The sequence below is a fragment of the Molothrus aeneus genome, chromosome 2, assembly GCF_037042795.1.
Source record: "Molothrus aeneus isolate 106 chromosome 2, BPBGC_Maene_1.0, whole genome shotgun sequence".
Lineage (NCBI taxonomy): Eukaryota > Metazoa > Chordata > Aves > Passeriformes > Icteridae > Molothrus > Molothrus aeneus.
The window spans coordinates 36,462,729-37,039,444 of NC_089647.1; the positions used below are offsets into that span (position 1 = coordinate 36,462,729).

The following is a 576,716-nucleotide window of genomic DNA, read 5'->3' on the forward strand; positions in this document are numbered from 1 at the left end:
CCCTCGCCTTTCTAGAGTATCTGTTCAGGTAGTTGTAACAGAGCGTTTGACAAAACCATCAGAAAATTTGAGTGATAATTAGTGGGATTTTATCTTAAATGTAAACTGTGAATTCTTTAGTCTCTGAGCTATCATTGCCTTCCAGTTGGTTTCTCTGTGGAATTTTGGTTTCTTTGGCATATGGGTCGGAGCAGCAAACAAACCACATGTGGTAAGCAGTATGGCACTCCTTCAGTCATGGCCCAGGCATTGCTTGGTTTGGTGGTTCTTGTGTCCAGAAAGTCTCAGAGGTTCTTCCCTGTGAGCCATGGGCAAGTGTTGGGGTCTTCAGTGTTGGGGTCACTGGCTTCACAAACTGCTATCTCCAAGACCTGGAGGGAGCTCTGTGGGATTTTGCAGAGAGAAAGGCAGTCTGTGATGTGTTTTTATTTTTTATTTTTTTCCATTTTCAACTTCTCATGTCCTGAAAGGTAGACCTGAATTATAAGTACTGTTTTTATCAGACTGGCAGGTCATTTTTAGAGACAAGGAGGAAGTCAGTCCATCCTGCATTGCATATTTAATTGAAATTATAAGTACTGATGCACTAAGAACTCGAAGTCTGACTTCTTTTGGTTTGCTTAGCTTTCAGTTACGCTTCTGAGGTAGATTCAGCCCATAATGTGCACTTGTGTCTCTTGTTCTGTTAGGTCATGTTCTGAGCAGGTGTCATAGTTTAAAATAAGAAGAAATTTAGAAAAGTGATAAAAAGTTTTTTGTGTAACTGACAGTTTGTTAAGCTACTAAGAAAATTAACATGTCTCTGTGAAACACACATGTTAAAGGCTAAAAACCCCAAAAACTCTCTCGTTCTTTTCTAGTTAGTAAAAAAAGTAACAAGCTCTAACTTAATCTCTTAGCTCAACTAGGCTAGGCCGGACAGTCTTACTACAACCTAAAACCCTTCCGCTTTCCTGGGCTGCTTGCCAGCTTCTCCTTCTCTTAGCCCTGTTCTAGCTGAACTAAACTTTAACAACTACTAAGCAAAAATCTGAACATGGCATCTGAACATAGGCTCCCATTATCTATATACGGAACAGGACAGCATCATTTTGAAGCCCAATGTCAGAAATCTTCAGCTTGTGTCAAAACCAGTGAGGGGAAAAGACAGAGGCTTTATCCTAGCTTCCTGTAAGCTGTCAAAAGTAGAATTTCATAATATGGATGCCATAGCCTGCACTACATTTTTTGGATAGGGTATGTAGAATCCTATGGCCTTCTATTCTGAGATGATAAAGAACAACAGATTGCACTGAAGTTATGGAGGAATTGATTTTCCATACCTTGGAAAATAGAGTTATGTGTTAATAAACTATTTGTTGGTTAAACATCATCCCTAAGTAAACCCAAAGTAAAAATTCTCTTCCGCACTGTTCATGATGGTCCTTGCTTCCCTTATTTGACAGATTTGCTGGGTCAAAGGAGTAGCAACCTTGCTGCTTTAGATTGACTGTAATGAATGCCATAACTGAACCTGATCTAGCAAAAATAAATAAACAGAAAATTTATGTGATCATCAAAATTATGCTAATGGCAGCTTGAGTGATGAAACTTAGGAAATGCATTGGAATTCATAAGTTTTGTGCCACTGTGAAAGATGCCAAAAAACATCAGTAAAGAGTTACCTAGTTAATGTTTTGTGGGTGGGTACAAAGCAGTTAGGATAGTGAGAGGAAAGCAGTCTTATTATCTTAGAGGAGTCCAGTAGTAGTTTATTACAGAAAAGGAAGAGTCAGGGGAAGGGAAGTTGTATCACTTTTTACATCCTCAGACTTTGACCCTATGCTTTTTCACTACAGTATTATTCCAGAAAATCAAAAGGTGGGATCTCTAGAGTTTTTTTTTCTTGAAGGATCATATTTTTGAAGAAAGGTAGAATTGGAAAAGATGCAGAAAATTAAATATGTTAAAAATTTTTCACTTGTTAAGCTACTTTGCAAATAGTTTTAGAAGAGAGCAGTGACGTTCAACTTTAGACTCTAGCTTCAAGCAGTTCACTGCAGCTTGGGTGCTGCAGTGTTTGATTTCTCATCTGCTGCAGGACAGATACCCAGGACACAGAATGAGTCAGAGCTTTAGCTGAAAAAAGACTGTAAGGTCTTGGTCCTGTGAAATTAAGAAAAAAGTTTAAAACTCTATGTTGAATAGTTGCCTGATAACTTTCATTTATGAGTGATAACAGTAACACCATTGCGCTAGAGAAGAACATTTCAGACTGTTGAAGGCTTGTGATGGCTGGCAGGCTGCTGAAGGCTCCCTTCTAGCTGTGTGCCAAACCAGAGGGAAGGACATGGATCAGAGGCATGGCTAATAGTCCTGCCAGAATGCCCTGTCCCTCCCCAGGATCTGACAGCCCCATCTCTGCTTGGCACATGATGAAGAGCTTCCTCCTGACTGCCTGGGGGTGCAGTCTCACAGTCTCATGTCTCCCTGCAGATCTGGTGTGGAGATGTCCTTTTGGGTTGCGCTTAAATGTGTGTCTTGGGCACTGTTAGTGGGGGTGTGAGTCACTCCATGCTCAGAGGAAGGGGATGTGCCCCCAGGCTGGAGGAGTTCCCAGTTAAAGAGGTTTACAAGTCTCTGCAGGTGAGCTCAGTCAACGGTGAAGGAGGATGCAGGAGAAGGGCTGGCAGGGTTGGCAAGTGTGTGTTTGCAGTTTCTAAGTGTCAGGTAAACTCTCAGCCTTTCAGAGGGTAAATCAAGGTGGTGACTGGTAGTGCATTACTTTCCCAGCTGTAACTTGCTCTGTTTAGTAAATACATTTCCTTCTCTCTGAGAGCTGGCAGGGGAGTGACCTGCCCTTTAAACTCCATGTAGCAGAATACACAAGAGCAGTTAGAAATGCACTCTAGTTTCCCACCTCACATTCTTGCACAGATATGCTTTTAATTATACCTGGCTTCTTTTGAAAACATTTAGCTGCCCCTGAGTGACCCAGGGATTAATTTTTCTAACCTGAATCAATACTAACTATATGGAAAGTACTGCTGTCCTGCCTAGCTGTGTGGGCTGCCCAGCAGGCTGGGCTTCATCTGGCTGAACATCAGTATTTGTGAGATGGCAGCATGGCATGAGCCAGGCACACCAGCATCCCCTCCCTTCCTTGTGGAGAAAGAAAGTTGGTACCCAGCAGTGTTTTGTCCATTCTTTTGAGGCATCTTTTTTGAGGTGGGATGCATAGCCTTGCTGAGGTGCTGGTTGCTTTTCCGTGATGAGAGTGGGAGTGTTCCCCAGGACAAACATTTACATGGGTTGGTTTTTAAGTGACAGTAGTTAATCTCTGGTTAAAAACTGTTCAGTTCCTTTGTGCCTGTTTGAACATACATCATAGAATCACAGAACTGTAAAATTGTTTGGGTTTGAAGGGACCTGAATGATAATCTGGTTCAAATCCCCCTTTGTGGGCAGACATATTCCACTGGACCAGGTTGTTCAGGGCCTCTTCCAGCCTGGTCTCAAATATTTCAAGGATGGGGTATCTGCATCTTCACTGGCCAATTTGCTCCAGTGCCTCCCCTCCTACACAGTGAAGAATTTCATTGTAATGTCTAACCTAAATCTATTTTCTGTTTAAATGGTTTTGAATGGAGAATAAATAAATAGGTGGATAGTTTTTTATACAGTTCTGGGATGAGCACATGCCTGAAAGTTTTGTTTCTTTGCAGGATGTCCTCACTGGTATGTGTACAGCAGTCCCCAAAATACACTGCAGTGTAGAAACACCTCAGCTTGCTTTAAATGATGTGTTCAGAGCTGGCTGCAATCGAGCAAAGGCAGCACGGAGCTCAGCACAAGCTCATTTCCCCTGCTGCTTGTGTGCACCAAACATCTTAGAAAATAGTATAGACATACTTGTAGCACTTATGGAAGAAGAGTGTTATACATAAAATTACTGTAATTAGCTGTCTTTGGGAGTGGTGGTGATTCTCCCCTTGAATGTTTACACCTGGTATGTGCTTCGGCACGGAAGAGATAATTTCAGAAATTAGGATTAATGGGTTGAATGTCTTAAATTTATATAAACACTATAATCAGTGTATTCAACAATTTCTGTTGTTTTCTGTCCATTATTTCCTCTTTTTCAGTCCATTTATTTAGTTCCTTAAGGGTTTAGTCTAATACCCATTTCTAAAATATAAATATTTGTTTCCCTTTTTCCTTTTAGGCTGTCCTAAATAAGAGGCCTGATTTCATATGAAAGGTTCGTTGTAAAGATGGGTAGGATGGAAAACCATTGTCTTCATAGTGTACACAACATTGCTTTAGGATAACTTGAACTTCTGCAGTTCAAGAAACAAGATTTTATTTATATTGATTTAAGGAAAAGCTTAGGGGGTTACATTTGCATATTTAATGTAGTTAGAATTTAAGTTATTTGCATTAGCAATTGCTTCACCTCCAGTATTAATAAGGCAGGTGCTTTTGTATAAATAAAAAATTAAAAAAAGAGAGAAAAAAAGTAAAGAGATTAGTGCCACAGGTTAATTTTTGTATAAAGGTAATGACTTCCAGCCGCCACAGTAACACTCAATATTCCCCTAGTGATACCTCGAGTCAGGAAAGAAATTAACTTCTGTATATTAAGTTAGCAGTGGCAAACAAAATTGAAGATGAAAAGAAAATGAAGGGGCAAGGAAGAAATCTCAGTTCCTCAACACTGCCACAAGGAACACTCAACTCTAATTTCAAGATTTGGTTATTTCCTTTAATGCCCAACAGAAGTAAAAAATGCTATGGCAACACTGGGCCATATGCAAATCCCTTTTAAACTTGTGGGACTTCGATTAGGCCTGTCTTTTATTAGTTTTGTTTGTTTGTTTGTCTTGTTGGTTTGCTTGTTTTTTGTTTGCTTGGGTTTTTTGTTTGTTTTTGTTCAGGTTTTTTAGGGTTCTGTGGCTTTTTTATTTTTTCCAGAAACAAAGAGTTAAGATAGGCCTGCTGAAGGGGTGTGTTACAAAACATCTGGATCTTCCCTGCTTATAAGATCTGCCTTTCTTAAAGCATCCTTTTGTTTTAATGGACTTTCACTGGGTGGTGTAGATTAAAGCTACTCCTGTGTGGAACTACCTGACGTCTTTTGCATTAATGCAGTGTCAAGTGCTCCCTTAGGAGGAAAGCCTGCAGGTGTGTTTAATTTTGCACCTCTGTCCCTGTGGTGTGTTTGTGTAGCCAGAAGAAGCCAAAAGAAGATGAGGACTGGATATGTTCTCCCAGCAATGCCTTGGAGCTTTCCTCCCATGGAGCTAGAGTGGACTTGAGGAAGTTGTCTGATCTCCAGTAATGCAATGACTGTTTTCCCTTCTTTGGAAACAGAGCAACTCTGTTAGGGCATAGGAAGGAAGCCAAAAAGTCAAATTGGCGGAGAACAAATAATGAAATTAGCTAGTGCTGCTTCCCTGACAGAGCTAATAAATGGGGCAGAAAATACAACAAAAACCACAAATGAAGATGGGGTTGTCTGTGCTTTTTTAAAGACACTCTCTGTGTAATATATATAAAAATATATATTTCTATTTCTCTCTCTATATATATAAATGTATTTTATTTTTTTAATTCTTGGCAGTGTCATTTAAAAACAATCATGTGCTTTTGGAGTTTCTGGTTCTTGCCACTGCAAATTCTTTTCCTAAATTATTAAGAGACCCACAAAAATATAAGGAGCTTTGCATTGTTCTTTAAATGGGCAGGATCTTGGAAAGAATGAATTTCTCTTGTAGTGCAGTTATTTCTATATTTGTCATATTCAAAAGCCGCTCTGACCAGGAATACTGAATTAGAGCTGGCTGTGGGTGTTAAGTGTCTCCACAGATACCTTTGCTTTTGTTGAAGAAAGGAAAGAAGGCTTAAGGGTGGAAGGTCCTGTCTGTGTTTGTGTTTCCTGGAGAGGATCTGTCCTGCACCCAGCTGGCTGAAGAGGACCTGGCATGATGAGTTAAGCAAGGTGCCTGTCCTTGGCAGGAGCATCTTGCTAAACAAAAACCTGTTGCTGCTTGTGTACTGTGGCTTAGCAAAACAAAACAGAATGGCCCAGGGGAGTGGTTGCTTCTCAGACAGCTAACCACCAAGCATAAAAGTCCTGCTGTATAATGTGAGGCAGCCAAAAACTGGTGGCTGCCGTTGCCTATGCAGGGGCTGAGGGCAGAAGGTGCAAGAGAAAGCAGGTGTTGCATGCACTTGGATTTCTTCAGGTCAAACCTTAAAAATCTGTTGCTGCTGAGCATGTGGCGTACTTCATGTGAGTTGTGCTACTATATGCTTGGCCCTCGGGACCGATTGCTATGCAAATGCAAATTATTTAATTAACATTATTGTTTCCGTTTGCCATAATATGATTTTTATGAGCATTTCTAGATTAAAGTTCACTTTAGAAACATAGCAATTGCTTCCAAATTGCTTGGCTGTGCACTGCATTTTAAACCTCCTTAATGCAGTGAGGAATCCTTATCATTCCTTAAGCATCAGATGAGCAGCCAAAAGAAAAAAATATAACCAAGATGGGTAAATATAACACTTCAGAAAGCATAACAAAAGCCCCGTTTGTTTTGACATGGCAGAACGAGTAATTCGTGACTGGTAACAGAACAAAAAATATTCAGAGGAGAAACTTGTGTCTCCTGGGAGCTGCCTGTGTGAGCATACAGCTTATTGCTTGGTGCTTTTTTGTTCATTTCCATGGCTTGGAGGATAGCTCACAGATCAGTTGAAACACTTCTGGAATAGGAATGTATTGTTCTGGACCGTGGTTTGTCTTGTGAAGTTGTTCATGGTGAAATATTTGAGAGCAATCCCCTTCATTATAAATGTGAAAAAGGAGAAATGTTGCACAATGTTACCTTGCTTTGCCCTGTGACAGAGTTTTCCCAAAGTTTGCAGCTTTTACAAAAGTTGTTACGTAAGTTCCTGCTGTCTTAAGACTGAACCAGTTTTGTGTCAGTGCATGGAATTCCAGAGGAATGTTTCCATAGCCAAACTTTTCTGTCCTTTTTCTTCTGTGGAATTTTAGTCTGCATTAATTTAGCAAGGGATTGGGAAATGTCTTTATTACTTACTGTCTTCTAATAGTTTGTGTCTGGGGCTTGTTTGTTTTAGGTGTTTTTTTTTTTTTCAAATGGTAGCAGAGCACAAGCTTGTCAGGTGTCTCACACTGAAGCCACAAAGCAGGCAAAAGTACTCAGCACTTTCCAGTGAATGTAAAGAAACTCATGTACAGTGTAACATTCAGTAAGCCATGGATTTGTGCTTTGAAAGCGGAAAAACGTGTCCTGTTACTCCCAGGCTGGTTTTGTATTGCTGGGTCTGAGCAGAGGGTGTGTAGCTGCTGACACTGCCCTGCCTATCTCCGATGGTCCTACAGCTGTTGGTATCTGCAGGAGCTGGAACTTCACTCCTTGGTTTGGGTCTCTCCCCATCTGCCTGTGGCACTCTGAGCACTTCCATGGGGCTCGTGAGAGTCGCTGGCAATGCTGCTGTGCTCAGTGTAAACACATGGAGGAAAAAATAAGTGTATAATTTGTTCCTTCTGCATAATCTAAGGTTTCACTGGTCACAGCAGCAGATCTGAATTTGCCAATCATAAATGGTGCAGCATACCTTTAGTCTTTATTTGCATCTACAGATTTGGCATGTTTTTTATAGTTCCATCAGTTGAGATATGCAGTAGTTTATGTTCCTGATTAATGGTTTACCTCTGTGCCTCCAAGTGTCAACAAAAATCTACATTGCAGAAGTTTACCAAGCACTTTTGAGTGTTGGTGAGGAAATCTACATAAAATTCAGCCTCTTGTACAGGGCATGCTGCTGACCTGTGACTTTTCTGTTTTTGAAGAGGGGGAGGGGGATGCTTTCAAGAGCCAGCCTCAGTACAGTGAACAGAGTAGACAGGGTTTGAAGTGATTATATTTTTTATTTTCAGTCTCTCTTCATCCTGCTTGGGGAAAGGGAGAGTGAAGCATTTGATTAGGCATGGGTTAGAGAAGTGGCTAGAGTGCAGTGTGGTGTTGCAGTCCTTCCCTCATCCCTGCAGCAGGGCTCACCATACCTGCAGCAGCCCTGGGTCACAGCCTATCAGCTGAGTATTTCACTTTTGAGCTGGGTGAATTAGAAGGTTCCTATTAGACTGGGGTGAGATCAGGGGTTGAGTTTTCTTGCAGCTGCAATACCCTTCAGTGTATTGAGACAGACAGAATAAGGAAACAAGAGTGTGAGAGCATGTATTTTGAAATGGACTGGAAATACAGAGGTGGGTCCTTGCTCCTCTGCCTGCACTGGGCACTGCCCTGAAGTCAAACCTCTGTGCAGAGGGGTGTTTAATCTGTGCACACAGGCACGGGTGGGGGGAAAAATTAGTGCTCTGTTTGCTCCCTCCCCACCTCCTCAGAGACATTTCATTCACAGCCAAGATGTCCAATTGGTTGATTTATGGTGTGAGAGGTGTATTTTTAATTTTTTTCCCTTCTCTCAGCTTTGCTCTTAAAAAGCCAGCTGAGTTCAGTTCTCCCAAGGCAGGAGGAACATTCTCCATCAGTTTGATTGATCTGTGAATAACTCTGATGTTCCAAGGCATAATGTTAATAGAGTTTGTGGCATAAAGTCACATGAAGAAAATCTAAAAATAAAGAGCAGTTTGATTAACGTCCACAGCCTAAAAAGAGCACTGCTTGTGGAGCGGCCAGAGACTGGCAGTATTTGGAGAGGAGTTTTCTAAAAGGGGGAGCTGGAAATCACTGTGTCTGGAAATGGGACTAAATTGTCTTCAGAATAGTTTCTTTAATTGAAACCAAACCGAACTTTTTCTTCCTGGGAAAGTGCCAGTCAGCTGTGGAGCCCATGCTATGTTGCTGGCAGTGCCTGGGCTTGGCAAGGGACAGCTGGGAGGGGAGGGCAGGAGGCTCTGGACCTACCCACTGCCCCTGGAGGGCCCCGTGGGCACTCCAAGACAAAGTAATCTGATCATTTGCATGGTGTAAGACTCTTTACTGATACTGCTGCATTTTTTTCATGGTGTTTCTGGTCATGCTCCAATGCCTGACAACCTTTTCAGTGATGAAATTTTTTCCTAATATCTGATCTAAACCCTCCCTGATGCAGCTTGAGACCAGTTTATCTTGTCCTATCACTTGTTCCTTGGGAAAAAAGACTGATCTCCACCTGCCTGTAACCTTCTCCCAGGTAGTTGTAGAGACAATTGGAGTGGTGGATCTTTGTCAAAGAGAAAATCTTATCATCTTGGTGGGCAGGATCAAGACCTGATTGCTGAAGTTGTGTCTCTGTTTCATTCCCATCTGCAGAAATGGGAGGGAGCATGTGCAGAAATGCCAGGGCAGGTCTCAGCCATGGTTGGGGCAGGTCTCAGCCATAGCCTGCCCCGCAGCCAGAGGAGACCTGTCATCTCATGTGCTCTCCTGGGAGGCAGGGAATGCATACTACATTGAATCCATGCAGAACAGTGGTGTTTTGCTGAGAGCGAGCTGAGGTTTTGCACTCTTGCCCAGAGCTGGGAAGCTGGCAGGAGCTCACTGGTGTCTGGGAAACTCTGTGCCTGTGAGGAGGTGCAGGCATGGCATGGGGTCTCCTCTAGGTGACTGACACCCACCCACCAGAAACCACAGACCTCTTCTTTCCTCTTCCCTCTGTGCCTACTGCTATTGGTAGCAGGATCCCACACAGCCTCCTGCAGGTTTGAGGAAGCCATCTGAGCCATTCCTGCTTATTAACAATATTCCCTACATGGCTGGAGCTTGTCCTCTTCAAGTGCTTGGAAATTTTGTGTGGGTGACCCTCTCTAGTCCAGATGTGAGTCCTCCTGAAGTCCCTTATGAGAGATGGATGGATTCCATATGCCATGGCTGTGCTGGCCACAGTGACAGCTTGGCACTGTCAGCTGGAAGTTTCTGTCCATGAGCCCTCCCCTCTGCACAGCTCTGGCTGAAAGCTACCAGGAAGAGGAAGGCCTTTTTTTGCTATTCCCACCCCCCTACCCATTCTCTTAAAAAAACCTTTTAATTTTATCCAAACCAAGTGGGTGTTTTTTGGGTTTGGAGTTTGTTTGTTAGTTTGTTTACTATTATTTCTAGATATAAGCTCTCCAGGATAGTTGTCCTTTGCTGTCAGTAGGGAAGCTATGAAGATTTTCTAAAGATACATTAAGACTGTGCCTTACTGGGACCATGGGGTAGAAAAGTTCATCACCTGGTGACTTGGGATATCACTTTCTGTCATTCCTTGTCAACCTTTCCCTGTGTTTATAATCTTTTATTAATTAGCTGGGCAAAAAGCAAGCTAAACCAACCAACCAACCAACCAAAGGCCAGGACTGGTAAAACTCTTCAGATTAGAAAGAAATGCATGTGCTTGGAAAGTGGATGTGGTTTTATTTGAAACAAACAGAACAGTTGCAGTTTGTCTGTAGGAATCTTTTTTTATTTTTTTTTTTAAGAAAACAGGTTCAATATTTGAAGACTTCTAAACTGGTAAGGAATCATATCTTCTGACCACTGTTTTCAATTTTTAATACACTATTGTAGTAGTATTATGATAGCAAATATCCTCTGTACATTTCCTTTCCAAAGAATCCCCATTCTCCAAGTGAGCTGTATATAAAATGAAGTCTGGAGCATCCCCAACCAGGTTGTGATTTCATGTTAATGATACAATCTGTGTAGGACAACTCAGTCCTTGGTGGCCACTTCAAGTCTGGTTGGGAAGGCACTGGATAAAACTTGCTACCATGGGATGGCAGTTCTGACCAACAGGAGATGTGTGGAGCAGAAAAAAGTTTGAGATCCTTTTCCTAAAGGAAAGATGAAGGTTTGTTCTCACTGGCCTCGTCATCAGAGACTCTCTGGTATGTCAGCTGGAACAGAGAATGGATCCCCACTGAGCACTAGATATTTGACTGCTCTTATACCAAAACGAAGGCAGATGCATTTGAAGAAGTTTGTATGATGACTGCTTGCTGTTTCTTCTGGCTCTGAATTTATTGTTCATCAGAGTTAAATTAATAAAAATGCATAAATTGCAGATGGGGAAGTGATAGAGAAAATGCATCATTCAAATATGTGCAACTGACTTCAAGGAAAAAAGACACTAAGTGGGGAAGATAATAAATAGTAGAGAGTTTTTTTGTGAAAAAGAACCTTGGGTATCTTTCTACCAAGGCCAGGCTGGATGAGGGTCTAAACAATTTGGTCTAGTGGAAGGTGTCCCTGCCCATGGTGAGTGGGTTGGAAATAGAAGATCTCTAAGATCCCTTCCAAGCCAAATGGTCCTATGTGGTATTTCACTATTTGAGTGATAAGGACAGGAAGATCTGTGGCTGGCTGAGCAGACAGAGATATCGATCTAGTATTGTATTGTGTTGTGTTTTCTTGTGATATAGGATAATGATGCATTATCTTTCACTTCAGGAAATAATGGCTTAAAAGGTTTTTGAGCAAAGAGGCTGTTGACTGTAGAAGTAAAATTAGGCGGAAGTTAGATAAAACTGGCTGGAAGAGATCCTGGAATTTAAAAGGGCTATTGTAAAGTAGGTGCTGGCACTTTTTAAGTGAGGGTGTGCTGCCCTGTACCCTTTTTTTCCTAAATTAGAGTTTGCATGTGCCAGTAGAAGCTGAGTGGAAGCTGACAGCCGCTGCCTTTTGCAGGGTCCATAGAATGCTACAAGGTCCAGCTTTGGGCATGTCTGCTGGAATGTTTGGGATCAGTCCTAGGAGGTTTGTGCTGCACACTGCCATCATTGGTTGTGCAGAGCTCTGTGGTGCTCAGAGCTGGTGAACTATGGAATAACTTACTGTTTCTTCACAGATTAGTCTTCATAAAGTAGATATCCCATGTGTCATGCCTTTGTTTCTAACAGGCTCCAGGTTTTATTTCTGTCCTGTTTCAGATACGACATCACCAAGGAAGATGGTGAAAAGGTTGTGCATTGACTCCATGGTGCTTTGAGCCCTCTCAGAGAAGCATCACTCACCTACCATGGTGGCATTTATCTGAATGGATTGCTGGTGTGGTAAACAATTTATGGGAGATGTTATTAGCGCCTTGTAAATCCCAAGGACAGCTGAACACAGCCTTTTATAGTCTGTCATAGAATAGCCTTCTGTTCATGAAAGTGTGAAAATTACTGGTTTGCATGTAGACTTCCTTATTGAAAAACAGCCTCTGCTGTAGTAAATGTCATTATTATTTTAATCAAATTAAGCTTCCTTTACACTTTTTGCAATCTGCTGTTAAGAAGAATCCTTTATTAAGCATTCTTAATACTTTCTTAATCTTCACGGTCCAGAGCGCAGTTGGGGAGGAAGAAAAAAAGGGACTTAAAAGTGGACACTTTCTCCTAACTACTCCACATTTCTTTTTATAAACTTTTAATGAGAAGCCTTCAATTTTCAGTAGCAACCCATGTCTTTAATATTCCTGCCTTTATTTCTCCAGGCCAAAGTGTGCCATTAAGGACTAAAAATGTTCATGTCATTCTGTGTATTTATAAATGCAAATAAATGATTGAGCTCACGAATAGCACGATTGTAAAGCTTTGACTTTCTTTGTAGGTGCCACATGCATTTGATAGTGCAAAGTCTGAACTATGCATACAGCTTTCTTATTTGAAGGGACATTTGTAATTTCTCTTTTATTTTATTTACCTCTGCCTGGAGGCAGCATGTATTAAAAATAATAGTAAGTATTTCCACCAATGCCGGATGGGAAAGCTTAGTAGTTTAGTCATCAGATGTAGAAATATCTGCCATTTTCAAAAATTAGGACTCGAATGCCTCTCAGGATCTGTCTCCTCAATACTGGTGGTACTGTTTTGTTAGGTTGGGTTTTTTTCCTGCAGCATGTGAATCCTGATCAGTCCAGGAGCTTTGAAACCAATGCTGGGTTTCAAAGCATCTCTAAGTCTTGTGGAAATGTTGGCCAGGTTTTCTTCACTGGAACAAGCACACCATTTCTCTGCTTCACAGCTTAGGAGTTGGTAAGGAAGATGCCTACATAGGAGCTCTAGGCTTCCTGCCATCTAATTTTAGGGCAGCTTGAAAAGCAAACATTTAGTAGAAGCAAATGAGTTGAGCTCAGTCAGCAAAGGATTTGGCTACCAAAAAAGAAAAAGAAAAAAAAAAAAAAAGGACAGATCTAGGGATTAGTCCTGTGTCAGTAAATCACATGTCATATCAAGTTTCAAATATTGATGATTATTTTCTTTGACTGTATCCTGATGTCCATTTTCTGAAGTTGAGACGGAGACAGGAGAGTAGAACTGCCAAGAATTTCTTTTTTATCTTCCTTTTCCTCCACTGAGAAAACTAATTGTATCCCTTTCTGAACCACTTAATTCATTGCCTGTCATGCTCTTCTCTCAGTGTAAACTTCCTTGGGGCTATCGCCACAGTCCCAGCAGAGGAGGAAATTAGGGTCTCTAACAGAAATAACCTACAGCTTACATAGCATAAACAAATATTGGAAAGCAAACACTGACAGGTTGGGGAAAAGTGTTTTTTTAAAAAGGAAAGTAATAAAAAAAGAAAAGATTAAATGCAAACACAGTGCCCTGCAGTGTTTAAAACACTTCCTTATAGTCTGTCAGGCTCCATGTTCAGGACCTTTGATCAGGATGGAGGTTGTTTATTTCCTGTACAAACCAACTTATACATTGATCAATGCATTGTTGATATAGTGAAGGTATTCATTCCCTTTACTGGTCTATTTGAGAGGCCTTGGATTTGACAACAGTATTGTGAGCACTAACATAGGTATCCAGTCTGGAGAAAATGCAAAAAAAGAAACAAGAGGATGGAGTTAATCACCTATATAAGGGAAGAATGTTTGGAGGGGTTTCTGTGGAAAGAAGTGCAATGGAGTGAAGGTTGTTCACACTTAGAAGAAATCATTTGGGAACCATTGGCCTAAATAACCAAGCATTTTGCTTACTGTATGGGGAGGATCTGCTGCAAGAGTCCTGTAATAGGAGTTGTTTCTGACTGGTCATACATACCCAGGAATGGAAGGGGTAAGACATTAAAAGTAAAAGAAACCAGCAAAACAAAAAAAGGCTTTCAAAATTTACCGTCCGCCTTAAAACTTTGCTGCATTTTGGTGCAAACATTTAGCATGTTCCTCAGGGTGGATCTGAATGCAGAGTTACGAAAAGAATAGCCTTAACTTTGTATGAACAGTAATGGGACCTAAAATAACTATTATTAGAAAGGCAAGTTTGCTTAACTGGAAAGTGAAGGATTATTTACTTTTTGTCCCAGCTCTTTCACGTGTGAGGCAGCGGGCTTAAAGTGACCTGCTGGAGATCTGTAATGAAGCTGCGCAGTTTTCTGCCACTGGATCTTGTGGATGCCGGAAGTTTTTATGCCATCAGATAGCATCCGTAAAAATTCATGAAAGAGAAGTCTGTCAGATGCTCATAAAAAGAGAAAAATCCCCTCTAGTTCCTGAAATGTGGGAGCTACAAATCACTCTGTTGCTGTCTTTAGTTCTTACAATGGATTTCGCCTGGTTTTACTCTACCATACACATTTTGTTGTGGACCACTATCGGGCAGTATTTGGGTTAGGAAAACCTTGGCCTGACCTCTGTCAGTCATTCCTGTGACTCATGGAGCAAAGGTCAGCTGCAACCACACTTTGGGAACCTCCGATCCCCACTCATTTTTAACAGAGCCCTAATTCAGTAATATTATGGTTACTTGGACTACATCTGGGTGGGATTAATTCAGTTTTCCATCTCAGTCCACACGTTTCTTTTGTCACATAAAGTTCTTTTCTGTCTTTGTGAAGCACTCTGCAAAACACAAATAATGGCTCTTCTCTGATTGTGTGTGTTATTTCATCTAAATACTAGCCCCCCAGCATATATTTGAGTACTGCTTTGGGGCTGGTGGGCAGTAAGTATAGATACTGTTATCCCACCAATTATCCAGGGGGAACAGGAGGTGAGATTCCTTCATCCATCATCTTCCTTGAAACAAATGATGCAGAATAGGAGCCTCCTGTTTGCAGAGAGGGCAAGCTGTTATCTGTTAATATGGCAGCATTTCTCCAAATGATTAGACTGTCAGAATTGCAGCAATTTGAACATGCTGAGCAAGCTTTCCCATACACAGGAACAAGATGCTGGCATTGGATTACTGGAGGGGAGTAACATGCACTGGAGATTGACAAGTGCTTGGCAAACCCATGTTCCTGGGGCTCATCAGACATTCAGGGCTCTTAGGCAATGCTGGTGAAGAGCATACTCAAGTGGCTTCATCATAGCCTGGGTGACATCTGGTGACATGCAGTTAGGCCTGTCATGTTTTTTGGGGATGAATTCATTTTCACAATATTTGAATGGAATCCACTTATGCAAAGTGGAAATATTCTGGCATATGCAAGTGATTTTCAAGACTAATATTTTTGGTCCATCTTGTATTTGGTGACAAAAGTGTAATTAACTGCACTTAGCCAGCCACGTGCTATTTTATGGAGTAGTTTTCCAGATTTCTGTGCTTCTTGCTGGCTCTGCTCCTCCTGTGCTCCCTCCTCATCCCTACAACTGTTGGGATGAGGAGGAGGGAGCACAGGTATATTTGGCAGTTTCCTGTAATTGTAACTGGGGCTCTGAAAAAATGTGTCTGCTGGCAAAAGATGGCTCTTTTCTCCCTCCAGCAGCTGGAGAGCTTACATCGCACTAAACAGAGGCTTGGACACTAAGTGGTTTTTGATCCTCTGATATGCTCTGCTTCAGTAGTGGAGTATATTACTGTTTCTCTACCAAGTTAGTAGGTTGTTCTGCTTTGGTGTTGCTGAAGACAGGTGTTGGCAATTGGGTGGTTTAGGTTTTTATTTTTCTTGACCTTAGAAGACGACTCCGAGTTTGATCCTGCATTTCATCCAGGCTGAACCCATGTTTAGAATGGGTTAGGAGTCTGTTAGGAGTTCTCTTAGGAGTTTTAGCTTGTTCTTCTGCTGTCTGTGACAGAGGTGTGTGGAAAGCAGCATTTAATTGTACAGAAAATGCTTCTATGTTAAAAACCAAACTGCAAGCAGCACATTTTGCTTTTCAAGCACTCCTCTTCCTGACAGGCGTCACAGTTTCTCTGGCGAATGAATGTAGGAAAACATGTGTTTGGGATAAAAATCCATTTTTTCCTGAAAAGGTGCTTTTAAAGGAAGATTCTTGATTAGGTCTATTGAAAAATGCTATATCTCAAACTTTTGGTGCAGTCTGTGTTGCACTGAGGCATGGAGCAGAACTGTGTGTAGTGGACCAGCATGATTCCATGAGATGCTCCTGTTACAGGGAATAGCTCAAAGTGAAACCCTTATTGCAGGACCTCACCCATGGAGGGAGAAGCTCAAAGATGTGTTAGCTGACTGCCTGACCCACAGCAGCCAGGTCTGTCCTGCATCCCATGGGCCGTTTACCAAAGGCTCTATGGCATGGCATCGGGCCCAGTTCCCTGCTCATGACTTTGCACCCTGGGGCTCTCTGCAGCCTTCTCCAGCATGGGAAGAAGCCTCTGCCAACCAACAGAGATAAAACTTGGGTCATTTCAGGTTTCTGATCTGAAACTCAACAGCCAAGTAGTAGCTGTGTCCTATATGATGCCAAGGTTTTATGTTATAGATACAGCCAGGCTGTGCCACACAACTTGAAGCTGGGTGGAAGCTCCTTGGCCCTGTTCTACTGATCAGTAGTGTGTAACCTTTTTGCCTTTAATAACTCTAATGAAGAAGACCTTATGTAGTAAAGCAGTGCAATGTGTGTGGTCCTTGCAGTAGGTAAGATGTGAGTTGCAGCAGGAATGCAGGAAGGCAAATCCACTTTGACATTTTGTCCTGCTCCTGGTGGGAGCATCCCGAGAGCCACTGATGTGAAACACATATTTAGCAGCTTGGGTAGGGGTAAATCTGCTTTCTGTAGTCCTAGTCACACCCAACTGCTAATGATTGTTTTGCTGAAAGGGGTCTCTGTGTGTCCAGCTGTGGAAAACAGGATGAACAAGGGGTAAAAAATGCTAAAATAGGGTTTCCAAATGTTCTTCTGCAGCTTGTGCTTCTGAGTCTTAATGTATACTCTGGCTTAGGCTCCATTTAAGACTTGCCCCTCGGAGACAGGCTGGCAGGGCTCAGGTGTGCTGCAGAGGCTCAGGCCAAACTCATTTCACGTTAGCCTAAAGCAGCATGCCAGATGAAGAAGTATTGTGAAACTCTTGTTTTAGCTATTTACTTCTGTGTCTTTGAGAGAAGGTGATCATGAATGTAAACCCTCTTCTTTCTTTCTTTTTTATTTTTTTTTTCCTAGTATGTGCTGTTAGGATGAAAAAACCATCCCCTAAAACCCCACATAAACTTCCGAAGCGCCTATCACTGGCCAAGGATAAAAAACGTTTCTCGTTGTTAAAATAGGCATTTTGAGAGTACCATCAAGGCATTTTGGAGAATAGAGGTGTTTTATTTTTAATGAGAAGAACTAAAGAATAAAAAATGGTAGCCTTGGAGAATTGCAGATCAAAGGTTTCTTCATTGTAAAACAAATGAAAGGTTTCAGTCCTAGAAGTGATGAATAAATTGATAAATTTTTAATAAGGAGAACGGGCTATAAATGGTAATTTAATTCTTTGGGGGAGAGAATCATTTAAGCACTGTTTAAAAAGTCCAGATTTTTTTCCTGTGGAGATTATAATGATAACTGAGGGGAGGACGGGAAGAGTGTGGCCAAGGCTGTTGTGCTCAACCTCAGTGCTTGTGTCCTTCCCAGTGGTGGGAGGAGGGAGATGGATGCCTGTGTGCTTCTTGCAGAAGCTTGGTTCTGTCCTTTTCCTTTTCCCACATGCTTCTGGGGACTTCAGCCTTGTGGGGGGAAAATGGAATGCTTAAGATAAAGGGTTCAGATTTATGCTTGCCAGCCCCCCTGTGCTTTGGCTTTGCAAGAGGCAAACCCCGGTGGGAAATGATTGGGACTGAGTGTCCTCTGCCCCAGGCCACCCCTCTGCCCAGTGCCAGGGATGCGTGGGGATGTGGGATTGAAAATGAGCCCTCATGGAAGGAGTAGATTGGCTGGAGTGCTGCTGCAGAGAGGTCTAGGGCAGCACAGGGCAGGCAGGATGGGAATGACAGTGCTGGGAGAGGAGAGCCATGGCCTTTGTTGGGTAAAGCAAGATTACGACATGGAGACTAGAGAAGGGGCATTTGCCTGGGGCAGCTCACTGCTACCAGACTGACAGGCTGATGGGTGCTGACACATTTGCATAATAGCACCACTAATTTAGGCCTTGAGGTCCCTGCTGATTGCTTCTCCATCACCCACTGCACACAGCCCTTGCATTGGGCTCATCCTCCTCTCTGTAGCTATGACCCACTTTTCACTTTCTAAACCCGATTTTATTTGTCATTTGTGGAGTAGCCTAGCCCAGCTCTGTGAGGAAACCCTGTCAGCTCCTATATGGTGTTCCTGCATGGCCAGTGGCTGGGACCACAACCCACTGCTGTGTCCCTGCCTGGGCCATGCCCTGGCACATCTGAGCTGCCAGTTTCCCAGTCTGAGTCTTCCAGCGATGCTGTCACGCTCACTGACTTTTTACTCCTTCCTTCTCTTGGTAGTGTTTTGAAAGTAAAAATAAAGAAAACAGAGGAAAAAAGGGAAATTTGCCTCTTGCTTGACATTAATTCCCTGATTCTAATCTTCATTCACGTTTCCATCCCCCGCCAGTTCTGTTCTCTTGCTTTTGTGTCACACCTTTCCCTCACCTGGTGGATGAAGAAGCTGCAGCACAGGAGTTGTGCCTGAGGATTGACTCGATTCACAGAGCCGGCTGGCCTCATGCCCCCGGCTCACAGAGAGAGAAATGTGCCACAGCTCACACCAGTGATTGACTTCTGACTTGTTTCTGACTCCTTAGAGCAATGCAGGAAACAAAATGAGTTGTATTTCTAAGATTCAGAACAGCATCTGATTTGCAAGTGGTTGTGTCTCTGTCACAGTTGAGTACCTTTGATACTTTCAACAAAATAAAAAGCATAAATATATGCTTTGACATAAACAGAAAGGTATGCTAAGTAAAAGCTGTTGTTTTTGATGAATGTTGCATTCTCAAATCAGTTTATACTAAAGTGGCTTAAAAGGCATGATGGGACTTATTAGTCATGGGCATAACTTTTTGGTCAGCTTTCGGCTTACAGGGAGTCACAAATGTATGTGTGCATTTTTATGTGAGCATTCAGACCTTTGCTGTGTCACTGCATTCCTGATGGAATGCCTAAGCTCTAACAGCTGGTCACAGTGGTAGAAAGCTCCAATCTGAGAAGCAGGATTGAGCTCTCCCACTTTAACCCTGTGGGGAGTGCAGGAGGGCAGTGTTAATACTGTGAGAAATTTTAAGAGTTTTATTTGTAGCTTAAATATGTAACTTAAATGTAGCACTTCCCCCCACCCCTTGTACCCTTTCGCCAGCCTAGATAGGGAAAGGTGCACCTCTAAGGTTTCATCATTTAATTTCTTAGCTTGTATCAACTTCAGGTGGTAAGTGGATAATTCATTGTTATCATTAAGAGTGTAACTGAAGTTGATTCCACTGTATTGACCTCAGTTTTATTTTTCAGCCCCAAGGTTTGACCAAATGTTTGTTTCAGGTGCATTCTCTCACCTCTTCTAAGTACTCTTTAGCTTTACTTCATATGGCTGTTCCAACTGGTTGTTGTTAGCCTGAAATCAAACCTAACTCTTGAAGAAGGTTGAAAAATAATGTCTGGAGGTTGCATTAGTACAAAAATGGTTCACCTTGGGAAATTCATATATATATCTAGCTCCCTGTTCTCTTTAAGAGCTTATGGGTCTGATTCAGCCTCGTGTTTATTTTGCAGCATTGCTTTGGGTAGAGCTGCTGCTGTTTTTTCACTGATGTGTGAGATCAGAGCATGCCTTGTGGAATTTAACTCTTTGCACTCACAGCAATAAGCTATGAAAGCTTTGTGAGCTGATTTTCAGCCAAGTGGTATTTGCTGCTCCTATTTTTCCCCTGTCTCTTTATCAGGGCAGCAGAGGGAACTTGAACCTCTGGAGAGATGGCAGTGAATGCTCAGAAGGAGACCAGGCTGTCAGTGTAGCCTTTTTATCAAACAGGCTTGTATGAATCCACACATTTATGCAAATTTTATTCCGTTTTGACCCAGTGAAAGGTTTTGCTTCAGCAGAGAAATAAACCGTTTAAATCTCATCAGCTTGGATGTTTTAACAGTGCTAATGCACACAAACCTGTAAGTTGTATTGCCCACAGTTCCCTCCTCTCCCAGAAGCCTGGCTGAGAGAAATGTGCAGAGTAAACTAGCACAGTGAGAGTTGAGAGTTTCTACAGTGTATGTGAGGATGTCACTATCTTGAGTATATTTTAACTGGACACTTCCCCACCCCCACTCACCATTTTTTATTATTTCTAACATCTGTGTTCTAAAGGAAGACTGAAAAGTTTCTTTGTCTGGCAGCCTAGAAATACCTGAATTCAGATGATTATGAATTTAATTTGCTGGCCCTTAAATACTTGCCTTCGCTAACACTGCACTCTAGTGACTTGCACCATTGTGTTTGCTGTGCTCGCTCTTATCTTCCAGATTTGTGTGCCCCTAGATATTGCTTGTTCAGCTGTTGCTGTTCAGCTTAGCTTTTGAAATTCTGGTTGCCTGTCCATGCCCCAGCCCTCTGCTCATAGCAGAGGTTGAGCTCCTGCAGCTTTTTTCTGTCCCTCTTGCACCTGCCTGAGAGAGCTGTGAATCTACCTGTGCTGAGTGTGTGGCATTGATGGCAAAACTGCTAATGCCACTTAATTCCAACTTTGGCAGTGATGGAGAAGTAATAAGTGAAGAATTACACAGTGAGTGCTGGACAGAGCATCATTTAGTGATGTGAAATGCATTTCTTTAGCTCTCATACACTTGCAAAGGGCTGCGTGGTTTGTTAGCTTTCTCGTGGTTTTGGTTTTGAATAACTTTACATGAGTTTAAAGCTTAGGAAATGGAGAGAATATAAAGGGAAATACAGGAAATGTGACAGTCAATCAGATAGCATATGGAAATAAAGATTGACAGGAAAAGAGGTCATAGCCATCAACACTATTATAGCAATGTGCAGAGATAAATCCAGAACCCCTATTGCAAAACTGTTCCTTTAATTGGAAAATGGAGAATTTCTTGGCACAGTACTTAAAGTGTTGGAAGTATAAGGTATATAAAGAGAAATGATATTTTTATTTTTTATACACTCTTATGTGGGCTAGCAAATGTGAAATATGGTTACTTATGACTTCTGTTCATTTAAGAGGACACTTTATTACCAGTTTTATGGCTTAAGTTTCCAAAATTAAATTCTTTATTTGTATAGCTGATATTAGATTAAATTTTATATTCATCCTTAACACAATTGGTCAGTTTGGATCTTTGTTCTTAATAGCCAAAGAATCACAGACTGACTGAGGTGAGGAGGCACCTCTGCAGGCTGTCTAGTCCGAGTCTCTGCTCAGAGCAGGGTGAGCGAGAGCAGATTGCTCACAGCCATGAGCAGTTGAACTTGGAACATTTGCATGGAGGGAGATTTCATAATCTCTCTGGGTAACCTGTACCATTGCCTGACCACCCTCATGGTGGAAAAGTGATTTTTTGGTTTTCTCTTACCTTTAAAAAGAGTTTCCTGTATTTCAATTTGTTCCCATTGTGTCTTGGCCATAGTAATATTCCTCATGTAAATAATTTGTATTCAGCCTTTTGTTAAATTATATTGGCTCATTCATCATTGTAATTTCCTGAAAAAATTAGAATTATTTTTTTCATAGGGAATGTGGCTGAATCAGGGGAGAAATATTTTTTTCCAGAAATCAAAATGGGAAGTTAGATCTTCAAAAACTAGTGTATATCATTGAATAAGAACTCTCACCACTTTCTGCCTGCCTCCTCCCCACACACCCATTTTTATATGTGAGAGGGTTCTTGATCCCCCACCACCCCATTAAGGGTTATATTTATGAGCAAATAATATTTTATAAGATCTTTATTATAAGTTGCCTCTTCAGTGGATGTATTATGTCATAAAATTTATTAGATACAAGATCAGATTTCTGATTTTTTAAGAGTGTCATAAAAAATGAAACTTCTGTGGGGAAAAAAGAAAGGCAGTAACACAGTAAGATCTGAAGCTTTTTCCCCACTTTCCTCTTCCTTAATTAACTTAAAATTGCACTGGACAATCCTCAAGTAATGTGCAAAAGTGGCATTTAATAGATAGAAATTATTAAGAAACTTTCAGCTGTCCTCTGGGAATAAGCCTTACTGCTTCTGTGTTCTTAAGGCTGCCAAAAATATCCCCAGTAATTCTCAGACTCTTTTGGCAGATGAAGGCAGAATGACTGGTTTTACAACAATCAAGATCAGATGGTGGCAGATCTATCATACACTTATCTATATTAAGAAATATGTACACTGGGAAATAAGCCGTGATCATCCGTTCATTCTCTTTCCATCAATTTGTTGCTAGCAAGTTACTGTTAGCATTAGCATCTGTGAAAAATGGAAGACAGAGTTCACATCAGTCGTGCTCTACATGCTTTTTATTTCAAGAATTCTTAGTGGTTTCACTGCTGTCTCAGGGAAAAAAAAGAAATCAGTTTTCTCTTTCACCTAATACTGAGAAACTGTCAGACACACTTTGATACTTCCATGGCTTGAAACAGCGGTGACCACAAAGAAAAATACACCTTTCCTGCTAGGTCTTTGTATTTTCCAGAGAGAGGTGAGCTTATACTGTTGGCAAGAGAGACTGCCTTTGTTCTGCTAAGATGTATCTATCATTCTAGCCGTGGATGAGTCTTGGGAAACAAAAGCATTTAATTTTCTGTCCCAACCGAGTGATCTTGTGAGAAACTACAGCTAACACCACAAAGTATTTCTGCTGCATTTGCAGAAACAACCTTGCCTCTTTTTCTATCTGCCTGTTTCTTTTGAGGACTTCCTACACCTTTCTTTGTCATTTTTGTTTTCCTAAGGGTTTTGTTCTTAGGAATCACTTCTACATTTTTCTTGTAGTTATCTTCAAGCAGTTTTCCAGTCCACCAACTTTTTTTTTCCAACTTTACAAGTACCAGAAGGACTTGTAAAGTAGCTTCTGCATAAGAGTCAAGTAAGCCTGATACATGCCTGTAAAATTGTAATTCCATTCATGCTGAAAATGCAAAACCTTCTCTTGTCAGTGTGTGCACTCAGTCTTGCTGATGGTTGCTACCATCACAGTGATTTAAGTCATCTCCTGTTTCAGAATCTAATTTCACCACCTAAAATGGACAATAGTATCTGCATCCAATCTTAAATCAGGACAACCTTTGTTTTCCTTCATTGTCTTGACTCAGACTCCATGTCCAGTCAGGCATCCTCTAGTCAAAGATAAGTGAATTGGCTCAGATCTGAAAACTCTGACTGCGAAGTCATGCTTGTCTCAGTTCCTTTAGGTAGTTTGTTGCACAGCTACAATTCAAAGCTTGACTTTTGGCCTATCCGTCTTGTTTACTGGTCTGCATGCAAAATAATAAAAGGATTCAAAAATTCCATTTCCTTTAGTTGGAGCTTTGTAATATAAGCTATAATTACTTTCCTCTGTTTTAAAGAACTGAGGTCGGAATTCAGGAAACAGGGATGCTGCGAGAGCCCAGAAGGTTGATGGTTTGTTATAATTATTCAGGAGTCTGTTGATGGGAATGCCTGCCCTGGTGTTCCCAGCATCTGGCCTGTGTCAGGCTGAGAGGGAAGCTCCATTCGTTTTTTTTCTCTTTTTTTTTTTCCCTTCTGATCCAGAGGATAGCCGCAGGAGGATCCCTCCCTGGCTCCCAGCCAGAGCCCGCAGTGGTGCTGCTTTCCTCTCGGTTTCCCCACGCGGTTTGTGCCTTCGCTCTGCCATCTCCTTAGCAACTCGGAGCACACCAGCAGCACACAAGCACACAGCCCCAGGGAGCTGCAGCTCTATTTGTAGGCAGCCCAGCCTGGATGAAAATTTCCAGAATGCTCTGGTAAGGCCTCTATGGGCACAAAAAACTTACGGGTCCTGCTAAAGGATCTGGCTCCTTGTCTCAAAGTCCTGCCCTTTGCAGGATGCTCAACCTTTGCAGTAAAGCACATTCTCTCTGATACATAGTGAGGATTTGCTGTTTACATAGCTGCTTATTAACATTTCAGGAATCATGTTCCCTGTAACCCAGGTTAGGAAGTGAAATGCAGGTGCAAAAACAACAGCCTGGAGTAATATCATGTTGTAACAGGCAAAGTCTCAAGGATGCCATGTCTATGATGTTTTGGGTTTTTTTATTTCAGGGATATGGCTTAGTGAAATCTTAGAAAACAGGAGAGGAAAATATTTTTTCTGAGCTTTGTGGTTAGGTTTTTTTTTTTTAATTATGTTTCTTCGGGCTGAATTCTACATCAAAACCAAGATTTAATCACTGGTTATATTGCTTACTGTTGTTCTGCAAAGGTTTATTGACTCAAGCATTTCTCTTAGTCATGTGGCTGAGAAGTTAAATAAAGAATGTGTGGTGGTGCTAAGAGCAACTCCAGGTATTAAAGAAATAAATGATAATCAATTAAAATGGGTTTGTTTCTGACCTTGAGTAGGACACCCTTTTTCATGAACTTTTCATGTATACTGAGCTAAAACTCTGACACACCCCTGAAGGAATCCAGTATTTATTGGGAGATAATACCTTTTAAGTGAAATCTGATGAGCTTTTTCAGAGATCCTGAAGTTAGTATATATCTGGTTGTATGGCAACTTTGTACTTTTTTATCAAAATCATAATTAAAGACTTTCATGGGGTAGTGAGTTTTTTCTTTTCTTTAATCTTTGTATCTGGACCTCATATAACAGTATAGGAGAATTTTGTGTCCTGATCCTAGGGCATCCCTCCCAGATTTCCCTCATAGCCTGCATTCCCTGCAAAGGACTGCTAATGGGAATACCCTTGGAGGAAATGTCACTCCACTTTTGAAATACTCTTTGATGTTTCAAAGTCATTACTGGAATTGTTCTCCTGGACACCATGGTGAGAAGATAATGCCTGTCTTAGACTGGAGTAGCAAGGAAAGTCCAAAGCAACATTTCACCTACTCCAGTTGGTAGGAATACAGGAATTATGTGCTTTTGTGTGTGCTTCTACATGCAAGGGTAACATGGTGAGGTGAAGATGTGTGCTGTATAGGCAGGCTGATTGACAGCCCAGCTGGTGCAGATCAGTAATTGGAAATTCATTGCACATAAATCTTCTAATACTTACCATGAGACATGGGAAGGAGAATATCTGAGCTCTAAAGGAGTTAACTCTTTCAGGGCCATCTCTGAAGTTGTTCAGTTTTCCAACTAGCAAGACTGTTCAAGTATTTCTCTTTAAATCTTTCATTTCTTCTTGTAGCAAGAAGAGTGCTGATGGGGGAAAAAGCCACCACCGTGTGCTTCAGTTTATAGCATTTAGGTGCACAGCCTTAAATATTTAATATTTATTTCTCTTACAAGTGCAGATTCAGATTGTCTTGGAAAAATCATCTTTGTATTTGGTGGTGAACACATTTTTGCCTCTACAAAATTCATCTTGCACATGTTGCCTGCCAATTTCATGTCTGATTTACCTGATTTGTGTCTCCACATTGGTGGGCTTATTGTATGTTTGTCCATGTGCCAGCAGACTCTGCAACTGTATTTTAAGAGGTCTGTTCATGTCTAAATATTTATATTCTTTTCCATGAGGCTGAGACTGATTGTATGTGCTAGCAACTTCATCCCTGCCCCCCCTTCTTCCCCCAGTCCAAGTGTGTGGTTTTGGTACGTTTTCCTTCTCACTTGATTTCAACACTCTGGTGATTTCCACAATACAGTTTTGAATGTATAATTGGTTTCTGGTGACCACATTTTTTTCTCATTTATTTTGGACTGCCTCTACTGTTACGCACATATTTGTCTCTTCATTAATGTCAATGTGAATTACAGATGAGAGGCTAAGTGTGGATAAATTAGTAACTACACGAAACGGAAGGTGGCATTTAACTTTGTGAATTATTTGTGTGGGCACAGGACAGCTAATTAATACCTGAGGATCTGAACAAAACAGGCAGTGCCAGCGTTCAGGGCTCCACTGTCAGCACAGTTCACAGCGTGGTGGCTGTGGAAGATGGGCTCTATGGGGGGCAGTGCAATCCTGCTGGGGTTTAAGGCCCACTCTTCTGGAAAGTGCTGTGGGTAGGTGGAAGTGCTGGTTGTGGTTTTGGAGCCAAAAGTTGTGCTTGCCTCTAAGGAACAGTTGTCTGTGTACAGTAAATAGAAGACTGAATAGTTTGCATCTCAGGCCATAATGTATTGAGACTTCTCTTGACCCTTAAAATGGTGTAAAACAGTCCAGAATGGTGTTTCTTGCTGTAAAAATACAGTGCTTGGATGAAAGCCTTCCTTCAAGATGGGCCATGTTCTCTGCTTCACTGCCTGTGGTAACTCTTTATTCATTTATGTCAGGAGAAAACCTTTTGTCTTCAGCTGAACAACTTATGCTTTGCTTGCGGTGCCCTGCAGAAACATTACAAGAGTTTTCCTTAAAGGGAAGCACTTGGCTATTTTCTGAGCTCACTTTCAAAGTACTCTGAATTAATTATAAATGAGTAAAGCTGTCTGGCTCTTGATTACACAATTGCCTATCCTGGATTCCCTCTAATGAAATGTAAGCTGGTCCAATCGCAGTAAAACAGGAGATGCCTTCTCTCCCTCCTTGTCTTATGATCTGAGCTATTCTCAGGTCTACTGTTCTGATTTTTTTTTTAGGCTGATATTCTGCCAGCCTTACATTTCCTCCCTTCTCTCCTTGCTACCTTATTTTTATTAGGCTTTTCTTTTGGCTGCACTTAGGCCCATACCCTGTTATAATTTCCATTGAAAGTAGTTAACATGCAGCGATACAGTGGCTTTTTGCACTGAAGTAGCACAACGCATTTTATTTATTTAAAGGATTCTAAGTGCCTATAGTGTCTAAGTGTTTGACAAACACATAAAAATACACAGAAGTCAAGCACTTAGCTGCCCCAAGAGGATGGGTTCCCCTCTGTGTCTGCCAGGAACATCCATAAACCCTATTATTCATGTACCATGTAGCTTAGTAACAATTAAACTGAAGTCTTTGCTTTCTATGTGGTGAACCCTGACCTGTTGTCTCCATTGTTTGTCACAACCTGAACCTCAAAGGATATGCTGTATTTTTTCCCATTTTTCTTCTTCTGCCATCATTTTTTTAATAGTGCTATATATTATGGGCTGCAGTTCTGACTTTTGTCACATTTTCACTTGGTTTCCCACCTTCAGATGGAGTGGGAGATTGCTCAGTGCAAGTGACATGAATGTCCTTTACTCTGACATTTTTATTCTGTGTAAAATACCAGAAGTTAAGGAGCTGTGAAGTCCTGGTTTGGACTGTAATAACAGTATATAAGCTAAAGACCCCAGCCTGAGTTTTGGAGTGGAGGTCATTGAGCCCAAGCCCAATTGAATCACAGCACACATGGTGGAGATGGTGCTCCTCTGCCTTCTTCTCATTGAGTCTCTTGGCCTGGATGTCCAGCACTGCTCTTGACCTTTCTACTTGTTGAGGAAGGATGAGTTCAAAATGAGTTAGGAAAGTGGCAACCAGGGCAATGTAAATTTATTCACCCTTGCTCCTCTCCCCTCTTCCTTGCGTTGGTTTAGGGAGTTGAAGACAGGCTATGAAAATGGATGAAGCTGTGAATTTTCTTCTCATGACAATACTGTAGAATCTAAGGAAAGTGGATTATTCTGGGCTTTGTTTTTTCATCTTTGCTGGAGACAGTAAACCAAGAGTTTGGAGGTCCTCCTGAGGCTGGCTGAGGTTTGCCTTGAAAAGTACACTGTACCTGCTGAGTTACCATCCTCCCTGCCTTTGGAATTTGAAGCCCATGTTGATGAATGTCCCAGAATTACCAGAGGGCTGATACATACCTATTACTGTGGCAGACTTGGAGTCATGTACATTGAAACTAAATTGAAAGGGGAGACTTGAACCTTTATTATTTTATCTTTTTACTGGAGTATTCTCTCTTCTACCAATCCACCAAGGTTAGACTATCCCAGCTGCCTTTTTCTTACAGGGTGCTGCATTTTTTTATCTGCTCACTTCCAGCTCCCTCTGCCAAGACCTCTAGCCCTGAAACGGCTTTTGTAGAGTATCCACAACCTTCAGGACTCATTCCCACAACTGGTGCTTGGGTTTGCTAAAGGCATCAGCCCTGAGAGTTTTAACCTTCAGCAACCATAGCAACCAGACTTGTATCCTTTGAAGAAGTAGTCCTGAGCACCAGGCACTTTAAAGACCCATGCACTTCGCTTCAGAAGATCTCCCCAAAACGGAGGGAAATTGTGACTTGATGACATTTAGGAAATAGGGCAGAACTTCTAGAACATTTGTTCTGAGAATGACCGAAACTGTCAAAATTGTAAGACAATTGCACTAATGCAACCTCTCTTAATAATGGGGACATCAATCTGGCTGTGCTGGAAGCCTGTTAGAAATAGATGTTTTTTCAGAGTGATATCTCTATTTTCTCTTTATTCCTCTCTAAATGGTAACTGAGACCTATATAGGCAAACCATAGAATATGAGGCATTTCTGAGGGGAGGGTGGGTAGGAGAAGAGGGGAAGGGAGTGAGGAAGAGCCTTGGAGAGAAGAGCATTACCAAACCAGTGGAGAACCATCAGAGGAAAAAATTGTCTTCTTACCTATTACTCTGGAACTAACATGCTTGAGCTCCAGCTTGACCTTCAGGGATGTCCATCAAATGGGAGGGTGAGCTCAATAAACACCCCATCCTGGTGTGCCTGCAGATCCCCCACAAGTTGTATCTTTCCAGAATCTTCCCAGGAGACTCTCAGAGGAGGTGTCCACTTATAACAAGGAGTGGTTTTGAGTACTCTGATGCAACGCATATCCTGAAAATATGCTGATGAAGGTTTTGACTGCTTGACCACAGTGACAGGGTGGTGGTGGTGGGATGTGCCAACACACTTTGAGTTCTCTTGAGCTGGCTTGCAAAAGGTGCTTAGAAAACTTGCTGCTAAAATAAAACTGGAGAAGGAGTAGAGGATGCAAGCTTGCAGTGAGCGGGAGGCAGATATCCTAGGCGTTTGCAATCTCTTGCCAAATTTATCCATCTCTTTTCCCACATTCTCTCTCCATTTCTGAGGAATGATGCTTAGCAGTTACTTTCTGTCTTCGAAGGTAATAGATGTGAGCATCTGTGATGTGGCAGAGTTTTTAATTTGAACTGTTATTAGCATGTGTTGAAGATATATATTCAAGCAAAGTGACACTTAAAATATATTCTGTGTTGCATGCCAGTATCCTGTAGAAAGGCCTGATGTATCAGTAACCAAAATTAGCAATGGAGCCATACTATCATATAATTTTCTCAGTGAAATCACAGACCACTATATAGCAATTTTCTTAGGTACTTGTAATGCTCTTATGCATACTTATTTTCCCTTCCCACTGTCCCACGTAGGTGCTTCTTCGGTAGACTTTGGCTGCTATGTCCTAACCATCACTGCAGGCTCTTTTGGCTCTGTTAAGATACAAGTCTCTCTCTGCTTTTGAGCCAGCTGTCCCTATGTTGCCAAGCCATAGCAGTGGGGGAAGGTTTCCTTGCTGCAGAGAAGGAACCAAAGTGTGGTAACGCAGTCTGAATTGAGAGAAGCGATTGGAGGTGTTGTACAAAAAACTGTTTGAGAAGAGCTCTGTCCTGTGTTCATGTTCAGAGTGAGCATGGAATAGGGATAGAGATGAGACAAACATCATGGAACCCTAAACACCTGGTAAGATGGACTGCATCAAGCTGGCAGCAGCATCAGCCCAGGCTGACTCAGTGGGACAGGCAGATGCCCCAGGAGCTGTACTGCACTACCTGTAGCTGCCTTAGGACTAACCAAGCACTTGCAGCTGAGTAGTATGAATTTCTTCCAACGTTATTTTTAATTTTGTTTTCATTTCACTTCATTCTAGAAGAAGCTCCATCTTCCCCAGTAAATTACAGATCTTTCTAATGCTACAGTCAGAAGCATGAGAAATGTGCCAGCTGCTTTAACCAAGCTTGCCTGAATGGCTGTGTCTGCCATGAAGCCACAGTAACAGATGCATTTTCGTGGTATGGTCAGTGGTCAGAGCTGCTTGGACCCTGATTAGATGTATGTGGTCTGTGCTGACACTCATAGCTTCACTGTTGCGAACAGCAATGCTGTTCAGTCTTGTTTAAAATTAGGTTAGTTTTGGTTCTCTGTGCTGCAATCAGATTTTGGGTACAGTGTCATTTACCACCCTGCTCATGCAGAGCGAGAGCATATCTGGTGGGAATGGTAAGAAATAACTATTGTTTTCTAAGTTTGTGTTCTATCATATTTTGTAGGACCTTTCTCAGGAGGGTATGTTTTGCAGACCCACTGAATAAGGGCTTCAAAAATGTGAAAATTAGAACTAGTCAAGATTGTTTGGTCACTTAAAATAAAGTGCCTTTAGAGAGTTTGTTAGCATCATGAGGATGGAAACAAGAGTTCCCAATTCCCAGTTCACCAAAGCACAGTTGATTTGGCATAGAGTACAGTGAGCCCCTCGTGCCTAGCTGGGAAGTATGAACACCTTCTGAAGAGTTGGGGCATGGGAGGGATGCTGTGGGCACTGCAGCTCCATTTGGGATTGTTGGACCTCTGTGGTGGATGCCGTTGGGGAGGTAATCACCCAGCCCCACAGACTGGCAGCTGCACATTACTGAAACCCAATTTTCAAATAGCAAATTGGCCTTTTATCTTTGGTACTTGCTACATAATGGTGCAGAGCATTAGTCAGCTGAACCTCACCATGGTTTACTGCCTGGTTGTAAATTGTAACTGGCTGACTAACCTTCTCTGATGTTAAGTGCCTTAAAAGGTTGTTTTTCCTTTGTTTTAGTTTAGGTTTAGTTTCTGGCTTTATGTGTTCTCTCTGTTTATTCTGATACTAAAATGTAATTAGAAATTAAAAAGAACAAAGCAAACCTCCAACCCTACTGATGTATGTTAACATGAATCATTGTCTCTTGAAAGTGTGTTTAATCCAGAGCTCTGCAACCTGATATACATTCCCTTCATTTGGTAAATATTTAAAATATCAGCAGACATTTTTTTACATTCTTGAGCAAAGACCACATCACCACGTGTTCAGCTTGTTTCTGTTTTTGAGAATCGATGTTACAAAGCTGAGGTGTGTTAAATGTTTTCTCTTCTTTTGTAATTTCTAGTATCTATTATACTATTATGAAAGCAGATACAAATAAAGAGAGAAAAGCCTACCAATTTATTTCCCTTTTAATAAATCAAAATGAGTATATTAGAAAGAAACTGTAAGCAACTTTAAATAGTGCCAAAGGCTGTAGTCTTTGAGAACAGTTGAATTGAGAGGTTTATATAATGAACAGAGTTGATGATGCCTGTAATAAAGTGGATTAGCTGTTAGAAATTCTGTTACACCATTTATCTTTACTTAGTTAATCTTCCATGCTTGCAATTTCAGTCATACATGCTTGGGGGTACCCAGATAGATTGTGGTTGTCCAAAAAAAAGGGCACATTTTGGTTGTCCAAAATGCTCACACTTCCCAGCGTAGTTTCCAAAGGAGACAAGAGAAAAAAATGTCATAGCTTTTCCTCTGTATCACATAGTGTTGCCCCCTTAGCAATCATTAGTTCCTACCCTAAGGTAGTAATACTGACTTCTTTCTCTTTTGGTAGCAACTCTTTTTCTTGGATCTTTCCATCTTGGACTTCTGCTAGGTATTCCTTACAGCTTACATGGAGTTGCCTTTCAAGTGAATAAAGCAAATTCTGAGCACAGTGCTTCTTCTTCCAAATAATTCCAGGCTAAACATGTCCTGTTCTGTGGATGCTGTTTGTGTGATTATCAGGGCCCCATGTCTGATGGTGGCAGCAGTGGTGGCTGTGTGTGGGGTGGTGCTGATCTTCAGGGGCTGTTCCTTTCAGGTGGGGTGTGCAGAGGCCGTCTGGGGCAAACAAGGCAGCACAGGCAGCTCACCAGGATCTCTGTGCATGGCAGATTCTTTTTAGAAGTCTCTTGCCTGGGTCAGGACCACGGCACATCCCTCTTTCCCTTCCTCCAGCAACAGAAGGGCTTTTTTTGTTGACAACCAGGGACCAGGACCTTCACTGTGACATTCAGTTAAGAGAACATTGACCAATAACTTGGTCTTATCCTGGCATACTGGCTTATTTTGAGAAACGTTCTCTATCCCTTTTTCTTCACACAGAAGAGGTGTCCATTCACTGAATTCCCCGCTGGCTTGAAATGTCCTACCAAACAGGGACTGTAATTCTTACTGTCGAACAATCTTTAAATTATTTTCTAGTAAAATAGTGTGGATTTTTATTTGCAATAAAACTTGATAGTGAATGCACATGCAGAATTTTTAAAGAGCACAGGTGTTCCTCTAATACCATGAATAGTGCTTTGATTCAAACTTGAGTAGTCTAGAATGGTGATGGTATTTTTTTAAGGAGCAAAATTTTGCTTTAAAAATATGTCAAATTCAGTTGGTTGTGTTTGAAAGAAGAACAGTCTTTGCAAGTAAGGGACTTGAAAAGCCTGAAATCAGTTTCCTGCTATTCTCCAACACATTTTGTGTATCTCCTTGGGGAGGCAATTTAGGCTTTCAGTCATCAAATCATCATCTCCAAAACTGGGATAATAAAGACATTCTTAGACCCTGGGAGTGTTGAGATGACAGACCAACTGATAGATCATTTATGGGTTTCAAGAGCCCTTCTGTGCCCCTCTGGGGCTGTAAACCTCAACCTATCCCAAAATGCAGCTACCCACTGGGTCTCCATAGCCAGTGTAGATTCAGTGCATTATATCCTTACTAAAGTGTTTTTTTGTGTAAGCAATTTGATTGCCAGGGTGAGTGCATGTATGTGTTCATTCACTCTGATGTTGTCCCAAAGCAATTGCGAAGTGATTTGATCCCCTTGCTGAGAGAAGCATTTTGTCCAAGGTTTAGGCCACTTTCAGGGGCACTTTAGCCAATTAGCATTGCCTCCTAATTCAGGGTAGGGCACTGAAACAGAAATGTCATTTTGCCAACTCTGACTATCAGATTGGTATTACCAGTGATCTCTGTATCACATTTCAAATCCAGTTTGCCATGCTGTGGTGCTGGATCAGTAACAACTGTGAAGCATGATGACCTACATAAATTCCTGTGATTTCCAGTGAAGGATTTTTATTTTCCTCTCTTTCAAATAGTCACCTGGTGTTGTCCTGCTTAGTGCTGTGTTAATCAGGGGTACTTCTTCCCTGATCCTACTTCTTCCCTTCCCTTTGCTCAAAAAAACCCATGTCAGCTAAAGGATACTTGTGAAGTGCAGCATCTTCACCACAAATACAGGTGCAAGTACATGAGCCTGGAATTACCATAGCTCAAGAAACATGCCTTCATGTCAATAAGCAGTATAGCTGCACTCTTTTGGATCTTCCCATGTAAATAAACCTTTAATTTGTGATATTTCTTGGGATAGTTGACCACTTCTTGAGATTTCTGCATGCCCCACGTTTATGTAACTATGGAGGATGTTACTTGGCATCGTAAAGAACTGGTAATAAATGGTGTGATACTTGGATCTACTCTTGTAGTCACTAACAGAAATTTGTCCTGCTGCTGGGTTTTTTCCCTCTGTTAGCTAGAGGGAGAATCATAACCTTAACAGTATTTAATTGGAGGCCTTTTGAGTTAATTAATTTAACTCTTCACTGCCTTTGATCGCATGGTTTTATGAGTATTTTTAATTGATCTTATTTGTATGGAAATGTAATCTAACATTAATTTAACAAGATGGATTCAAATCAGTGGTCAACCCTGCTGTTCAATCAAGGATATTGCTCAGTGCTATTTTTTGGGTTTAATTTGAAGGTTATGGCCACCCCAGAAACAAAAAAGGAAAAGCTGCTACTGGTGCTGAAATCCTGTAATTGTAGGCAGTTTTCACTGATGGATACTCTCAGCTAGGAATTGTACTGGCCACAGCAAATAAATATGGCTTTCTTCCCTTTCCACTGACTTTTACAAATACAAATAGAAATATGGAAAGGGGACCACTTAACCTGTGAATTTCAGTCCAGCTGGATTTAAGCAAACCACCCATTTATTCTTAGATTAATGGCTTGCAGGCAGACTCTATCAGTTGTGGACTGTATTGTATTAATTTGCAACTGCAACAGTTAATGCTAATAATTGCTTTTCCTCTATAGAAAGAGCCTGTAGTAGGTTGTTTTTACATGGCAATCTGTGATTGATAGATCAGGGAAAACAGGACCAAAGAAGGTTACTGCCTCCCAACAACTTCCCTCTTCAAATTGAAATAATTTGCAATTTGTAGGATGCCTTGCCACACGTGCTTCAGGAATGAAGCAGTAAACACACTAGGCTGCATTCCCTTAAAGCAGTGAACCTCTTACTGCCTTTCTTTCACCAAACCAAACAAGTCGTGTTGTTGGGAGTCCATTGAAAACAAGTGTGCTGGCGAAACAGTCCCCAGACCCCTTCAGCAAACTTCCTGTACGGTCAGGCAGCGGACCTGATGAAAGAGCCTGTTTGTGAACCTTTGGATTCCTTCCATTGATTTGTAAATCCACTTTATTAAAGTACTGCCGAAGCTAGTGAAATGAGCAGCCAAGGGCTCCCATCAAGTTCCTAACAAAAATCTGATGCAGCTTGGATCACTGGTACTGGCACATGCTTTTGAAATAGTTTTTTTTTTTTTTTTTCTGCTGCGTTGGATCGTTTCGAGACTGGGGGAGTAGAGACGTAGGAGGAAAAATGCAGTCTCCATCAGCCACACATTATATGGCTGCTTTATTTTTCAATGCTGCTAAAAGTCCTCTTATTTAATATCGATCATACCAAGGAGCCAGCAAAGAACAGTGTTAATTGGGTCCACTGGAATTCTTGTCCCTTGGGAGAGAGAGCTTCCTAGGCAGGGAGGGCGGAGGGAAGGAGGGAGGGAGGGAGAGGAGGAGGGAGGCAGGCAGGCAGGGAGGAGGGGACCCACTGTGCGCAGCATAAAATGTAAGTGCACTAGACATCAAGGCTTCTGCTTGCATCGCTGGGAAGCAGTCGCGGCGGTTCCCACCCGCCCCCCTTTCAGAAATTAGCCAACTATTTTTGATCCTTTTTTTTTTTTTTAAGTCTGGTAGTTGTTCTTGAATTAGCAGCTCCTTTCTTTTATTTTTCTTTGCTTTTTCTTCCCCCCTCCCCATTTGCGGAGGGCTTTTTTTTTTAATTTGAATTGTTTTCCTCTCCTTTCTGCAAAGCTGCAAAAGCTCTGCTTTGAAAACTGCTGCCCCAGAGTGCAGTTGCTTAGCTGTCCTGTCAGCATTGTTCTAATGCTCATTCCATATGTATGTCACATAGGAGCAGTACCCTCCTCCTCTCCCTTCCCCCCAACCATGCATTTGATTTTTTCCCCCTAAAGACCGAATTTTTTTTTTATTTTTCCAAAGGAGCTTGCAAACAGGGAAATTCAAACTGAATGTCTCTGTGCTGTGGTTACTTATATAGCCAAGACCACATTTCTCTTAGAAAAAGTGTTTGCTCTGTTCCTTCTTTTCCCTACTCTCTCTTTTTCTTCTCTATAAGCACAAAGGCTTTAAAAACTAAGATCTATAGTTCCTTTTGCCTTTTTTTTTTTTTTTTTTTTTGCGTTACCGTGACAGCATGTATCTCTGTTGCTGAAGAATGAAGCAGGCAGGCTGGAGGTTTTTTATGTTCAGTGCTTTTGGGACCGCTAAAAAGAAGTCTGCAGAGAAATACGTACAGCAGCTGTGCCAAGTGAGTTTCTCATGACTGTTATCTGTCACTTATTCTGACTAAAAGGTAAGGGGTTCTTTAGTATTTTTGTTAAAGTCTTTGTGCATTGTTTTTGTGGTGTCATTTGACATGTGCAACTCTGTGGCTCAGGAGGGAGGTGGGTTGTGAAGATTTTTGTGTTAAGGTATTATAGGTCACCCAAGCAAAGCTCTTTGCGTCCAGAGGAGAAAAAAAGATCTTGTTTCTTGGAATTGTTTCCCTTTTAATCTCAAATGGTTTCTCCAGCTTAGCTGGCTACTGATTGAGACATAAAGCTGGGGCATTATCACTGCTGCTTATCTTTTCTGGTGCTCTTTCTCTACCTGGGGAGCTCACACACCCAGTTGGTGTGTGTGTGCGCAGATGTGGAGTAAGGCATAGCCCTGGTGCATGGCAAACACTTGGCAACGTGCACGTTCTCCTCTCTAACTGTAACTAAATGTCTTCAAGCACCCCTCTCAAGGTAAGAATGCCTTAGTTCAGCACACTGCAGCTTATGCCTGTTTAAAATTATTACTTGGATTACAGTGCATACTGTGGAAAGTTATTAGTTTCCACAGAGACCAGTTTAATTGGGGGGTATGTGTGCAGCGGTTCTGTTTTGTGCTTTCCATACACTACTTGTGGGGGAGTATGAAATGTTATTTTCTTCTTAATTCTTGGGAAGGGTGAAGTTTACAGTGTCTGTTAGGCATAGCAAATGAAGTTATAGCTGAAATCGATTAAAGCTGTGGAGAAGCGTAGCCTTACAAGGCTCTTCAACTTAGCCTGAGAGTCAGAAGATACTTTATTAAAATATTTTTTTGCTCTGCATTGTAATATGCAGAATTGTATGCAGGAAGGCATCTTCACCAAGAAGAATTAGCAGTGAATGATGCCTGGACTGGATCATTATGTCATTTATGTGTTAGAAACCTGTTTAATCCACAACCTTGGTGCTCACTGCTTTTTTGTGCATGTGTGCTGGATGCATCTTTCAACAGCCTCTTAGTTCAAGAGGGCATTGTTTTATAAAATGTGTTAATGCGTTTCTGCTTTGCAGGCAGGCAGAAGTGCTCTCTGTAACTGTCCCCTTAGCTGTGACATAGCCCGTTATTTGGCATTTTGGAAAGGGCTGATTTTAGGGCTTGCTTTGCTTTCTTTCAGTTATTTGTGTTCTTACTTCTTAGCTGTTAGTTCTCTGCATGGAAAATATATCTTAAGTGTGCTCATTTCTCATGCTTTGCAATCATAAGTGGCTGAGACAGTTAAGCAACCTGATTTAGTGGTGTCGCTTTACCAGGAATGTTGCATTGCTTATTTGAATAACCAGGAATTCCACCAAATATGTAATTACTTTGAAAACAGTCTAAAAATACAAAGTGTGAAGAAAGAGAGAAAGTCCTGTCTGCAGGCATTCATTTCTTTCTGTACTGTGGCTGTTTATAAACGTTATTAGGTATTTCCTAACACATGCTTTGTGACTCTTATTTTCCCATTATTGTTGCATTATATCAGCATTGAGAAAACAGTCATTTAGATAACAGGTTTTCATTGATATCCTTTTTATAACATAGAAAGCAGTATAAGAAGCAGTAATAAGTTAAATTGGCATCTGCTAATTATGCTGAATACAGATTGTGAGCTCTTCAAGTCGTCCCTTGCCTTAATGCTGTTAGCATATTTTAGCACTGGCAACCAAAGGAAAGAAACTGGAATGTTCCTGCTTGGGGGTTTTTTTAGGAAAAAAAAATGTGACTTGTGAAGAAGTGTGAAGTTAATGTTTCTGTGCTGGTTGTGAACAGAACATCATACACAGTTTGGTATCTGCGCTTGGCAGAATTGTGATCCCTGAGAAACTGACCTGCTTGGTGATCACTAGAATTAAATTTGACCCTTGGAGGCAAAACCATTGTTGTCTGATATAAAACTTAGTCTTAGGGCAGGAAAAGTTGGAGAGTTTTGTTGCCACCAAATACATGATTCTTTTGGATGCCTAAGAGAGACAATTAAAAACAGAACTCTTCTGAACTTAGTGGTGGTTCTTCATACTGTATGGCAGTTCGGCTCACCTCCTCTCAAAACTGGAAGTCTTGGGCTTCCGTGGAAGCAGGAGAGCTGCGCTTCTGCCCAGCTGTGCTCGGCTGCGCTCCGTGCGTTCTCCCTGTGCAGCAGCAGTGCTGCTGTCGGGCCGTGGCACGGAGCGCGGGCGGCGGCGGCAGTGGCGGTGCCAGCCCAGGACACGCACGGCTCCGTGCCGCCCGTGGCCGCGCCGGCGGGACCGGCAGCGGGTCAGCCGCTAGAGGGGAGGCGAGAGCCGCTTATCCCGGTGCCTGGCACCGCCGGGGAGCACCGGGAGCCGCTTGGCCGCGGGCGCACTGAGCACGGACACAGCCGGCATCCCCTGGGTGCCGCCAACATCCAGCGGTGCTCGCTGGGGCGTAGAGTGCGCGCTGATACGGGTGCTCTTCCCAAGGAGCATCCCGCTCCTGTGGTGGCTGGTGTCCTGAGACGGGTTTAGACAGAAACGTGCCGCGCTTCGTCTGAGCTGGAGTTCTGCCTGTGGACCTGCTGCTCTGCACAGCTTCCTTCTCGCCGGGCTCCAGCCTGCTGAAGAGGAGATTGAGGGGAGATCTCCTTGTCATCTTCAGCATCCTCGTGAGAGGAAGCAGAGGGGCAGGCACTGATCTCTCCTCTCTGGTGACCACAGGAAACAAGGGAATGGCATGAAACTGTGTTGGGCAGAGTTTAGGTTGGGCATCAGAAAAAGATTCTTCACCCAGAGGGTGGTTGGGCCTTGGAAAAGCATCTCCAGGGATGTGGTCACAGCACCAAGCCTGACAGAGTTCAAGGAGCATTTGGACAGCACTCTCAGGCATGTGGTCATATTCTTGAGGGGCTGTCCTGTGCAGGGCCAGGAGTTGAACTTCAATGATCCCTCTGAGTCCCTTCCAACTCAGGATATCCTGTGATTTTTACCAGTAATTATGATTTGGTACATAGATTTACCATAAGTTGTTTCATCCTTCTGTAGAGAACTTGTAGGCCCACAGTTTCTGGTAATTGGGAGTGGGGCTGTGGCCGAGCCTGATCCCCAGTGGGCTACAGCTGTGAAAAGCAGGTGAGCAGCATTGGAGCTAATGAAACATGGGGTGCACTGAGCCTCATCCCCAATGGATGAGGCTACAGCTGTGCAGGGCAGGTGAGCAGCATTGGAGCTAATGAAACATGGAGTACACTCAGCCTCATCCCCCAATGTGTACAGCTGTGCAGGGCAGGTGAGCAGCATTGAAAGCAATGAGACCTGGAGTGCCCAGGGCACTGAGCCTCATCCCCAATGGGTGCAGCTGTGCAGGGCAGGTGAGCAGCATTGGAGCTAATGAAACATGGAGTACACTGAGCCTCATCCCCAATGGGTGCAGCTGTGCAGGGCAGGTGAGCAGCATTGAAAGCAATGAGACCGGGAGTGCCCAGGGCACTGAGCCTCATCCCCAATGGGTGCAGCTGTGCAGGGCAGGTGAGCAGCATTGAAAGCAGGGAGACCTGGAGTGCCCAGGGCACTGAGCCTCATCCCCAATGGGTACAGCTGTGCAGGGCAGGTGAGCTGCATTGGAGGTAATGAAACATGGGGTGCACCGACCAATCACAAAGGGAACAGAGGGCACACAGGTGCAATGTATGAACAATCAGGGTATAAAAGGTTGGGCTAAAGAACAAGTAGAGTAGATGCTTGCAGCCTTCTAGATGAGGTATTGTGCTACTCTGTATGGGTTGAAGCCTTCTGATGTTGTGCTGATACTCTGTGCGTGGTGGCCCTCTTGACTGTGCTGTGGCATATGCTGTGACAAGAGCTGGTATCTTGAACTTCAAGGACTGCTCTGTGTGCTGGGGATGGGCACAGTGGGAAGTGTCCTGTGTAGGGAGGTGCAGGGCTGAATGGAGAGAGGAGAGCTCCCAACCACTGAGTGCTCCAGGTCAAGGTGAGGTTGCTTTAGGATGGATGGGCAGTGCAGGAACTGCATGCTTTGGATGTTGGTGTGAGTTATGGCAGTGCTGTAAATCTTGTCTTCATGTGAGCCTAATTTTGCTAAAAGTGGTGTCAGAGTCTTTTTAATAAGACATTATGATTTTGGCTTCAGTTTTGGGTTTTCTTACTCTCTTATGTGCATGTGTAAAATGCAAAGCATATTTAATGAGGGAATACTTCAAATGCTTCCAAATTAATTAAAAACAGTTCCACATCTGGAATAAATCCAGTACCTTTTATGGATGGCTTCAACTTGATGGTTTTTCCCTCTTGTGAGAAGCCTTGTGACTATTCCTGTGTGGATGCTTGTGGAAACTGGAGTAACAGAATCTAGGCTTATTTTACAAAGGAGAGAGAACTGGAACCCACAGAGATCAATAGAATCTTGGTTTTTATTCCAGCAGACTTTGATAAGACCTAATAATATTACATGATTGTATGATAGGCCTGTATATGGTTGGGTTTTCTCAGGTTACCTTGTCTTGAAGGTAACTGCAAATCTTAATTAAAATTTGTTGGTTTTTGTGGCTCAACTGCTGTTTAAATTCACACAGCTTTCAGAGGGGCTTGAATTAGGCCCCACAAACAAAAAATAGTGTTTTTATAATAAGCTGTTTTTTTTTCCTTCTGCCTTCTCTGTCCCCAGAAGTAAAAAAATTATGAGATTTTTCTCTATGAGAATGTTGTGATTTAAACTGACACAACTAAGTGACCTAAAGATAGGCTTATTGCATAGATAAAAAATGCAGGGTTGGGTTGTTTGAACTGCATTAGCATCAGAATAAGAAATGTCAGGGCAAGTTGGCTGAGGTGCCCATGCAGAACTGGGGAGGGTTGTTCTTTGGAAAGCTTCTGAGCTGGGAATTCTTTTCTGAGCCATAAATAAATAAATCTGTGTCCTGAACAGTTAATGAATGCAGGAGTCTGGGCAACTTTAAGCTGTTTGGGATATTTAAGAAACCCACATGGTGCTTTTGTTTAGTATTGTTGATTTCAATTTCCCCCCTAATATTTCCATTTTAAGGTTTTTTTTGCGTTGATTTTTATTTTTTTTAGTTGCCTTATTTATGCTGAAATATGCTGTTGATAATGTTTTTGCCAGCACTTTTCTGTAACTCCTGCTGCAGTTCTGTTGTATGTTGCACCAAAATACTGCCCCTGAAACTTTCAATTCTTGAGCTACGGATGGAGATCACAGAATTTTGTGCTTTGTGTACCTTATCTTTGGAGTTGTCCTCTGGCTGCTTGTGCTGGATCCTCTCGGGATGCCAAGAAAATTTTAACTTTCAAGGATCCTACTGTGATTGCATATGCAGCTTTTCCAGGGGAACTCAGGGTGTTTTGCAGACCAAAACTAATTAAACCTCATGACATTCATGGCAGACAGATAAGCATAAACCACAATAAGTAAACTAAACAGGAAAAGGTGAAGAACTTAAGTTTCCCATGGTAGTGAACAGTGACATTCCCACTGAAGCAAGCTATAGGTGCTACATACCTCTGAAAATGAGCATGCTGTTGACTTGGCTGGAAGAGCTACCCTTTTGGCAGTGGATTTTGTGGAGGTTGTTAATATTTACAGTTTTGAACCTAGCACCTGCCTATTAAAGATTTAATTAATTCAAATTGCCTTAGCATTTCCTTGCTGCTGAGTTCTTGGTGACTCTGCATAAGCAGTATCATCTTGGGAAGTTACTGAAATGTCCTCATGCCCTTCCAGGCTTTTTTTTAATTCAGAGTTTTCTGAATTAAGCAGCCTTGATTGGAATAGTAACTTTTTGCATTAAGTAGAAAGTGCCTGACAGAGGTGTGCCAGCTCTCACAACACTTGACAGGTTGTGACCCTTACTGGGTTCTGAACTTCATTGATGTGGTGTTTCTAGGTATTCCATCTTTGATGTGGCTTTTAAGAGAGGCTTGATACTCTTGGCATTGCTGCTGTCATGGCTGTTGGTCATAGGCAAAATAAAAAAACAATGCTGATGAAGCGGTTGAGCTGACCATACAGTACAATGGAATGGGAATGATAAAGTTCACTCACTTACATGCTTTGAGTGCACAGCTGCTTTGAGTACAAGAGTACAGGGTGATGCCTTTAGAAAATAAAAGGTTTAGCCAGTCTGCTAATCAGATAATTATGGTGCTATAAGCCAGATTTTTTGGTATACTGATACAATGCAGAAATTCCCATTAGGACATGCTGTACAACTGGGATATACTGACAGAGAGTATGGCCCTAACCTGTACTGCCTTTTAAGAAAGCATTTTAGGCATCGGAGCCAGTTAAAAGGTTAATTGGGCGAGTTCTTTTTTGTGGTATGTGAAAGTGAGCTTTGGAGCTTGAGAAGAGAAAGCAGCAGACAAAACAGTGAGATGTTCCAGGAGATGAAGCTGTTCAGGGTGTAAGAATGAGGATCAACCCTACACTGTCTGGGGATTGACCCTACACAGTCTGGAAGAGGAGACGTGTAAAAAAAGTAACAGAATAAGAAGCTGTGAAAGTTCTTTAAATGATACAAGACACCCTGCCCTGCCCCCCGCCCCCCCAAAAAAACCTAACAAACAAAAACCAAAAAACAAAACCAAAAACTAACAGCGTGAGTAGAAAGAGCAGGGCAGACAAGCTGTCTTTAGATCTTACAGAGATGACAAGGGTTACACTGGGAAAGGAATAAATTTTGGGAAAATGTAAGAGACAAGGCCTGAAAGAAGAGGGAGCATGAAGGTACTGGTGGAACCTCTTTTACCAAATCAGCATCTCTGAAAGCATCCAGGGTAGTGAGAGAGTTCTGTTACTGTGTGTGTTGTTGGTCAGTCATGGAAAAAAATGAGCCAAAAAGGAATGTAAAGGTCACATGGACTGCGGGGGCATCTGGAGAAGCTGGGATGTTGAGGTATGTGCTCCTATAAACTGTCACAAGTACTGGAAGAGAGGAATACCAAAGGTCATCCTTAGCATGACAGAGTGGTTGAACCCACTGGGACTGCCTTCTGTTCAGTGGGTGTTTGGGGTAATAAGCTGCCACAGAAATGAGGAGAATAAATGAATGCTTGCTGAAATTGAGCTGAGAATCCTGGGGTTTGGCATGATGCTCTAAGTGCCAACACCAAAAAGCACGAGTTAATTTTGCATTGGTGTCCTTACTATAGCCTGCCTTCCTACGAAATATCCCAGAGCATGAGCTGTTGATATTGCAGCATAAGTATTCATTTTTGAATTAATTTTAATAATGTGGGAAGGAGTCAATATGCAGTAGTGCTTGGTGCCAATGAAATGGATTTCAGACCAACGTGGTCCGGAGAAGAGTGCAGTTTCAGTATTTCTCCTATTGTACATTTCTGTTTGCTGAGAACCTGGGACAAAGGACTCTGCTTCATTTATTGCTGGCTATGCAGTTTAATTAGTGCCCATCATTACTGAACAACTCCCATGAAGGTGAATACAGGCTTAGAGAAATCTTCAGCACTGCAGTGGAACTCTGTAACTAGATGCTAAGAAGAGGCTGTTCATACACAGGAAACAAAAGGACCCTTTATGTAAAAGTAGCTTGTTAGCTTTTTGTTTTTAAGCTGTAGCATGTCTAAATGATCAGGGATGTCACACACTAATAAACTGGCCAGTTCCTCCAGAATAGATGTTTTTGGTGGTGATTTAGAAGGTGCATTTATACAGTAGTCTCCAACTTCATTACTACGCTGTTGCCTTGGTTACTGAACATTTTGCATATAATTACGAGAGGGACATTAACAATGCTTCGTGGTTCTAATGGCTTTAATAAAAGTTTTTCATATTGCCTGGTTAGTGATTCTCTTTTTCCTTTAATATTCTATACTTGAGAGGAAGAACAAAAGGAAGTGATTCTTGTCAGCTAATTTGCACAAGTTCTTTTGAGCCAAGAACAGGTTTTATTTTTTAGAGTGTGGAAATCCTGCATGCTATTTCTGGAATTGTGTTGCTGAATGGGTTGTAAATAGGGGTTAGAGTGCTACGATTCATTGTAACATGGAATTCACACTGTTTGGGAACAATTTTACAATAGTAAAGGAAAAGCTGTTTAAATGCTGGGCAGTAAACAAAACTTGTTATGAGTGTGAAAGCATTTAAATACTTCATGTGTCTATTTAAGGCTTGGGTATTTTGATAGTGTTCAGTATGTTTCTCAAAGGTACTTTCTGCTCTTTACACACCATCTTGGTTGCCTCAACTCCGGCTGTTGTTTAACAAACAGTTTGAGCTGCCATGGACATGGAAAAGGATCCTGCCTGCCCCAGGCGCCCATTCCCATCTCCCTCCCTCCCTTTTGTTCACAGGCATATTTGCAATAGGGCAGCTCAATCCCCACTGAGAACAAAATCAACAGAAAACAAATAAACAAAACTCAAACTAAACCAAAACAACAATAACAAAGACAAAACCAATGCCAAAACCATGCATACACACACAAGCAACAAAAAATAAAAATGAAAAATGAAACAACAGGAAAAAGCAGGGGGCTTGAGCCTGGGACAGCTGCTTTGGTGGCCACGGTGGCTTATCCTGCTGTAAAGTGAGCACTAAGCTGTGGCATGAAAGGATTATGCCTGAATATAATTAGGTTTAGTTGTGCAGAGTGTCTGTAACTCTTGCAAAGAAGTTGGTAGGAGCCTCCAGGCTGTGGTACTCACACGGCGATGCACCGTCTGTCATGGCCCTTCACTGATGCTGCATGTGGGCATGAAGCTTTGTGTGTGTTACCTCCGTGGTTTTTGCACATCTCATTGTTCCACTGGCTGCAGAGGATGCTTTCATATGCCCTTGAGGAACATCTGCTTGGGAGCAGTATTTTTGCACGTCAAAAAAAGAATTAAAGCTTTCATGTTCTTCAAGACTCCGTTAGACCTTGGGATATTCCCTAGAAACACAGCAACAAGGGTTTAAACTCTGAAATGTCTGTAACTGTCACAGGCTGTGTAGTTACATGAGGTATGAGGGCAGCTCAGTGTGATGAAATGGGCTGTGGGTGTGAGTCTGTGTGTACACCCTCAGTCAAACTAGAAGTGTGCTCTCTTTCTGGAAGCTGGTTTCAAGTTCAAAATGTTGTGAGTTTTTTAGTGTTGAAAGAACTACTTTATATTCCTACTGATGCTTTTTCTTCAGAGAAACAATATATTGTATAGTTTCATTTAATAAAATAAAAGCATTTTTCCAAAAGCCAGAGAATACAAAATTTAATAAAGTGGCATTTGAAGATAAATTCTAGGGATGCATATGAGAAGGTTTTTTAACAGTATACTCAGTTTTATTGAAGTCTTCACAGCAGCTTTCATATGCCGAAAGCTATTGGCAGTCTTTTCCCATCAAAGTGGTACAGAACAATATTATATACAGATATTTTGTCCTTACCCATAACAGTTTCACAAGTGAGGCATGCTGCTTTTTTTCCCCTTAGTTTTGGATCTGTTAGTTTGCTTTTTAAGCTTATGCACTGCTATTTTATATAACTTTATTTTCCCCCTGCCTAGTTTCATCTTAAAAACACAGAGGAAACAGGTTAAATTATTTCCAATGATGTTGATCTTTGACCTGATGCTCTCCAAAAAACTTCTTTTGGTTTTTTTACCTTTCTGGAGATTTTTTTTACCTTTCTGGAGATTTGCAGGGGTCAGCTTGAAATGGCAACTGACTTTCATTCAGTGCGTGGTGGAGCCTGAGGAAGAGCTATTTGCAAGTAGTGCCTTGTTATGTGGAACTTCATTTTAAGTTGAGGTTTCAAATTCAGGAGCAGAGAGCCTCACTGGGCATGAGTTAAGAGTTGTTATTTAGGCTGGAGTCCTTTTTATTTGATCTGAGCAGTTTTCCCCTTTTCTTGTCAAAAGAAAAAGGGAAAGAAAATGGTGAATATGTGGCCTGAGCTTGCTTCTGTGGGATGCTGTAAGAAGCACTACCCTAGCAATGCTCCTGGGAGCTGCACACCATCACAGCACCTTTGGGGTGAGGCAGGAGTGATGGAGCAGCATGGCAAAGCCATGCCTGGGTTTTGAGGGAACAGGTGGGATGGTATGGGGGTGCTAGCACTGATTACTCCCCTCTGGTAGAGCCAGTGACTGGCTGTGTTTTAGGAACATGTGTCAGCAGCTTGGGGACATAGGATCTGCCCCATTTATTGGCAAACATGAGGATGGATGTTTAGCATGTGATGTGGTCACTTCACTAGCAGTTTCTCTGCTTGTCAAAGTGTCCAAGGGATGGGGTGGCTCTATTAGGAAGATTTATCCACAGGGACTTGGTGTGGCACCAGCAGGCAGGGACTAGTCAGACCAAGGAGTCTGACAGTGAACTGAGGCACAGGAGGGAGAGATAATGAATTCATGGGGGACTGGGCCTGACCTTGCCTTGCATGTTGAGGTGATTTATTCCAGGCAGTGTTTGGTGTGCCTGGGATTTTGGAGCACAGGCTTTGCAACTTGACCTTTGGCTGCATGTGATCCTGACTCCAGGAGAACAAATAGAAAAGGATGAGACATTGAGATCCATCTGTTTTTCTTGATGGCCGCCATTGTAAGCAACATAACCCTAGGAGTCATAACCCTATTGTTGCTGTTAATATTATTATTACCTCTGCCTTACTGGTCTCCATTTCATGATCAGTGTCCACTTAACTTTCAAAGATCTGCATGTAGTTGTGAAGACTAAACCCAAGCTCCTGACCAAGCCCAAGCTCCTGACCTGTGAATAAATGATGAGTTTTGAATAGTAGCCATGGCAGTGAGAAACACAACTGTATGACCCTCTGTTCTGGGAGTTTAGGCCATAAATGTTGGCAAGTACTACTTTGTAGGGAAACCTTCTTCCCTAGATTTTGCAGGTGTCAAGGGCATAGCAAGGCACTGAGAGCTGGAGTATGTGGGAGGGTTCTCCTGTGCACCCTGGAGCAAGGGGCTTGAGACACTGTGCCTATTGCCTCAGCTGGAAATGGGCTGTTTGCACTAACCTGACCTTCAAGTCTGCACGGAAATCAGGGACCTCAAGGGCAGTGCTGTCAGGGCCGGTGGAGGCACTTTGCAGTGGAAGCTTTTGTGACAGCTGGTGAGTGTGGGTGCCTCAGAAAAGTCCAGTACCCACAGGGATTTCAGGAGGTAGATAGCAGTCTGCCATGGAAGTTCGTTCCTGCTTCCCAGTGTGCCTGGTTGTGAGGCTCTCCATGAAGCCTGGGCTGCTGTGCCCTTTCATAGAGAAAGGGCAGATTGTAGCTCTGTATGGCTGTTTCCCCTGGTTTTCTGTGCACTGCTCCTGTAGATGTTTGAGGAACATGCTTCTCCAGAGGGAAGCGTGGAGCTCTGCTAGTGAGGAGAGCTAAAAGAAAGCCAAGTTTCTTTTTTCTTCTTTTCCAAATTTTGTATGATTTTGATATTTGAAACTGGATTGTAAATGAAAATACACTTTTTCTGAGGTTCTGCCTCTTCTGCCAAATATTTTAAAGGCACTTTTCCAAGGTGATTATCAAAAATCTGCATTAAGAGATCCCACATTTAATCTCACATATACTGATTGCCATAAAGATATTTTCTACAGATACTCTGCCATCGTCTCTGTTATTCTTCAGGACATAAATAACTGCTGGACTGTAGATGACTCTGTGGGTAACTGGCGGCTGGCTTATGGGTAACCTCTTTTCTGGCACAGAAATAATGGGTTGTTTGTTCCTTCAGTTGAAGTCCTGATGTGTTTTGATGTTTCTGATTTACATTTTTAGCACTGTTCTTGATACCATTCAGTGTTCTGTGAACAGTCTTTAAACTTGGTGTTTATTTTGGAGCCTTGGTTTTCCAGCAAACAAATATGTGATTAGCAATTAATGGTTTTGCTATAAATAAACAAAAGTGAACAGTTCAACTTTAAATAGTGATCTGTGCTCTGTGGAGCTTTTAATTGAGCCGTGTCTGCAAAGCTGAACCTTTCCAAACACGCAACTGGCTTTGAGGGACTCCCAGCTGTGGTGACTGAACTGGCTGAGTTGGAAAGCTGAAGCTGTGGTGGTTTGAGTTAATGTATGGTTAGCTAAAAAGTGGTTGTCATCTCAAATATCTGTGTGTGAGCCGACCATTGGAGGGGGGGCAGAGTCGTGGTTTCAGTATGGATGAAATGTTTGAATGTGGAAGGAGTTCCAGGATGCTGAAGACTTCCAGTCTGTGCTTTTCCCTTGAGGGCTGCCCTCTGGGTGGTGATGGCTGGTGGAGGTGGCACCAGAGGCACTTCCACACAGCCAAGACAGATCTGTCTCTCCAAGTGCCAGAAGCACGCCCTTGTGCGCATCAAAAATAGTATGTTGTTATATTCCCTTCAATATAATTGGATTTAGCACCTTGTATAGATTTGGGCATTTCTAATGCAGATAGCTGTCCAAGGCCAGCTTTTTTTGCAGAGCTTTTCTTCTTGCAGTGATTGACCTTAACACATGAGCTGGAAGGAAATTTCTAGGTTTCTCTCAGAACTGTTAGAAAAGTAGATGCAGTCAGCCTTAAACCTATTTCCCACATGATGTCTGCAGTATGTATTTCACTTATCTGGGAGAAAGTATGATTTATTTGACCTGATGTAGCTGTGCATTGCTTTTTACTTAGGCAGGTTAACCAACTACTATGACCAGAGCTGGATGTAATTTAAAAAAATAATGGGAAGAGCCCTCTCTCGAAATACTGCCTCTTAAACAAGTGACAAACTTTCTGTTTGTTTTTTTTTTTTAGAAACAGTTGGAGAGCAGCTGTATTTATCAACAATTGCTTTTTTTGTTTGTTTGTTTCTTTCTTTCTTTCTTCTTGTGAACAGTTGTGGACTTTTACAGTTTGTCCAAGTTTTCAGAGACTGTTTCATCAGAGGGCCACTGAGAGGCAGATTTTGGGGAGCTGGCTTTCAGAAAGGGGGCTGCTCTGCAGTGCCTAGCAGCCAGACCCATGTAGGGATCTCTAGCTGGTTGTAGATGACTCTGGTGTGTTGCTCCAGAAGCAGCTCCATGTCAGCCTGTGACACAGCAGGAAGTGCCAGCACCCTGCAGATTCCTGCCCTACCAAAAGAAAAATGTTCATTGCTAAATCTAGGTTTTGTTCTCAAATCTCAAACTTGTTGAGAATCTCAATCAAAATATTTTCTCCTTCCACTTCCATCATGATCTCTTTCTGTTGCTGGGTGTCAAAGCTCTCTTGAAGAGATATGGCACTGCAAAACCAATAATCCAATTCCTAGCCTCAAGATTATTTTTTCTTTCTTCCTGACTAGGTTGGTAAGATCTAGCTAGTTCTCAAGTGATTGTTCTGTTTAATTGTGTTTTTCTTTAAAGGTACCTGGCTACACTCATCTATCTTCTTTGGTGTAGAGTGAAAAGCTTTATCCTACAGTTGCTTTGTAAAGTCCTTACTGGACTATCATGATTTTGATTTGGCATCTCATAATCATCGGACCATATAATGGTTAGGGTGGGCAGAGATCTTTAAATATCGTCTAGTCCAACCTGACAGTGTTTTTCCTTAATCTCCATTTTATGTCATGTGTTTTATATTGAGGTGTCAGCAGTGAAGAAGATTTTGTATATGCATCTCTATTTTCCATCTCCCTTCATTTGCCCATCTATAAAGGTCTGGACCATTTGAGCTGCCCTGCCTCCCTACACAGAGTGTCTGAGGGAGATATATAGTATTTTTTTTCCTCTGAGAGTAACAGCGTACTGCTGTCCTTATACCTACATACCTATTTATGGCCCTGGAAACAGTAGTTGTAAATCTCATGGACTTCTTTCTTACTATAAACCGCATTCAAATAGTTTATACAAGCCTCTGCCAGCTGTCAGAAGGAGTATGTGCAGTATCCCAAACACAGAGCAGACCAGAGGCAGCAACCAGCAGCAGCTGGGACTAGTGGGTGTGAGTTTGCAGGAGGACAACCATGGAAGAGAGTTCATGGTGCCACATCCCTTGTGTGGCAAAGATGGAATATGTTTTTTAAGCTGCAGGTACATCATCTTCACATCAGTGCTGCAGCTCAAAAAGTGTTTATTTCATTGCTGTGTTTCACCAGATACTGCAAAAAACCTGAGATTTTGATTGCTCTAGAGTTTTGTACAAAGACTATCTCATCTCAATTGTTCTATTATTATTATTTAGCATTATTATTTTCATTATGGTAAGGGCAGAGTTGCAAAAAGCCCAGTCAAATCACTGCTCAAGTCCCACTGTATGCAGCTGGACTGTGCCCCATGGCAGGCTGTGGTCCTGCTCCCCATCCTCAGCAGCCTCTGGGTGTGTGAGTAGAGCTCTTGCCCCTAAGGAACAGAGGTGCAGCTTGGTAAAAAGCTGTCTGCTTGGAGGGGATACAAATTGACTCGAGGTGAAGGGAGAACTGGGGAAAGACCGGCAGCAACAGGAGTGAGACTCATCAATGCTGGATTTTTGCTGCTGGCATTACACCTTGAAAGAACTTTCAAGCTAGGACTCCTTGAACGGGGGTCAAAGTAGATTTATGAATAATACATAAGGGGGAAAAAAAAAAAGACCAGATAAGCAAGAAATAATATCATTGAATGTGCTCCATAAGGAAGCCCCCATGAAAATAACTGGCTCATTTTGAAACTGCCCCAAAGCATCCCCATTTTACAGTGACTAAGAACCAGGAGCCAGGGGGAATTTGAGATACACAAAGCGTGAAAACTGGATAGCAGCCTTTGTTTCCCTGGAGGCAGACCACCAAGGGACAAGCTCAAATCCTTTGTAAGGTGGCTCCCAGGAATTCATTTTTGACAGATCTCACATGGTGGCAAATTATTCCTCCCCCCTCCTCCTACATTTTCCTCAAGCCACGTTTCATCCTCATTGGGAAGGGGAGAGTCCAACAGACCCTTTGCACCCTTTATTTGGGAAGAAAAATGATGCTCAGCCCCTGCTCACAGGTGGAAGCATTTGCTGATGAACTGATACTTGGCAAAAATTGGTGTTGTATGGAAAAAATCCCCAGCACCTGCTAGCAAAACAAAGTTATTCATAACATACGGCTGGGTGGCTAAATCTTCAATTCCTAGGGACAGCCTGAATTACACTTGCTACATGCTGAGCAGCCTGTCTCGTGTGGAATGACATGCAGGCAGCAGGAGGATTTGCAGCTCTGAGAAAGGTTAGGATTTATAGGGCTGTCTCTTGCAAGGGCTTACTCTGCAGAAATGATCATTTTGTCTTCACCTTCTCTTCTGAGGATAAACACATCATGATATAATCATATATATGGAAAAGCAGATCTTCGTGTTCATCGGACAGCAGGTAGCTCCATGAATATGTCTCCTGTTGTAAATCTATCAGTGTCACTAAGGTTTTTTTCGCCTCCTGCCTAGACTAGAACACAAATCTTTAATTCATTTCTGTATGGCACATGTTCTAAATTCCTATTCTGTATTCTGACTTCTTTCCCTGGCCAGTAAATTGTTAGCCTTTCCTAACTGGGTGAATTACTGTGGAGTGCAAGGAAGGTGTCTGGCTAGGGGAAGTGTTGTTCAAACATGCCTTTTTCCCTTACTCACTATTAATTTGCCAACATGTGAATGATATTGTCTATGTAATGAGAGGAGAGTTAAAAAATCCATGTCTCTCTAGTCTATGTTTCAGCTTTGCAGGTAGAATGACACCTTGGTCTTTAAACTCCTCAATTGATATCTTCCATATGCCTAAATAATAGTTCCCATGACTTCAGAAGAGTTTTCAATGATTCTATGCTATGGAAGACACTTCTTCCAAGAGGGCACTGACATACATGGACTCTCACCTCCTGGTTGCAGTATGGACAATGGGTTTGTTGACAGTTCTTTCACTGATGCAGCTTGATGCAAGTCTTTCATAGGTGACAACTGCAAACCTGCTACAATATTTTGCAATCTTCCTTGTATCCTTTTTGCAGCTCCTAATGGCCTGGTCATTCAGAATGTTTTGTGTAGTCAAAACCTTCTGTACCTTTTGCTGTTGTTGATAGAAAAGAGCACTGAGAAGGGGTTTCATGCCTTGTGTTTTGATGGTTAGACCATGAGACTAGATTAGCTGATGTTGATGTTTGAATGACCTTGAAAGATTAAGGCCACTTAGAAAGAAATCAAGAGCTTCTATTCTGGAGCAGATGCAAGACTTCTCTACCTACTACTTAGACTTCATGTGAACATGTTGTTACTGTTCTGCTTCCCAAAAATACCTTTACATTTTCAAATATACCGTTTTTTCTGTAAAGCTGCTTAGAGAATTGTGGCAACTCTCTCAAGGAAGCAAAAGTAATTGCAAATTGTAGTATTTATCCATACCATGAGGTCTCCAATCCTGTCTTGTGTGAGTAGACACATGTCCTTTCCCAGCTTCACCAAGAGAAATGCAAATTAAGATGACAACCTTTCAGTCAAGGTTTTTTGATCCCCCCCCTTTTTTTCCCCATACACATAGGTGCATAAATACCTCAACTCTCAGAAATTTATCTGAATTTTTTTTTTTCCTTCTCATGGCCCAGAGGACCTATATATGAGCTCCATTGGGTTCTTCACCCTTCATTGAAGCTGGAAGTTAAAGCAAAAATGAGTTTCTTCTGTCTGCAAAAGACACGTAAAAAAGTCTTTAATGGTTAGCTAGTCACATTGCCTGAATTAATTTGCCTAATGGCCAACTGGAAACATGCTCTATGCTCTCAGAGTATAACTTAGAGGCAAAGTAGGGAGAGAGGAGAAGGCACTTTTGTTACCCCTTCTGTTGCCCACTAAAAGCTTATTCCTCCTGTTTGCTGAAGAAGTTTGCCTGCTATATTCCTTATATTCTATAAAAGACCTTTTGGCTTTTGTTTACCCAAGAGACATATGCGCTGTTTTTCTTTTTTGAGTATTTTATGATGTGGAGGTCTTTGGATTTAGAAAATTAGCCTAGGGAGAAGGAGTCAAACCAAGGAACAGATAGCACTTGTTTCACATCTATACATTGAGTTAGAACCATTTATGGTGTGCAGGAATCCTGAAGTTCCTGGGACTTCAGCCTTCCTTCTCTGTCTGGTGGGGTGTTATGTTTGGATGCAGCCCAGACTGGAGGTTGCCGGAGCCAAGATGAGATAAAGGAATGATGATCATACCTCTCTCAATTCCTCTAAGGAGCCCCAGCCACCTAGAGGTCCTTGCAGCTATTCTGCAAGGTTTGGTTCATATAGTTAGCCAACTTTGTTCAAGGAGCAAAGGAAAATGACTCAATTGATTAATGGAATTTAAAATCATAGAGTTCTCAATGATATTCAAATTTATTTTAAAGAGTATTAAAAATCAAGACACACTGTTCTGTTTTTCCATTTTTTCCTTCCCACTTCAAGGCAGAGAATTTTATGAGCAGTAGAGTGGAAAGATTCTGGACTCCTATATTGTGGGGTTTTTTTTCACTTTGTTGGGTAGTTAGAAGAGATTTGTTTATGTTAAGTCTCTGCTGCCATTGTAGAGCAATTTTCCTCTCTCAGAAAGCTTTTACCTTTTTCCTTTTTCCCTGTTCCTTTTTCATTTAATTTCCTTTATGTTTTTCCCCTTTTTTTTCCCTTCATACTAACCATGCTGAGCAGTACTAGGGAATTTTTATTTTAGTAGCTCCTGCCCAAACATTTTAAAATCAAGCAAAAATAGTCACAACCTTTCTCTTCACTTTAAGCATAACATTTTTTGACAAGCAGTGCCTTTAAAGAAATGCCTCCTAATTTACTGCGGGTTGCTTTGTACTTTGTTTCTGTAACCTATCTCGTTACATTTCCTGTGTGTTAAGTATGTATGTATTATGAACTCTTAAAAACAAATATCCCAGAAGAAAGGAATTCAGTAAATGAATAAAACATTCTTGGGTTGCCCAAGTGGCAGCTTAATAGCTCATCCATTGGAACTTTCATATAATATAATGGTGATAGCCATATAAATATATGGATAGATGAATAACTTCAATGGGAGCTTGTTACAACTCTGCATACCACATTTGAGATGAAGTCAAATGCTGAAAGTGCTGCCTGATGTGAAGGCCCAATTTTTCCAGTGCCAACCATGAAATTCTACCTAAAAATACATAATCTGTGTGTCTGTGTATACATATGTACACATAGCTAAAACATGCTTTCAATAGCACACATATACATATGCTGCTTTTAGGTGGAAATTAGTGTTTCAGGACTGATATTAATTGCACTGAACCTCTAAAACTTGGTGGACTGTTGACATGACTGAGCTTGCAGGAGTGTGTTTGAGATAAAGTCTTAGCCCCAGCCTTCTTTAAAAATTATAAGATAAATAGAATAGGAGTATAAGGTTGTTGTGTTTTATTGTCTAGGATACACACAACTTTTTCATTAGGTTCCCCTAATTGCTGAGCTTTGTAAATATCTACATTGATGCCTGTCTGCCACAGCAGTCTGTAACATTGGGTAGGGCTGAAAGTAAAGTTTCAAATAATTTATTTTTTTTTAGTAATGGTATTTTCAGGAAAACTGATTTCCAGTTATGCTGGACTTGGAAACCTGATGTTGATAGCCCTGAAAGGTAGAGAGAAACCTGCTCATGCTGAACCATGGCATGGACAGGAGAAACTAGACTACCAAATGAGACAAATAGGATAAGACAATTCATCTCCTTACTTCAAAGAATAGGAAAATTAATTTCTAGGAAGTTGCTGAACTATGGTGAAAGAAGTCTAGATGCTCATATGAAATGTAACATCAGTCTCTTTTGTAAGCCAGCAAAAATTCTCTCTTTTAGCAGGGGGAGAGAAGGGTATTGTGGTGTAGACAATGGACGCTGAAGTGCTCCTCATGAAAGGCAGCAATACAGTGATTGTCTGATTGTTTCAATAATGCACATCACAGAAAAGGTCCAGCCATTTATTTTCCCATGAGAGCTGTCTCATTAGAATTTCTCATTTTCATTGGCCGAATTTCCTCAGCAGTTTATTGTATGTTGTGTAAATACATGTGTGTGTATATATATATATATAATATAAATACAACTGGCATCATCTCCCACACTAGTCTGAGGCAACAGCTTTTACTTTCAGAACTCAAAAGTAATCCCATAAAGCCCCATGAAAATAAGGGACTTTGATATTTTCTTACTGGTGGATTAAATTGATGAATGTTTGTTGTGCTGAAGAATAAAGTGCCACTGCTGGTCTTTCAGCTGAATGAAGTGGTAACAATGATAAAATAATCTTTCCCATATGAAGTAGACAAATTCCATCGTGGGACTTCTGGAACCTGTTCCCGCAACCTGTTCCCTCATGAACCCTAAGCATATTGGAGAATTGTGCTTATTTGATGTATGAACTGTATGGAACAAGATGTTGATCATAGGACTCACATGCTATGTGCATAGGAATTGAGTGGGCATATTCAGAAAAGGAACTACCACAAATGAAATTCACTGGCTTCTAGGGGGAATGCGGGTCCAGGAGGTGATACATCAATTCCAAAACTTGCATGCAATTTATAAACCTCCTTGGGGAAGCTGAAATCTTGTTGGAAGTTTAAATTAACCTGTGTCATTGACAACTTTTACTATCCTTTTCCTCCCTGTGTTCTAGCTTGGAGAAAACTACATTTTCAAGTAGCTTTTAAACAACAATGAGAACAACGTGTGTGTGCAGGGGGTCTTTCAATCGTTGCCTTTTAAAATCAATTTTTATGATTTTCACAAGTAGCAGTGCATGTACTCTGTGACAAAGATACTTATTCCCATCGCCTTATGGTAGCACCTGCCTAGTTTCCTCAGGCTCCTTTCCTTGCTTTCAAGGAGGAAGGGATAGATAAGCAGGACTTGGCTCCCCCCTTCTGCAGTACCCTCCAGCAACCTTCAGCCAGTGCCTCCACTTATTCTGTCTCTGCTTAACCACACAGTTTAGATTCTTGAAGTGAGGCACTGGGCCTTTTCTGAAGGTATTTGTATTTAAAGTAATGACTGCATAATGACCTTCTTATTCTACTTGTTCTTGATGGCTCAAATGTCATCATTCTTAACTGATCATAAAAAAAAGTAACATTTGACTATGACAGTAATGCATACATATGAAAATCCTGTCTCTCTTCCAAATGTTGGGACTGAAAAGGAATTTTCCAAAATGCTCTGAAAACAAACAAGTTTAGGCTTAGGTGGAGCTGCTGATAAATAAGAAAAAATAATTTCTGTATGTGGTTCATCTTTCAATATAAATTTATACAAGTACGTATAGTGGATTTTATTTTTTTTTTACTGTGATTATTATTCTGGACTGTATGCATGTGTAAATGGATGTGCTAGGGTCTTTTATTAAAAATGTGTGCATACATATATGTAGTTATATGTATGTGTGTGTATATATATGTATGTGTGTACATATATATACATATATATGTATATATGTATGTGGACATGCATATATGCTACTCAGACAGGTGTGAAAATACCCCGACTGGTGTGATTATATGTCTGTGTGTGTATAGTGTTCTCTATTTCTGTTTTGTTAAAGATGTGGTGAATTGATATTACATAGATTTTACTTTCAGTTAGAAATTTAGTAAGTGATTTTGACATGTCACTTCACAGTACAGTTTTTATCTCTTGTTCAACTATTTCCTGTTTTTCCTCTCTGTCACAGGGTGAAAGAATGATGTGATGGATGTGAATATGGGCCGCTGGTCAGGCTCACGGCTACCTCCGTCATGCCTTGCCCTTCTGATTGTCAAGTTCCTGGCCTTGGTTTGCCAGGTGGCTCACGGGATTGCCCCGCCTGGCTTTCACTTCACACATTCCACTTACAATGCCACAGTGTACGAGAATTCTGCAGCCAGGACCTATGTCAACAGTCAGACGAGGATGGGCATTACCATGGCTGACCTTTCCTGGGATATCAAGTACAAAATAGTGTCTGGTGATGATGAGGGCTTTTTTAAAGCAGAGGAAGTCATCATTGCTGACTTCTGCTTCCTCAGAATAAGGACTAAAGGTGGGAATTCTGCGATATTGAACAGAGAAATCCAGGACAACTATTTATTGATGGTAAAAGGGTCTGTCAGAGGAGAGGACTTGGAAACATGGACAAAAGTGAACATCCAGGTTTTGGATATGAATGACCTAAGACCTTTGTTTTCACCAACCACGTACTCTGTCACAATAGCAGAAAGCACTCCCTTAAGGACTAGCATTGCACAGGTGACCGCAACAGATGCGGATATTGGGTCCAATGGTGAATTTTATTATTACTTTAAAGGTAAAGTTGATCTCTTCTCAGTTCATCCTACAAGTGGTGTTATCTCTTTAAGCGGCCGGTTAAATTATGATGAGAAAAACAGATACGACCTTGAGATTCTGGCGGTGGACCGTGGGATGAAGCTGTATGGAAACAATGGCGTAAGCAGTACTGCCAAGCTTTATGTTCACATTGAACGTATAAACGAACATGCCCCAACAATAAGTGTAGTAACCCACATTCCCTCCCCATCAGACAAGGAGCCTACCTATGCAGTTGTTAATGTTGATGACCTAGATGAAGGAGCCAATGGAGAAATTGAATCTGTTTCTATTGTTGCTGGAGATCCTCTGGAACAATTCTTTCTGACTAAAGAAGGGAAATGGATGAATGAGTACAAAATCAAGGAAAGAAAGCCTATTGACTGGGACAGCTTCCCTTATGGTTACAACCTCACTCTCCAAGCTAAGGACAAAGGATCTCCTCAGAAATTTTCTGCGGTCAAACTGGTCCACATTGCTAGTCCCAAGAAAGAAAGTATCCCCCTGAAGTTTGAAAAGGAAGCATATGATATTTACATCAGTGAATTTTCACCTCCTGGTGTGGTGGTTGCAGTAGTTAAGCTGATGCCTGAGCCACAGGGTGTGGAATACAGAATATCTCCAAGTGTGGACGCTGAGTATTTTAAGATCAATCCCAGCACAGGCCTTATTACTACTGCTCGTCCTTTGAAAATCATTGAGAAGGACGTCTATGAATTAGAAGTATATGCAAACAAAGGTGGTGATTTAAAAGCCCAGGTTACTGTCAGGTTAGAGGATGCCAACGATCACACTCCAGAGTTCCAGCAGCTCTCCTACAGCTCATTCGTCAATGAAAGTGTCCCAGTGGGGTCCAGCGTTTTGGCAGTGTCAGCCGTTGATGAAGACAGGGGAGAGAATGGATACATCACCTACAGTATTGCCAGTCTGAACTCACTGCCATTTACAATAAACCAGTTTACAGGTGTCATCAGCACATCTGAAGAACTGGATTTTGAATCCTCACCAGAAAGTTACAGGTTCATTGTGAGAGCATCGGACTGGGGTTCTCCCTACCGCCACGAAAGTGAGGTGAATGTCACCATATACATTGGCAATGTCAATGACAACAAGCCCCTCTTTGAAAAAGTGGCCTGTCAGGGAGTGATTTCATCTGATTTTCCTGTTGGTGGTCACATCACTGCTGTTTCTGCAATAGACATAGATGAGTTAGAGCTTGTGAAGTACAAAATAATCTCTGGAAATGAACTTGGCCTTTTTTATTTAAGTCCAGACTCCGGTGTCCTGCAGCTTAAAAAATCTCTTGTTAACTCTGGCATAAAGAATAGCAATTTTGGCCTTAAGATAACGGCAACTGATGGAGAGAACTTTGCTGATGCTATGTTTGTTAATATTTCAGTAGTTCATGGGAAAGTGTCTTCAAAGACCTTTAGCTGTAGAGAAACTAGAGTTGCTCAGAAGCTAGCAGAAAAATTGCTCAAAAAGGCAAAAGCAAATGTGAAGCTGAATTTGGAAGATGGTTTTCTTGATTTTTATTCAGTCAACAGGCAGGCACCTCATTTTGATAAATCCTTTCCTACTGATGTGAAGGTTTCAGAAGATCTGCCAGTTGGTGCCACCATCCTGAGGATAAAAGCCTATGATGCTGACTCAGGCTTTAATGGAAGAGTACTTTATACAATTTCTGATGGTAATGTAGATAGTTGTTTCAACATTGACATGGAGATGGGGATACTTAGTGTTCTCATGCCCTTGGACCGTGAAAAAACAGAGCTCTATCTCCTTAATATTACAATTTATGATTTAGGTAATCCACAGAAATCTGCATGGAGACTGCTGACTGTCACTGTGGAGGATGCAAATGATAACAAGCCTGTTTTTCTACAGGACAGTTATTCGGTTAATATTTTAGAAAGTACAAGTCTTGGTACAGAGATTATCCAGGTAGAAGCCAGAGATAAAGACTTAGGATCTAATGGTGAAGTGACTTACTCAGTACTGACAGACACCCATCAATTTGCTATCAACAGTTCCACAGGAGTGGTCTATGTTTCAGATCAACTAGACCGGGAAGCAAAAGCAAACTACACGCTGAAGATTGAGGCTCGGGACAGAGCAGAGAGTGGCCATCAGCAGTTTTCCATTGTGCCTCTGAAGGTTTTTTTGGATGACGTTAATGATTGCTCTCCGGCCTTTATCCCATCCAGCTACAACGTGAAGGTCCTTGAGGACCTGCCAGTTGGCACTGTCATAGCTTGGTTGGAAACTCACGATCCAGACCTGGGCTTGGGAGGCCAAGTGCGCTACTCGCTGGTGAACGATTACAACGGGCGGTTTGAGATCGACAAGGCCAGTGGCGCCATCCGCCTCAACAAGGAGCTCGACTACGAGAAGCAGCAGTTCTACAACCTGACCGTGCGTGCCAAGGACAAGGGGCGCCCGGTTTCTCTCTCTTCTCTTTCTTTTGTGGAAGTTGAAGTGGTGGATGTTAACGAAAATCTTTATACCCCTTATTTTCCTGACTTTGCTGTCATTGGATCTGTAAAGGAAAACTCCCGCATTGGTACAAGTGTTTTGCAAGTTGTTGCTCGAGATGAGGACTCTGGAAGAGATGGGGAGATCCAGTATTCCATCAGGGATGGCAGTGGCCTGGGGAGATTCAGCATCGATGAAGAAACTGGTGAGTTTTGCTTCTAATTTCTCCTTCATAGAGGTTTTTTTCAAAAGCAAAGCTGAGGCATAATTGTTTTCTACCTTTAACAAGAAATTCAGTTCTTCTTAACAGGCAAGATAAAATTAGAAGTAAGGATTTTCCAGGCACAGCAAGGACATGATTTAATTACCTGGTTACATTCATCACTCTGTGGATATGAAATAATACGCATTTCTTTTCAGCAGCTATGTGAGAGCTCCATTTAGAAGGCAGTGATAGTTACAGAATGACTCGCTTACAGTCACTGCATTATCTGTTGATCACTGTAAATTACTCAGGCCACCTCCTGATCACATCACAATACTCATGACTTCAGATCCAGTGTTAAACCCAATGAAATAAGGAGCATGAAAGAAAGATTATTTTGTCCTAAAACCTATTTGTGGCCTTGCTCTTGTTGCTGGGAGTCATTTTTCATGGGAGTTACTCTGGAATGACACACCATCCTCTGTAATACACTTTCTTGTGTTTATCAGTGTTGGTGTGCTTATGTAAAAGGTAAAAATCCAGGGAAATGTTCATAGCTGTAAATGACCTGTCCTAATTTTCCTTTGGTGCCAGTAGTATTATAAATATTGATGTTAGAAAGCATTGTTAATATAGTGAAGCTTCTTCAGATGCTGAACTTTATTACCATACTACCCTATTGGAAAATGTTCAAAATACTAAATATAAAAGTGTGTTTAGTAAAACACTTAGAAACTGGCTGTTTAAATGTCTGATGGTTGTTGGGAGTAATGGTGCAGCTGTGCACCACTAGAAGTAGTGAGGGAATTAGAAAATATTAGTCAACAGTTTCAGAAATTACATTAAATATGTTAGGGCTGTGGGTTTACTGTGGTTTGTATGCCTTCTTCTGAAGCTTTTAATTGAGAATGTGGTATTAAACATAAGATTAAAATTTATGTTTTGGCAAATTCAAACTGTTTAATCAAATGTCAACTTTCTAAACTGAACGTTATGAAAAACAGACGACATCACAAATGCTGTGGCTCTCATAGTATAAGCAGAGAAAAATATTTTATTCTATTTTTGCTACAGCCTTGCTGCTACAGCTGTACACAGATGATTGCAGTCAAAACCTTATGTCCGGAAACATCAGACTTGAGTGTCAGAAGTCAAGAGGGCAACTAGTGTAATTTCCAGGAATGTTAGAAACCCACATATCCTACAGTGCTGATAGTAGCGGAAGGCATTCAGGCAACATTATTTAGATGTTTGGAGATGTGTTTAAATATTAAGCTCCTGCATTTGAAAATGTCATCCTACCTATTTATTGAGTTGTATCAACTTCGTCTCAATGGGCTCTTTATAAGGCACGGGGAGGTTGGTGCCAATGCTGCAATATTGATACAGAAATCTCAGCATTTGACATTTATTGAACTTAAAAGAGCTGGTGGGGAAAGTAACTCACTGCATGTCACTCATAAGTGAAATAAGCAGTTTTTTACCCTGTGCCTACCCTAGTAGAGGTGATGGCTTAGAATAAGTTAGGTCCCTTGTTCAGTAAAGCACAAATGTTGTTTTAACAGGAATGGAAATTGTACTCAGTGTTCCAAATATACTTTCTTTCTAAAATTGAAATATATTTTGTGGAGGCATAAAAGCCCCAAATCTCCCAAGATGCAAAGATTTTTCTGCCTTTCACTCTTTCATGAGTGTCATGTAAAAACGAGCCAATCTGTGCGATTTCACTTAATCATTCCAGAAGATAATCCAGAAGATAATATAGCAGATCAAGAGGTTTGGGACTCTTGTTTCTGATTTCTGCAGATGTTCAATGCCATGTAAGCCTTCTTGAATGCAATTTGAAGAACGCTTTGGGTGCTGAGCTGCGGCCAGGGTGATGTGGAGAGCAGGGCTTCAGGGTTACTCCAGGTCATGCTGTTGTAAGCTGAATGCAGGATTTGACCTTCTGTGTCAAATAAAATGCAACATTAATACTCTGCTATTGAACTGGTGGCAACTTAAATGCTGCTGAATGATGAATCAGCTTTCTAGCTGCAGAAAAGGGCTTAAGTCACATATTGAATTAATTTATAAAGAGATAGCTGTTTATTTACTTTCAGTATAGTTCATTTGTCACTTTTAAACTGACCAACTCTATTGGCTTATGTACCGTCTCTCCTGAAATTTGTGAAAGTAAGCAGGAGGGTGAAGTACAACAAATCAATATTTTTGGCTGCTGCCTTAATGAAAAGATGACTGCAGCATCCATTATAATCATTAGGATATAAACTGGGCCAAATTCATCCTGATATATGAGCAGGCTGAACTGCAAGCAAGTCTGTGCTTTCAGCAAAATTCTGCTCAAATGCATTGTTTTTATTTTTCTGAAATATTACATGTTAGTGGTGTTGCCCTGTGTGTTGAGTGAGATGTGCTTTTGCTTCCTGAGGCACATGGATACTGAGGAATTGAAATGAGAAGAAGCAGGCCTTCATGATGGATACACACTGCACCATGCAGCTGTGCATTTGTTCTCATGGTGTCTCCTTCCACTACAGATGTAAATAGGTGCATAATGGTGCATCTGGAAAAAACAAGGCTCGGGGGAGATCATCTCACTCCCCACAGCTGCCTTAAAGGAGCTTGTAGTGAGGTGGGGGTCAGTCTGTTCTCCAAGTAACAAGTGTCAGGACAAGAAGGAATGGCCAGGAGAGGTTTAGATTGGGTGTTAGGGAAAATTTATTCATTGGAAGAGTTGTGAGCCATTGGAACAGGCTGCCCAGGGATGTGGTGGAATCACTATTTCTGGAAGCGTTCAAAAAACGTGTGGATGTTGTACTCATGGCTATGGCTTAGTGATCAACTTTGCAGTGCTTGGTCAATGGTTGGGCTCAATGATCTTTCAGTTGAAAGTTAAATGAGTCTATGATCTATCTCCAGCAAGCTTGATCTATTTTTTGGCTTTTCACAACAGCCTTTTCTCCATTCAGGTAAGAACAGTGGATTGCAGTCAGGGAGCTTGTGAGTCTGCTCTGTATTGGTCCTTGCAGATCCTTCTGCACAGTGTAAATGTGCAAATTTGGGTGCTGTTGTAGCTTGGTAAGAGTTGTACCATGGGGGTGAGCCTTCCTACAGTGCTGCTCTTTGCCTCGTGTCATATAGAATTGGTAGATTGAAGAGTATTGTTACTGCAGCATTCACTGCTAAATATGCCAGTTCATACACAGTGGTAACCACAAGCATAGCAAGTATTTGCCAGATAGAAGTGTGAATCACTTCCTAATTTGCTTTAGTGGATTTACTTTCCATTTCCAGGAGTCAGAGCAAGTACAAATCTGTAAATAAACAGAAAGTCTCCTGAAGTGGATTGCTGCAGTTCCTGACCTTTCAACTCCATCTGTGGTTTCCCACTACCTTAGATAGAAAATGAAATTTCTCATGGGTTTAGAAGTCAGTCATGATTTATAACTAAAAAATCTGGTTTCAGACTTTTCTTGAGGTTAAAAAAATGGAGGAACTTTTTTATTTATTGACTGTTGATATAAATGTCAGAAACATGCCATTTAAAAACCTTGCACTGAGGAACATGTAATGTGATCCTTCTGTCTCCTGTTATAAACTGCCTTTTTTTTTTCTTTTCCCCGTCATGTTCATTTTTTGGGATCCAGATATGTAATCTGTTATAAAATATGGTCGTCTACAATGAGAACTAGTCACTGCAAGCTTCTTCAAGTCAACAGAAGGAAACAAGTCACTGAGAAACATGATTCATTTCACCCTAATGTAAAAATATGAAATAAGTTGGGTGAATCATGCTCTAAAAATGTGCGAAGGTCCTTGTGAAAGTAGCTCAGGTAGACATCTACACTGAGTGCCTTGCTTTGGTCAGATGTAGCCCATCCCTGTTAACTGTGAACAAGAAGATTTACTGTCAGCCTCACTACTAGGTAATTTGTTATGACTCCTCTCTACCAAATTCATGGTTTTAATCTAGTTTCTGGGAATTATCTTTCATTCAGAAACCCACACATAAGTGCGCTTCTAGAAAAAAATTGGAAAAAAAAATTTAATCGTGTAGAGGTGAGAGTAATGTAAAAAATAGTTTATAATCATTTTCTGACAACACAGTGTTAAAGTGTCCGACCCTCTTTTCTAGCTACAGAAATTGATCAATCTCTTATATTTGGGTCTTGCAGAAGTGACTAGTAACCTTCTCCTTGTGCCACTCTCATGCTAAAGAGAAGCTGGAACCATTTTCTCATCTTTAGTGCTCCTTCCTGCCTGGTGTGCATCTCCACTCTCTTTCCCAGTCTGCTAACTGCAGTTTCTTAGAAGAAAATTCTGTAAAATGCACTCTTTTATCTCCATATTGTTGTGACACAAATGAGCAAAGATGTGGTAAAAAAAATTGTGGGATGAGAGTATGCTCTGAGTTTCCATCACAGGGTAGCTCTAATAGTTATGACTACTCTTGTGGAAATGGTCTCTGTCAGAGGTCCTACACTGCCTTATTAAAAACCTGGATTTTCTTAGCTCTGGCATGCACACCCTCATAGTGCTGATACCAGAGCAAAGTGGTGTATGGTTGGAGTTGGTTGTGGGTCCAACAAACGCATAAGGGTTTAGGATATCACCCACCTTGGGAGACTGAATACCATCTATCAGAACCTCTTTTCTGGCTGCAGTGGTGATCTGAACAACTAGTGGGAGTTCCTGACTTCTTGAAAGGTTGAGTTAGATGAGATCAGGCCTAAATGCTGGAATCCTCCTTCTTTTTTGATGATTTGTAGTTCAGTTAAACTGCATTTTTACTCCAGCTCCACTTTTTAGTGTGGCATCTGTTTCTACTTACTAATATAACAGCCTGGCACACAAAGACTGTATTTACCCTTACACTACTACCCATGGACATATTGGTAATAGGAAATGATCAAAGTGAGTTCTAAAGGAGCAGAGAGATGAGACAAAATCAGCAGCTTCTGTAGGGTTTGTCAGAGTTGGTGGAGCAACATCCTGACATGTAAGGAATTACTAACTTCACTGCACAGGTGGGGAAACCAAAGCAAAAAAGTTTTTTACTTGTTCTCAGGAAAGCATAGAAACATCTGAAGTCCCACTGAAATTGAACACAAAGATAAAACGGTGTTAATGAAATACTTAAGAGATCTTCAATGTTCTTGCGAGGCCCATGAGCATGGACTTAAAGAATGCTTTCAAAGAATGCTTTCTTTAATTCCTAGGGTTGTTCAGGAACCTGAGTCTCCTAACTTTTGTTAGAACTTTAAATTTAGGCATTTGCTGAAATGAATTTCTAACCCTGTAGAGAATCTCTCGGAAGAGTGGAATTTGTAGATGACCCTGTTAACTTAGTATCTTTAGGTGTTTCAGCCCTGAAATTCATGTTAACGAACCAGTCCTGTCTTTCACAGTGCTGAAAGCTTAAAGGTACTGTTAAATGTAGGTAGAGTTCAGATTATTACAGACTTCATGGGTTTATTTATGGTGCAAAGGATAATGGTCTGATCTTTTATTTGGATACCTCAAAAGTAATAGAAATTCCTAACAAACTGTGGCTAGAGAAGGCAGTTGGTGCTGGAAATCCCTAATCATGGCTTCAAAGGACTCATAATGGGAACTAGAAACACCAGATGATATAGTTTACAATACACCAGACCTGCCTGCACTGTTCTATGTATTTGGCAGAAAGGAATGAATTTTCTGCTTCAGACTCCTTGCATCTTCTTACTGTCTCAAAATAGTTTTCAGTTATTTTGTATGCAGGTTGAAGGATCTTTTCATTTACTACAATTTGAGTGGTTTGATAAATATTTATGTGGGACCATTTCTAGTGTTTCCTTGAAACAAAGTGAAGTAAAATGAAAATCATTTGTGATACATGTTTTTCTCCCTCTCAGTTGTTTAATTTTATGGAGGTGTGTAGGAGCTAGTGGGTGGATCTGGGTGGACTCACTGGCAGAATTTAATTCACTATAGAGTTAGGAGACAATAGTATTACAGATGTTATTCATCTTCCTGGAGAGTGTAGGCAAATTTCATTACCCAGAGACAGTATTTTGGAACCTCTTTTTTATCCCAGGCTTCTAAACCCAGTTTTCAAGGTAACTTCAGGCCATAGCACAGGAGAAGTGCCAGTGGGTGGTGCTGGGAGGCAGCTTGGGAAAAGAGCTGCTCACAGGGCAGACACGTGGGGCAGGTACTCATGACAAGGTCATCAGCCTTCAGCCTGTCCTTGGTGTCCCTCCTCCTTGAGCAGCCTCTTTGGGGAGGAGTGTGTCAGATGGATCACAGAGCACAGTCCTGGCCAAAATCTGGTCTGTCAGCCTGTACCTGTGTCAGGCAGGAATGCAGCATTCCTGAGAGCAGCTATTTCCGAGCCTGTGTGGTACTGTGTTATTACTGTTCTGTGAGTTATCTCTGGCAGCTTTTAACAGTGGAAGTGTTCCTTCATATAAAAATTTTGCTTTTAGGACAACAATCACTAACACTTTTCTTTTTCTTTCAAATTAGTTGTGGTAGAAAACCAATAATTTTTATACAGATTCTGTGTCTGTGTGTTTATAATTTCCCCATCATTTAATTAGTAGGGAACAAGGCTTGTCTTAGTTTCACTGGAGCAAATTTGTTTAACTATTTTTTACGAATATGAACCTTAAAACAATGCATAAGCCTATGAAAAGATTTACTTTAAAAGGCTCTGAGTATCATTCTGACATACTTTCAAAGTTTCTGAAGTGAGGCCAGTCATTCAGAATTGTTTTATTCAAGCTGTTCAGCTCTCTAGGCTTTATACCCCATAAAACAGCTCACAACATACAATTTTTATAGCTAGCTGTAATTTGCATGCTTTCCCTTCTTTGGCAAATGTTTAGAGAATATCTTTATAATTCAGGATGCTCCTGGTTATAGGACGTTTTGTCTCCATCTCCGTGTAGTTTATTTATTAATAAAGAAATGTGTAGTCTGTATTTCCTCCTGTCACCTTTATTACCCTTGAGAGATGTTTCCAAGAGCATTTTGTATTATATCTTCTGTTAGTGTATAATCCCAGAAGTGACCTCTACATTAGCTCATGCATCATCATCCATTAAATTATACCCAGGTGCTCCTGCAGAAAGCTGATCTCCAAGGTGCCAGCAAAGGGACCAAGCCACAAGGCAGTGAGTTTGATGATGTTAGAGGAAAATTGACTTCCAGTGTCTGGTGTTCAGTCTGAGCACATGAGCACCAGCTTTATCCTGGCATCACTTCAGACCATGAGCAGCAGTTCATGATAGTTCAGAGGAAACTGGAGAAAAATCCACTTTAGCTGTTCCAAAGCACCAGTGGAAGCCAAGGGCCCTGAGAAGCCATGTCACTCACACAGAAATGTGAGCTTATGAGCATATGGAGGGCAATATCCTCTTCCAGGGCTATACAGAAGAGGATGTTTGGGCAATGTCTAAGATTACATGGAGCCATTTTGTTGCACTGCCTAATCCTTTGCTGTAACAAGTCCAGGAGAGAGAAATCTCCGCTGGCCAATAAAACTGAGGACATGTTTTGCTGTCTCACCTTGCAGCAGGTTGTGTGGCTTTTTAGGGAGCAGTAGAACTGGACAGAGTTAATCAGGAATTTGTAGAGCTGGTTTGGAGTGATAACACTGAGCTGATCATGTATCTCTTCCCCTGCTTTAATATGTAGGTAGGCTCAAGGATTTACCTTGGAAGCTGGATTAAAGGGTACTTTTTATAAAGCTGTTTGCAGTTCAAGGACTACAAGTAATGGTTAATCAGTTAGTTGCTTGGAAAGCTTTTCCAAGCTTTCATTGCTCTCATTGCTAAAAATTGTGTCATATTGTAAGGCTGTTTGGCTAATTTCAGTGTTCAAGTCTTGGAACTTGTTAGGTGTTTGCCAACAAGGTAAAAATAAAATAAAATTAAAAAGCCCTTCCACTCTCAGATCTCATTGAATTAGCATATACATGTTTACCTGAAAATAGATGTTTGGAGATGAGCTTCTGTAGCTCATGGAGCAGATTATTTCAATCTGTAGTCTGCTGTTTAATGTAAACATCTTTATTGCATTTTATACACTTATGGTGTCTTATTAGCATTGAAGTGTTGCCAGTAAGAAATAGCTGAGAGAAAAACAGAATGCATGTGGGGAGGGGGTTTCCATTGCAGTTGGTTTGCATTAGGTGTTTGCACTAATACGTCTCTGTGTATCTCAGAGTGAAGCTGTCTGCTGGCATTGACCTGGTCATTTTGTCCATAGTGAACACAAGTGATGGGTCCATTCAGTTGTGGCAAGCAGTTTGTCCCAAGTGTTGCTGCCGTGTTCCATCAGAGCGGGAAGTATATGAAGGTGCAGGACTGTGCTTTGTTTCCTCCGTGCTGAGCTGTGGTACCTGCCAGTACATCCCACCTAAATGACTGGGAGTATCAGGACATGCTGTGGCACTTACCCATGCCTCCATTGAGATACATAGGTGACCTTTTTGCTCTTAGATGTCTCAGCTTTGCAGCTGTTACCCACTGGAGACAGCCTGGTTACTGCAACCCTCCTTGAGCGGGGAGGCAGCCTGAAGCTCCTTCTCTCAGAAAATGTTTTTCAATTACTTTGATGACAATCTTGGAGTTGAGCAAATTGTGCTCACTGTACATGAGCAACAATTCTTCAAGGTGATGGACTGGAAAGGTGAGAGTAATCTCATTGTGTGTGGTTTCAACAGCTCTCTGCTTCCACTGTGATGGCAAGGTCTGCCTATCTTTCACAGCTGAAGCTTTTGGTTTTTCAGTTTTGCTAAAATATGCATAGCAAATGAATTTCTGATTTTAGATCTTGGCAGCCTATAATGAATTATTTGCATCTTTATTTGGGAATTTTTCATCTAAATTTAAAAATTTTACTGAGAATTTGTGTTCTGGAAATGGAACTTTATGTATATGTCATTAAAAATGGTTTTGCTTCAAACCAGTGGTTCATTCTATAGGGTAAAGATTTGGCAAAACGAAGAAAACAAACTGTGAATCAGTTAAGTTTTTTTGCCCAAAAACTTTATTTTTGCAAGGCAATAACTGTGGGATTTAATTAAATTTGCCAGAATACTTCACAGTCCCAGAACACCTTTCATCTAAAGGACACAAATTATTTTCCACATTTTAATGAAGGGAGCTCTTTGATGTACAATGCTTATGTAGTTTCCATTTTACAGAAAGGTGTAGATAAGTTAATAGTTTGAGATGTTTTTCCCTTTTTTTGGGAATGGGGGAATGACAATGCACAAATTCATTAAAAGCCATGGGAACTTCAGGTGTTTGGCACCTCTGTGGTGAAGCTGTACTTAGCCACAGCAAATAGGGGTGGATAGGACAGATTCTTCTGAGTCACAGCCTGTTGTTCCATGTGAGTCCATGCTTCTTGCACTGTGCAGGATCTTGGAGCTGGTTTTAGAAGGGATGGATTTTACCAACCATTTTAAAAAGGGTTGGGTTTCTTTTTTGAGATGGTTTGTAAGGATGAACTGGTTTGGTTTGCTTTGCTCTACTTCCACTGGATATGATAGTTTGTTTTGTTTTTTTACTGTGCGATAATTCTCATTTAGCAGTAACTCTTTGATGATGGCAGGTTGTAGTGTAAGCCATTGTCAATGATTAATGCAGCTTCCTCTGGGGTGATAACCTTCTGTTTTACTGTGGGGGAAAGAGCAGGGAATAGCTACAAGTACCAGCAGTGAAGGGTCAATCCAGGGATAACCAGAGTCCCTGGGCTGCCCACAGGACTGGCAGCTGGATAGAGACCTCAGCTGGCCTTGGGGCTGATTCTTCTGGGTGGCACTGAGTGCTCTGAGTGGCTGTGGGGGCCTTCGCAGTATGGGGCAGACTTCCCAGTATGGAGCAGCCTCCCTGACTTTACCCTCTCCCAGCACTGCCCTTCAGAGACACTTGCCTTATTCTTCTCTTTGAGGAAATCCTGAAAACGGCAGATTGAGCCCCTGTGAGCTCAATACAGCTCCATTGGAAACAGCTTCCATTGGAAACATAACAAACATTTAATGTGCTATTTTCACTCCCACAGTAGCAGGATAGGGCAGTCTGTTCCGTGCCTTCTGTACCTCAAATTAGTGGTGTGTCTTCATCTCCACGAGGAGCAGTTGCACCAGCCATTTGTTAATGAGATGAGATGCTTTCTGTGAGTGTGTGGCTCCTCTGCGACCCAGTGTGGGTCTGCCTTTAATGAGACATCTTCCTTTTTGGAACATTCAGTGTGGGCAGTAGTTCAGTGTGGGCAGCAAGCTGCTTCTGAGGTACACAGTGTCATGCTGGAGACAAGCAAAATAATCAAAAAAGGAAGACTGTGCCCATAGTGACATTGGTAAAGGAGATGGGAACTGTTTATGAGGCAGGACCAGGACTGGCATTTAGCTGTGCTGGCTAAAGGGTAAATAGCAAAATCTGTTTCATAAATGTGACCTAATGAATTTATAACTGCTGATTCTAAAGTGTGTCCCTCCATCAGTTCATTGTCAAAACCTGTAGCAGCTTCTCTCTAAAAATGAAGGTAATACCTAAATAATGTTGGAATTTTCTCAACTGTCAAGATTGAATTTGTTGATGGTAGAAGTGGAAAAAGCCATTTAACTGGTGGATGTTACTCGCTGTAGCCATTCCTACATTGCAAAGTGCTCTACTCCTATATTGTTAGGAGCACAGAAGGGTTCCTGTTGTCTTTGTGTAAACATATCAGTGTTTAAAACTTTTTGCATATGCTTCTGCTCTTTCATGGGGATTTCCTTTAATTGCTTAATCTTTCATAATGAACATTAATCTGTCACTGGCAAAGACAAAATCCAGCTAATTCTCAGAAAATCTGTTTTTCTTTCTCTGTACCCACAAATTAAAACTCATCTGATAACAGTTGGACACTCTATCTAGACATTGAATGTGGTCAGAAATAACTGTGTGGTCACACTGTCAATCATAATCCAGTCCATTTCAACAAGAGGGTTTGGACTTTGCTGGCAAGTCCCAGCAGGGTATGGGAACCTCTGGTAAAGGGGCCATGGATCCCCTTTCCCTGGTCACCTGGATCTAGGAGAGACAAAACTTACTGGCAGGGTTCCTAAAGGGTTGATGTATACACAAAAATTCCCCCAGCCAAGTAAACTATAACAGCAAGCTTTTGCAACTTGAATTGCTTCTGAAGAATCCCATGTTTTCAATTAAAAAAGGCTGTGATTTCCACTCCCTTTATACCTGACATTTATCTGTTCTGAAAGCAACAGGGGAAGCCCATTCCTGGAGCTGAGTGCTGTTTCCTACTGCCTCTCCTCAGTGGCTCTGTTTCTTCCCACAGCCACTGGTGAACCAGCTCAGGAAAGCCATGAAGGAAGAACTCATTTTTTGAGGAAAAGAGTGGAGGGATCAGCTCCCTGGTTGCATTTACAGGTCTTGCAAACCCAAGCCATTTGGGTGGACCAAGAGGCGGAGATCAGGTGCAAAGCAAAGTATTGCATGGCCCTTTTGATGCTTATGGTCCTGTGGGTTTCTGAGCATCCGTGCACCCAGCTGCAGTGGTATAATTCATGTCATTGCAATTCTTACTGAGACACAGTAGACATTTACTTGTCAATATGGGAAATTTTTAATTTCCTGTTTTGTAGCAGTTGCTTGGTGGAGGAGTTGACCTGCTAAACCAGAAGTGAATTTAGCAGGATGGAGGAATGGCTTGGAAATAACACGTGCAAGAGCTACCGCTTTGTCCTGGCTTTGGTGTGGAAGAGGCAGTTGGGATGGAGTAAGCAAGATGTGTGCTAACGTAGGGGTTTGGTGTGTTAGCTGATTAGGGTGCTTATTTGCTAAATGGTGGTTATGGTGTGGGTCCCTGGGCCTGGAGCTGAAATCACAAGTCAGAACAACTATCAGATGGCTGAAGCTGCTTACTACATGTCACGGAGAGAGACAGAATCCCTCTGGCACCTTTTCATGCCTCGCCTTACCTGTCTGTACAATAAGTCTAATGATCATCACATTGTCAAAGGCAGTTTTGTGCCAGTTGAGATGCTTGTGTGATTAATGGCTTTAAAATGCTGTGAGTGATTTTGATGGAAACATGTTTCAAAATGCAATGCAACAACTGGGTAATACAGTCACTTGGTATTTGGAGGGTGTTAAAAGAGAAGTCCCTTCAGGAGTCACTTCTTCCCAGTTTGATTTCTCAGGAGAACTGTAGAATCCCAGTAACCTATTTAAGCCAGTACATTTATTCCAAATAATTAACAATGGAAACGTTACACTGACTGCCCTGGACATAGGCAACAGCCATGTGCTCAGGCTGCTCAGTCATTCCTTTCATCCTTCCAGGGCTGCTTCAAATCCTGGCTCACTGCAGTGCAGTGGGTGGAAACAAAATGCTAAATAAATTTCAGGATGAAATGATACAAATCCTTACTGTTGCTTCCTGGATGCCATAACTGCTGTGTCTCTGTTTAACCTGGCCAGGGGTCTGGCTGTGATTTCGTGTTGCAAGTAATCCTATGATGCATCAGTTTAAATGGATAAAAAAAAAATGAAGCTACAGTAATGTTCTAGCCATTTTTCCCAGTTGTGGAGCTGATAGCCATAGGTGGACAGAGCTGTTGCACCTTTGCCTTGGGAAAGCATTCCTTTTAACACATAATGGGAGACCATTTTGGTGGAGTCAGAATTTTTTGGAGTTATGCTTCTGGCTTTCAGGTACCATGGGAGGAAGCTACTTCAGTATTCCTGATACAGGTAATACCTTTTAGTGATACCATACATAATTTATTGAGGGAACATGCGAAGATGGGGCTCTGCTATTATCCAGAACATGGATTTTTGGGCCATATTATCCCCCAGAAAGCAGGAGCACCTCCAGCCCAGCGTACTCAGGTGCAGGACAGCAGACAGCAAAGCATACCAGAAACATGCACGTTTTGTACCCATACGATGGGTGCAATGTAAGCATAGCAAGGGGGAAAGCTGTAGATGAAAACAAAGTACAGCAGAAACTCATTTGAAGATTCTCTCTGTTTACCTAAATAAATAGTTCTGGCAGCTGCTAGCTAACTTGCCTGCTAAGAGTATTTTCCATGTCAATAAGGAGCACTGCCACAGTGTCCTCATTTTAAATCCAGTCTGAGGCTCACCAGAAGTGACAGAAATTAATCTGAGCTACTAATTCCCATTTTGGGTTTGGGGCAAGGAAGTTTGAGGCAGTGTGCAGAAGCTGGGGAAGCAGATTAATGTTGCCTTCAGCTCCTGGTATTTTGGCTCAAAAACGTGCTGAAGGAAGACGTGCCTGCCCTGGCTTCACTGCCTTGCCAAAACGTTTGCTGTGTTGTGTGGCATAGAGGGTAGTAGTTGTTTTAGGGAGGTGTGCTCTGCCATCTCATATTCCTCCCAGTTTGGTTAAACTTATGACTTCTACCCCACAAGCAGAGTCGCAGACCTCTCCTTCCTTTCATGTGATGCTTGACCTTCTCTGTTTTTCCTGGCTTTTTATGGTTTTATCATCTTGTGGGAGTGTCTCTCTTGCCAGTGCAATCTAAATTCCAAGCAATTCCCAATCAAACCCCTGTTGTCTCTGCCTTGCACTGCTTTAACTGCAGAATCAGTTGAGTGGGTTTTTTCTGTTTTTTACTAACTGGAGCTGGACTGGAAATCTTCCTAAGGATTTCAGGAATCTATAGTGATTGGGAATAATTTCATTTGCCAGTGTCACAGCCTGGCATCTGTATGAACAGGGCTAGGTAATGCAGGAAAGAATTTTTTTTAATTTAATGGAGGTACCTAAGGTTTAGGCAAACAAAAATATTATTCATTCTACAGCCTTGATTGAGTTGCTTGATGCCACTGAAGTTTATTTATTTAATTATTTATTGAATTATGTGTTCAAAAGATGTAGAATCTTTGGAATAGATAATATTACAAAGACTTTAGAGAGTTATTAGACTACATGGCAATAAAAAAAGATTACCCCATCCCTAATCATTCATATATTGTCTTTTTTGTGTGAAAATGGCTTTGTGTTTCTAATCAGCCAGAAAGGAAGTTGGTCTCTTGGTAGTGATATTGCTAATGGTGATAAGCAAATGCAACTCAGAAAAAGTCATGCTGAAAGCAATGTTCCCTGGTCCTTGTCACCAGCCTCCGTTTTGACTTTTTCATTTGTGCTGGCAATGAGTGATGTTAAGAGTGTCTCCTGGGCAACATACTGCCTGAGTGATGTGATTTATGGTCCACTATTTTAGAGAAACTGCAATATTCAGCTCCCTACTAAAGAGAGCTTTAAAAACATACAGAAGTTGGGAAAATATTATCTGTCTTTTAAAAACAAGATCTGTGAACAGATGTATGCGTCTATTCTGTCACCATACAGATGGGCAGAAAACATTTAGTTGTCATGGCAACAAAATGTATAGTGCCACAAATGAAAAAGAAATGTATAAAAGAAAAGTATTTGTCTTGCCAGTTGTTATATCATGACAGCAGCTGCTGAATTTGAGTTTTATTGTCCTGAAACTTCAACACAAAATCCTCCAGACCACGTTTCTCCTTAATGCAGTATTTGTATCCTGTAGGCTTCCTGCAATGTGCCTTGAGATCTCTTTACTCTGGGAGGCATTGGCATTTTCATCTCTAGTTATTTATTTAGATGCTCTTGAATGAGCATGGGGCAGTAAGCAGTAGATGGATATCTCTGTTATCATGAAGCAGCTCCTAGATGAATTAACATTTCTATTTTGTTGTTAACTGAGATTTCCATATTGCTGAGCATGATGGGTTGTACCCTTGATATTAGGGTGAAACAGGAACTGTTTAGGCTGTAATCAAAATTCTTGTATATCTGTATATAGAGTGAGCAGAAGAAAATAATGTGGTCTATTTGTATTATTCATTGGTATATTCTGTTCTGAAAAAATCAGTCTTTGAAAATGAAATGATGCAATTCAAATGACGTGTCGTGGTGGTGGCAAGGTCGCTTTCCATCAGCATGGAGTTGGGTTGTGCCATGCACCCCCAGCCCTGTGGGCTCAGCCTGTGGCAGTGATGGGCCTTAAGGGTGGCCGTGGTTCCTCCATGGTGTCTGAAATTGGCGTGCAAGCACCCATTGGGTCTGCCCCCATGCTGGTGCAGGGTGCTGCTCTTTTACCTGGGGCACAAGTACAAGATGCCAGTAGGAATTACAGTATTTGGAAATGAGCACGTGAAGGAATAGTAGCAATTCAGTAACTCTCAGTACTAAGCTCAGAGCCATCATCAAAATTCGTTTTACTCCTGTGTCTTGCTAGATGCGTTAGACTGCTTTTAAACTGTTTTCAAAAAAAAGAAAAAAAAGAAGTGAGAATTGCTGGTACCACTTGTCTGCTTTTTTGGTTTTGTGTAATATTGTGAATGTTTAGGGTGTATCCTCCTGGTCACTGCAAATGAAGTGTATAGCCATTTCCATTTAAATGACCTTTTTTTTCTTTAGCTGCTTGAAGCAGTGTTTCTTTTTTGGAATAATTAAAGAGAAAGCCAGGCTGTCTGAAGGTCAGAAGTGTTTATAGCGCTCTTCCCTTCTTCGCTTTTGCTTTCACAAAAAAAATTTAAAAAAATTTGGGATTTTTGGGGTTTTAGGATTAGTAATGTATTTACCCAGCCTTCAAAAGGTAATTTTCATGGGATAGAGAGAGATCTTGTTTACAATATGTATGAAAAGATTAAAAGGAATTAATTTAATTGTGTAAAACTATAAGTAATCTCCTGCCTTCTCCTGTCGACCTGCTGTACCTTCAGTTGAGTGGCACTTCCTATTTATACTTTTTCTTAATCTTCAATTAAGTAGAAAGCTTTCTCCCATTTTTTAATTCTGTCTTTTATTTTCTTCCAAAGCCTTCTCTAGCAAATTTGAGCTTACCCTGGTATGTCCTCTCTTCCTGTCTGCCCATCATGTATTTTTATTCTCTGCCATCAGCACTGGCCTCCTATTTAGCTGAGTGCTTTTAACCCAATGAAGCCAGTGGAATTTAAATACTTGTCTGAGTGTTTTGGAAGGGGATTAGCTTTACAGCCCTTTATTATGAAAGCAATGTTTCAGTCTACATCTCCAGTTGTGTAGATGAAGAGTTGAGCTGGAGATAAGAAAACACTGAGAATTAAGATGTGCTTGCAGACAGTTTGCAGCCTCTGAATGTTGAAGAGTCTTCTGATTGTATGCTTTAGGCTTTTAAATTTGTCTAGAAGTCCAAATGCCTATTTTCAGAACTCAAATCCAGTGAACGAGTCTCAAGAGTGGTCCATCCTGCTGGGTCCTTCTCTTCACCAGCACAATCTTCATAGCTAAGGAGAAGTTGTCACTGAGCATGGGGGAAGAAGTTATTAGTCAGCTTTGCCTTGTCATAAATGCCAGTATTTCAATTCACATAATCTAACAAGAAAATGTACTTTTTATTTTTTCTATCTTCTTCAGTCTGTTATCAGAGCTGTTATAACCATTTCCAACTGGCCGAGCCTTGGCCAGTGGCACATCCATCTTGGAGCTGCCTGACACTGGCTCTGCTAGACATGGGGGAAGTTTCTGGCCCTGTCTCACAGAAGCCACTCTTATAGCCCACCCTGCTACCAAAACCTGGCCATGCAAACTCAATACACCTGCCCATGGTGGGAGAGTTGGAAGTTAGGTCTTTGGTTAAATAAAACATCTTTAAGGTGCCTTCTGATCTGAGCCATTCCATGATCCTGTGATTCTAATTTTACCTGGCAATAGCTGACGAAGGCCCTGCCTCTTTCATTGTGAGAATTCCCCCAGTAGAGCACAGCTCATTTTTTCAGAGGTGTCTGCCATGGCTCTTGCTCCACTTGCAGTATGACAGACTTCAGCAGTATTCCAGCTAGAAAACTTTTACTGTTATTTTTCTCTCTGGGTGCACATTACTTGTGTGATCACTTGGTCTGATCTCACTTGTGTGTGCTAGAGCTTGCTGCCTTCTTAAAATTGTGCATGCAGCATGAAAAGATTCATGGATATGAGCCTTTGCTAGTTCACAACCGGTAAATGAGCTAATGATGATACATCTTCCCCTCCCTGCCGCACTCTGAATTTTTATTGCAAGGCTAGTGTCATTTGTTTTCATCTCTAGCAAATCCTCCCTACATCCTTCTCCATCCTAATAATTTCCTTTGAAAAACACCTACTGCAGTGACCTCCATTTGACTATGAAATTGAAGCACTAATCAGCAGGGCTGGTATCCAGGAGGTTTTGTCAGTGTTGTATAGTACAGACCCCTTTCCAGCTACGTTAGCTCCCAAAAGGCAGCACTTTTAAGCAATACAGAGCCAGATACTTTCTTATATCAGCTTTGGTCTCAGCATCACCGTCCCTTCTTAAAAGCAAATCTAAGAAGACAACTTGAGTGTAACTGTTTGCAAAATATAAAGTTCACCACTAATTTAACCCAGGCTAATAGGTATCATGTAGGGTTGAACAGATTAAAGTGAAATACTTTCCAGGCTTAGGAGAAGCCAGCAATGGGGTTTTCCATGTGAAAATTTTAATTATGGATCTTGATGTCCTCTGGTTCTGCCTGAACAGTGAGCACTGCCATGAGTGTCTGCTTTATGAATGGCACTTCCACATGCCAATGGCACTCAAAGCTGTCATAAATTCCTGTTTTAATGTCAAATGCTTGGATGTACATAGCTCCTCTTTCAAGTAGGAGCCAGGATCTGAAGATTGGCGTGCATGCCTCAGTGGAGGAAGGTTTTCTGAATTTTGGAAGGTGACTTGGACAGGTCATGCTCTTATCTAAAGAAATAGATTTTGGCTGAATTTTGAAAAGGACAAATGTGTGTCTGCATTATGTATTTATTACTTAATGTCAAGAAGCAAATTACAGATTTGGCAGATCTCTGTAATAGATGTCCATAAGTGATGCTAGCAGTATAAGCTGAATGAGAAAGCAGATTTGTGGACTAACATGTATCTGTAAAAGAAATTATGTTTTGACTTTCTGCAAGATTTGTTAAAATATATTTTTGCTCTGTTTGGGTAGTGGCGCATTGGATAAGTACATGTGTGGGTGTATAGAAGCCTGCTAGAATGGTGTATTTTTTTAATAGCAACAATTCAGTTCCTGAGTTTTTTTGAGTACATGATGAAGTGATAAGTTTCAGTCATAATTACTTTGACCTTGCAGGTAATTTAATGATCTTCCTGACCCCTTGCATTATGACCTTAGGCCCTCATTTTAAATGTCCCAAGTGTAGGGACACTTATTCTGGAAGATTTTTATTAGTGCAGGGATCTGTGGCTGTGCTTGGACAGCAGGTAGAAATTCATGCTACTTTTTCTTACAAATACTTTTGGACACAGTTAGTATGCAGAGTGCTTCTCCTCTCTCTGTCACAGGAAGCCTTCTCCCTTCTCATCATCCATCTTGGGGCTGACTTCATGCCCGGAGACTGCCCCCCTTTCACACAGTGCATGCTGGCCTGATAAAGGAGGGTTTCCTTTTTGCCACTTTGGTCCCTTCTTCCTCAGCCTCAGCATTACTTCAGTGGTGTCCCAGCGTCTGGCATGGTGACAGATAAACCTTTCTAACACTCAGCTGCCTCAAAGAGCTTAAACTGAATCCTGATATGTGCCTAGTCCCTCCCTAAGACCACGTTTGAGCTGCAGTTCATGCATTTTAAAAAAATAATTGTATTTCCACCACATTAGGAAGCCCCCTCTTTTTTTCCCCCATTGTCTTCATACCTAATTAGTCATTCCCTAAGTAAATACTGTGGTACCTCCCAAATTAGTTGCACCATGAGGAAATACAGTTCTCTGTCTCCCAAATACAATCTGTTTTCTGCTTCATGGGAGTGATGGATTTGTCTCACAGAAAAACTTACTGAGAACGTTTTTCATAACTTCTTAGCTTGAGGCATGTTTCTGTTTTGAATCAAATATCACATTTTTTGAAGTTTCTCTTTTTTGAAAGCTATCACTATCTCATTCCTTGAGAAGACATGGAGTGGGGTTTCCTAGTGTTTCTCCTCATGGTCTCCTTAATCCTTTAAGAGTCCCATTCTTCTTGTTTGAGCTGGTTATTTCTTATATTCCAGCAATGTAGTATCATTCTGTAGCTTTTTTTTTTACCTTCTGGTTGACTACCAGTTCCTTAACTTGAAAAATGTTGTATTTCAACTTTCATTGTCATTTGTATGTTTAACAATTGGCACATACATCTTTAGCTCTCAGCATTGCTCTCTGGGTTTAGCTGGAAGGAAGTGCTCTCCCTGAGATAAGCCTAATCAAATGATGAAACTCTAGTCACATTTTGAACTCCTAATTTAATGAAAAAAATCACCTGCACTATAAAGTGTGTAATTATGCTGATTTTCATGACATTTGGGTCACAAATGGATCCTTCCTTGTGTACAGATGACATCAATTAATACCCGTTAGAGCTTTCTGGTAAGCCACAGATTTACCAGTGTTTTTTGATTAAGTGGGCTTTAATTCTTGCTAACTATGAAGTGAGTCTTTCTGTATTACTGCTACTGATGAGATACCTGAGGATTTCCTTTTTTGTCCTAGTGCTAGAAGGCTCTACCATGGAAGGTTCTTTCGACTGGGAATATGCCTTCTCGGTGAATGCGTATTTTGAGATTAAAAGAATATTTTAAACTAATTAAAATTCCCTTTATGTGGAAATACAGATTTGTATGGAATATTTATAGTGTTCATTTCTGTATTGTTGGAAGAAGACAGCTACTTCTGTGTTTATACCCTAAAAGCTCAGCAGAGCAGCAGAGATACAAAGTTCCCCAGGCTAATCCTCATTGTTAATGTCCAGAATGAATGAGACAATGCTGCCCATTTTCCATACTAAAGCAGATCTGTCTTCTCTACTTAGAAGGGTGTGCTTGGTTAGGTGGTAGGCTAATGTGAATGCTGAAACTGGAGTGACTTCACAGACAAATTCTGCTCAGGCCATTTCTTGGCAAATTCATATTACAAATACATAAACCTTTGTGCCATATGGCAAGAGATTAAAAACAAAAAGCAAAAAAACAGTTGAGACACAAAGGAGAAGGAACCATGTAAGGAACCCTTTTCTGGTGTTATGTTGCTCTTAGGTGAGCATTTTCCCCCTTAAAATATTTTAAGCACTTTTAAAGAAATTGCTGTTTCTACAGCATGCAGTACATATGAAGTATATAATAAGTATATGCAAATTGCATAGCACTAATATTCATAGGGGTTTTTATAAATCTCTCTAGGAAATACTAAATTTTCTCCCTTCAGTGTCATGTTTTGAACTTAAATCCTTCATCTGCTGTGTTATTATTCTTTGATATTTCATTAATTCTGACTAAATTTTCTTAAATTATAAGCATAGTTCTTATTTCTGCAGAAATGCTAATAAAAGATGGCGTGCCATATTTGGGATTTTTATTGAATTTAATTAATAACAAAGCGAGCTAATCAGGTAACATTCACCTTGAACTTTTTCCCTTAAAGGGAGATAATTTCTCATCTTTTGCATTTTTGCGTTAGGTGGAAATTTTCCAAGCACATTCTGACAGCTACATTTGAATATCTTTGTAGAGTGTAGTTAAATATTCCGTAAGCACTGCTGCTTAGTGATCTAATGAGCACAATACCAGTCTCTTGCTACATTATATTGCTGACTCTTCACAGTCAGGAAATGCATCTGGATGCTTTCACCATGGAGAGCTGTTGTCAATTTTTGTTATTTAATATGATAGGAAATAAAATATTATTTTTAAACATTTAATTGCTGGCAAATTATGATTTTAAGGTTAAGTGCTTTTATTTTGTACCCTGAAGAAACCCTTCATTTTAGGGCATTTGGTAGAAAACAATATTGGTGCTGTAAAATAACGGCTTTATTTCACAGCCATGCGCTAGTTTATATTTTAGGTTAAGTGCATATGCAAAAGATTCACTCTTTCCTTAATGGAGAAACTGAATGTGGATTTTACTGGAGTGTTGCCAGCCTCAGCCTACCTTCTGTATGAACTATTAGGACAAAAGAAACTCCTTAAAATAGGTATTCAGAACATGATATTACGGATGTAATTCATAAAGCAGCAAGAATGATTTCAAGAAGAAAAAGTAAGGCTGTATAAAATTACATTATAAATCTTAAGCTGGGGGAGGGGAGGAGGGGGAGGAAGATGTCAGAAGGATAAAGAAATTACCCTGGTCTTCAGGGAGAGAAATGTTAATCCAACATTGAGTGTCTTTGAAAACTTTACCCTTTAGTATTCATATACTCATGACTGTGCCTGGAACACTGCACACTGAAAGTGCATTAAAATAATAGGGTTAAGGTGAGAAACTCAGAAAACTTGCAAGTTAGGGAAATACCTGTGTGAATCTAGTCTGTCCACTCTCTGCATTATCAGATACTCTTTAATTATAGAGTCTTTAGTGGTAGCAGGAGTATTTTTGCATGGTCTTTATTATTCAAAGCACAGTATTTTGGGGACCGTTCATTACTTTGCTTTTTCTTTGTCTTTTATTCGCTATTTTTTAACATTTTAAACAAGATAAATTCCATTGTATTTAACTCAAATTCCCGTGATGTTCCTCACTCCCTACTGTATCTTATATCTTAAATTTTTTTTCAAGACAACTCTGCCTGGTGTGGAAATCATGGTCAGGATTCAGGTAGAGTTGAGACTTGAAAGTAGAGACCAGTGGGCATGATGTCAGGCATTTCTGAGAGTGAGCCTGCGTTTGTCCAGCTGAAGGGCTGGTGAGGCCATTTCGTGTGTCCCAGCATTGCCTACCCAGTCTCCTGCTTGAACGGCAGAGGGGTATCAATCCATGCATAGTTTCTGTCATATCTGTCAGTCTCTTGAGGATGCCTCAGGTAATATGCTGAGGAACCTTAAATGGCAAAAATGACAGTGTGGAAGGGAACTGATTTTTCAGATGTTCATTGAGCGTGAGGGGAGCGTAGGTGTTTGGCTCATGTCAAGACACCTACATTTAAGAATCTGAATCTGGACTTCAACTCCAGCCTTGGTAATAATGCTAATAACACATTGCAGATGGGAAACAGAGGCATGAAGAAATTAAAACAGGATATGCACAGAAATTTTATGGCTTGATTTTTCAGAAAATGCAACGATCTGTATTTCAAAGCACATCAGAAAACTGGCAGAACCTTTTAGATTAGGAGGTCCTCTTGCTCCAGCTTCATCTAGCCTCAGTGCGGGGTCCAGTTACTACAGGGAGGCTTTGTCCAAATTGGTTGAGCAAATGTATCTGGGAAGGCTGTTACAGTGCTTAACCACCCTTCTGGCAATGAGTTTTCACTTTCTTCCAACAGAGGCTTGTTTTGCTGCCACTCATGACAGTTTCCTCTCTGCTGGAGAGGAAAAGGCTGCCTTGTCTTCTCTACAGCCTCTCTTTAGGTGGCAAGACTGCAATGAGGTTTCCCTCTGCCACTGCTAGTCTTTTCTTCCCAATCTATACAGACAGAGTTCCCTTATCATCTTCTCCTCCAGTGCATGCTTAGGTCCTCTGACAGTCTTACTGGAGTTTGTCATTAGGGCCACTGGGGAGTCTAAAACTGGGCCTGCTCTTCTGTCATCACTGCATGGAGACGCTGCTGGCTTGTTCTGTTACCCACCAGAATCACCATGACATTTTCATCTGACCTGCTCGCATTGGGCTCCAATGGATGAACAGCAAATCCCAGTGCAGGATTTTATTCATTGCAGTTTTGGATGGTTCTTGTCAATTGCTTTCATGTCAGTCAATCTTCCATATTACTGCAGTGCCTCTGAAGAGAAGCCCTGCTCTCCACAAAACCCATTGTTCCTTCTAAATTGGTGTCATTTGTGAACTGAGTGGAGCTGGTTTTTATCCACCACCCAGGTGGTGGCTGAACAGCAGCAGTTCCACTCCTGACCTTTTAGGATCCCTTGTCACAATGAACCCCTGGATGTGTGATGAGCCAGAACACTTGGAGCTACAGACCTCTGTTATTTGTGTCCAGCACTCCAGCCAGTTACTTCACCTTGTCCACTTATCCAGTCCAAATCCCCAAAATTATGCTGTGAAGACTACAGAAAACCATACTGAGTTGTGTTTGAAGTAAAGCTTTGATTTGGCCACTGTTTGATCCACTTGAGTACCAAAACTATGACTTTGGCTGTCTTCCGAAAGCTGAAAGAGAGCTCCACCCACCTCATGGTTATTTTAGAGGACAGCCTGTTGCAGAGGCTAAGCATGGTGCCTCCATGCAGATCCAGCACTGCAGGCTCAGCTGACAGCCATGCGAGCACCTCCAATCCTGGATCCTACTGGCACATCCCATTGGTACATCCCTGCATGCTCCTGGTTGGGTGGGAAGGCCAATTGAGGCTGTTTTTACCCCTTGTAGAACTTTTTTCTTGGCTGGAAACTCCTTACACTTCCTTTTGCTGAGCACAATTTGTTCAGTTTGTGAGCATGGGATGCCCTCCCTCATCCTCCTTTCTTGACTAGGCTCCACCCTGGGCAGCAGCAGCCTGGGCCAAGCTCTTCAGAAACTTTGGTTGCATCTTTATTCCTTCCTGCTGCTTCTGACCCCTTTTCCTGTGTGAATCATGGAAATGCTATGATCTCTCATAGAAATTATTTTAACTTTTTTAAAAAACATTTTAAAGTTGTTTTCACCAATGCAATTCTTGAACGTGTTATTAATTTAAGCTGAACGGTAGGAAAAGGTTGAGTTGTAGGAAGGTATGTAGCATAAAAGGCTTAGTGAAGAAATGCTTAGTAATAGGGTAAACTTTCAAACCAATGAAGAGAGATACTTGTAAAATTAATTTCAAGCAATTTTAATGTCAACTCTGCAGCCCAACTGTTTTAGCCCAGCTAATAAAATGTGTTTATAAAATGGCATGTGTTCACTTACTTTATGGTGTGAGAGCAATGCCAAGTGTGAGGACTTCCCGTTTCACAAACTGGTGATTTCCCTAAGTTATGTGTAGAAATAAACTGCTTTCTCGGATGGCTGTGAAATGTAATGATTGCAAAGGGAAAGCAGACATGTTTGCAAAGATAATATTGAACTGAAAAGGTGACTTGTGATGTTTGCAATGAGAGTTTTGATTATTAATCAGCAGATGTATTCTTTCTTATTAGATGTTACTTGAAATAGTCATATTTACTAGGAAACTTCTTCACAGTGGTATGAGGATAAGTGTCAGCACACTTTGGTTTTATCCCTCATAAACTTCTAATACGTGGTATTAGCATCTCTGTGGAGTACAGGCTTGATCTTAGCCCCATGGGGTCGGAGGAGCCAAGCTGTGGGAGCCAGAGTGCATCAAGGAGAATTTTATTTGCAGCCTAGTCTGGATTAGGTATTTGATACACTTATTGATGCTGTGTTTTGCCAGTCAGATGGTGTAGCACATGTTCACCTGATATCATTTGTCTAGAAATTGCCTGTTGTGTCCAGTCCCTTGAGCTTCCTCTGTAATAGGCTCTTCTGAGGATGGTTTGCCCTCAGGAAATGGCTCTCTCTCTACTCTGAATGCACAATGAGTCTATCAGACCAGATTGCACCAGACACTAAACTTTTAGACACGTAAGGATAGTTGTAGAGGAGTTGTATCCTTAAATAAAATATAAACTGACTTCAAGAATGGTGGTAAATGACACCAGTTTTGTTGTTTAACATCTGCCTTTTACATTAGAAAGCCAGACCTAGAAACCTTTCGATTTGTGCCTGTAGGCTCCAAGATCTGCAGCTTTAGGTACTCAGTTTATTGAGCTGTGGCCAAATCACATCAGTTGGGTAAAATGTACCCATTCCATGGAGCAGTGCCCAGCTGAGCCCTGGTGTGGAGGCAGGATGGGCAGTACATGCAGTGGAGCTGATGTGCTGGCAAAAATGATGGGAGTAATTGAAATACTGTCCAGGAATTTCTTACCCATCTGGACACATGAAGAGAGATTTAGGGATGATGCATATCAATCAGTCAGCCCCAAGTGATCAAGGGTCAGCTGTGTCTCCCACTAGGTCCAGGTTTGGTGAACATTCCTGTTATGCTGCCATCTGATTTGAATGAACTTCACCTCTTCTTGCTCACAGTGTTTTTCCTTGCCACAATTTTAGATGCATTATAAGGTTTTTGTTTTATAGTTAGTCTTGGCAAAACATGACTATAGTTTTACATTTCTGAGATTATAGAAAAAGAAAAATAAGATTTCCCTCTCCTTGTCTTTCACCCAGAATCATGTTTGAGTTTTGTAGCTCAAAAAAGGAGCTTTTATTCCTGAAGATTTCAAGATAAGGTCTTGCATTTTCTTCCATAGCAGATTTCAGGTTAAGACGCTAATTTAAATGCATTTGAAATCAAAGTATGTTATTTCCTTTTAATTTGAAAGGAAGATGAATTTAAAAGCAAAGCTTATAGGACTGCTTTGGTATGTTCTGTAAATTGTTTGTATAAATTATATGAGAATAAATAGCAGAGAGCTTTAACTCTTCCCTTCTAATTTTCCATGGATTCGAACTTGTTTATTCAGAAGTTAGAGAGTATCGTTTGTGGCATTTACATTATACTGAAAATCATCTGCTCTCCATTTTCATTATTTTTCACGCTGTGAGGTTCCTGGGTTCCTTTATTTCCATGGAGTTGGACAGGCAGGGCAGATGGAGAATCTGAGAATCCTTTATCCTGGAGTGTTCCCCGTTTTCTTTCTCTACCCTTCATTTTTACAGCTTGCTGTATTTTGTCCATCTGGTATTTATAGCAGTTTTAGCAATTTCAAATTTCTTTCCCTCTTACATTTCCTCAGACAGTAAAATGTAATAAAGAGAAGTGCAGATGCCACAGCTTGCAGCTTTAGAATCATAGAATCAGGGAATGGTTTGGGTTGGAAGGGAAAGATTGAAAGATCCTGTAGTTCCACCCCCTCTGCTGTGACTGGGATGCTGTTCACTGGATCAGGTTGTTCAGGGCCCCATCCAGCCTGGCCTTGAGCACATGCAGGGATGGGGCATCCACAACTTGTCAATGCAACCTGTGCCAGTGCCTCACCAACCTCACAGAAAAGAATTTCTTCATAACACCTAATCTAAACCGGCTCTTTTTCCACTGAAAGCTGTTCCCCCTTGTCCTAGCAGTACATGCCCTTGTGAGAAGTCCTTCTCCAGCTCTTTTGTAGTTTCTTTAGGTAGTGGAAGGCTATTAGAAGTTCTCCCTGGAGCCTTCTCTTCTCCAGGCTGAGCAGCCCCAGCTTTCTCAGCCTGTCTTCAAAGGAGAGGTGATCCAGCTCTCTGATCATCTTCATGGCCCTCATCTGGACTGCTCCAACAGGTCTGTGTCCTTCTTTTGCTGAGGACTCCAGAGCTGGACACAGCCCTGCAGCTGAGGTCTCTCCAGAGCAGAGCAGAGGGGCAGAATCCCCTTCCTCACCCTGCTGCCCACGCTGCTTTGGATGCAGCCCAGGCTGAGGTTGGCTTTCTGGGCTGGGAGCACACACTGTTGGCTCGTGTCCAGCTGTCCATCCATGAGAACCCCCCAAGTCCTTCACCACAGGGCTGCTCTCAGTGAGTTCTTGCAGTCTGTGCTCAGGTCTGCAGCTCCTTGCACTTAGATTTACTGCACTTCTGACATTCAAGGGAGGTGCTTGGATTTATGGAGGTCTCCTCCTCGCACGCCATGTACTACTCTTGTGTCACAGGATTACTTCTGGCAGAATTTCCGATGAGAAATTTGAAGAAATTTGTGAAGGCATTGGCCTTTTTGGCATTGTTGGTAGAAATAGACTAACTAATTTATAGCCCTGGGCTGATAATGTTGCTGTCTGATGTCAGCTTGATAACTTGCAAAAAGTAATTTGAAGGTATCCTGTCTTTTAAACCAGATTTTTTAAGATTTATCATTATTGATGTTAAGAATTTTGGGAAGGATATTAGATCTTGTGCTTCAGAGTTTCATCCAGTTTCTGAATTATCTTCTGTTGTGGCCTTGAATTACTTTAATAATCACCTAAATATCAAATGAGATTGAAGTCTGGATGGCTTGCAACCCCATTTGTCACTGTCATAACCTGCTTGTGCTTCCTAGGCTCTGGGTTAAACCAATGCCTGATTTCTGTTCTCCAGACACAGTATTTAAAAAGAGATTAATGCATATGTTTCTATAGGTGCCTGCTGATATATAATCCTTGATGAAGGTTGGTTAACTGGAAGTATTTTGAGTCTGGTCCTGTTGAGATGAAAACATAGTGTTTTTTCAGTTCTTATTTTTCATTTTGTGTTTACATTCCTTCAGATTTAATCTTAATGGCTGAAGATTTAAGTATATAAAATTGTGTGGCCACTGAAAAATGACAATTCTTCACTCAGAAGTTAAAGTCCAGAGGCTATTCCCAGTGTTCCATCTAGCAGGATGTGTTGCCCACATTGGCAGGTGCCAGTGCCAAGGGTTTGGTGTTGGTGCTGTCTGTGTGTGACCGAGGCACAGATGTGACTGCTGGAGTTTCACCTTCAGCTGAGTTAGTGGCCATATGAGCAGAGAAGGAACAGAAGCAATTCCATTGTAAGGGAAAAAAATCTGGTGGTTTTGCTTTAAATTACTCCATAAATTTCATTCTGTTTCCAAGAGAAAGTAGCACTGTCCATTAAGGTAAACAATTTCACAGTCCATTTGGCATTGTACAATGAAGGGCTGAGTTCAGAGATAACTCTGGTACACCCTGTAAGACAAGGGAGGGAGCTCTGGTAGGTTTTATTTTTATTTTTTCCCTCTGAAGTTTCTAGAAGTGGAATGCCAAGCAACTAACAAGAAAATTCGTGGTCTGCATTTACTTTTGCTCCAAATATTTAGGGACTAGCATCTACAGATGTGTTGCCTTGGTAGGAATTATTTAATCCATGAGTATTTTCTGTATTTATAAGGTTTTCTTGAATTGATCCAAAAAGCCCAAACTGAACATTATCACAAACTAAGAATCCAGCAAATCTAGGTCAAGATTGTCAACTAATTCAGTTCAGTGTTTAAATTGCAGTTTACATTAGATTTTAAGCTGATTTTAAGCTTTTACAATGAACTGAGAAATGGAATTTCTCATTCTGAATTTCTCAAAGTAGAAAATTGTTATAATTGTAATGGTTTTACCTTCCCAATTATAAATTCATTTTATTAGTTGTAGTTTAGACAAGAAAAAAAAAAGATGGAAGAGAGAAGGAAACAAGGGAAAAAGTGTGTTCAGTTGCACCACAATTCTGGATAAAATTCCAAACTTTTTCCATCTTTCCACTGAAGGAAGCTTCCTGTGAATAAATGGAGAGAAACTAGCTGCCATACTGAGAGGAGAGTCTTTGACTCTTTTCACATTGTCCCTCTTAGGTTTGCAAAAACAGTATTCTTGGGATTTTAATGCTTGAAGTTAAAAAGCTGTGGTTTAGAGGCATGCATAGGGGGCTGCTTTCTTCAGGAATTATAATTGAAATGAAATGAGTACTGTACAATAGACTTCCTAATCTTTATACAGTGAAAATAGGATGACTTTCATCCCTGCTGTTCAAGTTCTAATGCAAAATCCCTACCCTTTTTATATACTTTTTAATCACAGTGGTAGTCAAAGAGTAACTGTAGTTAGTGAAGTACTGTATTTAGGGTTGTTAATAGAGATAAATTATTTTTTTTTCTTCCTCTTTCAAGTTGGGTGTGAAGCACTTATTTTGAATGCTATATTAGTCATAGCCAAAAATAAATTCTCATATCCTGCTCCTTCTCCTCCCATGTCTTCTGGGGAGTTCTTCCCTTGCTCCCTATCTCAGGAGGCTTGTGGGTTTCATGTTTCTGTGATAGACCCATGCTACAGCTCCGCTGCCTGGTGGCATGCTGCAGTTCAAATAGCTGTCCCTCATATGAGAAAAAAAGTGGATTTCCTTACTTTCCATCCCAAACCACCAATGCCTGCTGGTTTACACTGTGCTTGACAGAGGCCAGGGGATGCATCCCAGCATCTGTGCATTGGCTGCATCCCTCTGAGGTGCCTGGTTGAGTCATGCCAGTGGTCACCCAGCAGTGGCACTGGCCAGGCTGCTCCTGGGCACTGACAAGTGGATCCCTCTGCAGAGCCCCAGGGTGCTGCTCCTGGTGCCCTGCTCCTGCCAAGGCAGATTTACTGACTCGACCTTTTAGCTACAGGGTACGTGATGTACAGCAAGAGCAGCCAGAGGTCTTCCAGAAAGATCTGGGCTCAAAAGGAAAAATTTGGAGGCTTGACAACAAAGTAACTTAGAAAAAGGTGATGCCTCAGGTTTTAGCTTTTATATTTCTCAGATTCTGTACTGCTTTAGTGTGTAGTTCTCAGCTTCATATTAGGGGATAGTAAGCTCTCTTCACAGAGTAGGTAGACAAAACAATTCCTTCTCTAGCTGGAGACCAAGGACAAATGATCCAAATTTCAGGCCCAAGAGCATAAACAATGGTGGACTGAAGAGAGAAAAACAAGAAGGATGATACCTAAATGATGATACCTAAATATGATACCTTCATACCCTAAAGCCATAATTGGACAATTAGCTCCAGTATGCTAATGGACCAGAACTTGTAAAAGTGTGAGACCCCGTAGCTGGTCATCCATTTTGGGTTCATCTTGGGTGTAGCCCTGGCTGGGCTCTTGTACTGCTCAAGGTGTATCCATTGAGTCCTTTTAATAAATACCTACTTTATTCTTTAACTCTGTCTAGTCTCTGTTCTAGGTCAGCCTTCACAAAGCATCAAAGGTATGAGGATGAAAGGAAAAAATAATGTGTCAATGAAGGAAGGCAGCAGCTTGCATAGATTGTATTGGGATTTGGCATTAGGTTTAAGACCATAGAAGTCTTTTCTCAAGTCTTAAGGTTTGGGGTTTTTTATGGCACATTTTCCCAAATTAGCATTTAATCGTAACCAGGAGGAAAGAAGTAATCCTCTGGTACTTTGCACTAGTGGAGGCTGTAATAGAGCCATCTCTGGGGAAACAGAGATGTATTTTGTTGTATTTTCTACTGTTCAGTCTGGTTTAGTTCTAAAACACTTCCTTGTTGTGCATGTCACAGCACTTTTCCTTGAGGTGTATTCGGATAATAATTGCAGGCCAGATGCAGAATAGAGTGGTCTTTCTGAAATATCACAGGAATAACAAAATACATCTTCGTGTTGCTGAATTGCTACACCTTGAGGCATCTAATTTCACTCTCTACTTTTGGAAATGACATGGATATCACGATTTTGCTTCCTCAGAGCATGTGAAACCTGGGAAACTTTAGTGCATTTCTTTTGTGGTTTTGGTTTTAATTTCCCCCCAGCCCCTCAGGAATTACTTTTCAGTTGCAGAATTTCAGTTTGCTTTGTTTAATGTGAAGGGCTGCACATTAATAGGTCAGAGAAAATTTGGTCTCTTGAAGTGTCTGTTTTTTACCGGGGAGAAATGCAAGGAGCATGATATAATTATATTTATTCTTCACGTGGGAAAAATTTATTCTTCCACACCTTATGTGTTGCTTATGAAGTACCAGTCCCAAAGTAGTTGTCATTCCCCAAACTGTTCATATTTAACACATAGTGGCTTGCAAATCTCTCAGAAATAACTGGTGTTCAGTGCAGGAGTTGGTGGGAAATGAGACTGCCTGGGACGTCCAGAAGATGCTGGCCTGGCCTCTCCCAGCAACACTGAAGGATTTATTTGCAGCTTGCCTGTCCCTGCAGCTACGAGGTCTGGTTTTATAAATGATTTCAAACGCCTCTCAGGGGACAGCAATAGGACTAGGATTCAGCACCATCTCCTTTTCAGTACTGTTGGAGGACATACATGACAAAAAATACAGGAGAAACCATCACAAATTTTATGTAGAAGTGGGGTTTTGTCAGAAATCAATCAAAGTTCCTCACAAGGGATAGTAGAGCGATAGGCACTGATCTCTCTTCTGGGCTGACTAGTGATAGGACCTGAGGGAATGGCATGAAGCTGTGTTGGGCAGGGTTTGAGTTGGATATTAGAAAATACTACTTTAATCCAGAGGGTGGTTGGGCACTGGAACAGGATGCCCAGGGAAGTGGTCAAAGTATCAAGCCTGACAAAGTTCAAGAAGACTTTGGACAATACTCTCAGGCACATGGTGTGATTCTTTGGGCTGTCCTGTGCAGGCCCAGAAGCTGGGCTTGATGGTCCTTGTAGATCCTTTCCAGCTCAGGATATGACTCTGTTCTGTGATTCTAAAGTGAAATTCTTTGGAGATGCTCTACAGAATGCCAGCCATTTCTTCAGACACATGGCCAGAGTCAGGTGGGATTCATCTCACCTGACTTTAGCCATCTGGAAGTTAGATGAGTATTTTCAGATAGTCATCTGGGCTTTTGCCATAAAAGCAATAGAGAGAGCCCTCTGCCTGACAAAGTGCCACCTCACCCAAGTGGAATACCTAAGATGATTGCTTGGTTGGATGGTTTAGAGATGCAGTCATGGGCAAGGAGCATATCTCTCTATGAAGGGAATTTGTCTTTGAATTTATTTATCTGACTAGTCTGTTTGGTGAGCAAAAAAGGTCACTTGTAGTTCATCTTCCTTCTCAGCACAGGGTATTAGGAAAACTTCATAGTTTTCAGGTAAAGGCAAGCAATACTATAAGGAAATTATTTCAAGGAATGCAAGAAGATTATTAGTTAAGTTGGAATGCTCTTCCTTTCTATGCAAATCCTGAAACAATCCTTGAAGGACTCTAAAAACTGTGCCTTTAAGCTGAGGTCATTATCTGTGTCCCCCCTCACTCTCCAGTAGTTTGCCCATAGTGTTTGCTCCTACAATGAGAACCTGTCTATTTATAGAAACTTAAAATAAACTAATGGGTTCAGTTTTATACACAAGCTCATTGATTTAATAAATAGATATTATTTAGCATATAAAGGTTGAAGGAAAGTTAGATAAAGACACCAGCTAATTAATCATGCAGACTGCATATTTGTCCCTGAGCTATATTTGGCTACTGCTTAGCAAGTGAAGGGTGAGTAGATCTGGGCTTGATTACATTGAAAGAGCTCTCTGTGTTGGCAAGGGAATGAAAGCAGGTTTATATTTACTTTTAGGGACAAAAGCAGCATTCCTTTGGCATGCAAGTTGTACTCCTTTGCTGCTTACATCCCTGCTTGGAATAACATACACCCAGCTTACCATTTACCCCACTGCTCTAAGCACCTTGCAGGATTTGGCCCTGGCAGATTAACATGCATTTACAAATCCAGCTGGCTGTGTTTGGAAGCTCCTAAAGGAGTACTTGATTGCCAATTACACTGTTTCTCCTTTCTATCAAATTGCCAAGAAACAGTAACTCAATTGATTTAAAATTATTTCTATCCCACGCAGTCTCGAGCCTTGGAACCAGGTTATTTTGCTCCGTTGCATGGTGGTGTTTTACCCCATTGAATTGTGGTTTTAGGATGCTCATCATGTGCCCTGTTGGACTCCAGTTAATAACTTGTTTGTGCTACATTAATTGTGTTTTCTATCAGATAATTCTGCCTTGCTGTTAGGAAACAATGTCTCATTGTAAAAGCAAACACAGCCTGTGTCTAGGTTTGGGCAGGTAAATTTCAACCAGTGATAAGCATTTATTATTTTGTTTAAATAAAACTCAAAGAAAGGTGTCACAGTCATAAAGGAATTACATTGCCTGTCACTAGGAGAACAGACCATGACTTTGCTTGTTCTTTGCAAAGAGTTGTGCTAAAAGAAGGTTAATAAGGCAGAGAAGGCAAGCATTCAGGCTTAAGTGGTTTCAGGGTGAAGGCTGCCCATGGTGCCCTTCCTTCCCCTCTTGTGCCCTGTGGTACCCCCTGGTTTGAATTTAAAGGATGGAGCAGTTGCCTTTACTGCAAACCAATTACCGGATTCTGTTCCCTTCTTGAGTGGTGCTTGGGCTTTGAGTGACTGTTCAGCTTTCTCTTCCAAAGTCCAACTGAATTTGTAGGAGCAGCATTTGAATAGAGAATGATTAACATCTCAAAAGGCATCTTTCTGTAGATGATTTTGGGTGTCTGACTTGTCTGAACACATACCCCTAGAAGGCACCAGATGTGTGCTGGAAAAAGCTGGATCTGCTAAGGACCATTACACCTGGAAGGGCCAGGGTTGGTGGAGGTGTGGTGTGTGCAAGTAGAAGCTGCCCATGAAGGCTTTGTTTAATGTCTGTGACAGAAGGGTTGGGAGGCAGTTGCCCATGGAGCCTTCAGCTGAACTCTCTTCTCCTAAGGCCCTTTTGCCCTCCTGCCTGCCTTCCAGCTCCTGCAGCAGGTGGCATGAGCACCCTCATGTTCAAGAAACTCTCACAGCTCTGTGGTCCTGATTTACCTGAGAGCAGCCTTATTGCCTGCAGGGGTGGAGACAGTGGGGAGAAGAGCTTGGGCTGCTCCTGGGTGCACACAATAGAGATTACCGTTTCAGCATGTAACTCCTTGGTTGGGAAAGATAAATATAAAGTACCCTTGTGTGGCAGTGAAAAATGGCAAACCCATTTAGTAACAGACTGTCTATCATTAGCTGTCATTAAACATGCATGCAGCACACTTTTCCATAGGATTTTGCAGTGGTTTTCTTTGAAATACTGAGGTGCAGGAATTTTCTCACTGTAGGCTTTGGATGAGAGTTTATTAGGCATAGGCTTTTTCTGCCTGTCCTTGGTATAGCTTTTTCCATCCTTCTCCCTTCCTGCCTTGGGAGACTGCCGAGAACACTGACAAAAACAGTGCCTGCACCGATCTCTGGGACAAGCAGGTTGCAAAGGCAGGTACAGCCAGCAGCAGCAATCACATGTGACATGCTATGATAGGAAGTGGATTGCATCTGGTTTGCAGGGACATTGCACAGACCACCCCTGATCCTGTAGGAAATGAGCAGCAACTATTCGTCAGTGACAGTTTTTTGAGGTCTTGTAATTTGGGAGAGAAAATGGGCAGCATTTAACAGAGAGAAGAAATAAGATACTGGGACTTGAAGGCTGCTCCCATGCCAATTCAAAGTCCATCTTGCAAATGGCACAGACAGTAGAAGTCTTCAGACAGCTCTGATTTATTATGAGTCATAAAAAAGGACTTGTTCTGTCTTCAGTAAGTTTCACAGGTACTCACTGTGGTGCAGTGCTGGAACACCTCAGGCAGTTAACAGGTTACAGTCTGGATGAGTAGCGAGTAAGCCATCAAAAACAGTGTTTGTGGAAGGCATTTTCAGGCAGCCATAACCCCAGGTGTTGGTACCAGCAGCTAACCCATGTGGGTCTGTTCATGCATCTTCATAGCACAACCAGTTTTTTCTGTGTAGCACTTAATGCAGCTGGTAATCAACAAGATATTTTCTTGTGTCCAGTGCTATGAATGAAGATCAGAGTACCAGCCTGGTTTTGGATAGCTGTTACACTGGAATACTGTAAGCCCTGTGATAGTTAATGTCTATTCAGGAAGCAGTGTAGAAAAGCAAGACATAGGTGTCCGCAGCCTGTTGGGTAGAGCCAGTTCACTCCCTGTTGCACTGCTCAGGCTCAGCCACCCACCAATTTGTGGTGAAGAATAAGACCATTTCAGTGACATGCAGACTTCTCTATACAAGCAATTTGTAAAGCCTTTGGAAATAGTATTAAATAAACAAGACATTATTATACAGTTGACCAGCTAAGTTGAGCTTTAGCCAGTAATCCTGCTTACTAAGCATATTATCAGGAGGAATACACTAGTCTAGACACTTTTTGTGATTTTTAACTTTGGTATGCAGTTACTCTGAAATAACAGGCTTTGAAAGGAAAATTGTCTGAAATGGCAAGTTCTTCACTGCAAGCATTAAGTACATTCAGGGAGAGAAAAAATACAGCACTAAAGGGCTCTTCAATCTAGTGGAGAAGAAGAGCACAAGGAGATGTCTGAAAGACAAATTTGCACAGAAAGTGAGACACATTTTTGACAGAGTTGCAATCCATTGGAACAAATTATCCTTAGAAAGGTTAGATTTTTCTTTCTGTTTTCAAATTAAGTCTTATTTTAGCCCAACAGAATTGATCTTCAGTAAAACAAAGTACTGGAGTCTGTGGGGGAGTAGCTGGGAGATGTATGTTTAGCTGTAATGTAAAGATCAAGTTACATGATGTGATGGAGTTTTGTGAACTTGTGAATTTAGTGGCAAATGCTTTTCTGTACTCCTTCCCAAGGTGTCTGCCATGTCTCTTCCCTTGATTTCTAGGTAACTTGTACATGCATGTTGATGCACAGACATGCTTTTTTTATTGGTTTCCTTAGTGGGTTTTGACACAATTCAGTTGATCTGGATCCTCACAGTGTCTGAGCATAGCAGGCCTAAGTGTGATGGTTTCTGAAAGGAAGGAAATAACTGCTTCCCTGTAATGCAGATACCTTAGGCATCTCTCAGTGCCCTTATCATGCACTCTGTATCAGCCTCTGGTCTGAAAGAGCTTCTTTTGCTTGTTGATTAATTGGCTGTGAGATGTGGAAACCAACCTGAGCCAGTTCCAAGGAGACCCATATTAATCACACCATCATGCAAACTATATATGGCAAACTGAGTAAGCAGCTGCTTTGGAAATCTTTGGGAGACTTTAAAGCATAGGGACAAGAGCCATACTTACATACTTTTGATAGCTAAATAAAGCCTAAGTGTGAAGCTCTAGCAGACAAATGAAATGGAGCATCTGGATTCCCTTATTGTATCCCTCCAAAAAAGAGGGGGGAAAAATGTTTATGACTGAAGAATGAATGATCATAGAATATATAGGCTGAGCAGGGAGCCTTGTTGGGGGACTGAGAAGGAAACTCTTGGGAGCTACCTCTAGTTTTAGATAATACCAGGGAGCAGGCTTTTGGGATCACATGCATGCACTTACCTGACTGCCAGTTTAGGCTCAGTTTACACAGAAAGTCAAGATCTTGTTGCCTCTGCCTTGAGCTTTTAGGTGGCACACAATGTCAGGTGTGAATAGTATCAGAGAATGGTTTGGGTTGGAAGGGAGCTGAAAGATCCTCTAGTTTCACCCCCTCTGCTGTGAGCTGGGATGCCATTCACTAGATCAGGCTGCTCAGGGCCCCATCCAGCCTGGCCTTGAGCACATACAGGGATGGGGCATCCCCAGATTCTCTGTGCTTTTTCTCACAGTAAAGGATTTCTTCCTAATACCTTATCTAAACCTATCATTTTTCCACTGAAAGCCATTCCTCCTTGTTTTCTCACTACATGCCTTTACAAAAAGTCCCTCTCTAAATCTCTTGTAGTCCCTTTAAGTAGTGGAAGGTTGTTAGAAGTTCTCCCTGGAGCCTTCTCTTCTCCAGGCTGAGAAAATGGCAACGCTCTCAGCCTGTCATTATAGGAGAGGTGCCCCAGCCCAATTACCATCTTCATGGCCACCTCTGGCCTCACTCCAACAGGTCCATCTTCTTCTTATGTTGGGGGCCCCAGAGCTGGACACAGCACTCAACACAGGGTCTCACTGGAGGGGGAGGAGAGGTGCAGGATCACCAGCCCAGGACACAGTTGGCTTTCTGGACCATGAGTACCCATTGCTGGGCCATGTTGACCTGCTCATCCACCAGCATGCCCGGGTCCTTGTCCTCAAGGCTGCTTAACCTTGTTGAACTTGATGCGATTCGTATTGGACCACCTCTCCAGCATGTCCAAGCCCTTCTGGATAGCAGAGATGTGTTGAGCAGCAGTTTTATTTTGGGAGCTCCTTCCCATTCTGTGGCCCATGGGGGAGTCAGGGGTGTGGAGGAAGTAATTACACATGTTGGGTTAATTGTGCCTCAGGTCTCAAGGTATGGGTACAGGTGACTGCAGACAGCCTGGGCATGCTGAGATCTGGCATTGCTGAGTGTTTGTTTATGACTTGGGCTTTGCAAGGTGCACAGTGCTGCACAACAAAGAAATTATATGCAATTAAAGCATGCGTCATTATTAATTATTTAAATGCAATTAAATGATGCTTAATAGCCTGTGTAAGCTCACACCCACACCTAACTCGGCTGTGGCTCTCCATAGTGCACCACTACACCAGCCTTTCTGGAAAGGCAAATCCACTCAATTAAGCAGGTGTTTCCTCGCTCACTCTGCTCTCCTTTTTTCACTAATGGTTTGCCCCGGGGGGAACCTGATTATTCACTTGCAATTAGAAGAAATCACAGCCAGTTGGTAGTGGGTTAGTGTGGGAACACTTTTTACAGGCCTTGGAAGTTGGGGCTTTTTGTTTTTTTTTCTTCAATTCCATCAGTGAATTAAGTTCTGGGAAGAATTATTCAGAAAGCCTTTGCTTTAGGAAGCAATGGAACTCTGTTCCAGGAGTGTTTGTTTTCTTTATGATTTCTCACTTCCCCTTACTCTGACTCTGTCTTGTTGCTTTTCTCCTTCCCACCTGTCCCATTCCCTCATTGCTTCATGTTTTTATTTTTTAATTCTTTCTACCTGTGTCGTGTTCCTCCTTCACACTTTTATCAGTCATTACTTGCTTCCTATTTCTCATTCTGTCCACTGCTGCCCTGGTTAGCTCCCCCTTCTCTCCTTTATGGTTTTTGTTTTTGTTTTTCCCACCCTCCCATATCTCCCAAGCATCACATAATGAGGAACAGATTGGATTCCTTACTGGGCTCGTCAGTGAAGAGCATCATGTTGATGCCAGGTTGAGCTGATATGATATGATACTACAGACAGGAGTTGGAAATAAGTAGACTTGGTTATTGTGGCACATTGAGATTCTTGGCTCTGCCCCAAGGGATTAAAAAAAAAAAGGAAGAAAATTTAAGGGGGGAGTGAGAAACCAGCTGAATAGTCTGTTGCAACTCATTCAAAAGGGAAAAAAACATGCATCAACTATTTTTGGGGGCTGGTTTTACGGTGGCTTCATCAATCATGCTACTTTATATCATTGGATTTACACGATAAAAATAATGTGCTTTCCACACTTCTCTTGTTTGAAAGGTCTCCTAACAGCACTGGGAACAGAAACTTTGAGTTCTCCATAAATTGCTTGCAAGACTGAGGTTGGGATCCTGTCTGGGTATCACACAGAGTTGATATATGATATTTCAGTTGACTGCATGCTTTAAATGATGGTATTTTCAGTTTAGAGGAAGCCTGAGATCTGACAGTCCCATAGAGGTGCAGTATAAACAGTTATTTTTTATTGATGGAGAACTGATAACCTGCCAGGTCCTTCTGCAAATAAAGAAAGCTGTAGCATGTTCCAGACTTAATGACACTTACAGGTATCTTGGTACCCACAGACAGTATTTTTTTCATGTCTTTTTTTTTTTTTTTTTTTTTTTTTTACCTTTTCTTGGTTGTTACGAGCAAACAGATAATGGAGAAGTAAACAACCCATGCCAGATAAGGGTTTTTAGTTGTGGTATCTGATATTTCTGGGTTTGCCTCAAAATACATGTTTTCCTCTCAAAACTGAGACCTGTTCAACAGAGTATTAGTACTTCTGCATTAAGAGATCTCAGTGCTCAGTTTTCTTCTACCATGTCCTTGTTTGCACTAGGTAGAGCTGTGGTGCTGAAGGAGCGTGAACCATTGACATAACCTCACTGTGCACCTGCATCTGTCCAGCTCTCTGCATGTCCTGTGTATACATTGTTTATACCCAAGGATCTGTGATCCTTAGCTTGTGAAAGTGGGAGCAGCTTAAAGGCAACAGTATTGCACAAAAACTGGGCAGAAACTGAGTCTCACATACAGAGGACCTGGGTAACCCATTTCTGCTAGTCAGCTTTCAGTGTGCTTGATGGATATTTATATGTCCATATATACTTATTTATAACTGTTTCAACTTACAAAGATTGTATTTTTTTTCTTTTTATACCTTTTAGTGATTTTAAAGTAAGTGCTGCCCTGGCAAGGCTAGTTAGGACTGAGCTGGGGGTAACTAAGCAAACTGCCCACATTTCATTCTGGAGACTCCTTCACTCCTCAGTTGGAATACTGTTCCAATCTGAAGTCCTCCAGCCTACGCATAGGGAAGGAAGATAGTAATGTGTTCTCCAAATAAATAAGGCAGTTTCCAGCTCAGCTGGAAAAGTGGGTGGACCCAACACATCCCTGCCTTTTGTGATGACATGCCTGTCACAAGCTTCTTTGATGCCTCTCTTCACAATTCATGGGCATGGTGGAGCGCATCTGTGGACTGATTGAGGTAGATTGATGTGATGTGAACAGTGCTCAGAACCTGGGGACTGCACCCTGTGAGTCACCTTTAGCCTCCTTCTCATGGGACTGTGGATCCTCTAGAAAGGATGAGGTGCTACAGGGTGGGGGCTTCAAGTCCCTTTGCTTACCTGAAAATTATACACTGGAGGATTTCCAGCAAATCTGTAGATTTAGGTCCCCTGACAAGTATATAGATAGTTCCTCCCGATCTTGGTTGCAGTTTGGTGCATGGAGTATTTCCATGGATTTGTGCCTCTCTCCGTAAGCAGGGATAAAAGCATTCTTTTACAGAAGTGATGCTGGTGATTAAATACATTAGCTTTCATAAAGTCCTCTAGTACCAGGGAGATGAGAGCCCTCTCAGGACAAGAGTACTCTTGAGGCTTGATGATGTTTCCATTGTAGTCAATTGACTGGGACAATGAAACATCAGCTTCCCTGGGGAATACTCATGCAAATTCAGCCTTTGTCCTGGTTATCCTTTGTCATAACTGTAGGGGTTGATAAGCTTTCAAAATTGACTCATTGTATGGATCAGCAGAAAGAAGGGGAGCAGCAGATGTCAACAACTGTGATGCTGATCTCAGGTACAGCAGAGCAGAGTTAATGTGCTTTTTTGTGGTAGGTATTTAGCTGTTGAGGCTCCAGTGTGCCTTCACTCCCATACATGAGCGACAGGCTTGGCCACACTGTCCAGCTGGGATTCTTTGCTTCTAAAAACAGGGTTTGGACATCCTCCTACTCGGGATGACATTGCTTTGCCACTGAGGTAGGAGAGGGCATCCACAGTTCTCAAGGTTTTAAAAGACTTACTAATGCCACTGGTCAGGATTTATGAAGAAAATGTTAATCAGGGCTTTCACTATAAGTATGTTTAGTGTGACTCATCATCCTGGTTATAACAGTTTAAGTGCTCAAGAACTTGCCAGTTATCCTGCTCTAAGATGCACTGGAGGAAGTGAGAAAGAAATCAACAGAGACTTCAATACTGAATCTGCTGAAGTTCAACAAGCCCATCCTAAGGCTGCTTTGTTCTGTAACAGATGATATTAAATGGATCACTGATCAGTTAGCGGAAAATTAATATTAGTGTTTGAGGGTTTTTCTTAAAAAAAAAAAAGGGACAACTAAAACGAGCATACAAAGAAATTGCATCATCACCAAACTAATATTTTCTGTGATGCATGACATTCATTACATGGATAAACAAGCAAACCTTTAAGGATGAACTATTTGCCTTCTCACATGAATATTAAAGAGTGAAATCACTCGTGCTCCAGATGAGATAGTAATAGGTTTCTTTTCTTGAGGAACAAAGCGTTGTCTGTGCTGTCTCAAAGAGGGATGCTCACATGAATCTTTCCTCCATGAAATGCCACTTCTTTGGGCATTGTATCAAATGATGGCCTTATTCCACATGCTTCAAAAGAGAAGAGCTTTCTAAGAATCTGTTTTTCGCATTCCAAGGGATATTTTAGATCTAACCTCTGCCTTGTGATGATATAGCTATTTATATATCCCTAAACACCAAAAGCAATTAGACATCTAAAAAAAATGAGTGAAACCCTTTCTTCCCCCACAGCCCCCTCAATTTGTACATTTTCTGTAAGGTGATATGTATTTGCATGTGGCATGCAAATACATATTGCAGAAAGTACAGCTCCATGGCATGTTACCCATTGTGTTGCTTAGGTTTTCTGTAGTGAGAGTGCTTTCTGTCCTATCTAAGTGCACATCTGAAATGCAGTCCTCTTGTGTTTGCACAAGGCCTTAGTGATGATGCTGTAATGTGGGATTGCATCATCTGGCTCAGCTGCCTCCCTTTTCATAACTATCATCTTGGGCATTAAATGGGATAGCCAGGATTTCTCTTCTGTGGTTTATTCCCTGCCTGCATGGAGCAGTGTGTGCGTGCAGGAAGATGTTTTGCTTGGTAGAGTTCTTGCTTTTTGTTTTTAAATATGCATGTCTGCTCCATGCCTGTATTCCTGGAGGAATTAAAAAATTGTGGTCTTGGACTGGGCCCCAAGAATGCTTTTACTGTGGCACTCATTGATTTAACTCTCATGGTAGACATATCTCCTCTGCTTGTGGGGCAAAAGCAGGATGGAAGAGAGGCATCTGTGTTGGGTTCCTCCTTGTACAGTCCTGCTTTATCATTACAGAGAAAAAGACGACATGTTTTCCTCTTTTCCCTAAGGACAAGCCCAGCACTTGGAGGCTGCTGTGAGGAGCCAGGATGCTGTGTGGGGAGATAGGTGAAGGAGGTGCTGCCACCTCCTCACCACACATAACAGTCTGGCCTGCAGATCATGGGTGTTTGGCTGCTGTGAAGTTGCTCGAGGCTTTGCCCATCAGCTGGACCTCGGTTCTTCCCAGGCTTCAGACTTTGAGCCAAAGCCTTCAGACCTGCTGTGGCCAAAAAACAGGTCCTGTTCTCAGCAGTAGGATTCTCAGGGCTGTTGTTCTGCAATGGAATTTTTTTACTTCTTGTGATTTGTTTTGGGGGTTTTTCCCATTTCTAGAGTGTGCTGTGTCACAGACCAGCAAGGAACACTAGAAGCAGGGAAAGCCTGAACTTCATTTGTTTGGGGATTTTATTGTTTTGTTTTCCAGTTGGATCCTTTGAGAATTGTTTGAATACAATATTTCATCTGATACTAACTCAGGCCTGTTTCTTTTTCATTCCTTAAGGAGGACAGGGTTAAAGGAACAGCTTCAAATTCAAAAAGGTTTTTAATTAAAAGGAGATAAAATAAGGACAGACCCCCTAGTACTTTAAGGTCATTATATACAGTTAGCCACAGTGGTTGGGAAAGGTGGGGGGTTATCTCCAGAAACGTCATTTCCAGGGTGTGAAATAAATAGGAGCATGTGCGGGAGGGTGTTATCAGTTGGGGAAAAATTCATGCATGGAAATTGTCATTTCAATAAATACAAAAACAGATAAACACATACAGTAACTGCCGCATAATGTCATCTGCTATTTATTTCTGAAGTCTAAAGCAAACAAATATGATCTAATGGGGAAAATGGCTGCTTTGAAAGCCAAAAAAAAAAAAAAATCTGGGGGGTGCACCCCAGTCTGTGGATCATGTCTTTTTTGTTTGTGGTAAAATTAGAAATAATCCAGTACATTGGCCAAAGCTCAGAAAATTGTCTTAAAGCTGGGGGGGGGGAAGTGTTTGGAAATGCTGTGATATTTAGTGGGAGTCCAAGTGCCTTATGCTTCATTCTCATCCACATGGAGGGCTTTGTGGTGAGACCACATTCCTCTCCTACACAGTGGTTACAGGAGGGGGTGAGCTGTGGGAGTAAGTGCTCGGGCACATCCTGTGGGATGAGCATGACACAAAAATAACTGTTATTCCCCCAGATCCAGGCAGAGGTGTCTGTAATTTATTATCCTGAGGTTAGATCACCAAGCTGTTTGCTCCCTTTGAGGCAGCATCCCTCCATTCCTGCAGTGGTGGTAGGACCCAGTGCCAATTGTCCTACAGGCATTTTTGTTATCAGTAAGCTTATTGATGATGTTCCTCTGCTCACATCTGTTACTAATTTTATCAGTGTGGAGTCAGCCCCAAAATGTCACACTGGTAAAGATATGCATTCTGCTCATTTTAAATGATCTCTGATCACCTTCTGCATCCAGACTGCAGTTTGGGATCTATCCAGTGTCTTGCTGGGTATGTTTGGATTGAGGGATTTTTGGAAGCAAATCCATTTGTCCCCATATACTGGGCTTTGCTCCAGATTGGGTGAAGGTCTCACAGGGCCCAAATGTGCTGTCTTTTTGGAAAACTGAACTGGGAGATCAGCACCTGGTGCACTCCAGTAGCACGGGTATGCAGCCACGGGACCAGGCTGGAGCACCCCCCGATGCACAGAGTATGGGTTTGGGCTCCTCAGAACCCATTGCTTTGCTGTACAGACATGCTCCAGTTGCATCATACTGTTGCTGGCATAGGCAAGGTTTATTCTGTCTGTTAGAGGCAGGGAATTTAAGACCTGAAAGGATCATTACTCATCTTTTTGAATAATGGAAATAATATATTACTCTACGATTTTTCCAGATAGCACATGTAGCTTAGGCAGTTTTGGTCTAGGAAAGAGTGGAATGATTTACAGAATTATGTGCTGGATTTTTTTTATTCTTACTGTGAATAAAATATTCAGTTCTACTCTGAATTTGCTGACGTTTAATTCTTCATTCCTGTATTTGTTGATGCCTGCTTTTTTGACATTGTTTTGGGGGTTTATTACTTCATTTTCTGCGTATTCTTGCATACTTGACTTTCATTAAGTAAAGAAGAAAGTTTTGATGTCACTTCATTATGAAGCTGCTATGTCTGTAAAGATGATTTCTGATAATCTGGGATTGAGAGACATGTTCTAACATAAAATCTGCTGTTACAGTGTACTTGCATTTCTACAAGGCTTTGAATTTGGTACCACCAGATCTTTTGTTTTGGCTTGTGTAAGCATAACAGTATATGCTATATGGATTAAAAACTGGTTTAATGATGTGTGTCAAAATGATATTTTTAGGGAGAGGGTATCAGTGAGGAGGTTACTACTCATTATATACTCCTGGGAGCAGTTCTTGTCCTGATGTTACTCAGTATTTTGGGCAGCAACCTAGAAAATGGTCTGAAATATTTACAGATGTGATAAAGATAGGTGAGGATGCTAAAGATGAGGAGGCTCTTTGTCGGTGTGGGTTAAAACCAGCTAATTCCTGAAGCATAAAAAAAATACACTGGCCTTAGCAAAATAAAATAAAGGTATCATATTCTGATGCTGGTAGTGTGGTAATGAACAGAGATGAGAGACTTCAGTCATTGCAAGGAGATACAAAAGCAAGGAGCTCAATATAATTGCTTTTTTCCAAGAAAACATTGTTTGGTGTCTTCATCCCTCCATGGAGTTGCACACAGAACAGTTACTGAAGGCCAAGGCCAGCATCTTTGTGGTTCTCCTAGTGAGCTCATTACAAGATCCAATGACTGAAAGTGCTTGTGAGAAATCTTTTATTTTGAATTAGGGCTGCTGCTTACTTAATGGAAGTCAGTAGGTACCAGAATGGTTGCAAAGGAAAGTGATAGTCCCATGGCTTGGAAATTCTAAAAAGAGTTACTTTGAAAAAGAAAAGCATATGTGTATATACACACACCAACTCCACCTGCTCATCCTGACCCTTTATATCACCCTTGATGAGAATGAAGATTACTAGTGTTGTCTTCAGGAAATTTCTAGTACTTGAAATAAAATCAGTTCTGTGTTTCTTCTCTCAGACTTGTCCACTAGGTTCAGAATGGATGAACACTGTTTTGTCAGTACATAATTAACTGGGGATGTGCTGCATCTCTCTTTGTCTATTTTTCTCTTTGTTAGGTTGAGGTTTTTTGGTTTTTTTTTCTCTTCTTTTCTGTTCCTTGGAGAAAGAGGGACCTCATTTGAAGATAAGAAACTGAACATGATGAACTAATGCTTAGTCCTACCAGTGTGGCCAGGGAGGGTTGTTTCTGTGGTCAAGATCACAGCGATAGCTCTTTGAAGGGAGGTGAGATTTTTTTTTTTGCTGCATGATTAACACAGAACTTGGAAAAAATTCATCTCTGCAGCAGGGCTCATCCATCATCTGGGGCAGTCATTTTTGCCTTTATCTTCTCTAATAATTTCCCTGCCATGTCTCTAGCAGGAGCTGTGAGCACCAAGGCCATTTTTCCCCTTCAGAGGCAGGCAGCCTGAGAGCAGTGCACCCTAAGGCCAGTGGCTGTGATGTGCCTGAGGAATCACACCCAGCAGTGCCTGCCTCTCCTTGCCAACCTGGCAGGCTGGCAAGATGAATCCCACCCAAAAGTGGGCTTTTCTCTTGGTGAGCTATAATGAGGCTCAGGAGCATTTAGCTTAGATACCAATGTGTTATAGGTGTCCGTGTTTTGGTGCTGTGAATCTATGGAAGGTACAGCAGAAGCCTTGCTTTGTGTCTGCTTATCAGCTTTACTCATCAGCAGTGAGAAACCAATGGTATTTTGCTTGGGAAAGACAAGACAACTGTTATCTGTGAAATAGTTTTTCCCAAATAGTTCATTTGATCATGGGAAACAGTTATGGACCTCAGGAAAGTCTGACAAAGGAGTATAGAAATAGAGGATGGCTGTGGATCAGTTCACATAGAGAAGGTTATCTCTGCAACCTTTAAAGGCTAGAAGTTTAATTTTTCTTTTTAAATGAAAGATTAAATTCTGCAGATGGCTTTGATAAGGTGGCACATAGATTTTTCATCTCCTGTTTGTTATTACTGTGAGGTCAGGAAAAGGTCCTGTGTTAAGGATATCTGGGAGAAAAAAAAAAAAAGCAAAAAGAAAGAAAAGAAAAAGTGTGAAGTCTTCACAGGCCCAAAGCTAAAAAGGGAAGAAAGCCAGTCATCCAGGAATGGCACATCAAAGCAGTTTAGGAGGAAAGTATCTGTTTGTATTCCCACTGTAGTTCCTCTTTGCCACTACCACCTCTGGAGTGTGTTCTTGACCTCAGCAGCAAATTATTACAGTAGATGCTTTTGGTTATGTTTTTTTAAATTTTATTTTCAGGAATGAAAAAAAAAGGTGGTGCAGGCAGGGGGGTGGGCAGACCAGCAGAGAAAGTAATGTTTGTCTGTCCTTGTGATGGAACAGAGCAGTCTGTAATTATGATTTATTTAGTTTTGATGTGCAGCACACTGAACTTCCCTCTCTGCATTTCTTGCTTCTGTGGATTAGGCACAGAATGTAGCTACTGTTAATGATTGTGATTGTTCAGGTATTTGCAAAACCCCTTGAAAATAGCATATTGACTTGCAGGTTGGTGGGCTTGTTTGGGGTCTTCTTTATATATTTTCTCCCTCATGGAGAGGATATTGTTGTGCAGTTTGAAATCTAGAGGGAGAGATGTTTTCCCTCCCTCTTGGTTCCTGTTTCTTCCCCCTTGAAAGCTAAGAGAAATTCTCACCAGTCCCAGCTAGAGAGGGCTCAGTCTGGGAGGGAACAGGGAGGTTGCCCACTGCTTGTCCTGTTCACATCTCAGCATTCCATAACTGGAATTTCCATCCCATTCTGGAGCCATCACCAAAGCAATTCTCTTCAATCCAGTTTATTACTCCTACCTGGGCTTTAATTTTTGCTCCTAGTTAGGTGCAAAGGAGTAGATAATTTAAATACATATATTTAAAATGTCTGTGTTATGCTTCTAAAAATGTTGGCAGTATTGTAGTGCTTTTTTTTTTTTTTAATCTTTCTGAGATGTAACCAGCAGAGGATGGTCAGTGGATTCTGACTGCTGTTGTGTGTGTGTTGGCTGCCTTTCAGAAACCCTCATTGTCTGGCTGTGGTTCTCCCCATTGCCAGTCTATCTTATGAGAAGGTGTTTGCTTTTAATGATTCTTGCCTTGTAGCAGTGCTGGCAGCTGGGATGCCCTCCTGTCCCTGAGTGACAGCTCTGCTCCCAGCCCCTGCTGCAGAGATTAATATGAGCAGTTGCCTCTAAAACATTTTAATCTCATTTTTGGTTGTTTTGAAAAATGGGTAATCAAACCCTGTAAATCATCACCCAGAGACAGTAGACAATACTTAAAGGTGTTCAACACCAGTCATGGGTTGTACCTCGCCTTAAATCATCGCTGGCCAGCACCCTGGCAAGCTCATCACTTAGTGAGGTGGCATCTTGGGAAGGTGCCCCATGAACAAAGCTGAGGAGTTCTGTGTGCTTCTGTCTGGCCAGGCTTCATTTCAGCTGTGACTGGGAGGGGTGGTGCCTTGCATCACCTGGCACTAGGTGCAGGTCTTGCCTCACGGGCTGTTGGTGTGGAGGGAAGAAAGGTTTGTGGTCTCTGCAGGGACCCAAAGGGAGACTTGAATTGGCCAAGCACCTCCACTAGGTTTAATGGCTCTTCCTACAAATGTTCTGGGATTTAGGGAGAAGTGCACGTGCTCTGTAATAACCCTCACAACCATCTGGCTGTGGAAGTTTGTAAGAATACTGGTTTCCTGTAAGAATAATTTGTCTGCCTTAATTTTACCTTATGATTATGAACTGTTACATCAACATTAGAAAAATTAATGCAGAAGAATGTTTTTCATTCCTAAAAATGACCTTTCCCCTTTTTTGTCCAGCAGTTGGGCACTTGTCAGATGATGCCAGTAACTGCAATTCCTGAAATGCATTTGCTGCTGACCTGTGAAAACCTCTGAGGCAGATGCTTATGGCACAGGCAACACACTCAGGCACCTTGTACAGCTGAACTTTGTTAAACTAAATGAAAGTTCTGTCTTGGTATATGAAACAACCCAAAATCTCTAAAATTGCTGCCAGCATGTGAACATCAGTGCTTGGGAGATAACAGAAAGTTGGAACAATAGAGGAAGAGGCCATATGATACTATTTAAATAAAATTTCATTAAATACAGCTTCATCAAGTCCTTCATTTTTAATAATGTCAGGGGATGGTGCTGTGGGTGTCACCTGGAACCCACCAGCCTGGATATGGCCAGAGCTACCTGGAGCATCAACCATGTGCACAGGAGGAGCTGTGGGTCTGCAGGGGCAGGAAGGAGTTAGTCCAGGAGACCACTGGAGTATATAACTGAGAGTTAAATTGTTTTTCTGCTGTCTTCGTATTTGAATTAAATTGCAAGCCCAAATAAAATGTGAAAACCTTAGCAAGAGTGTGTTAGCCCAAGCTTTTCCTCTGTCTTCCTGATCCTGTGCAACAACTGAGAATTAAGAGGGGCCCTGCAGAGGCAATGAAGGACTGGCATGGCTGAAGGCATGCAGGTCCAGACCTGAGGTCAGTGGAGGCAGCAGCATTGCCTGAAAAGCCAAAAGTAGGTCCTGATTGAATATTCTTCCAGGGGATGAAATTAGACAATGTATTCTAGGCCTTCAAATAATTTTCCTAAATTTAATCCCATTTAAAAATCATGGAAGGATCTGTTACTCATCTGGTAGGATGGTATACTGTTCTGCTTAAACTTTAGATACTTTTTTACTGTATCGATGCTTTTTCTTTGGGTGAAATTAATATTTTGGAGTTTTTCAGAATTTAGGTGGACATTTGCTAATTTTTACTGGATGACTAAGTGTATCATCAGGAATATATCAAGGGATGATCATTAGGTAAATAAAAGAACCATTAGTAGTGTTCTTATTCCTTTTGTCAATGTTCTTTATAGTGTTTAAATATGCAGCAATTGAAAGATGTGGACAACTCATTATATGGTTGTGGATGACATTAGATTTCAAACCACATTTTTCAGCTAGGCGCTCTTTCACACGAAAGATTGGACCAGATGGTCTTTTGAGGTTCTTCCAACCTGAGCTGTTTCGTGTTTCTAACATCATGTGAAATGTGTGTGTATTAGCATCTTTCAACAGTCCTCCTTCCTGCTTACAAAGAAGTCTTGCCACTTACAAAGAAATCTTTAACAAGTTTTTTCTACACCAGTATGCAACCGGTAGATTGAGCCACTGGAACAGTGATATCTGAGCCACTGTTGAGGTGGGGAGATCTGAGCCATTATCATTATAAGCTGTGCTTGTCATCCAGCTGCACTCTGCTTGGATGATGATACCAATGCTGCCTGCCCTTTGGGCTCATTCCCTGGGAAGCAGCGAACCTTGCAAGCCTGACATAGCCTCCAAGCCTGCAGGGGAAAAAAAATTAAACAACAAACAAACCCCAAACACAACCAACCAACCAAAAAAAAAAAAAAGGTAAAAAACCCCTCACATCCTTAAATAACCTACTTTAGCAGCCCCAGGGAGATTTATGAAGGTACTTGTGCCAGGTGAGCAGCTGAGGCATGGGTTTAATGGCAGATTTCAGAGTTTTAGCCTTTTTGCAGAGGCTTTCCTTGCATGGCTGTGTAGAGCGATGCACTGGTGAAAGGAAGGAACCATGTTGCTATCAATAACTTTGATACCATTATCTTCGCTTCCAAATACTGGGAGGTATTACTTGCTGAGAGTACCATATTGATACAAATACTAAAATCCAGACTGTATAAAAATATTACTTGAAGACTCTTTTTACACATAGGTGTAGTGAAAATTAACTAATTTGGTTTAAGGATCTCAGAAGAACAGCTAAAAGGCTGATCAGGTACTGGAGACAGACTAGGGAAGGGGCATGGCAGGGAGAAGCCACAAAGAGTAGCACGAGGTCTCTTGAAAGCTTTTGTGGTAAGATCATTCCATAAAGTGTTTGAAATGGGGATGGCAAGTGATATTCCCAAAATGAGTGACAAAGGCATCTGCTGAGAAAATGGATAGAAAATGCATGTATATCTGGGTGCAGGTTGTAGGCATTTCATTGTGTGTGCAATTTCCTTCTGTTCTTCGATTTATGTTTTAGAGGAAATTTGTAATCAAATGGAAAAGGACGCTTCAGCTCACAGAATTTTTCTCCCGTAGACAGGCCCATGTCATCAATGCAGAACAAATGTTTTTATTGCTTCCTAAAAAAAGCTGGGCATGACAGGGTAACCTGTAGAAAGCACTGCATTCTTGATACTAATTCAGCTTAGACCTTTGCTGTTGCTACCACCTGTGCCCTCTGAGAGCTGTGTTTCCTGTTGCTGCTAACCTGGGGTTCACACTAGCAGGGTGGAAGATGAAAGGCTGATACTAATACCTTCACACATTACACGGAGTGAATATTTCACATTCATTCATTCCCCCCAGAGCTGGCTAGAAAATGCTCCTGCTCTTTCTTGTTCTGATGAGGTTTAATGGTGAATATGCATTCTCAAGTGCTTGGGGTTTTGTTGTTTTGTGGTTTTTTCCACAGCACATGCAAAAGATACTGTCAGCTGTCCTCATGTCCTTCAAAACTCCTCCTATGGTTGTGTATTGTGCATATTCAAGGAGCTCTTTCATTTTGGTTAGCTAAGGCATTTTATGTACTTAATTATCCCTCGTAGGCTTTTCTGATGAGTCCTGTGAAGGAGCTCAAAAAAAAAAAAAAGAAAAAGAGGAGAAAGGTTAAAGATACATGATTCTCTCCAGGAGATAACCAGACAACAGCTGTGGATGCATTTAGTGATCAATGCTGCCTTTCCTCAAAACAAAAGAAATCCTGGGGTAAATGAAATTGAAAGCCAGCACTTAGGAGTAAATAGCCCTAAAGCAATACCCTGGAAAAGCAGCTTTCTAGAAAGAGAGAGACTAAGTAACACAGCTGCCTTATTTTATTTTCTGAAATTGCCTTTTTTTCCTATAGGTACTGACATGGGCACCCTTGGTGCTGACTACTAGATGATTCAGTTCACATCCTGAAGGTTTCAATGTAGGCCCCATCCTTAAGGGGCCACGTAGGATTGGTCTTCAAAGATGCATCTTCTACCCCAAATATCTCTTGAGGCTTTTTGGTGTTCCATTGTGGCATTGCTGGGTTACTTGGGGCTGAATCTATAATCCCTGGATTTGACTATGGAGCTACTCTGACACCAGAAATGTTAATTAAAATTGGTGGATTTTAAGGGATAATTATATTCCTTTGGACTCTTTTGCTGGGGAGAAAGAAGGACTGGCAATGTGGGAACACCTTAGTGTGCAGAACCTTCCCAGCACCCCTAGGCATCCTAGGGGAGGAAGGAGAATATAATCCTGCAGTTCCCCTTGACCACCTGCAGTACTGTGAACAAGGGGGGTTTGGCCTGCTTGATTGTCCCCATAGGTAGAACGTAGGAAAAAAAAAAGAAAGAGCAGCTCTTGAAACATGAGAGCTTTGGCTTGTCAGGAGCAGGGTAATGACAGTCAATCACATATAAAAGGTACATGTCATATTTCCAGCTTGTTCATTTCTCTGAGAGCATTGTGGTCCTGGGGAGGGAAGTAATTGTCAAGTAGACTAATTGGATGAAGGTGTTGCAGAGATTTAATTTCCTGGAGAACAGTTTTCCAAATTTCCTAGATTTTCCAAAGCTGTATGAAACACTTTGGTTTCTGTGTTTTTTGGGAAAAGCCAAAATTTTCTGGCTGAACATAAAGATTGTCTCTGTCTTCCTTTCTGAGATCTTTAACAACCAGTTGATATATATAGCTTCTTACAATAAATTATATTGTAAAGCCTTTACTGAAAAATAGGTGGAAATAAACTCAAAACAACTTGGAGATGTGTGCAGCAGGATTTTGCCATTTTTGAGCAATCCATTGTTCATAGCAGTAGTTGGCACCTAAGTTGTTTTCTTCTGCTTCTACGTGTGTAGTGTGTGTGTGTATATATATATATATATCTATATATGTCGTATTGTTGTTATTTAGGACTGGTATTCTCCAGTTTATAGTTCCCACTGAAACCGCTCCAAACCACACTGCCACTCACTCACTCCCACCCTTGAGCACACTCCTCCCCTGCAGGGCGATGGAGAGGGTATGGAAGCACAAAAAGTAATTACAGCTTGGGGAAATAACAACTTACTGGACACAGCAATGAGACGGCAGAACAAATAGTAATGACAACAATACTAATGACAGAGGGTTCAAGAAAGAGACAAATTATTCACGTGCAAACCCCCCAACACTGCCTGACTGCTCCCTCTGCTATGTTGTGCCACCCAGGGGGGATCCCTTCCCCTACCCCTGGAAAATTATGTAGGGTGGTATAGAATTAACCTCCGGGTTCTGGCCATACCCCCTCCTGGCTACTGCAATGATTAACCCTGTCCTGGCTGGAACCAGGGCACAGACCTCCCTCTCTGTGTGCCTGTTGGAATGGTGGTGACTGCCAGTCATGGGCCCATGTTGGATACACTCAGTCTTGCAGTGAAGATTCTTCCCCAAGTGATGGGTGGTTCCCAGCAAATGCCAGGAGTTGCTGAGAATGTGGTTCAGTCTCTTGACAAAGTAGATTCTGTATTATTAATATTTTAAATGAGTCTAACATAATGAGTAGCAGTTTGTTAAAGCCTGTTTTCAGCCCAGGTAGTTTAAATAATAGCAGGACACCGCCGCTGTAAGCTTTTCATGCTGGGATTTCTGCAGGTTGCTTCCCAGGTTATCTGCTTCTCTGTGACTTGTCCTTTTCATCTTTTTCTGTCAGTAACTTCAGTGCATAAATGAACTCCAGATTGACCATCCAGGCTGGGATGTTTTGCTTTGCATTTGAAGTGCAGATTCGCAGCATGAGGAGCTTGAACTCTCTGGCTGCCTTTGCTCCACAGAGTGTCGCAGACATGAGAGCCATTTGCAGCACCAAGTAGTACCTTCTCAGAGGCTACTCAGTCTTAAGGCATGATATTTCAAATAATTTTTGAGTCAACGGTTAAATTTAGGTCATCATCCTAAACATGGAGTATATTAAGATAGGTCAATCGTTCATATAATTAATTTGTAATCTTTCTTTGTTTGTTTTAAAGGACATTGATTTTGTAATTACCCCAGAGATAGCCACTGAAAACCCCAAGAATGCACTGCTTAATTGAAATCCAAATATTGAGACCTGTAGGAATGTAGCTGTAGGAGTCCTGTGATGGGCTCTGCCATCTAGTGACACCCACAAGAAAAAGTGAAATGTTTACGAGCCAAACCCCTCATATGTTTATTTTTGAAACCTGCTTGCTATGACTGGTAAACCAACAAAATGACTCAGGCACAGTGGTGTTGCCATTGTCTGATGGCACGGCTCAGCTTAGCTCAGTCCAGCTTTGGCCTCCTTAGACCTGCCAGGAGATCCATGCAGATTAAAACCACAAAGTTTTTTTACTGTTTTCAGTATTTACTCTGCCAAGACAGCTGAACCTTTGCCTGGTGATTAACTCCATAGGGGCCCTGTTCTGTACATCTGGGAAGCAGAACTGAACAGCAGTGCCCTGTCCATGGAGAGGCACACAGCCAACCAAGTCTTCAAATGCACAGTCTTGAAAAAATGTATGTGAAATCTTTAAATGCAGGCCTTACAGTGTCCATGAGTTCATCTCATCCCTTCTTCCAAAGCTGTTTCTTCCCTCTTCTTTCATCTTCAGGAGAGTGTTGTGCCAGGAACGCGTGTCGTGTTTGGGCTGCATGTTTGCAACCTCTGGTCCTCCCCAGGGAGCAGCCTGATCAGGCTCCTGTGCAGCTGGATCATGCAGGGAGCAAGTCACTATCTCCACTGGAAGCCCTGGATGCAAGAGTTGACCCCTACATCAAATGCCAGTGAAGTGCCAAGCAGGATGGTCATGGGGATGCTTAGTACCTGTCAGCCTGTTTAGGCTCAGGGGCTGGCCAAGGGGTCTCCTAGCTCTCAGCCCTACCAGTATATAAGAAGAGTAGTAATAACCCCATATCCTCAGTCACATCTGTGCACAGTGATGAAAACTATAGTGCTTATATTAGCTTCACTCATTTGGCAAAGGTTGGGGGCTTTAATAATACTTTTCTTTTTCCTTTTCCAACTGTGTTGATATCTCACTTAAATAGGAATAAATACAAAGGCCTTCTCAGTCTCATAGTAGAAGATAGCCAAGAGATGAGGGAAAAGGTATGGTGAAAATCATACATATTTTAGATGTCACTGAGGAGGTGGATTTTATAGGGCTCTGTTTGAAGATGAAGCAGGAGCCTAATCCATGTGCTGAGCCAGTGTGGTCTGACCCAAGCCCTTTACCCTGGGGTGGGCTGACAGGCTCAAATGCAGTCTGTCCATACAGTAGAGTTTTACAAAAGTTTGGCTCTGGGAGGACTCTGATAACTGCTTTAAAAGACAATGTTGGCTGTGGTGAAGGGGAGTTGGGTTCTAAATGGGCTGTAAATGCCATCTCCCACACCTTGTGTGTTATGTAGGCTGGGGCAAGGGAGCATCTGTTCAGCATCTTCCACGTGAAAGCCTCTGATGTCTTTTTGCTAAACAGAAATTCTTTCTAAATACTGACACTATGGAATTAGGGACAGATTTAAATAATTCAGGATTTCACTTCCATCTCCACATTTTAAGTGCTGAAGGTTTGGTGTCATAAGCTCTGGGAGGTCCATCCTGTGGACCTTTCATGATGCTCTATGGGCAGAGTTGCAGAGAGGCTGGGTTGATATGAGGGCATCTGGCTGTGGCTCTCAACAGCATCAGGCCTGGTCAGGGTTTTTGAAGAGCCAGCAGTGGAAAATAGGGAGGAGAACTCAGGTGGTTGCTTTGATGTGGGCATCCAGTTGGATTGATGAGCTGATGACCTACCTGTGGTGCAGAGCCTACAGGAGGGAGGTGTTGTTAGGTGCTGGAACTGGCACTCCTGGAGATTGCTTCACTGTCATTGTGGTGGCTGCCTGTAACAGGAAACCTCTGTTTGTGTTGGTGTCTCAACAGGCGCCGAAGCCTTGTGCTGTTTCAAGACACAACACTGCCGTGTACTATTTCTCCTGCTGCTGTGCTGTATTTTATGTAGCACTGCCTAACAGTGTGCCTAGCATCGGGAAGTAACAAAAAGAAATTACTCAGATGCTTTGAAAATAGATGAAACATCAGTTAAAAATAGATAATTTTCTCTTTCAATTACTAAGGTCTAAGATATGTTCATTTCTTAGTGTTTAAACAGCAGCTATTAACCTTTCTGTCCCTACCACTTCCTTGCATTTTTCTGCTTGCAAATTTTGCAGCTCAGATGAATATTGAATGACTGTTTTTTAATAAATTATTTCTTTCTCTTTCTGAAGCTGAGTCAAGGAGCATCAATGTCAATGCCCTGATTTGTATTAAGGAGACTGTAGATAATTAAGCACTTTTGAGGGTCTGGGCAGTTTGTTGATGTGTTTTTAATTTTCTGGCGAGTGAGTGATGTTCTTTGAATAGCGGTCATTGGGGAAATCAGAGCTTACTGAAGTGACAACCAGTGTTGTCAGGTTCAGTCCAAGTCCAGCAGTATTATGGCAAAGCTTATGGGCAGAGATAGCTATGCATCTGTCAGATGCACTGATAAATGATCTTTGCATCCCTGTGTTAAACTTGTGAAAATTTGTGTCAGCTGTTTGGATTTCAGGTTTCTTTCACCTTGTTGTGAGGTGTAGTTGCTTTGTGCACCATCTGTAATGTAAACCAGAATGATCTGTAACACAAAATCAAGAGTTGGTGGGCTGATGCTGCCTGGACCCCAAATGCCCACCAAAGCTGTTCTATTACTCCCTTCCTCAGCTGGACAGAGGAAATATAACAAAATTCTTGTGGGTCAAGATAAGGACAGGGAGAGGTCACTCACTGTTACCATCATGTGTGAAATAGACTAAGCTGGGGGAATTATTGTAATTTATTACCAATCAAATCGGAGTAGGATAATGATAAAACCAAAATCTTAAAACCCCTTCCCTCTGCCTCTCTCTTCTTCCTGGGCTCAGCTTCACTCCCAGTGGCACAGAGGGACAGGGAAGGGTGGCTGCAGTCAGTTCATCACTCTGTTTCTGCCACTCCTTCCTCCTCAGCTAGGACTCCTCACAAGTTTTTCCTTCAGCCTGGGGTCCTTCCCACTGGAGGGAGTCCTCCATTAATTTATCCAATATGAGTTCTGTCCATTGGCTGCAGTTCTCCATGAACTGCTCCAGTGTGGTCCTTTCATGGGCTGCAATCCTTCAGGATCCATGGGACCACAAGTCCTGCCAGCAAACCTGCTCCAGTGTGAGCTTCTCTTTCCCAAGTCTCACAGGTCCTGCCAGGACCCTGCTCCGTTGTGGGCTTTCCACAAGGTCACAGCCTCCTTTGAGCATCCCCCTGCTCTGGAATGGGATCCTCCAGGGGCTGCAGGTGGATATGTGCTCATTATTTGACCCCGATGGGCTGCAGGGGAATCTCAGCTCTGGTGCCTGGAGCACCTCCTGCCCCTCCTTCTGCCCTGACCTTGGTGTTGGTGGGGCTGGAAGTTCACTGGAGTTTTCAGTGGGACCAGTCTCTCGGTTCTCCTTGCATTTGCTGCCAGGCCATGGTTCTTCTTCCCTAAAGTTACAAGAGATTGCAAAGACAAGTCCTCACGAATGCTGCTCATCTCTACTTGGCATCCATTGCCTTAAGTCAGACTCTGTGCTGGGGCTCTGCATATGCATGGATATTTCTAATAGCTGGTGCAGGGTGCAATCTCATCCAAATCAAAATTTCATCTTATTTTGAATAAGGAGCACGGACTTTTCTTCAGAGCAATTTCTATGAGATATAGGCTGTTCATTCCAAACAGAGAGATGCTCAAGCACAGCAGCCCACTTGGAGAGGACAATGCTGTTTAAAGCCCTGAGTTAATGAGAAGTCCACAGCACACATTTGATAAGCTTTGTTATTCTTTTGTCTGCAGATCATAGACCCTGCATTTTAATTTACTATATATAATGCTTTCTTAATGAGGTCCAGTGGATAGCCATTGAAACATGGCACTTGCAGCTGCCAGCATGATTATGAAAAAGAGGCAGTTATTTGATTTTCGTGATATTCTGTTACGGTAACTAATATTTGCAGACAGGATACAATAGAGGAAGAAAAACCCCTCCATTTAGATTTTGGTATCTCAGGACTCAGGTGCTAAATCATTTATTTTGCATGTACGTGGACCAACTGCTAATTGAAAATTAATGGAATTATGTTTGAGTTTTGAAAGTCTAGAGAGACTTCTGTTTGCTTTGCACCACAAAGTTCAAGCAAACCCAGTAACACTAACAGGATTTTTAAAGTGCAAATGAGCTTCTTAATATAGTACACAGAAGCATTTTATAGAAAAGGTCCCTCATCTATTCCCTCTGTTTCAAAACAGAAATGAAAAAGCCCAGAACATGGGAAACAACAAAATTGTAGTGCTATGGAAGAAATGATGCATTACTGCTGGTAGGGTTTGTTTTGTAAGGAGTTACTTTCCTGGCCCCCCTTTCCTTTTCTTCAGCTTGAGCTTGTGTGCAAGCCTTTATCTAGAGCTCTGTGTGTGTGTGCATACTTATCCCCTTTTCTATGCACCCCTCCTTGCAGAGCACCACACTGATGATTTCTTACATGGAGGCACTATTTAAAGGGTTTATATGTTTTTTCTGTTGTTCTTCCTGGGATTTTGGTTTGGTTTTGTTTGGATTTCTTTTGGAGTTTTTTTCTTAGAGTAGGAATAGGAGCCATGATGCCTTTGTGTGCTAGACATTAAACAAGGTGATAATTTTCTGTGCTGGTAATTTCAACTAAGTTTGTGTGTGGTGGGGAAACATGCATGTTTGTGGTGGGATGATACTGTGGGACCCAAGTCAAGGAACAGATGTAACTTCTGATCTCTAATACAAGATACAAACTGCTAGGAGGAAATAAACCCAAGAAAATAAAAAGTTTCAATGGGGATTACAGCTTCTGGTATTTTCTAAGTTAGACTGCTTGATTTTGCAGTTGTAATTCTTAGCATTGATGATGGTGATGATGGTTGTTGCTGTTGTTACATACGCTTGGAAAGCCCTGCAGGCTAGCAGAGGGGTAAGGCCTGCCTGTGGGTTTTGCAGATACTTGCAGAAACTCAGCAGTGGTGAGTTTGAGATTCCCATATTCCAGTCTCAGGTGTGGGGAGAGGGCTTGTCACAATCGTTCACTGTCCCAGTCTTGTTTGTCTGTCCTAGTCCATCACTACCCAATCCAGTGCTCCCAAGTTTTCCCTTTCCTGATCTGCTCCCAAGTTTTCCTTTTCCTGATCTATCAGGGGAGCAGGGAAATGATTGAGTTGCCATCCCTGGAGGTATTTAAAAGATGTGTAGATATGGCTCTTGGGGACATGGTTTATTGGTAGCTTGGCAGTGCTGGGTTAACAGTTCAACAGTTCAGTCTTAGAGGTCTTTTCCAACCTAAACAATTCCATGATTCTATGAATCATACAGCGCTCAACATACCATATAAAAATATCACTGCTCCCCTGCACAGTGACCAGCACTGCTGCAGCCAGAGCAGCAGCTACAGGGACATCTCGCCCTGGATCTGCAGCTCATACACCAAAAGAATCCCAAAGAGTCAAGCAGAAATGTGTATCTACCCATCCCATGAAAGCTAGGAGACCAGTCATAGCCTCACCTCACCACATTTACAAACCAAAGCATTCCAATCAGAAAACTGGTAGCTGGTTTTGCTCTGGCCTGCAGTAAAGAGTGATGGTAATTAATCTGATGACACAGATCTCCAGTGTGAAAATTTAAATACTGAGTCATTTAAGTTTGGCAAAGTGTAGAGGAGCAGAGTCCCACAGCCAAAAGCTTCTGCACTGCTGGTGAATAAGCTTGAAGTGCACATTCCCCTTCTGTAGCATGTGAGCAAATGCATACGTCTGTGTGTGCACCGTGCGAGGCTGAGTCATCAGTATCACCGTTTGCCAAGGCATGGAGACTGGAAAAATGAGAAATGCATGTAAAAATATCCCCGTTGCTAGATCAAAAGGATGTGCCACGGGGAAGCTGCAGCGAGGCGATAGTGACGCTCATGTTCGTCAAGCGGCTTTTGTGCGAGCGGAAATTAAATGGAGAGAGACTGTGGCATGTGGAGATGCCATTTCCAAGGGGCAGAGAGAAGGCAGAAAGAAGTGATTTTTCATGGGTATGCCTGCTAAAAGGTGTAGATGCGTCAGATGAAATAACTGGGCAGCAAGTTCAGAGCAAAAAAGGAGGACCCCATTTTCCCCAGCACCATGTGTTGGGGTTGCGTGGCTCTGCACCGCTGGCTGCTCTGCCAGGGCCAAAATGGGCAACAAAAGGTCTACAGAAAAACAACCTTTGTGGAGCTATTACTAACCAAGGAACAGTTATTCCTCACAGTTCAGGAATCCTCCTAATTTTAGGTTGCCAGAAGCTTGCAAGGCCTGCCCGGGGAGGTCTCCCTGTTCTCATGCCATAGGCTTACATCTGGCTCCAAGCAGCAGCAAAAATGAGCTCATGGTTTGGTTCAGTCCAGACCTCCTTGTGCCTGTAGTTTTGCTGAGCTTTTAAATTAGTCCTTTTCAATATTTTTGGAAGTTTCTGAAAAGGCACTGCTTTAATATAACTGTAATTAAACCCCAGAACTCTTGAAAACTCTCTTTTAGAAGTAGGTCACTTTGCACTTACTTGTCTTGAAGGGTTTTTTTTTTTCCTTTTCTCATGTCTTAGTTGTAGGCTGACTTACCATCTGCCTTTCCTTGGCAAAGCAAAGAAGCAGAAGATAAAAATTTGTAAGATATAATTGGGCTAATATTAATCATTTATCTCACATGAGGTGAGTCACTGGAAATTATCTGTGACTCTATTTCTAAGTCATCTTCATGGTTGTTTATGGGAGACTTAAAGTTCAGAAAACCTACCCAGTAAAAAAAAAAAAAAATCCCAAATAAAAGACTCAGTCTGCACAGAGGGTGCTAGGATATTTTAAAGCCATGTGTGGAGAGCTGGGAGTTTCTTGTTGTGCAGTAATTGGGTTTTACATGGTTGGGAACTCATGGGGTGAGCCCAGGCAGGATGTGGGATTGGTCCTCACCCCAGGGGATTGCAGAGCAGGTTGGGCTCTCTCCCTCACTGTCCCATCAGTCTGGCAGTGAGGAAACAGCAAAACAGTTGTGTATACTACACACAGACTTCAACAAATACGATTATTTATTTTAGTTTTACTGTAACAAGTCTCCACAGTCAGTGTGTCAGTTCACAGATGATGTTTGTCAGTCTATACACATAATCAAGTTCACTAACTTCCCCAATTTTGAAAAACAAATTTAATAAAAGGGCTGAAAAATGGGCATGTCCTGCAACACCCCAAAAGTAATTTTGCTTTTGGTCCAGTCATTGAATTTCTTTCCCTCCAGCAATTGGAGACTAAATGAGCAGCATCACCTTCCTTCCTCTGGGAAGCAAGACCAAAGGAAAATGCTGCTTCTAATGTCAGTGTACTCCCTTGGATTTATGGCTGTACCCAGCAGCTAGCAACTGCTACCCCCTCTTTTTTTTTATAAATATGTAAGAAATATGTATTTGAATCTAAGGTATCAAAAGAAAAAAATTAAGAGCTTACTTTTTCCTTTGCTGTTGGCTCTTCCAAGCCTCTGCCACGTCTTTTACTGACTTTAATAAAAGCTGCTCTTATTATAGCTTTCAAATGGTTTCTTTATTTTATTTGTGTGCGTGCATGCACATGGGCTTTTTAAAGCTTGCAGATGGTTTTTCTTCACCTCAGCATAATGGCTAGCCAGGCAATTTTTTTATGTTGTTTTGGTTTAGATTTTGTCTGAAAAGTAAGGCCTGCCAGAGCAGGAGACTACTTCTCAGCCCATGGAAAGGCTGAGATGGACTTTTGGAAGCAGATCGTGGCAGAAAGAGGTTTCAGTAGCAGAGGGTCAGAAAATAAACACCCCAGACTACTAAGACTATCTGAAATAAGATGCATGTATAATTCTACATTTACAGCTTAAAAGGAAGCAACGTGCCATAAGTATAAATTTACCTTTCTTTCTCCTTATCCTTCTCTACTGACAATTACTGATAGAGTGTTCAACACTGACATCAGATAAAGCAACTTACAGCAGCACACTTTGCTGTGTCTTCCTATGCATTTCACAGCTGCAGAGCACTGCTGTTGGTTGGTGGTTAAGACTCAAAAGGGATAGCAAATTTTACAAGCATGAATGCTGGCAGCACCCAGTGTGGTGTTGGACGTGTGGAAGGAGTTCAGCCTTTTTGGCTCAAGTTCTCACAGGAGTTTAAGCTCACTTATTGTTTCTCTAGACGTATTCTTACATTGTAGCTGGTTCTATGTAGGTCAGAACTGAATGTTTTAAGTGTTGGCTTGGTGGAAACCCTAATGAAATGATTCGCCTTTGACTGACAGCGTAAGGAAACGAGAAAAAAGCAAACTCAGTGACTTCTTCCATAGTCCACAAAGGCTAGGAGGGGATATCTGTGCCCCTACCTGAGTCAGAAAACCTGGTAAGGAAACAGAAGAATGACTGGAGTCATGGAAGTAATGGAGAATGTTTTTCAGTGAGAAGTCTTAAAATTGTAGAATGTTTTCTGCTTAGTTTATCTAAACAGATGAGGTATTGATTGGCCTGATAGAAGCCTTCACCCAGAGACAGTGCCAGGTGCTCTGAGACTCTTCAGTGCAGCACAGAAAGAAGGGAAAGACCCCAGAGAGGGAGGATTGCACTTGAATGTCAGAGCCGCCAATTCAAAAACTACTGCCCATCTCCCCGTATTGTCAGGAAAATAAACCTTAAGCAAATATATAAGCAGCACAGTGCAGATTTTGAAGTCCAGTCAAGGCTCAGATCAGTGAAATTGTGATGTCTGTATATGGGAGGTCAGATTATGTGATCTTTTGTTTCCTTTTTACCTTAAAAGCTATTACTGTGTGCCATTTTCTGTTTTAGATATGGACGACTCACATCTGTTACACGCAGTTCGTAGTTATGATACTATTTTTCTGGAGAAAAAATGTCAGAATTGTTAAGTCAAATCTGAGTTTTATGTCTTTGCACCAGAATTCTTTGGGGAAATTTCCCATAGTCTTTATTTTTAATATTGATACAGGCTCTGGCTTTGGTGATTTGTCTTGCTGTCTCATAAAGTTTGGTGAAAGGAATGTAGTGATTAATGGCAAGGACATTTTAAAATTGTTGTGAGATGGGCGAAGATTATTATTTTCCTTGAGTTTTGCCATGTAATGCCTGCTGTCAGAAGATAAGCACTATGTGACTTAATCAGCACTTGGGGGAGAGCCCATTAGTGATGAATCCAGATACTACAGCTGATCATGTAGATGACTGAATAAATAGAGTTGTTCTTTCTTTACCAGTGTATTGCACAAATATTGTGGTGTTCAGTTCAGTTGCTGGAAGTAGAATGAGGTTTTTTGCAAGGTATCATATATCAGGATATATGTAGGAGAGGGAAAACTGCATAGGAAGCAGATGGCATGAGCAGGAACAGTAGTTTTCAGCAGAAGAAATTAGTTGGGTTAGATGCTCTCAAACTGTTGGAGTGAGGTGGGGATTTAGCAAAGCAAAATAGACATGAATGGGTACATTGAGCGATGTTTCAGCTTCTAATAAAAGCTTCCTAGGAGACACAGAGTCAAAATAAACTTGATATTCCTTTGTGTTCTGCAAAGGGATAATTTAAAGCATATTGCAAAATAAAAGTTCTATTAAAATGCAGATAAGGATTAGGAGTGCCTGAAAGCAATTTAGGGCTGGGCACATTACTGGAATACTGCAAATATTCTAAATAAACCTAATAGATGCAACGTATCTAGAATTAAGGTTAACCTTAAAATAAATCAGAGATGTTCAGGAATAGAAATGCACAGCCACTTCACCCAAAGAATCCTGACTTGGTTCTGTTCTGAGGTCATGTAATAGCTATATAATTATTGTGAGTGAATAATAGGGTTTTGTTATTTTTGAAGTCTTGAAACAGATTAAATTAGTCTTTTAAATTATGTTTTCCTCTTAAGTTGTGCCTGAGGGATGAAGATATGATTAAGAGTAGTGCCTGAGGAAGGTTACTACCAACGTATTTTCACATTTTTGTTCACAAAATGACAAATCACCCTATTTGTGAGTTCTGAGAAAATACAGTCTGAACTGTCTGTTGTACAGGGAAGATGTGCTGCATTGTGTGTAGTGCAGTCTTTGCTTTCAGTGCAGGACTCAAACTAGTTGAGGGGAAGTAAGTGGCACTTCTGCTGTGAAAGATGTGTAAAATGTTGAAAAAGTGACTATGGGAAACTCTGAACATGAGAAAAATGTTATAGAAAGATTTACCAAGGGAATGGAATGAAAATAGGTATTTGTCTGAATGTGATATTGACTTGAACCCTGCAATGAGATTAGAAAAAAGAAGGGCAGAAAGAAGAGCTACATCAGGAACTGGCCAGAGAAATGCAGTGATTTGCTTCTATCCTGAATGCAAATGCAGGCAAAGCTGATGCAGAGTGGAGGCTCACACAGGACTGAGAGTGGTTGCCAAGAGAGGGCGAGGAATCTCTCTTTGAATACAAGCAGTTTGTTGGGTGGGCGAGAGAGCCTGGGTACCACTCTGAGAGCCTTCAGTAAGACAGTGCTGGAAAGAAGCCACGGCAAACACCTCCTCAGCTGCAGCTGAGGGGATATCTCTGTGTAAGGAGACTTTCTCATGTTACTGAGCCTGTGCAAATCCATGTCCCTGGTGAATTCTGAGGTCTGTGAAATGTGCAGTGGCCCAGGAAACCAGAACATTGGCATATCTGCTACGTAAAATGCAGGTCCAGAGCCTGGTATGTGCCAGGACATAGAGGAAGCAAATGTCCCACTGCTGGGACTGTCACCGTCTCACCAGAGCTGTTGCTGGAAGTAAATCACCTTTCCTTGGGATGAAAGAGGGTTTTGGCTTGGTGTAAGGCTGCTTTAGTGGATTCAGCAGCAGCAAGGCACTTCATAACCCTTCAGTAAGAGCAGAAACAGCAGAGGATGCCGAGTCCACCATATGTTCATGTTTAATAGAAGTTTATAAGTCTGTGAATTTTGCCTACGGGATGTCTAAAAACTCAGGGGTCATGTAAATTGAAACAATGCAAAGTTTATTGTGCATTTAACTTAATTTAAATACCTAGAAACAAGCACAGGGGGATTCTTACCAGTTGCAGTTATTGGTTTTAATAAATACCATTGTAATTGGATGTGATTTAATAAAAGCAGTGAATTTCCAGCCTTTTGGAGTGGGCGCACAACTCCCTGAAGAGAGGACAACAGAGGATGGTTAATCAGAACAACTTTTCTTTTAACTCAGTCAGTGTTAACTGAGTCACTCCAAGGAGCCAGTGGGTATTCAGTTTCACTGACACCAACCTCAGACTCTGTGTTTAATCTTGGTGGTGGTGGAAAGGTCTGCACTGAGGTGGCTGCTTCACTCTGCAGGTGACCTGTGGAATGACCCTTGGGAGGAGGCTACTTTTGGGCCAATATCATGGTCTTTTTCCTAGGAGTTAATTGTGGAGAAGGGTGACTTCTCACAGCTGACCCTGTGGGATTTCAGAAGAAGCTGCCCACGTGGCTGTGTGTCCATGGCTTTGCCCATCAATTATTTCCTTTCTGTTTTATTCAGCTCAGTGTGGTCTTTGATCTGCCATGATCTAATGTGATCTCATCTAACATAATCTATTTGTGTTCAGAATCCCAGTTGAATTTAGTAGCAAGATTGGTATTAACTTCAGTCAACCTAAGATTTCTGCCAATATGGATATTTGCACACCTAAACACCTGCAGGCACCATTTCTGTGCAAATCACAGTCACAGTAATCCTGCAGCATTCAAACACATGGAAAAATTAACATAAGTTATAAATTCTCTTCCTGTTCGTGGGTTTCCTGGTAGATTATAAACCTGGAGATACACGTGCAATTCCTGTGTGTTGTTTTAATAGCAAATTCCCTAAAACCATCACCAGATTCAGCAAGTTTGTGTTGCATTACTTTTATCCAGCTTGTTTTATTAAAAACACCTGTGGGAAACTAACAGTTATCTGGCATCGATTTGCTACGCAGCATCTAAAAAAATATTCACTTATTTATGTAGTATTTAGGGATCAGAATAATTGCTTTCAGCATAGTATCAGTGCTGAGAAAATCCATTTTTAAGGTATGACTCTAAGGTCACGAATGAATTTTGAGTCTTAGAGTTTCCTCCAGAAAAGCGAAATGGGTCTGTGACACAGTGTTTGAAATATTACTCTGCTTTGGATATTAAGCCAGAATATTTATTTAGCTTACAATCAAGTAGGTGAATCAGAGATAGGTTTTATGTTTCATATTATCAGGTAGACCCTGTAAGTCTGTTACAGAATCACAGCAAGAAATGGGAACCCTATATTTGGGGTAAGGTTAGGAGAGGTCTTTTAGCTCTGTGGCCATCATAACATTACCTTTTGCTCCGCCTTGCAAAGTCGTGTGTTCGGTTTGTAAAGTGTAATGGTAATTTCTTCTTTGATGAGGGCTCCAATTACAGTGATTTTATCTTACGATGTTTGATTGTGTAATCTTTAGAAAACCATTTAGACATGCTGAAGCATTAGCACCAGGTGTGTGGTACCATGAAATCTGTTATAAAACAGCTGTTAGCAATGCATTCACCAAGTATCTCTAAATAATTGAAAGACCCAGTAAAGAAAATACTTGTTATTTTATGCAGTATCACCTTGTGAGTGCTGTGTGTGGTAGCACAGCAGGAGTGGTGTAACCAGCCTGTTGTGGCATCACTGAGAATTCTTAATACACTCACAGGTAGGAAACTTAGTATTTTGTCATTTTTGTAACACAGTAATTCACTGGATCTGATGAGGGTGTTTTTTTGAGTTTGATTATCAGTGAAATGGAGACTGTGGAGGTGATATTTCAGCATCACTGGAGCATGTGATCCTGAGGGCACAGGTGGCAATCAATGATATAACAGTATAAGCAATTATATAATGCTTAATCAAATAAAATAATCAATAACATAGCACCAATGCTATAACAATAAATTATGTTATGATGATAGCTATAAGAAGTGTATCTGAGCCACCATTCTTCAGTAAGGTCAGGTGGTGCCCGTGTGCCATTGTTCTCCATTGCGTGCACTGACAGTGAACAAACAACCTGCCAGCTGCAAAGCTTCTTAAAAGAGCACAAAATTTGATTCAAGATTTGAAAACACCACAGAACATGAATAGGAGAATATTTGATAATATCTTAATAAATGCTGTCCTTTGACAAAGCTCTTACCCTTTAGCTGGCCTCTGAATACTGCATTATCCTAGAATGAAAATAAGATTCAAGATAAAAACAAAGAAACAGGCTCTATTAACACTAAAGGGCCTCTGCAGTTTTCCCTATCTGGGCCAGCCTCTTTGTATTTTCCTCCCTCAATGAGTTCCTGTCGGTTTATATTTCATCAGACGATATAAATTTAAGTCCTTACAATGTTCTCCCTCTCATTTCTCTCCTATCATTTATTATTTAACCCTCTAAAGCATTTTATGTCTTGCGAGGTGTCATAAAAAATAAAGTTGATTGGTATAAATACTGCATTAGGAAGTTTCTACATTTGTGACCTGGTTTTTGTTGCCCTACATCATAGGATGCTAAATATTAGTTTAGGTTTAGTGCCTATGTGGTGTAACGATATGTACCTGTGTGTGCTTTAATTCAACTATACACCTCATGAGGTTAAAACTCTCAGTGTGATACTATGTTGGTTTTTGTGCACCAGTGTGTGTGTGCACTACAAGTTGGGCAGACTTTTTGTTCGCAGATTATTGCTTTCCATGGCATCAGAAATTCTCCAGAGTGATGATATTTTTAATTTAAAAATAAAAAAGAATCATATCATTGAAAATGTGGCTTTACAAAAGATCTCCACCTGTTTTCACAGCTTTCTGTGGCAGCCAGTTCCCTACTTATCACTTGGTTTACCTGTTTCAGTTAGTTGAAATAGTAGAAGTAAAGCATGAAATGACATTAATTTGTGTAAAATTTATCCATTTTTTCTGGATGTCAGTTTTTACTGGGTTTGATCCCCAAACTCCTATATTAATAAAATTTTATTTATGGTGTTTTACTGAGGTGTGGAAACCTGATGGAGTTGTGACTTTTGTCTTTCTGCCTTGAATATGGAAATACTTTATCACTCTGGCTTTACACCACGGGTGAGATGACCAGCATCAGTAAGAGAGCAGGTGCTCGTGATTGACATTGAACTTGGTCTAGGCAGACTGTGCTATATGGGGACCTCTGTTATCTGAAGTGCCAGGTAGACAGAACTATGTATTTATAACTGAAAGCATAAAATGGATTTTACGGGAAAAATGTGGTGTGTAGGAGAGAGAGTAGAAAGCAAAGATTACTTTAGGTACTTGGAATGAATCTTTCATCAGAGCCCTAGAATGAAAATCCAAAGATTTAAAAGGTAGTTTGGATTGAGGCCAATAACAACAGTTTATTGGTTTTAGTGGTCTTGAATTAATCTTAATGCAGAAAGAGAATTTCCAATAAATTAATCTTAAAATAGCAAAAAACAACCGAGCACAATGGCTTATTTTATAGAAGATAAATACTAGGAAGGAAACCATTTCTTCTGATGACAAGTATAGAATAATCCTTAAGATACCTTTATGCACAATACTTTGGTTAAACAGCCTAAATATTTATGGCAATGACAGGCAGTGGGACTTCCATGCTGCTTTTCTTCCAGATGAATGACATTTGAGACAAATAAGAATACTAAACAGGGGTGTTTTTTTACACGACTAATTTAGGCTGTTAGGTGACCACTACATCATTCATGGGTGGGTCTGAGTGACTATGGTGGTATGATTTTTCAGGGTAGGTTCTTCACAGATGAAAATATCTTAAGTGGAAGTTTATAAAAATACCTTTGCTTTATGATTCTTTCTCACAAAACAATGTTTCATAGGTCTTTGTAAGCTTTATCTTCCCTCAGAATTCCCAACTGTGCAGCATATGCACAAAGATTTGGAAGATGGCAGTAGAGGTTGATTTGGATGTTTTAGTTTGTCTTCTGCATCAGTGAGGAATGGGAGAACTGGTTAAAAAACAAAAAAATTAAGAAAAAAAAATCTTTCTGATAGCTTCCCCTGAAACCTCTTTTTGTTGTCCTCAAAAATGTCTGGCTGTTTTTATTCATGGTGAGCAATCTCAGGTTTTCACAGCAGTAATACTGGAAGTATTTTTCTCAGTACTTGGAATAACTGCAGTTCAAATACAAGGGGTAGTTCATGGCTCAGAGGTATTGCAGGCAGGTTTACTGGAAACCTAGCCAGGAATTGCAAACTGAGGACACCCAGCTCAATCTTGAAGGTTTTTACAAGGGTAGCATGTCTTAGGGAGGTCAGGAAAATCTTCTCTCCCATATCTCAAAACTTTCTTTCTGCATGCTTGTTGGGAGGCCATTAGCTTTGAAAAACATTGCTGGAAGCACTTACCTCTTATTTTTGCTCCCTGTCTGGGGAAGGTTTTATCAAGAAAGCTTTTTCTTCTGTGCAGGTTCTCTTTATCTTATGAATATTTCAGCAGAATCTGTGCAAAAGAAAGGGGCTTTTTAGCTGAAAAGCATTCTTTGCTCTTCTGAGCTGCACACCGTCTTCCTATTGTCTGAGCTGTAATTGTTCAGTGCTGCTGTTGTTTGGGGAGTAGGTTGCACACTCAGCATCCTCAGAGTTACAGATCTCTCCTTTCTCTCCTTTCCCCAGCAGCTCAACTTTTCTGACGCAGCTGATTTTTGACTACAGCAGAGTCCATGATTTCAAAGCCACATTGTCCACAAGATCTCTAGTATGGCAGAGCACATGATTTTGTGGTCATCTTATTTTTGCTAAAATATCCATGTGGTAGAGTATGTTTGTGTGTGTTTGCATAGCTGTGTCTCTAGGGACTGTCTATTAAGGGAAAAGTGTAGAAGAGCCAAAAAGAGAGACTGAGTATCTGGCACGGTGTCTCTAGAGATTCCCTCCTCTTCTATTAACCTTTTCACCACAACCACTTTTGTATTTCTGTTCTTAATTAGAATTTCGAGTGGAGCTATGGAAGGAGCGTATCTATCCCCCAGTTGATTCCTCCATCTGATTTGGCATCCAGAAATACGTTTCCTAGGAATTAATTATAATTGCTTTTGATGGAAAGCCAACTTTTTTCTTGTGTTAACTGTTAATTCTTAGCTTGTTTAACATGTGATTAAGTAACGATGATAAGCCTGAGTGCAGGCTCTCCCTGTGCTTGTGATTTGAATGGTTGTGTTCTGTGTTCCAGGCTCAGTGTGGCTTGGTGGCTGTGCCATGTTAGTGGTCAGCATGGAGACGTGTGTTTGGAAGGGTGAATACAAGACTGTGAGAGGCTTTTAGAGCTGGAGGAGCTGAGGGGTTGATTAATGAAAAGTTGAAACTACTATTTTTAGGACTGCCTGGCTCATTTTTAGTTCACTTATAGCATGCCTCTCCCCAGCTGTATTCAGGGTAGAAAAGTTTAATGCTGTGCTCACTTCTTGACAGCTTACACATGGCTGATGTGGGGACATGAGCACCTTGTTTCTTGTGGGATTTCTCTGTCCTGGGGACAATGAGTAGCACCCAAATCCTGGGTTGGAGAAGCTTATTGCTGTAGCCTCTGCTTCATCATGACAGGCTCCCCTAGCTGTGGGGTTTTTTTTGTTTTTCTGCTTTTTCCTGTATATCTTTTTTAGACTGCCTGCTATTCCAATTTCTTAGAGTAACCCCTCATGCTTGTGACTTATGTTTTTATTCCTTCTCCTTCTCATGACAGCCAAAGATGTCATACAGGTTCTTCAAGACAGGTTAAAACATCTTTTAGACACTTTATAACTAGGCTGCTGGAATTATTTGTGACTGTCAGTGAAGAGCCTTTACTGGATTATTTTTTTCTGAAAACTGACTTTGTAAAAGGAGACTTGTAACTGTCCAAGCACATTTCTTTGTCAAAATCACTGAGCTTAAGGTGGGGAAGTGCTTATCCTCCTGCCAGCCTTAAACCCCATCTCAGTGCCAATCAATATGAGGATTGTTTTCAGTTCAGACAGACAGTTTGACAAAATAGTGATGGTTGTGAGTAAAGAAGACAGAGACTTTTCTCTAGCTCAGTCAGTGAAGCTGCATATAAGCTTTACATCAGAGAAAGTAGGTTCCCCTCACCAGCATCATCATAAATGGGCAAAAAGTAGGTGGAAGATGTCGTGTTTATATCAAACACTCATTTATGCTATTAATTTAGGAGACAGGATTTCTAGAGACACCTTGCAGTGCAGCGTGAAATGTGGGAGTCCCAGAGATGCTGTGAGGGTAGGTGCTTTGTGCATGTGAAAATGCAGGTCCTAAGGAGGAGATGCTGCTGGGGGGCAGGCAGTGAGGGGGGAATGCTGCACACCTGACTTCGACAGGTGAGCAGCATTTGCAACCGGACAGCTGCAATTCTGCCAGGGCTTGGAGAGGGGCAGTGAGGGGTTGAGGGATTGTCACTTTGACTGCCACCTTTTCAGTCCAACTTGATTTCTTTTCTGCTAGGCATGAACTATCTTGTTTTATCTCCCAGATACTAAGCAGCCAAAGGAAGAACCAGTACATAAAGAAGAGATGTAAATGAGTAGGGAAATAAAAGAGGTTTTCAGACTTGTTTAAGGAACTTCCAGGGAAGCCATGAAGTTAAGAATGCTTTCAGTTTGCCTTCCATGATCAGCCATGCCAAAAAGGATTAAAATGATGGATTCTGGGGAAAAAAAAAGTATTCTTAATAATTATTAATTCTCTAAGCTTCATCTTCTCACTGAGAAATTTTGTCTAGAGTGCCTGGATCATCCTGAACTTCAGCTCTGACCTGAGACCTCCTGAACCTGAGATAGAGATACAGATAGCAGGTTTTTTGGTCATGTTGCTGTGGGTTTGTGCCTAGGTTTTACTGAAAGAGGATGGTTGTTTTTATCAACTTTTAACCTATCCAGGCTACAAATGTGCTCTTGGTGGAAGAGGTGAGGCCTGAGAATGGTGAGTTGTGCAGTGCTACCAGCCACAGCAGGTGATGAGATTGCCAGGAGTGTTGTGGGGACTTTGAATCTAGGTAAAAAATGTGAGTTAAGATTAGATAATGTATGAAAATAACCAAATTCCATGAGACCAAACTCAAGAGATGTTTAACTGTGGCTGGTAGCACATACATAGACAGGAATTCATGTATAGGGCACCGGTCATCTAGAGTGTGTTCTAGTTATAAAGAGTGGGAAAAGGACCACATTGCAGGGGTAGGTTTATGATATTGCAGATATTTGTGCTTTTACAGTAATGTTTGAGAGATGCTTAGAAAACCATGCAAAATTACTGGAACCAGGATGTGACTAATTGCTAAATCCCATTAAATAGAAGTGGATTGATTTTTATGATCAGCAACCTGAACTAACTAAGTGTTTGCATAAGTTTGCAGGGTATCTTCAAGGCAGTGAGAAAGAGAATTGAAAACATCTTTTTTTGTTCCCAATTTAGGCATTTGACATTTTTATCTGCATGCAGCAGATTAGCAGAGGAAGGGCTGTGCAGGGCAGCACTTGCTTCGTTCTGCCTGTGCTGGGGACAGCATCCCTGGTGCACCCTCGGGGCCCCTCAAATATCGACTCTGCTGGCAATTGCTGTATCTGCTGTGCACACTCTGTTAGATGCCTCATTTGCACGTGTGCTCCTGGTTTATTTATTGTGGTGTAATTGCTTGCTGTGTTTGTACTGTTTTTCAAAGCTCTCCTAAATGATCCCTCTCCACTCAGTCTGCCACGGTAAATACCTATTCCAGTGTATTGTCTCTCACCTTGAACGTTCTCTCTCTCTCACTGAAGCAATTTGATTCCTGGCTCTGCTTTTCTTGATATCCTTAACCACTTCAGCCCAGTGAGCCTCCCCACTTTGGGAAACCTCTCCCTTTTTGTGCTTATCTGTGCTTTACCAAATACCTAGTATCTCTTCACCCCGAAAGAGAAAACTTTCTCCTTGTCTCTCTGACAATTCTGCCTCTTTTTTTTTTCCATTTTTTCCATTTCCATAAAAAAAAACACCAAACCATGTAAGTGTTTATGATGGTTATATTTTTGTCTGTGGTCCCCATTCCTCTCCATGCAGTGCAAGAGAGACATTATGAAGGAACCCCACGTGTAAAATCGTATTTTAAAAGCTGCAGTGCTGAGAGCACTGCTGATTCTGTTTTAATCATACTTTTAGCTGTGTCACATCATGCCTCTTCCGGCTGACCAACCTTTGGTCCCACAGCTCTCTTCTGACATCTAACCTGGGAAATCTCTGTTAGTTTTTTCTCCTCCTTTCCCATCATGTCTCTCTTTCCTGCCTGATTCCTGCTCTGGTGACATACTTTATTTCACCACTCTTATACTGGGTCCAGTTTCATTTGTAATCAGATATCTAGCACATCCCTTCAAGTCCCTCAAATAGGTGAGGGATTTTCTTAGTTTCTTCTGTCTCTTCCTTGTCACTGAAGGTGCTATACAGGTCACTAATAAGTCTTCCCTTCATCCTTCATCTCAAGTAGCATCTTGCCAATCTACCCAACATGTTCATCTCTTCCTGATTGGATTTCAGAGTCTAGTGCTCTCCTGGTTTGCAGTTTACATTTCCAACTCCCTTCATAATTCCTTATTGCCTAACTCCCTGTCATAATGCTCACTGGCATGTTAAATATTCTCCTTTTCTAAAAGTTGTATTTTTTAAGTGTTTTTACTTCTATGTGCTTTCCCTCTGACTATCTTAGCTGCAGCTATCATTTCTGTTAGTGACTCCAAAGATCCTTTCAAAGCACACATGATCCAGGGCTTGGTGCATCACAGCCTGGCCCCTGATATTTGCTTTTTTTAATTACAAGAAGTGGGCAAGGTACATAGGTGATTTTTTATCAGTGTTTGTACAAAATTTTGCAGAAGGCAGTAGTGTAACCTTTTTTTTTTGTCTGAGGCACACTTCATGTGAACAGAAAGGTGGGGCAGGGAAGAAGATGAGTCTAATTTGCCACTAGGTAGCTGAACTGCAGTGTGCTGTAGTGATGGTTCTGTCTGAAACTGTTTAATAACACAATAAAAGGCATTTTTGTTCTAAATGTCTGTTGGTGATAAGGAGATAATTTCTCTCAAGTTAATAAATTTTAATTAAAGCTTCATAGAGTGATGTAAAAAATGGTGTTTTACTCGTAGTCATTGTCAGCTCTAACTCAAGGAGAGAAATCTAGCTGGTTGAGATGGGATGGAATTTTTCTTTTGAGTCTCCAAATTCATTACAGAAAAATTCAACTGAGACCTTTGTTGGAGGCTGATACGATGCAATAAGGAATTGCAGTAAAATTAACAAAAGTCTAACTTTCATTCAGCATTCTCCAGATAGGAGATGCTTTTTATTGGCTCTCTCCTTTGGGAATGTGCTCATTACAGTAACCATCAAAATAGGAATCCTTCATCTGGAGGCACCACTTATGTTTTCTATCTGGTTGTTTGGGGAATGAGATCTTTAATTAGTTCCGGATATAAAATATTACACAGAATTTCCCTCCAACTCTTCCTTTGTTGCTGGGGTCAGTAAGTGCAGCTTTGTTGTAATTGTGATTGTAATGGTGTTGTCCTTGTCTAATCATAACACTCTTTTCCCCCTATAAACTCTGAGGATGTATTTTTCTATCCTGTAAATAGCATAAGAAATTGTATCCTAGGGTTGATAATAAATATGTCCACTGAAAACAGGGATCTGGTTGACACATATATGATGATATGAGCAGTGGAGAAGTTTTATAGCTGTCCTTAAGGATACTTTTAAAACTTGAGGGTGAGATCTGGATTTTTTTTCAGAGGCACGAGAGATTCAGCATTGATATGAATGGTGTTGTGATTTCATGCAACATTTGCTCTAGAGGTTATTGCTGTGGTCTTAATGGAAAATGAGGTAAATAGACTTCTCAGGATTGGTATGTGTTACACCTCTGTGAGTGTAGTAGGTGCAGATGAAAGTGAATCGAAGTCATTGCTTCTAACAGCCTGACAGAGCTTCAGCTAGAGGGGATAGGGAGATAAGAATATACTGTACCTTGTTTAACCCAGATGCTGTATGAATCTAGTTCATATTTTAAAACAGAAGATGTGAAAGGATGCCATTTCTCTTTGAGAGATTCTGGTACCCCTTTTCCCAACCTACAGGCTCACAGGAGCCTCAAGTACCAGCTGAGGAAGAAGCAGTGGGAAGGCACAGTTCTTCCTCATGGCCAAGGAGCAACGACTGCTGGTGCCTTGGGGTAGAAATCCTTTTTTTTAACTCTTTCACGTGAGACCCACGATGGACAAACGTCATTCTTCCTGCTCTTCACTTGCTCCTCCTTCAATCCCTACTGACCTTTATTCACTGTTCTTCGTGCCACCTCACTTAACCCTATTTTCTTTCTTGGCATCCCATCAACTTTCAGTTCCGCCTTTGTGTCCCTGCACAGGGAAAACCCCACAATTCTCTGAGCATATCTGCTGCTGCCAGGCACCCCTTCGCCTTTTCTCTCCTACCCAAGCTCCTTATTCCTCCTCTGTGTTCTGGCTGCCTTCATCTTCCCACTGCCAGCTCTCTCAGAATTTTTGCCCTCTCTACTCCACTGAGATTGCAGTTGACTAAACCCACAAATTATCATTTCTGGCCAAATCCCAAAGCGTCATGCCTGTCTTTGGCCTTGACTTGTTTTCATATTCACTGCAGTTGACCCCTCTATCCCCTTCGATTCGCTCTTTTCTCAATAGCTCTTGGCAGCTACAATTACTTCGAAGAATAGCTGGTGTCTCTTATCTCTGAAGTGTGTTGTTCAGCGACTGCCTTGGCAGCTGCATCTTCTCCATATCCCCCTCATCTTAGCATTTAGCAAGGCTGCAGCTTCAGTTGCTTTCCTTTTCTCTTTTCCTGGTCCCAATCACTTAGAAATTTCACATTTTTTATTGCTTCCCCCTCCATGCTGGCTGATCAGAAGTAATACCCTTTAACGTAGAAATTTCCATTCCGGTTGGAATGGAAATTGCTGTCTATTCCCAGACACCCCCTGCTAGTTCATTTGCAAGTTGGTTGCAATCAGCTTGTGTATTATCCCTTTATGAAATCCCTATTTCTTTCATCATGGGGGTGGTGGGAGGGGGAAGCAAAAACTGACTCTTTCTCTTTGACTGAGAATAAATAGGTCATTAAGGGTTACTGTAGGATTTTCCTTCTGCAGCACTTCCAGATGCGTTTGTGAGCAGAGTCTTACTGTAGAGAATTAGGAAGAAATATAAATTCCATGCAAGATGGACGTCAAGCTTGTGCAAGAAAGAAGGCAAAGATAAACAAAATTGCTAGTGAGATTTATTATAGTATTGAGGTGGAGCACTTCAAGAAATGTCATAGCACACGTGTAGGTTCCATTCACTGGTAGGGTTAAACCATGTACATGAAATGTTCCTGGTATAAAAAATCGTGTAAAAGATGACAGAACTGAGTCCATGAACTGTGTTCCTGCTCTGTTTTCAGGAGCCCACAGTGTTCAGAAAATGGGACCATCTGAAGTTCTTCTTAAATAAAAAAAACCCCTTCATTTTGCCAAGGGTTCACCTCCATGGTGTTACTTACAGACTTCCAGCAATTCTCAGAATCTAATAATTTTACTGCTGCGGTAACAATGCATATTGTAGAGATTGTTGGATAATAATGACAATAAAAAGTAATTTCAGCATTGTGTTTAGTATATGAATGGTTGTAATGTAGTAGCTTAATATTGCTTCTCTGCTGGAAACCGTGTAAATGCCTGATTATGTATACCTATTAAAAGCCCCCAGAATTATTTATAGCAGAAATAAAAACGAAGCATCTGTTTGTCACTGAGGAAAACATTCCCTGCACTGTGCTACAATAGGCCATCCATGTATTGAGATTTCTGCAGTCCCTGGTCCTTTAATCACCTGAGTTAATAGCCTGCGCCATTAGACTGTGTGAGCTTGACGGAGGCTTTCCCTCCACAGAGCAGTGCTGTGCACTGAGGCGTGTTTGCCCACTTTGTAAAACTTGATCCAGTTTTGCCCATTGAGCAGCTGAACATGTGTTGTAGTAAATTTGCACAGTCAGTCAGTTAAACTGAAGATGCACTGGTTAATAATGTGGGAATTTTATACGGTTCTTATGTTCAGTTGGGATGTCAGTGCCAAAGTTAGTAATGTGTGTGCGTGTTTGTTTTGCCTTTTTTAGGCTTGTTTTGTCTGGCTGTTGTAAGAATTAGCAGATGTTTCATTTGATTCATGATGCTGGATGTCACGTCCTGGAACTGGTGTTTTAATTAGGTGGCACCAGATGCTTGTTTGGTAGTGAGTGAGTGGAGGCACGCTCATGCTGGGAATGCCAATGTCGTTGCAACACCATTGCTGCTTCCCCTCTCATCCTCAAAGTGGTGCCTTCTGCAGTGAACATCTCCAGTCTCTCCTCATTCTCAGCCTCTGCTTTACTTCCAGGTTGTGCCTTCAAGTCCCTTGCAAGGAACATTCCTTCAGAGCTTGGTTTGCATGCCACAGTGCATTGCTTAAAACTTACTGACCAGCCAGAGTAATGCTTTTGTGTCTTCCCAGGATCTTCTCTGGTAGCATTCGGGATGAGAAACCTTGATACCACAGTTCCTCTTGGCATTACAAATTGAGATTAAAGAAAAGTCTGTGCTGCCTTTCAGTGGCATGGTCACAGTTCCAGTTAACAGTTCCAGAGATCCTTTCAGCCAGCTTGTTCCTGTGACAGCAGCTATTCAGACATGAACTTTTGAGTGTCACTTTGGGCATACAGGCAGTGGGTGACATAGCTTGAGGTAGGATTCATTGTGGCCATCACACATCCAGATACAAGGAGACAGCAGCAGTAATTCCAGCATACTGTGTATCCTATAAATGGCTGTAATATAAAGTTTAATATTCTGCTCAGCTGGGAGCCATCTAGATACCTGATTGTTGTTCTGTGTGGAAATGGCACCTGTACATAGCAAAATACTCCTCGGTTCTGTTTGGGAAGACTCTACTGCAAAACAGAGAAGTTTGCCTGTGACCTTCTTTCAAATAGTAAGAGCAGCCTCTATTTCTTGCCCCTGACTACTTCTAGACATTCCTTGAAATGCTGCAATCTCTTCTTTTCAACTTTGGACTGACCCTGGGAATGTTTGGGGAGATGCCTGGCATGCACTCACTCACTCATGCAGCAGCGTGGCAGTGCTGTTGCTGGGCAGCCTTTGGGCACAGCCAGCCTAGTGCTGTCCAGTTAGCCTGCTCCTGGCATGACTGGCACCAGTACCAGTCTGTCAGTACCAAGCATTGACCTGGAATTAAAGACATCTGGCTTTGTCAGCACCGTTTGCAGTTCACACCTGTTGGGAAGGATGGAAGCTTGACAAGAAAGTCTCACAGATATGTATGCTTGGCAGAAAGCTCTCTGAATGTAGAACCTGAGAACGAAATAGAGATGGAAGCAAGTTTTGATATAGAGGAAAAGAATTGCTGAGCCAGTCTTACTGGATAACTAAGAAGGCAAAGGGTATGTTAGTTAGAAGGGGTTTTTATGGCTTAGAGCAAAGGATAAACCCACCTCAAACAAGATGTTTTTACCAAGTAAAAAGATACCACCCGCAAACAAGACTGCCGATGTTGCAAGTGGAAAAAAGGTCTCAGAATTTTCCACTGCAGGAAAACTGAAAAACAACTTCTGGCTTAAACTGTAACATACTAACTTTTAGTGATTGGAAAATGGTAACATAAATATGGTAATTATAGGCTACAGGTAAAAGTTAAGGTATAGATTGGTTATTCTGTATTAAGACGCTCAGCAGATTAAAGTATATAATGTAATCTAAACTAAAGGGTCTTCAGGCCTGCCTACAGCTGGAGCTGACAGCTGTAGGCACAGGCTCTGTCACCCATGGCCCTGGGCTGCTGTAACGTCTTTGATACAATAAACTGCATTTTGAAGAGCCGCATGGAGTCCCACATCTCTTATTCAGGCTCTTACTCGCACCCCTGGAGTGTGAAGTAGGAGTGTGTTCCGCTCGGGCCTTTTGGCTATGGAGCTTTCCTGATATGACGGTTTTGAATGACAAATTTTCCTCTTGTTCACCTTCAGGATCTCAGTGAATTTGTGTTTTACTCAGTATCACTGGTGCAAATATTTAATCGTTTAGAATAAGTACAAAGTGATTCATCTATTTATTTTGAGAGGTTGAATGCCTGACCACAGTATGTTTTCTTACATTTTACAATTTAATAGTAGCCTGAGGTGCTGTATTAATTTTACTTTACTGCTCCAAGAGGCTAAGCTATAGCTGTTTGGTTCTCTCGTGCTTTGGCTTAGCAGTGCTCTGTGAGATTATGATGACTGCTTGGTAGCTGGAGCTTTACTCTTCACTTTCTGTTGTATTTCTGACTGATGCTGGGATTACCCCTCCATTAAATAGGTGCAGAAGCACCTGGCTACTGGTAGTTTATTAATGTTTGTCAAGACCTCCTGAAGTGATGTTTTATAAAGTTTAACTATTTTCTAAAGAATGCCATCCTTCAAAAATTCCTGTACATTGGGTCTTGAGGGAGAGAGTTTGATTGCAAACCATCACATTTGAAACTGAAAGTAAAAAAATGACTGACTGCTGAAAGCTGCTTTATATATTTGCTTCCCACTGGCCCTGTTATGCTGTACCTTCCCAGGGTCAAGACAAATATAATTCCATCCTGTAGCAGTAAAAGCAAATAAAACCAAAGATATTATTATTTTTGTTGGGGTTTTGGTCCTCACCACAGTATGTTTATAAGGTAAACTCAAGTTTAATGGAACAGATTTACCTGTTCAAGAATCAAGTCTTGAACTGCACTTTCCCAAGTAAGCTTTCCTGAAGAAGCCAGTACCTATCAAGTGTGCTGTCAGAGTTTTAGTGCTCAATGCTGGACAAGTGGACATGCTGCATCTCAATTAAGAATGGAAGATAAATGGATGGCAGTAAATGGAGGTCATGGGTTAGAAGCATTTAATGGAAGAAATGGAAATGAAAATTGGAAAACAATCTAAGGGATCTTGAGAAGATAAGAGCAAAGGAAACTCAATTAGAGGGAACCATGCTTCCGCTCTTGGATCAGGGATAATTTCCTCAGTTTTGTTTGATAAGGTTTATTGCTTTCGCAGTCAGCAAAGTTGCATTATAAATAAATAATTACATTCTATTTTATGATTTCCTCAAACTGATGCATTTCAAACAGTGAAAATATAATCTCCATTTCAGAATGGTGTGTAAATAGACAAATAGACTTTTCGTAAGTGCAGCCTATCAATTAGCCCTGGGCAAAAGCCCACACTGGTATTACTGAATGTTTAAGAACTTAAAGCATAAAATACAAGTATATTTTTAAAGCTGAAATACTCACAAATCAGATTCAAATGCTAACTGTTTATGAAAGCTTGCCATGTTATATTTAACTGCATACAGTGATAGATTTGCAAGGCAGTTCCATGCAGAGAAAGCATCCTATGCATTTATGTCTGGCCATTTACAGAAAATAAAATAAATCACCTTTCCTTTTCATCCTTTTCTTTTGAAATATATGTGTCTGTGAGTGTATATGTACATACATTTTTATACATATTGTACCTGTCTCTACATATACACAACATTTCATCATGATGATTAAGTTTGATAAAGTGATAGAAGTCACTGCAGTGCATAATGAGCACATAAGTGTTGTGTCCACAGCAAAGTCCTTATTTTCTGTGTCTTATTTCATTAGGGCTCATGCTTGTGGTTTCCCTCAAGGGATTACACAGTGTATATTGGTACTGCAACATTTCATTATTTACTTTATCAGGATGCTCACTTGCCTTGTCTCTTTAGGGACCTTAGTTCGCCTCATCATAAAACACTTCAAAATTGAGCTGCTGCAGTTGATGTGCATGTATATATGCACCACCTGGGGAAGGCAATACTAACTCCTACAGACTGCATCTGAGCCTTTTCCTGAATTACAAGGGAACAGCTGGGTGGATGCTGAAGTCTCAGCACCCCTTTAGTGCCAGGCTGCCCACTTTGCTTGCCAGTGATATGAGTAGAGCCCAAACATCTCCTGGAACTGTGAACAGGTAAAGCTGGTAGGAAGTGTCATGACTTCAGAAGACTCTAGTGGCATAAGGGCTGACCTTTATGTCTTACAGGAAAGGTTATACTTTGGAGTGCAGCAGCTAGAGCACATCTATTTGCTTCTCGCTCTTCAGAGCCAAAACGAAGCACCCACAGAGTCATTGGCACTGTTCCCAGTAATCATGATAGAGTTGTCTGAGTCAAAGCTTTTATTGTACGGCTCTCATTTGCCACAGTCCCTTGTGTATCTCAGCTCTCTTCTCCCTTCTGTTCCCTTCTCCAAAGAAGAATATCCTACCTGTGGAAGATTTTTTAAGATAAATATAAGACTAGTGCTTCCCCAAGATTAAAAAACTGGTGCTTACCACCAGTATACTCTGTCATATTCCCATAATTCCCATATAGTCTTTGAACCTTGGATTTATTACCACACAGAGTATGGAGAGTGAAACAGAAGTGTAATTATGGTGTGCTTGTGCAGGGTCTGTGCTAGGTTTGATGTTATAACTGCTGCTCTATTTCCTGTATGAAAGGTAGAAAATTAAACTTCTGACTATCTCAGTGATCATGTGCAGTTTTTCCTGTGGAGGTACTCTGAGGTTGCTCAAGGGGTTTGGAAAAAATCCAGGATGGAAATGAATCCTGCTTAATTCACTTTTTGCAGTCACAGATAGGGCTGTAGGTGAGGTGCCTTCCATACAAAGCTTGTAGCTGTCTCTAAGACTTTATTATTAGAAAGACACTTAGAAGCCTCAGGGATGCTTCACTTGGCAATTTCTGTAGATTTTTATTCCATACTAAGAGAGAGCCAGCTTAATTGTGAGAAGCCTTTGAAGACTGATGGGAGTTTTTGGTGAAAGGTGTATGGTGGTGGGGTAGTTACTAGGAAATCAGAAAAGGAGCTTCGAGAGAGTTGAGGGGTCATCATGCCATCTTCACACAAAATAAGAACATTAAAGAAAACCCCAAAAACCCACACAAGCTTTTAAGGAAGGTGGGTTTTGGTATGATTTGGTGGGTATCAGCTTTTCAGCTATCAGTTACCAGCTACCCACCGGGGCTTGTGGCCCTACTTAGTTAAATCCAGAATGACATTGTGAATGAAAACATGATGCTAGTGTGGTTTCCCTGCAGGTGTTCAGCATCTATGCAGAAGGTGCCTCACGAGGACTGCTTTGTGGAGGTTAAGTTCCCATTCGTGGAAGCAGTCTGGGGTGTTAGAACATTCTTGTTCTTAGAAATGCTACCAGAGAGAGTCTTGTGTATGTTCAACAAAGGAAATGGATCTCCTGTCCTTTCTGAAGCAAACAAAAGAATTGCTCCTAATCTTCTCAATGTCAGCAGGTGATCTGAACAAAATTTTGGCCTCCAGGCAACCCTCTTGAATATTTTGCTGCTGCAGTCACGGAAACTTCTGCTCAGGGCAGAAGCAGCAGCTTGAGGTGTTTTTACATGCTCTGGATAAGAAGGATGAAAGGCGGTGAGTCTCCTGCTCAGCCTCTCTAGAGAAGGGAGGCTTGAGTACACCTAAAAGCATACTTAAGAGAAACCGAAATGCTTTACTTCTGGGCAATTTAAAGCTGTAGCACTGATCCAAAACAAGTCACTTTTTTTTTTTTTTTTTTGACATGCTTACCGTGGAGTACCTTGGTGCCTGGTACGCAAAACCAGTGTGATATAGTGAAAAAAACTTTCATTTTATGGACCTGAGAAAAGTCCTGAAAATGGGTCCAGATAAAACTTCAGGTATCAGTGTGTCCATTCTGCATGTCAGGTGACATGTAAAGTGTCTTCTTTGCAAAACAGAAATGTTTTGCTACAATATTGATGTAGTATATACTGTCCTTACCACTGGAAATTTCACTCAGAGAAACAAAGGGACAACTGGTTGCTCTCACAAAGCCCCAGAGTTGCCTGTCTGAGAGCATCTTGTAATCTGAGACCAAGCTGTTCCCTGTCTGCCATCCCTGCAGTGCCTCCCACCTGATGCTCTTCCTGGACAGGAGCAGTGAGCATTGCTCCAGGCTCACCAGTGGTGGCATCCAGCACTTGTGCTGCTTCTGATGCACAGCTCTAGAACAGGTTCTACAGTTTCTTTCATGCCATCATATGTGAAGCAAGAAGATACCAGGAGCTTCTTTTTTTCATTAAATGTGTTTTCTCCCCATTGTGGTGTTGGCAATGAAGCTGTTGGGACAGCATAAAATGATGTTGGGCATATTGGGAGCACTGCAGCAGCCCAGCATCACAAGTGAAATTCTTCTTTAGCAAGATCCTTGGAGAAAACAGCTGGACAGTGTTGGCAGATCTGTAGTGCTTAAAACCAGAAAAAAAAATCAGATCATTTGATCTCATCCCTTTTATATCTCTGTCTATTCTATATTACTTTTATACATCTTTACTAAATGATCCTTTTCTAACTATACCATAGCATATATTTGTGAAATATTTCTCCCTCAACAGTTTGTAGCTCTCATTTGCAGATGTCTGAGATTATTCCAGGAATTAATCATCTGCTTAAAAAAAAAATAAAAATAAAGAGCATCAAGCTGATTGCTAATTTTATTTTTCCTGGCTTCAGTTTCCAATCATTATAAGTTGCTCCACCTTATTTTGTTAGATTAAAGAGCCCTTTGCTACCCAGTAATATTTCCCCATGAACCTTACATGGATTTTTCTAATCAAGTTGCCTCTTCATCTTCTTTTTAATAAGCTTAGCAGTTGAAATCTTAAACTCCCTTACTATAAATCATTGTCTCTGCTCCTCAGACTGTTTTTGGAGCCTTTTTTTGTTCATCTTCTCCAATTTTTTTTACATGCTTTGTAAAACAGACTCCAGTCATTTGTGGTATGTCTGAGGAAAGGAAACATGGACAGGTTAAATGATGCTCCTGTGCTGGCTTTGTGCATCACACTCCTCTTTCCTGCTCTGTTCATGTTCAGGGGCTTGCATGGCTATTGAGTGTTTTAAGAAGTACTCTTTCTCTCCTTTTTGACTGCTCCTCTGGGTTAATGTTTGGATAGAGAGATAAAGGCAGATTCCTGAGTAATGTTACTTTTTTCATAGGGTTGCTCTTTTGCTTTGGGCCAAGAGAAACAAGTAAGAAGGACAGAGCAGGGGAGTGAGTGGGGAAATTACTCTTTTTCCCGTAAAATATACATACTCCGATTTCAGTATAATATATTTAACTGAAAAGGGAAAGACATTTTCTAGCTGGACTATCCCAATATTTCCTTTTCTGCTCTGGCCAACCACCCTGGGCCAGCACTGCTTGGTATGCAGGATTACTCGCTCTCCAGGGCAGCCTTCCCCAGCAGCCAGGCTCTCTGCAGAGCTGCCTCTGCTTCCCTCCACCTCCCTCACTACTGGTACAAAACACCTGAAGCAGATTGGCACAGATTTTGCAGAAGGGCTCCCAAAGCAATGTCTTGTACTGTAGGGACTACAAAAGATGCAGATCTTTCTGTAAAGGAAGAGGATCTGGTAAAGAAGTCCCTTGCCAGGACTTTCATCAGAATCCTTTTGAGCATGCTTTGCCTTTTTTCTCCATCTTTTCTTTCTGCTTCAGCTTTGCTGCACTTATGATCTTATTTCTAAAATAACCAGGAGCAAACCCTTCTTTTTAAAATAGCTTCCCAGTCCTGCAGGCAGAGGACACACGGGTCGGACTTTGATCTCTTTATTAATCTACTAAAGAGGATGTGTGAAAAATCTGGGTTACTCTGGGCATTAGCCAGAACCTTTGAGAAAAAATACCCCCATTGAAACAGATTATTATTGAGAGTTAATAGCTTTCATCCTTGGTGAGGATTTCTACTGGTGCCATTCCCACATTTGGTTTCATTGGGAAGGCTGCGGAGGTGGGCACAAGGCATGCAAGGGTTTTGAAATCCCAGAAGCGCTCAGAAAATAAGGCACAAGTTGTCATTTGCAGTAGGTACAATCAAATCCAGGGGGAAAAAATATATACAGAGAGGTTATAATAATGAAGAGAGTTCCCAGTATGTAATTAATGTGTGGCTAGAAATGCTAAGTACCCACAATTGCTTTTAAAAAAAGAAAAAAAAAAAGGCATAGTCAGTAGAGTGAAATCATACCATCAACTGTTGTTCTTCTGAATTACATTAACAATGTATGCCTTGTAGATCTTCTGCAGTAGATCTTCCTGCAAGGTTTTGCGAAAGTTTGAGATACCTGAATTTTACATTACATCTGCTACAGCCACAAAATTGTGCTTTTTGTTTGTTTTTCTTGTCCATTTGGCTGCCAAGTTGAGTCTGGGCATATCCAGGGTATAGCACAAAGTTTACTTGGTGCACTGGCATTGTCTTTTGCTGTGCTTCTGAGACCAGAGGGTAAGGTGGATATACAGCCACTAAAGGGATGCCAGTAGCAGCCCAGATTCCTAAAAGTTGAACAATATGGCTCAAGCCATGCAGGGTGGCAACAAATCCCTTTTGTCAGAGCAGAATCATGGTTTGCCCCGTTCTCAAGCACTTGGAGCAAGCAGGGAATGGAGCATGGCAGCAGCTTAGTCTTCAGTGGGGCTTCATGACTCCTCAGCCTGGTTTTATTGCTGAGTTTTATTGCATTGTCTGGCAGTGATGGAGTGTGTTAAGCTTTGTCGTAAATGAGAGGTTTCTTTCCTCTATTTGTGCTTTTGAAGGCAGTTTGTTCCAGAGTTGTCCATTCTGTAATTTTTGTTCATCCATATAAGATTTTTTAAAAATATTTTTTCCCCAAGCAAAAGATATTAAAGCAAGATGAATATGGATATTTCTTAAAATAAGTAGAGGGATGTGATGGAAGACACAAAAATGGTAATAAAGCCTAGTCAGGTAAAAATGTTGGCACATCTTATTGCATTTAATTCATAAGTGGAAGAAGATAGAGAATTTATTTGACTAAGCCTCTGGTTCAGTGTCTTGATGATATGTTTGGAAAATTGCACTGAAATTGATGTGTAAGTGACCTTGAAGATGTCATATTTAAGTGATAGCTCATTTTGATGTGAGGTTGTAAGCCTTCCCCTTGGCCTCAAATAAAGCAAGCAAAGGAACTCAGCATTGAATTTAAGTAATTTCAAGGTAAAGAGGGAAGAAACTCTCCTCAAAACTCAAAATATAAGTTGCCTGGAAGGTCAAGCACCTAATCTGAGATGTGCCTCTGTTTCAGTGCTATTAAAATGCTGCTTCACTGGGAAGTTTGCCCTTGTTGCAGCAGTCCCCCAACCCTGGTGTCAGCCTTGGGACACCGGGAGATGTGACAGAACTCCAGAGAAGACTCAGTCCTTATAGTGGGTGGCACTGGCAATTCAGTATGCAACATTCACCCTTGGAATCACATTGCTCCTATATATATGTATGTATACTAATGCCTTCATAAATATTAATGTGTTCATATATGAATATTAAAAAATAAAATAAATTTTAAAATAATTATTTTTGTTTGAGAGGGCAGTGGCCAGACCTGAACTTGACTATTACTTTTAGTTTGTTGAACTTCCCCTATACCTGTAGTAAATTAGGTTACTTTTATGTTTTGCAGCCTGAGGCAGGGCTGGCCAGAATTCCTGCTCAGCCAGGACACCCTTCCCAGCCTGGTGTCAAGGTCCTGCCAGTTTAAGCTGTGCTGATGGGCTGTACCTGATTTAATGGCCCTGACAGAACACAACTGCAGCTGCATTTTGCATTTAAGTCACATGAGTATCCCTCCCTAACTTTGGCTGGACCAACACCTCAGAGGTCAGAAGACTCACAGAGTCATTAAGGTTGGAAAAGACCATCAGCTCCAGCCGTTAAAATGTGGGAGTTTCCATATGTACCTGAGCTGGATTTCAATCCAGCTGGCTGTGTTTGATCTAAAGCATTGCCTGGTGGTGGTTTACTCTCTGAGCAGGAGTGGTTTACAGCCCCTCTGTGTGCTGGTGCTCTGCTCACGGCAGCAGCAGTGCTCCCTCTTTTGGGAAGATCCAGCAACTTGAACTTGCCTCTGAAACACATGGTAGCATGTTGGGTCCAGCCTGAGTTGTAAAGTGTATATTATTTACCTACTTATCTATTGAATGCAGATATATTGCATGACATGGTGAATGTCCTCGCGACAATTCTGGCTGGTTGTGATGGTCATGATATCATGCGTAATATCAAGGTAAAAGGTTTATTTGCAGACTGATTCAGTGTTGGAAATAGCGTTGCTGAGGATTGGCTTTCTAATTCTCTTTTACTGCTCTGGGAACTCAGATGTGATATTCACCACAGAAACTGCACTTTGAGGGTAAAGTAAATTTGTACATTCAAAACATCAGTAAAAAAGAGAAAATCAGAAGTTAAGCCCTAGACAGGAATGTAGCCTGCCTTTCCTTATCTGACAAGAGCTGTTTATGATATATGTTTTGTATTTCAACCAGACATAAGAATATTAGGAAGTTGTAGGTATGTATAGCCTCACAAAGTTAATATTGCTTTTGGACTTGTTCCTGGGCATGATCTAATCTCCATTTAAGTCAGTGGAGATTTTTCTTCTTGCTTCAATAGGAATTGAGTTTGCGTTTTAATATGCAGTAAAGCCTACAAAATTTGTGCAAAAAAATAAAAGCAGGAGGGCACACTTTGCTCACTGGGGGGCCTTAAATGAAGGCCTTAGAATAGCGTTTCATCAGTAGAGTAAGGAGGCAGGTTTTCAAAGCTGCCGGCTGCGAGCCTTGGGGGGGATGAGCGATAGGTCTCCTTCATGCTCCGCTTGAGTTTGTGGCTGATGTGATGCCACTGCCCTCATGCAGAACTGGCCCTGGTTATTTATGGCTTGAGAAGACTTAAAAAGGGGTCAATACAATCTATGGTTTATTCTGATTCCCAGTGGCTTTGGTGGCCCCAGTGTGCTGAAATGGTCTGGCATTGGCACTCAGGTTCATGTCTTTCTTATGCTAAAACTGTTTAATCCTTTGGGTTATATTTACAATTTACCCTTTAATGAATAAAATATCTCCCAAAAGATGTATGCACTCTGCTTTGAAGCACACAGAACTGTTTTTTGTGAAGGACCTAAATAAAAAAACTGCAAACAATCGGTTAGGTATAATGTTAGTTTTCTTGAAATCATAAATATTCTCCCTTAATTGGGTGTGAAATTCCTGTCTGCAAATCATGACATTTTGGTTGATTTTACATTCACTGGTTTGATGAATAATGGGCTTGCAACATTTTTTAAACTTTTCCTGCTTACAATAGCTCTCCACTAAGTGTCCTTCAAAAATCACATCTCTGCTCAATGCAAGGAATCTGAATTAGCTCTGACATTTGCATTTGCACTCACAAATCTTTCCATGGCTTCCCTGTGTGCCAATGTGTGAGGGAAGGATCCAGACAGATCTTGGGGGTAGAATCATGGGTAGGCAGATGTAAAGCCTTCACCTTGGTGCAGCTGGATGAGGTATGTAAGTTCTTTCTTCCCCCTCTGTATTTTAGACAGAAAAAAAATTAAAAACTCATTATGCAACTGTTTTCTTCTCAAGCTACTTTTATTTATTGCTTCTTTCCCAGCAAGGCAATGTAAAGGAAGACCTTTGGCTGACAGCTCAGTGACAATCAAGGTGTTGTGTTTACTTCCAGGAGATTCACAGAGCCTTTGATAAAGGATCATGAATAATTAGTAGCATTTTGGAATCAGTGATTTTTCTCTTTCTTCCTTTGAGGGATGTAACAGCCCTGAGTACTTCACTGTTAGTCGGCATTCCTGACGGCCTCATTTCTGTCATTTTAATTTGGGGACAAACCAGATTCTGCTTTGTAGATGGTTTGCACTGAGCCCCTTTGTTTGGAAGCTGGAGGAGGGAGAGGCAGATGGGGGCTCTGGAAATGTTCTTTTCTAGCATTTCATGGCAGAAACTGATGTGGCCCTTGGGCATATGGAGGGAGTTTGCTGGTATCCTGAGTCTGGAGTCAGGAAGGCGCATGTGGTACCCTTAGGGCTTCAGTCACCCTGAAGGTTATATATTTTTATAGTGACTTTAACCACTAAACCTTGCATTTGCACCAGCAAGGAACTGGCTTGCGTGGGAATATTGCACTCTGGCATATTGCACTCTCATAGCTGGGAGTGCCTGGGAGTGTGTTTCTGTAGTGTCACTTCCATCCTGTGCTGCAGCTTGTGATGAGGGCATGTTCTGCTGCCTCCCATTCCTCCTGCCCGCCTCTACAGCTGCTCCTGGGCCAGGCTCTGGAAATAAGGGGGCCATTCACCTTATCTAACCTTTCCTGATTTCTCAGTCTGAGATGCACATTTGTGCAATTAGCTCATACTCCTGAAAAGGGTTGAGGAAAATAAGCAACATCTTTTGTCACTGAGATTCTTCTCAATTGATAACTGATGAAATGTCTCCCTACAAAACTACGGCAATATTTTGAAAACGAGAGAACTAAGAGTTTTTACGAGGCATTTCTGTGTGGAAGTTTTTGGAAGAGTAGCAGATACTTCATAGTCAGTCTTCTTTCCCCATATCTTGTTCATCGTTAATTTGAGTGTATGGCTACTTCTACTGGCAACTTTTGTAACATGGGCTACTGAGTCACTCAGCAAAATCACATTCTATGTTAGTTTCTGCAGCTCAGCCAATAACTTGGGTAGAAGAATAGGTTCTATTGTCTTGTCTCAGTACCAAGGTGCCAGATGATGGGAGATTCTGGCCTGTCCCTGACAAGCAGTTGCTCCTGCTAGATATCCTCCTCGTTGAATATTTGCACTCTCCTTTTTCTGCCGTTGACTTCCAGCCATCAGACCTCAGTTTGCTTTTCTCAGCTAGATTAAAGAGCTTTGTTACTCTCTTTTGACTTTTCCATGCACAGCTTCTTACAGACCACCAAGTTGTCTTTTTAATCTTGCCTTGAAAAAACTAAACAGAATTGAACTCCTTTCAATGTTGGTGCTATTGAGGGTATTCATGAAGGATGATCTGACTTTTAGGAGGAGCGTATGTGTGAGGCAGATATCCATGGCGATGGGCACCTATGTAAACAGCCAGGCTGACAGCTCCAGTAAACATTCTCTTAAAGAGCTGTGGCAGGTCCATCCATCACACTACCTATATACACAGTACTGTCAAATATGTAAAGTAAACAAACAGAGGGCAAAAAGGAGGTGATGAAAGAAATAATGCTTTTCTCTAATTCCTTTTTGTTTAAGAGCCTCTCAGGTTTCTCATCATGACAGTAAATACATGACTTTCAGATATTTTTTGGGTGGACCACATAATTTGAAGTGGTCTGGTGACAGATGTACAGCAAATCAGTGGGAGAAGAAAGAGGGAAACCCCGATTCTTCATCCTCTGTAATAGTTTCTTTTTTTTTTTTTAACCTTTGTCCTTCATAATGCTATGTCTCATTGTGTCCAATTGCAGGAGCAATACAGAAAACATTATTATTCCAGTATTTTCTCAGGGAAGGAGGGAAAACAAGCCTAAAAGAGAAACAAGCACACAACCTTTGCATTGCTGGCACATTGCAAAGCCCAAGGGCTGCACTTAATTTACATATAAATGTGCTGAGGATTTTATCCAGCAACTAATGCACTCTGTTGTTATTTTTCACTTACAGTGTTTGTAATGCACGTGGTGGTTAGCAAATTGCGTGGGGCATATGTACTTGGAGGAGAGCAGTGGCAAGCATATTAGTGGCGCTGCTTTTTGGATTGTTGGCTGGATTTATGTCTGAGGCTGCCCTGGGCCTCAGGTAGTGCTGGCTCCAGGCCTCCAGGGATACTGCAAAATCCAACTGAGGGCGACATAAAGAGCTGGCTCCCAGATGTGTAGTTGGATTTCAGCTGTCTCATGTAAAAACACTGTAGTGCCTTCATGGTGTAGCATCCCAGTGGATGAGAACATATGTTTTATCTCTCTTGTTCAGAAATGTATCTGTAAAATCTTGGAATTTTTTGGGTTTTAGTCCTCTTGAAATTTTCATGATTTCTGCAGTTGTTTCTTCTTGATTTTTTTAGTTCAGGCACCATTACTTTGTTCACATTTATCTTTTAATTGGCAAGCAGCTGTAAGAGTGCACCACAAAAACCCATCCAAGAAAAGCCCTTATAGCTGCTCCCAAAGGCCTCTCCTTCTTTCTGCTCCTATAATAGCAGGAGCTATTACCTGTTAATATCTATGAGCCTTGAAATAAGTGATTTGTTTTCTGAATTTATTGTGATTTTATCCAAGGATATCTCTGTCCTTTCTCTCAGCTAAAGTGAGTGAGAGCCTATCTGTGGACTGCCCAGGGAATATTTTGCAGCTCCTGATCTCAGCTCTGTCAGCCGCTTTGCATTCATCCCATAGTGATGAAAAAGTAGTGTTGATGACCAAATATCATCATTACTCTCAAGGGCTAACACCTCATGTGAAGCTGGCATTTGACATTCCTCTGGAAGGATGTCATCCACACCTGTGTAGAGTGATCCATTAAATATTTGGGCAGCTTGTGTATTCTTGTGGGTACGACCTTTATATCTATATATGGGTGTACAGCAAGGAGGCATTTTGTACAGAACATTGAAGAGCATGGTAGAAGGTATTCCCAGAATGATGAAAGGATTTCCATGTGGAAAACCTGAAAGTGAACAAAAGTCTTGTTATTCATCAAGCTGCTGTGTGGTGTTGACAGGTGAAACGACAAGACTTATTGAGGAAAAGGAATTAATTGTATCTGGGACCTTTTAATAAATCAAAAGTAAAAGTAAGAACCAGTGTAGCAGACCTGTTGGCAGTAGCTAATGCTTGTTCAATGATCCTTCCCTTCTGAAATACAGAAATGAAAAGTGACTGTTGCCAGGAATTATAAAATGAAGGAATGACTCAGAAGATAGATTTATTATCACCTCAGTATCAGTGAAATTCAGCTTCATAAACATAGGTTAATCTGCTAAAACCTTCTGTGCTCTCACTGGGGGAGAACCTTATTTATTTCAAATTTTGTTTAAAGATGTAAAATAATTCTTCTTGTCTTCTGAATAAATCATCATCTCTAGTATCACTAATATTCATCTTTTTTTTTTCCTCCTGATTCTTTCCTATGTGGATTTATTTTATTTATTTATTTCTATGGGTTGTTATGGGCACTTCTCATCCTTGCAGTGTAATTTCTCTTCTGGACTTGCAGGCTTTTTTTATCACAGTTCACCATATATTTCACCTATGTTTCTATAGAAACTCATTACATAGCATAGGCTTCTGCCAACGAGAATATTTAGAATACACTCTGCTTTTGTCCTCCAGTGCTGCCCTGCTCACCTAGGATGGGTGAATAATACATCTGAGTGAGAAGGACATGGATCTGAGGTTACTATGAAGCAACCTATGCCCATACATGACCAGAATCAGTGCTGCTCCTTTCCTCTCCCTCTATTATATGGCTGATCAAATGTTAGGAGTATACTTGTCAGTTCAAACTAGCATTAAAAGACATTAAAAAAAAAAATCCAAAACTTGAAAAAAAATTGTAGTATTAAAAAAATATATCTTATAAGGCAAGAGCATGTGGCATCTCTGTGACTGTGTGGTTGGGTTCTGTGCTACCTTGATAACTTTTCTAAGACTTGAAGCTTAGAAGCTGCACTGTCATGGAAACAGTGCAGTCGGATCCTGAAAAAACCCCCAAAGCCAAAAAGACACTCATATCTTTTATTAGTCCTGACCTTAGAGCAGCTCTGTCCTCAATAATTAACTGGTAATTTTGTTCTAAATAGCATCAAACACATCTGAGACTGAATTCAGGTTTCTTGTGTTCCTGTTTTGCCCTGCAACTTCTCCATCATTTGCCATCTGCTAATGACATGATTTGATGGTTTGCAAACAGTCCATTTGAGTATTCCTTAAGCTTGAGATCCATTGCATTAGTGTGTCTCTCAAGATTAATAATGCTGTAGTAGGAGATGAAAATGTTCTTGATACATGTGTCATAGAAATGATGAGGAAGTGCATTTGCTTATTTTGATGCTGGTGTGATTTTGTGTGTGGTACTGGTGTATTTGGTCCTCCGTGCACTCGTGGTCAGTGCTTAAGCCAGTGAAGGTTTGGACTATGCCAATACAAGCAAGTCTTAGAGTGGCAGAGTTTCTGCTTTATCACAGAATCACAGAATGCTTTGGTTTAGAAGGGACCTGAAGGGTCATCTGGTTCCAACCAGACACAAACCAGGTGTTCATGTCAGGAGGAGGATGGATTTTTAAAACTCTTCCGGCAGAAATGGGTGGAAGCCGTTCGTGCCAGGACAGTTCAGGGACGGGGCTGGTAACTCAATCCCCCTCTGTGGCTCTGAGCCAGAATCACACCAGCATCAAAATAAGAACATTGCTCACCACTTCTGTGACACATATATCAAGAACATTTTCATCTCCTTATACACAGACAGACTTTCTCTTTTGTTTCTTAGGACCAGGTGGAAAACCAACTGATGTTTTCTTACATCAGTAGGTAAAGTGGCCAAGCCTTTCCTTCCTCTGTGATAAAAGAGGATAGAAATATATTTGTTATAGTCATTGTCTAAGGGCTACTGTGGGAGCTTTTGATTGCTTGTTATCCAGGATTTTGGCATTGTGCAATGAGTAAGCTCAATTTTGAATTTACTGCCTATTTTCTGAACTTGGATGGATTTATTTTAAATTGCCTCCTAGGTTTTCTTCTTTAGCAAGAGCACAGGCAGGAACTAGAAAAGAAAAGCCACTTTTTTTTTTTTTTTTTGTGCAATTCATTGTCAGTGGTTGTATTCCTCCCTACCAAGGTTTATACAAGTTTGCATCAAAAGCAGAAAATGATGGTGTTTCTTCTGTTACGCTGCCAGCTGCAGTTCTAGCAAAGAAATGGGTGTGGAATTAGGGCATTTATGAAGAGCCATCCTTTTACCTTACCTCCCTCTCAATTTGTTGCGACAAAGGATTGAGTTGTTGAGCTTAGTTCACAAAACAATTCCTGCGGTCAGGCTTCTGTTTTCATTTGTTGGACAACTTGAATTTTTCTACGGGTGGAGCCTTTATTATATGCTGAACTCTGTAGTACAGCCACATGAAAATAGATGTGATGTCTTATTGATCCTCTTTGTGACATCCTCTGCTTGCTGTTTTTCTACAGGCGTTATCTACACAGCAGATATTCTTGACCGGGAGACGACCAAGTCCTACTGGTTGACGGTGTATGCGACTGATCATGGTGTTGTCCCACTCTACACCACTATTGAAGTCTATATTGAAGTGGAGGACGTGAATGACAATGCCCCTCTCACCTCTGAGCCTATCTATTACCCAGTCATCATGGAAAACTCCCCAAAGGATGTATCTGTCATTCAGATCCAAGCCCAGGACCCTGACTCCAGCACTAATGAAAAACTGACTTACCGGATTACAAGTGGAAATCCCCAGAACTTCTTTGTAATCAACCCCAAAACAGGTAACAAAACCCTGTTGCCTCAAGGCAGTGGGAGAATGCAATTTACATATTTATTGGCTTTCACCCCTTCAGGGTGCACTGGTTTGCTTTCCAAACCTCTGTTTTCTGGTGGCTTCTGTGTCTGAAGCATCTTGTATGTGTCTGAAGCATTCTGCTTTGCGAGAATCGGTGTGCGAGCGCGCTGGCAGATGATGTGCTGCGGATGTGCTGCTGCAGCAATCACTCTGCCCTGGGTCACTGAATCACTGCTGGCTGTTGCCTCTTCCCTGCGTCTGCAGGGATGAGACTTTGCTGCCCTAAGTCTGCAGAGCAGTGCTAGGAAGCAGATTCAAGCTGTTGCAGGTTACAGAGCACTGTTTCACTCTTTATTAGCTGGTGTAGCACCGCTGGAGTGAGTGACATGATGGCTGGCCAGCACATGTAATCAGGCTCCATGTTAAAGTAGGTGGATTTAATTCTACAGCTTGCTTTACACAAAAAGACAGTTTAGGTGACCTAAACGTTCCTCTGGCCTTAAAAAAAAAAAAAATCCATGTGTTTGCATTGATTTATAACTGCTGGGGATGTAGCCTGTGGGTGCAGCGTGGCAGAGATGGCGTTTGTTTTAAGTTAAAATACTGTTGTTAGCTGGCAATGGAGCATGACACCCATGCAGAGCAGTTCTGCACATGTCTGTACCCCAGGTGCCTTTGCTGAATGAGGCTGATAAAGAAATTGCCCCAGGAGATGTAGCCTGAGGTCTTGGATGGATGGGCACCTGCCGGGTGCCTACCTGTACTTGGCAGCTGGTGTTCCTCACTCCAGCATGTACCCAGCTTTTCTCACTCATTGGGCTTCTGGGGACCCTCCAGCATGATCTGGAGCTGGAGAGTCGAGGGGATCTTTCAGAGCAATATGCTGATCTTTGTGAAGGTAGTTCAGTTTTCACACAATTCACACAGTGCTCCTGCTGCTTTTCATGGTCCTTGTTTTGTTCTGGGGTTTTGATTTTTTTATTTTTTTTTTTAGTTTATTTATATCTTTTGCAAATTTCTAAACAGCTAAAAGACTAGAAGGAATAGATGTGAGAAGGAGCATTTTTAATTTTGTGTATGGAAATGATGTTCACTAAATAGGTTTTCAACATTTGGTTGGGCAATCCTATTGCAATGTGTGGCATAAGAAGGGGTCAGGATCTTCTCAGGCATAAGCCCAGGTGAAGAATTATGGAGAATGTATAATCACTATGTTCAATCTGCTGAGCCCTAAGGCACATATCTCACTTATTTTTAACACTTGGAATGGCCGAAGATGCTCTTCCATCTGCATCCCTTCTCCCCCTCCCCACCCCATAAATCCCATCTGGGCAAAGTAGCAGAGTTAGGACTCATAGTGTTTAATGCTTGTGCTTCCCTTCCATCAGCTCCTCCCTCAGAGCAATCTGCTCAGCACAGCCCTGCTTATCTGCCAGGGTGAGCCTGTGACAAGGACTGAAGCAGGGCATGTGGCAGCCCTGCAGCACCCTAGCCTCATGGCACACCCTGTGGGTTGGCTCTTTGTCCTTCGTGAGAGCAGGCAGGACTCTTCCCTAACACTGAGATCTTATTCTCACAGTTAACACAGACAGTGGTTAATCTTCATTTGCACTGTGGAAATTACTGTCTGAGAGCTTAAAGGCTTCAGGATGAGTAACTTTGCTGCTTGGGCAACTCCCAAAGGGCCCCCCTTACACTCAGTGGACATCCTTGCTAGTGACTGGCTGTAATTTGTTATAGAGAGGATAAATCATCCCTTTTCTATCCAATTCAGTGCCAAATGCGGAGCAGTGAGATCTGGGCGAGGTGGACTCTTGGAGTTTGTTTTGAAAACGATGAGGCTGACAGAGAGTGTGTGCGCAGAGATCCCTTTTCCCGAAGGGTAGCACCAGGCCTTCACATCAGAAGGCTTTCTCCTGATGGGATGCTGATGTCCGAGAAATAAAAGCATAATGGATTTTCCTAGAGAGTGCCCCTGGGGCTCTCTGACAAGGCTCCTTTCAGCCGTCTCCCTGCAGTGCACTGGCTTTCTCTAAGACAGTAATTTACACTCCAGTTGTTTTGTACAGGAGACTTGTGCACACACAGGAGAGGTTCATAGCCTGCCAGCCCCATGCTCTTGCTGGGATTCAGCACAGCAGTAAGTCACAGAGAGTGTTGCACAGCAGCCCTAAATGCGACAGCATGCTGTATAATCAAGATGAAAAGGTTTAATGTGAACCCAAATATGCTGCGATTGCTGTATACGTGGGCTGAATGAGCATGCTCCTGCTGTCGGGGGAGAACAGTCATTTGAGAAAGGGGATCTTTTATTTTCTGTGTCACTTGGGAAGTTTCAACACTGCCAGCAAACTGGCATCTCACTCCTGTGAGTAATCCACTGCTGAGAGTCAACACGAAGGCAGCATCCTTCATTTTTTACATCTTTTGGTGGGAAGCGACAGAAGAGATGGGGCATTTGCTGGAGCATAGGGATGTTCTCAGTTGTCTTTGGAGGTCAGCAGTGACCGTGTTTGCCTTCCTCTGGAGCTCACTTTCAGCTGCCTTGTAGCTCATGCAGGTCAGGCAGGTTTCTGGAGGCACATGGACCACTGCATGTCTGATCAAGCAGGGACACAGAGAGTCCAGGTTTTGTTCCTGGTTCTAATTAAGGATCATAATTGCAGCCAATTCTTACACTCATGATTGATTATCTGGATAGCAGAAGCAACATTACTCCTTGTATGCCATATCTGTAGATAGAAGAAACCTCTTAATAGACAAGTTGTCACTTCCTACATTTTTATAGACTGGCACAGCTCGTGGTGGCTATTTTAGGCAGTCCAACTGCAAATGTGTCATGTGCATTTGGATCTCTTTGAAGGCAGGCTTCAGACCTTTCAGGATTCTTACCTGCTGTTTGCTCTGTGGGTTTTAGAGAGATGAAGGGTTGCTCCTGCAGGAATGAAGAGCTGCTAAAAAGCCACTGATAGCAAGATGTGGGCACTGAAGTCACCCTGGGTGTACTCTCACTGGGGGCTGACTCTGCTATGGGGGCTCAAGTACATGGTGGCAAGGGCTCTCATCTTTGGGCTTGGGTTTATATGGGTGCACCAGGGAAGAGGACAGGAACATGAGCAGCCCGCCCATGTGTGCCAGGATTGGAAAGGCAGTGTGGGCAACCTCCCATGAAGGCCTTTTTTTTTCTCACTTTGATATTTTTATTGAAATACAACCAAGCGTCAGTTTGCACCTTGGTACGCACTTTTATCTCATGAGCTGATATTCAGAGGTACAAGTACTAAGTGAATAATGAAGCACATGAGCACGTGTGAAACCATAAATCATTTACACTGGAGAACAAGGCAGCCTTGTTCTGCTAACTGGTGGACACTGCAGCCTAAGTGTAGCAGGTCCAAGAGAGCAAGATGGGATTTTCCTTTACAGTGGGTAGGAGGAATATATTGCAAAAGCACAGTTTTGTGAGGGGAATAGGAAACATGTTTTTGAAAAAGTTGAGGTGGCTCTAGGGGTTACGTGACTAAAGGGAAAGGCATTCCCCTGGGCGTTTGTTTCCCAGCTGTGTATACACACACGCAGCAAGGGAGGCATTCCTGGAGCCCAGCATCTTCAGCATCTGCAAGTCAGCCAAAACCCTGATGTGGCTGCTGGGAGAGCCAGGCCTTTTCCTGATAGCTTGACTTTTGTGCTTGAGAGGGCTTAGAGTTGCTTTGGCAGAGCACAGGGTCTCAGGGCTTTGCTCCTTTGTAGGTGGTGTGAGATGGGGAGGATAGCAGAGCTGCTGGGCTGACCAGCTCCCAGGAGCGCCCCATTCAGCCCGAGCCAAGTCACTCTTGGGTGAGAGGCATGTGGAGGAAGGTAAATGAAACAGAAGATGGAGTTAATAAAAAAACGGATTGATCAGAGCTGTAAATTCTTACTTCTATTTCATGTATATAGGTGTTAATTTCACAGCACAGAGGTAATTTACTGCGTTGATTTACTATGTTTCTGCGCTCTGGAAAAAACAAATTTTAATTCAAACCATTGCATTACTTTGTTTATTGTTAACGTATTGTGAACAAACCCAATAAGCTTCTCTTCAGTCTGATGTAGATTACTTAAGAGATTCTTTAACTAACATGCCAGCAGACCAAATTTCACTCTTGTGCACATTCTTTTCAATTAATTTACTCTAAAATTATGCTTGTGTGTCTGGAAAATCTGCTTACACCTTGCTTAGCCTTTTGCGGGCACCATTTAAACAGAGGCAGACCCCTGCCACCCCTGAAATAGTATTTGCTGCAGTGGTTAAGGCAGGATGCACTTGTAGGTTTAGAAATAGTGCATGTAGGTCAGTACATCTTTGCAGAGCAGCAATACTCTGCCTCTGGAAGCTGTCTCTGAACTGTCACATCTGCACCTAGATTTGGAAAGACTCTGGATATTTTCACACTGAAGTAGTATTAATGTTTATATAAGCTAATACGGGGTTAGTGAATGTCAGAATTTAATTGGTACGAATGCTACTCTTCTCAGCAGGCTGGGCTTTGCTTTCTTTTGCACTCACAAAGCCAGCTGGCATAGAATCCTGCTGGGTCTGAAAGCCACATTTGCTCTGCCATACTAAAACTGTGCTTCACTCTCCTGTCATGCATCCTGATTTTTATAGCTGCTTTTCTTTGGCTTGTCCTGAGAAATCCCTGCACGTCTTTGCTCTCACAGACTGAGACAAATCCAGTGGTTTGCTGCTGCTCCACATCCTGATGGCTGCTAGCAGTACAGATGTTGGGTACCCAGTGCCTCTTTTCAGCCCAGAAATCATAGAATCATGGAATGCTTTGGATTGGAAGGGACATTAAAGACCCTCTAGTTCCCACACCCCTGCCATGGGCAGACAAATCTTCCACTAGACCAGCTGCTCAGAAGCCTATGCAGCTTGGCCATGAACATTCCCAGGAATGGAGCAGGGATTATCCTTCTATCACATCTAAATATTATAGCTGCTGTTAGAGCAGACCTTGAGGAGGGGGCTGCTCTGTGCAGCTCTGGAGGGTTTCCCTGTGGTCATGGAGGGTTTCTAGGTTTCTCAGCCTGTTCTTGTGGTCAAGGGAAACTCACCTGTCCTGGCTGTTCCATCCATGCTGCTAAACTCTTAATAAACATTATCTGAAATAAGATCTCTTCCATATCTTGTAAATGAAGGCCACTAGCTTTTTTTTTGTTTTGTTTTTAAGTCTAACCTGCAGTCTTTCTTGAGGGTGCATTTTAGGTGCTCTTGTGATCTAATTAGAAAATTTATTTTGGATTTTGATGGCATTGCAGGTCAGTTCCTTCCCACTAGGTGCTCCTCCTGAAGGGTGTCTCCCTCATGTGTGTTGGCCATGGAGCTGTTTTTGGCAGCTCATGTGTATGATGAAAATCAGCTCTGCAGATCATGTCATAGCATGAATAGCTCAATGCTATTCAGCCTGTAAGTGTCCTTGCCCTGTTGAAGAGCAGAGAGGACCTTGCAGGGGCAAAAAGCATTGATTGTGGGGCTCTCCAGTTAATGGTGAATTTGAGGAATTGGTCTCCCTTTCCCTGCATGCTCTTGAACACTGTACAAATGCTGATTTCATGAACAGTTGCAGAGTCCAGTCTGATATATCCATCACTGATGTATGACCATAACTAATACAGAATTTTATAATGTAATTCCCCTACTACCTAAGCTGGCTTCCATCCTCTGTAATTTATGTTGTATCAACACACGCTAAATGATCTACTTTCTTTGCTTTCGCTTCTCTATTATTTAAAAGTGTGGCTCTTAATGACTTCTTTGTAATGCACTCACTGTTAAAAATTGAGCTTTGGAGCATTTTAAAAGCTTTAATTTCTACTTTGGCATGCTTATTCTTTACTAGACACCATATATCCAGTGGTTTGAGCCCAGGGTTAACAGCTGGAAAATCAAAGGACCATGGATGTTGGAGTTGTGTGCTTAATGGCAGTGGGACCTGCCAGTGTAGGCAGTGTACAGCATACAGTGTGCTAGCCACTGTACAGCATATTAGACAAAGTTACTGCATTAAGGAGTTTGTCATAATAACAATAATAATAGTAATAATTAAGAAAAAAGAGGAGATGAAAAAAATTAGGGAGAAGGATGTAAATCAAGTCCATCTGCTTGCCCGGGCATTTTTATTCCCCAGAGGAAATTTTCAATTAGATCCTGAGCTGCAGCATAGCAGGGACACAGAGTCTTCTTTTGACTTTGAGTCACCTCACCTCATGGTTTTTTGTTGGGTTTTTTGGGGGGTTTTTTTGGGTTTTGGTTTTTTTTTTTTGGTTTTTTTTTGGGTTTTTTTTGTAAGTGGAAGTATTTTCTTGCCTTCTGTGATTGTTCTCATAGTAAACCGTTTGTGTATCAAATATGCTCTGGAAATGCAAGCTATTGATTTTTCAGGCATCTTGGCATTAATAGATGTGCATTCACAGTCATGTATTCATAGGCATACAAAAAAAAAAAACAAAAAAAAAAAAGAGAAGCATCACTTCCAGTAGGATTAAAAAAAAGATAAAAGAATTTTAGACTAAGTAAGTATTGTCTAATGGCCAGACCACTAATTCCACTGAAAATGACAAAATTTGGGCTCAGCCAGCATGTCTCTTCCCTCCTCCCTTCCTCCCTGGCAGCGATTTCCTTCACAATCTGTATATGTTATCTGTGGAGAGGATAAAGGTGTGAGCTGTGCCACCTCAGTTGCAGCTACAGTAATGCTGCTATTAATAAAATAATAAATCCATTTTTATCATTTCTCTTGAACAGACCTGATTTCTGCTAGCAGTGGGTTTTTATTCATGAAGCACTGAATATGGTTGAGATTGCTGGATCTCTCTGGTATCAAGTGCCTCTTTTAAAATGACATTTAAAGATACAATATTTCTTATAAATGCCATTTCTTTGTAATCAGCAGATTTACGCTCGGCTTATAGAAATTTTAACCTTTCTTTAGATGCCCATGATGACTTCTTTAGCCCTCTTTCACAGTAAGTTTAAAGAGTATTCCCTTATTGCCTTAACTGGACAGTTGTGTCCTCACTTACTCAGTGCAGCACCAGTTTTTAATCTGAGCTCCCTGTTTGCTTCAGTAGAGACTTAAGTCTGAAGAGCATAAGCATGGCAAGGGCCAGAGGGACAGAGTTTTTTTCTGATGGAAGAAGTTGCTGCCCAATAACCAGACAGCTCCCTTCTTTCCTGTCCCAACACCAATTCTGGAACAGCAACAATTTTGCCACTGATCTCATAAATCAACATTGTTGTGCATTACATTAGTCATTTATTATTGTTACAAACATCAGCAGAGCGTATCTTCTGCCTATGCAGAAGTAACTTCACTTATCAGCTTAGCTGTGAAACTCATTTTTCTACCTTGTCTGTCAGTTTAGTTTCTCTATTCGTAAATTTCCAGAAGTCATGGCTAGGCAGAACTATTTCAGAAATCACCTTTTTAATAGGCTGTGCTATTCCTGCACTAATTTTTAAATAGGGCTGTTCCATTCACTTCCAGGTAGCCAAATTCTCTTGTTAGAATTATTATCAGTGGCAGAAGCACAGTTTTGCTTACTGGGTGAAATTGTACCACAAGTACTGAGTAACAGCCCTGTTAAATGTATGCACAATGCATATGCTATGGAAACTTGTCATGCCCTGCCATACATTATTATGATAATATCAGCAAATGTCCCTGTGTTACAGTAATTGCTTGTGGTCCAAGTCTGAACTCTGGCAGGAGGAATTAGGTTGGTGAGTTAGGGATGGTGAGGTGTGGAGCCTGTGAGCATGGCATTTGTGCAGGAGCAGAGGCCTGGAGAGGGAGCTGCCAGGGAGGAGAATAAAGCTGTGATGTTAGCCCAGAGGAGGTGGAAGCTTGGGATGGGGGTAGTTGAGGGGGTTCTTTTTTCCTTTTTATTTCCTACTGCTTTTTAATCAATCAAGTAACTTGTGTTTATCTTTTGCTCAACAGTCAAAGTTAGTACTGGTGTCTGTGATGTTGGACACTGCAAATCCTAAGCAGACAATATTAAACCAGCTTTTTCCCCTTTTGCTCAGGTGCAGTGAATACAGTCATACTGTCTTCTAGGATCAGGCACTTTTTGTGGCTTGAGTAGTGTTTCATCTCTTGTGAGGAATTTCTGGAATCTCTTGGTGGACTGGAAGTTAGAGGCAAGGAATGTAGTTCTGGTTTACTCTTAGTTAACGTGATCCTTGGTACAAATGCTGATATTTCCTGTTTGGAGAATTAGACTGACCTATGCTGCATGTGGGTATTAAAAAAAATAAGAAAGCTCGGAAATGGAAATAAAAAGAGAAGGCAACTGGGAAGGCAGGTGTGTTTGCATAAGCCATAACAATGTCAGTAATCACCAACTATTAATTCTTTTTTGTCTTCCATCATGCAGGGAGAGATTGTGTCAGCACCTCTTATACCCCCAAAGTCTCATGACCTCACAGTTCAGCTAAACTAGTCTGTTCAAAAATTAAGCTTAACAGTGGATTGTGTTATTTTTCCCTTTTTTTTTTCTGACTCTGTTTCCATCAGAGTTACACTGTTATAACCAAACATAATTATTTTCTGTGAAATTACTCTCTCCTCCTTTCCCTTTCCCCTTATGTTAATGAGAGTGTTTTTCGTTTGCTGGGAAGACTGACACAACTTCTTTGAAATTAGTAGTGTTGTTGCCAGTTAAGTATGTGACCTTATCTGTGTAATTGTACAGATCGTGCTGCCATATGTCTACATGCACAGAGCTTAATTTAACCGGAGTCATACATGTGTAAAAATAAAGCAGTATCTGGGGGTTAAATATCAGAAGAGCCCCCTAATCACAGCTTTCACATTATATGCAGCTTTTTACAGAGCTTGAAGAGCTCTGAAGTTAAATCTTTAAAAAACACTCTTTGCATGGCGCCATGCTCTTGTAACCTTGGTTTTACGTTGATCATCATGTGGATTCTACTATGTCCCTACTTCCTTGCGTGTTGTTCCTACTTGGTTTCTCCCCCTGTGGTAGCTAAGTCCTTCATGCTGCTTCGTAAGGTAGAATAGGACCATTTTTAATTTTTTACAAGCAAGGGACTGATGCAAAGGAAGCAGCTAACTCATTCGATGCCAGAAATAAAAATTTGGTCTTAATTTGCCTTCAAAGCCAATGGCCACATATAGTGCAAAGCCTTATGGCATGGGTCCAACCCGTCCTACCCTGCTAAATGCAAGGCAACCCTGGCACCAGTGTTTTCTGCCATGTGTACAGAACTTACCTGGGCATGTTGGAGCCCCAGTAGGATCTATTTCCTATCCTGCTCCCAGCTAGCCCACCACTTCCCATCCCTGCCTTTCAGTCCTTCCTGGCCTTTCTTTCTCTCTGGCCCAAAAGCAAGCCTGGGTTGCTCACAGGACAGAAAGAATTAGAGTTTGCACAGGAACAAGGAGTCTCAGATGGCTCTGTTGGAACCTGGGCATATAAGGGCAGAGCTGACTCTTATCTTTTGGGTGGATGAAGGAGCCCCCTTCTCCATCAGCCTAATGCAGGCACAAGCCTAAGCGTTTGTGCTGGTTCTGTCATGGAGCAAGGAAGCAAACCCAGGGCACTCAAGTCTCCCACTACCCCCAATAATCATGTTCTTTGTCAATACTACATTTGCTTGTACTTTCTGTGCAGGAACGTTTCCTCATTGCTTCCTGCGTGCATAAGTCAATGTCATGACATTCCTTGGGTTTGTTGCCTTCTAAGAGAAATTTAATATTTGTGTTGGATGAGTTGCGTGCAAGGAATCTGTGCTGCAGTGATCTATTTATATGGTAATTAGCAAGTAGCTTTGCAGCTCTTAAAGGGATTTGGTTTGAAAACTAAGTATTATTTCCTGAATTTTAACTTACCAACAGTGTATGAACAGCATATGCACTTTTTTTTTAATGTAGCCACAATACTCAAAAGATAAATGTAAATCTGCTCTGCAAGAGAATATTTTGGCTATTATTAATTTTGCTCCATTTACCATATGCTTGTGTTTTCTGACCTTCATTTTATTCACAGACTCTGTGTAATAAAATGTGCAGTATTAAAACAAAAGTTCCTGAAAGCAGCACAAGTGCTTGTGGTGCTATGTCTTCAGCTGAATTAGGTAGTTTGTGCCACCTGGGAGTTTGACCATCATATCCTTAGGAAGTTATTACTATGGAAGGGTGCTATCATTGCTCAAAGATATTGAAGGTATTTTTGTTAATGGAAGAATGAGATTAGTTTTTTTAAATCTTTGAAGAAATGCTGTAAGCCCACGCAGATCCTTTAGGAGAGGCAAACAGATGAAGAATCTTCTCTTTGTCCTTATTATTCTGTGTCTGAGGCAGTTCTTGAGACATGACCTGGGAATGCACTGCAAATGACACAAGGAATAATTGCTGCTAAATTTAATTTATCGAGTAGGTGTGAATTAGATTAATTAAACAGAGAATAAACACACACAAGATTACCCAAAGTAGCTGCATGGATGGAAAAATGTTAGACTGTATTAAAAGCTTAGATATACATGATGCTAAGATATTTTTTATGTGAGTCTGTAATTTCTTAACGGATTTCTCTTGGGTTTTTTATTTCTTTCTTCCAATACTTAATGTAATCCAAACTGATTAAGGGAATGCTATGCATTAGAGAGAAGAAAAATAAGGCAAACACATGCTTAAGAATTAACTTGAGTAGTCTACTGGGTGAGCTGCAGCTTTGACTCAATAATGCACCCGTGCCCTGCATTTGTATGTGTGAAAACTCGGCTTGGGTTGGATTCACTTGCAGAGGACAGAGTCCTTCAAGAAGGATGCACAGCTCAGCATCAGAGAAGCAAATTGGCAGGATTTGGAAACAGTCCTTGTTTGGTCAGCTGCAGGGGGGGCTTCATGCCCCACTCCCAAGCTTGGCTCTGATCTGTCGGTGCATCTCTCCTTCCGCAGCCTGATGTTGAGCAGGCAGGATCTCAAGGACTTTTTATTGTATTCAGCCTGTAGGAGGAGGTTTCCTCTCCACCTCCAAAACTTGTGTCTCTACTTTCTGCTTGAAGTCATTGTGCAAAATGGCTGTGATTTTACAAACACCCTGCAAAGCATTAGTCTAATCTCTTTACTTCCTTATTAACAACTGAAGTGCAGCACTGAGAACGTAATTAAGATTTAATGGGAAAACAAAAATTTCAGAGAAGGGAAGATTCCTATGTAGAGAGACATTATTTTTGCTTATAAACAAACATGAGGAAAGGAGATGAAAAGATGAAGAAATTAGTAAATGTTTTGTTGAAGGGACTGTATGAAGACACAGAAAATATTGCATGTCCAAAACTGTTTCACCCATCTGTGTATGGACTTGGCTTTTGTCATCATGAATGTCCATCCCCACCTCTAATAGTTCCTAAACAACCCAGAATCATATACTCAAGATAACTTAATTTCTGCATATTGAGTTCTGCAAGAGAAGTAAGAAGAATTGTGGGGGTTCAGGTTGGGTTTGGTTTTGTGTTTTTGTTTCTGGTTTGAGGTTTTTTTGCACAAGTTTTTGTGGATTTTCTTTAGCGTTTTTATATCAATCATTTAATAATTAAAAATAATTCATAGCTAAGAACTCAGGAAAAGCAAAACCTGTGCTGCTTTTTGGTAAGCTGAAATGGTGTCTTATTTTTTAAAATATTTATTTACAATCTTGTGGCACCTTCGTAGCTGCAGCCACGAGGCAGCACCCTGCTGTGCTTGGCAGGATGAGGGGAGTAAAAGATGGTTGCTACACCGAAAAAGCTCGCAGTTTAGGGGGAGCCTGAGACAACAGATGGGGAAAAGCAGATGGAGATGCGTCAGAAAAACCAAGGCGGGATTGATCAGTGCTAAGTTTGTTGCTGGGCGCTCTCGGTATGTGGAGGAGTGCAGAGCAGGCTTGTGGAAAACGGAGCATGGGGCAGTTTGGACATGGGCTGGCAAGGTGCCCTTGAGTGCTACGGGCTTCATCCTGGGGCTGCAGCTCCCAGCCTCTTGCAGAGCTTGCATTGAGGGCTTTCAAGGGATTGGCTCCAAATAGGATACAGGATATATATAGGTTCTGCATCTGTATCTATGGAAAGATTTCCCTCTCTCTCTCTGAGGTGTGTATATATAGATATATAGATTATTTTTCTTCCAAAATTTAACACAGATTGCAAAGGGTTCATTCTGGTGTGTTTCAGTTTTGGCTCGCTTTCTTTCTTTCTTTCTTTCTTTCTTTCTTTCTTTCTTTCTTTCTTTCTTTCTTTCTTTCTTTCTTTCTCTCTTTCTCTCTTTCTCTCTTTCTCTCTTTCTCTCTTTCTCTCTTTCTCTCTTTCTCTCTTTCTTTCTCTCTCTTTTTCTTCTTTCCTTTCCTTTCCTTTCCTTTCCTTTCCTTTCCTTTCCTTTCCTTTCCTTTCCTTTCCTTTCCTTTCCTTTCCTTTCCTTTCCTTTCCTTTCCTTTCCTTTCCTTTCCTTTCCTTTCCTTTCCTTTCCTTTCCTTTCCTTTTTCTTTTTCTTTTTCTTTTTCTTTTCTTCTTTTTCCTTCCTTCTGCCACTTCCCTCCTTCCTTCCACGACTTCCTTCCTTTTTTTTCTTTCTTTCTTTTACTTCCTACCGCCACTTCCTTCCTTGCTTTTTGTTATGTTTGGGGTTGTTCTCTTTTTTTTTTTAATTAAAGGAATTTTCAGTAAAAAAACATTCAAAGTGGATTTTTTTTCTCTTTATTGGAATGTCTATAACTTTAGAGGTCTTTTTTCCCTGTTCTCCTTTTCTCTGTTTTCATGAGAAAAGAAAGACAGAGGCATTCTTACAACAGAAGGGTTAAACTTCCCTTTAAGTGGGACATGAGGGCACAGTCTCCTGAAGAGGCTGAAGTTTTCAAACATGATGTCCAGCTGTGCTCCTGAAAGGTGAAATTCCTTTATAGTCTGGAAAAGCTGACCTCACCAAATTTAAAAAAAATACCTAATGGAGCATCCCCATCCCTTCCTCCTACACTGCAGATCCAGGGGTTTTGACATGGGGATTTATAGAGACATTTGCTCTCTACAGCCAGAGTAGAATCCAGGAAGGTCTCTGAATACTTGATTTCTCATTGATAATGATGTGCATGTAGACAGGTGTACCAGGGTTAAAATCCTACCTTTTCTTCACCTGCCTACCTGTGTGGGCAGAGGGACTCAGTGTTAAATGACAGAGTCAGACATTTAGAGCAAAATTCTCATCTCTTTTTAAGCATGACTGGATCCCGTGTCAATCCATGTACTTAAAAGGATCATATCACTAGGGTTCTCAAGTGCATTTTTTTAAACCTGAAATTTGCACTGCCATACCATGGGGAGCTGAAGAATTTCAGTCTGTGTAATTTGTCAAGAAAAATTGCAGAGGTTGTGGCTTCACAGTTTGTGTGCGCCTGCATGGAGACAGAATTTATGATGAAGGTTTTCTTTCATCTAACAGATAAAAGTCATAAAAGACAGTGAAGTTAGAGAAATTCAGACTAAAAATAATTCTGTTTTTCTGGCTCAGGATAGTTGTAACTGTAAAGGTGCTATTCCAAGGTTATGGTCCAGACACAGAGGCCAAGCGACAAAATTCCCTGACCATTATTATCCAGGAGCACAAAACAGATGATCTGATCTGCCCTAAAAACCTATTAATGCATAATGAACACAGTTTAAGCCAAAAATTACCATAGTAGTAGAGGGGATTTATGGCACAGCTCTGTTTTCCACAAAAAGCTAGGAGGAGAGGCCATGTCTCTTCTGGGAATGGATAATATATATTCAAATACAGTGTTGTCCCATGTTTTTCTCCTCTGGGCTACTTGAATACCATTATTGCTGTGAAATGTTATAAATAAATCAACAAAAGAAAAAAAATTGTTATATATATTTCTATATTGATTCTAACAGGATAAAAATAAGAAAACTTTAGCACCAACTTGCCTCACATAAGAAGCATGATTTTCTTGCTCTGTCACAGCTTACAACATTGCAGACCGTATTCCTTTTAAAACAGTCTCACTGATAGCAAGGTGTGATGGAGCTTTTCAGACTGTTGTTACAAATTTTTGGATTAAAAAGTTTCCTATCTGTTACAAAACATCAGTAAGCACATTCAGTGAGGTATGGGGTAGGAGTGACTTGTTCCATTTCTGGGGGCATGTAATATTTTATCATCTTGCAGCCTTCTTGCAATTTGGTATGCTGAGAGAAATTAATTTGACTGTTTACAATATTTAATTTTCAATAATTATTCAAGCATATAGAACAACAGGCATTTACAGTATGTAGTAAACAGATGGATTAGAAATTGTGCATGCAATTAGAAATTGCACTTAAAATACAAACATGCATTTGAATATTCAGTTACCTTTAAAAAGAGAAAAGGTATAGATAAAACTGTGAGTGTCTTAGAAATTATTTCTAGAGCCCATGAAGTGCCCTTCATAAGTGAGTCTTTTCCAAAACTATTCATTTAATGCCAATTGCAAATTGCATGTACTTCTTTTTTCCTAAGATAAAACTGAATTGTTCAGATTTGCTAGTTTTTCCATGCTGTTGTGGTTTCAGAATCACTGCAGGAGCACTTTTTCCGGCCTCCAAAGAGAGGCATTCCCCCTACATCACTGTGTCCATGGTGTTGGTGGTGTGAAATGCAGGGTGCTGACTCTGCCTGGCACCCAGTCCTCAGCCCCGCCTTTGCTAGGGGTCCACTTGAGCCATGGCACTTGAGAAATTATTTTGTTGGGACAAGATAAATCTTTTCCAGAAATTGTGGAGCTGTCAAGATGTGGAAGTACTCTAAATGAATAACAGTCTGATCTGATTACTTTAGAGTTTATCCTTTCCCCACCTTGAATTGTGTTGCAATCTTTCATTCGTTCAAAACTGATTTGTAGGATAGATGACACTGCAACCCCCAGTGAAATCACCAAAAATACCTGGAAATGATTTTTAGAAGTGACTTTTGAGAATTCATTTTAGATGCCTGTGCAAATGCATTCTTCCCTGATTTTGCCGTGGTCTCCTCACACAGCTCCTGGCTTGAATGCTTTGATGCTGTGCATGTGGCACATGTACCAGGCTGTCTACATCAGAGCTGGTGTAGAAGAACCCCAACTTCATTTTCTCTTTTAATTTAATAATTTTAAAAGAAACCAACCAAACAAAAAACCCCAAAAAACAAAAACAAACCCCACTCTTGTCTCATGAATACTTTGGAAAAAATGGGCTATAAATGTAACACCCTCAAGGAAAGAGGTTCATCCTGCTTTCAGTGAAGTCAGTGGGATTCTTGCCATTGCTGCAGATGGGTGTGGGATTGAACCCTTAGTGATTGTCTGAGTGTGAAATGAGAAAATATATTTAGCCAGGTTCATTTGAAATTATTAGAGACAAATTTTCATCTAAGGTAACAGTTGGAGCTGATTTCCGTGGCCTTTCAGCATATTGACCATAAATCATGTCACAAGTATTAAATAGCCCCTTCCCCCCATATGTACCTCCTCCATTTAAAGGGATTATAGTTTAACATAGAAAAAATATTTGAAATCTATGCCACTGAAGTGGCAGTTTACTGGATCCAGTTTACTGGATTAATTATTTGACTTTAGGAATTGCTTTGACTTTAGGAAAAAATAAGTAGTTTATGATAGTTATTTTCCATTTTTTTTACTATAGTTATGCTATTGTTCTCTTCACTGTTGTAATACAATTAATTCTGTTTATGTATTTGTTGATGAATGTGATTTTTTTTCCTAGACCTAGCAGCATAGTGCATGAGGGCTCCTCTATTTTTCCTGCTTATGATATTTTCTGGTTCAGAGATGGAAGCAGAGTGTTTGCAGAGGTTTTGCAGTGTTACCTGACAGTGAATAAACAGATTCATAGGCTTTAGGTCAGAGGGGTATTATATTACCTTCTCTGACCCTGTCATGGTAGACATGATAGAAAATCACTTAATTACTCCTACACTGAGGTATCTAACTGGTGTTTGACTAAAGCCTGTATTCCAGGAAGATACCGATTTAAAGGCTACAAAACCTCTTTTTTTCTTTCCCCTGATGCTTATCTCTTGTATTGTTTGAAATGTCTTGTTTATTTTTCATTGAATTTGTCTGCCTTTTCTCTCCACCATTAGATTTCATTGTACTTTTGTCTGCAGGAATAAAAAACCCTTTACTCCCTAGTAATTTCTCCCTGTGCAAGTGCTTCTATGCATTAATCCAATTATTAATTAATTAATGACAGTATAGTTTTTAATGCAGAGAGGAAAAGAAGCACTGATTTAATTGGTGCCATATTGTCATTGACTTACGTGTAGAAAAATGCAGGCTGTTCTGCCTCCATAAAGCCATTTGTGGTCACAGTCTAAACATGACTTTCAGAGTACTCCCTGCTCAAGTCTGAAACATGCAAGAAAAACCAGGGTCAGGTGCAGAGGAGGCTATGAAGTAGCTCTGAGGACCTTCTCAACATGAGCAGCCGCAGCTGCCAATAAAGCAAAGGTGTTCCAGCTTATTGTTCACAAAAATTATTGCTCGTGATGCTGGCTCCCACAGTAAGCTGATAGATGCTAATTTCTTTTTGTTGTAGATAGGAAGTGAATGCATATGGCTCAGCCATTTGTCACCCACCATGGCTATACCCCCCTTCTTCAAAGACAAATTACCCCACTGTTTTTATGGCTAGAGATGGAAGGTTCTTGGCTTGGGGGCAGTTATCCCCTTTAATGCTTCCTTTGTGGTCAAAAGATGGAAAATCTAGTGTTGTCTCCATATATGTCGAAAGCATCTTTGGGGTAAGGAATCTAGACAGATGTAAGCTTTCTAAACATTACACTGTATATTTAATGAAAAAAAAAATGTAGACCTAAGTTTTGATATTTCCAGAATGTATAGTGGATGCTCTTAGAAACTCCAATTTGTTTCTGCTCTGCTGCCACTGACCACAGATTCATGCACATTGTGAGCCCAACCAATGTGGGTTTATCAGCTGCAGATGATAGCACAGAAGAGGGCCAGTGTGAGCCATCACCTAAGCACTGCAAGCACGTTTGCTCACCAAAGTGGCAGGCACTGGTGTCCCTGCTGTCCCTTGGTGCTCTCCCGTCCAGTTCATGGCCTCTGTCCTACAAACAGGATGGGGCTGGCTTCCTTATCCACTGGCAAGACCTTGCTAATGGCACAGGAGCCAAGAGATCATAGGTAGTTGTCTTTTGGAAAACAAGCTATCATGGGTGAGGGGTTGGCTTTAGTTGGATGAAGGAAAGTGGGGGGAGAGTCACAAATTAGAACTTTGCTCCTCTGAATTCCAGTTATGAGTCGGAACCATGAGATGCTGCAGTGTTTGCTCTAGCAGGCTGGCAGTTCACTCACTTGTGTATTAACACTTCCTTGTTAACCTGAAATGTGGGGTAATTAAGACCTGGATTCTCTCCTTAGCTCTGCCATAAGGCTTGTGCATGATCTGGAAGTGTCTCTTGGAGCAGCTTCCATTGCACAGAGGTCAGGATTTGCCCCATCTAGCTGACTTCATGCTGGCAGTGCAAGGCTGGTGCCCCCACACGAACAGAAAGCTTGACTCAGCCCCCTGAAGGAGTTGCAGCCCCTCAGAGAATAGGAGTATCAGAAGCACAAAAAGAAAATACATTTTTGTTGTTTTCATTTGCCTTCTGGTTTAGGGCAGACTGAACAGATTTCAAATTTCAGATCCACAAATACAGCTTTTTTCTGGGGATTGTTTTCATTTTGTTTCTTGTAAATGAAAGCTGAGTCTCTTGTAATTACCAAGAGTCTCGAGACTTTGGCTAAATACAGAGCATTGGGAAAGCAATAACAAATCCTTGACAGGACCCATAACTGGCAGTGAAGTATGTGGTGACACTTGTGTGCTCGGTCCTCGCAATGAAATTCTGTGCCTGAAAGCACGACTTTATGACTGCGAGCAGCAGCAGTAATGATCCCCTTCTTCCTCACAGTGCTCTTGTGTGAGTTATTTCATTACTGCCTGTAATGTGCTTTGAGACCTTGGATTGAAGAGCAGGGTGATTATTATGGTAGTTTAATAATACTGTTTAGAAGGATGTAGTACTCTGCGGCACTGGCTTTCATGGAAACACAATCTGCATCAGTGGAAATGTTCTCCATCACCAAAGTCAACTCCCAGAGTCAAAGTCACACTTGGCATTGCTGCTGCTCCATCCCCAGCTTTTGGGGAGCTCAAAGTGCAGCATGGTCATCTTCCAGTCTCCAGCTCTACGACAGGAAAGGTTGTTCTCACCCATCCTCTGTTCTCACTGAGATCTTTGCATTTAGAGCTCTCCAGTTTGGGACAAGGGGATTTGCCTCAGGACACCTGTCCTACTCCTCTGGTTTCCACCATTGCCTGGTTTTCTATTGCTCCATGCCAAGAGGTTGCTGTGATACTCTGGATTATCCCTGCACTTGACTCCAGACAGAGATTTTTGTGATTGCCTTCTCAGGTTTCACTGTGACTTTACTCTTATGTGGGTGATCACCTCTTGCAGCTTGGTCTGCTGGCTTTTGAGAAGGAAGCAATCCCTGCTATCACAGGCTTCAACACCAGAAAGAGCTGTTGTGGTTTGAGACAACCAGTCATCTTCCCTGCTTTTAGAGGGAACATGGGGATTTCATCACCTCCCCAGGGCCCACACCCACAGGACAGGTTTCCTGGTACTGGTAGCTGAGCTGCCACCTCTGAGGCACTCCTGTCTCTATGGGGATGTGCCATCTGGGTGCTGTGCCAGCTCCCAAGCTTTCCCCTGCCTGTGCTGCTGCCAGTCTGCCCAAGGACCTGAGCTCGTGCCCAGTCACAGGGAGTTTTGCAGATGTTGCAGTATTGCTCAGTATCTGGAGAAAAGGAAATTTCAAAACATCCTTTTTCCACCCTGTTATGTGACCTTTTATGTATTTTTTCGGCTTTCAAAGCTATTGTGCTCTTGTGCCTATTATCTCCTTTTTTTTTTGTTAACAAAGGCACATGTAAGGTAATCGAAAAATAGCATTTACCACTTAAATTGGTGCCTGAATCACTGTGGTGTCTGTACTGTAGCGTCTCACAGTTTGTTCTGTATTTAGATTTTTACATTAATCTTTTATTTCACAGCATTTAAATACCTTTCAAAAATGCATTAACCAATCCATTTAACATTTCCAATAAGACACAGACTTGTTCCTTATAAGAAATACTAATAAACTGTTCAATTTTCAAGTTGCATTAGGGCATATATAAACCAGAAACTTTAAAAACCTCTTCAAAATGCCTCTGTAATGAAAGGACAGAGAGGGCAGATCTTCCCATTCTGACTTCAGTTGGACGGTGTGAGTGGGTCTTTGAAGGTTCTGGAAAAAGAACTTAGCTGTTTGGAAACTCACTGCCAGTATGGGAGGTAAGATCTGTGGCTCCAGACTAGGAGAAGGTAAAAAGCGGGGAGAGATTTTGGGGTAGGAATTGCCAAAACTTCATCTCTATTGCCCTCCGTCTGTCTCCTGTCTCCCACCACTTCTGGGCATCACAGGACAAGTGGCACGAGAAATTTCTTTACCCTTCCTTCCTTTTCCCCTCTAGACCCAGTTTGGCAACACTTTCAGAAAAGAGAGAGGAAAAGAGAGGTGTGAAATTATATTTATTTTTTGGCATCTGGCTTGTTTTCATGTTTTGCTTATCCTGATTCTGGAACAATTAGTCTTGGTCCACATTTAGGGCAGTTATAGTATAAATGATGTAAGTAGAAAAGCTGGTCTCTGCCACCAGAGTCATGCTGGTTTCTTCCTTATTTGGTCACAGAAAGTGAGAAATGGCAAGGAGCTTTCAGATCTGGCTTTTCAGATTGATTCCTGCCTGGATGTGTCATGTGAGACAGATAAATGCAGTTTAATGATAAATTCCAAAGGGAAAGGAAGAATTAGGAGGGATGTGTCTGAAAATACGACATCTTTACAAGCCAGCTACATGCTAGAATATAATTTCTGACTGATTATCATCTAGTAACAATTAAACATCTTTAACCTTTTCAACCTCCTGTGATTTGGTGCTTTAATGAAAAATGTAAAATGGAGCATCCATCTTTCTGAAGAGGTTACAGAGGAGAAAAATGGTTGTGAGACTTACCAAGGTTTCATTTACATAGCAAATCTGGTTATTACTTAAATTTTCTATCAGAGCACAGTAAGACACTGTCCAGAGAAAGAATATTCTTCTGATACTACGTAATGATAAGACTTGAAAACTGAGAGGAATAGAGTGACAGGAATTGGTGGGGGTTTTAGTTGGCCATTTATTGTTTTTTTTTTCTTTTCCTGTGTTAAAAGAATATTAATAAAGATTTAAAGTACTATTTCTATCACCACTTCTAACTTTTATCATAATAGTCTAGATATATATAGCTGCATTTTTTAACGAGTAAACAGACAGTTTCATATTTGTAAGGACATCAAAAACTTAAAGCTCAATTTCACCATTCAGGACTGATTTGCCTTGTTCTCAGATTAAGAAAAAAAGCAACTGTTGCCATGTGGGCTGAAAAGTGATCTGTAATGACTAATCGACTGCAAACATACACCACTTGGGTATTGAAGCAGATAAAATTGCCAAGCATTTTTAAAATCAGGGTCTCAATATTTTTTTCTCCCCAGATGCCCTGGGCTCTAGCAAGTGCTTGCTATTCAGCAGGCATTAAAGAGGAACACTTAGCCAGGTCTAAGAACAGATTGATTAGCTTAATCTCTTTCTTTGAAGGTGAACAAAAAGCACTGTATATTTTTTATATCACAATGATCTCCTGAAATGAGGCTGTGTGGTTTTCCTGAGTCTGCGACTGTTCAGCCTGTTCTGCCTCTGCTGCAGCTGTTGGTGTATAAATAGGCTGTGGGCTTCTCCAGGGGTCTGTGCTGCTGACACTCTTGTAGATCATGTTGGCCTCAGCCTTCATCTGAATTCCCTGAGGTCTCCACAGCTGGGACTTGTCTAACAAGGGAGAATCTCTGTACCAGCCCAAGGAGGCACACTACATAAAGCTTCAGTCCTGCTTGGCACTTGTCTTGCATCTCAGCCTCAGCTTTGTCAGGCATCTCACAGTAGTTTTCTAGCAACAAAACAAATAGCTGCATGTTATATTTGCCATCTTCACTTCTGGGCTATAGCCACATGATTTCATTAATGCACCCTCTGCTATTCTCACATGAAGTGTGTGTCAGAATTTTAAACCTCACCCAGGTAGTCAGCACTTAGCTCCTGCTATGAGGAACACTGCAGAGCCTGGATAAATTCAGCTCTGGAGGCATCAGGTAGATAGGCTGAAAGCCAAACACTGCACAAACTACTGTTCCTCAGGCTCCTGAAACCACAGTTCAGCATTTTCAGAGATGTCACATAGGAAGTGCCTCAGCTTTGTTTGAGTGCACAGGCATGGAGGGAAGGCCAGAGGATGGGGCATGGGTGGGAAGACTTGGTGATGGTGAAGGCTCATTATGGGAGATAAGAAGAAGCTTTTTATCTTCCAAACCGTCCCCAGACAGCATGGTAGCACTCACTAGCACTGTGAACTTGCAGTGGACGCAGTGTAAGAGATCCAGCCCAGGCTCAGTTCACCCCCATTTTGGTGCAGAAGGAAGTTAGTGGTGGAGAACGGCATGAAAAGTGTGATGGGGAACATCTGCTGAACTTCATGTTGTGAGGTCCAGGAGACTGTAATCAGAAATCAAAGGGAGAAGACAGTTTATCTGCCCACCCCATCTCTTTTGTTGCTTACATTTGTTGATAAATCTCATTCTGATCAGAGCAACCTCGAGGTTTCTGAGTTCTCCAGGTTGGCTGTGCCGGTATCAGTGGAGCAATGTCCTTTCTGGTTTTCACCTGCTCTGCCTTGGCATGCTGAGAACAGTCCTTTCATTCTATTGAAGCCTAAAATTACTTCCTAGGTCTGGAGTCCCAGTATCATACTCCTCTTGATCAGAATTAGTTCTGGGGCTATAAAGAACAAAGTGCACAGCTTCAGAGCATGCTGGGTAGCTTTCTTCAGTGCCACAGTAACCTGTTAGGAAGTGGAATAATGATGAACACTACAGCTTTGCATAGTACACTTGCACAAGATATAAAGAGACAGTAAACCACAGGGAAGGGAACTCTGTGAGTTATTGGTCATTTTTTATGCTGTCAAGTAGCTTCGTACAAATCATGCACAGTTCGAGCTTTCTTCAGAACAGCCCCTGGATATAATTGGTGAAGATGTCTCTCAAGGCAAGATGTCTGACAAAAGGGCAAGCTTCTCATTTTCCCAGCATTGACACTGACCAAAACGTGCTGAAGTGCCTGATTAATGTCTCAGCAGCAAGGTGAAGGAGGTTCACAGCAGACTGCAGCTGCGTCTGTCAGTGTGGTGCTTGCCACACATGCACACACCACAAGCAGCGTGCCTACTTTGTTTTCCTCCACTTTAAGTATGTTGTAGAGGTTTTTTCTGCTAAGACATCTGGATGTGAAGATCCTTGCAGTTGTACTAGCAGTCATAAAAAGTAGGTGGTCTGTTCTTTGTTGCAAAAGAGATAGCATGTGTGGAGGGGTTGGAGGCGTCAAAGTGTTTCCCCTCTTTTATTTCAAATAACAGAAGGAAACCTCAATTTCAATGACCTTTCAATTGAAAACAATTTATGTCTGGACAGTCTCTTAACACCTAGTGTAAACTTTAGGGTTCTTTAACAAACAGTTTTTTTAGCATTCTGTAACAAAATCTGAATGAGAGAAAATGAGGCATTTTATTGTTAAAAGGCATTGTTTTTGTGAAAAGTGAGCTATGTCAGAGACTCATAGAATTGTTTAACTTGGAAAAGATCCCTAAGATCATCAGGCCCAACTGCTGGCACTCAAAAAAATCATTGTGTCACAAGATATACAGTACTTTTCCTATTTTCTGCCTTATTCCAGTGTATGCTGTCACTCTGTGGGCATCTGGGTTTGGAGAGCAAACTTTCTAGGTCATCGCTTTTACACAGCCAGCTAAATATTTTCTGAAGTGCTAGGACTCTGGATACAGATACAGATACAGATGAGATTCAATGCAGGAAATACTGCATGCATGAAAGAAGGGATGTCATATATTAAAACTATTTGATTTAGTGTTGCCACCAAAAAAAAAAAAAGTAGGATATTTGCAAGTGTAAAATGAAAGGTTAGAATTGTTTTACATTAAAGGTGGTCTGGCAATCTGGTGCCAAAATGTCACTAGCGAACAAATTTTAGCCCTTCTCATTGTACTTTGTGAGAAACAGCTTTGTAAAATTCATTGTTCAGTGAGATCTCACTAGAGAGGTTTATTTCTATATGGATAAAGAGACACCATACTCTGAATACACATTGAAAAGGCATAGCACACCTTTTCTTATTTGTTGTTATTTTAATCCCTCTTACATTTGTCTGGGTTTTCTATTTCTACTTTTATTAATTGTTACAGCTGAAGAAACACTTTGTAGTGCAGTTATTGGGCTGTTCCAGGAGAGGCACATCTTCAACAAATCAGGAATGTCTAAATCTAAGAGAGAGTTTGCCTGAGACTTCCAAAATATTACTCAGGTGCCAGCACATAGAAAACTCCAGCAACTCCTGGTGAGACATGTGCATTGGATCAGAGTACAAATGTGCATTATTCTCATCTCAAGATTGCGTGAAGATAAAGGAGAGAAGGATGCAGTAAAAACAGTCAAGTGAATGAAGCAGTGTCTGTTGCTGTAGATAAGTTTTTTTGGAAGGGAGTGCAGAGTGCTGGATGCAAGAAGCTGGGTTGCATGGGTGACATTTCTAGTGCAGGAGGCACCATGAGGAAAGTAGGGCATTTTGAGCATATGAAAGAGAGAGGTGTGCTGAGCTTCATTAGGAATTCCAGTCACTTCTTCAGTACAAGACAAGATAGACAATGTATTTTGCTGTTTAATCACTTTACTTGTTCCCTATACAATCCACACAAAGGTTAAGCATCTTTATTTTTTCTTTAAATAAAAGTGGACATCAGTACAAAACAGAGACATCACTGAGACTCTATTTTAACAAGGTAGGTACATGGTAGAATTATTTTAGATTTGCTTTGGGTTCTGATTAAAGGGAAATCTTTTCACCAACAGCATCTTTTTCTGTGCTAGTGTTATTGGACTATTTGAACCAAAATTCACTAATGCATTTACTCACAAAGGCATTCAACCAGAAGTGGCATTTACAGCTTTCCCCACTGTTGTGCATGGTTCCTGTTCTACAAGCCTCAGTGTCATAAACTTTTTAATTTTTTTTAAAGACAACTACTCCTCCAACCCAAAATATATTTATCAACTGCATAAGTTAGGATGGACAGAGAGAAGTTCTTTGAATTAAGTGTTATGCATCTGCTGGAAGACAGGACCTCAAGGTCTCACTTTTTACTTTAATTTCAGTCCTTGTTTCAGCTGGTCTAGAGTTAATTTTCATCTTATTAACTGGTACAGTGCTGTGTTTTGGATTTAGTATAAGAATGGTGTAGATTACACGTTGATGTTTAAGTTCGTGCTTACCCTAAGTCGAGGACTTGTGCACTTTTCCCATGCACAAGAGTTGGGAAAGAGTACAGCCAGGAGAGCTGGGAAAGAGTACAGCCAGGAGAGCTGGCCCGAGCTGGCCATGCCACAGATAATCATGCTCAGTTTATAAACTGGGGGGAGTTGGCCAGCAGGTGCTGCCACTACTTGGGGACGGGCTGGGTGTTGGTTATTGAGTGGCGAGCGACTGTAATGGGCATCACTTGCTTCTCTGGCATGTGAGAGCAACTTGACGGCAATTTTCTATTGCTTGTTACTTTGGAGTAGAGACTGACCCACATGTGGCTACAGCCTCCTCCCAGGGATTTGAAGAGGACAGTAAGGTGGCTCCTCAGCCTGCTTTTCTCCAGGAGGAGAAATGTCCCCATCTCCCTCAGCAGCTCCTCATCTGACTTGTGCTCCACACCCTACCCCAACTCTGTTGCTCTTCCCTCTGCTCCAGCACCTTCTGTCTTTCTTGTATTGAGTAGCCCAGAACTGAAGTGAGCACACATTCAAGATGTGGACTCACCAGATATATGTATTTATATATATATATGTGTGTGTGATCCTTACTATACATATTGTTTTCGTAAGGTAAAAACAAAAATTAGAAAGTGCCTGGGAAAAAAATGGGAGTAACACGCGCTTTGGCAGATTTCTGTCTCATGTAGTATTTTATTTTGTGTTTAGAATCTACAGATAAGTAATTCTAAATGTGTGCAAAAAGCCCTCCATATTGTCAGTACTTTATATTATAAATAAAACTTTCTATTCCATTAATAATGCAGTGTTCTATAGAAAGTGCAGATATAAAAGAACATTGCTAAGTATAGTTAATAACTGAAGATAAGTGTGTCTTGAATATTTTCCTTTATTAAAACTGAGAACTGCCATCCTGAGAGTGGCTTTTGAATCAGCAGAACCAAAACCTTATGTTTTATTTGACCACATTTTGAGCTGAAAATAAACAAGGTGATGACATTAAAATCCTGAAAGCAGCAGCAGTGTTCCAGCATCCTACCGTGTCCCCTGAGGTTTATGGTTTGCAACCCACATGGAGGTTTAGATCCAACACAATTTAAAAAGTCAAGTAGTCCCACACCAAAATGAGAGGTGGCAGTTATCACAGCCTTTCAGAATGTGGATAATTATGATATTCTGCTGTTAGAATTATGAAATGTGTTCCTGAGCATGTGTTGCCTACTCCAAAGAGCCCTTTCTCCATGGGATCATGTTTGAAAGCCCCAGAGACTGCTTCTGATTTCTTTGCTTCTGCACATGCTTAATTTATAGGTTAGTAGGCAGAGAACTATGTGAAATCTTTATTTTGAGGTGATGCTCTGTCACTGTGCTCTATTTTGTGTGGTTGGGTTTTTTTTGCAGCACAGTTCCAAACTTGGAGGAGAATCCATCTTTCATGAAACATGAGGTTGTTAAATCCTGTTGTTATGGTGTTGTTGTTTTCCTCACATCAGTCATTTTTCTCTGCAGAAGCTGAAGGTGTTGTTTGTATCTTCTCTCACAAATGGCTGTAGAGCTGTTTTGAATCCTTCCCCATTGCATACTGCAGTTAAAACCTTATGCATATATGCGGGGGGAGAAAAAAAAAAACACTTGAAATTTCCAGCATTAAACTAATGTGTCAAAAAAATGGCTTTTTTTTCATAGTAAGCTAGTTAATTCTTTTGGTAGTAGTAATTATGTCACATTTGTTCAGTAGCACGTATTAAGCAAGCCTGTGTAACCTCTGTGCCCCTTCACATGTTTCACTGCTTGTATTTTCTGAGTGCTCAGAGCAGGGGCATAAAATACTAAGTTGAGCTCAAATGGTAAATATTCAAACTGAAGCATGGTGCATCATTAATTAAAATTAATGAAATTTGCATTTTAAATGGGTGCATTTGCGTGTTGGTGCTGTCTGGCCATGAGGAGGATGTTTTCTGTCTCAGCACAGCCCTTTGCAGCATGTCAGAGGATGCTGGGAGGGTCCTCTGGGCTGCATCTTGCCCTGTATTGGTGAGGTGTTTGTTCCTGGCTGAGGCTGTCTTTGAGCAAAGATACAGTGAGTGCAAGCAAGAATAAATTTGTGCGAGTTATATACTTTATACATGGTGTCACTCTAGTGTTCAGCGTGATCCCAATCTATTTATAATCCATGAAAATGATATAGTGATAGTCAATATTGTATGGATTCAGCCAGCTTTTTGTAAGATGAGTAGTAAATTTATGTGATGTTCTTTAACATCCCTCTTTCCAAATGCCTAAGAGCCAGTATCTTATCTATGCCTTATGTAGAAGCACAATCACAAAAGGACGACTGTTTCTGGAATAATGAATCTGTTTATACATTGATCTCACTGCCAGTTTCTACTTGCTGTCTCCTAGAGCAATCCAGTGACATTTGTATGGCAGCAGACCTTTTAAAATAGTGATTTGTCCATAAATTTATTAGAAAACCAAATTCAAGTTCATCCATCCCAAAACTACCAAAACCTGTGATGAGCCACTTGCTCAGGCACTGGGAAGTTCACAAAGTCTGTAGTTTTCACATAGTGACTAGAAATCAGCAGTTCAGTTCTCTGACTAGCATTTCATTAATTTAAGAAATTAGCTAGTATTATATTTTTTTTCTATACTTAATCTGTCATTTCATAGTAAGTAATACCTATTTTTAAAAATATTATTTATGAACTTTGTAATTGAATTCTAGTTAGCCTCCTAGGGCAATTTGAGGCTGGAATAAAATACAAAATAAAGTAATAAAAGTAATCTGGAAAAAGAAAATTGCAAATGTACCATAGGAAAGCACAGAACTTCTTTAAAGTGTGTGCAGATTTAATGTACTGTCCTGGTTAAAAACAGGTTTCCAATTTAGTGTTTAGTTACAATTCAGTGTGTTTTAATGACTACCAACCATTGGAGTGAAACTTACTTTAGAAAAATAACTAAAAAGTACAGCTGCAAAGCAAGATTAGAATTGATTAAATAAATTAATGTTTCCTGCTTGCTGATTTAAATCATGATTAGAAGGTGTGATTTAAGTCTCTTTTATTTATATCATATTGTGCAGTGTGGAGACTTGCAATCCAAGTCCGGAGATGTTATTTCCTATTCCAGAATCACAGAACTGCCTCTAGTAAACCACAATTACGTTTTGGAGTCTTCATCTCCACTAGTTTAGGAATTTTTTTCTTCTCCCTCTGCTTAAACAATCACAACTTGTGATATCACAAGTTGCTTAATTATTGTTTCCCTTGGCCTCTTTATGCAGCCTACATACTGTTGGGCTTGGTTTTTTTTTGTCTGAAATTTCTCTTGTTTTACTTGTCCTTGCCCACTGCAATGACACCCTCTTTGACAACTCTTGCCAGCACTTGGAGCAGGACAGTATGGATAGATGCTAATACTGGAACTGCAGGGCTTAAGGAATTGTTCTCATCAGCAGACCCCGGTGGTGGACATCAGCTGCTCTTGACTGATGACAACACAAAAATCACCACGGGGTAGTTTAAAGCTTGCATGATTTCCTTTGCATTGGCAGCAGGGTAGGAGCATGCACACAGTTCCTCATGATACATCTGTAAAGTGCAGTAATTTTGATTGCACTGACCTTGCCTGTGGCTGGCTGTTTGTGTGTCTGGAGGTTAAGTGTGCCTTAGTATGGTGTGGTGTGACTTTGCATGATAAAACTTCTGTGTGAACTTTTCAGTTTCATTTAAGGGAATAGTCTTGTGCAGCTGGAGAGTAGCTGTAGTCACGGCAAACAGAAGGCATGAAAGCTTTCACTGTAACCTGGAGGTTAATCTCCATCACACCATTACCCAAAATACAAGAGATCATAATGAAATCTTTAGGTTTTTTGAATATCAGTTGCCTAAAGCTTGAAGGAATAAATATGAGGAGCTCTCTAACTGATTTTAAAGAGGGAGAAAATGTGCAAACATCCAAGGGTATTTTTTTTCCTTTTTGAAACATTCATAATTCTTCTGATAAGTAAATTTTGATGATGCGTAATGCAAAAGGGAATGTAAAATGCAGTGTCCTTTTCTCTTTGTACTTCTGTTTCAAAGAGCAGAAATGGCACTCCTGGGGTTAAGAATGTTCAGAATGTTGTCCTCTCATCACATATTATAATTATAAGGGGCAATTTCTTAGAATAGCTGGAGTTTGATCCTAGAAGTCTTTTAGTGGGATCCCGCCCTAGTGAGTAACAAATGGAGCCTCCTCAAGGAAAGGGGATTTTTTAAAGGAATAAGGAAGCAAATCCAAAGGCTTGGAGCTCAAAGAGCAAATATTATGTTGTCAGTGTCCCTAAATTTGACAACAGACCTACGCTTTAAAGGATTTTTACAATAGGATCAGAAGGGATTGTGTGATTCTCCTTCAGCTCAAGAACTTGTGTATCCTCTCAAACATCCCTAATGTACTAGAGTTTCCCAAGACCTTGTTCAGAAATTCTAATGATGTGCAGTAGAACCACTTGGGAAAAAAAAAGGTATTTGTTGTTGCTATCTCTGTTACATTTGGTAAGATAAAAGTTATAAGTGATACCACATTTTATGCTTAGAACGGAAAATAATTCCATTCTTCTGATATAAAGTTAAAGCCACTATTTTCCTTCATGCAGCCAAGTCTTCCATCTATATGTGCCTTGTATCTCCATAGGAAGCATGCAGCACTGGGCTTTGTTGGAAGTATAATACCAGATTATTCTCAGCCAACCACTCATTTCTTTCAAATAACTGTGTTACTGTCTAAAAATGATATGAGTGAGATAATGTCCAGCAAAGCAGATAAACTAAGAGGGAAAAATAATGAAGGATTTCATTATATGGGTTATTTAAATTTAAAATGTACATACTTTGGAATGCAGGGCTCATTCATTATAAAATATATACACCCTCATGGCTTTTGGCTGTGGATATTTAGAAGTCCTTGTGGTTCACTCCCAACAGAGATCAAAAAAACATTAGTTTGTGAAATAGGAACCAATTGCATAGAAGAGAGGGACAGGGGAGTTTTTTGATCCTGCTTTACTGTTGGAAGTTATAACCTTACATCATGGACTTTTCCATGCAACCTAAGTTGCTTTCATAGTAGATCTATCGGAGTAGCTGTCATTTTTCTGTGGCAGTGGCTAATGTTCAGCAGTCCAGAATGTGGACAGGAAGGTATGTGTTCACCCAACTCTTTCATCAAGCATTGTCTTTTTATTTATGCCTAATCTCAATGTGTTTTCATTTTGATTATTGCCTGCAGTTCAAGCAAGAGAAAGAAAGCTGCAGAAACCCAAGAGCCAGATGGAGTTTCGTTTGCTTGTTAGTGGAGGAGCTTGGATGTCTGTATGTTTATTTAATAGTACCAGTGGCAGAAATTGAACTGTTCTGGCCTTAACACATCAAGTTGCTTCTGCCCATTACTTATCTGTTGCATGTGCTACGAGCTCTTAAAATGTGAAGAGTAGAAATGAATGCTCCTGTGAGTAGGGATTCTGATTTGTATATTATTTTTTAAGAGCTATAGAATACTTCAAGATGAAAGATGATACATGAATAGCCACATGAGATTGATTGTTAACCTTAAGTATTAAACCAAAAATACCTTGATTTCCTGGAACTACAAATCTTGGCAGAATCATCTCAATGTTTATCCTTTCCTTTTATGTAGATGAAAGACTACCCATTTTATTGTGTTTTATTCTCTCAGAACGAGATCTTAATGACTGAGACCCAATCTGATATACGTAGCCATTACATTCCATTACCACTTTCTGTAGCAGTGGAAACTTGCCAAATCACTTTAGACAGAATTTTGTCTTGCACGATGTGCTGCTTACTAATTGCCTGCAGCCTTCAGTGCTGTAGTAGCCATCCATCAGGGGAATGCCTCTTTGGCGGAACAGATCCCACTGAGTCACGCTGAGGTTCTGATCATCACTGCAGGCTCCCTTCTTCTGAAGAACATGCTTGAAGGTGTCAGGACTACATGTAGTTTCCAAGCTTTCTGGACTCCTCTGCCATAAATGGATTCTTCACTTTAACTTTGTTACATTATTGATAGATTTCCTAAAGGAAGCTCAAGAAAATGTCCCTTGGGAGTCAAAGGTTTTGCCTGTTTAGGAAAACTTGCTTTCTAGATTGTCTAGGAAATTTTCAGCCTTGCCATACTTCGATGTGATGCTTTAGAGGCAATTTTGGTGAAAACAAATATATAAAAGGACCTCAGCATGCTGGTCTTACATGACCACTTAGTCATATCTCTTGTCATCTCCAGCAAAGTTCCTTGGTGAATGTTGTATTTCCAAGTCATTGTCTCTGAGACCTTGAAAGTTTTGATGGGGTTTTTTTTGGTTTGTTTTTTTTGTTTTTTTTTTTTTTTTAAGTAGAGAAAATAACCCCATTTTCATGTCTATGACTTACCCCTTTTAGCCTTGCTATTTCAGACTGTCAGTGTGTGATTTTGAAGCTGCTAGGTTTTTGCTAGGGCTGGTTTAGGTCATCTTCAAAAAGATTAATTTTCTAACAGTTTGCTTCAAAGGGCAGAGATAGCCATCAGTGTGTCTTCTCATTTGATACTTTCTGGAAAAGGACAGACTTATTTCCACCATTTGCTCAAAGTGGTCTCCAACAGTAAAGCTTCTGTTAGAATATTATTTATAGAACACAGAAGTATTTCAAAGTCCAACCTGATTAACTAAAGTGGCTCTTCTCTGTAATCCATTACTCTAAGCTGATGTTTGATAGATGGATGGTTATTGCCCTGTTTGTATTTAAAGCAGTTATTTCTCCTGTTATAAATTTGCTGTCAGAGTTATTTCCAGCTTCTGAAAAGCTAGCCTAACCTTTTTAGAAAATGGAGTGTTTTGAAATATTAAAATACAAAATGTGTTCTATGTTCATGAAAAGAATAAGAAAAAAGCAATTAATATGAAGATTAACAGTTCTGGTTTTATTTAAAAGACATGTAGGTGTGATACTTGGGGACATGGTTTAGTGATGGACTTGGCAGTGCTGGGTTAATGGTTGAACTCAATGATCTTAGAGGTCCTAAGTGATTTGACTTTTCTAAATACAGCCAAAATCTTCCCTAATGACTGATGGTAGAGAGGTAGTTGTGTGGCACTGGCTGTCCTTACTGTAGTTTTAGTAGCAGTAAAGTAGTGAAAATAGAGTGGTACTATAGGCAGTTGTTTTTGCCCTCTTAGAGAGATGTTTGCTGTAAGGAGTAGTGGGAATCAGATGTGTCCTTGAAATACATTTTGTTTGCACCCCACTTCCAAACTGGATATTGTTTTTTAGATCTTTCTGCAAGGATGATAAATGCTTTATTTTTGTGGTAGTCATTTGACTTTTGTCTGAAGAAAAAATACAATTTTAGGGCCTGGTGGCAATATTTAGAAAAATACATAGAGTATGCAACAAAAGAACAGAATGCTTGGTATCAATTCCTGTATTGCATGAATTTTCTTCGCCACCTCTGCAACCTAAGAACATGTTTATAAAGCACAGTTTCTTTTCTACAGTAGAAAAAATAGATGTCTTAGAAATGTTCTTCTTCTCTCCTCCTGAGACCACCTCAGGGTTGTTATATATGTTATCCTCCCAAAACCACGTGCCTATGAAGCTGCCAGATTCATATTTTTTTTCTGCCCAACACTTTAGTCTCCTTTCTTTTTGTTTTGTCCCTCAGAGTCCCAAGTATCTGTGGACAGCAGTGCAGCAAAGTTGACTGTGTTCTTGCCCAGCGCTTTATACTTTTATTTGTCCAACTCTTATACTCTCTTCATCGGGGCTCCTTGCAAACCACAGGCACCTGCATGAACTGGAGGCTTGTGCAGCCACTGCCTCCTGTCCAAGGAAACCAAACTTACACTGCTGCTGTGGTTAACACACTGTTTTTGTCTTTCTATTAGTCACTACATGTAGAAAGAGTAACCAGCGAAGTGTTCTTCCAACCATGGTGGGCCATCACAGGAACTTTGGTGTCTACACTTACTAAAAGGTCCATCAGGTCTTATATTTCTAAAGTAGTGATGAATTCGGGGTAATAACCATTTTAAAACTCTGTTAATTTTACTTTGGAAGTCTAGTTACCTCATTGATAGTAGAGCCTTATAGTGGAGGACTCTTTAGGAAAACTGTAATGCTACTTAAAGATTAATTCACCTTTTGGCCTCAAATGTGCAAGACTACCAAACTGAAATGGATATGGGGTTCGTATTAGCATTTCTAAAAATCAAGCCATTTACCTAAATGCCTAGATAAGGCTTAAAATGTCTGGATTTTATCCAGGCAACCCAATTACGAGAGGCTAATATAGGCACGCTTGTGGAAGCAGACATTCACAGAAGATGTGTACCTAGATATCTGCTCAGCTTCTAAAGAACTTGGAAAGCCTTGGAATTCCAGACTCTGATTTTTGCCTTTCTGGAGGACTGGTGGTTAATTGCACCATTCTGTTGTCTTTCTAAAATTGAAATGCATCTCTTTCAGTTTGCAGTGATAAATCTGATAATAAAATTGTAATTGCAAAAGCAATTTGTTGGAGCAGCAATTAGCAGTGGAACAACTGCTTCGTTAACATACAGATGCAGGGTAATGGTTTCTGAATCAAATGGGACTTGGTGAACTCTCTGGTGAAGAGGTTCCCCCTGACACTAGTGCACATTTTCCTTTCTGTGAGCATTGTTTTCTGTTGCTTATGAGCTTCACTTACTTTAACACCACATTATTCAAATGTCTCCGATAGCCTTTTCAACATTATCCAAGCTTTTTCTGTTTAAATTCAGAAGCAATTATATAGCTCATATTCAGCTGATTTACTGTGTCAAACTCAGTAACCTGCTCTGATGTCTGAATTCAAGAGTGATTAAAAATCCAAGTAGTTTATTGAGTGAGGCTGCTGATCCACAGGTTTATGCTGAGGGCTGTATTCAAGCCAGAGCTCTGAAAGCTTCTCTCAGGTGCTGCACCCACTGGTTGTCCTGGGCTGTGCAGGCAACTGTTGTCTGGCACTCCAGAACCATAGATCCAGAGGTCTTGGGCATCACTTTCCAAATCTGATCCATTACAGGCACCTCCGTTGTAGATATCACCACAATTTCTGTTGAAACTCCTTCACAAGCCAAAGACCTAAGTGGTTGTCACAAAGTCTTTGACATTTTTCTGTTTTCATAGGCAAAACTCCTCTTGGACAGAAGTTTAGGGTTGGAGGTTTATTTATTTTTATGAAAAATGATGGGGAAATCTATAGTTGCACTGGCAGATTCTTCTATCAGTTGGTGGACACGAGACTACAAGGTTCAGTTTTTAACAGTGCTGAGTAGCCTGTAAATGGCGATTGGAAGAGCTGAAACCTCAGCTTTCCAGCACTGCTGAAATTAGCCCATCTTCTAGGGACCTGCTCTGGAAAGGCTGGGTCAGTCTTACCTCATGTAAGGAAGTTTCTTCTGTAGCAGATATTTGGTATTTCTTGAATGCATAAACAGCTGCATGGTTTTTGAGTTTCTCCTTTCCAGCTGATACATCATTTACTCCTGGTTTTTTCCACTCTTGAAATCTCTTTCCGAGATGTGTGGCGACACTGAAATCACTGATTCCGTGGTGTGAGTAGGGTGACAATATATGCTTGTATTGTCTGAAGGCAGTAATACCAGTAGAGATTCATACTGAAAAACAATGCAATAAGAACATGATCATTTGGCAGCCTGTTTACCATAGCATTGTCCTTATTGTATGATTGTTGTCATGTTACAGTGAGCAGCAGACAGTCCTCTGAACAGGGCAGAGTATTTATTTGAAAATCGGTGATACTTTCCCAGGAGAGGTTTCTCTTTTGCAGTCCATTACTGTGCTCAGCTAAAGGGATAGTGAGTAGAAGTCTCAGGAAAGGCTAAAATCCACATTTTCGAAGGTGTCACTTAGTGCTTAATGGTGCAGTCTTAGGCACTGGATGCCAGCCTGTGCACTGAAGTCTACACACTTAGTTCTGGTACTCCTGGATCTAGATGGGAGCTGCCAAATAAGCAAAACACTGCCACAGGCATGTAGCATCACTGTAACACATCACAGTGTTAGTGATGCACGTCTGGGCATTTTCACATCTCATCTCCACTCTCAGAGCACCCATTCAGTCCAGTCCAGCTCAGGAGACTGTGACAGTAAGGGTCACAAAAGGGTAACACCAACAATGGTTGACAATATGGATGTAGAGGTATCACCTAAAAGGTATGTGGTGCAGGACTATATTTTGATTTACATGGCATTGCTTCTTGGGCAATAACAGAGCACATCAAGGTGATGATGACATTATTGATACTTCTATTAATAGAGGTTTGATTTCATGTTTATAACAGTCTCAGGACTGGAAACTTCAGTACCTGTTCCTCAATTAGCACCATTTTGCAGTTAGCTGTGAGAGCTAAGAGGAGTTCAGTCTCCCACCTTTTATTAGATGTGAAATCTGATCAGTCTTCCTTTCCTAGCAGTGTGTGGAGCGGGGCCGTGCTCACACTTGCGATTCCACTGTAATAACATCCATGAGGTAGACTGCTTGCTGCAATTCCTTTGGATGTGACATGCCAGCTTAATAAAAGGTAGCAATTTCAGACACGTGGTGATAATAGCTTTTGCTTGTGGGCTCTGAGGAGGCATTAAGTGGTGAAATTTTGCTCTTTCCTTACAGCAAGAAACAAATGTGTCTTAAAAATAACTCCAACATCAAATATTGGTGAAGTGCAAAGGCAGCTTTCAGCAGACTGCAGAATGCAGGCTGCTGACAGCTACAGCTTTTCAATACCACAAAGATACTTTAAATGCAATGTCATAGGTAGATGTCAAGGGCAGGAGTGAGCTCCTTGACACACACTGCCCTGGTAAGAGTAGGAAAGCAGTTGTGATAGGTTTGTCAGAAGAGCAGTGTCAGTGTGTTAGGGCTTGTTTGGAGCTTGGTGGGGCTGTGGGTTTGGCAGTTCACCAGAACATAGGAGAGACAATGCTGCAAACCTACACTGCTTTGGCAGGACTATGGAGACACCAGGCCATCTCCACTGTCACAAAGGTGTTGTTTTATTTTTCCCCAGAGGCAGCCATCATACAGTGGTTTCTTTGCTGTAAAAGCATCACTAGTGACAACCTCCCTGCACTGCTCATTAGCACTCTAACCAGTAGTCACCCTCTGTACCTCCACAGCAGCCAAAAGACCTTGTCACCAGTGCTGCACAGGGATAAATTACACAGGTTGTCCTGCAGATAAAATATATGCCTTCCTGGCTAATTGTTATTGGTGCTCAGTGGAGGGGTTCCCTGACAACAGCTTTGAAAAGGTTCAGGAGTATGAACTGGGGGTCAGGGATGAGCAGTGTTGCATGAATGACTTAGGGTGATTTACATCCTACCCTCAATTCCCAGCTTTCTCGACTGATAAACCCAACAGAAAGTGTCTTCTGGAGCCCCAATAGCTGTTCCCGTGTAATGTCTGCAGGCTTTCCTCTAACTACACCTCTCAACACCATTTATCACTGTGAAAGGTGACATTAATTCATGTGGTAACCATCTTCAACACTTCTCCAAGCCTGGGCTCATCACCAAAAGTGACACCACAGGCTACTGAAATCAGCACAGTAGAAATTTGCTTCCATTGCCCTGTCAGTGTGAGCCTTTGGAAAGGCTCAACCAGCAGCCCTGGGAGCCAGTCTGTTCCTGTGAAATCTAACAGCCAAGTGCCCTGGGACACTGCTGTCTCCCTCGTATTGTTTGAAGTCACCAGTGATGCCGTGAGTCCCTGTGGAGAGCGCCTTGCACTCCCGCAGGAGCACCGGAGGCATCTCCCCTACGCTCTGTTGTAGGGTGTCCCACGCCTGGCTGTGCATGGATGCCTCCTGCTCCCACTCTTGCAGAGCTTCTGGAGCTATTTCAGCCGTTGTGAAGGGGAGAACAGATATTAGCAAGAACCTGTGAGCCTTCACTGCCTGGCCACACACAGACAGCACAAAGAAACACCATCTGACCAGGCGGTGCCTGTGGAGAAGTGTGAAATTCCTCTTCGGCAGGAGCCCAATCTGTTCCCGAGACAATTATCAGCTTTTCATACTCCCTTTGGTGTTGGCTTCTCACAAGCCGATGGGCAGATCCCAGAGCACAGGCACACCTGCTAGCTTCATCCCTTGGAGCTGACCTTCCGTCTCAGTGAGGGGACGTTTGCCCTAGCTCTGCTTGGGCTATGGACATCAGGAATCCTCCATCACAGCAGATGACCTCTACCAGAAGGGAGGTGAATTTTAAAAAGGCTGGGCTTTCAATCTAAATTGTGGTTAATAGATAAAACATCTGAAACTACTTTAGACTGTCAGGGTGAACTCGTTCTGCTCCATGGCGTGGGAAGGCCATTTGACTTTTCACTTGCTGTGAACTGGGCAGCGCGTGGCACCTCTCTGTTCCTCTCGTTTTGCTGCATATCTGCCAAAGGCATTTCTCACTCCTCCTTTGGTGGCAACTGGTACATTAGCTAAATTCGCTTCTTCCAGCAGATGGTGATGCTGCTGCCCCATCTGTAAATGTGCTCTGCCTCAACAGCTCCTATCACTCCTGCTCTTCTCTTCTACTTGATATTCAGGCTGGGGGTTTCCAAGGGATTTTCTTACATCAATTTTTATGTGACACCTTTTCATTGGACTTGTGATCAAAAGAAAATGTCAGGCTCATTTTCTCAGCAAGTGTCATGGTAATGAGAGATATCTAGGCTAAACTTTAGGGGAAACGTTTTAACCATAAGGACAGCTAAGCTGTCCATTTCAGTGATGAAATGTGAAGTGCCATGAAACATCCTCAGGAGCAGTTGAGTAGTTAGAGAATATCTGGAGTAATAAAAGTGGTAAAGAGAATTTCTTTTGGGAAAGGATTAGATATTGCTGATCTGTCTTTGGGGCCCTGAGATGGACAAAACTGCTTAAAGTTGTTCTGGTCCTGTCTTCATATTCTCTTATTAAATTTGTAATTAATGGGTTGTTCTGAACATACTGTGCACCCTGGATGTGGGTGTCTGAGCAATGAAATGTGTAATATAAAGGAGGTCATTGTAAGGTGTGTTTTAAGAGGCAGTGATGAATTTTGCAAATATGAGATCAGGGAAGGCTGGTATCTATCTGTCTATCTGTCTGTCTGTCTGTCTATCTATCTATCTATCCACCTATCCACATAACTACCCACCTATCTATCCATCTATCTATCTGTCTATCCCTGTCTCCGGGCTCAGTAGACCAAGCATGCAAATTGAACCTCAAACTAATACAGATGCAAGGCTTTTTATTCTGCCTGATGCTTGAGAAGAGGATTTCAGTAAGGATTTTTTAGGATGACTGAGACAATACCTGACCTAAGCTGTGTCATAAGCACAGTGCTTTTACAGCTGCTGGGATGATGAATATCTGAATCTGTGAATTTTCAAAGATAAGAGTAACTGGAATGGGGAGTTTTTAAAGGTGGTATTAATAGACCTTGAGAAAGACACTAGAGATTTCCAAAGAGAAATGGCCATTTTTGTTTAGTAAAGGAGCTTCTAGGAAGACTTAGAGAGAATCCAGCCTTGCCAGCATCTCTAAAGCCTGTTGAGAGAGAACAGTCTTGCTACTGACTTGCTTGCTGCCAGACACTGGAATCTTCTGTATTTCCACCAGGCCCAGCAGATAGGGCATCTTTAATTTTCTTGGTGGTAAGAAGTGAGTCCAGACATTCTGAAATGCAGCATATAAATTAATAACATCCACACAGCTAGCAAGCCTTTTGTTGTTAAATTGTAAAAATAGAGATCAATAAATAACAAATATTCCCAAGCATGGAACATTTGTAGGCTACTGAGTATCAGCAGTCATGCAACTGATCCTGTGTAAGTATTAAGTTTGCTGGTTCTATTCTTGATAGAAGTGAATACTCAAGTGCATTATTAAATGTGCTTTTATTCCTGGGAAACCATCTCCAGTTATATAATCAGTGATGTTTCTGTGCTTGTGTTGAAGTGCCCATGGCTAGAATTTACAAACAATATTTGAAAGTGACACTGGCAGCTTTGTTCAGATGTGTTAATTTTTAATATTATTTTTGTTACTTTATTTTTGTTTGCTGTTTTCACATAAATATATAGTTGGATTATATAAATAGAACTGTCTATCTCTGTAGTATGGCCTTTCCCTCCCCAGTACTGATGGCCAGATCTGGAAAGTTGCTGATTTAAGATAACTTTTCACAACCCCTACAATGAAATCTCATCATCCTTCTGTAAGGATGTGTGTTCTGCAGCACAGATAGTTTACTGAAATGCTGACTTATGTGGGGGTGTTTTTACTCAAGAAGTGGGGTAGTTTCAGCATCGCTGTAAAACTGGACTGAGGTGGCCAGTCCCAGATGACAAGTTTCTTGTCCCCAGCAACTGTTTTGCATTACAAAAAGTAGCTCAAGCCATATGAGAGGCCTGTGTGAGAGTAAAACCCTTGGACTGGCGTCAAGAAATCCCTGCTGGGATCCCTATTGCCCCAGGATGTTCATGGCTTGGGGGCCTGCACATCACGTAATGCTTTGCTGCAGTCTCGGCCCCCTTGGAAGAGATCCTGTGTCAGTTTGGTTGCCTTCTGTAGACACTGGGGCTGCAAGTTGTTATGGGCTGCCTGGTGTTAGACTGACTTCATCTGCTTGGGCAGTCTTCCACCTGGTTGTCTGGTCTGCAAGCCTCAGTTTCCATCCAGGTCCTGCTGGGAGCATGAACTTTCATCCCTGCCACTCTCCAGATACTGACTGTTTTCATCTGCCCTTGGTCTTAGTTTGGATATGAAATTAATTTGGGCTCAAGGGAAGGTTTGATGCCCCATTTTGATACAGCTCTCAAGCAGTTACGGGTGACAAGTTTGTTATGACAGCATTCACAGCTCTGAGTTCCAACTGCAATGGAATGAGGCATGTGACAAGGTAAATCAGGTCAGTGGTTTGAAGGCACTGACAGATTACAGTACTCAAGTCATTATATCCAGGCTGTATGTCCAGGTCAGTAACAGTGAGAATGATCAAATCTGCATTTCACGTGGTTGTGCCTTGAGGTAAGGTTGTGCTCTTAGCAGGTGTTTGTAGACTTTAGGTATTAGCAGTTGGATTAATTTTGCTTTATCACATTAAAGTTTTGGTTTATATTTTCTTGATCTACATGAACATTCTGATTACTCCTGGGAATTTTATTTAATGGGAATCTGCAATTCTAACTGTGACTGAACACAAATTATGAGACCTCTTAAATTTAATAATTCACTGACATTTCCTAAAAACTCCTCTTAGTTGGAAACAGTTTCCAAATTTTGTATCCAACAGCTTCCCAAGTATCTGTTTTCAGAACAGCCATGTTGCTGAGCCTATTGCAGAATTAATGTCACCTAGTTTTTGAAATGTAGTAATAGTGGTATTTACGTTTGAGCTTGTTCCCCAGGATTCCCTAAGTGCTTACTGAAAACAAACAAGACCCAAGTGAGTCATCTGTGGGAGAATATTCCTCACTGACTGCAAACTTACGTGGGGTTGCTAAGCAAGCTGTAGAGATCTGCACTGTACGTGCCTGCTTTTGGTTTGAGGGCTTCTGCCCTCTGTCTCTCATGAACCATCGGATGCAAACCTTGTCCTTGCAGTCCAGCATCTCATTTGGGCTCCCTTTCTAGGTCTCTTCTTCTAAAACATCTTGGCTCTTCAGCTTCACTTTGGATATTCTCTAAAGGACAGCTTTCTTCATTCTGCTTATCCCAAGCCCTTTCTTTCTGCCTCTGTTGTTTCCAGCTTCTTCTCCCAGTGTCACATTTGTCATTTAATTTGAAGCTATAACACTGAAAGAAACTCGTATTGTGTTTGGATATATGGGAGATAAGGCTACTCTGAACAAATACTCTTTGTAGGCCTTGTCTGCAGCAAATGTTCTGCTACTTTTTGCTCAGATGTCTGGGATTCTTTGTTCCCAGTGCAGTACTTGGGATTGCACAGTCACAAGCACACGGTTTACGAAGACACGTGAGGGTGAAACCACAGGAGGGTATTGTTGAAGTCACAATAAGCAGTTTCTTAATGCTAACCTTGTTGGTTAGGAAAATAGAAGAATAACTGTTCCCTCTCAAAATGTAGTTCATCAGCAGAATTCTTCAGTGTGCTTTTCACAGTTTCCTCAGAGTTGTCAGGGGCTTTTTATAAGTGAACTGCGAATAGTCTATAGTATTAAATATTTAATCACAGTTAGGTACAGCATATTCATCAGTCTGTAGAGTAAGCTTGTCAAAAGGCTCCTTGTTTTTTGTCTTCAAGTCAAGTCACATATTTTTAATACAAATCTGTTGTGTCTCTTATATGGACTTAAATTGCTGCTTTGCTTGCAGAACTAGAAAAAGAAGAAACTAAAGCTGTTAGGGCTTTAAGTGATTTTTAAATACATTCAGCAAGGATGTAGGATAAGGAGTTGTACCACATAATAAATGTTTAGTGTGAAACTCAAGAGTGTAAAAGCATTTGTATGGCTTCTAAGTCATGTTCACTGATCATGGTAAGCTTTATTCCATCTCTGGTACTTTATTCCTTGTGAAAAAGGTGGCTTTATTTCCCATTAGAAGCACCCTTAGTGAATCTCACGCCACTTAGGCATTTAGAAGTTTTTACTGTTCATTTTTCAGGTACTGAACAATCAGAATTAGAAGTAATGTGAGATAATTGAGCCTGTGCTGCTTGTGGCCTTAAGGTATGGAACTTGATAGGAAACCAGCTAATGAGAATATCCACAGTTGTACTAGGTAGGATAAGGAGAAAAATACCCAAGAATTATAAACCCTTATGCTTTAGAGCCAGCCCTTAATTGGGAGGGAGGTATGAAGAAACTTCCACAGTGCACAGGGTAAGTATTTTGATGTCTTCTTGTAACTTCTTCAGGAACATCTGGTACTCATTCCTGTTAAAGTGAAGGTGGTAGAATTAAGAATTGCTCGGGGCACCAGTCAGATATCATAAATTTAAAGATGAAGATGCCAATTGCACATTATTTGGCAGCTATATGGAGCATTAGTTTTATATGTGGATATGAGTTTTCTGAATTAGTCAGTGGAGGAACGACCCCCTTTCCTTGGGGAAAAAATATGTGAAAAATAGATGGTATAGGACTGGAAGCAGAAAATCAGATACTTGCTTAAACCAACAGATGTAATAGTTGTCAGGATATAAATAAAATAGGAAGCAGGACACACAAAGAAAGAAGCTGTAATGAAACCAGCTGTACCATATACTGTTAAATAATCCTAGTGGTTCAGGATTTCAGCTCACCAATATGTCTGCATTGATCATGACTTTGGTATTGCTTCATAATTGTCTATGGTACCTGCCACATCATGAGATAGGCTGAAAAGTATTTTAAAATATTCTTTACTTTGAAGCATTTAGAAGCAATTTGTCTAGTCCCTGAAAGCTAGATGCTTTCTATCCAGCCCTTGACATGGTTATCTTCATAAGAGCAGAGCTAGTGTTTAGCTCAGCCAGTCCTGTGCTGTTCATTCCTGTTCCTGTTTGTAAGGCAGGAACAAGCTGATGGTTTTCTTCACTTTAGATAAACCTGTAGCGAGTTGATAGCAGCAGCATGGGTTTTAGTTGGTGATTAAAGCATTGGTTAAATGGGTGCACTTTACCAGCCTGAATAAATCCTTCAGCAGAGTATCTCTGTAATAATTCCAGTAATCACGTACCAGGGCAAGAGGTGGCCTAGAACAAACCTGCAGAGGATTGAACTGTTGTTACGTTGCCCTCTGAACAACATGAAACAGCAGGGGAAATGAAAGACTTGATTTTACCTTGTGATAGATGATTGTGGCTAGAGCTGGGGGCTGACCATCCGGTCCTCTGCTGCACAGCCTAATAATGAATTGAGAAGGCACTCATTGACCTCATCTCAAATGAAATTTGTCCCATAATCACAATGACTTCTTTTTACCTTAATCTATTTTTTAAAGGAAATCTTATAACCTTTTGACTTCAGGAGGAAAAGGAAAATAGTCTATTAATTGGGAAAGTTTTCCCTTAAGTGTTCTTGGCTGGCAACCCTCAGAAGCCTCTTTTGATTGCTGTTAAAGAGTATTCATCTTTGCTTGATGATAATAGTTATGATGAGAGTGAGATTGATGCGACACAAAAAATTAAGAGCATTGGAAGGGTCAGCAGTGAAAATTGCATTAAGAATTTTCATTTAACTAGCATCCCTTTGCTTGTGACTTTTGTAAGTAACATAAATGACATAACAGACTTTTAGTTTAGGTATTTTGGGTAGGGCAAGGCCTAGAGTCCCAGCTTAGCTGTTTTTCAGAATGGTGCTGAGCTGATTGGTTTGGTCCCTTTTTTCTATAAAAGCAGATTTTGCCTCTGCTTTGTCCTGTATCATCTCTTCTGAGAAGGAGATGTGATCTTGGCAATGCAAATTATAGTGAAATATTTTTAAGCAATTGAAAAAATATAATTCGTTATAGTCCACTTAAATAAAATATATTAACTCTGGGATTTGGGATCACTTTCACAGATATTTTATGCACTTTATCTATGGCTGTTCATAGCAGTATACAGATCTTCCAGTAATTCACTTGGTCTGATTTACTTTAAATTCCATGAATCAGCCTTGTGATAGTTTCCACAGTTGCATTCATGTGTAATAAAAGTGTTCTGTAAATCACTGTATATGTATATATGCATGTGCATCTTTTTACATATAGAATTCCAAATGTGTTCATACAAGTTATGGGCAACCAAAAGAGCACATATAATACAAGAATGCAAATCTCAGAATCTTTAAAATTTTAATTAATTTTTTTCAGTGTAATCAAATGCAACAACAGCTGCTTTACATTAGACCAATTATAACAAGAATCTAGGTCACCAAATTTCTTAAAAGGGTCATTAGTAGTACAGTAAAATTATGTTCCTAAGTATCTGTCCCATTTTATATTTCCATTCTCTAATTAGTAGGTGGAGCTGTCAGCATCACATACTCTTTGCAAGAGGAGTATGATGTTGGTGATGCAGATTTCCTTCTCCTGAGTTTTTGTTTCACTCAAAATTATTTTGTCTCCATAGTTCAGTATCACAGTACTTCACAGGTTGTGCTTTCCTGTTGGTTCACAAGGTTACTTGAACCACAGTTACTTACTTTTGCCAGTCTTCTGTACAAACAAATGCAGGAAAAGAATCTGCAGTTGCACAAAGCTAAGCAGAACTGAAGTAAGTAAAGGTAAATTAGTAAATTAGGCAATAATGCAACTAAACCAACTTCCAAACCAAAAGGCAGTGAACAGGCAAATAAACACAGGCAAATTTTACTTTACAGCTGGTCAAATGAGGCAGTAGGCATCTGATGGTAGGGCCAGCAGTAAACATTTCTCGACTTTTGTAGGCACAGCAAACACCAAGCTAAAACCAATGCAAGACCAGACAAGGTTTTACAGGGTTTGGAGTCATATATAGCTCATACATTTAATTATTGTTGTAAAGCATGAGATATGGTACAAGCACCAGCATTTACCAACAGGGCTTTGACTGGGCCATGGGGATCCTGTGTGTGGTAGTCTGAACCCTGCCATTCCCAGGATTGCAGGAAGGTGAGTTTGGGAAGAAACAATTAGGAACAAAAACATTTGCAAGAAAGAGATGAAGGTATTACCCCTGTGAAGCATGATTTATTGATTCCTAAAGAAATCCTCCCTAAGGGAGAACCAGGTTCAGTTCTCTCCTGTGCCTGCAAGATCTTCTTGCTCCCAGGAAGCATCCTGGCCACCAAACTGTGTCCCACATTAGCCCATGGCTCTCGCGGTGCTAAATCCAGACAGAGGCTCCTCCAGCAGCATCAAACACAGGGTTTCCTTATTGACCAAACCTCCCTCAGCCAATGGTGCTGGGTGTGGGAAAGCAGCAGCTTTCCCACTGCCAGCAGGGCCTCAGTTGCTGAGACTGCATCATGTTTATTCGAGGATTTGGATTTGAACAGCTCGCACCCCTCTCTTCCCTCAGGGCATAAAGAAGCCTGCAACAGACTGCAATATGTGTTATGGGGGTCTTGATGGAAATGAAGGCACGGTGAAACACAAATGTTCAAAGAAATGTCCTTCTCTGGCTCCAAAAGTGACTGGCAATGAAGCAGGAAGGGTAATAGAAAGGATTATGGCCCCTTTCCATGGATATATTGACATACATTCTGTGGTATTTTAACAGATTGAAAGCTCCTGAAGCTGGAGTGCAGACAACATGCTCTGAGTAGCAGGCTACCCGTGGTTGTATGCTTTCATGCTTGGAGTACTTTCAAATACAAAGGTCTATTGTCTTAAAGTTGTTGCACACAGATTACTTACTATATAATCTAATAAAATACAGATGTTCATTTCAGATGGCACTGTCATGAAAGAGAAGGATCGCTAGGAACCTAAATTCTTTGGCAGCCCCTGGTTCTGTCTTAGACAATTCTCGGTTGAAAGTCTTTTCACATTATACTTTTATGCTTGAAGCACACAGTGTTATTTCACTGTTCTGGGCTTCCCTGCATATTGCCAGGCATTTTTAGTGGAAAATGTTTGGAGAGGCTTGTGTAGCACTAGTCCTCTTTTTGTTTTTGGCTTCAACTCAAGGGACACCTCCTGCTTCCTCGGGAGAGCTGGTCTTCAAGAGAGACAGTCTGTGGGTAGGGAACAAGCACAGGCAGCCTCGTCCTTCCAGTCAATGTTCCAGGTCCAGTACTGAAATGGGGGTGGTTGTTGACAGGGTGTGGATGGTCATAAAATAGCCTAAAACCAGTGTCTAACTGGAGGATAGAAATAAAACTGCTCTCAGACTGGTGGTAGCAGATGCCATCAGGCTTGTGACAGTTGGAAGGGAGTATGGGCCGAGTGAAGAGGAACAGTAGAGATGGTCCCCTTCTGACCAGAGCTGTGTAATCGATCTGCTATATTACAGCTTGGTTTGATGAGAGATTTCACTGAAGCAGAGCTGATTTCTGCCTGCCAAATCTCTGACCTTAGCACTAATTTTGAATTCTTGGAGGAATTTGGAGTAAGTAGGTAAATGGTAGATTGACATATGAATGTAAAATCCTGGAGAGTTGGCAGAGTTGCATAACATGAAGTATCCTGTGTTGAGGTGTCAAGGACCCCTTGGTCAGGCAGAAACAAAAAAGTGGGATATGTTGTACATAGGGAGCAGAGACTGAACCCCAAAGCATTTGTATTAGTACTAAAGTTTATGTGGTGCCCTGGCTCCTGTATCAATACTCTATTCCCCTTAAATTTGCACTAAATCTCATTTTTTATTTCCAATTTGTTACGAAGCACCCATGCTCTGAACCACTGGAAAGCCAGCACTGGTAGTTTTGGATTAGCAGCGTGCTCCATTTGAGGCACAATTTGGCCTCCCTGTCTCCTCTCGAGCTCAAAGTCCTGCGGAAACTCTACTGAGTTTATCACTCTGTCATTTCTCTGAAGCAAATCAGCTTGGCAAACAAAGCAGGAGTCTTTGTAATAACTGTGTCATCATCTCTCCTCCAAAGAGATCTCTTGGAGCAAATGTTTGTGAATGTACCATTGTTTGGAATGCCAACCCAGTTTTTTCCTTAAGGACTACGGGAGCCAGTAGGGCATGCACTAAGTTTATCCCTTAGTGTTGACAGAAGGAAAAGGATTTAGTGTTCATTTTTCCTGTTTAAGATCAGTTTAAGATTCTGCTTACATTTGGTCAATTTGTTAGGCTAGGGGGGGCAAATATTTTGAGGCAGGGGGGGAGTATTGCAAACTGCACCTTGCTGCATTCCTGTATGTGAATGATTTGGGCACTGTAACAAGACAGAGGGAGTCTTTAAATACCTGGAAAAGCTGCTGACTTGGCTCTGTGCCAGCATCAAGAGCACATGCTGAGAGTTTGGCCAGGGGCCTCTTCCCAGATTGCAGGCTTAAATACATTTCCAGTCCAGAAAGGGCCATAAGCCTATAAACATCATCTGGGAACTTGCTTCTTAGAGGAGATTTCCTCAAAATAAGTTAGGTACTGGGAAGATCCACAGCTAAGGGAGGTGGTTCTCATCATTTAAATCATACTTAAAAATATCTAAAGATTCTTTTAAATTGAAGTTTGGAAAACAGAATTTTCTCTGTCCTTACATCTCTAAAGTTCTCTTTTACCTTTCCATTTTCAGAGTATTCTGAGAGTGACATAGAGGCTCCCTCATGGAGCTGTGGAGATTAACTGATAGGATTTTGGAAGTGAACTGAAAGAAATGCTTGGGTATTTTTCTCCTTTTTCTAGCTGCTCCACTGCCATGGTTAGCCAATAACATCCAAAAAGTTTAAAAAACACAAGAGGATCAAGGATGCAGCAAGTGCATGAAACATGATTATGCATACTGTGGTCATCAGGGAAAAAATAATCCTGTGTTGCTGGGCTTCATAAGTTACTTTTTCCCTATTACTCCTCCATTCATGATTCATTTTTAGACATGTGGATTCTCTGACCACAGCTAAGCTCAGCTTGAGTGGAAGGAGGCATTAAAATGGCCCTCTGTCCTTCTGGCCTGTTTTTTAACAGACTCTTAGGAACATGGATAGAGAATTCTCTCTTCCTGTCAAATGAAGGTGAAAATCAGCTAAGACAGGGGAAAAAAAAGTTATTGGGAAAGAATGACAGGCACACATAATGTACTCACTTAACTTTCAGTTCTAGGGGAGTGGGGTCTGTCTGAGGCTCACAGCATGGCAGCAGGTGCAGCTTCTGATGGGCAAAGCTGAATTTCACAATGCAGGAAGCCTCTTTAAGATGCACATATTTAGGAACTCCCTACCTGCCCCCATTCTTTGCAAGTCATGAAGCTTTTATGCTGAGTAACTTAGTTCACCACCACTGCATCAGGAGAGTCTGATTGCCTGGCTTTTATCAAGGGGAGGAAGGGTGCCTTCCCAAGCAGTACCAGCTACACGTGGCATTAGAAGGTCGAGTACCCCTGCTTAAGGTTCACACAGGAGCCATTTGGCATCCAGCAGAGATTGCAGGAGAGAGGTGTAATGAGCCATATGGGTAGTAAGAACTTTTTGGGTGAGCTGCTACGTGGCTAAGCACTTATGCCAGCCTGCATTAAGGCACATATCACAAAGCAGTTTGAGAAGGCATTTAAGCACGCTTCTAAAGCTAAGTATGTTCTTGAAAACAAGGAGACAAAACCATATGCACAGTGTGTTTCCCTGAATAAAAGCTTGAAAAAAAGCTGAAAACCAATGGCTGCAAAGGTTTTAATATAATCACCAACTTCAAGTTTAACAGAGCTGCAGAAAAGACACATATTGTAATTTTCATTATCTATGTTGTGTTTCCCTCTTGTTAGAAATTCATCCAAAGTCCAGAAGAGGCATGATTTTGATTGGAAAATTGCAGGAAAGGCATCTCAGACCACAGCATTTTCAGTGACTCAGTGAATTCAGAGTCACCTGTCACTCATGGGTCTGAGTTCTCTCTGTTTGACCCATTTTCCCACTCCTGCACTGTGTTATATTCTGCAGCACACGTTCCAAACCCATGACCAAGGCAATTTCCTGCCACAGCTGTGGCTCTCAAGTCATGGTGCTGTGATCACAAATCCCCCTGTCATCCAGAAGAACTGTCAAGCTGGCAAAATGCAGCAGCATCAGTGCTAATATCAGATCAAATTTGATATTTCAACCTCCACTGGAAAAATGGACTGTCAACTCAATTATTGTTTGAAGCAAAACACAACAGTGCAGTTGGCTGCAAGCCATGCCATTATTGGGACAATTGAGTTTTATGCTGGGGAATAAAATACAGTTATCCTTAAGAGTGCCTGTCTGTGTGCACACTGCGCTGCAATCCTCCACACACCCAGCATGCCAGTGCCAAGACTGTTTTCCTTAGTGTATCTGTCTGTTATGCGTCTATCCAGATGCTTCAAAGACCCCATGCAAAGGGGCATGAAAGGTACTCCATAATTCCTGCTCTTCTCAACTGCTGTTTTTTGAGAGAGAGCATTCCCAGCCTGCCTGTGTCCTGTGGATGAGTTCCTTTCTGTTCTTTTCATCTCCACTTTTAAATTTGTTTGTTTTCATCTATGGAATCACAGAAAAGCTTATGTTGAAAGGAATCTAAAAGTCCTCTAGCCCAACTTATTCAAAAAACTGGGCCACTTTAGGTCAGCATTCAGATGTGATTTGTTTCCATCAGGTATCAAGGGGCTTCTGTAAATAAGGATGCCTTCATCTTCTCCTGACTTACTCAAACACTCCTTTGGTCACTATCATGGTTCTCCTGAACTCAACCTGATAAGAGGTTGATGAGTCAATGTCCACAGACTCCCGTGTCTGTGGGAATTGTGCTGTCTGTTTATCGTCCACTTTTTGGTCAGAAAAGAGCATGTGAAGAGCTGATTCTGGTTTTCCTAGTGGAGTCATCCTCTGCTTCTGTAGCAGAGCACTGAGCTGCATGCAGTAACTTGGGGGGGAGGGCACAAACTTGTACTAAAACCCAAGGCCAGAGCATGGTTTCACAGTTGTCTGAGACCAGCATGGCTTTGCAGCCTTGCACTGTGAATATTGGTGGTGTTCCATACTGGTAGGCTTCTCCCCACATTTCTCCATCAGAACTGATGGATTTGGAGGTGTCACTTCATTTCACAGAACTCTGGTCCCAACTGATGTAGCTGCAATTGCACCACTAAAGTTTCATGATAGTCCAGAAGCATTAACTACATTTACCTCATCTTTCCAAATCTAATTGAAAACTCTTTCTACTTCCTACTCCATTAGCATGCTCCCTGTGATGCTGATAACTCCTGCAGATTTGAGCATCTCTCACAGAAGCCATGGGAGCCCCCTGAAAGAAAGGTTCCTGAGCCTTTGAGCCTGTCTGCCACCAGCTCACCCTTCCTAGTGTTCTGGCTCTGGAGACATCCTTTGCCTTAAAATGACTTTTTTGGCTGTGGACACTCCTTCCACTTAAGATTTGACTCCATAAGCACATCACACCACCAAGGATGTATTGGCTTCACATTGTAAGCCCTCCCTCACTTGGTTTTTATGTACCATCACTGTAGCACAAGATGAGTTTTCTGATTTGTTGGGCACATGGTCTGACTCATCTTCCTCCTGGGAGGAATAGTCATCATTCCATCAGTGTAACAGGTGACTATCTCTGGAGGCATGCAGGAAGGCATGGAGAAGTCCAGCTTTTCAGATTCCCATGGAGGGATTAAAGAAGCTTACATGTGAACTCAGGGATACATATGTTTGCACCAGTCAGCCCTCATCCAGTTAGTCCCATCCTCTCATTGGAGAACAAGGACAAGAACAGGCAGTCTGCCACTCATGACTTGCACAAGCAGAAGTCTGCCAAGCAAGGCTGTGGACCTCTTTCTCACCACTTTTCTTTCAGTGGTTCCCATGGCCAAAAGAAGCATGAGACTGTAGTGTAGCATTGTAAAGATAAGGATGAAACTGGAAGAATGGGGGGAAAAGAGCGGGAGAATTTTTTTAAAAGCCCACAAAACAACTACAACAACGGATTGTGTTGATTTTGTGTTGAACTGCAATGCCAAGATACCAGGAAACTTGGTTGGTTTTTTGAGATAATAGCTTCTGCAGAGGCAGGACATGTGGAATTGGGAAGTCATGACAATCTGGAAGGAATATTGTTTGCTCTACCTGCAGAAGAATTGGAGTAGCATTCACTTCCCCTGCTCTTAGGCATGTGCAGTCTACCTATCCTTGTCACTCCAGGCTTACAGGTTGCAATATAGGAAATTTCAGATATAGATCAGAAGAGACTTTTTCACTCTAAGGATGCTCAGATGCTGGAACAGGTGCCCAGAGAAGTTATGGAGTTTTCGTATTTGGAGATACTCAAAATTCAGCCAGTCCTTGAGCAACCTGATTTTTTTCCTCCTGATTTGTGCAATGAAATGCTCTAGATGCTATTCACATGCCCTTCCTATAATTCACAACCTGAATTTTACTGAATTTCTATGAACCTATAATCATTACAAAGAAATAGAACATTCCAAGACAGGGCCTGTCTGTTTAACAGATGTATCATCTAGGGAAAGATTAAGGTCTGCCAGATATGGTGTTTTATGGTTTGGTATGTTTGTCTTAATTGAAGATTAGGAAATCAGCAACTAAAACAGGTATTTATCTCACCATGCAGAAAATGTTATGCCCATAAACAGTCTCTGTTGCTACCTTAAAACACAGAGAAATTGTCTGCTGAAGTCAGAGACAGATATTGCTTCCTGAGTAGTGGCTGTTTTTTCCATTTATTCTTTAGTTATTAATATTATCTGTGATATTTCTTCGGATTTTTTATCTGTAAAGATTTTTTTTTCAGGCTCCACAATATTCAAATTGCAAACAGCTCTGTTGTCATGGAAATCATTACAGAATTAGGCCACAAAGAGTGACAGTGACTCAGTAGCCAGGTGATACAGGCACTCATCTGGGAAAAGAGAAATCTATTTTTCTGTCCCTGCCCCCATGAACATACAATTATTTCTTTGCTAATGAAACAGATGCACTAGGAGGGGATATCCCAGAAAACTCCTGCCAGGCAACTGCAGTATTTCTTCTGGCCTGGATTCAGATCTCTTGTCCTCACTGAGCAGCAAGAGAAGGGAAGAGTTGAATTTCGATTTTGCATGTGTTAGCAGAAGGAATTAATCTCTGAATGAGGAGGTGGGAGAGGCAAGATGGCCACACTTGCCTGTCCTTGCTCGGGTGCTTAGGCAAGCTGCAAGCACACTTACCCATCACTGCTGCAGCTAAATGAGCTGATAGACAAGTGGGAGACTAATTCCAGTTGCATCAAAACTCAGCCGGGCATGAAGCTGTTTGCTCCTCACAAGACAGACAGATGTGGGCTTAGGAATGCAGGCATTGATGGGAATTCGTCTGAGTGCAAATGGAGCAGGAGTTCTGGAATCTCTTTGTATCAGCATAGGAGCCTGTTCTTCAATGCTTCACTGTTTGGTGTTGCAAAAAGAATTAGTTTAATAAAAATTGACCCTGGTTTGCACAAAGGCATGCAGTGAGCATCAAGAAGCAGTCCCGTGGTGAATGTGACAAAATGGACTTTCTGAGGTCCCTTGCAGCCTGAATTACCTGCTGTGGTCCTATATCTGAACTACCCAGCATAGTGTCAGGGGGGTTAAAAATGGTTAAACCCTTGCTCACAGAAGAGTCCAACTCAAGTGGGTTTTTTTTTTCACTCAGTTCACATGAGAAAGAAGGTAATGTTTGCAGAAGTGTATATCAAGAAATCACTGTTATTACTATCAGAAAGCCAATTCAGATTGAAACAGCATTTACTCTGATTTTAGTATTGATTTTGATACTCTACTAATGATCCTTAGGGAAGCAGTAAAATAAAAATACTTCATCAGGAAAATAGAAATTTGCATCAAAACTTTAAACAGTTAGTATGTCCTCCCTTAGTTGCCAGAATTTTGGTGGGGTTTTTTATTCTTTTAGTATCAGCTTTTAACCTAGTACTTTCTTTCTTACAAGAAGGAAATGGCAGTGCAGTTCTGTAACCTATAATCATTTGTCGGGGATGGGGGTGGGTAAAGATTAGCTCATAACATGGTAATCTCATCTGCTATCTATTTTTGGACAGATTTTGATTAATTCCCTGTTAAGGAAATTCAGTGGTGTGCATTATTATAGTGTCATGCTTTTCTGTAGCATGCTACCTGTGTCATGTGATGAGCTGTCCTGAGGGCAAGAAACCAATAAAAATGACATTCTTGCTTATTATTTGCACCACTACCCTTTGATAGCCCATCATCAGCCTATGTGTTGCCTAAGTTCAAAGTTAATTAGAATGATTGCCACTTCATGTCGCATGAAAGATGATTACTGTATGTACAGGAGAGTTATGCACCTCCTTATACGTGTCTGTCAGCAGCTCTGCCGCTTGTGCCCCATTCTTTGTTTTTAATCATTGCTGTCAGTAGGAATATGGGACACGCAACGACCATGAAGGTGCCAGGTTTAAATGGTTGGGAAATCAGCAACCTTTTCACTCCAAATGTGATGTTTCTCAGGAAGGCTTTAACTCCACTATCCAAAAAACTCTTCTTTGTATAAAATCATCCTTTTAAAAATTATTTTAAGCTCTTCCATTTTATTTACGTCAATCACTGGAAGAAGATTTGTGAAAAGATAGTAAGGAACAATCCTTAAAATACGTGGTTATGAATTGTAAGATAAAAAACTTAATTGCAGTTTAGACTTCAGATTTATTTGAAAAGGGGATAATGATAGTAATTACCCAGTTTGAGTTTTGTAGAAGGCTAATTAGATCCCCAAAGCATTTGTATGCACAAGGCAAACCATAAATACAAAAGACCATCTGGTCCTTATCAGCTTACAACACTAACACTGTCTGTAATTATTTTTTCTATATTGTTTTGATGTTGACATTTTATGATGCAATACATCTAGCCATGGTTAGGGAATAACCTGTAAATGCTTTTTTAGTTGTTGATGGGCTTGGGGTTTTCTCCTGCGTTTGAAGACATGGTCTGACTCTAGGAATGCAGTGAAGCAATCTGGAGTTCAGTCGTTTACACTGCAAATGGGTCAGTGTTTTAAACTGAGTTTGATTGTGAGGTTTTAATCTAAACTGTTCCATCTGCTTATTCCAGCATTCTGGGGGTCAAAAATAATTTGTGAATATGATGATAAGGCTTTTTCAGGCTGTGAATAAGTAGTTCCACAGCAATATAGGGACTAACTCAGGTGCCCTTGTTCCAGGTTTAGAGCTTGCTGTCCAGAGCTGCCTATGCTTTTGCTCCAACATCAAGTCCATGTGTGGTCTTGTGAATGTCCCTTGCTATCACTGTGAAGTTACATGTTTAGTCCCTTCTGTGCTGCAGGGGTGGCTCTCCACACCTCCATGCCATGAGCCCAGGCAGGCAGGCAGGATGTCCCAGCAGGACCTCTCCCAGGCTGCAGATGGGTGCTGTGCTTCAGGAGTGGCCACAGATCCTGTGGAAAGCTTCAGTCAGGCCCTGCAAAACACAGGGAGGCAGGACTGGCTCCAAGCCTTAGGGAGGTGTTGAATGTGATTCAGTGTGAGTGATTTACCAGAGATACAGAGAGAGACGCTGCCAGCTGCTTTCTGTGGCATCTTGAGGGTTCTCTGAGCTTTTCTCTAAGAGGAAAATTCTTGTGCAGAATTTTAATCAATTCCGTATTTATGAAAATTGTCACTGATTTGATGCCTTCTGACAGCTCTCCTCAGTCAAACAAGGACTAAGTCAATCCTGCAGGTGCTGCTCAGGGGCCCACCCAGGCTTCAGAGATCTGCCTGTGCAAATCCAAGTGCAAATTGCACACTTAGCATGAAGGTCAGTATCTGTTTCACTGAAATTAGAAGTGTTTTAATCCAGTCCTAGTTCTCTTCATTCCAGATACCTCCTAATCACCTAAATGCTGTCTGGGGCCCTGCATCAGTCCAAATCCTAAAATCTGACAAGAATTAAGTGTTTAAAGTAACAAATTGTCCTGAAATTGAATCTGCTGTAGAAAATTACTTGATGCCAGATGCCTTTACTTTTCTTTATTTAAGGGATTTTCTTTCCAAATATTTTTCTGTTACTCACAAAGTTTGGAATCTAACATCTCTAGTGCTTTAGAGTCTGTTTCCTTATAATTGCATCATCTCATTTAACAGTGCACAGAATCTCTAACCAGACTGGGGCCTGTGTGAGCTTTCTGATTTGAAAGGACAGAGTAGGAAAGGCACAGTACAAACAGTGTGAGCAGGACTGTTAAATACGTACGCCCTTGTTACTTTCCGTGGTTTTTCCACGCTTCCATGGTCTTTTGTCCCGGAAAGCCTGGCCTGTGTGGATACTGTGAATGTCCCTTTGCCCATGCAAGGCTTCACCCATCATAGCCCAGTGCAATCCCGGTGTCCAGACTCATACACCTTGTGTACCATCAGCCTCTCAGCTCCATACCGAGGCAGATGAGCCTTCCCTGGCCATGGCATCAGGTTCTGCCTGTCCTCACAACTCCATCCCATCACCATCCCAGGCAGGAGAACCCGGTTTTAGCCTGGGTTGAAGGAGCCTTTATGTTACCACCACAGCATGAAACTTGGGTTTGGGTAAAGAAGATAAAGATCTGTATCTGCATAGGAGTTCATTTGTATTTAAGTAGCATAACATGACTAGAAAATTAGTGTGCTTGGAAGAAGTCTTAGGTGGGTGTATTGTTTATTTCTTTTCTTTAACTGCTTTGAAACACACTGGTGGCACGTTTGTATAGTAGCTACAAGCTATCTCTTTTTTTTTTTTTACACATTTAAAGTAGACAGTGTTCCTTAAGTAAATGCCACTGACTGTCCTAAAATTTCATGTCTAATCTCATGTTTTCATGTGAGAAGCATCTACCTTCTATCTACTGCAAAACCAGGACCCAGATCTTCCAGACATTAAAGCCTGCTCACACCACTTCTGTGTCACCATGTTTTTGTAAAGGATAAGTAGAAAACAGATATCTCCTGGACCTCACCCAGAGTCTGTAGGTAGAGGCTGCAGCTGGGGAAAATAACAATTTTATAGCACAGAAGCATGTGAATTCTCAAACCTAGACTTCATTCAGCCCTGTCACCCCCTGTGGCATCCAAAAGGTTAAGATGTACAGTAGGAGCCACAAAGGGTGAGTTTGCTTTCTAATATAGACTGTCAGGAAAATCATAACACTGTTTTACTACCAAAATTGCTTTGGAGATTTTTGTGGAATCATCTTGTTTGAGTGTTATAACTGTCTGTAGGAAATTGCTTGGGATTAGCCTTGGGAGTAGAGTTGTGCGTGGACTGATGGACCTGTGGTGTGCGCAGCTGAGCACAGTGCGTACAGCGTGCCTGAGGCTGGGCTGGGGCAGGGAAGGAGCATTCAGACTGTGTGGCAAAACTTCCCTTCCAAACTTCCCTCTTGCTGTCCCCTTTCTCCTCCTGTGGTCATTCCAGCTCTCCCAGCAGGCATCCGAGCATCCAGCATCTGCTTCCCTCTTTACATAATCCCCCAGATCTGTGTGTGCTTCCTCCAGGCCACAGAAGATGTGGTTAAGTTTCGGTTTTTTGCATGTGAAATTAACACCTGGGATGGGGTTTGCTTAAGTGAATATGGACCTCTAAAAAGTCAGCATTTCTGAAACCAGGTTCCAAAGGCTGTAAAGGGACACTTGGGCGGCTACTCTGGTGAAACATCATTATTATATGCTTAGGCAACTTCAGCTAACTGGTCACAAGGGGCTAAATCCAGAAAACATCGGTTGCCTAAAATGAGACATAGAATTTAAAGACATAAATCTAATATTGCAGTCCCAAAGCCATAATTACTTATACACAACCCTGATGTCTCTTCAGTTTTTCAGCTCATTTGTGTTAATAGTGAACACTCATCCTGCCCCAGGGTCCTGGAGTCCACTGTGGTCCACACAGGACTGGATTGTAATCAGCCTGGATTGTAATTCACGTGTAAACTGAAAGAGCTTTATCTATGAAGGTTTAGGAAAGGAAAGCCTTCAGGATGGGTTGGGCAGCCTGCATCTTGTCATTGCCAGGCTATTTTTGAGGGGGGTAAGAAGGGTGGAAGGGCTTTGTCTTTGATGAAATAATGCAGGAGCTGTAGCACTTACCCAGGAAGTTTAATGTTCTCCCATCCCAAAGATTCAAGATGGCATTTCTCCTCTTCCAGGAGTGTACTAGGTTAGATACACTTTAATGATAGCTTCGGTATCCTTTCTTTTATGCTGACTCTCAGTGCAAAAAAAGAATTAATGTTTTTCTGTAATGGAAAGAAAGAAGTAAAGAACAGTAAGCTTTACAGAGGGAGCAAGAGAAAATACCACTTTCTGTTAGAGGGCTGTGAGTATTTACCTGAAAGGGAATGTTCGAACACTCTGCTGCTGATGCAGCCCTGGTGTTTCTTGATGAACCTCAGCTGAATTAACACAGCCAACATAATACTGGAGAATTTCCAAGGTGAGATGCTCCACAAAAGAGCTCCACCAAACACTGGTGATCAGTTTAAGCTTTCTCTCAAAGCCAGTAAATTTTAGGTATTTTGTTTTGCTTTGGTGCAGTACCTATAGGGGGAACCAGATAATTTGTTTCATTGTGGTTCCACACACGTGCCTTGAGGTTTGAGTTGGGTGTTCTCTGAGGAGGGGGAATGTAAGGTTTTTGGCTTCACACCCCAGAGAGAGTCAGGAGCTCAGGACTGGCCATCCCTGCTGGTGTCCCCTAGTACTGAGGCTTTGACCTGCTGTCACGGGTAGATCCACCAGCACTGGCCTCAGCTTGCTGTGCCTCGCCTGTCTACAGCTGTTTTTTTTTTTTTTTCTGAATTCTATAACAAGTTATATGAAATTAATATAATTGAGACCTGTACTTGTCTGTTAACTTTTTTTTCTTAATCATCTATATAAATATAATTGAGGGCTTTTACCAGGCAGGGCAAAAATGATCATGGGCTTTTATCAGGCGGTGCAATCTTGTCATCTTGTTACCTCAGAAAAAAAGGCTGAACTAAGGGTACATTATGAGTGACTATCAGTCTGCCTGTGGCACTTGGATGTCAGCAAGAGAAGGGAGGTGGATTTTACATCATGGTTTAGTTACTATAGCTAGAATCCATTAAGTTTCATTATCAATTTTGATTTGATGTGATGATTTGACCCTGACGGTCAAATCCTGTAAATAAAGCAATGTGAGTTTACCTAAATTTCTGCCTGACAGGAGCACTCAGTTGTAGCATTATGACCTATTATCTAACATTACTGTGAAGCAGTGGTTCAGGAAAAGAATCTCCTTGCAGATATAATTTATTGCATCTTGCTAAACTCTTTGAGTGACTTTCAGACTTAAAGAGAGCCAATTACACTGCTTCTCACAATAGGCATATCTGTTTGCAGAGCCTTTTAATAGTACTTAAGATTCCTTGACTGCATTTGCCTTTTGTCTGTGAAGCTTGCTTTCAATGTCACTTCCACTCTGTTGCTGGAGATAATCTCTGGCATCACACTTTTCCTTTCACTCCTCATACCCCACTCCCTCTACCTCGAGTTTTGTTGCGGAATTTGCCGGCGGCTGAGGGGTGTCAGCCGTGGCTGTAGCTTTGGGAGCCTGAAGCAGTTATAAGAAGAGTCAGGACCATGAAGGCACCTCATAGCATTGCAGCCCCCCTTGCTACAGCCCTTGTTAAAACCTCAGTTCACCTGCCCTGGCGCTGACACCAGTTGTCATCAGTTGGCTGACTTCAGGCTGGCTGACTTTGTGTCTTCCTCTCTCATCAGATGCTTGATAGCTTGCTGATCTGTTTTGTTTGCAGTGTGATAGGTTTGAGCATACTGTATTATTTATAAATGTTTGGTAATTTTCTGTGTCAGTGATGTATTCTTTGGGGCTGCTTCAGTCTTTCAAGAACAGGCTTGACGCAGCATCTCTGTTGTGGCGTTACAGCAGCATTCCCAACTGGTTGCTCTGCACTTGTTTCCGCTTGCTGCAGTTTTAAAAATGTTCTTGAGTGCTGTGCTGAGTGTTTAATTAAAATTTCATGAGGGTGCTTGGTCTAATTCTCATCCAAATTACAATAGCATGAATGGGAAGTGGCCACAGAGGACTCAGCAGAGTTAGGGTAGTGTAAAATTGGAGAATAAGGGCTTTTGTCTTCAGTTTCATTGCCAAATAGTAAATCTTATAGAAGATTTTTCTTTACAAAACCTAACAAATTGAAACTAACATTTTTGTCTGTTCACTTTTCCAGTGTTTTCATGACTAAACTTACTGTATTTATATTTAATGCCCCAGGGTCTGACCTTGAGATATGCTGACCTCCCTACAGTTTTCTCAAACTTGTATCTCATATTGTGGACCTGAATCAGTAAAGATTTCTTACAGTGTATTCTGCATTATGCAATCATTAAGAGATCTTCAGAGTGAGGAAGAGAGAAGTGCCTCCTAACCCCTGCTTTTGTCCTCTTTGTTCACAGTTCCCATCCCTGCAAGTGCTCGAGGCCAGGTTGGATGGGACTTTGAGCAACCTGATTTAGTGCCCCTGTCCCTGGCAGGAAGCTTAGAACTGGATGTTCTTTAAAGTCCCTTCCAGCCCAATCAATTCTATGATTCTGTGGATCTTTTCAGATCTCAGTGGCCCCAGCATAAAGCCACCCTTACAGGGTTGCAGAAGGGAAGATCTGCACAGCAACCATAACTTAGACTGTTATCAGTCTGCCTTTTTGCTTCTCTTCACCTTTTCCCTATTGTCAAAGCAGATGCAAATATAACTACAACTTTGAGTAGAGATCTAGTGAGCTACTGATTGCTAGCTATGTTCTCTGGCCATAACAGATCCTTTACTTTCATAGGTGCAAGCATAAATTATGTCCTCTTGAAAACCTCTTTGAAAAACAAAAAAGCAAAACAAATTGGTCCATGCAGCTACAAGTTACTCACATTTTTACATCCTTATGTGTGTGTACAAGACAGAAGAAAAATATTCTGTGCAAAAGCTGAAAAACAAGATGTGTACATATGGAAGCTTGAAGTCAAATTTGTGTAAATCCTTCCTGTTGGTTCATCATGAATGTCATATTTCACTGAATTGCTGCTATGGTGTCTTAAAAGTGTTGGTAGTTCATTGTACTTTATATATGCCATTCCTATCCTTAATGTAAACTGCATCTCATGCACTGATTGTGAAAGCTGTCTTCTCTGGGTTGAGGATAAGCTTTATGTAACTTTTCTTGATGGTCTAGTGGTTTAGTAGAAAAAGAGATGATGGGACACAATGATATTGTCCACTAAAAACCAGTACTGTCAAAATGACACATTAACCTCCTAATTTTGCTGTTAACATGTGAAGATATATTCATGGCATAGGGATTTTTCATGATCTTCATAATCCTTGTTATTAAAATGACAGCTTAGCATCTTCAAAGGAAGTAGGTTTCTGTAATGCTTAATTGTAAGGGCAAAATAAATTGCTGTACTCCTCAAGTTAACTAAATAAGCAGAGAATGCATTAGGAATAAGGAGAAAAAAAATGTCCAAGAATTATCCCATAAAACCAGATAAATAAGCACAAGTGTAAATCTCAGATAAACTTATGCTGAGAAAATACTATCTCATTTGCAAACAGCACTGAACTGGGTGGTTGTGGAGCTACTGAGAAAAGATATGCTTGATCCCCAAATTTAAATAATGACTTCTAGTTGACAGCAGCTTTGATTGCTCCTTGGAGCTACCCAAGCGAAAGAGAAACTGATGCAGTTGTCAGCCTGATCACTGACTATCTGGACTCATCATGTTCTGACAAGTGTATCAGGTACAGATGTTTGTAAAATTTTCTTAATAGGAGAGTCAGACAAGTCTGTCTTACCCATCAGCTGCCTCACATGTAGAGAGGCCACCATCATCATTGCTTCTTGTTTTTCTCCCATCCTTCTTCAACAGAGAAGCCTGGTATATTCTCCACAAGCCCTATAAAGGTTGTAGCCTCAGAGCTCTGTTCTTGCATTCATTATTTGTGTGTGTATATAGATATGTTCCCATCTTTCTTGTTTGGATTCCACTGCTTTTGTACCCAAAGAGGAGCAGTAGTTTTAGCTGTTCTGCTCCACTCTCCCCCATTTTACATGCTCCCCAGGTGGTCTAAACAGCAGCAGCCAAAAGTCTCATATTGCCTCAATGTGCATAAAGATCACTTAAGAACTTTCAGCTTTTTATCTCTTTGTGGATTTCTTTTTTCCATTGCCAGCAGAGGTGGACACTCTTGCCCAGACCTCTCCCAGCAGCATTCCCAAGCAAAGGGTGTGAAGAAGTGGCTCAAGCAGTAAGCCTGCTCTGCTGCAGTAGGTGGCTTCAGCTGTAGATTGTCCTTCCCTGTGGACCAGAGATCTATAGCCAGAGATGTAACCATTGTGAGTAAGCATAGAATCACAGAATCATTCAGGCTGGAGAAGACCTCTAAGATCATCAAGTCATCAGACAGAAAGCACAAATTTACATTCATTGATGGAAAGGAGGGGCACTGGATATGTTAACATTTGTGCCTGACCTCACTGTGAAGAGTTTAGCAGATAGGACTGACTCCTAGGAGTTGTGCCCATGTGCCAGATATTAACATATTTTCTTTCCTTAATTTTAAGTCATTAGTTTAATTCAGACCAATTATGAAAAGAGTTCATTTGGAACTTCAGTTACTTCAATTTAGGGGCACCCAAAATGAAGCAATGATTTGATTTCAAAAGTTGTAGTTTTTCAGTGTTCTAAAAACATTTTTAAGGTACCTTCAGTTGCAGCACCCCACATTATTACATCTGAAAAATAAAAGTAGTTGTTGAAATACTGCTTTTACCCTTATGCTTAAGAGCACAATAACTCTTAATTCTCCTGCCGGGGCTTAATATGAGTTACTTACAGTTCTTTCAGGTGCAGACCTGTTTGCTTTGTAAACTGGCTCAGAGGGAGACATTGCCAGCATTCCAATGCACTGCTGCTATTCAGGGCTGCAGCCTTTTCTGGTTTCTGGCAACATTTTGATCTGGATGTTTCTGTGGATCTCGCATGGGTCTGGAACAGAATGGAGCCGCAGATCAGCAGGTGCAAGCCCTGGTTATTGGTGATCACTCCTTTTAGATTTTGGCACTGATTTGCAAAGGTAAAAACGTCAGCAGCACATCAGTTCTTACTCCTATGTTAAGAAACATGATGAGATTTGACAGAATGGATGCAGGTGACTGATCATTTGTCCTCTTGTCAAGGAGCCAGTGAGTTGATAAGACAGAGCCAAACTCCTAAGTCCAGTTTACTGTTCACCATATTCTTTCTCAGAGATGTTTTCGGGACAAGAAATATCATTATCACAGATCCAGCATCTACCCAACTTCTGCATATATGAGTAAAGTAGGTCTTCAGTATCAGAATGGCCATGTGTGAAACTGTTCTCCTCAGTGCCAGTTTAAAAAACGATGGTGATTTAAATGCTGCTTTGAGGTCAGGTATTGACCATTTGTATAAGCAACAAATGAATGTTTCAGAAAAACATCACAGAATGTGCTGAGTTGGACAGGACTCATCAGGATCATCAAGTCCAACTCCTGGCCTTGTGCAATATACCCCAAGAAACACACAAAGTGCCTGTTTCTCAGTTTTTCCTGGAAATGACACAGATTTTGTCCTGTTTTCTGAGTTGTGTCTGTAAATGAATCTTAAATGCAGTCATTTGGAGAGGGTAGGAACTATGTGGTCATATTTTATTTCCATTTAATATAGTGCATATCCTTTGGAAAAATGCCATTACATGCTACATGCACAGATACAGGCACGGTGCAGTGAGGTACAGGATCCAGGATCCAAGCTACTAAGCTAGGTTATTCTAGAAGGGGAAATTTTAGTTATTGATATCATGAGCATAGAGAGGAAGTCAGCTACTAAGTGTTTCAACTTAGTTGTAAATTGTTTTATTATCCTGTTGTCTTTGTGATACTTCAACAGTCATCACTGCTGCAAATTGATAGTATTCCTGTATCCTGGGTTTACAACTGAAACAGAAGAAGCAGAAGAGAGTGTGTGTTGAGGAGCTGGTTAAAGGAAAGGAACTTGGACTTGTTCTTCCTGAAATATTTACTGCCTTTCACAGATTTTTTACGGGCTCCAGGAGAGATTTGAATGAGGTGTTAGGTTGAAAACTGAACTGAGAGGCTGTTCCTTATGTAGGAGAAGATGATATAAAGGAATTAACTGTTTGACAGCTGGACTTTAACTTTTGATGGATATTTTTTATGGGAGAGTGCGAATCCCCCTGCTCCTTTTTCAGCTACTCCAAACACAGGGTGTAGTGTGCAGAGGGTCGCTGCTCACTGTTCATTCCTGTGCTGGGAGCAGGGGAATGAGGACTCTCTGGGGTCCTTCTCCTGCCTCTGGACTTCCCAGGGAGCCAGGGCCTAGGGAGCTGTGCCACCGTGTGTTACTGTCATGGGTCCATGGTGGGTGACTGCCCTGGGGACGTGGCAGGGAAGTGTGTGGGTAAGTGGGACCTGAGAGTGTGTGTCTGAGCCATGAGGCCTCCTGGAGCTGCTCTCCCTGGGGTGGAGGTTGTTTTCAAGTCCTAACTCAGGGCACTATCTGGCCTATGAAAAGCAATTATAACATAGTAAGTATTTGCCCCTAGCAACCCTTGTGGGCTTGCAAAGAGAGCTCAGCAAATAAATCACCGCTCTTCAACATCAGCTTGTACCCACCTCATAAACCCATTCCTGTGTTTAAGGGGAAGAAAGCAAATAGCATTCAACGAAGGACTAGAGTTTTGTGTTGTGGTGTTATTTTTACTCTGAGAGTTCAGTTATTTTTACCTACCAAAGAGCATTATTACTCCCGTAACTCGGTGCGTGCTGGTGCGGGGGCTCTGCGGTGCGGGTGTCTGACAGCCCGCTAATAATGCAGCGTGGTGCGAGCGTGTCCCGTGCCAGCAGCGATTGCTGCGAGCAGGCAGCGCGATGACAGCCGCCAGGAGCGCCGAGCGCAGCCTGAGAGGTGACATCCCAGGGAATTTCCCAATTATTTCTGCTTCGTTAGGCTTCGGGTGACAGGAAGGTCGCACAGCAAGCGCTCTCCCGCCCAGAAGGTGCAGGTCACCTCTTTCAGGCTTCTCAGAATGGTCCCTTTATAATTAGAGGATGTAATTTAGTTTTATTATATTTTTTTAAAGATAATAAACTATTGACAGCTGAGGTTGCAGGCTGAATTTAGCCGTAATCACAACCACAGATGCTTGTGTTTTCACACAAGTAACTGTACTCATTAAGTCTTCCTGTATAAACAGCTAAAACTCAGGGCTAAATTGCCAAAAAGAAATCAAGACTTCTGAATACCAGCATACTGCTGCCCAGGGTGTCTACTAAATATATGGGGTTAGAGAGGAGAGCAAAGATTGATGAGGACGGCTTTTGTGGTGATGGTGCTGGCACTGAAGGATGGGATTAATCACAGAACATGCTGAATTGCAAAGGACTCACAAAGGATTGTCAAGTCCAACTCCTGGCCCTGCACAGGACGCCCCAAGAGTCACACCATCTGCCTGAGAGCATTGTCCACACACTTACTGAACTCTGTCAGGCTTGGGGCTGTGGCCCCGTTCCCTGGGGAGCCTGTTCCAGTGCCCAAGCACCATCTGGGTGAAGAATCTTTTCCTGATATCCAACCCAAACCTGCCCTGACACAGCTTCAGGCCAATCCCTTGGGTCCTGCCACTGGTCCCCAGAGAGAAGAGATCAGTGCCTGCCTTTTGCTTCCCCTGGTGAGGAGGCTGGAGACTGCTACAAGGTCTCCCCTCAGTCTCCTCTTATTTAATTAGTGTCATTTTTTCAGAATTAGGCTTCTGTGCTAAGCCAGGCATGCAGGCTGATCTGTAGGTACTGGAGAGAGAGGCAGTCCAGACTGCCCAGCAGTGTGCTTTACAGCAGAAATCTGGATTCCAGACTTAGGCAGGACACCCAGATTTACTAAGCCAAAACCAGACAAGATGGCTTTCATTCTCTGGGGTGATTGGAATCATACCAACTGAAATATTAATACTGTTCCTGTGACAAAATGGTGCTGCCATGATGTAGGTCTTACGAAATTACTGTGATTTTTTTCACCCTTAGATGTTTTAATGCAGAGCCATCAAACAGAGCTATCAAACTCCACTTACACAACTCCACAACTCCCCTTGTATATTCTGGTGGCTTCATTCCTGTGGAAAGGGCAGTGTGGAGCAAGAATGGCGACACAGTACCCTCTTGCAGACCCTTGTCCAATGCCAACCCTTTGCTTCCTCCTTAAGGATAAGAGGACAGAGAAAAAGTTGGTGCTCAGAAGCTGCTGTCATGGTGGCTGACTATTGAGAAAAGCAAGAAAAAAGATAATCTGCTTGCAGCCCTGAGCACATGCTCATTCAAGGGCTAGTTGGGGTCTAACTTGGCTTGTTTATCCTTCAAGGTTGGACCTGTTTGTCAGGGGATAACAGTACTGCAGAAACCAAACATTACCAGCCAAGAAACTACTTCTGTGAGGAGGATTTTCAGTTGGTGACATGCCTCAAAGTTATATAGAATCATAGAATTGTAGAATACCCTGAGCTGGAATGGACCCACAATGGTCACCAAAATCCAGCTCCTGGCCCTGCACAGGACACCCCCAAAATCATACCATGTGCCTGAGAGCATTGTCCAATATATCATTGTATAAAGCAAGGAGAGACTGAGTGGTTTTCTTGTGTTTATTTTTTTTCCATTAAAAAATACAAGTTTGATTTTTGGGGGGGTCAAAAATCAACATTTAAAATACTTCTTTGCTCTTCTTGAGAAGCAGTCTAAATGCCTTTACTACAGCTTCCACTCCTCTGGGATGAACAACCCACTGAGACAGCGTCCTCTGAGCAGTAGGTTTTGTCTCTTTGAGATTTCCTGAGAACTTGGATTGCATCAAGGCATGAAGAGAAGACTGTTAGACAGCACAGTGGGATCCTCAGATCCAAATGCCTCGTTTTAGAGAAAAAATATTGAAATTAAAAACACTGTAATGAAAAGGTGTGAGTAGGTTTTGGTTGGGTTTTTTTAAAGAAAAAAACAACCTTCACAACTTCTGGAAAGCGAGAAAAGTACTTCCTTTGATGCTCAATTTTGTCAAAACCACTTGGGAAAGAGTCTCTCACTAGTGCTGAGCTGTGTAGGAAGGTATGAATTAGCTTGATTCCAGGTAGGGTCTGGAAAACAGCCATATAAGATGAAAATTAAATTAAAATCACTGAAAGTAGGAACCAAAATTTTTCTTTAAAGGATCTGTCCCCATCACTGTGTTGCAGGAGCATGTATGAAATGTAACATTTTCTTTCTGTCCTTTAAACTGGGAGAAAAGCACTCTGGATGTGGGCATGGAGTACTAAATGAGAAGTCCTGAGGGTGCTATGGCTAGGAGCCACATGTACCCAAAGCCATAGATGCTTATGTGTAGGAAACCGAGTTGAACACGCACTGATGAGCTCTCTGGATCACTTGCAGACACCTAAATTCAAGTGCCTTAGTCTCAAGATGACTCTCATCTGATGTTTTATGTTTAAGTAATTACTAATTTTTCAAACAGATCTGCTGCCTAAGCCTGTAAAAGAAATTTCTCTTTGTGTTCCCCTCTTCTTCCCCAAGAAAAGAACCTGAAACACCTCCTTACAGACATTTGATTATTTCCAGAAACCTGTTCAATATATGTCAGTTCTGTTCAGCATTTTCCATGTTTATGCCCTATGTTTATGTTGGTATTGCGTGACCCACTCAGACGTTTGGGAAAATAGAAGATGATTGGAAATGGGGGGTCCGTGTGTCTAGTTGGTGTCTGTGCTGCTGCAGTATTTGTAGCCAGTGCTTCAGTCTTTCCTTGCTTGTGCATTTCTATGTGTTTGACCTTGAGGATATCAGTAAGCCCCTCTGTCCCTCTGTTCCCCAGTGTTTCCTATGGAAACATTGCTCCCTGTCTGCATTGGCAACCCATTTTTTTATTAAATCTCCTTTTATTTTTTTCAGGTTAAGGAATTTCTTGTTGTTTCCTGTGAGATTGTGCTAAGTATTGTTCAGGGAAAAAAAATTAAGTGATGTGTATCCATTATCACTTTGATGGGTTAAGCAGCCTCTTGGCAAGCCTTGGTTTCAGGGAAAGAGCAATTTGGTTTTCTGTGGCTTGAAGTTTAACCTGTGGAGAGTGCATATGGGAGATGGGGGGGTGGTTTTCTGGGATTGTTTTTCCTCCCTTTGTCAAGTTGTGTACTGTGCAGGGCTCACTTTCTCCCAGGATGAGTTGACAAATACTCTGTCTAAAGCAATCTTGATGTATATCCAAGCCTCTCTCCGAGTGAGGCCAAGCACTTTGGCAGCTCCTTTCTGCAGTGAGGTTCTCCAGAGCTGACAGCCGAGGCGCTGCTGAATGGGCCAGCACAGGGCTGGTGCTGATTAATGATGCAGACACAGCCCCGAGGAGCAATGCCTGAGCAAACAGGGCTGATGTCAGCCCTAGCAACAGATGGCAGAGCCCCTTTTCCCGTGCTCCACGGGCTGCTCCAGCACTCGGGGCTGCTGAATAAGGAACAATAAGGGTAGCACAGGGTTAACCACCACTTCTATCAGCGTTTTTGTGCTGCCTTTGCTCTTGCACAGCAAAATGTCACTGGGTGAATTGATTATTTTTTTGTTTTGTTTTGCTGTCCAGATGCAAGAGAAAAGTGGCCACAAGCAACTTTCAGCTCTTGGGGCTGCCTGGTAGAAAGGGCATAATAAACATCCTTCCCACAAATGTGGAAAAAGCAGTTGAAGGTGTAGCTATTTTATAGAAGCTTCTGATGCTGTTGCAAATTGTTATGGGTCAGTTGCTATTTCCAACACTAACCTCAGCTGCTGAGGGTGGCTGAAAATGCCCGTGTTAATTACCATCAGGGTGAGGGCTTGTCTGTAAACACAAGTTGCATTGCTTTAACTACACTGGTATCATTAAAGCAGTACAAATACCCAGAAGTGAATGCAGTTACAGCAGTATAAATGGGCTTGTTTATCTCATAATCTATGCTAGTATAAAGCACCTTTATACCCATATAATTGCACTCACTGGGGGTTGTGCCAGTGTAAATGTTTTGGTACAAAAATCAATAACTGGCATACTTGGAGGCTGTCTGGGGTCTGGCAGGCTTGAAGTGCTGTGCTGCAGCAGCTTCCAGACTGAATGCTCAGCTATTTCTGTTTTTAATCTATCATTCTTGTCTTGACCTAGAAATAAAAATTTAATGGAAAGTTGAATTTATGGCTGCAGCAGAAATAGGGGTCGCAGATGCTATCTTCCCTCCTTGAACTCCAGTGGCTGGGGTATGAAGGAACCATCTGAGCCAAGGCACGGAAGAGGTCCCTTCCTGCACAGGGACGGGCAAAGGCCAGCCCGCAGACCCTCCTGGAGAAATATCAGTGATGGGAAAGAGAATGATGTAGCCTAAAACAGGAGGTGGAGAGCTGCTTCACAGCTTTCTGGGGCTGCTCTTTCTGGGGCTGTAGCCCCAAATCCAGTAGGACTTGTAGGGGTAAGAGACAATCCCATTTTGCCTCCCTCATCCGCCTCATGGGGATTTTTCTTAGGACATAAAGGCTGTGACTCCCCCTCCCAAACTGTAGGGATCTGCACCATCTGTAAAATGCCTTTATAGTGACTGGAGAGAGAGGGATACCTCTACATTTTATCTCTTCTTAGCTTGAATATCTAAAAACCCCATATAAATCATGCTTAATAGGTGCCTGCTTCTCTGCTTTGACTGTACAAGGATGTTTGTCAGCCAGATAGGATGCAGGTACAGTGAGTCCTGCCTGTCCTGGTTAAGCAGGATCCTGTTCTGTTCCAAGGCACCTGTGCCAGACATGGCTTTGAGAGAGGTTTTGGTGATGTGGCTGCAGAAATATTACTGACTCTTGGAAAAATCCATGTACTAAAAATGTGTTTACTCTCACTTAACTTCAACTAACAAAGCGAAACTAGTTTGGGGCATTGAGTGTCTTAGTGAACTTTTAATTGACTGTTTTCTCATTTCACTTTTTAATGAACTCTTGTTCATTATTTTGCTACTTTGCACTGTGGCTACCTTGAATCATTTCTGTTTGCTCATACAAGCATTTCTTCTGGAAGAGAAAAGGCCACTGTAGCTCTGCACCCCTGGTTTTGGACCACCATCACCACTCTTTAGGTAGGATTGTCCAGGTCCTCAGCAGTTCACTCAGCTGTCTGTCACTGTTACCAGACATCATGGCCCTTTTGAAAACAGTGGGGTTTAGTTCCTGGGAGTAGATCTGGGAGTAGTGGGTGTTTAGTTTAGTGTGGGTGGTTTAGTTCCTGGGAGTAGATCTGTGGGTGTCCTGACTGTGATGTAGCCCCATCCCAGCTGCCACGCAGTCTCCAGTCCCTGTTCCCAACTCCTGCCATGTCTCCCTGACTCCCCACACAGTGGCTATTAGCTCAGTGTGCATCAGTAGATACAGGCTATTAAGAAGCTACCCGATAGTGGTTTAAGATTTTAAAATATCTTAAATGTTTTAAAAACCTAATCCATCTACCTTTTTCTTCTGGGTGTTTCAATTTCACCAACCACCACCTACAGTAGTTCCAACCTGATCCTTTTGGATCCTACAGGACCAGTTTTTAGATTTAGGGGTGTGCTATGTGCTGTAAAAACAACACTGCAAGTAAAAAGAATAATTTGGGTGAATGAGGAGACCTAATTGATTCATCAAGGGTTATACAGCACAAACACTTCAAAGCATCATCACAGGATCCTGCTGTGAAATGCCACTCAGCCTCCTGCCACAAGGATCCCAAAGAGCAAATGCTCTGCATATTTTAAGGAGGTACTGAGGTACTTAAAACCCCCAAAACTCATAGTTTTTCCTTGCATAGAGACTTAAGTATTTTTGTATTATTTTTACCTACATTTACCCATTTTTTACCTCAAGAAGGACTCTCAAAATTGCTCAGATTCTTAAAACATGAACCTGAGAGACTGAAGTGTTTTAAATGTGCCTCTGCTATGCACAGCACCAGTCTTCGACACATAGTTTTAATCTTATAGCTAAGATCCCTTATCTGTAAAATGGGAGAAGTCTTTTTAACTTGAGAAGGGGCTAACCTCATACCTCACACAGGCTTTTGGTGCTGAATTCGTTGACAGTTATAGAGTACAATGTAATCTTTGTGTGCTAGATGTTGTTAAAGAACATGATTTTAGGGTTCTTATATTTGCCTGGAGTTTATTTTTTTAAAATTATTTTTAAGTGCATGTTCGAACGATCAAGTCACTGAGGAATTAAGTTTTATTTCCAACTTGTTAAAACATACTGAAAACTATGGAAAACAGGTAACTCAGTGTTGTTTTGAGTTCCATGTTTGAGGCAGTTTTATTCCCTTCAGTACTGAATAAAAAAAATGTAACTGATCTGTAAATCAACCCTTTGATGCAGTGAAACTGCCAGAAACCAAAACTGATCTGGCTCAAATGATAGACACTTACTCTGGCTGACAACTTATACATTTAATTGGAAGCTACAGCTTTTGAAATGAATTGGACAGGGTGAAATCATCACAGTCAGATGTAGACAATGACAGAAGCCAGTATGTTCAGTTCTCTTCACCGAGGCTTGTAACACAGAAAAAGCTGCTGATCGTACTAGATTGCAATTGAAGATATTTGCCCTTCACTGAATAATGAGCTTGCAATCACATTTTGCTGAAACAGGTTCTTTGTACAAATGAAACTTAAATCAGAAGGAAGTTAAATCTCATTTCTTACTCTTCGATCAAAACCTTCATGCTTGAGTGCATTGTAGAGAGGAACATTAGGCTCACATTTCTGTAATCTTATTTGTTATTCAAGATTTGCTCCTGATAGCTTAAATTACTGGGAAAAAAAACCCCCAAAATAAAAAAAAAAAAAAGAAGAAGGAAAAAAAAAAAACAAACCCACAGCCATACAGCCTTAAAAATGGAAAATCGATTCATTTTCACCACTTTGGAAAGCCTTTCATTATAAAGGGAGAGCAAAGCAAGTAGAAAAGAACTGCATGCATCCAAAGTCACCAAATCTTTTCACTTGTTCCCAGGGCTCGGACAACAATGCCACTATGAAAATAGCACTGAGGAGGAAGAGCATGCTGGGTAATGAGATGCAAATGAGCACACCAAGCATCCCACTCTGCCTTGGAGCCTTTGTATCCAGTAGTGCAATAACAACCAGCTTTTGAGTCATGATAGGTTAGCACAGAATAGGTTTCACAATGGGTGTGTGTATTATCCTCATGGTTCTCCTCAGCTTGTGGTCAGCAGGGTAGTTAAACATGGCATCCATTTCAGTGAGAAGTTGCCTAGATTAAAACTAGCTGAAATAAGAGTGTCAGAATTAATTGTAACAAACTCAGTGTGAGACTTTGTGAAGGGAGAAGGCCATTTTGTTTTATTTAACTTGATCTGAAACTTGTTTTTTCTTATTCTCTCATACTCTGCACACCAAGGTGTAGGCATCCAAGTGCTGTGGCGAAGATCACTCTTGCGGGAAATTGAAGTCCTCACTGTGTCCTCTTGGGTTCTTCTTGACTTAAAAGGAACTGAACAGGTCTTGTTTTAAACAGGTCTTCCAAAACATTTAGGGCTTAACAAAACTTTGATTGCAGTTTGGTATATTTCTGCTTCTCTGTAACTCATTGCTGACTGTCCTTGTCTCATCCTGGATCTCTTTAAGGCCATCATCTGTCCTTTCCTTAGCATGATATTATAGGTGATGTGCTGGAACCTTGTTGCGCTCCTCCTGTTACCAAACCACACATCTCCTGCTGACAGGTCAGTGCTGGGACCTTAGCAATGTGCCCAGATGTAATCAGCATGTTCCCCAGACATCTCCTTGGTGAGCAGTATAGACCATTCCTTTAAACCTGACTGTTGTTTCTTTGAATGCTTTCACACATACATGTTTCCATTCCTGTTTCATCCATATCCATCATATTTCTAAAAGGGGCCTGTGCAAGAGGGAGGCATCTAAGGAGACTTGGATTTACTCAAAGGACTGAGCTGTTTCACAAGGCTAGAGCACTGGGCCAGCTTCACAGAGAAAAGCAGCTTCTGTCCCTGTTGTAGTTTTGCTGTGCATTTTTGCTATCTGTGCTGAGCCACCAAAGTGGGGGTCACACCTAACAGTGTATTTTAGCCTTTGTTAACAGTTTATAAATCTGTACTCAGAGGAGCAAAAAGAGGACAAATTTTAGAAAATGGTTAGTGCTGTTATCACTGAGCTTTATGATATTGTTAGTTAATAATATCTTACAAGAAGTAATTTTTTTCCCTCAAAGCACAAGGCACTTTAGAAAGAAACATACCCATTATCCCAGTTTTATGGAAGGGAAAGCTGAAGCACAGAGACATAAAATGTCCCATGTAACGTTACGGACCAAGACAGAGGGTGAGCTGGAAATCTAACAGAGGTATCTCAGTATGCTTTCTCAGGCAGAGAGACCACCTTGGGAAAGGCAGCAGATCTTGACTGTGCTGAGTGTGAGTTGCATGTCATGAAAGAGGGCCATATATCTTTTCTGTGAGGCTTCTTTCCACAGCTCTGTGTTCTGCCTCCAAATCAGCAAGATCACCTCGCCAATGAATCATGTTTTCTTATTAGAGATGAAGATGAGATTGACTTGACCTGGGGGATCTGCAGGTAGCACAGGGCACCACTCTCACCATTGTGCTTTACTGAGCTGGAGACAATTGATGGTCATGAGGGATTTGCACCTTTTGTTTTAACACATTTGGGGAAAAAGCTGGTGTTGTTTTTCTGTTGGTGAGAACAGTGCTTGGTTGAGGGAAAAATGCAGAATCACTTCTCTTTAAAAGGTAATCGAGGTGTGCTGGGGAGGGAACTGACAGCTGCGCCCTGTGCACCCTCCACACCTCCTCCACTATTGAGAAGGGAAAATACCGGGACTTCATCATGCTGTGACCTATGCATGTCTTATACAAAAGCATTCATTGGAGACTCTTACATTGTTCTTTTTTCCTTCTTTTGTTATAATATGCCAGAAAAAGAGATCGAACAAGAAGTCATGATATATCCAGGTCCAAGGGACAGAATATTTGCATAGCTCCTTTCCACTGAAAGTGACACCACCACCCTTGCTGCAGATATTATATGTCTTCATTCCTACAAACAGTGAAGTTAATCAGCATAAGCTATATCCAGAGTTTAGTTAGGCTTAGCTGCTGCTTTTGCAGAATTACGAGGCCTTTGTGCACAAAAAAATTAAAGAAAATTGTTTAATGATGATGTGTACTGGTTACTAAGCTAGCCACCAGTTAGATATATTTATAGCTATTTTTGCCTCTAATAAAGATATGCTAATTATAGCCCAAACAGAATTCTGTAATTTCTCCCTTAAAATGGAAGCGATGCAAAGGAGATGATAAAATCTGTGCTGAGGCATCATATTAGCAATTAGGTTTTTAGGTGGCACTGTGCTTCTGAAGGGAAGAAAGCAAAAGAAGATATGACTGCTATTTCTATTCTTACATATTTGTTTGAGCCTAAATAAAGCATTTGAACTTGAAAACCTTCTTATCCTACAAAGCCTGAACTTATCTGTGAAGTGTTTTAGAAGAGTTAAGCTGTGGGACAGTCCCTCAAGGGCATTTGCTCAGTTGTTCCAGAGCATCACAGCCCCAAGAGATGACTCAGGCAACAATGACAGCACAGAGAAATTGCTCACAGTTGTGCTACAGGGGCCGGTGCAGCTTGGACACATTGAATATTATCATATAAATATTGCAGCTATGGACTGCAGACTGTGTTTGCAAGTTACAGGTAGGTCCTGAGGGATCATTTTAGTGGGCAGGCATTTTGGGTTGCACTTTGAGTTTCATCCCACCTGTGTTCAAGAAGCACATCACTGTGAGATGCCTGAAGCCATTTGCAGTCCAAAGTGACCACAGTCGGGTGGTGTCTGTGGTTTGATATAGCAACCTTTGCAGACCTTGTCCTGCTGTCCACAGCGAGTTTGGATTTGGCTTCCTGGCCAAGCACAACTCACTGCCATCACTCTTATATCAAGTAAGAATAACAATGATAATTTCTGCTCCAGAAATGTGAAAGAATTGGCACCTTAAATACGACTCCTGTAGCAAGTAAATACTGAGGGGTATTATAAAATTTGAGATTTAAGCCATGCAGCTGGGAGATAACAAATAAAATGTCAGCAGCAAAGAGCAGGAAGACAGGGTGAAGAAATAAGCCTCGCAGTCACAGAACTATTTGTCTGACCTCTGTCAACCACGATGCTTTCAAAAGTATTTTGAAGGACAGTATAATTAAAAACATGAAAATAAATAGAAAACAGGATAAAAGTGCTCATGGGTTTACCAGAAGTAAATCGTATCGGCCTATCTTGATGTCATGGATAAGATAAACGAGGTTCTAAGAAATACTTTGCGTATCATCTATGTGGACTTCAGTAATGCATTTGATACGGTTGCACTGCAGAATTTATGAGGCACAAGGACGTGGAGATTAATTGTTGAATTGATATTGCATATGGGCCTGGCTGAGGAGGAAATAAAAATTATGAGTCTTGAATAAGGAATTTGCATGCTGAAGGGCATACGTTAACAGATTATCTCAAGCATTGGCTAGACAAATGATCTTACTTGGTGGTTTCTTCAGTGATGCTGGCTTCAAAAGAGGGATTTTGCTCTCATCCGTGGTTGGAAGGCATCATCCACACTGGAGGGTTTGGGGGGAAAAAAAAAAAAAAAAGAAGGGAGGAAAAAAGTCAAAAACCAAAGAAAGGATCTCTAGGAGTTTGAAGAGTAGCAATTCATTAATGGAGTCAACTGAACAGTGTATTTGAGGACTAATATGAGGTTGCTGCTCCCTGTTAGATGCATCCACAGGAATCAGTAGTTAGGCTGCTTTAGTGAGAATGTGTAGACTTCATCTGGAGCACAGTGTTCTCCATCCATCAGGCTTAGGAGGGATGAAAGTTGGAACTGTAATGCAAGAAAGATAACAGCAAATTTATTAGGTGAGAAAGAGCCAATACAGCTTGTCTTGTTTAGTTGACCAAAATGAAGGTGCAAATTATTCATAAATGCAGTCTGGAAACCAGGGTATTCAGCAGTCATGAGTGCAAGTAACCATCCAGGAAAAATACACAGAACAGAAAACCTGGCCACTCCACAAGAGAAGAATATTTAGAAAATTAGTGGCTTTGCCTGCAGTTCCTTGGGACTGCACTGGCTGAGTTTTAAAGAATGAAAGGGAGTCCCTCTAAGTCCCCTGTTTTACAGGCAGAACAGACTGGCATACCATATTGTCACATTAAACATATTCTAGGAACAAAAAATAAGCCAGAATCTGCCTTTAAAAGAAAGCAGAATCCAAAATCTTCATTGAAGTGAATGTTTGCTGTGCATTTTGTTCAGAGTTTTGATATTTTCAGCAATAAGCTGACGGAACTCTTAACGAGAGACAGAAGGGACAATGAAAGAAGAACAAAAAGGTTTTGCTTCAGCTTCTCCTTTATTATTTTTATTTTTTTTAGGAATAACCATGCATTAGAAAATGTAACTGTTTTTAAAAAGCAATCATTTTTTTATACCTAACTTGTTTCAGAAAGGTCGTTCCACTTTCATTGTCACCTCAGGAAAAACAATAAAGCAGCAGTCCTCCACGGAATTGCACAGGCTCGCCTGGTGGGTTCTCTTTCTTGTTCAATGAAGTATCATTCATTTAGATCAGAATACAGCCTTTCTAAATTAGAGGTTTACATGTGTAATTATATAAAATGATATGTTTGTTTACATCTCCAAGTAAAATGTACGTCGCTTTCTATCATTTATCTTTGAAATTCAATTTTGCTTTGTCGATCCCTAATTTATTGCAGGAGATGAATGTGCTGTTAGAGTGTTTACAATGCCTCTCGCTGCCTGTGGATAATAGAATTACCCTGGTTATTGCTATTCATTTCGACATTTCTATGGTCAGGACTGCGCAATAGTTTTACGTTCCTGAATATATGGTGAAAATCCTGATGCTATTTATTGTGGCTGCTATTTTTTTTTTTCCTTTAATCCATCTAAAGACTCAAATTTACTTTCAAAGACTAGTGGGACAGCTGACAACTGATGGCTGTATTCCTCAGCAGCTATGTACTCTCTTCTGTGTTCATAAATGCGTGGAGAGGCTGTTTCATACCTTTGTGTGTAATTTTAATAAATATTGTAGATTTCTAGTAAACCCATAAACTCCCATATGAATTTCTGCAGATTCAGCCCTAGGGCTTTGGTGAATGAACAGTATGTATAACCAGTCACTGAATTTATGGAACATTTTTGTAAAAACAGTGTTTGTTTTACTTATTCCTTTTGTCTGTTTAACTGGTTGGGTTAAAAGGGCTGTACTTCCAGCAAACAATCCCAAGGCATTATTTTTCGAAGCAGAGCTTTCAAGGGTAACTTTACAGAATGTTTCCTTTGATATCTTCTTGTGGTTTTCTTTCTGTATACTTGTTCCTCACGGTATTTGAGAAGGGCAAACTGGGAAGTGCATCCACTTTGGACTGTGACAGGATAGGAGCAGTGTTGCAGGATGCTCAGAGCATCTCACAGGGAACAAGAACTCCATTGGGAAAGGTGTCTAATTTTATATTCCTGTTTCCATTTCAAAATTTTTCTCTTTGAAAATGAGAATCAGTATCTGAATGAGGATAAAGTGTCCTTCATTATCTAGGGACTAGAAATCTTTCAGAATAGACCTCGGCTAATCCATCCAGACCAACCATGTGTGTGTGTCATGGGACATACATGGGCCCTGTAATCCAGCCCTGTGCTGCCTGGAAGTCCCAGGCAAAGCTCCTGACTCCACACTGAGTGGCAAGGGTTTAAAGCATCTACTGCTATGACTTGGACCCAAGCAGTATCTTCTGAGCTTGTGTTTAAACCCTGAATAATAACCTGGAGTCCCCTATTTGCCTTCCAATCCATCCATCTCCCACTTGTATTTTCTTAATAAATATTTTTTTATGAATTTGCAGAGAAAGAAAAAAAAAATTAATGGACAGTAAAACATGCAGTAAATGTATCCTATTAATCTTTTGCCAGGGAAAGGGATGATGTTGCTTTCTTTCTAAGCTTCCTATCTCTGTGAAGACACTCAGCCTTCATCTTAAAACAGAAATTTATTTGGTTTCTTTTACTTTAGCCTGCTTATTACCTGTCCTACATTTTTTTCATATTTCACCCAAACAAAGTTTGAGAATGAAAAATCAATAAAGGAGTTCATCAGAATTTCATTTTTTCAAAAAAAAATGTTCCTTATACTACAAAATTTGCAGCATTTCCAGAGATAGCAGTAAAATATGCTGTCTCTCCACACCAGATTCTGTTATCTTTTATGCAGTACTTCAGGAAACAGCTCAGGTAAGGTTATCCATCCACAGGTTGAATGAAAATAATTTAATTTCATAAGGAGAAGGCTATTGAACTCTCCTTGGCTTCACAGCCATATTAGGGAAATTCAATCTCTGTCCGAATATAGCCTGTAGCAAACTAATTTTTGGTCCCTAAGTGCCATAGTACTGAAAAATATGGGAATTTCTTCTAAGTCAAGGGTCAGTTTAGTTACTATCACACCTACAGCCATGGGCTGTTCTGGATGTGCAAAGAATAAGCATCAGAAGAAGCAAACCCAGAGCAGTGCTTCTGTCTGTGTAATACTGTTCAAACTCTCCAATGCTTTAAGATTTCCTCTGCCATAGCCTTTGCACTTAACAGCCCTTTGTGAATTTTTCTTCTGTGGCTAAGTCCACAGAAGAAATGTGGATTAATTAATTTATTTGTTTACAACAAAAGTACTTCAAATAATGCATATATATGGAAAGAATGAACATCAGTAAACCTTAGAGCTAAATATTCCTCTGTAAATATGTGCGTTTTAGGGTAACTTTTAATATTCATCTTTTGTGGTAGATGCAAAATGTCACACACATGCATATACATAGTCTAATATTTGACTGTACATACAGTATATATGTATGTATTTGCATAGTACTGCCTGGCTACTTCAGCACACACAGGCACACAGAGGTTTTATTTCTATGAGCACCCTTCTGGGAAATGAGAGCTAACGGAATGTAGAGCATGGATTAAATCCTTCACTTTTATCGAATTCTAAAAAAAACTTTTAAAATTATAAAGCATTAGTCATACTGTTGAATTTGTAACTATTCCTACTGTTGAATTTGTAACCATTCCTGGTTTTATGTCATATTCAATGATACAGACACACGTGTGCATTCATCCACACACATGCCTGCCATTACTCCTATGACATCAGACCTATCACCAAGCTACTGTTCATTGATAAGTTACATTTCTTCATTTGCACTCTAGTAACTGCAGGCTTCACTAATTGCAAGTGCAAAGTATCTCAGGGGGGGTTTTGATGTTTCACTGAACTTTTCCCTTCTTTAGCACATCTCAATGTGCTAAAAGCAGTATCCCAAGCATCAGTGGTAAGTGTTCAAATGTCTCGATCACACATCTGAGCCCTTATAACTGGTGATTTGTAAGATGATGCATTGGCTGAAGATTGTATAGGCTGATGTATTGGCTAAATTTTCCAGATTTCTTTGTTGGTCCTGTTCTTGTGTGCCACTAAAGCTGCATCTAAGCACTAAGGCAAGTCTGCTTTTTTACCCACCCTACATCTCTGGTTTCCCCATCCACATTATAAAGTGATGAGATGAAGAACATTGCTGTTTCTTCTCCATCTACATGCTGAATTTACTTTTACAGGGACACTGTAAACTGTCTTATCCAGTGAGGTTTTGGTAGGATGTTCCCCTGTCAGTGTCAGCTGGGACTTGTGCCTGTGTCCTGCAGTATTATGGGATATGTTGTGTAGAGTGAGCATGTTCACCTTTCCAGCATTTCCAAATTCTGTAATAGGAGTAGAACAATAATTATTCATTTTTTAAGATGGGAAAAATACTCCAACAGCAAAAGTGGAAGGTATCATAGAAAAGCAAGTTGTATAAGACCTCCAAGGAGTTATATAGCACCTCAACTCAAAGCTGAAATATTTGGTCAAACAATGTTTTGGAATTTCACAAAACAATTCATTTATGTGGTCTGAGGAACAGATGTGCCAGGATGAAGAGAGAGATGTTTCAACTCACAAAATCAAAGAAAAGTATGAAATTCTGTGAGGAGAATGACATAACCTTATTTGTTAGTGGATGGTGTTACTGTAAATAACTTCTCTAGTGAATACAATTTTCCTCTTCACTTTTGTGGATGTTCTTAAAGATCACAGTTATAAATATCTCCTGCCCTTAGCAGGACCATGATGTTTCCCTGCATATTTGAGAGAAACTGTTTGAGAGGTGCGCAACAACTTCTGAAGCTTGTTAATGGTTTTGACTATTTTTTTATAAATGTGTGCTGTATTTCCCAGCTGGCTTTGGAGGGTTGTCCATATGGTGGTGTCCATAAGGGCTACAGCACATATTGAAGATAGGAAAAAAAGGAAGAGTCATTTTTTTATCATTGTCCCCTTGTGACATTCTCATAGGCAGGAGCACAGCCTAACATAATTTCCTGAGGTTTATTTTTCTCTGAGTTATTTTCTTTAGATAATACCTTTACACCATAACAGGGTATGACAATTTAATACAGTTAGATAAGAGCTAACAGTGGGATATTGTCTCTTGTGCAAAGGCAAGTTTTTCTCAGTTGCCCCAGTGTCTGAAAAATAAAGTTCTACATCCTGCTAAATACTGCTATTATTATATATCTGTGGCATGGAGTAGTGAATACAAGAGGGAGGAAGACAGTAAGGTTTTCATAAAACCCAGGAAATTAATTTCTTTGAGACTGGACTGGTAAAGCTGTGGGTAGTCTTAGACATAACTGGCATATTTATTTTTTCAGTTTTGATGATTACTCTTCATAATTTCTTGAAATACAATTCTGTAACCTGAAAGAACCAGATTCATATCCATACCAATACATTACAATCATACAATAAATATTAATATCAAGTAACTGTGACCTGATTTTATGTGTAGTTATATTTTGAGCAGTAGTGTTGGACAGTGTGACCTGTCCCTGACACCAAGAATGTATGTGGCAGTGAGCAGCCAGGACACTGCAGTGAGGCCATCATGGGTGCCAGGTGGGACAAAGAACAGGAGAGGAAACTAAAGCCTCATAACTGCATGCACATAGGAACAGTAATTTCTACACATTAATTTAACAGCCTGATGAAACTGCCCAGAATAGGTGTTGTATGCTGCCTTTAAAGCAAAAGCAAGAAGTTGTGATGGTTCACAATCAGCATGCTTCACAGTCAGGTCTGCAGAACTGAGGGTGATGGTCTGCTACCTGCCCCCTTTAGGATCGGCTGTTGAATCTGAGTGATAAATCTTCTGAGATCTGCTACATTTAAAATACTGGCAGTTCTGTTGTAGAGACTTGCTATGTGTTCATATATCTCTTTTGGAAGAAAATTCAGTTCTAAAGGCACTCTGACAATTATTGCAGTCAAAAAGGCTCTACATTAAACACAGAGACCTCCTTTGTGATAGCAGTAGTTTTGAGAGGAGGAGCAGCAGCAGTAGTAGTTTTAGTTTTACCACTATAAGACAAGTACTAAGAGTTCATGATGTTCAGTTTCAGGTGTTAGCTCTTGGTCTTCAAAAGGAATGTGAATTTCTCTGCCTGAAGAAGATGGTGAGGACAGGGATCTTCTATTATTTACAGCTAAAGATCTCTTTTTTAAGAATAAAGTAAGGTAGAGTTCACAGTGGCAGATTAGGAATGAAGGAAGTGGAAGATAATATAAAAATTATCATATTCTGTACTGTGATTAGGTTGTACTTGGTAAATATCCATAGTGGCCATGCATATCATGAATAGGGATATTTCAAATTTTAAATCTTTATATTTATTGGGGTTGAACTTCTTTCATAATTAGGAACTACGTGCCTATATCTTTGAGTTCTTTTTAGACATGGGGGGATCTTGTGTGAATGACACGAATTTATCATCTGTGCTGTCATTTCTGTTTAAACTGATGCAGTGAGTAGATAGATGTCTCCCATATGGTGTAACAGTTTTGAATACTTACAACTGCTTGATGCAGGCAATACCAGTTTTGTTTTTTCAGCTTTTTGCCAGCACCAGCTTCTTCTACGTAATTATAATGATCCACTCTTAATTTCTGTGACCTCCCCTTGAGTGTGACTTCTGTGGTCTGATGTATCTTGTAACAAGTCTGAAATCCTGGAGGCAGAGTGCACTTCCCTTTGTTCATTTCATCCCATTACTTCAAGTAATATTTCTCCCCTTCTCACCAAAATAGGTACATGGATTTCTCCAAGGAGAAGGTAATAGCATATGAGGAGCTGCAGCTCTAAAAGCCTTTTGGGACTAGAAGTCTTATGTAGATGTTGCTGATGGGGTGTTCTAAGGATTCAGTGTCATCATGGATTTGTGTTTCGATGCTTGGCTGGTCTGATTAATTCAATAAGTAGAATAGTTCATCCAGGAAGAATTTATTTTCTTGTTTCCCTTGGTAATCTTAAAGATGACAAATTCTTGAGAACAACTTGGCCCAATGGAGTTGTCTCCAAAATCAGCTTTATATCTAGGAAAAGTTGGTCTATCAAAACACAAGAACATAAGGCAATGCATTTTCCCATCCAAAGAAATGTTTTGTACAAGGGGAAACCCAAATCTGCCCTTTAAATCTTTAGTAAGAACAAAATAAAAAACTAAGCTATGTTCCTAGAAGGTATGCATCCCTCTTCTTAAGGGAATTTGGAAGTGTTTCCTTTTCTTTCCATGGTATAAATCTCACAACGGTTTAATCATTCATGGAAGTACATTGCCTTAGAAAAGATATCTTGATCATCCTCATGTAAAAAGGTACTTTATTTTAAAGACTCAGTTTGAGCATGGAACAAATTGATGAAATTGTAGAACAAAACCTTTAATACATTAGAATTATTATATATGGAAACCATTATTACAGAAATAACCTTCTTTGTAAAGTATTCTTGGTGTGGAAGTAATCAGCATCCTATCCCACTAATTGTTTGAGAACTCTGAAATCTTTAATGAGGTTTTTTACAGAAGAATTTTAGTCATATGCAAATGATTCATTGAAACTCTTAATCATGAGACAAATAGTGATTCTTTAGTGAGTTTTTTTCATTCACTGTAATAAATGTAGCATGTTAACTGTAGACTGTTTCTCAGTTATTTTTCTCACAGCATTTTTTTTTAAAGATTCATTGCTGGTCAGAAAGTGATCATGGTTGGGCTGAGAAATAAAATGCTTGACAGATGTCAAGATATCTGTGTCTGATATAGCTTCAAATAGATTTTTCCCCCTTTGACTGTTTTAAAAATTAATTTGTATTCAGATTGATAAAGATATATATTTTTCAATGATATTGACAATCAAATATCATCCTTTTTTTCACAGGTCTGATTACCACAACATCTAGAAAATTGGATCGGGAACAGCAAGCAGAACATTTTTTAGAGGTAAGTTTAAGTGGAAAATATATGTTAAGAGGTTAGCTGATTTTTGTCGTTTAAAATCACTTCTTGCTGTTCCAGGAGAGTGGTATTCTCCTTTCTCCTCATTTATAACAGAATCACACAAAGCTGGGAATTGCCTGATTATACAGAAGAAATAAAACATTTTGCACTTTGCAAGCACAGGAAAAAAATTCAAAAAACTTGAACATTTGTTTTCCACCTCTAATCTACTTCAGTTAAGTCCTTTATTGTAGCTCTTAAAATTTTTTTGTGGTAGAAATTTAGAATATCCAGAGCAAAATATTTTTAAAAAATATGTGGAATGACCCCAACCCTGCCAAGATTTTTAGTCTCCAGATTAAACTGGTTTAAATTTTGCATCTTGGATCTAGTGTGCAACCTGATAATTTGGATGGACGCAAACTTTGAACATTCACTGCATTATCAGAATCTGGTGGTTTTTTTTTTTTTAGCTTTCAATTATTGGGACTGTTAACAATAATTTTCAGGTTAAAAATTGCCTTCTACAAAAGAGTATCTAAACCATTCCCTTGGCCCTTGTAATGAATGTTTCTCTTTATAAGGAGCTCACATGTGTTGGATATGGAGTGATATACTTGTAAACCACTGGTTTTGCCACATGTGTTTTCTTTCACACTGCTGTACACCATGCTGTGGGTTTTTTTCCTTTGGGTAAAAGTTCCTTGACTCTGTTCTTTTGTCTATTTGTGAAGTAAGGAATTCTTGATTCCTGTTGGTACAAGTAAAAAGCACCATATTGTCCCACATAATCAATCACCTCTACTAGGAAATGCTCTTCAAATCCATACAAGCTAAAAAAACATCTGGACTCAACAGTTCCCAGTACAATCACTCTCTGACAGCAAAATGTAGTAAAATAATATTAGCATACTCATTAGGTTTTTTATCTGCTAGAAATCCCAAATTATTCTGGTTAGTGCAGAACACAGGAGAGAAGGGTTGATTATTACTATACAAGTTTGGGTTGGATTTTTTTTTCTTGATAATTCATTGTAGATTCTTACACATTCCATGTCATTAAAAAAAGGAGGGAAATGCAAGGATTTTTCCCTTTTTAGGATTTAAGTTGTAAAGTTAGTAAAGTAATCATGTATTCCAATAACTTCAAGCTTCCAGTTTATACTGTCAGAGAAAATCATAAATGGAATGAAAGGGGCCTTGATTTGAAATGTGTCTGTTGAGGAGAATCTTGGGTTTGTAAGTCTGCTTTGCTCTGCAGAGAAGGACCAGGTAATCCTGGTGGACAACAAGTTAGCACAAAGTGAAACACAGGAGATTCCATTTGAATATGAGGAAAAAACTTCTTTTCTGCGAGGGTGACAGAGCACTAGAACAGGTTGCAAGAGAGGTTGTGGAGTCTCTCTCTCTCTGGAGATACTCAAAACCTGCCTGGATGTGATCCTGCACAGCCAGCTGTAGATGAACCTGCTTTAGCAGGGCTTGCACTAGATGAGCTCCACAGGTCCCTTCCAACATCAGTGATTCTGTGATTCTGTGATTCTGTGATTTATGTGTTTTCCTCAGCGGTCTCAGTGAAACATGCCAAATACACATTTTCCAAGGGATTCCCATACAGATGGGGAGTGCTACTATTAATAGTAAAAAGAAAACAAATTAGTTACTTATAGGAATTCAGCTTTAGTCATCAATACTAGTTAATCGGTTCTTTCCCCTGAATTGTATCTTGCTTGAAAAAATAACAGTCTGCAAGATTTGGGGAATGAAGATGCAGTAGAGGGAAATTTGTGTCTTACACTGCTCCAAGGCTTGTGAATGGGGAGTGAGGTGGAGAGCAGGCTACGGAGAGGAGAAGCACAGGAGCAGGGTGTCCTGCAGAAGTGCAGATATGACCACATTGTAAAGTCCACCTGGAAACAGTGAGTGGGAAAGGAATTGGACAGTGGTGGAGCCACAGCCCGGGTGGTCAAGTTGCCCCTTTGAGCTGCTGCTGAAACACTGTCCATCGCTGCCTCCTGGGAGGCGCGTTCCGGCTGCACATCCGCGCATAGGCTGGGATCCAGAGCCAGGCTGGCCAAGCTGTGCTTGTTCTTGTGGCAAACTGAGAAACGTTTTCTGAAATGCCTGTCTGTCTGTGTGTAATTAACCCCCTGGGGAGGTCTTAATTGCCAAGACAGCCGTGGTTTCCCAGTAGTACAGTGTTTCCCTTCCGGCTTCATTTCATACCCTTCTTCCAGGAGTCGGTCTGGTGTAAAGGAGCGCAAACTTGGCTCCCTTTGAAAAGCTCTGATTAGTACTTGACCGAGCAACCCTTGCTCCCCTTTGCCCAGTGTCTGTCTGAGCCACTGAGAGACCTTTCCTAGATACGACTTTTTAATTATTTTTAATAAGCCTGTCTTTGACAGAGATGCTATAGCCTGTAAGTACCTGCCAGCATTTACTTAGCAAATTTCATTGTTAACAGTATTTCCACCTCTTTCACAGAAGCTGTTAGGAAAATGAAGTGATACAAGGTAGCAGATGTTAGTCACTGTGGTTGTGTGTAGTGCCCGTGCTTGTCTCCAGACCACCGCTTGTGATGGCATAGAGTTGTTCTTCTGGAGTTGTCTGTCCCTGTCTGTACCAGAGGAAACAAGAATTATCAGCAAGGACTGGATGTGTATTTTTAAGGCTTCCATGCTTCGGAAAGGTGACTTTCCTTCTAAGTTGCATGAGAATTCTCTTGCAAAGTAAGTACTGAGGCCGAGGTCAGGTGTGCATTTCTTCATCATTCCTCCTTTAATTGTCTTTAGATGTCTGGACCTGTGTCCACATGGATTTTTTTAATGGTAACTCAGGCTGCTGTCACAGGACTTACACTTACCAAGAGTATGTTCCAGACTGAGTGCAGAAACATGTCTAGACCCTGAGCCAAAAGATGCACAAAGAAGGCAGAAATCTACTCCCCTTTATAATCATTGGGATTTTCTGTTTGCTCTGGTGATATTTTTTTAGTATTGTTTGTTTGTTTTGTCATTTTGGAGCAAGGGGGTAAAAAAAGAATTGCTTCTCCCAGGTTTTTCATTGATTGTGGCATTGTCAATGCTTTTTTTTTTAAGCTCCCAAGTTGAGGGCTTAATTTTTTTCTGACACATTTAAAATGCCTTGCAAAGCTGCAACTTGTATTCAGTGCTTGTTATCAAGTAGAATTTTACTGCTGAGGTTTAAATTGGATGTCACTGGATTTTATACAGGATGGTCTCTTGCTTTAGTGAATTCTTATTAATGGACTGGTTCTGCCTGAAATGGGAGGAAAATGACCACTTGATTACATTACTTTCTCACATGAAGCAACACAAAAGCATTTGTTCTATTTCACAGACTTTCTCAAATATTTTGTCGTTAGGATGAAGTATTTAAATAAATTCTGAAGTAGGAAAGGTAATCCTGAGAGCTACGTGCTTGCTTTGCAAGTGAATGAGAATAGTGATGTATTTTCAAGTGAGGTGCAAGTTTCAGATGATTTGGCTTTATTCTCCTTCAATAACTGAATACATCATCCTCTTCTTTCCTTCTTTTACTTCCTCCTTCTTCAGGATATGTGTTGTCTTCTAATAATTTCTGTTAACACTTCACATTCTCTTCTCATATTATGCTCATTTGCTAAAAAGAAGAAGCTAGAAGTGGAGAATGTTTGAGCTATGGAAAAAAACCCTCACAAAAATAGTCTGTCAGTTTTTTTCTGCCCTCAGTTTTTGCAGATGCCTCCTAATGCTGCTTGACAGTTTTACAAACTCTAGTGATTTTTCTGTGTGATTTTATTGAAACAGCTGGAGGAGTGGTGGAGGTCCTATAATAAGCATAAAAATTAAAGCATTTCATGCAGGATCTGTGCCCTTGTGTGGTGTCAGCTGATTCTGAGATTTACAGAACATTAATAGTTCCTGGTCTGCTTTCCAGTGTACATGGGCAACTTGATGGGAGAGGATTGTTGAATCCGGGCTACAATTCATTAACTTGCACATTCAGCCCAGAAAATGGATCTGAGCCCATTTTCTCACCCTGAGCAGTTTCTAAACACTCTGTTACAGAGCCTTTGTTACTCATGCTTCCAACAAAGCCTCTGCAAAATGCACCCAACACTGAGCAGTTCAGCTTGTTGGGAATTGCTGTGTCAAGACCTATGTTTAGCAAAAGAATGAGTCAGAAGAGTTACAGGCTTCAGTGTGCAATTCTAGCAACAGTCTTTGGAACTTCATGATTGAAGGGGTGAATTGACTGTAGTGAGAGATGACCTCTCCATCCTCTTGATAATGGTATATAATAGTTGGTGCTTTTAAAGTGCTGAGGCTGTTTAGTCTCTCCCTGATGAGCACATGCAGTGTGGGCTCTTCAGACATTTAGCCAATTTTGAAAATTATATCTGTAGTATCTGTCGGTCCAACACACTGAAATAGCTATTTAAATTTACCACTGCAGATTCATTCACAAAATATCTTTTAACATTTGTCACAGTGAAAAACCTGTCTATTCAAAGTGTCTCTAAAGAATAAAAGTAGCTGTTAATAAGCATGGTCAGAACTTTAAATCTCTTCAGAAGTGACAAAGCAACTGAAGGCAATAGGTTTAAAAATAGTGTTACAGCAGCCTTAGCCTTTCAAGGTCCAAGTCATGTACCCTAATTGAAGAGGAGGAGAAGTGGGAGCAGAGTATTGGCTTACTGCAGCTGATTTTTAGCCCTCTTAGTGCTATCAGAATGGTAACAGTGTCTCTCAAGTGCCCTGCTTTTGTCACAAATCAGTATACACAGGCTTCATCAATCTTCTGCTGCAAAGCTCCAGCACAGCACTGAGAAGGATGGCAGTAACAGTGCAAGGGGTCGTAATGAAGACAAATTGCTAAATCTGATGTGAGTGTCAAAATACATGGGCTGAATGAAACACATTGGTTTCTATTTACTGTAGGTACACTAAGGGTACAATAAACTGTGTTACATGGCATGTATTTATATGCAGTAATTAGAGGGAAACATGATAATCTGCTGTAATTGGAGCCTTCTAAAAAGAATTCAAATTTCCACTCATTTAATGGCGAGCTGTAAATGTGAGGGGAATGTTGATAGAGGGATTATAATTTTATTCCACTTGGAATTTGGTCCAGAATATGATTGTGGAAGATGCTGCCATGAAGTTTATGGCCACAGTTTGCAGGGAAGGAGGAGTTTAAAAACTTGCTAAGTGGCATTTAAAAATAGCACTACCTCTCAGTTCTTCCCACAAACACCACACTGGTGGCTCAGCACTGGACCAGCCTGTGTTCTCCACCAGCCTCCTCTTTTCCTGCAGCATCTCCCACACAAGAAGTTGACAAATTTAACTTTATTTTGTTGTTGAGCCTGCTCACTTGGGCTGTAGCCTTTGCAAGTGGTGATGCCTGAAGTCAGTGGTCCTTTGTGAGAAGCTGCAGCATTTTCTGAAGAATATAGGCAGCTGTGTGGCAATATGCTCATGTATATTTTTACAGGAGAATTACAAAAGCTGGAGTTCATTGGGTTTATGTAGCTGAATAGTGCTCTACAGCACATTGATTGCTTAAATCCTGGATTACAAGTCTGTGTAAGCATTTGTTTCATGGTTCTTTAGCATTGCCCACATTTGGCAGAGAAAGCTGCATTTTTTCTCAGTGACATGCTGGTGATGGTGTAAAAATGAGGCAGTGTTTCTGATTGAACATTTTGTCTGAGATTTAAATGGGTCCAAAGGCACATGCCTTTCCCTTTTTAACACTGAAACTTATCAGAAAATACAAGGGAAATTTAAAATATAGGTAAACAGCCTCTTCTTTCCAGCTTGAGTTCAAAAAGTATTACTGGTTGTGCTTGCTGGAAATAAGAGAACTATTTTAATTATTTTTGAGACACCTGAAAGTATTTCTAGTTGAATGGTTTGTTTATAGAGGCAGCTTTCTAAAAGGACAGTGGAAGATGTATCAATGTCATCTTCAAATAGTGACACTGAACTTTAATGTCATCTTCAAAGATAAGGAGAAAAAAGAAAAAAAAATGAAAGGAAGAAAAAGAGAAAGAGGGTGGAGAGGAAAGAAAGGGAAGAAAACAAACAGTTCTAAAGAAAATCAAAAACATGTTCATCTCATATTACCTCTCCATGGGGTTGTCAGCAGAGGGGAAATCCAGCTGGCCAGTGTGGTGTTGGATCTAGCAGAGACACGAGGCTCTGGGCTTAGGGGGCACAAGCTGAGTTCACTGACCCCATGATGCAGGTTTCCTTCCTGCACCCCATCTTCTTCTGCTGCTCTCTTCAAAAATAGCCAACAACTTTCCAAGGGCAGGGGGTGACTGGAGGTTAAACCTTTCCTTCAGAGGCAGATTTACATATGACATTGCACACTGCTTCTCATGTGTATTTAGGCAGAAAGTCTTACACAGCAAAATGAGGGAAGAGTCCTGGTGTGATCCATCTGTCTGCAGTGACAAATGATCTCCTCAGCTAGACTGTTGTCTCTGACTTACGTGATCTGGTAAGATGAATAATTATCAAGTGCATCTCTGAAAATATTACTAATTCCATTGTTAAGTGAGTGGTCCCTGTGCAAGAGATATGAACAGGAATTTTAAACAGCAAAAGAATTAAGGCAGCGTGTTTTTACAGATGACTCTCTTTTATTATTACAAATTTCAATAGCTCCCAAATGTCCTATTATTTTAGATAATGTCTTGAGAAGTAACACAAGTAACAGAGCCTAAGCATTGGGAAAACTGAATTTAATAACACTTTTCTACATGCACATAGAATATTAATTCTGTTTTCTTATTAAATAAGAAAAAATATCTTCTTATAAATTTATAATAATGGAACAAATTAAGCTTGGATTGAAAAAAAAAATTGTGTGTTTAAAGTCCCTAATATTCCATGTTAAATTCAGATAGCCATTGGAAAATATGCCCACGATTCTGATGACACAATATATATACCAAAGGGAAAGGGCAAGAATGGGTCTGTGTATATCAAATAGTGAAATAGCAGTGACCCTCAGCTCATTTCACTTACTCTATGAAATACCAATAGCCTTGAGAGACTATTGGGTGTGCAAAGAATGTCTGTGACATTTCCATAAAATTTGTAGACTTCTAAGTCAACCCTGAGGATGCTTTGTTTACTTTTTTACCTTATGCTAATGGCTGATTTCAATCTTTATTTTTTAAGATAATAATAATAATAATCTCATTCTTTTAACTTTCTCACTATTAGTTTGGTTCTTTTAAAATTGTTTTGCACATGCTAACACCAGGATGGTGTCAAGGACAGATACACTACTGACAACCCCATCAGTGCATCATTTATATCTGAGTACCTGACTCTGGCCTCTCTTGGAGAGTGTTTAAGCCATCCAGCTAATCTGACACTGTGTGGAAGTTCTTACATGGCAGGATTTTAGTCCAGCAATAAAAATCTCATGCTTTTTTGGTAATCTATTTTATTGATACCAAATACCAATAATAATGAAGAAAAGCATTCATCTTTTCTATCTTTAATGAGCTTCCTAAGTAAAAAATCTTCATAACTCAATATGCAAAGCTGTGGGGTTTTGTTGTGAATGCTTGATGATTACTGGAAGGAGCCAGAGCTTACACACCTTCTATAGGTGTAGTGTAAGCTTGTGTTAATTTATTTGGCATTAAAATAAGAAAGCACAGCTCATATATTATTTATTCCCTCCTCAGCTCATAGAAAAGATTTGATTTTTCCCAGTTCATTGACATATGATGAGAGATGTACCATCTACAGTGGAATACTGCCCCAAATACATTTTTTGCTAAATCATGTTTCATTGGACAGTGAGTCTGCTAGAAATGGGCAGGGAGCAATTGGTATTATGATCCAGGATAAAAAACTAATTAATTACCTATTTAGATGAAAATCGAGCCCAGTATCAAGATAGAGATCATTTTGCAGGTACTCATTCAAGTTCGTGTTTTGAAGAGCTTGGCAAGATCAGAGTCACCCAGGGCTGAGGCTTTGGTTCACACACTGCTGTCTGCCATGGTGATTGTGTCCCATTAGAAAAATCACATTTCTGATTGCTTACAGTTTTGCTTTAGTCAAGGAATGATTTGCATATATCTGACATTTGCAGAGGGAGGGAGGTTGTTTTACAGATTTCATGAATCACTGACCTGAACCGTTGGGTCATGAAATGAAGAAATGAATCTCCACAAAGCGCAGCTCTGTTGGCTTTTTCATGCTGGGCATCAAAATGCCTCTTTTAGGATTTTCCTTGTAGACCCACAGCATTCTAGCAGCAGGTCTTGGATCTAAGCACCTCAGCATGGAAGCATGGAAGGAGATATTCTGCTTATAGACTTTGCATGCTATCTTATCAGGCGTTTTCCAAATCTTTTAAAGGCACATTGCAGAAAAGATACAATTGTGTCAGGAAGGAAATCCAGCCTGCAGTCAGTCACCCTGCAAGCTTCTGAGCATCTCCTGGGAGCCTAGGGGTGTATCAGCACTTCCTTGACCCTCTGGACCTAATTAAAATCTTACTGGACTCAGCATCATGGTGTAGGGCAAGAAAGTTACCTTATGATTAACTAGCATAATATTAGGACATGTGTGATGTCACTGTGGAGAGGGGAAAGTATTGTGCTGGGGGCTAGTTCAATTTCTTTGCTTATCCTGAGTGTTGTGCTTAGTCTGGCTTCAGTAGCAATGATTTTCCTAAACTTATCCCTAATAATCCGAGGATAAAAGAATTAGACATTGGTGCCCATGGCTGCATTTCCTCAGGTGTGTTGGAAATGGATGAGTGAATACATGAGAGAAATGCAATTTTAAATATACTCAATACCTCTCTCTTCTCTTTGCAGAACTATGAGATAGCAGAGCATTAGATCAATGCAAATTGATGGTGGAAAAGTATTATTAAAACATCAGGTTTTATTGCATACTTCGAAATTAGGTCTGCACTTGTGTTAAATGCTGTTGAAACAGAGAGGGATGTATTAGTGGTCTTCCTTCTTGTTTTATAAATCATTCCTCATGCTAAGCTTGTGCAGGCAAATTCTGTGGTTAATCTACATCAAGCTTTTCTTTTCAGTCAGGATTAAGAAGGTTAGTCTAATGTTGCTTTCTCACTGAGGGATTAGCTCATAGATTAGCTCAGGGCTAACAGGTTTTTTCTTCATTGTATGTTTCTTAAGATCTGTAGCTCCCTTTTGTTATGGGCTGAAGCCCACCTACCATGCCCAAATTGGTCTCATATATTCTTTCTGGGTGTCTCTCTTGCCAGGCTCTGTGCTTGGTGAAACAAAGACTCATTGTGCAGGGTGCACAGCTTTGCTAAATTTTCACATTTTTATATGAATGTACCAATGTTTTAATCTTCTGCAGAAGCCACAGGAAATCTTTCACATGATTCGAATCTATTTTAGATATACAGAGTCTTTGTGTTATGTGAATTGTCTGCTTTAGTGCAATATCATGTTTTTTGTACCATGGGTAATACCCATCAGCTGCCAGACTGTTAATTTATGTCTGTAATGTTTGAGCACATAAACATGCATGCACATGCACACATTTTGCAGAGGTCTCATTTTCCTGCCTTCTCAGCTAAGACCAAGCTGAGAGTCGAATTTAGGGCAGGGGAGCATCTTCTTCCTCAGTTAGGAATGCTTTGCATCTGTACTAAAATCCTTTCTGGGCATAGGAAATCCTAGTATGCCTTTTAATTAATCCATCATTTAGAAAAATGCCCTTAAACAAGATTTGCATCCATTTGTTCTTTCTCCCAGGGTGATCTGTTCTCAGCTGTTCCAAATTCAGGCTTGTTACTGCTAAAAAAAAGTTGATTCTGCAATTTTTTCACAGCAACTTCACTTGCCACCACCATTTATATGCACCAAATCCAACCACCCTGCAATACCCTGTGCAGGAATCCCAGCACTAACTCTCCAATTCTGCTGTCTTGAGTGACCTTTGGGTTGATTTGACACATGTGTGATTTGTCAGTGCTCTGTCCTCTGAATTTTTTTTTGTCTTTCCCTTCTTAGTGCTTTTCTTTTTCAGGGGTTTATCATTTTCATACATTAAAAGCTGAGCATTTCACAAAACTGCCCCCACCAGTCTAGTCCATGCACTTGATGAGAACCTTTTCCCAGTACACAGTGAATACACAACATTTTCTTTGAGCCTCATCACATCTGAGAGTCTTCTCACTGTAGCCTGTAATGCCCTTCAATATAATGTATTTTCCCTCTTTTTCTGATCTTTCAGATCTTTCCCACATGACCACACTCTCCCTCCCACCATATAATCCTTAAACATTCATATTGATTAAGAAGGATATACTGGACAGAATAGGAAAATGTCAAGCAAAATAGTGGTGATTTGAAAAAATTGTGCCATTTGGGGTTTTCTTTTTTCATTTTAAAAGTAATTTGTTATGGCAAAAGTGCATCATTGTGTGAAATGTGCTGAAATAAGATTGGAGTTCTCAGCATAATTTGCAACATGACACAAATTAAGGTATTTACAAGATACCTAGAGATAATAAAACCTCTAATCGGGTTGAGAATCCGTTTACTAAGCATAATTGACACTTTTTTTCTCCCTAAATATATTATCACAGCACATAAGAATCCTAATGTTTTTCTTATCTGACTTGAGCTTGATAATAATCAGAGACCAAACAATTATTTTGCTTTTTATGAAGATATGATTTAAACAGAAATGTACAAAGGCCCTGAAGCATCAAGTGCAAAGAAATCGGCCCTCAAAACCAGTAATTTTCTTTTCACAGTCTAACAAATTTCAGTTGTCAAGATACAGATTAATCTCATCATTCTCAAATGTAATATTGCTGTTTGCTAATCTCTCATGATACGGAGAGGTTGAAAATGTTATCATAGCAGTCCTAAAGTACATTTTATGGTTTGGCAAAAAATAATACTTTCTTTGGCAAGGAATGTTCTAAATATTCAAAAGCAAGGATTAACATGAGCACTTGAGAGCAAAAATGTCAGAATCAAAATATTGAGTTATTTTTTCTCACATTCCCTGGGAAAGTAAAAAATACAAATATTGCTAATAGCAGCCGGTCAATTCATGGCTTTGACTTTTCTGAGATCCAGCACATTATCTTTAATCCAGATACCAGTAAATAAGTTCATATTTTCTTCCACAACCTCAAATAGATCTTGTTTTCCCATTGTATTTTGTTGTCTTCCACTGTCCTTCCAGATAGTTATTAAGGTGTTGTATAAACTAAAACAAGTGTTCTTAACTCTCAGATTTTAAAGACTTCATTGGAAAATAAAAACGGGGAGAATATAAAAACATGTTTTTTTACATTGCCACACTTTTTTTAAAACCCTAACACTTGACCACAGTTTAAAAAACACTTGGAAAATTTCCACAAAATCATAAATTTTAGACCACACATTTTAGCTAAGCAGAGCTTTATTATCTAGTACAACCAAGTATGCCAAAATGGCATGATATCTGATGACTGAGAGGGACAGAAGGCAGTGAGGGATGTCTGTTAGCATGGTCTCAATAGACCATAATTTGTAGCAGAAGGAATCAAAATATTAACTGACACGTGAGATTAATTTGCATTTACTCCTTATCCTCCTCACCAAAACCCTGTTGTTCAAATGGACCTGCACAAACTCTCTCTGTGTAGCTTTGGACATATGTTTGTGGGATTGAATTGAATACTAAAGCCTTTTCTGTCCTTTTTACTGGCATTTACCAAGTGTGTGTACAGTTAAGGATCTTTCACTATTTTTGTTGCAACACACTAAATACTGCCTGAGTGCAGTCTTCTCTGCAGCACCTCAGCTGGGGAATGACATTTAAAAAGTAAAATAATACTTTCTTTGAATGCCTTCTCTTCAGGCATTCAATCCTCATAATATCTGACTCTCAGTGTGAAAGTATCAATTGAAAGCTGTGGCTTTTTTAATAAAAAGAAGTCTGAAGTGTACAGAAGATGTGTTATTTCTGCAGCCCTGGGAGGGTGCCTGATGATGGATCACAGTGGTGATCGGATGCCCAACTTCCAGCAAGCTGCTCAGGTCCCAAAAGAAATCTTTGCTGCTGCAGCACAGTGCTCAGCATGAGGCAGTCATTTATCCAGCTTCCTGACAAAGCACATTACCCAGCTCAGGGCTCTGGGCTGTTTTTCAGCTCATTCAGTTCTTGCAGAGTTAATTTGGTGTCCCCTTCCCTCTCTAAGCTATAGCTGAGAGCTACCTCATGACTTCCTGACTTGAGACATATCCCTGGTTTCTCTGGAGTGCAATAAGCTCCACTAGCCCTTGAATGCCTAAAAGGTAGTAGCTGAATAAATTGCACATTTGTGCTCTATTTTCTAGAGGTTATTGAGAGCACATTCACCAGATTTACATACCAAAAACAGGAACTGCACTTGAACTTCGCTTGATTGACAAACTGCCTCACTAAGCCTGTAAATCAGTTTTACATGTTTTGTCATATGAGTAATCTGTGAATTAGATCTGCTCCTAATACTCCATTTCCAAAACTGGATGCACTTTTGGAGAGCAAGTTTGTATATATTTTGTGTGGGATTTCTCAGAGGGAGCAGTGGCATCATCTCTAGGTAGTGTCAACCAGGGCTCCACATCATGAGTAAACATCTGCAGCAGTGACCCAGCACTGACCATGGGGATTGGTGCCTGGAGCTGGCATATCTGATTTGCCTGTGCCAAGGGATCACACCTCCTGCACTGCTCCTGACAGGATGTACTTCTGCTGTTCAAGACCTCCCATAAATCAGGAGCTTCCTCGCAGCTATTTCCAACACGGCTATTTCTATACCCTGCCCCTTTAACACCTCCTGGGACAGTCTCAAAAGCAAAGCAGCTCCTGAAACTTTACTTTTTCAATCTTTTCTGCTAAAAGCCAACAAAGCAACTCATTAGAGGTTCCTTCTTTCTGCTTCCTTCTTTTGCTCCCTTCACCTAGTGAGGGCTAATTGGAGGCCCATAAAATGAGTCCAGGGAAATTCACCACCTTCTCCCATATATCAGTCCTGCACTCCCAAATTGGGCATATTGTCTCATGCAGTGTTTTATTGTCCCCCAGACCACATTATCAGGGAGGCAATCTCACAAAGGTTAATAGCATTACTTGGTTGTGTCTCCATCTGACATTCCTGCTTATCACTCCACATCCAGTCGTTTCACCAGTGGCTTTAGACGCCTCTGCTGCCGTTAATTGGGTGCTGCTTCCCACTGACTTCAAACTCAGTTCTATAAATTGTAACTACTAGTAGCTGATTGTCCCTGCTCTTAATTTTCATTTCACAACTGGGAAAAGTATGTGTGGGTTGATATACCTGTGTTTTCAACCCCACTCTCTGACATTTGCAGTCCAATTATCGGTCACCTTGGCCATCCGTTCGGTCCAGCTGTCCTCCTGTTGGTATGCTATGTGTCAACACCTACCCCATACACTGCCCTAATGGGAAAATAAGCAGTAAATTATGAGCCTGTATAAATCCAATAAAGAGTGACTTTGACTCCATAAACCATGGAAGTGAAACTGAGGTGTTCTAAACAGTTGCTGGTATCCCAGACTGGAATTGCTGCTCTGTATTTTTAGAGGGTCACAGCTTACTGGCGTCAGGCAAGATACCTATCTGTTGAGGGCCATGGTACCCATGCAGTAAGAAAATGAACCTTAAGGGCTATGCATGTTAAGATTTCTGTATTACATTCTTGAATCAATGGCTGTCATCAGTAGAAAGCGGTAAATTTATATTAATCATTCTTGATTAAATATTTCCTTTCTGCAGATAAAAAGTATGCTTCCTGAGCTCTACTCACATTTTACGTTTTCTTGACCCTTTGCACAGCAGTGAATGCCATCCTGTGGCTACAAAACCCAAATGCATGTTAAAGACTAATTCTGCAGAAGAATTGAAGTGCTAAGAATATTTTAAAAGTTGTGATCTTTTAAAATTCCTCCCACACTGCAGGAGTGGAATACCATCTTATTATTATTACAACACATAAAGTTCCCTTTCCAGGACTCCAGGCACTATGCAATTAATTAATTATAATAATATTAATTGATTAATTAATATTAATAACCTGAACATTTTAATGTGTTCCAAGTGTTACTCTGGGAAATTAAGGTTTTGGGACAGGATTTTTTCTTTTCAACACATTTGGGATATTATAACTTGGGGACAGCTTTTCCTGTTGTATCGTTACCCCAAAATGACTTTGTTCCCATACACACACCTAGTTATTTATGTTGGCAGTATGGTCTTGACACATTCTGAAAATTTTTCGTGTACATCGCTGTTCACAGGATCACTGGCTATGTGTGTGACAGATTGAACAGGGGAAAAAAATCGTGCTGAAGAAAATAATTGCATGTGAAATTGCTGTTTCTTTAAAGCAAAAAGGAAATCCCACATTTGCCTGGGTGCTAAATAAGATTGTTGCCCGTCAGTTATCAGGCATGCAGTGGTGATGCTGCCGTGGTGCACACCTTCCCTACGCTTTAGCTGAGTACTTCAGGATGAGTACCCTCACAGCTTTTGGGTACTCATCCTGAAGCCCAGGGCTGGGCAAAAGCTCAGTGAGAATTAAAACTACTGAACTGAGGTTGTTGAGCTCTGGATGCCACCCCATTCTCAGCAAAGTCAATGGGAAAATTCCCATTGATTTCCAAGTCTGAGAGTTTCACAGCTGGCCAGTGCTTCCCTACCAAGAAGGTGTCTGTACTTATTTGGCTGCTCAGACAGCATGAGGGTGATTTTTGTCTTTACACTAGCTCTGTCTCCAGTTGTGCAGTATCTGTGTACCCCACTGTCCACAGCATGGCTGGGGAGGCTGAGACTATTCTCAGGTGACTGTGGTGATTTTTAGAGATTCAGCAGAGCTGAGATAAGAGCTAAACTGACTTAGTGAAAAAGGGGATTACAGTAAACCTGACCCTAAAGGTACGCTTAGCTTGTGTCAGTCTTGTCTAGTGAGACAGAGCAAGGTTTGTACTGTGTCTTGGTAAACACAGAGTCCTGCTGCACCCATGAGGGAAGGGGATGATAGCTCTCATTCTTGATCACCAGAACAGTTTCCTGAACTTCAGTTTCACATCTTTGTACTGGACACAACATATGAGCCTGCTTGCCAGATTGAGTTTTCCAAGCTGGGAAATCAATGTGGAAAATGTAAAAGAGGTCATAGGTCCAAGAATGAGTTTTACTTCAAAATTGGAATCTTCATTTTTTTTCCCCATGCTGATTGATTCTCAACCAGCTTGTAAATTTGACCCCATGGCAATATAAATTAGCTAGTTAGATATTTACAGGACATATAAAATCAAAGACAAGTAGAGGATGAGATAATAAGGCTTGTCTGTGTTGCCTGTTAGATGAAAGTGTGATTAAATATGGCCCAATTAATGCCTTTTATCTGTCCAAAATTGATTTGTAACAGAAAGTTGTGAAGTAGGCATCAAGAAGTCAAGTAAAACTTTTTATTAATAAAGTCAAAGCAACTATTGATGTGATTTACTTTAACCTGGTCTGACAGAAGGAGGATGATACTGTGATTTAAAAAATCTGCCTTGGGAAGAACCCCAATAACAAGGCTCCTTATTCATGCTTATCTCCTTCACCTTATTTTAAATTACTTTCATGCTGATTTTCTGAGAATTTTTATACTATTTTGTAAGATATTTTAGGATGAAATCCTCATCTGACTCCAAAAATTGCTTTATTCAAATATGCATGAATAATTGCTATGATATTGTCTTCTAATTTGATTAAAATTTTACTTTGCACCTCCTTGATAACCAAAGAAATGACTCTCAACTTGAATATCACAAAAAAAAATCATCTTTTTTTTTTTCCTTCTTTATTAATGAAAACAGTCACTGCAATCTTCCTGGGTGACTATTCAGTAAATGCAGATAAATTTCCGAGGCCTAAACCATACATTTTTGCTTTTTGCAATTTAAAATATCTCTAAAGGATATTCAAAAATTGGGAAAAGCCTGTATCGCTTAAAAGTCTGATTTATACATTTTCTACCCAGCTACAAAATCAATTTTTTATTTATCAGTTTTCTGACCCATAAGCTTTATTTTGAACATAAAACTGTGGAAGCTTCATTTTCACTGAGAAAAAACTAAATTGCATTCAAATGTCAGAGGCTGCTCATCAGTCTGTCAGCTGTCTTTGAAACCTTTTACCTGTATGTGTGGATGGAGAGCGCTCATTTGTTGCATATTGTGGAAAAACAGTGTAAGGTGAAAATTGGGTATTTTCAGCATTACTGATGGGACACAAAGGCTTTTACATTAACATTAATGGTTTTGGCTTTGCCTGCTTTGGTATTGATCAAAGGCTTGTTGATAAGTGATGAGTTCAAAGTTAGAGATTTTTTGGGGAGGGAGGTTTCGGGGGTGAACTCTAAGTTTCTATTTGTTGTAAAATTGTAGAATTAATCACCAAAATTGCAGTTGTACAATGCATGTTCTTCAGTGACCAAACATCTTATTAAACTTGCCCCAGTCTGAATTGGGGAGCTGGCCTGCCTCTCCTCCTTTTGCTCTCTCATTGCCATTGCTCACTGCTATCTGCCTTTTGGGGGGATTTGTTTTCTTCTGGCAGTTCATTTTAAACCCTGATTATTTCTGTAGCCCTGTTTGTAGCACACATGCACAAACAGTTTATTGGTGGGTGGGGGGGTGGCTGCAAGTGTGTGATAGGGGAGGAACTTCTGGAGGAGGAGCTGGAGATGGGGCTGGATTTGTCTTAATTTGATTTTTGGCCAGAGACAAGGTGGTGTCATCTCCTGTTAGCATAACCAAGTGCTGCTGAGGGGAAAAAAAATGAAACTACTGCCTTTCTTTTGAAAATCCCTGGTTCTGCTTTATATAGAAGCATAGAATTTGGAGTGTTGCTATAAAGTTTTCCTATAAAGTAAATAAATAATATATGCAGTATATGCAGTGTTCCTATAAAGTAAATAAATCTAAGGAACTACTGTGTATATCTTTCCTCTCATTGCTGCCAAATAAAGATTTTTACCTCCTCAGGAACAGCAATATTGTTTTGAAACTGACCATCACAGAGCCTCACCTGAGGATGTTTCATCCAACATCAGAGGGCAGTGGATGTCAGTAAGACAAAAATTGTTTAGAAGTAGGTTTTTATATTATAGTTTGGGACACAAGATGATTATTCCCTTTGAAGACTGAAAGTCTCAGTTGAAGTTATTGCTTTGTTGTAACAGAAGCTTCTGCCACAATATTTTTAAGGGTGTACAGAGCAAGCTCTTTCACACTATGCCTTCTCCTAGAGGACCTTCAGCAGCTTGTACCACATTAGCATGAAGCAGTGCTGCTGCCTTAGTGCCAGACGGAGGGCTATTGCCCCACACCTGCTCTGAATTCAAGAGTTCCTGCTAAAGGAGCTGGGAGTTAATTCCCAGTCAGTTTTGGTGTCTGGGGATCTGTGCTACAAACTGACACGGCTGCACACCCAAACAAGGATGTAAAGTAAATACTGTTGATTAGTTAACTCCATGGTGACTAGTACTATAGCTTGATTGATTCTTGGCAATAAATCAGCATGTATTTTTTGAGCTGTTGATAGTTATAACTGTTTATAGTTATAAATTATTTATAGTAGGGAAATATCTTGGAATCATGGATAACATATTCTGTCTTTATTAATAGCCAGAATGGTTTTCTTACATGATTATACATATTGACTGGTCTAGTATGAAAAAAATGGAAGTTTGGAGATGTGTAACAATCTTCATTATTTTGGGGAAAGTAAAGAAGGTGTTTGGTTCCTTCTTATAGTGAAGATGAGAATCAAGTAGCATTTGTGGATAGAAAATGAAGAGTAATTGAATCTTTGCAAAAACAGCAGTGTGGTGAGCTTACAAGTTGATGCACACCTCTTTTGAAGCACAAAAACTGAGAGCTACTGTATTTCCTGAGTGCTAAGATATGATTTTTGGAGAAGGGCATTATCTGTAGAGGTAGATCTGATAGAGAGGAACTTATCAATATTTAATCACAGGTGTTTCTTTTCACAAGAAAAGCAAAATCCACAAATGGCTGAAGTAGATATTGAGGTATGAATCAGATTAAAATTGACATAGAGAGTACTACTAACATTAAACTGCATGCATATCTTGATTTGCAAGCTTTATGTTATTTAAATCTGCTTGAAGTGAAATATTCTCATATTTGACTACTCATTTTCTGTTCACAAAACTCTCAGATTGTAATCTTCACTTTCAGCAGGAGCTAAACACCTTCTTCAAAGTTTACTGTGAAGATCAATAGGCAACTTTTATCTTCTTTGTCATTTAAGGGTAGTTATACTTCTGTTTAGTGATAGGTTGTTTCTCAAGAGGTTTCATTTGCCTAAAGAAATCATTTTTAAGCAATTGCATATCATACTTTATCTTGTTTTTAAGGTGCCAGTCTGACGGTGAGTAAATGTTGTTCGACAGGTATTATCAGGGGACACTTTGGAGTGTATTCTTCTGCTTTTCAAGCCTTTCTTCATTATATATTTAGCAAGACTCATTTCTGTAGCCTCATGAGCAAAGAGGAAGCTCATAATGTACTCAAAAGACTTTTACAATTGTTTAGAGACTGAGGTTGATGTTCTTACTGTGATCATCTCAAATTTTCCAATCTTCTTGTTGCAAACTTTGCAAACTTCTCACAATGGGATATGATATGTGTGGTTTCAAGGTGCTGTTATCACCTAGAAGGTCAGAAAAAGTCCTGGTTGAGCAAAGCTTTTCCTTACCAGAGGATTTCTGCTGAATCTTAGGTGCCTGTATACTACAGTTAGGCAATAGAAGTAAAGGATTCCTGTATTTAATTCCACCGGTGGAAGTAAGAGGCACTTCTGGACTTCTGGAAAGTGACTGCCTTAGAGTCACTTCTGGACAAAGTTTAATCTACATTTCATCAAATGCAAATTATGAGCTCAGCATTCCTAAGGATTATAGTTATCTTTTTACTCAGGGAAAGGAAGGGGAAGGTGCTTTCTGAGGCTGCCTGGAAGAGTTTCCTTTAACACATGACAGGCTGCTCTGTTTTCTGGGAATCGAATGGAGTAATGGTTGGTTCTGCATTTAGCATGTATTAATTGAAGAACACTGTAAATAAAGGCTGATGCACAAAAGTTGTCAGGATCTCCAAACTCTAATGAACTTTAAAAGCAATGCTTGTGGAAAACAATGCTATTTTTTTTAGAGGGTCACTGTCAAGAGCTATGCACATTTTTCCTTTTATTGCTGCTAAATCTGAAATACAAGTCTTTAGTTTCTTTACAAGGACTTGTTTACTGTTTCTGTTTCCAAAAAGCTTGTAGAATAAAGTGTGACACAGGATAAATGTAATAGATGTAGTAGTAGTGTTTTGGCCTTGTAAATCACCCATTCTGATACTGCATTCTTCCAGGTCCTTTGGTTACCATATACTGGTCTCAGCATTCTGAGTCTGACAAAAGTTAAGATTTGAAGCCTCTAAGGCTTTTTTCAGTACACTCTTCTAATATTTAGGTTTGCAAATACTACAGGGAGCATTTAACTCCAAATGAAAAAGCCTGCCTTCCTTCCTTTCTTCCTGTCTTTTGGCAATACAGCACTGAAATTACCTGATGTCATCGTTAATTCTCAAATGGTTTAACAGACCATTATGCATCGTTTTCTAGCTTGAGTGTGGCTGGAAGCCATTGACATTCCTAATCAAACACCTAGAGTGTTTATGTCAGTAATAATCTCTATTTAAAATGTACTCTAAATTATTTATTTCTCATACCTGGCCAGAGTGAATGTAGTAATTTTTTTTTACAAACAAAGATTTCCCAGATTAGCAAAGAAAAGATGGATCATATTGATATGATTGGAACTCTTTTGGACAAGAATTATAATTTGTCTTTTGGGACAGCACCACATCCTATTATAATAAGTGAAATAAGCACTTACCATTTCTTTCCCACAGTTGCTAGATAAGGGATTAGAAAGATAAAGTATCTAGTTTGCTACAGCTAACTCAGTGTTCGTTTTGAAGAAAAAAGAAAAGAAAAAGTACATTTATTTTTCTCATATTCTGTATATCTTTGAGCTGCATTGCCTTCACTTTGTAGCAATAATCTGACATATAGTTCAGTAACAGCATGCATTTCAGAAAAATATTTCCTTGTAAGAATTTAGCCACGAGTTTAGTCTCTCTCTGAAGTCGGCAGAGATAGTAATTCAGTGCGTTTGACTTTAAAGTTGTATTCATCCCTCGGTGAGCTCTCCTTTATAATCTTTCACTTCTCCTACTCGGGCTGAATTCCAGAGACTTACAATAGGTATTGCAGCTCGTTTACACACTGGCAGAAGAAACAAACCCATTAGTCACTAACAGCGGGGGGATGCCTTAACTCTCCCGCTCCCTTTGATCATTTTTCTGCCTTCAGTAGCTCAACCAGATTCTCTTTTCTAAGGTTTTCTGAAGCAAAATTAGCATTTCTTTTTGGGGGAAGGGAGAGACTTTTACCTGAAAACCTCCTTGTGCATGCTCCTTTGATGAGGCACAAGCATCTCAGCTCACTTCATTTTGCATTAAGCAGTTACCACACTAAAAAAATAAACAAGCAAATATGGCATCTTCAGCTTTTTGCAATGCTAATGACAGTGATGTGACAGTTTCTCATAACTTAAATATTGGGTAGGCTATGTACTTCTTCCAGCCAAGGAATGATATGTAAGAAGATACTTGTTCTTCTCAAGGCTTGAGATGATGACTCACATTAAACACCTGCTAATTGTCTTTTACTTGTTGAAGTAACATCCCTGCTAGCTACTCCCTCCAGCTGAGTTAATAATTACCTTGGAAGTCATGAGCTTTTGTTAATGAGACCCCATATAGTACTCTTAATTCAGGAGGGTGGTCCTCACAGTTGTATCTGTATTCTGAAAGATTCAAGAACTACACCTTCTCCAATTAAGTGTCACAGTCTGACTCATAGGAGGAGTGACTGTCTCAAGGCAAAATTCCTTTTGTGACCATTGCTGAGCTCTGCTAGGCTGGATTAGGCTGGATTATTAGGAAATACTTCCACAGTAGAGGTCTCCTCCATGCCTTCTCCATAGTCATGAAAAGAAGAACTCGCATCTAACATTCCAACTGTGGTATGTTAACATTCACTGTCAGTCTTCATTTTCACTGAGAAGGTTCACTTCTATGGAAATCCCTTTGTAGTTGTTCTGTGGACAGGAACGTAAACATCAATATCTCTCTGTCCTGTAGGGAAGGGAGTGTTAATGCCTATAGACCAAACCTGCTGAAGTAGATCCTGCAGAAGAAGTGGAAATTGTTTTACTTGGAGAGAGAATTCTGTTCTTACACGGAATTTGTCATATGCTGCAGAAGGAGATATTTTAATGCATTTTTCTCAAAAATACATATCTGATAGAAGTAGAGGGAATTTGAGGAGGCCTTGTCCTGGTCCATCCAGCTAAAGGAAACATTGTAAGGGAGGTGTGACTGTTGTTACTTCAGCAAAGAAATTCCCAGGTAACCAGTATCTGTATGTGTATTGACAGACATACTTCTGTTAACTCATAAGCATTAAAGCCAATGGGTAGATACAGATTCCTAGAGGAAAATGCTCATTTTGTGGAGAAAACTGTAGTGGAACTGGTTGTGAGAAAACAGCCGCGAAGCTTAGGATTTCACCATGAAAATATATAATAGTTCATATTAATTTTGTTGTCTGTTGCATTCAGGCCCTATTAAATATGTAATCATATTCTTTTTAAGACATTCCACCCTTACTGAATAGATCAACCCTTTGTCTGATTAGTCAGAGAGTGCAAATTCAGCTGCTTTCATGGCTGTATCCCAGCTTTGGGAGGTTATGTTCTCTGTTTAGGCTGTCCTGACACAGCATGAGCAGCAATATCTTAGCAGTGCAGCAGAGGGGACAGGCGCTGTCCTGGTCCATCTCAGCTGCACATGGTCAAGCAGCAGCTCGTCTGCAGCAGTTGGATCTGGATACCAGACTCATCACACAGACAGGAGAAGGTGTTCACCGTTTAGGAAAGCACATGCTGACCAAGCAGCTATTCCTTCTCTCTGCTGGGAAACCTGTGATTTTGTCCTTACCCTTTTCCCATACTGATTACTGTGAGAGTCAACTCTTGTTGGGTTTTCTGTGGCAAACTTTGACAAGCATGTATTGAGACAGTCTGTCTCAGACTGACAGATGAATGACAGATGTCACTCGGATGTCATTCTTCTGCATTACCTTTTGTCTCTGTGTTCTTTTTCCTACCATGCTACCTGCAGGTTTCTAAACAAAAGAACCTCACTGGTCCTAAATTACAGCTTCTCTCCTGAAATGTGCCTTGCACATCTGCCTTTTGCATTTCCAGAGATAGCAGCTGTGAATTAGCTTTGTCCTATGAATATCCTAACCTCCCTTCCCTCCCTGGTTACTTTTTACTGTAATTTCCAGCTGTTCAAGGGTTTAGCTAAGAACTGTGGTTACATTTGAATTGAAATTGCCTTGGTTAGAGGGGCCCCTAAGTACTGGTGTGATGCTGTGTCCTGATGGAAATGGTATTTGCAGAGTGATGTGCTGAATGACCTCTCTGCTTCTCCCTGGTTTTGTCTGGGAACAGTTCTGAACTGGCAGCAATTTCTTGGTTTGTTTTAATGTGTTGTCATGGTGGGTTTTTTTCTGTAGGGGCAGAGGAAATTTTTGCAGCTCTTTTACCTTGTTTATGGCTGGAACCTGAATAGCCAGGCTGGGGTCAGGATGATGGAGCACAGAAAAGGGATCAGTCAAGATGCAGATTTACAGCTGGGGAAATAATCACATCACTGGTGTGAGGGAGGCTTAATTAATTTACATGCTTGCAAAGAGAGAACTTCAGCTCCTCTGTCTGGCACTCAGAGCTTTTTGAGTGGAGCTTCATCCTGTAATTTTGATAAGTTTTGAGTGTCACTCAGAGAAAAAGGCTTAGCTGGTGCCTAACATTTTCCTCTCCAGGGATGTAAAGTTTTAGCCCAAGTAGAACTTACTAACTTCAGGCCATTTTTCATTATTTTTTATTAATTAGCTGTCATTTTGTGTTATTGCCATTACTCTTTCCTGTTAGCTGTCAGCAAATATTTCCAGTGCAACATTTCTGTTACCAAATAGATTCCCTCCAAGTTTGGGCTTACAAAACAAACAAATGCTTGCAAACATTTGCTGCCACAGCACCATGCTAGTCAAGATTTCAGCAGTAACGTGACAAACTTTGAGAATGTACTGGTAAGACAGAAGGGTGTTTCACTTCTTGAGCAATTTTTTGACTCAGGTAGGGTTTTTTCATCATAGTTGTTTTTTGACTGTTTATGCCACTGTGGTTTTCATAGATTTTATTGACATAGCTGGTTGTAAACCCTTTATCTCACTCACACACCTTTTTTGTTGATTACTGCTAGCAGGCTGAAGAAAATGTCTTAAAACAAAAAAAAAATTGGTTTTGTTCAGAGAACAAGAATTTCTAGAATCTCGCTAGTATTTTTTAATGCAAAACATTACTCCCTAAAAAAGCATTTTGTTGATATTTTTTGAGTTTGAGTTAGTGTGTCTCTGTTTCTATGCAATACAACCTGTACTGCTTGTCATCAATGGTTATTTTATCTATGGAGAAACCTAAAAAAGGTTTCCTTTGTTAACTTGTGGTCTTGCCTAGAGCTTGGGCAGTTGCAACAGAGTAGAACAGAAATAAAGGGGATCATCAGTGAAGTGGAGAGGCTTAAGGTCCCTGGTGGTGTGGCTCTCACAGTGTGGAAAGGCAGATTCACAGCTGTGTGTACAGACTAGAAATGCTGTTTTGGAAAGTGTTGGTAGTGGGAACTGGATGGCTCAGCACACTGATAATGATGTGGGTCTTCTTCCCACACCCCTGTGCTGGTGACTGGCAGATGTCACATTGCAGGATGGGTCTCATCCCCATCCAGCACTCTGCAAACAGCTGTCCCCATCACAGGAGTGGTGATCCCAGCAACTGCTAATTGCCAAAGCAACTCAGCACTTAGGAAACTCTACCCCAATCTTGGGAGAAAGAGGCCTGAGACTGGTATGTGTTGTTGGGAGGATGGTTCCACTTTCCAAGTGGGTTCTGGGCTGTTTTGGGGAATTTATATTGCCACTGTATGTTGCCATGCTCCTCACTTTTCTGTAAATGAGCTGTTTCAGTCCCCAAGGCTGTCAGTCTGCTCCCTTCCACTGCATCAGTTTTTAAACACATTGCTAAATACAGGAAAGAGATAAAGTCTTTTACCTTTCTCATAGAAAACATTTTTTCTGCTGATCCCAGTGTTAAACTGGGGTTACTCTAAGTTTAGACTTTACACAAGGATGGGGAAATGCCATGGGGTATTATTCCCAGAAAATTTTACTTTGCCCAACTACTGGACATCAGGACTATAGGATTTGCAAGGGAACACAGGAACTTTTAAGGAAAAATAAAACATTGAGTTACCAGTAAACCAGTCGATGTGCAGTGATCAGTATAAGCAGAGAAGGGTATGTAATATCTTGGCTCACTATCATCAGAAATTGCTACTGTGGGATTTGGCATGTTACCATATGTAGCTGAAAATGAAATTTGAACTTCTTTCATGCAAACAAAAATAACTTTCTGCCTTATTTCTTTCTCATTAAAAATGCAATCGAAATATTGAGGGAGAAGTTTGAAACATATTGATTTCATTTTGAAGGCATATTATTAAATCTCTTGAGGGCTTGTTGATCTTGAATCATTTCATTTTCATAGTGTTTCAGATTGAAAATTATTAGTAATTCTGTTTAAGTTGCAGCTAAATTACTAATTAACTTTCATCTCAAAGATTTTATTTCTTACATGTCTCTGGCAGCACAGTGCACTCTCTACACAATGCAGCAGAAATTTTTTGTTACCTGCCTCTCTGTGCTCCTTATAATCATATAAAGCAGGTTTGGAATTAATGAGCTGTCTCATCTTGGGTAATGAATGAAAAGAGCTGACAGAAATCCTTTTGTTGTGTAAGAATTTCCAAATAATTAATGGGAAAAAAATGACAGAGGTTCTTTTAGGGTTTAAGAAGAAATACATCTTTCAAATTCTTTCCATGACAGAAGAAACTTTAAAACATGTATGCAAAAAATGCAGGGATCCCTGATTAATGGGTTAATTTCCGTTCTCTCTTCTGAGATAAACTTGCAGAATTTGAGATAAAAGGATTTAATGTTTTGAGAAATAACTTCCTAGTCTGCAGGTTCCATATTCCACGTTCATCTCAGAAGTAAAAAATCTTCTGGATTCCTGGATTTGCCATTGTGGATAAATTGAGTTAAGCCCTGAGCATGTTTATAGTAACTATGTATTGTGTACACAGAAGATGTTGCAAACTGCAGGTTAGTTTGGGGAAGGCAGGGAATTTCCTTACGTTTTATGTTTTTCTCCAATTCCCGAAGTCCCACTGTAGCTGTTGGGAATAACTTGCCCTGCTGTTTTTCAGGTAACTGTCTCAGATGGGGGCACATCTCCCAAGCAATCCTCTGTATGGGTGGTGGTGCAAGTTCTGGATGAGAATGACAACAAACCACAGTTCCCAGAGAAAGTCTATCAGATCAAGCTGCCGGAGAGGGACCGCAAGAAAAGAGGGGAGCCCATCTACAGAGCTTTTGCTTTTGACAAAGACGAAGGCCCTAATGCAGAAATCTCGTACAGCATTGTGGATGGGAACGATGATGGGAAGTTCTTCATTGATCCCAAAACAGGGATGGTTTCTTCCAGAAAGCAGTTCACAGCGGGGAGTTATGACATCTTAACAGTAAGCACTCTTTCATTGACATACAAACCCATGATTTGCCTGACTTCTTTTTTTCTTTTTTTTTGAGAAATAGGCCCTCCTGTATAAAGAGGAATATATAACTGTGTTTATGCCCCGTATGTAAGACCTAAATTAAGAAATTAACTATTCATATGCAACTACTGCCAAAAAATTGAGTGTGAGAGATCATTCATGCTATTGCAGGTCATGAAGTATTCTGAGAGCATTAAGTCAGCCTGCAAATTGTTAGCATAAGCCATTCCCTTGAATATGCAGAAATGAAGACCACTTTGTCTGCTCCCAAAGTTGCATCATGTTGGCCTGGGCAGATACAGCTACAAAAGGGTACTTACTTTGGTGTGGACACAATTGTTTGCCCTTACAGAGGGCACCTCCTGTCCCAGTTAGTTGGCTGCATCTAAGAGAGGAGGAGTACTGTGTTCTCTGTGTTGTGGAAGCAATTTCAGTTAAAAGAAAGCTCAGTCAAAATTCTTCTTTCAGAACTCTAACCATACAGTGAAAGTGAAAGAAAGGGGGAATAAAATATGGTTGAGTTGATATAAAAGGCATATAAGACTAGAATGTGCACTCTTCATGTGCAGGAATAAGCCAACAAGTTGTAGTTAAGGAGCTGAAATAAAAATGTCAGAGGTCCATGGTCTGACATCTGGAAATGATGTATCTTACAGAAGTGGGTTACCTTCATAATGTTGGAAAATGAATAAATAACAAAATGTTGAGAAATACCTAGGAATCAGAGTAGAGCAGCCTTCAAGTGACTGAGTACTTTTCCCTCTGGCAACCTCAAAGTCCTGTTTGAGATCTGAGCCTTCTTATAATGCAACAACTGCATATTTTCTAACTAGAAACTGCTCATCACACCCTCAGTATCTTTTCACAAAGGACCTCCCTGGAATGGAGCAGAGTGATGAGTGTTAGTATCAAATACACTTAACACATTTCCAGAGGAAGAAGTAGGGCATGATATCTCAGAAAAATAGAGTATTCCCCATTTTTAAAATGTATTCTAATAGCATATTTATACCTGTGGATCTATATAGTGGATCTATATAGCCAGAAACATTACTTTTTAAAAAAAGGTTAACATTTTGTTAACATTGATGTTATCCACCAAAGCACCTATTTTGTAACCTGCATTCAGCGTTTTCTTAAGCCCAGTGTTTGTTGCTGCTCATCTTGCCTTCGCTATGCTAAATCCATAAAGCATGTCACACAAAGATCAAGGCTATCCATCTTTCTAGAAAACTTTATAATAAAAAGAAATATCACCAAGCAAAGCAATTCTTAATGAACTTGACAGAGAGGAGAAAGAAAACATGACAAAATTTTGAATTCTATTTTTTTTTTTGAGGGAGAATGAGGGAAATGACCTGAAGCTTACTTAATTCAATTAAAGATCCCGAGAAAGGCAATATAGGGAATACTTATCTGCAACAGAGATGCCACTTGAAAGCAGTCAAACATGCTCTGGGTGAGCATGTTTTGCAAATGCATGGTCTTATAAAGGGTCATTACAAAGCTTCCAGCTTTGCTACAAGATGGAACTAGGTGCAAGATGAAATCAGACAGGGAAGCTGGTTCTGGAGAGGAGGATCTGTGTGGGGAGTGTTTGAATTGCATCTGCAGGAGGCCTCACACCAGCATTTCTTAAATAAAACATTTCAGTTTTAAATCACCTTTTTCAATTAAAAGTCAAAGCATAATGCAAAAAAAAAAAAAAAAAAAGAAAAAGAGTGAAAATTGAGAAATAAGTGCTTGTCCTTTTTTTCGTGAGATTTTACATAAAAGGTTACAAAGGCCATTTTCCAAACAGTCATTGCACTGCAGTAGAATTAGTTCTGAACTGCCAAGGTGGGATGCTCAGCCTGAGCCCTCTTTTCTTTGTGCCTGCCAGATAAAAGCAGTGGACAATGGCCGGCCCCAAAAATCTTCCACTGCGCGTCTCCACATCGAGTGGATAAAAAAGCCTGCGCCCTCACCTGTGCCCCTGACTTTTGATGAGCCCTTTTACAACTTCACCATCATGGAGAGCGACAAAGTGACCGAGATTGTGGGGGTGGTCTCTGTGCAGCCCTCCAACATCCCCCTCTGGTTTGACATCATCGGTAAGTCAGGAACCAGTGGTGCCAGGAGGACACCCCAGAAGCAAAGCATTCAGCTGTGCAGTTTTGAGAGCAAGAAAACTAACCCCCCTGAATTGCCTCCCCACCTCCCCCCCCGCACCCCCAGTTAAATCCATTTTCCTAATGATGAAATGAAAATGCTATTTTAATATAGTGATAACAGTAGTAATAATAATAATATTCCTGCTTTTGTTATGACTCCTTAGCTAAGCTTAAAAAAAAAGCGCTGTATGGCTGAATTGGTTTTTTTTCGTACTATGTTATTTACTGCAATCTTAATGTTGTCTGTCATTTAAATTCTATTGTCATACTTTGCTAATCTCATTTCTAAATGTATTTATGGTACTTAGACTTGCTGTCCCTCATTTCTCTCTTCCTTCACCTTTTTTTCTGCATTCTGTTCTTTTTTTTCTGCTTCCGACTGCCCTGCTTCAAGGTGGCAAGCATGCTCGAGAGATGTTCTATATTCTACAGACAGCTTGTGGGCAGAACTGTTCAACAGAAGGTACCCTTAGTGCAAACACATTTGCTAAAATACAACTATCCAGGCTGCCTTTTATTTTTTCAAGTTTTTTTGAGACAATTTATATTACAGCTTTCATAAGTGCCTGTGACAGGATGCGATGCGACACATGGATGTGCTGCATTTCTTTCTATGACAGCTTTTACCGTATTTGTGTCCAATTATTATCATTTTATTCACGGATTTTCCACAGTTTATCACAAATAATTAATTCAAACTTTTCACAGTCCAGTGCCATCCATTTAACTGTGAAACAGAATGGGATGCCTCAACATATGGGTTACAAATGGAGACACCAAAAGTTTGTCTTGAATGCAAGCTGAAACAGAGAAATGTGTTTTGATGTGAGATTTCAACCACAAAATTGCCTTACATAAAATTGCTTATAAAAATAGGGAGGGAGAAGCATCTTTAGTAAAAAGATGAGAAGCCATAGAAGTCTTAAAATCACAGGGAAATGCCATTAAATGCCAAAATTACAGGGAGTAAAGGGTCTCACTTGGTTGAAGTAAAGAAATGGGAGTCAATGTTCCTAAGCATTTCTTTCCCGCTTCTGCTGCTGATTCAGTTAATGTTGTTTAAAATAACTCATTTAACATCTCAAAAGTGAGAAATTCCCCTAGAAAATTATTGTGCTTCTTAATATTTGCAGATGCTTCTATGTAGTGTTTGCATACCTTTGGATGTAAAACAGTTCATCTGCACAAAGTCTAGTTATTTAAATGAAGGGTTATAAAGCAAATGCTATATGAAAGATTAGAGAAACAAAAAGCCTTTGCTGTGGACTTAGCAGAAAGTGTGCATCAGCAGTCTTTATTTACAGGGATTGAGCCTGGCTCCCATTTCAACATAGTTATTTGCAGATGGGTTTAGCCAACAGGAAGGACAAGGACCACAGGAGAAAGAGTCTGTCAGAGTCATTTTCATCCACCTTTTATTGCCAATTTGTGCAGATGAAAGACAGAAGCAGCACCATTTCCTCTCTGAATTTGTAGCATGGTTTCTGATGTGCCAATCATATTAAAATTAAACCCAAAGCTACTACCATGTTTTGAGGTTGCTGCTAGTCCCTGGGGGAGGACAGCATATGTTTCCTACAGTTTTCCTGCCATTTCCTTGGTTGCTTCAGTATGCTACATGCAGTTTATAAGCTAATGTTTATATTTCCATTCCCTTCCTCACTGACCCTTTCCTCCCAAGACAAATCCATCTTTATTGATGTTATTGACAGGTTTTTTTCCTATTTGAACCTTTTGCTGGACTTCTGGTCCTTTCCATGGCAGCTTGACCAACTCTCATTAAAATGCTGCCCCGAGGGAAACCCCTGCTCTTCTGCTACATTCTTTTTCATTATTAAGAGTCACTTTCAATCAAGCAACACCTTGTAATGGTATTTGATTTTTTGCCTACCAAACAGAGATGATGATAGGAAGAACATTAGGAAATTTTAGCCTCTGTCATATAATGTGGCCTTTATGCCTAAACTAGTTCAAATGGTTTAGAAGATTTTCCCTTTTTAAACAATTCTAATGGTTTCCCTACAGGCTGTAGCTTCTGAAGTTGCAAGACGCTGCATCATTGCAGAGGTCACTGAGAGAGAGCTTTCCTCGATTTAATGAGAAATCTGTGACCCTGACCTTCCACTTTGGTTCTGCTACCATATGAATGTTTTCATTAAATATTGCTGCTGTTACAAATAATTGCATTCCCAACAGCAGCAGTTTCTGCAACAGGAATAGCCAGCAATCCTGGGCATGGAGAAGACCTTGTTGTTCCAGACAAACAGCATACAAGGAGCGAAGACAAAACCCATCCTGAGAGTTTTACGGACAGAACACTGTCTATTTAGATAACCATTTCTGCCTTTAGCCAGTGTCAAACCCCACTTATTTTCATTGTTCCTTGATATCATCTGCATTGAGGTCTAGTGCTGAAAAGCCCAATGAAAGACATGGGCTATTTGTAGAAGTTAATTGTCATATATAGAAAGCTGTATGTGACTGCTGATGCACAAGATGGTTTCTGTGCTGCTGTAAAACCAGACCTGATCCTGCTCCATCTGGTATATCATGATTCTGAACCTCTGTGCATAGTTCACAGTAATGTCAACAAAACCCCTGAAGGCTTATGTAGAGACGTGGTTTAATATAGAGTTTGCTGCTTGACCTTTATCTTTATGACCTTTTCAAAATAAATGGGCATTGGAATTCCAGACGATCTCTTTTTTAATGCATAACATCCACTATCTCCCAGACAAAAAAAAAGAGAGGGAGAGCAGATAAAGTTTGGCTATAGTGTCCTGTCTGCCTAACTTTGCACTTTAATTATATATACTTTAGGTAGCTGTTTAAGTACTTGAGTTAATCAGATCCAAGAGAGGAAGATGCCACAGAGGCAGGAAGGTCATCTTCCATTGACAGACTGTAGAGGAACAGGATACTTGGGTGATTGTTTGTTGCTTTAATTGGGAATAGTTGAGATGTCATACCTGGTTTCTCTTTTCAGACTGCATTCAATACCATTCTCAATTCATGCACATCCCACTGTGTGAAAGACATAAGCATAAGTTGTATCAGTTTACAATTTATTTAGTCATTAATAAGAAACTGATTTGCAATGGGAACTCCCAAATAAGTCAGAGACCTTGATTTGTACCAGGTAAATTGAGCCCTTTCTGTTTTTTCCTTTCTTACTGATGGGAATGGTGGGATGACTAGTTTAATACTGGAGCTAAGCTGCATGGTGCTAGTCTTTGCTTAAGTGGCATGTTGCACAACATCTCTCTGGTTTCCCAAACAGTCCTCCCTCTATCTTTGCTTCCTCCCCCAGCCTGTGCCTTTATAACAGCAGCCAAGCTTTGAAACCACATCAGCACTTTTTACCAAGCGTGCTTAAGTGCCAATAATTTTAATATCTATTAATTTTAGTTAATTGTCCATTTAATTCATAGTGCTTCAAGTTTTCATTAAAGTCAAAAACATGTAGTTCCCTAGCCTTCTTTGAATAATATTCTCTGAGAGCTATCTAAAATACTTTCCTGATTTCTTTCTTGCTTTTTATGCCCTTGCTTTCAGTTTCTTAGCAGCAAACTCAAGGCTTTGAGTCTCTTTACAGTAGTTTTATCTAAAATTCAGAGTCTGCATTACTTTCTTCTTAGCATGATATAGTACATAAAAGAATAAATATTTGCCTGTCATTTTACTAATATTTATTATGTTATGATTAAAAAAATCTGTAGTTGAAATTTTGGTTTTTGAGGCAGTCTTTAAGTTTATTTCATCTTCTTTGAAACAAAAGAAATGAAAATTTTGGCTTTGCTTCTTTTTCTGAAAATTCTAGAGGTACTTTAGCCTCACCTCTGAGTTTCAGGGTGAATTAATTTCCTGTGTTTTGCTCTGATTCTCTTCCCCGAGCAATGTGACAATTGTAGCAATTGGTCCCGTTTATCATCACTGTTCACTGCTGTCAGCTTTTTTGGGACAAGATAAGTAAGAATCTTCTCTGCAGTGAGAAAACGTAGTTTAGAGGACTGTTCTCTAAATCAGATCATTTCCTGTATTTATTTTCTCCATTTGTCCATAATGGCATGATGGGCCAAATGAGACTTGTGTGAGGATAGCCGTATATCGTGGCTCTATTAAGTTTGAACATAAAATATTGTGTGCTGTTTGCTACCTTCTCCACTCACTCCTGCTAGGTTTAGCAGTGTTTGAATTGTGGATGTCCTCCAGAGCTCAGTGTGATCCATCTTTGCATCTAAGACTGAACAAGTCTGATTCTCTGCAGTCTTCAGATATTTCTGAGGTGGTATTCAACCCCAGCCTCTTTGATCGTCCCACTGGAAAATATGGAAAAAGGTCCTCATTTGGGACTTGTTTGCCTACAAATCCTCCAGATTTGCTGACATGTTTTCTTCTCAGAGGAGAAAATTATTTTTCCCAGCAGCGTGATCATCTTAAAATGTGTATCAGCAACTGATAAGAACATGGGGAGGCTCCGCATTGTACCAAAAAGGAACCACATCTAGGAAAAGCCCTACCAAAAAAATTACCTCCTTGCAGCAAAATGCAATATAAGAAGAATATGCTTGAACATTAAAAACCCCAGCACTGAAATTAGAAAGGGACAGAGATGCAGAGACCACGTCCTGTGGGAATGCAAGATCTGGGTTGTGTCTTGCCTTAGGCAAATTCTTCAGCCGACCCCCAGAAATCCCTTTTGATAGTTCAAGTTTTCCTTGGCCTTTCCATTGCACCTCTCTTGTTAGCCTCACAAGGTTCAGTGGTTTGGGGTTTTTTAGGTATCTTTTTTATAAGAAGGAAAATCAGTTCTTTCCAAAGTATGCAGGACTTTTGTCAGAAGAAAAATTGTTCATAGTGACTCTGAAGCCAAAAAATAAGCTAAGAAGAAGGGTAAAAGTCCAGGTTCAGACAGAAAATGTAACCAACTCTATACCAAGTACACAACTTAGAGTCTGTTGGCTCAGAGGTGTCTCCGTTCAATTTCCTGAGATCTCTTACTTAATTGTAGTGTACCATCTGTTAAACGGAAAATAAAGACTCTTCTAGAGAGTTGTAGTGAGGGCCAGCTAATAAAATCTTTTGTACCAGGGGCTGTTTCTACAGCTGCGCCAAAAGCAGCTGGAATTGGAAAATCATATATAAACTATAACACACTTTTAGATGACATTAAAAATTGCTAGTTCTAAAAGTTACTAGTTCTGAAAATTTAATGCTTCTGGGGCTTTTGCAAAAGCATTAAGATCAACCTCAAGAAAGTAAGGGTGGAAATCATCTGACTTAACTTTAGGTGTCTGAAGTGTAGACATAACTATCTATTAGGTGATTTTGAGAATCTTAACAATAAATTGAAGAGAAAAAGTGAATGAATTTTTTTCTGGATGAATTTTTACCATTCCAATATGATAAGTCTTCTCATCCAAATACAGTATTTAAAACAGATGTGGACTTTTCATAAAATCTTATTCAAAGTGCTTCAGTCTAATCAGATTATTTTAAGGGAAGTCTTTAAACTGTACTGAAGATGTATCAGCATTACATTTTAGCCTGAAATGATACCATAGACAACAGCTAATCCACATCTCTCTGGGGTTATTCAGTATTAAAATGCTTTCTCAGGACAACCTGTCTAGCCAGATTGTCAGTGCAATCATCTTGCTTTCTTTGTCACTGATTTTCCCAAAGTGCCTGAGGAACTCGCAATGTATTATCTTAATTTGAAATATTTCTTTCCTAATGCAATTGCAAGCACATTAGCAAAGACAGCTTCTACGTATCTTGTATCTGAAAGCAGGGTTTAGTAGACAGTAAAAAGGAAAGCATGTGCCAAATGCTGGAAAGTGGAATGAGTAATGAAAATTCACATTAATAAAACTGAGCAGCTGAACAAAATGCCATCATCCTTAGCCCTCTTTCATCTGAAGATTGTGATCAAAGAAACTATTAAATGGACAATAGTAAAATTGTTAAAACTGATGCTGTGGCAGCTTATGGCACTGCAGACAAGCTCACTTCCAAAAGGTTGGTACAGACACAGCATCAGGCTTTCAGAAACAGCCTCCAGCACCCCAGAAGCCAGCACCTTTGCAGCTGTCACCTCCTAGGGCCTCAGCCTCCAACCTCTCCATGGGCACCTTCGGATGGAAGTGGTTTCATGTGGAGTTCCCAGCAGCAAGAGTTTTAAATAGAAGACTCCTGTTTGTTTTTACATGAGAATGATACCTCTCTCTTTCTGCAACTCAGCACCTGTCTTTCAAAGATGATTGTGGTGGATGCTTCTAATAGGCCTTGCATAGACTTAACTTCATAGTAGGCCTTGCACAGACTTAAGACTCTAAATGTTTAACTTCTATAGCATTTTTATGTAATTCATTAATTCATCAGTGTTTAATACAGCTTCAGAAACATTTATCATATGAGGTCCTCTTTGGAGTGTATACAGAGGCTGAGGAGCAGCACAAACCATTTGCAGATTGCCTTTGGTACTGCAGATGAGAGGCAGGACCCAATATCTCAGGCAGTATTCCCAGAAGTTCATCCAGCTGCATGGTTCTTCATCTGACCATGGTCTGTTAAAATGTAGAAGACTGAATCATGAATAATTCAGGGTTTCACTCCAAAATAGATTATAATCACAAATCTCACAGCAGGATGTTCTCTGATCCATCTCTGCCTCAGTGTTTGATGCAATTTCTGCCTTGTGTAATAGAAAACGATTCAATGTAAAATGAACTGCATTGCCTGGTTAGTTACAGGCTGGGGTAGCTGGCAACAAAGATTAATTTGTTTGTCACTAGACCGTTTAGGAAGATGTGAATAATGTATAAAAAATTCACATGATGGATTCAGTTCTTCTTTTAGGGGAAGAGTATGCTTCACTTAATGGAAGTGGCTTGAAGAAGTTGGTTATTTGCAGCAGACTATGTGGTGCCCTGAAATCCCAGCTCTGAGGCAGCAGAAGGTCATTTAAAACATTTATTGCTAATCCTTCCATGTTACTTCTTGGAAGTTTTAAAGGCAGGTTTTTTTGGAAGTGTGTGCCAGTTGATAGCATATAATTTTTGATTGCTCATTAAGATGGTTATTAAGCATCTCAAAGTATAGACTTGCACTTTGTTTTCATGGTTATCAGTATGAAACATTCTCTTTGTGAAGTGCCTACTGTCCCAAGGCTAGTTTCATTTCAGCTGAGATTTCCTTGCATGAATCTCAAGCTCTTTTCTTCAAAGGAGGTTTTCATGGTGCAATTTTTCTCAAGTAAATCAATTTAAAACATTAATTGGGAGAAAGAAACTTTTTCTTCCAGACTAACTTAAAAAAAAGAAAGAGCACCGAAAATATAATCAATGTCCAAATACCTTGCTATTGCTTAAATACCAAGGACAGCTTGCAGAATGAGGGCAAGGAGTAAGCAATGTTTCTAGCTGCCATAAATGACAACAGGACCAGTGGCAATGTTTTCCTGGAAAACCACAACTTCATCTATTAGGCTTAGACCTGTATATATGTACATACATCTGTTCAACATATGGAAATCTGATGGCACATCTGAAATTACTACATTTGGATCACTTCAGTGGCCAGAGGTTCACCAATACTTCCTTTCCTCTGCAGCAATTACCTGCATTATTATTTTTCCTTCCATTTTCTTCTATCCATCTCTAAATGTCTTTCAAGGCAAAAATGGACAGAGCAGTGCTTTTTCCACCTTCCTCTTTCTTTGCAATAGCCTGTGTAAGAGGTAGAAGTGAGGCTTCCTTCACATTAAGGAATTCAGGGGCTGTGATTTTGCTGTGTTACCTCCTAATCTTCAGCTTCTTCAAATGCCAAAACATTATTCTCTCGGTAAATGCATGACTGCTTCTGAGAATAGTGCCAGTTCCTGTTCAGCAAACCATGCAGATGGGAGAGCATGCAAGACTCTTCTCTACTCAGTCCCCAGCCCTAAAATTTTCAGAGCCATTTTGTGACACTACCAGCCATTCACATATATCTCTCTTTATATATATTTCACCAGAGCTAAGTCAATAGGATGGGTATTTTTCTACCTGTGCACCTCATCTCAAGAGCTTTCAGCAGCTGTTACACAAATCTCATAACCAGTGGGGTTTGAAAGGCTTTTTGTCTCTGTGGAGCAGGGTTGGCATTGAATTGCTGTGTTATGAATATAGCTTAAGAGTTTGTCTGTCAGCAGTGTTGTGTCCCACCTCTCCCTGTCCCTAGCCTCCAAAAATTTCAGACTCAACTAATACTAAATTACACTTCGTAGATGAGTAAGCAAGAAAACAACTTATCAGCAGGGAGTGTGTGCTGCGCTTTTGAAAATAATGAGTCGTTCAAATTTATAAACTGTAGCTGTGGCTGACAAATCTTGTAACCCTTCAATCTGAAATTATATTTGAGGTTATATTATTTATAGCCTTATTTTACTTGTTAATAGATTTTTTATTTTCTTTCTTTCACTCAGTACTCAGGAGGGTTTTCCCACTGCTACAGCATTCAGTGTGTGACAGGAAAAGGGAATGCTGGTATTAGAACAGTGCTTTGTGAGAGGTTTTTTTGTACTGGAAAGAATTTAGGTTGTGTATCCTGTCAGATCTATTTGAATAGTTCTTAAAACACTGGAAGGATTTGACCTTTGCTGCCAGTAATTATCATTGTCCTTGGTATTAACATAACAAATCTCTATTTGCATTTTTAAAATTTATTATAACTGTAGTTTTTAAAAACTCAGATGATGCTATTTGCACCCAGAAGTATCAGTGAGAATTTCCTGAAAATAAAATTTGTAGAATAAAACCCTCTTGAAATTACTTTTATACCAAAAGATAATTATTCTTGTTCATTATTTAAACCACAAGGGCACACATCTTAGGGGCTTCTAGCCATTTGATTCTTTTTATAGATTCAGCTATAGTTTACTTAAATGTACTGCTAGATTTTTATTCTTTCTTTTTGGCAATGCATTCCAGTGATATCTGCTTTTCAATATACAAACTGTGCTTTGAAATATAAATGACTTATGAACAAGGAGGTATCACTAGATGTACTGTGTGTGCTAAGAGAGGCCATTAAGATGGATGACACTAAACAGACACTCCCACTTTTAGGAATACTTGCAATGGAAGTTTTCAAGAAATGGCTAATTTGATTGTGTTTTTGTGCAACAATTAGGAGGGAATTACGATAGTTCTTTCGACGCCTATAAGGGAGTGGGCACGATTGTCATTGCAAAGCCCTTGGATGCAGAGCAGAGGTCAATGTATAACATGACTGTGGAGGTCACCGATGGAACAAACATTGCCACAACTCAGGTAGAATATCACATTCCTTTCTTGGCAAGTTATTCATTTGTTTCTGGAATGTATATGCTATAAAAGTTATTAATTTTTCCATTCAGGTGAAACCTCATCCTTTGAGAGCACCAATAACTAATAGAGGGGGTATTTTTCAGAGCCTTTCCATCTGGCTGTAAAGAATCAGCTGTTGAATGTTTCAAAGCATTATTTCTCCTTTTGTTCTCTTCCTGCTCACATGAAAGTAATTTGCCTTCCTCCAGCTGAGGGAGTCCCTATCACAGGCAGCAAAGCCTAGATTTTGACAATTGCATCTCCCCATAATGGTCCAAAATACAATAGTGCTTCCATGGTGTCAGGGAATATTGCTATTGATTGTGTTAAATGGAGTTTATACCTCTCATTCTCCGAAGACCCAAAAGTGGGACACAAGATCAATTGTTCAGAAAATAAATTGTTCAGAGGCAAAACTTAAAATTCAAAGAATCCCTCCTTTAGTGTCACTGCCTGTGATTACTCTGTCTTCTGCAAAGCAGCCCCACTGAACCTTTTAATACGGGGCATGCTTATCAGGCTCCATGCCTTTAAAGTTGGGTCAGATAAACGTGATGGGCTGGAGCAATGTTGCCTCTGACACATCTTTGTAGAAGACACCGTGACACAGAGCCTAGGTATCTGTTCAGTGGGAGCTAGTCTGGAATTGGGTCATGGCATAAGGACAGGGACTCTGAGGTCTAGGGGACACCAGGAAGACTTCAAGCAGCAAAATCCTTTGATATGAGGTAGAGTTGTGGGCTCTGGATTACTTACAGCCTGAAATTCTACATCTGAGTTACTCCCCAAGTGTAAATGAAAAAAAATAGGTTGGTTATGTTATTTCCTTCTTTATAATTCAGAAGGAAAGCCTGAACATTTTTTATGTTTACATATATGCATGCACATGCAGATGCTTCTGTTGTACCTTGCCTTTTTGCTCAAATGCTTTGGATGTAAATCTGTATTCAGTGAGCCACAACACCAACTTTCCTAAGAAATCGTTAAATCATTGAGTGTTTTCTCAATCTGAGTTCATGTTTATATGTCCTGTTTATATCCCAGCCCTAGAATGTCTTATTTTTTCTCCCAGTAATCCACCCTTGGTAAGAAAACAACAGTTGATAGTAAGTTAGGTGGTAGGAAATCCAATGTTTTCCCTGTCAGTTCCAGAATTAATTGCATCTCTGCTAAAAACATCCCTTAACTTTAAGCTTGATTATATCTGGCCCATGTTCCCCGTTATGTCTTTCTCTGCTCAATTAAGGAACTCTTTAAAAAACACTATTTTCTCCCCGGGAAGGCACTTACAATACTCAAATCACCTCCCAGTCTTCCAGTAGACATGCAAAGGAGAATGACTGACCTCTTTATGTTCCCTTTCCATAAGGCATTTTTTTCAACTCTTGAGTAGTTTTTTTTCTTATGCCATTTTTTGATCTTGGCTACACTCTTAGTCCACATTTTAGATGGTGTTGAATGCCTAATGTGACCTTTTTTCTTTCTTGCAAACATTTCAGCCAAAAAAATATTAAAAAGCTTAGGGAGTTTCAAACATGCTGGATTAAAGTAATTTCTCTTTTCATGGATATTGCGTTTATTGTTTCTGCTGCTTTTGATTTAATAAATTGACCTATATAACAGTCCTCAAAACCTAGTTGGATGAAACCCCTACATTTTTAATTAAAACATATGGTAAAAATATATTTCAGTAAAGCTGTTGCATTCTAAAAGAAGCCTGAGCATTCTTTTTAACAGTGATATGACCCATTTAGGAATGTAAGATAGCTTCAGATTGCAAGAGTATAGCATTAATAATCACTGGTGTGTACAGACCCTTCCCTCCCCCACCTTCTCTCTGTGTGGATACTGTTTAATTTTTAATGGTGGCCAAGGCATCTGAGCATGTGTTTCTTTTGGTCTTCACAACAGAGATTTCAAAAGTGATTGTTATGTGAAAGCTGACAGAATTATGGCCTTCATATTTATCGCTCCATTTTGCAAAACTTTCCTACTTTATTTTTGGCTGTACTTTGGAGCCTTTGTTTACCTTTCTCATCTTAATTTTCTTTTAGAAAAATAATTTAAAAATATAAAACTGATTGGTTTTATTTAAAAATGTCATAGAATAGATCATTTACTGATAGCTCTCCTTATTCTGAGTTTTGACAAAACGACATTTTGAGTATTTTGTTTTATGTACACAGTTCCACCTGCATTTTTGACTGTAGCTGCAGGATGTTATGGTAGAAGACAAAGCAGGTAGAAAGCAATTTAAAGGCCCCCTCAAAGTATGATGGTTTATTATGAAACAGCTGATGATCACCATGTGCAATGGAACACTCTTGCTTTTTATTCCACCCCAGCTGTTTTCCTTTATCTCTTCTTGGCCTTTTGTCTATTATACAGTTGGAGGTGGTAAAATACAGCATAAAAATGCCGAAGATTTTTGTTTGGGTAACATGATCCCTGGCATGGACTTGATGAAGTTTCTTCAGCAATGTTCCTGCGTGCCTTAAACTCCAATGAACTGTTCACTTCCTTCATGCCTTACTGTGCACATGGTTCATTACTGTACCATGAGAGGAAGGAAATAATTTTGATTTAAAAGTTACATCTGTTGTAATAATGGTTCACTGTTGTGAAAAGCGGCAAAAAGAACATAAAGAGTACTAACAACAAAAAAAAGTTACAAACTTTCTGTGTAACCAAAAGCCTACTTGTTTTGGGCATGATTAAGGTTTCTAAAAGAAATGCAGTCTCCAAAGCGAGAACCAAAGTGCCAGGACTTGAGCCACTGCCACTCACCATGCTCCCCATCCATGTAAGCCTGAACGATCCAGCAGTTGGGATGGGAAGGGATGGAGAGGGAAAAATACAAAGAAATTTTGCTTTGTTTGATTTATATATTTGAAGTGTAGGTAAAAAACTTCAGTCACGGTGATTAACTTCTAGAATGGCTAAGTCTTCTGACTTAGACAGGGAGAGCTTTTGCTTTTTCCCTCTCTTTTATCCATCATTGCTTGAGGCCATGCAGTCATTTATTAAAGGCTGAGGAATACATTTGCTCCAAATTCCCACGAAATACAACTCCTGCAGCTGCCAGGCAAGCTGTTGGCCTTGCAGAGGGATAGGGGCTTCTGTATCCCATGTGCTGGAGAGAGCTGGGACAGTGGCTCTGTGCAGTGACTCCGCTCCCTGCCATGGCCATCACCTCTGGCCTGCAAAAGAGTTTGGTGCCCTTGCTTGAGCAGAGAGAGGTCTCTCCCCACAAGGAGTCATTTTAATGGCATCTAAATGCCTACTCCTGCCACAATTTTGACTCTGAAACATGAGAAATTCTCCTGGTCATGAGTCAGGTTTATCCAAAACCCCTTTTTTTACTGAACAACTCAGATCTTTTACACACAGACGCAACAGAGGAATAGAATCACATTTATTTACTTATTTGTAGTGCATACTCTCGAGCTTTGTTAAAATACCCACAGAAGCAGAGTACGGGGGGGAATCACTGAACTATCATTTAAGTTATTATAATGTTTCACTTTTATTGAGAATGTTGTCCTAGCAGATAATTATATTTTTGTAAGAACAGCCTGTGGAGTGATTTTAGTATGTGAAAAAAATTATTTTACTCCTTATTTTCCTGCCTCCTTCTTCTTTCTCATCATTGTAACTGCTATAGAAAAGATGTGTTAGAGCATGAAGGCTGTTGCCTCCAAGCTGGGAGGCAAAAGGCACCTCAGTTTCACTTATTGCAAAACCACCTGACTGTTTCCCAGTAGAGTGGGCACTCAGAGGGTAATGTGCACTTCCCTCTGAAAAGCTTTTGCAGATCCAGAGATGTTTGCTTACAATACCCTCTGCTGAAGCCAGCCAGACTGGAAGAACAGACAGAAGTTACTGCTCATTGCCCCTTTCTGTCTCCCCTTGCAAAAGGTTTTGGAATTTAATTTATTCTTGTGCTGAGGATTGACTTTTAACTCTGAGTTTCTGTCTCACCTTTCAGAGATCACCTTTTCTTTGCAACATTTTCTTAAAGAGGAGCTGATCAGTCACCCTGAGTGAGGGTGGTTCTCTTAAATGAATGGTGAAATGCTCTTCTTAGAGGACCATGGCCAAAATGTAGATAAGACATTAGAGCCTGCCAGAAGCAATTCTGGGCTGTGGATTCTTCTAGGGCAGAAAAAGAGACATGGAGATTCAATTCAATTTTTCACTTTTGCTCTGTTGAGCATTTCCTCCAAACTGTAACCACTCCTTGATTTTTTTAATTTTTTTTTACATCCAGTAATCTCAGCACTGCCTTGTCTGTGAAGCAAAGATTTTTCTTTCAATTTTAACATAACACAAAGAACACAGTAAAATAAAAATAACTAGCCACTGATGTTGGTAGGGAAACTGAATTTTTATGTTAAAGTTGGAGTTTGGAGGAAAGAAAAACTTGTCAGGAAGTAGAAAATAAAGCTATGTGGTATCACTGTTGAAAGCAGTACTAAATTAAAATAGGTTTTGAAATCTAGAGAAGTGTAACCCGAGTTTAAATAATTCAGGCACTTAATAGGTTGTACTACAACACAGTGCCCAGACCAAGCAATTAGCCAAGCAGATTCTTCCAGCTTCAAATGCCTGTAAAGCAGCTGCTGGCATTTACCCAGCTTTCACTCAAATATGTCTGTGCCTCAACCAAAGGTATTTGTTACGGGCAACATTAAAAACAGCTTTGGAGACACTTCCTGCATCAGATTTTGTCCTGCTTTGATTTGATTGTATTTCTCTAGGCCTTTCACTTACCATTTTGAGTACAAAGTCTTTGCTAAGGCTCTGAGTGTTACTTTGCCTAATTTGTAATCTTGGAGGGCTGTGATTCCTTTATTTGAAACTTGTTTTAACTGTGGGAAATAGGAAGTGAGCAGGGAGAAGCAAATCTTTTATTGTGAAGACCTTGTTCAGACTATAAATTAGGCTCCACACAATGGCCACAGAAGGAGGCAAGCCTGCCTTTCTGAAGCCCACAATGCACTGGAAAAGATATGGGCTTTCAAGAAGAACCAGGCAGAGACTGGTTTGCTGCATGTTGGCTTTATGAGCGTGGAAAAAAAGACTTGCAGCTAATGTTTGTCAATGAAAAGTAGTTCAGTCAGCAATCTTGAGCAGTTGTCAGCAAAGAGGAATCCCTACACAGCGGCCAACAAATAGTAAACATTTCCATTCGTCACCTTTCGGAGATGTGTTGGGAAACTTTTAAAGCCTGGCTTTGATTGTGCACAATGGGTACTGTCGCAGCTTAACACCCTGGGCACCTAAGCAGTAATAAAGTATATTTATGCCACACAGCTCATTCTTGCCATATCTTCCATTTGGGAATAAATATGTAGAAAATATTAAATTACACAGGCATTGGGAGTCTTTGAGTCACTTCAGTAGTGTAACTCTTGATTTGAGGTGAAAGATGTGCTACCAGCTGGCTAAAGCATAAGACTTCAAGGAACCTTTTGCTGACCCTTTTGAAGTCTATGGGAAATTTGCCAATAGTTCCACGATTTTATGCCTGAGGTTGGCAGCCATGAAATGAATTTGAGAAACTTTCCTCATATTAACAATCTGGTGGCACTCAGTATACTCAGCTTTATGTATGTTTGTAGGATCAGGTTTTCTGTGAGCCTGGTGTTCATGTCAGTGTCACATTTTCCTTCCTATCTTTTTAAGTAACATCTTACTAGAAGTTATCCTGCTGGAGTAGCAAATCTGCATAGGAAGAATGGCATTTTAAGGTGACCTAATAAAAGGGGTGTGGCTCAAAAATAAACTGAAATCACCTTCCCTAGCTTTACCACTGCACTTCACCTGGGATTTTGGTAACCTTGTTGCAAAGCATTGTTTTCCTGGACAAAATACAGGGGTGATAGTCACTTGCCCCTCAGAAATGTTGGAAGAACTAAGGTACTAATAGCTATGCTAAATGGGACTAAAACTCCATTTTCGTTTACCTGGTTTTGTTTAAAGTAACTCCCAAGATAGCTCAGTTTTTAAGAACATTAAAGAATCCCATTATAGGTTTAACAGAGCTCTGTATAATCAGGATTCCCATATATAACTTTCTTTTGTTGCAAGAAAAATGCAACCCCCTCTATTAAAGGAGAGAAATGTTAAAATTACATTTGACTCTCGGGGATTTTGAGGGACAGCTGAGAAAAATTAGAAATACTCTTAACTGCTTAAATAGAAGAAATTGTGAATCAATAATGACTTCTTTATTCATTAGCATTTCTAACCCATCGCCTTCCATCTCCAGATGGAAGTGGCTGTTGAAGTGCAAAGTATGTAATAAATAATGTGTATTTCAATGTAGATCACTTGACAAATCATTAAAATACTGGCATCTCTAGGGAGGAAGATGCCTGGCACTTAAACAGGCACTTGATCAGTCTTACAGTAGATGTGAAGTGAAAGAGAGAAAAGAAAAAGAAAGAAAAATTAGGGTTTTTTTGGCAATGATCAAAGCAATTTTAAGTGCATAGCTCCCTGTAAATTTGATGACAGTGAATGAGGGCTTCAATTTTTTTATCTTTTCTCCCTCCATGCCTTGCACTCCCCAAGCATGATTATGTCCATATGTGTTTGAGGGCAATACCTTACACCTTTTTCAGTGGGAAGAAATGCTGCTCTGAGAATCCATGCTTAATTTCCACGGTCTCATGGGTTACCCTTGGTCTCTCATGCTGATCCAGTCCCACTCTGTTCAGTTTGTGCAGTCTAGTAAAGGCAAAAATCATGGAGCCATGGCTTGGACAGTCATAGTGGAAAACTTGGGATGGATAAACCTTTATGCCCTCTTCTGCTTTCTCAGTTTGCCAGTGATCCCAAAAGGCATTAGATATTATAGGAAGTGAATCACTGCTCTGGAATGATTATATACCATGCAAACAAAATAGCCTGTCACTTCTGTAGCAATACTTTTAAGATGCATTGGTGTGTTTCTGTACATTTATTTTTTTTCACCTTCCAGAGCAGCTTCAGGTTGCACACACCAATTTTAAAAATAAATTCACAGATACAAGCCTGTCCCTCACATGGAAACTTCCTTGTTCACATTAGCCTGTGCTGTACTAGCATCAGCAGAGTCAAGCACTCTTGGTGTTTTCAATACATTTGAAAAATTTTTACTTCTCTGTTGGACTGTCTAAAATGATACATGACAAAGTTTTTGGTCATGAATGAAAAACTAAATAAATTATCTGTGTTGATTACCAGTCATGTTATAGTGGTACCTGTCAAGGACTGAGAATATCAAAACTGCTCAAGAAAATTTCTCTAAGTATCAAATACTGATTATCCCCAACTCCTATTGCTTACACTAAAAAAGTGGTTCAGCATTGGCCCATTATATTGTAGTTCCACTATATTAGAGTTCAAGACTTTAATCTTCTACTCAGGCTTTCTTTCATGTGTTACAACTGGTTTCTTCACAAATTTTTAAAACACAGATTTGGGTGGGTTTTTTTCCTCAGTCAGATCAGAAACATGTTTGATATATTACAGCAACAATGAAAGTATAAAAAGCTAAGTAACTCTTCATCATTATTATAGGCCTAGCAATGTGTATTTCCCCCCAATTTTATTGCTATCTGTCCAAGATTGAAGCATAACTTAATATAGGCTTCACTCTGGCGTGCCATAATCTGGTGAAAATGAAATGGTATGGAATGCAAGTCTTATGCCATTTAACTTACTGAGCATTTTATTTCAGCTGTCTTTTGAACAGTTCCCAGGCTAGTTCATTACAACTGCTTCTTACAACTGCTCATGTTCCTTCTGGTAATGTATTCTGCAAACCCTCCCACATATCGTGGAAATCTAAAGTTTCATTTCTCTCTGAGGCCAACATCTGTTTGTGCAATATTGCAGTCAAAGTGTAGCTGTATTTTTCTTCTGTTAAGAAAGTAGGAGTGAACAGGGCTGTATCAAGCAAAACAATAAAATACCTGCTTAAAAGAGAGCCAAGTAACAAAGCAACAAAGAAAATATAATGAGTGATGGGTCAGGTCTCCTAGTCTGACCAGAGTCCTGTGGGTGGCTTCTCCCAAGTCATTAATTGGACTATTTCTTATTTCAAAGCCTTTGAATAAAAAGATTGTTCCATTTTACTTGCTGTAAAATTAGGTTGTGCTCTCACAGGCATATTCTGGAAAAAATACTTTTTGTTTCTAGCACTGAAAAAGAGTCAACTCTTCAGATTTCAGCTTTCAGTTTTACACAGTTTGTCAAAGGTTTGGCTGCCACACTACCCACAGCAATCTATGGCATACAAAGTCTGGAAAGCACATTTTCCCCAGGAAGTGACTTCTCCAATGGCAAAGCCCACAAAATGTCGTCAGAGCGACATGCATAATATAACTTTGAAAAGCAAAGCTTGGAAAATAGTGATTCTTAGTATTTACCAGAGTCAGCTTGTGATATATTGAAATGGGTGTAATAGGCAGCAAGAGCAGCACCCTGGCCTGCTCTCCCACTCTCCCAAGTTTCCTTAAGGATCAATTCAGAAGCTTTAAAGACAGATTTGAGGCAAGGAGCACAGCGTTCATTCACATTTGTAGTGTTCTACCATTCATAAACTGCAACAAAAAGGAGACAAATAGGTGTTGGAGGGGGAAATTAATTAGTTGGCAATAAAGACAGCCATCACTGGCAAAGGAAGAGCAAGGATGTAACAAAAAAAAAAATCCTTCTATGTCACCAGTGCCCTGAGATCAGCTGTCCTTGGTGGTACACATTGATCTGTATGGGGTGTGCTGGTGTGGTAGTGAGGTTGGGTTTCCTGTGCCCACCTTAAGTGGTGTAAGAGCAATCTGAGGTGTCTCAGCAACTTGAAGTCTCCACTGCTGTCACAATTTGACTTTGCCAGTAAGCCCCAATGCAATGTACTGGGCAGAAAAGACAGGATTTAGCTGAATCTTGATTGTATAAAAAGCAGATTTTAGCAACATGAAAAGGATTATTTTATAGCTTTATTAGTAGTGAAGGGGAAAGGAAATTATATAATAGTTCTAGAAGTCCCTTGTAACCAAGGCAGTTTCAAGGAAGGACAAAACCTTTCCATGTGACCATTGTAGAAATACTTTCCAATCTACAGATTCTGAAAATATGGGCTTCTTCATCAGGCTCTGAGTAGGTCTTACAGTTAGGAACATTTTACTTCTAAAGTCAAATTCTTTCCATTTCTTTTGATCTGAAAAATAAGAATTTAATATTAAATAATGTTTCTCAGTCCCACCATGCAGCAGAATAACATCTTCAGCCATTCAAAGTAAATTGCATTTCTCTAGGTGCTTATTCAGTAGTCTGACTGGACTTCAATAACTTCAAATGTCCTTTTTTTTATTAACTGTAGGTTCTTATCAAAGTGTTGGATAACAATGATAATGGCCCAGAATTCTCTCAGCCAAGCTACGATGTCACCATTTCAGAGGACATCCTCCCTGATACTGAAATTCTGCAAATTGAAGCTATAGACAGAGATGAAAAGCACAAGCTGAGCTACACTATTCACAGCAGCATCGACACAGTCAGCATGAGGAAATTCAGAATTGATCCCAACACCGGGGTTCTCTATACGGCTGAGAGATTAGACCACGAAGCTCAAGATAAGCACATCCTTAATGTCATGGTAAGAAAGCAGTCATGGCTACTTCAGGGACATGCATGGAGTAGGCTTCTCTTGAGTGAAGGACTCAGTGCCATAAGTAGCCACTAATTTAATCTTGCCTGCCCTGCTGTGTATTTATTTCACAGTTTTTATTTCGGCTTTTTGGGAAACTTTATTGTGAAGCCATTGTATGGAATGTGATATGATTCTCTATCTCAAGGGAAAGCAAGCAGGTAATTATTTAATCTCTTGGCATCTGGTCCTCTCCATCAAGATAATTTTCAGAGTTTCTGAAGTGAGGCTGAAAGTTATTTGAGAAGTTATTCACCAGGAGATATCTGCTTTCTTACCATGGAGAATGCTACAGCCTTTCTGAGTACAAGCCTCATTTATAGCTTACTTTTATAGACTTATTTCAGTACATAAACTGTTAAGATACAAAATAGCTTTCCTTTATCTACATTTCCAAATCTTTGGGTATACAGAAAAAAGTTGATTACCAATTTTTGCTTGGTGTGTCTAGACTACAGAACATAAATCTGTCTGTTTTCAAGTGAAGATTGTATAGTATGGACATATTTTTTTAAAAAACAAACAAAACAAAACAAAAAAAAAATTGTGTTAGTTTAAACATTGGAGTCCACTATTTTCTTTAACTACTTAAGACTTCTGCAGCAGAGGCCTTCTAAGAAATTACTCATGGTGTGTTAGGTACAGGGGCAGCTTTGGCAGGGCACCCTAGGAAGCAAAAAGCTGCTGTGAGATGCAACAAGGAGCAGCTGAGTGTGGTCTCTGCTCACAGCGTAAAATGTTGCAAGTCCTTTGGCAAGCAGACTAAGAAATAGCTATAAACTAGCTATAAACTAAGAAATAGCTATAAACTGAATAACAGAAACACATGGCCAAGAGAGGTAATTCCCTGGTGCTTGGTTTTGATCTCCACCTGATACAATAGGTCTTTTCCTCTGTTTAAGAAGAACCAAAATTTTCAGGAGATAGTGATGGCAGGATTATCAGTGAAGCAGTGCTGAGGTATTTTGGATAGGATTGAGACAGGTGTGGTAACTTACACCTCTGTTGACAATTACCAGCACTTCATAAAATGATTCCTGCTCTGTTTACTGTTGATATGATCATCTATGTATATAATCATGAAGTAGTCCATTGGCAGCTACAAGCACTAGACAGACATGCCTATATGCTGTAAAGAAGGCAATAGCAAGATAAAGGCATGACCATTCAGCAAGTATTAATAAAAAAGGAAATTCTTGCAAACCTCAACCCAAATTTAAGATCTCATGTGGTTGCCACTTCAAAAATTCATGTCATGATGGGTTAGTTGCAAAGCATTTTCTCATAAGTGAAAAAAAATGTTGCTAATTTCTTTCCTGTTTCTTTGATTCTAGTATCTGTCATCCCATGTGTGAATGTGTTTCAGACTGCTCTTTGGGACAAATGGATTTTTTTACTGTATTAAATAGAACTGAAAGTAGTATTCACACTCAGATGAGTAATATTTGTGAAGTTTTACTAGATGACTGTCAAATTGTGTGTTATGCACTTGTTCTATAGGTCCGAGATCAAGAATTCCCTTACAGAAGAAACCTGGCCAGAGTCATCATAAATGTGGAAGACTCCAATGACCACAGTCCCTACTTCACCAGCCCATTGTATGAAGCCTCAGTGTTTGAGTCAGCAGCAGTTGGATCAGCAGTGTTGCAGGTCACAGCTCTGGACAAAGACAAAGGAGAAAATGCAGAGCTTATCTATACTATTGAAGCAGGTTAGGACTGAGGCCAAAGATGAAGTATCATAGATCATGCCAGACACACAACAGTGATGTAATGGTCATCTGTCTTGACACACAGTTCAGCTTCTTTGGTCTACTTTCTCCTGTACAGATGGGCAAAGGAGACACCTTGTTGTTGTTGTTTTGTTGGGGTTTTTTTAATTTTATTCTGAAGCTACTATACCCAAAACCTTTCAGAACAATCTCATTCTGGAACAGGTTGCCTGAGAGAGGGAGTCTCTCTTCTCTGGAGATGTTCAGAACCCCACAGGATCTTGTGCAACCTGCTGTAGGTGAACCAGCTTTAGCAGGAGGGTTGGACCAGATGCTCTCCAGTGGTCCCTTTCTAGTCTAGTCATTCTGTTCTTTTGTGACTGTTTCATTTTTACCAGATGGCTACAGAGCCTGTTACCTCTAAGTCATTGGGTCAAAGCCATCACAGAAGATAGTTATTCAAAACTGCAGCCGGTGACTTGTTTTCAGGGTTCTGGTTTCAGACTAGAGTACAGTGGATCCTCCATAAAAAAAAAAATGCCACAACAGCTGGTATGTCCTGATATCTTTGCCAGTGTTCAGACCAGAGAAGCACAGACTAAGAGCATGGCTATGATAAAACTTCTGCCATAACATTTTAATGGCACAAGGTCTCTTTGAAACTAAGAGAGGGCATGATGATACCAGATGAAAATTGCTTTTGCAGTTAAATGCTGTATATTTACATTCAGCACATAATCTATACCACCAAAAGCATTCTTCTACTGGTGCATCAGAACAGTGTATCTCTGACACACATGAGAATGAATGTAAGTTTCTCTGGATCACATGAACCTGAAGTTAAGAATTATCTTTGAGACAAACCGTTGACAGATATATAAGAGGGGGATGCCTGGAAAAAAAGAGAAAGAATTAGAAATTTGTGACGTTAGAATTTTGTAATTTTTTATTTCTACTTAGGGGGTTTTATTCATAATATGAATCTTTCCACTGTAATACTAGCAAAACTTGAAATTTATATTTCCATAAAAAGAAGTCACAGGTACTTCATATTATACCCATATTAGGCAGATCACAGGCCTTTACCAGCATTAGGCTCTGATCCTACTGGATCATTATTTATTCCTATATTATTATAAAGTCTTGTTCCAGCTAGGATAGCTCATGTCAATTAGGAACAGGCTAAATGACAAATAACTAATGACACAAGAATATCTACACCATCTCATACTGATTTATCTTCATATAATTCAAGCTCACACCTTAAATTAAGATGATATAACCTGAAGTTTAGAGAAGACCCAAGGAAGATTTTTTCTGTCATTATCTTGTATGCTCTGTGGAAGGAGATTACCTTCAGCAAACCAGAAGGTGAAGTCTTTTGCAGCTGAAAGTGTTGAACTTAGAATGAGGAAGATGTTAGCACTCCAAAGCAAATATTTCCTTTATTCACTGCATTTGTTCTTAGCAGTTATTTCTCAGTATTCTCAAGTGGCCTTCAACTTAAATTAGGGGCAATCTTACACGTGCCCAGACAGGAAAACACTGTCCTTATAGAACAAATTCTGAGCAGACTAGATCAAGTTCCTGGGGCAATGTTTTTCAAGACTATTCCTAGCTTTTTCCTGACACCTTATTACTATTATGGGTTCCTAATCATCTAGAGGTGCCACCACAATGTAAAGAGCATCCTGACATCTAAGGAGTATTGTTCCAATTACACTGGTAATAGAATCCTACATGATTCAGGCAGGAAAATATTATTATTAGAAAATATGCTTTGCTATTAGATGGTTTCTAGAGACTCTCTTTTTCATTACAGCCTGTTTCTGTTTCATCATGAGCTCTTTCTGCAATGTCAGACCTCAAACTTCCATTTACTGTAAGCCTCACACTCCTCCAGTTTCATTATCCATAGATGTCCCAATCTCAGGTGCCTCAAAATTCAGTATTCTGCTGCTGAATATGATCCATAAAATGTGCAGTTGAGGATATTGATTTTAACTGCAGAATTCAAATTGTACACAGCCCTTTGATTCAGGGGGTTTACCCACCACATCTTACATTACTCTGAAGACAGCAATTGGTAAAGAAAGTATTACACTTTTGTGTAATTTCATAAGAAATTCCTAAAGGAGAAGAACCAGCTCTTGCCTTGCAGGAGGCAGTCAGTGGATCAAAATTATTTGTATTAGCAAGCACTGACAAAATAACAGCAGCAGCATTTGTAGTGTCTGTAAATGTGACAGATGCCATTATTTTTATGAGAATTTGTAGCTCTGGATCCTGGGTGAATAGCACAATTTTTGGTTTAGCTAGTAAACTTTACTGATCTGAAACGAAGGATATAAATAGAAAACCACTACCAGTAACCAGTATTGAACTGCATAGAGTAGTATGTAGCTTAAATTAGCCTCCAGAATTTACAACAGATAGTGAATCATATCTTAAAAATAGTTCACATTACCTCACTTCATTTAGGATTTCATGTATTTAGGCATTCCAGCTACAGCTTACACGTTTATTGCTCTGTGTGCAGCACCCATAACAATCACTTAAAAAACCCTCTCTTGTGTATCACCTGACATATATTTCTCTCCCATCCTTGAATGGATGCTTGACTGTAGATTGGAAACAGTTCTAGATTTGAAGATGTGAATTACAATAGAGGGAACATGGTATAGTGGTTGAAATTGCTGTAACTCAGTATATACTATTTGTATTTAGAATCAAAATCAGGAAAAGAGTCTGTATGCTTATATATGCCATTTATATTTGCAGCACTTACTTCAAGCAAGCACTCAATAAAACAGCAAAATAAGGATTGCCAATTAAAGGTGATCTCTAATTACAGGGTAGGAATACATGCAGAAAGTTTTGAATCTGTTTTGCTGAAGAAGAGATTGGCAAAAAGACCAGAAAGAAATAAAGGCCCCCAAAAAGTTCTCTGATCCAAACTTACTGTTTTCACCTTTATGCAGTCAGTGATATCGTGCTTTCATGTTGTAACAGACATTTCATGACATTTTCTACTAAATCTCATTCATCTGGATTCATCCTCCTCAGAGATCATATGATAAAACTCTGTGCCACAGGACACTTGAATCTCTTTTCTATGCTATTTGCTCTGTTTTATTTTTTCTAAATGCCACTTTAACCTTTTTATATTCAGTTCTTTGAGTCTTGAACTACTGTAATCTCCTGTATGGTTTCTTAATATGCCATTCAATTAGGAGCCTGAGTTGTTATCCATTAGTCATATAATTGGCTTATTAGCCTCTGATCTCATTTCTTTGCCTTAGGTGTACATGTATTTGACTAATTTCTGTAATTTAGGGATGCTTTTCCTTACTTCAGTAGGAGTAATGTGCATGCAGTTCTTGCTCTGATGCTGGTACTGAGAATCAAGATATAGAGGTGGCAACACCTGAGTTTCTGATGCCTTGAATACCTATACCATCTACTGAGCTCTCTAATTAACAGAAAGAAAGGGTGAAAGGGCCTTCAGAGTGCTGTTACATTGGGGGTGTTTTGTTTTTTTTTATTTAGGTAACCTTTAAAAATGCAGCTTGTTGCTTCTGGTTTAGGTTATCATAAAGTGAGTCATATTTCATTTCTAATCTCATTTAATATTGTTGTTTTAGGAAACACGGGAAACACATTCAAGATTGAACCAGTTTTAGGCATCATTACATTACTCAAGGAGCCAGACTTAACCACAATGGGACAGTTTGTTTTGTCAGTCAAAGTGACTGATCAAGGTTCTCCAGCGCTGTCTGCAACAGCAATTGTGCGGATATCTGTGACGATGGCAGATAACTCCCACCCTAAGTTCACTCTAAAAGAATACCAAGCAGAGGTCAATGAAAATGTGGATATTGGTACTTCTGTCATTTCTCTCTCTGCAATCAGTCAGTCCACGTTAGTTTATGAGGTTAAAGATGGCAATGTTGATGGAGTCTTCACCATAAACCCATATTCTGGAGTGATCACCAGTCAAAAGGCCCTTGATTATGAACGTGCTTCCTCCTATCAGCTCATCGTACAGGCAACAAATATGGCCGGCATGGCTTCAAATGCAACTGTGAACATTCAGATTGTTGATGAAAATGACAACCCACCAGTTTTTCTCTTTTCTCAGTACTCAGGCAGCATAAGCGAGGCTGCTCCTGTGAACAGCGTGGTCCGCAGTGCAAATAACAGTCCCCTGGTGATACGTGCCACCGATGCTGACAGCAACCAGAACGCTTTGCTTGTCTATCAGATTGTGGAATCAACTGCAAAAAAGTATTTCACGGTAGATTCCAGCACAGGTGCAATCAGAACAATTGCAAATTTAGATCATGAAACGATAGCCCACTTCCACTTCCATGTTCATGTTAGGGACAGTGGGAATCCCCAGCTTACAGCAGAGAGCCCAGTTGAAGTGACCGTTGAGGTAACTGATGTCAATGACAACCCACCAGTCTTCAGCCAGGCCGTGTTTGAGACAGTCCTACTCCTGCCCACGTATATTGGTGTTGAGGTTCTCAAAGTCAAAGCTTCAGACCCAGATTCAGAGATCCCTCCAGAACTAACATTTAGTATAATTGAAGGCAATATGGACCATTTTTTAATTGACTCAAGCACAGGGGTACTCACCATTAAAAACAATAGTCTCTCCAAAGACCATTATATGCTAATAGTAAGAGTATCTGATGGAAAATTTTATAGTACTGCCATGGTGACAATAATGGTAAAAGAAGCGATGGATAGTGGACTCCATTTCACACAAAACTTTTATTCCACTTCTATATCAGAAAACAGCACCAATATCACAAAGATCGCTGTGGTGAATGCTGTTGGCAACCGCCTCAATGAGCCTTTGAAATACAGCATATTAAACCCAGGAAACAAATTTAAAATCAAATCCACCTCAGGAGTCATTCAGACCACTGGCATCCCCTTTGACCGAGAGGAACAGGAGCTGTACGAGCTGGTGGTGGAAGCAAGCCGTGAGCTAGATCACCTCCGTGTTGCTCGAGTTGTGGTGAGAGTTTACATTGAGGACATAAATGACAACGCCCCAGTGTTTGTAGGGCTTCCATACTACGCTGCTGTGCAGGTCGATGCTGAGCCTGGCACCCTGATATATCGAGTGACAGCTATTGATAAAGACAAGGGTGACAATGGCGAGGTGTCGTACCTGCTGAAGGAAGACTATGGACATTTTGAAATTGATAGAGGATCTGGCAGTGTCACTTTAAAGGAAGCCTTCAATTCTGATTTGTCTAATATAGAGTACTTGGTTGTCATTCTTGCCAAAGATGGTGGTAACCCATCACTGTCTGCGTCGGTAGAGCTCCCCATTACTATTGTTAACAAAGCAATGCCTGTGTTTGACAAGCCCTTTTATACAGCTTCTGTGAATGAAGATGTAGAAATGCACATGCCGATTCTAAGCATAAATGCAACCAGTCCAGAAGGCCAGGGTATCATTTATATCATTGTTGATGGAGATCCCTACAACCAGTTTAATATCGACTTTGATACTGGAGTTCTGAGTGTCATCAGCCCACTGGACTATGAAATAAATTCTCTTTTCAAGCTGATGGTGCGAGCCAGCGATGCTCTCACTGGCGCTCGCGCTGAGGTAACCGTGGACTTGATTGTTAATGATGTTAATGATAATCCTCCCATTTTTGATCAGTCAGCTTACAATGCTACTCTGTCTGAAGCTTCTTTGATTGGGACTCCTGTGCTGCAGGTTGTTGCTACTGATGCTGACTCTGACAATAACAAGATTGTACAATATCAGATAGTCCAGGACACCTTTAACAGCACTGACTATTTCCATATAGACAGCAGCAGTGGCCTTATTTTGACAGCCCGAATGCTGGATCATGAACTCATACAGCAGTGCAGCTTGAAAGTCAGAGCAACTGATAATGGGTTCCCCCCTCTGAGCAGCGAGGTTCTCGTTAGTATCTCAATAACAGATATGAATGACAACCCTCCAGTTTTTAACCAGTTAATATATGAATCATATGTGAGTGAACTGGCGCCTCGGGGTCATTTTGTGACTTGTGTCCAAGCTTCTGATGCCGACAGCTCTGATTTTGACAGACTGGAGTACAGCATCCTATCAGGAAATGATCGGACTAGTTTCATTATGGACAGCAAGAGCGGTGTTATCACTCTTTCCAACCACCGCAAGCAGAGGATGGAGCCCATGTACAGCCTGAACGTCTCTGTGTCCGACGGGCTGTTCACCAGCACAGCTCAGGTGCACATTCAGATCCTTGGGGCCAACCTCTACAGCCCTGTGTTCTCGCAGAGCATTTATGTTGCAGAGGTTAGAGAAAACGCTGCTCCTGGAATGAAGGTAATCCATGTGAAGGCAACAGATGGGGATTCAGGCGTGTATGGCCAGATCAGCTACTCCATAATAAATGACTTCGCCAAGGACCGATTTTTGATTGATGCAAATGGGCAGATTCTGACAACTGAGAGGTTAGACCGTGAGAACCCGCTGGAAAGTGATATCGATATATTTTTGAGAGCCCTTGATGGAGGTGGCAGGACTACATTTTGCACTGTGAGAGTGATAGTAGTGGATGAGAATGACAATGCTCCCAAATTTATGACAGTCGAATACAGAGCAAGTGTTAAAGCAGATGTTGGGAAAGGTTACTTGGTGACCCAAGTGCAAGCAGTAGATCCAGATGATGGAGCCAATTCCAGAATTACCTATTCTCTGTATAGTGAAGCCTCTGTTTCAGTAGCTGATCTGCTTGAAATTGATCCAGATAATGGATGGATGGTCACCAAGGGTAGCTTTAACCAACTGAAAAACACTGTTCTATCATTCTTTGTCAAAGCAGTCGATGGTGGCATTCCTGTAAAGCATTCCCTCATTCCTGTCTACATCCATGTTTTGCCGCCAGAAACCATTTTGCCTTCTTTTTCTCAACCCCAGTATTCTTTCACCGTGGCAGAAGACACCCTCATAGGCAGTACTATTGACATTCTGCATGTTTTGCCCAATCAGGGTGCTTTGTATAGCACAGTTAATGGTGAGCTATCTGCAAACAACAAAGATGGGGTTTTCATCATAGAGAAGGACACAGGGCTCATAAAATTGGATAAGAGGCTTGACCACGAAATAAATCCTGCCTTCCACTTCAAAGTTGCGGCCTCAATTCAGTTAGACAAAGTAGACATTGTGCTGACTGTGGATGTGGAGGTGAAGGTGTTGGATGTCAATGACAACAAGCCTGTATTTGAAGCAGCTAGCTATGATGCTGTAATAATGGAAGGCATGCCTATAGGAACAAAACTCATGCAAGTCAAAGCGGTCGATGCAGACTCGAGTGCGAACGGGCAGGTCACATACACGCTTGCGGTGGAATCGGAGCTGCAGAAGATCACAGAAGCATTCACCATTGATAGCAACAGTGGCTGGATCAGTACACTGAAGGATCTGGACCACGAAAAGGATTCTGCTTTCACCTTTGCAGTGGTGGCCTCGGATCTGGGGGAAGCTTTGTCCTTGTCCTCAACCACCTTGGTCTCAGTTACAGTGACAGATATAAATGATAACGCGCCTGTCTTTGAGCACGAGGTGTACAGGGGGTCAGTGAAGGAGAGTGACCCTCCAGGGGAAGTTGTGGCTGTTCTTAGTACCTGGGATGAAGACACATCTGATGTCAATCGGCAGGTTAGCTACCATATTACAGGTGAGAGACAGCTTGCATGCTTTCTTCCCATAACCAGCTTACTGAAGTACTATGCATGTGTCCAGTTTCACGTGAATGTTTAGCAGGGTTTCAAGCTAAATTATCCTAAATTATCACTGTGAATGAGTCAATTACATTGCTTTTTTTTTTTTTTTTTTTGGACAGAATTTGCAGCAAAGCTGAAAAGAGGGAGAGGAATGTGTGTGTCTGTGTGTGTCTGTGTGTGTCTGTGTTGCTCTCTCAATTTTCCAAGATGAATGCTTCCTGATTTGCTGCGGTGCAATGTAGTGTAGCCATCAACCCATCAAAATTGATATGTCAGCTTGAAAACCATCATGAATTAATGTTTCAAACAAGGGAAAATGAAAATTTTCTTCTTACAGAGAAAATCCTTTTACTTCCAAGCATTTAAATTTCTTTTGAAATAACATTTTTCTTTTTGAGATAGGAAAGTGCATGCCAGAGCCATTTTGAAATACCACTATTTGGAATGGGGAGGGGTGGGGCATGAATGAATTTTGCATTACATGGAATGAGGGATGCCATTTATTATCAGCACGGATTTCTGGCCAGGGAAATAGTAATATACCTAGAAGCACTGCTTAGCTGCCATGTATTGTTATATACAGCATAAGGAAATTTTGATTACATTACTAATACATTTTTCAAAGCATGGTAACGTTGCTCTTTCCTATTGTGTATTTATTATCATTCTTTTTGCCTAGATTCAGCCTAGCTTTTGTGTGAGTATGTTGTGAGTGATGGGTGCTACAGTTATTTTTCTCCTTCCATCTTGCATTGTCCAATAGCTTTTGTTAGGGAACAACTTTTTCACTCCCCCCAACCTTAGCAATTCAAGAGCTATTATTCACTACCTAGTATTAACCAAACTATTGGAAAAGTCCACATTTTTCACACTGGATGGGATTCAACATACATAAGACTGCATGTAGGAAGCAGGCTGTGGGCAAAAATTACTTAACTAATGGGAAAATAGTTTGTGTATTTTGCTCTGGAGGGTTAAAGCTCCTACCCCTTTGTTAGCTATGAAAATGAAAATGGCTGTGAGATGGTGTGTAGAGAGAGGTGTGAACCCCAGTTAGCCACAGACTGTGTTACACATCACAAGTGGTATCATTTTCAAAGCAACCGGAAGAAATCCATGGATTAATTGTAACTTGAAATTTTGGATTCACTTTAAAGATTTGCAAAGACATGTGTTAATAGTGTAATGTGCTGTATGATATTAGAAGTAGGGTCAAAGGTAGTCCTGTGTGTAACTGTCAGGATTTAGAGGCTCTGGGCAAGGTGCATTAGCTGCTGGTGGCCCAGTTCCCACATACGTAAAAATAAATCAGTAGATTTATTTTTGTACTAGAGATTTTGGGATATTTGAAAGAGTTTGGGGATCCCAGTGTAGAAAGTACAGTGGGAAATGAAAACCCTTAGGTTTGTAACAAAGATATGTTAGTGTGCTGTGATCATTGACTTTGTTGTGAAGTCTGGCAGTCATCTCTTACAATGCATTATGCCTTTAGTTAGGTAGTGTTTTTTCTTCACATATGACTGCTGTTAATTTAGCAAAAACTGGACTTCTGAATAACAACTGTCAGATATGACTCATAAATTATAGATCATTCTGTACCTTCGTTTCTGCCACTGTTCAAAATATGACAGATATTTTGCTGTTCTGTTAGCTTCTGAAAACATTAGATGTCAAAGCCCAAAGCTTTCTTACTGTACAATTACTAAAGCACAGAATGGGCTCAGAAATTCCACTTCCTTTGAATATATCATTTGAGCTTGGGAAATGCACAAGGAAGAATTAGGTTTTTTTGATTAAAATGTCAAAACATGTTAAAACATAGTTTCACTCACAAAATAGTCTATTCACACTTTACCTCAAGTTGATCCCAGGAAGTGCACTTGTGTATTTCACGGAATCAGATTAACTAGATGATTATTCAAAAGCTGTGGCTTTCTGGAGGCATTTTGAATCGTAGAAACTTCTGTGAATACAGTAAACTCTGAGTAAAAATTATACATTAACAAAAAGGAAGAAGAAGACAAACTATGAGACTGTAATGTGTATCCACCAAAAACAGCTTTGTGAAAATGCATCTGGAGAAAAGTAGCACACAGAAGATAGGTAGAAGAAATCATTATTTATAAGATAAGAGAAATAAATATCCTGGGGCAGATGTGATCACTGAAGAGTCCTTTGTGCCCTTTTAAGAAGTACAAATGCCTATTGCAGTCTTCTCATCAGTCTTGAAAAGGGGTAGATACAGTCGTGTGGATAAATAAATATTCTGCTTTTATTCCTTCAGTTTATGATTGTTTTTCATGATTACTGGCAAGAAGTTGCCATTGTCAAGTCCACTTTCATTTGCATTTGATGGTGAGGGAAAAAAATTTTGCACTTACTCTTGGTTATTTGTAGTTCAGTAGCAGCTGGAGATGTTCGCAAAGCAGAAGCACTCTACATAAATCTTAATAGAAAATCAATATGAAGTGCAGACGACACAAATGCACTTAGGAAGCAAATTAGTTTTCTTTTGAAGGCTCATTTGAGGTCATTGCCTATATCATTTGGGGCAGTTTGCTTAAAACCAGGGTTCTTCTGATGTCTAGCCAATCTATACCCAGCCAGATATTACTGAGATTTAAGAATGGCAAACCATGAAAAGCCACCAGAAGAATGTCAGCTGCCAAGACATAGGTACAGTAAAGTGTTTTGTGTTCCTCAGTGATGTTAATTAAGCTTCCTCAGACACATAAAGCTAGGGAGTCAACAGTCTTTAAGCTTGGTTCAGCTGAATACAAGGAAGATAGACAGTGTGTTTTGGAAGAAAGAAGTGGTGTTGTACACAGGAGGTCATTTGCTGGATTGATTGCCCAGTATGAGCAAAGGTGTGGCTTTTGTTAGTTTTTTATCATATATTTGAGATACTGGAATTCTGGAGAAATGGATATTTCAGTGTTTGGGAAGGCCTTGTGTTGCCAGATGAAGAACAGTTTCTACAGTTTTATGGTAGTAAAGCTAGGAAGATTGGATTTGTAATTTCAGAAGCTGAGTAAACATGCAACATCTTAAACTGGGAGTGGAGGATAAACTTATTGATTTTGTGTCATGCAAATGCCTAGAGTTCTAACTGGGAATTGAAAGTAGTTAAATAAATGTATAAATGTAAGACAGAAGCTAAATAAATAAGTTAGTAAATATTCAGTTCCCCCTCCCAGATGGGGACATTGCAGTGAAAACTGATACTGTTGGCTTCTAGTTTTCCATTCCTTTTTAGTTGCTATAATGGCCTCTGTGTGTGCTTTAGTAATGATGTGTGTCAGGATTTGTTTATTTTGGATCACTGTGTCTCTGCATTTCATTTGTATCTGGCTGTTTTCTTTCTTTACTTCAACTTGAGCTTGATTTGGCTTTGTAGTATTTGCTGACTAGGGAGGGAGGGAGAGCATTATTTAAACTTCAAGTAACAAAAGATAAAAGATACTGCTGATTCTTTTCGCCTCAAAGCCTTTCTAAAAAGTTACTGGAGTGTTTTTTGTAGCTAGCACTTCACTGTTGTGACATTCAAAGTAGAACATAAGAAAACTGCCAAAAGATTTTAAAGAATCCATTAATATATGTAGTCAGGAGGCTTCCGTTTAGAAAAGCTACATTATTCAGAGTGAAAAACTAATTAATTAGAATGCCCCTAGGAAACTGAATCTGCTTGCATATATTAGTGAAAAAGTTAATTAATCACTGCAGAATGAGATCTGCATCAAGACATATGTATAAGTACTAGGAAATGGTTTCCTGGGCCACAGTGTGGATTTTTTTGCCTTTCCATTTTTAAGAATATTTTCCTGGTGGTGTTTTAGTTTTATATCTCATTATATCTCTTACACTTTATAGTCCACCTTTGCCTTCCACCAGTGAAATATACAGCCAGTCCTGAGAAGCAAAAAAAAAGAAAAAAAAAAGTTCTCATAAAAAAGACATGCAGATAAACCACTATTCCTGCATATTGCACAGGTTTCTTGGTCAATCAGATTGATTCTTTTCTAGTGGAGTAAAAAGGGGGAAAAGAGATCCCAAGGACTGTTTTTTATACATATTCCCCAAATTCCTAGGTATGATTTAAAAGCCATTCCATTAGCAACAAAACAACAGTGATTTTAAAATTGCTCCAAGGTAGTGTTTCTGCTAACCATAAAAGCCACCAGCTGATTTTAATTAGATTTTACCTTTCCTCTTTTCTTAGCAATGGGATGCCCATACCTTGAGTCTATTGCTTCCTAGTTGGTCACGACAGTTAATAATTTCCTTTTACAAAAGGACTAATATGCAGGAAAGCCCTGATTAATATCATGAAACAAAATAAGAATGTTTAAGACTACTTTTATTAATGGTTTACAACATTAAACTCACTATGACAAGATTACAGCCTTTTATAAAGGAGAGTTAAGCTTTTTTTTATGCTGGCATTGAATTGAATAGAAGGAATTTAATGTCAATCAGCAGGGGTCTGCCTTCTTTGAAGTCACATGCAGGCTCAAGTCAGTGGACAGATTCTCATTTCCTTGGATTGTATTCAGATCTGGCCAGTAGTATACTTCAACACTCTGTAACCCTCCTTAGGAGAAATGTGTGTTTGTATGACACAACAAATTAAACAATGGTGATTATTCCAGACTATCACAGAAATCAATGGGAAAACTGCTTAGTTTTGTGATCAAAAAGGGTGGTTTTCTATCAACAGAAAATATCTGTATTTGATACATGAGTTTAGTGCTCTGTATGATTCAAAAGCCTTTTATAATTGTAATGCCTATCTGACTAATTTTCTGGAAATCCTATTCATTACAACTTGCTTTTTTTGGCACAGTCACAGCTAGCACAAATGGTGACTCTTAACAAGAAAGATTTGCTCAGCCTGACTCAAATGACTTAGTTTTCATATTAAATAGAAACCAGTCTATCTTGTCATTGGTAGCTAATGAAGAAGGCATAAATTACAGCCTGTGACCTCCTTCCTGCTTTTTGATGTAGAAAGAAGGTATGAAATGGACATTTGACTTTTTTGATTGGTTTCAAGCTCAACTTCAAGTTCAGACCTCCTCTGTGTTGTTATTTTGACAAAAAGGTCCCTGAGAACTGAGAGAATTGTGACAACAGAAGCAACATATCAGAGACACTAATTGCCTGATAACAGAGTCAACACAAATAAATTCAGCCTTGGATTTTTATTTTTTTTACTTACTTATGTAGTCATTCAGTGGAAGTACTAGAGGGGAAGGTTTAAGAGCCTGGTCTTTCCATTCAGCTTGTACACATCCCATGACACATGTCAACCCTGATTAATTTGTAAGCAAATACACACTAGCATGTTTGACATTCTTGAATGTGCTACAAGAAAGAATAAGCATTCCCTGTATAGTTTTATAGCGCTTTTAAACATGAGCAACATAGAAAGTAGTTCTAAGATTGAATTCCTGCATGGAGACCAGAGGAGAAAGCTTAATATGGTGGGCAGATAGCTAGTAGCAGGTTGGCTGCAATTATAGTTCAGCCAGTGGAGCGTCATGATGCTTTTTAATATTTCCTCACTCAGTTTCTGTAGCACATGAGTTTGCTATGAGTGTAGTGTTCTCTCCTCAATTATTAAATGTGCAGATACATTTTTACAGACCAAACTGGGCACAGAAGACTGGGTAGTTGGCTTTACTGGCTTTGGCTAGGGTAGAATTAATTTTCTAAGAAGAACCTGCTATGGAGCTGTGATTTGGATTTGTGATGTCACAGGGATGTTTTAGTTACGGCTGAGCAGAGCTTACACAGAGTCCAGGCCTTTTCTGGTCCTCAGGCAACCCACCAGTGAGGAGGAGGGGGGTGCGCAAGGAGCTGGGAGGAGACGCAGCTAGGACAGCTGACCCAACTGACCACAGGCATATTCCACTCTATATGGCAGCATGCTCAGCATATAAAAGCTGAGGGAAGAAGGAGGAAGTGGGGAGATGTTCAGAGTTAATGGCATTTATCTTCCCAAGTAACTGTCAGGGTGACAAAGCCCTGCTTTTCTGGAGATGGCTGAACACCTGCCATGAATTCTTTTTTCTTTTGCTTATACACAGAACTTTTGCTTTACCTATTAAACTGTCTTTGTCTCAACCCATGAGTTTTCCTACATTTATCCTTCAGTTTCTCCTCCCATTCCCACTGGGAAGGAAATGAGCAAGCAGCTGTATGGGCCTTAGCTGACTAGCAAAGTGAAGTCATAACATTGGTTTAAAAGACTTAACTGTCTGGTCTGACAGGAGGTTTGAATCAGACTCACAGAAAGATGATTGAAGATTATTTCTTCATGGACCAGGCAGGAGACTGTACCATTTCAAATAAAAGAGTAAATAACTGAATAACTGTTAGAAACATTAACGATTGTGCCCACCCTAATTATTGCACACTTCTGTATGTGACATGTCCTTCCCTTCCCCTTCCCCTTTCCCTTCCCCTTCCCTTCCTTCTGAGGATGATGTGGACCAAAACTTTCCCTCTCCCAACCTCTTTTTGTCACCAGGCAATTTAATGATGTGGAAAAGCAACATTGTCCAGGTTCAGTTATGACATGGCAAAAATCTCTTCTGCTTTATCTCCAGTACACCTTTCACCAGCTTTCACTCTTGGATATGTTTGATCTATTTGTACTGTTTACCTTCCAGCTGTTTCTCAAATGACCTCTTGTTAGGACTATTTAATACTAATGTGTCTTCCTGTGTCATGTAAACTTTTTTAAAAACTAGAATTTTAATAAGCACCAGAATGGTGCAGCTGTATGATAAAGCTTTCATTAGAGGATTCCTTAATAGAACCCACTTCCAGTCCTTGATTGCATAATCAACAGCTAATGAAATTGTCTTGGTAACAAGAGCTACGGTGTATTACATCCTCTCCTGAGACTAAGTGGAAAGACAATTGTACCAGCCCGAGAGGATTATTGATTGTTCACAGTTTGAATTTGATTACCCTTACGGAGAACTGAACGAGAGATCATCTTCAGCTCTGCTAAATGGATTTTTTTTCCACTGAAAGTTATCGGTTCACTTTCATACAGGGCAATCAGGGGGCAATAAACACAGGGAGTGTGATTTCATTACAGATTTCCTGAGTCTGCAAGTTTGGAAGTACCAAAAGCTGTCAAAGAAATGATGGCTGCTTAGTAATGTGGCTCTGTGTTTAAACCAGGTGGGAGCTCTGAAGGGACACCACAGCTCATGGTGTGTTGCTTGTCTTATTGCAGGAGGGAATCCCAAAGGGAAGTTTGCTCTGGGACTGGTTCAGAACGAGTGGAAAGTTTATGTTAAAAGGCCTCTGGATCGGGAAGAGCAAGACATTTATTATCTGAACATCACTGCCACAGATGGCCTCTTTGTGACCCAAGCTGCTGTGGAAGTGACTGTCACTGATGTTAATGATAATAATCCAGTTTGTGAGCAGGTGAGTTAACACCACCCATGGCAAGTGGCCGCTGTGTTGAGAAAGAGTGATCTTTCTGTTTGCAAGTATTCAAAGTATTCATAGGAAATGCTGATTTTCATTCTTATGGTCTTAGTTGAAGAATCTGCAGTGATCTGAGAGAGAAGCAGGAAAAAGCATTCCTGTGAAGCCAAGATTGAAGGATAATTGTCTCATAAAGCTTTCAAAGGAGTCTTGTACACAGTGGCCTTAGTTGGCTTTACAAGAAATGATGCGTTGTGAGGTGGCATTGGGCAGCTACTCCTCCCCTGCAAAGAAGAATGAGCTCTCCTTTCACAACCCATGTAGAACTGTCATCAGTCTAGTTTAATTCCAGCTTTCCTCAACTTTCCAGATACCAGACATCCAGTGGAAAAGAAGGCTGTAGCTTGCTATCCTTTTGTTAGGAATGCATGTAGTGTGGCCTGACCACAGCTTTCAGAGTGCTAACTGTCTTGTATTCTGTGGAAAGGCTATCCAGGGAACTGATGTTAGTGCAATAGAAAGGTCTGTGTGAAAGAAAAAACATGATAAAACCCAGAGTTCCTTAACAGTACTACTCACAGAAAATTTATAAATAAATAAATATATATATATATATATATATATATATATATATATATATATATATATATATATATATATATTTATGTGTGTGTGTGTGTGTGTGCATGCACATACTCATATAATTCCTATCCTCACATTATCATTCACTGTTGGATTAGTCTCATTGCAAGAACCACTCTACCACTCTGGGGAATCACAATCTGTATTTCTCTCAAAATTGCTGGATGAGGTGATAAAAACAATTGTTTCTGTTAGCACACTCATCAAGATTTTCATTTCATAGGTGTCAATGGAATAAATAGAAGATACAAAATGGTATTGCATTAAGCACCTAAGATGAGCCCTATTCACAGTCATAATCTGGCATTGTTTCTGTGACACCTCATAGCTTAACAGTGATTTGAATTTCTAGGAATGTGTTGTGTAAAGGAAAATTGTTTCCTGTATAGAAAGATGCACTACAAATAGTTTTTAAAAAAAGATTGTTCAAAGACTGTTCAAAGGTTGTTCAAAATACTGCTACAGCATAACTAACATGTCTGGTTTTGACTCTAGGTTGCCTACACAGCATTGTTTCCTGAAGATATTCCACCAAACAAAGTAATTCTCAAAATCAGCGCTAAAGATGCTGACATCGGAGCCAATGGTGAAATTCGCTATTCTCTTTATGGTTCAGGGAACAATAAATTTTTCTTAGATCCAGAAAATGGTAAGAAGACAACCAAATGTTTCTGAATAGCCTTAACCCCTCTGGGTACTGGTTTCATTAAATAGAGTTAGGTTACACATGGCTATCAGCCAGTTTTTCCAGTTCTGGCAGATTTGGGTGACCATTTGAACGGCGGTGACAGGAGGGAGAAAGAGGGACATCTTTGTTGGTCAGGTTGGATGTTACAACCAGAACAGTTGATATCCATCCTTTTGTTTCCCTGCAGACTTCAGGTTAGATCATAGCTTTATCATAGAACCACATAGAACCAGGCTATTTTGGGCTGGAAGAGAACTTTGAAAGTAATCTAGGCCTAACCCATATACAGATTCATCTTCAAATAGATCATGTTGAGACCCATCCAGTTAAGGTTTCTAGTAAGGTTTCTAGGGCTGTGCCAGTGCCACTGTTTCACCACCCTAAGCATAAAAAATGTCTTCCCTTATATCTAGTCTAAATCTACCCTCTTTTAATTTAAAGCGATTACTCTTTGTCATATCACTGCAAGTACTGCTAAAAAGGAAATGTTTCTGTGTTAAGGAGTCTATAAATCTTGAGAGTGACAGAAAGACAGACTTGGAAAAACATGGTGGTGTTTGTATGGGTAAAGCTGTAGGCTGGTGTCAAAGCCACCATGAATGGCTTGTCATCCCTGCATTCATATTGACACCTCACTTATTTGGGTAAAGAGGAAGGGGAAGTGACACTGCTGTGAGTTTTTAATCTGTTTGTTGGAATAAGCAATGTTGGTTTTGTTTTCTCTTTCCTATTCCTTTGGAGCACGTGGTTTTGAGACACTCTGGCTGTCTAGAATTAATAATTCTGCTACAATAATAATGACAACTGCTGCTTTTAAATAATTTCAGGTGAGCTGAAATCTTTGGCCCCTCTTGACCGAGAGAAAATCCCTGCATACAACTTGGTTGCCCGAGCCACTGATGGTGGTGGCAGGTTTTGCCAGTCAGAAATCCATCTTATTTTAGAAGATGTTAATGATAATCCACCAGTGTTTTCATCTGACCACTACACTGCTTGTGTCTACGAGAACACAGCCACTAAAGCTTTGTTAACAAGAGTCCAAGCAACTGATCCTGATGTTGGTAAGTGAATAACATTGCAAAAAAAAAAAAAAAGTTCATGAAAATTCTGCAGGTTGGTGGAATTGCAGAGCAGATTTGCTTTTCTATTGCTAAATTTCTTCATTTTCTCCTCCTTGTTCTTCTTTATCTTCCCCATTCTTTCTCTTCTCTTTTTTCACATCAAAATGCTTGTGTCTGATCTTGACATAATGGTGTTACAAAGAGAAAGGCATTGCAGCAGCCACAGAAACACGTAGTCTTCTCTTGATCAGCAATAGCAGGGAAAGATCTTTTTGGGGCTAAATTGCAACTTTCTTCCTTCAGTGGTCTTGCCTCTTTTCTTGAGCCATGATTTTGAACACCCATGCCTCTATTTATGCAAATAATATAGTTACATGCTACAGGGACCTATACCTGATTAATCACAGCTTTTCTAGAGTTTTATACTGCAATAGCTCCCATTTGTTCCAGCTGGTTACCTTAGCATAAAACTATTGTACACTGTGAATGTATATTATAAATGTTCTGGTTACTTAACTACACACTCTTTGAAAGTATAATCTTTTATTATATGAGGACCTTAGCCTTGAAATGTGGGCCCAATTATAAATATTTAAAGAGGGATCATTTGGTGTAATACAGTGGTAAAACCTACTGAATATTAGAAAAATTTTTAGGTCATTCACTTGAGTTGAAATAACTTTGGTTTTTTGTTGGTTTTTTTTTTTTTTTTCTTTCTGTGTTTTGGAGGTGGCCTGAATAGTTTTCGTGTAAAAAGCAGATCTTTCATTCAGTGAAAAGAAAAAAATGAATTTACCAAGTAGAGTGCATGCTGGAAGTCTCAGTTATTTGTGAGGCTGATAGTTTAGATATACAGGAATTCATAAAGGAGCAGCAGCATTCATTAATGTATCTATGAAGAGCCACATTATATGCCATGGTTGAAAACCATGGCATATAATTAAAATTATGATATTGTCCTGCAGTGAAGAGCCAATTACTGCTGGTAAACTACTGAACCATCTGAAGAGACAGTGTTGTTATTTTCCACTGTTGTATTAATTGCCATTTTTCTTGTATGTGGGATGACATTCAAGGAGAGTGGGGACACAATTAGAATAAAAAGTTGTCAAGAAAAGTTCTTGCTAGCTCCAACCTTACATAACAAGATGGTTAACAATTAAAAAAACCCACAAACTATGAGCTAGTTGCTGTACATTCCTTCTGAAACTAGAGAAGTTAAAGGTAGGGATGGATATGGTGAATGAGAAGGGCCTATGTCCTTCATTAATGCTTAGACCTGAAAATCAAACCATACTGTGTATCACAGGTAAATTACTAAAAAGTCCCTAAAACTGGATTTTGTTCTAATTACTGTTCTGTTAGTCCCTACTAAAATCACTGATTCCCTATTGCTAGATAATGAATGAATTCAGGTAGTGTAATGTTCCCCTGAGGGAAAAAATATATAATTGATATTCCTGATGGGCTGTGATAGTCCTCTAAGGCTTTTTGAAGTGTTATCCTGAAAACATCAGTGGAGGCAGTAATCATCATACAAATAAATTTTTAACATTTAGGAAAAATCTTGTGATCAGACTTAGGATTTGCCTGTTCTGCTTTGGGCTTTAAGGGCCGTGTACTGTAAGGGCAGGAGCATGAATATTGAGGCCATTGAGAGAAGACTTGGGAGAAGTCCTTTTATGGTCCACAACTAAACACAACAGAATCCTGAGAATACTGTGTTCAGACACTGTTGGATAATTAAGACAATGTCCACGTAAGAGAAAAATAGGGTTATATCTGCCTTGTGCCTTTGATATCTGTTGAAGCTCCTGATCTCATAATATCCTGTGAAATTATAGGACTGAACCATAAATTGCTGTTTAATATATTTATAATTTAGATAAATACTTAGAAACTAGCTGTACCAGCTGGACACACTGAGGGAAAATTGTGATCCTCCTTCACAGTATTCAACAGAAGAAAACAGTTTTAACTGTTTAGTAGCACACAAGTTCATTTTCCATTACTTCTACATACAGCTGGGGATCTTAAATTACATGATCTCCTGAAGGAGAGAGAATATGCCTAAGTCTATTTGTTAGGATATTTTATGGTTTTAATTGAAAACAGTTATTTCTCCTATACTGCTGTGATTGGAAAGTTTTAGTATTTCCACAATATGGTATTTGAGACTTATTCACCACCAGCAGGTTTGGAAATGTTCAAACTAAGAAATGAAGGCGAAATGCTGGTTCTACATTTTTTCAAGAGGTTTACAGAAGGCAGTGAATTTTTCACCTCCCACTGTCTCCAAAGCAAAGAGCCAAATTACTCCATTTTGTTCAAATCAAGGCACTAGAAGAACTGGAATGAATGCTGAGGTGTAATTACCAGAGCAAACCCATCACACAACTGCAGTATCAGCCTGTTTCAAAGGAATTAGGGTCATGCTAGGGCAGCAACTCTCAGGAAACTTACATGGGACTTTATCAATTTTTCAACATCATACTTGCCACAAACTTCAGGATAAATGTGGAGCCCAAAGCTGAGGTGCAGGCACATACTAATTTCCAGTGCTGCTCGTGTTTTCTGCATGCACTGGGTGTTGTGGCCTTGCTCACAGAGTACAAGAATGAATGACAGTATCATCCAGGCTCAGCAGTGCTTTAAGTGATGGTTAAATCCTGCCTCACTTGCAGGCGCTGTGCTTTGTGAATGACCTCCCTGCTCAGGCCTTTTTCCATGATGATTAATGGTGTAGTCTACCAAAGGCAGGAGCACTTATTGTGCTAAAAATGAAGAGTGCATTATCCATCCTTCTGCAGTCTTCTTCATCACCACTGGGGCACCAGTCATCCAGTTCTCTAGTCAGTTTAGTGATTTCACTGGCCAATTGATCTTTTTCTGGGTTTATGATGAATATGAGATTCTAATTTGGCTCACAATGGGAATTGCCTTGTCAGGCAGCTCTCTCTTGCCTGCCACTGCTGCCTTCCAGCCTCTCTCTCCATTAGTTGATGTTTAAAGATGTGGCAAATCATCTCCTGCACAACTAGCCAGTACAGATGGACTGGGCCATCTTTGAGCCAGCACCTTGTATTGCATGCAGCCAACGTGCAGGAAAACACAGGCATGTAGGTAAAAAATTGGCAGGAGCGGCCTTTATTTGGTTGCAGAGTTCATGCAGTGTGCAGACTGCCCTGCTCTGTTCTCAGCTGCCCCCCAACCTCACAGCCCCTCCCCAGCCCAGGGCCTGTGCCAGTGCATCTCACAGGAGATGTGGTAACGTGCATGCTGCTAGGAGCCAGCTGGTATCCATGTTTTGGTTTGGGAAGGCAAACCAGAGTGCTTCTCAGAGTCACTGATGAGACTGATCGGCTTCTTCCTTGAATAGCAGGCATCTTGTCCAACCCTCCTGCACAAGCAGGGATGTCTACAGCAGGTTATCTAGGACTCAGTCCAGATGGCTTTTGGCTACCTTCAAGGGCAGAGGGTGATGTCCTCCAAGGGTTGACTACTATGCAGCATGAGCACCTCAGAGGTCCTCTGGGAATAACCAGAGACCTGCATTGTGGATACAGATAAAAGTGTAACGTGCTCACCGTGATCTGTTGTACATGACAAAAGTGTTATTTCAGGAAATACCCTCCAATATCTTACAGAAGATTTAATGACATTGAGTAATGCAACCTGGAAAAACAATGAGCAATGTGCTACCTTATTCAAAGCATTTTCTCACTTTTGTGCATAGGTTGCCCAGACTTTTGGATGTGTCCCAGCTTCTGCAGGGCTTGTAGCCTTGTGACTAGAATGGTCTAAGGTTCATTCACCAGTTCTGAAAAAAAACATCCAGCTAATTTTGGGGTCAGTAGATTTGAATGATGAGCCTGGATTTCTATTCTTTGGTCCTAGTATTTGATGCTTTGGTATTTAGGTGGATATGAGAGAAAATATGGGTGTTGAAAGCCTAATTTAGGAAGCCAGAATAAGATTTGAGACCCTCCCAAAGATATGTTTATACAGTCAGTTTATATGGGTTAATTGTGGCTGAATTTGATTCTGTTCTTTAAGCAGTTTTATAGAGTTAAATATTATTTGGACCAGGATTTATGAGAAGGATTCTGTTGTCAGCTGATTAGAGCATTTGTGTTTAATCTGGAGAGTTTAAATAAATCAAGTTTGTAATCAGTCTGATTCTTGGCATGTGGAGCTAATTATTCACCTTTTCACACAAAGTGGAAGAGCTGCAGCAGAAGAGACTCAGCCCTTCTGGGAGAAGTAGTTTGACCTTCTTAGTAGGAGACATCTGCTTCCTAAACCCAAACTTCTCCAACAAAAGAATTGATAGGGAAACTGGTAAACTGAGGGAAGGAGTGCCATTTTCTTTCAGGTTCCTATGGAAAATTTTTTGTTGGATTTCAAGGAAATCTGTGTCAAGAAATTATACTTTTCCTGCAAGGTTTGACCTCACATATTTTGATGTTTCAGTAAAGACTTGCTTGATCAAAAAAAGCACAAACCCATACCCTTACCCTTACCATGTGTTGCTCACAAGGCACCTGCACAGGAAATAATAGATTTCTTTACTAGGGATGAATGATAATATGACTTCTCCTTCAGGTTTCAGCCAGTCCAGTTTAGGGTGTACCTACCACCAAAAGGATGAGGAAGCAGGTGTATTTTATCTTCTTTTTCTTCCTGTCCTCTCTTTGTGTCAGTGAGGAAAACAGAAGAAATGACTAAAACAATAAAAATGAAGTATCTGCCAGAAATAGTGACCAAGGAATATAGATAGTTCTCTGAGGTTTATCACTGGTTTTTAAAAAGTAGCATCACGATGCTGGTGAGCCTAGCATGGAAAAAAAATCACTCAGGCTGTTCAGTGGGTCACCACTTTCAAGAATACACATGTGGAACTAGAGTACAGACTTCAGCCTCATCAATGGTGGGATTTGCTCTTGAAGGAATTAGGGCAGCTGAGCGTGTTGCAGTCACAGCTGCCTCACAGCTGGGCTCAGGGAAGTGTGAAGTGTTGCCAGGTGGGATTGCAGGAGGGTCAGAGAGAGGTGTAAGACAGTCACAGCTTGATTGGAGTGCAGCTCTCTGAATTACGTGTAATGGTGAGTAACAAAATACAAGAAATGCTGAAGTAGGTACTGATTTTGGCATTTTCTGGCAAAACCAGTACACAGCCAACCTTTGCTTTATCTGTTTGTTAATGTTGTGCATGTCCCTTAAAATGGATCTAGAAACTTTTGGAGTGTTCAGGATCTGAAAAAGATGAAGGCAGGGATTTGAAACGTGAATAAAAAGAATAACAGAGATAATAGGACAGAAGATGTACTAAAACTCAACAGCTAATAGGTAGTTAACTTTGGTAATGAGGCCAGCTAGATGGCATTTCTAGGTATTGTCTGGGTTTTTATAAAATAAATATTACAAGATACTTTACAGAGGATGACTCATTCTCATTAAAATATACATGGTGTTTCCTATATCTTCACCCACATCGTTGCCTCACAGACTTTTAAAATAGTACCCGGGTTAGGTCTCTAATGCAGGATATGAAAAAGACATGAATTATTAATTCCCTTTACTCTAGCAATCCAAAACAGCACTGCATAAGTAAGAGGTGTAGTTTAAGTAGGGAGGCCTGTCTCCTGTCACTGGAGCTGTTTTCAGAAAGAATTCGGGAATCAGCCATGGAAGAAAAAACCAACCAACAAACCAATCAACTAAAAGACAAAAAACCAAACAAAAAGCCCAAAAAACCCAAAACAAAACAAAATAAGAAAAAAAAAACAACATACAACCAAAAAAAAAAAAAAGGAACACAAAACAAAAGGCATGAGTGAACATTGCTCTGTAGCCTGGTGGTTGATTTGGTTCTGGGCTCTGTTCCTCAGAGCTTATTCAATGAATAGCAATAGTCCATGATGATGTATCCTTATACTCCTTCTTCCTGGAAGGGTGTCTTTGCCATTAGACTCCTGTTGAGTCTTCCATAAGGAGAGTGGAATGGCAAAGCCCGACATTCCCCAGTTGTCTGGCCCGTCCTACAGACACTTGCAAGTCCAAATTCACTCAGTGAGCTGTTCAGGAGAAAACCTAGATTTTGCCTTCCTAGTAAAGGCAAAAACACTAATAGGAATGCAGAGATACAGCACACTGGACCCTGAAAAATTACCAAATTAAAAAATAATAGGCTCTTAGGAGTTTAGACTTGGCTTATTGTTAGGAGGTAAATAAACAAGGTATTTGGGTATTTTGAAAACCTCTGACAAAACATTCAGCACGACCCTGTTGAATCCCTCAGAGGGCCATATTTTTAAAGCTTCAGGGGTAGTCAGGAGAATGCAGTAACCCTCCTTGCATTTAAATAATGAGATGTGTGTATCAAGATGACTAAAAGCTAGTCTGTGTTCAGGAACTGGAAGTCATCAAACCAATCTCATTTCCCTCTGCAACATGTGAGGAGGCCATATTGAAATAAATATTATGAGTGTTATGGCTTAGGTTTAGTGAGTTTTATGGCATTGTACTGCACCATATTTTTATGTGTAAGCCAGGGAAACATGGTCTGCACCAAACTGCTATCAGGGGAGTTTGTAGTAACCATTATACTGGAGGGGTAAGAAAGAAAGAAAGGTACTGGGTGCAGCATTGCTGTTTTGATTCCTGAATACATAAATAGGCATAAGGACTGTATTGCTAAATGTCAGAAAGCAGAGTGGTGCTGCAAGTTACCTGGATAGTGCCAAAGCTGCAGTTGTGGTATTTAACAGTTGGAAAAGTGGTATGGAAAAACCCAGTGGTACTTCTTAAGAAAGGTACTGGGTGCAGCATTGCTGTTTTGATTCCTGAATACATAAATAGGCATAAGGACTGTATTGCTAAATGTCAGAAAGCAGAGTGGTGCTGCAAGTTACCTGGATAGTGCCAAAGCTGCAGTTGTGGTATTTAACAGTTGGAAAAGTGGTATGGAAAAACCCAGTGCAAATCATCAAGATAAATGTGACGTCCATGTTTAGGCAAGAAAACCAAGTGCACTGGTGTTGTCTGGCTGGTGGCTGCCTGGGCAGCAGAACTGCAGAGGTGCAGCTGTGACCCACAGGCTGAAGGTATTTATTCTTTCATACTGGTATGAAAAGGCAAATATTCTATGAGATGGGTAAACCAGAGTAATACTGGAAAAAATAAGTAATTCTTTCTGTTTAATTGGTGTTGGCCAATCCTGACCTGAAAGGCTGTGTTGTTTTTGGTGCAGCACTTCCAAGAAGATGTGGGCTACATTTTCCAGGAAGATGTAGGAGATTGACAAAAGAGATCACAAGTCTGGAAGAAAATTCAGGAAATATTGAAACAGTTGAGAGGGTCTGCCAGAGAGAAAAGAGTTGAGATGATAAAATATAACAGTCTTCAGCTTTCAGATAAGTAGCTCTGAGGAAGGAAGCTGACCCTTGTTCTTTTTTCTTTTCCCTTGTCTTTTATTAATTTTATTCAATCTCAGCAAAAAGTCAGAACAAGATTTTTAGTTGTAAGAAAAGTGAGACTCTGGGGTGTCCAAGGAGCTTATGCAAGTTCCTGATCAAAGGATAGGCCTCTGTTTGGGGATGAATTGCATCCATCTTGTCTTTGTGCAGGGATAAATTAGATGACCTCTCAGGATTCTGGCTCTCTTCACACTTTCTCATTTCTAGTAGTTTCTTTAATTTTTGAGATTTCCAAGATATTGTTAACAACATAGAGGCAAAGAAGTGGACAAAGAAGAATTGTATCTCTTGGATTATATTGAGTGAATAAATTCTGTCTTTAAACTGGATCACTTAAACATATATATATATATATATATATATATATGTGAATAGTCTCTCTCTATGTATATACACATACACAAATATATAAAATATAATATACAAACTATTTGATCACATGTCTAATGAAGAGAGGCTGAGGGAGCTGGGGTTGAGAGGAGACCTTCTTGCTCTTAATAACTACCTAAAAGGAGCTTGTGGTGAGGTGGGGGTTGGTCTCATCTCCCAGGTAGAAAATGAAGGGATGAGAGGAAATGGCCTCAAGTTGTGCCAGGAAAGGTTTAGATAGGATATTAGGAAAAACTTCTTCACAAGCATTGGAATAGGCTATCCAGGTGGAATTACTACCCCTGGAAGTGTTTAAAATATGCATGAACGTGCTGCTTGAGGACATGGTTTGGAGCTGGGTTAACAGTTGGACTCAGTGATCTTAGAGGTCTTTTTCTATCTTAATGGTTCTAGTCATGCTTACATATGTGTATACATGGTTTTTATCTCTCTCTCTGTGTCCATTCCACTGCTTCTGGTTATGTTTCCCTATGTTACCAGCTGCAATGTGTAACCCTGAATCAGGTACTTCCAAAATCCCAGCTTCAGAAAAATTGACTCAGGAGCACTGAAGAAAACAAGTATATATGTCAAGTGATGTAAACCAGTACCCAGGAATATGAAAATCCCTCGTAGGAAAGAGATGGAGGGTGAGCCAACTATCCAGATCTTGACTTCCCACCAAAAAGACAGCTCCTGTCTCAGCTGAAATGGAAAGCAGGGTTTTAGACACCCATGGATGGTCCCATACTGCTAAGAGTTTGTACCTTCCATTTCTGTCAAGTATTTCCCTTTAGTAAGGGGCTGGTTATCTTCAGGTCTGCCCTGCCCTCATTCCAAGGTACCCTGACTCCATTGGAGCAGTGGTGTGAGTAAAGGCCTTTGGGGTTAGGGCTATTTTTTTCCCTCAGAAAAGGGAAAAATAGTGAAAGTCTATCTTGGTAGCAGTGTTATGGATTGAACTCAGTCAGGTTTTCTGCTTAAGCTGTAAAAATTACTTGAAATATTTTCCCTGTGGGGCTATCTATTCTTCTACAGTTCAACAAGGTACTTCAGGCAAGGTTTCTCTTTCATCTCAAAATGATGGAGTAGAGTACTATAAAATCTGGTTTAGAATTCATCTTTTGTCTTGTTTGCTGTTAACAAAGTTGTGGACTTTTATCTTCTAGTAATTGGCCTTGTGGTTAACATTTGGGTAGTTGGGAAAGGTCATAGGTACACACCAATGTTAATCATCACATCATAAAAGAGGCAAGAGAAAGCACAATAATCAGATAGTTTGTTTTGTATGTCTGCAAACCACTGCTGAACTAAAAAATAATTTTTTTCATCTTCCTTTCTGGTCTACATCTTGTTTGTTTATTTTCAATACTTGCCATTACATTTCTTTTCATCGGCTTTCAAAATGAAAATGAGTAGATGACAAAAGTTAATGTCATTTTTCAGACATAAACTAAAATGAGTGGTCTAGCTTTATTTGGGAAAACACATTAAATAATGAGTTCAGGGTGACAGATGAAACCTGAAAGGAGAAACACTATGTGTGGCTTTTAATATATGTAACTTTTACTTTATGTGTGATGCATAAAGGTATTGCCCACTGCAGAAAATTACTGTCATATGGGGATTGTGCCTATTGGGTTAATGCTCAGCCTTTTAATTGGTGTCAATCAGGATCAAAATGTGTTGTAACTCCACCATTTTCAGTTGAGTTGCATCTCAAATCCTGTGTCCAGTTCTGGACCCTCACTGCAAGAAAGACATTGAGGGGCTGGAGCGTGTCCAGGGAAGGGCAACGGAGCTGGGGAAGTGTCCGGAGCACAAGTCTGGTGAGGAGCAGCTGAGGGAGCTGGGAGTGTTTAGTCTAGAGAAAGGGAGATTCAGGGAGGACCTTCTCTCTCTCTACAGCCACTTAAAAGAAGGTTGTAGTAAGTTGAGGGTTGGACACTTTTCCCAAGTAACAAGCGGTAGGACAATAGGAAATGGCAGCAAGTTAAGCCATGGGAGGTTTAGATTGGAAAAAAGAAAAAATTTCTTCTCTGAAAGCCTTGTCAAGCACTAGAACAGGCTGCCCAATGAAGTAGTTGAGTTACAACCTTGGGAAGTATTTAAAAGATGTGTAGATGTGACACTCAGGGACATGGTTGAGTGGTGGCCTCACTGTGACAGTGCTGGGCTAATCGATGATCTCAAAGGACATTTCCAGACTGAATGATTCTGTGATTCTGTGCTTTATACAAGGAGGGTATTGATAGTGCTGAATTGTGAAGCAAAGTTCCTGATGCTATTTAAACTAGTAATGACATAGAAGTTGTCATGATGTGGCATTCAGTGTGTGCCCCTTTGTTTTAGTACAGAAGAAACCAAGAATAAAAGCCTATTTGAAGAATGGTGTTTGAGGTTCTAGGCAGGTGTGTGTTTTACAAGCTCTTCACACCAGAGATTTCGCAAAGGGCAATATTCTATCATATGCTAATACAAGTCTAAATAGAAAAGGTGTTACCTTATTCCTTTATTTAAAAAGAAATGTACTGCAATTTTCTTATTGTAATAATGATTCCTGCAAAGACTTTCCTTGTTCAAATAGCTCACGTTCATGATTGGCACCTTAGAAATCTGAGAAGTTTGAGTGAGTGAGTTGACACAAAACAGTTTGCAAACATTAACCCCCCAAGAGCTGTAGGCAAGCAGTGTGGGAGGATTGCTCTCTTTACCACTGCAGGAGCCATGGCATTGAAGCAGTTGTTTCCTTTCCATGGAAAGCATCTCCTTTAGAACAGACTCTACCATCACCTCCGTGGCAGGGATGACATTGACACACACGGGTGGACACTTCTCTCTCAGGAGAGGGTAGCCCCCGGACTAAAGCATTTTGAATTTCAATAGAAACAGCTTCCTACTTCACCTTTGCCTCATGCCCATTTCTCTCCCAGCCTTGGGTCAGAAAGCTCAGTAGAAACAGCTATTGCTGTAACAAACACTTTCTTTCGAGTGCTGTTTCTGCCACAGTTTTTAAATTATACCACTCTTAAGAAGCAAGTGTTAAATTCCGCCCCTCAAAACGCTCTATGAGAGGGTCAGCTCACAGCTAAGATCTCCCTCTGTATGTCTCCTGTTTTTCTCCTTTTGGTATTTGGGCCAAAAGCCACCAAGGGTTGGTATCTGTATACCCACTCAGGTTTTCTGACCTAATCTTGTCTCTTCTTGCATAAAATGGCACTTTCACCTGTAAGAGTTTTTCTTTCATGTCCCATGGGAAAAATAAGACTGTTCTCTTCATCATACCAGACTGGTACAAGATAGCCTATGTCTCTGGAACTTCTGTATTCCTCTCTCATTTTCCAGGAAGGAAAAATAAAAGCACTTTCCTTCAAGATTTTACTGTCTCTATTTCTACCTAAAAATCCCATATATTAGGGTGAGCAACCAGAACACCATAATCTATATCTGATCTATCTCCATTGTAGGAGCACCAGTAATGGCTTACAAAAAACATTATTAATATTTTGTTAATTCATGGACATCACTTTTAGGAAGTAGAATACAAGAAGAGGGGCTGGATTATATGTCAGATTGCCTTTACTGGAGTTATTACCTCCTGTACATAAACTTGCCCTCTGTGGTGTCGCATGCACCAAATTCTCTCTCCCCACTCCCCATTGCAAGATACACTTGCTGAAGTTTCCTGGTGTTTCAAGGCACAAGGCATCCATTGGCCATTTCCTTTCTGGCTGTTTGTGCTCTCAAGGACTGTGGTATATGAATCTTCTGTCTTGTGCCCAGGTGTGCTGTAGTGAGTATCAAAAAGGGAGTTTGTGCCAGAGAAAACTGCAAACCAGACTAAGGCTGTCCTGCAGTTACAGACGAGTAGAAGGTGTGTGTTAGGGCCCCTGCCTCAGAGGAGTGTTTGATACTGTGTAGAAACTGGCAGGCACCAAGAGTGGCTGGTGCAGAATACTAAATAGTTTTACCCTTAAAACTCATGTGTAGGTTGGGTGCTCAGCAGCATGCTCTGAATGAAGGGGGAAAAAATTCCCATTTTCCAGCATCCCTGAGGATCAGCTGTTATTACTAACTCATTAATTGTTATAGTCATGTCTGTCCTTTTTTTGTAAGTAGAAGTTCATGGAGGATGTGTAGCTGAAGGAGATCCTCCCCAGATGGAAACGTAGATACCTCCAACCATTCACGCTCTGAAAATCTTCCACTTTCTAGAGGGTTTTACTACTTTTTAGTGTTTGTCAGTTTGGTTGACTGTCAGCTGGCAGAGTATTTGGATATATGTATCAAGAGACTAAGGAAAGGGGTGAGTGTGCTCTCCAGCAGCTGTAGGGTATTCAAAGCCTTCGTGTTTTAGCATGAAGGAATTTCCTGTGAATTTGTGGGCTCAGTTCCTCCCCTGTAGGACAGAAGTCAGTTCCTTGATTGCCTTGCTGTTTTGCTGAAGGTGGGACATGTTATTTTTCATATTTGTGATGCCAGGGTGAATAAAGAGGCTTTGCTGTGATTAAAAAACCAAAACAAAACAACTCAAAAAACTTAACAGCCTAGTTCACTGCAATATTGCCATTGAATTTGTTCCATATTTTAAAGACATTTGAACCTTTTAAATATGCTCTAGTGTCTCAAGCACTGCATAAAAACTTTATTCTCTGAAGAGCCAAATAATAATTCCTAATGCCCTTCAAGTAGGGTCTGAGACTTTGTAGTTGCTCTAGCTTTTATGTGCGTGTGATTGAACAAAGAGTCTCCCAGCTCCCCCTTGTGTGGATGCTCAACTCCTGCTACATCAAGCAGAAAACAACTGTGATTTGTGCTGCTTTTGATCAGACATTTCTACAATGCTTTGCTGTTGGAAAGCAGAATAATACTGTCACAAATTTTAAATTAACAAAATATGCCTAGAAGGGATTGGTAGCTCTTGTTCATCTGATTAATGTCAGGCTTGTAAAGTCTGTTCTCCCACAAAAACAGCAGCAAATGCTCAAGTGAGAGATGTTAAAAACAGAGATTCTCCATTTTAGTGGATCCTTGTGTTTTAGTCATAATCTCTTACTGAAGCACCCAGGTCGAAATCACAAAATCAACTAGCATCAAGGGAGTTGAATTAGCTTGTATCTGTGTTCACTTTTAATTAGATTTGAAATGGCTATCCCACTCTAGTGCAGAAACCAAGTCAGTACCATCCCCTCAGGCATTATTACTGACAACAACCTTAGCATAGATCTGCATATTCAGCAGTTGGGTGCATAGGTGCTTTGTATTGGGAAATACAGACAGGATTTTAAAAACACAGGATCCCTTTTTTACAACTCAATTTTTGCTCTTAGGCTGGGGAACAGAGGGACTTTCCTTTTTTAAAATGTTCATATTCTGGCAGGAGTTTTTTGATGCAGCTTTTGTTTAACAGGTATCATCTTACGATAATATTTTTCTGCTCAACAGTGGAATCAAGGCAGCACTGGTAGCAAGTACATTCTGTGCCACCTGATGTATTTCTACGGGTTTATTTTCCCCTTATGTACATTTCTATTCCTTCAAGATGTGCTCTGAGACATTTCCAATTTCAGCATTCTGTTTGTCTCATCTAATTCAATTATAAACTTTTCTGGGCAAGGACCATATCTGGGTTCTGCTTTCAAGTTTCAGTATCCAACAGTTTTGCACAGTAATCTTTAAAAAAAAGTATCATGATGAGGGAAGGAACTTAACTTATCCACAGGGATTTGTCATGTGGGAAGAGCATGCCCTAACATCCCAGCTTTCAGCAATATTGTACCCACAGGCACTCCTACCTCTACCCCCACTGGAAATGCTCAATGTGATAGCAGATTTTGCTTAGGGTTTCTGTTAGATGGGGAGAGATTTTTCTTCTCTTTATTTCTCATTTTCATTTCCCATTTGCTTCTCTTTCAGGCGTGAACAGAAAAGTCACCTATTCCCTGTCAGACTCTGCAGATGGTTACTTCTCAGTTGACCGGTCATCAGGAATCATTATTTTGGAGCATCCACTTGATAGGGAGCTTCAGTCCTCCTATAACATCACTGTAAAGGCCTCAGATCAAAGCATTGTCCTGACCTTATCCTCATTTGCCACTGTTACCATTACAGTGCTGGACATTAATGACAACCCTCCCGTGTTCGAAAGAAGAGATTATCTTGTGACAGTGCCTGAAGACACCTCACCTGGCACCGAGGTCCTTTCTGTTTTTGCTACAAGCCAAGACATTGGTACAAATGCTGAGATTGCCTATCTCATCCGATCAGGAAATGAGAAAGGGAAGTTCAAGATTAACTCAAAAACAGGTTTGTAAGGTGGCTCTTACTTGCAGTGCTAAATTAAAGCATCAGAAAAACATGAATGCTTTGGGGAAGGCTCTTGGACCAAAAGACTTCCAAGGCCAGAGTCTCACAGCTTATCATTGTGTAATTAACTACACAGTTAAAAAGCAATTTTAGGTTGGAGAGTGATGTCAGCTATGGTCACACATGGCTGCCCCAGCTCAAGTGGAGAATACTTTTCTCCATTAGTAAGTCTGTCGAAACCAATATAGATGTGACAACCTATTAGCCAAACTGTGCAAAACACTTTGGAACACTTGCAGTGTTCTCTTGCTTACCAGCTGAGTACAGCCTCAACTGTCTGCCCCTTAGAAAGCATCAGCCAGTGCTACCAGGACCTGTTAGGACCAATTCAGTCCTAATACGTGATTGCCATTTATGTAGCTATATGCAGCTTCCCTGACTTAGGTTGTTATGATTTGTCTTTTTGATTTCAGCCATGGCTTGGGTTGAAGTCTTTTTGGTTATACATCACAAATTTCAGAAGTCCTCCACTGCTTCTCTATGAGAAATACCAAACAGAGGTATCAAATTTGGTGTAAATGGCTCCTTTTCACTGAATTTCCTTAGCAGGATATATTCTTCATCCTCACTGAATTTTTATTTCATCAACTGTAATCTGTTTCTTCTATTCTTCCTGTAGTGGATCCCCTTCTTCTCATAGCATTCAGGATGACCAGTACAAATCTGACACCTGAGTCTGAGAGCAAAGCAGTCTTGATTATAAAAGCTGAAGAGAGCACTTCTTTGGGTGCAACTGTAATAGCCAGTAACATGAAAAATCTCAAAATTATGCATTGTGTCATTTCTATAATTGTGTGCAAAAATGGCTCTCCACTCTGCGGAGGCTGCTGCCTCTCATGTGAGGGACTTAACATAACTGTGTGTTGTCTGTCATCTTCGTCATGTTGATTAGAGCTAGAAAAATTTAAACATAAATATGCCTAGGCAGCGATACTTAACTTCACATTTGACAATGAAACCAAGGAAATAAATCAATAAAAACCCATAATGAAGCTTAATCACACAGAAAAAAACCCCACCAAAACTAAAACTATATTATTCATTAATGTGTGACAGCTCCATTATTATCCATTTAGAGGCAGGAGCTCAGTTTCTAGACAGCAGAGTGGTGATGTAGCATGCCTGATCAGAGCTTGAAAAATAATGTCCTTCGCACCATTCATCAGTGGGACCTAACTCTCTGCTAGCCCCTTGGGAGCTTCTCTTTAGGGCTTCTTCTTTCAGCAAGTCATGCTGAAAGGTGGAATTCATTTGGAGAGAGCCCAGACAAGATTAAGAGGAATAATCTGAGGTCTGTAAAATGTGACTTAACAGGAAAGACTGAAGGAATTAAGGCTGTTTAAGCTAGAAAAGAGAAGACATGCTGTTAGTTTTCATGCCTATAGAAATTACCCGTGAAGAAGAGGGAAATAAACTGTAGTCCATGCCTAGTCTACAGCGAATGGGTTTAAATTACATTTGGATTACTTTGGTAAAATTATAGGAAGAAATTCCTAGCTATAACGTATATTAAGGCCTGAAATACATTTCCTAAGAAGGTTAGGAAGCTGGAGGTTTGTAAGAACACTAGAAATCAGATCATATCTGTCCTAGAGGGAATCTGGGTGCATGCAGTGAATCAAGTTACAGAGAGTCTTAATTTTGGTTGTGTGGTGAAGTAACACAAATATTATAAACCTAGTTGAGTGGAGAAGTCTCTGTTTAATCACTTAAATGATAGACAACTGATTTCTCAGAGGTATTCATATCCTATTCATTTGTATTTAATTCATGAGAAGTTAATTGTGTGGGAGTGAATTTCTGTTGACTTGTCAGGGCTTATTTCCAGAGTCGGCATCCAATTCTCCCAAAGGCTCTGTGAATGAGATGGTAAATGGGTGAATATGGCCCCCACTTCTTCATCTATGATCCTCACATAATGAAAGCTATTTTCATGAGGAACCATTCACTGCCTCATGCCTTGTAAAGGTCCTTTCTGCAGAGGCAACCCAAGTGCAATTGGCATCATTCTTTAATCAAACGACAGCAGTAGAAATCTGAATAAACATTTTTATTGGATTGGGCAGTCTTACAGCTAGTGTTGTACATGTGCCATGATGATAAATAGCATGCTGTACTGTTTACTACAGTCAAATCCCTTGCTCTGTGGCATCATTTACTTTTTGCCGGCTGTTGACATTCCCTCCTTTGCTTCGAAGGAGTGATTTCCATTGTCGAAGCTTTGGATTTTGAATCGTGCAAGGACTTCTACTTAGTAGTGGAGGCAAAGGACGGGGGAACGCCCGCCCTGAGCGCGGTGACGACGGTGAACGTGAACGTGACGGACGTCAACGACAACGCGCCCACCTTCAGCCAGGCTGTCTACAGCGCCGTCATCAGCGAGGACGCGGCCGTCGGCGACTCCGTGCTCATGGTGAGCGGGGCCGTGGGTGGCATTTAGGTGTGATGAAGCCCCCTGCCCCTAAAAAACTGCTGCACTGCCTAATCATGATAATTACTATGTCTTGAGGCCCCCAAACCGTTTTATAGACAGTACTCTGTGCCTGCTACTGCTCCCCAAGCTCCTGTCAGTTTCTCCCCAAAAGAAAGTAGTAGTAGTAGTACTGAGCCCTTCTTTTTAACCCTGTTATGCTGTCAGAGAGCAATAGCATATTTTAGGTGTTGTATTTCATGAGTCAGCTAGAAAGAAACAGGTTTTAATAGAAAGGCAGAATTCTACTTTTCAATGAAATAAAATCGTAGAGTCATAGGGTTGGATGAGATCGTAAAGATCATCTAGTTCCAACCCCCATGCTGTGCACAGGGACACCTTCCACTGCACCAGGCTGCTCAGAGCTCCAAATACATAGTATTTGTATAGTCTGGCATGCAGTGTGCCATCCCCAAACCTCACAATATTTTCATCTTGCAACCTGTAGATCCAGAGAGAGAGTGTTGTATGGAATATTAAGATTAAAATATTTTGTATGTTTTCAGACTAGAATTTTGAAAAGGCCCAAGTGAAGCCTCCTAACAAAAACCTATTGGATTGATGCTTTAGAGGTGTACAGTTCAGGTATAACTAGTCTGATGGAATGTGAAGTTTACTTTTTGGTGTGTTGAGCAATTAATGTACCATACAGATCACTTGATATTTGTTTTTCTAATTTTTTTATTCTTCTCTCAAAAAAAGTTGATAGCAGAAGATCTGGACAGTCCTCCCAATGGTCAGATTCATTTTTCCATAGTGAATGGAGATCAAGACAATGAATTTTCAGTTGATCCTGTTTTGGGACTCGTGAAGGTTAAAAAGAAATTGGATAGAGAAAGGGTAAGACATGTGGGACTTCTTAACTTGCAATGACTTACAGATGTGCATCAATCTCCACTCTGCTGCTAGCTTGTGTTGAAGGAGTTTCTTTTATACTCTGCAGCAATCAGCCCGAGATGCTCCAACAGGTCATTCTAACGTTTCCCCACTTCTTTCCATGCCAGCCTTGTCTGTCCCCAGTGTTTCTACACGCCAACTGCTGCCACTCCCACCCTGCACCCACACATCAGCTGCATCAGGGGAGAGCAGCAGCACTGGATTTCCCCCGTGGTGCCAGCAGGAGCTGCTGCTGTGTTAATGAGCTGCCTCCTCTCCCCTGTGCGTGCAAGCACACATGTGCAGCCGTGTGTGCAACAGAGTGGTTACAAAATGCTCCAGATTGTGGCACCGAGCGCCGAGCTGAGACCTCAGCCATTAATTAGCGCTCTGCAAAACATGCCACTGGGGAGGGGATGTTATGAAGTGGCCAGGCTGTACCAAAAGTGAAAGAGTGCTTCATTAAATAGGTTCTGCTGCTTTGTTTGCTCACTCCATTATTCATTCAGGATTATTTATCACCATTTTGCCATAGCTAGCAATTAGCAGCTTTTGGGAAAAGAAACAAACAAGTGCAGTTGCCTGTGCTACTAGCAGGGCAGAAGAGTGCTACATGGCTTCAGAAATCTTGCATCACATAAGGAAATCTGTGCCTCCTGCCTCTCAGCAATGCACCCACAAAACTGGGGAAGCAGATTGCTACCTTCAGAATATGGGCTCAGCTGGAGAAGCCCTTTACTGGAAGCAAACCTGCTTCTTAAAACAGTGGCAAAACCCCCCTTCTGTATTATCACTAAAGCAGGATTAAATTGTTTGTGTTTGGAGGTAGAATGACTTTACCACAGACTGACTAAAATGGGAGTAACAATGGCTGTGCATGTTACAAGTTGGCTGTAATAAAAGCACAGGCTGAGTTCCTTAATGTGACTTTTTTCTAGTTTCTGAAGTGCAGCTGAATTCAGACACACACACCCTCACAAGAGTGTGCATGTGTTATGCCAGCTGTGTTAGGTCTGCATTTTCCAAAGTTTCCCTCAGTTAAAATAAGTTGTGATATTGTCTTTTTCTTTGCTTCTTTGGCACATTTCCTGGACACAGGTGTTTCTGACCCCTTCAGGGAAAATTATGTATGATGCTCTATCTGCTGTAGATCCCCAAAGGTAGTGCTGACTCCCAGGATTCAGTGGTTTAAGGGGACTTATTTCCAGAGCTGTAATCATACAGAGACCATGACTTTTGCCATCTACCTTTCTGGGATACATTGAAATGAAAGCAAACACAAAAAAAACAAGTGGGAAAGATTCTACAAAACTTTCTGGTTTTAGCTAGCAGTGGAAATTAGGTTAAAAAAAAAAGATTAATTCTCTTACTTAAGTTACTCGACTTTCCATAGTTCAGGATTCCTCTTCCCTCCTGTGTCACTTTACCCCCACCAAATCACAGTCTATCTCCTCCAAACAACCCCCAAAAAACATGTTGCCTTTTGTTTTGTCCCACATCCCAGAAGAGCCCCCTTATTTTGTGTGCTCAGTCTGAGCTCCTCCCTACCACAAAAAAAGCTGTCATTTTTCAAATGTATTTGGATTTCCTTCCCAAAAAAGCCCCTTTAACATTATCTTGTTCCCTTCTGCAGGGGCATGCTTTTCCCCTTTCCAGCCCTGCTCTGAGAGGGTGGAGCAGAGTGTTGTATCTGGCATGTTTCGCCCTTCTCTTGCTCCGCAGTGGGAGGATTCAGGGGCAGACGTGTCAGCAGCTTTCCCTGCAGAGCAAGGAGCAATGTACAGTAAAAAGTAGTTGTAAGACCTAAGGAAGCCAACATAAGGATGTAGTTCGGAAAATCCAACTGTCATCCATAAACTGTGCATAGACAGAGCTTTTGCAAGTTGTCACATATGCTCACACCTCACACACGGGCACATATGTGTGTAGAGGGCCTGTGGATGATGCACTGAACTGCCTGCACTGCACTGTTTGTGTCTGTTGCAAAAAAGCAGACTCAAGCCCACTTATCTTCTGCAGAGTGGTGGATAATATTCTGTTGCTACAGAGACTGTTGTCCTTCGTACTCCCAAATGTTTTCCAGTGTGTTTAAGCCAACTGCCTGTTAAGTTTTCCTTGGCTCTCCATCACCACTTTAGAAACAGTATGTGTCAAACTGATGCTGGCTCTAATAAGCAATTTATATATTTGTCTTGGAAACCAACTGTAAGATAAATAGAATCAGGTCACTTATCCCAGCGGACACCTAGGAGAGATGGAAATGTAAGCTTTCAGGACTAATGGCTGAGTTCAGATATTATCTGTCATTTATTTTCTGTCTGCCCCTTTATTTCAGGAATGCTTTATCTGATGCAGTTATTTTAATACAATGAAGCTGTTATGTTTATTGGTAGCCTTATAAAACAGAAGTAGGGGCACAATGTGGCAATAAACAGGATAATGTTATACTAAGGGCAGGAAGGCAATGAGGCCAAACAGCTTTCCTTAGAATATGGAAGGTGGTGCATTGAATGTGAAGAACCTGGGTTAAAATTTAGGACCGTTTTCACAATGATTTAATGTTTTCACCTTTTTCAGATATCTGGTTATTCGTTAGTTGTCCAGGCAAGAGACAGTGGTACCCCTCCTTTGTCTTCATCTGTGACAGTCAATGTGGACATTTCTGATGTGAACGATAACAGCCCTGTGTTTACTCCAGCTAACTACACGGCTGTAATTCAAGTAAGTTTATCCTGCACATCAAAAACTTCTCTGACTTTTAAAATGCACAGGCATTTGGTTTCATTTAAGTACCTTTTGATGATCTATCTGCAAAACATGTATCAAGTGATCTTATCTAAAGGAAAATATAAACAAATCTTTCTTGAGTCTTTTGGTAAATTTCTGTTTGCTGAGGCTCCTTAAGCACAGCATCTGTCACACATTTTAACATTCATCCCTGCTGCACCAGGTACTCAAACCTCAAAATGTCTGCTCTGGGATAAGTTCACACTTCTTTATACCTTGCTCTGGGTGTGAGTCTTGACTTTTAGTCAGTCCTGATCAGACAGAGTATCAGAAAGAGCCCAGCCGGCCCTGGAGGTGTGGCGGGTACCTTCATCTCTGCTGCTGGTCCACGGGGCATAAGCGGTGTCAACAAAGCTCAGCTTGTGAAATGCCAGCTTGGGCAAAGAGCATTCAGTTGAATATTCACGATAGAAAAATGTGGTATTTTATGGTTGCAATATGTATCATTTTAATCCTTTTCTTTATACGCTGTGTATATGTGTAAAGGAAAATAAACCAGTGGGCACAAGCATTTTGCAGCTGGTAGTGACAGACAAAGACTCTTTTCACAATGGCCCCCCTTTTACCTTCACCATCCTCACTGGAAATGAAGAGGAGGAGTTTACACTGGACCCTCATGGCGTTTTGAGGTCTGCAGTCATCTTCAAGCACATGGTCTCAACTGAGTATGTGCTCTGCGTGCAGGTAAGGCTTGATTTTTACATCTGCACTCTACACTGAAACAAAAAAACCTCTTGGTGGTAGGTAACCTGTACTTTCCCTGTATGGGTTGTTTTTAATGGGCTGTATTCTACGAGTAAATACCATACATTCCAGTTTGCAAATTCACAATGCAGAACATTTTCTTTGATGTTCTTAAACCTGGTTTCATATAAATATAAATAGGTAGCCAGCCACCTTTCCAATTTCTGCGGCATGAAATGAATTTTCTGAGCAGCGACCGTTATGGTTTAAGATTTTCATCATTTTTTTCTGTAGCTAAGGAAGGAAAATGAGCAAAAATGCATTATATACATATAAATACACCCCAGAACAAGTGACTACAAAATACTGCTTTAGGAACGAAAATAATTTCTGCTTTTAAGTCATAAATTTAATAATAAATTTTTGGAAGCCTTCCAAGAATTCATGAAATCACATTTCCAAGGTCAACTTAGCTTTTAAAGAATGTCAAAATAAGACATGCAATAGAAGTCCAGCTCAAACTTAGCTTAGAATAATCGTTGAGAAGCTTTGTAACCAGGGTAATTTTGATTGCCAAAACCTGTAAATCCAAAAGTAATTTGTCCACATTTCTCAGGTCTGGCAGAGAAGATGTATTAGGGTTCAATAAATATGCAGGTCTAGGGAATGAACCTCTTCACTGAAATGAGCCATGGTCCCATAAGCTGTGTCTGAAATTCTTGCTTCCTCTACTTGCTTTGCTGGGGTTGATCTCTCTAAGCACAGCCTGTCTGTTCCTTTACAAGCACATTTAATGATGTTCACAGCAGTAGCATCCTTAGAGGCAATTGTTGGTTGCAATTCACAAAATATAGGCTCTGATGCTAACTAACAGTTCAAATCAAAGTTTTACAAGTTTGCCATTTAATATCCTTGAAACCTATTTTTTAGCCTTGTAGGGAAATAAAAAATCATCACCTTTCTTTCTTTCTTTCTTACCATGCCTTAATAGTAAAATATCCTGCTTTCTGGGTCATTTGCTAGCCAGAGTTCTAGTGTAGCCAAAACTGGGCATGAGAGTTAAATTTGAGCAGCATCCTCCGGGTTTAGAGATCCATATATTTCATATAAATGAAATATTAGACAGACCACCATGTCTGAGATACACCAACATGCTCAGAAAACCATGCTGTTGGATTGTGGAGGCATGATTTCTCCCAGTATTATTTTCTTCAGGGATTTCTACAGTGAAAACATATTTTATAGTTTCCTGTTGTGTTTAGACCATAGATGTGTTTCTTTCCATCCATATGTGCCAGAGTGCTGCTTTCTCTTTTCCACTATCAGGTTTCTCCACTGTATGAGGTTTATTAAGAATTAATGTTAAAATAGAAAATGGAATGAGACCTAATCTCTTCTCTATGTACATGGGCATTTGTCTGCACACATATATAAAATATTTTTAAATACTCCACACAGCTCTTTTATGAGTAAAGATGAATAGATTTTAGAGTGTCTTAGAGTTACTAATGTGCTTGTAGTAGTGTCCATACTACTTTTGTCATCTTCCCATTTTTTCCTTCAGCTTGTAAATTTTCCTCCTGTGTCCAAATGCAAAGATCTTTGAACATGTCCTACATCTCTGCCTAGTGGCAGTTTAGTCTTCTGTTCCTCTCTGAAGCAAATAAATGTGTGGAGCAGTATATTGTAATAGGGACTGCAATAAAACATTTTTCTTATTGTAGGAAAGGACCCTGATTCAAGTTTGCACACCTTTCTGTCAAGATGGCCTTGGGTTTTTTGTCATACTTGCTCTTTCACTCTCTATAAAAATAGTGCAAATGATGCTATAATACCTGCTCTGGGTCATCCAGTCATCTTTCCAACTGCAGTGCTGCTCTCATATTTTATCATTAATAACAGCACAAGCACCTATTTCATTTTTGGAGGATGATAAATTTTATTTATTTCAAGCATGTTTCTTCAGGTTGCTTCAGGTAAAGAAGGACAGAATGCTGTAGAAAAATTCTGAACTCCCTCACATCCACACAAACTAAGCAGGGTGTGGAGTGCTTTGGAGCACACCAAGCAATGCAGAAGGCCGATATTTCACTGGAATTCAGTCTCTTCTCCAGGGTAGAAGTGACTCCAAACTGTGTTTGGAGAAGAATATACCATGTTGTTGGTATATTCTCTGTTGTGAAGATGACAAGTGATAGCTGTGGGATCCTGGGAACATTTCAGTTTGAGTAATGAGACATTCTACTGACACATTTCTCTCTGCAATCCACTTAGAGATCAGTGCTTCCCTAAAGAGTTTGTAAGTTCCACTGCTAGAAATGGCTGAGACACTTCTTTACATATTTGGCAAATGCATTTGAGCATTCTTTTGAGAACTTCTTTCCAAAATTACTGATGCTGTGAGAATATACATAGCAAGAAGTTATGGTTGCAGGCTGTGTTCTGTGTGTGGTTTTATTTCTTATTTTTTCTTTTTTTTTTTTTTTTTTTCCAAATTACATTAGGCAAAGGACTCTGGGAAGCCTCAGCAGGTTTCCCATACCTATGTTCAGGTGAGGGTTATTGAAGAGAGCATTCACAAACCCACCGCCATTCCACTGGAGATTTTCATTGTCACCATGGAAGATGATTTTCCCGGGGGAGTCATTGGGAAAATTCATGCCACAGATCAGGATGTGTACGATGTCCTCACATACACCCTAAAATCAGAGCAGAAAAGTTTGTTCAAGGTCAACAGCCACGATGGGAAGATCATCGCCCTCGGAGGGCTGGATAACGGCAAGTACGTCCTGAATGTCTCCGTGAGCGATGGCCGCTTCCAGGTGCCCATTGATGTTGTGGTCCACGTGGAGCAGCTGCTGCAAGAAATGCTGCAGAACACAGTCACCATCCGCTTCGAGAATGTTTCCCCAGAAGACTTCGTGGGCCTGCACATGCACGGGTTCAGGCGCACCCTGCGCAACGCGGTGCTCTCCCAGAAGCAGGACAGCCTGCACATCATCAGCATTCAGCCGGTGGCGGGCAGCAGCCAGCTGGACATGCTGTTTGCTGTTCAGATGCACAGCGGCGGCTTCTATAAGCCTGCCTTTTTGATCCAGAAGCTTACCAATGCGAGGAGACACTTGGAAAATGTGATTCGTATTTCTGCTATCTTGGAGAAGAATTGCTCCGGACTGGATTGTCAGGAACAACACTGTGAGCAAAGTCTGTCTATTGATTCACATTCCCTGATGACTTACAGCACGGCGCGAATTAGTTTTGTGTGCCCCCGCTTTTACAGGAATGTGCGCTGCATGTGCAATGGTGAGTACTGCCCCCTCTTCCCCTCCCATCGCTGCACATTATGTGATAGGATCCATTTTATTCCTCTGATGCAGATTAGAAAGGGCATTTCAATTCAGTCCACTAAAGCACAACTGTCTGATGCCTTGTGGGAATTGATTTCTCAGGCTCCGGAAGAATTGTTCGTGTTTACTGATGTAAATGGAAGTTAATGAACTTTGGCCTTTTACGACAAAGGCCGCTTTCCTGGAGGCTCTGCAATCAGACAGCTTCCAGGGGAGGGGAAGGAGTGGGAGAGGAAGGACCAGGAGAGGGAGGGATGTAGTTTCCCAATCAGTTGGTGCCACCACTGGAATAAACCTGGATTGTGACCGCAGCAGAGCAGCCTGCTCTCCAGCAATGCACCAGCAGTCTCCAAGGAAAAGCACCCCTGACCTAAGCCAGGCGGGTGGAAAGGCCTTCCTGAGTCCGGTTGTTGCAGACAGCCACAGAAACCAATGAAGTATTTTATTAGCAAGCGCTTTTCCTGACCTTTAATGCTGCAGTAGGGGACAGGGTAGGTTTTGGGCTGCTCCGCATTTTGGCAGAGATTTCACATGGGCATATGACAGATAGACTCATGAGCCAAGCTTCTGTATGATTCTGCACTTGGATTTTAAAACCTCAGGCAGTTGTAATACTGGCTCTATTTCTTTTGTTTGCCAGGCTATTTGCTCCTCATTCCACTTCATTTAAGAGCAGAGAAGAAAGCTGCTGTAAAATCAATACATCTAAGTCTCCCTCATCTTAAGCACACATGCGCACACACACAGAGCAATACAAGAATTCAGCAGCCATATCCCTCAATAACCAACCTTTGTTTCTGCAGCAGTCAGCAGGGCTTCATGTTTTACCACTGACCTCGGTGGGGATGAAAATAGGCATAAATTGCATAAAACTTAACCAGAAATAATTTTTCTTCCTGTGGCACATGGATAATAGTGGCAAAGAAGTTCAATTCTGAAAAAACATCATGATCTCTATCTGAGGTACATTCAAGAGCAGACTATCTCTCCACTTTTTAACGAAGAGTCTTATAAGTTTCAAATAGACATACCTATCATAACAATAGTCAGCATTTTGTTACACATGAAAGGCTCTGAAGTAAAGGGTTTTCACAGATTTAAAAGGGACAATGCTGCAATATCCTCCAGTCAGGTCCAGGAGCCATTGCGGGAACACTATCTGCCAAACTTCTTTATATTCTCTAAATTAAAACTTAGTCTCACTTTTGTATCAAGAAATCACAAATCCTCATCTCCATGGGGATAGTGATAGTCCTCACAGTCAGAAATTGGTTTTCTGGCAGCCAAAATTTTCACTGTTTATCATTTCATTTCACTACCTATTAAAGTCAATAATGATGTATTATTCCCTCTGCCTCATAATCTCTTAGCTTAACTCCAAAAAAGGGACTTTGCAGTGCAGTACAGTTCTGACCCAGCAGCTCTCCTGGCACAGCAAGCTTGCAATGGAAGCACAGAAATTCAGCTGGGACAGCGATTTCCAAATTCTTCTGTCATGTACCAGTCAATCTTCAAAATGGATGACAGGCTGCTGGAGAGGCAGGGTGGTTCTGAGAGCGACTGTAGCCCTCAGCCTCTGGGTCATTTGTCATGGCCTTGAAGACTGCTGTGTGGGAACACTTGTAGCAGGCAGCTTGTCCTGGTCCTGCTGAAAATCTAGAGGGGTTCCCACTGCTCCCGTCTGAGGCACTAAGTGGGGATTTCCCACGGGGGATCCCCACAACTTGGGGTGGGGTTGAGCACATTCAGCCTGCCATACAGCCTGTAGTAAAAAAATGTCCAGAGCTGCTGAGTTAGGGAGAGTTGCCAAAGAGGTGAACACCTTGGTGTCTATTACTTGCACAGAAATAATACACCTTGGTGGGAAGCAAAAATTCATGCTTTGGGCCTTCTCCTCATTATTTAATGCTAAATCCTCTTCTACTCTTTTTAATTAAAGGAGCCACAGAAAATATTTGGGTATTTAGGCAAACACACTGTGTTTTCTCACATAGGAGATGACACAGACTTGTGAGACCATAATAGAGAATGTATGGGTAGTTTTGCTTTCATGAAAGCTAAAGAGTAGAGTAAAAGAGTTGGAAAAATGCAATACTTCTTCCATCAGTAGTTCTTATAAATAAATGCACAGATGCAGCAATTCTGGAAAAAATGCACAGATTTGTTTTGGCTTGTTTAACGAGAGAGCATTAGCAAGATATTAGCAGTGTAATAAAAGTATTACACTTCCTTTGTTGCTAAAATAGTTCCACATCCAGTAAATATTAATACCTTGAATTATGAATACGCCATTAAAATACTGCATATGTTTCCAGATATCTGATTCAATTATGGCCCAGAAAGCTTGAGTTTGAACTAATTCACTCATTCTTGAAATATGTATCATACTTGGAGTGTTTTTGTCCACTGGCAGATGTCACAGATATGCACAATTTATGCGTGCCAGCTGTGCATAACTTACCTAGATTACCTTTGTGAGCAAACAGAGTTATCTAATGTGAAAATGCAGGGAGACTGTAAAGTAGGCAGTGGGTGAACTTTGGAGTTTCAGCAGCTCATCTCTGGAAGGGTAAGTTCAAAAGTTCACATGCATCAATCTTAGCTTTTAAATCAATAAGATTGAACTAAAGAGTTTTCCAATAACACACTGTCTCCTTAGATTTTTTGCTCATCTGTTTGTGTTTGTATGAAAAATATTGTCACAAACTGGGGTTTGTGTCAGCGTGACCAGAGGGGCTCTGCAATTATCAACCCCCCATCACATGGCATGAGGTATGCAAACATCTGTCAGGGAGAAATAAATGTAGGAGGAATGGAATAAATATATTCCTGTAAAACATTTCTCACAGCATTCTCATTTTTCAGAGGCAAAAATCTATTCCGTATTTTTTCATGATGCAAAGTAATTCTTTTGTGTTGAGACAAAGGTGCAAGGGCAGAGCAGGTTTTGTTGGGACTGCTTTGCTCTAGGGTTGTTCTGCATTATGATCTTACAAACGTGATGGTACATTAATGAGTTCAAAGGAGAGGAATGGATTGAAATAATCTTGTCAAATATGGACCTATATCTACATCTGCCCTGGTCACTCCAGGCCCCATTTGCAGATAGTGGGAAGAATGAGGTATTTTTAATAATGTGATACATCTCTCCCTAGATGTCTAAAATCAGTCAGATACCCTAAAGTTAGATGAGATGAATTCTATTTCAAATGTTTAATATGGTTCTGGCCTAATAATTTGAAAGAATTTTTCTAATTGACCCAAGAGTGTTCAGCAAAAGTGCAGACACATCCACATTATTTAATCAAGAGAACAGCAGCCTTGGACCACTTTGTTGTGAAACAAGATAACTCAGACTTTATGAAGCCACTTCTAGTATTCCGTGAATACTTTGATAGAAGGAAATCATAGCCTGTGAGCATCTGCTGTTAGTAAAGGAACTGTTCTTCAGAGGTGATTTTTGGCCTCAGCTCCACAGAGCACACATTGCCTCTAAAAGAGTCCTGGATGCTTTGAAGGACTGGGCACCCAGTTCTTACGTGTACAACAGTGCTTTTCCCATTTTCAGGAAGCACACACATGCATATTAATGAGCCTGGAATTCTCCTGGCAAGGAAAATTGAAGAAAAAGGTCTGTGCTGGGAACAGAGAACTGCAGATAACTTGGTTAGATCTGGCTGTAGTCTGTTTTATGTCACCTTTGTCTAAGGAAGGTTTTCTCCCTGTGTTCCTGCAACTCCAGCTTCCAGGAATCTCCCTCCTTTCAAGCTTTTTTTTATGTAAGTGAAAAAACAGAGTCTTTGTAGTACTCATACAGATTCAGGAGACTGGGCTGGTAGAAAACCACCTAATATCACAAGGCTCAAGTTAAAATTCTTGAAACACTCAATTTTCAAAACATATTTACAATCCTAGAAGTGCTCCTTTTTTGAAGGAATAGGAATTAAATAAATCTCTCGCAATGGAACAATGTTTTCTGCCTCAGTATATTGGTTAGAAGATTGAAATACTTTTATCTTCTTTTAGAGAATTAAACTGAAGATGATCTGTCAAAATCAAGTGGGTCTATTTCACCTTTTCCTGCCACGCACTGCTTGATGCTAGCTCGTGTGTTTCTGTGGTACCTTGTAAAGAACAGTTTTTATTAATACTAATGTGAGTTTCAAGAGAATGCTGCAGATTGTCTGGACCTGCCTAGAAAAAAAAAAGATCAGTTTGAACCTATATTTCTTGAATCTTTTATTGGATGGAAAACAGACTGCTCTTTGGAGTGGAAATGCAACATTAGAATAATTTTATTTAAACTCAGGCTGTAAATCTTTGATGTGGACAACGTAACCTTGAACAATTTTACAATTTTGCTCCGCATAGTTGTGAAATCAGCCTGAAAATGTGTGTTAGCTGAGGCAATGCAATAATGCAGATTTGTGGCTTATGTACTTATAACCACACAGACAGGCATAAAGCACTTCTAGCAAGTCTGAATATTTTAAAGTTTTGTGACAGCTATGAAATCCTGCTGCAGCAGGATGAATAAAAAGTTGGTTTCCTTGTAGTTTACCAGAAGGAGTATTCTTGGCCATTCAGGATAAACAGTTCTTTCCACTGTTGCACGGAGTACGTTAGATCTTTTCCATATATTTTCTGAATGTGAAAGGATGGCTCTAAAGTACAAATCAGAGTTTGAATCAGATAAAAAAAACCTGTCAGAGTTGGATAACAAAGGAAGCTGTTCCTTTATTGCTTCATGTCAAGGATACAGTCATAGGTTAGGGGATGTGAAAATTTGCAGAGCCACATTTGGAAATCTCAGTGTCTCATTCTGCTGCACAGTGATGAGCTGTGGGGCTTTAGTCCAAATGGCATGTCTGTCAGCTACAGAGGCTCACTTGAATTGCAGCCTCACTAAAGGTTTAAGTCTGTTCAAAGAAGAGATATACTCTGCAGACACTAGAAGGCTGTGTATTTGTCACATAAGAATGAGTTAAAATAGCTAAAACAACCAAGGCGAAAATAAAAAGCAGCCTGTAGAATTTTTAACAACCTGTTACAATTTCAGAAATAATTGTTACTTGCCATTGAATTCTAAGAAATTAGGAGTTTTATTCTAAAATAAAAGCCAAACAAAGCAAAGTATAGAAAACATCATATTCTCTGTTAAATTCTACAGATCTTACATTTAAATAAAATATTAATCTGTAGTCCAGAACCCTATGACAGATTTTCTTGATTCTATAAGGCCTAAAGTGTGACTGTATATTGCAGCTGTTATTCCTGTTAATGTTTCCTACTAATGTGATTAATAAAGATTGCCATGCATCATTTTCTAACAGTGCTACAGGCAGTACTGTAAATCTTTTACTCCATAGACCTCTCAAACAAATGTTTGATAAAGGAGGAGAGGATGTTAAACATTAAATTGACTGTGCTGTACATCAAGGAGGACATTTACAGTAATTGCCATATTTGTAGTCAGCCCATGTCCACTTTGAAAGCTACAGTAGTAATTTTTCTTCTCCCAGAAAATACTTACAGTGTCAGGTAATTTCAGCTATGCTTACTATGAGCCCTGCTTGGCTTGTACAAAAGTGCGAGAGCAGTAAGATTCTTTCTTTCATTACTTTTGGAGATGTACTCCATGACAGGTTGATTCCTTCCTTTATAAACTGTAAGTAAAACAATGTGCTCAAAAAATAAACTAGTTTTTGAATCTGGTAAGGATCCTACAATATAGATCCTGCAATATACAAGAACTGCCAATATTCAGAAAGTAATAGGTAGGAAGGTGGTTTTTTATCATTGAATTCATCACCTGCATGTCTTAAATAAATTAACTTGATAAACAAAAGAAAAGGTGTCTGTTCATTCCCAGCACATGCCTTTGCCTCCATTCATGCTGGGGCTGCAAATCAGCAAATGCAAGGGCAGGAGTGCCTTTTTTTCTGCACTTGAAAACTACTTTCATAACAGCCCTACACAGATGCCCAAATGGAGAAACTGACCCTGCATCTCCCAAGTACCTTATTGCAACCCAGAAGAGGCTAGCTGTTGTGGAAGTCACATGCTTCTGAAAATTCATCTGTTAAGCAGCAATAGTTGTATCATGTTTTGTATTATTATAGACAGCGTGTGCAAATCTTTTACAATTAGGGCAATCAAAACAGATTTAATTAGACACTGAAAAGTTACATTGAAGTTTTAGCTATACCCCATGAAATGCAAAAAATTCTTTTGACATCGACAGGCTTTAAATAGTAAATCCTTGACATGCTCAGCATGATAGATGTAAAGAATTTAGGGGGTTTTGAAAAAGGTACATATAATTGTGTCTCTCAGGTATTTAAGCAAATTTAAAAGTCATTACAGTTCTGTCCCTGCAGATCAGAAAAAAGGAGGGCAGGTTTTGGTAGCCTGGGCAAGCTGGATAGGACATAAGATCTCAGAAATGTCAGAAGGAACATAGGGAGAGGGCAAGTTTGCCTGTGCTGTATGATAAAGCTGGCAGGATGTCCTGTGTAGTATGAGAATGAAAAATCCAGGTGTCACTGTAGCCCAAGCATGGCTTAGAATCACAGAATATCCTGAGCTGGAAGGGACCCACAGGGATCATCGATGTCCAACTGCTGGCCCTGCACAGGACCACCAAGAATCACCTCATGTGCCTGAGAGCATTGTCCAAATGCTTCTTAAACTCTGGCAGGCTTGGTGCTGTGACCATTTCTACCTCCTTAGATTTGCTTCTCATGGGTGTGCTGGAGGAAGAGGAGTGCATAGCTTCAAGCAATTTTTTTCACTCATATCTCTAAAGCCCTCATGCAGGAAGCTTTGTGGGAAAAAGAATGGCTTGAGAGTTATCACACACAGTTATAAACCAGTTACTGCTCATAATAGTTTGTTTTTATAATATGTTCCCATGGGGTTTAGGGCAGTCTTTGGAAAAGAACTATTGCAGTTCTGCTGTGTACTTGCCCAAAAGCTGTTCCTTTCTATGAAGGTTTGCTGGGGCTTTTTTGTTGTTGTTATTATTATTAAGCCATTTTTTGCTTGTACTGAAGTGTGCAATCAATAATGGTCTTTCATTACTCTTGTACTGCAGCAGATGATGCTTTATACTGTGGATCCCTGACAGTGTTTTACCTTATTGCAGGAGCACTGTGCCCAGGCTCCACGGATCCCTGCCTGGAGAAGCCGTGCCCAGGGGACATGCAGTGTGTGGGCTACGAAGCCAACCGGAGACCGTTCATCTGCCAGTGCCCACCGGGAAAGCTTGGCGAGTGTTCAGGTGCATGTCACAGCCATAAAGGGGGATATACTTGGACAATAAAGTGCTGCCATTCTCATTTTGTCAGGCAGAGGCAGCAGTGAAGTTAACAGAAAATGTACTGCTTAACCCATCTCAGCACGGGCACTGGGGGGTGTGTGTTATAAGCCGATAAATACTTGTCTTTATGACTAAGGGGCTGTATGTAGGCTGTGATCCAGTTTCTGTTTGGAAATTCCCACTGGCTTGCTCGAATACCAGCTCAGTAAAACAGGCTGCTGAGAAAACAGGATTTTTCCTAGAGAATGATATGCCAGATGTTTTCCTGCCCATGGGCAAAGCTCTATAATTAACTCTTCTGCTTACTATTTAGATTACCAAAATTCCAGCCTTTATTAATGAAAACACTACACTATCCCAAAAAGAAAGTTTGAGGACATCTGCTAGTTCTCTGCATCTGTGTTGTTCCCTGGGATATGAAGAGCCAGGTGGACAGGCAGTGAAGCAGAGCTTTCTGTTGACTTCAGTGAATGCCAGGCTGCAGGACAGAGGATTTGTGCTGTTTGCCTGATGAAAGCACAGCAGATACTGAACTGTGGTCCTGGGCAGTGGTTGCAGGGGACTCATTGCAAGGGTTTGGCTGATATCTGCCCACACATAACTTGACACCTATAACTCAGCTGCCTGATGTACAGGTGTGGTCATCTTTGATTCCCTCTGTTGTCAGTTAGGCAATACTGGTGCCTCCAAGAGTGTATAAGCTGAAAAGTGCTGAATACTTGGAGAAATCCCTTTTTTTATTTTTAAATATGGAGAAATAGAACTTTCCTCTATCCCCTGAAAAACAGCTTAAAAAAAGGAAATGGAGAAATATTTTGTAGTAGATGCCAGCTTTGTTTTCTCTCATCAAAAATGAGATTTATTTCTTTCTTCCTAGTCATTCTCATTAACTTTATCAATTCTTTAATTACTTAACAGTTGAGGAATTGTTTTATATATCACTAAAAGCACATGTGTCTTTTCAAAATGGTTGTTTCAGGCCACACTTCCCTTAGCTTTGCTGGGAATAGCTACATTAAATACCGTGTTTCTGAAAATAGCAAGAAAGAAGAATTCAAGTTGGCTCTCCGACTGCGAACCCTGCAAAGCAATGGGATTATAATGTACACCAGAGCGAATCCCTGTATAATTCTGAAGGTAATTAAAATAACTTATCTTTTCTGCAGTTGTTTTTCTCAATTCTGTATTTTCTCTTGGCTCTTGATTTTGGGAATGCTGTTCTCATTTCAGCTGTAGATTGAGAAGATGAAGTCTGATTCTAACAGGGAAAAACAATTTCAACAACAGCAGCAGCAGCAACGATCAGAAAAGCAGCTTGTTAGTGGTACTTTACTTGGAAAATTCCCCACTGGGTGCTGTTCATTATAAGCACATTATGTGTGTCTGTGTGCAGGAGCCAGTCTGCACGAGATGTAAGATTTGGCCATTTATATGACTATGTAGTCAAAACGAAGCCTGCTGAAATTGCTGTTCTTCCCTTCTGTCCTGTCTGTGGTTAGAGGATATGCCCTCGCTGTTAGTGAGCTAATTCCAGGAACCAACTGCTTAGAGCGTGTCTCCTACTGAATATGAAAATCTCTGCACTCTGTGGATTAAGATTCTTTTTTGAGAGAGTCATGGGGTCAATGGAGATTGATACCAAATCAATATTTAATTGATAAGCTTTCCATGCATTTTTATTCTTTTTTTTGTTTCTGTGGAATGGCAAATAAATGCTGGATGGAAAGGGAGTACTAGGCTCATCCAAGAGCTTGCACATATAGTATTTCTGTGATAGCCTCTAAGGTACCAAATGAAAACATTGACATTTGTAATTCAGCCACATTCTAAAATTCAGCAGTGGAAGAAATGGCACAGAGCCTTTTACATCTGTATTTGCAATCTTTAGGGTACTTTTGGCTGATTGCTTGGGTAATGTTAAAGTGGCTAGATGAGTTATTAATGGGCAGCAAATAATTTTATAGTTGTTAGACGGAAGTATTTCATGAGCAAGAGCACTGTCATTCACCAGGAACTGTCAGCATTGTTCAGATTTGCACAAGACAACTTCTACTTGGAGACACGTAGAAATGCAGTTTGAACTTTAAAGCATGTGTTTTTGTTTAAAAAAAAAAAAAACAAGCAAAACTGCAGGTTGGAAGATCTTCTTTGAAGTCCTCATCATGCTTGCTCTTAGCATCTGTCAGTAGGTAATGTTTGCAATTTGGTAATTTCAAAAAATACCTTGGAAAAAAGAAATGGCCCTGGTGGAATTCGCCACTTGAAAACAATAGGAGATGATACAGAGATGGCCAGAATTGGAGTTAGAATGGTAATAGGAGAATTCATTTTGCTAGAGTTTTGTGTATAAAGCTCTCATCATTAAGGAGCACAGCATATCCAGTTCATGGACAACTGAGTGAAAATATCCAGCTGAAGCAGGGAAATTTTGCCACCAAAATAGAAAAGTTGATGCTACTACTATTGTTAAAAAAAAAAACAAAACCAAAACCAAAAATGAAACCACACACACAAAAAAAATAAAAAAACCACACCAGAAAAAAAAAGAAAACAATCCCAAAACAAAAAAAAATCCAAACCAGTTAGAGAACCGCCCTTTACAATCACCTGAATTGAATATTTAGTTGTGAGGTAGGAATCATGTTTTCAGTCCCCACTTCACATAATAACCTAATTATTTTTCTTTGAAAAATGCTGAGTTTAAAATAATGCTTCGAGGAGCAGCGACGAGAGTTGTGGTTATTGTGCTCCAATCTCAGTCAGCAGCCTCCATGTCAAGCTGGTTTGCTTCCTGGGTCTAAGAAGCAAAGAAAGAGAAAGTAGAGAGCTTCATATGCAGTTGCTACCTCACATTTCTGATGAGTGAGGTCCATGGTTGTGTATGGATGCAAAGCCCCTGCTTTGTCCTGTGCATTGATCAGGGGAGGACATAGGGAATTAACCTTCTCAAAGCCTCATGCTCAGCTTTTCAGTAGGGCAGGATTCACTGTCGCAGTGAATCCTATTCCCAGGTCTGGCACTGGGCTTCTGCATGCATGGGGTTTAAAGGAAACAAAATCATTACATTCAGCATAGGTTTTTTTAAGAAATGGTGTCACTTAAAAGATCACGAATTGTCAGAGTTTAGTTTGTGAAGGTCTTTTAACTGAGGAATATCTGGCTAAGTTCTCAAAAAACATGCTCTGTGGCAGACAAATGACATCATGTCAAGGGATTCAGCCCTGTCAGGTCTCTTCAGGGATGGCAGATGGCTCATGGGCTGCACTTTGGGGACCCCTGACTCAGGTGTTTTCCAGGAAGTTATGCTTAGACTTTCTAAGCACACATTTTTTTCATTTGTAAACCAGAGGTAAGGCTTCCTTTAACCAGGTACATATGTTGGGAGGTAGGGAGGCACTCAGAAATGAGGCCATTAAGCAGATTAATTAGAGGTCTATAAATGTGAAGTTGTTATCATTTGAGCATTGCTTTCAATTAAATTAAACATGAGGAGAAGCTTTCCAAATAGAGGATAAAGGTTGAAATCCTGTGTTCTTTTGAGCACTCTGGCATCACTCCAGCAAAGCACTTAATCACTTGCTTAACTTCCTGTATTTGAAACCAATTGGAACTATTCGCATACCTTAATTTTAAGCATCTACTTAAGTATCTGCTGGATTAGCACCAGAGGGCCCAGCACCATCACTGAGCTTCAAATAAAGGCAGAGGTGGAAGAAATTTAGACCCACAAGGTATAAGCCCATGGGAGGACAGGCAGAAACACCTGTGCTGTTGGGGCACAGAGTGGCATTGATTGTTTTGAAGCAAGTCTCTGCCATTGCAGTCTGTTTAAAAATTAATGCTGCAATATGCTTTTTGGTGTTTAAATGGCCAGCTTAATTTTGGAAGCTCATACATTTGTGATAACTCCAGGGATGGAAATATTTCATAATCTTAAGACAGTGTCCTTCCTGGATGAATAATCAATTCCATAGAGCAAACTGCTTGTCTACTACTTTGCTGAAAGCCTACTAGCTACACTCTATTGATATAATAAAATAAGGGTGTTATTTATTCAGCTGTTTCAAATAAAGCAACTCATCCATCGATTTTGAGAGGTTGGCCTTTTTTGTTTTGTTTTGTTTTGTTTTGTTTTTTCTATGCTCTTACTTTTAAGGCAATTGGAGCAAATTGAGATGCAGGTCAATGTTGGCTTTTTTTTCCTTTGGAAAGATTGCATGTCCCAAAACCGGTACCACTCTTTCCTTTTTATCTATGTAGCAGCTAACTCAGAAAAGTAAGATTTAACCATCTAAAGCATTACAAGGCCATAGCAGAAGACAATTCCTTTTTTTTCCTCAAGGAATATAATGGAGATTCATCTTGTTTTGTGAAATTTTAAGGATTAAAAATAGGTAAGTGAAGACTTTCCCATCATGCCATAAATATAGCAGCTAAACAGTGAAGGGCAAGCATATGTTCTTCAGTCCAGGCAGTTAATGTGAAACTTTGCGTGGCTTAGTTAAGTGTGTATTACACATTTTAATGCATTACTGCTGCATGGCTTATGCTGGATAGGGCTGAAGTTTGGATATGATCCCAGTTGTGGCTGGAGTTGAAAGAAGTAATGTTTTAATTAAATACACCATTTTACACAAACGAACCTGAAATGCAATTCGGCTAACGAAATATTTCCCCAGATAGATTAGGAGGCAGCATGCTGTATCCATGGTGTTTGACTGCAGATGGACTGTGTGAGCTGGAGGTGGTCTCAGAAGAACCATTTGATCATTTTATTACCTATGTTGATACACAAATATGGATGTTAGCCAAACATCTTAGCCAGACTAATATTCTAATATAATTTACAGTATGTGTTTGGCTCCATTCTGCCCATTGAATGAAATTATTGAAATGTAACAGATTGCATCGCCTTTTGGAGTCTTCACTGTTCTTTTAACTTCTCTACAGGTGAGATCTTGTGGCATATATGCTTAAGTGTACACTAACCTCCCTGTCATAATTGTTATAACTGAGATGTAACTAAACCCTGAGTATAGAAAGCTCTGGGAAGTGGAAGCTTTGTGGGAATTTTCTGCCCAGCTAGGATGAAGCAGTATCTCTCTGCTTTCATGGTGCAGAGAGTCTCTGCTGGTGCCATGGGCTGCACTGGTGAGGGGTTGCAAAGTTTGCATATCTCTGCTGTGATATGGAATAACTCAGGCTTTCTGCAATGTTGCACTACATAGATGGATGAAAAAAGCAATAGCACACATTCAGTGCTGGACTGACAGTCTGACGCTACCAGCTCTCAACCAGACCAACCATGCCACTGAGGTTACTGTCTGGATAACTGCTGAGCCTGGACAAGAGCCTGGGTATTCATTGGATGCCCATATTTTTTCCTTGAATGTCCCACAGTTAGCTTGAATTTCAGCTTTTCTTGGTACCGAGGGCCAGGCTATAATCAAAGAACCCCCTCTGAGTACTGAGCAGTGACCCTGACATCTCATTGGCTACAAGGAATCACAGGAACACCAGGGATTAATTGCTGAGTGATGGTTGAATTCTCTGTGCTTAAGAGTGGGGACAGCCATTTTACCTGTTAGGTGGGAAAACCTTCTCCTCCCTGCCTGGCCAGTCCAGCTGCTGAGTACTCAAGAGTGGAGCCCTTTGCAGCATCTGCTCCTTGCCAGCTCTTCCTGTTCTCCCTACTCCTCCTCGAGGTCCATCAGGGGACAAATACTTCTTCCCAGCCCCTCTACAGCAAGGACCATCTGATTAATGGAAGTGCTTTTATGGTCCCATTGCTAGGGGTATCTGGGCATGTCACAGAGTCTTTAATGTATGTATCTGTAAAGCAGTGGTGTGAGGTAGGGAAATGACGTTACCCCTCTTTTACTGATGGAGACCTGAAACTAATGGCTTGCCTGAGATCTCAGAGGAAGAATGTTGCAGAGTGTGGGTTCCCATGCAGATCTGCAGATCTGTCATGTCTTAGGCTAGTACTGTAAGCATCAGACCATCCTTTCCATCTTTCACTCTAGTTAGAGGTTACTCGTGTTTCTTCAATAACAGGAAGGAAACTTAACCCTTCAGACAATATATATTTACTGTGCATGTCAGATCATCTGCTGGTAAAGAGAAATAAAAGTGGATGAGAAAGATGTATAAAACATATTTTAATGGCAAATCTTTTAGATCATAGTTTCCTGTATACAAATGGTGTAATATTTATCCCAGGTGCTCAAATGTGGTGTTGTATTTATAAAGATAATTGGAAAAACATGTTCTGTGAGTAAGAGTAATAGACATGCGGGCAGTAGGTCCTTCAGGGCATAAGTAGTCATAGGGGAGGTATATGTATACTATACACAATCAGTAGAAGAGTTTCCATAGAAAAAAGCCTTTTAAGTAAGCAGCAAGTTATCTGCTTATCCAGTGATGGCTGTTTTTCAAAGTGTAATATATTGGCATGCATTTTTCTGTTTGATTTTTATTCCTGGTGAGACAGACCACACTTTTTAGCAGCACTTTCAATGTTTATGGACTGTTTTTTTGCACAGGGAGGAAAGAAACTAATGCTCCATCTCTGGAGAGAAAAAGTTCTGTTTATCAGGACATCTTATTTACCAAGATTCCTCCTGAGAATATGCTTTAACAGACCCAATTTCAATCTACAGAAACTGTTTACAGCTGAGTTTTGAGTCCTTCAAGAAAATGTTTCTTAATGAAAAATGATCCAGACTCATTATTCTATACATCCATTAGCCTTATTTGATTGAGCTGTAGGAGTATCAAGCAACATCCATCCCTTAAGCATGTATTACAGTCATAGATTTGATTTCTTCTCAGTTTCATTACATCCTACAGATCAGGGACTGCAAAACAGCCGGTTGTTCATTGCAGGGGCTAATTGTAGCTCCTTCCCTTGGCTCCTTCTACGTGTATTCATTCCTCTACACCCCCTCATACCATGCAGAGTAAGTGGGCAGCTGGCATCTGAGGAGCTTGCCCCATGCTTGGCACCTCTGTGTCCATGCTGCCGAGCAATCACCGAGCAGAGGATTGGTGTGTTTTGTCCCGATTGCCCAGTGTGTTTTGGCTTGAGCTCCAGTTCAGAGTCAGCCAGTCAAGAAAACAAGGATTTGCAAAGGAGAAGGAAATCCAGAGATCTACAGATCTCAAGATTTTGCCTTTAGCTTTTCTCCTGGTGGTTTTCTCAACCTCTAATGACATAAAATGCTGATAATGGCAGACAAAATGGTCTGCTCCTGTACATTAAAACTTTCCTGTTTACCTGCAAGCCATATCAGGGAAACTGTCTGAGAAGAGTTTGAGCACACAGTCACATGCCAAGGGATGTCTTCATCTAATGTGACTGTTCATGCTAAAAATGGCCAAAGGCAGATGGACAGCATCTTCACATCTGCTTTTTCCATTCCAGTTTAGCATCTGCAGCATCCTCACATCTGCTTTTTCCATTCCAGTTCAGCAGGCCACCAAAGCTCTATGGGGTTCTTGCATTGACATCTGTGGAAACTCTGCTCTCATTGGGGGAAGCAGTCAGTCTCTGTAACACATACACCAGTGAGAGGACCATGTGAGCTGCCTGGAAGGATGAAAAATGACACAGCACCTGAACTTTTCAGGGGGATAAATAATGGGACAGAACTGTCTTGAAAGGGGGTTTGCAGAAATAAATACTTCCTAGAGCATGACATAAAGGTAAAATACTTGGAAGGGCTTTCAGAGAACTTGAATCCAATTAATGTGCCATAAGAAATTACTTCCAACCTTGTCAGCCATTTTAAATTTATATGCCATCTGTTAGAGAAACCTAAAATCTTGGGGTAAACTGCTAATCAGGAAAGCAGAACTTCATATCCATTCCCTCATTCTGCACTTTGCCTGCCCCGGCAGGATAGCACAGATTTACTCTTTACGAGGACTTGGGATGAGTGAGGGACAGGAGGGAGAGTGAGAAATCTCCTACAAACTCTCTAAATCCATGAGTTCAGCATAAATATTAGGAAAGAAAGAGAATCAAGACGCATCTTATGCCATCTGTGAGGTATGCACAGAGCGGGTTGTGTTGCATCTTTGGGAAATAACTAACTTTTGGTCAACAAGTACCTTACTCTTGTAATTAGTGATAGTAAACTTATGATGCTTAAGGGAAAATCCACACCTTGTTGAGATGCTCCTTAAAGTTACAGAAGCACAGGATGTCTGCATGAGCAGAGTACCTAACATCGCCAGCTGAAAGTGTGGCCATTGGCTCTGCCACAAGCCTCTCAAGCACTAAGAGGTCATCCTGTGCCCTGACCGTCCTTTTGATAACATCAGCCAGTGGGAGCAGAATCACAGCTCTCAGTCTTGCTGAGAGAGACACAGCTGTTCGACAGCAGAGCCAAGAGCAGAACAAGGGTCCTTGAGTCCATATCCTCTTCAGTAAAAAACATATAATTATCCCAGTTTTCACCTGTGTTCTGCACCCATATGATTTTCTGTATTTTTAGTTTTCTTGTAGTAATTGACTTCAGGCAAATTCAAAGTAAGCTGATATTTTCCACCTTTTTTTTTTTTTGCTCATGATAAAGGCACAGTTTTTTGCTGTTTTAGTGTCATGTAGGAGAGCAGCTTTAACAGTGTGCAGAGATGGTCTAGAAGTTCTCTGTGCTTCCATATTCTCTGTGAGAGCGTATTATGAGACAGCTGAGTGCCTGAAGCAGTTTGATTTCTGTTTTCCTCCTGCAGATTGTTGATGGCAAACTCTGGTTCCAGCTGGATTGCGGAAGTGGCCCAGGAATCCTGGGAATTTCTGGAAGGGCCGTTAACGATGGAAGCTGGCATTCTGTCTTCCTGGAGCTGAACCGCAATTTCACCAGCCTGTCCCTGGACGACAGCTATGTGGAGCGCCGCAAGGCCCCCCTCTACTTCCAGACGCTCAGCACGGATAGCTCCGTCTACTTCGGCGCCCAGGTCCAGGTGGATAACGTCCGCAGCCTGACTGACAAGAGGACCACACAGGTCCTGAGCGGCTTCCAGGGCTGCCTGGACTCAGTGGTCCTAAACAACAACGAGCTGCCCCTCCAGAACAAGCGCAGCAGCTTCGCAGAAGTGGTCGGCCTGACGGAATTGAAGCTGGGCTGCGTTCTGTATCCCGATGCCTGTGAGAGACACCCCTGCCAGAACGGCGGCACCTGTACTGCCGTGCCATCTGGTGGTAAATGTTTTCATTACTTTATGGGCTTCCCCCCTCCCTGTTTTCCTCTGTAATTTATTGCCAGAGATGGTGTTATGCAGCAACATGCTTGAAAAATCTCATGAACTCTATAAAACTCTGATAGGTATTGCAAATTGGGTAAAAGCTGTTTGCTCTATAAATAACAGTGAAATGGTGCCCCTTCTTATTGCATTAGTGTTCCAGGAGGAAATTGATTTATTGGCTGTTAGCATAATCCTATTTCTAAAGAAACCAATAGAATTACAATTACTGTAATATTCAGCTGGATTTTTCAGAATCCATTTACAGCATCCTTACAGCATTGAGGGCTGTACACAAAGATGGTGATTTGAAATGTCCATCACAGATATAACAGCAGTGTTGCCTTACTCTGTTTCCGAAGCTGTCACAAATAATTACTGAGCTGTCCTCAAACACCTCCGTCCTTTTGGAAGTGAGTAATTTCATTACATGTCTGCATGGAAAATAACAAGTTGGGCCCGTTATAAACCCCCTGAACTGTATTTTACAGCTTTCTCGGAGGCCTGAGTGCTCTAAGGTCTAAGTAATATTATCCAGATTTTATAGGGCATTGATTTAAACTTGTGGTGGAGTTTCCTATCCAGTGGTTATGTGGTGGTTTGTGTCATTTGATACCAGTGACTTACTGCACTGCACCAGTTACCAGAACTGTCAGCATGTTAGCAGGAGAAAAGCAAATGGCACACAGGTAGAATGTTGCCTCTCAGGCAGTTCTCTTTCTGCAGTGTAGGAGTTTCCCTTCCAATTCCCCATACTGTATTAGCATGCAGCATTGCACACCTTTTCTAGCAGAATAAAACTTCCTCTGAAAAGGAGGTTGCTTGACAGAGAGGTTTCTGCAAGTTCAGAGCTTTCCATCCACTTACTGTCAGTGAGTTTTGGTCATGGTTCTCTAGGGAAGTTCCTGCCTAAACTCTTATTTTATGGAGCATTTAACCACTGTCCCAGGGCTTTCTGCTTTAATGTGTCCATGCAATTCCCTTGCACCCATAGTTATTATTTCTGTTTTTCATTAGTTTAAGCCTGACTCTCATATTTCCTTTCTGAGTCTCCTCCACCACACAGAGTTTTTAGGCCTAAACTTCAGATCAGTTCAAGACCAACATGTGGTGAGATCTGAGCAAAACTGTGATAAGTTGCTCAGTTGGATAGCCCCACTCCTATAAAGTCCTCAAAATGTTGATTTGTCCATGCTGGGCTGTCTCAGCTAGCATCCCCTCTGGGTCTTTGGTTTTGATTCAGACACCTCTTCTCCCATGCTATCACAAATGATGCATCAGGAATGCTATCAGCTGTGCTGTTGATGGAAAGAAATGGGAGGACAGTTAGAAGGAATGAAGCACAACCCTGGCAATTCGGGATGTGTTGTGGGACATGAGGAGAAAAATTGCTGCGTGTGTGTTTGTCCTTTAGGGTCTTTATTTACCAAGGGAAGGAGAGAAAAGGAGGGCTGCATAAAAAGGGCAAAAGAAAATAATTCTGAGACAGAAGGATCCTGCAGCCACTTGAAGAATTGCTAAGCATGATTATTGAAATTCCTAGGAAATATGGCTGTAGTATGTACAGGAATGTCTGTATGATGGCTTCGATTCAGAGTCCCTACTGAATAAATGAGGTTAACCATTTGCTTCACATCCTAGGAAGCATGAGAACAGTTCCTTCTATTGATTTTATTTGAGTCTATTTACAGTATTGCTCAACAATCTCATGATGAGTAAATTGAAACCTTTCTAACAGAACTCCTTACAGTAATTCTTTTTTTCCCAGCACCATGAGCATGCCAATTCAAACTGAGGGGAGACATGGGGTAAGGGAGAAACAAGCAGCCCTGAAGTTTGGACCCATCTTATTATTGGAATGGCAAATACCATTTTCACATCAACAAAATTCACTGCTGGAAGGCAGGCACAGAACTGATTTAACTTGCCTGTGTTCCTGCCTCGGCGAGGGGCATGTGCCCTCGAGGGATGTTTTGGCTGCCTGCCGTCAAAAAATCTGTTTGCTGTTTTTACTGTCTCAGCAGTGTGTGTAAATAAAGGATTGTTATAAAGCCATAATTCCAGTGCAATGGGCCCTGACTGTATGTTGGTGGTTCTACAGCCCAGCCCTTAAGGAGAAGGCATGGGCATTTTTGCTTCCACTAGGCAAAGCAGTTCTGTTGTTAGTGTCCTCCATATGCTGAAAGGCCACATAATTAAATTCTAATAGCACAAGAGTCCATCAGCATTGCACGTCCTAGTTGCAGAGCCGCAAATCGCAATGTGCTTTTAAGAACCATCTACCATTGCACTTGCTGACATAGATGTTAGCAGCTGACTTCCATTTGAAATAGAAAAAAAAAAAAAACTTCATTTTTTAAAGAATTTTCTTAAGAATGAAAATGGCAGCTTTTTCCTTTTTTGGTGAGGGGAAGAATGCAAAAATATACCATGCAAAGGTCCTTTTCCCAGTCACAGGGCATTGAGTAGCAGCAGCATCTCTTGACTAATATTTTCTATGATATTATCCTCCTTTGTCAGTTTTTGGAAAATAATGTTAATTTTCCTAAACAGAGAGTATTTGTCATAAGATTTTTTTTAATAAATAAACCCTCTAGTTCAAATTTTACAAAGCAGATTTCATATACTGTTAGCATCTTTGCAGTTACGGACAACCTACTGTGCTTTACAAGAAAATTAAGAGAGAGAAAAAGAAAGCTGAGATTTATAGCTAACTTAAGAAGAAAACAGTCAAGCAAAGGTTCCCCAACATTATAACATGAAAGAGTTGCTGACTACATACCAGAAGTCAAGGAGGCCGTGTCTAATTTACATATAATTTGCATAAATTGAGCACCTACAACACAAACCTCTATAACAGTGTTCTTGTTATAGAGAATCTAAGATTCTCTATTCTGTCTCTGTTCCTGAGATCTTCCTTTCAGTAGAAATGCCTACTGCCCTGTTCACCATGAATAAAAAGCTGCCTCAATTGCCTTTCACTTCATCCTGTGGTTGGGAATAGGGTGATACCACGACCCTGTTTGGGGAAGTGCTCTTTATGCACTTAGAGTGTGTCCATGCTGCTGCTGTTAGGTAGGGTATGGATGGATACATTCACAGCTCCTGGCACAGGGCAGGGCTGTGCCTGGGCTGCACAGAGCTCAGGACTGACCACAGAGGTGTTGCCCCAAAGCAGGGCTGGCACAGGGCTAAGCTGACCCGCAGTGGCTCTTTCTGCCTGACCTGTCTGCATATGGAAGAGAGCAGAATGGGGATCTCGGCTTGCATGAGAGCACAGACAGCTCAGATGGGAACTCCAAGAGTACATAAAAGCCTCTTTGCTTTCAAACTCTGGTTTCTGAGCCAGCAGAAAGTGACCATGGCATGAATCTCTGCTTGCTCTCCGGCAACAGTGTTGGCCAAGTGATGTCAGTGGTACAGAAGGGGGGACTGCGTGTCCAGAGACCCCATGGGGAGATCCAGTGCATGCTTAAATAGGGGTTGGCAGAAGGGGATGAGCACTCACTGGATCTGACAGCTCAGGAGACTCATAGCAGAAAGAGACATACTCAGTCTTAGGACAATTTTCTTGGGAGACAGTGGAAACCACAGCCCTGAAGGATAGGCCACATTCTTCCAGACTTTTCAGTCCCTATCCATAAGTATGGGTCAGTAAATCTATTTTTAAAGAAAGTTAGCATTCTGAAATCTGACGAACAACATGACTTTCAGAAACAGCTTGGCTCTTTGAACTGAAATTTCCCAAGAAAATTCAACCAAGTGTTTAAAGTGTGGTTAAGCTATAAGATGCTGAATATGAGGTCTTAAAATGGGAAATGTCACACAACCTTAATAATAGTGTGGCACTTGCAGGGCTGCCCATAGTAAATGTATGTTTATCTGCATGAGTAACAGTATGAGCAATCTCAGCAATAGAAAGAATTACTGTAATCACATGCAAAGACTGCACCAAGGTTTTCAGCCACAGAGAGAAACCTCATGCTTGTAAAGCCTGCAATTATAAGTATAGTTACTTCCTTTTAATTTGATCAGTCCTGTATTCATCTGGCTTTGATTAAAGTAAATGACTTATATGAGTAGGCGATTTTATTTGAACATGAAGCATTTGAGCGGAAATATTTACTGAGTCAAGGACTGTGGGCAGAGTGTGGGGACATAAAGTCATTTTGCTTTCCCCACTTTTCACTTTTCTTCTATTCTTTTTTCTTTTTTTTTTTTTTTCATGAACAGAGCTAAAGTCCAAAGGGAGGAGAAAATGCAGCATGGCACTTGGGTGGTGGGTTTAACATGCGCTTTAAATGGTGTTGGCAACATTACTTATGGCTGGTTTTGAGGATCACGTAGTTCATAAAAAAGAAATAAGGGAAAAATTAGTGTAATAATACCACAGAACTGACCTGGTCTTATTAATGTTCTTGATCTTGTTTTTTCACACACGTAAACAACCCAGCATACTGTGATGTGAGTATACCAAATGCACTTCAATTATTTTTTTAAAGCTTTTTTAGAAATTCTAGGAGTGTTTAATGTTTTTAATATGTAGTGATTATAGGCATCTGTTTTTGAATTCCCACTTTAAAAGCATGTGCATGCCAATCTTCTCATAGCACTGGTTCAGCAAAGACTGAGGTTCATTTTCATACCAACAAGTGGCAAGAGGCAATGATCTGTTTGAAGACAGATAAGTTAAATCCAGAGTAGCAGGACTGTGGATGGCTGAACACACACTACTTGAAGATGGCCTGGTTTGACTATAGACCTACCAAAATACAAATGCTGGGAGAGGTCCTCTTCCCCTTCAGTAGTTCTTATCAGTTAACTTGGTGTGTAACACTGTGTGGTCAATGTCAAGGGCAGGGCAATTTCTGGACATCGAGTTTGTCAGGTCTAGCTGCACAGCAGGGAGAGAAACTACCCAGAGAGACAAATGGGAAAGCCAAAGCACATTAACAGATAAAAGCCAGCCTGTCTTGCATGGGATAGATAGAAACAGGAGCATACACATGTTCCAAAAAAAAAAAAAAATTGGCAGCAGTTCAGAGCATCGTCTTTAATAAAGCCAAGTAAACCTTGGGATAGACAGACATTCAGATGCTCAGGCTGGGAATGCTACCAGCAGAGATGTTCACTACATAACAACACCCCATCTGCTGATGGCACCGTGCCTGCCTTGTGCTGCTGCCTCTGCTTCTTGAGTGCCAGGCAAACACAGGTGTAGGCAGGGAGCCTGTGTAGTGTCCTGTCTTACTGCATGTTGCTCTTCAGTGAGGTCTGGGGTGAAAAACACCTTTTTCTTTGGGTAGGGACATGCCAGGAGAGCAGTAAGAGCAGCTGTTTGGGTCACCGGGAGCAGGTGAGATTTAACTATGTGGAGGGGACTCAGATTGGTGAAGGAGCATGAGAGAACCCTTATAAAACAACCCTGAGTAAGCCCAAGACAATGTGTAGACCTATGTCTACATAATGTTTCAGGTCATGAATGATATTTGATGCGAATCTTCTGATCATCATCTCTCCCTGGACTTCACTTCCCACTGGAGAGGCGAGGTTTGGGAGGGCAGGACAAGGCTGAACTGGAAGACAACTGGTCCCAAAGCCCTGGGCTGCACACAGTGAGGCTCCTCAGCACCAGCTGTTTGGCTCCACAGAGCCACTGGTGCTGCTCTGAAGGACTTGTGAGTGTAGATACCGCCCAAAAAGGCTGTATTGTGGTTCATAGCTTGTTGTTGCTCTTAGGTCATCTCTTGGTACATGCTGCTATGGCACATGCTGAGAATATTGTGGTCCCACCCTAGAAGCTTTTCAGAGGTGTTTTCCAGAGCTTCCTGTCTTTTTCCACTGATTCCCCCTGAAGAAATACTGTGGTGATATCACAAAATTTGCTGCCTTGGAGAATGCAGATCAACATTTCTAGGAATTAAATATTCATTCCTTGTGGAAGAAGCTCAGATGGACTGTATGATCTTAAACGCTGATGAATTTCCAAAACTTCAGTGTTTTCATTGTGAACAGGATCAAGCCCCACATTGTTTAAAAGAGATTTTTCAGCCCTTGCTGAGAGTACAGGACACTGAGCCTTTTCTCATCCTTGAATGTAAGAAGTTTGCTTGTTATTCTTGTTCTAAACCAGAGGGAAGAAATGAATGGTACGTTAGCAGGATATTAAATTAAAAGTATAATAAAAATCCTTTATTGGACCCAAGATGCACTCCCAACCAGAGGGGTTTCCTTCACAATTTGCCTTTGTCCACAGCCATGTGGCTAAAATATGCAGTAGCCACCAAAATTACAGCCTCTGCTGGCAGGTTTGGAGAAGGATTAAAGGTCTGGCAGGTCTTCTGGCTGAGTGCTATATGCTGTCTACTGAGCCATCATATCAGCTCTTCTCTTCCCTCCTCCATGAATTTTGACATATGCTTTGCTGTGTTGGAGACCTCCCGGGTGAATGCTCTGCAGCTCTGAGCATGTGTGTCACAGAAAAGTTCTGTATCTTTTGCCAGTGGATTGGACTTGGCAGGTGTATGGCAGTCAATCCAACGAGAGGAAACACCAGTGATAAATATGATAATTTAATACTGTCTTGTTTTAGTCCCTTCTTGATTTCTAACTTTGATCCTTAGACTTAGAATCTATAGTGAATATTGCAGTCTTCTAATATCTGATGTGTGTTCCACTATCATTAAATCAAATTGTGTGAAAAATGTAGGCTTTCAGAAGCAGATTTTTATTTTGGTCCAGTTCGTACACTGCTGAACAGGGCTATGACCCATCTGGTGCATTCAGTTTCATCTCTTCTTAGTATCAAATGCATAAATCCATGTTTCTTTTATAGTTGGTGGTAATTTTTTTTTTTTTTATCAAATCAATACTCCTCAAGTTTTCTATAATGAACAAATCTAAACAGAATATATTACAGAACTTAGAGCTTAGCTGAAACAAACAGAAGACATGGAAAGAAAGTGATTCAAGGGCTTTGTCTTACAAATGATTGACACCCGAGAACTTGGTTAAAAACCAGCAGAAACTTGGCTTTTAACATCACTTTAGAGTTATGGAGGTTTGTAAAATATCAGATAACAAATAGAATAACATATATATTCTGCTATTACATAAGGCAACAAAACTAATTATAAATAAAATGGTTTATATTTGAATTGAACATTCTCCTTTTGCTTAAACTCACTGAGACTGTAAAAAACATACAAAACATTAGTGTAAATTTTTGAACTATAGATGTCACTGTTCAGTCATAAAAAGGAAGTGCTGAAACAGCCTTATTTATTCATGCTGTGAATTCTACCTACAGTCACAGGTTTGTAGTTCTTCAGACACAGATCACTATAGGTCCAGAAAGATGTTCACATTGTCTGAGTGTGATAATTTTAAGACACAAAAAGAAATAAGCCCATCTTGCTGATGCTTACTAAACATGCTTTTTGGGAAGCCCAGAAGTTGAATAATTTATCTTCTTAACTCTGTAACCTTGGAGAGATCAGTGTGTCTGTCTCCCTTCTTGTAGCAGAACAACAAAACAGCATGATATTTGAGTATCTATTTCATTTATCTTCAGTTACATAGTATTGGACTCTTGACTGAGTATGCCAGCAAGTCTGGTTCCAAGTTTATTCTCAAAAGCCTGTCCTCATGAAAGAATTCAATTAGAGTAGCTGAACAAGGTGAATTGAACCGTATAGGACATATAAAAGATGTGGGAGTCTTGATGCAGAATTCCTTTTTTCTTATGCCTCCACTGGATTTTTCCATACTGTTTCCATGAAATTCTTTTCCTTGTAACTGTGCTGGATATTCCTGCCATATTTGCAGAAACAATAACTTTTAAAACAAGTATTTGGGGTTTTTTCCAGATGTATAGATATAGAAAGTTTTTTAAAATACATTTAAAAGGCTCACCACTGAGAGATGATATTTCCACTACATCAGCTTGATTGCCAATAATTTTGACACTGAATTGAGTTGCACTCAACCATTTCAGCTCTGACTGGAGCTGTATTAATGGCAGGAAGGTTCCTTGTTTTAGTTGCTTAATATGCTATATTCAGTAGGTATGTGAACCCCATAACTGGAGCTTGAACCTTGCCTGCACATCTGTTTAGGACATTTGGATTATATAAGAAAGTTTTTAAAAGATCAGCCAAAGTTTTTTTTACAGATGTCCAGAAAAATTTTGCTGGCTTAACAGCTCTAACTAAGGAGTCTTCCACTTCCAGGGACTGTCTTAGCCATCTCGTGGCTTTCACAGCCTACATGTTCCATGCTCTTTTCAAGCAAAAAAGCAGTCAGATTTCCATATCCAGTTCACAACTTCAAGAGATGCACTGCCTCACTGGATTTCTTTGTGACCTTAAATAAAGTTTTCATTAAGGGCACTGTGCCATATGAATTCACAAGCAGAGAAAAAGAAAAAAGATATGTGTCATTTGATACTTGGCAGGGTGAACTGATGTGTTTAAAACCTTTTTTTTAAAAATTCTGGTTTTGCCCCTGTGTTGGCAAAAAACAGAAATGGGACTTCAATCCCAACAGAGTCCCCCTCCACATGAATGTTGTTACGCCTGATGAATTGATGTGAATGATTAATCAGAATTTGTTAGCACACTAGTACTGAACATAATCAGCTCTGATTAGGACTGGTATTGCCCAGGTCAGCTGGTATTTTGAATTTTATCGTTTCTATCTTGATGATGCACTTTATAAAACTGGTGTTTTATTACTGTCACATCCTCATTGTGTTGTTCTTTTAAAGGGCAGAGATGGAAAAGCTCTCAGCCGATGTATTTGTTAATTGGTGAAGCCCCCTCAAAAAAAGAAGAGTAGACTGCCTCTATCAGCAAACATTTTGAAAAAGTTGGGAAATACATTCTTGATCTAGACTATTTCTTATTACCTTTCTTGAAAGGTGCTCACCAATGACATTTATTCTTACATAAATCATGATGATTAGGATGGTCTGGGCAGCAGCATCTGGTTGTAGACATGAACTCTGATTGCCTGGGCATCTCAGATAGACAAACTCTTGGCTAGCATTAGTGTGGGCCCCATGGACAGACCAGAATGTGTGAACATCCCCTTGCCCCCACAGTACAATTTATTTTTCAGTGTAAAGCAACCAAATGGGTCCTGTCATTTTTAGACAGACTCAGTGGTAGGAGTCTAATTTCCGTCTCTCTGTCCCTCACCTCCCAGGGTATCATTGCAATTGCCTCTCCCAGTTTACAGGAAGGAATTGTGAGTCAGAGATTACAGCCTGCTTCCCAAATCCTTGCCGGAATGGAGGCTCATGTGATCCCATCGGCAATGCTTTCATCTGCAACTGCAAAAATGGCCTGACAGGAGTAACGTAAGTGTCCCTCCCCAGGTGGGCAATGGGAGCTTTTTGACTCAGTGATGGTGGGCTTTTTGATCAGTCATTTTGTACCCAGAAGCTATGATTCACCTCACAAAAAATAACCACAACCTTAGCACTTATTCCAAGTCAGAGCTAATGACAGCTGAGAAATCCCTGAGTTGCATGCTCAGAAATGTTTTTTCTGAACTTACCCTCCTAAGCTGTTGATTCAGGATGTTTGTTATCTTGAGACATTTTCTCTGAGATACACCTGTCTCACCTGCTTTTTGAACTATCTTGTAAAACCTGTGGAAGCTGCTGTGTAATCTTTGTTTTTAAAATGGATCAATTATTTAGTCACCTTAGCCCTGACATAAAAGGTTAATTTATTGCAGTCATTTTCTTAAATCCCTGCCTTGATCATAAACTGGGGTAGACACAGAGAATCCTGACCTGCCCATCAACATGCTTTTCCCTTATCTGGTTGTCTACAGTTTGTACTTTTTCCTCTGCATTTTGCTACCTCTTATTCTTTCCAATTATCTCTCTTTATGGGTCCTGTTCTTTTTTTTCCTTCAACTCTAATATCTGTTTATCTCCCGACCTAAACAATTTTACATAGTCAGTATATCCTTCTCTTCTCTTCTCTTCTCCTCTTCTCTTCTCTTCTCTTCTCTTCTCTTCTCTTCTCTTCTCTTCTCTTCTCTTCTCTTCTCTTCTCTTTTCTCTTCTCTTTCTCTTCTCTCTTCAATAAATATGCTGATGTTTCTACTATATTTTTTCTCAACTATCTTCTCCTTGAATCCCCCTCTATTACTTTGTATTGAAACACATGGGGTAGTCCAAAAACAGTATAAAAAAGCAGATTCTCTATTATATTCAGTAAGCTTCATTAGGGTCAAGGTGCCTTTTCCTATCAGATGCATTATTTCCTTCTTGATATCTATCAAATGCTTTAAACCCTTATTTCCTTCATGATATTTCCATTTTATTGTCTTTAAAAAACCCATGGAATAGCTGTAGAAAAAATTAAATGCCGCTAAATAATATGCTAAGAATATGATAATTTGCAGAGTACCACAAGGTGTTAACTAATGGCACCACTTTGACAAGATAGGGCATCATGCACAAGCTGGACTGCCTCTTAGATGTTCTGAGATTCCAGACTCTCCTTTTCTTCTTTTAAGGTGTGAAGAAGACATTGACGAGTGTGAAAGAGAAGAATGTGAAAATGGTGGCTCCTGTGTCAACATCTTTGGTTCATTTCTGTGCAACTGCACCCCTGGCTACGTGGGTCAATACTGTGGTCTGCGCCCCGTGGTGGTCCCCAATATACAAGCTGGGCATTCCTACGTTGGCAAGGAGGAGCTGATAGGAATAGCCGTGGTCCTGTTTGTCATATTTGTGTTAATTGTTCTTTTCATCATTTTTCGCAAGAAAGTTTTCAGGAAGAACTATTCCCGCAACAACATCACGCTCGTACAGGATCCAGCTACTGCAGCCCTGCTCAACAAGAGCAATGGCATCCAGTTCAAGAACATCAGGAACAGTGGAGACAGCAGGAATATCTACCAGGAGGTTGGGCCTCCACAGGTGCCAGTGAGGCCAATGGCCTATACCCCATGCTTCCAGAGTGACTCAAGGAATAACCTGGACAAGATAGTGGATGGGCTTGGTGTGGAGCACCAGGAGATGACAACATTTCATCCGGAGTCCCCTCGAATACTGACAGCGAGGAGGGGGGTGGTGGTGTGCAGTGTAGCTCCAAACCTGCCTGCTGTGTCTCCCTGTCGCTCGGACTGTGACTCCATCAGGAAGAGCACGTGGGATGCTGGGACAGAAAGTAAGTAGCACTGCGTGCCGGTCTCATTCTTCCCTGCCCGCGGCAAGGGTTGCTTCAGGGTGCAGCAGGTACAGTGGCACAGGTACTCTTAGTGCTCCAGCTTAATACATGTGAATTGTTAAATCTCTCCAAGAAGTGATCTGGTTTAATTTTGAAAGGTTATAATTAAACAAGGCATACAAGGCCTTTTCTTCTATGCATGGAGTATGACTAAAAGCATTTATTTCACTTGTTGAGAAAGCATATATGAGTAAGTGCTCTGAGCATTTTTCAGTGATATAATGCAATCATCTTTCTATTGGAAAAAAACAATTTGGGGCAGAATTCTTAAATATAAATTCTCTTAGGTTCAGGCTGTTTGTTTCCCAAGGGAGTTAAAAATATTTAAACCTTCTTCAAGAAGCAATCCTGTTTTGCATCAGGGAGAAATGAACTAATATTCTCTACTTTCAGTGTCTGTGAACTGAAGCAGAAAGTTACATATGGCTTGATATATAGGATCACCTTCTCAGGCCATTGCATTCCCCTCTGCTTTCAGTATCAGAGTCATCATGGAATTTTCAATCCCCGTGCTTACCCTATTTGTGCTGTGATGGTTCCTCACCTGATAACACAGTGCTCCCTCCATTCCTCAACTGGAGATGAAGCAGCAGATTTCACATCATCTGTCATGGCAGGGAATACCAGTTTTCTGGGAAAGAGTTACAGCCCTGCATATCTATCCTTGCAAGTCAGACCATGTCATTTGGACTGGGAAATGTTTACTTCACCATATATGATTTTTTTAAAGGTGTTTTCTCTTATTAGGGACTTTTCCTAATGCATCTTCCAGTACCTGTTGGAGGGGCTTACAAGAAGGCTGGAGAGGGACATTTCACAAGAGCCTGTAGTGATGAATGGCCTTAAGCTGAAGAAGGGTAGGTTTAGATTAGCTATTAGGAAGAAAATCTTGATTGTGAGGGTGGTGAGGCAATGAAACAGGCTGCTCAGAGAAGGGATGGATGTCCCATCCCTGGAAGTATTCAAGGCCTAATTGGATGGGGCTCTTAGTAACCTGGTCTAGTGAAAGGTTCCCAGTCCATGGCAGGGAAATTGGAACCAAATGATCTTTAAGATCCTTCCGCCTCAAAGTGTTCTATGATTCTATGATCTTCAACCCTATTGCAGCACAGCTTTAACCAAAACTGTCACATAAAACTGCACAATGCAGCCCTATTATTGAAAGCAATGGGAACTGAGGAATAGAGAGAGGAATTAAGCAACAGGTCAAGAGGACAGCATTATGTTGTGCCAGGGGAGGTTTGGGATGGACATCAGGAAGAATTTTTGCTCTGGAAGAGTAGTCAAGCCTTGGAACTGGCTACTCAGGGAGGTGGTGAAGTCACCATTCCTGGAAGTGTTCAAGAAATGATTGGGCATGGCACTTAATGCTGTGGGTGTGTTGGCATAGTGATATTCAGTCAAAGAGTGGGCTTGATGATCTTGGAGGTCTTTTCCAGCCTTACGGAGTTTATAACTCTATAGCTGTGCCCTGATCTGCACATTTTCATCCAAGGCAGCACACTGGCTAAGGTCATGTAGTGAAAAATTGAATTAGTTTTCATTTATTTGGGCTGTATTTCAGGGTTGTGTTGTGTCTGACCTTTTAAACTTTAAATATAGTTAAGCTGATTGAAAGCATCATCACACCAGCTCCCACACATGCTCTGTTCTATATTCTCCTGGGGGTTTGTGCCACAGGCACTGCTGGTACTGGTACAAATTTCTGCACACCATGAGGCCATACCAGGGAGACAGAGCTCAGCTGTCATGGAGTGGGAAGCAGTTTTGTTACTGCAGCACTCACTTCATCAGCTCCATGCCCTGCTGCTCAGCAGGAACAAATCAGCTCTTACCGTGTGGAGGTGTGCCATGCTGGGTAGAAATACCTACAGCTGACAGGTAAAGAAAGAGCTGTGCTTTCATGATGATAGCACCTGACCTTCTTCATTTGTAATTGGCTCAGGTATCTTAGTGCTTAAAATGGAGAATAACTTTTTGTGTTCCTGATTATTGCCCATATAATGTGTAGTTGAATGTGTTTATTTATATATGGTTAATTACAGGAGAATTTATACCGTAGGTTGCAGTTACATTTCTAAACAGTAGAATTGTGAAGACTGAATGTCCCTGATGAAAAGCAATGTAAATTGAAGCATAATCTATTATATGTCAGTGATGGAGCTATTAAAATCTGATCCAAGGGCCACTGATATGAATAACAAGATGCACAGTAACTTTACTGAACATTGAATGAGCCTTTAATGAGGCTCTCAAATTAGGAAATGAACAGTAAAGATAAATGTAACTGTAATCTCTTATATAAGCTGTTTACACCGCATTTCTTAAGTCATCATTTTCATTGCTTTTGAGACTACATACCATCTAAAAAGACAATATTGAATACAGATGTTTCTTCCTTGATTACAGTGTTGTCAGCCACTTGAAAGACTCCTTGGGCTTCAAACACTTCATAAGTCTAGGTACCTTTACCAACTGCCTTCTTGATGAATAGGTCATGTCCTCTGTATGAAGGAAATAATTTTATTCTGACTCATATAACAGAAGGCAGGATTTGAATGTATCCGTGGTATAAATAGGTAAATGTGCATCCCTAGAGAGTACCATTTTGCTTTGTCTTTGCTGTCAATGAAGGTAAAGGGGTTGATGACGCTGAAGAGGTGACCTGTTTTTCAGGAAGTAATAAAGGCAGCAACTCTGAAGTACAGTCCCTCAGCTCCTTCCAGTCTGATTCCGGTGATGATAATGGTAAGAAATGATTTCATCTTTATTATGCTGGGGGAAAAGCTATTTATCTCTCTCTCTAATATTATTAAAAGATTTATGTGACATCTTGAAACCCTTTAACGATGCCAAAAGTAAGAAAGTCACGGGTTCAAACCCTGACTTTGTGTTCCACTTACTAAATTGTAGGAATGTAATAAAAATTTTGATGCTTGGGGCTGTTGTATCAGGACTGAGCTTTACAGTGAATTAGAGGTGTGATACAGCAGGTCACACTGCCAAGATGTAAGTTGACTAATAGGTTGCAAGTGAAACTGTAGAATTTATATCATTTTCCTTCTGGGAAGAGCATGACTTTCACCAGTCGAATAAAAGGTATTTCCATGCTATTTGCCAGGTCTCATTCATGGTCCCAACAAAACTCTGCTGGTGCTCAGCCGCAACAATGAGCGGATGAGCCAGTCCCCAGCGTCCTGGCCTCTCCCTGGCAATCACAGCTCAGCAAACAATAGAGCACCATTAAATCCTTGTTCAGTGCATACTCAGTGCCTGCCTCTCATGTCCTGCATCATTATCTCCCTGGGTGACACAGGCAGAGCCATACACAGCCCACTAAAAGGTCCACAGAGTCAGAGCAAACCTTTGTTCCTGCAGCCCACATATGTTGAGCAGTGGGTCTGAGAAAAGTCAAGATGTTTCTGCTGGGGAGGGATGGTGGATGTCTGGGAAGCCTCGTTTAGACACACAGAAAAAGACTATCACAAAGGAATCATGCTTGGTTTCCTCAGCCACCAGTTAATGAACTGTCTGTAGACTCAGCTCCTCAGTCATGTCGTGCAGCTGTTCTCTAGGAACTCTGAAATGTTGGAAAAAGCACTGATAGCAAAGTATACTTGCAGTTCCTTTTGGCCTGCTGTGCCTGAAGCATTGCCATTATTTTTGTCAGGCTTCCCTATGCTTTTCTGGCCCTGCACCAAAAAGACCGCTTTAGCCTTTTTTTAGGATAAGTGTTATTTAATGAAATATATTTACATTATAGTTACCTTTGGAATAATTATTCAAGTGGTCATTTATTGTACATTGTTACTTTCTGTATCTCACAAATTCTGATTAGACATTTCAAACTCCTGATCCTGTCTCCACTGAAATCATTGACACAGTACCCACAGAAGCTGGATTGGACCTTCTGTGCCCACTCATTTTTTGTGAAGGCTTCATTTAAAATATGGCCTTTTGAGATAACATTTCTAGTTCAGGGTTCAAACAAATCCATATCTTCAGGGAGAACGAGGGAAGAAACTTAAATCATCTGAGTCATTTGCAGAGATCGATGCAAGACCACACGCTCTGGTTTGCTTGAAGCAGCAGGGAAGGTCTGCAGTGAAAGAGCCTAAAGGGCAAAGCCAGGCATAAGTAAGCATATACATATTCACATGCCTGTACTTTAGGGCTAATGGATATGCCTCCTAAAGCCATGAATCTTTGCTCTTCTTGTATTTCAATTCTTTGTACTTCACACACCTGCAGAGGTTAGAAGGTTGTCAGTGAAAACAAAACAATTACAATTCAACATCTACACTCTTTGATGAGACAGGACAGTGGCTCCTTCTCCAAACCCCTTCCTCCAAAGCCAGGAACAATTCTGCTGAGTTCTCAGGCTAGCACAGGAGACAGGCTTGTGTCACACAAATGTACAAATGGCTATGCTGACACTGACTTGTGAAATTGGGTGGCAGCTTCTGACTGAGGAAACCTATCTGGCAGCAGTGGGATGAATTCCACTGTGAATATGTATATGCTTACTATATGCAGGCAGCTTCTGCTCACCCCCTCTAGGGCTCTTGAAGCCTTCTCTTGCTGTGTCAAGGGCTTGTCTTGCCATGTAAACTCACGTGGGGTGAGATTTTGAAACTACATTTTTTCTCTCACCTTATTTCTCCTGCATTTAAATTGCTCAGCTTCCCTAGTCTTTCTGTCAGTAGTTAGCAGTAATTTTTGTAGTCCAAAATCTGAGCATTGACTTGCACTGAGCTGTGTGAGGTGGGGTTCCCTCTTTTCTGTGAATATGATCTGCGCAGCTCCCACCAGAGCCAGCCCTTAGTTGCAAAGAAAACTGTACTGGCCCTGCGTTTTGACCTGTTTTTCACTCTTAGGTTTTTTTCCTCTAATAGTTCACAGCTGCCCTCCATCTATTTTCTCAGCCATGCAGCACTAACTGCGTGGAGCCCCTTATTTTTCTATCATGTTTATTTTGCATTAGACAGTACAAGTCTCCTTTGTATAATTACTATTGCTGTTGATGGCATAAATATGCTGATCATAGACACAGAACAGGGGTCCTTTGGTTTATCAAGGCTCTTTTTGCTAAGCCCTCACTAGAACTGAGGAAATTGGATGATATACCAGGTCCCATGCCCAAAATTTAGCAAAAATGTGAAAATATTCAACATATGTCTGCACTGTTAACACATTTCTTGTGATCTCTAAGTCTGTTGGCTGTGTGAAACAAAAAAGTATGTTTTGCCCCACATTGCTCCAAGCAATTGGTTTTCTCATAACTAAAGACAGAGGAAAAGGGAAGGATCCATTGCACTCTCATGCAGAGCTTTCCCTTCAGTTTTGATTTTTGGGTTTATTTCATGTTCTCAGAGGCAGGAGGGTTGGGTGGTGCAAAATGCAGATCATCTGGAAGACCACACTTTACAGGCCTCCACATTAAAAAGCTGCACAGTCTATATTAATGATTTCAAGGGAAAAGTGTGTTTTGTTGGAACACCTGCAGAGAACACAAAGTGTTTGTGAAACTATTCTGTCAAACATGGGTCAAAATTTGAACCACACCTACATGGCTGTGTCCTCCTAATTATAGCTGTGCTGCTTAAACTCCCTGAGGTATTGCATGGCATGGCACAGACAGTAAATAAGTAAAACATTCCTCTTAGGAAATAAATTGAGCTTAACACCATTTCTGATGGTGTGTTGGTCTAAAAGATAATGATCCTTGGAGTACATAGCACCATCTCTGGAGACCTCTAAGAAGAATGAATTAGAAATTAGTGTCAGGTAGACAAGATACTGCTTTGGTTAATTGAATCAGCTGACCAGTCTGCTTGAATTTATGAGGTGATACACATCATCCCATATGCCTTTCTGGAAATGCTGGTTTGGAATTTATCAGCACTCTGAAGATATATGGGATTATCTGAAATGAAATGTCCTGCAACCAACTGCATAAATCATGCATTGGTCAGCAGCCTTTTTTTTTTCTTTCAATGTCAGCTCTGTTTTTTGAGAGAATTTATTGTGGTAACCTATGATGTGTGTTTTAAATACTAACCTGAAGCTGTCCTTCCCCTCCCTTTATTTTCTGCTTTCCCTCCCCTGCAAGCTTCCATAGTGACTGTCATACAGCTTGTCAACAATGTAGTTGACACTATAGAAAATGAAGGTATTTAAATTTTTTTCTTTCTTGTTATACAACAATGCTTCCTATTTTCATTGTGAAACATTCCAGCAGAACCTCACTAATCTACACTGACCAGCAATCCTGTGGCAGGGATTGGGTTTTGCAGATCAGCATGTTCACCAGCAAACATGAAAATGCCAGAGGATTGTACCACAAAATATCTGTGGGTAACTGGAGGTGGTAGAAAAGGTGTCAAGCCTTCATCCTCTTCTGTTCAAGTCAATGTTTCTGCTTGTTTATTCTCATTGCCTTCAGAGAAAATAATAGACTGATAATGAAGCCATATCATTGAGATGATCCTGGCTGCAGAGACTGGGAAGCAGAAGATGACACGGGAAGTCTGTGAAGTGTCCCATGCTGCAGCAGAGCTGGGTTATGTACCCCAGTGGTATCACACAGAGAGGAGCACAGTGGTGGCTTGCTGGTGGCTGGTTTCTCCCAGGAAACCCTGCCAAACAGCGGATGTGTGGGCACAGCTCCACGGGTGCTGTGGCTCTCCCGTGGCATTGGTCTGCCCGTTCCACAGAGCATGGCAATGTGCTCCAAGGACCAGCACTCACCTCTTCCACTGACCTCCTGGGTAACCTCAGGCATATCATGTTACAAGTGAACCTGTAATGCGGGGATATCACTATTTTCTTTTTTCCATAAAGCACTGAGGAAATGTCTTGTTATCATAGATAAACATTACTTTTATTTATTTTCCAACATTTTTCCTACCCTTGGGCAAATGTCAACCCAGCATCAACTCAGGTTGTCCACAAGTCAAAAATTTCATCTGTCCTTAGCAAATTTAAGACAGATTTTACATACTTCAGCTAATCTAGTCTGCATAATACATTAAGATTATTAAGTACATTATTTTTGTGAAACTACAGATTTTTTTCTTGAGCCAGTGTCACAGTAATTTTGAAAAACACTTTTACTGCTAGCTAGTGATGCCACTTGAATATTTGTTAATAGTGCATTTATTGATACCCTGAAGTGTAAGAGTGCCAGTCTTCTCACTATCAAAAAACCAAAAATTAACTAGCCAAGGTTAATTCAAAAGAAAGTCCCATTCAAAAAATAAAAAAGTTACCTTGAAAAGAAACCACAGGCACTGAAAATGACCTTGCCTTCCTAAGGGAAAGCTTAAGCAAACACCCTGGCTCATTATCATCCTTTAAAGGTCAGAAAAAGCCAGTCTGGCAGTAGTTTCAAGAGACTGTCACTGAAAATGCTTTGCCCACTTCCCAGTTCCTTATATGAAACTTAGGATTCTTAGAATTGTCTGCTCTGCAGCAGAGCTGTTGGAAGTGGTGAGTAATTAGCCACACTGGAGCTCTGGGCAGAATCGCTGCCACAGAGTCACGGGAGGATGGGGCTCCTGCCCCAGGGACCTGCCCAGGGTTGTGCAAGTCAGCAAATTAGTGAGGTTCTCCTGGATTCTGATCCACACAACTCAGAGGGCCCTGACACACCTCAGGTGCAGTGCCATCACACTGACCCCAACACAGCAAATCCACTGTACAAAGAAGAGAGAAGTGCAGAAGAGAGGTTAGGGCCGGTTCAGACACTGCTGCTACACCTGTAGTAGCCCCAGCCCTCCTCACTCCAGGATATGGCAGAGCAGGTGGAGAACTCCTGCCTGGCTATCCAGCTAAGGGAAAAATTCACCATCACCCCATGCACCATGTGGTGATGAGCAAGGGCAAGTGTGGTCTGAGTAGGTGAAGGGCTGGAGAAGTCTTCCCTTGCCTGTGTCTGAGCCACAGAGGGTACAAGCTGTGATGCCACAGAGGTCTGTTTCTCCTGCCAGACCTCCTCCAGCAATGTCATCCAGAGACTTTGCCCGATGACTTCCTGCATGAAGCCAAATAACATGCGGCTGAACAAGAGCATATCCATCTAGAAACGCTGCAGCTTATTCCCTGCTCTTGTCTCACATAAAACCTCCTTCCTTGCTCTCTCCCCCACCCCTGCACCCTCTCCATACTGGAATGCCTCCCTCCCCACCAGCTAGCATGGCAGTGCAGGTGGGAGGTGGGTGTGGGGTTGCGGAGCATTGTAGCTGATAGCCCCATTAAATGGCTTTGTATTCTATTCTATTCAGGTTCTTATACCGTGCCCATCACCATGGTATCTGAGCCCAGGTGGGCCCAGATTTGTTTGAACCGGCCCTGAGAATGGTAGATTCTTATTTTTCTGTTTCAAAGTGAACAAGTGAGAGAAAAATGTACTTTGCAATTATAAGCCATGTCGATGGTGGATAGCCCTTTTTTGTGCTAAGAATTACAACTCTAATGAAATTCTGTATCTGTTCAGTGAGGGTAAATAATTAAGATATGATAGAAAAGGAATATAATACACGACATAAACATTTCTTTATCTATGTCTGCATTTGACAGGCAAGCTTATCTTTTACGTTAAAATAAATAATTTAAAATCCTACTAAAATGACACCATGGCAGCTGTACTTTAGAAATATGCATGCAGAGTTTTGTATTTTCACATGTAATACAATGCTGGTGACAAGCTCCAAGTTACCAGTTTTTGCTTTTCACTTTGTATCTGACAGTGTCTGTTATGGATCAAGGACAGAACTACAACAGAGGTGATTTTTCTGGGGCACCTTCTGCCTGTGGGCCGGGGTGGGCAGAGCACTGACTTGATCTATTTGGTTTTTTTCTTGAACTGCTTCATGTGTACCCTTTTGTTTGAATTCTATTCAAAAGATGCATGAGAATGGTCAGCCACTTTTTTTGTTTCAAAATTCAGTTTTCAGTCAATCAGATTATTTGCTTGCACACTTTCTTTCTTCAAGTCATTGGAGGTGGAAGGGGAGATAAGATTCTGTAGGCATGCTGACTGCATTTAAAGATTTTTTTCAAGTAGCTGTGAAAAACGGTAATTCAGACATTTTGATTTCTTGGACTCACAGTTTCTAATACAACCCAGTAGCATCTTAAAAAGCAAAATGCCTGAGAGTGGCCGTGTTTTGTTTCTTTGCTTGTTTGCATTAGCGTCATAATGCAATTTATTCTCCTCCTCTACCCCTCTGGTCAGAGCATGGCTGACCTGTGTCCGTGGCCTGTGGGGCATGCTGTGATTTGAATGTGCTGTGAGGACTCAGGCAGGTGCATGCAGGACACTGCTCTCCTCCGTGGTCTCATCCTAACAGAGTGCTGTGGTTCTCTTCCCTGCTGCAGCGTATCATTGGGATACCTCTGACTGGATGCCCAGCGCTCGCTTGTCCGACATTGAGGAAGTGCCCAATTTTGAGACGACGGATGGAGGCTCGGCTCATCACGGCAGCACCAGAGAACTGGAAACAGATTACTACCTTGGTGGCTACGACATCGACAGCGACTACCCTCCCCCTCATGAAGAGGAGTTTTTGAGCCAGGACCAGTTGCCACCTCCTCTTCCAGAAGATTACCCAGACCAATACGAAGCCCTCCCACCCTCGCAGCCGGTCTCAATGGCAAGTACTCTCAGCCCTGACTGCAGGAGACGGCCGCACTTCCACCCGAGCCAATACCTCCCTCCCCACCCGTTCCCCAATGAGACGGACACCACAGGATCTCAGACTGGGAACGAATTTAGTACTTTTGCTGTTGGCCCAGGCCAGAACACAGAAAATGCTGGTGCAGGTAAGGTGCCCTTATCCTTGCACAACTCTCTCAACGCCTCCTCCTCTGACGTTTCAGCCGGCTGCGGCTTTGATGACTCCGAAGTAGCCATGAGTGACTTTGAAAGCGTGGAGGAACTCAGCCTAGAAAATGTTCACATTCCATTTGTGGAGACCCAGCAGCAGACACAAGTGTAAAGGAAGCTCCTTTCTCCTTACTCCTCCTCTTCTTTTTTTTAATTTTGTCATTTCGTCCAATTAATAGTATAAACACTGAGAAGAAATTTTGCTGAAGGTGTGTCTATATATATATTGGGCAAAGAAAAGTTCAGTAGAACCCATTATTAACTTGTTCAGAAATGATACTGTATGTGCAGACACGAAGAGACCAATTGTTTTAAGTATTATACATCACAAAATTGTTACAGACAATCTGGAGAGAGTGTACCTTCTATTTATTACCAAGAGTAAAACTCAGCTTTTGAGGCAGGGGGAAAAATAACTGCTAAATAATTTCTTTCTCTCTCACAAAGTTGGGATGTTTTTGGGGTTTTTTTTGGCATTGTGTTATTAAAAGTGTTACAGTGTTATGATCTCCCCACAGTATTAAGGAACGAGTATGGATCATTCTAGAATGTACTGTTGCATGAAATTTTATGTCAGCAAAGAGTGAAAGCAATTGATTGCTGAGGGTGCTGCATACAACACATCAGATGGTTAAAAAAAGCAACATTTACAAATTGACCTATCAAAGACAAGTGACCAATTATTTGTCCATAAATATTTATCTATACTTTTGTTCATTACATAGCATTTCATTCTGCTTTGTGTAGAATAACACACACACACACAGTTTATATTTACTCCAAATTGGCTTACTTTGGTCGTCATTTTTAAAACCTGATGTCAAGTGCATGTGCATAGCTTTGCCCATGAGGACTTCCCAAAATGTCCGAGTTTGGCTCAGGAGTGGCCTGGTTTTGCCCCAGCTGTGTACGCACAGCCTCTCTCAATGTGTATGCAACATGAACATGAATCTGAAAACTTCAGGTAACCTACCCAGCTGATCATTTTTTTGAAATTTTTTGCTTGGGCAATCAGCTCTTTAACAGCAGTCCTCGTGCTGCAGTTACTGCAGTAAAATTAGTTGCAATTAAGTTACATATAAGGCTGCTGTAACCTCACGTCATTAGCTTAGCATCTTTTGGCAAATGTCCATCCCTAGAGTTCACAGGATGAGTTCTCAGCTGCTGTAGACTGACTCAGTCGGTGGAGCTGCATGAATGGACTGTGGCCAAAGATCTGTTGCCAGATTTTCCACTGGGCGCATGATTTTGTAGGATTTGAGTGCATCCAAAGGCTGTTTGCAGACTTCAGAACACTGTTGTGGAATCAAGAAAACCATGATATCTGTATGCTTTTATGCTTCCCTCAGCCTGATTGGAGTAAATGGTCATTCACATTGATTAGGTCAGAGTAGTCAAGCGCAATCTGGAAATACTGGATTTTCACTCAATGTATTAAAGCAGAGTATACACACCTGTTGCTTGGTGCTCTGAAAATGTTTTTACCCCACTGCATTTTACAGCATCTCTGTACCTTACCAGTGAATGTGAGTCTACAAGCCTGCATTACTGTTGGGTTTTCATCCATTTCTGCCATGGCATAATTCTGTCATTCTGAAAAGCTACTGAATACCTAAATCATTTTGATAGATGAACAGATTCATTAGCAGGTTTACTGTGCTGCTTTCCTTGTCCTGTCCCTTGGTCAGTCACCTTAACTGGATAGTTTCAGCAGTTGTATGTCAGGGCATGTTCTTGACTGACAGGAATTTCACACAAAATTAAATTGCAAGCCATTTCTTGACATACAGGAAGAGTTTATTCAGAAATTTTCCCCAACACAAATAAATTACTAGTAGAATGTAATTTAAATAATTGCAGCTTGTAACACTTTTAATAAAACAGGTTTTATAGAATTCTTGGAGTAGGTACAGTGTGTTGCTGCTTCCCTCCAATAATTCGTATAGCTGTGAAAGATTGGTGTGGATATTTTCTTTGGGATGAGGCAGCACTTCTTCAGTAGAAAACAGCTCATTATGTATAGGTATATGAATGAAATGAGTGAACTTCTAGAGAGAATGTACTGCACATACAAGTATTATCAAGTACTTGTCTGCAAATAGGTCCTGTCCTTTGAATTTATGAATGTCACTTGGTCTTCTCAAAGTAAACATGCTTCTGTAACAGTGATATATTCTGAATGTGCTCATGGTGCGTTTCAAACCCTTTCCCCTGATATTATTCCTGTGTTTTTGAGAAGAAAAAAATGCAGAAATTTGTATTGTGATTGCAAGGAACTGAGGGATTTGCCAGAAGGCCATAAAATGGTTTGGCAAGCCTAGAGGCACAGATAGAGGATAACTCATATTGTTCATGAAGTCTGTGTTACAGGAAAGGAAATGCAATTAGATTGATGTCTCTTCAAGAGTTAGGAGCATCAGAGTTGGCAAAGCAATTCTGCAAATTTAGCTGCACTTTTAAAGCTTGTATGACTTGAGAATGAGATGCTCTCTTAGCATCAGGCTGCAGTTTACATGAGGTTTGCTCCTACTCGGTTTTGGTTTGAGACATTTTTATCCATTATGCAAGTAATTCTGTTCAAGCCCCCAGATAGTTATTAGGTGTACTTGTCACCTGTCTTCTGTAGTGAAAGTTCTTGCATAAGCATGAGACACCAGTATCAAAATTTACTGGAACATATCAAAAGTGTCATGAGGGACAGCACGATGGGAGCCTAGTGATTGCCATGCAAAAAAAAAAAAAACAAAGAAATCAATGTTTCTTACCAAGCTTGTTGCCTCAGTAATATATTGTTGGTAGTGAGTTTTAATAGTAAAATATGCATAAATACAATGTATAGTACTTTTTCTGTTTGATGTTGTTGCCATTTCATTTCACTGAACGCCTACTTATTAAAGTGCTGTTGGGAAGGTGCCAAGGATCACCCGTTCAGCCTTCTCTGTCCTATTCATGATTTCTATACCTCAATATCTCCTCCCCTCCAAATCCATCTTCAGATTCCCCTCTGTGAATATTGGTACTTCTGTGGCTTTTCTGGTTTTTTTCAGGCTATTTTGATAATGATAAGACCCAAATGCAAATCTAAAGGTGAAATACCTCTTAGGGAGTAAGATTTTCATATTAACATCCCTTGTTAAACCAAGCCATTTTGTTTTCTCTTTTTAATTACTACTCCACACGAACAAGTCAAAATCTTCTAATTTGGAACATAAGAACACATTCATAACATAATGTAAGAATTACTGTTCATATTATGGCTTCCAATATATATTTCCTTTTTCTGCCATATGAGGATTTTTGTATCACTGCTGCTGTCAGGTCCCTAGTTCTGCAAGAGCTACCCTGCACATCTCTGCTTATCCTGTGTGTCTGTATTTCAAACTACATCCCTGTAGATGGCTCCACTACCCGATATTTTCTCTCAGAATCATCTGTAGCAGATGATTTCATGGGCTTAATGAAGTACTTTTGAGTATCACTGGCTTATAACTTAGGATCAAGAAAGTTTTGACTTTTTGGAAAGAAGCAGCAAGAGAAAAAAGCAACTTGTTAAAATGCAAATGCACATTTATATCAAAAATCATGAACTTTTCCGGGGGTGTATGAGTCTAAGTAAAAGGGTGCTTGTTCTCTGCATTTTGATCAAGTTGAGAATGCCATGCACAGTGCTGGCCTTTTTAATAACGCTGGCAGTGGAAAGAGCCTTACAGTGACTACAACATGATTTATTCTGCCAATACCACATTAGATATCCCTGTGTAAAAGGAAAAATGAGTCTTATGTACAATTCTTAAGTATGTTAATTACTTTACCTTTGTATTATAAATATTCCAAAAAAAAAATAGGGCAAACTCCCCCCCAGCACTGTAGATACTGAATGTAGTTGCTGTCCTTGACCAGTATCTTAAAGTGGAATAAAGGGCCAAATGTGACACCATGGAGCTGTAGAATCACTTCCCTCCCATGGGAGACAATGGACAACCTCACTAGAAGACATACATAAAATTGCCTTCCTCTAGGACCCTCCTATAGGATACAGCATATTAGGCAACCAGGAGAACCTTGGAATGCAGAGATTGACTACAGAACCATGATTTCCTGTCAATAGAGCTCTTGTCCTTAAGCCCAGTGATGTCTTTGATACCAGACTATCCCAGGGGTTTCTCTAACATATAATTCCAGTGAAAAGCTGGAAGGAGTCAAAGGCTTCTCACTGCCACTGTTTTCCTGAACCTGAAAGTTGTGTGTGCCATCTGTCAAGCAGGGTCTCCACCTCTGCATGTCCCACAAAGAACTTAAATTTTGGTGTTTGGAATTTTTTCTCCTGTTTTCTAAATTCTGTGTAGTGTAGTCTGAAGTAGTGAGAGCCTTGATGTATTGGTACCTTCTCAGTGTGGCTGCAGCACAGTGAATAAAAGCATGTCATGAAATGCTGATCAATGGGGAGGCAGCAGCCTCTTGTCTCTGTGAGCCAGGCAGAGACATTTTGAGAACATGACATAAAAGTTGTTGCTCTGGTCTCCTATAAATTCCATCATAAAGAAAAATGTGGACTGAACAGGACAAATGGCTGAGAACACACTTTACTCCTCGTCGAAAAAGCTAAAGGGATGCTATAGTAAGTATATCCTTACAGTCAATAACTGCAGTCATGGGAAAGGGAGGTGAAGGTGCCCTGGGCCAGTTCTGCTAAGCTTCATTTGAAAAGGAAGCATCCCTAATAATGGAGGAAGCCAGCTCTTCAGAACCAGTATGAAAGTGCATTTGTGTTTTGTAGATAATGTTTGGAACTATTCACTTAGTAATAATGGGCATTTCATTGGTTTCCAGCAAGAGAGTTACATCTTCAGCTTCATTCCCTGACGGTTTACCATCATTTACCATGTGGTAAAAACTGCTTTTTGCCTGTTTGCATCTCTGCTCCTCTCAATACACCAAAATGTGATCTGAGCCTTAGAAATTTAGACCATTGCCCATTAACCATGGTTTTTAGCCTGTGTTTCATGAACTTGACATTTAACATCTCCATTATCAGAAGGGCCATCCAGCTGGTAAATTAGCTGCATCATCCAAGGAACGAGCGGATGGGGAGGAAATGAAATTAAATTTGTTTCTTTATGTAATAATGAAAAGCAATAATTGCAAATATGTCGTATTACACAAAGGCCATAAGTAATCTTTACCAGTGTTAAGAGTGCACTTGAACTGTATTATGGAAAGAGATTGGAGCCCTCAGAACTGTAGCATTCTTTTGTCATAGGAATACCTGAAACACTATTAATCAGCAATGCAATGAGCCCATACTGCCAATTTTCAGGAGATGACAAAGATGTTTAGGAGTGAAAGCAGTTCTCTTTAAAGCACTGTATTGGAAAAGATTGTCTTGTAAATTTTACCTGTCTCAAGCAGGCTGGTTTGTAAAAGATGTATGTTTTGGTGTTTAAAAAGAAGTTTATAAAATAATGTATATAATGGTTTCAAATTACCAGGCTTTTGTAGATATTTGATGCCAATCAGGTTGCTTTAATTTCTTTTGTTTGTTTGTTTGTTTGTTTGATTGATTGATATAATTCAAAAGAGTCATCAAAGTTGGTTTAAACTTCTAAGATAACAGGAAAAAAAGTTTTAGATCTGAAGACTTTTTAATCATTTCAAAATGTACTGTAATTTTCCTTTGGGTTCAGCTCTTTTTGTTTAACTTCTTTCTGGTTTTAAGAAGATTTTTTTATTGACTTTTTAAAATGAATGTGTTTTGCACAAAAAACCTAGAGGTATGATTTTTATTCCATTTCAAGTAGGTATTAAGAGATGTCATTTTTCCAATGACAACAAATTAAACCTTATGCAAAAGGGAAGGTTTATCACTTTGAGTGGGTATAGTTCTTCATCTGAAAACTAATTGTTCCTTCATAATTGCTGTTGGCAGTATTGTCTTGTGTTCTTTTGCTATAAAAACAAAACAACAAAAAAAAAAGTGTACAGGTTTGTAACTGCCAAAATTTGCTAAAGTTGATGGTTAAAATAAGTTTTCCAAGTAAACAAAAAGAAAAGCCCAGCTGTGTTGACTGCTTTTTGATTTTTCTCCTACTTTCAAAGGAGGGAGCAAGATAAAATACACCAGTTCTTGAAAGAATGTAGCATTCTCTGTGTTGGAGAAAATGCTACTTTTTTGAAGTCCTTAAATTAATTTCATTATTACATGGAAATTCCTCTGTAGGGGCCCCTACTTGCACTGCAGAGCACCTTTGCCAAGAGTTGCTTAGCTGATGTAAGCTAAGGCAGTTCCCTGATTAAAACCACATCTTCAAAGAATGCAAAAGGCATCATTGCATCATGTAGCCATCTAGACAGTGAACTCCATCAATGGAGACAAATTTCAGGGGACAGTGCAGCTGTCTGGTTGCTTAGTGGGGGTGAAAGGAATGGGTGTGTAAAGCAGCATCCCATTCCACAATGTGCCAGCCATGGGCATCTCTATGCTCCAGCATCATGGCACTGGCAGGTGGGACCAGCTGGGACAAGTTCATGTGTGTTGGCACTGCCCCTGGAAAGAGATGTCATGGTATTCAGTCTGGCCAGGCCTTGCATTCAGGGATACCCCGTCTATTCCTCCTTCATCACACCTTCCAGCTCCACAGCCAAGCTGCCCTAGCTGGACTGGACTGAAACATGGCTTCAGAAGCTCAGTGTAGAAAGAAAGGGAGACAGTCCTTCCTGAGCTCTTAGAACACTCTGCCATGGCGCAGCCAAGATCACCCCTCGTGCTGCTGGGGAGCAGGGATGCTGCCTGCGTTGTGTGTCCCGTTAAAGGACTCAGAGCAGTGTTTCAGTCACCACCAGTCAGCACACAAATAGCCCTTCTCAGCAATCTTGAAACAGAAGTTTAAGCTGTGGAAAGGAAAAATACCAAGTCAACATTAGAAGTGTCTCTTCCCTCTTCCCTCAATACCCTTTTCTTTTTTTCCTAGCATGGATGACTACCTTATTTTAGTCAGTTTCCTATTTAAATTTCTATTTCTGATTGTAGATGATCTCTTTTTTTTCTTTTCCACCATTACCAGTAGATCTTGACAGAATGTCAGGGAAATACTTGTGGCAGCAGAAGTAGCTTGGCAGTCCAGCGAGGCTCACTGTTACAGTGAGATGAAGCAGAGCATTATAAGAGAAAGTGAGTATGGTTCAGAGAATATTCAAGATTAAATGATGTAAAATTCTTGCATCAGTTTAATGTTCAAAGCTAGAGATATGAAATGACATCAGTATGTCTGTTAGGATGGAAAAGATGAGAATTGAGATGGCAAACAGGTCAAAATGCACCTAAGTGTTCTGTCAAAATAGAACTAGCACCAATGATTTTCCCCTTCACATCAAAAATAAGTTATTTCTTCCTCCCATGTGTTTTGGTAACAGGTTTTGTAAATATGCAGTGTATCCTGTCCATCATGGTGGAAACCCTCCCCTAGTTTACACTGCAGTGCTGCTGGTGCATGAAGTCTCACCAGAAGCCTTTGTGGTCTAAAAACTAAGGGGGGAACATCTCATGGTAAAGTATGAAAAGGAGAAGACACTGAAATGACAGCTCTAATCATTTCAATGAACCTGAAGTTTTTTGCACAGAATTTTTCCTTTTATTTGCACAGAAACATCTGTAGTGCAAAACAACGTGAAAATCAGAGATAAGTGTCTGGCTGTGGCATTTCCAGCCCTTCAGAAAAGCTTGGAGGGCTTCTGTAGGAGTCTAGGGATGAGTCAGGTGGATGTTAAGAAGAAGGAGACAATCCATCCTATCTGAACACTTAGTAAGAATCTTCATTTTCAGATCAAAGACAGATTTTCTGTGCTGCTAAAACCTTTCAACCTTTCCTACTTGCAGTTTTTGTTCTGCCTACCCCCCATTCTGTCATGCAGTGGGGGACAAAACATCAGTGCAATGACTGTGACTTCCTCTAACATTCAAAGAAAGCAATTTAGAGACCCCCTACCTCTTCTCAGACAGCAGTCATAGCCACAGAGAAGAAAGCATTTTGCAGAAGGCATGTCACCTTGTTGCAGGAAGGACTCCTGGCTGTGGAGAGAAATGAGTGGTTTCATAGGAGAGAAGGCAAGGAAATTGTAACAGCAGGTGAATGTCAAGTTCTTCCTCCCTAATTTAACTTCTTCAGATGTTATATTCTCCCCAGTGGTACCAAGGGCCTTTCTGTGCATATATTTAGCTCACATCCCCACCTAAACTTGCTTTTCTAGGCTTCCAGATACTACATAAATTTCTTCCAGCACCTGAAACCATGGCCCTGGTTCTGGTGTGCAGGATGGCTCCTTACAGGATTTAATGAGCCAGACACCTAAAGATGTGGTGACCAGCCCTGGCACTGAAACCCTACAGTGTCCCTTAGGCCACTGCCATAGACGAAACCTTAAATGAGAGGATGGTGATGCACTGGCACAGATTGCCCAGAGCTGTGGCTGCCCCATCCCTGGAAGTGTCCAAGGCCAGGTTGAATGGTGCTTGAAGCAACCTAGGATAGTGGGAGGCATCCCTGCCCATGGCAGGGGGTTGGAACTAGATGATGTTTAAGGTCCCTTCCAACCCAAACCATTCTGTGAGTCCGTGTTTGTTTATCAGGGAGGTATGGCCAGGGATGATCAAATGCAAGCCAGTTAAGGGAGTCTTTATCCACAGGCATGTGAGTTGTAGTTCTGCCACTGCTTTGATGTGACTTACATCTTCCACTACCTTTGGAATAACTTTCTGCAGCACACATAACCTAAGCTTCCAGGAGCCTTTGGATAGCCACCAGCACCTCCTGCAGAGATGGATTTTAAAAGCCAGAGTGAATCCACGGAGCTCAGTGGACAAAGCTGCTCTGAGGCTATTGCCCAGTGAAGACAGAAAGTACAAAGAACCAGCTGCTCAGAGGCCAATTCCAGCTGCCCCACTTGGCTAGTTCTTGGCTTGCTCAGACATGTCACGGATTGCCCTCCAGGGAAAAATGCTGCTGTATTCAGGCCAAGCAGAGAGAGCAGCTGCCTGCTGCAGCCTACTGAGCAGTTACATGGCAGTGTTTGTAAGGTTGTATATATTTGGCAAATATATATTTTTTAAAAAAGAGAGAGAAACTATGAATATAATTTTTCTAAGTCAGTTTAAGGCATTCATTTCAAATAACAGAAAATTAAATACATTATGTGTTAACACAATGATAGAAGGTGCTCCTATCTGTACAGAACAGAGGATGTGTGTGCGGATTTAAGCCTTAGTCCACATAAAAGGTATTGTGCTGATTTTGTTAAGTCTTCTGAGTCACTCCAGTTGTTTTCAGTAACTTCAGGGGTCTCCCTGAGAATGGTGTTTGCAATCCGTCTGTTGGGGCATTAGCAATGCCTTAATACAAAGAGGAAGGATTTCTCCTGGGAATTATTTGCTAGGAAAACCTAAATATGCTATTAAAGTTAGTTGTGAATTGATATGTTGCAAGGAGACCAAGTTCCTGTCACTCTCCATCCTGCTAAAAGCAAAGCAGAGTTAACAGTTTCTGTGCATCTTGGAGTTGAAGATTAATACCTGGAGTAGTGGAGCTGCTGCCTGCAGAGCTTCCAGTGCAAATCTGTGCCTTGTGTTTGCTTCCAGCACAGACCGAAATACAGCCACAGGGGGAGGATTGCTGTCATCTACCCTCAGATATCTGCAGTGGTGGTGCTTCCCTCTGAGCCAGTCATCCTTGGATGCTCTATGTTCAGTGAAGAGATCTCAGATGTAAAGTCATCTAACCTAATGTTAGTATCGACTTTAGGGCACCTTCTGGGAACAGATTATTTGTCTTCAGTGACCATCAAGAATTCCAGATGATAATCATTTTAGCCATAAACTTCTATTTAGATCCTATGGATTTTGCTTCCAGGGCATAATTTCCTATTGTTGTTTCATGTATTTTCTTTAATATTTAATTAAAATTTATTTGCTTTACTATTTAATTTAATATAAATATTTTAAATTTACTCCTACAAAAGACAGATAGATTAGTAAACTGGAGAGAGGTAGAAGACAGTCATTAAGAGGACCAGGGCCTGGAATATATGACATGGGAAGAATATAAAGGTTTCAACTTACCTCCTGTGATTCTATCTATTTCTGTGCTTTCTGTCCTAAGAAATAAAATGTTTTCTATTCTACTGAAATTTCTCCATTGCTATGTATAAATATTATTTTCCTTTCATTAATTATTATGTGTAAATCTAATTTAGTAGGTCTTCAGGAAATATCACTTTACATTATCCCTACTTACTGTTAACTTTTAATAGTACTAATTAATTAATACAAACCTCAAAAGCCATGTTACTCTACAGAAGAAGGAAAAATTTACCCCTGAAGAAGAAGACAATGCTCTGATCAAGACCTTTTTCCATTTCAAAGTTTTGCTATCACATGCTGTCCTACTGTCTGTTTTGGAATGCACCCACACGTAGCCTGATGGAGCCAGCAGCACTTGAGCTGTGCATCAGTGCAGCTGGAGAGGCAGGGAGACCTAGTCAGCACTCAGGATTAGCCAGCTCAACCAGAAACCCACTTTTCCTCCCTCCATCCTTTAAAAACCTGAAAATGTTTAGGATTGTTGCAGTTTCCACTGGTCCACAGTTGTGAACCAAGTAGATACCTGGAGATGCAGGACTTCTTCAGTACACAGCAGAGTCAGAGCAAGAGGTGCCAGGAGAAGAGCAGTGCTCCAAGATTGCAGGAAAATACAGCCCTGTAACGCTGCTAGGTACCTAGCTTTGTCTGTGCTGTACAGCCCTCTCCTTCTGGAAAACAGTATCATATCTCCTAGGCCAGAGGTAATCAAATTCCTTTGATTGTTATGTTCAGTGATAAGTTTGAGCCATTTAATGAAAAATTACTTACGAGTAATAGCAAACTGAAATAAGATCAGAAGACCAACATAATTCCCCTCTAAAATTACCCAACGGCCTGGTGAGTTGGAGTGTTGGAGGCTGTGGTTTGGCCACCTTCTTCAAAGAAACTACTGCCTCTGACCCCCTGTCATGTTGTTCCCTTGTGCTGGATGTAGGTAAGTGTGGCAGCAGCACCCCCCAAATGAGAGTCCAGAGAACTGCATTGCTCCAGCTGGTGCTACAGGAGAGGTTGTGATCTTCAAAGCAGTCTCTACTTAAGGAATTTTGTTTAATATAATTCATTGCTTCTTTAAAATAACTTGATTCAGATAACAAGGTAAGAAAAGAAGATAAAAACACAGCAAATTGCACAAAAAGCTGGGAGAAAAGCTGTTATACAAGATGCAGTCCCTCTGGGTTGTCCTTGCCCTTGCATGAGTAGCCCAGGGCCACAACTCCTCAGAGGGGATCAGACCCCAGCATGGGTCACCTGCAGCTGCAGTCCCCTTGGGTGTGCCTTCTCTGGCATGGAACACCTTCTTCCAAGAGTATTCCAGCCATTTTCCCAACATTTCCTTCCACATGCTTCCTTTACTGTCTCTTCTCATATGTCTTAACCCTTGCAGCTCCCTCCTTACACAGTTTTTAGCATGAGTTTTTTGGCACCTGTGCATTGGTATTGTGTCTCAGTAAGCTAGGAAATAGTGTAGTAGATAATCCTTTGAATAAGTGCTTTAAGTGTGATGGTAGGAGTTTGATCTATGGCTGAGAAGCAATCTGGCTGCGTAAGACTGAGGGTAGGTAGATGATATTGCCAGCTATATTAAGACTCATTCAAATTGCAAAAATGAATGTTGAGAAGCTGGAAAGCATTCAGAAAATCTGCAAAGCTGAAATAAGAGTTGAGATTCAAACTTTGCAGTGACTCTTACTAATTTAGCTATCAAAAGATTGTTTAAAATTACCAGAGAAAACAAAGGCTAATTCTGTAGCAAGGCAGGGAACTGACATTGAGAAATTACTTATAGCTTGGATTGAGTGCTTAACACTGGATGTCTTTAGATCACTCTGATTTTAAATCTGTCTGTTCTTGAACAGGACTCCATCTCCATCTGTATCTCTGAAAGATAAGTTGTCATTCAGGTTGAAGATACGAGACTGACAGTACACCCAGGAAAGTTGTTTGGTTGATGGTAAACAAAAGCCAGACAATGTGGTGAAATTAATCCCTTCTATGATTAAAAAAAAATTATTAATGTAGAGAAGAAATTAAAAGTCTGAGAGATACAAAATGCCCCTTGGTGTTGAGCAGATCCTGTCTGGAAACTTCCTGCAGTGTGTCTGCCTTGTGAGCACCATGGCAGCACTCCTGCCCTGGTCAACCATGCCTGCAGCTGAACTTTTCTAGGAACCACTGAGGGAGAAGTGGGTGATTTATAAGCACTAATCCATAATTTATAATATTTATTTCTTATTTTACCGCCTGCTTTTTTTGTTTCCTAAGTCATATTTTTAATCAAGGGACAGTTTCATTTTATTGACTGCAATACTGAAAGCATGAGACTTCAACAATATTTCTCCAGCACAATTTCTTAGGGAATTTAGCATTTGCAAAGGAATTACTCATCATACACCCTGTAGGAAGAAATAAATTCTCTTCCAAATTGCCAATGAAGGTGTTTTTAATTTTTCTTTTCCTTCTTTCTTGTTTGCTCTGATTTCAAGCGCCAGAGGTGTTTTTGACATTAGATCACTGCTTTGACGTGGTTTCTTCACAGGGGACTAATTTTAGGGGACAATAGAGTTTATCATGTGACGGAGAATTACTCATTGCTTAGAGAAACTAAGCAAAAGAGAAAAACTTCAAATTGTCAAAAGCATTCACTAGAAACTCAAACTACAAATGTTTTAGATAACTGAAAGGGGACTTCCATGTTCCTGCACAGATATATTAGAAAGGATAATGGATACACTTTTGGCAGGACACAATACAACAGCTGTAGCGGCTTTCAGGGCTTTCAACTAGGTCATCAAATTAGAATTAGTTGTAGTGATAGAGCAATGACATCTTAAGATTTATTATAGGGAAAACTGCTGTGTTGGGTGTTCCTTCTGCATCCCACAGGACTACTGTGGTACCTGCTGTGTGAGTGCTTAGCTAGACACTGTCACAGCCTTCTGGTCCTCCAAACCAGTGACCAAGTTTTACATGGGGCTGCAGCAAGTTAGGGACATATGTTTCACTGAATTTCAGGGTTGTGCATCTCGAAGAAGTCAGGGTTAATAGAAGCTTTCAGGATTTGGAAGATCTTTTTGCATGTATGTCTTGATAAGCATTTGAAGGTTTGCAGATGATGAAGAGATACCCATCCTTGTTCTGTGATGGTCCTGAGAAACTGAATAAAATCCGTGCTGTGCATTTTAAGTTAATGCTCCATAATGGACTGTAAACATGTCAGCATATCTCAGCAGACCTTTCAGCTATCTCTCATGTTGTCAACATCCCTTTCTAGTTGGGAAGCAATGTGCAGTAATTTAAAACTCTTACAGAAGTGTGGTCAAGTTCCTCACCTCAAATTTATCTAGGCAAAACAACATTTCCCAAGAAATATTGTTCTGCTGGGTAGCTGCTTCCATGGCAATTAAAGTATCTATCCTTCTCCCTGTTGGTTTCGGGCCCTTCTGAATTCTCCTCCATATAATAGAATCACACCAAAGGCCAAAGTTGAATAGATTGTGCTCCTTCTTTCCTTATTTGTCAGGAAAGGTGCAAATCACTAAGCTGCCATGTTTTTCCGCTCTCCTAGCTAGAGCACTGAGCAAGCTGGCAGGCAAACAAGTCTCCACCAGCCAGGGGAGCAGCAAGGCAGAAGGTGTCCATTCTGCCCAGCAGTCAGACATCTCCATGCTTACTTGGATCTTTTTTTTTTCTTGCTGTATCAATATTCTTATATCTTCTTTTCCCTGAAAGGCTGGTCCTTGCATCAATGCCTACTCGGATTGTTGTCCTTTTTCTAGCCTTTGCTTTCCTCTCTGGATGAAGAGGCAGAAGAATATACAAACAAAGTATAAGATGCATGGATAGAGTAGCTCAGGGGAGCCACATTGAGGCTGTGTATGAAAAGGCAGCTTTAACTAAAAAAAGTTTCAAGGAGGAAACAACAGTCAAGTTGAAGCAGCTGTTTTCTCTGCAGTGTTTTGGCTTGTTAGGATATTCTGGCCATGACCTGGGTGAGTCACAGTAGTGGGGGCTGCTCTCTATCAGCCAGGGAAATGATGCTGGGATTGGTGTGAGTCTAGTGCTGAAACAGAAGTTGTCTCAGCAGCCAACTGCCTGTATATGCCCTCTCCTTTGCATCCTGATGCCCGGTTCCCTCCCACATGCTTCTATCTGTGCAGGTCCCTCTAATGAACAGCCTCTGCACCACCACCTATTGCAATGTCATTTCTGTTCCTCACACCAAGTGGATTCTTCTAGTCTTCAGACTTATGGTGTCAATTATAGCATGGCTTTATGCCAGGGCAGGATCCCAGGACACCTGCTTTTGTCCTATAAACTATTTTCAAAGCTAAGCTACTTTGATTGTCTGAGCACAGAGAGGAGCAAATTGCCTGGGAGACGCTGCTCTGGACATGATAAGATGGTGCTATCAGGAGCCAGCATGCCTGTGGTGACTGTGATAAGCAGAGGCATTCCTCCTCTCTGTGCTCTTTTTGCCTGAGGAGATCATGTGGCTCGTTATTCCGGATGAATACGTTGGATTATTTCCCAAAGCATGGGGTGGCCATGCCTCTGTCCTGCAAATGCAGGGCAGGCAAAGCTGGATAACTCTGCAGTGGGGCGGATTATGGAACTGCCGCTGGGTGTACAGGCGCTTTTCAAACTTTGCCCTCTCCCAGTTCCTGGCTGTAATATAAAAATTTTACTCCTCAGAAAATATTACTGTAGTTTGGGTGTTTTTAACTTTCTCTGAAAGCAGATTAGTGGCTAAAGCACCCTCCAGTGCCCACAGAAACTACCCCAATCCAAAGTGCAATGCGAGCAGTAAATAAGTGGCATTTGAAAACGTAATTTGTGAATAAGATTAGAATGCAATTGAATATCACATTGGAGAGGAGAAGCATGGCAGAAATGTTTGTGCATGACCATGTCAGAAATGCAGGAATTTGGATGCCAGACCCACATGGGCTTCATAACTGTATTGGTAGTGATTTTCTGAAAACCTATAAACTTTTTGCACACATGGGCTTTGGATTTTCATTCCGTCAAAATGGACAGTTTGTGAGATCCCTTATTACCAATCATTTTTCTCATTTTCCTCTTTGGATAGCTAGACTTTTGCAATGCAAAAGTTCAGTATTCAGGGAAAAAGAAAAAAAAAAGTATGTGAAACTGAAAATAAAATGTAATTTTTATTGGAAGGAGCAATTTCTGATAAGTAGAGAAATACTGCTGAGAGCAATAGGAGTTCTGATGACAGATGCTGATCACCAAGAAAACCTCATTTATTATCTTGACATGTCATTTTGGTGCTCTTAATATCTTTAATCATTGTCAAGCAAGAACAAGAATCCAAAATAACTGAACAGCTGCTTGGTTCCATTTTTCTTGGTATGGAAATGAAATCCTTGCTTTTACTCCAGCTCCCTGGATAAATACTTTCTTTCACGGAATTTATTTCATTCTAATCCTCCTGGTGTATATGTGAAAGCAATTGTGTGTATAAATACACAGAGCAGCTGTAGCCATATTGGATAATAGGCCTATAATTACTTCTCTGATTTAAAGCCTAACAGTTTATGCCACAACTGTTGTGAGCATTTTTATTAATATTGCAATAATTTTGCTGCCCTTTTGCTAAGTTACGTACCATTGTCTCCCCAAATAAATGAAGTACTTACAGTAGAAGGGATAATTAGAATGTAGCTCAGTATGGTAATACTTAACTCTCAAATATCTGGCTCAATCTATTTAAAAGAAGAACTTAGGAACAAATACTAAGAGGAACATGGATTAAAACTGAAGCTCCTTTGTGCCACTTTACTGAATGTGCTCAAACCAAACCATGGGGTGAAACTACACATTTAATCAGGGCTTTAAACATCTCAGGTTTCCTGAAGTGATTTCTCATGGCCCTATATATGATCAATAAGTGAAAATGTGTTTCCTTTAAAGGTATACATGTTTTTTAGTGGGCCAGGATTGCCCCATTGTGAATCAGTTTCTGAATTTCCTAGAATTTCCCTAGGAGTGCTAGTGATTTCTAGGAGTGCTACAGTTTCAGATATGCTGCACTTCTAAGTGATGAGCTTATTGCTTTAGTTAATAAAACACCAAGGAAATGGAAGACAGCAAATAGGATGTCAAACTTTATAGGTAGCTCCAGATCCATAAGACTGACCACTGACTAATAACTCAAAACAGTGACAGAGAATAGAATAAGAGGAGAGTTAGCAGTGATTTGGTTGGTAGTCACAAATCTATTTGAATTCTTTGGAGAAGTCAATGAGGATGTTGTAACGGGTGTCTGGTAAACATGGTGTACCTAGTTTCCTTAAAAAACTTTCAATATGGTCCTCCAAGAAAAAAAATCATCAAAGAAAATAGGCCAATGTGCAAAATCAGAGGTCCCTCAGAGAGAAAACTTGGTTCCAACATCAGAAATAAAAGATAGGAGGCCATGAGTTTTAATATCACAGAGTTACAAGAATAATTTCAGAAGGCTCTGTGATAGAATCTGGGCAGTTCAACATATTCACATATTATTCACAAAAGTGTTGTACCAAAATGTGCAAATAATTATAGTATTATTCTGGATAGTCAGAATTCAAGATGACTATAAACACTTTCAGAAATGTTAGATTAAATTTTATGTTGATAAGTGATAATTACTTCACATTCCAAAAAATAGCTCTAATTGTGTATAGTGGGTTAAAATGATGCATTTTTATTCAGAAAAGAAATCGAGGAGTCATCAACAGTCATTGTGAAAATGAGGTTTCTTCTGAAAATATCAGCTTAATGCTTAGATGATGTTCAAAAGTAATTTGTATTGGGAATTAAAAGGAAAATAATTGAAAATACAGGTAAAAGTATACTTCTTTCTAATCAATAAAGTACCCTTATCTTCACCCTTATTTTTGTGGTCTTCCATCTGACCACAGGACATAGCTGGGCATATGCTGAACTGCAGAAAGGGCAGAAAAGGACAGCAATAGCAGTATTCCACCAAAGAGGAAGATATATATTAAGACATTACATCTTAGAGAGAAACACCAAAATGTTTTATGATAAAGACCTGGAAGTACTGGAAACATTGAACACTTTTACAGAGAACATGCCTGGGAAAAAATCATTAACTCCCTTTCCTAATACAGAATTAAAGGGACTCTGAAATTCTTAAGCAATGATTTTGAAATAAATGGAAGCCAGTTCTTTCTTTATATAGAGTTAACTTGGGAAATGTTTGATTAAAAAAGTTAAGGAGTCCAAAATGTAAATGGTGCTTAAAATAGAATTGTATGAAGTTTATAAAGCAAATATTTCACAGATCCCTTGATGGCTATTTAACTGGGATTGTTTAAAGGAAATCTCTGGCTCAGGTATTTCTTAGGAGACTTCCCCAGCCATCTTTGCTAGTAAGGATCACTACATACTTTGAGTTATTCTATTTCTTATGTTCTTTCTCTAAGAATCTTGTGCTAGTCACCTTCATAGACAGGACATATGGGCTGTTAGTGTCACCCTGTGTTCTTATATTCTAAATTTGCTGTGCTATGGAACACAAATCTCAGTACTCCTTTATCATGTAAGTTGGCAGTATTCACTTAATTTGTACCAATTTCTCTTCAAGAAGCACCAGCTTTTTTGGTTTAGCTAAGTGATCTGACTTCAGGTTACCTTCTGTCAGGTGACATTAGTCTCACACAAGATCAATTACATTGCTATAGTTCAAATCTCAACCCTATTCTTGAACCATGCTCTTGGAATTAGAGGCTGATACGCTCAGTGTTCAACTAAGTGTTTTAAGGTGTTTAACAACTGTCTGGGTGATCAGCTCTGATCTATTAGGCCCTATAAAACTGTTTGTATTGATGTTCATTTACATAAATTTCCATTACTGTCTTCATCTGCCATCATGTTTTTGGGAAAGGTTCATCTGAAGTTCAGACATAGAGTTCCTGGGTGTGACTGACCTGGCTGGCATGCTGCCAGAATAAATTACAGCTTTCACTGGCTAAATGGATTCAAGTGCAGCTGTCAGAGCTGCCAGAGCTGCTGAAACATCAGGTCACTGAGGGGGCTGGATGTCAGCTATATGCACTTGTGCAAAGGGAAGGGATTGCTTTTTGAAGGAAGAAAGGGAACATCAGGCTGCTTAACTACAGATACACAGCAGGGTGGGTCTGAACCAGGCACTCAGCAGAGGAGGAGGTCTGGCCTGCTGAAGCTATTATTAGTCAGGGAAAAAGGATCAGATATGGCTTACTGGATGCTGTACAGATAGCATCTGCATGTGTTATCTGTATCCCCATCCACATATACATGTATTCATGTAAACATGAATGCATGTCAGGATTTGGAATAACGTGCCTTTACAGAACAGGCTAGTTACAAATGCATGCAAATAAACTTTCACTGCCAATGGAAAAAGAAAAAAAAAAAAACTTCAAACCACCCTCCCCTCCACCTCCTCTCCAAGCTTAGGGGCTTGGTTTGCTGCTTTATACCCTGAGCCCATGAATACCTGTCCAGTAGTTACCTGTGTGGCCAGAAAAATGTGTGTGCAGATTATTCTCCAGACTTTGTGAAGCTACCTCTGAGGCATAATGCCATTACAAAGGCTTTCAGCCCATGCTGAGAGCTCAGAAAACCAAATTTAAAGTGAGGCATCCTAAACACAGGCAGCCAAAGTGAATGGTTTTTTTAAAGAAACTATAACCATCATAATAGCTGCTTAAAGCATAGTAAGGAATTTTACAGATTTCTGCTTATGGATGAAAATCTTCTCTGCATTGATAGCTAAAAATGTGTTAAAAGGGCTTTCTGTATTAACACCCACAGTAAATGAATAGGACAAATTGCACTTCCTTACTAGCATTCCAGTCTGGAGGCGATGACTAAGAAATATTCATAATTCATAGCTATGACATCAAAGCAGTGAATATTGTGTTTCTAGCTTTTACAATGTGAGTGGCAGTCTCTGGGAACAGATTTTTTTTTATAATTGTTTTGCATGGAGTGGGACTTTCACGCATCCTATGCAGCAAACCAATCTGATCTCCTTCCTTCTGTGACAGCAGGACCTGCCTAGGGAATGAGGGAAATGCTGGGGATGTTGTCTACCTAGACTTGATTGAAGTCTTTGAAAATGTCTCCAGCAGCATTCTCCTGGAGAAATCGGCTTGGACAGGTGCTCATGGCTTGGACCGGGGCACTCTGCTGGGTAAAAACTGGCTGGTTGTTGGAACCCAAAAGTGGTGGTGGCTGGAGTACATCCAGCTGGTCACAAGCAGGGTTCCCCAGGACTCAGTCAGTACTGGGGACCGTTCTGCTTATTAGACAACTGCATCACTGCACCTTCCTTAGCCTCTTCTGTTAACAATCTCTGAAAGGTCTCATTGTTTCCATTGCAGTCAGCAATGTCCATAAAGCATGTTCAATTTAGGCCTGTTTTAAGGTATCCTCTGTGGTTAGTTTTTCTTGGTTCTTGATATCTTTGTTTCTCAGTGTCAAGATGTTATGAACCAGTCTGCAGAAGTATGAAATACTGAGGCACCTTATTTAGTCAGTGGAGGGAATGCTTTGACACTCTTGAGAAGTACCAGAATGTTTTCAGTGAGTGTACAGGGCAGCTGAGTGCCTGCCTTTGGCACTCTAGATTTTTGAACAGTGCAATAGCTAAGTTAGGTACCACAGGTATTTAGGTCTGGAAACAACTCCTACTTCCTTTTTACATGTTTCTTGTTAACATATTGGTCAAGGGGAGAAGAAAAGCATGTGTATTTCCTCCCTATCCAATCCTGAGGGAACAAGTCTGCTCTGTGTTTGTATGAATGCAAGTGTCTGTCAGCAAACAATAATGATGTTTAAGTTATTGATGAATTTCTGGTAAGTTTTTCCATGAAGTGCAAAGCTAAATCTGAAATAAATATTATATATAGACAACAGTTATTGATAAATAAGAACAAAATAACTGCAATCTCACACCTTTGTCTTATGTCTCATATATGAGTGCCAAGTGCTAAATGCCTATAGTCATTCAACAAGAAAAAGAAATTAAAGAAACCAAAAGGTTTCTTAAAAAAAAAAAGTGCAGTATTATTTAGGAGGCCAGCTGTCTATAATCTCTCTTCAAGTTTTTCCTAAAAATGTGGATTCAGCACAAATTTCTGATTTCTTTGTTCCCTAGGATAAGAATATTTCTCTGTGAGACCTCTAAATTTCCACATTAAGATAAATAAAAGGACTAAACAAAAGACAAGGAAAAAAAAAGAAAATTTTAGACACTGCAACTACCAAATCCAGTCACTGCGCTATTGGTGATGGGTACAAGAAGGCCACTCCTCCGCATTCAAGTGGAGTCTGATTTCAAGCATCTGCTTTGACATTTAAGCAGATGAATCATTAAATGCAACGACTACCTGGAGGCAGGGATGCACTTCATTGTTTTTTTCTGCTGGCAGTACACTTTATTCTAAAATATAAGGATGTTTCAAGACTTTGCGTCAGTGGATCCTGCTTATTTAAAAACAAAACCAGATCTTTCTTTTCCAAGTTTGTTTGTGAGAAGTTCATAAAGTGAGACCCTTGAGTTACCTCACCATCTTCTTTGATCAGAAACAGATTCACTTCTGCAATTGCTAATTTTTTTTCAAAGATTGTGAACCCCAAATCCAAAATGTTTGACCAAGACAGATGAAAAACTGAACTGAAGCTGACATTGTATGTGCTTGTACTTCTGCAGTACTCAGGAGAGGAGAAGGGAAGGAGAGGCAAATGTGCAGATATATGCCCTTCAGAATTCAGACACAACAGGTGGCTTACAGCTGATTATTGACTCACAGATGTAAAACTAGGAGTTTCACAGTATTGCAAGATATGCTCATGGCTGAACTCAACCACTTACATGACATTTTGACTCCTCAAAGACTAATGCTGTCACTACCATCAGACAAAATTCTCATTTCTTCTCTTAGGTGGTACTTGCACATCCATCGCATCCCCATTTCTCTCTAAGCAAACTGCTAAGAGGAAACAAAACCTTTACTTTCAGGAAGCACTTAAGGGAAGAATGTCGAATACGCAGTGAAAGAAGACTCTCTCAACTTAACGTCATAAGCATATTGGGTGGGATGGCAAATGGGGAGGAAGGCAGAAAGGAGTGGGAAAGCATGGAGAGAAAAATAGCTATGCCAGTAAATCAATTTCTATTCTAGATTTAATAAAAATGATGGTGACTTGCACCAACTTGAAATAACAGTGGGAGTAAGGAGAAAACTCCCCAACTAGAAAGTTCTAGATAAAAGATTTGTTGCTGTGTTTCATTATGAGGCAAGAGGAAGAGGCAGAAACTTTCACAAGGTTCTTGGTCAAAATCAGCCAGGCAAAGGTCGAGTTGGACAGCGGGAGGTCATGGTTACATACCCACAGCAGAACATTAAATAACCTGGATTTAGTCTTGCTGCACAGAGGCTCAGACAGAAGGCTAAGAGGGATGTCTTTTCCTTCAGCTACAGATCACCTGAGCCTAATGCCTAAACTATGCTATGGAACAGCTTTGTGTAGGACAAATAGACCACAAAAAGATATCAAAGCACACTGAGAATTTTTGCTCCTCTACAGCTGAACTGCTAAGAGATTGCCAAGACTTGTTTGAGAGATACTGTCTAAAAATATTGTATCTTAAAAGGTATAAATGACTCAGAGGTGTTCCACCTGCTGCACAGAGTAACCCAACAAATGCGGAAAGCAGTCACTTTTACTAAATAAACCGAGTCTGTGACCTGGAAAACATTAAGGCTAAATGCCCTCCACTAACTCAGGATGACTCCTGTAGGGAAAAAAAAACCAACCCTCTCAGTGCAGGATGTTAGGGAAAAATACTGGTAATTCTAGATAAACCAAGCAGCTTCCTCTCCACACACTTTGGACAACAAGAAAGAGAAGCAGAAAACACTGGGATCCAAACCAAAGCAAACCACCACATGGCAGAAAACCCTCCAACAAAACTTGTGGGGGCTCTGTTTGAGTAGATGGCATTTCCAGGCTATTGCCCTGAGGGTGACAATAGCAGTTCATCACCAGGGCCTTCCCTGTCCACTGGAAAGCACTCTGGAAGTAAATCCAAGATAGAATAAATTAAGATAATGCTGTGATCGACTTCAGCACCACACATATACTAATAAGGAGAGGAAAAATTCCCAGAGCATTATGTTGATACCCTGATCTGTTATAGCTAACAAGTCCCAGAGAAAAACAAAACTATGCCTTATTTTCACAGTAAACTGCACAAACTACAGCTCTGTTTTGTACACTGATAATCACCCTTGTGAGAATGAGAGGTTACTGGAGGGTATCTAAGGGGCCATTGCAGGGAAAGGAGTAAAATGTTTCAAGAACCTAAGTGTCTTTATGTGTGCTATTTTCAGAACAACAGTCTCAGGTGTCTTGCAATGAATTTGTGCATTTTCTTTGGAAATGGACATAATTATCACCATTTAGTCATGACCAGATCATGGCCAGTTAAATGGTAAATCTGCATTGGGCAGTTACAATTGCTAAGGGTCTACTAAATAACATGATGGAGAGCAAAATAAATGTACTACAATAGCACTTCTGAACGGAGAAATTTCTCCGCAGAGGTGTCCATAACAGAGAGGCAGTTGGTTCAAGATACAACCCTACATTCGAGTGCGTGACCCATGGGGTGCTTGCAGCAGACAAGAAGACACAGACATACATAGATTAATGCTCTTTATGATACACAAGGAAAGGATCTCCCAGAATACCAGTTTAGGCCCTCTGCCAGGATGAAATGACTCCTTGAAGAAAAAACAAGTACTTTGTTTACTCCTGCATTAAATTCTTATTATTACTGTAAATGACATTTGTCTTTCTTATTTCTTGGGGGAACCTGAAATAATGAGACATTCATTCCCTGCATATGGAAACAGAGAAATATATGACTTTTAACACATTGCCTGTGGTCTGTCCTGACAGCTTGGACTTTATGCTGTGGATGCAATTTTCATACAATGAACAGTCAAATCCTCATTCATATCACAACACAAAGTTGGTTTTGTATGCTGCCCAAATGCATTTCCAAGACTCATTGCAAAAGCAAAAGAGAAACATAGGCATGGATGACCACAAAGAATGCACAGGCTAAGAGGTCCTAAGCAGGATATGAATGGCACTTAGTGATCCATCTCAGATAGCAGAAGAAACTAATCCAAGGTGAAGAGCCAAATGCTAAATACTTCTGCCTGTGCTGTCTGTGCTGCCTGTCTTGTGCAAGGACTACAATTCTTTGCTAGAGCCTCAGGGCATGGCATATGCATGAAGAGCTAAGGAAGAGCTAAGGAAGAGCTAAGGAAGAGCGGTCTGCCAACTGCACAGGTGACCACGAGACTTCTTGATAAAGGAATCCTCAATAGGAAAGAGTAGATAAGCTGCTTCACTTGGGCCAAGAGAGAAGTCCTGTGAGTCCCTCACAGCAGAAACTTCTTCCTCATTATTAATTTTTTATGGGAAAAGGCTGTGGTACTTCACTACTTGTGCAGGGCTTCCATGAATGGCTCCAAGTCAGGCTTCCCAATATGCCATTTTGAGCAGACCTCTGAAAGCATTACATTTAGGAGCACTCTCTCGGCACAAGGTATAAATCCTAGACTTTGTCTTTTCCTTTTTTTATTTTTCCATGTGGGCTTGAGGAGTGGAAATTTGCAGTTAACTTTTAACGTAAAGTCTTAGAAGCCTCTCTTTTTAGCTAGACTTCTAGCCCAGTTCATCAGGCAAGTGAGAATTTTATCTTCTAATAGTATGTCTGCTATGGACAGCACATGGTTTATATAAGTTCCTTAAGCAATACTGTTCTCAGCATCTCACAGACTTGTTAGAGCATCAGTTCCTTATCAAATTCTATTTTCCAAAAGGAATCCCTTCTTATGTCATTAAACTAACACTTTAATCTTCTGGTGAAGGCTTTCTTTTGATATCAAAACATATAAAAAAAGTAGAGGGAAAACCTTCCCCTGGAATGCTTCACTAATGGATTCACCATATTTTCCTAATTCCCTTGTTATGAATATTTTTATCAAATAATCAATTAAATAATATTAAAGGGTTAGCTATGATTACAAGTAGAAAATTGTGAAGTATAAGGTATAGAAATATCCAGAGTGTTGTGTAACCATAGAAATCCCACCAAGAAGTTACAGGACCCTTATGTTTCAGACAAGAAACTGCAGAAACGATCATGCTCACCAGTTATGCTGCTTGGAAACCCAACCCTTCCCTTCCCATCTTGTTTATAATATCAAGGATTCCAGTGAGTCGACCTCAATAGAAATAGCCAATGATTTTTTTAGGATATTGATGAACTTATTAACCATTAGAACCAATCAGTATAAAGATTAAATTTAAGAGTGGGCATAATATGTATAGTATGTTTAAGAACTTACGTAACAATATTTTAGCAGAAAAAAGTATATGAAGGGGTGGGTTTTGTTTGTTGAGTGGGACACATTTCAGAGGAGTTGTGCCCCATGTCCCCAGCACCCCAAAAAGGAAGTGTCTGCTTATTTGCATCACATTGGTGTTGGATAAGTTTCTTTCATCCTGTTTGGTGACACCCTAGGTAAAGCTCTTTGAAGAGCCAAAGTAAGGAAAAAAGGCTGGTAAAGAGGCAGGGCGTATGACTAACGGGATAGAAGTAAAAGTTGATACAGCTGCTTGGGTCCTTATCTCCATTTCCCTACACATCCCTTCTTTTCCCAGGCCTTATTTGTTCTCTTTTCCTTGTATCCAACACTCTACTTTCTTTACTGCCCTATTCTTTTAAATGTGGATTCTTTTGGCCCTCAGTTCTCCTTGGGAGTTCATGACACAGCTGTGGCTCAGACACGAAGGGGTCCATCAGTGTTGACTCCTGCCAAAAGGATAGTTGGTGGTCCACCCTGGGGCTCATACAGTCTGTAATCCACTCCCTGACAAGGGCTTCCCAAAAGCCCTTCTAGTATCCAGTCCACAGCATGGTCTGCCTCTGTGCTCTCTGCTGGAGAGGACGGATGGCACCTGCAAACTGGATTTCTCTCTCTGTGCTTGATTGTCTCCACCAAGAGCAATATTTACCAAAATGCTAGCCAGTTTGACGATTTTATCAGCAATGCTCAGCATTCAGCAGCTGCTGCTGTTTCCAGTGCCTAAAAGAAAGCCAGTCCAAAGCCTGAGAACCTGCCAGCAGTATCTGCAGGCCATGAACCTGTGACAAAAGAAAGCTGGGGTGTGGTGCCTCCTCCTGCACAGACTGCCAGCACCATGGAAGCACTGGGGCTTGGCAATGGGAACAATGTAGACATGGAGGTGTGTTTACTAGTAGGGGCTGGGGAGGGGAGTGTTGTTTGTTTTTAATACATATCTACATTGGTGTGTTCTGACTGAAAAGAATTATCAAGCACATCTGTCAAATCCATGAGTTCCCCTTCTTTTATGTACACATGGACAGAAAGAAACCAGACACAGCACAGAGTAAAAATACCATATGTGTCACCCTGTGTCCCGCTGGCAAACACAGCGCTCAGATCTCTTTATCAAAGGTCAAGTCACCTCCTGCTCACGTACAAAAACCCACGTACAAAAACTCACCTGGAGGAAAAGAGCCAAATGCACACAGCTGGGCTGAATATCATGTGCATGGGTAAAGGAGCTGGGAAAGGCAGCTCAGCTGCTGCATAGGGTGTTTGGGCTGGTCCCCTCACACACTACACAGGTGTGGGGTGCTGCTCTTCCCGGCTGGCTGGGCAGGGAGGGACTACTGGAGGGAGGCAATTGTACTGAACCAAGGGAAGGGGAACGTGGGGATGAATCATAACAAAACAGGGTTTAAGCCTCTACTGTTGAATTCAAAATACATCAAACCAGGAAAAAAAGCCATTCTACTGATTGCCTTGGTGAATCAGGTTGTGGTTTTTACCTTGGCTATAGTAAGGACTAATAATCAGTTTTCTATCAGGTCTCAGTTCCCATTTCTCACTGCAGTCCCATTCTGACTGTTCGTGCTATAGCAGAGTTGTGTCCCCAAATCATTTTTCTCTCTAACCACGAGCTCCATTTCTTTCTGAAGTATGGGAGTCATGCACAGGTCTCATCACAGGTTTCTGGGGCATAGTTTCAAAAACCCTGCATCTTTTAGGGGTTTGATAAAAAAGTACAGCTCTCCCAAGCCAGAGGACATTTGGGTCTCCTGGTGATGACACATGAACCTGTACAGAGACCTGCTGAATGCATCACAGGACTGGAACAAACTTCAAGGCAGTATGAGAAGCAGACAGTGGTGGGGAGGGAATGAAGGGATAATAATATGCCTATGACTCCTGCATGCCTAAGAAGGAAAAATGGAGAGAGGCAATATGCTTCCTGGTGATCACAGCCTCTAGAGTACTTCAGTCTCACCTAAGTGCAAAGCTCTGTTGAATCACTGCAGCTTTTGCAAATTAATGTCTCAGCAGCTGAAGGCAGGATGAAAACAGTCCATTATATAAAGGGCTGCCAATTATGGTTCTTTTATTCACACAGAGGAGTGATGGGCTGGTACCTGTGTGCCTAGAGCAGGGTGCTTCTGATCATAATGTCCACTTACCTCTGTTTAGATCCCTTCCTAGCCTAAATACTCCTCTGACTTCTACCATCCTTGCTTGAATGAACAATATAATAGAGTGTGACCTCTCTGGTAAATGGAAGGAAAGATGAGGAGAAATGTGCTAGACCTGTGAGATGAGGTTAAGAGCAGTCTGGAAGCATGGAAAACAGGCTTATCTCCTGTGCTGCATAATGTCTGGTGGCACATTTTATTTTAGCATAAGTCTACATTAGTATTCCTATTTTATTTTATCACTAACACACAGGGACTAGTGCAGGTATCCTTATTCCTGGCAAGCAGTATATTGCTGTGTAAACTACTCCCTTATTCTTAACTGTGCAGCTTCCAGAATAATATTTTCAATTCATATTTATTGTAAGTAAGAGTATAAAAATTTGAACATGCAAAATGATGTGAGTACAAAGAGCTTTTAAAGGTGAGATCTTTCATTTCAATGTTCTGTGTAATACACCTGAAATATTATGACATGTTTAATAACATGCACAAGAAAACAAAACCGTTCTCTTAGTGTTAATGATCCTTTTTACATAAAATAGAAAGTGTCTTAAAAACAGAACTATAAAAAGACATTAATATTTTCTAATGTTCTTGAATAACAATCTAATAAAATTAATATAACTTTCTATTAGTGGGACCATTTTCATTCTCAGGCTAAAAAGCAATGAGCCATGTAGGAACTGCAGTGTATGGAACGCAGATATCTCTTGAACAAAGAGGCTAAATTATTTAAAAGATTATAGGGGTTAAAATGAGTGTTCCTATTAATTTCAAATCTACTCTCACTCATGGTGAGGTTTTCTGAGCATCACAATTCCTCTTCTGTCACTGAGCCAGCAGAGGTATAAAGAATGAAGAGGAACTGTGGGATGTTTTAGTTTCGGATTAAAAAAAGACAAGATAAAAAAAGCCAAAAAACCCAAACACTTTTATTGGCCACTCAGAAGACATGAAAAACACTTTGGAGCTCTACCCTATGACTGTAGCACATACTTCAAAAGGGGATGATATTGCTGCCCAGACCACTAGAAAGTTCAAAGCAGAAATGGCCAAGATCATGCAGTGACTAAAAAGGACGGCAAAGGGTAACTCACCATCATATGTGTGGGCTAAGGAAAAGCCACATAATGCACCTGATGCAGCAGCTCAGTTTTAGTCAAAGCTTTGCTTTTCTCACTAATCCCATTACTGTGTCTCCACCCTATATTCAGTCTTTGGATGAGAATTTTATAGTGTATCCAGCTACACACAGCTGTTAAATCAGAATAATATATGCTATGAAGGTAAAGGACAGCATCTATTTCATGCTTGAATAGTTACTCCCAAGCAAACATCTTTACTCAGATAATTTTTTCCAGAATCGTTATGCCAGAATAGCTACTCCCATGTGACTACTTAGCCTGGAGCAGTTGGGAATGCACTGCATTTGTACTGATTCACTTTCAGATAGTTTACCCAAACTGGAGCAACAGCTATGGATTGAATCTCTTACGCTGGAGACAAAAATGCACAGGTACAAGCTGTCCTTTGATGAACCCCTTTGTAAAAAACACCTCAGTTTCAAAGCAAGTTGAAATGTTTATGAATGAACTTTTAATGAACATTTCAGTCATTGAAAAGACAGATTTGGGATGAAAGTCTTTCCATTTAAAATTCACCAGCCCTCCCTCAGACACTCCCAAGACATCCATGTATTTTGGAATGTGTTGTTATCCAACACAAAACTTACTCACTGTTTATAATTTAGATGTCTTCATCTGAAAACTGTTAGGTACTAAAAATATATTTGAAAAAATATATACAGTAGATAATCACCTCCATTGGTGTAGCAGAGCAAGAAAAAGATCCCATAGTCTCAAATTTTGTGTTTCTCCTTTCCTTCCTTTCCAGTGGATTGTTATCTTTTGTTATCAGAGTTCTGCTTCAAGACCCTGATGAGAGTAAACTTATTTGGACATGATGCTGTGCAGACATACAATAACAATTTTATCATAAACTTCAATGATTTTACATCTTTGCTTTCTTTGCATTCCTTTTGGGACTGAGCCAAAATGTCCAGATGCTGATTCCTAAAGACACTGATGGGGAAGTTAGGCTAGCCAGGTCCTTCTCTGGTTAGCATCACTCCATTCTCTCTACCAACACATCTGAGATGGTTATGTTAGAGAAAAGACATAGTACTTTGTTCATGAAAGCAAATATAAATTGCCAGAGAAATGATTGGATTTTTCTCAATAAGTGCACTTCCAATGAGGCCAAACTTTTTTTCTTGTAGAAGAAGATCTAGATAATATTAATCTGTCTAAGTGTCCAATTTCAATGTTGTTGGATTTGGTTTTCTTCAGGCCAAAAAAAAATTTTAGAGGTTTCATTTGAATTAAACTAAATATGAATAAAAATTAAAATTAGGATTAAAATGTGGGTAAAACCCACTAGATGATTAAGACTTAAACCAAAATATCTTCATAATTTCTCCCCTCAAGGAAAATGTTATATCTTGAATTTTTATTCAAATTTAAAGCTAGTTTTTGTTTGCTACATGCTGAAACATATTTGAGACAGAAATGACAGCTTCTTAACACTTAGATTATCCCTTCTGTATAGAATAGATTTATAGACAGTCATATCAAGGAACAAAGAGATGTCTTCTTGCTCTGGGGCTTTTTAGAGAAATAAAACCTAAATAGTTGCAAGAAAGCCTCTTGGGAAAGAATAAGCTCTTTTCAGGGAACCCCTGAAAATTTTTAGTCAGATCTCATCTCAACCTTCTTGACTTCCATGTTTGAATGCAACATTTAGTAAAACCACAATTTCCTCTTTTAAAATTGACCTTAATTAAGACCTGACTATAGCCTTAATTATTTTGAGACAGTTTCTCCTTTTGAATAACAAACTAAAAATGTGAATATCTAATGCTATTTCCAACTAGCACGAAACTGTTTCCTGCCCAGAGGGCCTTTTGGGAATGGTCCACAACTTGCTGTGTCTGCCAGGCCCTGCTTGGGCATTGCAGGGCAGAATGCTTGCTGGGACTGATCCAAACCACAGGCTGGATGGACAGGTTATTAGATGTATTAAAAATGGGCTGGACTGCCAGAATCAGAGGGCAATAATCAGTGGCTCAGTGCTCAGTGGGCAACCACTAATGGATGGAATATGTCAGGGGTTGATTATCTTCATCAGTTACTTGGGCAATGAGGCAGAACAAAGCCTCAGCAAATTTGTGGATTAAGTTAAATTGGAGGCACTTGATATGCAAAGCAGTAGAGATTTAATTCAAGGGGACCTTGGTAAATTCAGGGATGGGACCAATAGAAATTTCAAGAAGTTCAGCAAGAAATACAATGTGCTCCATCTGGGGCAGAGTAACTCCACTGTTACAAACATTACTACACATGGGAAACAGACTGGTTCTCTGTTGAACAGAATCAGAGAGTTATGATGGACACAAGGCTCAGTATCAACCTAGACTGTGCTCTCCTCACAAATAAGACAAGCTGCAGAGCAGAGTTATACATGGAGGAGCAAGGCCAACAGGAAAAAGGCTCATCTCCTTGGCCCTGGTGAAACAACACCTTGCAAAACTCAGTCTAGTTTTGGGTTTTCCAGACCCAGAGGGTTGTGGAGAAACTGGAAAGAGTCCAAAGGATGGCTATACAGATGGCCAGTACCTAGAATTCCAATAAGGAGATGTTAAGGGATCTGGGATTGTTTGGTACTGTGCAGAGGAACTTAAACAGAGACCTAACTGCAGTCTATAGGACTTCGGGGAGAGATAGAAACTCCTTTCAGCAATAGCAGAAAGAGAATATATAAAAATTCAACAACAGTCACAGACCAGGATATGAGAGGTTCATGTTGGACACTGATTTTTTAACTGGAACAGGTTGTCCAAGAAGTCTGAAAATTATCCATTCTAAGATTTTCAAGTCAGCTAGTAAAGCCACACTGCTTAAATGCTGGTGATCTTCAGGGAGGAGGTTGGGGAAACACCTGCAGAGATCCCTCTAACCAACACCTCTAGCCAACATTAATCCTGGTTCTTACACAGACTTGCCTAGGGCTTTTGTACAGCTTAATGTGAATTTTACTGTGGTGCTGCTGATGTCTCCAGCTGCCTCCTTGACCTTTGTCCTGGTACTTGCTCAACAGCCCAGCCCAGGCCCCTTGACTGTCCTGCTGCCCCACAGCCATGGCACGCAAACTGAGAACTGAGGCACACGGCCAGTGCCACCCACTCCAATGGGGGAAAAGGTGTTAGAAACCCTCAAAAAATACAGCAAGTCCTGACACCACCACAGCTGCTTGCTAGGCCACCTTTACCTGGCAGTCTGGGCTTAGACCCATTTGCAAGAGTAGCTTTTTTCAAGCCTTTCAGAATGAAGCAGTAGAGCTGATGTCCATCCTTCCCACTTGTACACTTCAAAATGCATGGTAAATGAAGGAGACCTTTGTAGAAAGACAATGTCTGTCTGTATGTCGGCCAGTAATATTCACAAAAATATATTTGCTGAAAGGATTAGCACACGATAGGACAATTCTAGCTTTGTACCCAGCATGTTCAAATTCATGCTCTCCTGGGGACAGTCAGTCATAGAAAAGATGATTGCAAGATTCTTACTTGGGAAAATAATTTTTCCTCAAAAACATGACGCATTACAAAATAGCTGATTCTGCTCTTTATGTGGTAATTCATTTTCCCCTGTTACCAGAAACAGATTTATCAATTCATTGCTGTAAGGAAAACTCACCTTTTCCAATGATATACAATAAATCCTTGCTTGTCAGCTTTACCCTGAAAAATGCAAAGCATCATCCTGTAAGAAGCAGCCACACTATGCCCTCCCAAACACAAAAGCTGTTTTTCTGAAGTGCAAATCTAACCTTCCCAGGAATACAAGGACAGTAATCTGATTGTGATGATCATCTCATTAACAGCCATGGTATTCCTTGTCTCCATTGTTAGTAAATTTATATTCACACAGAAAATGGCCTGATTAACCCATCATTATTTTTGATATAATATACTATTTTTTATCTCAGTGGATAAAAACAAGTTTAATGTAATGTTTCCCTTAAAATATCTTTGTATGGGACAGTAAGCTGATAATAGAGAAGACAGGGTGATTGAAACCTTCTGGGCTTCAGTGCTTCTAAAGAACAAACACTGTCATTGAGACCTTCAGTGGGGTTTATCAGACTTCATGTGCTTATCCTTGAGCCAGCCACCCTCCTTCAATGTCCAAACAGGCAGAGACAATTCAAGGAAAAAAATCACTGTGTCCTGGTGCTGACACATAAAATAAGTGAATTGGTTGAATTACGAAAGTTTTTCTTCCTCTCCATTTCACAGAAGGGAACCCAGTGAGACAGTTTAGGTATGGATGTGTGCACTGCAGACACCTCAGGTTAGGTGAGACTATCCCTAACCTTTATGTGGGCTGTGCTCCCCTTAAATAGAATGTAATCTGTTTGCAGAAAGAATTTCAAAGAATTGTTCCCCATTGTAAGACTTACCTCTTTGATACAGATACAGTTCTCTCTGTATAATGTGCCATGGATTGGAGCCCCAGCTGCCTATTTGTGAGAGCTGCATTTGACCTCAAAGTAGTATCTATGGACTGGAAGCACCTGTATCTTGACCAGCTCTCACAAAGATTTCTGATTCTCTAAGTTGACTGGAAATACTATTTATGTACATCCCCTTCTTGAAGACTTTTGCAAAATAACTGCTTCTCAGACTCAGGGTGACTCTCCTCAAAATAAATTATCTTTTTTTTCTTCATGCAAATATACTCAACTTGTACTTTTAAAATCCTTTCTCAGGATATGTGGTTTTGTTTTTCCTTTTCACAGTCTCTAGGATCTTGCTGATCTTGCAGTCCACTATGCACTATTCTGTTTTCCCTCTGAACTGTTATTTTTTGCAGCCTGATAAACTCTGATTGCTTTTCCTTAACTTAAAAAAAGGAACTTTAGCATTTCTGTTTCTCCTTTGAGTCCCTGATATCCCATCTGGACTCAGAGTGTGCAAACCATCCAAAACTGCATATTCAGCTCTGCAGTTTCAAATCTGTTATTAATGATGCAGCAGTCCCTTCCTTTCTTTTGACTTCTCCTATCAAGTTGATGCTTTTCAAATGCATCATTCTTTTTAGAGCACAGTACTTTTCAGATGTCTGTGTCTGTCTAGCTGTCATACTCTTCTTCATTTAAATATAGCTATTAAGCCTAGTGTGTCCAATCCATTAATATTAAAATAAAAATAGCTACCTTTGATGTGTCTTCCTTTCCAGAAGGTCCATTTTCATTCATGAATACACAAAATCCTTGCCATTGATGTTTCCAGGTGGCAGGAATTCTGGAGTGTTTGAGGTGCCTTGGGGTTTCTAACTTCTACTCCAGTTTCTCAAGTCTTCTCTTCCACTTTTCTTTTTCCACTTCCACTACTGCCATGTAGAGTGGGTAATGTGATGACTAACATGAACCTTGACTCAGAGTGTGTATCTCTGACAAAGCTTCCATAAAACAGAAGATAAAAGAAAAATTTTGGGAAAGAGCTTGAAAGAAAAGGAGAAGGGGAGATTTTCATGCTAATTCTTTGTCAGCTTGTTCATCAATTAACACTAATAAGCCACAGTTCACAAGCAAGATGAACCAAACCTCTCAAATACCCAGTCAGCTGTACAACCCAGAAGTTTCCATATCTCTGTTACAAAGGCAGTTTCTTTCTTTGGGGTACTTTCTACCTCTTTTCTAAATCAAGAGAAAAAAAGACATGTTTGGCAATTATTGCTACTGGATAAGAGTCAGATAGGATATGCTGGGAAATAGAAAGAATGACTTTTAAACACAATAAAGGAAAAGCCTGGAAGAAATGTGTTATGTAAATTTGACTCTCCAGCCAAGAAGTTTATCTTTTCCCTGTCTGCTATAATTCAGCAATTGGTTTCTGTAAAGAAAAGAACAGATCAAAAAAACCCCAATGAAAAATAAAACCAAAAAACCAAACCAAATCAAACCAAACCAGAAACACTCAACCCCCCCACCTCACCCCCATCCAAAAAAACAAACAAACACATCAAAATTATAACTGATTTGAGGGTAGAGGGAAAAAGGAAGAATTCATGCCAATGTCATGGAAAAGCAAATGGCTCTGTGGGGGCCTAGTTGCGAGCTTGGTTTAAACCACAACAGTTATATAGTAAGTACTGGGCTGTATGAATTGCATGGATGTGGTTTATTTTTTGTGTAATGAAGACAACCATCCAGATTGCTGATTTTGAGATGAGCTCTCACCTTCCAAATCTTGCACCTGGGGATGCAGTAATTGGCCTGATAAAGGAACCTGCCTGGCCTCCTTCTCTGCCGTGGAAATTGTCAGTAAGATGCATTGGGTTGGGGATTAAATCGGCCTGGATGGTCTTGGCTGACTCAGAAACAAAGCTGATATTTCCAGGAAGGGAATAAAAGAACATTTAGAACTAAGAAGCTTTCTGATCTGGGAGAGAGTCACAGACATACATTGAAGGTCTTTGTTGCATCAATATTCTTAACAAAAATCATAGAATCATAGAATATGCTGAGTTAGAAGGGACCCATCGGGATCATCAGGTCCAGCTCCCTTAGAACATTTATAATTTCTTTATAACCTATTAAATTAGCTGCTGATACAAAAATGCCTCCACTGCTCAAACTTACAAGTAAAATGGTGATTTTCTTTATTTAAAGAGTAGCAGCGGTAACAGTATGAAGTCATGGTTAATATTTTTTTCTAGGATGTAGCAGTCTGCATTTCTCAAATGAACCCAATGAACTTTTCATTTCTGGAGTCAGAAAACTTTTGATTTCTAATAGGCTAGGATGAAATTCACTGAAATTATTACCACAACAAAGAGACAAAACAATTTCAATGCAAGAGAATAACTATTCTTCAAGAATTGTGTTAACAAAGTAATTTTTAAACAAATGAACACTGTGTTACTCGAAACACTGTAATAGATATAGTGTTTTCTTCTCCAAGTGTCACCTAATTGTCCATGAGGATTTGTCCAGACCTGGTACATCTGTGGCAGCTAGTTCTCAGCTGTGTTGTTTGGGGCCAGTTTCTTTCCAAACAGATGTGTTGTCAGTCTAAGGGAGAAAGGTAACCTGTCCTGCACCCAGCATTATGGAAGCAGGGCCTTGCTGTTACCAGACAAGTTCTTGTACCACATCATGTAGCTTCACTGCCTCAGGTGTTCACTAGCTTAGTATCTCTGCATTACATTCCAGATCCTAGTGAGGACGTGTCCATAGAGAACTTGTGACTACCATTTATCTCCAGGCAGTGGACTCAGAGGCATATGATAAGGTGCCCCCATGATAGACCATAAGCCAGTGTCAAGGCATCCAGCAAATGTCCAAGCTGATTCAATCCCATCCCTCAGATAAAGCACTAAGGATCCTCCCTTGTCTCCTCCGAACAATGCACTCACTCTTGTGAATGAGCACAATGTCAGTTTGCTCGCTGGAGCACACTGTGATCCACCTGGCTTGCCAAGAGAGCAGAAGAATATCCACCATTTTTACTGGGTGATTAAAAGCTTAAAGAACAACGGAAAAGGCTGGCAGAAGATGAGAGAAAAAATGTGCTCCAAGGAGGGAGAACTGGGACTCTTCCTTTTTTGGCAGCTGTAATATTTGGTGCAAACAGCTCTGTTCAAAACTAATCCATGAGGATGAAGCAGCTGTAGATGAAAAGACAGGATAACAATAAACAGATATGGTTTATAAAACTCTAAGGAAAGTCTCCAGCAACAGACCCACAATTGCAGGTCTGTTTCCAACAGGGATACAGATCTGAAATGCAATGCTCTAGCACTCCAGGCCACTGTGCTTCCAGCAGGTGCAGCCAGACTCACGACCTGTATCATTAGCTCTCCAAAGGAGTGGTTACAAAGCTTTCAGATGTTTGGGGTAAAAGGGATAGAGAGCAGATTTTGTGTCAACTTGTGCAGTATGGCGTGTAGAGTGGACTTCAAATATGTTTGGGATTGGGAAAGCAAGAGAAAAGCTATCTTATAAACATATTAATTTTTATGCAAATAACAGAGCAAGAAAAGAGGAGCTTTGCTGATGGCAATGCTATTGTGGAGACATGAAGAGGAGTGAAAGGTAAAGATCAGAAAACTATTAGGCCTTTTCCCCACACTTTTTCAAAAATGTCAACTTTTTGTGACTTTGCATAGATTTTGGCAAGACCTGAGATAAGCTTTATTCTTTAATAGTGCAATACAGTGCATGTAAAGGGTATGTCTTGATGGGAAAAGGGTTTCTGTGCTGTGCAGGACACAGCACAGTGATGACTATCCAGAAGTTCTCTCACACATTAAATGGGCCATGCTTTGCATAGTTGGACCCCTTGGGCTTTCTGAGCAAGGTAGATGTGGCAGACATACTCTTCTGAGACTTGTATTAAGGAGGAACTAAAATAATTGGAGATTTTAAAATGAATTTGAAGGTGTGGGTGAAGTATGGGAGAAGGTGTAAAGCTGAAGAGATTCATCATTAGGTTCACATTTCACTGACTTTCAACTTCTATTGATTCTTGGTTCCCTTTCAGCAGCTCCACCTTATTAGGAAGGTAAATTACTGTAAGAACTGAAGAAATTGCTATCACGTACTGCCACAGAAATACTGTGTGATTAGCACAAAGTGAGTCATATGTTTTTCACAGTGCGGGAGAAACCATACCTGCTTGAAAATAATCCCTTCTCATTCCATATAATCCTTTCAGTAGTACACTCTAACACATAAAAGCAGGGTCACAGTGCTCTCAGAAAACTCACATATTTCAGTTGCCTCCTAAAAGCACCAACTCCTGGTACTTTTATTCCTTAGTACAGTGCTGGAAGGAGCTGCTTTCTGCAGTGTACCTAACAGAGTCACCACTGACTAAAGGAGAATTACAGGTACATTGAACAATTATACCTAAGATATTGTAGGTCAGTTGACTAGAGCTCTATGACATTCACTACATGGTGCATAAAAAAAATAATTGTGTAAATGAATTGTTTACAGCCTCAGGCCATAAAATGTTGTACAAATCTCATATGGGAAATCTCTTCCAAAATTGTGGGCTTAATAAATTCCTTCATCAAAGGGATATCCTGCAAAATGAACCTGGCAGGTCAAAGGTCCTGAAAGGCTATCTGGCATTGTGGATGTCAGTCCACATTCTTGCATTAGTATTTTGATAGTCTTCCTTCTTGGGCTTGCTGCCTATAAAGAATAATGCTTAGTCCTACCTTCTAATTTTTTTTTTTTTACAAAGGGAGAATTACTTGAGGTTTAATTAATTATTTAATTCAGTTTAACCCAAAAATGTCCTAAAACAATATGGAAAGAATTCTTTAAGAGTTTCATTTTGTCATCACCACAAGCTGTGATGATAACAAGCCTACCCTAGACTGGGTAGCACTGCAATATAAATTAACCATAATGACAATGATTGTGAGATGGCTTGAAATGGGTGGCAGAGGGAACAGACACTTGAAACTTCATCTCACCATTAGACTATAACATTTAAAAGCTAATGAGCTAAAAAGGAATGAATGAGAAAATTAATAATGCACTGCAGAGTACAGCATTCATGAGAAACTTCTCCTCCCCTCCATACCAGGGCTAATTAATGTTATCTATCGTAATAAAAACAACCCTAAGCACTACTTCTTCTCTTTCTTTAACTACCTGTATTACAAGTTAGTGCATAAATGCTCTTTGTAAAAGTACAGAATTTGAGTAGCTATGAATCATGACACTTAAAATGACATGTTCAATTGTGAAATAAAATTCAAGGACACCGCATTTTCAAGTGGTTTGTTGTGTTCATATTGCTATTAAGGAGTCCAGGTGGTTGTTCTATCAAATAACAGCTTTTTTTCTTGTATTGGTGCATGTGTTATATGCTCCCAAAAGACTACAGAAGTTGGACCAATTTTTGCACTAATTAATAGTCCATGCAATCTTACTGAAGTCAAAGGAGTTGCCCAGGATGCAACTGCTAGCAGTTTTGACATTCTGCGTTAAAATCCTAGCACCAGGCAAGAAATTGCTATAATGATGACCATGGAATACAAATTGAGCAACTCCCCTCAAAGGGAACTTTGTCACACTAACAAGAAGGAGATGACTTTCAAGTTGAAATAAACTTGCAAGACAACTAAAAGGAGTGATGAATTAATGAGTCACACATAACCACTCCCACATTTATAGGCACTGTCCTTTCCTTAGAGGATAAATAATGCCTCATTGTCTTTTTATACCACATACAGAGAATCATAAAGTCAGAGAATCTTTTAGGTTGGAAAAGACCTTTAAGATCACTGAATCTTATCATATAGCACTGACAAGTCCATCAGTAAACCATGTCCATTAGTGTCACATCTACATGTCTTTTAAATACCTCCAAGGATGGTGAGTCAACCACTTCCCGAGGCAAGTGCTTTTATCAGTCTGTTCATAAATGCAGATTGTTATGTCCTCCTAGTCTTTCCCATCTTTGAATTGGAATCAAAGGGTCATAGAATTGTGAAATGGTTTGGGTTAAAAGTGACCTTATATCTTCTAATTCCACCCATCCTGCCATGGGAAGGGATATCTTTCACTAGGGCAGGTTGCTTAAAGCCCATCCAACCTCATTGTTAACACTTCCAGTGATGTGGCATTCACAGCTCATGATAACCTGTTCCAGTGTCATATCACCCACATTGTAAAACCATTTCTTTCTTATGTCCAATCTAACTCCATCCCATTTCAATTTAAAAGTGTTGCCCCTTGTCCTGTTACAGCAAGCCATGGTGAAAAGTCTCCATCTTTATTGTAAGTCCCCTTTTTATACTGAAAAGCCACAGTGTGTATATGCAAGCACACAGTCTCTGAATGCTTCCCAGGGAATGTTCTGAAAAAGAAGAAAATTGATTAAGAAACAAATGAGATTCCTAGCCAGTATTCCTCCCTGGGGAAGAACTAGCATTGACAGTTATTTTTAACTTTAGACTTCTTATAATAGCAACTAAAACACTGGGGAAAAAAATGAACAGGGCCATGATAAATTAGCAACTAATATTTTATTTTTTGGTCTTTTTCCCTTAGTTTGGTGATGTCTGGAGTAAAATAGTACATGCATACTGCACATGGTTAGTTCTGTGCAGGATTTTTTCTGTAGATGCAGTTACCATAGGTAAAATTATTTTGGAAATGGGTTAAAGAAATGTCATTCTGAATGGGGGTTGTGCTACTGCTAGTGACTGGGGAGTATTAATTATGAGGAGACACCAGATATTGCTCATTAACAGCAGTTGTTCCTATGTCAATAAGTCTGATGAATTTCACATAACTTGACAATATTCATGAATCCCAGGTGACTTTCAAGGCACAGAACTCACAATTACAGAACTTTATGATTTATACTTGTGTTAATTAGAAATTTTGACTGCTAATAAAACTGCAAGTATTACAGTTTATTTGGACCTTCTGTTACAGATGCACTTAAATTGTGTGGCTGTATGTACACATAATTTTTGTTATATTTGTATAAGCATTTAAATAAGTACATTGGGTGTAACCTTCTTTCTGCCTTCCTTCTGGGTCTAGTGGGATAAAGAAAACTGGGGAAAATTTCATCCTGTTGGAGAAGATAGAGGGTCCTCTCTAGTCCCACCACTGGAGGGTTGCAGGAAGGATAGGCAGAACAGGCGAGGTAGGAGGGGTAACACTATATGGAAGGGAGAGGTTTGATTGCACACTCCTTACAGTTAGTGGTGATGTGGTTGAGTTTCTGGGTAAGGATTTGAGAATGTGATAGTAGGAGACTGTGTTCAGCATAGTGATGACAGAACAGTTGAGTTTAAAATTTTCAGTGAGATAAGAATAAAGGACAACAAAGTTGCTACCCTGGCCTTCAGAGGAGCAAGCTTTGAGTTATTCAGGGAGATATTTAGTGAAGCATTTTCACTTTTCAAGGCTGCTCAGTCTTTAAGAAACATCTTTTACAAGTCAGGAGCAGGCAATTCTGGGGTGTCCTAAGTCAAGTAAGCAGTGCAGAAGACCTGCCTGGTGGGGGGGGGCAGTCCTGCAGACTGGGATCTGGGGGTGCTGGGTGGCAGCAGCTCAGGGGGAGCCAGCAGTGAGCCCAGGCAGCCAAGGGGCACATCCCATCCTGGGGTCCATCAGACACAGCATCACCAGACAGCCAGAATTGTCCTGCTGCATTCAGCACTGGTGCCCTCTTACCTTGAGTGCTGTGTGCAGTGCTGAGCTGACAGCTCAGGAGGATGTGAAGGTCCTTAGACACATCCAGAGGATGGCAGCAACTACAAGGGGCTGCTAAGAACCTTGGGCTTGTCTAATCTACAGGAAAAGAGACTGAAGGGCAACTTTATTGCTCTCTACAGCTTCTGGAGGAGGGGAAGTAGAGAGAGAGGTGCTTATCTCTTCCCCCTGATATCCAGTGATTAGATGCTTAGGAATGGCTCAAAACTGTCCCAGGGGAGATTAAGGCTGGACATGAGGAAGCATTTCTTTATGAGAGAAACACACTGGAACAGGCTTTCTAGAGAGGTGGTCCATTCCCCAAGCCTGTCAGTGTTTAAGAACCATTTGGACATCGTTCCTCAACTAAATTAGTCAGGCACTGAGACTAGAAGATTGTTGTAGGTCCTCTCAACTAAAATTGTCTATTCTATTCTATTCTATTCTATTCTATTCTATTCTATTCTATTCTATTCTATTCTCTTCCAATTAAATGTGCATTGACAATTTTGTTTCTCTTTAGGTCTGCAGCAATGCCTGCACAGTACAATGGTAACATGTGAAAGTAACATGTCAGATCACCATAAGACAAGAGAAGGCTTATCTGTTAGCTGTTAGCTGTGTGCTAGTGATTAAATGGATCCCTGCAGCCTGCACCCAAGGAGAGGACCTGTGGACAAGATAAATAGTGATGGCTCTGCCCAGGTTTCCTGTGCTCAGTGTTTATGCAGGCAAGCTGAAGACAGAGGCAAGAGTAGACACAACTGTAGGGGTATAAGGTAAAATACTCAGTGACACTCTGAGCCCTGCAGTGATACACAGGCCACTGCATTTCACCCAGCTATGCACAGACAGGCCTTGTGCTAAACTAAAGGAAACCTTCCAGATTGACTTCTAGTCCAAAAAGGAAGATATCAGGGAGCAGAGGTCCCAATCCTTCCCTTGCTGGCTTGTTCCTTTTGTCAATTGCTTCCAATAGAAAAAATTCTGCCTAATTTCTTATTTGCAAATGGTTGCTTCCATCTTCTGGTATTGATTTTTATTCCTTTCTCTCTAATTCTTTAAATTTCAGCATTCTTCTGTGTCATGAGAGCACAGTCTGTAATGGACTTATAGACTGAAGTAATTTGTAAGATTTTGCTCTAACAAAGTAAAAACATTAAGCTCATTAATTTGGTCCCAGAGAAGAACTTCCTTCAGCCCTCAAATATTTCTGTGGCTCTCTATTGATCATCTACAGATATTTTTAAGCACTCCTGAAAGGATGCATTGCTCCAGTGCTGGGTTTATTATATATCCCAAATACACAATGGAAAGAGCAGTCTGATTATGTTTACCAATTATTGCCCTGATAACAGATTCAGTAATACTAGTTCTTTTTACCACCACATCTGTTTGTCCAGCACAGTCTGGGAATTGCTTTCACAACCACTGCTGCTTACGAGTTACTCCGCCATTCTTGGTATTCTCTATATGCTGTTACCACTTTGCCCTGGTACTTACATGTGTACCTTTGTTGTTGGCTGTATTAAAACAAAGCTTGGATGGACTAAGAATACCAAGCAGCCCTGATCAGTCATTCTGTCTGCACATTCCTGTTTGTTGTGGTGACTGTATTGGTCTGTAATTTGATCTGCAATAAATTAAGAGATTGAATGAAGAAATTCGATGGCTTAAACTTCTAATGGGCTTATGCTTGATAGAATCAGTCATTCACTTTGAGGTGTGATTCATGTTATATTTAACAGTTTTACACAGAGTATGGGATACCCTCCTTTCTGATTCGGAACTGTAATCTGCCTTCCTGCTTGGGTCCATATCAAGGACGGTCATAAAGTAAATCTTGGGGCATTTTGCAAGTCTTTCCTGGAGGGGTCTCACATTCTTTGCTGCCAAAATGCATGAATTGAATAGACAGCTTTCTCTCAGACTGCCTTAAAGCAGTGTGGATACTGTGTAGACACCTGGCTCCACGCTCCACACATGCTCCATTTTAGAGGCTTTGTGGCTTCACAGTAACTGCAGAAGTAGACAAGTGAGTGAAATGTTCTCCAGTAGTTTTAAGTGTGTTGACTCTGAAATGATAGCACAAATGTAACCTCACTTACCAAAGGCTTTATCCATTCAGTTCATGTTCCCCAGTACAGTACTGACTTTTAACAGAAATGCCAAAGCAAATTAAATGCTCTAAAGAGTTCAAGTAAGAGATATCACTATCTATGGAAGAGTAGAATGGAAATCTAGATTAGAATGGAAATATTCCTAACATTTCCTTCCATACACATAACTTTCAATACATCAGCTTTACATTATATCACCTAATAATAGGACTTTGCCATTGCTAGGGTTTCATTACTGCTAGCATTCTTATATTTTGCCCCTTTCATGTCTTTAGTTTTATGCATAGTTTGCATTTTACATGGTTCTATTTTCCTATTTTCACATTTTTATTTTTCATCATTCATGTCCACTGGCTGACCTCTTTCCTCTACTAAAGAAGGGACTTGAGTCCAATACTGGGATTTTAGTATCCTGATTGCTTAAGGGCTCCTGTCTGCTGCACGTGGCAGCACTGTGCAGGGTTAATGTTGACAATTTTTATACACAACCACTAAGGCATATTCAGTTTGGTGCCCACCACTGAAGGGCATCACACTGCCTAAGCCACCAAGCTGTCATTTTCTATGCCACCTCTGAGCACTGCCTCATCCTGCAGTGTAACTCTAATCTAACGCTCTTCTTCCATTTAGTCTGCTTGCTCATGGCCACACTGTTCTCCTGATAATTTTCCTTAGAATGAAAACTATGTGCCCTACAAAACAGAAAATATGTGTCTCACAGTTGGGACCATCTCTGTCTTTACAAGTTCAGAACAATCAGGTCATTGTTGCAGGTATCCAGGTAGGATTTAGCATTCATTTCAGAAATTATTTCATTTTCTAAATTCAGCATGGTCCTTCCTGTAAATCTCCAAGGTGAATATAGGGAAGAAAGTTGTTACATTTTTTACTTTAAAGAAAAAAAAATCAAGGCAAGCTACTTCTAATTATCTTGCATTGATGTTGAGGAAAGGCAGTGCATACATCAAATTTCCCAGCCACTAATGCACCACCAACTCTTAAAGTATTCTTTAACAATGAGTAAAGAAACCAATAAAGAATTTATGATTTTCAGTCCCTGATAGTGGCTTTTTTGCACTTCATGGTCATTCATTACAATGAGGTTTAAAATAATATTTTTCCATATTTTTCCCTATCTATAATATTTTAAATGTGTTAAAAAGAATTTGAGCTTATACATGCTCCAAGTTGTTTCATTTTCCTTGGAAATGGGTGACTGGAGCTCTGCAGAACATGCTAGGTAACTTCTCTGTTAGGATCTGGAGGCTGCACCCATCAGCAATGCTTCTGCACAACTGGACTTGCTATCCAGCCAAGGTACAGCAAACAGAGGAGAGAGAACTTTGGGAAAATGGATTCCTAAAGGTCTCTGGAGACAGTGGTTTAAATAGAAGGGAGCTTTAGTGGAGCAGAATTGACAAAAAAGAATAAGCCATTGATGCTTTGACTGATGACTGATTGACTGACTGATTGTTTGATTGATTGATGGATGGATGCATTGAAGCCTTTACAAGCCAGGTGCTGGTGAGAGGGACTGGTGTGAACAGGCCTGAGTGTCTCATTGCACACTAGATGAGACTGAAAGAAGAGGACTCAGCATCCAATTGACCCCATTTAAAAGGAAGAAAAGTGGGACCTGTTTTACAACAGGAACTGGGAGTCAATGCCTAAATAACAGCTGAGAATGTGTAACGAATGTGTAAATGGAAGGGAGTCCCTGTGTATGAGAGTCAACTGAATCCTGGTATTACTAATAGGCAGCAGATTGTAGTGCCTGGATTTTCAGCTTTCTTTCCATTTGTGCAGCAGTAGCTGGCCTCCACAGCAGACTCAGCTTGAGGCTTTCAGTCTAGGCTATTTTGTGGATAACAGTTTCTGATTCTCCTCCTCCCTTTTTCTCTCCTTCTTTTATTCATTGTGCTTCAAGTCAAAGCTTGAGGCAGCAGATGGATTTAACAGCATGGGATCAGCAAATTCCTATTATGATGAACTGAGAGAGTGAAAAACCCTAACTTAGCTCTATTCATGCAAAGGGAAATAATTGCTTGTGAGTCAGTGGAGCTAGGATTTCATTCTGTGCATCCAGACTCCTCCTGAGTACTTGAAAGTGGAAGCTCTGGGAGTGTTTGGCACTTTTAAGGGTATTCTTACAGAGAAAGATTACAGAGGATATTAATGAAGTAAAATATTATCAAGATAGTAATATTTACTTTCCTTGAAAAATCATCTTAACAAGCCGGGTATGATTATACTTATAAAGCTACTTAAATTAAAGTAGAGCAAGTTCTATTTCTGATGTATCTTGACATTCTTAAGGACTATTGGGAACACTTTCTGGTCATTAGGATAAGCCTGCTCTCTTGGACAGCATCCTACACAATAACATGTAGGTGTTGAAAGCAAACAGTAGGTGGCCTCAGAACATTATCATTGCTCTTCCCGGGAACAGCAGTAAAGCGAGGGCGCAGCCCGGCTGATCCTCAGCGGCTCGGTACAGCTCCCTCCCTAATTGCAGGAAACATGCTGAGATGTGTCCTGCAGCCCAGCGCTTGGCCTTCACCTGGAACAAGACCACATGTTAAACCCGAATGCAAACTCCTGAGATCTACCTTTGCTTTGTTGTTTTAAACCCACTTTGACCACTGTCACATCTCAGTAGTTATAGGAAAACCAAGTGTTGAACAGAGAAAATGAGGAGAGAAACAATTCTCATTATTTGATGTGTCATACTGGATATATTACCTACCTTTGGTAGTGAAGAAAGACTGGAAAATCCACTTGCCGGTTTATTATGAAATATTCTCTACTCCCATGCCTTGCGTTTCAAATATCCAGTGAATGGCTACATTTGGTGGTTTGGAAGATGAGGGCTCATTAGCCAGCATGAGCTACTTCATTATTTGTCTTGCCTTCTTTAGGGAAGTTCTGTAGGCATGAAGAATTCAGATCAAACCTGTGGGCTTCAGTGTCATCAGAGTCAGTTTGCAGCCTTGGCCATGGTTTGGTCCCCTCTAGTACAAGTTGTACCATCAGTATCTAATCCTGGTCCTGAATGCTTGTGCTTCAGAAGAATCCCTGATCTCAAAATCCAGACCAAATATATGGTGGAAGTCATTTTGCAATAACCTAACCTGTCCCATCAATCCCCTTCCAGACTGCCAGATTGTATCAAGAGCAGGGAGAAGGAGAGTCTGTCATTGCATCTACTGTTCCATTTTTTTCATTGTCAACTTCTCAGAAAATAAAAGAGAAGCCTTGTGCACTACAATGGTAGTCATTCTTCCTCTCAACCCAGGCTGCTAGGACAGAGGTGTGTTTTCCATCCCACTTCCTCATATGTTTTCCATGTTCTTATAGGTAAAAGCACAGGTTACTTTGGAGAGTGCACCCTTTCTCATGAATGGGGGGCACCTGCTTTTAATAGCAGAGTCTCCGGTCTGTACTGGTAGAGCATGGGAAATTTCCTCTTTAATTACCTCTCTAAGTTTCTTGTTGTCCTCTTTAATTTCCTCTTTTAAATTCTGGAAATTCTTGATCAGTCTTTCTACAGAAGAGATGTAGGCCCTTAACGAGGCAGAGATATTTGTTCATATATCTGGACTGTGCCAACCAAAGTTTCCACTTTTTGTTCTCCCTCCTTCAATGACATCACTCCCGATGAGGTGGCTTATGATGCTGGCACATTCCATATGAATTTCTGTCTCACGTTTTCTGTGCCCTGAACACTCTCTGTATTATTAGGCAATTGTTCATTATCTGAAAAGATTATCTCTGGCACAGCTAATTGTCTAAGGTACCAGACACCTTGTGCCATGTCGTTCCACCCTTCGTGGTGCACTAAAAGCTCATCTTTGCATGGGTATCTTTCTCTCACACTTGACAAGAGTTGTCTGCAGAGGCTGAAAGTTTCTGGTCTTCTCCTGATTCACTGGTCAATACCAGCATCCCAGTAGAGGGATTCCAATTGTTTGGCTTCACTACCATCCGGTGCCACACCATTGGCCACGATATCCCAGCACTGGAGAAGCCAGATCAATAGGACCTCCCTCAGGGATAGGGATAGGGTGATTTTCTCTGGTCCTGTTTCTTCCACTGGTTTTGAAGATCCTGCTTCCTCTTATCACTACCTGAAAAAATTAATTTGGTCTTGGATTTCTTCCTCTTAACAGGAGTGACTGCTGCTGGCATGGGTTGTCACTCTGGTCCAGCTGCAGTGTCAGTGGCCATGGTGCTTGTTGGTCTGCTTTCCTTCCCCTCCCCTGAAGGTGCTGTACAGTAACAAACAGTGTGTGGTAGGCAGTAGCCATGGCCAAGCACAGCTTCATGCCTATCTGGAACTGCCACAGCAATTTTCTTTCAAATATTCTGCCATTTAATCAGGGTCCCATACTTGCTCAGGTGTGAACTTCCAAATCATTGGAGCAGAATACTTCTTCAAAACCTGGCCCATTTTCTCTCACCTTTCATGCTACTCAGGACTATGTACCTCTGGGGCACATCTCTGAACAACTTCCCTAGAAATGTCTGTCCTGACTCTAAAGACAGTATAGACCATACAGAGAGACATTGCAGATTTAGCAGCAAGGTTATGCTGTCCTTAACATCCAAAGGGAATTTGAAATTCTCAAAAGCTGTTGTAGCAGACCTGAATGAGGATTAAGAGGGTGAAGGGCTAGGTACAGCCATCCTCTCCTGTTCTCCGCACCAGCTGGATACTAATATTAATGAATTGCCAAAGGTAGCGGCCAAGGCCAGGACAGGAAAACAACACTGAATTCACATCCCAAATGTCCCTCATTGTCCTTGGTGTCACCATGTCATAAACTGAGGTCACACAGTACATCACCAAAGCAATCCTAATTCCTTTCCCCACCTTGACAAATATTATCAGGAGGAGCACATACAGGACTATATACTGGGCTAGGTACCACCTCCACATGAACAGATCAAGCACTGTAACAAGGGAGTTCTGTACCCAATACACAAATACTTCAATCAAAATGTTATTTCAACTTCTCCTTTGAGCCCTACCTTAGGCACCAATTAAATGGGTTTAGCCCCAGCAGGGAAATTGAACTCCAAATAAGCCACTCCCCTTCCCCCGCCACTTTCAGTAAGAAGGGACAATAAATGAGGGATTATGAGTTGAAATAACAATTTACTAAAAGAACAATTACAACTACAGCATTAATAGCAAAACTACACAAAAGAGAAGATGTTTAATGCACAAAAGGGTATTCACTGGGAACAAATAAAAAGTACTTCCTGAAGATATTTATGTCTCTGCCAGAGAGAAGAAATCCTGCAGAAAACACACTGGCAAGTCCAGCCTTTGTAGAAAAGACCTCCAAACTAAAAACTGCAGTGGGAGGGCTACCATGGGTGTAACGAAACTTTTCCTGGCAAATAAGTGTTTTATTTTGTGTTCTACATCCATCAGCAGAGCTGCCTCTGAACACCTCATCCATTAGGCAAGGTTGAACCAGCACATCCAGAGGGCTGGCTGACACTCCCTGCACAGCCAGGCTCCCAGGAGGGCAGACAATGTTAAACTACCCTCTCTGTCCTCAGATAGCCCACTGCCCACAGTGCACAGAGCCTTTCCTGTGATGGGGTCCACCCTTCTCAAAGAGGGCTCTGTTCAGCCTGAGCCCTTCCTTTCACAGCTCCTGTGACTCTCTGCAGGCCTTTATCACCTCCTCTGTATGGTAGCTATCAGATCAAATTATAGCTGCATGGTACACACTGAGTTAGCTCTCAAAGTAACAGCGGGGAGCATGAGGTTAGTTATGATTTGACCTGTCTGGAGAGTGAATGCATTAACAGTTTATTGAGGCCTTCTTTCACTCAGATCTCATGTGGAGCAAAGGATGGGCCTGGACAGTTTTGTACTGCTGTGACAACCACAGCAATCTGCATTTGGCTCATCAGAAAACAAGATTTGACCTGTATGAATTTCAGTAATGCTGGAATTTAGCTGAAAAAGGAAATCCTCCTGAAATAACCCAGATCTTGTCCTTCCATTTAAATTTATCTGCTGCTGGTTGCACTTCAGTGCATGGGAATCCCCAATGTCATCAGGACTGATTAGCCAGCAGTGTGAGGCAGAGGGATAGGATGTACAATTTTCCCTCACCATGAAATTATCATTCATGGGTGAGATAAGAACATCCTTCATTTATTCATTAATATGATTTCAAAAGAACCCTGCAATTTCACTTGCCTTGCAGCTGACACTGACCTAACAATATGAAATGCTGTTCAGTGAGTTATCAGTCCCCACAATTTCAGTCAGAATTTGATTATATTTTTGTGTTTATTGGACTAGATTTATACCAAATTTAGTTGCTTAAGGCAACTGACGTAGCTGGTACTATCTCAGTTCAAACTATTGAGGGTTCTACTCTTGGTTAAGTGGCCACATCACATTTGCATGGGCTGAAAATGTCTTTTAAATTGCAAGAAAAGCTCAGAAAGTATGAAAGTACAGTATCTCAGTTAAAAGCACATCCTTATTCTTCTAAAAATGTGATAATATTTTTCTTCTCATCACAATAGCTTTACTCTCTGAGTTGATTAAATATTAGTCATCTTCAGCAGCTTTGGAGCAGAGCAGAGCTGGGTCGAGTAACCTTCATATGGCCTTTCTCTAAAGTGCTGCAGTGTTCAGGATATGTAAATCAATACACAAAATCCTGTGCTTTGCTTATATACTCTTGTCTGACTACATCTGCATCACAGAACACATCTGCCTTGCTATATAAAACTGAGGAAGCATCTTGGTGAGAGAGTACCTTGCCATGAAGCCAGGGAGAAAGGCTACACAGCCCTAGGCCCTGGGTCTCTTCCAAGCTCAATGGGATGAGTCCCTTGAAGACCCAAAACCATCATTCTTGCTTAGTTCACCTGGGGTTTTTCCCCTGTTCAGATCCATAGTAGATGTGAGGCTGTGGGTCTCAGCCCAGTAGGAAGCTGTTTCCACAGGGGGAAGCCCAGGGTTTGTGTTGCACACCCTGAGGGGGAGTCTGGGGCACAGTTGGAGGTCTGTGCAGGGCAGGGAGCAGCAAAGCTGAAGCAGTTGTGCTCAGCTGGTCAAACAGGAGGCAGCCAGACCCTGTGCTGCTCCTTAGAAGCACACAGCACCAGCCCAGGCTGTGGGTACTCTGGCAATGCGGCACTGGTCCTCTGACTTGAAACACTTTGGAAAGAGAAGCATAACCATTTTTAAGTCTTCTTTCTGCCTTACTGAAACTTGGGAAGTTTCAATAATGACACAGCAACCAACACTGTGATTCGTTTGACCTGACTTCTATTATATAAATACAAGGCTTTGGTCTAAATCAGCATCTCTCGGCACTCGACAGCACATCCCGATCCTGAAATTACTTCTGAGCTGAATCTCATTCATAAATGTTGCTCATAAAGAAACAAGGAATGTTTGGGTAAGGTTTTAGTCTGTTTGTTGACAAATTTTCAGTAAAACATTGAAGTTCAGTGTCTTTCAGAAAGCAATAATGAACTACCTGTGTCTTAAATAGAGTGCTACAAGACTGCAAACCTTTTTGAGATCCATAGCTAAGAGGTGCTGCTGTAATCAGAAGGTAAAATAACTGCTTATAACGGTGACATGCTGCCATGATCATTAATGAGAACAAAAATCATATTTATCAGAGGGCAAAAAAAAGGCACAGAGCTTAAACTTGTAAATAAATCTATAGTATTATAAATTTTCCTACTTCTCCACTCCAAGTTAAAAGACGGGGTCTGGGTCATGATAAATGTGCTACCTCATTCAGACAATTATAATGCACCAGAGGAATTCAAACACAAAATGTTTTTGGAAAAGACACATAGCAGAGCCTTGAAGGAAGATATGATTTAAAGAAAACCTTGCAGCAGGAGGGGGACAATAAATGAAACACAGAAGTGGGAGGCTGATGGGAGAAAACGGATAAGAATGGGATAAATTTTGTTTTCAGTTGCAGTAGCATAAATGATTTTTTACCCCAGTAGTACTTGCCTTCGGAAGGCCTAGAGTTTTCTATTGCTTTTCTCTTAAAAACAAGGACCAGCCAAAGCCAGGAAAGGAAAACCATAGAATGTGGTCACTATTCTGATGTGGGTTTACAGAATTTGTTGCAAGGATGATGGGTGTGTTCATTTTCTCCCTGTGGGATAGGATATAGATTTTTTTTTTTCTGATCAATGAAGTAGCTTCTTGTAATATACAGATTTGGACTTAACAAGGAGGGCAAGGAATCGGTTCAATTTTTTATCTTTAGTGGGCTAGCTGACCTGAAAATTATTCTGTCCTTAGACTTCATGCATATGCCTCCACCCTGCAGGTAGAAATATGGCAGGTCCAAAAGCCTAATAGGTAAGTTCTTGGAAAGCAAGCACATAAAGAGGTAGTAAAAGGACAACACAGGGATTTATCACCAATACCTTTAAACCACTGACTGCACAGGCCAGGCTCACATTCTTTCTTGAGATGCAGGATTAGGTCAGATGGACAACAGCACAAGGCAGAACATGTCCTTACCCTCTGCACCTTACAGATCACAGTTTCAAGGCTGAGCTCTCCTGCATTCTTAATCTAAGAATCACAGGATGTCGGCATACCTGTGGGACACCACCTAGATTGTTCATGGCAGAGGGAAGGCCAGGCATTGGAAGGAAGCTGTGGAATGGGGAGAGCAGTGCTCTCACACGACCCTGACAGAGAGGTATAGGCATCACCTGCAGAACAAAGAGACCTGCAGGAACTTCACTGGATCAATGGAAGATTTAACAAACTTAGAATTTTGCCAAAAGGGATGGCATTCAGAGAAGTGTAGGGGATGCAGACAGAGCAGAACAAAATGCCAGTTGACTGGAAGTTTCTTTGTTGTCTCATCAAATGTTTAATACCCTTTTCAAAGTGTGACACATACTAGCCAAAGTGTGGGAGGAAATTCTGTATCACTGGCCTGGGTTTCCTCCCACACAAAGCAAATGCTTTTGCTTCGGCCTGTGCTCAGCTTTCACTGTGAGGATACACAGAGTCAGATCTTCACCTTTTGGAAGATGTATTTGTAATTCAAGAATGCTCTTATTCACACATTTGCAATGAGCAGGTATAACAAACTGTGCCATCCCTGACTCCTGAAAACTGTTGTTCCCTAAAAATGGATGTATCCTTATTAACAGAAACCTCATAAAGGTTGGTGGACCCTCTCCCAAACTGCATTTTGGATTGGGAATTGCAATGCCATTACTTACAGCCAGAAATCTAACTGCCCTGACTACTTTGACAGATGCCAATTGATCTAGATAAAGAAGCCAAGATGTTCTTCCTGGTCTTTAGGTAGCTTTCAGGAATATGTAGGTATGCTATAGGTACCATGACAGAGCTACCAGCCCCAGGAACACAGTGTGAACACAGTGCAGCTGGGACTAGCTGCAGGCACTCAAGTCTAGATGTGAATATCTGGACTGCCCTCCTCTGATCTCTACCAAACTGTCTTCTACTGCAGTCTTGATTAGTGTAGGGATTCACATACCCTGACACCTGCAGACCCATTTGAGCCTTCAACCACCTCTTTAAAAGACATGGGTTTCCTACAGGCTGTTTATCATGGTAACCAGCCCTGTGCAGGTGTCTTTCCTAGGAAATTCCAATGACATTACACACTATGTTGAGGCAAATCACCCCTATAGCAGCATTTTAAATACCTACCCTATAACTAATTTTCAGTGCCTAAACCTCAAATGAATGTCACTAGGAGACAAAAAGAGGATTTTTCACTACAGGATAAGTCTAACACTGTGATTAAGCCTCCTCTGAGAAGCTAAAATACAGTCTTTCAGGAAACATGTTTTTTTTCATTGTGGATAAAGCCTTTGAGTCTGAAAAAATCACTATGACATGACGAGAATTTGCTACAAATAACCATGGAATTAACCACATATGTCCATAGGCAGCAACTCTGTGGGGCCTTTATATGGTAGCATTTTGAAGGATGTCCACAGAATTGCAGATGTCCACAGAATTGCAGAATAGTTGAGACTGGAAGAGATCTCTGGAGATCACCTGGTACAACCCCCACACTACAACAGGACTAACTACAGCTAGTTTTCCAAGTCACTCAGATACAGTGAGCTTCTGAATAATTCCAGGAATGAGGATTCCACAACCTCACTGGGCAATCTGTCAGTGATCAGTTACCGTCACAGTAAAAAACGTGTTTCCTGATATTCAGAGGGAACCTTCTGTGTTTCAGTTTGTGCCAATCGCCTCTGATCAATGGACAGCACTGAAAAGACCCTGTCTCTGCTCTCCTTGCACCTTCCTTTAAGGCATCCCTTGAGCCTTCTCCAAGCTTGACAGTTCCAGCTGTCCCAGCCTTTCCTTATATGTGAGGTGCCACAGCCCCTAAATCTTCCTTGTGGCCTTGTTCAACTTTCTCCGGTGTGCCCATGAGTCTCTAGTACCGAGGAGCTCAGAACTGAACACAATACTGCAGGTGGGGCTGAGTACAAGCTGACAGGCTGGCAATACTTGGCCTAAGGCAGGCCAGGATTCCATCTGCCTTTGCAGCAATGACATATTGCTGGCTCATGCACAACTTGGTGTCCACCAGGACCCCAAGGTTCTTTCCTGTCAAGATGCTTTCAAGCATATACTGGTACATGGAGTTTTCCCCAGGTGCAGGACTTTGCACTTAGTGAGGATAAAGTCTAAGTTCGTGATGGAATAGAATATCAAAGGTAGAAGAAATAAAAGATGACAAATATTGATGAGGTACTCCAGAAATTCAGAAACTATTGACTAGATAGTTGGTGCTAAAAGGAGCTGGGGGTGCTGGCATGCAGGGACAATGGTGGCTTTGCTTGGACGAGTCAGAGGTACACTTTTCTAAGGAAGTCACATGACTATTGGATGGTGTTTGTTTTTATCCTGGAGTTTGATGCAGTTTGTCCATGAAGCCTAAGAAGTGGGAGTGTGAACGGGAGTTCAGAAATTATCACGGGCACAGAGTTTCCCTCCTAAGTGGTGAGAGGCAAGGGCACTCCCCAAAGTGAACTCACTGGCTAAGTCTACTTAGAGTGATTTAAACAATAGGTAGGAATATGATAGGGCCCTGGACCTTCGGACTGTGAAAGGTCTGGGCAAGACCAATGAGCATTCTCTTACCCAATAACCAATCTGAGTGGTACTGGCCTCAGCAAGAGCTCAGGATCCTCCCAAATTTTTTGAATGACAGGCAAGGATTGTACCCATCAGTCTTCATCCTGGAAAGCAGTCATGGGAACATCAGAGATAGGGAAGATTAGGGTACACATAGCAGCTGAAAATCGTCAAGTTTGGCACATGGCAGCTATCTACTGTGTTCTGTCTCCCAAGTTGAATTCTCAGCTGGCCTCTTCCCAATCTAATGATATATTCCATCCTTAGCCTAGTGCCTATCCAAATGCTAAAGCCCTAACAGCCACAATAACCTAACATGAAAGGTCTGAGAAAACATCTCTTCTTACTGGTGTCTCTTTCTTCCAGCACAGATTGCTAGCTAACTCAAAGTCAGAATGAATTTGTAGCAGAGCTTGTTTTCAGGCTGTCTTTTTGTTCTGCCATAGTTAGTATGGAAGTTAAATATCTGGAAATTGGCAACTTTGGTGCAACAGAGTAGAGTGGAAATTGTATATCTTTCTTTGAGGTGATATGAGGGAACATATGTGAAAGAAGTCTGTTAAACATCTAGAACCCCTTGTGCATTGCTGTAGAGGCAGCCAGACAGAGCTGCAGATGAAAACTTAACCAACACTACTTCAGACACATATTTTCAAGCAGGCTAATCTTACTGGTTTTGTCAGGCTTTTGTCAAAATCTCAAGGCTCTCTGAAAAAAAAAATGAAAAAACCCAACAAAACAAACAAGCAAACAAAAAAAACCCAAACAAAGCAAACAAAGAGCCCAACCAGAGCCGATAATTCCAATAATCATTGTTTTGTTTTCTCATAGAAAATGTAAAAGGCAGTCCATTCACCCTGGGATTTTAGAGGTTAAATACTCAAATCCTGAAGGAGTTCTATCATTTTTCTCCACCAGATCTCAAATTCCAAGTTTCTTCCTTAATCCTCAGGAAAAACCTACAAACTAAAATACGCTTGTTAGCAATTCATTTCTCTTCTCATTAGTCCCCATTGTTATTAGCATCACTTCATCTGCCATATGTTTCGCATTTAAGCCTTGCTTTAGAAACTCCTAAATCTTGCCTGGGAAGTATGAAAATAATTATGAATTCAATAAAATTTGAAGTGTAACTTATTCTTGATATAATTTTCATGTTTGCCATCTTGACAGATTGGTGTAGTCGAATTTCAGTTTTACTGTTTCCTATTCAAAATAATGTTAACTTCCCTTGAGGAAAAAAATTAATCAAACTAAGACATTTTAAATCTTCAAAATGTGAGATTCTTTTTGTCACAGGATGTCATGTGCATGAAGATTCACAGCTATTCTGCTGAGTCACTCTCACAGCTGCACCGTGTTGATTCTATTAGTTCCACAGGAAAACAAAGTAGCACATTTCGGAGGTAGAGCATATGGGAGTCAAGACACAGCAAGGAATTTCCTAGCATGGTTATGCTTGGTTAGGAGATTCTTGTGGCATTCAAGTTTGAAATAAAAGTATCATGTTGAACTGTCCCCATACAGCATTCATATAAGATTTTCATGTGTAGGAAAGAGGAATGTTAAAAGTTTGAACAATTCAAGGTGTACATGCCCCTTCAAGGCCATGGCATAATGCTCTATCTGTGCCCTCCATGTGTACTTTGAGGGACAAGGGAAGTCCTGGTAGCATCACAGAGATTGATCATGCACCACACACACACAGAAGAAATGAACAGCAATCCCTGATCCTGGTCTCGACAGCACACACAAAAACCGAAGCTCCAATGCTATTTCAGCTGGTCAAAGCTGAAGAGGTATTTAGAGAGATTTCAAACAGCAAAACTTTGTTGTGAGACCCTCAGTTAAATTATAGGCACAGACTCAAAGCACAGACTTGCTGGATGTTCTTAATGAATGAATTTTTAAGAGTGTTTATACTAAAGCAGATTTTTTTTTTTATTAGGACTGCTGATATTTATTCCAAAATATCAGAGGTGAACACCTAGAACTGCAGGTTTCAGACCAGGTCTTAAGTTTGACATAATTTTAAGAATCTAAAAGTCAGAAGATAATCCAAAAATATTGAAAGCTGCAACAATGAACTAAGGTAGATAAAATACACAGTCTGTTAAGTCTTTCATGGGTATGCCATATAGGGATGCTAAACTGTGGTGGGTTGGCCCTGGCTAACAGCTTAACTCTCCCCCCAGCTGCTTGCTCACTTCCCACCTCCCTAGGACAGAAGTGGAAAAGAGTGAAAAATAGGAAGAACAGGAATAAAAAAGCCTGTGGACCAAGATAAAGACAGAAGGATTGCTTACTAATTACTGCTGTGAACTAAACATATTCAATTTGGGGAAAATTAAATTAATTCACCCCAGAGGAGGAGGTGCTGCAGAATCTGTTCCCTCTGCTCTCTCAGCCAAGATTCCTCCTTGACCAAAATCCTATGAAGCAGATATGAAAAAAGATGAGATTCAGACAGAATCAGAGAGTCATGAAATAGTTGGGTTTGGAAAGGACCTTTAAAGATCATATAGTCAAAACTACCTACAATGAGCAGAAACACCTTCAACTAGATAAAGTTGCTCAAAACCCTATCCAGCTGACCTTGAATATTTCCAGGGACAGGGCACCTCTGAGCAATCTGTTCCAGTGTTTCACTACCCTTATTGTAAAAAGTCTCTTCTTTAAATCTAGTCTAAATCTATCTCCTGTTAATTAGGTTGTGCTTCAGTGAAATATATTTTGGTTTATTTGTCTTTCATAACTGTGCTTCTGTTTGTCATCAGTTGGCCAAACTCATCTCTGCAAGAACACAGCTTCTGCCCTAACCTTGCCTATGCTTTGAAGCTTCTTACCATGTCCCACAAACTCTTTTATCATTGCTCTCCTCACCTGAGGCACTGTTGATTCACCCTTAGTGTCTGCTTGTCAACATGTGTTCAAGCTCTGAAGGGCACTGCATTGAACTGTGAGAGTAATTCTGGGTAGCAGTGACATCAGCTGTCAGGTAAATGAAGAAAAATATGCCACAACCCATGGTGTTCAGTGTTCTGCAACAGCAGGAGTTGGGGTGGATGAGGCAGAGATACCTGCACTGTCCAGTATCAGCACAGAAAACATTAGCCTGTAAAGAAATGTTACCAGCTTGAGATGGTGAAAACTGATGTAGGCTCACTTCAGTCTCCTTTTTATGTGGATCTATTTTATTGGACTCATTTATTTTACAACACCAATTGTATCTACACTGTGCATATGTGGAGCTTATTCAACAGCATGGTCAGCAAACCTGGATAGTGGGATCACCTGTCTGCTTCATCTTAAGATTTGGGATACATACATGTTGGGACATATTCTCTTGACTAGATCCAGGGGTGGCACATACATTAGAAAGTTATTGTTTCTTGAACCAGCATGAATGATAGCAGCTTTTCCTCAGACACCCATCACATCTCCTGAGGTTGCCATATGGTGGAGTTCCTGCCAAGTTTATTCCTATCCACACTCTAGTAACAACCCCCTTTTTATATCTCTATTGGTCTTTTAAGCCTTCACACTCTCCAGGAAAGCAGACGTTGGGGTGCCATCCCAGTGAAGTATCATTATGATTCTTCCCCTGCACAGTTCATTCTCCCTTCCCTTCGGGATTATTTGATGACACATTTCCTTGCTCAAAACTATGGAAGCCAAAAAGAACATATGGTCCATAGTTTATAATAAACTCCTGGCAGCCTGCCTCTACGGATGTTTTAGCACATTGTGGGGACTTGATAGCTTGCAACGTTGCCTTCTCAGACAGATTCATTTCCTGGTAGTTAGTGTTGGCTGTGTTGACAGCTGCAAGTTTGTGTTGGGACAAAGAGACATTTACATGTAATGAATAGCAGTAAAATGCCTGTATGATAGAGCTTGAGAGGTATAAGGGTTTGCTCTAAGAATTGCTCCACTGGCCTTCTTGAGACAGCAAATGAAGAGCATTTTCTTATTGTAAAATGCAAGTTGATTTCCCCATTCCATAAGATCATTGATATGCCTTTTTTCTTAAATGCAGTGGCAGCCTTCGTGTAAGTCCATCTTCAGGATAAAGGATTTCCCATTTCTGAACTTATCTAAAGAAATCTAGCAGAGGTTTTTCTCCAAGGTTATAGATAATATGAAGTTTCTTCTCTAGTCATTTTTTCTTGCCTCTGAGTCACAACTTACTGCCCCATGCATTGGGCTGATGCAACTGCATGCTGATTTTCCTCTGGGGTAGACTAGGGCAGTTTCTCAAGGGGTTGCATTGAATGGAGGGGCAGCTGAACTGTGCCGTATGTAGGACAGGATCTGCTTTATGTGAGATTGAAACCACATCATATTCATCCACAGAAAACATAATTCATAGATATTCTTGTCCTTTCATATGTCCTCAAATCTTTACCTTTGCAGCGTTCCTACCTCTACCAAGACTTAAATTATGGTTAAGTCATTTCTCCCATCAAAAAAATGAAGAGCTAGACTGGAGACAGGATTAGTTGCCTAAAGAGAAGTGAACTAGTATCACAGAATCATAAGAATTATTTGTACTGGAAGGTAGCATTGAAGGTCATCCTGTCCAAGTCCAGTGCCATGGCTAACGACATCTTCCACTACAGCAGGTTGCTCTAAGCCCCATCCAACCTGGATTTGATGGGGCATCCATAACTTCTGTGGACAACCTGTGCCAGTATTTCACTACCCTCATAAAAAAAATTCTCATGTCCAATGTATATTTATCCTCCTCCAAGTTAAAACCCCCTTGTCCTGTCACTACATATCTTTGTGAAAAGTCTCTCTTGCTCTTTCTTGTAGGCTCCCTTCTCTTCTCCAGACTGAGAAGTCCCAGACTGAACAATTCCAATTCTTCTGTATGTTTCCACAAGAGAGGTGCTCCAGTTCTCAAATCATTTTTGTGGCTCCTCTCTGGACTTGCTCTAACAGACCCATGTCTTTCTTGTGCAAGGGGTCCCAGAACTGGACACAGCACCCAGGGTCTCACAAGAGCAAAACAGGGGGATAGAATCCCCTCCCTCAATTGCTGGTCACAATCCTTTTTATGCAGTCCAGTAGACAACTGGCTTTCTGGGCTGCAAGTGCACATTAATGACTCATATTTTATTTTCACCTTGCTAATAAGTTGCAAATAGGACATCAGAGCTGCAGCATATTTGCTGTACCAACACAGCAAATGTCGTATAAGCCTTACACAAGACCCATGCTCTTCTAATTGAGCAACCGGACGACAAGCAAAATAGCCCGTTGTGACTAATAAGTCCCTGAACAGCTATTCAGGCAATAGAATGACAGCCATGTGAAATGTACCTCCCAAGATTACTTTGGTATTGGCCTTGCAAATTCCTGTTTAGGGGCAGGAGCCTGTCTTTTTGCTGTTCTTATATACCTAGCCACATAATATAAATAGCAAATATAGTCAATAATTTTTTCCTTTTTTATTTATCCTAGGAAAATACCCTACCTCAGTATCTTCAACAGGACTGTGTTCTTACAGGAACCCAGCTGCTCATTCTGGCAAGGTCTCAGTTCAAAGAACAAGACTAGAGTACAGAAGAAAGCCTATTCTATTTACTGCACCTGGTTCAGGTTATTCCCACTCTCAACCCATCCCCACCCATTCGTTCCCATTTCTGGCAAATTATCTTGGTTTTGGGAAACAGCTCTCAGAATTTATGATCAGGATTTTTTAACACTTCCAAGTGGAGGCAATTTTTTTATCATGTAAATCCACAGAAAGGAGTGAATTGTCATCTCTGGTGATGGAGAGGGAGAGACAAAGGACAGCAGTTCATTCCTAGGCTGGGGAATGCTGAGGGCAGGAGCCAGTAACCAGCTCTGAGCACTATCCTTGGAGAGCTGCTTCATCTGAGTCATGTGCTGGATGCCTATACTTCATTTATTGACATAAATTAGCTTGGAGCAGTTTGGACTTTTGTTGCCTATTATCCACAGATGCTAAGCATAGTCTGAGGGAAACACAGACAATATCTGCTACCTGACCTTTACCTTTTAAGATTTGTCTTCCTAAACCAGCCTAGAGCAGGTCCTCTAAAGTTCTTCTGGAGTTATTGTCCTCCAAAAATAGATTTCTTTCCATCTTACAGCTACTTCCTAAAAGTGAATTCTACAGCTAATTTGGTATCTAACATGTATGTTTTTCAAGGAGTATATATTCATATTTCAAAGAGTTGATGTTGATTGAATTGATTCAAAACATCAAGCCGTTTTGAAAAATGAATCTAATGGAATTATTTTTGTCTTCTGCTTATTTCCCTTATTCCATCACTTTCATATGGTCTCAGTTCACTTTGTTCTCTGAGAACAAGTGACTTGGGCCCAGACAACAGCAACTTCCTCTGAAAATCAGCATATAATTTCCTCAAGACTCAAGCTAGGATATGGAAATCCAGCTTGCCCATAAAGGGGCAAAGTATGGAAGAGAATGCCCTTGAGGAATCCTGCAGGCAGAAAGCCAGTAAAAAACCCATTAAAATCCCATCAAAGTGATTTGATGACATAGTGACAAAATTATATCTCATCTTTAACATCTCATTATCCAGAGGATCCCATAGCTTCTCTCAGGCAAAAGGCCATAAGGTGCTGCTGGTGCTGCTTGGTCTGATGCATACAGTCAGCACTGCCAGGGCCAGCATTCTCCTGATCCTGATACCTGCTGGAGTAACTGCCAGGGCCGACAAGGGGCTGGAGCAGCTGCTGTCATGTAGGTACAATGTGCTGTGAGCCTATGAAAGCAGCCTTCAGCCTGCTGCACTCATGTCCCAGGCTCTGACTGTACCAAGACACTAACTGGCTCCCTGCAACACTGATCCCTGCTGCTCTGCATAGCTGGGTGAGGTACAAGTCTGGCCATGAGGATTAAAGCAGAAGCATCCATCATTTAAATTGTGTCTCATGGGTTATAAGGTGGATGCTTAGATGCTAATGGGTATTTATTAAACTTTTCTCCTCACTGCAGTTTTTTATCTTTCTGTTTCCAACAGGTCACTAAAGCTGCTGAGGACATATAGTGTGGCAGATAATTGCTGAAGAAATCAAGGTATTTATAAAATTTTCCTTCATTTTCAGACTGAGCATAAAGCATTCAGGTATATTTTGAAAAGACATTTTGGGGAAACGGCTGGGTATAGTAATGGCACAAATTACTTGCCAAGGAACAGGAAATTCCAGACAGAGAAAGAGACACAGTCTAAGAGTGGTGACATACTGTGATAACAATAACTGGTGGTGAGGACCTCTCTAACCCTCCTGAAAAATCAATGTCTGTCAGTCCTGGGAGCATAGGCCTGTTTAGCCACTCCTAGGAAAGGAGAGAATCAAAGAATTGTTTGGGTTAGGAGGGACCATTAAAAGTCATCTAGTCCAAACTCCCTGCCATGGGCAGAGGCACCTTTCACTAGACCATGTTGCTCAGAGCCTCATCCAGTCTGACTTTGAATGATTCCAGGGATGGGGCATCTGCCACCTCTCTGAGAAACCCGTTCCAGTGTTTCACCACCCACAATTTTTTCCTTGCATCTTGTTTAAATCTACCCTCTTTCCTATTAAAACTATTACCTCTTGTCCTATCACCCTGTTTAAATGTCTGTCCCCATCTTTCCTATAGGCCCTTTTTAGGTACTGGAATGCTGTTAAAAGGCATCCCTGGAACCTTCTCTTCTCCAGGCTGAACAATCCTGACTCTTTCAGGCTTTCTTCACAAGAGAGATGGGCTGGCTCTCTCATGGTCTTTGTGACTCTCATCTGGACCTTCTGAGATCCAAGTCTGTCCTGTGCTGAGAACTCCAGAGCCGGATGCATTATGTGTCATTCCTTAGGACAGGCACCTATTCAGTGTGTGTTAGCACATAGCACCTTGTTGTCTGTAGGGTGCAGGGGTCTGTTCAGTCCTCTGAGGGGATAAATGCATGCTTTCTTCCTAGAGCAGGAACCTTTGTTACCCTCCTTAAGAATCAACATGTTTCTTGGATCAGGGGCCTATTTACCCCACAGGTGCCCGTAGGGCCCTTCTATCTGTGGAGCATGACAGTTCAGAATGATCTGGACACTAAGCTCTTCCAAAAATTTTGTCAGAGAACTTTGGTAGTGCCTCAAAGCATTTATCCATAATTTCAATTTTAAATTAATTCTATTTTGTTGTGAAGTAAAATAATCAAATTTTATCTGATGAATTGGAAAGAGGATTCTGATAAGCTAATGAGTGAGGAGGCAAAGGAAGTGATTTAGGAGGAAGCTCTCCTGGGATGACCTGCTGTGGGCTAAGGACAACATGCCTTTGTACAGACTGGAAAACAGATCACTCATGCACTGACACATTAGTTATGCAAGCAGCAACCAACTCTGGTGACAAAAAAAGACCTAAACAGTGAGTGATTCTGCAGTGGAGGAGGGCACACCACTGAGGCGATCTGTCTGCAAACATGCCTGTGCAATCGCACAGAAATCAATGTGGTTGCATGGCTACCACTGAGGACAGCCTTTGGCACAGCCTTCCAAAGAGGTCAGTCACACAACCAGAGCAGTTACATCATGTGTACTAAATAACATTTAGACAATTCAGAATCAAAGGAGCAGCTCACTCAAAAATGCCAGTCTTAATTTCTGAATGCCTCCTTTGCATGTGTCCTCACAGCTGTGCACCTGAATTAAGTATGCAACTGCATAATTACATATTTCTTATTATGGTCCATTACTGAGTGAGTATCTCTTGAATGTGTTCTGTATAAATTGAAAGGGAAAAATGTTTAAATGTGAAGGTTTGGAGGGAGAGGCAGAGAGAAGAACTTTTTAGGGCCTTGTTGCAAGATTGTGGTGGGTTGACCCAAGCTAGCAGGTAAGCTACAGACTTGGAAGTTCCCTCCCAAGAGTGATGGGAGAGTCAGCAAAAAAAACATTATGGATTGAGATAAAGACAATTTAGTAAGTAAAAGGCAAAGCAGCACATGCAAGCAAAGCAAAACAAAGCATTCATTCACTACTTCCCATCAGCAGGCGAATGTTCAGCCACTTCTAGAAGGCAGAGCTTCATTGCATGCAATGATCATTTGGGAAGACAAATGTCAGATATCCCACTTTCTTTGTCTTTCTCTGAGATTTCATAGCTGAGCATGTCAACATAGGGTTGGAACAGCCCTTTGGCTGGCTTGAGTCAGCTGCCCTGGTTTTGTCTCCTCCAAGCTTCTTGCCCACTGCCAGCCTACTGTGGAAGGGAGAGTAGGAAAATGAAAAGGCTTTGACACTGGAAAAACACTTTTCAGCAATAGCTAATGATCATCAATGATTTGGTCACGGATCCAAAACTGTGTTCTCAAGGCTGCCATGAAATTAACTTCATCTCAAGCAGACCCAGTAGAAAGGTTCATTTTTTTTCTTCTAACACAGTTGGTAGCACAGCTAATGCTATAAAACACTGCTGATAGGTGCCTTACAAAAATTCTACCAAGGTGTTCTCCCATATCTGCTCAAGCTGATCCCTTTGCAGCCAGGAGTCTGCATTTTTATCCCCAGAAGCTGCAGGAGCAGAGAGACTAAGAGTATATCTTTACTGACAAGTAGCTGGACGAGGACCTGCCTCTCAATTCCTAGATTTGTTTTCAAAATATTTTGGTTACTTTACCATCCTGTTTACCCAAACTTAGTTAATTAAAAGTCTTAATTAAATAAGGATTAGTTTTACCCTCAGGACTTGACAGTACTATTTCCTGGATCCAGAAAAGCAGAAGTCAATATCCCTTGGACAGCTTCCCAGCACAGCGCTTGGAGAGAGCTGCACTGCAGCTTACTGAAAGCCAGTTATGCTCCAAGATCCCACACATCCCACTCATAATGAGGATAGCAGAGCTGGCTTTACAACTCTGGTTTCTTGTCAAGTGTTTAATTCAGCAAACTTCCAGTTTCCTCCTTAGGTTACTTAAAAGTATATCTCAAAATGCTCTTCCGGACCTCGTGCATTTTAATGCACTTGAGTTCCAAAAGACTGTATTTATCTGAATGCTTTCTTGCCTTCCTGTATATCTCATCTGAAAAGGGAGCAGCACATGCAGTATCTTCAGTTAAGGCATCTTTCACTATTTGCACTTTTAAAGCGCAGAATAGCTTCCAATACTGAATTTTCAGTAACATGTTGTGACTGGGAAGCTCCTTGCTCTCAATTTGTTTCAATATACAGGAAATAAGATGATTCAGCAGTAGCTTCTGCTGGGAAAATTCATTTGAAGTGACATCCTTTCAGTTACAGCATTCCTCTTCTGTGGGACGTCATTAACGAAGTTGTCCTGCAGACGGATAGCCAGGATTGTTTTACAGATTTTTTTATAATAAGAATGCCCAAGTTGGATCTAATTTTATGTATGATGTAAACCCTACATTTATAAAGGCATAAATCTCAGTTTAAGTTCCCACAATATCTTCTTCCACCACAATGTGATGTGTCTAGGTGTAATTAGCACTTTCCCTGGGGCTTGAGTCACTCATGTATTGAATACATAAAGTAAATATTAACATGACCAAAAATTTTAACTAGAATTAAAAATAGAAAAATATTAAAATAATAACCAACTGAATTTCAGAGTTGTTCTGATTAAAAAAAAGCCTATAGTGCATGATTTTGAAAGCAAATTACTTTTATGACAGTTTTTCTCCTATTATCAGACATTCTCCACATTACCTTCTATGTGCATAATTGCTGGTTTTTACCTAAAACAATGTATTCACAATGAAGTGAATACCATACATGTCACATTTGAAAATATCTGTCCAGTGTTCTTCCTTCTCATTGTTATGGGTCTTCCTTTCTTGTCTTCTTTGCATGTAGAACTCCATTTATGTTAGGCAAGGTTAGAATTTTGTCATGGTAGATGATAGCTGAAGTTTTCAGAAATTTTGCCAAATAAGCACACACTGAGAAATGTTAAATTCAAATGTTTTGGAAACAAAGTTTTGAAGCCTATGAAGCAGATCTCAGTCTGCCAAATAAATTTAGCTGTTACACATATGCTACATAGGTTACAGAAAAAGTATTTTGAATGCTTTACAGATATTTTTCGTGCTTAAAATATTCAGACTTTGTGCCCTTTCAGACATGTAGCTAGATGCCTCAGTTTTAAATTAATCCAAGAAATTAAGCTTAAAAAGGCTGCATAAACCCTCCTCAAAACTGGTGTTTCTATATTGAAAATATGACTTTCCAGGATGATAGCCTGATATTTTCAGCTTCTAACAAATATAATATGTCCCCTTTAGCAACCCAGGGTCTCTGATTCAGCACGCAGAACACTCTCCAGCTTTACAGGACAATGAGTCTTCAGACCTTGAAACTGATATACTGGAAACATGTTACTGGCCCAGAAATGAGTGTTAATCAACTTACAGCAAAGCTGATCAAAAGAATAATTCACACTAGGGAGAACTCATTTATCCACAAGGACAAAGAGAACACCTTTTTCTAACAGAAAGAATTTTTAAAAGGCTGGTTTTTATTCTGCCCAGAAGACTGGAATATCAGAAAAGAAATGGATTAGCAAGCAAACATGACTGGAATCAAAGGGAATGTAATTTTCCTATTTGACATGTGACTGCTAATTTTTCTTGGAAAGTTCCTACTATTGTGGCACTTTAGAGAGTTCTGCTTTTGTCTTCTGGTTCTAGGAGGATTCCTTGTGGAACTCCATCAAAGAAAGAAAGTAACACAAGCACATAATGAACAATTTCCAAGAAAAAAGGAGCAAGAAACTGCAATGTATTAAATGCATTGTTGGCAGCATTACAATGCATAAAAAATACAGGAGAAAAGTATCATAAGGGCTTACAGAACACACAGATACAGATATTATCTTACAATGTAATGAGCATTTGTTGTCTTAGACAACTTTCTACAGAAGCAGTGAAAAAAATCCAAAAGCATTTATGCAGAGCAAACTCTTAAACCTTGTCAATAATTATCATTCAAACCAAAAGCTGGCCCCACTACTAAATGGGTATTATTGGGAGGGGGTTTCCAGCTGCATGTTATTTCAAAAGACAGAAACAATCTGAAGCTGGATCCCACAAATAGCAACAATGCAAAAAAGTTAAAGGTGTGTCATTTTTCAAAGAGTGACTATTCAGATATGCTCTATTTCATTGGTTTATCAGAAGAAGGTGAAAGTAGGACAAGTAGTATTGCATTTTAAAAGGGCACTTTTAAGTAAAGTCTCTCTCTCTGATGTTTCCAAAGAAACAAGTGGCATTTTTTTCAGTGAAAATTATTTTTTGCCCATAATTTGCCAGGTACATTCCTTCCAGAAAAAAACAATTTTAACATTAGTGTTTTACCTTTCTTCATGTGGCACCTGCTCAAGACTTGCCTCTGGCTCCAAAAATTAACAACAAAAGTGACCATTAGGTTGAATTTTGGCAACAGCAACTAATGGCTGCTGTTATCACACCTGATAGCTCTGCTGTAATGGAAGAGTACAACTCTGTGGCCTGTAACGGTCTGACAGGTTTGGGGTTTTTTGCAAAAGTATTTATAACTGACATAGTTTCTGTTCCTGGGGATCACCCAAATGCCTGCCATATAATAAATGCCTGGGGTGACACTGGGAAATGTACATAAGAACATGTTTGTCTTCATTTGAGCTGGTGACCTCACCTAATGGGATTTATAGCTGTGCTGAAGGAATTGTTGACAGGGAAAGAATAAGAATGGGCAGAAACCATAAAGTACATTGTGCTCTTATACTTTGTGAAGAGGATTATCCCTTAACAGGGAATCTCTTAGGCAGTGTGTAGAGCTTCCTGTGCAGTTCTGATGAAAAGGAAGATTTTGCAGGAAAATATGCATGAAATGAGTAATCTCAGTTCTATCCACTGCACGCTGAAAAGCTCTGAGGGGAGCTATTGCATCTAGCATGTTTCTGCCAGGCTTCTAGTTCATCGTCCTTTCCTCTGACAAGTCTTTGTTCTGGGGGACAGCAGGTTTTTCCTAGGGCAAAAGCACTAGTGAGGCACAGAAACAGGTTTTCCAGAGAAGTTGTGGGTGCCCCATCCCTGGAAGTTTTCAAGACCAGGTTGGGCAGGGCTCTGAGCAACCTGATCTAGTGGGAGGTGTCCCTGCCCATGGCTAGGGAGTTGGAATGAGATAATCTTTGAGATCCTTTCCAACCCACGCTGGTCTAAATAACTGATACTATAATCCCTTTAGTGTTTGCTTTTGGGCATGATCAGCTTGCATGAATAGAGAAGCATAAGCAGATCCAATGTACCTGAGTGATGGGATTATTATCTGTCGCATAACTTTTCTTTGCTGTTTTGATTTTACAGCTTTCCAAACTACAAAAAGACATGGAGATAAGACATCTGGGTGACATCTAATTAAAACATCCCCAAATCTTGAGAATGGTTGAAAATATTTACATTTAAAAACAATGTATTCAATTTTTTTTTACTTGATTTCTTACTTTTGAAAATAATGGGGTTATGTATTAGGAGCTTTTTTTGCTTTCTTGCTTTTTTCACCTATAATGAAGATGCTGATGAAGAAACTAAGATTCTATGGCATTCATCTGACTCCAAGGCCTAGGATTTTAAATAAAAGAGCAGAACCTATGAGTGTCGAGAGAAGGTTCAGCATAATCACTGGTGTATCTGTGTTCAAGTAACTTGAACGCCACAGCGTAGATGGATAACAGGGTAGCTAAAAACCAACTTGTGTTGTAATTTAACCTGATCTCTTTGAATTGGGTTTGTACCATGTTGATAGTTGAAATGAGTTGCTTTGGCTAAACTGACAGAAATAAACTTGTTAGGGTGAGGTTAGTGTTTCATTTATTGTGCTCCATTCATACCAGTGTGAATATGGCAGCAGCAGAGACATTTAGTCCTTGGTTTAGTTTGTTGCTATTGCAGACATTTGTTACACAGAAACTTGTTCATAAACAGAACAAGCTTCTAGATTTATACCAGCTGTGAGTTCATCTCTGAAACACTGAGGACTGAATTGTCAAATCTCACTCAAGTGAGATTCTTAGCAGTGGAAGAGGATAATTTGGAAATGGGTCCAAATTGGAAAAGAACACAGCAAATGCTATCTAATCTGGGAAAATTTATTGCTCAGAAATTCCAGGACTCATGCCTGATTGACTATGAAAGTCCATATAATTAATGTGTGGTTTCACTACTCACAGGGACCTATCAAACATCCTGGATGCATGGGAAAGATGGAGGAGGAATAATTAAAGCAATAAAAAATGCATTGCTTAAACAACAGTAAAAATTGTACACTCTGTCAGTGTCATTATTTCTAGAGGGAAAAGAATTTCCTTCTCTTTTCTTCAGTGTATAACTTTGTTAACTTTTTTCCTTTATAAAACTACTGTCCTCTAAACTCCTCTCTCTCCACATGCCAGAGCAATTTAAAATAATAATAATAATTTGAAAAATCTAATTTCATTTATTGCATCCCATAGATATTCTCATGTACTAGAAATTTTGCTTTGTGATGCTGGGTTTAAAATTTATATTTATTTGAAATGCACTGCATTTCTAAAATTTAAATCTGACAAACTGCTGGAGTACCAGGGAATCTGTATAAGCAAATTACAGCTGAACCAGAACATCACATGGCCTCTCCCATTGCCTCCTGATCTCCTCTAAAAGCCAGCAGTGTTACAGTCCCACACAGGTATTAAAGGGTACATAGGAAGTGGTGACAGAGCAGGTAGACATATACAGAATCTCTAAATATCAGTAGTAGGGACTAAATGGGATATCCAGGGCCTCATCCAAGCTTCAAGTGACACAGAGACCTGCTTTTCTGATGGCAGGAAGGAAGTCCAACCCCTGGAAAGTCCAACCAACCCCTGGAAAGTCTATCCCCTGGAGGCTTTTTGCCTGGAGAGCTACTGTGGGGATGCTGGTGGGGATGCAGTTTTGCTCCAGCTGGGACAGAGATCACAGCTGTTCAGGGAGAGGGGGAATAAGATATAGGATAGTAATACAAGATCCCTGCTTGAAAGGTGAGGCAAGTAATGCAGACAGTGATGGAGTTCAGGCTGGAGGGGAGGATAAGGGGTCAGGACATGAGATGGGTACTGGCATTTTAAGGGAAGCAGAGGAGGATGAAAGCTGTCTGTAAGACTCTGTGTGCCCATCCCAATTCATCTCTGAGGAGAGTGGATGTGCAGGAATCCTCCTTAGACTGCTACTGAGGACACCTTCCACTCACCACAAATGACTAGCAGCTGCTCCTGCTTCTGGGGGAGCATGGTTTTCACTGACACTTTTGTTTACCTTCCTGAAGAACTGAAACTTCTATGGTTTTACCATGTCATTTTGGCATCAGGTCTTATCTCCTTCCTTCTCCTTCCTTCCTGTATAATATTTATAGAAGATTATGCAACTTTGACATAAAGACATGAAATGATGGAAAAGCTACCATGTATGGATTCTCTTTGGACTAACAATGATGAGAAAGATAAGATTTTGAGTATACTAAAATGAAACTATTGGATATACACATTGATAAAAGATGTGCTTCCTCTTCACTCATAAGCAAGATTTTGGGTGCTCACATTGGCAAAAAGTAGAAAAAGCTACAAATGATTGTGGGTTTGATTGCTGTATGTGGGTTTGATTGCTTCACTTAAGAGTTGCACTCAAACATCCTTGTGGGTCGCTTCCAACTAAGAAAATTCTGTGATTTTATGAAATTCCTGATCTTACCTTTACTTCTATTGTTGCAAACCAACTGGTTTTGCTCTTTATTCTGAAGCCAATTAGGATATAAATAACCCTTTTTTTTTCCTTTTTTTTCACTACCACTGGCTTCAAGGTTAGCTTCATGCCAGCCTTGAGGTATCAAAGTTTGGAAGGAGACTGGAAATAATGACCTGAGATCCACAGCAAACTGGGCTGATGGAAATGAACATGCTGAGATGTCCATCATCCTGTCCCTGACAATGGCCAGCACTGAGTGAGTTGGGAGAGTGAGCACTACCAAGACACTGACAAAGGATAATTTACCATCTTGTACGTTATGAAGAATAGTCCTGCCTGTGGACATTTTTCAAACCCTTTATGATTTCTTTCACTGTCATGCTGGTCAGAAAATCCTCAGTGACTCACTGAAATCTGAAGTGCACCATTTGGCAGAAGAGAAGAGGATAAAGAAACCAAGCATTTAATCTCAATTACAGGAAAGAGAGAAAGAGAGATAAAGAGAGAGAAAGAAAAGAAAGAAAGAAAGAAAGAAAGAAAGAAAGAAAGAAAGAAAGAAAGAAAGAAAGAAAGAAAGAAAGAAAGAAAGAAAGAAAGAAAGAAAGAAAGAAAGAAAGAAAGAGAAAGAAAGAAAGAAAGAAAGAAAGAAAGAAAGAAAGAAAGAAAGAAAGAAAGAAAGAAAGAAAGAAAGAGAGAGAAAGAAAGAAAGAGAGAGAAAGAAAGAAAGAAAGAAAGAAAGAAAGAAAGAAAGAAAGAAAGAAAGAAAGAAAGAAAGAAAGAAAGAAAGAAAGAAAGAAAGAAAGAAAGAAAGAAAGAAAGAAAGAAAGAAAGAAAGAAAGAAAGAAAGAAAGAAAGAAAGAAAGAAAGAAAGAAAGAAAGAAAGAAAACATGTGATAGAGATATTTTTGTCAATAAGCATTCTTGGACAATAATGTGCAGGGGCTTCTTAGGGTGATCACAGTCATTACTGCTTTGGTACCCTAATAAAATTATCTAGCATTAATTTTTATTCTGCAATTACAAAGTACAGGCTTGTACTCATAATCCATCAATGTTGAACTTACTTTTCACTGAAATTTGTTAGAAATAGATTTTTTGAAATTCCTGTCAGCATTATCAGTATTTACTTTCTTCATCATCCTTTTCTGAGAAGTGGCTAAACTGCCATTTTAATGATTTGTATCAGATTTTAGGGTGAGCACAGAAGTTCCTCTTTCCAAGTATTTATTCTGCAAACTACGTACATACTGCAAATTTCTCCTGGAATTTTTGATTCTTTCAAGGTGGAAAAGATATGTAGATTTACATACTGCATGAAAGGTAAGGAAAAGACTACAATAATCATTGTTTTTTCCTCTTTTCTGCTTTATTCATATTGAAGTTAGATTTCAGACAAAGTCAGGATGAAAACTTGTCTTAGATTTAGGACAGCCATTATCTTAATGTGTATTTTAAATCAATAAAAAAGTGCAAAGAGTTTTATTGGACATTTTAATTATAGTCAAATCCATGTAGGTGTATTTAATAATATGTATGGAAAAAAAATCAAATTCCTCTCAGGTTTGGAAAGGGCATTGGTATTGTAGTAGACCATAAGCTGCCACACTGAAATTGCTGAAGATGCAATGATCAGAGTTGTTTGGGAAGAGGCATCTTGTAAAAGAGTAAATTTTCAGACCACTGTAAGTAGAACAAGCAACTGGGTGGAATTAGATTAAAATAAATGTGTACTTCAAAGTAATGACAGACTTTCCTGGATACCTTATTCCATTAGCGAAACTGCTATTAAGCAGGGAGACTTACTAAATATTGCAGTGCTTATTAAACTTGTCAGCCCACACAAGCCTTCTTATCTCATACAGTCATCTGACGTTTTGAATACCCCTTGGACTACCTACTCTCATGTTCTCCTGAACCTCACTGATTTGTTTGGAGGGAATATTTAGAGTTTGATTAGCAGATGTATTAAAAAGTGGAACAGTGATTTTATTGCCCTATGGGAAGGATGACTGTAATCAACTCGAGATTTAAAATTCTTCCAAAGAGAATATTAAGACATCAGATATTCAAATTACAGACTTTGTGTGTCTGTCACTGTGGGGAGACAGTTTATATTATGAAGCAGTCCATAAAATAAGGTTTCTTAAAATATTGTAAAATCTCTATCTGTAATTAGAAGTTTGTGAAATTAACTAGAGGAAATTGTAAATTTGAACCAAGAGCAAAGTTTTTACCCCAAGAAGGAGCAGTCAGTCAGGGGCAGTCAGCTTCATATTAGAGGAGCTACTTTAGCAAAAGACTTCATCTATCACAAATTTGTCTTCTCACCCTTTTTATACAGTTATAAAAATCAACAAAATGCTAGAATACTTTGGTCAAAGAATTATGTAATTTTCATATGCACCATATATGGAATGGCATAGTGACATTATATCCATATGTACCATAAAGGAATAGTTCTATGTGCCCTGTTCAATGTCCTGAAGATCCATTCCATGAGGGAAGATCCTCCAGCCTTTCTCACACTCCTCAGTCATGTCAGCACAGCATCTCACAGGCCTGCAGGGATGTTTGGAGACCTGAGGAAACCACTTAAGGGACCTAAGAACTAACCAGCAATCCCCATTTCCCATGGGAGAAGCTCTGAAAAGCTGTGGCAGGCTAATTATCACGTCAAATTGGGTTGGGTAAACCTAGTAAACCCTGAGAAAGGGTTGTATGGTTAGAACAGTCTTCCCACACAGTTAAGAATAAATTCCCTCTGTGTGTTCAGACAATGCAAATAGGTCAAAAAATAGGTGGGATGCAGTGGCTGAAGATCTGTGTTTGGAGACTAGGTGGAAAGGTGAGGAGATGGGATGGAAGGGATGCAGAGGGGAGGGAAGGGGAGAGGGCGAGCAGCTTGTGTTCATGTGAACATAAGATTCTCCATGCTCCCTACCATATGTTCTATCATTGAACCTGTGGACTGCGCTACATCATTCTCCCTCCTCCACTCTCATCAGAATTCAAAGTTCTTGATCAAAACCGTCCTGCCTTCTTTTCATCCTGCAGCTGAAACTTATAATTTCTCCCGCTGACTCACTAGTATCACCAACCCTCCGATGTCCTTTTCCATGCTCCTTCCCATCCTGTTAGATCATCCTGACTCTTAGCAGAATTAGACCACCTAAGCAGCACAGACGGTGATGTACAGATGGCAAGGTACAGTAAGCCCCAAGGCTGATAAACTCTCCAGCACATACGGCTGCTCACTTTCCTTGCATTGCAGTTCCCTTCTGCTGAACTAAAAGCCATACTCCCTACTCTCTTTCCTGCCCTGCCCCTATGTTTGCACTGTCTTACTGGTCTGATGCCTTTATTCTAGCTCCTCTGGGCCTCTTCTCACCTCCCACTAATGCTGGTGCAATAATTTCTCATGATCTTTGGAACATTCTCAGCCACTTACATTGCTCCCTGTACTTATCTCAAGCATTTTTCCTCTTCCCTTACCATTTTTCATCACACCATTTTTAATTGGTGAGTATCTTTAGCCCTGGGCTACATATGCATGCAAGATCCATGTGTTCAGTTTTTGCCAGTTATCTGTTAGTCTGATCAGGATATCTCCCAGTCTTTACCACCTCATCTATGTCAGGCTGCAGAAACCTTGTGGCAGACTTCAGTCTTTCATCATTTCTCTAATGGGCTGCAGGCAACTCTTTCATTACCCAGCTATTTATCAGTCACAGTCTCAAGCTTTCTATTACTTTAGCTGCACAGTCATAATAAACAACCTTTATGATTTCAGTGCCTGCATGACATCGTTAGTTTTCAACTAAGCCACTGGGATACTCCTAGAAGCAGATCTGTTTCCTTCTCCTCATTCAAACTTATAAGTCATTCTAATCTCACTGAATCTAATTGTCTTCACTTTCTCAGACATAATTTTCAGATGTTATCACATTACTTTTAATAGAAGTGTATTGTTTTTTTGAGTTGCAGCAACTGAGACATAGGATAAATATGCACAGATAAACCAAAAAATTACTTCTTTTATTCTCCATTCTTTATCTATCTGTCTACCTATCTTTGTTGAAGCAAATAACATATATGCATCTTCATTAATTCAGTCTGATTTTTATCTTTCTGATCTATCCACATCCTTCTTTTGGGCTAAGCAGTACTTAATATCAGCCCAAAGAAACTGAACTGTAATAATACCAAATGACATTAGTAAGGTGTTTTAAAAACTGGAGGAGGTTGCAGTAGTACTGGAGAATTCTGTCATAAACCGTGGTCTTCTTGTGGAATACAGTGGCTAGTCACTGCACAAACATCTCAAAAAAACCTAGTACCTACCTGCTTCCTCAAAATAGCGCCTAATCATGGGATTTATCTTCTCTAACTTTACTCATTCTAAAAGTTAAGTCCCAAACTAAGGTAGTAAAAGAGAAGTTAGCATCTCCAGAGGAGAATTCATCCTATTCTGAATGTCTAAATGGAGATGAATCAACTGTGAGGTAAGACACCAGTCACTCTCCTTACCAAAGGATAATAGATCACTAGAGGACTCAAGACCAGGATGGGTAAAGTTAAATGGATGAACAGTGTCTCAAGTGTCTGGGCATCTGACATCCCAAGCACAACAGGGCACAAGCAATCCAAGAGGAGTGTGCTGATGACAGCGTCCTTTCCCAATTAATACAGGAACCAACAAGGAGAGGTGTTATGCTGGACCTTGTTCCCTGATGCTATGCTGAACATTGTCCTCACCAACCAGGAGGGGCTGGTAGGCAATGTGAAGCTCAAGGGCAGCCTTGTTGCAGGGACTGTGAAATTGTGGACTTCCGGGTCCTTAGGACATTGAGGAGGGCACACAGCCAGCTCCTTGCACTGGCCTTCAGAAGAGCAGATTTATACATCTTCAGGGTCAAAGCCCTCAAGAGAAGTGGGGCCCAAGAAATATTCAAGGATCACCTCGTCTAAGGTCAGGAATTATTCATCCCGGTAAGGAGGAAATCAGGCAAAAATGCCAGGAGATCTGTGTGGATGAAAAAGGAGCTCCTGGAAAAACTCAAACCTAAAAAGGAAGCCCACAGAGGATGGATGGAAGGAAGCACAGGTAGCCTGGGAAGAATAGTGCCAGAGATTTTCCAAGCATTTAGAGATCAGGTTAGGAAAGCTAAAACACTGAGAGAATTCCATCTGGCCAGGGACAGCAAGAGCAACAAGAAAATCTTCTACAGGTACATAAGGGAGAGAAGGAAGGCTGGGGAAAATGTGTGCCCTCTCTGGAAGGAAATGAGACTTGGTTACTGAGGATAGGGAAATGCCTAAGGAACTCAAGGAATTTTTTGTCTCAATCTTCACCAGCAACTGTTCCAGCCACAGCTCAAGTCATAGAGAGCAAAGTCAGGGACTTGGAAAAACCATACACTATAGGAGGTCAAGTTTGAGAAAATCTATGGAACCTGAAGGAACACGAGTCCTTGGGACCTGATGAGATGCATCCACAGGTCCTGAAGGAACTGGTGGAGGAAGTGGCTAAGCCACTATCTATCATGTTTGAAAAGCTGTGGCAGTCTCCTGAAGTTCCCAGTGGCTGGATAAGGGGAAACACAGCTTCCATTTTTCAATTGACAGGCCAATCAATCTCACTTTGATGCCTAGCAAGATGAGGAGCAGATCCTCCTGGAAACTATGCTTAGGCACATGGAAAATAAGGAGGCAATTTGTGACAGACAATATGGCTTTAGTAAGGGAAAATGATGCCTCACAAATCTGGTGGTCCTCAATGATGAGGTTACAACATTGGCATTTTACAGTGCCCCCCATGACATCCTTGTGTCTAAACTGAAGAGACATGGATTTGATAGGTGGACCACTTAGTGGATTAAGGAATTGGTCACAATCAAAAATTTTGTGGTCAATGACTCGATGTCCACAAGGAGAGACCAGCAATGAGAGGCATTCCTCAGGTTTTGTACTGGGACTGGTGCTGTTTAATGTCCTTGTCACCAAGATGCAAGGTGGATTGAGGGCCCCCTCAGCAACTTCACAGGTGACACCAAGCTGTGTGGTGCACTTGACGTGCTGGAAGAAAGGGATGCCATCCAGAGGGATCTGGACAGGCTTGAGAGATGGGACTATGCAAACCTCAAGTTCAACAAGTACAAGGTTCTGCACCTGGGTCAGAACAATCCCAAGCACAAATACAGGCTGAGCAGAGAATAGATTGAGAGCAGCCCTAAGGACCAGGACCTGGGGGTGTTGGTTGATGAACAGCTCATCACAACTTGACAACCACAGAATCATAGAGTAGTTAAGGTAGGAAAAGACCTCTAACATCATCAAGTCCAACCATCAACCAAACACCACAATCATGTTCACCACTAAACCATGTCCTCAAGTGACATGGCCACATGTTCCCATATCTGTGTGTGCTTGCATCCCAGACAGCCAAATGTATCCTGGTCTGCATCAAAAGCAGTGTAGGCAGCAGGCAAGATTCTGCTCCTCTGCTCTGCTCTGCTCTGCTCTGGTTAGACCTCTCCCTAGAGTGCTTTGTCCAGCTCTGAAGACCTCCAGGACAGGAAAGATATGGACCTGTTGGAGTGACACCAAGAAGAGGGTCATGAAAATTATCAGGAGGCTGGAGCATCTCTTATATGGAGACAGGCTGAGAGTGTTGGGATTGTTAAGCCTGGAGAAGAGAAGGTTCTGAGACCTTATAGGACCTTCTAGCAACTAAAGGTGGGCTACTGGAGAGCTGAGGAAGGAGCTCACCTTCCTCACCTGCTTTTAGAGGAATATGTAGTGATAGATCAAAGGGGAATGACTTTAAACTGAAAGAGGGTAGGTTTAGATTAGATACAAGGAAGAAATTCCTTACTGTGAGGGTGGTAGCCACTGGCACATGTTGCCCAGAGGAGTTGTGGATGCTGTGTCCCTGTCAGTGTCTAAGACCAGCTTGTATGGGACTTTGAACAACATGGTATATTGGAAGGTGTCCCTGCCCATGGCAGGGGGATTGTAACTAGATGATCTTTAAGGTCTATTCCAACCTAAACCTTTCTGTGATTCAATGAATAAAGAAGACTTTATTTCAAAGTCATTATCTCTTTGTTTGCTCCCTGACTCTAAACATTAGCATTCTTTGTAGCTGTGGTACTCCATAATATAAGGGCAACCCTGTGCTACAGAACAGTGAAGTTTGGCTTTGGTTGATTCACAATCAAATTCACAGTGACTCCTCTAGCTAACAATAAAGGCACCTGCCACCCACTTCAGAAATAACATTTGACCTGCATTATATTCCCTAACAAGCAAGGATCTTCTGATATTTACAGAGTTTATGATTTCATTTGTTACAGAGTTTATTTGTCAACAAAGTTGAAACAAGTTTATTGTCAACAAAGAAGAAAAATGTTACTTTACAGTGCATTCATCTAAATAATATTTAGTTCCAGCTGGTTTAGTCCACTTTTTTTCTTATGTTCTGTTAAAGAAGGTTAAACAAGAGGAGCAGAACTTTATTTTGACCTTAGGGTGTAGTGTTATAAAATATTATATAAAAGATAGATAGGGACTTGTCAGAGTGAATTACGAAGTCGCATTGAAGTTAGAAAGCTCAGCTGAGCTGATAGCCAGCCCACACAGGAGTGAGTCATTTTTGCCCCATCACACACAAAAGCACGCAAGTAAGGCATGTCAGTAGTGCGTCATACACAGCTCTCCAATGTCTGCAGCTCCACTTGTGGACAAAATGGAGTTACTCACTGCACTCAGCTTCTTCTTGGACTGCAATAGCCCATGCTCAGGATGTTACAGTGACATTTCACAAACACAAAGAAGTTACTTCTCTTCTGCTCAGCCAACTCAGTTCTGTATAAATGCACCAGCCAGAGAAAAAAGAAAAAATAATGTACTTCCGATTGAAATGCTTCTGCTTAAAACCATTTATTATATATCTAATATCCAGAGTAGAAAAATAAGATTATATTTGATGAGTGTGAAGAGTGCAGAGGGACCTCAGGGATCTGGTGTAAGCCCACACAATATGTGATTGTCAGTGTGTTTATCAACAAAAAGGACAAACCAGTGTCTTGGTCAAAAAGAAAGGCTTGATTCAATTGCCCACACAGAGACCTCTAATGTCATTTAGGGTGTGCCATTGTGCCTGGTACAGACACCCAAGGCTGTCACAGAACTTAGAAAAGGCTCATAACCAGCAGTTATGCAGCCTTTACAGCATCTCAAGTGCCACAAGTTGATGTTTAGGGAGTCAAACTGATTCCTAATGCACTGAGGCCTTCTTCTACAAACAAATACATCAGTTTGCAGTGATTTTATTTCCAGCATCCAAATGACATGCCCAGTCTACTTCTGTTGGCCCTGACCCTTCTGGCCCCAGGTGGGACTCTTGACCATCTGTTGGGGACCTGACACATGTGCACAGAATTGACCTGTAGGGCACACATACCTCTGGCAAAGCATCTGAATGTCAAAGATGGTCTCAGACTACCCTAGACAGCCATGTTGAAACAACTGAATTGTTTTTAGTGTCTATGTTTCCATTTTAACCAATGGATGAGCTAGTACTAATAATATTACTATTAATCAGTGAATGAGCAGTGCAGTGAATGCAAGGTACTGAGCACTTTAGAGATGCCTGCTGTGGGGTGATTTTCACTGTTGTCTGGTCTTTGATTGCTGTGGGAGCTCAGACTCTTGTCTCATCTCCACACACCTACATGTAGATCTCTGCCTCTGGATGTGCATCCTACTGAGTTTCTATATTTCATTTCCCAAATACAAATGAGGATAGTAATAGGTGGCCTTTATTGGTGCCACTGTGGGGAACATTCATTAGCACATCAGAAGCAGAGCTGTCAAGGTACTGTGAGTGCAGCACCACGAGCAGCTGAAGAACACAACTGATTTAGGCAGCTCGCATTCAGTAATTTCACTGTTCAAAAGCTCTCTGAGCTTTTATAGGATGAGGTACCTACAAATGTCTGTAACACACAGAAGTCTCTAGAATCACCTTCTTGGGCTTGGGTGGGGATCAACCTGGCAGTTCCCCAAGCTACCCAGTTTTCCAACTCCAGTTTCCAATTTCCTGCAAACGTCAGGCGCTTGGACAGCTAAATTGAGGAAGTATGCACAGTTACACACAACCCTACTCTAAATTAGGATATCACCATGACTTATGGTCAACTGGATAATGCTTCCCATGCAAACACAGCATGCAGCTTGAGAAAAATTTCTCAGATCTTTGTAGATGTGATGAATGTGATGAATAAAAAATTCAGTATGATTCTTTGCTGAAACATGCTCTACTTTTATCATGATGTCATGCTTCAGTTCCTTAAATTAAAGGAGGAAGCAGAACATAAAATTTGATATAATGGGAAAATTAAGCACTTTCCTTCCTAATTGCACTTCTATCAACTTTTGCTGAAAGACTCTTGCTATTTCCTCCTATTATTAAAATAACATAACAATTTTTTTACCTTAGTTTTCAGGAAATCTTTTTTTATTTTTTCTTTCACTGGGTATGACAACAAAGAGAGAAAAATTACTACAGAAAGAATTGTACAGCCTGAAAATTGCTTTTTCATTCAATGGGGACAAAAATTTTCATGTTCACAGATTCATATAATAGTTTTAGTTGGAAGGGACCTTAAAGACCATTAAGTTTCCAATTTCCATGTCAGGGACAAGTACACCTTCCCATATATCATGCTGCTCAAACCCCCATCCAACCTGACCTTGGACACTTTCATGAATGGAACATCTACAACTTCTCTGGACAACCTGTCCAGAGGCTGCAGGGGCTGCAACACTCTCACTGTAATTCTTTTTCTTTTATCTTGTCTAAATCTATGCTCTTTCAATTTGAGGCCATTCTGCCTTGCCCTATCACTACATGACCTCGTGGCCCCTTTTAGGTACTGGGATGATCTATAAGGTCTCCCTGGAGCATTCTCTTATCCAGGCTGAACAATTCCAGCTCTCTCAGTCTGTCTTCTTCACAGAGGTACTCCAGCCCCCTGATCATCTTCATGACCCTCCTCTGGACTCATTCTAACATGTCCATATCTTTCCTGTACTGATGGCTCCAGAGCTGGATCCATTACTCCAGGTGGGGTCTCACCTGGAGAGGGGATTAAAAGGGCAGAATCCCCTCCCTTAAACTGCAAGGTTCACACTATAAGGCTGAGCATGTCATAAATCCATACACGAAGATGTGTTTGTGTACTATCTAGTCAGGCTGCCATCTCCTATAACTTCGTACAGACTGCACATTATTTTCAGATTTATGTTTGAAGGGAGACTGCTGGCTTGCCGTAGTGATGCTGCAGTTGCAAATTTAAACTGGGACAGGGTCCTCTTAGGAAGGAAGAAGAGAACACAGTCCAACATAGAATGATCTGGTGCAGGAATAGGAGGTCTGCAATCTCTCCTTATCTCCTTTATAATTAAAAGCAGAGAGTTTTGCAGTCTGTGGTCAGCAAAACCCCAGAGACCATAGATATGACCCAATACTGTGTGTATAGAAGAGAAATGCTGACTGAATGCTTCAAGCATTAAAATAAGCCTAAACTACTTAGAGTTATTGTATAACCCTGACAACTAATTTCTAATACTGATTAAGAGTTATAGGGCCCTGATTCTGGATCTGGCCCTGTACAACATCTAGGATCCAGTTTAGCATAAATCTTACCCAGCTAGAGACTCTCACATCTCAGTTGACAATGGAGAGGTGTTTCCAGGTGTTTCCATTGAAGTATTCATGTGACCCATCTTGCAGACATCAAACTAGAATAAGATGAATCATGGCTATAGAGGGGAATCAGGGTGACTAACTCAGATGTGAATACCCTCAATGCAAACACTTGGAGGTGGTCAGATGAGTCCTGCCTTGACAGACCAGGAGCATTTGCAAGATAACCACAGGACTAGAAAACAGCCAGGAGGGAGTACAACAATGCAATTAGTCATCCTGATAGCCACTAGTGTAATAAAAAACTGGGCAATCTTTAATTGTCTCCATCCTTCTTTAGAGGGATGTGGTTTACTCAGCTTTCCCCTTTTCTCATGCTTTTTCTTGTCACGTTATATCAGTCTGGGCAGAATTTCACATAGATCTCAGGGGGCCAAAGCCTCCGTATCAAGTTTTGTTCAATATTAAAAATAAAACTGAGCATTTAGTCTCATAAAAGTCTGAATGAGGACTCCAGTGACTTCAGATATCATCAGAAGGGAAATTGAATTTTAAAAAAAAACAAAAAAAACCCAAACCAACAACAACAGCAACAAAAATCCAAACAACAGCAATGAACAAAACAAACAAAAAACCCACAACGAAACACACCAAAACAAAAACAAAACAAAAACTAAACTAAACTAAACTAAACTAAACTAAACCAAACAAAAAGAAAACGGCACCAAGGAAAAGCTAGGGGGAAAATAGGTAAGTATAGTATAATTTTGGTAACAGCAAACTTAAATCCTACCAGGACTAACATTTTTTGATGGCTTGTACCAAGTCTTACAAGCATACAAAGTTTTTCAGAAGCTTTTTTCTAACATAATGATTAAGTGCATTAAATAATTCGGGAAAAATAAAAGTTTAAAAAGTTGTTGCTTTATTTTCTTCAGAATTTTCTACTTGTGCAGAAAATTTGTATATCACTTAAGGACTCCTCATGCTGAGAATGCACTAGAAGTTCATAAAGAAGTTTCTAATACTCCTTGCTTTACAGTGACTCAGTTGGATCTTTGCGGACTTTTTTTGCTCATTAATGATAAAGCCAACAAGACAATCAGCAAAGCTGTCAAATGTTCAGCTCAGTCCTTGCGGCTTTATCGCCAGGATGTGATAAATGTTAATTGCAACAACATTCTATAAAATTAATTACCCAGAGTTATTTCCTGAACTTATAGTTCATGTGAGCCTCCTGCATTTCAAGTAGTGATTTGAAGAAAAAGGAGATAGCCACTGATGCTTGATTTGTGGCCTTCCCATTGCAGGGTGGTATTGTGTGAAAGACTGTTAAAGAATACAAAATGTGTCATGTTCAAATGGGGAATTTCAGATAAGCTCAGTAAAGTCACACTGAGAAAGTTCATTAGCAGAATTGCTCTTTGAAGCCAAAAGATTTTGCAGGGTGTTTGGTCAAGTTGACAGCATCAACCATGTTCTCAGCACTTACCAAAGAAATCTCTAAATTATGTCCTATATCTAAGATACTTCAGACCACACTTTGGCTGCATGCATACTTTTAGACAAGTGGTAAATGTTCATCATCACTTTTTTTACTTTCTTGGCATATCTGTCCTACATTAGCATATCAACAGAGCCATAAAATCTGCTTCATTGTCCAGATATTCATCAGCATGTTCCCTTTTGAAAATGCTGTAATACTAGTGAAATACAGCAAATCAAGCTGGTGCAGAAAGCTACAAGCACATTTGTGTGCCAGCTTTGATGATCTGCCTCTTCCAGGTTTCAGTGGGTTTTCATCTATACTGACATTGTCTCTTTGTAGTATGCAATTGTTGATAAAGTCGGGGAGATTATTTGTGTTTTTGCATCAGCTGACCACGTCCTGTGGCTCCATGGCTGCCAAGAGGAAACAAAGCCCACAGACAAATATGTCCCACACTCTCTGACCTCTCAAAGGACACAGATGAGTCATAAGCTCATGATGCCTTTCTTCCGAGCTGCCTGTTGTTGTAGCAATTGCATGGTAGATTTTAGATATTTTCCATCAGAATCAATATATACTGGCACTCATTTCTCTGAAACCTTTATTTCTGACAAGATAATCACTGTTTTTAGCTACTCTTCTGGAACATGTAATAGTTTTACTAGTACTATACAGGCATCTCAGACTTCAAGAGAACTAGCTATTTTGATCATAGAAAGGCCAAACATGACTAAAATCCTCTTCAGCACTGGAGTTAATACGAGCACATTGTAAAGCTGTATCCATTGGTTTGGAAACACACACTATACTTTTCTATATGTACTTTTCTATGTATGCCATACCCCTGCTTCAGCTCCCCTGGGCCTCATGAGAATCCTACACTTTCTTGGAGAAGATACTTATAAACTGCCTCTGTTCCATAAAGGTTTTCACTGCAGTGGGGAAGCCTTAGTTCACATTTTACCATTCCCATTGTAAAAGGGCAGGGGCATTAAGATGCAGAAAAAGACACCAGTAATGCTTTACAACTTATTCATAAAAAAAAAAAATAGAGGAATGATAGGCAGTCTGATGTCACTAGAAAATAATTTAGAAGTATTTAGAAGTATGGACAGAGATAATATCCAAAGTGAAAATACCTGGTTATCTTCTTTTCAGTTCATCAGACAATGCTTAGCTCTCAGAGGTTTCCAACATATATCTGTATTTTTTGTCCATTTTCAAAGTTTCGTAAGCCCAGTTGTAGGTCACTGGTATTTCTTCTTAGCTTCCAGAGGAAAAGTCCAGGGAGTTCACCACCCCAGTGAGGACCCCACTTTGTGGTTTCAGTACTCAGAGTATATAGGACAGCCAGGTCCTGAAATGCAGTGTTGAGATGGGTTAAACAGAATGCTGAGATTTTAGATGTGTTAACATTAAATGGACACAGGTCACAGGAAATGTCTGTAACAACCTGTAACAAGGCTGTTTTAACCAGGCAAGATTTAATGTGACACCATTTAAGCTGTTGTAAATTTAATTACCCAAATAGAGAGTTAAAAGCTAACACAGAACAAAATAGTATATCCTCACAACACTTTGAGAACACCAAGTAATGTAACAGACATGCCAGAATGTTGAAATGAAACAGCAAAACTTTGTATTGCATTATGTTAAAATAATTATTAAATTAAAAATAATTATGTTTTTACTATGTTTTATTAATAAATTTTTATTTCTTTTTATTTTCACTACACAATTACTCTGCTGAAAAAATAAAACATGGAGAAACACAAATCCTGTTTCAGTTCTTCCTGTTCTTGACAAATTTTTACTCTATGCTCATCAGCCTAATTTCTTAGTTCTTTCCCACCCAAGCAATACCAACAGCTGAGGTGTGCAGAGCTCACTGCTTTGGAGTGTGTTGGGCAGTTCTGTGTGTTGCTGAATGCTTTGTTGGAGATTGCCTGGCCACAGAAATACCCCTTTTGACAGCAGAAAAGGCAGCAGTGTTTCCAAAAACCATTTGCTCTGACTGGAGATCACTCCACAGCCTGGAGGACTCCCCAGAGAGCCCCACACCTTGGTGCATGAGCATCCCCCATGGCAGAGGACTGAAGGTGACCACTGAGCAGGCATGAACACCAGCACTCTTCCAGTATCTGGACTGCGTGGTTCTTGTTCTCCCAAAGCCACTTCCTCTAGTCCAGGAGATCTTCCCTGTGCCCCCTCAGTGCTGACCACAGCCTTTACTCCTCTCCCCACCACAGTCTCACTTAATGGGGATCTGGAGGTGTCAACAGACTCTTGATGCTATCTTGTGCTAGACATTCCCACCAGCTGAAAGGGAACAAATAAATTTCAACTCAAAATCTTCAACATAGATCTGCACTAAATTTGATCATTGTTGCTCTTGTACTACAAAGGATGCAATCATAATTCTGGTAGAGATCTTATATCTAACTGTCCCTGGGATTTATAATTATAATATAATATAATATAATAAAATATAATATAATATAATATAATAATACAATATCACATGATATGATATGATATGATATGATATGATATGATATGATATGATATGATACAATATAATATAGCTATCAAACCAAACTTTGGAGCTCAGATTCTCAAGGAATATTTTGATGGGCACAGGAATTATCCCATATCCTGCTCTAAAGATTTAAGTTTTAGAATTAAGTTCATTGTGGAATATAGAAAGGAAAAACCCAGGGACATTTTACTGGGAAAGAGAAGGTATTTGTGTGTGTTGGGTATTCCTGGTGTCAGCATTTTCCTGTTTGCATGGCAAGGAGTCATCCACTACCAGTCTGCCTTTACCCAAGCCTGGCTGCATTGTTTAATGATGGATTTTTGTGCTGCTCTAAAATACATTATATGCTGATACCACAGGCTGAACATAAGAGTCTTCCTGATCTCCCTTCCAGCCTCAGTTATCCTGTGATTGCATAAGAACTTTGACTGTCATCAAGCAAAAACTGCCTGTGGTAAGATGAACTTCAGATGCAAGCTTGGATAAATATAGAGGACAAGTCACTAGAGAAGTGCAGCTGTCTCTGTGTGTGAACACTCCAATTTAGCTGCACTGGCTCATGGCACTTTTGTGTTCACACAGGCAAGTGATTCTGTCTGGTGCTGTCCTTTTTACAGTTTCGAATACAAGCAGCTGGGAAAGCCCGTACTTAGTCATCTGTCTCCTTGTCTCCTTCCAGGAACTCCACAGAATGCCCATATGTTACCCTGTCAAAAATGGCACTGCTGCTATCCACTCACAGCAGAGAAACAGCAAGAGGAATGTTCAGAGAGCCCAATGCTGAGCAAGATCTATAAATAACACAGGTTTGAATCTCTGCTATCACTCTTTATTTAGGTATAACAAAATTATATGACATTTAGATGAGCTAGAATCTGTAAACATTATTTTTACACATTTAGGCCAACAATGCTTACATGTAAAGAGCATATAAACTGTAATAAGCCTAAATGCAATTGTTGGGGCATTTTAGTGGTTCCTATCACTAAATAAAAGACAGGCCAGATGCTGATTTGTGTCAGCATCGTTACAACCATGGAAGAACTGTGAAACCAACTGAAGATGTCTCTGGATCAGAGAGGATTTTGGGGGGTTGGGGTTTTGTTTTTTGGGGACTTTGATGTTGTTGTTGTTGGGGATTTTTAATGGTGTCTTTAATCTTCTTGACATCAGCTGGAAAAGCAATACAACAGATTCAAGAAATCCTGAAGATGGCTGCAGGATTCCATGTGTCTGGAAGAAATGACGAACACCTGGATCTGTTTTTCACTATCAAGGAAGAACTGGTGACAATCTTGGCTGTAGAGCAAATGAAATAGTGGCCTTCAAGGGCTTGAGGGGACTGAGAAAAGCAAGGAGAAGAGCACACAGCCAGGATTTCCAGTGAGCAGACCTCAGGCTGCTCAGGAAGGTCAGAGATGGGCTTCCGTGGAAGACAGCACTGAGGAAAAAAGTAGTTTAGGGTAGCAGTCAGGTGTCTAAACAGAGAGATAGATGAAGGGATTCCAGTCCATCATGGGACCAAAATGTTCAGCAGATTATAGAGTCATAGAGCCCTAGAATGTCCTGGGTTTGAAGGGACTTTAAAGATCATCTCATTCCAACTCCCCTGCCTTGGGTAGGGACACCTTCCACTAAATCAGGTTGCTCAGAGCCACATCAAACCTGGCCTTGAGCACTTTCAGGGATAGGACATCTACCACTTCCCTGAGCAACCTGTAATTGTGACTCACCACCAACACAGTAAGAACTTCCTTGTAATATCTAATCCAAATCTGCACTCTTGCAGTTAAAAGCTATTCCCCCTTGTCCTGACATTAAATGCTCTTGTGAAAAAAGTCTCTCTGCATCTTTCTTGTAGGTTTCCTTCAGGCACTGGAAAGCCACATTTAGGTCACCCCAAAGCCTTCTCTTCTCCAAGATAAACAGGCCCAATTCTTTCAGCCTATCCTCACTGGAGAGGTGCTCCATCCCTCTGATGGCTTGGAGTGGCTACCTAGAACAGAGGCTAGACAAGATTAGGAGAATAAAAGTAGGTATTTATTAAAGGCCTTCAACAGCTACACCTTAGGCAGTCAAAAGCCTCCAAGAGGGGCTACACCCAAGATGGATGATGGTCACAAGTTTTTCAGGCAGATATAAGTTTGATCTATTTACATATCAGGGGTTAATCCTCCAATTACAGCTTCCAAATACAGGTAATGAAGTCAAATACCCCCAGTTTTCTCCCCCTAATTCACTTTTTTTTATGCTTTTTGGGCCTGAGGCAGTAGGGTGTCCTTGAATTTTAGGCTTAGAGGGATTGTTTTGTGTGATCAAAATGGAAAGACAGTAACTAACACTCTATGTGGAGTCTAGAGTTATACACTAATGCTGTACAGGATTTGAAAAATATAAAAGCAAAAATCATAAGGCATCACCTCTAATCAACTTGGTGCCCCTCCTCTGAACGTGCTCTAACATGTTGATGTCCTTCATGTGCTGGGGACCCCAGAGCTGGATGCAGTATCCAGGTGGGGTCTCATGAGAGCAGAGTAGATGGGGCACTTGGCCTGTGAGGAGACACTGAGGAAGCTGGACTTGCTCAGAATAGAGAAAAAACAGCTTCAGAGGGACCTTATGGCAGCCTTCCAGTACCTGTGGGTGGGTTTTCAAGGAGATGGAGCCAAGCTCTGGACAGTTGTATGTGGCCTGAGGACACATAACAGTGGTCACAAACTGTAAGAAGAAAGTTTCTACTTGGATATAAGAACTTTTTCAACATCTAGACAGATGGGTACTGGAAAAGCTGGTCCATAAAGGCTGTGGAATTTGAATCCTTGAAAGTTTTTCAGGGTCCAGCTGGAAAAAGCCCAGAGTAACTGAAATAACTTGGTCTGACATCCTAGCTGACCCTTCTTTAGGCAGGGACTGGACTAGTGATGCCTGCACCCCTCCCAACCAGAATGATTTTGTGATTCATCTGCTGCTGTCATGTTTTCATGCAATCAACAAAAATTTCAGTGTGTGTCAAATTCAGGGAGTTATGAGGTACAATTCTCTGGGATCATCCAAGAGTAATACGAAAGGCAAGAATTACCACAGCAAACCATACTATTGAAGAAGGAAAATACAGAGATTGTTATAATTGCATTAGAGGTCTTCAAAATCTTGAAATTCGGTAGAGATTCATACCAAGTGGATCTGCAGAGCAGAGGGATGACAAGGGATTGAGAATGACATAAGCTTATCTGAATAAGAAAACAAAGTTGGAAAAAAATGGTTTCATTTAGTATATAACATAAAAGTAATTTTTTTAAGTTTCCTGCAATATGTTTGAAATGCAAAACCAAAGGAGAGCATAGGTCTAGTAAGACTCAATATTATTTGCAGATCATATAGCAGATGATGCAGAGAAGGCTGAAGTATTCAGTAGTTTCTTAAATTTTTGTTTAGAAAGAAAAAGCTTGCTAAAATCCATGTGAATTTCAACAAGATAAGAATTTGGCTAGAATGCAGAAAGGACACATTAAATAATGAATTTGAGTTGGCAAGGCCTGGTGAATTTCACACTAGAAATTATGCAGAGCCTGTCTTCCCTCATCCCATTTTCCCTAAAAATGAAGAGGAACAAACCCAGTACTTATGTCATTAAAAGGAAAAGGACATGCACATGAATAGAAGACCCACCATTTAGAAATAATGTTTGAAACATCTGACTGCTGTCAGAGCTGCACTTGTGTAAGTTGACAGTGTCTAACTTTGATGGAAGTATAGAAGTAAAGAATTAGCCATCCAGTATTACTCATAACTTGAGGCCTGATTAAAAGCAACCTATGGGAAAAAAACTCTTATAGAATTTAAGGTTTTTATAAGCCAGGCCAATTTCTTTCATATTTAATTTGAAAGACAGCTTATGAAAAAGATGTTCACTTGTCAATTATGAAAGATGATTAATACAATTTTCTGTAGATCTGCAGGTTCAAAAAGAGGCAACAGATATATTTCAGTTTAATGAGCTGTTAGGAAACATCTGTGCCTTAGTATACCTGAAGTTTAGAAAAGTTCTGCACCAGGTACATTTTTTTTCCCAAAGCTCAGATCAACCTCTATTTTAAACTTTAGCAATGATAACTTGCTAATATTCTCCTATGAGGCCTAAGAACATATCACTCTGTGTGCATGATTCACATAGAACATTTCTATGAGTTAGATTCATTTAATGATCTCATAACTAATTAAATGCTGGCACTGAGAAGCATCTGCAGCTCCCCTTAATAGAGTCCAGAGCCCACAACACCTGGTTACATTTTGGTGCCTAGTTATGACAGTGATCTCAGAGAGTGATTCCCCAAATCCATTCACATGTTCAATTTCCTCAACAAATTCATTACTTAAATGAAAGACTTTCACACAATTTAGTATACAGTTGAGACCTAGAATAGAAAAAGGCTTCAATATAGGCATTTTATTTCAGTTTCACCTTAATTTCATTTCAGAATTGATCTTGCAAAAGTCCAAGAGTTAAGTCCTTGCTCCAGCTCCTACAAAAAAACCACAGTAGGTTATTACCAAAAAAAATGTAAGGTTATTACTTAATTTCTGTTTATTCAAGTTGTCTAGAACTGAGACACATGTCCTCTAATCCTAAGTAGTGCAAACCAGAAACCACCGGCTGTATTTAAGTCAATTAAGCTGCAACAATTTATGCCAGCAAAGGAGCTAGAATTCCTTTTTAGATAATATAAATTAAACAAGTGGGATCACCTCATAGCTCTGAGTCTTATTATGAGTTCACAGCAGGTCCTGCTGTTTTGAATTCCAAGTGCTAAATGCCTTTAAAACCTCTGTAACAGTGCAGATTTTGAAGATGCCAAAGAGTCTAAGGAAGCCGTCTCCCGGCCCCATGGAGAGAGGAGCTCACACTGGAGCAGGTTTGCTGGTAGAACTTGTGACCCCACTGGAGACCCACCTTGGAGCAGCCTGTTCCTGAAGGACTGCATCCCATTGGGGACCCAATCTACAGCAGTTTGTGAAGAACTGCGGCCCACGGGAAGGACTCATTATTGAATTACTGTCTCCCATGGGAAGGACCACACGCTGGAAAAGGGAATGAGTGCTGAGTCCTTCCCCTGAGGAGGAAGGAGCAGCAGAGACAATGTGTGATGAACTGACTGCAATCATATTCACCATTCCCCTGTACCACTGTCAGAGAGGAGGTAGAGAAATTGGGAGAGAAGCTGAGACCAGGAAGGAGGGAAGGGTGAGGAGAAAATGATTTTATGATTTGGTTTTATTCCTCATTATCCTGCTCTGATTTGATTGGCAATAATTTCCCCACTTCAGATCTGTATTGTCTATGCCAGTAACATGTGAGTTCTCTCTCCTTGCCCTTATCTCAGCCCAGGAGCCTTCCACTCTATTTTCTCTCCCTTGCCCAGTTGAGTAGGGCAGTGATGGAGTGGCTTTGGTGGGCACCTGGTGTCCAGCCAGAGCCAACCCACCACATCTGGGTTAAAACCATTACAGGCTTTTACTCTTAGACAGTTCAGTGCATCTCTGCACACAGAATAAGCTTTCTTTATAGTATTAGGGCTTCCATGGCTAATGTTTTTTGTATAAATGTGGAGCTCTAGTGCTGTTGCAGATATCCTGTTCAAGGCACCTGTATGGGATTTGCTAATGCAACACAGAATCTGGGTAAAAGCTGTGCTCTTCTGGACTTGTAGCTAGCACCAAGCCACATACCTTAGATACTCAAAGGCAGAGAGCTGTCTTCCAAAAACTGAGCTGAAGTCCTAGTCAATGCTGCCAGCAGAGCTTCCTGAATGACCAACCTCTACATGCCTGCTTTAAGATGAAGTGCATCATTCTATCCCTTGACTTTAATGAATAGGACTCGTATGCCTAGGCAGATGTTTCTAGCATTATTTGAGGTGGTGTAAGGTTGCTACTTGGAGGTGGAACTCCAAAAGGGCCCTGGTTTGGTGTATGACCATTGTCACATCTGCCAGCCCTGAACAGAGGTTTTGGGCAGCCCCAAGGATGCTTCATCATAACATTGATGTACTGAACTGCAGTCAACTGAAAGCTATAACTATAGCCTAGGCACACAACTAACATATAGACATCCACACAACCACATCCTAGTTTAAAGAAACTAATTTCAAACTGAATCCTTCACAGTTTTGTCTTAACTCTGATGCACGCTTCACCAAGCTTCATGTACTCAGGTGTTACAGATGAGATCAGCCAATTTCAGGAAACTGTGGGATGACCTGAAACAGTCAATGATGCTTCAAGCAAGAGAAGCAACGAGTATCTGTGTGGGGGACACAATGAGATTAAACTAGCACCCATTACACAGTATAATGAGAAGCAGTGACACTCAGTGTAATGAGCAGTGGTGACTGCAGTGCATGATCACTCTCTAACTGACAGTCTAGGAAATAGAACATGAAATACATGAACCCAGAGACCTAGTGATCTTGAGTCGTGTCTTGCTCATCATTAACACCTATATGAGTCATTAGAACATGGTGAAGACATTACATAAACTTTTATTCACTATCTGCTGCAAACTGCATTGTTTAGCTGTTGTTCTGACTATAAAACTCATTTCTATCAGAAGCCATGAAAAGAAAAATAAAAAAGAAAAACAAGAGTGAGAAACATTTCTGTTTGTCGAGGATAAATTGCCAGTCAGACACTGTCTTCCCTGTGATACATATCTGTCACCTTGGTTAATTAGCAAGCCATCAAAGAAAATAACTTTTCACCTTCGATACAGCTTCTGTTATAACTATAATTTGACAGGATGGACTTCAGTTTAGTCATATTTATGATAAACCAGGCTGTGTTGTGCATGAGATTTTTCTCTTCATCATTTGAAGGTGTAAATGTTACTGGGGCTCTAGCTCCAAAATCCCATGGAGCATGGTGAAAATGCTTACTGATTTGTGTCAGGTACACACTGACAAACTGCTCCTGCTCTGGTGAATCATCCTGGACATATTGCATTTTTTTCTGGACAGTTGGTCTACTAAAGGATATTTGCAGCATGGCAGAGAAATACTGTGGACCAAAGGGGTGTTGTGGGATCTAGGATCTTGTGTGTTTAACACAAGTTACACGGTTGACCTCAGTTACAAAGGACAGGATTTGATTTGATTGGATTTGATTTGATGACCCCAGTTCTGTGTTTCTATAAAACAGTATAGCACACATATGTGTATTGAACAGCATTTGAGTGCTGGTCATAATCTTTTTTAAAACTTCTTTTCTTGTCTGCAACATACATCAGCAAAACCCCAACATCCCCTGAAGAGACTTCAGAAGAATAAACAACCCTCGTGTGGGCAGGGGCTTGTGCCTGAGTATAAGAGCACATGCTCAGTCTGCCTAAGATGCTGTAAGTTTGAGACTGTGACTGTGGTCTCTGAAATGGGAAAGAGGTGAACTATGCAGAGCTGTGTTGCTGTTTTCTTTTAAGGGAAAAAAGAGATGTGGAGACTGTATTTGTCACATGCTGCATTGTGAAGGAGATATGTTTTATCTCCAGAAAGTTGTACAGAAAGCCTCCTTGGTGGCTGTTGTGTACCAGATCATGGTAGACTGCAGCTGGAGCACTCATCTGAGCTAGCTAAAGTAGATGCATCTTTTTCCCACACAGTGGTTATTTGCTTTCCACCTCAGCCTGGCCAAATGCTGCCTTTCTCACCTTTTCTGCCTCATGTCTGCCTTATCTATCTTGAATTTAGTATTTGTAGTCCAACACGTCTTACAAATTAGCAATAGTGTCTTGGCACTCTCTGATCCAGACTCACCTTGCCTAACTTTAGAGATAGTGAGACTAAGATTCCTTTCAAGAGAGAAACCAATTTTGCAAGTGTAAATGTCAACCCAGGAAAAATGTTCTTTATTCTGCATTCTGCTCTTTTAGAGGTTCCTTATTCTGAGTTTCCTATCTATTACCTATACAAACAATTTCAAAGCAGCATATCTTCAAGGCATATCATCAAATTTAGGAATTTCTGCTATGTAATTATTATTAGAAAGCCAACCTACTTCCCTTATCTGCTTCTTTAAAGGTCTGTGTTCTGGCCAGGACAATTCTTGCACTTGGCTAGAACAAGCTTTTCAGCATGAAGGAGACCATCAAGGATCTAATGCAACTCTACTGTAGATGTCTTTGGTGACAGCACTCTTGACATGGGGTTCACTTGAGCTTAATTAAATATCTATTTCAGAAGAAAACCACCACAGCAATTTCATCACAAAAGCCATCTCACCTGCTTCACTAATCTACAATTACTGGGATTGTGAACAAGTAGTTCAACAGTAACTGAAAAAATCACAGTCAGATGAATCAGGCCTAAGTTTCTCTGGCACTTTGTTTTCAATGCAGAAGACACTCACCTGCTATGCTAAAGAATGAATTCTAAAAATATAGAAAAATGGAATTACACAATTATCTTAAGCTTAATCCTAGTTTCATTATATTGATATGTACTACTCTCAAGTAAAGGGTCAACAAAAACTATAGAAATGAATAAATAAAAATTGTGATATTTTTTATTTTGGAGTTTCACAGTGAGAGTGCATCTTGCATACCTGTTTCCTCTAGAATTTTAATTTCTAACAAGAAGAACTGTGTTTCATGTCTTAAACTACCCTAAATGCTGTCAGTGTTCAACAGACCCTGATGGCCTTTACGAGACATTGGGACAGCACAGTGATGATACAGCAAACTGATCTGCTTCTCTCAGCTCTTTAGCATCAGCATAATTACAATAAGCAAGAAACCTTCTTCAAATATTCATAAATACTACACATCACCTTGCAGATATTCTGGAAGAACAGCCGCTTGAGGCATCAAAGAATTAGCATGACAAAGAGAGCTGAATTAACACAAATGCCTTCTGACTTATTCCCTGTGTTTATGTACAGCCTGCCACCAGTTACCTGGATTTAGGTTATAGCAGATGGAAAAGAATGTCATGAAACTGGAGAATCATTCTGCTCCTCGGCTTAGCTGTCAGTCCAGAAATTAATCGTTCAGGAAAGAGATTACTCATGCTGGCCTTAGATTTACTGGTCGTCTGTTCTGTTTGCATGGGCCTTCAAGCATGGTGTTGATGGATAGGCTTTGGGACATACAGACACATTGGCCTGTTGAAAACCCTCCTCAGCTTTTGTCATCCTATTCATTAAGAAATAATCTGTGCACTTTTTTCCTCTGAAGAAATGTGCCAATACAACTCTTATAAGAGCAAAAGGAGGAAGAAAAAAACCACTTTGTTTTAAACACATTATTTCCTTTAGCAGCATGAATTATTTCATTAATTCACTGATAAAATTGTTTAGTTCATGAAGGCACTATGTTCTGCAATGCATGAAGAAAAATGGCAAAGTACTTTTCTTTAAATTAGTAACTTGGATGTTTAATTACTTTTCTTAATGTAAAGAGATGTTAAATGACACACTCTTATTCCCTGCTCTTTACAATAGTTTTTAATGCAGTCTGCTTATCAATAAAAATGTATTCATATGCATAAACATGTGGATATTTATAGACACATAAATGAGTCAATTCTGAAGGAAATTTCCTTTTGAACATATAGGGAAATTTCACAAACTTTTCCAATTCCTCAAGCAGTTACTCAATCCATTCTGTACATGAGATCTGCATACCTGACTCACAGGGATGTCAGTCTTCCTCAGGCAAATCAATGTTTGAGCTGATTGGCATTTATTATTTATCAGATGTACTTATACATTGTATTTCACACTTCTGAAGACTCTTCAGGCAGAGAGCTGGTTCCCATTGAGCATCAGAGGTGTTTTTCTAATACAATTATCCATCCTTATGGAATATTTCACAATACTGTAAACTTCATGCCTTAATTATCTTCTCCAACACCTGCTGTTCTGTTAGTACCAAACCCAGTTAACTTGGGTAGATAGAGAGCCTGTTTCTTCCTCCTCTGCTTATAGATGCCTTCTTTCCCCCATAAACCCAGACATCTTTTGTCACATAAACCTCCTTGAGAGTGACATTTTATCCTTAGTGGCTTTTATAGGCAGGCATAGGTTTCATGCAAACAGCCAATAGAACAAAATGAGAACATAATTATAATGCAAAAAAGGACTAGTGTTGTTAATATATTTCTATTTTATGTTGGAAGGGATTAGCCATCTTGCAGTCTGCATTTTCATTTGCTGTCCATTCACTGTTCAATATAAATTCTGTTCAATTTCAGGCTTCATGTTTCACACAGCTTGTCATTCCTTATTCAGTCACTCTCTTCAACATCAGCACTGCCAGGCACATGAATAAGTAATTGCACATTTTACAAGCATGTCTGTGGGAGGGCATGAATGAGTTATGACCTTCTTTGATTTACAGTCAAGAGCCTCCAAAAATTCTGATTTTAGAGTACAAATTCGCCTTGCTGCTAGGACCTAGCTCTCTGGCAGCAAACCTTAAGCCTACAGTCTGAGCTTGGTTTACCTCTCTTAATCTAGATTTTTCATTAGCTCCACACAGAAAGCTGTCTCCAAGCCCCAAATAAAATCTTTTCCTAAAATAATAACCCATTTTTCTTTACTGTAATAAATCAGATTACCTCTCTCTGTCTCCTCCAATCATAGTGCATGGGGAGAGCAATTGCTCATTGTCTATTTTATAGCAACTTGTTACAACCAGAATGCTGTCTTTATATATTGTCTCATGTTTTCTTTTTCTGGATTAAACATATCCAATTTCTTTAGATCTTCCTCTTAAGTCATGTTATCTAATTGCTTAATTATTCTTGGAAAGAGTTCTGAGGGCAATCAGAATTGTCTACATTTTACTTAAACACAATGCTCAAACTGTATGCAGCATTTTAGTAAGGCTTAACTTAGCTAAGCGCTTAGTAGATGGGAAAAAAACCCCAATTCTATCTTATCATTTCCTCTTCTGTTAATGCACAACACAACTTTCTGGAAAAAAGCATTGCACTGTGCCTCAATTTCTTTGACATGATAACTTGTTGGGTTGGTTTCTGATTTATTGCACCCCTAAATCCTTTTTCTGCTTCTCTTCAGCCTGGTTACTTATCATTTTTAAGTTTGTGCATTTGATTTCCTCTTCCTAACAGTCGTTCTCCATGATTACCTGTATTGAATTTAATCTTGTTGATTTTAAATTTTGCTCTCTGCAGTTTGCTGTGATCCCTTCACTTACAGAAAGCCTTGCAGGCAATTTTTAATGGTTAAGTTCTTTAATGACTTTAGAGTGAATTTCAATAGGTCTGAACAAATTGAATCCATCTAACTTATCTAAATGCCTTTAATGTTTCTCTTCTCTATCTGGCTCCGCACCTCTATATTGTCATTAAAATCAATTTAAGTACCTGGTGATGGCTGACATTGCCTTTTTTGCATTGGCTCAAATGAATCACTGCATACCTCCATCATTTCTACATATCACTCATATACACCTCTTCAATGTTCCCTCTTTTTTCACTGCAACCATGGTGAAAATACACAATAAAGGTAGCAAGCAAACACATTATCCTTCCCTTTCAAAATGAAATCTAGCCCTGTTATCACAATGAGACATGAGCAAGCTGAAACGCATTTCTCTACTCTAGTCTGCTTAAAACGTAAGGAAGGTCAGACAAGAAGATGTATAATAATGGCACTTTCTTACTTAGCAAAGTTATTCCCCCATTGAGATGAAAGGATACTAACTGGGCAAAATAGCTTCTTTTTCTAGCTAAGCTGCTTTAGCCCTGGTGCACCAAGGAAGAGAGAGACACATTCAGCTCTTCTTGACTGGAAACAAAATTCTAATGAAACCTTTTTTTTTTTTTTTAATAGAGATAAGCAATTAGAAGGCAATCTCACTTTTCTTGTTTGCAGATTTTGAGGTTTTTGCTGGCAATCAGATGCATCATTTGAAATCTGTAAAACAGATTTTCAAATCTGTAAAACATAGAAGTATGAAACAGCAAGCAACTATATTATATGTACAGGCTCTTAAGCCCATTGTCCTGATTCCACAATGAACTAATCATGGGTGCATTTTCATACTTGAAAAATTTACATTACTGGGAAAGTAGCTGTGGGCTAGAGCAACAAATCGGAGTACTATCTCCAAGATAGTACTTATTGTAGAAGATAAATAGATGAGAACCTCATGGACTCATAAAATAATTCAGGTTCAAAGGAACCTCAGGAGGACCTCTAGCCCAACCTCCTGCTCACAGAAGGATCAGACCAGGTTATTCAGACCTTTATCCCACTGACTCTTGAAAACTTTTAACAAACCACATGCTTGGACAGTACAACTTCTCTGGAAAGTCTGTTCCAGTGCTCAGTCATCATCACAGGGAAGAAGTGTTTCCTGGTGTTCAGAAAGAATCTCCTGTGTTTCTATTCTGTGTCCATTGCCTCTGGTCCTGGCACTGGGCACTAGTGAAAAGAGCCTGGCTGCATCTTCCAAGCATCTCCCTTCAGCTATTTATTGATATTGATGAGATCCCTGTAAACCTTCTCTTCTTCTGAAGAGGTGCTCATTCCTCCCTCATCCCTTGATTGGACTCTCTCCAGTGTGTCCATGTCTCTCCTGAACTGAGCAGCCCAGCACTCAACACAGCATTCCAGACCTGGACTGACCAGCACCGAGGGATCACTTCCCTCTCCCTCAAAACATTCCCTAAGGCAGCCCTGGATGTAGTAGGCTGTTTTTGCAGCCAGGGTCCATTGCTGGCCCACATTCAACCTGGTGCTCAAACTTCCTGACTAGTTTCTTCCCAACTGGTGGCCCTTAGTATATACTGGTGCCTGGAGTTGTTCCTCTTCAGGTTCAGGACTTTGCACTTCTTAACTTCCTGAGGTTCTTGTCTGTCCCTTTCTCCAGACCATCCAGATGCCTCTGGGTGGCAGCACAACCCTCTGGCATATCAGCCACTCCCGGTCTCATGTCATCAGCAAAATTTTAAGGGTACATTCTGTCCCAGCATCCAGTTAATTAATAAAATTGTTGAATAAAACTGGACCAGTGTTCACCCCTGGGGTGCATCTTTAATTGTTGGCCTTCAACTAGATCTCCTACCATGACGGCAATCCTCTGAATTCAGCTGTTCGGCCAGTTTTCAATCTACTGTATTTATCTGCTGATCCATCCCCTCTCTGTGAGAATTTCACAGAAGAGAATATTGAAAGCCTTTCTTCAACAGAGCCACAGTTTTGCACCTTCTCCTGATGTTTCTCCTCCAGTGACTTCTCCCATTGTAAGACATTATGAGGTTAACAGTCACTGCTCCTGAGGTTTTCTTGTGGATGGTTGGGGTGCTCAGTTGTTCACTGTAATCTTCTGTTCATGAAACAGCATTACATTTGAACTCTTCCTTGACTTTACTATGTAAGGGTTACCATGTAACTTCTTTGGTTTCAGATGAGTCACTCCTGTGACAAACCTATGCACATTACAGCACTGATTCAAACTCTGTGCAAGAAGTCTCTGGCCCTTTACCTCACATTTTCTTGACTGCACTTGTGTCAAGGCATCCAGTCTTTTCTGCAGTCATGTTGAACTTTTGCCAGCTGCAGGATTTGGAAGTGACTTCCATAACCTCATGCCTTTCCATCCAGTGGCCTAGAAGTTGTATTGCAAGTGAGGTGTAAAAACTGCATGTTGGCAGTGTTGGCAAAGGAATGAGTGACAACAAACTTCCTTGAAGGAAGACAAACTATAAAGGAGATTAGAGAGGATAAACATTGACATGATCACTAATTGAGCTGGTATTAGCAGTGTAGAAGATACCTAGATACAGATGAAGAACTGAGTGGTTCAGTGACCAAAATATGTTGAATGGTGAAAAACAGAACTCTGGGTACCAATCATCTACTGAGAATTTTGTCTGAAAGCTGAGAAGTCATCTGCTGGAAGCAAATAAAAGTGATGAAACTGATTATTCTTCAGGATAAACATAAGCCACCAAAGTGAAAAAGTGTATCAGTCCAGGAGTTTCCAATATAGAGCACGAAATATGGCATAAGAGGTGACTAACCCAGAATGCTGTATTCACTCACTATTCATGTCCAAATATGAATTTGATTTTGAAAAGCTGTAATGAAAAGCTAGGATAGTGGAGGAAATATGAGGACTCTTAAAAGTGGGTGTTGTGTGTGACATGAGGTATTAAAATACGACTACAGTGATATAAAAATGAGATTATTTTTGTCTGACTTTGGTTTTTTCTCCTACTTCCATTTTCACTATTATCACTATTCTCAGTATTATCAATTATTAGCATTTTTAATTTTCCAACAATCTCTGGAAAATTCCATGGAAAGAAATAAATCTCTGAGAAGTAATCTTAACTCTTTCTCAAAAGAGATAAAAGGGTAGGCAGTAAGGAAAGGGAGACATATATGCTAGGAGAAAAATTACTAAATTTTTTTTGCTAAATAAAAATTACTAAATTTCTATTATGTGGAGTGACTGTCTAGTGTCTCCTACTCAATGGTGGTTGTTTGACTTTTGTAAGAATGGAAGTAACTTTTAGGGAAGTACTTGAATGAGAGAGATGTGTATATCGGTAGGTGAGCTCAGAAAAGCATTCTCAGGGAAGTAGAGGTAGAACTTTCCAAACAGCTCTGCTGTCTAGTTATGCAACTAGAAAAGGCATAACTTAACAACAGAAAATGAAATATACAGAAGTGACAACAGGATGCAAAATCCTGAAGGTGTAAAAAACATGATGCAAAATGTCGAAGGTGCAAGAAGAATGACAAGAAGAATGACAAACTTCGCGTAATAAAAGGGAAGTAAGATAAAACACAGTTTCACAGATAACAAGGCAGTGCTATTTTAGAAGTTAAAATATTACCTGTGTAACTACCAACCACCACAGATCTGGAATCCAGATATCGCCCTTGCTCTCTATTCCTCTTCTCATTTTATCAGCACTGAATATTCAATAATTAAAATCCCATCATTTTTTCACTGACTGATGAGGACAATGAGACTCCAGCTCAGTCTTCCAAAGCACTGAAGAGCCCATAAAGGATAAGTTGCTGGCTTGCTGCCAGATGAAAACAAAACTGGCCCAAAAAACCCTTATGGTGGGTGTTACAAGGAACAGTCCTAAAGTCAGCTTTTTAGTCTTGTTGCAGTCTTGAATTATTTTCATGTACTTCCCTGTTGGCTACTTTTTCTGACACCTCTCATCACTCTTGCTTTCTTGTGTAAATTACACCGATTTATTAGATTTCAATTTTCTGGCATGTGAAAAAGCTCACTAGGTTCAACAACACCCCTGAACTTAATTCTGCTTGACAAGAAAAAGTCACAGGCACATTGTGTGTGCTGGAGATAGAAAAAATAAATGCCCAGAGCAGCATGATATATCACGTGATGATAAAGCAGAGTTAAGAGCTGTTTGAACCCTTTGCAATGAAAGCACAACTATGGCCTATCAATTTTCAGAAGACCTTGGGAGCACTTTTATGTTCATAATCAGCACTCCTACAGAGGGGAAATTTTTATCTATTTGGTTTCACACAGTTTTTGGAAAACCTTGAAGCTGTATTGTGTACACTAAGGAAACCTGCAATACCATATTAAATGGTGGAGGTTTTGTACTGCTGTATGCTGCAATGCTGGGAAAAGATCAGAATAAAAGAACTCAGAGCTCAGAGCACAGGGAGTTATTTGCCTGTTCACAAAGAGAATTTAACACAGTAAGCCCTACAGTACCCTTGTGATCTTTTTATTGTATGCTCAAAAAATTAAAGCTGGAGAAGAGTCTACAAGGATTAACAAACTCCCACTCTGTAGTATCCTTTAAAAACACTTTTCTTAAATGAAAAAAATAATTGCCTTTTAAGATCCATCCTAATAGTCATTTTGTGGAAAGGAAGAGATGCTTCTGAAGAAACAGGAATTCAAATTTTATTCTTCTGACCCAGCTGCTGTCTAAACTCTTCAGCTAATATATAGGAAGCATACTCCCTATGCACCTACTACATGTAGGGGCATCAGTTTGTGAAAATGGTTGTGATTAAGTAGATGAATTGCATGGATTCTGCCAGTGAAAATACTGATCTCTTGTCTAAAGGTAATTAGTTTATTTTTTTTAATCTTTTTAGCTTATTAAAGCATATATGAAAGCCAAGGTATGTAATTTGGACATCATGTCTCTGTTCTGAGGGATTAAGGTCACTAAAAGAGAACCATTTTCTTCTTGTCAAGGTATTCAGTCACAGTCAAACTAAACCACATTCAAACATAAATACATCTTTACTGGATTAGAACTGGTGCTAAGTATTAAAAGAAATCTGCAAGGTGATGGAAGTTCTCCATTTTCTCTTTCAGTTATTACTTAGTTCCAGACTTTAAGAACCATGGTATTTTTTAACTGCAAATTCAGTTTATTCAATGGGGGTTTTGGAAATCAAAGTGAGGTTTGTCCTGGCTAATCACAGTCTGAAATAATTTCAGAAGTGCCTTTATGGGGAGACAGGGGGCTGTCAGAGCAATTTTAGACATAGTGGAAAGAACAGAGCATGGTAATGATAATTTCAAAGAGTTTTCCTTATTAGAGGTGCTGATAATTGTAAAGTCAAGAGCCCCATTGACTATCAGAGATGAAATCTAGTTTGCAGGACTAAAAATTAGATTTTTGTTTGTGAACTCAGTAGATCTGCTGCTGAGTCACTGAGACATAGAAATATGGCAGCTCTTTGTTTTTTTCTCATAGTCATTTTTCCAGCCCGTGCATTGTAAGCACTTAATGGATTTGATATAGTGGCACTTGGAAAGGGAACACAGATCAAAACTGTGTTGCAATCCATATATATCTACCATTATGTTACCAAAGTAAGTTTTGCTTCTAGAGCAGACAGAAAGTAACACATGAAAGCAATTGTATCACGCAACAAGACAGGTGAGACTATTATTAGCATGGTCAAAATCAAAGCTAAAACATTCTTAGTGATGATTCGAGCCCATTAGGGGTAATAAGAACTCATTTAATAATTAATAGCACAGTAACCAGTTTCACTAAAATCTGTCTGCAATAGTCTGTGAAACTGATGAAGGAATTAATGTACCTTCAGCCATTCATGAAATCTTATAGATTTTATATGTTGATACTCCCTTGAGTACTCATCAAACAACAAAAAAATCACTTTTTCATATTGGTTGTGCCACTGAAGTCTCACAACACCTCTTCAGATCTGTATTGCACTAAAATACAACTTAATGTAAAATTAAACTTCCTTTGCTGATTCTGGACATGCTGCATAAATATTAATGTGTGAAAGCACCCCATTTATAACCAATCAGTTACACTCTCAAAATTTGGGGGTCTCACCCACAGCCTATATCCCTTCTGACAGCCCACTGCTGACCACACTGACAGGAAAGAAGCCAGTCAGCAACCGGCTGAAGACAGAAACAGCACTTTGCTCATATTTACATCCCTTCTCTGACATCAGACTCTAGGTCCTCTTTGCAGACCTTCTGCCTCTCAGCCTGTTTCTGTTGGAATGTATTTTTCAAGGCAAAAAGTGACTAAGAAGGCATCAGTGGGAAAGAGCAGCATTTGCCAGTCCTGTCTGTGAGACAGTGTTCAGGCAGGACTGAACATCTGCCTGAAGCTGCTGCACCACTCAGTGCTCATGTCCATCTAGGTTTGGGAGCATCCCTGTAACGCTGTTGGACTGGAACAGGATGAGCCTCATTGTGAGGATGCCACCACTTCCCAGGATACTTGGTGGCAACTGCTCAAGTGCACTCAAATGACCCTGGTCTGAGGAGCCATTTTAGAATAACAGGCTTAAATTTGGAAGAATTTGCCAAAGAAGTGTCAGATTAAGCAGATGGGAATGTGGCTGTGAAAAGCAGAAGGCTGTTTCTTTACCATGTAAACTCAAATGGTGTAAATTCAAATGGCCAAGTAAATCTCCTGCAATGTTCAGTGAGAGGTCATAGAATGAGAGGAAACCAGAGGACAGTACCAGAAGTGCAGGTTTTAATTCTGGAATCAGAGAGGCTACTGACCCCCACTTTTTTTGTGCCAGGGCTGACCATAATGGATGAGTGAAACACACAGCAGCCCTGTAAGCACAGTTTCAAAGTCAGAACACATTTGCTACAGCTCTTTGGGACACCTGAAACACAAGGATGAAGAGAGACATAGTGATCCAGACAAATCCAGGGTAGAGACTGATAATAATAACTGTGCTGGGAAAACTGGAGAGGAACTCACCACAGCTGCATTATTACTGACCACACTGTGCATTATTGCAAACCCAGCTCTGACAGACATGCAGAGGAAACCAATAGCTCTTTTAAGCAACAATACTGTAGTAACTGGGAAGGAATGGAGGTGGGAAAGCAAATTGCTATCACAAGGAACTGAAATTCCAAGCAAATGAAACCAGTTAGAAAAATGACAGTGCTCTTAGCAGGCATACCTTTGAGGAATTATGGGTTAAATGGGGGAAAGCCATTAGGGTAGCAGCAGGGGAACCCAGCTAGAGCAGCAGCAAGCACTGATCAGACTGGGAACCACTTCTTCGACTGAATTAACACAGAGGTTGCAATAAGCAAGGAAAATGTTGAGAGATGAACAAAAGGCTCAAAGAGATAATAAACACAGGAATGAGTCAGGGCTTTAACATTTGCTAACGATAACCTGCAGCAATTGGACTTAAGAAAGAGGGATAAGAGTGAAGCATTGTATAAATAGGAGAGCCAAATATGGTACAAATCCCAGAAGCAGAAAACGACAAAAGAAAAGGCAGCATCAGCTCCGAGACTCTCCAACATTCATTCTGAATAATTTTGGAAGAAAAAGAGAACCACATACAAAAGAATATCTAACTGCTAGAGTAGCTAAAATGTTTGAAACTGCAGAACCAGACAAGCAAATGCAATACAAATAGAATGAAAATGAGCCATTCAAATTAACAGAGAGTATTGTTAAATTCAGTGAGGCATGTGAGGAGGTGCATGAAAGAAAGGGGGGAGGGGGAGGGGGTGGTCCATTGCCTACAAAATCAACAGAAAAATAAAAAGGACAAAAACCAACCAAGTGCTACTTAGGACATGTACATAATTAACAGTTGAAAGGATGGTGGATTAGGTGTGACCCTTCAATGAGAGAGAGAGAGAGAGAGGGGTATTAGCTATTTCATCTGAACTGGAGAGATCTATCTCTTGAATACTGAAGTTAACACTATAATGTCTGATTTTAAGTGACATGTGAAAACCAGTATTTTTTTCAGAGTACAGATAAGAAAATGAGAAAAACAAAACCAAACAAAATATGCCCAAAAAAACCAACAAAACAAAAGGAAAGGAACGGTTGCGGAAGCCCATGCATATATAAGAACTGCTAATTTAAGATAAAACAAACCTATCTATAAATATATAAATAAATTTACCTATAAATAATACATAAGAAATGGATAATAAAAATTAATTGAGTACATATAAACAATAGTATAGCCATTTTAGGGGATGAATTACATGAAATAAAGAAAACATGCAGTTAATCAGGCCTTTAAGATCACTAGAAAATCCTATGAAGAGAGATACTTAAACTGGAGTAACTTGGATAACTATTAATAACAACCCTTAAGCTGGAGTAATTCGGATAACTAATAATAACAATCTCTAAGCTGGAGTAACTTGGATAACTATTAATAACAATCCTTTCTGCTTTATCTGCCAGAGGTAGAACAGAAAAGGAATCTATTCAAACACTACAAGTATATTAAATTATAAGTTGTTTGACTCCATTTCACTTAATTTTAATTTTATTTTATTATCATATCTGAAACAGGATAGATGTAATACATTTAGAGGTCAGTGGCCTTGTCTGGTGTTGTGACTGATGAAGGATATATCTTATTATATCAATATGAGTATGATTTATCGATCACCAACTCATAAAGGTGTGTATGTAATATAAAACTGCACATGGATATGATTTTGTCTGTTTATAGGACTTACTATTCCAAGTGTTGAAAAGAAAAGGTGAAGCAGTCAGATACACAAATGTAAGAGCTGTATTTTAAAAGACTGCATGTTTATGTAGTGCTACAGCCAAGACTTTTTAAAACAACTATGAATAAAATCATGGACCTGGGGTAGAACAAAAGATGGAATTTTCTGGGTAGTCTCTACAGAAGGAGGACAGCAAACATCAGGGCAAGGCAGGCATTACACTTTGGAAGATAACAGCTTTCTGTTCCAAAAGTGGTCAAGAGTGACTCCGGAACTGTCCCATCCATATCCAATCAATCTGTAATTGCCTATGCGGGCTGCAATGGTCTTTGTGTGTGTTTTTGCCCAAACTACCATAAACTAAATTATAATATATATGTCTGTGAATATTTACTGTAAACTCTATGGAAGGATATTATTTCTCATGCATTTTAAAATAACACGTATGAATTAAATTATTGCAAATGTGAGTTATAATAGGCCAGTATATTTTTGGGGTAAATTTCAATCAATTGCAACAAATGCTAAGGGTATTTAGAAGGTGAGCTGAGTTGGACTTGATGGCTGAGGAATGATCAGGGTAATTTTGGTGACTGTACAAATTGTGTGGACCACAGCAATTCAAAGCTTAGCAGGCTGGTACATAACCAGTACTAGAAGATATCAATGGGCTGCGCTTGGACTTTTGCAAGTTCTCACATCACAAAACCAATAGGAAAAAGTGAAAGCCTTGAAGAAGGTCCATTGCCCTGTCCTGATTCTGACCTCAAGCACAATGATTTAGAGTCTCAGTATTAAAAACTGTTAGTGGGAACTTTGTCCCAGTAAAACATTTGCTTTATATAAATGTGAATTTCAGAAAGGCTTTGTAGACACAAACATAAATTTTAGAGGCACATCCTTTATTTCAGTCTAACATTTGATTGTTTTTCCCTCAAACAACTAAAATTCTTAACAATTCTGCTTTAAACTTGTTATCTGACACGAGGCAGTAGTACCAGAAGTACGAGTAGTCAGAACTAGCAAAGTGCAGATTAAGGCTTATAGGTGCTATTACTCAAGTGCCAAGACCTCAACATAGAAGTATTGGTACACTTCTGCAGGAATTACAAATGTCAGTATTTCTGTAGGAGTTACAAAATCAGGAGACTTCTATGACACAGCAGTGTTTGGTTTATTTTTCCTTTCTTTTGAAGCCTTTACAGTCTCTTGTCCAGGAAGACAAGATTTTTTACCAGTGAGTAAGGGCATAACTTAGACCTAGGGGTGTTGATGGATGGCAGGCTGGACATGAGCTGGAAACACAGAGCCAATCACATCCTGGGCTGCATCAAAGCAGCGTGGGCAGCAGCGTGAGGGAGGGGATTCTGCCCCTCCCTTCTGCCTTCATGAGACTGCACCTGCAGTGCTGTGTCCAGCTCTGGGGTCCCAACACAAGAAGAACATGTAGGGGAGCAGCCATGAAGACGATCAGCGGCCTGGAGCACATCTCTTATGAAGAAAGACTAAGAGAGATTAAATGGTTTAGCCAGTAGAAGAGAAAACTCCAGGGAGACCTTACTGTGGTCTTTCAATACTTAAAGGGGTCCTACGTGGAAGATGGAGACAGACATTTTAAGCTCAAACCATGAACTCCTGACAGTTGCATAACAAAAGACATAGGGACCTGTGGCCCGTCCAAGTGACCAGACATTTAGAAACACACCAGGATCTGAAGGATCTGGAGGAATCTGAGATTTGGACTGTGAGGGTATAACAGCCCCACGGGTTTCTTTGTTCAGGGCCCCTTCTCGAAGGCACCAGCTTTGTTTTTTTCTCTGTTGCTGCACCATGAATAAATTGCTTTATAGAATAAATCAATTTATGGGGCTGTTATGGAAAATCTGCGGTTAACTCTGGGATTAAAATCTGCAGTAAGGAAACCAGGTCTCCCTGTGTGTGTGTGGGGTGTGTCTGGAGTCAAGCAGGGTCCCATTGGGTCACTGGAGCTGCCTGATATCAAGGGGCTTCAGTCCCAGCCTCTGGCATTGAGAATGTGACTGCCAGAGAGTCTCACGAATGGCCAGACTGGGAAGTTTACCACCATCCAACCCAAACTGTTCTATGGTATTCCAGCACACCCCTTAACCCTTTCCAATTAGTGTTTCTTTTCATTGCTTGGTCATATTTCAGTGACACAGTTTTAGTTAGGACTGCACAAAGTAGTATAAGTGCTGCCATTCCTACTACACCTATTAGGCTATCCTCCTCCAGCTTCACCTACTTGGTCCCATGGTCTCTGAAAAAATGCAGCCTCCACAATCTTAAAGACAAGGCTGAAACAGGGAACTTACATAACAGTGTGAGCCATCATGTTTCAAACACAGGGGAAAAGACAGGAAAAGATTTGTAATTTCAAGGGTCTCTGAGGAAGTCTTTAAAAGAGCTTTCTAAAATTATGCTAGCATGGAATAAGGGAAAAAAAGCAAGATTGGAAAGTTTTTAATAAAGGAAATTCCTGTAAAATTATGAAAGCTTCTTCAAACATTGAGACACAAATTTGGGAATGAAGAAACTCTACTATAAATATAGAGGCAGAAGGACTGTGATGCCAGGAAATGGTAATCATACCTACCAAAAAACTGACTGAAGGAAAAGGTCCAGTTTGTCCCAGAGGGTGACCAAAAAAGAAAAAAAAAGTTTAAAATTACAAAGCAGAAAGACATACACATATATGGATCTAAGACTGAAGATCACAGACTTGGATAGGCAGACACTTGGGAGAGAATGATCTGGAGCTGCTATTCTCTTCTACTTCCTTTTCCCCAGAGATGCAGTAAGTAATCTCAAAGCTCACCAATCTTTCTGCTGCAAACCCTCAAGAAGATATCCAAATGTCACCACACTCCCTGTTGCTGACACATCCTATGGAACTGAGCTGCTTGGACACAAATTTTAGGCTAATGTCATGTTGTCTCCAAAGTTACAGGGCAATCCTGTCCGTAGCTTCTATTCTTCCTTAAGATGCATGAGCTTTTGTCAAGTTCTAATGTTGACTAAAATGGGGGAATCCCATTTGGGGGAATCCTCCCAAAACTGCAGAGATTTTTCTCTTTCCACCCTGTGACTATTGCAAATTTCACCTTAGCAGAGTGGTTGGATGTATTTCATCCCCTACATACTGTTCACACTGACCTGACTTTCCATGGTTCAGTCGAAACCTGCTTCCCAAAGTCCTCTGTCCTGGGAGTGACTGGGCTGGGTTTATGAGTGAAAATGAGGAAAAAAGGCCCCTAAGTTCTCATTTCCTTTGAATCGTGTGAACACTCTTACAACAAAAAAAGGAATTTTCCTTCACTTTGTCTGGAGAGGACAAAAATCAATCCAATGCAAGTCAAAAGCAGGACAGACATAGCAGGAGGAGCTGGTCAGTTAGCACAATCTGTCTGGCAAAGCTGGTAGAGGGCCCAGCCTGCTCAAGAAGCCTAGGCTAGACTTTGGGAAATGAAAAGGGAACAAAGCAGTAAGATAAGATAACATGAGGTACAGACAAGTTCCTAGGGAGAGAAAAAGGGATCAGCAGTAAGGGAGAAAGAAAATACAAGATGGATTGATATTAAAGCAGGAAAAGGATGGTGAGACTGGGGAGACACAGGAGCAGGGGAAAGGGTGAAACAGAACTTCTACAGTTTTGAAAGGAGAATTAGGCTTTGTTAGGCAAGAAGATGGCCTGCACATCAGGAAAGGGAGGTCCTGGGATCTCAAAGAAGCTCCCAAAGGGGATACAAGGACTGGCTGAGAAAGCAGACAAGAATGAAGCAATGAGGAGGTAGAAAAAGAGATTAAAGTACGAAGAAGGTGTGATACACCCAAAGGAAGAAGACATGGAGGAACTTGATAGGAGAGAGCAGAAGGGAACATATATGGGAGAATCAGCTTGAAAGGTTTGAATCCTAAAAACACAGCTTTTCCATGCCCTAGAAAGAAACCTAGATTCCTGAGCTTCTTCTATCTTCTGCTGAAAGTGGCCATGAAATTCAATAGCTTCAGACTAATTTAATGCTGATGAAAAAACAGAGAATGACAACAAATTGTGATGTCATCAATTTGAAGAGAGCTGTAGAGATTTCAATACATAAGGTTCACTATCAGTGACAGCCCACAGGAAGGTCAGTAATTCTGAATGACAGAGTATTCAATTTTTGGAGTTTTTTCCAAATGAAAATCTATGACACAACAAAAAAAGAATGCCAGGAAACTACAGCTTAAGGTTGTCAAGTCATGTGTCAGACAAATAGTAAAATCAATGTTGGTACAATCCAAATTCAACACTTTTTTTGTCACCCTGTGTCACAGTTGTGGATGACCACTTACTATCCCTAATGGACTGATGTCTTCCATAAGTGGATCAAGTTTTGCCCACACCAATGGGTGGGGAAATTATTATTAGGTTTCTCCTGACAAAAGAATGTCATATTGCCAATTTGCATATCTCATTGGTGTACTGGTAGGTTTTTTAATGTGGCCCCTCTGAAATTTTGAGTCAAAAATCCTATATATTCTATTGTTCTTCATGCCACACTTTAGAGACCTTAACTTTAAAAATTTGAACTGGTTTTGAATTTTTCTTCTGTAAAAGCTTAAAAGTATGATAGTTTGAGTTGACTAACCCCTTATGACACAACGCATTTTTCAAGTATCCTGTTTTCAGTAATATACTAATTACAATTAAAAACTAGAAAAAGAGGCTATTTTTGTTGTCTTTGTTTTCAAATTTTCATCCATGACCTATACCATTACTCCATAACTCATGCAGCCCTCATCCACTGCCAGCCAAGTTTCACTTCATAAAGCAAACATACTCCTTTCCCTTACGTTAGTTTTAAACATAATGCTGCCACAGCATGTTCCAAATTGCTTCCTGAATTCTTCCTTTGTTGTTCTGTTTTCAGTCATATCCTGCATGCCAACCATACCAACCCCAACAGTATTTACTTTCTTATTGTTTGATGTAATAATCATTCTGAGTTAAAAAACAATTCTGAGCTACTTCCATAAACATACCTCCTGGCATTTTGTACAGTTAATGAATTCCAGTCAATGTAGAATAATTAACATTTACTATAAATATAGCTTTGTCCTAAATGATTTTATCCTTTGTGCTAGGAGAATGACAGAAGAAAAGCATGATTATTAGTGCACAAAGATGAAAAAGTAGTTGGAGATTCTTTTGAATTTAACACAATAAAATTCTAAACTAGATATATATTTTCAACATTAAGAAGAAGATTCTAGTGCAGTGAATGATCTAATACATATAAAACCACCTCAATAACTTTCATAGATGAAACTCACCTGGAATGAAGGCCATCACAAGGGCACTGCCCCTCTTAAAACCTATTACAATAATGTTTCCCTCTTAAACGCTGCTAGAGTAACTGAAATGATGTTTAGCCTTTATGTTGTTTGCCACTGGAGACAGACACATAGCATTGCCCCTAAACAGCAGCTGTACCTTGGGTGGTAGATTATTCAGTGGGTCAGCAGGCAAAGCAATGAATCCAGGCAGTAAGTTCCAATTGACACCATGATCTATTGTTCTGTCTCCCAACCCTCAGAAACATGATCCATCTTACATTGCAACTGAATCCACTGCTGCTGACTCGCTAGTGGTCCTGTTGATTATCAAAGTCAAAGGGCCACACTCCTGCTCTGGGTTTGCATGGCTACATTTTGGTAGCAGGGGGTGACAGGGGTGGCTTCTGTGAGAAGCTGCTGTTAAGTTCCCTCCATATCCAGCGGAGCAAATGCCAGCCAACTCCAAGACACATGTGCCACTGGCCACGGCTTGGCCACTTAGAAATTATGATAATGCCTCTATGATAATATATTTAAGAAGGAAAAAAAAAAAAGTTACTGTACAGATGTACTTGTCGCCAGAGAAGAGAAGAGTGGGGCAAGAATATGTGAGAGGAACAGCCCTGCAGACACCACGGTCAGTGGAGAAGGAGGGCAGGAGATGGTCCAGGCACCAGAGATGAGATTCCCCTGCAGGCCATCCGGCAGGCCATGGTGGGGCAGCTCTGCTCCTGCAGCCCATGGGGGTCCAAAGGGATGCAGACATCCACGTGCAACACATGGAGGAGCTGGACCCCACACTGGAGAAAGTAGATGTCTGAGACAAGGCTGTGAACCCATGGAAGAGCCATGCTGGAGCAGGCTCCTGGCCTGCAGACTCATGGAGAGAGGAGGCCATGCTGGAGCAGGTTTCCTGGTAGGACTTGGATCTTGTTGGGTACCAGAACTGGAGCAACCCGTCCTTGAAGGACTGCACCCCATGGAAGAGTGACCCACGTTGGAACAGTTTGTGGAGAGCTGCTGCCTGTTTGGTGGACTCACAGTGGAGAAGTTCATGGAGAACTGTCTCCTTTGGGACACACTCCATGCTGGGGCAGGGGAAGGACTCCTCTCCCTGAGCAGAGACAAGAACAATGTGTGATGAAGTGAGCATAACCCCCATTCCCTGTCTCCCTGAGATGCTGAGTTCAGCGGGTACAGCAAGGAAGGGTGGGGAGGGGGGTTGGGGGGGAGGTTTTTTGAGGTCTATTTTTACTCCTTATTATTCTACTCTGATTCTGTTGGCAATAAATTCAGATAATATCCCAAATCTGTCTTTCCTGTGAGGTAACTGGTGAGTGATCTCTCTTGGTTCTTACCTCATCTCGTGAACCCTTCATCATATTTTTTCTACCCTGTCCAGCTGTGGAGGGGAGTAATAGAAAAGCTTTGGTGGGTGTCTGGCATCCATTCAGGGTCAACCCACTACCTATGAATCACAGGTAATAGTGGGAAAACAAATTCAGCTCAGGATGTAATTTGGTTGGCGTGATGGTCGTTATCAGAAAATTATACATTCTAATCAAGCAATCACCAAGTCTGACTCATATTTTATTTCCAGGGGTCTATCATGTTCCAGCTCCAGTCCCAGTTCATATTTACCTGGCACAGAAGAACATATGTGAGAGGAACAACAAGTGGATACAGCTCTTGGTAGTCTTGATGGAAGTGTGCTATTACAGAATCACTGTAACCTAAAATTCCCATGAAAATTGGACTTAAGGTAATCAGGCCTTCTATTAATATATCTGGCCTATTCTTAGCCCCTCCCTATAACTATAAACTTTTGCTAAAGTGCACTGGATTTGAGTCCTGGCCTCAAGCTTTGAGGTTATTATATTTTCAGACATTTTGTGAACATCAAACCTGGGTAGAGGAGCCAGACTTCCACTCCTTTGGGAAAAAGCCATTTGCATCTCTGTTTTGTGTATATTGTATCAGCCACCTGACTGATCTGAGGTGATACCTCACATCTCAGCTGATACCTGCACACCATGAGAAAGCCCAAGATAGCACAGTTCATATTGTCTTGGGGACAACACTGGCAGAAACTGGTGGTGAAGAATGAAACATGGCCTCTATCTTTATTTAAAAAGTTGTATTTAAGTTTTGAACTCGTTTGATTCACCAAACAAATTATTCTTTGGTTCCAAATTTCAGCTCATGCATGGTCAACCCTGTGAAGCAAACCATCCTTTACTGCTGGTGTTGGCAGACAGCTGCAGGCTTGCTTTTATGCAGCTTAGACCATTCGTGACAGCTTTGCATTAACTTAAAAAAAGACAATAAGCTGCATAGCAAAATTAAATTTATTTTAAAACATTAACAAAATCACTCTCAATTCCCTTCCAAGAAGTACATAACAGACTTTCCTTAGCCTCTTTTAAATGCAACAAAAGAGACAAAGAAACAAAATTAGTTAGTTAGCCCCAGTCCCATGATAGATTCATGGGACAGTCACCACCAGGATTTCAGAGCCTCCTAATTACCAGTGCATCTCTCCCTCCCCAGCCCATCTAGGCCTTCTGGCTGTGACAAAACTAGCAGCTGCTTGCAAAAAACAAGCTGAAGGAAAGAGATAACAGCACCTGAATGCTACATAAACATCAGGATTGTGGTAGCTCTCTCTAATAATATAAACCAATTATGTTCTTCTGGCTCTGGTTTCCATCTTAAAAAGGATTAGTCATAGGGTTATGCAGAATAAGGGAATTAGCCTTTCACCTCTGAAAAATCTAAGTTCAAATATTAGTTGAGGTCATGAATGAAAATCAGTTTCTTCCACTCCAGCTTGTGGTTATATATTAGGAAAACACAACACAAATTGGCAGAACAGTCCCAGGAGAGGAATAGCAACAGCAGCTTGTGATATACACAGAGTGTGTGCATACATATATTGTACACAAAGTACATATATACATATAACCACTTACACTAAAGAGTGGCAAAGGTGGAATAGGAGAGAACGTTTAGAGACAGGATGGCTTTGACATGTTTTGAAATTTGACACTGAGTCCTAATCAAGAGATCTGACGTGGAGCTTTAGTCCTGCGATAACCCTTGGAATAATCTTCCCCATGCAATCCTCCCCTTTAATCACCTCACACTGCAATACCTAGTCTAAGCTAGTCCTCAAAGCTCCTCTTCAGTTTCAGAAGACATGCACAAGGTTAATAAAGCCTCTGATTTGGCCTTATTAATATACAGAGCAATATAGCTCAGGAGCTCAGTCCCCAGGGGGATCGGGTGCCCGACGCTAGCTAGCTCAGACCGAATCACCGTGGGCCCAACCCCATAGCAAGCTTGGTAGCTGTCAGCTCTTATAGTGATTGCAAGCTCTTAGGATTTCAGCTCTTGCCTGCTAGGTAAGTTTGCCCTTGGCTTGAGGCTGCAGCAGACAGCAGAGAGAGGAGAAGGAGAGGCGCTGGCTGGTTCCACAGAGATGGCTTTATTGGGGAAGTCTGTGAAGGGTCCCAGTGACAGCTCTTCTTCTCTCAAATGGGGTACAGTATGCCCTTTTTATAGGGTTGGATAGAATCCAAACTTAACCAATGGTAAGGGTTTAGGAGTATCCATAATTGACCAATAATAAGGGTTAAAGTAACATGGCCCTATAAGGTTACAGAGATATGTTATGGGGCAGAGGTCAGGGAAACAGGAATTTTCTTTTCCTGTTTCAGCATTCCTATTGTTCATATTTTCCATGGTGCTTTTCCCAAATTTATGGGGTTTACTACACAAGGTTATCTATTCCACCTGCTTCCCACACCCATCCAATGACTACAAGACAATAAATGTTCACAATCCTTGGGAAGCTGATCTCGACTTCTCCCTCCCCCTTAGGTTGAGATGTACTCAACCTAAATCCCTTCCCACTCCACATCTCTGTTTTGTCCAGTCTATTGATTAAAGCTTCAAAAATGGGTCTTTTCACTGAAAATTCACCCCAAAAGGATCTTCTTATGTGCCATGGAAATTCAGTGTGACAAAAACAACAATAAAATATTGGGATTGGGATGGCAGATCTCATTTTATGGGCAATTTCCAGCAGGTAAAAAGGGGTTGGAAAATTATGGACAACAAAATAAAATTCCTCTAACTAAGGCTTTGATTTCTACATTAAAAGTATTAACATTCATTGGAAAAGATGAAACCCAGACCAGAAAGTGTTGATAAGTGCATCTTCTGTTCCTACAGAAAGATCCTTCTTGATCAGAGAAGATATACCCTTTTGTACAGGCTCATGACAGCAGTGGACAAAAACACAGACTTTCATTTAAACAGTGGGCTTAAGTTGACTTAAAAATATAGACTTGTATTAAAAAAACCCCAAACTGTATAGAAATGGAAGAGGTATAAAAGGTATAAGACTCCAGCCCCTACCATGGTGTACACAGTGAGAACAGTCAACTCAAACTGAGATCGTTAAAAGTAGGAACACTATATGGAAACTGCATTTTAGCTCTAGGAGTCCCTTGGTTTTGCAGAAATGTGTACTGAAATAACAAACATAGAGGAAATATAATTTCTTCTTCTGTGGAATACCTGAAATTCAAGAGATTTTGCCAAAGGGATCCTCTGTCCTGAAATTTCATTTGTGCTCCTGAAAAGTTTTGACTTCTGTGACCAAGTACAGATTCAGAAAGTCAAATCAACAAATCACAGAGAACAAAGTGCTTGAATGTATCTCCAGAAAGCAGTCATTTGTCTTTAGAATGAACAGGGGAAAAAATTAAAAAAAATAATAAGACAAACAAGAGAGTTTAGCCTCAGGCAGCAGAGCAATGCAGGGAATATTTGATTGCTCCACCATTCAGGCAATTCCTGGTCTTACCCTGCAAAACAAATAGAGCTTGCCTTTAGAAAACTTTAGATTGCTTTCAAAAAGAAACACAAGACATGGCTAATTTTCCTAGACATAGAAGAAAATTTTCCCAAAATTAAAAATATAAAGGTCTTAACAATCCAACTGTGAAGAATATATCTCTTCCTTTGAGATGGAGAGCTTTCTGCAACAAGTTGTTTTATAACAACTGCAACAATCAATAGGATTTAAATACCTATTTCACTTTCAAAGAGAATTTGGTTCATTGGAAATAAGGCTACTAAAAAGCTGAGTAAGATCATCCACAGATTGTATAATGCATTTTAATCAATCATTTTACAAAGCAAATAAGATTAACATTTATAATTTATCCTTTGACAGACAACACTAAATAATTATTCCCATCTATGTTAGTGATACTAATGAAGAGAGTGGAAATTCAGAGCAGATAAAGAACATGCTCTTTGCAGGTTGCTGAGGCAGGAAAGGTACCAGTTTTATTCCTACCTGCCTGTTTTTCTACTGTCAAATGCCAGTGCATCCACAGAAGTCAGACTCTTGTTCCAAAGCCAGAACACTCACTATGTTTCACATTTTGTGGCATTCTCATACTTCATGCCAAGCTCAGGCCATAGCTTTCTAATTTTTCTCTAAATCACTTGGTACACTTTTGGGAGTTATTAAATGAAGTGAGCAATGATACATAACAATTGTGTGTGGCAGGGAGAAATACATTGTTCCTCTTGTGGGGACAAACTGCAAACCTGGATAATGCCAGGAACAAAGCCTACCTTGAAAAGCCACATTTATGCTTAGGGGCAGTTTAAGCTTTTGACAAACAGTTAAAGATAAATCCTGTAGTAATGACAGACAACAAAATGGTACAGCTCTCCTGAAAGCACTTACACAGATTCTGGAAAGATGCCCAGAAAGAGCCTCAGGCATGAAAATAAATGATAATGTGTGTAAGTTTCCCATAACAAGTCCATAAGTCTAGAGTAGTACATAGATAATGGGCAGAAAGAATAACAGCTTTCTGAGAGGGGAAATTGGAACAGAGGCAGATAAAGGGAAACACTGTAACACAACAGTTATTCTTAAACTATTCTTAAAGATTCATTAGGGAAAAATCCTCCTTTGCACTGATGAATACAGAAAACAGGCATTTCCTTGGATCAGCTACCTTTTCAACTTCTGGAGAAAGAAAAAGGAAAATCAAGTGAACTCTCACTTCTATCAAGAATGAGCCTGTCCTTTCAAGTTGCAGTTATTAGTTTCCTATATTAGAACTGCAAAATAACTATTTAGGAGTGACAATTCTCAGAAGAAGGTTCTTCTTTGGTCCAAGCCATGAAGCCGTGATAACTCCAGCTGTAGTTTGAAAAGGACCATGTTGCCTTACATTTTGCCTATGTTAAACAGAAAGCATCTGAAGTAGGGTTGTTTTCTTTTTTTTAAATCAGTGTAAATAAGACTGGCACAAAAGTCCACATGCACAATTCTATGTTCACTCCAACCAGGACTACTTCAGCTTATCTAAAATTGAGTAGGATTTTAAACTGAACTATAAACTATTTCTTAAAAAAAAAAAAAAAAGCCCACAAAGTAATCTTTACATTTTGATTACACCAGTGCACGTTAAGCCTCAAAGAAGCAATGAGCCACAATAAGTTATTTACCGTTAGAAAAGACAGGAACTTGTCCTGCTTTTTCAAACTAACGCCAGAAGGCAGGTTACCTCAGGATCTAATTCTTGAAAACCTGAGGCGCATACCTTCCTCTGAAAGCAGGACAACCATACAGCGTGACCTGGATGGCGTGAAAACAATGTGAAGTAGGGCACGAAACCCTCCTGAGTTACGTCTGCTGAGAGCAGCGCTAATTGCCAGTCCCCGCTGTGCGAGCGCGGTGTCACAGTGCCAGCGGCACGTGGCGGCTGTGCCACGCCGCCAGCCAGGCACGGCGACAGGCGGGCTGTGCCCTCCCCTGCCGCACGCCTCTCGCTTGTTTATTTAATGCAAATGAGCATATGGCAGCTGTCACTTTGAGGGGCCCAAAGGAAACGATATGTTTCAAGCGTAATTGCAGAGTTAAGCCCGTCGGTGCCCTTCTGTCGGCCCTGCAGCTTGGAGGGAAAATCCCGCGGAACGCGCCCGGCTTCCGAAGCCGACATGGGTGCGGGCACGTCCCGTCCGTGGCGCTCGCAGCCATGGCCCCACGGGCGCTGCCCTCAGTCTCGACCTGACCGCTGTGTTCAAACGCGAGGCACAAGGCCACGGCGAAGGCAGGGTACGACCCCTTCAGATCTGCTGCCAGGCCGACAGGAGGGAATGTGCCAGGAACACTCGTCTGGGCACCGTGTGCCTGGCGGCGAGAGCGGCGGGGGGAGCGCTGGCCTTGCGCTGCCGGGAACACTGCGGTCCGAGCCGCGGGGCAGGGAAACAACAACCAAACCAACTCCCCAGAACCAAATCACAAACAACCCCCGAACAGGCGCTCTCCCGGCGGCGGATGGCGGATGTCCGTGGCTGAGCCCTGGGGCAGGAGCAGCGTTTTGGGGACAGGGGCTTCTCCGCCGCCCTCGCCTGTCCCCGCGGCTCTCCGGCCACGCAAGCTGTCACCGGGAATGGCCGAGCGCGGCTGCCTCCGCTACCCGCGGATGCTGCTTCTGCTACCCGCGGATGCTGCTTCTGCTACCCGCGGATGCTGCTTCTGCTACCCGCGGATGCTGCGTCCGCCCCGGCAGCCCCCGCTGCTCCCGCTCCGCGCCGCCGCTCCCGCCGGCCACCGCCTCCCTCCCCCGGCAGGCGGGGCTGGGCCCGCCCCCGGGCTTCCCCCACCGCCCGCGAAAGGGGAGGGGGCTCTGGCACCGCCCCATCCCCGCCCCTGCCGGCGGAGCAGCGCCCGGCGCGCCCCTTAAAGCCGTTCCCGCCCGCCCGCGCGGGCAGTCCGCGGGGCCGCCGCCGGTCACCGCGGGGAGGCGCCGGGACGGAGTGGCCGCGATGCTGGAGAACGGCTCCCTGAGGAACTGCTGTGACCCGGGCGGGCGCGGCCGCCTGGGCTTGGCGGAACGGGAGGCGGCGGCGGCGGGCGCCCCGCGGCCCGCCTGGGTGGTGCCGGTGCTGTCCAGCGTGCTGATCTTCACCACCGTGGTGGACATCCTGGGCAACCTCCTGGTCATCCTCTCCGTCTTCAAGAACCGCAAGCTTCGGAACTCAGGTAAGGGCTTGACCCCCGCACCCTGCCCCGGCGGTGGCAGGGAGCAGCGAGCGCCCGGAGTCCCGCCGCTGTCCTGGTCCTCGCTTCCAGCTGTCCTGAGGAGTCCAGCCCACTTGCCGAGTCCGTGCGGGCCGCCCGCTGAAGGCGGGGTGACAGAGCCCCCATCCGTGGGTTCTTGCCCTGTATTGTGAGCAGGGACCCCCAGGCGCTCAGTCGCCTTTCCCAGCGCACCGCCTCTGCGCTCCCCTCGGGCTTCATGCTGCCCTCCGTCCGGGAACGCAGGTCCTTCAGTGGTTCCTAATGAGGCATTATGTGGTCTCTATGGAGCTCCCCAGGAGGGGAATCGGGGCCATCCGGGGACAAAAAGCCTGCCCAATGCCGTCGGAGGAGTGAAGGAGGAGCTTTTAAAACTTGCTCAAGAGTCCTAAAGATACGGTGCTGTGCGTGCGTGGGGAAGCGGCTCAGCCCGCTCTCTGGAGCCCGCATCAGAGTTCACGGTAGTCTTCATGAAATCGCCTTCTTGTCTCCTCATCGCATATCCTTCAACCGGAACGCAACAAATAAAGTGCGGTGTTGTCTTTGAATCGTGTCTACACTTTTTCCTTGTGTGTGCTAGAATGTTGCTCTGCGGTTTTTACTTGCTAAACGTACTGGCTTTATCTCCTCATCTCTGTCGGGCTGGTTACAACGTGTTTCAAACTACAAAACTCTGTAGTTTCTCACCAACTTCTCTGATTTGCCTCCTGGCCCTGAGTCGCGCACGTCCAGCGGCGTGCGGATCCTGCAGCCCCTCCGGCTCCCCCGTCGATGGAGCCGATTGTTCCCTGGTGCGCCGAGCTGGGCACACCCGCACTCGACTGGATGCTGGGTGTCGGTGCAGTATAAAGTGCTACCCCCGAAATTGTGGTGTATCTACTATAGTTCTTGTAGTACCTAGCTGTTCCCGGAACTCCTCGTTCCTTCGGGACTCGAGTTCCCTCGTTTCCCATGCGCACGCAGGTCGGGGTAACCAAACTTTTCTGGGAGCTGGCAGGAGTGCGAAGCACTACGCTCCCCGCACTCGGAGCCAGAGGGCTCTGCAATCGATCCTCTGCGCCAGCGGGTGCTCCCTGCCCACCGGGAAGGAGAGAGAGCTGCTGGCTTGTTTCTCCTGGGGGTAGAGTGGGGGTGTTAGTTTGGGGTTTTTTTAACCAGTGTCGCTTCCCAAGCGCTGTCGTGTCTCACGCGCGGTGACTAGAGCTCCTGCTAACGGGGAGCAGGCGCTCCTTCGCTCTTGCTCTAAGTTAAACCGGAATCAGGGGCAAAAGCAGCTTATGGAGGGATAGCTCTTGCGCTCCCCAATCGCTGCACGTCTAGCTGCAGGCGGGAGATGCCAGCAAGTCCCGTTTACACAGGGGTGAGAGATCACACTCCCCCGAGCAGCCCCGAACCCGAGAACGTCTGCAAGGGTGGTTTGGCTGAGCGAGGGAAGGCATGGGGTGGCCGCTGCTAGTCCGTGCGCTTGTGCTTGGGCTGTCCGTCCCGGGGGAGCAAGCCGAGAGAAGCAGAGCCGTGCCGAGGCCGGCAGTGCCGCACGCCGCGGAGCCGCAGCCCTGCGTGCCCCGAGCGGGACCGCGGCTGCCGAACAGCGCCGGGCGCTGCCCCGGGCCAGCGGAGCGGGGCTGAGCTGGGCTCGGCTGGGCTGGGCGCCGCGGCGGGGCACGGAGTCCCGCGGGACCCGCCGTGACTCACCGGCGCTCTCCCGGCCCCCTCGGCGCCGGGGGAAGGCGAGTTCCCGAGGGATTCGCGCCTGGACTCCGCGGGCAGGAAGCGCCCAGGGAACAGGGCTCTCGCTGGAGGGGGCGGCCGGCCCGAAGCACCAAATCCCGTCCAGGGGGAGGAAGAGGGGGACTCTCTTCTGAAACGTTCCCTTCACCCAAACAACAGCAAAGGGAAGTTTGGACTTGAAGAGAGTGATGCCTGGAAGAGTAAGTTTCAATATACTGATCAAAGTACTCTGTGGCACCCTGGGACTGTTGGGGGAAAAAAACCCAACCCCCCATCCCCCCCCCCCCCCCAGAAAAAAACCAAAACCAAAAACAAACAACACCACAAAACAAAAAATCCCCTAAACGTAGTCGTCTACCTTAGTTCAAATACCTGCTAATTGATCTTCTAGGATAATCCTTAATGTGATGTCACTGACCCTGTCCCAAAGATCTCTTTATCTTTGATAAGTACTGTGAAAAACAGCAGGGAATTCTTTCTGCATAATCTTCATAAGGTTAAATACCCTTTAAATTGGCAGTTCTTAGTTTTACATCAGGGGGAGATGACTCTTGGAGGTGTAACTCAAAGGGCATAGTTTGGTAAATGTCTACAGAAGTCCTTTTCAGGAAAAATTTCTTAGGGAGGAAGCAGAATGGAAGAGGACTGGAAACTGATGTGGGTGGAGTGATAGAGGGGATGGGAAAGGAGCCCTTAGCCTCTGACAAAGAAAGGCGGAAAAGCAGGTGGACTTGCAGGTTTCTTTTCTGAACAAACAAGAAACAATGTGTTTGTACCTGCCAGGGAAGTGAATATAGTAGAAAGTGAAATGTGAGGAAAAACAGCATGAAAGGAGTTTTGGACCTTGTCAGAGAAGAAAAAGATGAAGTTAGGGGAATGGTTATGACAGGAAGACATCTAGATGATCGAAGGAAAAAGGAAGAGCTATACATCATGAGCACTCAGTTCCCTTTGAAGAAGGTAGTGAGAGATTTTTCTTGGATGAGAGTTTGGGACTTCAAATAAGTCACAGGTGTATAAGAAATAAATTAACCAGCTCTGCCTACTTCTGTGGCACAAGAAGTAATCATACCTTCAGAAAGCAATACAGGTCTAGCAGTTTTTCCAGGACTTATCAACACTATTCTGTTCAAGACTTCACAGAGAGATCTGATAACTGGAAACAATGTAGTTATGCATCACTGCCCTTAAAATTAAAGCATGACCAAAAGTAAATCTATTCTAATGCTGTTATATAATGGGAGGTGCAAGAATGGAGTGAAATAAAATGACCTATTAGCCACTGGGCTTGTACCCTATTATGTTCAGCAGGAGAGAAATAAAGAATAGATAGGATTGATGTTTCAGGACATTGCTCATTCACTCCTCAAACATGGGAATTTTGACAGCCTTACAACAGAATGATTGTTTCAGATCACACAGGAGCCTCTTTCCCACATTTAAATTTGGTTTTGGGGAAAATCTGTGAAGACTTTTCCAAGTAATGCATAGCTTAATTGGTATGAATCAACATGCTTGTCTTACATAACTGCACCCAGTCTTTCTGTGAGAGGCTGAGCAACTTCTGATCTCTGAAAGTGATTTAATTTACAGAAATTAATGCTTTTATCAGTTCTAATTTGGGAAGAGAGCAGTTTCATCTAACACACTACAAAATTAAATAAAACTTCGTATGTGGAAATAATAAAATTAAATCAGCTTGCCTTTCTATTTGAAATGTCAAATGTGTTCTGAATTTTCAGAAACAATTATTGATTTTGTGTGCCTGCAATTAAACATGCCCGGTTGACGGCAGCTTTTATATTGCTGAACTTTTGAAGTGTTAAAGTTTACATGAGCTCAACAACCACTGCTGGGTGATCAAGTATCCCGAAAGTGCTTCAAGTAAATCCAAGCCACTAGATGCTTTTAAGAACCTTAAAGATACTTTTGTATAGCTATAGCGATAAATGTAACATTATGGGCTGGGGTAAGAACCTGGTAGGAAGCACTCTAGAAAGTGGGAACCAGCAAGGCATCTCCCAGAGGACAGAGATAAAGCAAACCATTTATACTTCATTGGTCCTAAAGCCAGCATAAAATCAGTGAGAAGTGAGAATTAGGCACATTAACTCAATATCATTTCAAATAGTAATGAGGACTTGGGACCCTTTGACTTTTGGCAGAATATTAGTATTAACCTTGGTGCATTGCCAAAGAATGCATTAGTGGAAAGTGGTATTTTTAGTGCATTTTGTCAGCCCTCCTCACCCTCTCCACTATTTTCCTTTCTATATATATCAGCTAACACAGCACTTTGAGACTCTGATTTCCCTTTGAATAGCAAGGTGCTGTTGCAACACAAATTAAATCAAAATTCATGTTTCTTTTACCTCTAAGAGCATCGGTGTATTTGCATGTTTAGTTTTGTCTAATGTGTATGTGGCTCTAGAGATGGACAATGCTTCTCATATGGTTATCTGTTCAAAATAAACAATCCTGCATGTAGGATTATAATATTGGTACTTATCCATCTACTAAACAAACTTGTTCAGCAATATAAGCAAGTCTTGTAGTATTTTTCCATGCTCTTTCCCTTTCCATAGCCCTCACTCCACATCTCTGTGATACAGCTGAAGGTAAGTTATCCCCATTGTTAAATGCTGTTTTCAGTTATTCTTCATCTCTTTGGCCACACCAGTTCTCTTTCCCTCCTTTATTCCTCTATTATTATTAATTTTCCTGTCCACTGGAATACAGGGTAGTTGTTTCCTGTGATGGAATCCATCTATTACAAAATGACAGTGGAGAAACCTGTTTCTGAAACCACTTGGAAAAATTGTCCTTTAATACCAGCAGTGATGCTGACAAGAATATATTTTGATGATCGGATCATGAGATCCCACTCTGATGGTTTCAGCTTCTGTACTCCTTACTTCTTGAACTCTGGATCCACAGAATTCTTAGCTCTGGGACTGGATGTGTTTGGCTTTCATATTCTCTCTCACATTCTCCTTAAAGGTGCTCAATGCTAAGAAATTGATGGAAACATAGCTTCAACATTCATAAAAGTTCATTGAACCCAACACTTATAATAAATAAGTTTTATAATAAAAGTTTTCTATCTCTTACCATGATTCAAATTCATTTTTACTTTATTTTAACTTTGTGATTATTAGTTGCTTACTTAGAGTGGATATCTTTATTTGTAGAATTACAATTGTCATTTAATTTGAATGGATTTTTTCTCCACCCATTGATAACTCTTGTGCAATATTAATGGGAAGAAAACAAATGTTTACCCCCAACCTTTTTTTTTTTTTTCCGTAGTAGACAAGTCAAATACTTTAAGTTTCCTCTAAGTAACTGAGTTCTTAATTTTCCTGGGGTTTTTAGGCCTTTCCAAACTAAATTAATCTGTCTTTAACAGAAAACTGACCAGTTCACAGTAATGCAGATGAAGTACCACCAATACTCTCAAGAAAATATTAACATTCTATTCTGCTCTGTCCTTTCCTGGATAGACAAAATGGACCTGGCATGCCTTGAAGACACATTTTACTTTTATGTGGTAGCATAATATGGGTGACTGTTCTTGGTGCAGTCACTTGCTGATGCAGCTCTTCTTTTTCTTTTGTTACACAATTATTCCTTCAGTGCCTGACCTCATATCTCGTGTTATTATACTCTAACCACTTTCTGGTCTTTCAGTCCTCAAGCAAAAAAAGATCTTGGCATGTCCATGTATCAGCAGGCTCTCAACTTTGTAGTATTACAAAATTTCATTAGTTCTCTTTGTGTTTTGTGACGTAATACTTCTGAAACAGACAAAATTAGTTCAATGTAGGTTATCTCCCTCCGGTCCAACAGTTCTCTTTCATCATTGTCCAGGAAGTGGTAGCAGCAAACTGTAAGTGGTACCCTGGTGATTCCAAGGCTAGATTTGTTTAGAGCAACCTCCCAGATCCAGAAAGTCCAAGTCCAGCTTTTATTAAATAAAGATGATCAGATTAGTTGGTACAGCCACTTTGTATAAGCTCACATTGACTTTTATTCCACTTGTCTATACATGCATCTTTAATTTTCCTATCCCTTCGAGTTTGTCTCTCCAGTCTTGGCTACAACTGAGATTAAGAACCCAAATAGTTCTCAATGCATTCTTTCTTTTCAAAAATTTCCCACCTTGAATACAGGTGACATGTTAACACATACTCTATGGTAGACAAACTAATCTTCTAGAGGTGGCAACACTGGTTTGCTGTTCTTATTAGTCCCTGACTAATTGCTTTTCACGCAAAAAGAAACAGCATTTGTGCAGCACCATAGCAAAGGAGGAGGAAATGGGTAGTAAAGTGTGAGAGCACCACAGCTGCAAGTGAGTCATGGCAACACTGCTCTTTGGGATGCATGTGGGAGCCAAGCTCTGAGAGAAATCACTCAAGCCTGAGAGAAATCTGCACTTCCCTACTGGCAGTGAGGACTAGAGAACATTTCAGCCCCTTTTTACAGGTCCCACATGTAGCTCTCAATACTTTCAGAACACAACACTATCTCTGAGATAACAGATGTTAACAAATTTCTGCCTACAAGTATATTCAATCTTTCTGATATTTTTGCTTTATTGTAGTGCAGTTATGCTAATTTCTCACCTGTCAGCCTGCTTTGTCCCCAAGACCACCATTTTTGTCCTTATTAAAAGGCCTAGCAAAATGTTTCTTCAAACCAGGAGCCACTTTAAATCAATTTTCAGGGTCCCACTCCCCCAGTAACTTGTCTTTCCTTTCCTCTTTTTGACTGTGCTGAAAGGGAATTTTTTAATAATTTTAGAAGTTTTTCTGAAGTCAAAGAAGTTTAGAGGGTTAGTCAGGTTCCATTTTATCAATTCTTGCTCTCTCTAGCAGTTTTCTTGGTGGACATATCTTTTACTTCTAGCCTCATTTCTTGTCCTTACTGAGACAACTTCTTCTCCATCTAGATCTGGAACTTTTTCTTATATTTTTCCCTCTTTTGGAGGCAAGTTACAGAATATTTTGGTACCTTTAATATGAAGAAATGCCAAACTTCCTTCACATTCAAATCCCTAAGCTCCTCAATACAGCTGATTTCACTTTCCTAATTAGCTTCTTTTATTTATCAAAATGTGCAAGTCCCCTTCTTAGCTATGTCTGCTTTGTTTATTCTTGTATTTAATTTAACCAAAATAATCTCATCTACTTTCAATACAACCTTATTTTCTATGGCAGGCTCTTCAGGGATGACTTTGTTCTTTATGAAAACAAAGGATGGGATATATTGGGAAATAGACTCTGAATTGAAGAAATCTGCTGGGTGTATGTCCAGAACTCAGCTGCCATTTCTGTGCCTATTTTCTCCTTAACATATGAGGACCTGCATTGTTAAATTGGCTTCATTAATGTTTTCCTCCTAAAAGGAGGGTGTTCTCATCCAATTTCAGGTTTCTGCATTCTTCACTGCACATTGTCTTTGTAACTTTTCCCCAATGTAATTTTGTCTTTTACCAGGATATCCTCTCTAGTCTCTCTCTCTCTCTCTCTCTCTCTCAATCTCTCTCTTCATTCTCCTTCTTTTATGAAGACAATAGACCTTTTGGTTGGTATTTCTCTTCTCTGATCACTGGTGCAATTCCATTCTAACAGAATTGTTTCCATAACATTTTATTTTTATTTCTTACTGGTTTTGGATCCCCTATTTTATTGCATAGGCTCCTGGAACCCTTTAACTGACTCTACTGCTTTTTATATTACCACACCAGTTGAACTCTGCAATGTTTGAGCTCCTGTTTTCTGTATTTTTTGCCACCACCTTCCTGAAGCCAAGATTCCCATGCCCTGGGTGTTAAATGAAGAAACTATATGGTTTCTTCTCAAGCTCTCTTCCCATCTCTCAACTTCCAGTTCTTTTTATTCATTCTGCCAGCTTGGATTGCAAGCTGGTATCCCATATGCTTAGGTGAAGTCTGTCCATGAAGATATGAAACCTCTTCCCAGAAAATACCTCCAAATGATCAATACTCCAAATCTTTCCATGTAACTTCTAGAACTATTCAGTCATGTGCCCGTGACTCATCTCATAATTCTAATTATACTTCTATTCTCTTCTTGGAGAGGAAACAGAATTGGTTCATCACCAATTCCCTCCTCTTTTCTGTGAGACTTGGTTGAAACAGTAACCAAATGAGAAAATAAGTCTTCAAAGTTACTTATGAAATAATAACTCTGAACTTTGTTAACCTGTAAGTAAATCCAAAAGTAGAAAGAGCAAAGGGAACAGCCAGTATTATTAATTTGCAAAATAAGAAAATTTCTTTAACAAAGGAGATGAATCTTGCAGGTAAATTTAGAAAAAAGTGAAAAGTGGAAACTTAAGATTGTTCTAGAAGAGAAAAAATCTGAAGGGTACAGAATTTTAAATTATTTCAGAAACAGAAAGTTTGTAAGGTAATTATGATCCTAGAGGGATGGAAAGAAGTATTTAAGAGTACAGAAATGTCATAAAGTAGAAAAATAACTTCTCTATCAATCTGCACCACAGGGAATGCTGTTTAGGGTAAAATTGTAACTTAGTGCAGGTTATTCTGCAGCCATAGGGTATTTTGTATCTTCCTTTGAAGCACTTGGCAATACATTATTGCCAAGTTATCATTGCTCTGAATTACCATTTACTTTTATCCTGTATGGTAATCCATTTGTTGATAAGCAAAAGAGAAGTTTATTGCCAAGATCAGGTCCAAGATACTTTTCTTTCAGAATGTAATACTAAATCCTATTCCACTTAATAAGTGGAGCTATTGGTATGCTTATCTTTATAGGAAATAGAACTATAAGGATTTATTTGAGCTGCAGAAGTATGTTTTCCTGAACTTGTGAAGAAGGATCTAAGGGTGTATTTATGTTGCATATTTCATTTGGCACAAGTCCACTCCACCCATGTTTCAAGGGAAGGAAAACCAAATGATGTCATTAGAGTGATGCTTTTCCTGCAACAGTGTATTCAGGCTCCCCTTAAGGTCTAGTCTAACACAGTCACACAGCTTTTGCTTTTTTTTTTTTTTTTTCAGCTCAGAGTATGAATAAGTTTCTTTCATCTCCTTGATATAACCAATGCAAACATACTCTAAGATACAGGAAATTAGAAGAAGCTCTTAGCAGCTGTATTGTGGCAGTTCCAATGGGTCTTAGGAGAACTCCCTTTTCCTGCCAGCTCTCTCCTGGACTCTGGACTGACATTCCTTTTGCAAGACACACTGGCTGCATCAGGAATGACGTCTCTGCAGTAAAGCTCTATTTTTGCATGGACCAGCAGAAGCAATTCAAGGATTCATGGTGCTCTTTGGCACAATCAGCCAGAGCTAAGAGACCAAACCTCCCCACAGAGAGCTAGGACAACTCAGTTTGAAAGACTAACTTTTTCATCTATTCTTAGCAGATATATAGTCACCAGATGACTTTAATAATTGTGTTGAGGATGTTATAGGAGACTACTCTCATTCCATTAAATCAGTGACAACCTGTTCTCTGCCTCTAGGAGTAAATTCTACTCCTACTCCAATTCAGATCTATTATGAGTACCACTACCTTCAGATATGCTTCAGATTTTAGCTTCTTAGAAGTTATCCTTTACCAGTGCATATTGGTGCCTTGAACTGGCAAGTACATTGCCTCGTTCCCAAGAATACTTATGAAAACAGCCATGTAATCCTGAGCTGATAAAACCATTTTTTCATTTGCAGAAGGGAATACTAATGCTATCACAATTTTTATCTTCCCAAAAATGAATCCAAGCAGTTGTTCTGCTTTTTTAACTTTTCACCTTGATATGGGCATAGAACAGATTTCCTGACAGCAAAATCCCACAGAAATGTCTAAATGTCTAAATGTCTAAGTGTCTAAATCACTGTGGGTGCAACACTGTGGTGCGTCCTCCCTAACAACAGTAGCTGCTTTAGAATCTTCTGGTTTACTTTTAATCTCCATACTGATAAGGACTGAGATATATCAGAGGCAGCATTTTCCTGACATTTCAGCCTCATATGGGACAGCTACATCTTGACATGAAAGCAATAAAAACACCTTAAGCACGTTCATCAAATGACTAGAATCCTGACTGTTGGGATTCTTTTTTTTAATTATTTATTAATTGTAGAGGTATTGGATTACACTGTTTAATAAATGCTGCTTAAATTAAGTCTGTAGAAAAAACATTACCCTTCTGACAGACTTACTAATTTTTTCAGCTGTGTTTTATGGACTTGGATCAGTTTCAATGTTTAAACACCTTATGAAGATGATAATAATTTATATGATAGTTCCATTTATACTGTCATCTTTTTGCTATAGAACAACAGCTGCTTACCTGTTGGTTTATACTGCCGTATTTGCTCAACGTAGGCAATAATTGCTGTCAGAAGATAGCACATGCAGCTCCTGGAACTAACAGTCTGACTAACAAGAAAAATATCCACTTGGTATCTCAGCTCTTGTAAATATAATTATATTAACTAATTGTAAATTTAGAGCTAGCAGCAAATTGTAAAATATATCACTGCAAAAAAGACAGGAACCAACAAGCAGCATCCTCAGGTCTCTATGATTTGCTCCAATGCTACCCAAAATTCTCAGTGTACTTTCATTCTAAAACCAGTTCAATTTTTCCAAATAATTCAAGTGTAGACAGAGTTTCATTTGAGTGCAAATAGGAGAAAGAACCTTTTGTGTGAAGGCTATCACCTATGAATAAATGTAATAATAATCAATCTAAGCATTTTTATGTGCCGATTTTTTATTCAAGTAAAAATAACCTACTTTTTGAATATCATCCACACAGTTTAATGGAAAAAAGTGTCTGTTCAAGGTGCCGATTCTGTGAAGATCCTGTCCATGGTGAAATTCATTGGAGTTGTGATTCCTTAGGACTTTTAAAATATGTTCTTAGAAGTAGTCAACTCTAATCAGATTTTCTACAGAGAAATAAAAGGCTGTTATATTAAAACATGCTGCTTTTCTTCAAGACAAGGAAAGGCATGTAAATGGCATAGTCACTACGTGCCAAGTGGGAGTTATCCATCCCTCCTTTCTGTGAACTGCCACTTAAGGTTCTTCAGAGTCTTGTGAATATATTCAAGAGACTAAACATTCCAACCAGATTGCTTGAAATTAGTTGTTACTCACTGGAATGTACAGAGTGTAATTTTTGGATTCTTAGAGAGGAAAAAAAATTTGATTAATAGGGGACTGGTATCTTTGTATGCCTTTGTCTTGTTATGTTAGTGGTCATGACAGAAAGAATATTTAAAATTCAAACTTCCCTGCCACGAGTCAGACAGTACACCATTATACTCCAGGTGTTTTACTGGCATAAAATATAATGTCAGAAAGTGAGTGTTGTGCTGTGGAAATTTAGAGCACTCCTACTCAAGAACAGGAAGTCTCCCTGAGATATTTTTCAAGCAACTGCAAAAGTAATTGTTATTAGATTCACAGGTGGGGTTAGAGCCCATGGACAAAAGATTACTTTCGGAAAATGTTTTCATGTTAAGCAAGACTTTCCTTTCTTTTTTTATTCTTCCCTTTGCAGTCATTAGAAGCAAAATGTGTAAAATATTAATCAGATGTTGAGGCAGGCTTTGTAAAGGATGGTGTAACAATATTGATTTGCCTAGAAAAAATATCTACTGGTAAATGGGTTGAAAGAGTTTATAAGATTTTACCTATGATTATGGTGCTGTGTATGAAACCTCAACTATACAATCCAGAGTCCAATTGCAGCACTGAACATCTGTTGTTTCAGAGTGAAAGAAAAGTTAACTAATTTGAGGTCCTGTAATTATGCCTTTGGTTGGATAATCTAAAAACAATGCAATCTTCTTTAGTCACTCTTATGAAACACCTGGTATGCTAGGACCATAAAGACCATAAAACTTGCTGTACAGCCAGCTTCCTGGTTAAAGATGAAGCCAGAATATCTGCTCTGCTTATGGAGAGCAAACACAATAGTGAAGCAGGTGACCTTCAAACACTCTCAAACATTCTCATGTAGTTTATATATGTATATATATATATATATATATATATATATATATATATATATATATATATATATATATATATATATATATATATATATAATATAGTGATTTCCATTTGAGCTCATCTTAGTAAAAGCTATATTGGTTTGCTCCAGTTTGCAAGTGTATTCATGGAGTAAAAGAGGTGTGACTCAGTAGGTTAGGCAGACAGAAGTCACCCACAGCTGTGTTTCTGGGTCACAGGCCACCAGGTCACTCACTGGGGTGAACTGGAATTGCCACAAGGAGCTGGTCTGAAGGGCGGTTGCAGTCACTTCACAGTGCTCAAAGGTCATCAGAGCAGCATGCGGAACAGGATTCTGCAGAATCTAGGTTAGATTATTCTAAGCTAGTAGGTGAGTATCTAGATAGGGAGGAGAATTCTACCCTTGCTAAAGCCAGTGGGAATTGCTTTCTGAAAATGATTTTGCTAGGAGCTGGTGCCTCCTGCCTCTTTCTGTGCAGCCTTTACCAGACTCCACGCTCCACCCCCACAGAGTTCTGTGCTTTTACTGGTCTGTAATTTACTGGTCTGGAAACGTTTCTTGGTCCAGGTTCTGTGTTTGGCTCAGGCTATTTTGTCCAGTCAAAGATTGTTCAAAAAGTTCTAGTGTTACTAAGAATCTGAAGGCAGAAGTATAAGAAAAACGAAGCCCCATCTATTCTAATCTGCACTGGGGCCTCTTCTTCTGAGCAAGCAAGTCTAGCTCATTGTTAATGACCATGTCTGGTGTCTGCATGCATAGTAACAGGTATGATCTTAAGTACCCTCTGATATTTAGTAGATCAAGTAGACCCCTCATCTGTCACAAAACTGACAGCATCTTGCCTCTATTTCCTAGTGAGAACAGTAAATATCCTGTACTCTGATTCCTTACTGGAACAGGTCACCCTGAGAGGTTGTTGAGTCTCTGTGGCTGTAGACAGTGAAAGGCTGACTGGACATGGCCCTGAACAACCCACTGTAGTCTATCTCTCTTTGAATGGGAGGGTTGGACTAGATGAGCTCCAGAGATCAGTTCCAGCTTTTGTGGTTCTATGGCTATACTGGTTGCATACCTATCACCCCTCATTTACCTATCTCAACAACATCATGGCTTGCAGGCCTAGCCACAGTAGAGTTGTTGTCATTTTTCAAGGCTTCTACTGGCTCTCAGAAAAGACCTTGATTCAGCAAATGATCATTACACACTTTGTCTGTATTGAGTTGGAACACAAAGCAGCTAATACTTCAGAAGAGAATACACAATCATCTTCTTTAAAAGCATTTTATTTATTCATCTATTCACATGCTGTTTACAAACCTATGAGTATCATTATAAAGTGAATCATGTCCCTGTACTTTGCTTTAAGACCTTGTTTCCAAAAGAAGCAGATGGCAGAGTCTGACAACAGCTTCTGAAGACGTTCCCTATGCATGTAGAGTAATGAGGCCTTCCAAAAGCTCAGAACAGAAAGGGTAAGGCTTTTCCTTTCTGAAAGGTTACAATGGCCATTTTTTTGAGTATCATCTATTTTCTTCCTTGGTGAAACAGGAAACAAGAGAAGAAAAGAAGATTATAATGAAGGGACTCATGGGTTGTTTAGAAGCATTGGCAACTTGTCAACATAAGTGTTTTCCAATTAGATGTTCCCGTGTACTTTATTTACTGCAGTGTATCAGATCCTATTTTAAAAAATCCAGGATCCTCCACCATGTCTGGGAGTTGAACACAGGAACACCCAAAAGTACATAGGAGGAGTAATGGGCCTAGATTTGGTTTCTTTTAGCAGATGGAACCAGTTGACATGTCCATGCTTAGCACATATTTGTCTCGGTAGCTGTCACAGGCTGCAAGTCCTCCACCTGCAGCCCTACAGAGCAGTTGAGCAAAGCACTGAAGAAATTGCCACTTGCATGATTTATGTTCTCTAAGTGGAGACCCCAACATCTACACTGGTCAAAAAATTCTGGGCTGTTTAAATTGGTCTGCAGGGCTAAACTACAAGATGTGCCTTATCATGGCTAATCAAATCTCTCGGCAAATTGATCCTGATTGTGCCCCAATAGTCCCAATAGTCCCCAGTTTTATTCACTTCATATACCAGCATGATAGCCTGAGTATCTTCAGTAATATCTTAAACCTTATATTTTAAAATAGAACTATTTAATGTCAGATTTGTTGGTTTGTTTGGTTTTTTTTAAATTCAACTAATCTGCTAGCAAATATTAAAATAGAACAAAACACAAACCAAACAGCTTAACAAAACAAAACATGGTCTTATTTTGAACAAAAGTATTTTCATTTTTCAATTTCCTGTCTTTTTTTATAAAAGAAGGTGGAAGTTAAGTTATTCTAAAGACTTGAGCAATGTTTTGTTACTGTAATAAAGAAAAATACCAACATAATTTCCTTTGACACAAATATAGTTTAGATACAGTAGCAAAGATGAAAGTAATAATAAAGGTGATGGAATGAACTATTGTTTCACACAATATAAATTAAAATCTGTCAGGGCATAATGAAGTTTTTTCCCAGAGTTTTTATAAGTGAAATATTCTTCCTTTGTTTGATTCCACACTTCAGTCTTTTAGAGTTGATCTTGAACAAGTTTTGGTGTAGGGTTTTTGTTTGTTTCTTTAACAAAGCGATATCCTATAAAATGCTACATATTTCACTTTTATTTTTTTGACATGCAATATAATGCTGAGACACTGAATAAAAAGTTATTAAAAATTATAGGTCGCCTAGCTCTTTATAGGATCTAACTAGATTGCACCTGTTGTATTTTACAGCTTTTCATATTAGCCCCTTTGTCAGCAGTAAATGAGTTTTCATACTTGCAGTTGTACAAGTAGGTTTCCTATTCTTTCTTGGTTGAAGCAATCAACAGCTGTGATTACTTCTAGAGAAGAAAATTAAGCTGATGTGTACTGGCAGATATAGAAAACAGGACTTATTTCATGAACCAGTGAAAAACCAGTCGGGTTTTGTTGTTATTTATCAGCAACTGGAGGTTCTGAGGCTGGGCTCTGCCATTGGTGCCATGGCACTAAGCCTCAGAGTGAATGTCTCAGCTTCACACCCCGTGTGACATCTAAACTAGAAAAGGGGAGACTTTAAACTAAAGAGGGTAGACTTAGATTAGATATTAGTAACAGATTCTTTTCTGGGAAAGTGGTGAGACACTGGCACAGGTTGCCCAGAGAAAACATGGATGCCCAAACCCTGGAAGTTTTCAGGGCCAGGCTGGGTGGAGCATTGAGCAATCTGATGCAGTGGAAGGTGTCCCTGCCCATGGCAGGGGGTTGCACAAGATGATACTTAAGATCCCTTCCAACCCAAACCATTCCAAGATTCTACAAGTCTATGATTCTCTCAGCAGCAACATGGGCTGTTATGGATATGAACAAAGCCAAACTTTCTCCAGAGAAAAAGGTTCTCGTTTATTAAGATAGCTGCAAGGAACGGAGTACCCAGGATAAGCCCAGGCACCCACACAGTGAGCCAAAACCAGAACAGTGCGCTACCCCCAAGTGCACTGGGTTCTCCCCACAAAACAAGTATCCAAAAAGAAGAACCCCGACCCAACCCAACTTCCCCCATTTATAGCCCCCTTCAAGTCCAGGATTGGTCCATTTTGGATCTGCATGGTGATTGGTCCATTTCCAGGCTTCTCATTGGTCTTTAACACCGTTCATTCTGGACCGATCGTTTCTGCAGGGCTTCGAACGATTGGTCAGATCTTCCATCCAATCCCTCTTTGACCTCGCCTTGCCCCGCCAGACCACCCTTCCACCAAACCCTGGACCCTTCTCCTAGCACATTCTAATAACCCCCCACTCTTAACATAATGCAATTAATATAACATAATTAATACAATATAATTGAACTATAGCCTAATTTAACATAGCTTAACTTTTACCTATAACATGGGCCTTTTCCATCCTAGACTACCCTCAAGGCAGGAGTCTGACTTCATTGTTAGGGCATGGATATAGGGGATCTTCTCCCCTGAGCCTGCTGCAAAATGCAGCTTAGTTTCAGATGGCTGGACACACAGAACAAGGCATAGCTAGACTTGTGCTCTGTCTTAAGCAGTAGAAGGAGCAAGAACTGAGGAGAAAAAGAGAACAGAACAACCCTGCACAATGCTTCTGTATTATTACAACTTGTGGTTCCTTCCATCTCAGAGGAGTTCTTAAATCTAGCATGGTATGTCTGTTAAGTAAACTTCAAATGTAGTACTTCAAATAAGTACTCTTACAAGTACTTTTTCCAGTCTTCCCTTGAACACAAGTAAAATTTTTTCATCTACAAAATCTGTTAAGGATTTACTACCTAGTGCAGCAACCATTCCCTTTTATTTGCTTTTAATACAACTACAACTAACCTTATTTAATAGCTCTAGCTCTTCTCTTTGCTCCATCCCTCAGCATCAGTATGCCACTATGATGCTGTTTGGGAGAAGAAAGCTGGACCAGTGCTGCCACTTTTCCCAGAGGATGCCTAGCAGAGGTGGTATTATCTAACAGAGAAAAGTAAGAGCATGGTTCATGAACCTGGAGTGTTCTTCCTAATCAGTGTCTTGGAGAGTTCTTGCAATTATCTCAGTTTCCCTGCTGTTAAATCATGAGAGGGATTTTTAAACTTTTTTTTGGATGAGCATACTGATAAAGAGCACTTGACAATACAAGTGGTAACCTGTATATTCTGATTCTAGGCTGAAATTCTTGAACATAACCTAGAAAGAGACAAGCACCCTAACCCCAGAAGAGCAGCAGGGCTGGTGAGTAGGGCACTCTCTGGGGACTACGGGAGACATAAACTCAAATCTTTTTCAAAGAAGAGTTCCTCTGTCATGGAAGTGTCCTAACTACTAGGCAACAGTGAAATTTTCTAGTAGTAGAGCCTGTCTTGCCTCTTCTGCTTACCCTTTTCTTTCTGAAAATACCCGGTAGTGGAAAAGTTCCTGCAATCTCAGAAAGTATCAGAAGCCCAGAAAAGTATTTATCACCCCGTAAATGTAGTATCTGATTAACGATCAGCGTTTTGCTTTGGAAGAGCCAGCCCCGGGCGTTTTCCTGCTGCCCTGCTAGGGGATGCGATGCGCTGCGTCTGCCGTGGCTCCCGCACTAGGTGGCAACAGAGTGTCACCACCGTCCCCAGCAGCGCCCGAGCGAGCCACAGGCGAGCAAAACTGAAGTTAATAACCAGGGATTATTAACTTCAGGCCTTTTTACTCAGCACTTTTACACCTGTCGTCTATTGGCAAACTCAAGGCAGCAAGCTCGCAGCAAGGACTGGTGTTCCCATATTTAACCAGAGGGAGAAGAGGGGAGAAGAAGCGGAGGTTTTGTTTTGGGTTACATTCATGCCTAGTTCCCAAGCATACCAAAATCATGATCTCAAAAACAACGGTGCAGTTTAGATACCTCCTTTCAGTAAATCTGTGTCTGTGTCGACAGCTGAGAGATCTGCCTAATAAGCCTAAAATTCACCTCCCGCAAATGTAGCTTCCAGCACTAATTCATAGCTGCGGATGTAGGGCCAAGAACACAGTTCTGTTCCAGTCCAGGAGTCTGCAAGTCACTTAGCCACAATCTCTAAGTCTTTTTTACATGCTAAGCTTTTGTCCTTGTGAGTCTGGAATTCTTCTTCAGGCCAGTCTTGTTTAATATCTTTATTAGTGATCTGGACCAGGGGATTGAGTACCCCTTCAGTCTGTTTGCAGACAACACCAGATTGGATAGCAGTGTTGATCTGCTGGAGGGCAAGAAGCTCTAAAATATGTTGTTCTGGTGGAAATCTATTGCCTGTCCCTTTCCCTTATATCAAACCTCACTAATATCTGAAATAATGAAACATAACCACAAAAGAGCATATCACTGCCTTTAAACTGTCACATTCAAAGAAAACAAATACCCATCTGGCATTTGTTTGGAGCATTATGTTACACCTTCTGTTAGCAACACGCTGTTGAACATTATACCAAATTAACATGTCTCATTAAATCAAAGCTTACCCTAGGTCTTGGCTTGTACTGTCACAGGGAATTCAAATGTCAGTGTGTGAAAGACTTAATTCTCTGCTCCACCTGATGTCATAGATTGAACAGGATGATGTCTGTATGCAACATATAAAAACTTGTTAAACAAATGTTTAACAACCAAAACACTACCTAAAAAAAACACCAACAACCAAACACCATGATATGTGATATATAATTAAGCATTTTCACCAGTTTAAAACCAGAGAAGAAAAACCTTTAAAAATAGTTGCTCATTGCAATTGCTTTTGGTTTTAGTAGAGAAATTAAAAGTCAGTTGTCTTTTCAAAAGGCAGATGCTTAGCCCTTTAAAGTTTTGGCTTTACCAAAAAGTTTGTTCCATAAGTAAATTCCCACAACATCAAGTCATGTCAAGATTTCAAGAGGGTGTGACAGTTCTCTTTCTCCTGTTACTTGTAGTAAGTAAACCAGTATGCCGGAATGCTTCATGAAATACCTACCTAGTTCTGTTGCACCCAAATTCAATACCAGAACTTATTTTCTTTTTTATCCATAGAACTGTTTAAAACAGCACAGATGTGCATAGTTTTGAATACCTGGCGAGACATTTTGCTTTCAGTAGCTACTTCTTGTAATTAAGGGGTGTTTCCACTCCAGTGAAACTATGAATATACCTCTCTCTCTAATGAAACTGAAATCTAAGAACAAAGTTCATCAAGTAAATTCCAGAAGCAATGATAATAATTCCAGCTAGATGAAAATTCTGTGCTTTCTATTTTGTTACAAGCAGCAAAAAGTTACCTCTTTAGTTATATTATTAATGTAATTTAGGCCACTCTGAAAGCCCTGGGTGAGGTGTGTCAAGGAACTTTTATTTTCTCCAAGCACATAGAAAATGTCTAAGACCTTTGATTTCTCAAAATGTCAATTATTTATGTTTTTTGAGTTAGAAAAGTTCTCTCTACTTCTGTAGATTATTCATTGCAGTAATAAACATTAAACTTAATACTGTAGTCATCCACAAAGACAGAAAAATACCATTGGAGCTTACTTTGCAGTGCACAGTGGGAACATTCAACCCTGTAAAAAGCCATAGAAGTGACAAATCACCTGAGGCGTTTATAGATATTGGACCATTTTTCTTCTGAGTTGTAAACTATTAAATTAAGGTTTTGACAAGTTCCTTGCTCACGCTATTTATTCATTGCACCTGGAATTTTCAAGAAGTCCTAAATTGTGCTCAAAACTTTGAAAATATCTTGCTAAATGTACTTTACAGTTTATTTCCAAATGTGATTGAAAGAGTTCAATGCCCGCTCTATTTCAACTGAACAATTACATTTTGGGTAGAAGCTGATGCTAGAAGGCCTTAGAGTTTAGATTAATCATAGTGAACACACTAGACTAAATTCTCTCTTTCTCCAAAAGGCATTCTAAAACAGAAAAAAGAGTCCGTTTTTTCCTTCCTTTTTCTGTCCTTTTTTCTTCCTTCCTTTCTTCTGACTTCCAGCTTCTGACTTCTCTGTCTTCTAATGTCAGATACAGTGATGAAAAAACATAAGAGAAATTCTTGTTGCCAGGATGTAAATATATTCTGATAAAGATACCCCTGTTCTTTTGTTAGTTTTGTTTTTTGTCCTGTTTGCCACATGGCTACAAGAGGCCTTCACAGTCAGTTCATCCTTCCTGCACAAAGGGATCAGCTTTATTTAGGCCAGTACTGACAAATACTTGTTTTCTATTTTCTTACAATCTTCAGTGGCAGACTCAAAGCAAGGTGTTCCCACACTTCTTCTTGCCATTAAAATTTTTTTCTCTGTGTCTATTTTGAAACTTCCTTGTTGTGACTGAAGCTTGCTTGGAATCACAACAATCATAGGGACATTTGAAGTTATCATGGCTCACTCAATCATCTCCCTAATTTGTTCAATCTTTCCTCACAAAGCATCCAGCTGCAGCTATGGAAAGACTTGCGTAACTTTTTAAAATATAGGAAACAGGCTACTAAATGCATAACAAGGAACTATCTGAAATAAGTTGCGCACTGCTCTTGAGATGGGCTATGTTTCTGAGGGTACAGATGGATAATCCTGCTTTCCATTAAGTTTACTTGCTGTTGTGCAAATTCTGCTGAGCATGGTGGTCCCCTAAAGTGTATGGGAGAAAGACAGCTCCCCATTCCTTAATTCCAGAAGCTACAGATGTAAAGCAGATGGAGAAAATGTGAAATGAGTAGATGTGGAATTCCATAATTTTTGATGAGCATATTTATACATGGTTGTTGCTTTTACGACTTCCAGTCAATGCCATTCTTAATATGACATGGAGAACTTGTTAGTTGAGGACTAGTAAGCTCAGATTATGTAGAATGGAGCACCTAACCACTCCTTCAAAAAAATTATTATGTTCCATGCCCAATTTTTAAAATTGCTTGGATTTTTCCATATCAGTTGATGTTGTGAAGGACTTCCAGGAAAGAAAAAAGAGTAGACAAGCCATATACAAAACCATACAAACCATATACATTTTATGTTACCTAAATGTCAAGAATTCAACATTAGTACCTCTGTCTTCTAGAGTGAAGTTCCTAAAGAACATTTTTCAGGAATATAGTTTACTATCTCACTATTTTATAAAAATATCCTTAGATTCAATGTCAGAAATTTCAAACTGATGAAAAGGACACTGGTTAAAGAGAGAAGATAGGGCTCAACCATATCACCTATATTCCCTGAATATCATCATCAGAAAATATGAATACTTCCTCTTGCATGCATGGAACTTTTCTTTGTACAATTAAATATGCCTTTCTGCAGAGGATGGTGAAGATGATTCACTCTTCCTTAGACAATCCCAAAAGAAAATAACAGCAGTATGAGTAGGCCATTCATGCAGTAAATATCTATTCTACAGAATATTGTGCAGCAATTTAGAGTATACCTAAAACAACACATCTTTCCAATACCTATAGACCTAGTCTTTGTATATCCTTCTCCTTTATGCTTGTGAAGCCCAGTAACATTCCAGTGATGGGATAGAATGGCATAATGGCTTACTTACCTGGCACAATTCAGACTTTTTTTTCTTTTTCCATTTTATCAATACAGCCATGGAGTTAGCTACACTTAAACAACTCAACATGTGCTTGTGTAACGGCTCACTGATGGCTATGTTTATTAAAGATAAAAAGAGCAAGGAGGATATAATCCAGTCACCAAAGACTTGAAACAACCTGTTGCTCCAGATATTTCTGTGGTGCTCCAAGTTACATTGTAAAATCATTTCCCTGTTGGTCCTATATACCAGCTGCTTGCTGACATCACCAATAATTTAGCATTGCAAAAGCCAACATAATGAAACACTTTTCTTCTTCTTCACAGCTATGCTTGCTTTCAGACTTATGCTTCTGTATTTTTCTTTCCTTCCAGGTAACGCATTTGTGGTGAGCCTAGCTTTGGCTGATCTGGTGGTGGCCTTGTATCCATACCCACTGGTGCTCTTAGCTATTTTCCGCAATGGATGGACACTGGGTGAAACGCATTGTAAAGCCAGTGGCTTTGTGATGGGACTAAGTGTAATAGGCTCTATTTTCAACATCACTGCAATTGCAATAAACAGATATTGCTACATATGTCACAGTTTTGCCTATGACAAAGTGTACAGCTGTTGGAATACAATGTTGTACGTCTCCTTAGTCTGGATATTAACAGTAATTGCAACTGTGCCAAATTTTTTTGTTGGCTCTTTGAAGTATGATCCACGCATCTATTCATGCACGTTTGTCCAAACTGCAAGCTCCTACTATACAATAGCTGTGGTGGTCATTCACTTCATCGTACCTATCACCATTGTCAGCTTCTGCTACCTTCGAATTTGGGTTTTAGTGCTTCAAGTTCGAAGACGAGTCAAGTCAGAAACAAAGCCAAGATTGAAGCCAAGTGACTTCAGAAACTTTCTTACCATGTTTGTTGTTTTTGTGATTTTTGCCTTTTGCTGGGCACCTCTAAACTTCATTGGACTGGCTGTAGCCATTGATCCTACGGAAATGGCACCAAAAGTTCCTGAATGGCTATTCATTATAAGTTACTTAATGGCCTATTTCAACAGCTGCCTTAATGCAATAATATATGGTCTTCTTAATCAGAATTTTCGGAATGAATATAAACGAATTTTAATGTCACTGTGGATGCCAAGGCTTTTCTTCCAAGACACATCCAAAGGAGGAACTGATGGCCAGAAGAGCAAGCCTTCTCCGGCTTTAAACAACAATAACCAAATGAAAACTGAAACCTTGTAAATGTGTAATAGTCAATGCAAGAGTTTGTCATGGAGAAAACTAAGATCATAGTTGTAATGTTCTGGTCATTCCTGCTTAATTTTGGGGAGTTTCCACTTGGATCACACTTTATGACTGGAATACTGTCTTCATAGTAAAGCACATTGCTCTGGATTAGTGATTTATACAAGATATTAATTGAAAAGGTGTTTCAGAATTAAAGCAGCAGGTGGGTGCAAGCTGTTTTAGTTCTCAGAGCTGAATCCTGCTTCCAGACATATGAATGAGGTATTTTTTTACTTCAGCAGGAGTATTCTTTATACAAGATCAGGATTCATTTCTTTGAAGATGTAGTGAGTCTATGTGTTCATCAGAGCTCATCAAAGCTCTGGAGTGGTATTTTCCTCCATTCTGTGTCTGAACAGAGGGTGAGACAGACACTCTATTTTTCACATGTAAGACAAACATTGCATTTCTGTGACCATAATGGTGTCTTTGAATCCAATTTGTAAACTGGAAAAAAGAATATTTGTGTAAAAGCAAATATTAACATTAGAGACTTTCCTCACAGGTTCTTCAAACTTACATACATTGAGAATGGGAATACGTTGAGTCTACTCGCTTCATCTTTCGTGGTTAATTTTATGGTAGATAATGTAATTGGTTGATTTCTCACAGATTTACTTTACACAATATTCTTCCTTTAGAAAAGATTGAATTTTCATTGAATTTCTTTTATTTGCCAAAATATCTATATAAAATGTCATTTGATGCACTTTAGCACACCTTACACATTTGAGACAGACTGGAAATTATAGCATATGACCTGTGATCATCTGTACTGGCAACTGAACACTAGACAGGATATCCTAGATCATCTCAAATGATGCTAGGCCAAAAGAAGAAGCCCTTTTGACTATAATGGTAGCTGATAAACTCAGCTCACATGTCTACATCTAATCTCAAACAAGACCCACTGCTGGTGTCTAACCTACGACAGCCTTCAAGGGTTCCCTGTAGTGGAGATATGTTTCCTTCCATCTGTGATGATAAACACACATCCAAGGATAAGATTAATTGCTTTATGGAGGTGCTGGTCTCCTTTCACTGACTTTAAAAGCAGCTTTGATTAATAGTTCAAACACCTAATTTTGGATAGCTAGAGAGGGATTTATCTTGCTTAATTTGGGACGAACCCAGTGTAGATGTTTGCACACAATCCATTTTCTAAATGCTCACAGTAGTTTTTAGAGTCCTAGGAAATTATTCCTTTTCTTTTGAAACAGATATCTTTATTGATCATGGGAGCTATCAGCAGAACTCAGTAACTGTACCTTCACTGACTCTAAAAAAGATCTGGTAGCTCACACACACACATTTCAGGCAAGGACAGGTCATCTTAATTCCATAAATACTTTACCTACACTTCATATTTGCAGTTCATAAAATAAAAGATAATTTTCTGCTTTATTTTTAAACTCAGTTCAAATTCTAACTAGATTTCTGCTTTTCCAGGTAACAAATTGTAACAGTGACTGTGCAGATCAGATTACAATTTGGGTTATACTCCAGAGCATCATAGTAATTTATACAATGTGGTTGAACTATCTCGAAATCAGACTAGGGATCTGTGCACAAGCACAGTCAATGAGCTTATTTTATCATTAGGCTTGAAATGCACATTACTCTTAGCATTTCTTAGCAATGCTGTTCAGGCTGGAACAGCTAGGTTTCTGGTAAATCCATGTCAGGTATTGAAATGGAACAATGAGGAATTCAGATTTCCTGACCTGGCTAATATGAAAAATATTTCTGCAGTAATATTAATTTGTACAGCAAATATACTCCTTCTGAAGCCATAAAGATGTAATAAACACCACCCTTATATTGCTAGAGTGATAGAAAAATATCAAAGAACCACAGTATTTTAAATGTTCTATTAGCTTGCCAAAAGCCTATGTAAAGTACAGCAAAGTAACAAATGTGATTATTTTAGCTGCTTTCATGTTCTTCACATGATTTCTGATAATCTCAGAAGTCCAGCACCCTCAGACTCACACAGTGGTAAGCTGATAAGAAGCTGAAAATTTTGTGCATAGGGGTAATGAAGAGATGGGACAAATATAACCCCGTGGCAGAAAATAAAAATATTGTGGCTAAACGTAGCAATCATTAGTAAGGAGGTTTTACCTGAAACATAATTTTGTAAGTCTGAAACAATTTTGATACCTATTATCTTTTTCCATGATGTCCACAGCACAATATAGATGTATATCTACATGTTAAATTTCCCTCAGAGTAAATAAGTTTCAAATGTCTCTGAAACTTGTAGGAAAGGATATAAAATTTGATTCCTGACAGTCCTGCTTTTTCTGACTTCTCTGAGTAGTCAAAATTGTGACTTGAAAGTGAAAATTGGTTGTCTGACTTATTGGTGAACTATTACTGGAAATAAGTTGATAGACCTTGGTTTATCTCTCACTGGAGTGAGTCAGAATAGAGTCCAAAAACAATTGGTTTAGCTCCATAAAATAAATTTAAATGTTAGAACCATTTCTTTGGCCACAAAAATGAGCTGCTATCACTCTCAATACTCATGAGGGGCAGACTTGAAATTTGTATAAAGTCATTTTACAAATTTTATCTGTTCTTTAAAAATTAAATATCACTTTCAGAATCCTTGTTCTGATATCTTCCCAAATACCCTAAATTAAGCTCACACAAATAATTGAATAGAATCACTGAGTTGTGGAATGGCCTGGTTTGGAAGAAACTAGAAAGATCATTTTATTTCAGGCACTCTGACCTGATCAGGGACACCTTCCACTAGACCAGGGTGCTCAAGGACCCATCCAGCCTGGCCTTGAACACTTCCAAGGATGGAGCATCCACAACTTCTCCAGGCAACCCATGCCAGCCAGAGAGAGAACTGTTCCAAAATTGGACCTTTCATCACAATTTATGGAAAATTTCTAGAACAGTGCTAATTTTTTAGGTGTGGATTTTATCACCACAGTATTACCTGGAAGGGGCCCTGCACTGCATGGTAGTTGCAAAGCCAGCTTTGCTATTATTGTGCCAGGTACTGCTACTTGTTGAGTCCTGATGTATGGAAAATAACTCATGCTTTTTAAAATAGTTTTTATGCCATGTATAACTACAAAGTATTGCATTTTTGTTGACCTGGAAATCAATCAAACCCATAAAATTTAAATTTTTAAGTCAATCAAATGCATAAAAATTATATTTAGATAACTAAATGCGGCTCTCAATGGTGAAAAGTCTTTGTGTAGAAATGTATATTTCTACCTATATTTCTATCAGAAGCCTTAAATTAGTTTTCTCCCTTTTCTTACTTTAATTCAAAATCCATTTTCCCAAAGTTAAGTTTGAAGGAAAACTCTATAAATGCACTATCAAGGGAGTTGATATGGTTATAGCATGATTTGAAAGTATAGTCAGGAAGAACATATCAGCTCTGAACAGATTTCTGCGTGTTTGAGGAAATTGTTACTTTTGTTATATAAAAGTATTTACACCAGCATATCTGATATAGGCACTTTAAGAAAAAAGAGGAAAAAAAGTCAGGTAGACCCTGTGTCCTACACAAGGTAACTAGTGAAGGAAAAACTAGGGCCTCAGGGAAAAAGTCTGTTTCCAGAAAATGTGGAGTGTTTTCAGACCTTTAAGTATTACCTTGATTAAAAAGTGTTATATTTTGTGTTAATTAAAAGAAGTAAATGTATTCTAGAATTGTTCTTACAATAGATTTCAGATTAGAAAAAATCTTACTCCCATGTAGATGGGTGACGACCAGTTGTAAATTCTGTTTCAGTAAAGAGAGAAGTGGAGGTCTGGTAAAATCTAAATGAGACTGAAACAATACATTAATCTTATCCTGTCCTCTGTGCTAGTGAAAATATCACTCTCAAGGAAGAATTAAAACTAAAGGCACAGTCCTATTAATGGTGACTTTGATGAGTTTTCTCATAAATTATTGACTGAATGGAATAATTCTGCCTGGCTCATTCTCAGGAGCAGAAATGCTTTTCTGTCTCTCCACTTCTTCCTTTAAGAACGTACTTGGATAAAAATTATTGCTTTCATTTCCCAATTGTATTTTAATGAATTGAACCAGTCTGGGAATTTGCCAATGAATAAATATATATTGAAGATTGTATATATTTCTTAATATGTATATAAAACAGTTTTGGTCATCAGAACAATTTGTTGCACCTAAAGATGTTTACAGATTTAATGGAAAATGAGGGAGACAATTTATTTTCAGTCATCTATTGAAATGTTGCTAGTTTAACTGGATCATGCACATCATTATTATCTATAATAATAAATCAATATTTTACCTCACGTTACAATGAGCATGCAGTGACACCACTATGAATGTCAGCTGCAGGACACACAACGGGTTCCTGTTCATTGTCTTGTTAGTAACACCTTCATCTGATTAATAGGATTATTTTTTCAGTCTATATTTATAAATACTTCTGTGGCATAAAATTACTCCAGGATAAGAACATGAAGGAGCTGTGAAAAATTGGGCACTCCTAATTTAACTGGAGTTGGAGGTTAAACCTGGAGGTGATGCACTCTGTGACCCTCTGGACTTGGTCACAGAGGTGGAACCGTCCCATTCACTAACTGTAGAGACTCTTGTGTTCAGCCCTGAGGGTTTTACTCCTTGTGGATAGCTGGGAAGGTCCTATGGAATGTTGCTGTGATTCACTCACAGAACAAGTTCATCTCATGGAATTGCACAGGCAAACTCCAAATAGTTCAGTGGCTGCAGAATGAAGCCTTGAAACTGCAGTATAAAGGGAGAATTCCTCTTTGGGACAAAGAAATAGAGTTGGCTACAATAACAGCATTTTAAAACATAATATTTTATGTCTGAAATACATAGCAACTAATTTTACTCTTCTGTAAACCTAGTGAGGTTCCCTTTACCTACAGTCATGCGATAAAATTAACTAAATGCATGTGAACTGATAGTACAGACCTCATAAATTAGGTCTGTTGGTGCCAGATGTGTTTTATTTACAAACTAATGAACATTGAGGTTTTGTTCAAGGAGGAAGAAAGAAGATGGAGGGAAAAAAAAAAAAAAGCCTGTGAAAGCAATTCTTGTGACTATAGTTTTAAATTGCTTGTGGCAAATAACCAGTTTGCTAGTATTTACCATAAGTGTAATCATTATATCCTGGGGACAAAAATCCAAAAGGCTTTGCAAGAACTTAATTATATAGTCCCCTTTCAAGGTAGAAGATACTCTACTCTAGAAACATGCACTTCCCAATTCCTAATTTTCAGAAGTCTCCATAGGACACACAGGATGGTGTGAGGGCAAAACATGGAAGATTGCACAATTGCAAATTTAAATGCTTTTTACTTTGTCCACAAAACAGACCCTGCCTGACTACTTAGGAAACACACATAAAAACTCTTAAGGGACTTTAAAATAAAGACTACCTCTGGTTTGAAATGTTCATATCTCTGTGGCAATCAGTATATGAGCAGATAGAAATTTTCCCTCACAATCTCAAGCATACTGCCAGAATTCCAGAATCATGTCTTAGACTGGGAGGGATCTCCAGAATTCAAATTGTCACTATGCCCTGCTCAAAACAGATCTGAACTGATCAAATTGTTCAGGTCCATGCCCAGTCAATTTTGCACATGTCCAAAGATGGAGACTACACAACAAAAATTCTGTCATTTGAAAGAATTTGATGCCCTACTGATGCATTTAGTTCTGTGCCCCACCCCTGTGCCACCTCAGAGGGCTTTGGGCTTTGTTACAACAAGGCTATGATCTCATGTCCTTTGTATCCCGATAGATTCTCCCTTACATGCTCATTTTCTTGAGCAAAGGAAGGAATTTTACAGTAAATTTGAATGTAGCTCTCTAAACTACATATAATATTAAAAAAAGGTATCAGAAACAGTGAGGTCTTCTTCATAGTTTGTTAATGAATGGTATCTGAAGTTGCAGGAATCACTAAAGAATATGCATGCAAATCATGATCCATTCTGTCTGTCCTTAGGCCAGTATGCAGCAAGTGGAACACTGTGCAGACATCACGGCTTTTTTGTTGTTGATCTGCTTGAATAATATGTCTTTGTTACTCAAATTCATTCCAAAAAAGCTGCCTCTGAGAAGGGATCTTAAACACATCATACTTTTTATTCATGGAATGAATATGAATTAAAAGCATGAAAGGCATCTGGACAGTCATAAAATTCAATCTGTAGTATGAGAACCTCCTAGATGTCACACACCATGCATGTGATTACTTGCCTACACTAAACACTCTCCAGAGCAGTAGAAATCCCTGTAGCAGAACATGTCCTACCTGGCTTCCTGAAAATGAAACCCAGGTAAGCATTTTTTCTACCTCAGCTTTTTTCCCTTGACCCAACAGATTTGCTGACACTACAAATCATACTGCCATAAAAAAATAGAGATTCAACTAAAAAGCCAGACTCTACTGGTTGTGAGGATGAATTTGTTGTGTGCTGCTGTAATGCAAATGGTCCAACAAAGGAAGTGTTTCTGCTCCTCAGAGTAAAGATCTCTGCAAAGGACCTCAGTTCCCAACACATATGCAAATGTGCACCTCTCACACCCTCCTCTGGGACACAGGCAGATGTCTGCAAAATCAAGTTTTCTGGAAATAGTTCAGTAGGCTCAAGGTTCCTTGGTGACTCTATCAGCAGCATTTCCTCCTCTCCTGCTCTACTGCAGCCACTAGCACTTGTATCATAAGACTAAATGCTAAAGAAAAACACCTAATTGTCATGAGACTAGTGATAAAACCACAGGGGTTAGACACAAACAGAATAGAATGGGAGTATTTTGGAATGAGATGATGTTTAAGGTCACTTTCTCTTCACAGACTATTCTATGATCCTATATTGTTTCTCTTTTTCCTTTTTTCTAGATGATATTTCTTGTAAGTAGTTTGAATGGGATGCCTTATAGTTTAATGATACAAAGATAAAACGCAGTATTTTTCATGGCTCTATGGAAGACTCAAAGTAGAGAGGTTTGTTCTGATGTCTTGCAAGTATTAATATTCCAAGTTTAGAACACACCACCTCATGACCTCAAGGTAAGGACAAGAAGCCAGCACTTCTGTCAGCTTTCAGTTCTGGCTTCCTGGATTTGCTCCACTGAGGTCCTGGGCTTTGCTCCCACCCAAACCCTAGGAGCGCTCCATAGCCTCAGCATTTATGGGCCATGCTGAAGGAGTTGAAGAGAGGACAGTGGCTCCACCATGTGTGGTTTGTAATTCCTTAAGATTCCAGGGAACCTGAATCCTTTTGGAATCGGTGCTCCTTACCAGTTCTGTACTGCCCATATGTGTGGGTAAAGGAAGACCCAGCCTGCCCAGCTGCTGGGAGACATTGGCATGGTGGCAAAATATTTTTAAAAATAGGTAAAGAATATCAGCTACAGATTTGTGTGAACATGTAATAGCACACATACACATGCAAACTCCCTGGAGTTGTTATGCCATAAAAGACTGCACAAGCAGGATGGGATCAAGCTGTTATTTATTAAGTTGCAAACCCACTGTGAGCCTTTAGGAGGGATATATTTAAGAAATCAAGACATACAAATCTTCAGGTTTTTCCAGGAAGTGGGAAAATTTACTTGAAATTTCCCGCTCCATCCTTTAATCCTGTTTTCTTGAACTTATCATAAAATGTTCACTTAAATTGGCAGGAATGGGATACAGGGGTAAACAGTTCTGTGATGCAAATGACATTTTAAACTATTTTATCTCTCATCAGAAGTACATGGAAAGAAGCTTATTTTATTCTTCCCCAAACATCATTGCCTATTTTTATTTTAAAATCCAGTATATGTATTAAAAATATGTTCCTCTAATTTTAAAGGACTTTTTTATATTTGGAGACTCATAACTTCATTAGGATTTCTGTCTTGTAAAAAGTGTGTGTGCTTTTGGAGGGTAAGCAGCAAGCACAATCTTTCATTAGACCACAAGTTGTTTACACATTTCTATTTTCCAAGTGGCTCATAGTTCATTTGTCTGTTGCATTTAAGCAGTGTCTTCATGATTTTAATTGGATAAATTGTAACAAAAATATTTAAAAATTAAGAAAATTCATTTTTGAGAATCTCTTAGAAGAAAACAGTTGGCAAGCAGGTTTTTTACCACTTCATACTTTATATCAGGTTTCTTTTGCCTTTAGGCGTACTGGTAGACCTCTTTGTCTACAGTGTGAAGTACCAGGAGAAGAGGAAGCAGGCACTAGAGTGCTCTTTAGGAAAACTTGGTAAAATATTGCTCATAGCATCCGTATTTCTCCTCTGCTCTATGAGATGTGACAGCAATAAGGGCTGAATCATTTCCTATGGCTCTTCAGAGAAAGGAGCTGATGGAAGGATACTGGCTGTCTTCATGTAGAGAAAAATGCTTCAGATTTTACTGAGGTTTCCCTGGTCACCCACATGTTAAATTAGCTGATTTTAAAAGGATGGGTAAACTAAGCCTAAGAGACTTTTTTTTCCAGATGCTTTCATTCCAGGCAACATTGCATAGCTTGCTATGGAGCCTCTGGAATTCTTCTTGTGGCCCTTTTCATTTATGATTACTGGATTGGCACTGGCTGCAAGAGTTAACTTAAGATTTTCAAAAGCCCATGATTCCTTCTTTGAAGATGCAAAGTGCCCTTTGTAAAAAATTCACATCCTCAGCTTTGAACTTCAGCAGCAGCCTATTATTTTAACACTTCATTTAAATGTTAATGTGCTATTTTCTAAACTTCAGACTGCTAAACTGCTGCATGATTTCCAGACTCCACAATGAAGGTTTTCATGTTGGAATGACATTTTCTCTAGATTACACAGGTACAAGTCTCCATAATTACAGAGAGAATAGAGCAAGGCAAGGCTTCCGGCAGAGGAAAACATAGCTGAGTTGTTAACTGAATAGCTGCATTGAGATAGAGGACAGTCATTCTCAGGCTGCATGGCATTTAAAGAGACTTGGAAAAGACCATTTAAATCTCCCATGCAGCCACAAAACAAGACAGAAGCCTCATCCCATGTGGCAGTAGCCATCTATCTGTACAGTGGATGCACTTATGCAAGACATACATACACATACACTCCAAGTGAGGTTCAAACTGCCAGTCAAAATAGGGATGCTGCCTTTTGGTGTAGGAGGGAGTCTTCACATTACACATTTCATTTTTCATCATAGGTGGCTACTATATGGCATCTGATCTGCAACAAGTTTATATTTTAAGTAAACAAGATGTAAGTAAAAACGTCCGTCCTAAGATTTCCTGTCTTGGTGAAAGGAGAAGGAATTCACCAGAATGAAATCAAACAAAAATCTCCAAGAGAGCAAAGAAAACATTAAAAAAACCCTCAAAACAAAAACAAAACAAAAAAAAAAACCAAAACCAAAACCAAAAATAAAAAAAAACAACCAAAAAAAACCACAACAACAACAAAAAAATCCAGCTGCCAATGCTGTCCATTATTTGCTATTTCCTTCCATCAGTGCAGCCACAAAATGTCCACCCTCGTTTCCTGGAGTAGGAAGAAACAAGCAAGAGAAGTGTAGAATATCTAAATGTACTCTGCATTTCCCCCTGTATTCAGGGATCAAGGGCACAATTGTTACACATAGTACACATTCTTCATCTAACTATCTGGGTTCTGGAACATCCAGGAACACGGTGTGGGTTTAGATTTACTTGACTCCTGTGGATAAAACTCTCATGTCAATGTCTTTTTGCTAGTGGATTAAGCTACATATCAGGCATATTAAGCCACCTAGCGCTCACACATGGGTGTGCAGGGTCCTACAGATTTCCTGGGGGCACCTCCTTGTTGCTTCTGGGCCACAGTTTTAAGCTGCATGATGAGTTTCTGGACTCAGGTCTTCAAGATGCAGAGAGTAGATTCATTAATTTTAGCTTAATTTTAGTTCCCTTAGAGTCCTTCATTTAAACCAGTAGTCCTTCATTTAAACCAGCCGAGCAGTCTACTGGATATGGAATATCAGGTTCGGTTTTCCTCCACAGATGAGTAGGAATTTCAGGCAAATAGATAAATCTAGAATCATATTCCTATAAATCCATAACATACAAACAGTTAGTGGGATCATACCTGAGATATCTGAGGCTGTATTTTAAGGCATATATAACCATGGACCTGTGGGAATGTGCAAATTTCAAGAAACTCTAAGGCATTTCAGATGATTTAAAATGCCTTTGCATAACCTGGTCAGTTGGACCTCTTGTGTCTGGTCAGACAATTTGCCTTCAGTGCCACATGGGTTCTATGAGTGGATCTGTCATAGATGAGACCTTAGACACTTGGGTCATAAATGTTAATTTTGATTTTGATGTCTTAATTTATGACTTAAACCTATTTCTAATGACTTCAGTTGATGTCAGATCTGATTCCCTGCAGTGTAAGCACCATACCTAGCCCTGAAAACAAGGAGTCAAGGAACAGCAAATTTTCTGGTCAGCAAGAAGTTCTGGTGGACAGGCAGCAAGACTCCTCCTAGAGTTGTTTGTTTCTTTTTATCAAAACCAAAAACAAAACCAAGACAGAAACTCATCAAAAGAGTAGGTTTTGCACAGGAATAATAGAGAGGTGTAGCCAATATAATCAGAATCATGGAATCCTCTGCAAAGTAATTAAATGTTTTCTGACATAGTCTGCAGTTCTAATTGGGGTCTGATGGGGTAAAAGCGCTTTGAGAAATTACTATTTACTCAGTAATTCAGAAAGGTCCTTTTTATTTACAGCCATTTGGGTTTATTGAGTAACTACATAGAATATTTATAGTATCTGCAGTCTGTTCACTATTCGTTTGGAAACAAATAGAGCACATCCACAGTTGGTAAGTTAAAACCCTGTATTATGTCATCATGATGGAGGCAAGAGCCTTTTACACAGCATTTAGAGACACCCCCACAAAGATCTGAATCATACTGTGTGTGGAGTTGTGGGCAGCTCTCCCTGTTGCCTCTGCCTCCTGACTCAGAGGGGCTGCTCTACCACAGAATAAGGAGGATTTTCTGTGGGGAATCTAGCCAGGAATCAAGCTAAATCAGGTAGGCATTTGACATGCAAAAATCAAGGAAAATACTTAAGATTTTAAAGCTTTGCAACATTAATAATGAAATACTGACTTTCCTTAATTAGCAACATCAGTGTATCTTTGCAATATCATTAAGGAAAAACTGACACCAAAGAGTGAAACCTCTCATTTACACTACTGTGTTGTAGTGGTTCCTGGAGATTTGGAAATCAAAGGGTAATTCATGGGCCACATCAGAGTTGGTTTTAAGTGTAGTCTCTACATGCCTCAAATCTAAGGATCTGTTTGGTATGATTTTCAACTTTTTCCATATTCCCAAAACACCACTTTTCTTGCACAAAACAGCTCAGATAATGAGTGCTTTGTCAGATTTATTTTACACAAACATCTTTAATACAAACACCCAGCAGTCCAGGAACTACATTTAATGAGAGAATGACTCGAAGCAATTAAAGACATTAATTTAATTAATTTACAATAATGTTTTTCTAGTGTAACTTAAAGCATGTAAGTGGGTTTTCTTTTTCATACTATAGAATCTCAAACCTCTAAAACATTTTCCAACAAAATTATGGACTTGACTCAGCTAAGTGAGAACTGACTTGTATTTTTGGGCCATTTAGAAGTCTTTAGTATGTAGTGGTGAAGAGACCTCTGCACCACTTTCCGGTTGAAAACTCATATCCAAAAGAAAAAATTTCCAAGGCTGAGAAACACAACACAGGCTAAAAACTTAATAAATTCAACTTGTTTGTCAGTGGTGGGCAGAGCTGATCTGTGGAGGACTTGACGCATAATTAAATACAATGTCAGCTCTTTAAAGCAGAAAAAAGAATGGTTCCCAAAATAACTGAGGGAAATATCTCCACTCTTACCAAGAAGGGAACTATCTTAAAGTTGGGCATGAGGCTTTTATCATTCATCTTCTCCCTTTCAACTACCTCCTAGGCTAGATTAAATCCTGACAACCACTCATTCCTGACTTTTCAGTATTTGTAGCTCAAAGTTAATTTGAAACCTTGCTGTGCACTCTTTTCTACAAAAGTCTAGATTCATGACTTGTATTCAAAATACCATCAGATTGGTATCACATATCTTGTCTTCGGTTGCGGCTGACTCCAATGAAAATTTTTCTGTCCCTATCCTATGCCCAAGGCCGGTCATTGCTCCTCACATCCAATGGCATAACTGTCCCTGTAATTGCTCCTTGGCAGAACTAATTCAATACAACTAAGACTAAAAGCGATCTACTATCCAAGAGAAGGTAGATCATGCTTAATCAATTAGATTAGACAGCAGTTCCACAAGCACTTCTGCTGGAAAATAAAGGTTCAGAGTCAGCATCTGTAGCTCAATGAAGAATGATTGCAGCAAATCTCTACAAAGCTCTGGACACACACAGGTAACTGATGTGGTATGAAATTACACAGAAAAATCTGCTTTTAGTTTCCTTCTTCAGGGGTAAGAACTTGAAAAAGGATAATTGGAGTCTGGATTCATAGCAAGAAGAATAAAAGCCTTCCAGGTGCCTTCCAGGCAAACTGGAGTGCTTCAGGCTTGTGGCAACTTGTCCTCCAACCAGGTACTTCTGTTTCATGATAGGAAGTGTAAAAGCAGGTAAATATAATTATATGCTGTTGGGACATCTTCACAGTTTCCAAATGTCTTGGACTCAAGCTTGGGTAAAGGTACAAGTAAAAATTCTATTTCATTTAAAGAAATTGAAGAAAAGAAAGAAAAGAAGTTTTTAATGCAATAAAACTCAGAGTACAGCCCAAGCCATGGGTCCTCCTATTTTTCCATTGGTTTTCAGTCAAAAAACTTTTGGTATAGCAATAAAATACAGAAAATTTCAATACACCACTGAAACTCAGGGAAATTCTCCCTAATGCTTCAGTTTCTGGACTTTACTAGTGACCAATTTACTCCATAATGCCTCTGATGCAACAAAATCCTTGTTTGGCAGAGCACCACTTGTGTACTTCTGTTCTGCCTTGTTTAGATGCTAAATATTAAATATCAGTCAGACTTTCAAACTATCTTCCAGGATAAAAAGTCTCATTTTACACTAATCCTCTAGAGGTGCACTCAGTAAGGAGCTAACAGGTCACTATCATTGAAGCAAATTAGGTCAACTCAGCTTCTCACTTGCAGTTATTCACCAGTGAAAAAGGTGTGGGCTGAGATCTTCCATCTACATTGAATATTTCTCTTTTTCACTATCCACCTTTTTATGGAAGAGATTGGGCTATAAATCATGATTGTTATGATTTGATCAGACCAGAGTGTACATAAAGCTTCCAGAACATTGTAAAACAAGTCTTGGCTCACAAATGAGCACACCGGATACAAAGGAGGTTTATGGACAAAAGGATGCAATCAAGTGATTTACTTTCAGACTCAACTGTTACTGATGCAATTGAAAAGAAAGGAGACACAGCTCTTGTTTCCCTCTCTGGCACCAAGTTAAAGACAGAGCTCAGGTCTTGAAACAGGTTTTAAGAGTAAATGTATAGTTGATCAGAAGGCTGAGACACCCGGTTGCAAAGCTGCAAGATGTCACAGCTCTGATCTTCCCAGGCCTGGGGAATTGGCACATACAGGTAATCAAGGGCAGCAATCAAACCACAGCTGAAATGCAAAGAGTAGATTTATTTCATTACCTCAATGACAGTTTATTCTGTGATGGAACTAAAATCTTCCAGTCCCTGTGGAATTAAGGCTGGGACTCTGTCAGCACAATTGAGCAAGGTTCAGGTTGCAGAGATAGTCTATACACTGTGAATGAGAACTCAAAGTTTTACAAGGAAGAAAGCTAAAATGAAAAACCTTTGCATTCTCCTTAGTCCTCCCTGTGCAAGTGTTAATATCTTCATTAGTCATAATATGTCACTTGATCTTACTTCCGCTTTAAAACAATTGCTTAATTTCCTTATCACAGGCAGCAAGGGATGAGGGCTGGCAGAGACAGCTCTTTGTGTAAGAATGGGTAGCACATACTGTGAGTAAAGATAGTTCTTGATTACTTTGACCTTTCATCATTATAACTTTGCTTAATATTGTAATTAGAATATTAGAATGTGCTTCATTTAGCCAAGAATGTGATAAAAAGTAATTCTTTCTGGGGTATTTTTATACACCAGAGATGATTAAGAATTCAGTCAGTGTGTGATTTTCCATTTTCTTTCCTATATCCCCTTTTTAACTTCAACTCATGAGAACTATTAAGTTAGACCAAACCTTAATTATTGCATCCTTTTGCTCGACAGATTGAACTATATCACAAGAATCATTTAGCTTAACACCCAGGAATCATCATTTGGAACAAATAAACCATTAAAAGTGAAAAAAGGTGTGAAGGAAGGGGATGAATCAAGGCATGAAAAAAGGGCTCCACTGGTGGAGTAAGGAGACAAAACCAGTGCCATAAGGAGTGTGAGATATGTGAAGATAAATTTAGGAGTATCTTGGTCTAAAAGATTTTTAAATCACTTCCTGGAATAATCTTTTAGCCAGTGCTTGAGATTTGCTTTTCAGTACACTCAGCAGGGTCAGGATTTGCCTGAATGTTCAGAAATTCTCTTGATTTCCAAGCCAATATATTACATTACCTCATGCATGCAAAAAAGCTGAAATCAGGAACGCACTGTTAACTGCTTGTCACAATCCATCTTTTCTAAACATATACTTTCAGAAAATTTTGGGGGGATTTGAAAATGTGAATTGGAGACTTTTCTCTGTTCCTTTGTTGCATCATTTTTCCCCTAGTGAAAATTTTTTGACTTTGCAGGCAGCAAATTTTGCATTTGTGCTGGAAACAGTGTTGATAACACAGAAATATTTTACTTACTGCTCAGAAGAGCTTACACAGATTTAAAGTCTTTTCTGCTTCTCACCCCACCCCACCAGCCATGAGGGTAAGGGTGCACAAGGAGTTGGGTGGGGACACAGCTGATCCCAACTGAAAGGGATATTCCAAACCATGTGGCATTATACACAGTATATAAAGCTGGGTGGGGGAGAAGAAGGAAGAGGAAGGCATTTGGAGTGATGGTGTTTGTCTTCCCAAGTTGATACTGTGCATGATGGAGCTCTGCTGTCCTGGGGATGGCTGAAAATCTGCCTGCATATAGGAACTGGTGAATTAATTCCTCAATTTGCTTTGCTTGTGTGTGTAGCTTTTGCTTAACCTATTAAACTCTCTTTATCTCAACTCAGGAGGTTTCTCACTTTTGCTCTTCCAATTCTCTCCAACATCTCAATGTGAGAAGACTGAGTAAGAGGATGTGTGGGGTTTAGGTGCCACTTGGGGTTAAACCACAACACCGTTGTAAAGAGAGGAAAACTGTTATGCCATGGTCTGAGTTAGTTGTACACATTTTCCAAATGAAACTCAGACAGGGTCATGCTGGCTTCAGAAGTCCTGTGGAGTTGAATAGACATAAGACTGTGTTAAGAAACTCCTGCAGATCCTTGAACTGTAAGTGACATCTCATAAGTAGCTCAGGATTTCTTGAAGATCAAACCATTTAGTAAGAAATTAGATGCCATAAGGAAGGCAGACTCCAGATCCTACAGTAATGACAACTGCGTGGTCTTGGGGTGCCCACAGTCTGCCATAAAAGGTGAGCAATACTTGAAGACTCAGGAGGAGAATGCTGACCCATGCAGTGGTCCCTGAGCTCTTCTAGCACACAACTGCCATGCAGAGGTCAAGGGATGACCCTGAGGGAGGGGGGGCAGTAGGAGCCATGCTCTTACAGAAATGGAGATTGCCTGTGCTGGGGGAGTATAAGCCTGATCCAAGGAGCAATAGAGGGAGCTAAGCCAATTTCCATTTATTTGAAATGAAGGTGATGGTCACTTTACTTTGGAGTGAGGTGTTTATACATATAGTGCATAACAGTACTCTGGTACATGATTATATAAGGCAATGCTCCCAAGCCTCTAGGATTTTGATCATGCCTCAATTTTCCTCAGTTGCTAAATCCAAATTCCCTCCTAGTCTTCTTGGTTTCTTTATTTAGTTTCTTCATTTGTTTGTTCAGGCTTATTTGTTCAGAAATATAATAAAAATGCCTTGCTGGTGCTCTATGTATTTTGACGGTACATTAAAAATAAAATCTAACCAAAATCTTACCTGAAAAATTACTATGTAACCTGGTTTTGAAGGACTCCACCTTCACAGGTTATCTCCAGGGTAAGCAGCATGTGCTCTGCATTCCATGCCATGAAAGCACCAGTCTGGTGAGCTGTAACACAGCCCTTGCATTATTTCACACACATTGAATGGCAAAGGAAGATATCATGGAAAATCATGATTGTGCCTTAGGCCACAGGGGATCAGAGTAGACTGAAGATCAAGTGTTGTGAAGAGCAGTCTGTGTCCCTCTGCTCTAAATAAGGTTTGTCCTCAACAGTAAGGCAGTAAACCCATGTACATGCTTGTGTGTCCCTCAAAGACAGAGATCAGTCTTTGTCTCCCCTCGTTTAGCAGGAGAGGTAAAACTTCTGTGTTCCTTTATTTCTTACTATGAAGAGCTGTTGACTCCCTTGAACGCAGTGAGGTCCTGCAGAGGGACCTTCCTAAATCAGAGGACAGGACAGTCACTATCCATATGAAGTTCAACAAGGGGAAGTGCTGGATTCTGCACTTGGGATGGGTCAAACCTGGATATACGGACAAACTGGGGAATGAGATGCTGGCAAGCATTGCTGCACAAAGGGACCCAGGGATTCTGGTCAATGGCAAGCTGAGTATAAGTCAGCAGTGCCCTGGCAGCCAGGAAGGCCAAGTGTCTCCTGGGGGGCATCAGGCACAGCATGGCCAGCCTGGCAAAGGGAGGGGATTGTCCTGCTCTGCTCTGCACTGGGGTAGCCTCATCTTGGATATTCTGTGCGGCTTTGGGCACCACAATGTAAGAAAGAGATTAAGCCACTAGATAGTGTCCAAAAGAAGGCAACAAAGACAGTGAAGGGTCTTGAGGGGAAGCCATAGAAGCCAAGAAGTAAATGAGGTCACTTGGTCTGGTCAGCTTGGAGGAGACTGACAGAGACCTCATCGCATTTACAACTTCTTTGTAAGGGGAAGAGGAGGGGCAGGCAATGATCGCTTCCCTTTGGTGATGAGTGGCAGGACCCAAGGGAATGGCCTGAAGCTGTGTCAGGGCAGGTTTAGGTTGGATATCAGGAAAAGGTTCTTCACCCAGAGGGTGGTTGGACACTGGAACAGGCTCCCCAGGGCAGTGGTCACAGCCCCAAGCCTGGCAGAGTTCAAGAAGGGTTTGGACAATGCTCTCAGGCACATGGTGTGACTCTTGGGGCGTCCTGTGCAGGGCCAGGAGTTGGACTTGATGATCCTTTTGGGAACCTTCTAACTCAGCTTATTCTGTGATTTTCCCACTGTCATGAGATTTATGTTTTAGTTGATTGTCTTTTTTCTCACAAAGTCTCATCCACACTCTTCATTTAGTGACCCACTTGTTCTATATGTATTTTTTCCCCTTTCATGCCTACCCAGATATTTTCAGCTTGACTCACTTCCTAATGCTTTTTGGAGACCTCAGATCAAGCTTGCATCTTTGACATGGAAGGAACACTTCCTTCCTTTTGTCCATGAACACATTATACCCTTTAAATGAATACTTTTAATCAATATGCCAATTATGTGAATTTTCTCTCCAAGTCTATTCTGTAAATTAAATCACATTCTGATCCTCTGCATGAAAAAAATTTCAGGTTTACAGATGTGTTCTCCATGGTTTTTATCATATACAGAAATGTAAATTGTTTGGCAGGCTTTCTATAATCCCCTTTGATACTCCTAAACTCTGTAAAACAAACTATATCCTCTAGTTTCTTGGCCTTTGTCCAAGTCAGCAAGTCAGCTTGAGTTTATACTCTTCTGTAGTGCACTGTCCATTGCTACTCTTGATCCTGGTTAAAACTCTTCTCAACCGATTTACAAAATTTACCACTTCAAAGTTTCTCTTCCTCTTCACATATTCTAAACTCTGCCATCAGTCAAAGAATGACTCATTAAATATCCTTGGATGAAGCAGTGAAAACCCTCCTGACAGCACCATCTGCTTAGCTATGGCTTTGTCAATTGGATACATTTTTATGTGGATGTGCTTTGTCCCTTCACTGGAGGAACAGATGGAAGTCCCCAGTCCTTCAATTTTCCTTCCACTATTTCACAGTCAGTTTGGATCAGCATAGGAACACTAGCAGGGCTCAGGAGAAAAAGCAGAATTATGCCTTGACCAAGAGTCTGGATGTACCTCAGCAACTTTCAGTAATATTTCACCTCCCAAGTACTCTCCAATACATCTCTGGGAATCTCTGGGAGTCTGGGCAGAGCTTTTCCTCTGCAATCCTCTCAATACTGACCTGCAGACTCTGAGAGAGGCTTGGAAACTAGAAGAGATATTTTCTAGAAGAGAAATTTAGTCATTATAGAAATTTACTCATACAGTCATACATTCATCTAGATCTCTGCCTCTTTGGCAGCATGGGTTGCCCAACTGAGCTCACTTTCAACCTGTCATGCAAGCTGTCTTTGAGCATGCAATGGAACAGATGACATATAAATAGGTATTTTCTCCTCCTCTTTATTTTACTACCATGTTGTTTATAAAATGTCTCAATTTTGAAAAACACAAATTTATCTAAAAACTCAAATTAAACAGGATTTTCAAAATTTGGAAAGTTTTGAAAGATGAAAGTGAAGCTAAAAAAAGGAAACAGAATAATGGAATGGTTTATGTTGGAAGGAACCTGAAAGATCACCTAGTTCCAGCCTCCTTGTTGGGCAGGGAATATTCCACTAGATCAGATTGCTCAGAAAAAAAGAAAAGAAAACACAGTATTTGCTAATTTTTTTCCTTCGTATCCTTTTATAACTTACTTTATATTTTGACCTCCCAACCTTCTTCCAGATTATACTTATTAAACAATATATTTTAAAAGTCAGGAGTACTAAATTCTAACATAACAACCCAATAAGTACTTCATCAGCCAAATCTTTATCACTGTAATCTGCTAAAACCATGATTTCATTACAAGATTAGCTTTGCTTTTTACTTTGTTCCTAGCCAAACCCAATTCCAATTAACCACTCCAGCTCAATTTTCCCATGCAGTTAATATGCTCTGCTGCAGGAAGGTGCTACACTTATGTGAGTAACATGACAATTTGAGTGGATTGTGACAAGAATTCAGTTATACCAAGAAGCCAGAGTGTTAATGAAAGGGATTTTTCAAAGTCAGCTTCTTTTCTGCCTTTATTTCTGTTTGTCAAAAAACATCTCTGTAAGGTTAATGCATCAAGCGACACATATTGAGAGCACCAGACTGCCTGCAGTACAAAACCAAATAATCTTATTTCCATTATTTGGAAATTTTTATTTCTATGCAATTAATCAGAGGTAAAGGTATAATTTAAAGCTACATTATTCTTGCTGCAAAGCTCCCTATTTGCAATGTACTTTTTTTACTCCTCACTGTAAATGGTAAAAGCCCAAAGGCAGCCTTGCCAATGTGTGGTTCCTGGCTACACTGAGTTCTTGCCAAAGAGGCAATTTATTAACTGGCAATAGACCTGCAAATTAATGGTGGTCACTCAGGACAGGACTAAGGTTACAGGAGATGGTTTCTCTGGGATATTCCTATTAGCAAGGGAAGAACCAGCAGTTCATAACCTGTCATACTTGTATGAATAGAATAAAATATTCTTTTGTGGCAGAGGCTTAACCCATCAACCCATCCTAGTTTTCGTGGATACATGTGGATACCACCAAAATCCCTTGTGGCATTTTGCTGGTATCCACATGTATCCATAAAAACTAGGGTTTTCATAGCCTCATAATATATGCAGTACTGTACATATCTCTTTTTGTCTGAAAAGTGTTTACCTTTAAGCACCCAGCAAGAAAACAGGTTTTGTCCTCCAAACACACCACTGGGTGTATCCTGTTCTGGTTCTCCTTTAGCACTGGGTGTTTTCCACTGATCACTGGGTTGCAATCCTTATTTTTGCAACCCAGTCAGAATTCTGAGATATCTCATTGTTAGTGACACTTCCAGGGTCACTTTGAGTATACAGCACTATTTCAATTGTTTTCAGTAATAGCAGTGTGATCTTTCCCATAATTTCTGCAAAAGACATAATTTGTCAAAGAAGTCTAGAAATATCTAGATTGAAAGAGACCTCTGGAGCTCATCTGGAGTCACCCATAGCCTTGTCAAATGAGTTTGAATTTTTCCAGGGATAGATGTCCCTTGATCTCTCTCAGAACACATCCTAATGCCACCCGACACTCATGCTGAGGATTTTTAAATTATACTGGTTCCATTTCCCTTGTCACAACTTTTGCAACATTTCTTCCTCCTCTTTCACTGCACACATTCTGGAAATGATGGTTTCATCTTCTTCACATTTCTCATTATGAGAGTGAACAACTGCAATTAAATCAAGCCTTCAGCTTCCTTTGCTCCAAACTAAACATATCCAGTTCTCATCAGTCGGGCACATCTCCATGCTAGTGGTCCTTCACTGTGTTCTCTCCAGTTTGTTGGTCTCTGTTATGCACCAGAGACCCCTACACTGGACAGTGTAGTCCAGGTTCAGCTGTCCTCTTCCCTAGCATGAATGTCAAACCTCAGCAGTTCAGTGCAGGGAATCACAACTTGTTTTGGTACCACATTTGTAGAACACTCAACACCATGGGGCTCAGCACCTGTGTAGATTTTTTTCTAAAGAAATCTAAAGGGGTTCAAGATAAAAAGGTTATGACTTCAAGCTGTTTAAATGCTTAACATCATGTATGAAAAGTATAGTGACAGGTGCCTTCAGGACTAGTGCATCAGTCAGGCAAAACAGGACTGAAACTGCTAGAACAAGTTTTCATAAATCAAGAAAATAGAAAGTCATTAAGATATTCAAATTGTGGAAGATTTGTAAAACATGAAAGCCATGTCCACATGCTGACACCTGTCAAGACTACAGAGGCCATAGGTGAAAAACGGTAAAAATAACCAAGATATCTTTTCTGTAGGCAGAAGACAGCTGGTAGTTACCCTGGCCTCCTGCTGAACACTGGGCTCACTGCTGTGAGCACATTTACCTGCTACTGACAGATTCCACCAGTCACAAGAAACCCAATGTTCTATCCGCAGGCATGGGGTGACCGGGCAAGTGATCCAGGCATCAGCTGAGCCCTGCAGCCAAACTGGAGAATTTAGAAATAAATAAGAGCATCTTGGTGTCCCAATCTGGGAACTTGTCCTAAGCTGCAAACTCAGTGAGCAAGAGGGAATATACCCAAATATATCTGGTAAAAGTTCTTATCCAGTTATTTCACCATGGTAGCCACTGTGAGGAAAATTAACTCTACCCTGGCCAAAACCATCACAATCACACAAAAATAAAATTCTAAAACATGCTTCTGTGCTATTATATTTTTTTTTCTTTAAAGTAATATGGTTCAACATTTCTTAACCTTAAAATCAACCCTTTTTTTTTCCTCTCCATAGTAGAAGTAACCCACTCCGAAAAAACAAAAATACAGCAATTGACAATAAAACAATATAAAACTCTCTGACTATGACTGAAAGAACACACTTAGGAAAGGTTCATTTTCTTCTACATCATGAAATGAAAAATAATTGGCATCACTCCTCTGCAAGCCATCCACTGTGATTTCTATTCCATAAGGATGCAATTATTGTGAAATGTTAAATCCCCTCTAAAAGATGCTTGAACTCACTGAACGGCCATTAAAATTTATCAGCCTCACATCACAGAGGTCTTGATGATTTTTCTGCCTTTTGGTTTCAGTTAATATGGCCTCAATGACCTCAGCTTGCATTTAAATGTCAGGTTAAGATTAGATCTCCAGCTTGGCTAAATTCTGACAACCCACTTTGTTGTGAAACTAGACTGCTAGTCTGATATGACCAAAACTAGTATCATATCCTTCCAAGTACCCAGGGAAGTAGCTAGCTTTGTCTGGAAAGACTAACAAGGAGGACAATGGAAACCTATTTAGGACAGGAATCCTAGATGACAGTTGCTCAGCTCGGAGAAGAGAGAAGTTGCAGAGAGCAGCTTTTTGATAGAGTACTTCTTCTGTGACAGGGATAAAACAGACTAATCTGACTCATTTTATACTCAGTATCCTTTTATCAGTTTAATTTGCAAATCTTCACATGTGTGCTGGTTTTGGCTGGGATAGAGTTAATTTTCTTCACAGTAATTTGTATGGGGCTGTGCTTTGTTCATGTGCTGGAAACAGTATTGATAGCACAGGGATGTTTTCATTCAGTGCTCAGACAGGCTCCAGGGCTTTTCTGCTTCTCACCCCACTCCACCAGAGAGGAGGCTGGGAGAGCACAAGGAGTCAGGAGAGGACACAGCTGGGACAGTTGACCCCAGCTGACCATATGGATATTCCATACCAGAAGGTGTTATGCTCACAGATAAACCTGGGGAGAGAATAAGGATGGGAGGACATTTGGATTGATGGTGTTTGGCTTTCCAAGTCACCATTATGTGTGATGGAGCCCTGCTGTCCTGGAGATGGCTGAACATCTGCCTGCCCATGGGAAACAGTGAATGAAAATTCCTTTTTTTCTGCTTTGCTTGTGCGCACAGCCTTCGCTTTACCTATTAAACTGTCTTTATCTCAACCCCCTGGATTTTCTAGTTTTTACTCTTTGAATTCTCTTCCCCATGCCCTCATGGCAGTGGACTGAGAAAAAGGCTGTGTGGAGCTCAGTTACCAGCTGGGGTTAAACCATGACAAAGGGTTAATCCAGCTACTGCCATGAAAATCTCTCAACAGACATCCCACAAAACAAGACAGAGGATGTCATGTTACAATGATAATATTTAAAAGGGAATAAAAACTTAAAAATAAGATCTGACATATTGTCTTTGTAGCAAAGGATAGCTTAGCTGCTTGGCCACCGCATGAGAAGTCCTCGCAGGCAGACCTGATGGTGGAAGTGCCTTTCTTATCATACCTGCAAACTCATTCAACTTCTTCAGCTCATCCTAAATTTCAGCTCTTTGTTTCTAGTCTAGATTTCAGATGCTACCAGTCAGCAGGATGAACTGTCTGACCAAACAGCATATAAGAAAATCACAGGGGAAATTTCCCAAACATAGACTTTTAAAAATAATGAGATTTGGAATATTGCAGCTGTAAGCCCTTTTTGTTTCTGCTAGGAGCTTTCTGTCTTTCAGCTCTCAGAATTTACACAATTCCCCTTTTGAGTTTCTAAAAAAAAACCCAATAAATTCCAATAACTGTCAAGTATCACATGAAGAAAAAAGAAAAAGACAATACAATGATTTCCATGGACCTTAAAAGTGTTCTGTGTAACAGATTATTAAGGAATACCTATGCTTCAGCTGCCAAAACATAGTGCCTCTGGATCTGATTCAACTCCAGGAGCTAGCAGACTAGAAGTCTGCCACCAGAAATTATAGTCAGCATCATCCTATTATTCTCTTTTCCTGAGGACAAGCAGCCTAGATTCTTCAAAACAAAGATGTCATTTCACTTCTCTTGTCGCACTTGACTGTATCCATAAGTGAAGTTACTACCTTGCGCATGATCTGCCTTCAAAGCAAACAATAAAACTGTGCCTTCCCTCCTGAGATAAAATATTTTATATATATAATAGATTATAGATTATGCTCAAATAACCTTGCATCTCAGCTTCTGTCATCCCCAAATACTGCCATCAGTGTTACTCAGAAACAGCAGAAATCAAACTGCTCAAAACTCATGGATTCTAACTCTGTCCTCATTAGAGGTGGTCTCTACTTTTTGTGCTCGGTGCCAATGCAAATGTTTGTTACAGGATTTCCCCTCACTCGCTGCAAGACCACACTGATCATGCTCACATCCTGCCTGGAGGTTTCTCAGCTGTGAGTCACACATCTGATTTTCCACTCTATGTCTTATTACTTAATGGGCAAAAGTGAAGGAACATCCGATACCATCAGAATTCAGGACTACTGAGAGCTGCCAACTGGATAAGTCAGTTAGGGCTCCATAGGAGCCACAGGAGTTCCTATTGCAAAAAGTCACACCAACAGCTTCAGCAGGAGCATTGATCGGGACAATAAAGTGAGCTGAGCTTAGTATTCACCACATTAAAATCTATTCCTTTGCTCATTCTGCCATATAGTAATCCTAGCCGGTCAGGACATAAGCTCCACCTCTCCTCTTTAAACTTCACAGTGTAACGAAGCAAATTGTTACTGTTGTTCTTAGTGGAAACCTCCTTCCAATAAAAACACCTGCACAAACCTTACCAAGCATTGGCTGGTTACCAAAATTAAAGGACCACAGTCATCCAACCCCATAAATGAATCCAAAATATAGTCTCATGCCAGCGTGCCCTCCTCTGTACCTCATCATACCATACTCTCCTTCTTCCCCTTAACAGATATACATATAGTTATGTACATTTTAGTGATGGTTTCACCTTAAATTTCTGCATGGATTTCCCATACCTTACACCATTTGGAGCTGATGGAACTGTGACCTCTGGTCATCTTGAGTCGATTTTATGTGTTCCAGTTAATCCTAGCCACAGAACAATAATGACTATCTCCAATTTGCCTTCTAAATGCTATTTCCTCATTTCTTCCTTTCTTAAAAAATCCAACAAACAAAACCAAAATGAAGGCACAGGGAGAATGGTGGAAAAGAGATTTGCCTCTGCCCTGCCATCCAGGCTGTGAGTGTTTTTGGATGGCATTTGTTTATGTGAGTCTTGAAGCTTGTCCTTGTTTTACTGTATTGAAGCATAGCTGGAGTACACCAGCTCTCATTACTGTTCCTGTGCTAAAACTTTTCTCCAGCTTTCAATTCCCTTTAGCACTCTTACTTGGTACCTAGCTCTGATTTCATGCTTTTTTTTCTTTTTAGTGAGTCTCAGACCATTAATTCTCTACAACTCCTGGGCATCCAACTTTCACACTGCCAAGATGGTCTTGTGTCATGTAGTTAACTTTGCCTACAGATTGTTAAATGCTCCCCCATGAGTCAATTCAACATCATCCCACAATGATGGTTCACAGGAAAATGGATCAGATGCTTTCTCAATGCTGCACCTCAACAGGATGGAGAAATGGGCTGACAGGAACCTCATGAAGTTCAGCAAGGAGAAGTGCAAAGTCCTGCACCTGGAGAGGAGCAAGAAAATGGATCCAGGCTCTTTTTCAGCCAGGTCCAGGGGCAATGGAAACAAACTGAAATGCAGAAGGTTCCCTTTGAACATCAGGAAGCACTTTTTTCTTGTCAGCGCTGGCACAGATTGGCCAGGGAGGTTGTGGAATGTCCATCTTTGGAGGTACTAAGAATGTCTAGACCTGGTCTGGGACAATTGGTTCTAGGTGGTCTTGGCTGAGCAGGGGGATTGAACCAGGTACCCTCCAGAAATCCCTTCCAAACTAAACCATTCTGTTATTCTGTCTAAATGCACTAATAGGTTATTTCCCTTATGAAATCTTTCAACCAGCCTAAGAAACAGCATCCTAGTCAGGTTATCTTGTCACATTATTTGAAACTGTAGGAGGAAGAGTGGGATCTAGGCATTGGTTCATGTTTTAGTGAGTGGAAATGAGCATCACATCCAGCTGGGATGAGGAGAAACAGGATTGCCAGGTTTTATTGCTAGTTCCCATGCTGCTTTTATGGCTAGAATAGCTTAATCCCTCTGTGTTTTACTTAACCCACATGAATAATGAGAACACATTTTACTCCCTTACATACTTACCACTGGGTAAGGTATGTCATTTAATGACCTTAACATGTTTTGAGATCATTATGTGAAAGACACTACACACAGTGGTAACATCAGTTATTGATATGGGTGTACTAGCAAGAGAAAGGCTCATGTCTTAACCCTGGAATGCATCCTAAACCATGAACACGGGGTGTGAGAGCAATTTGAATATACCCACAACAAGATTAAGACCCAAACAAGGTTGAATGTTGGTAACCAAAATCGCGAGTCACTTTTATTTACTACCAAGGAAGACAGTAAGGAGGAAAGATAGAAAAGTAGGAAAAAGCAGAGAAGTAGAGAAAGCAAGAAAGGATCCCACAGCCCCTTATTGCAGCAGGTACATCATATGGATGGCTCCGGTGGATCGCACTCTTGGGTGTGAGGAGCTGCCATCTGCTCCTTTTGTTTTCTGAGTGTCTCAATTCGCTCCAACAGACCCAAGCAGTGGTGAAACAGGTTGTTTTACAGCAGTTCCACAATTAAAGACCAAATTAACATGTGGCTTAACATGTGAAATTGCTTTACATAAATATTATTAGTTAAATACAGGCCGTGGAAATGCGTGTGCTGCATATATGAATATTAACAAATGCAGGGCCTATTTGAACAAGGCACAGGGCAGCCTCCAAACCTCAAAATAAGAATCTGAGTCAAAGCATAACTGTGTGTAGGCTCAAAACTCTGTCATTAGTATTAGTTGTCTTCATTAAAGCAGCCTTCCTCCTGCAGTCACTTTAAGCCATGTATCCTTCTTTCTCTGACCAGAAATCAGCACTACTTTGAAATAAATATTTGGGTATTAAATCATTACAGCTCTTTTGTTGTTTGAATCATAATGTTTAGCCAGCAAGTCAGTTAAGCTTAAAATCCCTGGGCTGAGGGCAAATTCCAGCTGTGGAAATGGAAAATAACTGGTCATGTTTGAAGAGAATGGCAGCACTACAACAACAGCAGGTCTCCTGTGTTTGATGGCTTGAAGAGAACCAGGCACTTTGTCTATGGGGGGCACAGGGGCCATTTGCCACAAAAAGGACAAACCCAAGAAACAGCATGGAGGTAAAGAGACCACAGGAGGAAGTGCTTGGAAGAGGAGTTTTGAAGCTCTATTTGAAATACTGGAGCTAAAACTTTTAGTAATGTTCTATCATAAAGGGAATTTCAATCACAGCTTCAAATGGTTGACATTGTATACTGAATTGCTATCAGTGTAATCTTTACCTTTTGATATTTCCTTCTGTAATGATTTGGTTGTTGTTATTTATCATTAGGAGAAACAGTTTGAGGAGCTTTGGAAGACTAAGCCTCAAAGCAGGTAGTGTGCAGTTAGATGTACTTCAGAGTGGAGCTATTTTCAAATGGACAGTAGAAGCAGGAGATATACAGGTTTGGAAGAAAATTTTGGTGTCTTAAGCTGCTTTTCTCTTTCAGAATAACTATGCTAATATTGCTGTTGAAGTAAGATTTTGGTTTGAAAAAACAAAAAGGTAACAATAACTGAGTTTTTTACACCCTGTCACAACCCTTCACATGTTTACCCCTAACCTAAGGATTGCTGCTGGCATAGCAAATCCAAAAATAATCCATTTTCTTAACTCTTGGCAAAACTACTTGCTACATGACAGGAAATGGAGGCAGATCAAGTGGCTCCACACACAGGGAAGGATTCAGTTAGGCAGCAGCTGAACCATAATGAGTGTCTTCTAGAGACTCTTCTCTCAAGAGTCTCTTGGCAATGCTTTCACCAAAACATTGTGCAGCAGTTAAGATAGGAATGCTTTTATCTATTCCCCCTATGAACTAAAAGGAGGACACAGCCCTGCAGCCAAAGCAGCACACAGAGGAGAGGAGAAGTAAGGTTAGCATATAAAGTTGAGGTGAACACTTCAAAAATTTCTGATTCTTTGACCTCATTATATTTTTACACAGTTTCTGTAATAATAGTCTCCAAGAGCAGCTATAACACATGCCAATCTGGAACTACAGAAAACTAATTAAATAGAAGGCCTTCAGTCCAAGTAGTCCACATCTAGATAGTTGCAGTGTTATTAAATACTACAAACTTTTTCAAAGTCCATGTGTAGGAGTTTTCTGACTAGGCATAAATGTACTTTCTTCTATTTTTAGCTAATTCTTTTACAAAACACTGAATATTTAAGTACTTTTTTTTTTTTTTTCTTGAAGCTGAGATTAAAGCTTGATTCAAGTTGTAACAATGTTATTCCAACATGTTATAAGAAATTTTCTAAGCCAGCTAAAATCTGTTAACCATGAGGTAAGCCAATCCCACCAAGGGGTACTTTAACTATCTCCTATTCCAGCATTGCTTTTTCAATTGATGATATTCCTGGCTCTTGAGCATTTATGCCAATTCCCCCTTTTGGGAAGGAGAGACGTTTTCTCTCTCTGCTTCCATATATTGCTTTCAATTGATGTCTGACACTGAATTTATCCTAAACAAATTCCAATAATGACTGTAATAATTATAATACAGATTAAGGCCTCAAGTAGTGTAGCCAACCCTTCAGTGACTAGTTCCCAATTTCCTGCAGAATTTTGTTTAGCTGATTAGTCTCTGCAGCCTGTTGTAATTCCTCGGGGAATTGTCTGGCTCACTGACTCAGTGAAAGGTATAGAGGTGGTGATATTACTCAAATTGCACATCTTACCAAACCCTTGAATTAAATCTAGTATGAGGTTCCCAGTTTCTCCAGAAGAAGCTATATCCCTTTGAGCTACTATTCTACAAAGTATAGAAAAATGATCTTCATTAACCGTTTCATTTCAGACAAACACTATCATGCACTCTATAACCATCAAAAAAATTCACTTGATCCCAAGTGCAATTTATTAAATATTTCATTTCAATCTTATCTGTAAGGGATTTCCTGTCTGCTGAACAGCCCAGTGAAGTGTTTCCCAGTTTGGGGCTGGCTTGGTCCAGGTGTAGTGAATGCAGGAGTCTCAGCCAGCAGTTTTCACAGCCATGTGGGTAGCCAGGAGAACTTGGAATGGTCCTTTCCACTTTTCCTTAAGTGTTTCATCATTTCACATGTGGACATATACCTAATCCCTGGGTTGATGAGGATGTACCTGAATATCCAAGGCTGTTGAGGAAGCTAAACAACAAACCTATGCAAAACTGAGAGCTTTTTTTTCCCAAAGATAATACATACTCTTTTAAATTACCATTTCCTATCACATGGCTTTCTCCTGAGATAGTTAGTTTGATACAGCGCGCCTTAAATAATTTCATAAGGACTTAATCTTTCTTTAGATCTAGGATGTATTCTAATTCTTAATAAGGCCAAAGAAAAAGCCTGAGGCCAACTCAGTGAAGTTTCTTGACAAATCTTACTCATTTGCCATTCTTTCCACTTTTCCACTGGACTGAGGTATTTAAGGAGTGTGGAGATTCCATGTAACTCCCAAGCACTTTGCACTTTGAACTGTTTCAGCCACAGAATGAAATTCTCTGTCTGAAAGCAGACCCAGTGGTACCCCAAATCTGGATATAATTTCCTTTAAGAAAATTTCTGTTACTTCTAGAGTTTTGTGTGACAGACAAAGGCTTCTGGCCATCCAGAATACCTATCCACCAAGAACAGTAGCAATAACCATCTTCCCAGGATAGTTCTAAAAAATATGTCTTGGTTTAAGACAGTTTAAAGAGGTGAACACTCTAAAATGAGTTACCTCCCCTTATTTCCATCCAGTCCCTTTCCACAAATAAGGAACAAACACAAACAGATATAAAAGAATAGATAACAATTTATTGACAAGTGAAACAGCAACAGGCAAAATATAAGAGTAAGTAATCACTAGATAGTGATCACTAGATACAAAATTGCTAAATTTTACAAATCTCATGGGAACAAAGAGACACCTACAATGGCAGAAACATCTGCAGGGTGACCCAGCCCCTGGGATTGGCTCACTTTGCACACTTCACTCCAAAACAGTTTTTGATAGCGTGTGGAAAATCACGGTGCCAAAGACTGGTGTCCACAGAAGAGTCCTGCAAAAAATCAACTTTATTTGAATAAAGGGAGAGTCTAGTGGGCCATATCCCTGTGGGGTCTCTTGAGTTTTTGGAGGATCCAGCCTCCTTTTATCTTAAACTCCCAACCGCATGATGCCCTCCTCCTTTCCCCATTGACTGAGGCACTAAGAATGTACAAACTTCCCAAACCACCTACTACTTTCCAACATGTACCCCCACACCCATTCTTCTAGAATATGATTGGGTCTTTCAGGTTATTTAGTTATATGGTATGATCTCTCTTAGACTCCCTCTAGGAAAACCTGAAAATTTTAAAATTTTCCCACATGAATATGAAATTAGGCTCTATGGGTCATGAACAGGGAAGGCTCTGAGTAGCTTACTGCGGTAAGAGATTGCTGGATTGTCTCAAAGACTTCAATAGTCTTGGCTTGTTGCTGGATTGTGGCTTCCAGCCTTGCCATTTGCATTTGGAGCCTGAAAAAAAGTACAGGCCTTATCACAGAAGTCCACAAGAGAACAAACTCCAAAAGAACAGCATGAAAGAACTTCATCTAAAACAAAAGAATCTTTGAAAAATCATGTATTAGTATCTCACTGGGATTCAAGACAACAGTCCTGTTGTTTTCACAGAATCACACAAAGTGAAGCCTTGCTCCACTCTCTTACCGTTGAATGCATTCTTCCAGCTGGGGGATAGCTGCAGCTGAAGAATCAAAAGAATCAACCAGGATGCCTTGCATGTTCCTCAAAATTGTTATTACCTTCTTCTTTTGGGCATTCTTCCCTGAGTCGGCATAATATTCATTCTTGTTAAGAGGTTCTTTCAGGTCCTTGAGCTGTCAAACCACAAGAACAATCCCCAGTAGAAAGTTTTATATATTAGAAAATAGTAGAGTGCTTTGATGTTTCAACTCTGATGTTAACTTTCAAAACCTGTGTTACTTCATCTTTTATAGTAGGCCCTCTCCTACACTGATTTCCTGAAGTGTTTCCTAAAGACTAGCACAACACTTTTCTTCTCCTCTCCTCTCTCAAGGACTCTGAACACACTTTGTAGCCTGTTCTGGTGTCATGGTTTAGGAATGTCATTCCCCTAATTTGTGCTCCCACTGAGACTCTCCCAACCACACTGCTGTTCCCTTGCTCCCTCCTTCTCTTCCCCCTCACCCTGCAACAGGAAGGAGAGGAGAACTGGGGACACAAAAGGTAAAGGTCATCGGTTCAGTTAAGAACAATTTACTGGAAACAGCAATGAGATAAGGAAACAGTAATAGCAACAATATTCATAAGAAAAGTGTTCAAGAGAGAAGAGATTCATATGCAAAATGCTGAGAACAGGTGTTACTCAACCACTCCCTCTGCCACACTTACTCAACCACAAGGGAATAGACTCCCTTTCCTTTCCCCTTCCTCATGCGCTGCATTATCTCCTGGTCCCCCCACCCCATCCTTCTTCCTCCATCCTCTGTCCTCGGCAATGACTTGAGGTGGTATAGAATAACCTCAGGCCCCTAGCCATGTCCCCTCCTGGCTACTGTGATTAGAAACTCCTCTTCCTAAAGTGACTTTACAACTCCATAACAATGGTGACGGGGGGAAGAAATATTACAAAACATCAGTGCAACCCTCCAACAGGCCTATTCTTTCTCTGCCAACACACAGTCCACTTTGCAAAACCACGGAGGAGAAGCAAATACTGTGTTCTCCATGAAGCTTGGGAAGCAGCTTTTGGAAAGGAATACAGGTCCTTCTCCCATTAAGGACAAAGTGACATCACAACTAGTGATTTTTTAAATTGTAGTCACCAGACTTATAAAATCAGTTGGGTCAGTCATGTGTCACGCAACTTACTCCTGTTGCAAAACTATGTAGTGTACTAAGATCACCTCAGTGCAGCCCTCCACTGTTACTTCAAGTGGTGCCAACAGGCAAACATCAAAGGCAGCAGTGCTGTTCCTTCCCCTGAACCATCCCATGTTGCACAAGACAAAAGTCTTAAGGAATGATCATTTCCCTGCTCTGTTTACTACAAAGAAGGCTTGAGACTCTGCCAAGAAACAGGCATTTTCCACACCCTAGTTTTACCCTCTCCAGTTTCTCCAACAGCAGTTTCTGTTCCTTCCTGCTGTTGATCTTCACAGTTCCAAGAGGAGCTCCTTCCAGGGAGTCCTTTTTGAGAATTTTGTCAAGCTTCTGTCTGGCCAATGGCTAAGGAAATGGAGTTTCATGATCATGGCAAAATCAGTGTGAACATGACAACAAAAGTGATGCTTTTACTGATGAAAAGTCATCATTAGATTGGTCTGCAGGTTGAGGGAGAGCTTGGCCAGCAGGTTGAGGGAGGCAATTCTCCCTTTCTATTCTGCTCTTGCGAGGTCCCACCTAAAGTGCTGTGTCACCCTCTGAGGCCCCCAACAAGGCAAACATGGACCTGATGAAAAGAGGCCAGAGGAGGGCCACAAAGACATTCATAGGCCTGGAACACCTCTCCCATGGAAAAAGGGTGTGGGACCTGGGATTTTTCAGTTTGGGGAAAAGCAGGCTCTGGGCAGATATTATTGCAGCCCCTTAACATAAAAAGAAGGAGAGATATTTTTATCAAGCATTGTTGTGACAGGTCAAGGGGCAACAGTTTAAAATGAAAAGGCAGTAGATCTGGATTCAATGTAAGGAGGAAAATTTTCCAAGTATTGTGATAGAACACTGGACCCAGCTGTCCAGAGGAGTTGTGCTCATCCCTGGATGTGTTCAAAATGAAGCTGAATGGGACTTCAAGCAGCCTCTTTTTGCAGCCCTTCTGCTTCAAATACATATGAAATTAGGTCCAAAATACAGCTCATGTCCAGATTAATTACTTCCTCTCAGCTCTATTTCAAAATATACTCACCAGCAAGAGTACATGTGCTTATACTGATAGGTTCTATTTAGAGATATTTGCATCCATCTCTAAGAGTCACCTGTTTGTCCTGCTCAGAATTTGTTTGAGTTGAAGAATCAACCTTTAGGTGAAGATCTTCTCCCTGTAATGTAGGAAGCTAAGCAAACAAGAAAAAAGAGAAACAGCTGGGAAAAGAATCCTCGGCAGGACTGCAGCATCACACTGCCTTCAAGCAGACAGCAGAAAGAAACATGACTTCTGCCAAGGGTAGTGTAAGAGCTCAGGAAGTACCTTATTCTCAGAAGAGGACATAAAATGTTCCTTCTGTTCTGCTCTTGCAGCTGATAATAGAGAGAAAAAATAAGGTAAGAGTGCTGCTGCTGTGAGTGCTTCTTTCACTTTGCTTTTCCAAAACTGATCCACTCCAGAGAGGCCTACAAAGGCAACCACATAGACCTTCTGAAATTACCTTTGCCACGCTTCACTGCAGCAGAGCTCACACCCACTCTGTTTTGGTCTGCAGCAGGAAGCTGCACATCGGCCAACACTTTCCTTCTACCTTCAGAATCAGTCTGCATATTTTAAAAGAAACATACGAGAACTGCCACAGGTTGCTTCCACACCCTCTTCCACCCTCAAAGCTTCTGCTTCAGCCAAGAGGCCTAACAAGAGAGGGATCAGGGGATGGAAATAACAATAAGGGCAAACACAGTCATCATGTTTGGCATATCTCTCTTGAGTAGATCTTTCAAAACAGGACAAAGTCCTAGTGCCCAAGCTTGAGAGAACCTGGGCAGAAGAAATAGGTCTCTAAATTGTGGGTCATCCACAACCATTTGACCTTGACTGGATCCAGAGAAGAGATCTGTGAGGTGGGAAAAAAAGATCCTTACAATGACAGCCTTCTAGGACTTGAGAGGACTGTAACCAGAAGGAAGTTTTACTTATTTGCCCTAGAAATCCCACATGGACATCAGCTGTAAGGAGGCCCAGGACATTAGCTGAACCTCACTTTGTCCCAGTCCCATCTGAACAGCTTGTCTGAAGCAGCAGCATGTCACGGTCCAAGTTATGAATGTGTGGCAGAAGCAGCAGCAAAGGAAAATGAGCCCTGAAGCAGGTCAGTCCAGAGGGACCCCCACTGTAAGGTACCTTAGAATCGCAGGGAAAATCATTGTATTTCTGTTTTGCTTCCCCCACTGCTGGCTGCAAGACTCTCTCTTCCTTTTTCACTTCTCTCCATGCTTGTTTCAAGACTTCTAAGAAAAGATAAGCACACAACAGCTATGAGTGTTTCTTTTACTCTGCTTTTCTGCATCTGATTCACTCCAGAGAGGCTTACAAAGGTAACCATTTAGTCCCTCTGAAATTACCTTTGCCATGTTCCACCGCAGCAGAGCATGCATCCAACCTGTTGCTGTTTGCAGCAGGAAGCTGGGCAGCAGCCAACGCTTTCCCTTCACCTTCAGACTCAGTCTGCGTAATTTAAAAGATACACATGAGAACTGGCACAGGCTCCTTCTCCACCCACTTCCACACTCAAAGTCTGTGCTTCAGCCAAGAGGCCTAACAAGAGGGATTAGTTGATGGAAAGAACAAAAAGGGCAAGCACAGCAAGCACATTCAGCATCTCTATTGAGCATTGCTTATAAATGGGACCAAGCACACCACCCCATGCCACAGAGAATGTAGGCAAAGGAGATAAATCTGTAGACTGTAGGTCATATGGGAACCCAGTTGATGTTAACTGCATGTACAGAAGAGAGATGTTAGATGGAAAAATGAATCCTCACAATGCCAGCCTTGCACCATTTCCACAGGATTGTAACAAACACGGAGCTTTACTACATTATCCTTACTGGAAATCTACATTGGACATCAGCCGCAAGAATGCCCAGGACATTAGCTGGACCTCACTTTTTCCTAGTCCTATCTGAACAGTGTGTCTGCAGCAGCAGAATGCCATCAAAGTCTAAGGTATGAGTGTGTGGCAGAAGCAGCATCAAAGGAAAATGAGCCCAGAAACCAGTTATTTAGAGGAACCTCACCATCTCCCTCAGAAAAGGTACCTCAGAATCCCAAGAATTATCATTTTTTCTTGATCTTCCTGCTGCTTGCAAGACCCCTAAGAACAGATAAGAGACTTGTCACATCTCTGAGTACTTTTGTCACTCTCCTTTTCCAAATCTGGTTCTCTTCACTGAAGTTTACAAAGGTAACCCTGTAGTCCTTTTGAAATTACCTTTGCTGCTCTCCGCTGGAGCAGAGTGCACGCCCCCTCCTCTGTGGTCTGCAGCAGGACGCCGCCCACCAGCAAACACTTTTTCTACAATTGCAGAAAAAGGCTGTGTGATTTAAAAAACACACATAAGAAGTGGCACAGGTGGCTTCTGCCCCCACTTCCATGCTCAAAGCTTCTGATTCAGCTAACGCACCTAAGGAGAAGGATAAGGTGATGAAAACAACAAAAAGGGCAAACAAAGCCAGTGTTGAGCCATCATTACTGTTGAGCAGGATTTTTGGAACGAGATGAAGTCCCCCTGCCCAAGCAAGAGAGAACATAGGCAGAAGAAATAAATCCCTAAATTGTGGGTCATAGACAACCATTTGACATTGACAATTCACAAAAGAGATTTGAAAGGAGGGAAGAAGCAATTCTCACAATGCCAGCTTCTAGGACTTGAGAGGACTGTAAGCAGAAGGAGGAGTTACTTCTTTGTCCTAGAAATCCAGCTTGGCAATCAGCCACAAGGATGCCCCAGACTTTAGCCGGACCTCACTTTGTCCCAGTCCTAACTGAAAAGATTCTCTGAAGCAGCAACTGCTTAAGGTCCAAGTAAGGAGGCTATGGCAGAAGCAGCATCAGAGTAGAAGGAGTTCAGAAGCAGGTGAGCCAGAGGGACCCCACTGCCTCCCTCAGAGAAGGTACCTTTGAACCCCAGGAGGAATCACCCTCTTCCTTTTCAGCTTCTCCTGATGCTGACGCTGGCAAGGCACCTAAGAAAGATAAGAGGCGTGTCATTTCTGTGGGTGCTTATTTCACTCTGCTTTTCTCCACCTGCTATACTCCAGAGAGGCTTACACAGGTAACCATTTAGTCCCTCTGAAATTACCTTTGCCACGCTCCACTGCAGCAGAGCGCGCACACGACCTGGTGCTGGTTGCAGCAGGAAGCCGCGCACTGGCCCGCACTTTCCTTCGACCTTTAGGATTAGTCTGTGTAATTTAAAAGACACACATGAGAACTGGGACAGGCTGCTTCCACACCCACTTCCCTGCTCAAAATTTCTTCTTCTGCCAGCAGGCCTAAGGAGAGGGATCAGGGGATGAAAGAACAAAAGGAGCCAACATAGCCAGCATGCTCAGCATCCTCTTGAGCAGGGTTTTCAAAATACAGTCAAGGACACCCCTCTGAGCTGGAGAGGACCTAGGCAAAATAATTATTGTCTGAAGTGTTGGTCATATGGGAACTGTTTGACATTGACCACACCTAGAGAAGTGAGAGAAAAAAATCTGATTTTTATTAATGCCTGAGCATATGTTATACACGAGGAGAAAAACAACTTAAGGGTTGTACACCTGCTGGAAACCCTGTCCCTGGTGAGTCTTCACCTGGCAGCTGATCAGGAAAGAGAAAGCTTCCATGTCGGGGCTACAAGCAACCTCCTCCACTAGCCAGTGGGGCAGACCCCTGCATGACCAGGAAAAAAATGCCCGGGAAATTGGGCCATGGGATGAGCACACAAAAGCCGTGAACAACACCACAACATTTTCTTTGGGTTTCTTGGAGGCAGCAGGGGCTCACCCGGAGGGTCAGCTTGCTCACTGCCCCTTGACTCTTGTTTTTCCCTTCCTGCAGTCCTGTTTCCCTGTCCACACCTGCCCGGTTTTGCAGTTCCCCTGAGGCAGCTCGACGCCATGGAAACCCAGTGCTCTACGGTTTGTCCCGACGGAGCGGCTGCTGCTGCCCATGGCTGCTGCACCCCAGCCTGGAGAACCTGCAGGGGCTCCACAAGTGTGCCCATACCACGACAGCCTGTTTGTCCATGGAAGGGACACACAGCTGGCTGTGGTTTGAGAATCGCTCCTGGCTGCCACAGGAGCCACGCAGACTCCTCACAGCTTGCAGCACTCACACTCTGTCTGCTGAGCTGGTGCTGACAGGCTGCCCGGGGTACAGGGTAATGATCTGTCCCTATCTTCTCTTTCTCTCCCCATCTCTCTTTTCCGTCTCTTTGCTCTCTTTTCTATCCCCCTTTGGTAGGAGCACTTATCTTTCTTTATAAATAAACAGTTCTCAGGCATAATATTGCTGCACTCGTGGGTTTTTTTCATCCGAGAAATCTATCAAAAAAAATCCTCCCCAGCTCCCCTTTTACAGCAGGATGGGACAGGGGTAATCTGAGTGATGGAAAAACAGCAGTCCTCACAATGCCAGCCTTTCACTGGTTTCCGAGGAGCTTTACTGCTCTGTGCTATTCTAGAAATCTAACTTGGAGGTCAGCCACAAGGAGGCTCATGACATTAGCTGGACCTCACTTTGTCCCAGTCCTAACTGAACAGATTATTTAAAGCATTGCCTGGTTAAGGTCCAAGTTACAAGTGTGTGGCAGACGCAGCATCAAAGGAAAAAAATGAGCCCAGAAGCCAGTGAGTCAGAGGGACCCCACTGTCTCCCTCAGAAAAGATACCTCAGGATCCCTGGGAGAATCAGTGTCTTCCTTTTTTGCTGCTCCTCCTGCTGGCTGCAAGACCCCTAAGAGCACATAAGAAGATCATCATAGATCTGAGTGCTTGTTTCACTCTCCTTTTCCAAATCTTTTTCACTTTAGAGAAACATACAAACAAAACCATTTAGTAAACATACAAACATAACCATTTAGTGCCTCTGAAATTACCTTTGCCACGCTTCTCAGCAAGAGAGTGCCTGCCCACTCTACTGTGTTTTCCAGCAGGATGCTGCACGGGGTTAATCGCTTTATCTCTACGATTACTGAGATGCTGTGTAATTTAATAGACACATGTGAGACCTGGCACAGGCTCCGTGTGCACACACTTCCACACACAAAGCTTCTGCTTCAGCCAAGAGGCCTAATAAGAGAGGGATCAGGTAAAGGAAAGAACAAAAAGAGCAAACAAAGCCAGTGCGTTTGGCATCTCTCTTAAGCAGATTTTTCAAACCAGGATAAAGACCCCCTGCCCAAGCAAGGGAGAACATAGGCAGAAGAAATAAATATCTAAACTGTGGGTCATACACAACCATTTGACATTGGCTGGACCCACAGAAGAGAGCTGTGAGATGGAATAAAGCGATTCTCACAATGCCAGCTTCTAGGACTTGAGAGGACTGTAAGCAGAAGGAGGAGTTACTTCTTTGTCCTAGAAATCCAGCTTGGCAATCAGCCACAAGGATGCCCCAGACTTTAGCCGGACCTCACTTTGTCCCAGTCCTAACTGAAAAGATTCTCTGAAGCAGCAACTGCTTAAGGTCCAAGTAAGGAGGCTATGGCAGAAGCAGCATCAGAGTAGAAGGAGTTCAGAAGCAGGTGAGCCAGAGGGACCCCACTGCCTCCCTCAGAGAAGGTACCTTTGAACCCCAGGAGGAATCACCCTCTTCCTTTTCAGCTTCTCCTGATGCTGACGCTGGCAAGACACCTAAGAAAGATAAGAGGCGTGTCATTTCTGTGGGTGCTTATTTCACTCTGCTTTTCTCCACCTGCTATACTCCAGAGAGGCTTACACAGGTAACCATTTAGTCCCTCTGAAATTACCTTTGCCACGCTCCACTGCAGCAGAGCGCGCACACGACCTGGTGCTGGTTGCAGCAGGAAGCCGCGCACTGGCCCGCACTTTCCTTCGACCTTTAGGATTAATCTGTGTAATTTAAAAGACGCACATGAGAACTGGGACAGGCTGCTTCCACCCCCACTTCCCTGCTCAAAGCCTCTCCTCCAGCCAGCAGGCCTAAGGAGCAGGATCAGGTGATGGAAAGGGCAAGCACTGCCAGTGCATTTGGATCACTGCTGTGCATTGTTTTCAAAACAGGATCAAGTCCACCTGCTCAGTCTGGAGACAACTTAGGCAGAAGAAATTAATCTCTCGACTGTAGATCATCGACTGTAGATACTACATGTATCTAGGGGAGCGAGCTGTGTAATGGAAAAACAGCAATCTTCACAGTGCAAGCCTTTCAGTTTTCAGAGGACTGTAACCAACAGTGAGCTTCACTGCTCTGTGCTATACTAGAAATTCTGCTTGAGGGCCAGCTGCCAAGAGGCCCAGGACATTAGCTGGACACCAGTTTGTCTCAGTCCCTACTGAACAGCTTGTCTGAAGCAGCAGCATGTTGTCAAGGTCCAAGTTATGAGTGTGTGATAGAAGTAGCAAAGGAAAAAATCCCAGAATCCAGGGAGTTAGAGCAAGTCCATTGCTTCCCTCAGAGAAGGTACCTCAGGATTGCAGAAGATGCGTTTGTCTTCCATTTTCTCTGCTTCTTCCACTTTGTAGTCTCCTAACAAAAGATAAGTATGTCATTTCTGTGAGTGCTTATTTCACTCTGCTTTTCTCCACCTGCTTCACTCCAGGGAGGCTTGCAAAGTTAACCATCTAGTCCCTCTGAAATTACCTCTGTAGGGCTGCACTCTAATAGAGCGCACAGACACTTTATTTTGGTCTGCAGCTGGACCATTGTCTTTCTTTTCTGCTGCTTCCTCTTTTAGCACACCATCTAAGAAATAAGATAAGAAGCACATTGTTGCCTTGAGTGTTTATTTTCCAGTCCTTTGGCCCATCCCTCCCGATCAGCTTCCCATTGATTTGGTGTCATTCTGCTACAGGCCACAGTGATTTTCCTCATCAACTCCTTGAAAGCGAAGTATCTTACATGACTCTGCCAATGCAGGTGTTTCCAAGGGAATGACAGGAGTTGTCTTGTAGCAGGAGCTCTCAATTTTTTCATTAGCAATACTAAATATAGAAAGGAAAAAGATGCATTAGGTAAAATCACCCCAGATTTCCATGCACTCTTCAGGAAGAGCAAAAGCCATGCATGTTCCATTCTATCCATATTCATAGACAGCTGCTAAAGGGTCACACACATACACAAAACTTACTGCAGTCCCAGAGAAATGGAGACTGAAATCCTCATTACAGGCATGCTGACAGTACAGGTGCCTAGTCTTATCTGTGGAGTAACTCACCCCTGCTACAGTCTGGCTCATCTGATAAATCTCCTCTCCATTTCAAGGGCCAATGCATTTAACCAGCCTCCTGGCAGACTGCCATCACCAAAGCCTCTACTTCAGCTAGAGGTTATGCTAATGGTGCAGCTACTCTCCACATCAAGATGGTTTAAAGTCTCTTAAGTCCTCGTCCTCACTTTGAAAGGCTTCAGAAATTCTCATGGTTAGGCTGAGGACCTCAGAGTCTAGAGAGCTCTCAAGTGGGTTATCAAGAGACCAACAAATATTGTGCTTGCATTCCAAGACGTGTTGTCTTCTAACAACCCTGAGTTGACTAGGGCTTGGGTTTGTTTAATAAGCAGAAAAACAACAAAGAAAACCAAAACAAAGGAAAAAAACCAAAAACAATCAAACAAGAAAAGAAATTAAGCATGTTCTCCAGATCAAGGCTGCTGTGCAGAATGGTGCATTATCATGACATTATATGTGCCAGAAGCCCAGAAGGAAGGAATGAACACCACATATTGTAAGAGCAATCTTCAAACATGCTTTATTCCTAAAGGGCTTTTTACACCACAGTTTACACAAGCTCCCTTCTCTCCTGCTTCCAATCAATACAGGTTTCCAGAAGGGGCAGAGGTAGAAGAAACGAAGTCAAGATCCAGTGGCATGAGTTCAGGGGCAATTGTTTATAGCCAGAAAAGACATGTTTATAGGAATAATGCATTATGTTCACCCACCCCTTAGCTACCATCACTGTGAAAGAGCTCTCTTTTTTCCTCAGTCTAGTAAAGCACACAGGGGATATCTGTTAGATCCTCTCTGAAACAAAAGGCAAGTAGTTGCTGCCAATGCAATGTAACTTGGAAGCACACAGGTAAATTCTCAGAGAAAACTGGGGCGAAGGGACAAAGTTTTCCTCAACTTCTAAATCTACTCTTGACATGGAAAGAGATACATCAGAAGACATCACCAAGTTTAGCTTCTACAAAGCTCTCAGCACCTCATTAAACCCTGCTGCTGTTACCAAAAAGGGACATACATCAGCACAGATATTAGGAGAATGCAGTTGTTCTAACAATAATGTAAAACACTTACACATCATCTTGAAACATTTTGGTGAAAGGTTGGCATGGGTTGAGTTCCTTGCCTGACTCAGGAAAAACAACACCATGTTGAAGAAGAAGTTGTATTATTTTCTTATTTCCAGAAAAATTAGCAACTGTAAGAGAGGTCCTAGGGCATCCAAGAGATTAGAGTAAATACATCAGCTTTTGCAAACATTGCCTAGCCAATACTTTAATTCCTCCTTGCCCCTTAAACAATTCATTTCCCCTCTCATACAGGCAGAGTGAAGGCACAGCCAAATGCCTACAAATGTTGGAGAATTCAGGCATGTGGGACCTCAGGAGGTCTCCTGGACAAACACCTGCCCAGAGCAGACTCAGGGCCTGTGTGCCTGCATGTACATGCACATGTGGATGCCTTGCATGGCAAACAGTGCTTTCTTGCAGTCCTCAGTGTGGAAATCACTCCCTGAAGAAAGAGACACCCGAGCCAGGGTCTGCTTTCACAGTCACACACAGGAGGGAGATCCTTCTGGGCGACTCCTGGTCCTTTTTCAAAGCTCATTCTTATGCCTCCCATCAATCCAACTCAAAGAGTGCTAAGGAACCCCACATGCACTTTTGGCAAACCCATTACCTAAAAACTTTATCCTGAGCATTCACATCAGCTCCTTTTTGAAGAAGGAACTTGACCATTTCTTCATGGTTTTCAGTGATTGCAAGAGTAAGCGGAGTGTATCCCCACTGAAAGGAGAAATCATCTCTCTTAGAATAAGAGACAAGTCAAGAAAGCTGAAATGGGAAGAGCAGCTTTACTCAAAGTTCAAGCTTACTTTATTCTTAGCATTAATATCTGCACCATACTCAAGTAACAGCTCCACTAGAGGTTTGCTAGAAACCCTGACAGCAAAGTGAAGGGCGGTGTTACCGTTTACACCTCTGTGGTCGTGGTTGGCACCATGTTCCAGCAGAATAGCTGCACAGTCCCTGTGCTGGTGCTCTACTGCCTGGAAACAAGACACAAAGGAGGAATAACTTCCAACATCTATATTTCTCACTGTCAGAACTCCTGCACCTTCCCAACACTGGAAAGTATGAATGCCATCAAAGATTAGAGAACATATGCCCCTTCTGCATACCTTCATTAGTGGTGAATTATCCAATTTGTCACAAGGGTTTAGCTTGCACTTATTTTCTACCAGAAACTGAACAACATCTGCATGGCCATTTATGCAAGCAAGATGCAGAGGAGTCCTAGAAATTAAACATATGCAGTTGTCCTGGTTTAAGTCCAGATGGCAAATAAGCACCATGCAGCCACCCACTCACACCTTCTCCCTCCCCACCCCAGTGGAACAGGGAGGAGAATCAAAATTAAAACTTTAAATAACAATTAAAATATAACAGATTAATAAATAAAAAAGGAAATAAAATAAATATAATAATAATAACAACAAATTAAAAATCCCAAGAAAAAACTGTGATGTACAATACATTGGCCCACAACACACTGACTGATGCCAAATCCCATTTCAGAATGTTGACCTGACTAATTTCCCACCAGCTTTTTGTGTACTTTCTCACTGGCAGAGCATGAGACACTGAAAATGTCCTTGACTTAGGGTAAACACTGCTTAGCAATGGAGGCTGTGTAAATCTACAGAGAGTGCAGAACAAGTGTGTGAGCCCCTGAGACCACCCCCTCCCCCACATTAGCCCTGCATCAGTTTTGTCCCAGAGACTGATGGGATGGGACTTCTGACAGCACTAGGAATGCTGTGCTGACTTTCTGCAAATCCGTGCCCTGTTAAACCAAGCTGCTCAGTCTGGCACCTGGAAGGGAGCTGTCTCTGCTTGAATAAAGGGCTGATGAGCTGCACATAAAACGAATCATCAAATCTTAGTATGGTTTGGGTTGGAAGGGACCTTAAAGACCACCTAATTCCAACCCCTGCCATGGGCAGGGATACCTTCCACTGGACACAGTTGCTCAGAGCCCCATGGAGCCTGACCACTTGGATAAACAGGGATGGGACAAAAAGAAGATCAAGTACAGGGCCCAGGCTCCAGAGCAGGGCAGGGCAAGCCAGAACAGAGTGGAGCTTTCACTGTCTCCTATTACAGCTCAGGCAGGGCTCCCTTAAGGCTGGTGCTCTGGGGCTGGCCCTGCTGCCAGACACAATTCTGGGCTTTGCTGGCTCTTCCAGACAGGGTGGGTGTGTTCTCTGCAAAACTGGTTTGTCACCTGGTGTGCAGCAAGCCAATAATTACACACTTGTGAGAGGCACGGATTGTGTGTTTCAGAGTTACATGTGCTTGGGTGCTCAATGGTATTTCATAGATAAAGCACACGCTATTATTTATACATAGAAGTTCAGAATTAACAGCTTCCCAAGTACGGCCCCTCTACTATGACTGGTTAATAGTTTCCATACAAGTTATATAACCACAGCTAACTTCTATGCATGCTTAGGGGAGGGGTCTTCACCTGGGCAGGGGTCTTTTTAACCTGCAGGTATGATTTTCAGTATTATAATGAAGAAAATACAGCTAGACTATACATGGACCTTGAGTCTTCTGCCAAACTGGCAATGTATATACATAGAAATGCATCAACATCTTGATTTATAGCAACCTTTACAGATGTCCTTCACTAAGGGATGCTTCTGCTGTCTGTTCTACTGAAACAACAATATCTTGATTTACTACATCCTTAATGCTTGTAAGTTCTAGGATGTCCTTGGCTAAGGGATGCTAGCTGCTGCTGTTCCACTGATTGTCTCGCTTCTTGCTGCTCAGGCTTGAAAACAGGCAAAATACATCCATAAAAAAACCCACCCCGACTCAGATAATTTTGACAAATTCCGCATTTTGAACAGGCCTGCTGTTCGTCCTTACTGCTTGTCCTGGTTGTAGCCATTGATGCGGCGCTTGTTCAGCCACCAGTGCTGCCGCAGCCGGGCCAGGTCGGCGCTGGCGGCCGCGCTGTGCAGGTCTACCAGCACCATGGCTCGGGGCTCGGCGGCCCAGGCCAGGCTCAGCACACACAGCGGGGGCCCGGCCGCCTCTGCCCAGCCCCAGGCCGGGAGGGGAGGCGGCCGTGGGGACGGGATCCGCGGATCCGAGAGGCCAGGTCCGGGAGGCCTCTCGCAGCCCCGGCGCTGCCCATGCCCCCGGCGCGGAGCCGGCACTGGGGGCTGGACAGCGCCCGGCCCGGGCACAGCGACCCTGGCAGCCGGCACTGGGGGCTGGACAGCGACCCTGGCTGCCGGCACTGGGGACAGCGACCCTAGGAGCCGGCACTGGGGGCTGGACAGCGACCCTGGCTGCCGGCACTGGGGACAGCGACCCTAGGAGCCGGCACTGGGGGCTGGACAGCGCCCGGCCCGGACAGCGACCCTGGGAGTCAGCACTGGCGGCTGGACAGCGCCCGGCAGCCGGCACAGGGACCCTGGGAGCCGGCACTGGGGGCTGGACAGAGCCCGGCAGCCGGCACAGGGACCCTGGGAGCCGGCACTGGGGGCTGGACAGCGCCCGGCGGGGACAGCGACCGTGGAACGCGCCCCGGCGTCACACACGGGACACACCCGCCCCGGGCACGGCCGGCTCGGCGGGGAAGGCGGGAGCTGGGATAACACGGCCTGTAGTGTCAAAATCACAGCGTTTCAGTAAGCCTGAGACCGCCTCTTCTTGAGAAAGAAGAAGTGCTCATCTACACTCATTATAGATCATGAAGAAGTATGAGCTATAATAACGAAGGATGTTAGCCCAGATGAAAAAAAATAAATAACAGAACTGACACAGTGCTGGTTCCCAGGAGACTGTGCTTTCCCCTCGGCAGACAGCCTTCTGGAAATAATCTGTTCAAGCTTCCTCTAAGCCAAGGGCAGGCTTTTGAACAGGAGGCAGGCTGGAAGCCTCCCATGGTATACCATCTCCTAATCCCAGGGATCAATCGGTAATTGTATTTCTATCCTCTTCAATCCATTGATCATTTTATGTTAAAGCATTAGCTAATTAATGACTACCTTTGAACACCAGAGTTAGACTCATTAAGTTCATTTTGAATAAATCAATAACTGAGACAAAATTCCTGATGGTTTGGGCAGCCTTTAAAAGGGGTAATTTAGAAAATGAGTTTTCAATGACTCCATTTTAGCAGTTGGCAAGAACTCAAAAACTAAGCTGAGTCTCAACTGAGGCCATAAACACTTTTATAGAAACACTAAAGTCAGATTTTCAAGGGAATTCAGCACCCCAAATTCCCAGCTTTTTTTAAAATCTGCCTACTCTCCTGGCATTAAAATACATCAGAGGCAAAAACTCTGAGCCCTCTGTCATGAGCAGGAGCAGAGCTGTTCACTACATATGCACAAAGAGAAAACAAATTATTTCCTGAAGAAAAAGACATTTTAAGGAATGATTTTGCATTTCCTCGTCTATCTATTAGAAAAAAAAAAGGTGGATGGCAGGTGGAAGAAAACCGAAGGACAGAAAATAACTCTTTAGGGAAATGCTAATACCCAACATATACGCTATTTCTTTTCTCTTTTTTTTTCCACCTAAAAGATCATTGTAAAGATGATAATAATATAAATGAAAGATTAAAGTCTTGATTGCTTTAATACCTAACTGCTAAATCCTGTTAATAGGGAAAATATGTCTCACTGCTTTTTCTAAAGCTTTTCATGCCTGATTTTCAAATTATATGGTAAAAATTCACCACAGCCGAATGCAAGGGTCCCCACTGAGGGACAGGAATGAGTTAGGCCACTGGTTGTTCATAGAATAATCCCCTAGTAACTTACCATCAATGAAAAATTTACATTCACAAATAATCAGGAGCCAGATTTTGACTACCTAGATAAAAGTCGGAGGCCTTTAACAGGGAAGTATTCTTTTGAGCCTCAAAAGAAGGCATGGACTTTGGATGCTAGCTTCTCAAAAACTTAAAGAGGAAAGACCACAGAGTCTTTTCCTTGCATGGATTAATCCTTGCATGGTGTAACCAGTTGCACCAGTAGAAGTTGTTCTGGTGGATGTGATAGAATTACTCTTGGTGATTGTACCAGCAAGCAGTATAGAGAAATACCCTCCACTGCAATGGCTGTTAATTCTGTGTCCCCTAGAGATACCCTGCCAGAGCCAAAGTGTCACCCACCTTGTTTCACTGAATGCCATGGACAGTGCTGCAATTATTATCCAGACTGGAGGCAATTCCATTCATTCAATCTTGCATTTCATTCACACAGCCTAGCCTAAAGCACATCTTTGCAAATGTTGTATTTGATTCTATCCCAGCACACTGTCCACCCAGCATTCAGAATTAAGCAGGCTAACTGAAATAACAAGTGAAAACCCCGTTTAATTTGTAATGCCTCCTCATGATTTCTGTGAGTCACATGGTGGTTCTCTGCTGCAAGTAATTGGTTTCTTGCAGGGAAATAGACAACTGAAGTGGCACAGGCCATTCCACCTGACTATTGGCACACTGGTCATTACAGAATCACAGAATTTCTAGGTTGGAATAGACCTTTAAGATCACCGAGTCCAACCCATGTTCTAACACCTCAACTAGATCATGGCACTAAGTGCCACATCCAGTCTTTTTTTAAACACATCGAGGGATGGTGACTCCACCACCTCCCTGGGTAGATGATTCCAGTATTTGACCACTCTTTCTGTGAAAAACTTCCTCCTTAATTCTAGCCTGTATCTCCCTTGGCGTAGCTTGAGACTGTGTCCTCTTGTTCTGTCTGTTCTTGCCCGGAGAAAGAGACTGAGCCCCAGCTCACCACAGTCACCCTTCAGGAAGCTGAAGAGAGTGATAAGGTCACCTCTGAGTCTCCTTTTCTCCAGGCTGAACAACCCCAGCTCCTTCAGTCGTTCTTCATACGGCTTGTGTTCCAAGCCCGTCACCAGCCTCATTGCTCTCGTTTGGACACACTCAAGCATCTCAACGTCCCTCCTAAACTGAGGGGCCCAGTAATACTCAAGGTGTGGCCTCACCAGTGCCGAGTACAGGGGAAGAATGACCTCCCTGCTCCTGCTGGCCACACTATTCCTGATACTAGCCAGGATGCCATTGGCCTTCTTGGCCACCTGGGCACACTGCTGCATTACCATGACTTGAAAGAATTTAGTTGTGCAAGTAACAGGATACTGCTATCAAACCTCCAGCATAGTCACTGGGTACTGTGTAAGAACATAGGAGCTTTCATATTTAGCATGTGGCAAAAAAAACCCTGCTCTCACAAACCTGCTGTGTGTAAGGTTCCCTGATTCTAACACTGTATCCCTTCACCAATGTTTGCCAGCCACCATTCATTTGTGTAGTTGAAAGAAAGCAGCAGGGTTTGCTCCCAGACACCACCTGAATCTCTTAGTGATTGTTAGATTTCATCCTGCTTGATGAACAGATTAGTTCTGTGCATTGGAATTACTCTACACTTTTGCTCAGAGAATTTACTTATTATTCTCAGAGCATGAGAAGTAATCAATTCTATGATTTTTTGCCCTTTTATCCCTCATAATGCTTTTTCACCTCATTCCAGAAATGCATTTTCATCTGAAATTTGCACCCAAAGTTCTACTGGGACCATCCACAGAGTACCAAGCTTGTAAAGACAGCACAATATCAGCTTTGATATTTTTCTTCATTGTAGACAAAACTAAAATGACTGTTTAGTATTTTTCATCACTTGCATAACAATAGTGTATCAGTTCTTGTGTATTAACCCTTTGATGTTTTTATCTGCACTCTTTATTCACATTTCTTCCCAGACTTTTGAATTATCTGATCATAATAACTGTGCAGGCTGGGATCCCTCTATTCCAGGCCTCCCTGAGATGCACAGCCATTGGGAGACGCCTGCTCTCAGGACATAGCCTGTTGCATACTCCTTTAGGCAACTCCTTAGCTGCTAACTACATCTTGTCTTCAACAACTTCTGTTTATGAAGGAACTTCCATCATGTGTTTAACTCCATGGTTTGAAGCTTAAAGAACATTAGCACCCTAACGTTGCTGGTGGGATAAATACTGCAATTGCCTTTCAGCCAGAAACAGTCCCAAGAAAGGCTTAGGGAAGCTGGCAGAAAGGGAGATTACAAACCTCCTCAGGGCCAGGTCACAGTCTCATAGCACTTTCCTTCCACCAGCCTACAAGAAAAAGACATTTTGGAGAGGAAGTGTCACTACTACTAGATACTTCCCTGATTTGGATCCCTTTCTTCCAAAAGACAACCCTGTGCTGTGTTTTTAAACCATCTTTAAGAAAACACTCAGGAAAAGTTAGGACACAAGTTATTTAGGTAAAAGTGGCAGTACTGAGATGTTGCAGGACACCAGAGGAATGGCTGGCTGGCTCCCAGCATCCAGGTGGGAAAGTGATGGGAGAACAGGGGCAGCCGAGAGTGGGTGGGGCAGTTCCCCCTGCCCCATGTGTGTGTGTGTGTGTGTGTGTGCAGGGCCAGCCCCAGAGCCCACACTGCCAGGAGCAGCCCAGCTCTGCTGGTAGTGCAGGAGCAAGATTCCAGGGCTGGAATTGGCATAGGCTTGCCTGACAGAGGACAGGCATAATGAAATAATAAAACTCGGCATAATTTTACAGTTAAACTTGACAATTTTTTTTCCCAAACCTAACTATTCTATGAGAAACATTCTGCAATAAAGTTATGATTATGAGGGTTTATCACATAAACCCTGCTCAGTACTCATAGGCCCTTTGTGAGCTGTGCTCCCTTTCATCTGCATTTTGCCTTTCCTCTTCTTTGGGTGGGTGGTTGAGATGAAGTGACTCACCACTGGACACCTTGAAATATCTTCAACAGACAGAAAGAAAGCTAATTTAATTTAAAATGACAGGAACAGTAGGCTTACCTGTCTAATCTGATTTACTAGTGTTCCCCTGCCGACTAGTTCAGATAAGGTTCCAACCACATGAGCACCTTCATTTGCTTGGTCTCCTACAGACATTTAAGAAGATTGTCCTTTCTATGGATTTTGTCATATGTGACAAACACAGTGAATTCCCTTTCTTCCTTTTTTTCCAGTTGGTCCTTAAGAGACAGAGCACACAGTTAATTTGGGAGATTTAAAGAACAAAGATAAAGACTGGTTTAAGTCCACTTTCTCTGAATGACTTTTTTTCTTCCCTGGAATTATGTCCAATACAAAGGTTTCTTACAAAGGAAATTCACAACAGACCCACAGGGAGATACTAAAAGGGTGGTCAGGATGTGCCTTCAAACATCCCTAATTCAACAACTGAATGCTGCCCAAGGGAAATGGACTACAGAAAATGGACAGCTTATTACCATGCAAACCTGTAATACACTATTGCCATTGTCACTAAGAAAGCCAAAGCTTTGTACTGAGCTCTTTAAGCCTCAGAGGAAGGGCTTGCCCTTGACAAGCTTTCCTTGACCTGTACAACCTGCACAAGGTAGGCAAGCAGAAGCTAGCCAAATCTGGCTTTAGGGGTAATGGAGAGAACAAAGAGTGAATACTTCTAACACTGATGTAAAATGCATCATATATTGTATATTCACATGTAATGTGGAGCTGCAGAGCAATCAAAAAAGAGTAAGGTGCAAAATATATGTTAGCAAATACATAAATGTGGCCCCATGTGTGTTTTGAAATGGGGGAGAGGAAAACACCACCATCTGCACTTCCAGATGCTGGTAGTGAGCTAAAGCTCCCCCTACCATCAACCACCAAACAAAACCATCAACCCGAGGACTCAGAGGAGCAGGGAAAGAGTGAGGCAGAAGGGGTCAAGAAACTAAACAGGGTGAGACTAATAACTGTAATTGTATAGTTATCATTATTATATTATTATTGAGGTTTTTCTGCATTGAAGCATTTTTCTTTCTTATATAATTATTTGGTCTGAACTATTAATTGCTTCTTGGATTAGATTGTTAATATTTCAATCACACCAGCAATACATTCTTGTTTTATATAAATTTCTTCTGAAATTTCCTCTGTCCTATGCACTCCCTATCCCTTCTTTATCCTTTGCTCCTCCCATTGCACCATCCAGAGTGGTGGCCACACTGAAAATGAACCAATGTGAAAGACAGGTTTTTTTCCAGTGATTTGTTCTGGGAGGGTTGATCAACTTTGCAAACACCATCAGAGTGAAGGGAAGATTACTACCTGCTTTTAAAAAGCTGGAGCTCTACACAGTTTTACTATCTGAGCGTCATTATAATTTCAAAACTATCTCATTCCAACAGAATGTAAAATGCAATAATAACTACCTGTGAAATTTCTATGGCTATGTCCTGACAGCAGTACAGCAGCAGCAGTTTTTCCCTACTCTTATTTATTCCTTCTTATTATATATATGCATTTTCCTGATTATTTTAACTATAAAACCAGCCACATTTCAGGAAACAAGAATTTTAAAGCCGATTATATCTGGAGCAGGACAGTGATTGAAATGAAAATTGTATTTTCAATGTAGACTTTCTTAAAAATTACCATTCTTTGAGTTCTCATACCTCAGTGTTTAGGGCAGGATGGAGAGTAAATACCACATATACAAAACCACAGAATTAATTCTTAAATATTTTTCCCTTATCTAAAGCATATTTCTGCAGCATATCATACAAGCTAATTCTAGCCCAAATATTCAGATATTCAGTACTATTTTTCTTGATGCATGTTCCCAGAAAGGAAAGGTGAAGGGTGCAGGAAATCTACCAAGATAAACTAATGTATGAGATGATTTGCAATAGATTAGTCATTTAAGCAGAAAATTTAAGAGAAGTCTGAAATACTCATGCAGGCTAAATTTTAAAAACATCTACCTCAAAATAAGTAAAGAATTAAAGGTATGCAGGCAACAGCTGTGCACTCCTCCAGGAAGAGATAATATTTTTGTTCTTTGCTTATTCAGCAATTAAAGAGGTCTTAATCAATTAAAGCCTTCTTATAACCACAGTCACCACAGGACAAGCAAATATTTCATAGCTCTTTATGCTCTAAATCGGTCTTATCCTGAGCTTTTGGTTTATTCTGGACTAAAGAAGGCTGCAGCCTTGCACATGATGCCAGTGATTATCCCAAAGCATAGGATCATGCTGAAGCTTCACATCTCTGTAGTGTTCCAGTTCCAGTTGAGGCTACAGAAACCTGGAGCCAATGCAGATGAATGCTACACACAAGCCAAGATATTTATGTCCAAATTTCCTACAGCTTAAGGCATTAATTTCTTCCTTCTGTAATATTTAGAACATTTTCGTCCTCAGTCTGGGATTACATTTTCTGGAAAAAATACAATCCTAAACCTGCAACCCCAATTTTGGCTGCTCTTTCCTTTTTAATAACTTCTGTATTGGCAAAGTGTAGGAATTGGGCATTTAAAGCAGTTTTTAAGGGTAGGTGTTGGATTTTCAGAACCAGAGCAAGTAATCATTTGTCAAGGTCATATGTTTTTATAAATATGTTTTGTTTCTGGCTCTCAGTGTTGTATTTTTTATGGCTCACCAGCACTTTATGGTTCTGAGTGACCCAAGTACTGCTCAAGACAGATGAAGTGCTGGGTTAGTGCAAATTCTTCATCTGACCCCAGTTCAATCTCATAGCAAAATTATCCATGGCCCTAGAGAAAAAGAAAATCCAAACTGCTCCTCATATGTATTCTTTAAAAAAAGCATCCTGCCACATCCTGGCAGTACCTGAGCCCATCAAGGCAATTCATCTCTCCTCATCACTATGTCTGCTGGATTTTTCACCATGGGTCTGCCAAAGGTGAGTTATTCTGACAATTTTTCCAGATTGTCAGAATAACCTGGGAGCAGATAAGGATGTAGGCACAGGGCAGGCAAGGGATTAAACTCATCCTGTGGTCAGGAGCAGCTGTACACAGAACACAAGACACCCTAAAACTGTCAGGACTGTGGAACATAACCAAGATCACATCCAAGATCACCTGAAGAGCCCTGGGCATGAGGGTTTTCTGTGACAAGGAGACATGGTTTGGCATATCACTCCTTTACACGAAGTTCCTAGGCTTAATCTGGGCTTTGCCTCTTTGTTTTAGGAACAAGCATATTCTTATATAGGGACCTGCTTCTGACACTGTGGTGAAGGCCATAATAGAGAGGTCTCTATAAAATCACCTTCTCCAAACAAGAAGTGAAATAATTCCTTTAAACTGTTAAGTCAGGAACTGAATAAGTGTTTGTCATCTAATTTCAGCTCTCCCACACGGAGTGAAGTCAGTGAAAGTTTAGGCATCTAAAAGCTATTTTGGATTGACTTCAGTCTTCTAACCTGTCGAGAAGGACAAAATTCTGTAGTTCTCCAGTAAGAAGTGATCTCATTGTAATGACTTATTTCTGCAATTACCTGTAGCTCATTAAGAGTGAGTTATTTCACTTAGTTTTCATCTCTTACCCAGAAAACCCCACTAGGCAGCCAAAGGCAAGAATCAGCAAAGAGACAGGGAAAAATAACTCTTGCTATAATAAATAATTTGCTGTTTGCTGAGTTTTAAGTTAGTTACTAATCTTCAGACTTTCTATTGGCAAGACATCACCTCAACTTGTATTTTCATCCATTTAAGCATTCAGTAAAGTTTTTGGCAGAGTTGACACTCCAGAACTTGTTGATCTACTCTTTTGGACTTACTTTCAGCTTACTACTAATAAAACTACACTAACTCAACACTGCTTTATAATTCTTGACCCACACCTAGATGGCCTGTCAATGATATTGTGAAAGACAATGACATTGTGAAACTATTGGTGAATCAATTCACAAAAACCCTCCTTTGCAAACTATGAAGTCAGGAAAAATTGTGCACAAGAAATTGCCCTCAAATGGATTTTGTCATATCCAAAGGATGTTTTTGCTACTCATGGCATGAAATGATATGATGACTCCTTTACACAGGAGTAAGAATGTTTAAAATACTATTAAAATATTTACTGTGAATTAACGCAAGGAAAAGCCCATCCACTTCTTCCATGAGGTTGTGCATGATTTGATACTGTAAAATTTGTCAGCTCTCCTAATCAAGAACAGGTCACTGGTTTAGCCTCTGACAATTCAAAGCCTACATGGGTATTACTGAAAGTTCATCTCAGTTTTGCTGCCTGCAGCCTCCTGAATCCAGAAACTAAGGCTCTGCCCTCCTTCAGCCCTGCACCCATGAGATCAAACTCCAGTCAGGATGTTATCTCCACTGCTTTGTCCCCCCATCCTCAAAAATGTCTCCAGGACAATTCATTTTCCTTGTGACATACATATGGAAAACCGCTATTATCTCAGTTTCATCTCTGCTTATCTTCTTTGTGCTCCTTTGTGCTGAATGAACCACTGATCCATGAAACCCTCTGGCTGCTCAGCACTGCTGCAGTCCTCACTCCCTCCCTCCTCTCCTTGGGCTTTGAACATTTGGCACTACAGTAATCTTATTGCCAACTCACCTGAAGAACACGAATCACCCCTCTTTCTCCCAAATCACTGTTAAAATAACAAAGGGGGGGGGTGTTACGATTACAATAAGTAAATGTTGTGCTTTTTTTTTTTTAAATTTATAATTTCAATTTTCCTCTCTGTCCCTGAAATGAAATTCTTACAAGCTGTCATCTAGAAGGACATTTTTCACTATGCAATATATTTTGTCCATTTAGTTTTTGTCCAAAACCAAATGCAGATGATTATTTATTTTCAGAAAAGGATGGGATTTTTAAAAATGCCTGAACAGAAAGAATACCGTGGGTATCACTGACAGATGGCCACAGCAAGCACGGTGAGTATTTAAAAGCGTTTGTGAGAGCAGGATAGGTCCCCACGCTTTCAGTGTTGAAAGCCAAGTGTCTGTCCCCTGCGATGTGTACAGTCAGCATCTGTTACAGAGAGGAGTAAAACACAGAAAGATCTAAACAGTTTAGGGAAATTCTGTCATTTCCACATGTGGTTTAAAAAAACAAGACAAAGTTACCCTCTCTTTTTTCATCAGGTTTTTTTCTGTGTGTTTGTGTGTGAAAGTGTTGGGTTTTTTTGTTTCTCACTGAATGCATTTGGAAATGTTGACTTTTTATTTGGAGGTGTATCCTCAAAATAAAAAATTATGAAATTCACAGTATTGGCACATACCTATTTGTTTGTTTCATAGGGCACAGGTAAATAATTCTTAGAATGATTGTTAGAAGCCTTTCCAATTTTAATAACACTGTTCTTTCAGCTATCACAATGCATAAGCAGTTCATCTGTCTTCATTGCCTTGCCTGACCATATTCCCTGGACTACTGTCAAAATATCCCCAGTGTCCTTGAAAAACCTCATAGACAGACAATAATGAACACATGATCCGTGAGTCTCCAGGCACCCATATGCAGAAGTAAACAAAACAGATCCCTGGTAACAGAGATCCCCAGAGGATATGTGCTACAGAGAAAGGCACTCCATTGTCTGTGATTCAAAAGTCAATGCTTCAGAAAACAATACTACTGTTTTTAGCCATTAGAAGGACATTTTAGCTAAAAGCAATCTGAAAAGAAATTTATTTTTATTTCCTTTTGAAACAAATTATATAAAAATTTAAGTTTTTTCATTACAAACTTAAGGGAAAGAAATAACATGGTGATCTGAATCTCTTGGCTATTTATGTCAGAGGCCATGGATAACAAGTGGACAATTCTGATTGTATTCTGTGGAAGGCAGCAAGATATGTTCCAGCAAATCCTTTATGATGAAAGTTTTCTGAGCAAAAATGGCTGCAACACTTTCTTGTCCATCCCTGTACTTCTCAGAAGTCAAATGATTTCCAGAAAGAGGAAAGAAAAAAAAATAAAGTTCAGGATAAGACTGTGACATCTTAAACTTCAAAATATCCTCTCACTGAGACTGAGTTTAGACAATAAACTTTTCCCCCCAAGCTGCACCATCCATGGCAATTTTATGCTTTAAAAAACATGTCAGCAAAATACTAACTGTAATGCTTTTGGCTGTCTGCTCTTTCCCTCATTCATACATCATTTAGCTTCCTTTTAGGAGGTGAAAACATCAGCTAATCTGAAGAAGGAAACAACTGATTTGAAGCAATTGTTCCATGTAATACTCTTTTTTTTGTATTCTCTCTTGTGCCATCATGGTACATCAATAATTTATAGAGCATTTAATTACGCAGTAAAGCACAAGTGGGCATATTTTCCATAGCTATTCCAAGCACATCAACAAGGCCTTTTTCCCCTTAAGGCCTTGAAGCATGTACAGTAATGGACTTATAAAACTTTCCCTAGAGTACCTTACTGCTCTTGCTTTAGGTTCTTTTAATTTATTTTGGGGATGCTTTTTTTGTTTTGGTTTGGTTTTTTGAAAGGGGAATTTTCGGGTCAAACCTAGAGAATACTCTTACTGCTTTGACTTCATCCTTTCATAAGTGAGTACATTAATATATAATATAGTACTGACCTGCACTGAATGGTTTTTTTAAAAATCTTGCTCAGGCTTCACAGGAAACAAAACAAGGGCTTCTCAGGGAGAAAGAATCAGATGGCATTAGGCTGGTTCCTTGCTGATTTTGGTGAGACACCTGTAGACGGTCCATTGTTTGTATTCCCTTTGTTTTCAGCAGGACCTTTGGAATGATGACACTGCCACACTCATACTCTGAATCACTCAAAAACTCAAAATTTCCTTCCTGCAATGGGCCCTGACATTAGGTAAGGGTCAGGGCAACACCATTTCATTTCTGCCTTCTGATTTGAAGGCTCTTGGAGTGACAGGTTAACCCTCTGCATTTCACTGTATTTTGTAAAATAAGCATAAAAAAAGCTTGCACCAACTACACAGAAGAGTACCATGAGACTAATTATCAGTGTTTCTGAAGAACTGTTACGTCCTCTGGCCAAATGTCTTATTGGCAATGTTTCTTACTCTGTTAAGTGCCAATCTGAGCAGTAGGCACCAAATTCCTTCTTTCCTTAAGGCCACTGAAGACAGCAGACCAAGTTCTGCCCTCATATCTGAAGCCATCACAAATCTCTTCAGGACTACTATTAAAATTGAGACTTCTTTTACATCTGCAAAATCCTTAAGAAAAAGCAAAAGAAGCGTTCCAGTGACAAAAGTTGAGCTCCATCTGCCTAGCACACTGCTTGGCCCAGTTTCAAGTAAATGTCATAACCCTGCACCTGTGACCATTTATTTGTGTCTACAAAGTGACACAATTAGAGATAATGGAGGAAAATATACTTTATATATATACATTTATATATCTATGTAAATCTATATTCTGCAGAATGAAAGCTACCTGAAGCTGGAAGCAGAATGCCATAAAATATGTGGAATAAGCACAGAGACAAAGAGAGAGACAGCAAAATCACCACAGAAAAGAGAGGTGTGTGTACCAGGGTTTTGTCAGGGAGGGAAGATGGTTGCAAGAAGATTTTTGGCTTTATGAATGAAGAAATTTTGAAAGAATAGGAAGAGTCAGACATATTTAAGAAGGCTGTCAGGTTTGGCCCATCATTCAGTGTACCAAGCTATGAGCCTTATCTATAAGAGAAATTGGTGTAGAGGAATACTCTATTTTCTAGATGCTTTGCAATATAATGTTATGGAATTTTCATGCAGATTTTCCACAACTGAGATCTCCATAAAATAAAAAATGTAAACTTGTTTGGAAACAATGAGTTATTTCCTAAACCCTGAGTGTGATGGGGAGGTTAGTAAATGGAATCCCCGCTCTGCTCACACTTGGGTGTGTGCCAGTCTTCTTGCTACTTCTGTTTTCTTTCCAGTATTGTTTAATGTTGCAGTGTGATTTCCTGTTTCACCTATCCCAACCCCCTCAGGTGTGCCAACCTTCCCCCTCCCCCTTTGCCCTCCTGCTAAGTGCTGTCCATCAATTTTAGCATTCCAGCAGGGTCGTGGTGTGGTTGGCAGAAGTTCAAAAGATGCCCCTCAGGTCTGGGCTCATTGGCCTGTCCAAGCGTCTGTATCCCTTGAGCCTTCCCCTCCTCACACCTGGTTGGCCCTCACCTGTCCCTTCCCTCCCCCTGTCCCCGGGGCTAAAAAGGAGACGAGACCATGTGGCCGGTGTCTGTCTGTGAGCTGTTACCACATTCAGAGGTCTACCACCCTGAAATAAAATTCTGGATTAAAAACTCTACGACAGAACCCGCTTCTTTTCTCTTCACTGCCGCTTGAACCTTTTCCACCAAAGGTAAACTGAGTTCTACTTTGCCTGGATTTGTTCCGAGTGCCCAGCTGCAGCATCCAGCCAGCCAAAGGATTCTCTGGGGTGAAAAACGCCACAGCTGCCGCCTTTGGTCCAGCAGCAAGGGTCAGAAGAAGCCAGGCACCCCACACCCGGAAACATCGGGACTAATATTCAATAGTTTAATTAGCAAAAAAATTGACACAATAGCACATTTTGGGTGGACAAAAAACCTCAAACCACCCAGTTCTGCAGAGGGAGTTCCATTGATTTTGGACTAATGTTTACAATTTTTTGAATTTTCTGTGAGAAATTTCCCATGTTATCGCTGTATACAGGACACATCCCAAGCAGATGACATTTACAGCACTTGTCAACATTTTAAGACTCTTATTCAGGGAAAGTCAATTAGAAACTGCATTTTGTTTTCTTCCTTTCATTGAAATACTCAGTAGGAAGCCTTTCCAAATTACCTTTGGAAGATGCAGGTCCCTGTAAACACAGAGCTTTCTTTGGGACCACTGTGTTCTAGGATGATTACTTGGCTTGTTCATCTTGTTCCTGTATTTGGCCAAACAATTAGCTTGGCAGTGTGCCATAGCTAAACTTTTCCTTGGGAAACTTACTGTTGTCTAATTGAATGTGCAGTGAAAATACGTGAAATTTTAAAGTGTAGCAAGAAAGAAAGAAGGTTAATGATTTTCTATGTTGCATTTTAAAAAAGCATCTCCTTGGCCTTGGTGTACAATGATATGCACTAATTGACTAAGTTGCTAAGTGAGCAAGATTTGAAAAGGAAAGATGTAAATATAACCCCTGATATTGATTGCTGTGCAGGAGAGAACTTAGAGAGGAGAAGCATACATTAGGTTCACCATCCTCACATGAAAAGACATTGCAGGACATATACATTTTCAGAAATGTTGTTAATAATAGTGAAGTAAGTGCCTTGAGAAGATGTAATTAAAAGTTACATTGATTTGCCTATCCATTTTTCACTTTCATGGCAACACTTATGGCTGCCGAGTAACTGTAGTGGAATCAAATGATTAATGCCCAGTTTTCAGGGATGTCCTCTTCACTGCAGATATGGAAATTTTAAAACATCCCCTGGGAATCCTCAGTATAGAACTATTAAATCTCACTGCAGTTCACTTTTCTGACCACTGAATCATTTTGCCTATCTCCTCTTTAAATACATGCCAGGCATTTGCCACCATGCTAAGCAGACACGTGAGTTTTGTAATGTACATCCTTTGCCTCCTCTGTGAAAACATAGTATTTGAACTCAGATTTCTAGAAAAAAATGGTCAGTGAATTAGCCACTAATTTTATATCTTCTGTAATGATACACACACTTTCTGTATGTATTATGGGGAGTCATGATTATACTGAGCATGGTTCAAAACAACATCAATAAATAATCATGTCTAAGGTGACAGCTTAGGTATAGATATCTGCACTGCTCATAAGAAAAAATAAGTGACATACATTGCACCCTTCTGTGTGGTTGGGGATTTTAGTTTGTTTGTTTGCCCTGGAAACCCCTTTAAAATATTTTCCTATTTAATAGTTCAGGTTTCTGTGGCAAATTGATTTGATAAGGTATAAATAAATCATTATGTATATCATCATGTATAATCATGTGCATGCTATGAAAGGCAACAAGAATTTACTGGAGACTCTTGAGCTTTCATGAGCTTGAGTGTCTCTTGATAACTTCTGCAGTGGTAGCTAAATTGGAGCCCTGCTGCAAAAAAAAGGGACAGAGCAAAAAAGGAAGCAGCAAAGTGGAGAAAACGCACAGTGAAGGCAGGATGCTGGTGAAAGAACAGAGTAGTCAGCATTACGTGCACTGGCACCAAACAGCACAGCACTGTGTCCCACCCACTGAAACCAGAGGGTTGCAGCACCTCCAGATGCCAGTGCATGCTAAAGTGGCAGCTACAGCCCATGGGCAAAACCTACAGGGTCAGGTATCCTACAAAAAGGACCTTGAGGTTCAAAAAGTGGGTAGAAACTCACACAACCACTTCTTGCAACTCCCAATTCACAGTCCGGAACAATGCCTCGTGTCCACTTGTGTTTGTCCTCTACAAGTGAGCTTGGTCCCTGCCCCAAGGACAGCCTGAGGATGCCCAAGATGATGCAGATTCTCTGGGACACCACCTCAAATAATCACAATGGAAACACAAAGGTGCAGCTCATTTGAACAGAATTCCATACAGACAGTACTTGAAACTCCCCTCTGGCAATTGCTCCGGTTATTTACTTCAAAAGAGAAAAATCTCTGAGAATGCACAAGTCAGATCTGAGATGTTTCAAGAAAGAGTGATGATCATATCATGACTAATGAGATATAAAACCAATACAGTTAAATGGATAGCTGCTGCTTTTTTAAAAATTATTATTACTCCCTTTTTATTATAACCTTGTTTTCAATTTTAGGTGCTGTTAAATTCATTCTTATTGTGCATTAATTTATTTGAAATTTAAGAATAATTTATCAGAGGTATATTTATCTGACTTAACATAAGATTATCATAACAGCGTAAGGTTTCCTATCCAATGATGACTAAAAATACTGTGATTATCACTTTGCTGTAAGTATAGTACCATTTAATTTGAAAGCTGGAATTACCTAGGAGAAATGACTGCAGCTTGAAGACATCAATAAACTCCCAGAAATAAAACATAAGATACAAGAGGCCAATAAAATAATGATGTTCAAACTTTTCTTATTACTGACTGGGATGATGATGATGATGAAGCCTGTGCTGGCCATTGCAGAATGCCTTCATCAGGAAGAAAGTTGTCCACAAGGACAGCTAAAATTTTATGGACTACGAGTTTAAATTAGCACACTCAGTTCACTCAATCTCACCAATCATTTAAAAATCCCAGTTCAGGTTCAGCTGATGCCTTCAGATGAAATCAGAACAAATTTTGGCAGCAGTGGCAATCTGAGGCAGAATAAAAAAAGGGTAAAATCCAAAGATGCAGAGAGCTTGTTTCAGAGCATGTGCAATGCTAACCTGGGATGGGAGGGTGTGCAACATTTTGTTTTAAGATAATGGGAGGCTGGACAAGACTAACAAAATCTTGACTGCAAGCATTGGATGATAAGAATATTCCCCATACCAGAAAAAGATGTTTTAAAAGTTTATTAAAAGCTATCAAGAAACTGTTTTGTCCAGCCTGTGTTCAGCACATTTCCAAAATGTTAGATGCTTTTGAGGAAGAAAGGTGAAGGTTCTTTCTTGTCTTCCTGCTTTTTCTTTGAGGAAAGTTCTTCTTCTTTCTAATCTTCATGACAAAGATGTCCTATATTTGTTTTTTATTCAGTTTTCCTCTTTGCCATGTTCTTCTCTCAGCAAAATATGACATTTTGAAGTTTTCTGGGCTGGAGAAGTAAAATTGCTTTTTGCCAGTGATTCTTCATCTAAAGAAATTTCTCAGCTTTTTGACAAACAAAACTATTGCGCACTATCCAGGACAAACCATATTTCCCAACAGAAGTAAGCCAAAGCTGTAAGATTAAATAATTTGGTATCTTGCTTTTGTTGAGGATGTCACCTGTATGCTTTCTGTGGCTTCCTGATGGATGGACAGAAACACAGGCAAGGAGGCAAGAAAGCAGCTTTAAAGTTCATATTGTGTTAATATGAATGGGGGTGGTTCACCAGAAGAGTGCTCTCATTGTGAGGGATTTTGCACTCTAAGGCACAGGATGACTTCCAAGAAAGATTTTCTTTCCTATCTTGTATACATTATACCTGGGATATTTGTGGTGTATTGTGTGAGATGTGGGGAAAAAATGAGAATGGAAACTTTCCCATTGAAGATAATAGGAATTTTGACTGGGGCTTAGATTCTGGCCAGAGGATTTATAGTTTGGTATTTATCTAGGAGTCAGAGAATCTGGATTCAGCTCCTCAGTGGAATATTGATTTCTGGATAGATGTTAGTATGTCACTTAAAACCTAATTTTTAAGGCAGCTGGTTCTCAATAAGTTTAAATAGCCCTGCCACTTCCTTCAGGTCCCAAAGAGAGAATTTACAATCTTGGAAAATTTAGCCATTAATCTCTGCCCTCTACTGCTGTATCTTTCTCAACTCTTCTGAATCCCACACTTTAAGTGGTCCATCTCTTCAAATTATAGTTTGGGGTATTTTTGGTATTGGACCTTATTAGGATGCAAGAACAGTATTAAACATTTTTCCAGCACCTGACTCTATCAGGCCCAGGTTTTGTGCTATTAGACCTAAAAGCAACACAAATAGAAAATAATGACATAGTTTGTATTGAATTTTATTCAGGCCAGTGAACAAAGCAGCTGTCACATACTTAGGGTAAGTGCAGAAGTGAGTGAGTGTAACTGCTAAAAATGAAGATGCAATACCCAAAAGAGAGTCCTGCAGCAAAATCAGAGGTGAGAACAAAGACAGTCCAAGGAACTTTCCCAGACACTAATCAAACAGGAATGCACATATCTATGTCTGTGTGGGTGTACTGGGTTTGCATGGCAAGCTTTTGGTAGCAGAGGATCTACAGAGGTGGTTTCTGTGAGAATCTGCCAGAAGCTTCCCCCCATGTCTGACAGAGCCAATGCCAGCTGGCTCCCAGAGTGACCTGCCACTGAGCAAGCTATGGGGATAAAATGCCAAAGAAAAAATAATAAATGCTGAACAGCAGCCAGAGGAGAGGAGTGAGAATATGGGCCAGGAACAGCCCCACAGACACCAAGGTCAGGGCAGAAGGAGGGGCAGGAGGTGCTCCAAGCACCAGAGCTGAGATCCCTCTGCAGCCCCTGGTGCAGCCCATGGGGAGGCAGCTGTGCCCCTGCAGCCCATGGAGGTCCATGGTGGAGCAGAGATCCACCTGCAGCCACTGGAGGATCCCATGCCTGAGCAGGGGGATGCCTGAAGGAGGCTGTGACCCCATGGGAAGTTCATACTGAAGCAGGGACCCACACTGGAGCAGTTCATGAAGAACTGTGTCCCATGGGAAAGACTCAAGTTGGAAAAGTTTGTGGAGGATTTCCTCCCATGAGAAGGACCCCACACTGGAGCAGGGGAAGGGTGTGAGGAATCCTGTCCTTGAAGAGAAAGGAGTGGCAGAGACATGATGATGAAGAAGAGTGTGATGAACTGGCTGCAGCCCCCATTCCCCATCTCCCTGTGCCACTCTGGGGGAGGAAGTAGAGAAATCAGGAGTGAAGTTGACCCTGGGAAGAAGGGAGAGATACAGAGAAGGTTTTTAAAGCTCTTTTTTCTCATTATCCTTCTCTTTTACTAACTAAATTAAACTAATCGTCCCATGTCCAGTCTATTTTGGATGCAATGCTAGTTGAGGAGTCATCTTCCTGTCCATATCTTTAACAGTGATTCTATGAATGGACAGGATTTTAGAAGATGGGATCCAATCATAGGACAGGGATTGTAACCAGTAGTAACCAGCCAAGTTCTAAACCAGCTGCTAAGACTGCCACTGCTCTGGGAGTGCTGATACTTTGTTCCACAATTTACACCTATGTTCTGATGATGGGAGGGCCAAAGTGGGCTGGGCTATGATCAGATAGTCCAGCTGATACTGATACTGATACTGATACTGATACTGATACTGATACTGATACTAATACTGTCCTTCCTACTCCAGGTGCAGCCCTCTGCACTCTTCTATCAGCCCCTGTCAGCCACTCAGCTCTTCACATACCCACAAGGACAGTGTAAGGTGCCCTTTCCTTTGACTACATCCTTTAAATGCTACTGCTGTATAAATGTCACCAGTTCCAGTGCTGCCCACAGTACTACCCACTGCAGAGCCTTGTGCTGCTTTTTTACTCTGTGGCTCTTTTCCTTTTTTTCTGCTCTCCTTCTGGCTCTGGACCAATTCCTTCTTTAAAATTCCTTTTGAAAGGTTCAGCTTGAGAACACTTCATTTAAGTACTGACAGTAGGTTCATACTTTCAGAAGTTCTGCTGCAGAGCACAGGAACTCACCAACTTCCCTTGATGAAATGCCTCATAGGTTTTTTTTAATGACTCAAGGAAAAAAACTGTCTTGGCTCCTTTCCTCTCTCCTCAGTGATTCAGCCACCCAAACACGTAGCAAGATGTGTGAAAAGCCATTCTGTAAACAAAATTATTTAAGCAAAATGAATCCTATTGCATTGGTTTTGTACAAGTCCTATGTCAATCCTGTTGGACAGGTTGAATTTAACCCTGGCTTAAGTTTGCATAAATTAAGACAATTCTTATTTGCTATTTGAGATGCTGTCACAAATTCTTCTTCCAGTACATGAACTTCCATTCTTCCAAAATGTTACCCCTGAATGTGCAACGTGGTCTGGCACACAGCATTTATCACCAACAGAAAATCTTTCAGAGAAAGATGGACAGGAGCTGGAGGGAGGCAAGCATCTGTTCAAACTATTCAAGGATTAAATTGATTGCCTCTAAATTAATTGGGCCAGAGAAAGAAGATAACAGGTTGGCAACTGAACACTGCTCAGAGGGATGTAAATTTCATAAAAAGGTTGGAGTACAGCGCAAGATAATTTATAACAGTGAGGCAACCTATTCCATTGGGCTACAGAATTGAAAGAGCTGAAGAAAAAAGTCTGCAAACATAATGCAGGGAATTCTTGGTCGCTCAGAAAGGTTGATAATAAAATAAAGGATCCAGCACCTCTTTCTGGTAAAGAAAACACATGTATTCTTATAACTTTCTCTCTAAAAAATCCTTATTTGCAAATATTGCTAGCATGGGTCTAAGTCAAAGCTGCGTGAGGAAGGGTGGGAAGGATTTTGGATGTATTTTTTGACATCTCTTTTCAGGGGATGATTGATTCATGTCTGGTGTCGTACCCAGTATGACTCAGCTGTAAGGAGCAAAAACCATTCTGTGATAATTTCCTGTAAGTTTTTCCTTCTCTTATCCCTTTAAGTAGCAGCATAAAGTAACTCAATATAAAATCAAAGCAAAGGTACCACATCCTTGTTGCAGAGTGTATTTAGGCTGGTAATTCTTGTTCCACTCCAACAGGAAGATCTCTCCCGTTTCACATTCCCATATATAAAATTTAAAACTAGCCCCAGCATCTGGCTGACTGATTGCAATGTCATCTCCTCTGGGAGGAGTTTCTCCTGGTGAAAAGGAGTGTGGTGGGTTGACCCTGACTGTACACCAGGTGCCCATCAAAGCTACTGTCACTGCCCTCCTCAGCTGGACAGGGGAGAGAAAATACAGTGAAAGGTTCGTGGGCTGAGATAAGGACAGACAACAACAAATCTTGAAAACACCTTTCCCCCATCCCTTCCTCCTTCCCATGCTTAACTTTAATCCCTATTCTCTACCTCCTCCCTGACAGCAGTGCAGGGACTGCAAATGGGGGCTCTGGTCAGTTCATCACACCTTGTTTTTGCCACTGCTTCCTCTTCATGGGGAAAAGTCCTTCCCCTGCTCCAATGTGGGTCCCTCCCATTGGCAACAGTCCTCCACAAACTTCCCCAATGTGAGTCCTGCCCATTGGCTGCAGCTCTTCACAAACTGCTCCAGCATGGGTCCCTTCATGGGCTGCACTCCTTCAGGAACAGGCTGCTCCAGCATGGATCCCCCATAGGATCACAAGTCCTGCCAGCAAACCTGCTCCAGTGTGAGCTTCTCTCTCCTAAGTCCCACAGGTCCTGCCAGGACCCTGCTCCAGTGTGGGCTTCCCATGGAGTCATACCTTCCTTTGGGCATCCCCCTGCTCTGGAATGGGATCCTCCATGGGCTGCAGGTGGATATCTGTTCCACCATGGGCTGCACCAGGGACTGCAGGGGAATCTCAGCTCCAGTGCCTGGAGCATGTCCTGCCCCTCCTTCTGCACTGACCTTAGTGTCTGCAGGGCTGTTCCTCTCACATGTTCTCACTCCTCTCCTTTGGCTGTTTCTGACTCTTTCTCTGGCCACAATCACTCCTGCACAATGTGTTTTTCCCCTCTTCTTGAATACAGTATCCCAGAAGCACTACCACTGTTTCCCTTGGGCTTGTCCTTGGCCAGCAGTTGGCCTCTCTTGGAGCCTGCTGACATTGGCTCTGTTGCATGTGGGGGAAGCTTCCAGCAGCTTCTCAGAGAAGCCACCCCTGTAGATCCCCTGCTACCAAAAGCTTGCCAAGCAAACCCACTACAAGGGACCAATGTGAGAAATCTGATTTGGAATAATTCAAAGTTTCAGGAATGGAGACAGTTGCTGTTTCTGGGGTTGTTCCTCTCTCAAAAGGTAGGTAAGAGTACCAGAATATTGGCATGAGTCAATGGCCTCTACACTGGATGGCTAGAGAAGCTTGCACTGCTGACTGTTCATTAACAGTAATGGAGGGCCCTTTCATCAGTGATTGCAGATTTTTTGCTAGAGGGAGAAGCAATTAAAGTTCTTTAAAATTGCCTATTCCTGAAGTATTTTTCATTATAAAGGACTGCAGAGGGAATTACAAATCTTATTTTTTCACCATGCGAGCACAAAATGAAACAGTTCCTTAATGCATTAATGTGATACTTGCAAATAAATGTGAGATAAGTTTTGGGACAAAACCAATGTTGTTTGAAAATCTGTGACACTATAATGAGCACATTAATAAAAAAACAATAATTTGGTTCAAATACCAGAGATAGGCCAACATGATTTTTATTCCTATTTATTTTTCCTTCTTCCACCCTCTAGGGAATAGTTTATCCATTATAAAATGGGGGTTTGCCATGACCAGGTGTTATTAAGTAAAAATCCCTCATGTCTGATTATGTTTTACTCATCAAGATATTACATAAAAGGTTGATAGTGCAAATACTGCTCTAACCTTCCTGAAAGGGAGGAGATGGTGTACTATCCATAATTAAAGGGTTGGTGGTTGCTTAGACCTAGAAACATTACAGGATACATTCAGTCTCCCTAAAATACACTGATACATTCAAGAAACCTGATATTCAAGGTGTAAATGGGATTGCAAACACATTTTTCTTCTCTGCATTGTCTGTCCCTCAGCTCTGTAAATTCACCCCAGAGCCAGAGATGCTCAGTGGTTAGGAGACACTGCAAATCAGTCTCTGAAACTCTGATAGAGGTTTCAAAGCTACTTTTCTACCAGGTTATAGAGCTATTCAATGTAAGAGAGCATGGGCTAAACTACTTTATTTTTAGGGTAGTATAGACTGATTTTGCTTTAAATCTTCTCTGTTCTCTAGGTAAGAACACTGCTTCCCACCTGTGCTTGGGCCCAGCCTGGCTCTCAGAATGATCCAGTTCATCAGTTCCTGTTGAATTTAGCAATGGCTACTGGGGCACAACTCTGTCATCAGCACAATTTTTAATTCAGTCTTAGGAGGAAACTTCAAATAGTAGCAGCATGCCTTCAGCTGGCTATTCAAAAATCAGTGACCATTAACAGTACTGATTGCATGAGAAGGTGTTTTTAAAAGGTTTGCTAATCGCTCCCTGTTCCTGAAACTCAGATCACTGCAGGTCCCCTCACTGATGCCACTTTGCCAGCAGCCAGCAGCTGCTGACAGACATGAGCTGCTGAAGATGAACTGAAATACCTCTTGCTTTTTCACAGTACAGTACTCCTTACCCAGAGATTTTCATTTGTCTTCAACACCTGTCTGTGTTTTCTTTGTCTGAAGTCAGGTAATAAATTATTAATGTAACTTCAGATGCAAAATGCAGTGCCCACCCAACACGGTTTGACAGAGACTGGACAGTTTGATGGTTGCCTCAAGTTATGCCTAAGGGTTTTGTCCACCCTCTGAAAAGCAAAGTGATAGGGATAGCTTACCCAGGAAAGTTGCAAGTCAGCAGGCACACAGGCCCATGAAAACACAGAGCAAAGCAGAGTTAGCCCTGTGCTGTGCTGGAGTTAGCAACCCCTTGTTCTCATCCCCACAACAGTTTATCATCCTCATAAGTCCGAGTTTTAGTAACACAGGCTTGCCAACAATACCAGCTTCATAGTCAGCATGGACCAACTGAGGGAGTCTGCTTGCAGCCTCTGGCTTGCTGACATTCTTTGGAAGGGGCCAAGGAGCTTCTGAACCTGTCAGAGGTCCATCTGCCTCCAGCAGATCTATCTCCAGATTTACAAGAACAAAAAAAAAGAAGCCAACAACTTGATCTCACTAAAGAATTACAGAGAAGCAGAAATGGAAGAAAGAAACTCCCTCTTCCTCAATATTTGCCAATGTGGACTGTGTCTCTCCTAAATGTTACCCAAAGTCTCCTATGAAGTGCCAGTGATCCTCTTAAGACAAGTCAGTGAAACTGAGCTTTGCACTTAATGGAAAAGCCATTTTGACTGAACAAGTGCATTTCCATTAAAAAAAATCTATTACAGAAATTGATTGCAATGCTTATACTGGGGCATATGAGAAGAGGAGACAGAGAATGTAAGCCATTCATCATTTCTTTACAGATGCATGCTCCCCAGAGGCTTAATTGTGGTTTGATTATATGCAGTAGTAGCTCATTTACACTAGCCCTGGCAGAAGGCAGTGATGACTAGCAATGCTTTAAAAAAATGTCACACACAGCTTTTCCTTCAAACCATGCCAGGGCCTGCTGAAGTCAGGGTGATGAAGTTCACCTTACCTATATCTAGATTTCCAGCCAGATGTCTTTTACATCATGTTTCCTCAAGCCTATTTTGGTCATCAGCTCTAGCTCAGATGCGTGGCTCCAGCTGGCAGGACCCATTCCTGTCTGTGGCATACAGAGGCACTGTCCTGTGACCAGCCTTAGTCAAATGTGTTCCACTCAGTCTTTGCATTGGCTCAGTGGGTTCTGGCTGAGAGGTCAGCAATGCATTCTGGTGAGGTTAAACAGTTTTGGAGACTTCAGTCCTGAAAGTACATATTGCATCACAGTATGTCACCCTTGAAATAAGCAGTGTCCTGTAGTCAAGCCACAGGAAGACATTTCCTCTTTGTTACACTCCCCGCAATAGTATAAAATACACTGCTAGTTTCTACATGTTATATTTTTCCTGAACTTTCACTTTTCTTTTGTTTTTTCCCATATCACTTCACCTCCTCATCTTTCTCTCTTTTCATCTACATTTTTCAGTCTTATCTTCCTTGCCATCCTGTATTCTATTTTTCCTTTTTACTGCTTTTATATAATGTCATTATTTATTGGTTTTTATCAACAAATCATCTCTTCAATACACTTCTTACACTTATACTTTCCAAAAACTTTGGAAGAGAAAATAAATTCCATTCTGCTGCTTCTGCAAAACATCTGTTTAGTGTGTTAATACACGTTGTATTTCTAAATAGTGTAATACATGAGTGTAAAAACAAAAGAAAAAATTTACATTCAGACTATTTTCACGTAAATGTAAAATCTTTCCGAAGACTACACACATTTATGGGATAATAAATTATTACCCTGTATCACTTCTATCACTTAACTTCTATTTCCTTAGTCATGTTCACACTTTCCTCAATTATTTTTGTGATACAGCTCAGCTCAGTCACTCAAAGCTCTCAGAAATCACGCCCACCATGTTTAGTCTCTATCCTGCATAAGGAACAGGAATTCAACGGAAGAAGCAGCCTCAAAAATTGCTTTTCAATCTTCAGAACCATGCATATCAGCCCTAAATACAACCAATAGAAGTCCATCTGGCATGTTAATTGCTGCTTACCTCTTATCTGTGCTTGCAAACCAGCTGCAAGACCATAAAATTTGGAAATATGTTTCATCTACAGTGGGGTTAAAAGCAATGCTTAGGTTTCTGTATGCAGTATAGAATGCAGGACAAGATTGCTCCTGGCTAATTAAAGCTAGGGACTGGGACATTAGGATGCTGGGGAGCTCTCCACATCCTACACTGCAAAAGACCCCTAAGCAAATTTCAGGAAGGTGTGTGAACAAGTCAGCAGAACTCTTCTGCTTCTGGGAGAAATGCACACACTGGGTTTTTCCATGAAGATACAGGAGCTCACTCAGTGCCAGCTCAGGTCTCTCTAACCAGCCCTCTGGCTCTTTCCTTTGCACTAATGTGAAGACAGGCTGAGAGAGCTGGAGCTGTTCAGCCTGGAGATGAGAAAGCTCTGGGGAGGCATTCTAGGAGCCTTCCAGCCAGTTCCTAAAGGGTCCTACAACAAAGCTGGAGAGGAACTTTTTACAAGGGTGTGTAGTGATAGTTCAAGGGTGAATGGCTTTTAACTGAAAGAGGGCAGGGTTAGATTAGATTAGATGTGAGGAAGAAATTCTTTACCAGGAAGGCAGTGAGGCATAGGAACGGGTTACCCAGAGAAGCTGTGAATGCTCCATCTCTGGAATTGCTCAAGGCCAAGATGGACAGGGCTTGGAGCAACCTGTGGAAGGTGTCCCTGTCCATGGCAGGGGGTTGTAACTAGATGATCTTTAAGGTCCCTTCCAACCCTAACAATTCTATGTTTTTATATGTAGCAGAAGTAGCATTGTGGCACAGCGGTGATTTCATACGTCCCTCATTCAGTCTGGCAGCCACAACTTGGCTTCTTCTGAAAACTTTCCAGAGCAATAAATAAAAGGGTTTTTGCTTGCAATCCCCGCTGCTGTACTCTGGGACTTCCAGCAGCAGATGGCCCTTCCACATCTTCAGAGTTACTTGGTGGACCTTTGATCTTTCTGTAGTTGCTTCAATAAGCCAGCTGAGTCTGAATCAGAAAAAAATCTAAGGCTCATGAAGAAGTTTAATCCCTCCTAATAACCCAATCTTATGACATTTACAATCCTCCTGTTGTTTTTATATTCATTAACAAGGTAGAAATCTTCTGCAACTTCATAACTGCTTGCAAGGCTTTTCTAGGAGCATCAGAACCATTTTCCAAGTGCTGCAAAGGACCAGAATTTGAAGCATGCTGGAGCTACTCTTCTCTCCCATGCCTGCAATGTGTGTTCCTGGGCGCTGGTGTAATTGGTGTGGTTCCACAAAACCATTGCTGACTTTTCTCAGACTGCTGCCTCCCACTGGACTAGTCCTCTATTCCACAGAGGAAACATTGAGCTGTTTTTGAAGATAGTCATCTTTGAGTCAGTGAAAACAGCCTAAAACATGCATGCAGCACCTGTTTACCTCCCTTGCTCGCCAAATAAACAAGTGGTGGAAGACTTCTGGAGGGTATGCAGGATTATTCCTGCATACAAGGAACATTCCTTAGTACAAGGGCACGACAACAACAGGGAATGGCAACTGTTGACTGGCTCTTCTGATTTGACTGCCCTTCCACATTGTTATCTCAGTACAAAGGTCTTGGAATCACAAATTTAAATGCACTCAATTATTCATTTTTATAGAGAGTAATTAAATGTTCCTTTCCAACTCATCATGAAGGCCTTCAGTCCAAGGCATGTACATCTGTATCACTCAAAGCATTTGGCTATTGCATAAAAAGCTTTGCAATGTGAGCTGCATATACTTGCCAGCTTTCCCTGTCTCCCATCAGCATTGTTTAAAAGGGAAACTTTAGGGGGATAGTGCTCCCCTCAGAGCTGCTGAAGCACACAGATTCATCCAGTTAGTCGAGCAAAGGTAGAGCATTTACATAAACTATTCTCTGTCAGGACTGTGGTCTAGAAATTCCCACAGATGTTTCTCACTTTAGTACAGTGCAAAGTGCAATTCCTTTTGTCTGATTTTGTGCATATTCCTACAGTTGTCCACCCTGAAAAGAAAGTCACCTCCGCAGATGGGCTTACCAGGGGTTTCATGATTTGCTTTGACAACATTGACAACAAAGGGAGATGACTGATTTATTTTTCTATGTCTGCCATTGTATGAAGTGAAAATAGCCCATAAGTGGCTTCCCTTTCCTTTGCCACAGCTCCCACATTGCCAGCCTTCATTGAACACACCTCAAATGTCTTTTCCTTGTGATTATCCCAGTCTTCTGCACCCCCTTGTTCCATGGAACATCCCTTTCATGTCCTGAACTGTGGAGAAAGCTGAAGATATACATGCTGTGTCAGCTGGGAGGTTTTCTCACACTGCTTCTACTACATGGGCAATGTCACTTAAGAGCAGGAATGATGTTTACCTTGAAAAGGGTGGGCACTTGCAATCTACTTTTACTAACGATGGACTAAAGGAAATCACATATCTGAAATCCTGCTCAAATATTAATGTCTGATCTGTGTATTTTTTCCATTTTTCTACAAATTGAATGTTACATTTCACAAGGGAAAAATCAGGATGCATTGATCAGAGAACTGTTAACACCAGAGACTTATTAATAGTAACTACAGTACAAAAGCAGCTGTTTCCAGCTTTTATACAGCATTACATTTACTTGATGCAGATAAAGAGAAATTACTCATGAGGCAATGGAAAGAAAGGTGTAGGAGGGTGAATCATGTTGGAAGAATAGGAAAAAATTAAAGTGGGGGCAAATTTTTTTAAGCATGCTGTGTCATCCCCAGTAAAAAGTAATTTGCTATATCAGTGGAATGTTATTAACTCCTGCTTGGTTGGGCATAATGCATGGTGGAGGAGGGAATATTTCAATCAAAATGAGTGACAGTAATTTTGGGGGAAAGAGAATGACTCTCATTACTTTTTTTTTTCTAGAAGGAAAGTCATTGGCATCTTCACATCTAATTCTGATTTGCAGGCAATTAGTGCACAGTTGCACAACTGGAGCCAAACTGTTGCTATTAGCAGGGCACAGCACAATTGTCTAAGGCTGAAAATAAGTGAACACAAAAAAGATTTCAGGTTTTCTTGAGGACAGGGTGACAAACATTTAGTGAAAACATGGTTTATCTGTTAAAATTGCAGTTAATTTTAGGTATGTTTCTTCTTTTGTTCCAATGACCTCCATCATATTATCGAGATTACTCTTTGAAACAGGACTAAGGAATGCTCTGGAGCAATCTCTACTTCATGGATAATAGGCTATGTCAAATTAGAATTAACTAATCACTATAATATGCATATTACACAGGATTGACTGTCACATTGGATTTTTATGCAAGTTTATAACAAGAAACACTGCATGTGCCACTCTGACTGCTTTTTTTCAGGATGACATCTTCCATTTCCTCTGCCAAGGGAGACCTTTTATTCCATAAGCAGAGATTGGAAAACAAAGATAGTCATGTCAAAGTCAGACAAAAAAATACATTTAATATTGTGCCATAGAAGCCAAAATTAAGGGCTTAACCCAGACACAAAAAGTGACATGACTTACAGGCACACACTAATTTTCATGTGCAGTTTGTTTCCCCTTTGTGCTGCCAATATCTCTGCCACTTCCTGGCGTCCAAAGAGCTGTTCCCAGCAGAGGGCAATGATCTGGGCTGTCAGGGCTCCTTCATATTAACTCCTCCACCATTCCTCACTGAAACCTTTTCTAGCAGCCAGTATGAGTCCATCTACAAAATGAGGTGGCATGTTGCAAAATTTATAATCATCCCATGAAACCTTTCACTATTTCTTTTCCATTTGTGGGGCACAAAACAGTCATGTGGCATATCTAAGGGGGAAAAAATCCCCAATTGTCCTGTTTTCTCAGTGTTAAGCAGTTTTGGGGTACATAACCCATGCCTATGTTGCAATTCAGGAATGTAAAACAGGCAGGGCACCCCAGGCCCATTTCCCTTGGCACCAGGCTGGATCTCCAAGAGCAGTGCTGAGGGAAGCCCCAGCCTGGGTGCCTCCATCACAAGGCCAGAACTACATTCCTGCATCTTGTTTCCCCTCCTGAATTCCCCTCCTGCTCAGAGCAGTAATTCCGCAGCAGATCACGTCACCATTTCATTGCAGCAATCCAAAGGACATCCAAATCCTCTGCACAAATATTGGGAGGAGCTTATTGGGGAAAATATTACTCACAAACTCTTTACACTGTCCAGCTGATAGCATGTGCCCTTCATTCTCTTCACTTACACTACAGAGATCAGTATGCCCAGCTCACTCCAACTCCCTGACCTGCTGCCAAGTCATCTGTTTCTTTGAGTTTTTCTCTGCTCTTACTCTTCTCCCACTGCCTCTAGGGTTGTCTCAAAGTGCCACATCCATCCCAGGCTGTGCTTTGGGACACAGATGGAATCTTTGCTCTGCCAGGAACACGTGCTGCCTGTGAGGAAGTTGTTCTCAATTTAGGCTCAAGATTGTGACTCCTAAGATTCTGCCACTGACTGCCCCTTGAAAGCACCACAGACCTCACTGTACTTCTCCATGCCTTCTGACAGGTCTGGAGAGATTTGCTGAGGTGTCAATACCAAGTATGCAGTATTTCATGCAGGATAACACTGAAGATATTTTATGCACAAATACCTTTGCAATGACAAGAAGGTTTCAGTGAGGAGAAAGGTGTAGGCAGTACTGGAAGGAGTGGGTCTGATCAGCTTCTTGTTTCTCCCTGCTGCAGTGAATATCACACTTGAGAGTGAGACCAAAAGACTCCAGCTGGAAGGGATCTAAAGAGGAGGAACAGGAAATGATTAATTACTTTAGTTAAAAGAAACAATATTACTTGGCCACAAGCCCCCAGGTAATAAAGAATTACTTTTTCTTAGCTAATGAGAAATTACACCTCTACAATATCTGAACAAAAATGCAGTCCACTGAAAGTAATTCTTCAAGAAAGGATGTCAGAAAAGACTAGGAAATACACAAAACATTTGCACACC

At 40.8% G+C, this 576,716-nt stretch overlaps 2 protein-coding genes across 3 annotated transcripts; both read left to right on the forward strand.

Annotated features, from left to right (window-relative positions):
- Positions 1–35,861: 35,861 nt before the first annotated feature.
- FAT3 (FAT atypical cadherin 3) lies at positions 35,862–369,538 on the forward strand. The gene is made up of 28 exons (XM_066544703.1): positions 35,862–36,008; positions 56,611–59,922; positions 152,832–153,146; positions 234,906–234,967; positions 260,530–260,844; positions 262,760–262,970; positions 272,205–272,344; positions 281,751–282,026; positions 283,578–283,788; positions 287,433–291,506; positions 298,805–299,001; positions 300,142–300,295; positions 301,162–301,395; positions 315,159–315,548; positions 317,807–318,021; positions 318,781–318,918; positions 321,532–321,675; positions 322,228–322,425; positions 324,930–325,728; positions 332,920–333,054; positions 334,073–334,230; positions 341,833–342,301; positions 351,550–351,703; positions 352,879–353,534; positions 356,229–356,342; positions 359,707–359,766; positions 362,345–362,380; positions 362,976–369,538. The coding sequence occupies exons 2-28, from the start codon at positions 56,628–56,630 to the stop codon at positions 363,593–363,595; spliced, it is 13,770 nt and encodes a 4,589-aa protein (XP_066400800.1). The 5' UTR covers positions 35,862–36,008; positions 56,611–56,627; the 3' UTR covers positions 363,596–369,538.
- Positions 369,539–480,504: 110,966 nt separating this feature from the next.
- Positions 480,505–502,839, forward strand: MTNR1B (melatonin receptor 1B). 2 transcript variants are annotated; one of them, XM_066570446.1, is made up of 2 exons: positions 480,505–480,721; positions 501,971–502,839. In XM_066570446.1, exons 1-2 carry the CDS (start codon positions 480,505–480,507, stop codon positions 502,837–502,839), a joined length of 1,086 nt encoding a protein of 361 aa, XP_066426543.1. The 2 variants fall into 2 exon arrangements, with proteins under 2 accessions (XP_066426543.1, XP_066426551.1); XM_066570454.1 differs by lacking the exon at positions 501,971–502,839 and adding an exon at positions 481,049–481,305.
- Positions 502,840–576,716: the final 73,877 nt, after the last annotated feature.

What these genes read in the sequence shown, in the direction of transcription:
- FAT3 (XM_066544703.1), top strand. Translation starts at nt 56,628, where the DNA reads ATGGATGTGAATATGGGCCGCTGGTCAGGCTCACGGCTACCTCCGTCA. An exon ending in TGTGCGCTGCATGTGCAATG is followed by an intron (nt 325,729 to 332,919) that starts GTGAGTACTGCC and finishes ACCTTATTGCAG; the next exon opens with GAGCACTGTGCCCAGGCTCC. An exon ending in ATCCCTGTATAATTCTGAAG is followed by an intron (nt 334,231 to 341,832) that starts GTAATTAAAATA and finishes TTCCTCCTGCAG; the next exon opens with ATTGTTGATGGCAAACTCTG.
- MTNR1B (XM_066570446.1), top strand. Translation starts at nt 480,505, where the DNA reads ATGCTGGAGAACGGCTCCCTGAGGAACTGCTGTGACCCGGGCGGGCGC. An exon ending in CCGCAAGCTTCGGAACTCAG is followed by an intron (nt 480,722 to 501,970) that starts GTAAGGGCTTGA and finishes CTTTCCTTCCAG; the next exon opens with GTAACGCATTTGTGGTGAGC.